This window comes from Camelus bactrianus, chromosome 8, assembly GCF_048773025.1.
Source record: "Camelus bactrianus isolate YW-2024 breed Bactrian camel chromosome 8, ASM4877302v1, whole genome shotgun sequence".
Lineage (NCBI taxonomy): Eukaryota > Metazoa > Chordata > Mammalia > Artiodactyla > Camelidae > Camelus > Camelus bactrianus.
The window spans coordinates 22865575-23442290 of record NC_133546.1 but is presented as its reverse complement, the minus strand read 5'-3'; the positions used below and the strand labels follow the sequence as shown (position 1 = coordinate 23442290).

Here is a 576716-nt window from a genome sequence, read left to right as displayed (position 1 = left end):
GCCACTCTGGGTGGACTCTTGGTTAACTCCTGGATGGGGCCTGGTCATCAGAAAGACCGAGTCATGATGAGATGCTTGGAATTTTCAGTCCCAGACCCCAACCACCACCCCTCTAGAGACGGGAGAGGGGCTGGAAGTGGAATTACTGATCTATCAGGCCCACGTGATGAAGCCTCCACAAAAGTCCAAAGTATGGAGTCCAGAGAGCTTCCAGGTCGGTGAACCATGTACCAGGCTGGTAAAGCGTCCCACCTCCTCTTCTGCATTCAGGACCTCACCCTATGTATCTCTGGACCTCACCCTATGTATGTCTTCATCTGGGTGTTCATCTGTATCCTTTAATAAACTAGTAAATGTGTTTCCCTGAGTTCTGTGAGCTGTTCTAGCAAATAATCAAATCCAAGGGGGAGAAGCTTATGTACGTAGCCACGTCTGACAGAAGTCGTAGGTGACCTGGGGACCTTCCACGTGCATTTAGCATCTGAATTGGGAGACGGGCACTCTCGACACTGAGCCCAGACCTGTGGGACCCAATGTTGTCTCCAGGTAGACGGTGTCAGAATTGAGCTAAATTGTAGGACACCCAACTGGTGTCACAGAGAATTGCTCGGCGTGGGAAAACCCCACACACGTCTGGTGAACAGAAGTGTCAAAAGTGTCATAAGGGCGGGAGTCGTGTGAGAGTAAAGGAGAGAAACAAGGAAGGAAGGCTGGGTGGTTTTCTAAGTCACCATCCCAGGCAGGATCCCAAACCGTAAATCGAACCAGAGTTATACAACATTGTTGGGACTCTAGAAACTCTGTATTATGCCAATTTCAGTTCTCTGTGATATCGCTCTTTGTCTTATTTGTGATATGCAATAAATCTGCATATGCGTGATAGGCAATACATTTGCATATTTGAGATGTACAATAAATCTTTTAAAATCAAAAGGGCCTGGGGACTTATCTTCAAAGATGACTAGGAAGGGAGGGAGCAAGGGAGATGAAGGGGGCCTGGCCCTCAAGGGGCAGGAAGGGTCGAGAAAGGCAGGCTGAGTCACAGGAGTCTGCAGTCAAGCAAGATGGAAGACCCCAGAGGTATGTACCTGAAAAGAGGTCGTAGGCTGAGTAAGAAGCAGAGAGGCTGGACAAAGTCCTCTGACAGGTGCAGGGCTGGAGAGGGTGGACCTGGGGTCCACACCTGGGTGGGAACCACTAATAAACCTGTCAAAACCTGTTTCCCGTAAAGGGAGGGCTGGTGGCAGCCACGTTTGCTCTGTGTGCGCTGATGGAGGAGGGTCAGGCTCGTTGGGAGCAACTTGTTTCAAGGCTGCAGGGACGGTGACATGTACGAAAGTTGCAGCAATCTGTCACTAGTTCTCGGTCTCCAAAATCGAGGATTAGTAGTTACCAGCCTGGGCAACTGATCCAAAGGTGAGTCACAGTCAACAAAAGCAATAGACTTTATTTCACGGATGTCTTGCGTATTTCACGGATGTCTGGGCGTATTTGTTGCACAAGACACTGTACAGTTAAGGGAAATGACTTTTGAGGCGCTCCAGTACCAACCTGCAGGAAAGAACTAGAACTTTGTCCCATGACACTCTGCCTCCCCTCTGCAGACTAACTCTCGTGCACCTACACTCAATGCCCCTGCCACCTTCCCTTCTCCTTACACTTGCCTGGCAATACCCAATCCTTGTTCAGGCCAACCATCTGTCATTCTGTGCCTGCAACCCTATGGCTGCACATGGCTAGAAAAACAGCCCAACCATGGCAGATGGTCTTATTTTAAAATTCACGTCAGCAAATGTCTAAGATTCCCCTAGGACCATGGTAGCCCAAGGAGTTCTACCGTATTTCCCTAATCAGCCCACACCTGTGACCTTTTAGGTGACTATCCAACACCTCCTCCTCTTCGCTTCAATCTCCCATTGCATCCTCCCTCTTCCTGACTCTCAGCTAAACATTTGCTTCCCACTTCATGGTGAAAGTTGAAGCAATCAGAGAGAAATTTCACACCCTGCCACTTCCACATCCACCCATCTACCCCACCTGCATCTGTGCCCAAATAATTTGCTTTCCCTTCTGTCATTCTGGATGAACAGTCCATGACCTAATGTAAGACCAGCTTGTACACGAGGTCCCATCCCTTTTCACCTACTCAAGGACACCATTATCCCCTTGACCTCAGGCATCATTGATTTCCCTCCTCTGTTAGATCAGTCCCATCAGCAGACAAACATGCTGTCACATCTCCCATATGGCACACACAAGTCTTTTGACATCCGCTTTCCCCTCTAGCTGTCATCCCATTCAGCCTCTTTCTTTTATAGCAAAACGCCCTAAAGAGTTTTGGATCCTTTATGATCTCCACTTCCTCTCTCCCCGTGCTCTCTTGAACCTACTCCAATCAGGCTTCCTCCTGACTGTTCCACTGCAACAGTTCTGGTCAAGGTCAACAATCTCCATGTGGTTAAACTCAATGGTCACTCCACAGTCTTGCTGTCTGATCTATTAGCAGTATCTGTTGTTCTTTTCTGCCTTCTTGAAACACTAACTTCATTTGGCTTGTAGGGCTGACTTCCTCTTGTTTTTCCTCTGAACTTACTGGCCTCTTCTTCTTACTGTCCACTGAGCTTTATCCTCACCTGACCTCTGGATGCTGGCGTGCCCCAGAGTACCATCCTCTGACCATTTTTATGCTCAGTCTACATTCACTTCCTAAGTGAACTTAGCTTTCAGTGTTACTATACAACAGCAATTCCCATACTGACATCTCTAACCAGACGTCTCCCCTGAATTCCAGGCTCCTACGTCTATCTGCTGAACATCTCTGATAATCCATAGATCACAGTGGTTCTAGGTGTGGCCTCCAGAATCTATTGGTGATGGAAGCCTAGCTCTTCCACTTAGTGGATGCAGATGCAGAAAACGCATGTGCATGTTGACGTTTCAAGTATGACTGCCAGTCTCAGAAAGGCCTCCTTGCAAGGCTGCCCCTTGGTTGGCATCTGGGAACTTGGGTTTCAAGAGTGTTCCCTCCCTTTCTTAAATGGCTTAGAGTGTCTCCCTATGCCTAAATTTGGCAAACAATACAATGTATGCTGAACACCTGCTTTCCCTCCTGGGAATCTGGAATTTTGATACATGCCGGGCAGAGGCTGCCTACATGACCAGCCTCCAATAAAAATCCAGGCATTGAGTGGCTAACAAGCTTCCCCGGGAGTCACTGTTCACAGGTGTTGTTAGCACTCATTGCTGGGGAAATTAAGCGCACTCTGAGGGACTGCGCTGGGACAGAACTCTTGGAAGCTTGGACCTGGTTTCCCCTCCACTTTGTCCCATGTGCCTTTTCCCTTTGCTTTTTTGGCTTGATATCTTTTCACTGTAAGAAATTTCGGCCATGAGTATGACTGCTTGCTGAGTTCTGTAAGTCGTCCTAGCAAGTTGCTGACCCTGACATCTCAGGGATGCCCAACACACGTATACCTCTCAACAAGTCATTTCATCTGTGTGCTTTGGTTTCCTCATCTGTGGAGTGGGAGGAATAATGGCATCCAACTGATAGGACTGTTGTGAGAATTAAATGAGTTAATACGTATAAAAAAATTAGAAAAATGCCTGGCTAATGGTAAACACTCAATAAATATTATGTTAATTCAAACATAAGTGTCTAAGAATGTACAGTTAGATAACACAGGAGCCAGAGTAAGAACCTGAATATCCCTGATTTTTTGGTCTTACTGTGAACATTGTACACTTGTCATGTTTCAAGCATTTAAGTTACTTGGGACCCTACATTTACATACATTCACCTAGCTGGAATAATTCAATTCTGTAAGCCATGAATTGGTTTATCTATAGAAAAAAAGGTGATTAGAAGTTCACCAGTTTGTTTTCTTGAACAGGCACATAAATATATATGACAAATTCAGTTAGAATATAATTGCAAGAATTTAATTGACTATGATCTGCTGAACATTTTTATTCCATACGGCTTTGTGCCACGGACTAAGCTCAGAGAGTCCTTTGAAAGGTTACACTTTTACAACAGTCTTCAATTTCTCTTACGAAGCATTGATGAAGCCTACTCTGTGCAAAGCTCTGTAAAGTTACCATGTTCCTGAGCAACGTCTTTTAGTGTTTCAGACAGTGACCATCACTGATCTGGCCACTTGGCAATAGGAACAACAGAGGAGCCACCCATCAGACACAGCTTCCTCCCGACTTCAGGAAATTCTAGACAGGACTTCTAGCTTATCACACACAGACACACACACACACACACACACACACAAACACACACACACACACACACACACACACACACAGTGGAGCAGTGAGCCTCATGAATCCTGATTGAGGTGCACAGGTGCTCCCCATAGTCTCTCTCTCAGGCCTTTCTCCCGGGGCCTCTCATCTTCTCGGACAAGACCAGGCACGTCACAGTCTACACGACCCTTCTTCTCACTTTTGTGTGTAAAACATCTGAGAGTGTTTACTCTCTGACTCCGCTCTCCTGGACACCCGTCTGTGACTGGGGGAGCAGACTAGCACAGCCTAACCAGATATAAAACTTACCCTCCAGGGAATCTCTGTGACTTCTGGTCATTTGTTCATGCCTCTCAAATAAGGAATCCTCATCTATGACAGTCCCTTTACTCTTGCTTCCCTCCTTCTCCTCCGCATGTTAGGCAAGTGGTTGGGTACACAGAACCTGGGTTCTGAAATCAGCCTGTGTGGGAGCCCTTCAGTTCTGATTACCGCCAGTAGGGAGTGCCCAGGAGGTGAGGAAAGAGGGTCGTCGTCAACCTGGGGACCACCTTGTTCACAGAACATAGTGGTTATTTTATCCTGAGAAGCAAGATGCCATTAAAGTTTGAGTTTAGAATATAGTGTTTTGACAGAAATAGACTCACAGACATAGAAAACAAACTGTGGTTACCAAGGGGGAAAAGGGGGGAGGGATAGATTAGGAGTTTAGAATTAATAGATACACACTACTATATATAAAAAAGACAAACAACTAGGACCTACTGTGTAGCACAGGGAACTATATTCAATATCTTGTAATGTCTTGTAATGAGCTGTAATGGAAAAGAAACTGAAAATATGTATGTATGTATGTATGTATACGTATAACTGAATCGCTTTACGATTGTACATCTGAAACTAACATTGTAAATTGATTACACTTCGATAAAAAATAAAAAAGACTCAGGTAGAGTGATGATAGGTTTCCAATGGGGGGAAAAATGTAATGTTTTGAGTAATGAATCAAAAACAGCTTCGTACTTGTCCTAGCGAGTCCTGATGATCCTTTAAAAACCTAAGTCTGAATGTGCCACATTTGTGCTCAAAGCCTTGCCATGGCTCCCATCTTGTTCTAAGTAAAAGCCAAAGGTGGCTTACAGCCCTGCATGACCTGCCCCCACTTTGCTTTCCGACCTCATCTCCATCCTGCCACTCTGCTGCAGCCCATGCTGTGCCTCAAACACACCAGGCATGCTCCTGCCTCACTGTTTGTTCTAACTGCTCACTCCTCCTGGATGTCTTTTCTCAGTACAAACATGGCAGCTCCTTCACTTTTCAAAGTCTCTGCTCAAGCCCTGACTCTTCTGATTCACTTCCCCCTGTTTTGTTTACTGAACAGATCTTATCACCCTGGGACATAATGTATTCTTACTTGATTATTTACTTCTGGTCACCCTTCCCCACTAGACCTTCAGACCCAGAAGGAGAGGGACTTCACCTGCTTTATTCATGGTTTAGTCCCCAGTACCTAGGTCTGTGCAGGGTTCATGACGGGTTCAGGAAGTTTTCCCTACATGAATGAATAAATGAGTGAGTAGTCAGACACTCACACAATTTAATCCCTGTGCCCAAGTGTCTTCTTAGTTGAAAATTGATGTCCAAGCATTTAGTATCTGAAATAGGAAGCAAGTCAATGAAAAGACTGGAGGAAAACAGACATTCTTTGAGAATGACTTTGCACATGGAAACTTAAATAGCTTTCAAAACAGAGTTGATAACTGAGAGTGTTAAAGGATCCTCAAATTACCACAATGGGTAAGTTGCAAATACAGAGAGATCTAGCTTTACATAGGTACCAGGTGCTAACGCCAGAAATTCTGAGTGCTCATTTTTTTTTTATTTCAGTTAAGGTAGTTCTCTCCTGGAAAGTCCAACTCACATTTTAGTTCGGGTCAAGGATTCATATAAGTAGCACAGATCTCAAATATTTTCTCCCAGTGTTCCCATATTTGTCAGATGAAGTTCCCCAATTTTTGTTTCAGAAATAGGATAAGCCATAACTGTAACATGAACATGACTTTGAGGATGGGTTTGGCGGGGCTTGGTGTTTGTTCTACGGGTTTTGACAAATGTATAATGACATGTATCCATCATCACGGTATCATACAGAGTAACTTTACTGACCTAAAAATCCTCTGTGCTCTGCCTGTTCATCCCTACCCCTACTCCCCCTCCTGGCCGTCACTGATCATTTTACTGTCTCTGTAGAGTTTTGCCTTTTCCAGAATGTCATACAGTGGGACTTGTACAGCACGTAGCCCTTTCAGATTGGCTTCTTTCACTTAATAATGTACATTTAAGGCTCCTCCATGTCTTTTCATGGCTTGATAACTCATTTCTTTTTAGCACTGAAGAATAGTCCATTGCCGCAGGGTGGGCGTGGGGGTGTAGGGTATAGCTCAGTGGTACAGCACGCATTTAGCATGCATGAGGTCATGAGTTCAATCCCCGGGACCTCCATTTAAATAAATAAATAAACAAATAAACAAACAAACAAACCTAATTACCTCCCCCCAAATTTTTAAAAAATAAATTAAAAAAGAGAATAGTCCATTGTCTTGATGTAGCACAGTTTATCTATTCATTCACCTATTGAAGGACATCTTGGTTCCTTCCAAATTTTGGCAATCATGAGCAAAGCAGCTATAAACATCCATGTGCAGGCTTTTGTGTGGACATAAATTTACAACTCGTTTGGGTAAATACCAAGGAGTGCCATTGCTGAGTTGTACAGAATGTCCCCGTTGTAAAGAAAAAAAAAGTGTCCTCCATCTTCCCAGGGCTGGGCATTTATCATCAAATTTAGATACATCTTCAAACTAATATATATACTATATATATAATTACAGGAGAGAGAAGTGAGAAATACCTCTCTCACTTTAAATATTTTTTCAATTTAGCCTTGTAGTAGTAATTATAGCTCATAGAATAATAATTTATAAATATCCTTATTTATATCCTTCCTTTTCTATGATAGCTTATCTCCATTGCTAAATCTTGAATTATCACTCCCAACCAAGCCATCAATACATCTTCTGGACCTGTATTTTAATATTCAGTGAGTCCTGAGGCAGTAACAATGCAGAAGTGAATTTGAGTCACCAGAAAAAGATTCCATTATACTTAATGTACTAATTAATAATATACACTTAATAATATACACTAAATAATATTTGCTGTGTCCTGATTTTTTGAAAATTAGTGTTCTGTGTTTGACATAATAAATTTTTATTAATCAGTATATTTAATAAGCCAAATACTGATTTTTCTACCATATTGGAAAATCATGTTAAATGCCTATAATGCATAAAAAGTTGAAGCAGACAACATTTTTATATCATCCACATTCTCTCAAGGAAAGAAGCTCAGGAATTTTCTAGATTGAAAGCAGAGTGCATCCGCAATGGTTGCTCCAGTTACAGACGCGGCCTGACGCCCGACTGTCTCCAGATGGCACCAGAGTACAGACGATGTCTACCAATTTGAACAGCAAGTTGAATCAAAATGAGTTTTTCTGACACAAATGGGTGATGCGTATAGTGATGTATATAGAGATGTAAATTGTGGCTTGTTCATTTCTGCATTGTTGTCACCATCTTCAACATTTTCATTTTCGGTATTGAATACTTTAACTCTTTCACCAAATGTTAAGAGTTTGTAAATTGTAAATTGTGATGTTTTCCTGACAGTAACTTCCATCAATATTGGCTATTCTCATACATAGGTCTTACAGTCCAAGCTGAAATACAGACTTCTTGAGGGCAGGTTCCCTTCCTCTTTGTGTATTTCCCCAGCTTCTAACTAGATACAGTAAGTGCCCAAGAAACTCCCGATTAACTTTACACTGATTCAGGGAGGAAGTAGCACAGTTTAAAACTGAAAAGCAGGGAGATTTGTGATTAGATGATAGCCACGTTAATACAGACGAGAAGTTCCTTAATGAATTTGAAATGTGTAGACGGAATTCTCTAATTAAAAATTCCTTTTTAAAATGCTATTGTATAGCAATAATGTCTCTCCAGCACTTCTAAGAGTCCACTTTCCAACTGATAGAAAAAATTCAGAGATTACGTACATCCCACGTTACGCCCCGACGACGCCTTGTGAAGGGAGGATTCACAATACTTAGATAAGAATGAATGAGGGAGTGATGAACAGTTAGAGAAAGTCTTCAATGTCAGTCTGAACTAGGAAGTTGTAAGTTCTTAAACACGTGGCCAAGCATCTTCCCTTAAAAGTTGTTGTATATACTGAGCTATTTATTTATAGCTCCAGAAATTCTTTCTTACATTACCTAATGTGGCTCTTTCTATTGATTATATTTACTTAAAACTTATACACTCTCTACTCTCAGGTGATTCGTGTTTTCTCAGAGGATCATATAATTCATGAGACTTTGGAAGAATTCAGGACTACTGCTTAAAGAATAATTTTTACTGTATCTTAAAGCGTATCATAAAACGTTTAGTTTAACAAAGTATGCAAACATGTAAATTACACTGTATATGAAACTGCATTTAAACATATTGTATTTGACCAAGTGCATTTAAAAGAATCCATGACATATTCCTTTATGCTGAGCATGTCCTCTTAACTCATCAGATCTTAAAAGGATGATTCCCTACTGGCCAGCTGGGGTGGGGAAGGGCGTGGAGTTAAAAAACTATGAGTAAGACTCGCATTAAGTTGAGCTTTTTCTATAGCAACTTCAGTTTATGCTTCACTCAGCAAATATGGATCCAGCTACCTTCAAATATTAAATATTTATCCTCCGGAATAGGACCTTAAGAAGCACTGGTGACCATGGTCATGCAGGTTTAAAAATGAATGAGTAAACTATCCCTGGAATTTGGGGTGGGGTGGGAACACAATAATGGAATGCCTTATACGTGAAATTCCATTGGGTGGGGCCGCTGGGAAGGCACTGATCGCTCCTGGAGAGAAATGCATCATAGTGAGAGAAATGAAGACGCTACAGAGCTTTTGTCTTCAAATATAGCAACAATACTCATTGGAGTTAGCTTTATCAAATGACTGAATAATAGAGTCAAATTCAGATGGAATTGTATAAAAGGGTCTATAGAATATATTCTCTAACCAACCTTTCTTCCTGTTTAATTTGGTATTTTAATATTATACAGTCTTTTATTACTGCTCTATAAAAATATCTACACATAAATCATATGAGATCCATAGTCTTGGTCCTGGGAAAAAAATCCTGTTACTAAGTCCCGCTCAGAATGAAGACAGCTCCACAGGGTTTTTCAAAACACACATCTCCCACAAATCATCCTGCTCCTCCCCAAGCAAGAATATTACAAACGACAGAAGAATAGTCTTGAAAATGCTGGGGAAAGACAGACACCCGCTGGTGGAGGGGATTGAACTTCTTAATTTGGAGTGATGAGTACACTGTGGGTATTTCCTCTAGAATATGTGGTTTTTGTTCAAGGCTCCGGGTCACTGAAAGCCTGATTAGTCAAAAAATAAAAAATAAAAAAAAGTACAATCTTAATCTGAGAGGTTTTTTTAATTAATCATTAGAATTCAAGTGCAAATACGGAAGTTTCCAGAGAGCACGAGAAACTTCAGTTTTCTTCCTTCTGTAGCCTCGTGCTGCTTTGTGACATCATTTTGAGGGTGCTTGTGACAGAAGCAAAAGACTGGTCCGCCTTAGACCTGTAGAGAGGGAATTGGGGCTGGAATCCTCGCTTTAAATAAGCCACAGTCTGTCTCCTGAGCTTAAGTACTAGCGAGAACAGGGGCCTACTTTTCCTCAGACTTTTCATTCCTCCCTCAACTCCCCTTGGCAGAGGAAGGAGTGATTAACTTCTCAAATTTTACTGCAAGTTAAATAACCTGCAAATCTTGTTCAAATACAGGTTTGGGTTCAGTTGAGCTGGGGTGGGGCCTGAGCTTCTGCATTTCTAACAAGCTCCCAGCTAATGCTAGTCCATGACCACATTTTGAGTAGAAAGGATTTAAGGCAGGAAATCTGTGACCTTTTACAGAATGCTCCTCCTCTCCCCTCTTCACTCCCACTGGGGAAAATCTCATCCTGCCCGACGCAGCACTGAAAAGCGTCCCTACTTGGGCTGTTCTGGATTGTGGGTTTGCTTCTTCAGCCATAAACTCTGAAGGCTGAACAGACATTTATAATACACTCTTCTAATCAAATAAAATTCACAGCAAAATGAGCTATCATTTCACAACGTATCATCAATAATCTCCTGCGTGGTAATTAGGCATAACTGCACAGCAGGCCACCTCATTGCCATAATTAATATTGCTTTTACACAAATCACATCTTTAGAATTTCCCTTCTCATTTGATCGTGTTCCTCACAATATGTAATCATGCTCTCACGCACCCAAAGATGTAAATTTAAACTGGAGTGTCAATGGTTTTGCGATGCCATTTTGTGTTTGGCATGAAACACAGTTTAGGAAAATAGAAAGGCATTTGAAAGGTAAATCATTAAAGAAGGAAGTCGAGTTAGCAAAAGTTACAATCACAACTCCCCAGATTCATAATCTTGTCTAGGCTGGCTTTCTCTTCCAGAGTCCACTGAACAACCAAGCTACATCCTTGATAAATGGCTTATTTGACACCTTCAGGAAGACAGGGAGTAAACAGGTTTTGACACCTGCTGCTGAAAGTAGGGAAGGGGTCAAGGGTTGAAAAAGGGTGCTGATGGAGAAACACCCAAATAAAAAGAAACTTTGTCCAAATATAATTTGTATCTTACCTGGATATGGAAGGTTGGGAGGAGAGAAAGCAGAAAAGTGGTGTCAGAAACCAAGCTTCTAGGTTCTGCCTAGACCTGCAGTGGATGGAGGCATGAAGGGATTCAAGCACATTCAAGTCACTGCCAGGAAAGATACTTTTAAGTAAAATCAAAAAAGCAAGAAAATGGTCATCTTTATTTTATTTGTAGTATTTTCTTCTCAAGATTCTATTTCAGCTGACCTGTTCCAGCCAGCAGATTAGAACGAGAAGAAATGAATGATTTATCGAGTTAAGGGCAGCAGAACATGCCACTTTGGCACATAGATTATTTTGAGCTAAAGACGATTGAGAAGAAGTAGATGCAAGAGAAGTTCTCAGCCCTCCTCCATTCACCTACAAGGGGGACATGAATTTGTGTCCCCGGTGTCCCCCAGCCCCTCTTTACCAGGAAGGACAGAAGTTAATCACCAGAGACAAATCTAGACCCTTATCAGCCCACAGACAGCACCACAGGAACGTACATAATAAACTGTAAGTGCCTTTATCTTCCATTAGGTCTCTGCAAAGTCAAAGACCAGGACCTCATGCTTGCTAAGCAGACACTCTACCACTGGGCTACACCCTCTCGCCCGCCCATTTAGCTGTCTTTTGTTAGTCTGCTTTGCAAGGCCCCAACTGGAGAACCTGACCAGAGTTTTTCTCCTCTATATAGCTGACTACAGAGAAATCAGACTCATGAAATTTAATCAGATAAGATATTCTTAGAGAAATTCAATGAAGACTGTCACACTATAAAACAATATGCTAAAATACAGCATGATAATGGCTCTAATTGAGTTTTCATTGTGTCATGGAGAACAGAAAAACTGGAAAAAAGGAAACAGGAACAAAAGCCCAGAAACCAGAAGAAATACAGTCCTAAGCTAGTGATCTTTTGATGGCAGGTACACAGAATAGAAAGGCCATGTTTCCCAGGGGGCCCATCTTGCAACCGGCTGGCTTATTCAGCTGGTTCTCAGCCCTTGTCTGTGCACTGATGAGGAGTGTGATAACATTTACAAGGCCCTGGAAACCATTCATTAGAGTTAAGATGTCATATTGGAAATTTCCCTCACTTCTGTAATTTAGTTATTGTCTAGATCTATTCTATTTATTGTCACGAAAACATTCCTTAGAAGTCTCTACTTAATTTTTTCCCCTGAATGGTATATTTTATTTTATTATTTTATTTTTTTAATTGAAGTATATTCAATTTACAAATATCATGTTAATTTCTGGTGTACAGCATAGTGATCAGTATGTATATTCCTTTTCATATTCTTTTTCATTAAGGGTATAACAAGATACTGAATATAGTTCCCTGTGCTATAAAGTAGTAACTTGTTTATCTATTTTGTATATAGTAGTTATCTACAAATCCCAAACACTCCATTTATCCCTCCACCCCCTTTTTCCCTCTGGTAACCATAAGTTTGTTTTCTACATCTCTGAACCATGTATTTTAATTCTTAAGTTTATAACTTTCCATTCTCCCTAATCACAATAAAGTTTTCAGATAAGAAAAACATTTTGAGAGGAATTTTCTGTTCAGTTATTCAGAGTGGAGTTTGAGCAACAACGTTCTGAGAGAAATCGAGTTAGAGCATCTGAAATAGTCTCCCACACAGCCCACCTCCCCAAAGAGCCCCAAGGTGTGTATGTTTAACTGGGGCTATTCAGCTGCCCCGTCACAGGAGGAAATCCTGACAGGACTCCCACCTTGGTCAGCATTGAGAACAGCCCTCCAGCATCCTCCTGCCTCATTGGGCAGAGACCAGTGATGCCCACTAGCTCTGAGCCTCTCTAAAGCCCCTGCACCACTTTTTGAAGAGAACAGCTCCTGCCTCTTCCAGCATCCTCTCTGTTCCTGGGATTTCCAGGTGCCCACAATGCACTGCAAGTTTGCTGAATCCAAGTTTCTCCAGCCAGACATGTACTCACATCACGGTGGTAGTTTCATTTGAGTTAATGCTGCAGAAGATGACTAAGGGGGCCTATGAGGAAGGAATTGGGCATTTTGTATCATGTCTTTTTGACGCAGGAAAGTCAGTCTACATTGTACTTCCACCTAGATAGGATGGCAGTGTGCTCAGAAATATAGATCAAGGAGATGGACCACCTGGGTTTGAACCACTTAAGTTCAGCCACTTACTGTGTAAAATTAGGAAATCTGCAAACCTCTCCCTATGTCTAGTGTCCTATCTACAAGTTGAGGTATATATATATATGTCATATATTATATTGTCTGATATGTGGCAGCTATAGTGAGACTACCCTGGAATTGGGTGGGGCTCACTTTACTCAAATCAGATTCAGCCAGGGGAGTCAGACCTCACAAATTACACAATTGTGCCTCCGAAAGAGGACTTACAACCTCAGGAGGGGGTAATTAAGGTGCCTAATTGCACAGCATTATTCAGAGGCTCCCCACCTCCTTCAGTGTGTTAGCATGCCTCTATAGACCAGCCCTAAAGGTATCCTGAAAGAGATCTGGCTAGGTTTTAGAGAAGTCAAGGTGTATGCAAAGAAACGCAATAACAACTAAAAATGAAACCACAACTCTCCTGTCTCTTCCATACTTCATTCAGGTTCCCTGGAGACAAGTCAGGGTACAAGCAGTAAGGAGGTAAACCCACAGGCAGAACTGGGGCAAAAGGAGAGACCCAGGCTACTACTTGGAAGGAAACTACAGGCCACAAGAAGAGCTGGCCTTTGACCAGTCGATCTTAAACTTGGCTGTCCACTGGAAACCTCTGGGGGTAGTTTTTAAAACTACTCACATGGTGGGGTGGTAAACCAGCTCTTAGGGGAGGATGGGAAGGGCTGGTTTGTGATTTGTGGTATTTACCAGTTGCTGTGGTAGAAATAGCACATGGTGGCCCATTTTAAGCCTCCCTGAACACAGAGTTGGGGAGGGAAGCCCGGCAGGGATGAGCCAGCCCCAGCACATTGCTGAAGGGACAGGGATCACTGAGGAGTCTCCTTTAAATGGTGAGGGGTGCAGCCTGAGCAGAGGACGTGGAAAACCAGCCCCAGGTGATCCTGGTGAGCAGCCATGTTTGAGAAGCCCTGACCCCGTCCAGGTAGCGCTCTCTCAGGCTGTTCCTGTCCGTACCTTTTCACCATCTGCTTAACAGCCATCAGGTCAGTACCTTCCTCTTAAAATGTTGTTGCCCCTTTTGGACAACGTGCTTTGGGGGAAGCTTCTCCTGCTGCTCTCCCACTCCAGGTTCCTCCCTGGGGGTGCGGTGGGGGTTGTCTCTAAGAGCAATTCAGTTATGCAAAAACATGTATTAAAACAATGTGTTCGAGGCACATGCTGGGCCCTCAGGAAACAAGGCTGAAAAACATGCTTCTTAATTCGAAGAGGCTTAGAGTCTGGAGGGGGAGGGAAAGGAGTCAGCCAGCAGTGTGAGGGGAGGAGGGCAGAGAAGGGCCACGGGTGCAGGCACTATTATGGGCTGACCTAGCACACTTCCCCAGACCCTTTGTAGCATCCAGTATCGTGACCGAAAACTAAGCACCTCTCCTCCTCCCGCTTCCTTGAAACTAGCAGTGGTAATAAGACAGTTCTCCTCACTGACAAAGACGTAAGCCAGAATCAACTGGGGGCTTCCAAAAAAGGCTTTTACTTTTTCTGTTAATATATATATATATATATATATATATTATATATGTATATAAAATTTGATATATTTATCTCCAAAGCTGGTACTGCCTTTTTGCTCACAGTCTGTCTTTTTTCTATCTGAAGCCCAAGGCAGCTGGCAGGAGCCGCTGCAATCATTTCATAACCATGAGGTAAAAGCCAAGAGAATTACAGATACACAAGCTCTAGCATCTGGTATTAAACAAACAACAGAAGCTTCCTTTATTTGTATACATGCCTGTAAGCCATGTTGTCTCTGACCAGCAGCTGAATGCAATTGAACTGCAAACCGATGCCGGTTCATACCCACACTGGAAGATGGGGGTGCTTCTTAGAGTCAGTAACAACGGAGCTAAATCTTAGCAGATGGGGCAAATTAGTACTGAGGGAAGAATGGGGAGAAAAGGGCCCCAAGCAGAACAGTAAGAGCTGATACCTACAGGGGCAAAAGCGCGTGGCACGTTTTGGCAAACCACAGACAGCAGGGGGTACATCTGAGGACTTGGAGGAGGTGAAGCTGGAGGGGCAGGCAAATGGAATGGCAGATCATGCAGCAGCCTTCATGGTGACTAAAGGAATTAAAAATTTATCCTAAAGACAAAGGTTGACTTTTGAAGATTTTTTAGACTGAGAAGGCCCATGATCAAATTTGTGTTTTTAAAAGATAATGTTGCCCTTTAATGCAGGATATTACTTCTAAATTTTATTCAACTCCTTAATTTAGCCTAGGGAAAAATCAGGAAAGTATCTAGATGTCACCAACAGGATATGGTAAAATAAAGTATGATGCCACCCTAAAACAGTATTTTTGCAACCATATTTTAGGGAATGCATTATTCACTAGTGACATAACAGCTAAAGAAAAGTGCACCATATATAACTGGACCACAAAAATCTCAGTATTTCAGGAAAACATACATGGAGAAAAAGACTAGAAAAAAGTTATAAAATAGTATTTATAGTTCTTGCTAGATAGTGAAAATACCACAGAGTTTTATTTTCTCTTATAATTTTCACTTTCCAAATTTTCTAAGCAAGCATTTTTATAATGGGGATGGGGAGAGAAATGTGACCTAAAATGTAAAACTGGCAGCTGGAGGGAGCCAGACTAGAAGCAGAAATCATGGTTTGACGGTATTTACTGTCCATTTGGTTTCTGAGTCTTTGTTCGTGGCAACCCAGTGTTGGAAAACAGGATTCTTGGAAATTCCCTGGACCTTTCTCCCCTTGCAACAGCCTCCTACAGTCCCCATTAAGATTTCTGCATTCTCTGGAATCCCATCCGGTCATCTGCCCTCTCCACACTCCTAAGTGATTTCGGCTTTCCCCACTGTATTGGGTGAGCCTCCATCCCATGCTCCTGGGGGCAAGAATTCACATAGTGTGTTTCATATCCCCAGGAAGGAAAATGTGATCACTTGTTTGTGTTGACAGAGTTTCTGCTCTGACCACTGCTTTTGTCAGATGCAACCCTGAACAGCCATGGCTCATACCATGAGACTCTTCATTACCCACGGATGGTCATCATATGGTAGACCAGCTTGGGCACCTTCTCAAGGGCAGTTCATCAGTGGGCTGGCATTTGGAAACTGAGCCACGCCCATCAGGTTCTTCCCCCAGAGACCAGCACTGGGACATACAGAGAGGAGCAGGCGGTTAACAGCAGGACTCAAGTTGCAGGGATGCACTGATGTAGCCGGGAAGGAAGTCTGTGGTCATGATCAGTCATGGCCAACCAACCATGAGAAAGCAGGAACTGTGAGCAGGCAGATTCAACGATGGAGGGAAAAGGGATGCAGAGTAGAGGGGAAAAGTGAGTCGTAGTGAGAGGTGAACAGAGAAAATCCCCAGAAAATCGCAGACCCGCCTAAAGGGAGGAGAGTCAGAGTTGAGGTTCCGACACTCCTGCTGTAGAGGCTCTTAGACGCTGCTGCCTTCACAGAGGCTGGCCTATCACCTGTCTCTCATCTTTTTCACTTTGGTTTATCTCCCTATGTTCCATGTGTTTCCTTATAATAATAAACCCTACTCCCTCATCTTCCTGATGTTACAAATGTCTCTGTTTCTTGAAATCAGAAGGGCTAAATTTGAATTGTGATTGATCCATTTACTTATTTATTGGATTGTGTGCCCACTCCCACTTTAAGTGCTTCATATATTCCACATACTAGATCCAAATTGTGCCAATACTCTTTGCACTAGGGACTAGAAGACATGATACAATACTTGCCCTTAATGATTACTCAGTGTTGACGCTCATGGTGGTGATAGAACATAAATATGAGAGGTACAGAGGATAGAATGAGTATGATTGAAGATGAGTATGATTGATGGGATGAGGGTGAGAGAAGGTATAAGAAAAAGGCAGGAAAGAAATTTTAAATCTATGTTTCTAGTCATTGTCACTGAGAGAATGACAGTGCTGTTCTCCAAAATAAGGAATTCTGGAATAAGGAACATTGAGTTTAAGGACATCCAGGTCTGGGTGTCCAATGTGCAGCTATGGAAAGAGATCATAACTTAAGTATGTATTTAGGAACAATAAATATTGCCAATAATGTTTGGTTCTATGGCTTTTGCAGTGAGAAGAAGGCTGAGAACAGAATTCTGGGCAATATTTAGGGGTAGGCAGAGAATGAGGTTTTAGAAAGGGGGTCACACAGGAGTGTTCCATTAGCAGGAGAACCAGGAGATTAATATGTCCTGGATGCTAAAGAGTAGTAGATTACTCAAGCAGGAAGACATAATCAGCAGTGCAAATGCCACAGAGAAAGATAAGGGCTGAAAAATGCCCATGATATGTGTAATATAGAAGTTCCTGGTGACCTAGATGAGAGCGCTTAGTGAGAGAATCACTAGCCCAGCCATGAGCTGAGAATCAAACAAGAAGCATGAGTTATTCACTCAGAAAGCTAGACTCTGCCAGGTAAGAGAGATGGAGGAACACCCCAAGAAGCCTATGTGAAGGGGATGTAGAGTCAGGGATTAATGGAACGCACTTCTGGAGCCCATCTGTCCATCGGTCTCCACCCTTTTTAACATAAGGTGGGAACGTTGCCTCTTGGATTCTGAGTGTTCACACAGAACCGCTCCTCTGTGTCTGGGGTCCCTCTCCATTTCTCCCAAGTCCATTGTGATCCCCTGCATGAGCTCCCGGATGCAGTCTCTTCCGCCCAGCCTCCACTTTCTACAAGACTAGAAGAGAACCACCCACTCTTCCGATGTGCGGTCTGTCTCCTAGGTCTTCCCAGTCGTTCCACATCTGACAACAAGGACCCATGTGCCAGTCTCTTCTAAAGGACTGGAGAAATGCAGTGGGGAGTATATGGTATAGGAGGAAACTAAAAGCTGTGCTCACAAGTGCAGTTTGAGAAGAAGGAAAGCAGGTGTGGCCAGGATTGCATGCATGCCCTCCAAGTCAGGTCCCCTCTGGGGTTCCCCACATCTGTTGGCCCCTATTCACACATCTCCCCAAACAAACCTTAATTCTTAAAGGACAGACTTATAAATGGGAATAAAACATATTGTTAACTCATAATTTTCAAGAATCCTCTCTGCATGGACTCAGTAAGACACAACGTTATAATCCCTTAGGTATACCAGAGAAATTTTGAGGTGAGTTACTTAAAAAGAACTCAAATGAACTTCGGTGAGATTCTCTTTAGTTTCTATACGGGGGAAAGGAAGCGAATGCTTAACGCCTAGCTTGGATCCTCTGCCAGGAGGGACAGGAAGGGAGAATGAATGCAGTCTGGTTCCTGAGTGAGTAGAAGGGGCGGGGCTCTGGGGCACAGGAGTGACTAGCTCACCTGGGATGAAAGGATGCAGGCGTAGACACATTGTAGATGTGGGACAGGACAAGACAGTTCCCATCGATGGTTTTGTTTGTTTGCTCAGTAAATTATAAACAACACCTTCTGCTAGCACTGAGAGTTGAGGAGGTGGGTACTACCCCTACTACTAATAGCAGATCCATGTAGTGGGTACCGGAGGTGGGCCAGGTCCCTTACACGCACTGTCTTGTTGAGCCCCCATCACAGCCTTCTGAGGTATGATTAACCCTTAAATATAAGTTTGTTAATAGAGGGCTTGTTCAGCATCTTAGCTATTTCCCAGCATTGCCAGAAAAAAGTGGGAAATGCTATATTGTGATAGTCCACTGAATACCTATATTCCTGTAACTTCACAGGAAAAGCTGTGCAAAGAGATGAGCATCTGAAGTAATCAATCGATAGGCAAACTTTGCAACCCCAGTCATTTTCCCAGCATTCCGCAGAGACCCTGGCTTCTAGGATGACAACCATATTAATGCCTGAGAAGTAATTGTAAAAGGCATCTTTAAATGATAGAACTTGTAAGGATCTTTATAGTTTGATCTTCTGGTTCCTGATCATGTGACCAGCTGGGGAGGAACTTGTACAAGGACTTCAGGAGCACTAAATTGTTGGAATTTATCAGACATCAGACATTTGGGGAAAGAAGAAATGTTAAGTCACACCTTCTGGGGTCTTGTCTTCAGACTACCACCTCGGAAGGCCTGGAATTCTGTTCACTTGAACGTATGTTCACGAGTGCCAGCAACATACCAGTGCTGCTGTGCTAGGCTTCAGGGCTTTCGTACAAAGATGATTCAAACGCGCTCAATGCCCATAAGAGTTTACAATTAGAGAAAGGAAAACACAAGCATAGATAATGGTTTTGTAGACGTTACGGTGGATACAGCCTTAGAATGGGCCTAAAAGGAAGAGTAGGATTTCACAAGGTAAAGGTGAAAAGGAAAGCCCAGCAGACCAAGTGACCGACAGGCATAGACGTCAGGGGCTCAGGGTATTCGAGGGGAGGCTCTGCAGCCCAGCATCTGGATGCAGCAGTGGTTTTCAGACTATGGTTCCTGGACTGTCAACTTCGGCATCACCTGGGAACTTGTTAGAAATGCAGATTCTCAGGTCTCAGTATAGAGTCACCATATGACCCAGCAATTCCACACCTCGATGTATATTCCGAGATCACTGAAAACAAAAACTTACACAGGAATGTTTGTTGCAGCATCATTCATAATAGGCAGTCAGTGGAAACAACCTAAATGTCTATCAGTTGATGAATGGATAAATAAAATGTGCTGAATCCATACAGTGAAATATTATTCAGCCACTGAAAGAACTGACATGCTGGCACATGTTACAACTGGATGGACTTTGAAAGCACTGTGCTAACTGAAAGAAGCCAGACAAAAAGGACAACAATATTATATGATTCCATTTATATGAAATGTCCAGAACAGGCAAATTTACAGAGATAGAAAATGGATTAGTGGTTTCCAGAGGCTGAGAAGGAGGCATGGGAAGTGGCTGCTAATGGGTTTCTTTTAGGGTGAGAATGTTCTAGAATTAGGCAATAGTAAGGGTTGCACAACCTTGTGAATATACTAAAAACCCACTGAATTGTGTACTTTAAAGGGGTGACTATCATGGTATGCGGATTATATCTCAAACAAAACAAAACAAAAAATTCTCAGGTCTCACTCCAGCCCTCCTGAATCAGAAACCCTGAGGGCAGGAGCCAGCCACCTGTGTTACAAGCAGCCGTCCAGGTGACCCTAAGGCACACACACATTTGAGAGCCACCTGGCTGGACAGGTGGAGTTCAGTCTGAGCTACATGTTATTCTCACCTGGGGAAATTTAAAAGGGATCTGTTTCCTAGACCCCAGGCCTAGAGATTCTGATTAACTGGGTCAGGGAATCAATGTTCTGTGAAAGCTACTCATGTGACTCTCCTGTGCATCAGTTGAGAGCCACTGGCCGGCACTAGCGGCAGGGGTAGGTGGATTCATAGTGATGGTGAAGGGATACTGGGGAGAGAGATTGGGGCCTCATTGTAGAGGGCCTTGAAAAACAGCCTCAAGGGAAGGAGATGATTAGATCTGCATGGTCAGGTCCTACTGGGAGCAGGTGAACTGGTATGTGAAGGCACTGAAGGCCATGAGATCAGCTGGAAACTTGGATAGGAAAGAGGAATCAAGGGTCAAGTGCAGGCTTGGGATGGGAGACTGAAAAGGAAGGAGTGAGAGAAACGTGGCAACAGAGAGACAGGATGTGAACTCTAATGAGGTGAAGGCTGGGGAAGGAGAGACGGGAGTCCAAGTTGTCCTCAGAGTTTTAGGTGTGGGTGACTGGATAAAGATAATGCATTAAATAAGTAAGGAAATCAAATGTTTCTGCTGGTGATGTTGGTGTAGAGGCATGAAAAGTGGAGGACAGTGGGGAATGGTCAGAAAACGAAGTTGAAGATAAAGATAAGGAGCAGATAATCCACGATGCACCCACTTCAAAAATAAAACAAGAGCTGCCACTCTCCGGGAGCAAATCTGTTTCAAAGACATTTTTCTAAAATTAGCTTTGCAAATACATCTAACCAATTATTGGATTTTATTAGTTACCTTTTGCTGCCATAAAAAATTACTTCAACATTAGTGGCTTAAAAGCAATGCAACTGTATTATCTTACAGTTCTGTGGGTCAGACCTCTGACATGGGTCTCACTGGGCTAAAATTTAGGTGTTGGCAGGGATGCACTCCAATCTGGCAGGTCTGAGAGAGAATCCATTTCCTTGCCTTTTCCCAGTTCTAAAAACTGCCCGTGTACCTTGGTTCTGGGGTCCCCCTCCCTCTGTTTTCAAAGCCAGCAATGGTGAGTTTAGTTTTTTCATGTTGTGTCATTCTAATTTCCTTTTCTGCCTCCCTCTTCCACTTTTAAGGACTCTTGTGATTCCATTGGACCCACCAGATAACCCAGGATAATCTCCCCTATTTTAAGGTAAGCCAGTTAACAACTGTGATTCCAACTACAGCCTTCATTCTCGTTTGCCGTGCGATGTTGTATATTCACATATTCTGACAATTAGGACACGGACATCTTTGGGGAACATCATTCCATTTATCTCAGAGCCACTTCATATTTTTAGACCCATCACCATACAAATTCAATTTCTGACTTCCAAGTCTGTCCTAGTATTTTATAATGTACATAGAAATTTGTTCCTTTTGACAGAGGTCTTGCTCTGTGGTATTGGAGCTAACTACCACACACCAGACAACAGTGGACTGTCAATATCTTATAGTTCCGCCTAGAAAAATAGTATTAACTTATGAGTGCAAAAATATGCAAATTGCAAAGGGTTTCTTTCTAAAAACAAAAGTCAAGAAGTTTCTTAATCATGTTCACCATTTTACTTCTTTTGTTGTCCTACTTAAGAGATTTGTTTTCAGTTGCTAGGGCTGCAGTGACAGAATACCACAGATGAGGGGGCTTAAACACCAGAAATTTATCTTCTCACAGCTCTGGAGGCTAGAGGTCTGAGGTCAAGGTGTTGATAGTTGGTTTCTTCCAAGGCCGTGGGGAAAGCTGTGCCCCAAGCCTCTCTCCTTGGCTGGTAGATGTCTGTCACATCTCTGTGTCTTCCCATCGTCTCCTCTCTGTATGTGTCTGTGTTCAAATTCCCTCTTATAAGGACACCAATTATTCGAGTAGGGCCTCCCCATTGACCTTGTTTTAGCTTAATTACCTCATTAAAGACCCTCTCTCTAAATACAGTTACATTCTGAGGGACTTGGGGGTTAGGATTTCAACATATGAATTTTTCAGGGAGACAAGTCAGCCCATAACATAATACGATAATTATGCTATCCCCTAATAGGATAAACCTTTTACAAAGTGAGTCTCAGGTGGCAACTCTGCTGGTTGGTGGTCTCAGAGCCTCTTTTGGGAAGGATTCTGAGGGCATATCTGGGCTCCATTGGAGAAAGCATAGGGATCAATGAGCAATGACTTTGGTGGAAACCGGCTGGTGCAGTGGCAAGCAGCACGCCACGGATTTGCAAACCCCCTCGTTGACTCAATTACCACGCAGAGGATGAGGGATTCTTTTGCTAAGAACAGAGCAGACTATGATCCAGGAGGAATAATGTTGGATGCTGATGCACTGAGCCATCAGCTACACTATAACCTAGCATTTACTGCCCTGCCTCTACTAGAAGTCTTGAATATCATCATTTGTATATGGTCCCAGACTCACCAGTGCCTAAGTGCTTAAGTAATAATTAGAGAAACTGCCTGAGGAATCCAAGTCATTGGCAAACCATTAATATGAATTATCCACTCATAAAGGGTGTCTTTTATTATAGAAAAAATGAATCATTAGAGAAGGTAGCCATAATATTATTTTGACTTACTACATACAGATGAGTTTGTGTATCATCCACAAAAAAAGAATTGATTAGACAGCTTTGGAGACCTGATATTGTTTTTGTTGAAAGTGACAAAACATCATTATTCAAGGATGAATGTGGGTTTTTTTAAGATTAACCTTATGAAAAAAAATTGATTGGGCTATAATCCTCAGAATCATTTAAAGTGTTTTTGTATTAAGAAAACAATGCCATGAAAACCATGGCTTTGAACTAGCCATTTACAAGGCAGACCACCTGTGACTGGCATTTCTGAGGGTGAGTCTATACTTGAATTTAAGAAAATTTGGATCAGAGCCTTGTTTCAATTATCTCAATCCTACATCTCTACTCTCATGTAACCAACCAATCAGGCTGACAACGTGGTGTACAGACAGGAAAATCTGTTCCGAAAGAGATGGCTGAGGGAGAGGGGCTGAGGCGTGCTGGTATTCTGTAAATACAGTCAGTTCTATTGGGATTACTGATGTTTCAAGACTTGCATCAACAAACACCCACAGATCTTACAAGATAAACCAGAATGCGTGCTGGATGTACTCAACACCTTGTTTATTTTTACCACAAAAGTTACTCTTTGCTGTGAAGTATGGAGTGGGACCAAGTGGCTTCCTGCCATTCAGCTTAATCTCATGGGGATGGTGTCTTGTGAGGCTGGCACACAAGACAGCCAGTGTGACATTACCAGGTCTGCAGACTTCAAAGCCTCCCTCTCAGGGTGACCTGACAACAGTAGAACCAGGATGTACAAGGGTGACCGAGGAGCAGCCCAAGTTGTCATTCCTTTCCGTTCCCAAGCAAATGAGGAGAAATCGCCTTGTAGTTCTCATTCTAGTTTTAAGATCACAAGTATTATGTGAATATGAATCATTACAAAAAGTCTGAACGTATCAATCATTTTAAAAACATTAATACAAAATTATAAAAAACATAAATATAAAAAATGTTCTCTTTGTGGGGAGGGTATAGCTCAGTGGTAGAGCACATGCTGAGCACACATGAGGTCCTGGGTTCACTATCTGATACCTCCATTAAAAACATAAATAAACCTAATTACCTCCCCCCCAAAAAATAAAAAAGTAAGAAAAAGTTCTCTTAATGAACTTTCCTAATTCTATTCTCCTTTATAGACTTAATCATTGCTTCCAGTGGTGTGAATATTCTTCCAAATCTATATCTCTATATAATTATAGCCAATCTATATACACAGATATATGTGGATATGAAGATGTAGATAGATCTATATTTATGTCTAATTATACAGCATTTTACCTGTTAGTCAGCAGCTTGCTTATTTTTCACTTAGCATTTTGACTTGGAGATTTACCATAGATGTACCTCTTCTTCAAAATTGCTCAGTAGTATGCGAATAAAATATTTTACTTGATCATTTTGCTATTGCTTGTCATATAGACAGTTGCCAATTCTCTGATCCTGGAAGCGCTGCTGTGTATAAACTTCCTTTTCTATGTCTTATTCTGACAAGTGAAAGTTTTCTCTAATCAGGAAATAGCACATGTTAGAAAGTATATTCTATCTTTGTTTTAGTAAATACTGACAAATTGGCCCCCCCAAATCCTGTTTCTATTAGATTACCACTAGCAGTATGTGAGAGAGCCTTTTGCCCATACAGTTTCTCAACATTTCATAGTGCCGATCTGTTTAGTAGTTTTCATTTATGGCCCCAAATGCTATATCACTGTTATTGCATTTGTATTTCCCTCATCTAGTGTTTGTATACCTGCTAATATAAAACAGAAACATCCTTGTGTGTGTTAGAGAAAGAGAGACAGAGACAGAGAGAGGGAGAGGGAGGAGGGCGGGAGGGAGGGAGAGCACATGAGGTTTGGTGGCCAGGTCTGGAAGTGGTACCTTACCTTTCTTCATCTATATTTCCTTGGGCAGAATTCAGTTGCAAAGCCCCACTAACTATAAGGGGGATGGGTTAGAAACACAAATATTGGTGAGTAACAACTCTCTATGCCACAAGGTCACTGTCAAGACACGTAAAAAACTCTCCTCAGCTTTTCCCAGGCGGCTAAGCAGTACTAAAACCACAGGAAACAAAAGATGCTTAGAGGTTCGGTTTAGTTACCACCAGCATCCCGCAATTTTAGATATCAGGGAAAAAATTCAGGGATACTGAGGATTAAAAAGTTGATTAGTGGTAGAGCTGGAACGGTAATCCAGGTCCCTTGATTCCTAGCTCAGTGTTCTTCCCAATACCATGTGTCTTCACAAAAATTACAGTATCGGCACCTGGTGTAAAGGTTTGATTTAACATGGTGTAACTCTGGAAGGCAAAATGAGAACCAAGGGGTCAAAGTGAAAGAGAAATGGTTTCTGCTCAGTCTATAATACATAGCCGGCCCAAGAGCAGATGAGCTGCCTAGTGAAATAATGAATTCACCATTAATGGAGTGTGAGGTGAACACTCCATGGCTAGTTTTGGGATGCTGCTGAAGTCACACTTTTTAGCAGGTAAACTCAGAGGTTCTTTTCAACTGTAAAAAAACTATAATAAAAATATTGTCTCTTCTCATTTTTCTTTTGAGGTCTGAAATGTAACTATTTTATGGCTATCTTTGAAGGAAAATGTTCAACCTAACCTATATTAAAAAAAAACAACACTTTCAAAAAAATCTTGAAATGTTTAAATGCAGTAGAAGAATGTTAAGTAAGAAGCAAGAGGTATCTCAACTTTTTAAAGCGTGTCTTGTCAATAAAATGGGGGAAACAATGTTGTCTTCCTCACAAGGTTGATATGAGAGAGAGAATAGTATAAAACAAGTGTTTTGCAAAATAAAAAAATACAAATATTACTTATCTATTATATCATTGTAACTTCTGAATTATTACAGTTTTAGGTACTTCCTGCTGAGAATGGCACGATACAAAATATTTATTTGCTTCAGTAGACAACTATAATCTGTTTATTGCCTTTCTATTTATTGGTGTAGAAACAAATAGAAGCAAAGCTAAGGCCATATGCAATAGCTTGACCCTTAAGAATGACTAAAAGAAAGTTATTATTAGAAAATACAATTGAACTTTATGCTTGGAAACAATAAAATAGAGAAAAGCTATTTATCTTACAATTACTCATGTTGTTTACTAAAACCTACAAAGCCAAATTTCAGGAATATGATCTCTTGGAAGTTAGTGGACAGAAAAGCACACCAGTGTACTGAACACCCACATTGTATCAGTCACTGAACTAGGTGTCAGGGGCATAAAGGTGTGAGAGGCAGTCCTTGAACAGGAGGAAGACACACCATCTTCATCTAATCTGTTGGGCCAGCTTGTCTGAGGGTCTATCAACCCCATTCCTGCTCCCTCTGATGTTCCCTGTATCCCAGCATCTGGAAGCTTGAAAACTACATCTACAGTCTCTCTTGCCAAGGTTCTGTTTTGCTTCTGCCACTGAGCGGAACCATGTGAGATCTGGGAGGCAGGAGAGGAAGAGGAAGAGGAAGAGGCATTATTGCTCCAGCAGCAGTGCTCAGGCATGGCTGGGACAGAGGACAGATATACGAAGTTTTGCAGCTTCTCCATAAGTCCTCCTTCACATCATCCACTTTGGGGCGGTAGGTTCCTGAGATAATCAGTGGTGATTGTCGACAATTCCTGATTTCCTGAAAGCTAGCAGTGGCTGGGATCCTCCAACCAATCATGCTGTTTTCTTGGAATTGAATTTCCTGTGTTAAATATCCCTTCTGACTTGAAATATCTTGAGTGGTTTTTGTTTCCTTGACTGATACACGTTGTAGATGATAAGACAGAAGTATGTATAGGTGCTCTGGGATTATAGCTTTTTGTTGTCAAAAATGGCTTAAGGTAAGGATATATGTAAATGCCTGGGTAATGGAAAAATTGCTTGACTTGGAAGGTGTCAGGAGCTCAGCTGAGCTGGGAGAGAGAACTGAGCTGCCAGATGTGGGAGTAGTCAATTGAAGCAACAAGCCACAAAGAATCAAGGGAGGCATGAAAGGGTTAAGTCTTTAATCAGTACCTGTGATAGTGCAACAAAAGTCTAAAACGGGAGCGAGTGCTGACTCTGCCTGTCCCATCTTCCCCCATGGAGAGGTGTGCTGGTTAAGGATAAAGAGGATAAGCACAGATGTGGGGGACCTCTCTCTATTGAGGGGACTCATAACAAAATGCTGTAGTAGTTTAATGGGCCCTGGGATCAGGGGGATAGGGAGAGGGCTAGAGGCAGAAAAGTAATAGGTACTGAGAGTTGGAAAAAAGTGTCTTCAAGGTTTCCCCTTTCTTCTCCCATAAGGAAGTTTTAGCAGAGGCATCTGAAGAGGACCTCTGTCCAAGGCCTCAGATAGAAAGGCCCAGGAATGAAGGTGCTCGGGCTAGGAATGCAAATATCTAAAGAGCATGACCATCCAGAGGGACCTGAGTCCTTCACTGCACCTCCTTTCTGAGACTGCAGAGCACTGGCTGGGCTCCAGTTCTGGTGCAGGGAAGGCAGCTTTCCTGGTGAGACCTGCTGGGGGCAGCATTTGTAACTACCTTTGTAGTTGGTCAGACCTAAAAAATTACACATAGTTTTTCATCAGGCATTGTACTCCTCAGAAGGGCTTCAGAAGGCCCAAGATTGGAAGCTTAGCAAAAAGATATACAGATGAACCAATGTGAGTGGATGCAAACCACAAGGATCTTTGCATCTCATGTAGATGCCCAACAGAGAGCAGCCACTGCAGAGTGACACTTAACCACCAAGAGGAAAAGATGACTTCTGTAGATATCAGCCAACCTCTCTCCTAGGCCACCCTTATGTTTGCAAAATGGGCCCATGAGTGGTGACTCTACACTGGCCCAACACTTGTGCTCCCTCATACAAAGCTTGATCCAGCTGTGGCTACTGGTGAATGCCTACCCTTCTGGCAGCAGTAATGGATGCTGAACCCTCAATTTAGAACCATTCCTTAAAGAGGCCATAAAGTGACTTGGTAGCAAGTTGATAACATCTGTCCCTTTACCTTGGAGGAGGTAAGGAGTTGGCCTTGTTCAGAGAAGCAACCTGCCACAGGCCGTGAGCATCCCTGCACCTTCTTTCTGAGTATGTTGAGAATGCAAACCCCCATCGCTCTTACCCAGGCCTTTCCTCAGGGTTCTGTTTGCAGCAAACAATCTTGAGGGATGAGGTAATGTTTCCCCCACAGGACAAAGAGAAGGCTTGTGCACTGCTTGCTATAAAATAATAGGTTCCCCAAGCTGAGTATTCCTCAACTGTGGCGCAAATCTACTGATCCGTCTGGGCCGTCCATCACACCTCTGTGAGATTTGGCAGCAGGAGGAATTGCTGTACATCATGCTGTTTATTGAGAGTAAAAAGTCTTTGTCTCTGATCTGAGAGTCTTGTGTCTTCTGCCAGCATCCATAAAGTAGCAGCAGGTTAACTTATGAGCTTAAAAGTAAGGGTAAAACAAATCCCACATCTCACAGTTCTTAGCAGAATCGATACCAATTCCAGATAAGCATTTGCCTTCTCTGCTTTCAGTATGTCCACAGTACCATGAACCAAAGTTTACAGAATATCTGAACTGGGTACCCTGTACAACATTGCCTTAGATCAAGGAACTTTTTTTTTTAACAGTAAGGGAGGCATAAAAATAAAGGCACATGAACACAGTATTCACTGTTCTTATCATGTGCCCCATCATTCAGAGGCATTTGGATAAACAAAATGACAAGTTGTTAAAGATTCGGTTAAGAAGCCAGCTGAAGGTCAAACCCCCATGGTTTGGGGATACTTTCTTCTAGAATTTTGGTATAGAGTGCTACATTCCTGATAGCTAGAATACATGGGTCCTGAAACCCAGTCATACAAATAGAACTGGACCTTCTCACCATCTCTCCCAGTATCCCACTTGTACAATCTATGCTTCCTTTCCTTGAAAACTTTGACTCTGTTAGAAGTTTTAGTTCTTTGGGAGAAACCATCATCCAGAGACTACAATAAAGTTTCCACTGAACTCGGAGCTGTAACCACCATCAAATCATCTAGCAGTGGACCAGCAGCCACATGAAGGAACTATACTACCATGGAAGCAACTGACCATGATTAACATGAAGTTCTGGGATTTCTTCTACACAATTGGTCAGAGAAGAGTATTTTTAGAAATAGGTGATATACTTGGGCATCTCTTCGTGACTCCATGCCCAGTGAGAATGAGAAATAGACAATTGCAGCCATTAAAGCTCAAATAAAAGCAAGGTAACAACTTGACAATAAAAATCTGGGTCAACAATTGGGCAAAGCATCAAGGTCAGTTCAGTGATGGTTGAGTAAAACGGAATTCTAGATACAATAGCCAAGACATGGAAACAACCTAAATGTCCACCAACAGATGACTGGATAAAGAAGTTATGGTATATTTATACAATGGAATACTACTCAGCCATAAAAAATAATAAAATAATGCCATTTGCAGCAACATGGATGGACCTGGAGATTGTCATTCTAAGTAAACCCGAAAGAGAAAGAAAAATACCATATATCACTCTTATGTGGAATCTTAAAAAAAAAAAAGACACAAATGAACTTATTTACAAAACAGGAACAGACTCACAGACATAGAAAAACATATGGTTACCAGCGGGGAAAGGAGGTGGGAAGGGATAGATTGCGAGTTCTAAACTTGCAGATACTAACTACTATATATAAAATAGATAAAAAACAAATTTCTACTGTATAGTACAAGGAACCGTATTCAATATCTTATAGTAACCTATAATGAAAATATGAAAACAAATATATGTATGTATATGTATGACTGAAACATTATGCTGTACACCAGAAATTGACATAACATGGTAAATTGAGTATACTTCAATTTAAAAAAAGGAAATTCTAAAATGAACGGTGCAGCAAGAAGATAATGAAAATTAATTATGTCCATTGGATTCACTACTATGACTTGTTTCACTAATCCTCTTGCTTCAGTCTTTTCAGAGATGTAACTGCCTATTACCTTGAAACAGACTCTCTGACTGATTGAACTTACACTTTCTCTCTGGAAGAATACGTGAGAAAATCTTGTTCTCACAGAAATTGAGGCTCCACATTTTAGTTATGGCTGCTGGACCCACAGAGAGCACAACTGAATCTGAGTGGTACATGGTGTGCACTGTATCAAACACTTCTTAGGCACCACATCAGATCCTTCTGGCCTCACCTGCCTCTGAGGTCTCTGGACACATCTTCCACATCTCCACATGTGCCCTGAACAACCTCAAGCAGCCACTACCCAGTAGCACTTGTCTCAGGCTGGTGCCGTATACTTTTTGCCCCCTCCCCTGGCTTTCCTATTGATGCTGAGGAATCAAGCCCCAAGAGAACTTCTCAGGGCTCATGCAACCACCAGAAATTGAGGAGAAGTAATGTCCTATGGGACCAATGTATAAACAATGGGAAAGGGAGATGAGTGAATAAAGTTTTCTCCATCCGCCTCTCACTACTCCCCCCCCAACAATCCACACTGACAATGCCACTTACTCAAGGGGAAATCTCAGATCACCTCCCTCCACCCTGTCGTCATCAAATGCAGCTACAGTGGTTTGTCTCTGTCTTTGAGCCCCAAATAATTATGATAATTACACCAGAGCACAATGGTACTCAACAGACTCCAGTATTCCCCATACACCAAAGCCCCCCATGCACAGTAGCCTCAACCAAAAGAACTTAGTGTTCAAGTTCTTTCCAGTTATAGGGAGCGTCCAGTAGACTCTCCCCCAAAAAGGCAATGTAAATCTTCCCCGCGTCTCCTGCACTGTGGGTAGCAAACAGGATTCGGATTCCTCCTGCCCTGGCTTTGCTTGATCTTATTTCAGGTTTTCACATGGTAGACTTGGTGCTGGTGGTTAGACAGGGATCCTCAGCCAGTGCCCCAGGCTCTCTAAGCCACCAGACAGGTAAAGCCTGTAGCTTGCTGAGAGGTGCCTCCCAGGACTGGGGAGAGTGACCCAATCCCATGCAGTGGGTCCCGCCTATCAAATGACGCCACGGGTCCCACTCCCTAGGGGCCACTCCTTGTTTCATCTGGAACGAGTGCCAGGCACTTCACCTCCTCCTAATTTATTTCACGTGGACCGTGTGAGCGCAGTTATGCTTCGGAGGGATGAGATATGATCATAACTTAATTATTTTTTATTTTGAACAAAGCACTAAAGGCATCAGAAGGACGTGCCAAGGTTGCCAGTGACCAGCTGCCAGCCCAGGGTCCAATAGAAATGTCAGTTTTAAGGCTTGCTCCCCGAAAGTCTAGTGGTAACAGTGATTCTCAGGCTAGTGAAATTTCAAACACAAAACAAAACTTGAGAGGATGGCAGGCTTTTTTGTCGCGTATAGGTGTTACAAACAAATAAGAGATCCTACTATTTATTCCCACCATTGTTTCTCAAATGAAAGGACATTTTAACATCTAAAGATGGGAAGAACACGATTCAAATAAACGAGAGCCTTTGACTAAATTAACATCAAGAAAACAAAAATCACTGCCTTGTTCTTTCCTCATTTTACTCCAGATCAATATCAGTTGGTCCGACTAGAGCTGCAGGAGTCCACGGTCAGACCTCGTGAGACAGCCATTCTTCTGCGGTGTAACTAACTCAGCAGAGAATCTGCACAGAGCTTCTGTGCAGTGGCAGGCAACCTGGTGGGGACCAGGATGTTACTAGCTTCTCCGTGGCCTGTACTGGAGACCTGATCCAGCCCTCTGACCATGAGTAATGAGAAGCCATCTTTCCATTAGGATGGAGATGGTAGTCACACGAAATCTAAATGCAGTTGTGCTGTATAAACGGTACCACCAGCTTGAGATACAGAGCATTTTCTGTGGCTACTCCAAGTAAGATGGATTCTTTTGTATTCTCCCTTAAGCAATCTATTATTTAAAATCTGTAATACAATGTTGCAAGAAGAAAAATATAATGGAAGTATTACCTTATGGCAATGTATTTTTAATAACATAAACTATCAAATTACTAAGAAACCTCAATATCAAAGGAAATTGTTTCCCTCTGTAATTTCTGCCATCATTAGGCAATAATATACTTATTCTAGAGGACACTTCTGAGACCATTTTTCTGTTCTTTCTATAATATCTTGAGAGTGTTTTTCTTAGCTGAGCTGTTTGTTTCCATCTAAATTTTGTACCTGATTGTCCTGCAGTCTTTTCACTCACTAACACACACCACAGAAAAAGTAGATTTTGAGAGTAGCCCTTTCTGTAAATTTCATCCTGAAGGAAGAAAGACAAAGCTAGAAAGTGTTCCTAGAACCTGATTCTGTATTTAGTCTGATACTTGTGAAACCATTAGAATGCAAGTCCTGCTTCTGGTGCCCTGGTTTTGAATTCCTGAATGATGGGGACATACTATGAAGCAAGACTGGGCAGGTTCACACACAGACCATTTGCCACTAGGAACAGAAAGTTCCCAGAGAAGGAAGATGCTATTGGGAAAGCTAGCTAAGAGCTGGGCTATGTTGAGAAAGGGGGGGGGGGAAGGAGTCTCTGAGCAACTATCTAAAATGTGCCATTCTGTAAGCTCCCTAGGTGTTGGGCGGTTCTAAGACCAGAGAACAGAGGAGCTAAAGCAGCACATTCTGTGAGAAAGAGAAAAAAATTCTGCCTGCTTCTCTGTAGGCGTAGCAAGGGCTGGAGACAGGATTTTGCAATGCTGTGCCAGGACCTGAGGCCACATTCAGGTGACATGAAGAGCAACCATTTCCAGGATAGAAACTTTTTGTGTATTTGAGACTCTGATTTGAGTAACCACGAGCAAACCACATCCTTAGGATTTCTTCTCATTTCTGCTTGCTGAGCTGTCCGACTCAGAGTGAACTAAAATGAAAGGTAGCTGAATGAAGTTCTCAGGAGGAAAGAAGTTTCAGTATGAAATTGTTCCTCTAAGGCATCTGTGGCCGTGACCCTGTCGGGGGAGAGGGCCTCCTCCAGGCAGCTGGCCGTACCTGGCTTCCCAGCAGCCCTGCCTCTCAGACACACATCATTTCAGAACCCTCCACAGCCTCTCTTCTTCACTGGACCTTTCCATGTGGCTGTTTTTTCTGTTTCACTCACTCTTTTCTTGCCCAGAATGTTGGATCCATAAATTTTTTTAAAACCATCCTACGATCATGGTTTTTGATGGAAACCTTGAAATAGGCTGAGCTCGTAAAAGAACCAGAAGCATCAGGAGGAGGATGAAGAACTGTGACGTCGAGGACAGCCCTGGAGCAAAGTCCAACTGCACTGGAAAATCATTTTCCAAACTTGCACAAAGTGACTCCCTCAAGCTTGGCGTGCTTGCATCTTTCAAGGGGCAATTTACAAAGAGACAAGCTTTGATTTTTTTTTTTTTTTTGAAGGACAAGTGTGGCCCCCAAATTAGTATCCTAACACAAATACCAATTTAATTCTGAGTCTAAAATAACTCAGCCATGTCACAGTCGCCTTAGAAGAACAGACACCATTCCAGAAATGTGTACTGAACGAGGCTCTTCTACGGAAGGGCCAGTGAATGTCCTTGGAGGCGTGCTGGGGGACGCGGGCACCCTGGGCCCTCCAGGTCCTCCCAGGGCGAGAAGTCACTGATGAGCCTGTCTGAGCCACAGCTCCTGGCATGGCCACTCTCTGCAAGTGTTTTCAGGAACTTCAAAACTGGCTATTAGGTCCCCCACACCCAGGCGACTTGAATCCAGCTTGGGCAAAAGAGTAACAAAGAGGAGAAGATACATAAAGGAAACAGCTGTGCCCCCATCATACCTGACTCTGCCCAAGCACAGTGACCTCAGTATTATCTGGGGAAGAGCTGGATACTACCCTTGGCGTGGCCTGCCCTCTGTGAGCATGGTCTGAGATCCACAAAAACACAAAGGGGTGAACAGCTGCCTCTCTCTTTCTATCCCCCCATTCACAAATCCCCCTCAGGTCCTGAGTGAATCGGAGTCAGAGAGCTCCTGGGTTGGTCCATGTACATGATAAGATTGTAGCAGCCATGAGCAGACAGCGCAAAGTATCCCGGGTGGGGAGAGGCGCTCAGATTTTGGGAACCAGAGAAGCTCCCCTGACAACAGAGACTAGAACTGTGTGGGCACTGAGGCTGCATCGTCCACTGGGGAACTGTCACCAGGGACTCTCAGCCAGCGATGATTTTTACCCCCAGAGGACAAGTGACAATGTCTGGAGATGTTTTTGATTGTCACAGCTGGAAGGATGCTCCTGGAATCTAGTGGGTAGAGGCCTGGGATGCTGTTCAACATCCTACAACACACAGGACAGCCCCCTTCAACAGATAATTATCTGATACAAAAATGTCAATAATGCGGAGCTTGAGACGTCCTGCTCCACAGTATGTCACCAACCCTACACTGAGGGAAAAGGAGGGGGAGTGACCATGAAGTGACCACCAGCTCTCAGGAAAGCGGAACATCTTTCCCAGGTTTGCTCTAAGGACGTTTGTCGGGGGCATCAGTGCTTCCAGCAGGAGGGAAGCAGTCGTGCTGGCTCAGGTCGGTCTTGGCTGAGGCCTTTGGATCAGGCTTACTGTTTACTAAGCCTACAATCAGTTACAATCCTTGCAATTGAGTATACCGAAAAAAAAAAAAAAAAAAAGATGAAAAGGAATTCTTGCAGCTCCTCTAGAGAACAGTTCTGAAAATCCCAATTTTTGTTTCAGAGTCCATAGAAAAAGATGACATCACAGGGCGGGGGGTTTTGTCTGTTTATCAACCCGTACAACCCAAGATCCTAGAGCAATATTTGGCACATGGGAGATATTCAAAATATATTTGTTCAGTGAATAACAGCCTCAGATCAACCCAGAATCCTCCTCGGGCCTCCTCCTCACTGGAGAAATAATAGCTGACATTCATTTGCTGTTTATTAAGTGCCGAGAACTGTTCTAAAAGCTTATAATATCCAAATTAATTGATGAACCCTCACAACCACTTTATGAAGTCACCACTATTAGTATCCTGTTTTGTGGCTGAGAACAATGAAGCACAGAAAAGTTAAGTGACTTGTACACGGTCACACAGCTCGTCCGTAATAGAAATGGGATTCAAGCCCACACAGTCTGGCCTCAGAGCCTGGCGGCTTCCATGTAGGCAGTACCATTTTCCCACGGAAGTCCATGTGCATGGATCCAACACTGCTGTGTCTCAGCCAGCACCAGTGAGAAACAGCCCTACACTCAGAAAATCAGATGGTACCTCGTGGCCTAGAATTAAGCCCTGCAATTATGATAAAGATGCAAGTCCAGAAAAAGAAAGAGTTGAAACACCCTCAACTTCTGGAAGACCAAGAGGAGTCCTTGAGGCTGGGAGGTGACAGATGAGTAGGTAAGGAGAAGACAGCAGTGACTCGCCGGGCTCTCAACCCAGCTTCCTGCACCGTCTTCCTTCATTGTCCGCAGTCTCCTCTCACTCAGTGCCCAGCCCATGAACTCAGCTGTACCTTTGAACCACATCAGACAGAACTGGGGCAGGGGGTCCCACTTCAAGCCGCTCAGCCACTTAGATGTCAGCCTTAATATCAGGTTTCTCCTGACTCTGTGCTCCAAGTAACCCCTGACTGCCTCTCAGTTCATCTATGCCAGTAACCTTCTTAGCTTCTGCCAATCCCTTCTCTCCCTCCTAGGATGAGAGCTTTGATCTTGAAACCCCTTTTTCAGTTATATCCTCTTGGCTTCTGTCAGACCATCCTACTGACCACATCTCCATAGATTGTCTTCACTCAGCAACTACATCCCCACGCTCTGCTCCCTGCCGGCACTCTGACCTGCCTGGCTAGACCTCCCTGACGCCATCACCCGCCTGGTCTGCCGCCTGGCATTAATTCCATCCTTTCCACATACCTGCTCCACCTGCCTGGTGCACTGCTTGTCGCTGTGTTTGCCCCAAGCCTCTGCCCTGCCCTCCTGGGATGGGTGTGCCCAGTGTCCAGGTTCTCTTTTCTGGTCTGTCTAGGGCAGCCACCTCCTCCTAAGAGCTGACATCTCAGCTACGATGCTGCTTAGAGCGAAAGCTTGACTCATGCTGAGATCAGCAAAACAGCACCTCCATCCTCCACCCTGCATAGAGCTGTGTCACTGCCTCTGTGAAGGTTTTCCTAAATTCCCCAGGACAAGTTGACCATCTTCCTTGGTGAACCTGGGGTTCCCTGGATAGGTCTCTGTGAAGACACTTGTCACTATAGTGACATTTATTTTTAATATATGCAACAGGGTAGAGAGTATTCTCTTCCTTGGCAGCAGGCATCAGACTTCTTTTAGGTCAGGGACCATTTTTGTTGGGCAAATCTTCTTAAGATCAGTTGAGTTTTGTGAGTTCCTGCAAGAAATGTCACCTGGTACTAAGATCTCAGAGAAAAGGTAAAGATCACATGAGATGAGGAGAGATATCTGTTTGATCCTCAGAGCGAGTGGAGAGAATAAAGGAAGGAGAAACATATGGGCAAGGAAAGAAAAAACGGGACCATCAAGATACAAAAATCCTCACACTCTAGGACGAGACCCTTTCCCCTGGAAAAGCCAACCAGCCTTATAAGAAATAGATCATTGGTAGAAAACAGAAATGAGTTGGGATTTGGCATCTGGTTATTTGAAAGGAATGAGAAGCAACACATGTGGACACAGACCCAGAGACAAAGGAACCATGAGATTACAGACCCTTTGGAATTAGTTGTATATATAGACGTATATTTTTATATCTGTATGTATTGATATATATTGAGATAGATGGAAGGAAGGAAGGAGTGAGTGAGTTAATTATCTCTTGGGGAGGCTTGAATCTTCGCAGCCATGAAGTGGAGGGCCAGACACTTCCACCGAGATGTCAGAGATGCGTGGAGAGTACGGGGTAGGCAGCTGACATCTGAGCAGCATGTGCCTCCTCTATTAAGCACAGAACTCCTTGACAGCCAAGACCACATCTTCGTCTTCGTTCAGCCTTTCTTTAGCACAGTGCCTGCCTGGCACACAGAAGGTGCTCAGCAAATGTGATGAGTTGGTAAATTACTGCAGCTATTCTGAGAGCAGCTCTGCCTTGCTAGTTTATGCAAGGTGTCCTGGTGTAAACCAGTCTCCCTAAGAAATTGGAAACTACGATAGGAATAATCCTCCTCCTGCCTTGTGAGAAATGAGAGTTACCAAGCCAGTGAATTATGTCTTGCTGCCTTGCTCGTTTGGGCAGAGGGCACAGAGCCCTGAGCAGAGGGGCTGCCATCCTCCCAGGCCTCCAGGGAGTGCGGAGGCCAGCCTTCCTGAGTCAGCTCGAGGCTGGGGCCCAGGCAGAGGGCCCCAGGTGGAGGTGGGCCCCTGGGTGGGGAAGGGTGAGGCAGGGAGGGGAGGAGCCATGTCAGCTTCTGTGTGTGCATGTTTATTTCGTTCTCACAAGTCTTCTCCTTGGACTGGAGGTTGGGCCTGAGAGCCACTTACTTCCTGAGAAATGGAGAGGATTCTAGATGAAACATTGAAGGTACAAGCACTGCAGGATTACCAGCACAACACTGATACAAAACCTTACACTTGACCCTGCTTTGATACATACGTTCCTTTACCTGGTGTTTGAGGGCCTTCTCCATCTGGCCCAACTGACCTGCCCAATGGACTACGAGCATCAAAGAAGTTGACTTCACTTTCTAATTAGGAGGCCATATGGGTTGGTCCCAAATTATAAAATTCCCATTGCGATCATGTGACCAGGGACTCCGAGAGACAAAACCCTGGTCATATAATTGGGTGAGCCTCCCATTTGTGCTGGAGTTGTTAGTCACTTATTCTGTGTTCTAACCAAAAGATGAGGTAGCCTCTATTTAAAAAGCTGATCTGATCTCTCATCAGCTGAGTTCTGTGTGCAGTTTCCACAGGTAAGTGTTTATGTACCTTCTAGACCATGTCACCAGCACATAAGAAGCCCAAGCAATTCTTACACGTGTTATGTCCTAGAACACATTATTTTCCTGGAAACAATTATAATAAATGCGACTTACTCCCTCTAATGAAAACCTGGCAGCCTGTAGATCATCTAGGACGCAGGATGACAGGACGTCTTCACATGCCCAGAGGGAGGCTCTAGGACTCTGGCCACGTTGCCTTTTCACAATCAACTAAGTTCAAAGAAAGAACAATCACTCACTCACTTTGGGTTTTCCTTTAGCCAGAGGCTGATGTCATGGCGGTTTAGGCTGCAATGGGGTAATACTCAAGCAATAATCACTGGAGTCATATAAGAATATTTGCACTCTCTAGCCTGAAGGAAACACCTATGTCCAAAAAGCACCTAGGATTCTCACAGCTCTACTGTGCACCTCCCAGGATTACACACTGTCTTGCCACCCAGACCCCCCATAATCACCATGAAATATTAATAACTTTGATCTTTGAGTATGACTTTAGGGGTCACACATATTGACTCATTTAACCTTCCCAACCTTATGATGTACTGATGTACGCACAATCACTACCCCCTTTTGACAAACAAGGAAACTGAGGCTTGCCCAGATTAAGTAATGTGCCCAAGGGTGTCATTAATAAATTGTAGAACCTGGATTTGAACTCAAGAAGCCTGACTCCAAGACCTATGTACATACCTAAATGTGATGTTACTCCAAAATCACGGAACAAGAAAACTGAGAGAAAGGGAAGAATGCGATGTGAATGGAATATAAAACCAATATGAATTAAACTACCTGAACCAGGGGTTAAAAACAGAACAAAAAAGAAATCAGAGAGGAAAAACTATCCTTTCCTCAACTCTGTAGTTCTCTCCATTTAAACCTTGGCCTCATTCCCATGGGAAAAGGGGGCCACAGTTAAAACTAAATAGTTTGCTTTGGGGTTTCAGTGTTAGGGTAATGTAAGGGAATGTCAAGGGTAATTTGATCATCCAATCTTTTCCTTCCCGTGTTGAGTTTAGACCTCCTCCCAACAAAATATGGTTCCGTTCAGTTGAGATGACTGATTTGGGGCAAATCTTGTAACATTTCTTTCAGCATTGAATCACAGTCAGGAGGCATCATGAGAAGAACCAGCCATGGGCTGGGTTGGCCTTCACAGCTGGTCCTTCTTTCTGCTGCAGGGGCCAGAACCCTCCTGCTGCACAAGTCACAGGGCTCAGTCAGCACCAATGCAGAGCTCAGAGAGTAATAGCAACTAAATAAAAACAACACAGATGCGCAGTCAGACGCTGGCCGAAACTCCATTAATACATAAATCACACATTAATAAGAACTGCTTCATACAGAACCTATGAGTAGTAGCAGAGCTCACCTACAGCAAAACACCTGCCCACGAATGCCCAGGACCAACTGTTCTTCCATGTTGAAAGCCATTTCCATTGTGCAACAGCCCTAGAGTCATTTGACAAAGGCATTTTGCCGAAAGCACATTGGGCCCCCTTCCTGAGCATAATATTAGTCATTATCTTTGCAGCTGTTTTTAGAAGCTTCTCATAAGTAGTATAACTCATACTGTTTTTTCTTTGAGAAGCTCATCTGCTGTCAGTCTTCAGGTGGAGAAGAGGGGCCCCAGACGGGAAGCTGAAACTCAAAGCAGCGTGTCCGGGAACTGACAGAGAAGGGTCAGTCTCCCTTCTAGTTTAGACCAGTGGTTAACTACCGTACTTCAGAGTCACCTGAAGAACTAAAGAAATAAAAAATAATTTCTCTGCCCCACCCTTTGAGTTCTGATTTTCTAGGTCAGGGAAGTAGGTACCTAGGAACCTTTAAAAATTTTTACACGTAATTTTCATGATCAGCATAGACAAGAGCCCTGTTGTAAAAACAATACATTCCAGAAAGCACCATGATTCAATTCCTTTACTTCTAGACCTACTATCAGAATTTAATTTTTTTCAAGGCTTAATATTTATAAAAGACGAACAACTATGATTTAGCATCTATTAATGAGGGTTTAAGATGGCAAAATTAACATTTTTACTTCCTACCTATATTTTTTCTCAAAATGTAACAGAAGAGTACCACTAGGAGAAAGTCCACACATTGACGAGACCCTTACAGCCATTGGCTTCCTGGTCATCCCGAACAGGTAAGGGACTGATAAATTTGACACGTGCTATAAACAAGAAAAGAAGATGAAAGTACCTTAAATGCTCTCAGAAGTGTCATAATATACTGCTCCCCCCACTCACTGCTTTCCCTCAGAAGCCAGAACATTTGTGGGGAGTGGCAAGGTGGAATATATCCCAGACAACAAATGTCAACTGCAGAATTTCTTCTTCTTCTTTCTCTATTCTACTATTTTCCTCAGTGGTGTTGACAGTAAATATGATGGTCTCACATCAGACTCGTGAGACCCAAGGCTGCACCCAATACCTTCAAAAAACATTTGACCAAAATGTGATCTCCCTTCCTCCATGGGGGGACGTTAAATAAATGTATTTTATTAGTTGATTTGATTATTTAATTTTAGTGATAGTGTGTTTCATTAATCTAGTTACTGATATCTGTTAAGCTATTTGGTTCGGATTAGTGTAATTCTGAAAAAGAAGTTTCTGGAACAATGTTTCTACATTATCCCTCCAACTCCCATCATGGAGTTAACCCTACTGTGGACATCTCTTAATTGAATCAAAAAATTAAGGACTGAATTCCTAAGAGATTGGCTAGTAAGATGCTATCGACCATATGTACTCAGACTGGTAGCTTGAAAGCAAAGGTATAATCCAGCAACCTGTCCTTCCTCCTGGCACGTCTTCAAACCAGAGCTACGTTTATTTTATAAACCAGGCTATCTGGGCCAGTAGACCCATCTGTGTTTATTTCCTGCGTGTTATCCCTAGTGTCAGTAAAGCTTTATTTGAATGTTTCCACCTGTCTCAGCAATGCTTCAGAGATTTGAGGGAAGAGTTATATGTCCACATTGACCTGATGGGTCAGAGAGGAAGGACTCCTCCATAGGCAAAAGCTTGAGGGAGAGAGAAAAATCTCAGGATGCAGAACAAAAGTAGTATGGCCCAACTCTGCCCCCTCATCGGGAAGTTCTTCTTTCAAGGAAACCAACGAATTTAGGGAGTTAACATTGTTTTCCTTATTAAGAAAAGTTGCATATCCTCCAGAGATAATATCCCCATCTTACAGAAGAAATAACTGAGGCCAAGGTAAGTTGAGTTTCTTTCCCCAAAACAACAGAGTTGCAAGTGGTGGTATGAGAAGTCAGAATCATACCTCTTAGTGTTTCACATCACTGATTTCCAAACTTTGGGGGATTATAGTACACTTTTTTAAATCTTTTTTTAAATTGTAGTAAAATACATAACATAAAATTGCCATCTTAACCATTTTAAAGTATATAGTTCAATAGCGTTCATGTATTCACAATGTTGTGCAAAAGATCTCCAGAATTTTATCTTGCAAAACTAAGACTTTATAGTCTTTAAATAACTCCCCATTGTCCCATTCTCCCATCCTCTGGCAGCCCTATTTTATTTTCTGTTTCTATGAACTTTAGTACATTAGATACCTCATGTAAGTGGATTATGTAGTGTTTGTCTCCTTTTAAATGGCTTATTTCACTTAGCATGACGTCTAAGTTTCTTCCTTGTTGTAGCATGTGACAGGATTTCCTTCCTTTTTAAGGCTGAATAATATTCCATTGTATGCATATACCATATTTTGTCAATTCAGTCATCTGTTAATGGGCACTAGGATTGCTTCTATCTCTTAGCTATTGTGAATAATGCTGCTATTAATGTGAAAGTGCAAATATCTCTTCAAGATCCTGCTTTTAATTTGGGGGGAGTATATACTCATAAGTGGACTTCCTAAGTCATATGGAAACTCTATTTTGAATTTTTAGAAAACCTACCATGCTGTTTTCCTCAGTGGCTGTACTATTATAAATTCCCACCAACACAATTCCCCCATATCCCAGTTTCTCCACATCCTTGTCAGCACATGTTATTTTCTGCTTTTTTGATAGTAGCCATCCTAATAGATATGAGGTGATATTTCATTGTAGTTTGATTTATATTTCCCTAATGATAATTGATGTTGAGCATCTTTTTATGTTTGTTGATGATTTATATATCATCTTAGAAATGTCCACCAAGTTCTTTGTCTATATTTAATGGATTTATTTAGGAGTTTTATTGATTTGTAGGCGTTCTTTATATATTCTGCATGTTACCCCTTTATCATTCGTATGATTTGCAAATATTTTCTACAATTCTGTGGATTGCCTTTCACTCTGTTGATTGTGTCCTTTTATACACTGAAGTTTTTAAGTTTGATGTAGTCTAATTGATCTATTTTTGCTTTTATTGGCTGTGCTTTTGGTGTCATGTCCAGAAATCATTGCCAAATCCAGTGTCATGAGGTTTTCCCCCTATGTTTTCTTCTAGGAATTTTATAGTTTCAGATCTTACATTTAGATTTTATTCCAGTTTGAGTTAATTTTTGTGTATGGTATAAGGTAAGGGATCAGTTTCATTCTTTTGCCTGTGGATATCCAGTTTTCTCAATACCATTTGTTGAAGAGACAGTCCTTTCCCCATTGAGTGGTCTTGGCACCCTTGTTGAAAGTGCTCACTGCCCCAACTAGGCTCCCTTAAAAATTTATGATTAAAAGTCACATGTTTTAGTAAATGAAATCTTTCTCTAATGTAAATTACACTGTTATTCCTTTACCTCGATTATGCACTTCAATGTCATTAATTATAGCAAAAGCAACAACTTATGCATTGATCAAAATTTGGTTGCAAGCCAGTAACAGAGTTGCGGTGCATCAGTGTGCCTCAGCACACCGGTGGAGCACTACAATGCTGTACTGTAATCTACCATGGGAAGTATTTCTGGAAACCCTAAGCATATTTTGTCCATCCTTACTAAGCCGAATAATTACACGAATTTAACCAAAAAGATTAAATTTTCTAACTACTGTGGGAAAGCATAAATGTATCTTTTTTTGTCTTTTATAAATTGAATTATATTATTGACATACAATATTATGTTAGTTTCAGGTGATTTGACATTTGCATACATTATGAAATAATAAATCTAGTAAGCATCAATCTGCATACAAAGTTATTGTAATATTATTGACTATATTCCCTATGCTGAATGTTACATGCCTGTGGCTTATTTATTTTATAAATGGAAGTTTGTAACTTTTAATCACTTTCACTTCTTTCAGTCCCTTCCTTTGCCCCTCCCCCAAACCACCCATTTATTCTCTGTATCTATGAGTCAATTTTTGTTTTGTTTTGTTTATTTGTTTTGTTTTTTAAATTCCACATAAAAGTGAGATCATACAGTATTTGTCTTTCTTTGTCTAACTTATTTCACTTAGCGTAATACTCTCTAGATTCATCTTTGTTGTTACAAATGATAAGTTTTTTATGGTTGAGTAATATTCCATTGTGTATATGTACTATACCTTCTTTATCCTTTCATCTGTTTGTTGAGGGATATTTAGGCTGCTTCCATATCTTGGCTATTGTAAATAATGCTGCAGTCAGTGAACATTGGTGTGCATGTATCTTTGAATTAGTGTTTTTGTTTTCTTCAGGTAAATACTCAGAAGCGAATTTTCTGGATCGTATGGCACTTCTATTTTTAATTTTTTGAGGAACCTCCATCTGTTTTCCATAATTGCTGTACCAACATGTGCATGAGAGTTCCTTTCCTCCACATCCTCACCAGCACTTGTTATTTGTTATCTTTTCAGTGCTAACCATTCTGGCAGATGTGAGGGTATCTCATTGCAGTTTTGATTTGCATTTCATTGATGACTAGTAATGTTGAGCATTGTTTCATGTACTCTTGGCCATCTGTGTCTTCTTTGGAAAAATATCTATTCATGTCTTTTACCCATTTTTAATTGGGTTGTGATTTTTTGATATTGAGTTATATGAGCTATTTATATATTTTGGATAGTAATCTCTTAATAGACATATCATTTGCAAATATTTTCTCCCATTCAGTAGGCTACCTTTTCATTTTGCTGATATTTTTTTCCACTATGCAAAAGCCTTTTAGTTTGATGTAGTCCCATTTGCTTATTTTTGCTTCTGTTTCCCTTGCCTGAGGAGACAGATCAAAAAATATATATTCCTAAGACTGATATCAGAGAGTGTACCACCTATTTTCTTCTAGGAGTTTTGTGGTTTCAGGTCTTACATTTAAGCTTTTAATCCATTTTGAGTTTATTTTTGTATGTGATGTGAGAAAGTAGTTCAGTTTGGTCTTTTTGCATGTAGTTTTCCAGTTTTTCCTAACACCATTTATTGAAGAGGCTATCTATTCCTCATTGTATATTCTTGCTTCCTTTGTCATAGATTAATTGACCCTATGAGTGTGGGCTTATTTATGGGCTCACTATTCTGTTCTATTGATCTATATGCTTTTTTTCCCCTTTGGTGCCAATACTATACTGTTTTAATTACTGTTGCTTTGTAGTATAGTTTAAAATCAGGCATGTGAAATATCCAGCTTACTCAGCTTCTTTACTTGGACATCTAGTGGGCTCTTCAAATGGACTGTGTCCAAAAGAGAATTTTTGGTTTTCTCCCCAAAATCTGCTTCTGCCTTAGGCTTCCCATCTCATCAACATCAAGTTGCTCAGGCCAACTTTTGTTATCCAGCTTCCCTCATCACTCACGACCCCTGCCAATCATAACCGTATTTAAGCAAGGGCTGTCAACTCCACCTTTAAAATATATCTGGATTCCAAATACTCCTGTCTACCTCCACCCCTACTGGCTTAGTCCACACTTCCATCTTCTTTGTCCTTGGCTCCTGAAATAGTCTGTTCACTGGTCCCTCTGCTTCCAGTTTATCCCAAGCACACCCTCTGGTACAGTCTATTCTCCAGTTAGCAGACAGATAACATTCTAAAAGTATACACTAGATAGTATCATTCCCTAGCACCTTCCAAGGCTTCCCATTGCAAGTGGAATAAAACCTAAAATCTACATGGCCTGGCTATTAGCTGTCTTGCTGAACCCACATCCTACCACTTTCTCTTTATTCCTTGTATCCCCACTACACTGGCATTCTTTCTGTTCCTCAAACATGCCAAGTTCATTCCTGTCTTGCCATTCCCCCTGCCAGAAACACTCTCCTGAAATATTCATTTGACTCTTCTTTTCAGCATTCTTTTCTCAAATGTTACCTTCTTAGAGAAATCTTCCTTAGCCAACTAAAAGAAGTAACCACTGTTCTATCATCCTCTTCATCCTTACCCAAGTTGTTTTAAAATATGACTTGTCCTGTCTACAATCATTGTATTTATTTTATTTGTTTGCTGACTGTCTCTACCCATCAGAATGTCAGTTTCAGGCAGGTATGAGCTTCACCTGTCTTGTTCACCTCTGCATCTCCAGTGCCTGGAGTAGTACCTGTTGCAAAGTAAGTGTGCACTAAATACGCACTGAGAAAATGAATGGCAAAATGAACAAATATAGAAAATTTATGAAACATGAGAGATAATTAAAAAGCATGTTTAACCTCATTATCCACAGGTAGCCATTCTTTATACATTTCAGGTTTGTTCTTTTAACCTCCTTCCCTTTTCTCTCTGTCTCTCACTCTCTCTGTCTCCTTAGTTGTGTGTATGCATGTATATAATAAAATACATGTATTGTACATTCTATTTTATGGCCTGCTTTTATCACCTGGCAATAACTATTGAACATACACCCATATCAATAATAATTATTGTAAAGTTTAAATATGTCTGTTTACATATGCCTATTTAAAAGAGTAAAAAGTAAATAATGAAAGTCATTCTCTACTCAATCCAGTTCCCAGAAGTGACTACAGTTAATTGGTATGTATTATTACATGGTTCTTCCTTTGCCTATAGAAACACACACACACACACACAAGATGTTATATAATATATCGTATTTGTGTGTATATGTATGTGTTACTCTATATGTATATATATATACATATATAGGCGGAAATAAGATCACAGAAATCAAACTTGCCAATTTAAAATTCAGTCATATTGATATGTTCTCATGTCAGAACACACTGAAATTTTTAAGGGCTTTTTAATCTTTAAAATGCCTGTAGGGTAGGGAGTGAGGTAGGACAACAAGAAGCAAGCTGATTCCTGCCTCAGAGAGATTCAGGAATTAAAGACAAACTGTATCTCCAAAGGCAAGGACTCAGGGTGGGGTTGAACACAGGAGGATAGATTTAACGTCTTTCCAAGAAGCATATAGGAGGCCAGTTTCGAGTCTCTACTACACAACTGGGTGATATCTCAACTGTGGCAGAGCACTAGAAATGTACCCAGAGAGTATTGAGAACAAATCATGGCTGAGGGCAAAATAAAGCACATGCTGTACAGATGGCCACTAGGCACATGAAAAGATGCTCAATATCGCTAATTATCAGAGAAATGCAAATGAAAACTACAATAAGGTATCACCTCACACCAGTGAGAATGACCATCATTAAAAAGTCCGCAAATGGTAAATGCTGGAGAGGATGTGGAGAAAAGGGAACCCTCCTACATTGCTGGTGAGAATGTAATTTGGTGCAGCCACTGTGGAAAACACCATGGAGATTCCTTTAAAAATTAAAAATAGAATTACCAGCAATCCCACTCCTGGGCATATATCCAGAGGAAACTCTAATTTGAGAAGATGCATGTACTCCAATGTTCATGGCAGCAGTATTTACAAAAGCCAAGACGTGGAAGCAAATTAAACATCCACTGACAGATGATTGGATAAAGAAGTTGTATATATATATACACACACACACACCAGAATACTACTCAGCCATAAAAAGAATGAAATAATGCCATTTGCAGCAACATGGATGGACCTAGAAATTATCATACTAAGTGAAATAAGTCAAAGAAGGACAAACATATGATATCACTTATATGTGGAACCTAAAAAAATGACACAAATGAACTTATTTACAAAACAGAGACTCACAGACGTAGAAAACAAACTTACGGTTACCAAAGGAGTTGAAAGGGGGTGGGGGAGGGTTAAATTAGGAGTTTGGGATTAGCATATACAAACTACTATATATAAAATATATAAACAACATCTTACTGTACAGGGAACAACATCCAATATTTGTAATAACCTATAATGAGAAAGACTGAAAAGGAATAATATGTATATATATGTATAACTGAATCACAATGCTGTACTCTAGAAACTAACACAACATTGTAAATCAACTATACTTGAATAAAAAAAAAAATAAAGCACATGCTGAAAACAGGTGGATTATGTTAAAGGCTACATATTGAGTGTTGAAAGTCCCAGCCCATTCTTCCACTGGCTCCTAGAATAATAGAAACTGGGCCACTGACTTCTAGGCAAGAGATAGGAAAATTCTGCTCCAGGAAAACTGACCAACCCAAGAAAAAAGATTTACACATATTTTCCATTTGGAGTCTTCCAATGCAACAACCAGACTCACCTCCTTAACCTCTGGTGAGGACCACTAGTTGAGCCCATTCAACGTACATGGAGCTTCCAAACCAAAAATTTTTGTATCTGTCTCTGAAATATAAATAAATAACCAAGGATCATCAAAAATCCAAGAAAATCCTCAAAATTGAAATATAGGGACCAAAATACATACATAAAATACAAAAAAAAAGAAAAGAATTCAAAGAAAAAGATACATGGATGGGACCAGAAGTAAACTTCAAAAACTTATTATTAATGTCATATGGAAAGTGAGGGAAGATTTTGCTTCCACAAAATAAGACAGGATGATAATCTTTTAAAAAAGAGAAGTAATTAGTAAGAAAAAGCTCTTGGAAATTAAATATATGTTAGAAGAGAAATGGTTAGATTCCACAAAAAGATTGAGAGATTAACATTGAGAAAAATCACTGCAAAGGAAGAGTAAAAAGGCAAACAGATGGAAAACAGAGAGAAAAGGACAGAAAATTAGAAGATCCAACTAGGAGGTCCAACATATGACGAATAGGAGTTACAGAAGGAGAGAACAGAGAAGGAAACCACAACTGGATAAATATTGACACTAAGGCACATTGTGAATTTCAGAACATGGAAATAAAGTACTAAAATCTTCCAGAGATGAAAAAAAATGAGTTACAAGCAAAGGATTAGAAATCAAAGTGGCATCTGACTACTCAAGAACAATATGGAATCTAGAATGAATGCCTTCAAAATTTTGAGAAAAATAATATATTCAACTTCTGAGAGAAATTATTTCCAACCTAAAATTCTGAGCAAATGAAAAATGAGGTGAGAATTAATTCCAGTAAAAACAAAGAGTTGTAAAAGGAAGGAAATGAAATCATTTACTATGAGACTCAGCTGAGGACTACACTTACATAGTCATAGTAATATAAAATATGAATACTAATGTAACCAAAAATAGTGACATAACACCACTGGGAAATTGGGAAGAAGAGAAATGTCTGTAGGTGTACATACATGCCTCTATGTGTGTGTGTGTGTGTGTGTGTGTGTGTGTGTGTGTATCTGCATATGTAGGCGTGTGTGAGATGGATATAAAAGAGTTATACCCTTATCTTCCGCAGTAAGAGGTCAATATAAAATTTAAAAACAAGGGGGAAAAAGCACATTACTTTGAAAGATGGAGGTAAATATTAGAAGAAACAGCTACAATGATTGTTTCAGAAACCTGTTCACAAAGAGTGAGGAGACAATGGGTCGAGCCTACTGTTTCTATGATAAGCTTTTGTCTTATATGACTTTTTAACTCAGCATAAGTATCATTTTGACTTGTTTTTTAAAAAGACATTAAAAAACCTTGAGAAAATATTTGCAATGTTTCTGGAAATCAGTTAATATGCATTAAGTTTAAAAAATAAATGATACTGACATACTTGCTTTTACAATGCTGTCATGAAAAGGTTTTTACAATTTTTTAAATGGTGAGAACTGCAGAATGATTGTAAGCTGCTTAACAAAATTTCTGTTTTGTCTGTTACAGAAATACATTTCTTATTTGGAAATGTTTTAATTTGTAGAAAAGTATAAATAGTATAATATATATATTTCTGTGTCCACCAAACACAATTGAAAGAAAAAACTAACATTCTGTTATTTTTGCCTCAGGTTTTCTTTTATATGAATAAAAGAAATAGAATGTTATAGACAAATTGAAGTCTCTTTCATTCTCCTCCCCAGTTTAATTTCCTTTCCCCTTCCCTAAGGGCAACTAAATCATAAATTTGGTGAATATATTTCCATGTTTTATGCTTCTGTTACATACAAAAATACCCATAAACAATATAGTATATGCTTTGTGGGTTTTTAATCTTTTGTAAATATTTTCGTAATGCATGAATTAGTCTGCAACTGTATTTTTCACATAAAATTGTTTAAATTTTTCTGTGTTGAGACCAATAGCTCTAGTTCATTAGTTTTACCTGCTGTATAGTATTCCATCATTTAAATTTTATTTATCTAAAATGTACATAATCCCCTATTGATGGACATCTGAGTTGTTTCCAATTTTTTGCTATTAAAAAAATTGTTTCACAGAAGTTGTCTCTACCTGTCTCCTAGTGTACATATCAGAGAGTTTCTCTGAGATATAAGCCCAGAAATTGACTTTCTGGTCATAGGATAAGCACACCTTCAACTGTTCTTGATATTACAACATGTTCCTCCAAATTATTGAAGCAATTCTCACTCTCACCAGCAGTTTATGAGCAGTGTAAGTAACCTTCCAGAGTAAGTTTTGTCACCTTAAGATCTCTGATTTTGCCAGTCTAGTGAGTATGAAATAGCATATTGTTTAATTATCATTTATCTAAAAATTAATGAAGTTAACTATCTTTTTTATGTTTGGCCTTTTAGGTTCTCAATTCCTGAGTTACCTGTTCATATTCTTGCCTATTTTTCTCTTGTATTTTCTTTTCCTAATTCATTTCTAGAAATCTTTTAATCATTATATATAATTGTTTTTTATACAAACACACACATATATGTGTATCATTTTTAATGACTGCATGACAAAGAGGAAACACCTAGAACTGCTAGCCCTAGAAGGACCTTAGAAGCACTGTGGCCATGTATTTCAAAAACTGTAAGATGAAGGGAGCCCTTATTACGTGGCAGGTCCTGGAATATCTCATTTCATCATTTTAGCAAACCTATGAGATTGGCATATTTTTCCATTTTGTGTGTAAGTTAACTGAGCATCAGTGAAGTCAAACCCCTAGCTTGGGCTATGCCAATAACCAGTAAAAATGTTAGATTCTACCTTCAACTACAGGGGTTTGAACTGCATGGGTCCACTTATAGGGGATTGGTTTCAGTAGTAAATAGTACACGATCTGAGGTGAGTTTAATCTGGGATGTGGATACAGAGGAACATAGTTACAAAGGGTCAACTATAAATAATATACAGATTTTGACTGCGGAGGGTAAGTGCCCCTAACAGCATCCACCCTGCAATGTTCAAGAGTTACCTGTATTTGACAGCAAAGTCTGTGCCTTCTACAGCATCATGCTAGCTCTCATTCAAATATAACCTACCAGTTCCACTCCTAGGAATCTATTCCCAAAGAAAGAAATCTAGTGGGTACATGCAAATGCACAAAACTGTTTATTGTAGCATGTCTTGATAGTGGCAAAGGTATTATGAAAATCTAAGTCCCCAACATAAGGGAATAATTTACTAAGAAGTCACCACTAATAACACAGGCAACAGAAAAATTAGCAACCACACCTTCTCAAGGAGGTTCCCTGCTACAGCTGCTGCTGCGTAACAAGAAACTTTTTACTGAATAAGGACAATCCACAGTGATGGCAGATGACTCAGTAGTTGATTAAAGTGACTTTGGGGGACCACAGAGGCAAATACTCTAAGGGATTCATTTATTCATTCATTCCTTTAAGAGGCAATAATGAGCACCACTACGGACCAGACCTGCCCTGTGCAGACAAGAAACAAATAAGACACACGCACAGCACCCTTAGGGAGTTGGCAGATTACCATGTGCAATAGACACATAGTGCAGAGGAGCTGATTTACACGCTGTGAGTGAGCAAGGCAAGCGCGCCTCTCAATGTGTAGCTCTTGTATTTTCCATAACTGATCTCAGCTTGCCTTTTGGTGATGGCAGGAAAGTGAGGGGAGGTGGAATTAGACTTAAACTTGCCAACAAAAGATAACTTATCCTGTTCTGGTTTAACAGTCTCTCCTAGGGGAACTTAATCATTTAGAATACTTAATTTTAAGCCTTTGGATACTTAGTTATCCAAAGTTCACACTTCTTTCTTTCATCCTTTCTGCAAGAGAGTCTGATCCATCTCCCCCTTCCCAGGAAGACAACGGGGTGCAGGGAGCATTTACTATTTGTGGGGAGGAGTGGTCTTCATAACTGATGGATCATAATCACCCTAATGGAGCTTTATTTTCTTCTATCTCCTCTAACAAAGGCCCATCGTCTGTTTTCTTGGCATGGGGACAGTTTCTCAGGGATGTCGGCCATCAACTGCTGCTGACCTGGCCTTCCTTGGCTTCAGCTTGTGCTGTCAAAACCTATACCCTTAAATGCCGATGTGGCGGAGGTGGCTGAAAGCATAGACCAGACGGCCTGAGGTTGAGCCCCAGCCCTGCCACTTACTAGCTCTGAGATTCTAGGCAAGTCACCTAACTTCTGTATGCCTTGATCCCTTCATCTGTAAAATGGGGACAGTAAAATACATTATCTATCTTGTTGGGTGGTCAGGAAGACGGAAGGAGATAATGCACCTAAAGGCACATAGAATGTATCTGTAAGACAAAACATGCTTAATAAAGGTGAACCATTTTTCTAGCCCCAGAACCCATGAGATAATTAGATGGCCCCTTTATCTACCCTCAGCATTGCCTGGTATCCTAGTGGGGTCAGGGGTGGGGAGGAATGGAATCCCTTCCACGCCACCAGGCAAGCTGAGAGATGGCTTCCTTCTAAAGCTTTCAGGGGAAAGCAGGGCACGTGATACCACACACCCCTCTACACACTATGAGCTTCTCTCTCTGCTTCTCTGAGACCTCAACCTCTCCTGATGCCTCTTCTCAACCCAGATCTTTATCCCATGAGGGGAAGTGGGATTTTTAAACCTGACCACTTGCCTCCGTCTACCCTCTACTTCCACCCACAAGCCCTCTTTCCTAGCAGAAGACTTTCTTGTTCTTGCTGTTCAGTGGAAACTTATTGAGTTCATTAAGTCCTAAATTCTCTCTAAGTCACATCCTAAGTTGTCTCTGTCTAAGCCTTAGAGTAGAGCTTTATAATCAGACTTCTGTGCTTTGCTCTTGACATGTGAGTGGAACTTTTAGAATATAGCAATTCTCCCAAGTAGGCTGATTTCACAACTCAAGAGACTCAAGAAAAACAGCTTTGAGCCTCAGAACTGACCGATTACTTCTTCATCTTGGTGTTTTCTATCCTCTCTCTGAAGGGGTGAATGCCATACACACCGCTCTTTATTTCTCTGTGATTTCTGCCCCTCCTTGATTCCTATTCTCAACCCTACTTGAGAGAGAGCCCCAGTAAAACAAGGTTATGGGGGGAAACAATGCTAGAAAAGATATCAAAGAACAATCCCCACTACCTACAAATCACAGGAGCTCTAACTTCTTTAACACTTGGTATCTGTCAGGCATTGGGCTAAGCTATCTTCATATTTTCTTTCAACTAATTGTCACAAAAACTATAATTAACCCCATTTTAAAGAGAAAACAATATTAATGCTATTAAATATTTGTTGATTATCACACAGTTATTAATGAGCAAAGATGTCTGACACCACTACTCACAGTAGCTGTGCTATTTTGTTTCATACATAAGCAATGAGATGGAATAAGAAGGATGTGGTGAGCCTACATGGTCCAGGGCTTGGCCGCTAGCTAGTGTCAGGGCTTCAGGGAAAGGAGGGTACAATTCTGGATAATATGAAAGAAGAATTTGGATCTTTTGGGAGATTTTAAAAGGGAGAGAATGGGGGGAACATATAGCTCAGTGGTATAGCGTGTGCTTAGCATGCATGAGGTCCTGGGTTCAATCCCTAGTACCTCCATTAAAATATATATATTGAAACTAACATTGTAAATCAACTATCCTTCAATAAAAAATAAAATTAAATATATATATATAAATAATTAAACCTAATGACTGCCTCCAGAAAAAAAACAACAACAAAATTAAGTAAACAAAAGAGAGAGGATGAGGAAAGATAAATGCATAAGACACCTGAATGTTCTTCACTGTGACCATGCCCCCAGCTCCCCCTCAAATCATCGGTGAAAGTCATGAACATTGGGAAGTTCTTGGTGGTCTTCAGGACCTTGTAACAACACTAAATGCTGTTTAGTTCTGCACTCAGGCAGATTTTGGAACAAAATAGGAGCCGAGTTGCTACAGGGGCAGAGGAGAAATGGAAACAATTAAATCCAAGGGAGTTTGACGAAATCTGAGGGAGTATTACTCTGAGCTTTCAACAGCCTTTGAATTTGTCTTCTTCAAGAACATTCTGCCTACAATGCAAGGGATGGTGTGTCAGTTTGGGTTTTTCAGGGAAAACGAATCATTAGGACATCTACATAACTTATTATTAGGAATTGGCCCATACAGTTGTGGAAATTGAGAAGTCTGCAGCTGGCAAACTGAAGACCCAGGAGAGCCATCAGTATAAGTTTCAATCTGAGACTGAAGGGAAGGCCTGAGAATTGGGAGAGCCATGGGTATAAGTTCTAGTCTGAGTCCAAGACCAAAGGCAGGAAACCAATGTCCCTGGCTGAAGATAGCCAGACAGAGATAGTAAGTTTTCTCCGACTCAGCATTTTTGTTTTGTTCTATTCAGGGCCTTCAACACATTGGGTGAGGCCTACCGACTTTGGAGAGAGCAATTTCTTTTACTCAGTCCACTGAATCAAATGTTAATCTCACCCAGCTGTACCCACACACACAACCAGAATCATGTTAAACTAAAGATTCAGTCACCCCATGTCTCAGCTAAGTTGACACATAAAATTAATCATCACAGATAGGAACTCTCCAAATGGTACCTGGCTCAAATGTAAGATGCAGAAAGAAGAAGGCTCCATTCAGTTGTGGGAGGTGGTTTCCTAGGAGATGGTTTCCTAGGAGGTGTGCTGTTTTATCTAAATAATGACAGAAGGGAATTTTTTTTGGCAGAGTAGGGGCCCAGAATATTTATTTTGTATTTTTACAATATATTTTTAGGATGGTATCTATACATTTAACCATTTTAATCACTTTAAGTGTATAACCCAGCGGTATTAAGTAGATTCACAATGATGTACAATCATCACCACTATCCTGGAATGACTTTGATAGGCAAAAACCAAGAAAGGTCATTCTTGGCAGAGGAAATGAGGTAGCTAGCATAGAGAAATGAAATACCAGGGAACTGCAAGAAGTTGGTTATGGCCAGAATGTAGACTGCAGTGATGGTGTGTGTGTGTGTATGGGGTAAGATAGTGGCTGGGAGAGGAATGACTTTCAAGACATGAGCCTAGAAAGGCAGACAGAACCAGATCATGGAGGGTTTTCTAAACCATGCTGTTGAGTTGCAGTTTAACCCTATGGGCTATGAGAAGCAGTGGAAGTAAATGGGGTGAATAATTCAGAGGAGCGTTTCACAGTCAGACCTCTGTTACATGATGATAAGTCTGTGTAGCGAATGCCCATCATGACAGCCCCTTGGCGCACTTCTGAGTTTCCTCCACAGCTGTGATGGACGGTTCCCAAGCACACCCCAAGCAGCTGTGTCTCTCTGCCTCTTGGCCTGAGGGATTTGGCCAGCTTGTTCAGTCCGTGCACAAAACTCCTCTGAAGTGCTGAGGATTTAATGCCCAAGAGAACTCTCAGTCATGAAGGGACAGAGGTCAGTTGATAAATACTTCAGCTTCTCCATCTCTCATGCCTCAGTTCTATTTGGTTGCTCAGAGGGTCCACGGCAGGACTGAGCCCCAGTTGTCAACGGTAGTAACCAGTAGTAATAACGTGAGCCCACTTAATCCGTTTTCCCCCTTTCCCTATATCACTTTCCTCACGTCCTCATTTGAGATTCCTGGGATCGCCTCCCAGATACTACCTACACCTAAATCTTTGTTGCAGCTTCTACCTCTAGGGAAAACCAAACTAAGACAAGTGATTCTGGAAGTGGTCTCAGGATGGAGCCTATGATTGGCTCTCTCCAGTCAAATGGCAACGAGAACGGAGTTGTTGGTGGTACATGCAGTTGTGATAACTCCTGACAGCCTGAGCATCACAGTTTCTGAAATGCTCACCTGTTGTGGGTTGAAATGGAAGAGGAAGCAGTGGCTTAAATGCTCTCTGTGACACTTGAAAGATAAGATCTGGGGGCAATAGTAATGATAAGGATCATGGAATTGCTGAAGAAATCAAATAAAAAGATCAGATCAACCAACCATTGACTCACGGTGGCACATTATGAAAGCCAGAGGTCCTTCATGGAAGCATCTAAAGAGATCCTTATCTCCTGCATCCATACAAGGATGATAGACCTACAAAGGAGGCTGCAAGCACAGTCCTAGGTCTCCCATGTTAAAAATCAGGCCCTGATAGGGAAAGAGTTAGACCCTAAGATGTGGGATTCAAACATTGGGTGCAAAGCTCCAGATTGGCAGTGTGATACCCTCCCTCTGAGCAGAGGAAAGTGACCTCCCATCACCTGGAACCATACAAAGGCCTCCCTGAGGCAGATGCCTCACAAGATGCTCGTGTCCTCCTCATTGCTTCTTCCCTCATTGCTTCTAGACCGGTGATGAGGTTGAGGTCTTAGAACATCCTGAAAAGGAAAGTAAAGCTACAAGAAGAAATGGCTTTTCCACCAAAAGAGCTGCAGGACCTGGCTGATATGGCCAGGAGGCACTGAGGGAATATATATAAGAATGGGCTTTGGGGATGTTGGTTTGAGAGAGAAGTTGGTGGAATGAACCACCTCTCAAAAAATAAACCACCCACTTAGAGACAGGTTGGTTGCATCAGCCCCTCCCATCCGGAAGGGGGCAGTCATTCATCCCACAGGGTTGATGTTTATTTCCATTTCCCTTCCCTGCCTGCAGTGCCCCTGCTAGCACAGTATCCAAGGATTTATGGAGTTGCTGAGTTATAGATATGAGATCCTGTATAACATTTCCTTAAACTAAGGAAGTAAAGGTGTGACAATGGGCACATGACCATGAGATCTACTGATCTTTCTGTTTACTGCATCTCCCAGAGCTGCCAGACTGATAAGATATTAAAACAACCTTTTATAATCTCAGCTAGGGTCCCAGCTCACAGACCTTTCAGGGCTGGAGTCAGTCCCCGGTACAAGTCAGACACCTTGTACCCAGTGTCCTATTTGTGCTCCTGCTGATAGAAATGTTAGGTTCTGAAGAATTCAAGGGCTGGGTCTTCAAGGGGATGTGCTTCAGCCAGGGGACAGGACAAGCACCTAAAGCTGCTGCCGCAGGTCCCTTCGTGTTCCTCATGCATGGGAACCAACAGGCCAATAATCAGAGTTATTGTACTGGGGTTAACTTTGATCATCACAAAGGGAGATAGTCGCTATTACAAAATATCAGTTAAAGCCTCAGCAGCATCACTCATCTTCTCATTTTTAAATAATGCTTAGAGACTATGGCCTTCAACTACCATAAAGCATCAATATCAGAGCCTGCTCAGTGCAGGTCAGGGAGGCTCTGAGCAAAGCCAGGATGGGGGTGCGGGGGGGGGGGGGGTCTATACAGCAGACAGTGCTGATGTCCCACCAGGTCTCCATGCCCATGTCTGGCCCTGCAGCTGCAGCGACAGTTGCTTGTCTCCAACAGTGCTCCTCCCCAAGTGTCTGTCTCCCTGCCCCTTGGCCCGAGAGCTTTACCTGGTGCTTGGGAATGTGCTCAACCTGCGCACAGGGCGGCCCAGACAGGCTGGGATTTAAACTTCAGGAGCCAATCTCAGCGAGAAGGGGCGACAGCCATTGGATAAATAACCCAGCCTCTGCATCCTTCAGTAGAACTATTTTGAGGTGCACGCTCCACAGCTCCTCAGCAATCCTGAGCCCCAACTTGTTGATCTGACTCTAAACACACACTTGATTATCTTTTATCCTAAGCTTTTATCCTCTTCTTATGTTCATTTTTGCTTCCTGGGGTCACCTCCCAAATAAACTACCTACCCCAAGTCCTTGTCTCAGGAATCCAAAGTAAGGCAGGGTGCCATGAAAAAGAAAAAGTGTTCTGTTGTCAAAACCTTTTGATGACTTATAATTCATGTTAGCACATTAATAGTTCAGAAATTTATATGGTAATAAAAAAAATTCTTTACACTGTACTTGCTTCTGTATTTCCTAAATATATTTGTATGTGGGTGGAAGAGTGGACTTTGGAGTCAAACAGACCCGGTTTGAATGTTGGCTCCATTATTTACTTTGAAAGTCACTAACCTCTCTAAACCTTAGGATCCCAAACTCTAAAATGGAGACACTTCATTTATCTAATAGGATTATTATAGAAGTCAAATAAAAGCCTGGAACATATATGAAACTGATAAGACTTACATATTATTGCAGTTATTTGACCATAGACTCTTTTCTGGTAACATCTATTAACATCTAGAACATGAATTTGGGGGGAAATTTTTGTATGCATTTCTCTAGGGAAAATCTGACCTCTCACCTTGTGCTGAGAATGTTACATGATAATTCTATATGGTGGCTTCTCTTTTGCAAAAGACATCTGTAGAACTCAAAAGGAAAAAAAAATTCCCATCGGTTAATTTCTGCAAATGAGAAATCCGTGTTCAACGTATCAGCTCGACATGAAATATAAGCCTCATGAAGCTTCTTTGAGGATCTTCATTTTGCCCAAGTTTCCGAACTTCTTTGCTCAGTGAAGAAGGTGTTTTTTGGATTAAGTTCTGCATTTTAGAACGTAGGCGTTGTCTACACCTGGTCTGCCAGTCCTAACTCATGCTGTGGTGATTCACTCCCCTCCAGGCTGAGGGACAGAGATTGGGTTGCTCTGTTACCAAAATAAACACAGGGCCCCAAACAGTGCTTTCCTCCAACGACCCGCTAAAAGAGACACTAAAGAAAACCAGCTGCCTTGTCGGTAACATCCTCCCATTCTACGTGTATTTCCAGAAACTCCCGTAACTTCTTCTTAGAACAAAAAACTGTAAAAGAACATGAACAACGAGACATGTTTTATACATAAGCCCCTTGGTTCCAAACAAGCTGAACTGAGACAAGTCGGGTGGAAGGCTGGAAACAGGCTGCTCGAAATGGCTTTCCTTGAACAAATTGGTTCTGCGATGGGCGGAGGACAACACCAATTTATGCAAGTGGGAAAGTCACAGCTCCTCCGGGAGCCCTCAGAGAGCCTCACCAGGGCCACTCGGCTAAGAATTAGCCAGTTGCAGCTGGAAGTTCATTGTTAATCTGCTCAGTCAGGAAGTGCAGAAGTAGCACTCTGAGCTGATGAGCTTCAATGCAGCATTCTTTCCTTTCTTCCTTTCTTTTCCTTCCTTCCTTCCTTCTTTCCTTTTTTTAATGTGGCATAGTTTCCACTGAGGTCCATGTATTTGTAGCATATGTGAATAGGATAAGGCAACAGGCATTTGACTCAGCTTCAGCTCTAATTGGTGATGTTTCTGAATCTTGAATTTACCCTCTAGGGTATTCACCCTGGTACTAAGTTCCTGATGCCTCCATGTTTCTGAACCTTACGGAATAAAATTTGGGGAGGCGAGTGTGCGGATGTGTGCAGGGAAGATGAAGGCTTGACTGACATCTTAGAACAATTCTGGCAGTAACTTTCATCTGTACCAGGGCTCCTCTTTGGAATGAGGACTGTCCCATCGTGGTGCTGGGATGCCCTGATTGCACAGACAGGGCTGCCTGGTGGGCGGTGCAGCTGTGTCCTGCCCAAGGGCACCCAGCCCAGGGTGCTCCTGGTGGGATGCTGCATGCGTTCTTTCCCTAAGAGCCCTACCAGAAAGATTCCCTCCAGAGCAAGGGCAGAAGCATCCTTCATGGCTAATTAATCTTTCTGAGACAAAAAGCCGTTGGTGTTTGTTTCGGGTTGCCCAGGAATTCATGTTATCATGTTGATGTCTCTAGTCTTAATATCCAATTTCTGGCCACCTAGACATCCTCAGAAGAGGAGATTATTCCAGCGGTCAATTTTGTCAACATGAAATTAATCATGGCAAATGCCACCTTCCTATATACACACGTCAGTTCATCAGTCTTCTATATCTGCACTGAAACCAGTTTGTTTTTTTTTTCTTGAAAAAAGGGTTAGGTATGGAGGTGTTGCTTGACTAGGAATTGGGTGAGCTAGCATTTGAAAATATGAATTTTCACTGAAGCATTTCCATTTAAGAACATCCACTGAGTAACCAGAATAGAAAGCAAAGAACAGGATTGTACTGTAAAGCACAGGGAAATATACACAAGACCATGGTTGCTCACAGAGAAAAAAATGTGACAATGAATATATATATGTTCATGTATAACTGAAAAATTGTGCTCTACACTGGAATTTGGCACAACATTGTAAAATGATTATAAATCAATAAAAAAAAGTTAAAAAAAATAAAAGCAAAAAAAAAAGAAAGCAAAGAACAGGAAACAGAGAATTCTCATATGGAACTTGCTTTCACAATCTCACTCAGCCATTTACTTTCCAAGTGAGTTCTCTCTTAAAAGTAACTTATTCAGAAACAGCTGACAGTAGCAGGTTAGCTCCCTTGACTCTTCCTACTGGAAAAACTGGCTGGGCAAACCATTATACAACTGTCTATTATGATTATTTGATGACTCATTATCACTAAGACAATCTTACGCCACTTAAATCAACAGGTTTCCATTTGTTCACAAGAGAACTATCTTTAAACACACACATACACACATACGCTTCTGGTTTTCCCTTATTTCTGCAGCCAAAGAGTACTTTGTTAAAATTAACAATGAAACACAGAATAGTACAAATGAAGCATCACGAATGTGACAGAATCTGAACCTCCTTTAATTGCCCTCTCTGGCTCTCTTTTCCCAGACTTAAGGTGTGTTATACTCATTTCTGCCACACCCTGAAAACACACCCAGATACTTGCCAGAATTGAGAAATCCAAAAACAGTGCACTGAAAGTGTGTCAAGGCAAGGCAAGCTCCCTGAAGAATGATCTCAAAAAACAAAGGGCTCTGATCATCCACCAGTGTGTCCCCAGCTCAGTATGTCTTCAGGAATTTTAAAACCTAAAACCACTCTACAAAGATAAGATAAAGCAATCTTCGCCCCCAAGAATCCTGTTTTTAAAACTCTGTTGCAGAAAGAGCGAGGAAAAAAAGAAGAGGGATTTCAAAAAAGAGAGAAGGAACTGAATCTCTTTACCCAACTTCCTAAATAACCGGCTCCCGCCCCTGGCCGAGCTGTTGGCCACAGTTCCAATGACATCCTCACTGCATAGTTATAGGATATTCTGGTTCAAAGTCATCCACTTTTCAGACCGATTTAGATTGTCAGAATTGTTTGAATTCCTGTTATGGTTTTACTGGTAATACCTTGAATTTCTTTCTTCAGAAGGGAATGAAGTATTAGAGGACTATTAAAAATGTTTCTTTATATCGTCCACCTAAATTAAAGTTCAGGTGTTGGGAGTTTGGATAATTACCTCTAAGGAGACAGCGTCTTCCCCAAATGTGAGAAGCTTCATTTACATATATCACTCTAGCTGAAGATTTGTGGAGTGAAAGTAGAGGGTTAAATAATTAATTAACTTGTGATTTAAAACATGTTTATAGTGAAACAAGGCTGGCTGTATTTCAGAATAAACATTTGTACAAAAATTTGAGGTAAAACTGGGGGTTTTGCGTGCACGTTCCTCTGCTTACAGTACTTGGGTGATGATGTGGGGAAGTGAAAAGGAGCCCTTCCGTGCATTTCCCTTTCTGATCAAGAATATTCCACAGTGGAACAAAAGCCTGAAGGATAAGACGTGGTGTAGCTATATTTATGGATTCCATGCTCTATGTGAATATCATACATTCACCTTGTTTTTTTCTGGAATACATTTTTCAAAACATCTTATAAACGACAATTAAGATGCATATTCTATACAGTGTGTGGATGATTCTATTGTCTTAAAAAATTGTACTTCGGTTAGGACTAGCAATCTGTAATACTAAAAGCAGTGCATTTTAGAAAGTCTAAAAACTAGTGCTTCGGAAAGAAGATAAAAGGGTTTTATTTACGATGCCCTCTCCATCAAGGCTGGACCCTCTCAAGTCAACCACACCCCTGGGATGATTTGGAAAATACTTATACCTGTGATGCTTATGAAGTCATGACTCAAGGAGTCACAGTCGAAGCACAGAGAAGTGCTCCCAAAAAAAGACAGTCCAATCATGAAAACTCAACACAGTGTGAACTGTGTTTCTCAAACAGTGCAGTGAGATAGAGATTCTGGAAGAGCTTTTAAATTCCTTTTTACCTCTTTCCCATTAATTTCCTTCATCTGCCTCTCACCCCCAACTCTCTGAAGAACCAGCCCTCACTCAGGCCTAGTACTTTACGCTCTGGTCCTCCACCTTTGTTGCTCCATACTTCATTATAAAATGCCCTCCAAAACACACAGGCGAGGCAGGATCCTCCCTGGAATATGGAGAATGGAAGAGATTGACAGACCCGCACCAACCCAATGGGAAGAGGGGAAGCCTGGAATCCTCAGCTGGTATCAATGCCTACTGGACTGTGGCCTGCCTGCCACACCATATCACAACGCGGTGTATTTTGTATCTGTTGTTAATGTTGTTATTTACCAGCTGTCTGACCTTGAGAAGGTTACTTCACAAACCTGTGCTTCCATTTCTTCTCTGAACAATTAAGAATAATTAAGTCCATATCAGAGGGTCTAGGTGAGGTAGGTTAAATACTGTTTAGAAAGCATGACCATCATCTCTGGGTCCTTTTACTCTGTAAGTTTTAGGTGGGAGTCTGGTGGGAGAACGGGAAGCCAGGCCAACTGGGGCAGACCTCTGACTAATCCCCCTGATTTACACCCTCCTCCCTTCCCTGTCCGACTTGTCTCCTGCCAACACCAAGCTTGGCACTCCTTTGTCTTATCAAGCAGCACAGCTGTTACTTCCCTGACAGCCAACTCGGGTTTATTCTGGTGGCAGCTTCACTGCTGTATTGACGATGTCACTCATTTCTCATCTGCCAGAAATTTGACAAATTCTCTGGTTAGCTGATATATCCCTCTTTGGTTATGGATTTATTTCCTCTGGCACTTGTTTCCTATTCTACACTTTTTTCTATACTGGTCCGAAGTGATTGTTTAATTGAGTTCCTTCCATATTGAATCAGAAGCTCTCTGTTAGATAGATAAAGATCTTCTAGGCTTCAGGGTTACTTAGCTTCATGATAGAGTTTGCATGCATTCATTTAGTAGTTCTTCCAGTTAAAGGAATATTCTCTAATTTTTCAATGAAAGAAAAAAATTCCATCACAATAATAAGAAGATATTAATTACCATGTCTAGTTATGAAAAAACACACCAAAAAATAGCATCACTTTACCCTTTGTCCTTTTCCCAAGAATATTTGAGTAATTTAACAAATGAGCAGATACACATACAAACACACTGAGTCGGAGAAGTCTGAAGGAAACAGGATCATTGCAATCATTTTACAGATGAGGTTATGAGACAGGAGGAGGAGTAAACAGCACAAGCCATGAACTCCTGCGCTGCTAGCAAGAGCTAACAAAGGGATGAGACTCAAATATGCCCTTTCAGGTGTCCCTGGGAAAACAAAAGTCCATTCAGCATTTGTGTTTATTAATAGGATGGTCAGCAGGAGTTTGTAGCAAAAATCAACCTAATTATGCAACACTGTAAACTGACTATACTTCAATTTAAAAAAGAAGAAAGCAAATGAAAAAAAAAATCAACCTAATTAAGTTATGACTGTTTTTCCATTGTTTTCATTCCCTTTAAAAGGAAAGCCTCTCCAACTTTAATGTCAGTCCTGCAGAATACGGTTTTGAAGCTAAAAGGAATTCCACTCTGTAGTTACCTCGTGTGACAACTGACAGTCCTTGACACGTTACCTCTTTGTTACAGTCAGCAGTAAACGGCTCTTGGCAGATCTGACTACTTAATAGTGTGAGCGTGAGATAATTGTTCGGGAACTGCTTGTTTCAAGGGTGGGGAATTCTTCATCTAATTACAGAGCCAGAAACCACCTCAGCTTTATCACCACAGGAAATCGCATGCAAGCATTGTTAGCTTCAGGTGGCTGGCTTCTTGGTCAAATTCTTCATACTCTCCAGAATTCCCTGGAATTCTCTTGCTCTGTTTATGGCCCACAGGTATGTGTCCTAATGAATGTGAACTCACAAGGAAAGGAAGATCTCCTCACTGGTACAAGGCTGAAAGAAGCGGAACATTTTTAATCAAAATAATGATGCTTCGTGTGTCTCTGTCACAAATATTTCAGTTGAAATTGCTTCTGTTAATACAGATCATTGGTTCCAGGAAGTTGCATTTTCCCTAAGTGTGTATCATTAGGGTCTAGCGTGTTATTTATTGAGGAGGGGAAGAAGAAAGTTGGACAGGAAATAATAATCCAAAGACAAGAATGCTTGCTTCAGAGAACCTATACCTAAGAGTCATTTTCATGTCTAATGGGAGACCCAGTTTTTTAATCTCTCAATATCCATGATCTTCTTGATTTAGCTGTGCTATTATTTTAGAAGACAGCATTTTAAACATCGTTAATGGTCACTTCAAATCCTCTGACACAGATTTTTTGAAAAATTTTGGTGTAAATAATCCTCCAGATTTCTGTGGATTTATGATGGGAACCCCTCACCTCAAATGTTGAAAAGGATAGAAGGAAAATTCATGCCTAAGGACCAACTGGCTGGCAGAAGCACTAAGAAGAAATATCCTCATTCTTCCGCCATGCTACTCTGAAACCCTTCTTCACATTTATATATACCAGAGTAGAATTAACCCATGAGCCATGGTGGGAAAAAAAGCTACCAACCAGAAGATGGAAGATGGACAAGAGGAAAAGAAGTAAAGAAAATGCTTGCTGGCCCATGACCTGAATGGAAGAAGATTCCATCTCAAGCATAAGTTGTGCCACAGAAGATGGGAGAAGGAGGAACCATCAGCTAAACTACACTGAAGTTCCCTGGCGTCCAGACCTACCAGAAAGCTCTTAGTCTGTTTACCTCTGGTGGCAGCACTGGATAATACTGTTTGATATCTGTGTCCTGGGCATTGGTCATTGAGCAGGGAGTGTACTACCAGAATCCATTTAAGTTCATTCAAAAAATTGGGTTGTTGTTTTTTTTTAATGCTCACCTGAAATAAGCAAGACCCTTAAAACTAAGAAAAAGCATCTTTTCATTTTATCCGGGGTTCCACTCGAAACATCTTTTAAAAATTCCCTTCCCCCGATTTTGGGGGGGGCGGGGGGAAACAAAACCAAACAACTGCAAACTAGAAACAAGATTAGAACACCTGGTTTATTGGGAAGAAATCATTATGAAAACTGCAACTGTTTATTTTCACAACTTACAAAATAATAATTTGATATATAAAATGAATTGGTTTTCATTAGGTAAGTACAAATAGTAAAAAAAAAATAATAATCCATGCATATATCATGTTTGCCATTCAGAGAAATCCCATATCCCTGAATTCTCCTGTTGCATGTTTTACATCAGATATTTTAAATCTGTTTGTCAAGGAAAGCCAGGTTTTCAGCTCTATTTCACTTTTTGCTTACAGTTGCAATCTATCAGAAGCTGTGTCTATATGATTAGAGTCCAGTCAAACCTAAGATGAAAAATTCAAGCCATTTCTTCTCTTTAGGCTGTTGTAATGTACTTTTGTGATAGGAATGGCCCTTCTAATGCTTTCCTGAACAACCTAATCATATCCATCAGTCATGATGAATTAGACCAGTCCATCTTCAATCCAGCCTACTCTGGTCTAGAACATATAGACACCAAACAGTACTAACATAGCATTTTACCGCACCCCAACCCTATAAACCCCCTTTAAAAGAGAAATTTTCATCTTAACATTTCACTACTTAAGTACACCTTACTACTGCAACAGGCTTTGGTCGTGAAAGAATACTTTCCTAGATGCCATATCAAGTTACTGGGAAGCTGAGCCCCAAATCAGTTATTCACGATATTAATTAGAAATGCTCACAAATGATATGCATTTAGGAAACTATTGTGCATCTTTAAAGAGCTGAGGGCTTGAAAACAGTATTCGTTTTTTGCATTTCTTTTAGGATATTTGCTCACTGACAATTTTTTACCAATATCGCCCTCCTCTCCTGAGCCCTTAATAGACCCAGTCCATTCCATCTGGGAAAAACAGAAATCTGATCAGATTACTTAAATCTTTGAAGCCTTCTCATTTTTACCTTATAAATTATGTGGTAAGTTTCATACTCATATTCTTTTACAAATGCCATATAAATGATATGTATAGTTACAAGGAAATATTGGCATATTATAGGTAATTCGTTAAAAGAAGTCAGTCTTATTTAACTCTACAAAACACATATAAAAGATGAATATGAAACTATCACACCACTTAAAAAATATTTTTCTCCCAAATCACTTTAGCATTTTGAGTAGAGTTTAATGATATGACACCGCCCCCCCAAAACAGGTTCAAAGTCTTCCGGGGAAAACAGTTTCTTTCTCTGGAATCATCTCGGCAGCAGCGATTTTCTCCTGCTCATTCCCCACCTTAGGCGGATGTGTAGAAGTACCTGGGCTTGGCGTTGCCCAGGAGGTCATCTTCATAGTTGGGGAGGCAACAGAAGAAGAAGGCACAGCCGATCATGATAATCGTGGCCGCCCACCCGAAGCCGTAGGCCCAGTTATAGATGTAAGTGACACCAACGTTGGCGTGCAGGTTGAAGGTCTGGGTGTACTTCACAGGGTAGATTACCAGGGAGATGATCTGGAACACAGCTAAAAGGAAGGGGAAAAATCCCAAAGTAAGAATGCATGGAGGAATGAATGTGTGCAAATGATAGATTAACTTCCTCTTCCACAACATTTCTGCCTTAAAATAAGTGTTAAACCCACCTCAATAATGCTGATAAAAGGGGCTTAGGGGAATTTAGTTAATCATGATCCAAAAGAGATGACTGAATTTTGCATATCAGAGATGCCTGGCACTGAGCAGAATACTGACAGAAAATTAGAAAGTCACTCCATATTAGGTGTGTGTTATTTATACTAAAGCAAAAAGTGCAAAATTTGGGGTACAACAGCAAGCAGGATGGTAAAGAAGAGCCTACTTTTTCATTTTTGCATCTCCTATGCCAAATACATAAGTTAATATTTTTAGTGTTAGCAAAAATAATATATATGCCTACACATGTGCGTGCACACAGGTCTACGAGTCCAGGAGAATGAAAGGGATTCAGAACTTAAAACACATCTCTCCTCGCTTACTTCTGCCTTTGGTGACACATTTTCCAAGAACAGATCAGGAACTGTATTGCCAGGATCTTCTTTTGTGGACTGGATGTTACTATGCTGATGTCCACTGCAGAAAGGAATAAAGAATTGCTGACAGTCTTACCAGCCAGGGCCAGCAGGCCTCCGATCACTCTCAGGAAGACAAGCATTTGGGGTCCACAGAGGGCAAAGAAGGAGAGGATGAAACAGATCACCAGGATGATAAATCCACAGAGGAGCATGGCAGCAGCTGCCCTCCCCCACGCTACAAAAAAAAAAAAAAAAAAGAAACAGCAATTAGTAAGACAGCCATGCCAAATTTAAAAGTTCCTTATCAAAGCATCAATAGGGTTTTTTGTTTGTTTGTTTCTACTAATTATATTTGGGTGGAAAGACAGTTTCTCTCTTGACAATACTTAAGCATCTCCATATTTTAAGGGAAGAATGGGCAATTCATAGGTCAGACATTAACATACTGACATGCAGTAATGCCTTCTCCCCTGGGTTTTGGGACGAATGTTTGTGTCTCTGAAATGAGATTTAAATTTCTTTTGTTAAACTATATCTCATTTGGTAAACTGGCCATATAAACAGGTATAATGAGAAGATTCACTCGAGTCCTACCACCACACGCCCACGGTAAGTATTTTTGATACTGAACAATTCAAAATACAATCTCTTCCAGAACTATTTCAAATACCTTTAAAGGGATCTTTGTTCTATGTTAAAGTTTGGTTCCAGGCAAACATAATCACTGGAAACATAGTACTTATGACTAAGCAGAGATATGAAATAAAACAATTTAATTGTAAAGTAGCTGTGATGTATATAACAAGTTTCCATGCAAACAACCTTTCTAAAATTTTGCCTAAATTTTAACTTCTGAACTATTCAGAATTTACTATGAGTGATATGGACCCCAAAACAAGCAGGATGAGGTGGAAACTGAGCTGTAGGTTTGAAGAGCTATTTGCGCAGCTCCAGCCCTGCGTCCTTCTGCTCTGACCTGTGGCAAGAGAAGCGCCATGACACCCAAGCTAAGGATTCCAGCCAGTTGTGCTTACTGTTCAAAGTACACTGATTTTTAAAATCTGCCCACATAACCTGCCCTCTCGAGGCGGGAACTAACATTTATGAAGTAATCACACTGCCAGGCCCGGGGCTACGAACCGGACATACCTTAGCTCACTGAATCCTCATAATAACTTTTTAAGGTTCACACTATGTTAGCATTTATTTCTATTTGAGAAGTGAGGTGACACTAAGGCGTTGAGAGTTCAAATAACCTGCCCATAGCCACAGAGCTGGCAAGCCGGGTTGACTTCCAGCCTGTCTGAATCCAGAACATGACTCTTTTATTTTTTTTTTAAGATATAATGTGTATACCATAAAATTCATCTGTTTAAAGTGTACACAATTCAGGAGGTTTTACTATATTCACAGTGTTGTGCAACCATCACTGCTTACAGTTCCAAAATTTTCATCACTCCATAAGGAAACCCCATGTCCGCTAGCAGTCACCCCCTCCTTCCTTCAGTTTCCCACATCCACTAATCTACTTTGTCTCTATAAATTTGCCTAATTCTGGACATTTCATATAAAGGGAACTTTATACTAGGTGGCTTTTGTGACTGTCATGCTTTCACTTAGCATGACGTGTTCCGGGTTCACCCCTGTGGTAGCATCATGTCCCTGTATTGCAGTCCTCTTTATAACCAGTAATTATTCTATTGGATGGCTAGCCCACGTTATGTTTATCCATTCATTCATTAATGGCGGAACAGGCACCATTAACCTATTTCTCTTTACTGCATTTGAAAAGGAGAGTCGTGTGCTCCTCTGCCCTGGTTCTACTCCTTCCTACGCTAACACAGCTCTGCTGACAAATGGAACCTCACTAAATTCTCGCTCATCAGACTGGTCAACGTCAAGCAAAGATAATCAATAGCAGAAAGGACAAGGGCTTTGGGGCCAAGTGGACCTCATTATCCTCTGCCTCTGCCACCTGTTAGCCATTGTCAGTCTGCATGTCTATCAACCAAGGCTAAGATGCCTTATTTTAAGATGATTGTGAGGATGAGAGTTCTTGTGCGAAAAGTCATGGAGCTCTTAATTCACCCTCACTGTTCAACAATTTCCTCATGGACTCCTACAGCTTTCTCCAGTACCTCAATTTTTCATTTCATTCGACGTTCACAAGGTTTTACGCTGTCACGTGAAGACTGGTCCTCAGTTCTCCACTGCATGTTTATATCTTCAATTCTTAGAGACAGACCTGCGCTAAGGTCCCCTGTTCCCTTCTCCAGGCCCACGCTCCCTCCAAATCTTCCTCCGGAGTCATGAATGACTGGGGCATAGTAGGTAATTAAGGAGAAGGCATAGGCTCAAAATTTTTTTTACATGCTCAAATACCACGTTTTCACATAAATTATCCCTCAGTGGCACTGGTCAGGATGTGCGTTCTTCAACCTGCACTGACTTGTGTGTGAGATGGTACACAAGTGGGTCTAGTTTTATATTTATAATTTTTATTACTTTCCTCCAAGTCTTGCTCTTCCTATGAGATCAATAAGAGATTTTAGGACCAAGGTAAAATAGAACGTTTTATTTTAAAATAGATATGGATGGGGGGGAGGGTATAGCTCAGTGGCAGAGTGTGTGCTTAACATGCACGAGGTCCTGGGTTCAATCCCCAATACCTCCATTAAAATTAATTAATTAATTAAAACCTAATTACCCCCCCACAAAAAAAAATTTATAAAAAAAAATAAAATAGACATAAAGCCAAAATGTGAAATTAAGTCTCTTTTCTCACATTTGTCTCCTCCCTTCGAGTAAAATAACTTCCCAGGGAAGAGAGACCATGCTTTGGAAAGAACATTAATTAATCAGACCATCTCAAAGTCTAGTCCATAGACCATTGACTCAATAATCATCAGTGTGCTTATAAAAATACAGATTCCTGTGCTCCCTCCAGACATATGGACTCAGAGCTGGAAAGGTAATGCCCAAGAATCTGCATTTTACTAGTATTTCTTACATTTATAAAGTTAGAAAACAATTAAGATAGATGATAATCTCCTTATAAAAACAGATGCTGCACTGCCAAAAAGGGGCATGTAACTTTCAGTATGTGACCCGCTGTCACTTACATATAGATTTTTATGGCAAACGCCAATCATTAAATTCAAATAAATATAATAATTCAATTAAAATAAGCAGACACTGATTTTTCTTTTTAAACTGAATTCACAGGTTTGAAACTGCACAAAGAAAAGGCAACAAAGCTGTATGAGCATGCAGAGGAATGCAAAGTTAATGAAGATAAATTGTACAGCAGAATGTGTTTTCAATAAAAACAGGAAAAACATCCAACAGGGAACATATTTAATAATCAAACGTTGACAATTGCAGATTAAGGTTTTAAAGGTACAGTTAAATAAACTGTGTATGATATTGCTATAAAGAGTCGGATCAATCATTTTGCCTGTTTATTTAAGGAAGATCAATGCAAAATTAGATTACTGCTATTATCTCTTCCTCTGAGGTTACAGCTGAGGTGTAATTTTCACTTAGTTTCAGGTACTTGAAAGGAATTAAATAAAAGAAATAGTAAGCCAATTCATCTAACCTAAAACCAACAAGTGAATATAAACAGATCATTTTAAGAACTTTATCTATGCTATGTTAAATCGGCTCGATTAACGTCTTGCTTATTTAAAACGCTGAGTCTAAAAGAAATCAAAATGGAAAATTAAGCAACGTTTTGTCTGGAGAAAGGCTGCTTTGGAAGTGAAGCGTGTAAAACCTGCTCCTTGTAGCGTGGAAACACCCACGTTGAATCATTTAACAATCATTTAAGATAGAAATCCTGACATGGCTCTGAAGGTCCTGACTGATGGGTAAAAAGTAAGGCAACTTGACGTTTCATGTCAGCAACTCAATTTCTGGTGGACAGTGTAATGTTTCAGGCATTCATATACATACATGTATTCCTTTGCATATTCTTTTCCATTATAAGTTACTACAAGATATTGAATATAGTTCCTTGTGCTATGCAGTACAAACTTGTTGTTTATCTATTTTATATGTAGTAGTTAGTATCTGCAAATGTTGAACTCCCAATTTATCCCTTCCAACCCCCTTTCCCCTCAGTAACTGTAAGTTTGTTTACTATGTGAGTCTGCTTCTATTTTGTAAATAAGTTCATTTGTGTCTTTTTTTTTTATCTTCCACATATGAGTGATATCATATGTTACTTTTCTTTCTCTTTCTGGCTTACTTCACTTAGAATGACGATCTCCAGGTCCATCCATGTTGCTGCCAATGGCATTACTCTTTTTCATGGCTGAATAGTATTCTATCATATAAATATACCAAAACTTCTTTATCCAGTCATCTGTTGATGGACATTTAGGTTGTTTCCATGGAAGAATATCAACTTTGAACACTTATCCTAGATCTACTTCTTTCATGATTCCACAGATGGTCCTCAGTTCCTTGAAGACAGACTGTCCACCTTCATCTATTCCAAAGACAAGTCTGTCCTTCATTAAAATTTTTACACTTAATGTTATTGCCTTTCCTAATCTGCATTTTACTGATATTTCTTACGTGCAAACTAAAATTTGAGAATAACTAAGATAGATGATTAATCTTATAAAAACAGATGTAGCCTTGCCAAAAAGGAGCATGTAACTTTCCGTATGTGACCCACTGTCAATTAGTCTCATTTCTATGGATCTTTTTATGGCTACTGCCAATCATTAAGTTGAATTAAGTGCAATCATTAAATTCAAATAAGCAGAATTTGTGTGTGTGTGCACACATGTGTGTGTGCGCGCGCGCACGAGCACGCGCGTGCAGGAGAGTCAGGGAAGATTCTGTCAATTATCTTCCTTTGAATTGAAACAATAGAAGCATTCTGTAGTCCAAGTAAACAGTTTCTATGTAGGAATGCTTTTTGTTTGTTTTGTTTCCTTAAGAGAAGAAATTTGATGTTTTTTATCTATAATTTTTTCTGTCCTAAGTTTATTTTCTAAGTATTGCTCAAATAAGTTCATGTTTCAAAGAAATCAGCAACATTATAAACCTACTTATAAAGAAGATTCATTCAAGATCCATTTAGATGAAGAATGGCTTATCAAATTTTGCTACCTCTTGCAAAGACTCAGCATTAAATCAACATGGAAATCATCACCTATTCATCTATTAACAATACTGAAAGCCCCACCTAGTGAATCGGAGATTTTGTCAGATTTCTTTCTATTGTTTCTATAGGGTTTTTTATGTCATACACAAGCAGAAATGAAAACTGGATGAGCCCACAATTGAAAAAATAAAAAAGACACCGCCTACAAATAAACATAAGCAGGGGTGGATGACACATTCAAAGAGGTTGTTGCATATTCAATGAGGAAGAAATCTGCATTATTAAGGCCAGGGCTTCTGTAACTTAGAAGTGCATTGTTAAAATATAGATTCCAGTTCAGAAGGTGGGGCCTGACACTGAGTGTCCAATAACCTCCCAAGTAACGCTGGTGCTGCGGGTCTGCGACACTTTGAGTAGCAAAAACCTAGAGGACCACTCATCACAAGCCTCCAAAAAAAAAAATCAACATAGAAAGAAGCGATTCTGCAGAAGTTTTGGAAGGTGGGAAAGGAATGGTTTGAAGGAGGAATGATGGCGGGGTCACAGGGGAGAGATTCCACAGTAGGTGTGAGATTCTTTGCATGCTCCACATTTTCCTCTGACACTGAGCCAGATGAGAACTCTTTCCCCACTGGTTCTTATGGAACTATGATACTTGACTCCTTTATGATCTTATGTGAATTCAGACAAGATACTCTCAAATGGAATCTACCCTCAAATGTTTGAAAGTATGTCCGCTGGAAGATGGGCTGGAAAGTAGAATTTACAGAGAAGCACATTTCAGCTCTGCTGGTGTGAGAGAGCTACACACAAATAGCATTGTGGAGAGAAGGGAGTTAAACTGCTGAACAAAGAGAAGGAGTTCAGATCAGTCAGGGGTGATGCTGATGGGGGCTCTGGAGAAAGCCTGAGTAGCTGGACCCTAATCCCCCCTAATTCTAGCAGCCTGGGAGTCTGCCTGTTACAGGGAGCAGACAAGTTCGGTCACTAAAAAGGAATTGAGGCTTTTGAGTGGTTGCTGCTAAGTGCAGCAAATGTGGAGTAAACGGGGCAAGATTACCAGTTCCCAGCCTTTCAGCTTTTATAAATCAATATACATATTTTTTTTTAGTTATAAAAAAATCAATTGAGTGGCCAACTTTTTGTTTTGCTATATAAGAATGTGAATACATGCCCACAAAGATGAATCTATCTTCTAATGCCTAATTTCATAAAATAGGCACATTTGAATACTTCATCCTGCCCCCCTAAAAAGCCACAAAAACAATCTCAAAATGAAATCCTAGAAGGTGAATTTAGCCTAATGTGAACCTACTAACTTCGTATTTATTTTTCGCATTTGCTGTATATTTTTATGCACCACAGGGCTAGGTCTAAAAATATTTCAGATAATAATCTGATTCGTTGACTTATCCAAGGCTGATTTCCTGTGAAAGACATCCCATGCATACTGTGGTATCTTTGGTAAAAATGAGGCTCTGCATTTCTGGAGTTCAGATCCAAGGCAAAGGCTCTCTCTCCAGCGCTGCCACACTGGTTGCCCACTGTCATTCCTGGAGCATAAATTCATCTCAATTATCCCAGTAACTTATCCATAACCTTATCTTCATTAGTCTCCATCCTGATGAGTCAGAGCTTACTTTAGGACTTGAAATCTCTATCGCTGACACTGAAAATATCCGCCTGATATACTCTCAAAACTGGAAAAGAAGCTGCCAGCAGTGCAAAAATCGTATGTGTGAACATGGATTCAAATTTAATTCTGCATTTCATTTATGCATGGCATTTGAATGATCATTTCAATGTTTAAATCTAGATTTTCTTTTCCTGTTTTGAGGAACAGAAGCCATGACTTTTTAAGAATTCAAACAAGTATTTGTATTTAGTTGTCACTATTTTGTAAAAGAAAGTATTCAGTGTATAATGTGGTTCATTGATGAAAAATGAGGTGATACAGTAATCTGAAATTCTTTTAAAAATTGTTAATGACAGTGACAAATATAACATTCTGCTTTTTACATAATTCTAAGGAACTATTTATTGAATATATTGCTGATACTCACCAGGATTAACCCACTTACATCTTTACTACCAAAATGAACATATTAATGTTATAAATATCAGCTAATAAAAGAGAGAGTGAAGCACGTTGTAATGAAAAGGGATACTTTCTTAGTAGTTACAGTGGTAAATCACAAGATTTATTTTCTAGTACATAGCAAGAAGTTTTTGAACAGTGGAAGTCCACACTTAATTCTCTATATTGAGATATTTTAATTATTAATTAGAGCCATCAACCTCAATCCTTGTGTTTGTACATACGTGGGAGGATGGGTAAACTGCATGCTACATTTTAGATCAAGTATGACCTCATGTGAATATGTATGGTTTTCAGCAAGGCTGACTGAAGCTATCTGAAAATCTCAAGTGTTAGAGACGCCTAGAAAAGGCCCTACAGCGTGGGACTACACAAGTCCTACACCTGTGAGACAAAACCAGCCAACAGTCCAAGGCAGGGGGGGGAGCGGAAGTATAATAACTACCCCAACTCATCTTTTACTTAATAGCCTGAGATGGGCCTCTCCTGCTGAATTCATAACTATTTTCTTTTTCTCACGGTCACCTAATGACAGTGGATGCTAGATTCATGATTTGATTCCAGGGCTTGAGCAAAAGCCACGTCTAACAGATTCTTGGCACTTAATTATCTTTGCAAAGGCCGCAGGAATAATTAAATCGGAATGCAAAGGCCACCACCCATTTACGAAGATCTTTCCGGCTCCATCACAAAGGTAGTACTAGATTCCTCAAGACTCACTTCGAAAACTGACCTTTTCCGAAGACCAATATCTCTATCAAATGGAAACATAAACTATACACTGAATCCACGGTTTCTTTACAATTTAAAAAAAGTGAGTGCTTTAGACTCCTGTCTAATTAAAGTATTAAACTGAGAAACAAAACCTACTCACTCCCTTCTCTACACAAAGCACTGGATTTGGCCTGAGGTTGGAAGAGCCCCACCCTCGGAAGGTGAGTTCATCCTGCAAGTCAAAGAAAAGAAAAACTGCATTGTGTGTGTTTCGCAAGAGGGCTGTGGTCACAGCCAGAGCCTCGCAGGCCCGATCACGTCCCAGCAATTGTGCCGGCCCGGGTCCCGCCCACACCCCTCTCCCCGCCGCAGCCCCGGCCTGCTTAATCCACGTGCGGAGGGTTGCCCAGCGATTTGGGATCTGCCTTAGTCCTTGCAGTGAGATATGATTATCAAAATCTGTTTAAAAACACACCTATTAGATCTAGGCCTATTAGATCCCCTATGAGATACTGAACTCAAATGCATTTTAACTAGAAGATAACAGACATTATTTCAAAGAACTTAATTCCTTTCAAAACTCTAGCCGACATGGGGTAACACAAACCCTGGCAGGCGTGCTGTTTGCTTCCTATGAAAGGAAAAACACAGGCCTATGGAAAGTAGGAATTCCATATAGTCTTTACATTTTATTACCTGCTAATGAGGGCCATGCCTCTTTTGGAGGGAAAATTCCTTGTGGGAACTTTCCAGTCATTTCACAGTAGATAAATAAAGCACCAAGCCCCTGATACAGCGCCCCAGTAATAAACAAGAGTTTGGTTGGGAGCCACTTTGCGGGTGGGGGCACGTCAAAGATCCTAGATGAGAATGAAAAAAAAAAAAAATAGCGTAGCCTTCCCTCTTTGTTTAAAACTATTAAACTGGATTGGTAAGGCCCCATTCAGCAGTATTTGGCTTTAAGCTTATGATTATGCTCATATTTAAACCCTTCTCTCCTGGACCCCACACACACCGCGAATCACAATAGACTCCAGCTGTCCTTCCCACTTATCTGTGAGCAGGGGGTGGCACCAGACCAGAGAAGCTCCTCTCTAGTACTGTCTATTAACAAGTGAGAGGACTGAGGCGTCCTTCATGCTGGAAAAGTAAAATACTCCAACTGTAATATAGTACATTTATCAACTCTGCTACATTTCGCTGGTGTAGATGTGTCTGCTTTTTAGGTTTCAAATCAATTCAAAATAAAGTTTTCTAAACAGCAATGCCAGGCTTAGGCCAAAAAGACACTCCCTAACGAGAACTAGCCTGAAGCATTAAACACCGCAGTATCTACTGAAATCATCACTGCTAAAACTCTGACTGAAAAGGCTTTTTTAATGGAAGAACTGCTTTCCCTTGATTAAAGGTAAACGAAGAATACATCAACACTGGGGAAGGTACGCTTTTTAAATACTTATATTTTAATTATAAGAACCAGAGGAGGCGGCGGCGAAATGGGAAGAAATTTCAGTAGGTCTCCAACAAAATATACTTCGTTGATTATATTTGCTCATCAAACCCCTGTCAAAAAGCTCAGATCATCTTTTACGCCTGACAGACCCTACAAAACATAGTCTGAACTAAGGGCCATTTTCTTCCAGCGTCGAGCCTGCTTTTGGCCACTCAAAGCTTAATTTTTTTTATTTTACTTTTTTATTTTTAATTTTACTGCTTTTATTTTGTTCGGGTCGGATTATGAACCTAAACGCTAGAGATTTTTGTTGAATCACCTTTTATCCCCGACCCTGTTTAATCCCTTCACGTGGGGCGGCTTCAGTAGGCCGCGCACTCCCAGGGCGCCAGGGCGCCAGCGCACACTCAAACGCCGGCGTGAGGGCTTCCCGGAGGCGGCGGCACTCACCATATTCCATGAGACTCAGGCAGCCTTCCTCGTAGGATCCGCTGCCGCCACCCTCCTCATTACATTTCCACCACAGCGAGGATGTCTCGATGTGGTTGCTCGACTGCAGCCATCCGCGGCCGGCCAGCGCAATGATGTCGAATGGGATGGCGCAGAGCAGGAGCAGGGGCAGGATCCACCTGCAGCGCTCGCAGGCCAGGCCGCAGCGCAGCATCTTGACGGTGGCGGCGCGGAGGAGAGCAGCGCGCGGGGCTCGGACGCCGGCGGAGAGTGGCCCTGGAGTGCGGGGAGCACGACAAAAGGGAAGAGGCCGCGGGGAGGCGGCTCCGGGAGGACGCGGCTCGGGGCTGGCCGCGGGGGCGCGGCGCTGGCCCCACCTAGATTCCGGTGACTCAGGGCGCGCCGCCCCGACCTGCCCGGCGGGGCCGGGCGCGCGCGGGGGGTGGGAGGCGGGACTGGGATCGGGTTACACCGGGTGTGGGTGGGCTTAACCCTGCCCGGAGCGACCTGGAGCCGCGGGGACCCGCAGCCTAGTTTCCCTCCTACTTGGTCGTCTCGCACCCAGTGCTTTACTTCTCAGTGCTTCAACGTGTACACATTTTAACCTGCGCATCACCAGCTAAATATTTGACCCCTGAGGTCTGATCATGGGTCTGATTTTCAACAATACCATATTTAAGTTTTGAGCCATTTGAGATGGGTGTTCATGTTGTACCTGGGTCATTGCTGCACTCCGTTTGGGTGCGTGTCCCGGACGCAGGAGCCAGTCCCTGATCCTTCCGGGCACTTCCTGCTGGGCTCCACCTCTGTACCTTGTACCATGGCTGCTTCAAACTCTTAACTGTTTACATCCCCGCCTTCCCCGCTGGGTTGCCAGCTCTTTGACCAAGAGGTTATGTTTTATTTCTCTGTGTATCCCTGGGGCCTAGCACCGTGTCTGGGTCCTAAGGGGAGCGCGATAAACATACTCTGCGTGAACACACTGAATTTGACAAATGCTTATTTCGGTCTTGAAAGCGCTTCATCCGGCTTCTCCAGATAAATTCACTTCCTGTCTGTGACAGTTCACTCCCTTTAACAAATCTCTACCTATTTAGAATCCACTTCCTCTACTATTTTTCATTTACTATTTTGAGGTTTCTCCTGAAAGGAGAGAAAGAGAGAGACAGAAAAAGAGAGAGAGACAGAGAGAGGAAGGAAGGAAGGAAGGAAAGAGTCATATATCAGCATGCAACAAGCTCCTAAAATCCCACCACCAGCGTCCTGGCCCTGCTTCTGTCACCGTCGTGACTCCTCAGGTGTGGCAGGGAGGGTGGGGTGCCAGCGGGGAGTGGCACTGAGGAGAAACAGTTTCTCCGTGTCCGCACCACTACAGCCTTGGGCGAATCATGAAGAACATCCAATGAGGGTATCATATCTTACCTTGTACCTCCAAAGATTTGTTCTGAATCACATCCTTTTTTATTGAAGTATTATTGATTTACAATATTTATATTAGTTTCAGGAGTATAACATAGTGATTCAATATTTTTATAGATTAAACTCCATTTAAAGTTATTATGAAATATTAGCTATAGTCCCTGTGCTGTGCAATATATCCTTGTAGCTTATTTATTTTATACATCAAAGTTTGTGCCTCTTAATTCCCTACCCTAGCTTGCCCTCCTTCCCTCTTCCCACTGATAACCACTAGTTCTCTAGATCTGAGAGTCACTTTTTGTTATATTCATTCATTTTATTTTTTTAGATTCCACATAAATAAGTTATTATATACAGTATTTGTCTTTCTCAGAGTTATTTTACTAAGCATAATACTCCCCAAGTTCATCCATGTTGTTACAAATGGCAAAATTTCATTCTGCTTTAATATTCCAATATATATGTGTGTGTGTATATATGTGTGTATATGTATATATATACATGTGTGTATGTATATATATATACATACACACATACCATATTTTCTTTATCCATTCATCTGTTGATGGACACTTAGGTTGCATCCATACCTTGGCTATTATAAATAATGCTACTATGAACATTGAGGTGCATGTATCTTTTCAAATTAGTGTCTTCATTTTTTCCAGATATATACCCAGGAGTGGAATTGCTGGATCATATGGTAGTTTCTATTTTTAGTTTTTTTAAGGAAACTGCATACTGTTTTCCATAGTGGCTACACCAATTTACATTCCCACCAATAGTATAGGAGAGTTACCTTTTCTCCACATGCTTGCCAGCATTTGTTATTTGTGGTCTTTTTGGTGATAGCCATTCTGACACGTGTGAGGAAATACCACACGATGGTTTTGATTTGCATCTCTCTAATGTGAATCCCTTACTTTTTCCATTAATTTAACGTGAAAGAAGTGGAAAATACTTAGCAATGTTTAAAACTGTCTCCTGTATTTCAGTTTGGTATTCTCAACAGAAACAGAATACTATTTTGGGTTGTGCAGTTCTCTAGCAATTTCTGAGGACAAATAAAAGAAAATTCCTGAGAAAGTTACTGTCTGAAACCACATGAAATAATTCCTCCCTCCTTCATTTTACATAAACCAAGTTCACACATTTTCATTAAAGGCAAATCTTTTCCCCTTCAAAGAGTAGCACAGGGGGTATTCTGCCCAGAGTTAACAGCATACAGTGTAGATTATGTAAAGAAAATGCTCTCAGAGTTTTCAGAAGTAATGAAAATACTTGTTGAATTCGTTGTAGAATATATTTGTGAAGAAAAATCATATTCTTACAAATCGAAGTGCTAATCACAGGCAAAGTGGCTTTAGACAGATTGAGAGTTTCATTGGTATCAGTATCTCTGAATAATTTCGGACTAGATATAACTTCTTTCTCTTGTTTCAGTAGATTTGAGGAAAAGAGCTCAATAATGCTGAAGTGGAAGGCAGGAAAGTAGCCCTTCAGAATTTCTGGAAGAGATCCAAAGTGACCCTGATTGGTTTCGAACAATAACATACCTCTCCCATGATTCACAGACGGTGGAACCAGAGAGCTCAGGTGCAGAGGATCCTTTCTCACACTAGCTGTGTGACGTTGGGCCACTTGACGTCTTTGTGCCTCAGTTTTCTCGTCTATAAAATGAATAGCGCTCACCCCAGAGCGTTGGAATGAGTATTGCTGAGTTGTAAGAGAGCTAATATATGCAAAATACTCAGGATACTGCCTGCATGTAGTAAACTACAACGGAAGTGTTGATGATGGTGACGATGATGATATTCACAGAGATTTTCCACTTTAATAAGATTGGAAATGGGACTTTTCATGTTTATAAGGAGCAAATTCTGTGTATGAATATTCACGGTAAATCATTATCTTAGACAACGCAATCATTCCTCCTAGCCGTCTTCCTGAAACGGTGGATTACAGTGGCTCGTAGACGGTTAAATAGTTCCCCCTACTGGCTAAGGTAGGGATGGCAAAACGCTCAACAATGTAAATTGTACCCGAAAAAAACAAGTTATTTTTATAAATTTGGGGACTTTATGGTTATAAAAGGAATTAATATTTCAAACAAAAATAAATAGATATATAATTTTAAAATTAAAAATTTTAGTTGGCTTATCCCTACCCAGAAAAAGTAATAGTAATAATAAGAGTAACAACTACCTCGCGTTTGTTGGGAGTTTGCTATATGCCCGTGTTTCACATGCCCCCGATGAGGTGTTTACTACTATTATCTCTGTTTAGGTGAGACGACTGGGGCACAAAGGAGTTAATCAGCTTGCTCGAGACTGCACATTCCCCGAGTGGCAAAGCCACCCTCCCCACTAGGCCGTTTGACACCAGAGAGCGCGATGTTTACAATAACCACTCGTGAGAGTTTGGGAGATGTTCCTCCAGGAGTTTCCTTCTTTCTCTCCTCCCCTTGCCCTCACAAGCCTCCAGCCCACTGCCAGTTCTCTATCAAGCTGTAGTGAAATGATCCCTGTGTAAGTTCCTGGGCTCTCACTAGTAAACCAGATGCACAGCAGTGCGACAGAAGAAGCGATAGTACAAGAAGCACTGAACAGAAAATCAGGGAATCTGAGTTCTAGCTCTTGCCGACCCTCTGTTTCCCCTCTAATCCTTGTCCAATCTCTTCTCCTTGGCTTATGCATACTTTTAATTATCTCTACTCTCCCTCCCCGTCTTCCTTCCTCAGCTATGTTATCTCTCTTCTACCTAGTGATGTGATGGCCAAAGTTTAACAACCAACTTTCTGAAGAAAAACAAATCCTTGATTTATAGCATTAGCCAATTTCTGGTATAGATTCTCCCCCATGGCAGACTTCCAGTTACTTATTTGATGTCACTGAACAGAGTTAGGAAGAACAGACATAATCATCCATCTCAAGCTTGTAAGAGCACATCACCGCATCTACCCCCAATATCCTACCGAAACTGCTCTCACAAAGGCCACCAGTAAGCTGTTTGCCAAATTCAATGGATATCATTGGCCTCTGTTGCACTAGGTACTTTGGTATCTCCCTCCATGAAACTCTCTACTCTCTTGGCTTCTGTGAAGATGTTAAAGTCCAGTGCCCAAAGACCACCAGGAATACACCTATAGTCAAACAAAATTAGATTTATTAACTCACTGCCACAAGGGAGACTGCACACCATAGGGGTGTCTCCGTGAGAGTGTGTTGGGGAGCTTAGTAATAAGACTTAGGCTTCTGTTGGGTGATACTGAAGGAGATTCAAGGAAGTGAGTGTTTTACTCTGAGTTACATTTTGTCAGGAAAAGTTGCATGGTGTTTTGGTTTTCTCTATGTTCAAATCTGATTATGGAGTGGTCTTGTTTTTGTCCTGTTCTATCACAATTACAGAGTAACCTTGTCTGGTGCTAACAGTCTGTGAAATTACTCATGCTCAGCACTGGCTCACCATGTTCTAGCTTTTGGTTGTCAAGCCAACTACCAGCTGTCAGAGGTTTTTTGTTTTTTGTTTTATTTTTTTTCCCACGAGTTCCCCGTTGAATCTCTCTATCCATTCCTTCCCTTTCTCTTTAATTTGCTAGTCTTCCTCTACCCCCGCCTTCATTCAGGGTTGGATTCTCTGGGCTTCTTTCCTTATACTATTCTTCTGTTCATTCTACACATTGTGTGTGTGTGTGTGTCTGTGTGTGTCTGTGTGTGTTACATCATCATCTTCCATGATTTCAGCCCTTACCTATAAAATTATGACTTGCAAACATATATCTTCAGTCCACACTTTTCCTGTAAGCTTCAGACTTTTATATCCCACTTCCAGCAAGATGGCACCACCTGGATTCTCCCTCAAATGCTTTAATCTCAACCAGTACCCTGGTTGCCCTCTCATCCCTAAACAATTAGCTTCTTTCTGTAGCTTCTGTAGTACCTCCATCACCTTGGTCACCAAAATTAAAACTCCAAGATCATCCTGGACTTTCTTTTATATACAGTGTATATACAGTAGTTGAAAGTTTTGCTGCCTGCTTTACCTCCCAAATACTTCTACAACACAAACTTTCTACTCCATCTGTGCGACTCCTGCCGTGATTCCTTTGCCTTTACTTAAGCCACAGCTGCCTCCTCACTTCTCTCTCTGTCTCCAGTTCTGAACACTCCCCCTCTCCCTAATCCATCTTCCATAAGACCTCTAAAAGGATGCAGCTAAATGTGAACCTGACCCTGACACTCTCCTCCAGGCACCCCTCACCGCTTCTCCGTCACCTATGCGACCAAGAATGAGATTTGTAGAAGTGACACACAGATTCCCCCGTGGTCTGGTCCCTGTTAGCCTCTCCAGCTTCATCTGTCACTTCTGCTGACCTTACACGTTCCAATCTTTTTATTATTTCTCACATACAACATACTATTTTTGCCTTTATTTCTGGCGGTATTTCTGGAATACCTTTCTTCCCAGTCCCCACCCTGTTCACTTACTTCCTGTTCTTTTAAGATCTGCTTCAGACCACATATTTTCCAAGAAAGCATCTCTGATTCTTGGCATATTCCTGCCTCCAATCTAAGGTGTGCTCTTTCCCTGGACTCTCAGAAGACTTGAAGTATATGTACTAATCACATGGTTTTATAACCATCTTCTGTGTGTCCCCATTAGAGTGTGAGATTCTTGAGGAAAGTGACCACTGTCCTATTTGTATGTCCATCACCTTTTCTAATATAGGTGTTAAGTAAGTGATAAAATGTATAAATGGATGAGCAGCTCTGTTACTTGCTACCTGAGCCTTGATCTCTCTGAGCCTCACTTATTTGTTGAGGTGGTTATAAAATGAACTATAAGGACACTTATAGTTCTAAAAGTATATGAAATCTCTATGAAAGTATAGATGAATGAAAAATTCTAAGAATCAAATTGAAGAAAAATTTATTCAGAACAGTAGATGGCAGTAGAAGGTTGTTTTTAGCATAACATTTGCAAGACTTAAAATTGACCAAATAACCATAGAAAAACTAATAGTCACAAAGTATGATTTTGAGGATGACTCTATAATTTCAGCTGATAACACTGTATCCATATGGATCCATTAACTGTAACAAATCTACCATACTGATGAAAATGTTAATATTAGAGGACAATGGTGGGGGGTTTATGGGAACTCTGTACTGTTGCAAGTTTTCTGTAAATCTGAAACTGTTCTAAAAAATAGTTTATTTTTTTAAATGCCTCTATATTACTTGGTAAATAATTTTCCTCATACCAACAAAAAAGAAAGAAAATGCCGACATCATTTTCCCCATATAAAATTAAATATGAAAACCCCCAAATCAATAAGTAAATTTCCAATTAAAAAAGTGTTTTTAGGTATCCAGTGTCAGCTGAAAAAAAATGCACAACCTAAAAGCTGAGAATTATGTTTTATTGGGGGCATTACTGAGGACTTAAGTTTGGGGCACAGCCTCTCAGGTAGCTCTGAGGGACTGTTGTAAAGAGGTAAGGGAGGGGAGCCAGGATATATAACAGTTTTTGCAAAAACAAAGAAACACAAAAAACCAGGTAGTCAGACATCAAAAGATTATTGCTAATTGAAGAAACCCAGACATCTCGAGTTAACGAATTCAGTGCTTCTCTCTATATAGGAAGATGTAAGAGCTTGGGCTTAATGAAGTCATTCCTTTGATATGCACCTTAGCTATCCAGGGCCAGTAGCCTGTTTTTCTCCATCCTGAATCCTCTCGGGAAGCACTTTGTAGGGGGAGCGTGGCTGCAGTGGCTTATGGCTTGATGGCCGCAATATCCTTTATTTATTGATACAGCCAGTGACATTCTTTGTTCACACTAGAAATAAAGACTATTCATTTAAGTATATAACTAAATAAATACCATTTAAATGTTTTATGATTCTATTCTGTTGTGATTATAAATGTATTACATACTTGTTTTAGAAAATCTGAAGACAAAGTATAAAGAATGAGTCACCCATAGACAATCAATCACTTCTATTTCTTTTTACCAGAGACAGTTGCTGCTAATGCTTGGCCATTTGTAGCATTTGTCTCTGCATGCTCTCATAGTTGAGGTCCTCCCTTGGCTTCTAAAAGCACACATTTTCCTGATTTCCTTCTGCCCTTTTACAGACTTCTTGCGCATCTGAACTCTAACTGGTGGAGTTCATCAGGGCACGCGGGCCGGCCCTTCTCCTTCTCTACATTCTCCCTTTAGGTGCCTTGACTGTGAAATACAAATATTTTGAAGTTCTTGATACACATCGCCGACTGACTTTTCCATTTCACTTGCCACAACAGGAATCAATACCTGACTTGTCCCACCTTTGCTGCCTTTGACTATTTTCCCTGTTTGGGTCTTTGTATTTCTGTGTAATACTGCCTATGGCATTTATTTCTCCAGCAAACATTTATTGAGCTCCTCTCATACACAGAGCACTGTGCCAGGAAATACTCTAGGGGTACAGAGAGGGTTTGCAGAAGATACTGCCACCAAGTGATGCTGCTAATGCCAGCACCGAATGCTCTCCTCATGTAGGGCTGTGCCTGCGGCTGTGGGAGCAGAGTGAACGGCGCATCCCTGTTGGCCCTGGAGCAATCAGCACAATTATTAAGAGTGGAAACAGAGCTGGTTTCAGGTCTGTTTGTTCTCTGTGCCTAATTATAACCCAATTTCAATTCTAAACCCCTCCCTGGGACCCATGTACCAACATTCCAAAAGGGACTTGTTAACAGTGGGTGGGAACAACTATATTTGCTTAAAATTGCTATGTTCCAAGGACTGCACTGTTATAAGTAATATCTCTTTAAAGTCTCACAACTATCTGCAAGTTAAAAGCTGTTATGCCCATTTTACAGATGAAGAAGACTAAAACTGAGCTATTAAGTAAACACTTTAGTAACTGAGGGGATTCAAACTCCGATCTACTTGTGAGTTGTCCATGCTATGTCCTCTCCATAACACTATGTTGTGATCTCTGAGTTGAGCTAAAAACGGTTTCTTAGGTAAGCAGAGTGTTTGGGACAAACAAGTAAATAGAGTTAATGAAGGGTTAGTCTAGGCACATACCATGTATAGATAATGGTAAAATCTCAACTTTAGTTCCAAGCTTTGAAAGTCATTAAGCAAACAGAGACTGAAATACTGAGCTCAAAAAATGTCATCTGGAACCCAAAAGTTTAATTAGAAATAATAAATGCTAACATTTATCGAGTGTTTCAAGGTATGTGGCACTATTCTTATTACATGATATATATTAATTCCTTTATTCTCAGAACAAGCCTATGAGGTAGGCACAATTATTATGTCTACTTTGCGAAGGTGCTGAAACACAGATAGTTTAAATGATTTGTTTAAGATCATTTAGCAGGTTGGTGTCAGAGCTAGGAAAAGCCCAGACCAAGCTTCTTGGTCTAAAACCTCAGTACTAACCACTGTGCAAATAATAAAAATAGCAACTAACCCTTCTCTAGCACTGACTGCATGTCAGTCCCTGTTTCAGGAACACATTCATTCCTCTTATTCTCACGATATCGTTAGCAACGTACAACTATCGCTTCTCTATTACAGATGAGGAAACTGAGGCAGAGAAACTAAATGAATTTTCCAAGATAACACAAGCTGGTAAGAGGCAGAGCTGGGTCTCAAGCCCAGAGATTTAGCTACAGAGTCAGTACAATTAATTCCTAAAACTCAATTTTAGTGTGCCTATTCTTAAGTGTATTGGAGCACATCTGAAATTTGTAGAGCACACCCAGTTGTCAGTATATATTTTAAGACTACTTATCTCTCCAAACCCATTCCAGAGTACAGTTGTGCTCTCCCTCTCTCTGTCTCTCTCCTTCTCTAATCCAGAGATGATGATTGTGCTTCTGGGACTATCACTAAAATGCAGGTTGTATAATCTAGGTTTCTTTCAGCCTGGAAAATTTCCAATAAATATTCAGCTAAGACCTGAATGTGTAATATGTGCCCTTAAAATACACTTTTAAAAATACACTTACAAGATAGGAAACAGGATGAGAAAGCACAGACCCAGGCTGAGCAGGGTTGTGTTAAAAACAACACAGTCTTGCTTCTTTAATGAATTGAAGGCATATCTGAGTGGTATTAAAAATTACACAAACTGGTTACTTTAATGAATTGAAGGAACCATCAATGTTTGGAAGACTTTTTTTAACTGAAATATAGTTGATTTACAATGTTGTGTTAGTTTCTGGTATACAGCATAGTGATTCAGTTATGCATATAACTGAACACATATCTTTTTCAGATCCTTTTTTATTATAGGTTACTACAAGATATTGAATATAGTTTCCTGTGCTATTCAGTAGGATTTATTATTTATCTACTTTACATATAGTAGTTTGTATCTGCTAATCCCAAACTCCTAATTTACCCCTCCCCTCCCTTTTCCCCTTTGGTAACAATAAGTTTGTTTCCTATGTCTGTGAGTCTGTTTCTGTTTTGCAAATAAGTTCATTTGTATTGTTTTTTAGATTCCACATATAAGTGATACCATATGATATTTATCTTTCTCTGTCTGACTTACTTTACTTAGTGTGATAATTTCTAGATCCAACCATGTTGCTGCAAATAGCATTATTTCATTCTTTTTCTATGGCTGAACAATATCCCATTGTGTATATATATACATATATCCCACATCTTCTTTATCCATTCACCTGCTGATGGACATTTAGGTTGTGGAAGAATTTTTGTATTTAAAATTTCCACATTTCACTCTGTTTCTGAAATGAATATTTTGTTCTATTTGGAGTTTTCTGTTGAGTTCTTTTCTGCTTACTTTTGACCTGCTATGTGAGATCACCTCACCCCAGCCCATTAGGACCTCTCAGAGTCCACTTGGTCTTGTCTGCTGCCTCTACACAGGCATCCATGTCATCTCCTCAAGTGACCTTAGAAACCTCCAAGAGAAGGTTCATACATCTCTGTATTCCTACAGCGACCGCTTAATCTGCCAGGCTTCATCTGTCTTGATTTCAGGAAATGCAATTGCCAAATAATAAATTGGATTGCCACATGGTTAGAGATAAGAAAGAGAAAAATATTCTTAAATATATAAACGTTATATAATATTTGGCACCATTACCTCCCCTTCCCTTGTTTTGGGAAGTTTGTTCTGCCACCATTACTTAATTATCTTTTAATTGGGGTTGGGGATGTTTTCTGAATTTTATTAAAAATTCAAAGCAATATCTTTATATGTCCAAGAAAGAACTGAAAGGGGATAGAATATATGTTAACAATTTATATTTATGGGTGGTAAGTTATGAGTGGTTTTTTTTATTGAAGTATAGTCAGTTGTGTCAACTTCTGGTGTTACAAGTGGATTTTTATTTTCACTTTTTAATATAGTTATATTTTCTGCAATGAATATATTAAATTTTTTAAGAGAAAGAAATGCAAGTTCTGTAATTCCTTCTGGAGATTATTTAGGCACATACAAGTGGTGTGACAAGGTCATAAACCTTGGCTTTCATGACAATTTTTTTTTGATACTTGTAGACTCCACCCGATTCACTTTTCATTATGCATCAGAATTCCATGGTATAAAATAACCACACTTAAGTCAACCACTTTTGTACTGATGGGTTTTTAGGTTGTTACCAGCTTTTTGCCACAACAAACATCCTCTTGTATATTTCTGCAAGTATTTCCTTGTGATAAATCTCTAGCGGTGGCAATAATGGATCAAAGATGATATGCAAACTGATTAATATTACCAAATTGTCCTCCCAAAAGGGGGAACTCATTTTTATTTCCACTAAAAGTATATGAGAGTTCTGACAAATGCTTGCTAAAGTCATGTTGTATAAATGTTGTCATTTTTGCCAGGCTGATAAGTGATAAAAACATGCTGTCTTCTTGATTTGACTTTCAGCTCATTTTGAGTGAGTTGGACCATGTGTATTGAACATTTGTATTTCTTAATCATTTAAAATTAAGATTCTGTATAGCACTGAAATTAGGGTAACTGCTACTTAGAGAAGAAAAATATGGAGAAGTGGGGAGGAATATCGCTCAGTGGTAGAGTGCATGCTTAGCATGTACAAGGTCCTGGTTTTGATCCCCAGTACTTCCATTAAAAAAAAAATTTTTTTTTTTAAGAAAATATGGAGAAGAAGTAACCTCTCTCTTCTCTGAATTTCCTCTCTCTTCTCTAAATATGCAGTGCTGGAAAACCCACTGCCTTTCCAGTGTTGTTTCTTGTAAGATTTATAGTCATCCCTCAGTATCCACAGAGAACTGGTTCCAGGACCCCCATGGATGCCAAAATCCACGGGTGGTCAAGTCCCTTACGTAAAATAGTGGCACAGTTGGGCCCCCATAACTGCAGGTACAGAACCCGGGAATACAGAAGAGGCGACTGTAAGTGAGGCTGCAACCTGACCATGAGCCTCTTTGTAAAAAAAAACTTCTCGTCCCCAAGTTTATGAATGTAGTGAAAAAGCAACAGAACTGGGTGTAACCTCACCCAGTCAAGACTCATTTGCTTTCACTAAAATCCAGACTCCTTTCTGAGGCCTAACAGCCTCTCCTGATCTGACCCTTGCTAATCTTGCCAACTCCACCTGCCGCCACACTGCCTCTCTTCACCCAGCTCTCTCCAGGCCTCCTTACTGTCCCTCTGACACACCAAGCACTCCACTGTCCCAAAGCCTTTGCAGTTCCTGTTCCCTGTGCCTGGAACACACCCCCCCAAGCTCTTCACATGCTCATCCACACTCTTGGCCTCCAGCTTTAATTCATTCCCCATCTCAACTAGGTATCCCCCCCAATCAGTTACTCTAAAACATTACCCTGTTTATGTCATTTAATACAGTCTGTGTGTAGAGAGTCCCCGAGACCATGCTCAGGCTTGGTGGAATTACAGGGCTCAGAACAGCTATTATACTCAAGCTTGTGGTTTATTTTAGTGAAAAATCAGATTAAAAATCAGCAAATAAAAAAGGTGGATGGGCGAAGTCCAGGAAAAGCCAGAGTCATACTTCCAGACACCCTTTCCAGCAGAGTCACATGGAGGTGCCCGTAATCCTCCAAGTAACCATGTACGACAACACATGTGAACTATTGCCAACTAGGGAGATGTGCCTGATCCTTAGTGTCTGGGGTTTTACTGAGGGTCAGTCACAAAGGCTTGCTGTGCCCAGGGGGCTGACCTTACTACTCAGTTTGCAGCCCCTCTCTCCCCAGAGGTCAAACTGACACAGTGAGGCCCCAGGCCTCAGCACTCTGCAAACGCTCTTATCAGGCTGGATATTCCCTAAGGCTCAGGGTTTATCTCCCAGGAGCCGGCCAAGAGCCTGTCCCCTGGAGAAGGGCATTTTCTTTGGAACATGCAGGGTCTGAACAGCTTGGACCTGCTAAGCTAACCCTTGCCTGCGCAGCTGCAATGCCCTTATTTATTCACTCATTGCTTGTTGACTGTCTTCCCCATTAGAAGATGGTTCCATGAAGGCGGAAAGACCTTGTCTGTGCTCTCTGGTGCTGCACCCTCGGAAATTAACCCAGCACCTAGCAGAGACAGACACTCAATAGATACTGGCTGAATAAATAAATGAATGAGTAAATGGAACATGTGCATAAGTACATACAAGTTCCTCCTACCTCAGCTTCTTACAGGAATTTTGTCACGCTTCTACACATTGAGAGCTTGGAAGAAAGTTATAAACCATAACATTTTCACAAAGAAAAACAATCCTCTAAACTTAAGTCTTCCTTAGCATAAAATTCCAAGCATTCTTTCAAGCAATTTTTAAATTTCATAATTATTTGACTTGGCGTGAAAATTCTATCTAAATATGTCAGAGGTTTGAAAAATAATTTTGGCTTTGTAATGAATCTCACTTTATTGCAGAGCCTGCCTTTCTCAAATTATAGTAATAATTCTACTATAATGTTTTCTGAAACATTTATGAATTCCTTTAACTTACATTTCAGTAGCATCTTCATCTTTTGAACTTCCTGATGTGGAAATATCTTTTTATCGAATATCATAATATCTTGCAATGTGGTCCAGCATCGTGAAAAAAATCCTTCAATAAATGAAATAAGTTTCCAATTTAGAACATTTCTGCTTTTTTGAGGGGGAGGGGTGTTTTATGATTACATCCCCTGATGCTTAGCTTTGCCATCTGCTCTGCCCACCAATTATAAATGTCGGGAGAACTCCCAAACATATTAACAGATAAAAATGATTTAAAAATCCCTCTGTTTCTTTCATTTAAAAATGCTGCTAAGAAGGCATTATTGTTTATGATTATCCATGATTCAGGCGCAAACTATAGAGTGAACTGATCGTACATGACAGAACAATTTGTTTCTTGGGCCAAAGATGTCCTCAAGCTAATATGATGCTGGGATCTGACTCCATTGAAAAGTTAGTTCATGGCTTCTTCAGCGTGAAGGCACAACAGAAAGTGAATTATTTAAGGGACGATGCTTGTGGTAGGGTGGACGACACAAGAGATAAACAGTTTCAACTGCATTCACTTTGTGGGAATCTGTGCTTTGAGATAAAAGAGATTGTTAGAAAATAGAGAACAAGATGTGAGGAGACATATATATATGTGTGTGTGTATGCTTTGCAGATTTGCATAATTAGACTAATAATACATCTAGCTGTGGTAGAAAAAATGCAAATCATAAATAATAACAACAAATTTAAGCGCTAACTAAAGCCACAGTCTCATGATAGTCATACCGATCCTGTTTTAGGCAAATGTGGGTCCCTTGTGGAAGAGTTATTACTCTGCCCTGATGAGTCAGATACTAAAATAGTAGATTCTATACTAACCATAGACTTTGGTAATAATAAAAATCACCTGGATGCCTATTAAATTTTCTAGGCTCCATCCTGTAGAAATATGTTTCTGCAGTAAGGGGGTGGGGTGTAAAATTTACCTTCCAAATGGTATGCAGGAAGTGTCCCGAACAGATTAGACCATATGGTCACTAACAGTAGGTCTGGGTGTCTATTTACCAAGAATCCCATGTGACTCTTACGAAGAGAGAATGGGACTGCTCCTAACGAAATTCATCTTCTCCCTCTGTCCCTTGGGACCTAGAGCACTTCCAGGAAGAGTTTCTGCCAGGAGGGAACCATCTGCTATGTCACCAGGAAGGGTCTTAGAGGCAGAGTGAGCAAACCTCCTGGCTTACCTGGATCCTCGGAGAAAGGAAGGGGACTTTCCGTGCTAAAACCAAGTCCTGAGCAAACGGTGACCTTCTCACTCTATCACGGAGAACCAGGCAAAGTAGCTTTTCCAGAGACTTAGGAATGAGAGAAGCCAAGAAGGAAAAATGTGTGAAATATGAGGTCCAGCCTCCCACTGGTCTCTCTAGTCAAGGTTGTTTTAATAGAAGCGGGGCCTCAGTTCTCATAAGTTCATTTAGTCCCAAGACCTCCTCAGGGGTCAGCAGGGATTGATTACTATTTGCTTGGGCACTACATCTCACTCAGAAGGGGAAAGTTTAGTAAAACATAGTAATTAAGATATTTGATGGACTTGTATCCCTGAATAGTAAAAAAGCCATCTTCCATTAGTTATCCAAACACAATGCTAAGTGCCAGCCTCAGAGTCTGTTAGCTCTCTGCTCAGGCTGGGCCAGCAGGAGTCTCTGAACAAGCCCCCTCCCACCCCCTACCTCACCCCTACTCCCAGCTCCCAAAGGAGTTGAGCATAAATTTTACTTTAAGACCTGATTTCAGAGCCCTCGCTGCCTAATGCACAGTGGAAGAGAAAGAGAGCCTGAGGTTCGAGGGACCCCCACACAACTGGGAGTCTTCATACAACAGGAAAAATCGCCTCTTTAATAAGGGGTCCCTGGAGGTTAAGTCGCCAGGGATGTGCTGAGGTATACATACCAGACCACCGATGCGGATTCAGAGAGAAGTCAGAGGCACCAAGTTTGTGACCAGAGAGGTGCGAAGATGGAGTGTAAGGGCTAAGGAGGAGAGAAGTCATTGGAGAAAGAATTGCAAGGGAGAAGGGGAGCCGTAGCAGTGCAAGTTAAAGAGTCAACGCTAGGCGCGCGTCCGCACTGCGCGCATGCGCCTGAGAAAAGCGCTGTCAAAAATACAGCTGGGGAGCGAGGAACCGCCCAGCTCCTCCTGCAACAGTGCCTTTGCCTGGGGTGCGGTGGCAGCTCTTAGCAGCTATAGGCTGCAGAAACAGGGATTTCCATCCCTGCCTGGCTTCCAAGGGGCAGGAACCGTAGCAATCACCTCCTGCAATAGTACATAAATTATCTCAACAGTGTGTGTCTTTATAGAACGTTGCACTTCGCAAAGCTTATTGAAGTAAGTAGAGTGTACTTTCTTTCAACCTTTCAAGCAGTTTATCTGTATTTTATTCCAGGTTGCAAAAGATGTTTTCTTTAATGTATGGAATGAAAACGTTCACGGAGCCACAGTCAATTTACCTTCCTGCAAGGACATTACAATAGCTCATTCTGACAAAATTTTATGTGACTCACAGGAAAAATAGATCAAGTTTGAGGAACCTCTAAACATTTTTTCTATATATGGACTAAGTCATGGTTTTCAGAATTGAATTTGTAAAGCGTTATTTTAAGACAGTTTCAAAGATACCTAAGAAATAGACGTATCATTTCATAAGAACTGTTCTGTTTTATTATACAAAACAATAATTTCTTCCCCATACTTTTGAAGGAAAGACAATTGCACACAGCTGAATTTATATAAACTTTGGGTCCTAAGCATAGTAATATTTGAGAGATGACAATAATAGAGCTTCCCAGAGTTAAAAGCATTGGTTCAAAAAGTCAGGATTCCTGGGTTCTCACCCAGACTCTCCAGTAACTAACCATGTAAACTAACACTTCTCTAACATCTTTGTGGCTTAGAAATATTTTCTGTAAAATAAGTATATTCAATGAAGTTAGTCATTTTCAAAGCGTACCTCCTTGCCTCCACCCCAGCTGAGCTTTTCTTCTGACTTTTCTCACTCATTCTAGCTGGAAATTACAAAAGACTGATAAGAAAGCCTACTTTCAGGCCTTTCGGAGTTTGGAAATAACTGAGTGATCAATGCTGGAATCAGATGGAGAGCAAAACACAGGTTTGATTACTGGATAGAAGCTAGACTAGTGAAGGCAACCTTAACAAAATATAAAAAATCAAATTGAATAATGCATGTAAGTAGTAATGTGAACAGATCACAAGGAGTAGTACATTGCTACCCAAGTCTCCACAGATCAGGTATGTCTGGTTGATTCTAATTCCCTTTTCCTGTTCCCCTGACTTCTGTACCAGCCATAGATCAGACCATTTGAGATTAGAGAGGTGAAGTCCATTTTATTTGGTTCTCAAATCCATTCCTAAGTCCCAAGAGAAAATTACTTTTCCTCCAACCACTGAACTATTGACTCGGCGAGTCTCTTGGAGTTTGCTAACAAAATGTAATCCCTTATCTGAGGGTATACCTACTTCCAAAAGGACTGGAAATAGATTATTTGTTCCCTTAATACGTGGACAGTTAAGGTTTAAATATGAGGCAAAACATCCAACAGAAACATAAAGATAGATGTTTCCAGACATCTGGAGTAAGCTAAGTATAATTTTTCACTCAAACATTCACGTGCTGTTATTGAATAACCAAAATGTGCCAGGCATCATGTTAGGTCTTGGGCATTTAATAAGTGTGGTTACTTCCTTCTTGGCTCTTAAACTACTTGCACCTAGAAGAGATCACTGAGCTGGAGACTGATCAGCACAGGGAGAGGTTCAAAAGCTCTGAGAGTGGTTGTGATAGCTTAGGGGGTGGTGGGAGGGAGAGGGGAGTGGGAGAAGAGGGGCAGGAAAGAGGGAGGGAGCAAGAGAGAGAAACGGAGAGAAAGATGAGACAAAGAGTTAGGACTGAGGTGTGGGGTTACTTTAATGAGAACCAGGAAAGAAAACAGAAGTACAGTTAGAAAGTACAATTTGAATAATAGACAACAAGGGAAATGTGGTTTCACAGAATCCAATGACGGAGTGTGTTTCAAGAAAAAAGTAGTCAGTGGCATCAGATGAGATTAAATAAAGAGATACAATAAAATGGAGGGCTTGCCTCAGATACTTAAAGAAGAGACCCGGCAGGAGGTGCAGTAAAACAAACCACTTGGCAGAGGAGACACTGGGAGAGGCTTAACATGAGGAGCCTGTTACCGTCGGCCTCCTCTCTGGTCACCTGCTTCTCTTCGACTCACGTTCAGGTGGGAGCTTGGATGGTGCTACTTGTGGGAAGGCTCCCAACCCAAGCCTTGGTTAGGTGTACCTCCCAAATGCTTCTATAAGCACTGTTTACTTTCCCTCATGGCAATGACCATATTTCTTCCGTGATTGTTAACAGCAGCAAACAACTCTGATGAACTTAGATGGAAAGATAATTTTTTGGAAGGATATTTAGCAGTTCACAGAACACAGGGTAATAGAGTGAGCACTTCTGTCGCCACTGCTGAGGCATGATTCTGAGTCCCCTGGACATCTCCTCTGATGCTTCCCCCTCGCTTCTTATGGCTGGATGCTAAGCCTTGATTTCTAGTGGGGCATGTCCCTTGCTTATTTCTTCCTCAACAGTGGGTTAGCTCTTCTTGACCTTTGCTTTTTCACATGAAATTTCTTTTACTTTATTATTTTGTAACACATAAGTAATCTTTTAGAAGAAATATTTGTAAAAAATGCCTAATATTTAGGAGTGGCTCAATACATTTTTGGTCTTTCTTCTCTCATCTTCCATAAAAATCAAATTGTCATCCTTAAATAAACAACTTAGAATCTCAGGAAATAGCACATTTTAAGTTTTGCTGTGAGGGAAGAATACTTCTCCAGCGGAACATTTAAAGCCTCTTTTGCCCGCACATTTATTGACGCTCCCTTTAACTCCAGGAGCCTTTCCTATATTTATCACAAATAACAATGGAATTGGGCTAAGAGAATGGTAGCAACATAAAGGGGAGACAAGAATCATCACAAGTGCTATGGGCTTTAAGATTGATTTCTTTCTCTTTTTATTGAAGTATAGTTGGTTTACAATGTTGTGTTAATTTCTGGTATACAGCACAGTGATTCAGTTATACACATATATACATGCCTTTTCTTTTTTTTCTTTATTTCAAATTTCTTTTTTTAACACCTTTATTATGGTGTGATTCCTATACAGTAAACTACACGTATTTCAGTTGTACAATTTGATGAATTTTAATAGATGTCTACACCAATGAAACTACCACCACAATCAGGATAGTTAACATTTTCATCACTCCCCAAGAGATGCAAATTTTGAATTCCCAGTTTATCCTTTCCCACCCCCTTATATTCCTTTTCAGATTGTTTCTCATTATAGATCATTACAAAGTATTGAATATTGTTCCCTGTGCTATACAGTAGGACCTTGTTTTTTATCTTTTATATATAGCAGTTAGTATCTAAAAATCCAGAGTTCTCATTTTATCCCTCCCTACCCCTCTCCCCCATGGTAATAATAAGTTTGTTTTCTATGTCTGTAAATCTGTCTTTGTTTTGTAAATGTTTATCTGCGTTCTTTTCTTTTCTTTTTTTAGATCCCACATGTAAGTGATATTATATGGTCTTTTTCTTTCTCTTTCTGGCTGACTTCACTTAGAGTGACAATTTCCAGGTCCATCCATGTTGTTGCAAATGCCATTATTTTATTCTTTTTATGGCTGAGTAGTATTCCATTGTATAAATATACCACAACAAAATCACTGGCCCTAATGTAAAAACAGCTCTTACAAATTGATAAAAAGAGATAATATCCTAATTTTTTACATGGGCAAAGAACATGAACAGGCAGAGATGAAACAATAAAAATATGATGCTCAACTTCACCTTTTAAATTTAGTCATAAACTAAAACAAGAATTAAATGCAATTGTTCACCTAATAAGTTGGCAAAGGGACGAAAGAGTTTCAATATGTTGTGATGCGAAGGGTAGGCACACAGGTTCTCTTGTGCACTGTTGGTGGAAGCATATATCCATCTTCCTTGAGTATATTCTGGCAATAAGTTGCAAACCCTTTAACTGTGTATGCTTTTTGACTCAGTACTTCCTCTTCTAGGCGTTTACTCTGGGAAGATATTCTAATAGGGAAGTAATATAACTAAGTGTTCAGTGAAGTTTTCTTTATAATAAAAGCTGAAGCCAACAGTATGGATTGATTAAAGTTTGCTAGAGTTATACAACAGGAATGAGAAGGAGCCATAAAAAGGAACACCTGTATATGAGAAACCACTGAGTGAAAGAAGCAGACTGCATAAGAGCATTATAATATTACCTCATTTGCATAAAAGTATACCAATATTTGCACATACATATACACATCTACATATGCAGATTTATCATAAGAAAGGCTGTTCATTAAAATTTTATTAATGAACAGGGGTCAAGTTTTTAGGGGTTATTTACTTTATTGTTTATAACATATGTATAATTTTATGTTGCCTTAAATCTGTGTGATTCCCCTTCCTCTATCATCTTGGTTCCTCAAGCTCCAATTGTCTTAATAGCTCAGAACTACAATTTTCATCTTCCTAGACCTTGAGAACTCTTACATCTCTAGATTACCATTTTCAACTTGGCCTCTATGCGCTATGCTGTGAAGTAGCAAGTTCTCCAAGGGGAGAAAGCAGCATAGAACATCTGGTTCACTTTTGTGTATTCCTCTTCACTCCAGAGTCTTGGCCTTTCAAGACCTGACAGTCTTGGTTGCTTTTGATGCCTTCAAACAATGCTTTTAATTTTTTTAAATCCAGTTTTATAATTTCTTTCAACAGTAAGGTTGTTCTAATATAAACTAAACACTATTAAAGCTCAGTCTCATATCTTCCCCTCCTTGTCTGTAGCTTGGCCTTCATCCCCCGACTGAACCAATGACTCCATCTGTACCCCAAATACCACCTTTCCTATCTCCTTAGGATGCTCGTTTCACCCATTAGGCTGGCTGCCTCCTACCTCTTCAATTTCTGCCTTTATGTTTCTTTTCTGTATAAACATACTTTCTATCAAATCTCCTGCTTGTCTGGCATTTTTCAAATTTCAGTTCTCTACCCATTAGTGGATTGTGAAATCAATTACTCTGTTTCACCAGCTTATATTTTTTCAGAAATAAAATAATATTGAACCTTCAATATCAGAATGCAACACATCTATTCTAAGTGGTGCTGTCCACATTGCAGCAAATACTGGGGAAAGCTGAGTCAAACAACAGCTGGTGGAGGGGGATGTAATGACTATAGGTATTGTCTGGGAACCAGTCAGCCATTCACTCTTCTGTTCACTGGTATCTCATTTGATTTTCTGGATTTGGCCATAATTCTATCAGGAAGTTAATGCTTTATAGTTTAATGTACATCAATGTAATTTACAGTTAATTGTGAAGTTTAGAAGAACTTTTCCACTATTGGCAGGGGCAACAAGACTTCCCATCAAGTTTTGGTTGTGTTTTTTGGGTTAGACGTAATTGTTAGCACATTTTTGGCTTTGCAATAGTTGTACATATTAATCAGAATTGCATAAGTTATTCTTAAAATAGTCTATTTTATTATTAGAAAAATGAAGATGATGATGTGAAAAGCACAGAAGCATGTTCTGGTTGAACTGCCAGATCTAGGCCTATAAACAGTGGTGACATTGGGGGAAACATTTCTTTTAATCAATAAATTTTTTAATTTGAGCTTAATCCAAAAAAAATTTAAGCCTTTTTAATAAAGTTTAAGTGTAGCTTGTCAAATGCTCAAAAGCACTGAAAGTTTATTATTTGCAATAATATTGCAAATGAAAGCTTAAAATTGTACACACACACACACACACACACACACACACACAAACCTGGAAATACAACAAGCCAGGCTGTTGGTAAGGCCTTTAAATATTTTCAAAGAAAGAAAAAAGATGTAAAATTTTCAATACTATTTCGCATCAGTTAATGAAAAAGTGTTACTATCATATTTAGTTGCATGTACGTAGCAAGAGAGAAAATAACTCACATAGGTGCTGAAAAAATTATTCTTGGCATACATGGACATGGTGAATTTGATTCTCTGTGATAAATTAGTGGAGAAATTGTAAACTGCACTTCTAAGTGATACCAGTCTCTTAAAACACAATTGGGATTGTATAGAACATACAGAATAGAATTAACACTTACTAAGCAAATGTGACCAGACACAGGTTATGTGATTCTACTGAATAAGAGCATGACTATTTCAACTGACTATACTTTCAGTTTATATACATGACAAGACAGTTTTTTTAAAGGGTTTACTATGTTGTTTAACCTGACCCATAACTGGTTTAAGAAACTTGATAAAATTGGAAAAATACATTATTTGAGAACCAAATTAAACCGGATAAATTGTAATAGAATTGCAAGTGCTTCAGAAGTAAATATGACCAGGAAACATAGTGGGGTAATTTAAAATATTACTAGAAATCACCATCTACATTGCCATTTGAAATCACTGTTTCACCCATTGTGAAGATTTGGCTTCCTAAGAATTCTACTGAATCTCCTGAAAACAAGTGATAGTCGTTCGATTTTATTAAGAGACTCTTCACTCTTTGATATGTTTTGCTCAGAAATTGGAGCTGTGGCCGGACTTAGCAGTCACCCACCAAATCCTCCTCCCTCTGCCACAGGCCCAGAGCTATGCAGGAGCCCTGGGGGCCCCGAGAGGCTACACTGGACCCAGGTGTGTCTCTGCAACTGTTTTCACCAATGGGATCTAGGATACTGGACTGTGTGACTTTTACGTCTGAGACCTGGGCACATCTACTCTCTCTTCCTCTTCCTATGAGCTAGAAGAAGCCATCCTGGGTCACACAGAGGAGAACAATTCACTCTGGGATGGTGGAGCAGTAAAATGTAAGGTATACAGTCCCTGAATGATCTCCTGGAACTTATATACCAACCTGCACCACTAACTCAGAACTTATTTAAGCAAGAAATCAAAGTCTCTGTTCTGTAAACTGCTGTATTGTTGGGTGTTAGTCTTCCCCTTAACTAATGTGGTGTATGTTATATCATACTGGAGTAATTGATTCTTGTGAGGAAAATACTAATTAAGTTATATGAACTCAAGAATGGGATTCACATTTTTCTGTGAACATTTTCGCTAACATTTCTGGAGATGATGTTTTAGCAACAAAATTGGCACGTATAACAGATATTTTTTTGCCATTTTTAATTAACTGAATTTGGATCTATAGGGAAAAATTAACAATATATTTCAAGATGTTGAATATATCCAACAGTTACAAAATACATTTTAAGTAATCACCATGGTTACTATATGTCCTCAACATTCTGCAACATGGGAAAAGAATATTATTAATAAAAATAGTTTGAATGGAATAAAATGAAAGACATTAATAATATTGCAAGTATCTTTTTAAAACTTCAAACATTTCCAAAAAAGAAATTTGAAATATCAAGGAAAAGCATTTGCATTAAAGATCCATTTGTTTTTTTAAAATTCTGGATCCATATTTGAGTTAAAGTTGATGCCCAAAGAAGAAAACTAATTACTAATACTTTGTTATTCAAATATATTGAAGAATGATTATAAATTTATCACCATTTTAGATTAAGATTAAAGAAGAATTCACTGAAACTTGCAATTTCAGTTGCTAAGTATATTGTTATTAATAGCATCTATATCACTTATTTTGTACATGAGCCAGAATTTTGTTTGTTTTTGTTTTTTAATTGTTTTTACTTATTTTTAATTTTTATTTTTTTTAAATGGAGGTACCGGGGATTGAACCCAGGACCGCATGTGTGCTAAGCATACACTCTACCACTGAACTATACTCTCCCACCTCCAGAATTTTTAACAACATAACTAAACACAGTGGGAAGAAATAGACATCCAAGCACAAAGCCCCTGGGTTGTACATGTAGCACTGCCCTCATGTTTCTAACATGGACTGAATTTAAGAACAGGCAAGCATGCCTACAACAATGAATAAAATTATATTTAATAGTAATTCTATTTTATTGTAATTCTATTCAATTGTACATGTTGTTTCAGAAATAAAACTCTTGTTTCAGTTTTTTATTCTAGCTATATGTGTACCTGTGTGTATCCTGAGTGGACGCAAAGGACAATTTCTACTGTGAGTTGACATTTTTTTAAAAAAGGGTCTTTTAACTATTCCACTCTCCTTCACAGCCAACACCTTGAGAGGGTTGTTTACACTTATGTTTCTACCTGCTCTTAATCCACTGCAACTCAGCTCTGCCCTCATTATTCTTCTGGGCAGGCCTCCTGACTTAACTCTCACATCCATCTGATACTTTTCTGTGTTAACCTTTGTCCTCTCTGTGGCCATTGACCTTGCTGCCTGGATACTACTTTTAATTCATTTTCCCAGCACTTAGAAAAATACTTTATGATCATAAAAGTAAAAATGTTCAGGGAAAAATTAAATTCACCTATAACCCCATCAGAGATAAACACTGCTGTTGATGTTTATTTTCCATTTATATGTATGTATTTTAAAGCTTATATGTCCATCCACGTCAAATATTTAAATAACAAAACTGAACTTGTTTAGTGCAAAGAAGTATGTAGCATTTTACAACCTTCTATTTCATTTAACTATATAGTAGAAAGCGCTTTTTGTCATTCAATATTCCTCTCCCACATTGTTCTGAAAGGCTACATAGTATATGCTTTATGGGTACATATTTCATGAATTATTTGTCCATTTCTCTATTGTTAGATAGCTTTCAATTTTTAAAAATAATTGAATGACACATTGAAATCCTTGATTAAGAAAAATCTTTATCCAATTTCATAGTCACTTGCTTAAGAATTCCTAGAAATGGTATTGCTGGATTGGAGCCACATCTGTGCTGCATACATATCTCGGATCCCTCCAGGAATGGGTACCAAATTATCCTTCCACCAGCACCCATAACATGAGAGAACCCAATTGGCCACCTCCTTAACAACACCAGGCAATAATACTTAAAATCTTGTAACCAATTTTTTTGATAAGAAAATCACATTTTATTTAAAAGTTTGTGCTGTTTTGATTAGTAGTTGCTTGAACAATTTTCATAGGTCATTAGTCATTTGTATTTCTTCCTCTGTGAACTGACTTCATAGTGTGCATCTGTTTTTTTTAACACTTTGCAAAAGCTTTTTTACACAGCTATTAAAACATTATATCTCTGAAATGATTACATTTTTTCTAGTTTGTAGCTTTTTATGGTTCAATTATTAAATTTAACTCTTTAACATCTTTGTGATTTATTTTTCTATATGGCATATGGTATAAAGTTATGAGAGATATATATGTATATATATATATATATATCTCTCCAAACAATTAACAATGTAATTTAACATATATTATCTACTACAATGTTTTTGACAATTTTTTTTAGCACTGGAAATCTTTGTTCAAATGATGGCTTCATAGGGTGTGTGGATGGTGAAGAGAGGGGTCCCTGAGGGCTAGGACTTTATAAGTTTTGCCTCCTCACTACCAAGACAGCTTAAGGAGCAGTCTGAACACCCCCATCTGTTGGACACTCTCCTGACACTCCCTTTCCTGGCTGCCCTCCTGCACCTCGGGTTTCTGACTGATCCTTCTCAGCCTCCTCTGTGGGTTTTGCTCCTCTGCCCATCATTTGAGGGTAAGAGGCCCCCAACTTCCTCCCTGGAATTCCTGCTCTTCCCCCATTTTATCCCCTGCCTTCTGGCAACCTCTGCCAAATGCTAGGCATCAACAGTTTTCAATATTTGATGGCTTCAAATCCTCATTTCTATCACAGAACCCTGTCCTGAGTTCCTACCCATAGGTAAAACACCTTACAGGGATCTCCTTACCATTCTAACCTGAACATGTTCAAAACTGAACTCCCTGGGTTCCAAACCTTTCTCTTCCTCTCTTCTTAAACTTGGAAGATGGGGCCACCATTCTCCCATTTTCCCAAGCAAGAAACCTGGAAGCTATTCTGTATGTTACCACCCCAGTCAGTAGATCCTATTGCTTCTACTCCTTAAATATCTCTTGTTATATTTTTCTCTCTTCTTTTCCACTTACCAATGGCTTAACTTATTTCTAGATTGCTGTAGAATCTTCTTACTGTTTTCCCAGCGGCCAGTCTACTGCTCTGCAATTGATCTTCCCACTACCACTACGGTTACATTTCTTTAAAAAAACGCACATGCTTAACATCCTTTCTTAGCTCCCAATCGTAGCTTTCACAGCATGGGGAAAAAAAAAAAAAAAAGAGAGACTCCAGATAAGACTCCTGCTTTCCTCTTTCTTCCAGCAACCATCCTAGGGCCTCCATCAGAGAACAACCTGCAGTTACTGAAATACAGGTGCTGTCCCAAGATTTGAGGAGCTGCTGCCTCACGCTGCCTTCCCCATCCAGCCACCCACGTCCACCTCCCAGGTTCAGCCTGGGCTCTTCATTGCGGAAGCCCTCTCTGTCCACCTCTCCCACCCCAACCCAAGTTAGGTAGCCTTCTGCTGCTTGATCCTCAGTGCGCCCCCCCCCCCCCCCGCTTTTCCTTCAGAGGTAAACAATTCAGGTTAACAGAGGAAGGGAAAGGGAAGGAAGCGAGATTATTTTTAAAGGGTTTTGGATTCAAGGATGTGTTCTGAGTCAATTCTTACTGGGTTGGGAAGTCAACCACTCAGGGCCTGGTTTCCTCCTGTGCATGATAGGGATGTTAACCTCTGCCACCACCACCATCACCACCGCCGCCGCTGCCAGCACACACACACACACACACACACACACACACACACACACACACACACACACACGAGCTTGTGTTGAGTGGGGGTTGGGCAGAATCACAGTCTATTCCCAGGTAGCTCTCGAGCCTGGCACCAAGCCTGGCACTGGGGTGGCCCAGAAGAGCTGTTCACCAACTCGTGAATGAACGCCTGGACGCCCGGATGCAGCGGCCGCGACGCCACACGGGATTTGGGCGGGGCGGTCCCAGATCCGCTCTCCACGGGGCAGGGGGCCTGTGTAGGGGGCGGTGGAGCGGGCTGGGGAGGGGGCAGCGACGAGGTCCTCCTCGCCCGCTGCCTGCAGCCGCCAGACGCTCCCTGGGGCCGAGCCCGGCCAACGCCCGGCCGGCGAGCCAGCCCAGGACATCCGCCTCCACCTTTCCGCGGATTCTCCGGGGGCCGCCTCGGGGGCGGGGGCGGGGGCCGGGGCCGGGCCGGGGCCTCTGATTCCCCAGCCCGCCGTGGCTGCAGCCGCGCGCGGGGCGCACCTGACCCGGCGGGCGGGGCGGCGGGCGGGGCGGCGGACCTGACGTGGCCGCGGCATGGAGCGGGCGTGATTCATCAGCCGCCGCGCCGGGCCGGATGAGGGCGAGCGCAGCGGCCGCCTAGGCGCCCAGGACCAGGCGGCGGTGGCGGCGGCGGCGTCCCCGCCGGGCCTCGCGCGCACTCCCCTCGCTGTCGGCAGCCGGCCGCCGGCGAAGGTCAAGATGGAAGAAATCCTGAGGAAGCTGCAGAAGGAAGCGTCCGGGAGCAAGTACAAAGCCATCAAAGAGAGCTGCACCTGGGCCCTGGGTAAGAGCGGGGCGCGGGGCACCTGCCGGCGGGTCCTGCTCACCGCCGCCGGAGGGCCGCGCGGCCGGGGCTGAAATGGCCCGGCTGCTGGAGGGGGGGTGTTGCGGAGGGGTTTCGCTGAGCATCTGTTACCCATGCATTTCGCGCTATTGCGAGAGTTCCCTCCGTGAATTGATGTGTTATGTGCGAATTTGGGTTCGGGTGTTGACATCCATCTACCTCCCCTCTGGTCTCTTTATCTTCTCCCAAACCTTAACGGGGAACCGCCGTCCTCCCCTCCGGGCGGCTCCTTTCTTCAGCTTCCCAACACCGTGGACGGTGGTCACCCATCTCTGTAAGGACCGCAAGCCGGTGGGAATCCAGGGGCCTGATACCGAAGCGCCTCTGGGCAAAAGGGAAGTTGAACCATCAACCCAGATCTCAAAACCTTGGCGAGTGTAACCAGGAAGGAATGGCTTATTTAATTTGATTTTCCTGATAGGGGCTAGCTTGTTAAGTGTTAGCTCTCCTGGTTATTGAACATGAAAAATAATATACGGATGGGATTGTGTTACCTCTGCAATCCTGTTGTGGTCGGCCCTTCAGACAGGTGGGATTTTAGATTTGTGAACTGTGCAAGCATTGAAATAAGTTCCAGGTAGCAAATTTGTGTTGCCCATCAGACCCAGGTTGCAGAACTCAACCTGGGAGAAAACTAAAGATATTCCAATTAGGTAAGAACTGGGGGGCAATTGAAATTGTCTGGATGGGAATACAGAGGGATCAAGAGCATCCTTCAGGTAACAGTGATGCTTTTTTAAAAAGGAAAGGCCGAAGAGAAACCAGGGCAGTTCTGTTTGCCCCTGGCCTTGCCCAAACCTGCATGTGATTCCTCCGTTGCTGCTCAATTAAAACATAAAATTGAATCCTTTTCTCTCTCAACCAAAAAGCCATCAGGGTTTGTCATGACACTGTACTGTGGTACAACCTGGAAAGAGATAGAGAAGGGCCATTAGCAGGTTTTCCATTAAATGGAGAATTCTGATGGTGTTTTAGGTGACTTGGTTAATATTTAGAAGATCTGAATTCACATTTGTTTGAGTGTGTGTTTGCAGGCAATCATAGACACATCATTTTTTTTTTAAAGAAAATCTGCCCATCATCACAAAATTTTCTAGAATGTTGTCTAGGAAGTTTATCTTGTCGGCAGAATCAGAACTTGACCATTTGTTTACTGTTAGAGAAAAAAAAAATGGACCAGATACATAAGTGAGCAGCAAGGCTCTTAAAGCCACAGTACGATTTTTGCATTGCCATTGTCATTCAGCAGTGATTCAGAGCTGGATTCCCAAATGCCTCTAATGAAGGGTCACAGATGGCTGGGTAACATAATAAAGCAGGACCCGACATGCCGTTCCTTGTACTTATTATTTTGCTGTAAGTTAAGCAGATTTGGATAACAGGGAGGAGGAGGAGGAGAGGAATCTAGCGTTTTTAATGTTTGGATTTTGATATTCAGCATCTTGTTAACTTAAAGGGCAATGTTGCCTAATTTAGGTCCTGGAAGCGACTGGGAAGCCCAGAGCTGAGGCAGGTAGATGATGTGAGTGGAACCTGCAGTCCAGCCTGAAGGGAAGAGTAGATGAGATTCCCTTCCCAGTGGCTGTTCTCTAGTTAGCAAGAGCAGATGGAGTGCGTGAAATAGTTAAGTAACAGTGCAGGGCATTCATTGTGCAGGTTGGAATGAGTGAACCAGAAAAACAGGTAGAAGAGGTGATGAATATGTGGTTGGGGTAGGGGGAAGAATGGTATGAGCTGGTGGGGCTTCTGAAGTAAATGTGGCTAGAATAGGGAAGCTGTAGGTTTCTTCTTTTCTTTGCTTTATTGAGCAAACATTTATTAAGCCCTCCCCTTAGCAGTGGGGATAGAAGGATGAATAAAATGCTTCCTGTCTGTAAATAGTTTGTTAGAAGGGCACATTGGAGGAAAGATGCCACAGAAACAGACATGGAAGTATGGTTTCTTGTTCTCTTTCCCTCTCCAGTCCATTTCCCACTGTTCCAGAAAAAAAATTTTTTTTTAGCTATAAAATACTTTTCACTCCTCCACCCTCATATTTTTTTTTTTTTTTTTTTTACAGATCAAAGTGTGAATTCTTTAGACTGCTCTTGAGAATCTAGCCCCAGCCTTCCTCCTCATTGCCCCCACAGCCGGGGCTTGAAGGTCCAGTAAGCTGCGCACTTTCTCAAACACACTATGCACTGCACACTTCACTGCCTAGGCTCATTCTAGTCCTTCTGCCAGGGTTTCCCTTTCCAGACTCCCAAGGCCCAGCTCTCATAAAAAGCATCCCCTGAGCTCCCCAGTTGAATCAGTTCTTCCCTGGGCTCAGAGCCCTGCCCTCATGACCCTCTCGGAGCACCTGCTGCTGTGGATTATCATTGCTTGTGTCACGGCTGCTCTTCTAGGGGCAGGGTGATTGAAAAAGATGGTGGAGTCAAGAGACCAAAAAAAACCAATTCAAGCTCAATTCACTCTATTAACAAAATATCCCTTGGAAAGCTAGCTGTGGCAGGTTGTTGAGTTTGGTTCAGAAATTTCATACTGTTTCCAGGACCTCTCTCAGCTCTTTTGGGGATGACTAACATGCCCAGCATGAGTCTCCACAGCTTTGGTTTCCTGAATCAGCACACTTAGACCACCTCAGGAGAGAGGGATCATTTCCACACTCAGTACATCTCAAGAGAAAGGGGTCATCTTACACTTGGACCGTTGCAGGCGACAGGGGTCACCATGACATTCAGACCATCACTGGAGGGAGTCATCTGTTACCAAAACCACCATGGGAGGAGGGAAGGGTCATCGTCACACCTAGTCCATCTCAGAAGAAAGAGGTCATCTTCCACTTGGACTATTATGGGAGAAAGACATACAGACCATGACAGGAGAGAGGAGTCATAGGAGAGAAAGAGCGCACATCTCCACATTTTGGCCATTATAGGGGAAAGGGGTCGTTCCCAGTGGCCCATCATGGGGTCATCTCAAGAGAGTGAGGCTCTTCCAGTCACTCCTGCCCAGTCCTTGGTTTCACTTGTTCTCTCTTTGTCTGGCGGGTCGAATATGTATCCCTGAACCAGTCCTCTAGCTCAGGAATGGAATGCACTGACTGGCTTAGGTCTCAGCTACAAGGCCACTGAAATCCCAGTCAGGGAAGGATGGCTTCCTCAGAACGAAATTAGGGCACTGCCTCGGAAGGCAGGGGCATGGATGCCTTGTGTAGACATGAGTTTCTTGAGCAGACAGACTGGCACTTATGCTTGTTCATGGCTTCTGTGCCTACAAGATGAGAGGCACATGTTCAACACATAAATGAATCAACATGTTAATGACTTACTTGGGTTTTAAGTGATATTCATCTTTTTTCTAGTTATAAAATTATATATGCTCATTTTAGAATATTGACAAATATTCAAACACTATAAGGAAAAATATTAAAATCACCCATCATCTCCAGTTACCAATGGCCAATGATCTAATCAGTCGTGCCTATGTAATGAAGCCTCAAAAAATCCAAAAGGATGGGGTTTGGGGAAGTTGCGGGTTGATGAACACATGGAAATGCAGTGAGAATGGTGCACTCAGAGAGCATGGAGTCTCTGTGCCCTTCCCCATACTTTACCACAAGCATCTCTTCCACCTGGCTGTTCCTGAGTTATATCCTTCTGTAATTAACCTGTAATCTAGTAAGTAAACAGTCTCTCTGAGTTCTGTGGGCCATTCTAGCAAATTAATTAAACCCAAGGAAGGGATCATTGGAAACTAACTTATAGCCGGAACTTATAGGTCAGAAGCCCAGGTGACAACCTGGACTGGAGACTGGCATCTGAAGGTGGGGTGCAGGCTTGTAGGACTGAGCCTAAAGCTGTGGGATCCGATGCTGTCTCCAGGTAGATAGTGTCAGAATTGAATTCAATTGTAGGACACCCAGCCAGTGTCAGAGAATTCCTTGTTAGTGGGGGAAAACATTGTCCCCCATCTTCTCCACCCACCACGACAAATGCACGTTGGAACTGGGTGCAGAATTGTTAGAGCTGTTGAACTAGAACAGTTTTTATTTTTGAAGAGAACAGAGTGTTTCTATGAACGGAGGCAGCCTTAGTGTGAATAATCCACAACAATGGTAAAATATTGAGCATCCAGGTTGAATTAATGAGATTTGGGGGTGAGACTGCCAGTCAGTATCCCTAACGATAGCATGATTTTAAAAAGTCTCATCTGCCCTGTCATAAATGTGTGTGAGAGTGAGATGTTGCATCAAGTGCTTTGTGAACTTGAAAGTCTCTCACAAGTATGTTATTATTTAAGGGTATTGAAACAGTGTTTTTCAAGGAAATAGCTTTTCTTTTTCTATTGTTACTTCAAGAATATAGCATTTTAGCCAGTTGTAACTAGATTAAATGAGCATTCTGTTTTGGGTTAGGAATTTAACTATTTATTCTGTCTTTGTGGGAAATGGGTCCTAATTTTTAACTTCTGAGAGGAAGTCTTGGGGGCTAGCAAAGAAGGATTTTTAAGTACAAGTGACTTGCATACAGATAATTGAGAATTGACTAATCTATAATTACAGGCATTTCCAGGGGGAAAATAAAGAAACTAACAGTGAAATTTACATACAACTTAAATTCTCAGTCATTTTTTGTTGTTGTTGTTGTTAAATGGAGGTACTGGAGATTGGTGCCCAGGACCTTGTGCGTGCTAAGCACACGCTCTATCACTGAGCTGTACCCTCCCCCTAGATTCTCAGTCTTTACATATTTATTTTTAACTTGGTAATTTTCCTTTTGCAGAAACCCTGGATGGTGTGGATACCGTTGTCAAGATCCCTCCACACTTGCTGAGGTAAGGAGCCTGGAGTTGTGTAACATAGTGGAAGTAAAAATTGCCCACTGGGTTTTCCGGAAGGCCCAGATAACTGCATTTGTTTATAGCATTTTACTTGCTGACTGATGACTATTTTGCATCCATGAACTGGGATATTTCATGAGGTTAGCGTGATGGGAACCTGACTGTACTGATTTCTACCTGTCTGTGGAGTAAGTGAAGTCAGTAGTCCAAAGGAACCAGTGGAGGAAGTCAGGAGTGAAAGGATAAAGTTGGTCAAGGAGAGAAATAACCAAAACCTAAGTGAAGATGTGGGCAGTGGAGCATCTTCCACTGCGGGTTAGGAAATGGAGTCCCCTCCATGGGGACGCAGCCCTACACCACGTGGGATGGATTTAAGCTCTCACTGACCCCTTGGTTGGATGCCTCCAACAAACTGCAGCCACCTGCAGCAGTGCTGAGACGGTGAATCTATTTCCTCAATTCCTCAATTCTCCCTGCTCCCCTCCCTGCTCCACCATCATGAGAGAAATACATGCCTTTTGGAAATGTATTTCCAAAAGAAAATTTGGAAAGAACAAATACGAACGTTGTCTATAATTACACCACCTAAGAATCACCATTGAAAACAGTTTCATAGATTTTCTTAACAGACTTCCCCCCACCACATACATATTTCACAGATTAATATGAAGTTTTATTTACAAATTTGTTTCCTACTTGTTTTTTTTTGGTCAACACCACATGAAGAACATTGTCTAATGCCAATATATGTTCTTCAAATTAAAATATTGCATAGTCTCCCATTATATGTCTGCTGCAACGTAAATTATTTAGTAGTTTTCTTATTATTGAACATTTGGATTGTTTCCAGATTTTTCTTTGAGATTATTAAAAACATACAGTCTTGTTGAGTGTAGTTTCTCTATTGTCAGGACACTATCATTTGTTAGGTATTTTCTCTCTTTTCAAGCAGATTGAACAAGAAGTATGTTTTTGTCTTTTTAAAAAAGGTATTGCTTCTGTAGTGTCGGCTACAGGCTGATATAAGGGAATTCATGTGTTAATCAAACCAAATGTACTTTTATGGGTATAAAGCTTCCAAATGCCTGGCAGCAACAGAGGAGGGGTGTCCCATCTGGGTGCTGATGCACACAAAGAAATGTGAAGACTCTCCAAGAGACAGGAAGGCACGGATGGTTTAAGGGAGATGATTTTATGGTCCCCAGTTTCTATAGGTACCCTGTCTTAAAAGTTATTTGCTTCAGAGCTGATTTTGCCCTGTCTCCTCTTTCATTTCACCTCCTATGGTTACCCTTCCCCCGCTTGACAAAGGACAGCCCAGCTGTTACCCATCTCATCCTGACTCTGACTATGGTGTGTTGCCCTGGGGTGTGAAACACTCTTCCCACCGACAAAGGACTATAAAAATATTAGTGTCTATATTTGTAAAAGAGATTAATATGATGACCATGGCACATATCTTCTTGCAGGTTAGTTTTATTTCTTGACTTGCAGCAACCTTGAAGGAGGACCTAATCTAGTAATAAGATAATAGACAAAAAGATTTTTTTTGATGATAAATCTCCTTCATTCCATCAACAAGGTTTCTTATTGCTTACATCTTTAAAAGGGAAAAAAAAGGTATGGGATTGATGTTAAACTCTATCTTTTTATAGCAATAGAGAGTTTTCATCCATAGGTATATGAACTAATTAAGGAGAAAAATAAACAAGCCCTGTCCATTTCTTTAGAAATACATTTCCAATGAAATTGTACTTTCTGTATTAACTCTACTAACATTCTTATAAGTAATTATTAATGTTTGAATGAGTTGTATGCATTAGTAATGATAGCTCAAACCAGAAGAAAATGGAACGCTTTTAAGCCTTATGGCCACAGGAATTGAAAAAAAAATCACTTTATACACATTTTTGTTCCAGAGAAGTATAATTGGGAGATTAATAAAATCAGTGTTAAAACATGTTCTATTGAGAGAAAATTCTGTCGGGGGAATAAAATGGAAATACAAGTTTAAGGAGACAAGACAACAGTGCAGCATTTTTTACTGTTAAAGAAGAGTTTGTTCATGCATTTTTTGAAGGTGGTTTTCAAATTGGTTTGGTATTTGGACTTCATGAGATACCTTTAAATAAATGATATGTTTTAATCAAAATTTTACTCATTCCAATATGCCAGAATTACAGCTTTCTTAATTAATTAAAATTATGGTTGAGAAATTTTAATGTCAACTTAAAATTTGTGAAAAGTGAAATTTAAATTTTTTCTTAGTAGCTGTATGAACAAAAATGTTTGGTGACACTGCTCTAAAAGTTTCTCAATCCAAAGCATTGTTGAAGCTACAGTGAGATTTTCTGTGGTTTTAGGGTCTATGGTTAAAAAGTCTAGCTTCAGTGTCAGGGGCAAGAAGGTGACGGTGATACCAGAAGAGGTTCCTGGTCGGGACTGTTCATCAAAAGACAGCTGGCATTTTCTGACTCTTGGTGGGTATGTAGCCAAGTGAGCTGGAGAAAATACAGTGTTAATGGCCTGAAGGACCATGTTTGGTGTCCTGGTTAGCCACTGAGTTTACTTTTGTCCATGGTCTTGAGATTTACTCCAGAGCCAGCTGGCCATCTTGTACAACCAGAGGAGGTAGTACAAAAGTGATGGGAAGGGTGGCAGGGAAGGGAGGACCTGTGGATGAATGTGTGTGTGTGTATGTTATTTGTGTCCTTACATTTCTACACCATTACTACCAATATAATTCAGAGTATCTGAATGATAAAGAGCTGGTGATGTCATCCTGTATATAGAGGAATGTGCGTGATAGTATTCCAGGTACGCAGCGAGGTCTGTCAAGCATTCTTGTACAGAGAACTGAACTGTATGAGACACAGCAGAAGTGAGCCATGCGCTCAGAGGTTTTATATTCCGAGGGAGGAGAATGAAGACAAACATAGCTGGAAAATACTGTTATGAGGCATCAAGTGTAAATTTAATGTAGAATTTTACACATATCAGAAGGTTTCAGTTTAACTGTGATTTGCAATCGTTGGGAGCCTTTTAAAGTAGTCTGATCGACTATTTCACTTTGACATCAGGGAAGTGATATGATGAGAATGTATACTGTAGTGGACTTTTCCCCCTTGGTTGTGAATCTGTTTTCCCTTCATCCTTTGATTCATCTTCCAGGCACTGTTAAACCCACAGTGAACTTACTCTGTCCAATCGTTATGTTTAACATGGCATGTTTCTATTGCCTGAGTGCAATAAATCTAAAAAAATTTAAAAAATCTCAGCACTGTAAATATTTGTCTGCTTATAAGAAAGAATTTGGATATGTTAATTATTTTTCTTCACTTATTTTAATGATTTTTTTCCTTCAACTATATTTAGTATAAGAAAAAGAAACCTGACTCATAAAAGATTTCTTGCTTTCTTCTGATTTTGTATTCAGATTCAGTTTCCATTTCTCTTACATAATCACCTAGGAGTGATTATTTGCAGATTTTTCTGGTTGTTGTATGTTTTGGGAAGAGCTATCAAGAATAAATCAAATCTCAAATACTTCTGTGCCCTTTTTCTTAGTTTTCCTTTTGCCATTGATTGACCGCTTTTCAAGTTAAATATGTTAACATTCTGAAAAATAATTACTAATACTGTTTTGATCAGTTGTGGACATTAGTAATGGTCACTCAAATCAGAGGAAAATTGAAACCTTGAAAGACCTATAGTTGTATTGTCTTTTTTTTTTTCTTTTGTCATTGATTGCTTCTGTGCATATGAAAGTCCAGATGTCATGTGAATGATTTCAATGACTCTGGTGACTGGATGTGGTCATGCATAGGGGAGAAACCTACAATAAGACATTTTAGATGGAATTGAGGAATGGTCAGGGACATTGCTTATTTCTGTCCCAGGCTCTTTCTCTGGCCAAATTTCCACTCTCACTGTAGACATAGTGAGCAGCCTTAGCAACCAAGTTGGGGATTCACGCAGCGTGCCCGGTGAGATCCAGTGTTGGGGGAGGGATGTCCAGGGAACCTGCCGTATGGGTGAAATACTTCCTGAGTTTGTCAGTAGATAGTTGTGTAAAAACCTTTCACCTTCCCACCTGTAGTCTTGCTTTTGACCTTGGTGAGGTTTAAGAGTCCTTGTCTTCCTCCCTGAGAAGCCTGTACCCTCACTATCTTACTCCGCTTTCCTCTCGTCTTAAACTTTAGGTCTTACATGTCTTCACAGGGTTGAATGAAACCTGTGAATTCGTGGGCCATCGCGGTGTGCCCATGCTCAAGAAAGAGGCTTTCCGGAGCTCAGGCTCTTTCTCTTGGGGTCTCCACCTCCATGGCCTCCTTGTTTGACAAGCAAAAGGCAGCTTAGGATGTTCCCTGACAGTGACAGACGTGGTAGAAAATCTCTGACCAAATCCAGTTACTACAAATAGTTCCTGACTCCATCATTGTTGGCCGCTGGTTTTTCCACCAAGTAATAAAAGACCTGGAAGCTATTGACCAAGAACGATTAGCAGTTAATAACATTAAATGTTTTCTCCTCCTTGACATCTTTCTACTTTACCTTCTCACTGCTATACCTCTTGCTTTTTTCCTGTGGTTTGGAAATCAAGTAACATAACCAAACTAACCTGATCATTTGTGGAATTTTCAGGGCTGCTGTGGTTTTTGTTATGAATACTCAGGGCTGATGTCTGTGTTTTGTGAGGCTATCACCAGCCTTAAGCCCACCTGGAGGTACCGTAACTTCTGTCACATTTAGCTTCTTGCAAGTTGACACATTGGTCTTCCCCTCCATGCCCCACTGTCTTTGTGATGGCTTAGTTATGATGATACCTAGATCTGTCTGATTATTTTTCTCTCTGAAATGTTGAAGAGCTTATATTTTATCCAACCCTATATGTTAAAAGGAAAAGGGCTTATGCCTCTTCTCTGGACCTCTCAGTACCATTGTTGTTTGCAGTCATGGCTCTTGTAGATCATTCTTGACCTGCTGGCACATTCCCAGGGAATGTCCTTCCCTTGCTGATGGACTCTTGCAGTGTTCTGCTTCTGAGTCATGCTTGAAAGTGGTCAGTTTCTCTGCTGGCTTCTGGGCCAGAATGCCCTGCCTGCTGTCTTCTCCAGTGGATTTGAAACTCCAAATTATGGTGGTAGTCAACAGGCACAAGAAAAAATGCTCAATGTGAATAATTACTAGAGAAATGCAAATCAAAACCACAATGAATTATCACCTCACACCAGTCAGAATGTCCATCATCAAAAAGTCTACAAACAATAAATGCTGTAGAGGATATGGAGAAAAGGGAACCTTCCTACACTGTTGGTGGGAATGCAAATTGATGCAGCCACTATGGGAAACAATATGGAGATTCCTTTAAAAACTAAAAATAGAACTGCCATATGATCCAGCAATCCCACTCCTGGGCATAGATCCAGAAAAGATAAAAACTAATTTGAAAAGATACGTGCACCCCAGTGTTCATAGCAGCACTATTTACGATAGCCAAGACATGGAAACAACCCAAGTACCTATTATAAACAGAATAAATAAAGAAGATGTGGTATATTATACAGTGGAATATTACTCATCCATAAAATAAAATGAAATTTTGCCATTTGCAGCAACATGGATGGAGGTAGAGATTATCATGTTAAGTGAAGTAAGTCAGACAGCAAAAGACAAATATCATATGATATCACTTATTTGTGGAATTTAAAAAATAATACAAATAAATTGACTTATAAAACAGAAACAGACTCACAAATATAGAAAACAAACTTATGGTTACCAAAGGGGAAGTTTGGGGTGGGGGGAAGGATAAACTAGGAGTATGGCATTATTAGATACAAACCACTGTACATAAAATGATAAGCATCAAGGATTTACTGTAAATATAGCACAGGGAACTATATTCAATATTTTGTAATAACCTATAATGGAAATTAATCTGAAAAATACATATAATTGAATCACTATGCTCTACACCTGAAACCAACACAATATTGTAAATCAAGTATACTGCAATAAATAAATAAATTCTGGTGGCTGTGGGCCTGGACACCCTCACTTGGCTCTGTATAGATCTGCAGGGGGCTACTTTTCAGCCTCTGCCAAGGCCCAGAGACCTTTGGCCTCTACCGTTTTGGACGCCATGGCTGAGCTGCCTGCTCTCTTATGTGCTACTCCACCTTCCTGCCAGATTTCCAAGAGACTCACTTTCCCAGGACCGGGACCAGGGTGAGGTGAGTGAGGTTGAGTTGTACAAGTCCATGCCAGAGCCTGTCTTCATTTAAAATTTTGATATTTTGCTCATTATGGAATTTTTGCATTTACTTTGAGTTTTTAAAATGTGGCCTTAAAATATGATTTATCTCATTGACTGAGTTTTTTAGGGCTCCCTTAACTTTTGTGCCCAAGGCCCATCCATGCCTCACTCCCTCACCCTAGTTCTGGCCCTGTACCCCCTGTCCTGGCAGAAAGTTCTTATGGCTGCTGAGGCCATCCACATTCAAGTCCAGCTTTATTCTGCCTCCTCCAGATTCTACAGACTGTCATTCTGTCCTGCTTTGTCCTGCTTTGAGTGGAGTCTCAGTGCATATGCTGTCAGAGAAACAAGCTCTTTCCCATGTTTAGTAAGACCCCTGCTCTCAGGATACCCTCTCCCATCTGCACTAGGGTTTTCCTGAAGGCATTTCCCAGGCTCTGCCCCGCCTCTCTCGGGCGGCCATCTCTTACACCGAAAAGAGCTACTGCATGCCAAAGCTTAGACCGAGACAGCAGGTCTGGGGTTCTTTGGTTAGCAACCTAATATTCCCCTTTGTACAGGACACTAAAATACTAGGGGGATGTTTTCTGAGCTGCTCTCTTCATCAGAATTGTCCACTGTGTGTCTCATAACATGGAGTCGTTCTCATCTCCTCTTCCTACTCATCCTTGAAGACTGGGTTGCAGTTGGTAAAAGTGAACCTTGTCTGTTTTGTGCCTTCACTGTACCCTTTGCATGATTCTGTCATGGCGTTTTCAATCAGATTGCCAGTTGCTTAGGGGTTCTGTTCTGAGACCTTATCCTCACAGAATCCATGTATATAAATTACTCATCTTTCACCCCCTAATTCAGTGCCCTCTAAATATATGTAGGATGAAACTGCCTCTCCAAACTCTGCAATGTGCATCTCAGGGAACATACGTCCTCATCCCCTGGATTCTTGGAAAACACAGTATTTAGAAGAATCTGTGCCAGAATAGAATCTCAGCTTTGGCAAAAGAACCTCTAATATCTCGTTGACTAAACTGGTAGGTCCCAAAAAGTAGACCAGAAACCCAACACACCATCCATTGACCTCAGCTGGTATATAGTCTTAATCCCTCACGCTCTGCTCAGGCAACGCCCTGACTAGTCTAATGTGTATTCTTAGATTGAGGTCAAGGGTTGGTGGTAATTATCAAGACCCTGACTGATTTTCTGTGCCAAGGGACACTGAATAAACAAGGGCTTTGGCTCTCATTAGGTTCCCGTGGAGAGTCCTTGGCCCACTTGGGTGAGGCATCCTGGCGGCCCTACTCCGCCACCAACATGAATTTGACTTGGAGCATTTCTGTTCTAAAGAACCAAAGAATCTGCATTCCCATCCCGCTCCAATCCAGGATTTTCCCTTTATCTAAGCCCAAGTGATTTACAACAAGACTGGTCCAGATGAGATAAAACCGTCAAGGGAATCCTCGAGCTCTCTTGTACAAAGGCAGCCATTGCCAGCAAACCTCTTATTGGCGTTTCTCAGTGCCCTTTGGGAACGGTCCCAGGCCTCACTCCGGCCATGGCGCAGCTGCCATTTTGCTTATCTTTTCCGTGATTCTTCAGAGCCAGTCTCAGCCTAAGTACTTTTCTCCTGCCAGTTGTCATTCCCAGAAAGACTCTAACAGTCCTACTTCCCACTTGTCCTGAGATGTGTCCCCCACCCCCCCCCCCCCCGTCCCCACTCTGGCTGAGCCTCTGCCCAGCATCATTTTGACTGCCTGGTCCAGACACTTCTTTCAGCCCAGATGCTGACAATTCCTCCTTGTTTCGATTTGGGGACCTACTGATCTTTCATGAAGGGTGGGAGCACGTTCGTTAGCATTTCTGCTTGGAGAGAACCATCCACAGTAACTTCCTATTCTTCGTATGTTTTTATTTTAGTGCTTTCATCTATTTTAGTTGCTTTAGTTCTGTGCTTTGAGCCCTGGAGCAACTTCCATAGGATATGCAAATTTATTGTTTGTTTTTTAATTGAAGAAAAAAAGTATTATACATCAACTGGGAAGGACTGTGTGTGATTTAAAATGGATGGGTGGTTTTTGGCAGGCAGTTTCCATCTCATCATCATGTTTCCACCTTTCTTGTGTCATGGAGAAGCAGCATTAGACTCCCCTTGCTACCTCCCACTGTCAGGAGGAGGAGGAAGGAAAGGATGCCAGGGGAGAATTCCAAGGTCCTGTCTTCAGCTTGTGTTAACCAAATGGAGGTCATTAGCATAAATGCAGGACAGGTGCTGCGGGTGAGGCTTCCACGTTATTCCAGGTGAATTGCAAACATCTGCTCTTGTCCTGGATTTAAATTCTTCTTGAAGGCGCATCTCTTGCTGGTTTCTGCCTTTTCTCCCTGCTACAGCTGACTTCTCTTTGCAGAGGCACACACAAAAAATGGAGTAAGTTTTCGCTCTCTTGATCTTTTTGCTGGTTCTGTACCAGAAAAAAAAAAAAAAGAATAGGAGGCTTAAGACACTCTGGTGAGTCTAAGCTTGGCTCATTTTCAGTCTTAGAGAAGTCTTTATCTCACCGAACCATGAAAGGAATTAGGGAGGGAGGAGATGGCAGCCTCACCAGGGTCAGTGGGAAACATTTAAGGGAACAAAGACTTGCCATGGGGTGGACCTGAACTGTTCAGCTCCCTGAGATCCGGCTCACCCTAAACAGGTGAGCAGAATGACATTTCTGGGTTGGCCAGAAAAACCATTCTGCAGGGACAAAGTGGCATGTGGAGTGGCCAATAAGTAGCCTGTAAACCAGTCCTTTAGCAATGGAGGTGCTGAAATCTGTGTTAGAAATCAAGGTGTCCCAAAGAAGATTTAGCTTCTCTTTTTCCTTTCCCTACTAATGTGGAAATAAAAGAGTATTCCGGTCACCTTTTAACATAGTATACGTGACAATACTATATGCTATTTCCTAACTTACAGACAGCTACTCCTGTGTATCTGCCAGCGTGTAACACCAATTTTAATAGTTTTCCTATTCTAACCCCTTTGATAAGGAAGATCTGTAATTAACTCTCAATTATAAAGCTTCTCCTTGTTAATAGCCTTGGACCTAAAAGCACTTTAAAATGATGTAGTCATTTAAAGACGTACATAACCCACCCAAGCTAGGATGTAGGGGTCATAGGGTCTGAGTGATATTTTGGGTTGTGAGCAATATATTAATGTTCAAAGCCAGCCACAGCCACTCATCTTTCCTTTATAACAAGTAGTTGATGTTTTTGTTTTGTGGCACTTGGCTCTAAAGGGAAGTGTTAGAAGGAAACATATTCCCTTTTGAAACAGTGTAACAATCCAATCATGAGTTTTCTTTCTTAGGTCTTTTCATTCCTTTTAAGTGGAATGAAGGTAAGATTTTTGCTAGGGTTATTCCATGCATGCTTTTTGTAATTAAACTGTGTCTTAAGGCAGTTTAGGTCCAAATCTCCTGCTTTAATTTCAAAGTTTGCCTCTGAAAAATTGTTTATATTGATGGATTATAAAAATGGATTCCAAGAGACGGGTAGGGACCTGCGCTCGTGAGTTCAGTGCTGTAATGGCCCAGTGAGGTGTTGGTGTCTCCTTTTTTTCACCCTCTAGGATCTTTCTACTGGGGATGGTGCAAAGACTAGAATCATATTTATTTTCTTTAGACATCTTTGTTTATTAAATATTTTATGTTTGTATTTTACTGCATAGTCATGTGTGGTGGAACTCTTTGTCACTCAGTAGGATTATGTAATTACACAATGCCCTGATGTATATTTTTCAAGTTAAGTGCAATAAGTTTGACACAGGAGATCTCCCTTTACTTATTTTGTAGTTCAGTGCTCTGTTAATATGATTCTTCTTAGCATACTTAATTACCTATGAGTCACATTTTTCCAACTAAATTTGGGTCACTAGAACCCAAGTTAACATTTTTAAACCTGTATTATGTGCCAGGGTCCCTCTTCAGTGTTATGCTGGTCTCAATCCTGACGGCTCTTCTGTGAGGTGAGGGAAGCCCTGAGGCTTGGAAAGTCTCCTTGAGCCAACCTGGGACAGTCAGGACTGCTGGAGTCCAAGTTCACCTTCTTAACTCTAATTTGAAAAGATATATGCACTCCCAAGGTTCATAACTGTGCTATTCACAATAGCCAAGACATGGAAACAACCCAAGTGCCCATTAACAGATGAATGGATAAAGAAGATGTGGTGTATGTACATACAATGGAATACTACTCAGCCATAAAAAGAATGAATAATGCCATTTGCAGCAACATGGATGGACCTAGAGATTATCATGCTAAGTGAAATAAGTCAAAGACAAATATCATATATCATTTATATGTGGAATCTAAAAATAGATACAAATGAACTTATTTAAAAAACAGACTCACAGACATAGAAAACAAACTTATGATTACCAAAGTGGGAAAGGGGAGGGATAAAGTAGGAGTTTGGGATTAAGAGATACAAATTACTAGATAAAAAATAAACAAGATCCTACTGTATAGCACAGGAAACTACATTCATTATCTTGTAATAACCTACAATGAAAAAGAATATATATATGCAGGGGAGGCTATAGCTCAGTGGTAGAGTGCTTGCACACAGTCCTGGGTTCAATCCCTAGTACCTCCATTTAAAAATAAATGAACCAAATTTATTTTTTTTTAAATATATGTATAGCTGAATTACTATGCTGTACACCAGAAACTAACATAGCATTGTAAGTCAATTATACTTCAATAAAAAATAAAAATTAATTAAAAAGTTCACCTTCTTAACCCATTAAGGAGTGTTACCTCTCCCATTATTGACTTAACACAGAAGTTCATTTTTTCTTATTTGTAATTTATGTTAAAAGCTGACCTATATAAAACTAAATTTCATGCAGTAAATTATTTGATGAAGCACCATTTATTGAAAAGAACTCTTGGGAGATCGGCTATATTTAGTCACTGCTCACTCATGAGTACAACTTCTAATGTAGGAGTATCAATAAGATCACCTTGCATTGGAACAACTCTAAATTCAATTTCCAAGGAGCCAGAGTTTTAAAAAGGGGGAGTGTCCTACATGCAGACGGAGGGGCATGCCATAAATTGTTAGAGCTTTCGAGATTAATGTGTATATGTGACTTTGCCAGGAAATGATGTAAGTTGACTTTTCCTCTCTGTAAGGCAGAAAGAGACTTTAAGATGAAAGAGACACCAGTCTAGAATTGATGTGACTACCCACTGGGGAGGCCTGGGTAATTATGTAATTAAGTAACTAACCCTTACCTCTCTGAGTTTCTGCTCACCTGACTGAGGGAAGAGTCTAAGTAGCAACTAAGGTGCTTTCTTTAGGGACGGTTAAGATGAGCCAACACGCAGAATTACCAAGAGAGGACTTAGGGGAGGGCTCAATTTTAGGCCTAAATTAAAAGAACGTATCTAGAATAGGTCGTATTCCGAGCGGGAGCAGACCTAGCCTTATTCTTAATTTAATGGCATCCAGAGAACTGTTGCATTTCAAAGATTTCTTCTTTCCCTGAAATTGTAAGTTCCCCGTTGCTTGCTCTGTTTTGTAAGCCCCATTTTGTTTTTCTGTATTTACCAGCTGGGAGGAAAATCCTTCAAAAACAAAAGGGGTTTTGTGTGTTTATTTCAGAGACTGTTGGTAGAGAAGCCAGGAAACTGTGTTCAGCTGGGCAGGAGGCACGGGGGCGCGGGCGGGGGCGTGGGGGCGGGGCTGAGCACAGAGGCCGCGCAGGTTGAGCTTTGGGGGAGCTGTACCGATCCCCCAAGATTTTAACTTCATCTCTGAACTAAAGCTGGGTGTGGAAGACGAGGCCAGTAACATATTCGCTGAAAGGCAGGAGGGGCGCATTCATGTGTTTCAGAGATAGTTAAACTATAGGCGTAATTTAAAGTCAATAGGATATTTGATTAAGAAAGAAAGCAATTGTTAGTTTAAGGTGTGTGCGCCCAGGCATTCAGCACAGTGGACGCCTTTATAAATATTTGTTCGTGCTGATTGCCTTGCAGCTCTGGGTCTTGGATGGCCACATCTCTATTGTCAGCACCCGGCACTGCGATTGGAAGTAGGAAGATGGTGTGAGGGGGATCTGGGCTCTGGTGGAGGAGTGGCTGGTGAGGACAGGTGTCCTGGTTTGGAGTCTGGGCCAAGCAAGCAACATGCTCTGTGCTAGGAGCACAGTGGGAAAAAGTGACAAACTCTCTCCAACAGCCCACCACTTGCTGAGGGGCAAATAAACAGATAATTGTAATATGCTAGGTCCTGGATCCTGGTTCTCCCACGTAGGACTACTGGGGCCCTGAGCTAGTCATTTTGACTGTCAGCTTCTAGAAATGGAGATGGGCACTGAAGGATGGACACTGGTGAGTTGCCTCTGTTTCCCCTGTGTGATCACTGACCAAGCAGTAGATGTAGGGGAGACAGATCTGGAGAGACCCCGTTGCAGAGGTGGATGGGGTCTCCCTTGCTAGGGCTCAGCATGCCTGCCTGCTGCCTCCTGAGCAGGGGAAGAGCCTCTGTTTTACCTCCTCCATCCTTCCTGTCTCCTCAATATCCTAGTGAGAGAGCAGCTTCCAGCCCATAGGGCTTGTCTCCATGTCACTGGCATGTAGATATATATATGTGTGTATATATATAGTTTTTCTTTCCCCAGCTTTAGTGAGATGTAATTGACATAACATTGTGTAAGTTCAAGGTGTAAAAGTATATATGATAAAAGTATATGTTGTGAAATGATTACCAAATAAGGTTAGTTAACATATCCATCACTTCACATAGTCACCATTTTGTGTGTGTGTAGTGAGAATTTTCAGATTTACTGTTAGCAACTTCCAGTTATCAATACAGTATTATTACTAGAGTCGTCATGCTGTACATTGATTGCCAGAACTTACTCGTCATATAACAAAGCTTGTACCCTTTGACCTGTCACCCATTCCCCTACCCCTTGTCTATTACAACCACCAATCTACTCTGTTTTTATGTGTTCAGTTTTTTGAGTCCACATGGAAGTAAGATCACAGTTATCTGTCTTTTTCTGACTTCTTTCACTTATAATGTCCTCAACGCTCATCCGTGTTATTGTAAATGACAGGATTTCCTTCTTTTTATGGCTGAGTAATTTTCCATTGTGTATACATATGTATATATACACACATATTATCACTGTGATATTGTGATTTATAATATATATACAGTTGACAATTGAACGACACAGATTTGAACTATGAGGGCCCACTTATACACAGATATTTTTCATTAAATGCTTTCTACATTATTTTCATTAAATACATCTACACAACCTGAGATTGGTTGAATGCACAAATGCAGAACCAAGGTTGTGCTGGGCTGACTAAAGTTATACTCGGATTTTCAAGTGTGCAGGTGGTCGCTGTCCCTAACCCTCACAGTGTTCAATGGTCAACTGTATTTGGTCTTCATCCCCTTTCTGGCACCAGAGCTCCTAAAATTCTTGGCATTTCCTAAGTGACCTGAGCTATAAAGGTATTTTTGTTATGTTAATGAAGTGACTTCTGGAAAGCACTTAAGGGTGGGGGGGTGGTTGCTGTGGCGCCAACCGTGTGATTAGAGGAGTCGGGAGAGGGGCTGGGGATTGAGTTCAGCTGCCAGTGGCCAATGACTTAATGAATCAATGAAGCTTCCGGGGTTAGGAGAGCTTCCGGGTTTGGTGAACTCATGGAGGTTTGCAGAGTGGTGCGCTTTGGAGAGAGCAGGGAAGCTCCTTCCCACGTACCTTGCCCTACGCATCTCTTCCATCTGGCTGTTCCTGAGTGATAATAATAAACCCGTAAACTAGTAAGTAACATGTTTCTCTGAGTTCTCTAAGCTGCTGTAGCAAATTAATCCAACCTAAGGAGGGTGTGTGTGCTTGGAGCGTCTGATCTGTAGCAGGCCGGTCAGAAGTACAAGCCACGACCTAGATTTGTGACTGGCATCTGAAAGGGGGTAGGGAGCAGTCTTGTGGGCCTTAACTGTGGACTTTGATGCTGTCTTCGGGTAGATAGTGTTTTGAGATGAATTGTAGGACACCCCATGGATGTGGGGGCATTGCTTGGTCAGGTCGTGGTCCCTCCTCCCGTTGGAACTGGGTGCAGAGCCCCATCAATCACATTTTCTTCATCCATCCATCACATTAATGCAGCAGTTCTCAGACATTTTGGTCTCAAGACCTTTTACACTTTTGAAAACTATTGAAGGCCCCAAAGAGCTTTAAAAAATATTTTTGGATTATATTTACCATATTAGACATTAGAAATTTTTAAAAATATTTAATTCATTAAAAATACTAAGCCTATTACATGTCAATATAAAGGCTTTTTTCTAATAAAAAGTAACTACTTTCAAAACAAACAGAAGAATTTCACATTTTTGCAAATCTCTTTACTGCCTGGCTTAATAGAAAACAGCTGGATTCTCAGCTCTGCTTCTCTATTCAATCTGTTAGTCTGCTGCTTTGGTTGAAGGAGATGGAGCAAATCCAGGCTCTGCAGGTAAGTGGTCTAAAATAGGAGGGGACTTTTAACTACCTTTTCAAGTAATTGTGGACATTCTTTTTTTGGGGGGGATAAACTCCACTATATATGCCTAAGAGTTTGGGAATGGAAAAGTTTTGACCTTACGGACCATCTGAAAGGGTCTCAGGTGTCTAGCCTCCACTTTGAGAACCATTTCTACCTACTTCAGAGGCCAGAGTCTTGAATCATTCATTCTTCAGAGCCACTGACGCTTCCTCTTCCCTGAGAACAGGAGTTGCTCTCAGCCCTGCCTTCTCAGGGCCTTGTCTTGGCCTCCAAAGATCTAGGCCAGCACAGCAAGCTTGCGGTCACGCTGTGGAGGGAGTGCTTCCCTTTCTCCTGCCTCACAGGCCTGTGGGACTGTCACCTGGGTCTTGTTATACTTCTGCCATCCCCCTAGCTATGGAAACTCCCTGGAAATTATCACAGCTCTGCGAACAATGTCTTTATTGGGGTCTTACGGAGGTTATGTTAAGATAGGAAGGAAGACGATACTTTACAGAGCATGCAACGAATCACGTGTGAAACATCACTGATAAAAGGCTTGCGGTGTTTTGGCAGTTTGCAGCATGATTAAGGGTTTTTTTTTTCCTTCCGGTGCTAAGTTTCAAAGGATGATTTTTATGTTGAAGAACAAAGTTCTGGGAACAAAAGAGCAGATAAGAATCTGGATTTAAGTAAGTCTTATTTCTGATTCCTAAGAATACTGAGAGGTCTAATTGGTCCTTGGAAATTACAAACAAATCAGCCTGAGCCGGGAAGATCTGGAAATCTTCACTCTGGCCCTTGTATAAATGTTCTTTAAAATAAATGCTAGTGTCTGAAATAGGGAACTGGAAACCATCGTTTTTCTCTGGAACAGAAGCCTTTGGTTGCCTTCTCAGCAGCCAACCATCCCCTCCTTCCCCAGCACTTGACTGGGTGTCAGGAACTGCCTTCCTGTCAGCCGTGTGCTTCAGAGGAGGCTACCCTGTCGCGGGCGCCACTGTCTGGTCTGGCCGTGGGCTCGCCCTGTGTCCCTCGTATCAGAATGGAGTGTGCGAGGGATTCATTCTCAGTCTTGTGAAGGTGAAGTTCTTTCTTCCTTTGAAACTTATCACATTCAAATGATGCTGGTAGCAACTACAGCTGCTTTGCCTCTGTGAGGGGAGCCAGCCAGGGCTAAAGCTGACACATTGAGGGAGGATCAGCAGAAAGCTGGAGAGAGCCTGGTTCTTGCCAGTGCCGGGGGAGCGTGGATGACCTCGGCCTGGGGCCAGCCGGCCTCCGTTTAAACCTCTGAGGCAGCTGGATTTCCTGCCACTTGCAGCTGAAGGCACCGCCACGGATACGCCCTCCCTAAAGGAGTCCACGTGACCCTCAGGGACCCAGGGGTAGGTGGCTTCAGCGAATGTGGCAGCTGTAACAAACCTGAGGTTCTGTTGGTGGGACCCTTTTCATTTTTTCTGGCTGCTGTTTGGCCATTCTCTTGTCCTTTTTATTTCTGCTGCAGGTTGAGTTGAAATCCTAAATTGAGTATTTGGTAAGTCGAATGCGAGAGCTGAAACACCTGTGGCTTACATGTGGGAACTTGGAGATGGGGCTGTGTTTCTCTCCCACACCCCGGCACACAGGTGAATCTCACAGCCTCGTCCCACTGCCATAAATAATGGATTTACTTGTGTGCTTCCCCAGCTAGACCCTAAACTCCGTTGTCCTTATACTCAGGGCCCCTGATGTATATACTCCACCTTCCCCCACAATATTGATGGCTACCAATTACGGAACATTGATCTGTGCTAGGAATTGTACTATTGACTTTAGGCATTGTCTTATTTTTATTAAATTTTACTATCAGTACAATAGGTTCTAATATAGTCGGTATTTTAATGATAAGAAAAGAGAGGCTGGAGTGATAAAACCATTTGCTCAAAGTCACATCTAATGTACAACAGAGGTTCAAATGCAGGTCTGACTTGGAAATTGTTCTTTTAACTGATATAGACTATGTCTTCAATGCGTATTTTCTGGATACCTGTCATTCAGATGTTAGAATAGGAATTAATGTTGTCCCTAACCATTCCTTCATTTCCTCTTCCACCTTTGGAAACATATTGAGACAGAAGGCACAGATGCGATTATTTGAATATTGGCTCTTCTCTAGGAATAGGCTTTATCAGCGTGTGTAGGTTCTGAATGCTTTCAGTGGTAAGTAATGGAAAGCCTAACTAACAGCAGTTTACACAAGATGGGGCTTATTTTCCTCAAATAATATGCAGTCTGGAGGTAGGCTGTCAGCACATGTCCAGGATTCTGTTGGCCTTCCATTATAGTTGGCTCTTCATACCACAAAAATGCTGTTGCGGCTCTGGTCATCACATCCCCATCCAAAACAGAAGGCAAAAGGACCATAGGCTGAAGGACAGCACCAACTAAACAGGTGTAGTCCTTTTTACCAGGGAAGCAGAAGGCTTTCCAGAGCCCCAAAGGAGGCTGGAAAAATTGGAAACAGGACTGTCGGGAAAGGCTTAAATCAACTTTGATTTACTGGTTGAGGCTGACCACACTGTCAGCCAAAACAAATTGAAATCTAGTGGCTAAGGAGAAGGCTGCTACTACCTCTAGCCACACATTCCAAAGAAGTAGAGGCTGTTAGAATTTGAAGAGGTGATGGAGATAGCCCCGTCTTGCCAATAAGACAGCTGAGACGTCAAAAGAATGCAGGTGTCTGAGCCAGGGCAAAAGACAGGGGTTTCCTTAGATTCTGCTGCTCTTCTCACTGATGGTTCTATGAAGTGTTTGCTTTCAAAGCCCTTTCACATCTCCCACTCGGCTTATTCCTCTCATCCTCTTGAAGGAGTCTAAGAAAGGCAGAGCTTTTCTAGTGTCTTATGAATAGACGCTCCCTTCCAGAGAGAGCTAAGTAGCAGCTCAGGATTACATCCTGTGTTGGCTGGCCAAAAGGAAACCATCAATCTCCAGCTTGGGCCAGAGTTCTTTTAACAGACTCCATTGCCTCTCATGATACTATGATCTTCGCCATCGCCTTTGTACTTACACTGAAGCAGGGGCTCCCCGCTCAGACACCCTGAGCTTTCGGCAGCCCGGCTGCCTTGGCACTCCAGCCAAACTGGCTCTGGCTCTCTGGGGATGACTGGGTGGAGCTCAGCCTGCATAGGGACTTTGGGTCCTTCTGTGTCCCCAGGGAGAGAGGACAGCCACATACTGTGGCTATGAAGAGTGGTGAAGAGTAAGGCCCACACGCCAGAGTGTGAATGTTGATTTCCCAGGTTGTTCTGCCCCTGTCTTTCAGCAGCAGGCTTTCTGGTCATTTTCATCCTGTTCAGCATGTTCCCGGCTGGGACTGAGTGCCGTGCTGCCTTCTGACAACACTGGCATGTGGGTAGTGTGTCCAGTCACCCTAGTAACGGGGCGTCTTGTGCAGCTGGAAGGGTGTTTACATGGCGGAATCAATTTTCTCAGTGGGAGTCCTTTCATGACCTTGGAAAAGGAGAACCTACCTTTCTTTAGCTAGAAAGATAGTGGGATTTTACCAATAAAAATAATAGTTACAGCAGAATCACAATTACAGGGTTTAAAACATGTGAATTCTTGATACATTTATTGACAAATTTCCCTTTCTACCACATGAACACTGTTATCAGCCTTTAGGACCTTCGCCTGTTTTCACTGATTTTGTGGACACTCATATACGTGCTTTTGCAAATTCATGAAGTCTCCGTTTGGATTTAGGGCACTTCCACCCAAGCCTGTTGCAAACGGTTGTGTCGCGTTTGTTCCTTGTGACCTCTGATGGACATGAATGCTAAGAATAACACCACCAGGAAGACTCCTGTGAACGCCCACGAGGAGGAGGACCTGGATGGGTCCTGGTTTAGTCACAGTCCTCTCGGGCCCCACTCCATGCCCTGAACTGAGATTATCGTCAGGCAGCTCTTACTGCCTTGGCTTACTGTCTTCCATTCTTTAAAAATTTCTCTAAGGGGACAGTCAGCTACTGTTTTTTCTCTTCTGTGCATAAAAAAAATACTGGGCGCGTGTTTTCTTCCAGGACAGGTTGCATTTAGAAAGGTCATGCAGTTACCAAATAGGTTTGACGTTACCCTGAGTGGGGATCAGGCAGCCCATGGCGGATGTATCGTAAATAGAGCTGCCCGCAGGGTGATTGTGTTTAAGGCAGTTCACAACAGGCTGAAAAGGTAACTCTCCAAAGTCTGAAAATTTCAACCTTCAAATGGGCTCTATAATGCCAATCACAAACTCAACCCTTAAAAATAAATTTAATCCCGAGAAACAGTCCTGTCTTCACATGAGGTAGTGCCAGACCTGAGGCTACTGAGTGGCAGATTAATGTAGATCTTATTCAGCTGACTGTACAGGCTGAGAGAGGGGAGGTATAAAGTCTATGATGCGCTTAAAGCAGGCAGCTAATTAGGAACCAAACCAACCTTTGTGGCTTTCACCTAAGACCTATTTTTAAAGTGCTTGCAGCGCAGAATCTATTGGAATATCCAGTCATCAAAATGCCACAACAATATTACTGCCAGGAGAAGCTGCTGTTTATGGGAAAATAAAATTTTATGTCACTGTTCTCTATCTGATACTTATTGCCAAAATGAATTGCTTAAGGGGAGTTACCGATGTACATGGATGGCTGAAACTGATTTTTGATGGCTATGGAGAAAAGAACTGCAGAGCTTTTAACAGGGGATGGAGTTATATTTTCATAACTTAAAAATATAAAAAGATATCATTTCCCCCCCAGCTTAATTGAGACATAATTGGCAAGTAAGATTGTATGTTTAAGGTGTATAGTATATTGATTGGATATATGTATACATTGTGAAATGATTACCATAATCAAGTTAATTAACACATTCATCACCTCCATAGTTTTTGTGTGGGTGGTGAGAACACTTAAGATCTACTTTCTTAGCAAAATTCAAGTGTACAATACAGTATTAATGACGGTAGCCACCATGCTGTACATTAGACAGCCAGAACTAATCCATTTCACAACTGAAAGTTTGTACCCTCTGACCAACATCTCCCTATTCCTCCAGCCTCTGGCAACCACCATTCCACTCTCTGTTTCTATGAGTTTGACTTTTTTAGACTCCACATATAAGTGAGGTCATGCAGTATTCATCTTCCTGCCTCTGGCTTATTTCATTTAGCATACTGCCCTCTAGGTTCACCCATGTTGTTGCAAATGGCAGGATTTCCTTTCTTTTTATGGCTGGATAATATTCCATTGTGTGTGTATCTATCTATAGCCAGATAAATATCACATTTTCTTTATCCATTCATCTGTTGATGAACACTTAGGTTGTTTCCATCATTTGGCTATTGTGAACAATGCTACAATGAATGTGGGAATGCAGATATTTCTTTAAGATAACTGATTTCATTTCTTTTGGGTATACGCCGAGAAGTGGGATTGCTGGATCATGTGGTTATTCTGTATTTAATTTTTTGAGGAATCTCCATGCTATTTACCATAGTGCACCAATTTATATTCCCACCAACAGTGCACAGCGTTCCGCATTCTCCACATCCTTGCCAAAACTTCTTTCTATTCAGACAAACAATTCTTGATGGTATTTGTCATGAAGAAGTGGGGATTATTGCACTGGCTTTCACATGCTGGGTTGTTTTAGGGAAAAAGATAAGACAGCTGGGAGATTAAAAATTTTTATTACTTTGGTTAATTTCTAGGGATGTCTGTGCTTGTTTCTGTGTTGTAGATGCCTTTCTCTTCCTGTTTTAGCTTCTGTTCCCCAATGATGGAGAGGTAACATGTTGCTGTGGAAAGCTTGTAGGCTTTTGTATCGCATAGCATTTACATTTGAATCTGGACTTACCCACTCATCAGCTCTGTCCGTGGATACTTGACTCTGGGAGCCTTCATGTCTTGAACTGTAAAATGGACTTGATAATGTCCACTGCCTCATTTCTCATGAGAATTAAACAAGGTAACATAATGAGAAAGTTACCAGCTCACAGCCTCTTCCCATAGACGGGCTCATCACTCCTCTTCCTTTCCATACCTTTTTCTCTACAGCAAGGACCAAAGTGTTCCTGGTTTTTCCTAAGTTTTAACAGTAGGGTGAAGCTTCTAAAAGCCCCTAATGCTTTATAGTAGCTATGTGACATGTGACAATTTTCTTACCATCTTTGAGCCTGTTAGCTCATTGATGTCATGGAGATAATTACCTATTACATAGTCTCGTAAGTACTAAACTAAATGAGATCACGTATGTAGGCCAAGTCGTGATGCCTGGCACAGAGTGGGCTCTCAGTGACTGGTTGGTACCAGTACTGAATGGACACATCTTGAAGGACAGCCTTCTTCCTGCCATCTTCTTGAGCATCACTGCTTCCTCCGGCTTCTCCTTTGCTGGCGTCCTTTTTTCTCTCCACTCACTGACTGAAGGGACTTTTCTAAGCTCTGTCCTTCTGCTTTGCATCTTGTACTTTTCCTTGGAAGTTTCATCCACTTCCGAGGTGTCAGCTACCCCTTTTAGGTGGCTTTCCATTTTGAATACAGGCCCAACTGCATTGTACTTTCCACACTAACTAGGCCCTCATAGCAGAATGTTGTCCCTTCTTCCAGACTTTCCAGCTGCCTGGAAATAATGACAACAAAACTATAACAACAAGACAGTGGCAACAGTAAGAAAAAGTACCATGCAACAACCATCTGTTGCATGTACGACATACCAGGCACTCTCCTACCACCCTAAGTCCTGGGCCAGGTGGGACCTTGTCCACTCACCTTCACCTCACAGCTGAGGGAACATTTCCACCCAGAGCCCACCCTGCACCCTCAGTTCATGCTCTGGATACTTGAGACTTCAGAGTTCTCTACTTCAACCATACTGAGCCTCCTTCTAGAAGATACATGTGGGCCTTTTCCACAGCTCAGTATTTTGGAAGGTAGATCGTGCCACAGATGTGTGCATCTCTGGGCTTGAGGGCTGGCCACAGGGCAGCTGTTTGCATGGGTTGGGTCTGAGATTGGCCTGCAGGCTGGTATGACCATACCTGTGCCCACAAGACCAAGGCCGCTCCTGGGGCAGGACAGAGCCAGGGGGCCTTCAGGAGTGCCGAGACGCTTAGGACAGCCCTGGGCGATCAGGAATGTTTTTAATGTAGCTTCTTAACTAATTATCATAATACTTTTCAAGTAGGTAATATTACTTCCACATGTTTAGATGAATAAAGTGAGAATTGAAGAGGTTAAATATTTAGTGCACAGGTTGTAACTGGCAAGGCCTGAATTTGACCCAGATGAGTTTGACTCTAAGATTTTTTTTCCATGATATTCTACTTTTAACTTATCCATTCTCTACATTGCAGTCTGATTTCCATTTTGTAGAAAATGTCTGAGATCACATTATTCCCTTGATTAAAAGTCTTTCATTAGCTCTTCATTTTCAGTTGGCTGAAGGCCAGCCTTTCTGGCCTAGCAGGCAAGACCCTTCACATCCTGGCTCAACTCTGCTTTGTCAAACCCATTTCTCACCAGTCTTCCCACCATAATTTCGGGTCTCAGTTGTACTTGCGCTGTTCCATGAATCCACACTGCTTTTGCACTCACAGCCCCAGCTGGATATGTCCTTTCCCTCTTCCTCACCTGGCTGACCATGTCCCATACTGTCGCCTCAATTTCAGGGTCAAATGAGTATCACCTTGTCCATGAAGACACTTGAATTTTTCTAGGTAGAATCTCCCCTACCCCTGTTATCTTTTATAGTTTGTTGTGTTTACCTTCATACAAATGTTTACTACCTTGTACCTGTGTTTGCATGTCATCCCTTGTCTGTGATCTCCCTTAGACAGTGGGTTCCATGTGAACAGGGGCCCTGTCTCATTCATCATTATTGCCTAAGTACTTTATATACAGCCTGGACATCTTGTAGGTTACATAAATATTTATTAAAATTTAAAAATCTTATTATTACTAAACAGCTTATGTGTGTCTTAAAAATAGTTTATTAACCACCGAGGAATACCCATTTTAGTTCTGGCATTTGTGCTGATAATAGACTGGCTTTATAGGCATTTTGACATTATACCTGGAAATTTCTACCTTACAGAAAAATGTGACTTTACATTGAATCCTACCATTTCACTGTCAAGACATCTAAGGGGTGAGAAGTCATTATAATAAATGTATACGTGTATTACTTGTGAGCTTTAATAGACCAGTGAGTTCTGAATAGAATTGAAAGAAATCAGTTTTGTTTTAAAGTAACTAGTTTTAAGTTACCTGTCTTTGGTTACATAGACTTTTCCGAATGATGTTTATGCCATAGACTTACTGTTTTTCCAAGAAGTGACTGTGTATTTGCCTAAAGTTATCAGCACATAAAAAAGATGATGTTACGAGATTTATTGTCCAGTTCATTTTCCCTTTCTCCCTAAGAGTTGAGTGTTTGAGTTAGAACTCTTGTTTGTTCTGGTGGCTTATTTCCACCTGCCACTCTATGGCCGAGATTCTGGGCAGAGCCTTGCCTCTAAGTTGCCATTTGGAGCATTTTCATCATAAAAAAAAATCACTAAGAAACAAAGCACATGTGGTTCCGTGTTGCCAGGCACGTTTCACGCTGTGAGTATATTCACACTCTAAGCCCGAAAGCTTGATTGCAGGAAAACATACCATAGAAGGAAGCAAAATTCAATTAAGCGTACTGGTTTTAGATGCTTGTGACTGACAGTTATATCCCAGGGTCACACGCAAGCCTATTTTCAGTCAAAAAGGCTTTAGAGAGAAGAAAGAATTCAGTAAATGTTTGAAAGGTGCTAAGGAAATGTCTTTGGGGAAAGGGAAACTATTCCAGGAAAATTACCCAGCCTTTTTTTTTTTTTTTTTTTTTGATAAAGTGGGAAGGTTGGTGACTTGACAGAAGAGATGAGGCAGGCACAGAGGAAATTCGGGAAGGGTTAGCTTGGAGCCATGACTGGAAACAAGGCCACTCGGGATTGTAGACCAAAGCCTTGCCAGAAAGGGAGAGTGCGTTCACACACACGCAGGAGAGGGTTAGCTTCACTTCTCTGTTTCTAAAGGTAGTATCTTTTACTGTGGAGAGTTTTTTTAAATGTTAAAACACATAAATAGTAAAACCAAAACTATCCATGTTCCCAAAGGCAGAGATACATTCTGGAGGGGTTTTGAGGAATTTCTTTCCAGTCTGTCTCCCTCCCTCCTCCACTCACTTCGTATGTGTATGTAATTTTTTATTCAAGTGTGGGACCATGGTATGGTGTATTTTCTACATTCTGTTCTCATTTTTAATTTCTTTGATGTAACATTTTTCAAAACATTTTCCTGGGTTCATAAAAACTTTCAAAATACTTTAAATTACTATATGTTACTCTGTTTCAGAGATGTACCAGGATTTACGTAACTTTATTTCATTGTAAGTAAAACTACAGACAAATCTTTGCTCCTAAAACTGGGCTGTTCTGTGATGATTTCTTTAGAAAATCTTCGTAGAATAGAAAATCCTAGGTCAAAGCATAGAAATATTTTTAAGCTCTTGAGGTACATTGACAAATTGTTTTTAATGGCAGAATTAAAGAGAAAAACATCATCCATGGTACCTCAGGAGGAGGTTATATGAGGAACTGCTAAGTGTGTTGATGGAGGTGAGGAGGGATTTGTAAGTGGAAACATGTAAAAGTCCACGTGTGGAAGATTGACGTGGGAGATGATGTGAGGACGTGTGAGGATGGATTGACCATGGACAGAAAGAAAGGAGTGTCTTTATAAAAGGTCCTTCGTAGACTTGCTGTGTGTGAAATGTTTAACCCAGGTCTTGAAACACGGTTTGAGAGTGACAAATGGTAACCATCAATGTCACATGGAGCTTGAGTTCAGGGCTCCAGTCACTGTTCCAGCCCTTGTCCAAGAGTAACTTTTCTCCACTTCCCTCGTCAGTAGATGTCGATAACGTTCGTCCCTCCTCATTGGGTTGAGATCGTGTGCCTAAGCCCTTAGCATCTCTGTGACATCCGCGGCCACTCTCCCTTGTATCATTTAGGAATCCTCTGGTTAAAGTGACAGAACATTTGATCCAAAGGAAAAAGCCAATACATTGTGTCCATTACAAAGTATTGTATCCAATGGAGTGGGAATGCTGCTTGATCTGGTCTTTTTTTTTTTATTGGAGTTTTATTTATAGGCTCAACCAACCTTTAAATGACCTTCTTGTTAACACTTCTTAGGCACTTTCCATCCGTTTGTTTGTTTATTCATTTATCCATTCAGAAGCTGAATTTACACATTAGCACTCACCCCTGTCTTGGGCAGGAATGACACTTGTTTTCCTCTGTTCTGTACTCAGTGCCCAGTGCAGTACCCCAAATGTAAGGGGCTCAGTAGTTGCAAAAAAGAAAAAAAAAAAATCCAGAACAACCTCCCTTATGATTATTATGGACTTAATTGTCTCTTTTTTTCCCTCTAGAAATTAAAAAAAATAAAAACTTAATTGTTTTTCCCCCTCATTACATAGAATTTATATCTTCCAGTGGAAGTATTAATATTGATAATCCTAGATTGCAGGTGAAAATACCAAGGCATTTTTAATTTTTTTCAAAGATAAGTAAGTTGTGGGGATATAATGTACAGCATGGTGACTGTAATTAACAATACTATATTATACATTTGAAAGTTGCTAAAAGAATAGATCTTCAAAGTTCCCACCACAAGAAGAAAAAATTGTAACAGTGTGAGGTGATGCACGTTAACTAAACTTACTGTGGTCGTTTTGCAACATATACATATATCAAATCATTTTCTTGTGCACTTTAAACTTATACAATGTTACGTGTAACTTATATGTCTCAGTAAGTCCCTGGAATACAATTTTTTCAAAATGAATCAAATTATTTTACTGTGTTTTGTATGTTTTAAATATTGCAAGAATATTGTCAGAAAACTTTAAAATTGGAAAGACAAACCCATTGTTCTATCACAATAATATAACAATGTTTTTGTATTTATGTTGCTTTCTATTCTTTTACAGCTTATTTTTAAAATTAGACGTATCCAATGGCAAAGATAAAATCTAGATAGTATTTAAATTTTTCAGGTGATTGATAACCTAACTAATCGCCTGCAGTTTACCTTTGATTACAAAAATAAATCTGTTAGCACAGTTAGACCCATCGTGAGGTTGGACATTTTCTTTACGGATAAGAACAGTAGGTGTAATTGCTATAAAGAACCCTTGGACTGTTGACGTCAGTGCCAGAAGGAAAGGGAAGAAAATGAATTCCAGGTTTCATATTTTCTCTGTACACAAATTTACTCACCTTTTTGAGCTGAATGGGAGATGCCTTGATGTTGATTTTTGTGAGAAGCCCAGTGACTTTGTAGCCTTAAAAATATTTTCTTCATGAGTCAGCATACTCTAGTTATATAAAAATTAGAAGGTATAAATATAAAGAAAATAAAAGATCCCCCATGCCCCTGTGTGGACATACCCATTGTGAACATTCAGCTCAGCTCCTTCTTAAACCAGCGTCCGAAATGATTTTCATTGCTGTGTCTCTCTCTGTACTGTTTGGATCTTTTAATGTACATGGATGCCTTTTGTAATGAAGTATAATAAAAGTGTATATTTTGAGGGAAAATTTTGAGTGTATTTTGAGCATAGCCATATTATTTAGAATTCTTTTTAACAGATTGAATCATATAAAATGATGGATATTCAACCCTTTCCGACATACAAAAAAATGACCATTTCATGTGCTCTACGTAGTAACTGCAGCAGGCTTGCTGAGGCATCTTGCTATCCCGCAGGAGAAATGGGATTTTATGTTCACAGCTGTGGCCCCAGGACCTAAAGCAGTTCCTGAAGGGTGAATCTAATCTTTATTGTGAAATACAAAGCAAAAGCATTGCTGCTGATAAAGATAACTTCATTAAGATAGAAGCGAAAATAGAAATACAATGGAAACATTTTTAACTGCACAGCAGAGAAAATCAATTAAGATACCAGTTCAGTTCCAGCTGGCTCTGGCGAAAGCTTCGTCAATGAAAATTCATCAATGTTGATGTAAACTGTGAAAGCATCGGAATTCATAAACATGAATAATAACATTCCAAATGTCACAGCAAAGGGCTGAAAAGTCTTCTGTACTCAGACTAGGAAAGATCGTGATTACTCGGAAAAGTGATGGCTATTCCTTGAACCCAGCAGCTGGTTCCAAATCCACACTTACCCCACCGATCCAATTGTATCTTTTCATAACTACACTCCAACTGTGAATGTAACGTATTGCTTCATGAGCGACCCCTCACAGTAAGATAACTTACATTACTTGTTGGATGCCTGGCCCCATCCTTTTAACCTGGTGGTCACCTGGATTGCTGTTCTTAAAGCCATTTGCCAGACGCCACAGTCAGCGGGGAGCTGTCTGCTGGTGCTGACATCGCGGAGGTCTCTGTGGGTTTTGAAGACAGATGGTCTAAATTTAAATCACAGCTCTGTCACTTACCAACGTGTGACCTTGGACAGGTCATCTCATCTCCCTTAGTTTATTTTGCCAACTCTTAAACCTCTGCATAGTAAAATGAAATAGTAAATATGACTTTGTGAACATGGTACTTGGGACATACAGGCCACTGATTCAGTCACGGTTATTATGTGAAGGAATCCAGACAGTTACTGAGTAAATGGCTTAGATCATAGAATCCTAGAAATAGTACGAGCAGACCTCAGAAATCTAAAGAAGCTTTGTGTTCCATCCCATGCAGTGCGTCAAAGAGGAATCAACCTAACATTCAGAAATATATTTGGTTTTACTTGAAGTTCACTTTTGTGCTCATATTTAAAGGTAATTTTGGGCAAATCCTAACTTTTCCCATATTTACCTATTTTAATTTCCCTTTGTCCATTGTCATCTTCCAGCCCAATAAAGCTGGTCCGTGAACCATGACCACACAGTTGAGGAGATGGACTCTGTCTTCTTGACACGAACAGACACTGTCATGGGATGATGTCTTCCTCATGCATGTGCAGAACTGCTAATTATTCTCCTTTAAGGAATAATAACATGTCAGGACATGAATCCTGGGGCCACTGCCTTTAATTAGACAAGAGTGACCTTGAATGTGCCTGTGCATAAAAAACTAATCGCTTCATGTCACTGAATCTGGTTTAGGTGTGCCCTTCCCCCGTGAGGCAGCATCCAGAAAGAGCAAAAGGTGATTTATTGCCATGCAGTGTGTGCAAAGGGGACTAAATGTGTGCCACGTTGTATCTTTATTATAAATTCCATCCTGAGACTCAATTAACAGGCCTGTTATTCTATTTTATTGAAACCACTTAAAAAAAATTAAGGCAGCAGGGATTTTATGATACCACAGAACAAGCAGTGAAATAAGTTGTGCCTCGTGAGCTTTGTTCATTTCCCATGTGTGTTTGTTTCCTGTCGAAGGCAAGATCTGAGGCTCGTGACACTAATCTGGGGGATGCTTGAGGCTGAGGGGCTGAGAGGCCCTGGACCTTGAAGAGAGTTATCCCCCTCACCTCCTACGTGCACACACAGGAAGCCACCTCTCTGCTTCAGGGCTCAGTGTAACAGCTCTTCAAGGCTCCTCGTCCCAGTGGAACCCTGAGCCCAGGCAGGGAACACGGGCTTCTTCTCTGACTCAGACACCGGAGTTTGTGCCACGTTGGGCAGGTCCTTTCTCCTGAAGACAGGGGCTCTTAACTTGGGATCCATGTCGGGTTTTGGGGGGGGGGTGGTGGCCCATGAATCCTCTGAAATGATTTTACACTCCTCTAGGAAGAGGGAGTGTAAAGGTTAAGGAAGAGGGCTATTCTAGCTTTGCTCTGATCTTTTGAGACCAAAGGGTATTGGAAGAAACTTGATCTTGGGAGTTGGATAGATTTCCGTTTGAATTGTCTTCAATAGATTTTTAAGCTGTGTGACCTTGGGTAGGCCATGAGACCGCTCTGAACCTCCTTTTTCTCAAATGTAAAACAAGGGTAAGAATGCCAGTTTTAAGGTTGAAGTGACTGGAAGACTAAATAGAGAAATAGGTAATATTCTTTTTTCTCTTTCACCCCATGAATAAAATGAAAGTGAATATCTGTTCTGTATTGTTTCTTGTAGGATGTTTCCCAGCACCCATGATGGTGCCTTGCACACATGTTAATGGATGGTGGGATGGATGGAGTGCCTTGGTTTTGTATCCAGATGAAACCTCTCAGCCTGCTTCCTCAAAGCACTGATTTTCTAAGATAAATCTTGGTGCCTGAATTGGTTGTGCTAAGACCCTCCCAGGACATGTGCTCGTGTCCTGTACAAAATCTTTCCGGATACTTTGACAAGATTAGATCTTCTTCTCCTGTGATGAAAATCATTGTCTGTGCTGGGCCTCTGTCTATATCAGGGCTGGGTAAATTACAGCATGTGGGCCGAATCTGGCCTGTTGCCTGTTTCTGTAAATAAAGTTTTATTGGAACGTAGCCAAACTCATTGACTTACATATTAGCTCTGTTTTTGTGCTACAGCAGAGTTGAGTAGTTAGCACAGAGACCACATGGACTGCAAAGCCTAAAATATTATCTGCCTCTTTATGGAAGAAGTTTCCCAACCCCAGATGCATATTATCTGTAATCTTTACTGTAACCCTGCAGGATTGGTCTTAAGATGCTCTTTCTATGGGATTAGAAGCTAAGACTGAGCAGAGTTAAGTATTTTGACTGAGATCGCACAACTTAGAAATAGGTTTGAATTCAGTTCTGTGTGATCCCATAGCCCATAATCTTTCCACTAAACACTGATACCTTTCAAATCAGCCCAAACCTACCTGAACCAATTACACCTTCCAGTCCCTGGTGACCATGATTGGCCTGGGGAGCAGTTCAGTGATGTCCACTAGAATCGTGGTGCGACCTGGTGGTCCTGGCACTTGTCAGCAACCTGGCTCTGGTCTGTGATATAAATTGTGTGAATGTAGAAGTAGGTAAGAGTGGATAGAGGATTTCAAGGACTAATACTGTTGATGGCCGAGCAATATGGGCACGTAGCTGTTTATCTGCAAATAGAATGCTGCTCCCCAAGGTGCAGCGGGTTCAGCATTTCCAGGAATGTCCTGGTTGCTGCTGAGTGTGGCATCCACTCTTGTTTGGTGTCTTTGGTGAGAAATGTGTAAGGCTTGTCATTTTCAGCGCACAGCCATTCAGCAGACTTTCCCTGCTTCGGGCTATGGGACTGGAAGTGTTTTGAACTTCCACACTTGCTCACTGGTACCGTGCCCTCAAGGGCAGATCTGACTCCAAATCCAAGATGAAAGTTCTTTCACAGTGAGTTAATCCTGGTGGAAATGTGATTGTTTCAAGAGTTTGCAGATGAAGTTCTATGGTTCTTTTGTTAAAATTCCATCAGCTCATTATTGCTAATTCTCACTTGACTTTCACCCTTCCGATTAATTTTTCCAAGTTTATAAACTGGTTGTGATTAAATAAAGAAGCAAAATTGGGAAAATTAGCTATTCCTGCTTTAATTGACCACATAGCAGTGTTTGCCTGGTAACGGTGACAAGCTGATGATAATGGTAACAGCAACAGAGGGGTGAGAAGGATTAGGAAGGCAGGTGAATGTTCCTTCTGATAGTCTGTTTTTGTTCTTTGTGGCCGGTGTTAGGGGGAGTGTCTGGGATTCTCCATCTGTCACAGAGCTGCTGATGGAAGATTCCATGGAAAAACTGCAGGGTGGACAGGAAGGAATTAGAGCTGTAATTAACTTTCTGTTTCACTGTGTTCTACAACTGTGATCCTTATTTCTCCAAAAGACCAAATCCTGTAGTCTTACCCTGGGGCTTTCATACTGCCTGAAGTCAATGAATCTTTCAGTTTATGCTGAAAATATAAAACAGATAAAAAATGGGGCTGATCTGGTTTAAGCGAGGGTGAGGGAACCTGGTAAAATTAAGTAGCATTTCATTTGTTGCGCCAGTGTGAAACTGGGGGGAAATAATGGGTTGATTAAAATTCTTGATCTGCTGTTTAATTATTTAGAGTGAATGGTTCTTACAGAAAAATGTTTCTTTTTGTAACCCTTTGGTTTATCTCTAACATATTTTAGTGCCCAGTTATTTTTTTCTTAAGCTTCAATATATACAAGTAGCTGTCAAACCTTTTTTTTTTTTGTCTTTCGCATGACACCAGGTGCTTCTCATGGGTCAAAGGGGTTGAGGGTTCATTTGTATTTCTGTCTTGGAAACATGTTTATTAAGAGCCCATCACAAAATTCAGATCTACTTGATGGAGACCAAAGGGCAAATTCAAAAATTATAAATATTGGGAGTTTGAGATATGCAGATCTTAACTACTATATATAAAATAGATAAACAACAAAGTTTCTTCTGTGTAGCACAGGGAAGATACACATTCAGTATCTTGTAGTAACCTATAATGAAAAAGAATATGAAAAGGAATATATGTATGTATATGTATGACTGAAACATGTTGTACACCAGAAATTGACACAGCATTGTAAGCTGACTTATACTCCAATAAAAGAAATTTAAAAAAATTGTTAAAAACTATAAATGATTAATGAACACTTTGAGTTTACGAGAAATTGACAAGTTATTCAAATTTCAATTTATATCGATGAGGCAGAGTTGCAGTGGCGATGCTGTTACTTGCTCGGTGAGGGAGAGGTATGAGCAGGGCGTAGAAATCTTTATAAATGGTGCTTCCTAGAGTTGTGCATTCCAGGTGTACTTACAAGCAGTTATATTAATTTGGGAAAGATCAGGTATGTTTCTGGACTGACTGGTGAGGGTCCTTCCATGTAATAATTAGTTCACCAAACAGTTGTTTGAAAGTCCTCGTGTGTGTTCTCCCTGTAGCCATCCTTAGAAGGTGAGCTGCTGATATGCTATTATATCTGCACAGCTTTTTTGCTGTGTTTTTTTTTTAAGTCCATGTACAATTTCACTATTGGTCATAGTTTTGTGTATGTGTGTGGCGGCATTTGGGGGCTGCTGTACATAAGGCTTGGATCACTTGACTGCCAGCTTTGCTGAGCTCACCTGCTGTCCTTATTTATGTTTGCCAGGGAGAAATGCCTGCTGCCTCTCCAGTTGGCTTTGGAATCCAAGAATGTGAAGCTGGCCCAACATGCCTTGGCAGGGATACAGGTATGGCTGTCGCTGAGTGCAACAGGATGACAGAAGTTGACAGACCACTTTGGCCTTGAAAGAACAAACAGTTAACATTTTAAATACTGATTGTTTAAAATCCCAGATAGAAATTTGATTGAGCTGGGGAATAACCAGGGAGGGTAACAGGATTTCCTTACATTTACCAGCATTCCTCTGTGCACAACATTATCTTGACGAGCCTTTGTTGTTAGACAGATTATTGGCGACCCAGCTAAGCCCATCCAGAAATGAAATATTTTTTGTGACATCCAACTTTTAGGAGAGTAAGGGATCAAAAGAGAGATACCTCAAGTTCTGTACCATCTCAAATCTTGTATGTGTTCAATATCTGTGATTCTGGGTAATGATAAGCTGGAAAGATTGTGTTTTGTTTTTCTATTCTACAGTTAGGTTGGCGAATGGATTAATGTGTTTTGTTTCCAGAATAAGATTGGGAAGAAAAAAGGAAATTTGGTCTAATGAGAAAAGTCAGATTGCACACACAGATAGCCTTCTCTGAGCATTTGTTCATTTTCTTTTGTACCATACATAATAGATCTAGTTCCAAAGGTGCAAAGGTGACGGCAGTATAAATACATTGACTGTTTAAGTGTTTAGTATCTAAGTGACAAGTACTGTGGAGTTGAAGCCTGTGGGGGATTTGTCCACATGAATGTGGATTGGTAGCATTTGCTGGCTGTCCTTTCACATCAGCATGTACTATTTCATCGTTAGCTCTGTAAGTTCAGAGAGGTCCCTCGTACCTTTTAAGAGTTCATAAATATGAAAGAGTAAGAAAATTACCACTTTTTTCCCCTAGGGGATTGGAATTAGGTAATGTGTATTTCAATATGCAATAGCATTCAAAATTTTTAACATTTAAAAAATAGTTAAATAATATTATTAAAAACACCTTGCTTTTGTCCAAAGTAGTTGGGCCAACCATAAAAATAAATGGGAGTTTGTCTTGATCTGCCACTGATGTTCCCTTTTCTCTAGTATTGCATAGATTTTCCATTTAGTTACTTTTTTTTTGGACCCTCAAGGGCTCTAAGTTATACTCCAGTGTTTTCAGGGGCTTGCATAGTGGGAACCTCAGTGATCTAGTGGGTGTGGTCTTCCGCTCACCATTCCCTGTGACCTTCCATCAAGTTAAGGCTTTTTTTTTTTTTAGGACTTTCTAGTCTTTATCACTTTAAGTTAAAAACTAACTCTGGGCTGCCCTGCATATATTGCATGATAGTCAGAAATCTCTTTTGAGAGGATACTTGGAAAACATTATGGGTTCAGATCCAGGCCACCATAATAAAGCAAATATTACAATACAGTGAGCCGCATGAAATTTTTTATTTTCCAGTGCATATAAAAGTTACGTTTATACTATACTGTAGTCTGTTAAGCATCCAATAACACTATGTTTGATAAAATGTACATACCTTAATTTAAGAATACTTTATAGATAAAAAATGCTAACATCATCTGAGCCTTCAGCCAACTGTAGCAGTAACATCAGAGATCACTGATCACAGATCATCATAGCAAATAGAATAATAAAGGAAAGAGTAATAAAGAAAAAGTTTGAAATATTGCAAGAATTACTAAAATGTGACACAGAGACACAATGTGAGCAAATGCTATTGGAAAAATGGCATCCATAGACTTGATTGACACCCAGTTGCCATAAACCTTTAATTTGTTTAAAAAAAAAAACAGTATCTGGGAAGCTCAGTAAAGTGAAGTACAGTAAAATGAGGAATGACTGCAGAGGCAAATGTCAGAGCCTACGAGGAAAGTTTGAAATGCTTGCTTTCCGGATCTGCAGTGGCATTCAGCTGAAAGAGGGACTCATTACCCTGGATGAATCAGAATTCCAAAAATTCTTCATGGCTGCAACCCTATGCCGCATGGGACAAGGACAAATTTAAAAGGGATAAATATAAAATCCATCCTACACCAGGGTCTCAAAAGTCAACTACCTCAGGACAGAATGGGGACAAACCACTTAATTGCAGCCCTTGTAAATGAGAATTGGGGATTTCCGGGTGACTCAGCATAGAACAGATGTGTTGTGATTCACAACTAAGCTAATTTGATCAGGGAATATGATTAAACTTACGCATTACTGTTTTTGTTTGGTGTTAGGCAGTAAACATATTTAACTATCTTATATTTAATAGAATTAACTAGAATTCTAGAGGTGGGCAGTTCTAGGTTTGGTTCAGGAGCTCAGGGGTGCCACCAGAAACCCCATTTCTTTCTTTCTTTCCTCTCTGCCATTTAAAATTTTTTTTATTTTTTGAATACTATCTTAGAATAGTTTTAGGCTTACAGTAAAACAGAGGAAGGTGCAGAAATTTCCCATATACCCCTTACCCCCACATACACAGAGCCTCCCTGTCATCGACATCACTCAACAGAATGGTACTTTTTCCTTTAAACAAGGATGAGCCTACATTGATACCTCATAATCACCCAAATTTCCACAGTTTACCTTCGCATGCACTCTTGATGCTCTTGGTCTTTATTTTCAGACCACCCTTGAAGTATTACATTCACGCCGGAGGCCGCATGTCAGTCAGGAGAGTGTCTGTAAAACCATATCATTGAGAGAACATTTGATGGCCCCTGGGGAGGGTTAGTATGGAGAGGAAGAGATTAGCTGACTTCAGATATTTGAGAAGTTTAGTCTACATGGCTCTGGGGAAGGGTGAGGTGGTAGAGGCTGTAGGCAGGTGGGTTTTGGTACAATCTCAGAGAATTTTATGAAAACTGAGTTGTCCTCCAATGGCGGAGAGCTATTCTGTGGGATGTAATGACATCTGGGAAACCTCATGAAAGTGACTGTCTTCTTGTTTGAGTTATTGTGGGATTGATTTTCTGATGAAAATACATTAAGACACATGGATTCATGAATAATCCCAGGGTAAATGACAGCTCACATTAGGAAGTACAAAGGCAATTATCTGAAAAGTCAACTTGTTGTCTACAGGACCTTCTCCTTTCTGGTGACAAAGGTACATTCAGAAAGTGTGTGTGTGTGTGCGTGTGACTATCTGAGGGGCTAGATTCCCCCTGGAGCATTCATCCTCCATCCCCACCAACCAAATCACTTGTGTGACCACTGCAGTAGAATTTTGCTTCATAAAATTTAGACTGAATTTTCCAATAGCAGGATAAGTCTTTGCCCAAAACCATTTATCAAAGGTTTGATATGTTTTTTTTTCATGGCACAGAGCAGGGGCTCTTTCCTAATGGCCTCCAGCAACATGCTGCCAGAGTAAGAGACCTTACCCTCAGTGCATACAGTACATACTGGATACAGGAGACTAAGGCAGCAGGGGAATGCCTATCTGTGATCACTGCCTTGTGCCTCTTTACAGAAGCTTCTGGCTGAAGAGAGGTTTGTATCCATGGAAACGGACTCCGATGAGAAGCAGCTGCTCAATCAGATCCTGAACGCTGTGAAAGTGACACCTTCCCTCCACGAAGACCTGCAGGTGGAAGTGATGAAGGTTGGTTTGATGTGGTCCCCCCAGTTTGTGTCACTGGGATGGGAACAGACACTGACCCTTCCGCCCTCATTGTTATCTTGAAAATGCCTCTGCACCATGGTCATGGGGAATATATGGTTATAATCCTTGCTTATGGTCCCCCAGAATTACCCTGATTGTTGAACAGAAATGACGACTAAGTAGAAAGGCACAGTTTCAGTAAGTCTGTTAAGATTTTTTGGCCTGATCCTGCAGATCAAATGTTGTTAGGAAATGTATTTATCGTCTTTTGAGAGACTGTATGTGAGTAATTCCAGCTTGGGGTAGATCTGATCATTCTAAGCATTCTACCTGCCTGTTTATGTTAAAACAAAGACCTAGTGATGTTTTGATACATATTGAGATTTTAGAATCATCATTTTAAGGGAAAGAAGCCTATCCCTGGGAGCCATATCAGAATTACATCTTTATTTCCATCATCAAATTATGTGACCTTACCTCCCACATTCTACTTACTGTCTCCCTTTGGGGGATGGCCTCTCTTCCTCCCCTTTCCCCCTTTTTCCCTCCCCTGAGAATCACTGTAATTGGGAGCCCCTTCTACTGACTCTGGAGTGTGTTGTGTCCTGTGAGTGAACAGTGAGTCAGGCAGAAAAGGATGGAAATTTCTATCCCCAAACAGCACCTTGGTCAGAGTAAAACAGCTTGAACCAATGAGCTAGCTTTTGTAAAGCCGCCTGTCCCTTGAGGACTGTGTGTAGAGAAATGTTTGAGCGGTTGGTGTCATATCATAATGGTTGACTTCTTCCTGGAAGCGCACTGTAGAATTTTGGTCTTGGATAAGAGACATCACTTCTCTGGCTTTCAGTTTCTCCATTCAGACAAGAAAATACCAGCTTCGATCATGGCATTTTCTTAACACCCTGGGTCTCACCCCAGCCCTGTTGCTGGGTAATTGAGTGTAGTGATTAAGAACTCGGACTTTGAAGCCAGCCTGTCTGGATGTGAATGCTTACTCACTTCCTAGTTGGATATCCTTGGACAGACTCCTTAACCACCCTGTGCTTTTATCTCCTCGTCTGTAAAATGGGGGGAATAGCAGCACCTACCTGGTAAGATTGTGGTGAGGATAAAATAGGGTGATCGTTGTAAGGAATTTAGCACAGTGTATGGCACAAAGCAAGTGCGTCAGCAGTGTTGTGTGTTACTGCTTCTATTCCTACCACTTCTGCCACTTCTCCCTCCTGCTGCCCAGTCCATCAGCTCAGGGGGCGGGGCCAGGAAGAGTCTCATACACAGTACGCATTGCAGGTCCCCTCGCCAGCTGATCTTAAAGATCCCGTGGTCTTTAACTGTCTTTGATTCTGGAACATCCAGTTTTGCCTTGTCCTTTGACACACGTTGGGCAGCTGTGCATTCCTAGGAACCAAAAAGTAACCACCTCTAGACTTGTCTTACTTCTCTGCTACCTCGGTGCCACCATTGAGGCAGGCAGGGCCAGCTGCCATGTTCATCGCTTTTACGACTTTCAAGTTTAGTCTGTTGATCTTCTACTAATAGGTCTCCAAATACTGGCAGGTGAGCATTGATGTCATTCATACTAAGAGACACACCTCACAGATTTCATATTATTCTGGAAATGCTCCCAGGAATACAGTTTTATGTGGAATACAGAAATTTCTATTAAAAATTAAAATGAGGAAATACTTATTCTTCTAGGAGCCTGGAAAGAAGAGGATGTTTAATGGTTATGTCGACAGTAACACCTGTTTGGAAGACTTATGCTAGCTTTCTAATTCCAGCCCAGTGGTGCCTTCTGCTAGCCTTGCTGAGGACAGGAGTTGACACATGTTTGCTCTACTGGAAATCCTGGAAAGCCTGTCTTAATGGACTTTGTAATGACACCATAATAGACCACGGTACTCGTAGTTAATGTCTGGCCATAGATCAAACATTGTCAGAGAGAAGGAAAGCAATAATCTGGGCCGCCATTCTTCATAAGTAAATTCCCAGAATGCTTAAAAAGATAAGGGCCTTTGCTACATACTGTTATTTTTAAAAAAATTGACCATTGAAATTGGGAAAAAATATTTCAATTCACAAGAAACCTGGCCTTAAGCTAATTATTTTTGGACAAACATTTTTAGCCAAGCAGCTAGAAAATTCATGTGATAACTGTACTTTAGAGTGGTGTTATTATTAGCATCAGATGAAATTTTGGAGATGGTGGTCTGACTGTGATAGCCCACGAGTGAGGGCTCCATGATCATTTCCTATTAGATTAAAATTACTTGTTTGGGTATAAAGGTAAATGCAAATTATAGCATTTGGGGCTTAGAAATAAGTTTTATACCCTTTCTCCATGTATGAGGAATTTCTATACCAACTTCAGTCATCTTCAGAAGCACGAACCCTTTTATTTTGTAAGTCTGTAATACTCATAATGGCCCAAATAAAAACTTTAAGTCCTTGTTTTGGTACTAATATCATTACAACATTAAGATGCATTTACCACTTTTTCTCCCCAAAATTAGAATTGGATGAGTCATCAGGGAAAAAGACTGGATTCCCATTACATATAAAGGGTGTATTAATTTATTCTTGGTGCTTCTACATAACTCATTCTGATAATAAATTATCTAAACTAGGTATTTTTTGTAAAAAAGTCTCCAGTCATTTTATATAGATACTTTGTCAGAAAATGTTTTAAAATGTGATATGGTAGATGCTTTCAAATGCTGGTCTAAGTATACTATTCAGGAGACGTAACGCCACACCATGTAGTTTTTATTTATTTCTGTCTAACTGTGGCATAGCACATTTCTATAACATCCTAAGTGCTATTTTTGAAAAAACTTTATCATACATTTTACTCACATACTGCTATCTGCTAGTGTTTATAAACACGAGAAACTGAACCATGTCACATTCTTAGGCGTGTGTAGCAATTGAATTAAATTCCTGGAGGGAAAATAATGTGGTTCCCTCTTTTAGAGGTTTCCCCGAGATTAAACAGGAAGTAGCTAATAACGAAACCCAAGGTTCTGATGGGAGTGTTCTCATTAAGAAAGAAGGCCCTAGGCTTTCAATTGGATGGTTAAAAAAAAAAGTCAATGATGCTTGCTTCCGACAAATTAAACAGGAATGAGGTTAGATCTCTTAGTCTAGGAGCTGTTCTCCGTGGTTATACGATCTAACAGGAGGGGGAGAAGAGGCAACTTTGATTCATTGAAATGGCCATGGAATCCAAATACAAATTTTATTGCTGAGCAAGCAAGAGTATCAGAACTGTAGCATATCAGAAGGAAGATTTCTCTGAAGATGCATTACCTTTGACATGGATTCATAGATAGCAAGGAGCTACTTAATACTGAGGTTGAATACTTGTTCCCTTTGGTAATATTTTTTACCATTGTGTGTACCATTTCCATAAATGCTAAGCAGACTATGAGAGCCGGGTGTATAACTAATGACATCTCTGACTAGAGCAATTAGTGCTTTCTTCCCCCTTCTTTCTGATGGATAATCTTCAGTGAGGTCATTAATTGGTACAGCTGGTGAGTCTTCAAAGACGGGAATTGTGACTGGCTTTCTGCCTCTGTAAGTGTGTTAGAGATGTGAGCATCCTATCTGGGGAGGGCAGGCTGGCTTTGTCGGTAGGGAAAGATACGATACTAGATGCTGAGAAAGCATTTGATGAATGTTCTTTTATTGGACATCTTATTTTATGTGCATCTCTAGAAAATAGAAATGAATATTGGTGGAGTGCTTTACATTTTTAAAGGAGAAATGACAGGCCAATTATTTAACATTTGTTATAGACACTCCTAGGAACCAAAAAGTAACCACCTCTAGACTTGTCTTACTTCTCTGCTAAGTACATTACATTCATATAAAGATCAACAGCTAGGGAAATGGCAGGACCAGTATTTGAACTGTAATTCAGCCTGGGGTCAAACATACACTCTTTTTTTTTTTTTCCCCAAGTTGAAGTATAATCAGGTTACAATGTTGTGTCAATTTCTGGTATACAGCATAATGTTTCAGTCACACATATACATACATATATTCATTTTCATATTCTTCTTCATTATAGGTTACTACAAGATATTGAATATAGTTCTCTGTGCTATACAGTGGAAACTTGTTTATCTGTCTTACATAGAGTAGTTAGTATCTGCAAATCTCAAACTCCCAATTTATCCAGTTTATCTCTTCCCACCCCCTTCCCCACCGGTAACCATAAGTCTTCTGTGAATCTTTCTGTTTTATAAGTTCATTTGTGTCTTTTTTTTTTTTTTTTTTTTTAAGATTCCACATATAAGTGATATCGTATGGTATTTTTCTTTCTCTTTCTGGCTTACTTCACTTTGAATGACAGTCTCCAGGTCCATCTATGTTGCTGCAAATGGCATTATTTTATTTTTTTATGGCTGAGTAGTATTCCATTGTATACATACAGCACAACTTCTTTATCCAGTTATCTGTCAATGGACATTTAGATTGTTTCCACATCTTGGTTGTTGTAAATAGTGCTGCTATGAACATTAGGGTGCATGTATCTTTTTGAATTAAGGTTCCCTCTGGATATATGTCCAGAGTGGGATTGCTGGATCATATGGTAAGTTTATTTTTAGTTTTTTGAGGAATCTCCATACTGTTTTCCATGATGGCTGCACCAAACTACATTCCTGCCAACAGTGTAGAAGGGTTCCCTTTTCCCCACACCCTCTCCAGCATTTATTGTTTGTGGACTTACTGAATAATGGCCATTCTGACTGGTGTGAGCAAACCTGCACTTTTGAACAGTGGGTTACCTTGTCTTCTAGGTCTATCCTGAAAGATGTAGGTGTTTGTCATTACTGTCTCCATTTTATAGATGACTGAACAGAAAAGTTAAGTCACAGACTAATAAGAGGCAAAGGTAGGAGTGGCTCAGAGTCCTGTATGCTTTCTGTATCCTTCCATGGCAGTGTATCCCTCATAGTTCTGTGAGCTGAATTCAGATATGAAGAAAGAATCAGTCTCTTTCCTACCAAATTAGCTTATGGCTCTGGGGTGTGTATGTGTGTGTGACAGAGTTGGGGGAAGAGAGAATCTCATTTACCATTGAGGTATTTTTATATTTTATAACAATTGGTCTTATAGAAGGAATGATCATTAGTAAAGTTTAAGAGTGAAGTGACCTAATTGTCTTGTTTTCCTCATAAACAAGGAGAAATCCTCCTTAGTCTGAAGCTACTAAGACACTTTAGAAGATTTGCAGCAATCTCTAGTATGAATGAAAAATCCAGTGTTTGATGAAAAATGGTTAATTTAGAATGTACCCATTATTGGAAGATGAGCTGACTTGCTTACAAACATATTTCTGCAGTTAATGCAGGGAAGCATCTAAAATATGTGATTCTGTGAAGTAAGTGGCCCTCAGATAACCCTCCCTCTTCCTGCTGCTCAGATCAAATGATAATAATCTTTCTCCTTTGTACACATATAGCTAAAATTCTTACTAAGTTTTCCTCCCACGTTTCTTTATCCTTTGGTATGACTGCATTAGACAGACAATAAAAGTATATGAAAAAGGAAGAAGCAAACATTGAAAACTGGGAAATGTTATTTTCCATTTAAGAATTTATGCATTATTTTTTAGATGAAGATATTTTCATATTATCTATTAATTTTTTTTTTTTAAGATTCACCATCTCCAGGTGCCATGCCATTTGAATATATTTGAGAGCAACTCTACTAAGTATTTTGAAACTTTTCCCCCGGTATTTGTTAAGCAAGTGTAAATGCAGAGGCCTTCGGTATGTACTGCGGATGTTCTAGAGTTCCTAGTAGAGTGGGGAGATCCTCCAATGTTTTTCAATCATTTATTGCACAAATAATTGATTGTTTCCTGTGTGCCTGGCACTGTGCTAGATGCAAGGGATCATGGTGAAGACAACAAAACCAAAACCAAACAGAAAAAGAATCTTTGTCTGGAGGCTAGTGATAGAGATAGAAATCAATGAAATAGATAAATACACATAAACTGTGACAAATATAAGGAGAGAAAAATCTAGGGAAATAAGAGTGTATTTATAATAGGGCCTGATGAGGGCAGATGAAGAGGGCAGAGAAGGCTATTCCTAAGACGTGACATTTAAATAAGGTCTAGAGCATAAGTAAGAATCAGATAGACAGGAAGGATAGGGTTGGAGAAAGGGAAGAAAGGAATTCTATTTGTTAGGATTCATTTCCGCTAAAACAAGGCAGAAATTTATTTTTCTTTTGCATGCACTTAGCTCACTATTGTCTGACCCCGTTATCAGAGACCCTTGTGTGTTGCATTTTGTTTCTCCACCTTGTTATCCACAGTGGCTCTCTGTTTCCTGCCCAAATATCCACCTTCCAACCACTTGGCAGGAGGAAGGAGAGGGAGGGCACTTCTGCTTCTCTCCCATTGGCCAGGACTCGGTCATGTGGCAACAGGTGTGAGGAAGGCTGGGAAGTGTAGTCTTTATTTTGGGCAGCCATGTGCCCAGAATTCTATTCTTGAAAAAGACAAGGATGGTGTTGAGCGAGAACTGGCAGTCTGCCACAATCACGGGTCATGTCGGAATCACAGTCTGACGTATTTCCCCAGCTAGGGGCAGCCGGTGCATCATCCCCTCTGCCACCTCCTGTTTTTTTTTGGTTTGTTTGTTTGTTTTTTAACTGCATTTTTCTCCAAGGGAAGGCACGATGAAGCATTCAGAGAAGCATAAGGTTAGCTAAGGCCATGGGCCCCCTGCAATGGCTTATTCAGGGAACCTGCATATTGTAATTTCTCCAACTAGTTAGTCCTCAACTCTTGACTCAGGCATAGTGGAAAACTTCACTAGCTAGCAAGTGAAAACTGATGACATATTGTTAGTGTTGTTTTTATCCCTTTGGCGCCTAGCAGAGCATCTGGCACACGGCTTACTAATTGCTTGCTAATTTAGTTACTGACTAATGGAGGGAGGGAAACACATGTGGTTTTCAGTGGCCCACCAGATGAATGACAAACGAAAGAAACTAAAGTTGTGATTATAGACAATAATCTATGTGAGTTCAAAGATGAGGAAGACCAACATGGATTCACACTTTAGAATTAAAGTAACCTGGTACCTCATCAGAGCCTTGTTTTTAATAGGTGAATTGAAGTCCTGAGTGGTTCAGTTACTTGGCTGGGCTTACACAGTTTCTGGCTGCAGAATCACTATTTCAACCAGTCGTATTTTTCTGGAAAGGCTTTGTAACAAGGCTGAGAGTTGGTCTGGTTTGGGGATGTGTGGTTCTGGATAGGCGGAGAAGAAAACTCCATACTTGCGTTTAACTGCAAAGCCGATGTGAGTAATATGGCTTCTGAAAAAGAGTGAAACATAATGAAAGAACATAAATCTCTTAGAGTAGATAGGAATTCATTGAGGAAACTTTAAGTGGCCAAGTGGACCTGCGAGAGTGGAAGAATGGCTTGGTGTAACTGTCCTGTGACATGATCACTGGACTCTATTCTTTTTAAACTTCTTGTTACTTTTCTTCTTTTCAAAATAACCTGGTAGCAGAGTGGTAAGAGCACAGCTTCTCGAGCTAGAATGCCTGGTGACCTTGGGGTAGTTATTTATCTGTGCTTCAATCTTCTGATCTGTAAAATGCAAAAAAAGTTAATATATTGTTATAATTATGGTATAATGAGTCTTAAATGAGTTAATATAAAAGAAGGGCCTAGAACAGTGCTTAGCATGAGGTTGGTGTTAGCTTTGGTATTTGTCACAGTTATCAGAAGAGAATGTATGTAGCATGATGATAAAATGAACATCTCTGAACTTTGAAAGGTTTTGGAATTTAGATCATTGTATTGGAGGGCGGGCAATCTTGGTAGAGAAGAGAAGTCTTGGAAATGGAAATGGAGAGGGTGGAACCTGGGATTAGTGAGGGATAGTAGTTGATGAGCCTGAAGGGGAGGTTGAAGCAGGCACTAGGAGCCTGGTCGGAGTAGGCAGCTGGGAATCCATACTGTAAGCAGCAGAGTGACATGAGCAGAGCTGCATATTAGATGTTGAAGTGGGAGGAAGGGGAAAGGGTTTTGCAGGATGCTCAGGGAAATGGCAGAACCCAAGTCAGAGGCACTGACGAGATGGCTTATTGTGAGAACCAGGCTGGTGGCGATAGGAGGGGTGCCCTGCAGCTGAGTGTGCTGAGCGGATCTGCGGTAGCTGGTGGCTGGCAGTGGCATAGGTGGTTAGTAGGTGAGAAGGAGAAAATCCAAGGTGATTACGGGACTTGGAGCCAGAGTTTCTTGCTGAATGATGGGTTTTAAGGGGCTCACTTAGGAGACAGATGGTGAGTTCACATTGTCAGATAGCCAAGAATTATAATATTTTAAAAGAACAATTTAAAGAGGTATAAGGATTTTCACATTACAGCCATTCCAAAATAGAAAATGTTCATTGTAAATCCCATCACTGTGACTGATCTCTGTATGTTCGTTTCTAATCATATCTATTTATGTGTGGTGGTTACAGTTATATTCATTGTGTATTTCTTGCTTTTCACTTAACTTTAGATCATAAGCATTTCCCATGTGGCTATATTTATCCCTTTAAGGATAATTTTAATGGTCGCATAATTAGAATTTTAGAACAGGAAGAAGTGTTAGCTGTTTACCGTCTTAGAGACTTAGTGTGGTTGACGTGATTTTCATGAAATTGCATGTATTCATTTCTGATGTTTATAAGCTGAAATTAAAGATTGAAACTTGGGAGAAATATTGACTCTAGAAATACATTTGTGAAGCCTTTAGTTAGAGGTAGGAGTTAGGAGAGTTTACCAGGGGAGAGAATATAGAGGGAGAGGATTAGAAGAATGAGAACAGTTTATTTGTTCAAGTGAATTAGCTAACTTCATTATAATTTAATATTTACATATTTTTTTCTATGGAAATCTCTAGATTTCCTAGAACTCTTTGCTAAGGGCACCTCTGATGCGTATCAATGAATATTAAACTTATTACTCGTGGCAACAAGTAAAGGCCAGAAAAGAACCTGGGACATGACCACAAACCAATAAGTAATTTGAAATATTTTCCAAACTGGAGACTCAGGAGCTCTAGAAAAATCTGCTATTGACTGAAAACAAAAACAAAAACAAAAAAACCTCTCAGAATAGCTATTTGCAGAATTTGGGCAAATTGAGCCAAAGAGTGATTTTTGTAATTACCTGTCACCTGGGCCTAAGACAAATCAATTTAAGTTGTACATGGTAGAAGTTCCCTCAGGAGTTCACTCAGATAACCTGATTCCTTTTTTGGGGGAGATCAAAATAAAGATTGGGGTTGTAGCTCAACCGCCAGTTGTTTCCTTCAATCCAAGATCTTGGAAGCATCGTGAACGGTCAGTGGCTCACCCCAGACCCCCCCCCCCCCCGGAAGTCCTGGATTCCAGCTTTGAGGTTTTGGGAAGCAGGTTGAGATTTTCAGTTTTATCCACCTACATGGGGTATAAATGACCTAAGTGTGGTTCCCAACAGGGGAGCCTTTTGTCCCCCAGGGAATATTTGGTGGTCACAGCTGGGGGAGGGAGTGCCAGGGTAGGGGCCAAGGACGCTGCTTAACACCCTACAGTGCATAGGACGACCCCCCACAAAAAGAAGTTTTTTGGCCCAGAATGTCAGTAGTGCTTGAGGTTGAGCAACTTTGATCAAAAAAGAAAAAAAAAAAATGCTTATCTTTGGCATCCACATTTGAAGTGTTGACAATAGGAAAATGTCCTCAGAAATTCTGTGTTGACTTTGTGATTCCCCCACCCACCTCACTCTAAAGATATGGATTCTTCCCTCCTGCTGTCTTCACAAGACTGAGCCTGCTTTGTTGTTTGCACATGCACCATGAGGGGAAGAACCTGTTTTCTTTTTCAAGGCCAAGGTACACTTTCAGCAGTTCACACTGGGAATGCTGCCCTCCCAGAGGATGGGTGAGACCCACCCCAACCCCTGTCCCGAGAGAATGGTGTTTGGTGTCCCAGTATTCTTGTCCTCAGCACTGTTTGACAGAGTCAAAAAAGAATTGGGCTGTTTCTAAAGAGAAGGAATTATGCAAATATATTTAAGTTGATGAATTTTCAAGCCAGTATACATGAGAGGCCAGAAGGGAATGTGCATTAAGTAATAAAGCCAAATTTTCAGCCAGAACCAGAGCCAGGATTTGAAATATGCCTGCACTGAGGATTTTCAGAGTCTGCTCCTCTCCAAGTCCTAGGAAAGACGAAGCCTTCTGTGGGATGTGCTCAAATTTTGAGTTATTTTTGGTGCTACAGAAGATGATTTTATTTGGCTTGATTTAAAAATAACATCTGATACTTAGAAAAATGAAACTACAGTCACCTCCAGAAGCATGTATGTGTACACTGAAATCATTTTAATGGCTTAACAAAGAGAAATATCATTCCTTGTTCATTCACTATGCCTCCATGTCCTCGGTGTGCCTTAGGGTAGGTTGACTCCCCCAGATTAGCTCACTTCTTGCTGGTTTCCTTGTCTTCTTCCCTGGCTTTAAGTCCTTAATTAGATATGTTACAATCTGGAAATTTAGAGTTCCATGAAAAGATGAGTGTAGCATTGCAATTGTGCTATGTGTTAGACCCAGAGCACAGTGTATTTTCCCTGTCATAATGCTCATTATTACTCATTGTCATCCCTTATTTTGTGACTGTCTTCAAAACCAGATGTCAGCTTTACAAAGATCAAGGATCAAGGGTCTCTTTTTGTTCACTGCTGTATGCCTGATGCCTAGCACTAGACTTGACCGCGTGTAACACCGCCATTGACATATCTGTCACATGGATGAAGGGAAGCCTGAGTAATGCAACACCAGGCAGATGTAAAGTGGCTGGATGCTCACTATCCAGTGAGCTCAGGAATCACTTCTTCACTCCTGCATTCCCTGGAAATGGTCCTCGAGAGGACTCGTTTGGAACCTTGGCAGAAATGAGCTTTGACTCAGAAATCTTACAAGTTACTGGTTACTATGTTGAGCGCTAAGAATAAGTTCTCAGCAGAGCCTAACAGCAGATGTCAGGTGGGAGAATGTTCCATAAGTCTCATGGGAGATGCCCTCTAGTTTCTGGTGATGATTTTCTCCCAGTCCTGAGGGAAGTCCTGCCAAATAGCTGGGTAAGCTGAGTGGGGGCTTACTACACTCTGATTGCCCTAACCAGGTCATCTAAAACTCTAGTAGTATCACCTATACGATTGCCTAAGCTGCCTTTAGCCAGTTATACCACCTGGATCTGGCACTCAGGTTCCCAGGACAGTTTTCCTGTGTACCACCTGGCTGTCTTACCACATTGTCCACACAGTGTACAAAAATGACTAGGTACACAGATACGTAGTCCCATTGAAACACAATGAGGTTGATTACTTATGTGGACAATGCATAGGAGGGATGGAGCATGGGCCAGGATTCACCACACTTCCCAGAGCCCAGTAAGGTGCTGTAAACATAGCAGGCATCAAAAAGTTAGACCTTACATCTAAGGAACTTATAAATCTAAGGGGGTGGGGAGGGGAGAGGGCATGCAGATTTAAGAAGTGTATCTACGCTGCTCCAAATAAACACTACATAATAAGCCTTTTGCATTTTCTGCCCATTCTGTGATTAAATTACATGTGTAGAGTAATTTATGTGATGGAGTTTGAACAAGGTATATATCCTGGTTCTCTAAAACATGTTACTTCATTAATACATAATGTAAAGCTTTGTGAAATACATAGGAATGGGGGTATGTGAGAGATTTCAACCAGACTGACTAGAATGATAGGGAGTAGGTATGGGGAACAGTGGTCTCAAACGTGAGTGACCGCTGCCTTCTATTTTGTGAATTCCCTGTATCCCTTCACCAAATGCACCCCAGTCAGTTCCTTGTCACTGGGAACACTAGGATCTGCCTTTAATTTTATCGACATCATATTGTCTGCTTTATCCCTCTGATGTCCAATTTGCCTCAGTACTTCTAGTTTTAGTTGTGATTTGTTGCCCTGACCAGTCCTAAAATAATATGTGCAAAACATTTAACATGAGCAAGCATTTTAATTGATGTGTAATAAGATTCTAACCAGCCTTTTTAGCATCGTCTCCAGCCTCTGCCTTCACACTGCATGCCTTTACTCACGACATTTCCTTTGCTCGGTATCTCTGTCCTTCCCTTTTCTCTCCTGTATCAGTGCTTTGCTCACATGTCATCTCATCTGTGAATTCTCTGTTCTCCAAAGTTGGGATGTCTTCAGACTTTCAAAATTATTATATACCTCATGATTGCAGTAGCATTTAGTACCGTCAGCCATAAAACAGAATTGTATGGGCATTCGTTTCTCCAATAGATGGTGAGATTTTTATGGTAAAGATGGTACTTGCTTTGTATTTGACCCCACAGCTATCAGAACTTTGGTGAAAAATGACTTGAATTGATTCCAGGACCTGAATTGATACCGGAGAACTCCCAAGTAGAGAGGAAGTAGAGCTGGGTCAGCATGATGAGAACTTTGGGCAGTAGGAATTGTGGGCAGTGATGTGTAATAGGGTGAAGACTTCGAAAAATTTATGCTTTTGAATGTGGATGATCTGATTGATTTTTTTAACTTAAAATGCATTTAATCATTTACATTGGAATGGCTGCCATGATTACATCAAATGGAGACTTGTTTAATCTCTGTGAGAAGACAGGCTAAAGATACATGTGCTGTGCACTTTTTTTTAAACTGTCGTTTAATTAGTTCTTCCATTAAATATCGTTATGAGGTAGGATGAGAATTTTAAAGATAAAGGGATAGAGGACGTAGGCAAAGTCATAGCAATTAAGTACTGAATCACATGCCACAATAACATTAGTAAAACATTTATGTTTGAGCCCTGACATCACAGCCCCTGCTCTGTCATGATTATGATCATGGGGCAGAACGAGCCTGATGGAAAGACCCCAATCATAATGGGAAGATGCTCATGGGAGAGGACTGACCTCGGGTATTCTTGATCAGAAGTGTGCACCTGTGATCTTGTACGTGTATTCATTACTTGTCCACATCTGTCTCCCTCTGTTCCTAACGTGGCTGCATTTTTCAGATTATTTCAGATTCAGATCCCTTGTGCCCAATTCTGGCAATAAATCAGCTTCACTCTCTGCTTTCCAGTCTGATCTTTTTTATCCAGGGTTTCTATACACATTTTTAATTGAGGGGTTGTTTCTTGGGTGTAGGAGCTGTTCAATGATGGTTTTTGAATAACTGGGGTTTTGACTAGCCCTGATCCTAATCTTTCCCTTCCCGTGGAAGGGTCTGTGCCTGCTCTGCCCATCCTCTTAGTTCATCTGTGGAGGCAGTTCCAGCAAGTTAGGTTACATGACGCCTCCTACCACCCAAGTTCCTGCTGTTCAGTGATAATGTAGTCAAAATGCTTTAATGACCCTGTGAGGGGTGTGTTTTTAATGGAATCACCCTCAATATTTAGGTGCTCCTGTTTTCCTTAAGGCCAACGTGCTCAGAATATGGATTGAAACTTTTTACCCTTTCATTATGCAGTGGTAGTCAGACACTTTAATTAAATGTCCTGCACCCGGTCTGGGTTTTAATCAAGTGAATTAGTGCTTGCCAGGCATCAGGCGCACTGCCCGTTTCTCCATGTATCAGTTTCGATAAGTCATTCCTGTCTGCTGCATCAGCCTCGCTAGACACCAGGGGCCCTTTCTATGTCTTGGGATTCGGGAGGAGCGTGGGCATTGTCAGCCCTGGAATTAAAGCCTGCGGTGCTTCCAGCAAAACTGCATGGGCTCAAAGAGTCAGCTTCATTTATATGCTTCACTTTGATGCTTTTTGTTGTTGTTGTTGTTGTTTTTAGTTTTTGCATAGAGCCCAATGAGTTTTCGGATATTAATTAGGTGTGGGGAGCCTTTGTTCAAAGATCTTTTGGACAGGATGTGCAGTGGCTGGGTGCCGACATCCTCAGCTTCCTTCAGGCTGTTGCTAAGAGGCCTCCCTCTACACGTGCTGGCTTCCCTGTGGTGGAGGGAGTCAAGCCTCCTCTGTTCCCTCGACAATCTTAATGATCAGATACTGACCAAATCTGCGGACTCCATGCCCTTCCTGAAGACCTCCCACTTCCTCCAGCCTCTGCTGCCGAAATGCTGCTCTTGCTCACAGAAAACTGGGTTGGGTTTGCAAATTTCTTTCCAAACCCACTCTTGTGCACCCCGTACCAATGCATGGAACAAAGGAAAGAAACGAGTCAATCATCAGTCCTATAAGGAACAGTATTAATTAGCCAGTTCAGACAGATACTTGCCATCATTAGTTTTTCTTTTTGTCAATGACTTTATCTTTTCATTGACATATAGTCAGTTACAATGTGTCAATTTCTGCTGTACAGCATGATGTCCCAGTCATGCATATATATATATATATACACACATATATTCATTTTCCTATTCTTTTTCATTAAAGGTTATTACAAGATATTGAATATCGTTCCCTGTGCTGTGCAGAAGAAATGTGTTTTTAATCTATTTTTATATATAGTGGTTAACATTTGCAAATCTCATCATTAGTTTCGTACTGTAAAGTATTGCCAGTTGTCAACCTTTATTGAAAATACTTAAAAAAAACCGAGAGCCCAGATGGGCCAACTCACCTCCCCACCTCCACAGACCACTATCTCCATCAGCTACTCTGTCATACCCCACCTGCCTGCCACGAAACACAGCATAGAAAAAAGAAATAAGAAAGAGAAGCCGGGCGCAGTAGCAAGAAATCAGAGTAAGAAAGCAGCATGTGAGAAAGCCTGGAGGGCCTTTTGGATGCCCGATGGGTGGTGGTGTCTAACAGAAAGACTAGAAATGAGTAAATGAACAAACCAGGAATTTATGAGTCTGGTGCTTGCTCTGAAGTACGTGAACCAAGAAGCTGAGATACAGGCCGTTTTAGAGAGGGTGCCCAATAGGGCCACCTCCCCCTCTACAGGGGCGACATTTGAGTTGAGGCCTGCAGGAAGGCAACCAAGTGCACCATGTGAGGAACACCTGGGAGGAGCCAAGGGCAGGAGGGTTCCAGGCAGGGATCCCACCAAGTACAGAGGGCTTCGAAGACAAGCCTCTCCCCAGGCCAAATTAGGGCCTGGTGACGCTGTTGTCCTGAGCTTTCACCCCTTCTTGAATACCTGACCCTGACCCCCAAAGACAGTCATCACACAGAAGAAAGCCTTTCCCCATGAGGCCCTGGGGCAGTTGCTCCCACCTTCTGTTCCCCTCAGCCAGCATGGCATTCAGATCACTTTTATCTGGAATCAATTCTTGGCTATCAGTTACCTTAAGGAGCAAAAGGTTGAGGAACAGATCCACAATAAACTTATCTAACCTTGTGACTAGAATTGGCAAAAAGCCCCCTTCCCTTCTTTAAGTACGTCCATATGTGCTTTCTCTGAGGGAGCGACCGTTCCTGGGGCTGGCCTGGCCCATCGCTAGGAGAGCTTCCGTGTTCCGTTTGGACAGTTGCACCTTTTGGTGCACTGATGAGGTGTGTGCCCTGCGCTGGGTACATTTGCTAGGCTTCGGTGTTCTTTCATAAGTTGGGCAGAGCCAGATGAGAAACATCCCCAGAAGGCTGCCACTGCACGCAGGGCGTGGCTGTTGGGTTTGGGGGTCAAGGAGCAGACACCAGCAATTTCATATCTGGGACCACCAGCGAGATGAGTTGCAGCTTCAGAAGCCAAATGGACAGGGGAGAATCTAACCTCTTATCTACAAAATTAGAAACAGTTCTTAAAATGCACAGGGCTTTTATTGATCTGTTCCCTAATAGCATTACAAGTAGAAAGTGGAATTTTTAATGGTTCTTAAGAGATCTTATAAATGTCATCAACTCACTGTCAGTGTAACTTGGAGAATACAAGGAACCTGGGACTAATAAATAGGCCCCGGGCAGTGTTCTGGGGGAAATAACAGGAAGGAAGAGCAAAGTGCCCATGAAAGACTGTCTAATCCCATGTGGATCTGGGAAGGCGACAGGAACAGGAAAGTACAGAGCGGCCTGGGTCCAGGAAGACGCAGTGTTGCTTACTTGGTCAGGGCGTGGGGTCAGATTACTTGGCTTGAGATCTCAGCGCCTCAGCTTATACTTCTGTGACTTCAGGCAGCTTATGTGATCATTCTAAGCTTCAATTTCCTTGTCAGTAAAATGAGGACAATAATAGCGACACTTAATAAAAATACCAATCTGGGTGATTCATGTACAGAGCCTAACACTGAGCCCAGCCATTCGGTTTTCTTGATTACTGGACCCGCCTTCTGGAGCTGTTGAGGAATGCTGCTTCTGGCTGGCCTTGGCAATGATTCTTCCCCGGGGGAGAGGGTAGCAGCCTTTACTCTGAGTCTGTTTTATTGGGCCACATGTGGCCGCTAATTAGAGAGCAGTGGGTGGGCTGAGAAGAAGCACATTAAATAAAGCAAAGAGCAAAACAGTCCTAAAACAGGACTGCCCAAATATGATATGGAAATGTATTTCTAAATGTTTAACCCCTTCTCTCTCCCTTCCTGGCCCGCCTCGTGGTTGTCACAGGTTTTACTCTGCATAACCTACACCCCGACATTTGACCTGAACGGGAGCGCAGTGCTGAAGATCGCAGAGGTGAGTGCCCGCTTTCCCCTGGTCCCACCATGCTCGGGCTGCTGGTTTGTGCTGCCTGCTCACAGCTGCTCTGCCCCCATCTGGGATCAGCGTGGGGCTGGAGCTGAGCCACAGGCAGTAGTGGGGCAAGCCCGTCTCTGCTCCTGACCGTGGGGTATCTCCACCAAGGCATCGGTCTGTGGGAAGCCGGCTGTGTGGGCCCCCATTGTCCATCAGAGTGCTCTGCATGCTTTGCTGTGCTTGATCTGAGGCTTTAACCATGGAAATAACAGTACTGGTTCTCCCGAGTCCGCTACACCTAGGTGTTGCATCTACTTTTTTCCCAAAGATTCATTGAAAAGAATTTGATTTTTTTAAATTACTTTTAAGAGACCAAGGATGAGGGGGATGTTTACTGATTAAATTCTGTCCCCATCTCCTAAACCCTCATGAATACATTTTGTAACGATCATTGGAAAGCCTTTTCTTTTCCATCTGTATTGCAGCCTAGAGTAGAATGTACCTTCCAACATTCCCAAGAGTGTGTCCAACAGAAATCCTGGCTTCCTGAATGTCTGGCACATGCCCTCGGCTTTTGGAAACATCATCATTCCAGAGCTGTACTTCAATAAGCTTAGAATAACTTTCTTTCATTTCTTGAAAATCTTCAGGCTTTGTATGTTTTGACAAGAGTACAAATGCAGACCTCAAGGGGCCAGTGATATTCTGAATTTTGAAATTATAGAGAAAAAAAACCTATCAGCAGTCTTTTTTTTCCCTTTACAATAAGGATTGCCATTTATTGAGAATCCCAGATAGAAGCTTAGCACTTTGGGCATGTATTCCTTTTTCTTCTTTTCCCCATCATTACAAAAAATCAAAGTTTTGTACATTAAAGGTGAACAGTTCCATGTTTTTCTGCACATATGCTTTGTGAAACAGTCACCACAGTCAAGCTAATGAACATATCCATCATCTTACATAGTTAACATTGTCCCGGGTAGTATTTACATTGGCTGATACATGTGCTTTTACAGTACTGTGTGGCATTAAAGAGTGAAAATTGAGGAAAAATTATTTTTGTGCACATACAACACTTCTATGTGTCTATCAAAAGAAGGAGCAGCAGACAGCTAACCCCTCACTACAATGTAAATCAGTTCTCAAATGCTTATTTATGTGGGTGGGAAGAACACTTTTCTTTACCACGTTTGTATGTTTCACTCGACATATGTAAAGAAAGAGAATACCTATCAATATTTTTAGTTGAAGTTTAAGAGATCCTTGTGAGTGAGCTCATCATTTGTAGGTTCACTTTTTTTAAATAACTGTGGTAAGAACACTTAGCATGAGGTCATAACCAAAAAAAGTGTGCAATTCAGTAATGTTACCTACAGTGCAGTGTTGTACAACAGGTCTCTAGGACTTACTCATCTTGCATAACTAAAACTTTATACGCATTGAATAGTAGCTCTCCATTACCCCCTTCCCACCGGCTGTCCCCTCCCCGCCATAACCACAATTCTACTGTCTTGTTTCTGAGTTTAAGTATTCTAGATACCGCATGCCAGTTTACTTTTAGAATGACAGATGTAATTTCTGATCAGAGCAAGAAACAGGATTGGGATGTAAGAGGCTTGGTAGTTATCGTCTGTGTGAAGGACAAGAAAGGATGCAGCGTGTCACTGCCCAGACCGGCCCCCTGCTGAGCAAGGGGTGGGGAGGGGACAGGTTGTTGTAGGACCCTCAGGAGTGGGGAGGGCGACCAGGGATTCCCAAGTGGCCCCTAGAGAGGAGGGTGTCTTTGTCATCCTCATAGGGACTAGGTTTTGAATGAGAATCTGAAAGGTTCGAGATATAATTCCTCAAAAGCCATGGACCAGCCAAGTCAAGGGTGTTTCCTGAGGGTGTCTGGAAACCAGAGTAAGATTCAGCAGTCCTGTGTAGAGAGGATGAAATGTCAAAACACAGTGGTCTCAACCAAAACGTATAAAGGAAAAACAAAACTTTTTTTTTTTTTTTTTTTTTTTTTTTTTTTTTTTTTGAAAAAAAGAAATCACAGCCCAAGAGACATTCAAACTTAGTGGTGAAAGCGTGGACCCTGGCGTCGCACCGTGTGGATGTAAATGCTGGCTCTCCCACCTCCCAGTGGTGTTGCCTTGGATACCTCTCTGGGCTTGAGCTTGTTCTCTCTGTAAAAACAATGCTAACAGCACCTATCTCCCTATCTCCTAGTGTGGTTGTGCTGGTTAAACAAGAAAGATGTATTTCACGTAAAAAGCTTTTAGTGCGGGTCCAGCCACACAGTAAACGCTCGGTCAAGGTTAGCTGCTGTGGTTATGGAGCTGTGGACTGATGATAACGCCCAAGCTTCCACTGAATGATGTTGCTCCGACCAGGACTCTGAAAGCCTGGGTCATTGATGAAGCCAGCTCTGGAGGGAGCAGGAGCAAGCTTACTCCCTCTTGTCCCAACTGAAGCCCACTGAAATCCCCTAACTGGACAAGCGTTCCCAGAAGGATGTCAGTGTGAATGCAGGTCGTGAAGCAGGGGTCGGATCAACATGGGAAAATGTGGTACTTCCAATGCTAGTTTTGACTTATTGTTGGCGACGGAGGCTTGTGACTTAAAAAATTGACTTTTCACCCCTTTTTGATAGTGGGGACCTTCCCTTGACAGAGCATAGGCTCCCAGAAGATGCACCCTGCCTCTCCTGCAGACCCACAAGAAGACCCTTGTCCGTGGCAGGACTTGACAGTTGAGACTCATGCCTCACTTCGATGCACCACTCTGCTCTGGTCACTGGACACCCTGGAGATTCTCCAGCGTGGCAGGGGGTTGGGGACTGTTTTGTAAGGACCACAGTAGTAACCGCTTCACAGTGCTTTTGATAAAAGGCAGTGGGCAGAATGGCTCCTCTGGGCTAGCCTGGACCTGGCATGGACACCAGGTTCAGGAGAGTAAGAATCCGGCTGGCCAGCCCACGGGTAAGGACATCTCCAAGCCAGTCTGCTGAGAGAGGCAGTGGTCCAAGAGCATGATGAACACTGCAGGTGCCAGCACCCAGGGCTCACTCCATCCAGTGGCGCCAATCAGAAAGCCAGTAATAGAAACACCCTAGATAGTGTTCTTCCTGCTAAGAATAGTGGATCTTTATCCATCAGGCTGGGCTGCAACTCAGCGTACTTCCACCAGGCATAAGCTAGAAGTCTGGGCTCACTGTGGCCATTCCCTCTCAGAGCTGATCGTTCTGAAAAGGCTTAAAAACATAACGTCACTCCCTGTGGCGAGAGATGAGTGTATATACTCAGAGACAGTGTTACACAGCTGTCCCTAATGCTTAACAGTTACTCTCTTCCAGGCACCGTTCTAAGAATTTTCCCTGTATTAAGTCACACAATCCCATAGCTTTCCCTGAATTAAATCACATAATCTGCACAGTGATACTGTGAGGCAAGAACTATTATTGTATTTTATATCATAGTATTTAACAGATAAGGAAACCAACATAGAGAGAGGTCCACCAACTTTCAAAGTCACAGCTGGGAAGTGTTAGAACCAGGATGCAATTCAGGTCCCTACAACTGAGCTTCTAGTCTTTATACCCTGTAGCATGTGCCGTCATAGTTTAGCTATGGAAGGGTCACTCACAGGGGCTCTTAAGCTTGCCTCTGTGGAAATTGGTGGTAACCTTCAAAGGAGCTGCCCCTCCCTTCATCCAGACCAATCCCAGGCCTGAGCACCCTGCAGACAGCGTTGAAGTTAAACTAATCTTGCCTTTTATCTTTAGAATAGACCTTTTTATTGAGAGAATACTATGCCCCAGTTCACTACCAATAATGATTAAGGATGAAAACAACAGATCAAGCTTACAAAAGGTTGTATAAGTTCCTACAGAGGCTATTTTCAGTAGTTACTTGATTAAACTTTGACTTGTCTTTACTCTCTTGAAACGATCTCTTTCACGTACAGGGTACTTACTATTGCAAAGCATTGGAGGCCTGACTTTTATGTTGGTGGTTCTCACCAAATGCTGCACATCTGAATCACCTGGAAAGTGTCAGCAAAAATAAGATGCCTAAGGTGGCCCTAGGAATTCTGAGTTTTTTGATCTTAGAGGGACCAGGGCATACACATTTTATAAAAGCCCCCTGGTTGACTCTACTGTAGAAGTCAAGTTGAGAATCACTGCCCTGATAGTTACTGCTCTCTCCCACAGGCTTTGTTGTAAAACTATATTGAAACGAGCTGTTAGGCTCTAAAACCTCAAGTGTGGTCCCCTAGGCCCATGCACGGAGCCCCTGGGAACTTGTTAGAAATGCAGGACCTCAGGCCCCAACCCAGACCTCTGAATAAGAAAGTACCTTGTAATAAGCTCCCCCACGTGATTCATGTGCATATTAAAGTTTGGGATGCACCGCCACAGTGACCATTGGCCTAATCTCATGAAAGTGAGAGCCAAAGATAGTGGGTTTATAGACCTAAAACCCAGGTAGGGCTGCCCTGCGGCCACCCCCACGGAGTCCAGACCCCCACACAGCAGCAGTGTCCTCTCAGAGCAAGATTGTGATTCTTCTAATCTCTCTTGTCTTTCATCAACTTCTCCTGCCAAATCGTCTCCACATTTGTCATTGCTGGATAAATATTTCTTAAATTTTTTGACAATTTAATCTGCTACAGAACCATCCCACTCGTCCTTCTGACGAGTGTGTTTTCATCAATAAGACCCACCGTCAACCTTTAAAAGGGTCGTGGGGATGCCACCCCCCGTCCATCTTTATGTAATCTGTCATAGGTGAGCATGGAGTGGACCTATTGGTATAAAAAGCACAGCAACGGCAGATAATATGGGTCAGGAGTTACAGGTATTAGATTATTACATGAACAATGTATAGGTAATTTAAGAAAGGATAATAGTAGAATCACTTGAAATCACTGTTTACTTCAGATAGACATGATAGGAATAAGCATTTTTCTTGCATTTCCTTCATTTTCTATTTCCTCAGATTTGCAAGATAGCTTAGAGTCTTTCGGTTTTTCACCATAGAATTTGCTAAAGAAGTAGTTTTTCGCCGACAGAAAGAATCAGCTGCCAAAGAGAGTTCCTACTGCTGCCAAAAATAACAGTATTCTCTAGACTTAGTGAAACCCAGAGCGTTTGCAGGTTCTCATGTGCTTTTCACCTGCTAATTGAGCCTTTGAAAAATCTGCATCCCTGTTTATTTATTTATTTTTGTGTGTGTAGCAAAAGATTTTAAAGGTTTTATTTAGCAAAGGGAAAGAACACCTCCAAGAATGAGAGGTGGGCTGATCCAGTGGCAGATAGCAGTGGTCTTTGCCCCTTTCTCTTATACCCTCCCTTAGATTGATTGACGGCTCTTGCCCCAGGATTGCTTAGTCATGCTTGTCCCCTTTTGCGCATGTCCTTAGACGTGCATCTCTATTTTTAAAGCAAAATATTTCAGCCTCAAACTACCACTCAGCTCCTAGAAGCTTTCTTGGTTGTAGCTGAATTTTTCTTACAAAGAAGTCTTTAACTTAAAAAAAATTCTTTTCTCCTATTGTCACTTTTGCTATAGCTAGGAAACAATTTATTAAAATACCTGAAAATAAATCACTTAAAACTTCCATGGAAATGTTGGGAAATCCAGACACACTCTATTCTTTCTTACTCTAGTCTGCATTGAATGTTATCAGGAATAGTGCTTACCCTGAAGCCTGTTATCTGTTGATCAGAAAGTGGGATGTGTACTTAAGTAGGAAAAATGAGGCTGTTTTCCCAAGATGCTGCTGGAACTATAAAAGAATCCTTAAGCGCTTAAAATGTAAATAAGAGGGTAACCTTCGTTTGTGGGTCTAACTTTAACTTGCTTCATTAAATTGCAGTAATGACAGTTTTTCAGAATAGGGTCTTCCATGATGCAGGAGGAATATGAAATACCAACCAAATTTAAAATTGGACAGTTAAGAAATATCCAACATGTTTTCTGTTGAATTTCATGAATTATTGTTAAAACTCCTTATGGCTACATAATTCTCTTCATTAGTTTGAAGCTGGTCCCTTAGTATTTCTCTATTATGTCCAAATTAGCAAATATGTTGAGTGCTTCAAGGATCGTTACCTTAGTATAGGAAGAATGTATTTTTAGTTATTCAAATCCAGGCTTTTTATATTTCAAATATGTGCTATTAACCACTACACTTTATTGCTTCTTAGAAAATGTTAGTGAAATCTTGCCATATTAATATTGCAACCGATTGAAATTCTTGGTGTTCTTACCCACCTTGGCCCTTTATCAAGGCATTTAGTTGGAGAATGGCGGTATGGTGGTTTTGGATGTGAGGCGGAGGTATTGATACATTTCACCTTTTCTGTGAGCATAGATTCAAGTGACCATTAGGCATATGCCACTTTCTTGGGTATCTTTACACGCTGATACTCAGTTTATCTTTTCTGAACATTGTGTTGCCATCAGAGGATATGGAGTTAGCAGTCGTTCCACTTGTTACCCCGGGAGCTTTAAACACACTGAGGCTCAAGACCGGCTGCCAAAGATTCTAATTTCATGGCTCTAGTTGTCATTAAAGTATTTTTTAAATTGTGCTGACTTATTTTGAAATATTCAGTGATACTTTTTTTTTTTTTCACTCTAATGTGGTAGTATTATTCTGAGCCATACCTCAAATAAAACATTATACAATTAAGGAGCAGATAGTCTCCAGAAAATTGGAGTGAGGAAATTCCGTTCTAAGAAGATTCTCCACTTTTCCTTCTAGAAATGTTTTCTTTTCTTCCTTGTGGGCCAGTCCCTGGACTGACTTTGGTGTGACTCCTCTGAGGTGTCTGTTGTTTGGCTACTTACTGCCAGATGGGCTTTGAGAAAAGTAGTCCTTGGCAAGACACTTACCACTTCACATTAACCTCTGATACGCATGACTCTTGAAGAACTCACTTGGTGTTACACACTGAGCAATGCAGAGGTCCTCTCTGCTTCATTTTAGGCTGGTTCATAGGGCATAGTTCAGTAACCCTCTGCAGACTAAGCAGAAAGCTCTGCCTGAGAAGGTGCAGGAATGGATGGGTTGAGGTGTCTTAAGTCATTTTTATATGCCAACTAAAGCCAAGAGGAGCGTGGAGGAGGAAAGGGAAGCCACAGTCAGTATTCCATGGATGTCTGTTCGCTTTAAGAATGTCCTTATAAGTTGAGATCCAAAAGAAAACCAGCAAGTTTCCCTTCCCATCCATGGTGATCAGATTTTCTTACACAGATATTTCTAGGAATAATGAAACAACTTCAGTTCACTCTGTGTGTATGTGTGTGTGTGCGTGCCTGTGTGTCTGCATCAGCAGGACCCATCTAATGAGATGCCTCCTGTCACATACCCACCTGTTACTGCTGTTCACCTGGAAACGGCTGAGCCACTGGGCTGTCATCATGATTCAACATAGAGTTTAGACTTATAATCACAATTCCCTTTGGTTCTGATGGGATCAACAAACATTCATAGTCTTCCCTATATAAGAGACATTTCTGCTTTCTCTTAGTTTACTTAATCTCTGATCCTTTCTGTCTTTTTATCACCATAAATTATTTTTCATCTCCATAAAAACTTTCCAATTAGAAACATACTAGCTTTTCTCTTTATAGAACTCATTCATCAGTACCATGCACTGTTTTAACAAAGCTGTCCCACTAACCCCATTCATGTAGGAAAGAAAAGATAAATGCAGTTCAACAAACTGAAGGTCATAGGTACTTTGCAAAGCTACGCCAACTTCTACTGTGGCAGCTTCTTTAAAATTGATGATCACTTTGGCCAATGTGTATTGAACGTCTGCTGCCTTCCACTACGCTGCTTCATATTTAGTACTAGTGATTCCAGCGGGGGTTTAACCTAGTACTGTTGTTATCCGTCTACTGACTCGGTGATAAAAGTCTCGTATTGCTTATGTATGGCTTGCTGACTTGTGTTTTCTTGTTCTTTTTCCTTCTGTTTTGGGGGTTTGTTTTGCTTCATTAACCGTGTATGTCTTTGCCCTCAGTTGTGTTTAGCATGCCATAAAACCAGATGTCCACAAATGCATGAAATGATCAAAATGTCCCTTACAAAACTTCTCACTGTCCTGTGTCTTCATGCATTCCCTGGCGATCAGGGGCCTGTGGCTTCTCACAAGGTATTTGTCTTGCCCTTTGAGCCTCTGGCTGAGGGGCAGGATGGAGGCTTTTTAAGTGTCAGTTCTGCACCGTGAAAGCAAAAGGCATGGGGAGAGCTGATACTGGAGATACGAATAGAAGAAATTGATGAGCCCCTTTCCCAGAAACTCAGCCTGACCTTGGACATGGTATTCTCTGAGCTTCTCTGATTCAGTGTGCTCATTTTAGCACGGCCCTGAGGTAGAGGAAGAAAAACATTCACAGAGTTAAAAATCATTGGCCTTGAATTACAGTGGTCTGGTTTAAAATGGAAACCCTAGTTCCGCAAACCTTACTGATTCACCAATTTATCATTAGTTTAGCAAGTTTAAGAAACTTTTCTTTAGAAGCTGTCCAGATAGCCAATAAAGCATTTCTTTCTGGATACCTAAAGAGAGCAATATTAGAAGATAACTTCATCATTTTTATGTTTAAAAGGATACTCTCTTGACATATTCAGTATTTATACTCCCAACTTTAGTAAAATGAGCTCCTTAGATTAATCCTTTTTTAAAAAAGCAAACTAAGCATGCCTACCTTTTCCCTGAATAAAATGCCTCTTGCAATTAGTAATTTTCAGTGTTGCATGTGTAGAATAGCACCTAAACATTAAAAATGGTGGTGACATTAAAACTCAAAAAAATTCATTTGGTATTTGTGAAGTTCGTCTGTTTATAGCACTGTTTGTGTTGCTTTAAATCCAGTTTACGTGTGCTTGCTTTTTTGGGTCTAAAGTGACTGATAGAATTTTTTAAGGGAGGCTATATATAGTTCTCAGTATTCAGGAAAATCATGTTTATGTTAAGTGTGTAGTTCAGCTCTCAAAATAGCTGTTCTCTTATCTTTAATGCTTCTAAGGCTTAAAATTCCCCCTTAAATTTATAACGTCAGAGCTTAGAGATCTTAAAGATCAACAGTTATAAAGATTTCTTGGGAGAGTATAAGATTTAAAGGAAACTGTTAGATCCTAAGGTATAAATAGTACTAGTGTACCTAATTACACCATGGAGAATTTGGTCTCATCCAAGTGAATCACTGCACTCAGTTAGATGTACCTTCACAGTTTTTAAACCATTTCATCACATGCAAAAGTAAAAGCCTTTCAGGATTAAAATGCCTTTTTTCCTAAGTGTGTATAAATTGTACATTCTAATCCAAGATCAGAGAAAATGAATTTAAAACTGACATGCCCTAAATGGTAGTTTGGAAAATAATTATTTTGGAACTTGCTCTTATTTTTTAACTTAAAATAAATTAATCTAAGCCAACTTCCAAATACACTTTCGAGTTTTAAATGCTCATTTGGAATATTAAGCATTCAAGAGGAGATACGTTAAACTGATAGAAGATATTTGCTTGTATCTAGTTAATATTACCAAAAAGGTTATTATAATGAAGCCTGGCAGGAAGGTCTAGCTTAAGCAGTAGCAGCAACAAAGGTTTAGTTTCTCTCCCATCTCAGTTATCAGTCATCAAATTAAATTTACCATTTAGGTGAGAACCCCATATTTTCATTGTAGATAGTCTTGAAGTTATTCCTAGAAAAATAATTTAGGTATATTAGATTTTTTTTTCTTTTTTTGCATCTAAATATGCTTAGAAAATAGAAAGGATAACATACCTTGTGGAGAGGAAAAAGTGGGCAAATTTAAAGCACACATTTATCATTATGGCCATCCTGATAGCTTCTGAAAGAATTAGAGGCAGTAAAATCAGAAAAGTCACACCATTTAACATCATCACCATCAAATGAGGGTTGCTGGGTTTTTTTTTTTTTTTTTTTTTTTCCACATTGTGATTTCTTCATGCTGCAGCCATCAGGGTGTCTTCTTATGTTCAACTAGACATTTAAACTCATGAGACCCCAGTTGGCCACGACTGGCATTATGTTCACTAAGCAGGATATAGAACAGGGGGCAGAAGCAAGGCAACAGCAGGCACTTCTCTTTCACAAGAGTCCTTGCTGCAGCCCAGAGGCCAGTCTCTGGCTCTCAAATGTTGGCTTAGGAGCAGGAAGATGAGAGCCACCTCAGTGGATACAGAGTCACCTTGGCTCAGGAGTCCTAAGTTTCAACTATATAGGAATCAACATTCTGTAACAATTCCATGAGCAGAGCTGACGGTCCCCTCAGAGGATGTGATCGGTGATAAGTCACCCAGGGAAACCCAAAACTGTGACTTCTCACCAGGTTTTTTATGGTCCATTCACAGTTTTCCTATTTCAGATGCAGGTTGGGGGACATTTTTATCCTAAGCCATGCTGCTGAGTAACACAGCTGATGTGTCCACCTTTATCAAGTTTCCAGAAGAACCCAGAGAGAGACTTAATTCAAGGTCAAACTTGTTTATAGAGCAGGAATAAAAGGTTTCATTAACTCTTTCCCCACACTTCGTAACTCAGGAGTTAATAAATTCTGTTCTGGTTTGCCACGGAGAGAACTTTTCCTAATTAATTTCCAGCCACCTGCGTTTGTTTTAAGATAGAATGATTTGGCATATCTAAAAATCACTCATTTGCATTCTTCTGTGATTCTCAGAATAATAGCTTCTAAGAGTGATAATCCTTAGGGAAGTATTACTTTTCCTGTATTATTAAAAACAAATGCCCAGGGATTTAGAATATTTACCAGGATTCATTGGTAACTGGTCCTAAATTAGGCTGACTTTCTATTTAAGAGGAATTTAATATCCTCTCTAGTTAACTCCAAAGCATGTTGGTAATGAACTGATATCTACAGAGCGTGTTTGTTGCTATCTTTTTCTTTACCAGGTGTGCATTGAAACATACATATGTAGCTGTCACCAACGTAGTATAAACACTGCTGTGCGGGCAACTCTCAGTCAAATGCTGAGTGACTTGACTTTACAGTTACGACAAAGGCAGGAGAATACGGTGAGCCTCGCGGTACCCACGCGTTCATCCCGGTCTTGCCAGCGTCTCTGTGTGACTGCATGCGGAGTGTCCCACATCCTGCATGCTTTCCCCTCCCCCTATCAGAGCTGCTTCCTGCTGAAACATTAGGAAGGGCTAGCTGGGTTTGGAAGAACACTTATTTATATAAATTAAGCTCTTTAAATATATTTTTATATGTTTCACTCCACAGCTTGGAGGGTTTATTTTTCCTTGTGGTTTCTGTCATTTTTTAATCATTATTTTAAAATTCACTATTCTTTTAAAATCACTTTTAAAGCTTTTCAGACTGAAAGAATTTATATAGAAATATTGTGATATATTAACAAGTATCAGAAGTAAATTCGAAATTAAGAAAAATTAATAGCAGTTAGTTATGTGCTTTGAGGTTTGTTTTATGTTTTTCTTTGTTCAATAAAAGGCAGTGGCAGGAGGTCTCCTTCACCTGCTGGTGCCATCAGGGAAAAGCTGAATTTGTCTTCTCTTTTTCATTAAAGCCCACTCGAGCTTTTTGCTCTCAACTTGAGCAGATTGTTTAAAATGAACGTTCCTGGGAAAAATGTAAATGTAATCAGCTTCTTGTATCTGTTATCTTCTGGGAATGTTAATGAGGAGATGATTCCTCTTCAAAATAGGTTTGTTTTTTTTTTTTTAATCTGCCTCTCTAATAATTCAGATTAAAATTCTTTTGAAATCTGCAAGAAGTATTCTGAAATGAACACTTTATTTTTTTTTAGAATGGGAAATCTCAGTAGCAGTTCAAAGTAGCTCAGAAATTAATTTGACAGGAAGAGCTCGTGTTTAACTTCAACTATTTCTAATTTTTAACTTCAATTATTTTCTAGGTTTTAGAAAATCATAGAGTTGAGTGGGACCTTAGAGATTATCTGGTCAAATTCTTTTATTCCTCAGAAAAACAGGTGGGGAAGATGAAGCCCAGAGAGGTGAAATTAAAATCTAAAATTAATGAGCTTATCAGTGAAAAAGCCAGAACAAAACCCCTGGTCTCCTTACTGACTCCCAGTCCAGGTTATTAATATGTGGCCGGGCAGCCAGTGCTGAAAAAAACACAACACTAACCTGAAAAAAAAATACCTATTGATTTTCTTTTGTGTTTATGTCCAAAGCCCACATTTCTATTTTAAAAAATTGTTTTAACTTGAGATATTTTTATTGCATTAGCTTACTCTCTGTTGAAAACTATTTCATTTACACTAGGATTTTGAATATGGTGGTGTAGGAATATTAGTTTAAAAAAATTTATATCTATAAATAGAAAGCATTAGAGAGAAAAGTATTTTTAATGGAAATAAACCTAAGATTTTGAGAATCCTTCTGTTAGCATGCATCCTTGCTAAGTGGCAATATGATGGGAAATACTGTAACAGTAATGGTATCTTAATGTTTTAAGATGAAGCATTTAAAGGAAGCTGTGTAGTCCCAAAGTGATTTCAATTATATTAGTTTAATCATATTTTTAAAACTTTAGGAGAATTTTAGGTTTCAAGTAAAATGACTCAGCTGTTGATTTCATCTTGCTCTTCCGTAAGGATGGTAACAGGTATAGCTGTAGAGGTCTGGATAAAACTGGAGGGGGTGTCTGCCTCTGTCCTGCGTACTATGCACCAAATCAGCCTTCTGTTCCTGCTCATCACTGACCATATGGACTCACCCCAATCGGAGGCAGGATTCCAAATTAGATGGAAAAATCAGTGTTTCCTGTTAATTTCCTTTCTATTACTCATGAGGTTCCCTAGAGATGTTTTTATGTCCCAGAAAAACGTGATTCTCAGGATGCTAATATTTGAAGCATTTATGATGTCTAGTAGAGGGAGACACAAGTTTTGCCACTTAAGAATGGTTATTTTTAGTAGCTTTTTAAAAAATGATACAGGGCGCTGTGGGGCTTAAACTTCCATGGGGTTGTGGACCCTTGAATACATTACTTTTGGAGCTGATAGGCTCGGGTCCAGACAGCATAGCCTTTTCATAAGTACCATGAGTAAAGGACCACTATCAGGAGCCCGGGGGCGTGCTCAGGGAAGTTAGCAGAGCCCGGAGCACTCAGATGACGTTTTGTTTCCTAGAACTTTCCAATGTTCGAGTCACGATTTTTCTTGCCCACATTTCCTAATTGTCTTGTGTGTGTCTCTCTTACTAGATAATTGAAAACCCGGATGTCCCACAGGAATTCAGGAATCAAGGTATTGGATTTGATTTTTGCGAGTTCCGTTTAAAAAGCGGTTGTAAGAACATCTACTGTGTGCTTGGTGTGGGGATATAAAGCTGAGTAAAAGCTCTCAGGGTGGTTCACCGTTCTCCTTGGAGGCTCTGCTTAGCTTCAATCAGCCGTTGTTTCCTTCTGTTCCTACACTCTATGCCAGCCATGCCTACTCCTGTTCCAACCGTGGCGGAGGCGGGGGCGGGGAGGGGATTAACTCTTCACATCCCTTTCTGCTGGAGGCTGGTTTTTGTAGCTTCTTCACTCTTCATGAAGTCAAGTTAATTTATTGATTGTTAAAATGAGCACTGAAATAGAGAATCGCAGAAGCCTGCTTGGCATAAAGTGCTATTGCACCTGAAATATGTTTGCAAAATACTGAGTTTTTTAATATGAAAAATGAGTCTTCTCATGGGGAATCTTGTAGGACAGACAGCCCTGTTAAAGTAGCAGGTGAAATCAAAGTAAGGAATCTCTCATTCTGACCCAAGGAAAGGAAAAAATAGAGGTCCATGCATAATTCACAAGCACTTTGATTTCTTAAAAATGTTTGGTGGTCTTGTTTTCTGAAAGAGGATGAAAAATTCAAATTACCTAAATAAAATATTGAAAATATGAGTTTTATTTCAGATTTTATTTAGTAATTTTAAAGCTGCTGAAAATTTTTGCTTTTCTTTGATATTTTTGCCAGTTAATAATGGGGAGAAGGGGTTGGGTAGAGAAAGATGAAAAAGAAAGGGAATGCAAGGAGAGAAAGAGGTAGCTAAACAGCCACAATTAGGAGAAAAAGCGTAAATAAAAGAAATGAGAAAGAGCGATGCTTTAAGTCATCTTCTAAAGCATGGCTTGAGCGTGTTGTTTTGGTCACATCCTGCTGTGTTCTTGGGCCATAAGTGCCCGCAGCATCTTTTCACCTTGTGAAGCTCTCAGTGGTGTGTTCCAAGATTTCCCACCTGCCTTTTCCTCTTTTGGCTATTGCAGTTCCCAGAATATCCTCACTTTAATGTAGGGTGATTTTATAAACTAAAAAAAAAGTCAAAGTCCTCTCAGTTTACGTTGCGTCTTTAACAAATACAGCAGCACAAAATTGATGGACTTATTTGAAATTTACCTAAAATTGAGTTTCAGGGCTACATACAGGTTTTATTTATTTTAAACTCTCTTTTATCATCGTACTTGATCATTTCTCAATTTTTTTCCTGCATTTAAAGATCTTAAATTCTGAGCGCCAGCCATTTCTTGTTCCCTTGTCCTCCTCCAGTTTTCCTTTTATTTTCCTTCTTACACTCTTGCCATTTTTTTCTCCATCTTTGACCTTATGGTCATTCATTCATAGATGCATTCATCAACTACTTGGCCACATTCATAAAGATCACTGCAGGTTTTTATTTAAAAAAAAAAAAAAAAAGCAAATGCTTCCACTTGTTCCTTCACCTGGCCCATCAGTTCTGGGACTTGGTTATTATTTATCCCATCTTGTGAAAGGGAAAACTGAAGCTGATCCAGGCTCACACAGTCACGAGTTGTGGGCCGGTCCCTGACCAGATTCCAAATGTCAGCCTTTTCCCAGTGCACTTTAGTGTGTCTGTGGAAGTTTTGTTGCTAGCTTCTGGACACGAACATGTTAGAGGGAAAATTATTTTTTCTGACACCAGCTGTTGCTGCACATACAACAAAGACCACATGCCCTGACGATGCCAGACAAACAGCGAAAATAGGTGAAGTTGGTGACTAACTTATTTTGCCCCCTTTCCCTAGTTTCCTAGTTTGAAAAGCCCATCTTCCCTCCATGATGCCGCATCCTCTCTCCCTGGGGTACAGCTCACGTCTGCTCAGAAGTCCCAGAAATTCAAGTGGTCAGAATAAAGGATGCATGTATGGTCTGCTGGCCTAAATACTGAGAAGACTGTTACCAATTGTGTTGTTTCTTAAATTGACCAAATCTTTTCTCATTAAGTGTGGATGATTTTTATTTATGATAAACAGTCTTTCCTCTCCTTTCTGGACTCTCTTTTGAGTGTTTTTAATTCTTCTCTGTGATCCCTGTGCTGGCCTACGGAAGGCTCAGCACCTGAAAATCATCTTTTCAGTCCTGAGAGTATCAAAAGCAGAAGATGGAAAGGACTGTTGAGGGAGCCCGCAGTGCCCCCTGCCAATGTCTAATGCCTGTCACCTCCCCTGTTGCAGGGTCAACAGTGGAGTCCCTCTGTGACGACCTTGTCTCCGTGCTCACTGTTCTGTGCGAGAAGCTCCAAGCCGCCATCAAGTAAGTGCCTTCAACATCACTGCTCTTACTCACCAATGGCCTGTTTCTCAAGTAACTTTTGTCTGCAGCATCACTTAAAGTTGCAGAGTATCAGGACCGTGGTTCCCCCATTGGTATTCACCTGTCATTCCTGAGAAACATCTTCAGTCACATTGGGCAAGCCTCATTCCCAAGTAGGATTACTGAAGCATATAAGATTTTGATGAGAAAATGGGAAAATAATACCTTGCAGAGAAGAGTTAATCTCTCAAACCTGGAGGTGAGCGGAAGAACGCTGGCTCAGGATGATGTGAGGGCTAGTCCCAACCCGGCCTGTCCCAGGTGTGTGACTCTAAATGAGTCTTCTCATTGAGCTGTGGCACCTTCCTCCTCTGTCAAGTGGCAGGGTTGGACTGGGTGGTCTTCCTCTGTTTCTTCTAACATCTCCTGAGCCTATGAACTCACACACCTATCTTTAAAAAGAACATGTTACTCTGACTTTTTATACTTGTCATTTATTTGCATGCCAGTTTAATCAGTGGTATTGGTTCATGTGTGATGTCCACTGATCCAACTGTCCATGCAGTGTCATGGTAAGACAACTTAGGCATCTCTAGTAAAGCCTGATCATAAAAAGGCAAGACTTTCCAAGATGAGATGAAAAGCCTCTACCAGCTACATATGTAGTTAACTGCACAGTTCTGCAACACGGTATGGTTCTAAAGTGCCCTTTGAATATGAAAACAAATGTATGTATGTATATGCATGACTGGGACATTGTGCTGTACACCAGAAATTGACACACTGTAACTGATGATACTTTGATTAAAAAATATATGTAAATAAATTAAAGTGCCCTTTGAGTTAGGAAAGACACATTAAACTCTTCTTTACTGCTAACTGGGACATTTGATGACTCTGAAAGAATTTTGCTTGTAGAATTTTCTAGACAGTAGTGAGCTGGAAGAAGCAGTTCAGTTGCAGACGTGAGTGAGCTATCTCACTTTGCTGGAAACTTGGCAGAAATTTGTTGATGCCTTTTGCTTATGATTATAATCACCCTCCTTTACTCTCATCAGTGCCCAGGCAGGGATAGGGTACATATTCACTGGGCCCATCCATGCCCAGAGTTTAGATCTCTTCTAGTGCAAACTCCTCCCCACCCCTGCCCAGTTCCTCTCCGTCTTGGCAGAGCCAGCTATGATGGCAGAGCTAGAATGTGTTTCTCATCAGCTTGTTTTTTTCTTTCTGTACTACCAGAGTTGAATCACTACTGGCTCAACTGCATTGTCTTTGTTGGATTACATGGGTTAAAATCTTCTGCCCCTTATTAGCTCTTGACTTTAGGCAAAGATCTCAACCATCCTAAGCCTATGTATCTTATGATTAATTATTATTATCATGTTACATTATTTTATGTTAAAAATATGTTACAATAATCATAGTATTTAGGTATATCATAATATTATAAATTATGTTTAATAGTGATATAATTTTAATATTAATATGCTTAATGATTATAGTATTAATATATTATTAATTTGTATTATAATCATTATAAATAATAGTAATACATTTAGTAGTAATATAAAATATATTAAGGTTTTTGTAAGGATTGAATTAGAAAATTAACCAAAAAGACTCAATGCCCATCACCCCAAGGTCACCAGGAACACCTGAGGTTAACGGGGTTAGGTTTAAGCTGCTGCAACAAGGGATCCTGTACACCATGGGGAATCATGGGGCAGCCAGTAAAAGGGTGGGTGTCAGGAGGAATTATTGTAGGACTTGAACCTGAGTTAGGTAATTTGGGAGTGAGTTAAAGTAATTGGGGGTTCTGCTCAAGGATTGGGTACTATCAGGAAGGAGGAGGTAATTCTAGCATTGAGCATCTTGGTTTTTCTCTACCCAATGAGACAGATAGATTGTCCCTGGAGAAAAAAACAGGAGTCACTTACTGGCAAAGATGATATTTGTTCATATTTGTAATTATACAGATTTTTTTTTCTTAATCTCTATCCATGTGTCAAGTAGATTGGCTTTCATCTTGTTCCATCACCGATGTTAACATTCTGTGCAATTGTTTATGTCCCCAGGGGAACACACAGCTGGCTGGTAGCAACTAGGCTGTTGCCACATGTCAAGGATAATTCTTGGCCCGCCCTGCTCAGGTCTTAGCATTGTCAGGTAGTAAAACAAAGACCACCAAAACTTTGAAGAATGTAAAGGCTATATTCATTACTGTGCAGCAAGGGAAAATAAATAAGCTAAACTTTTTTTTTTTCCTGAGTAGTTTGCTAAGGGAAAAATCTAAAAATTTTAAGTACTAGAAAGATGCTAGTAATAGCTCATGGCAAGTTATGCCATTAATAATTTAAAAATAGCCATCGGGGGAAGTTAGAATGAGTTTGTTGGTCTATAAATGATACCATTGTTCATTGGTTCAGAAAGAATAAAAAAAAAATGTCCAGTAAGGGCCTGCCTGGCATCTGGGGTTCAAGTTCATGGTTATTTAAACCTGGATGGTTCTAATGGCAGCTACAGGGACCCCTATCTGGAGGGCAACCATATGACCTGGTTTACCTTAAATAGTCCAAAGTTATGCCTGTTGTGTAATTATTATTGTAGACACTCATGCTGATATCTTCTAGGAAGTACTGGTGTGAGTGGAATTTTTTTTTTCACTGCATAGCACATAATAAATATTTGATAAATATTAGCTTTAAAATGGTTGGCTTGCTTTTGGAATTATCAGCGCTAAGTCTAGTTTATGATGCATTAAGGAACGCTGAGTTCCTTACATCAGAAATTTTACTGTAGATTGTTAGGGAAACACATTGCACAAACGTACATTGCAAATGAACACACATGTTTATTAGGAGCTAAAGGTTATATATTTCTATCAGTCACTGAGAAAAATGAAAACATTTCTGAACCGTATGACTCAAGGACAGGTTTCAAATGGAAAAAAAATAATTCATGTGACATGCATATGGTTTTCTAGGGTTTCTCATTGAGCTCTGGATCAAAGATGGCTTTAGGTATATTGTTACAGAGCGTAATGAGTTTTATAGGCTTCTCATAGTCTTACTTGGTTTTCCAATGCAATTTCCCTGTCATAATTCTGCCTCTAGAGACTGTTCATTTTGTTTGGTTATGGTCTTTCCCATCATGATTCCATTGCCCTAAGATGGGGGTTCCATCACTGCAGGAGCTGGGGTGCAGCACTCTTAGTGCAGCCTCACTGGGAGACCTTTAAGTGCACAGGGTCAGATAATGCCGTTCCCTTGGCTGCTCTCACTCTGGTGGTTCTGTTAATTCTCCTTAAGTTTTCACATCTGCATAGTTTCTTTTGATTTTACTACCTTAACTCCCTTTGTTTCTATTGGCTAAAAGGTAACACCTCTCCTACTTTCTAAATAAGTTCTTCCTCTGAAATCACACTGCGATCTTTACTTCTTCTCAGCAACCATTTCCAACATCAGTGCCCACATACCTCTTAGAGCTTTAGCTCTGTAGGAGCATGTACTCAGTATACGTTCAGTCTCTCAGGAGAATTCAGAAAATGCATTCAGGTACGCAGAATAACTCGCATGCATTGGAGATGCGGTATTAATAGAGCTCTAATTAGGCAAGTTGAGTACCATGATGCTGTTTAAATCCAAGAATTTTTGGAAGGATAATTGGCTTAGAAAGGTAATTATTCATTCTCTGCCTGTTGGTCTCCCGCCACCCTCTCCCCACTTCCTCTCCCCAGGATAGAATGTCAGATGAATCTATACTTAAGCATCCTGGAGTCAATGAGGCAAGGCTGAGAGTTCACATTCTGTGTTCTGATTCCATTCCACTCCCTATGCAGTTCACTCCTGCTCTCCTTTTTCTAACTAAATTTGAATCTTTCTAAGGAAGGCAAAGTAAAAATGGTTCAAAACAGAACAAAATTCTAAGAACTCTAGAGATCCTGGACGGACTGCCTCACAGTAAGGCACTGCCTCACCTTCATGGTCCACTGGTCCACTCACAAGAGTTGTTCTCCATGGATCATGGGCCTGGGAGGAAATCAGAGCTGAGCAGAGAGTGAGACCAGTAGATACTCAATCTGCCATGAAATGTTCTGAAGAAAGGCCAGGCAAAGAGATGCACAGCCCTCATAAGTGTGCAGATTTTCCCTGGTGTGTTTTGAAAGATCTGACTGGTTTCTAGGCTCCCTTCAGCCATGTGCATTCCATCGATGTGTCTGTCTGTAGTCAGACAAATATGAATTGTACACACTGTTCACACACATGTGGATCTCCTGAGGGGCCTACGTGGAAGGTGCTTACATCTCAAACAGTTCCTCTAATGACATGACTCATGCCAGGCCTTGAGCACCCATTTTTCCAGACTGCTGCAGCCCACAGAAAAAGCTGCCACGTTTGGTCTCCAAGGAGACTCCCGGGCCAGTTTCCCTGGCAGTGCATTCTCTCCATCATCCAGCCTGATGCCTTGGTGTTGCCGTATTGCTGCAGCTCACTTTGCTGAAACGTATTCATAGGAACCTTGACTGCTTGTACCTTTTCTCTGGGTTTATTTCCAGTGATTCCAAAAATTAAGACTCTTTACTATCCATAGTTAATTTTAGTTCTGTGATGTTTGACAGTTTGACAGATAAAGAGACTTTTTAATAAGGCCATTTAATTATTTTTCTTAATAATGAGTCAAGTGATTGGTCAGAAAGACCACATACCTGGATTTTAATACTTTCTGGTGACTAGGCAGAAAACTTAATCTAGGTAGGAGAGTGTACATCCCATAAACTGTCTGATTTTTTTAAATCTGGTTCTGTTGAGGAACCCCATAATAATAATTATGAGAAAACAATTTGTCCGTTGAAAAAAAAAGGTTGCTTTCCAAAAAGTAAAGAGAAGCTAAATGCAAGTTAGTAAAGCATTAACCTTCTAAAAGTTATCATGAGGGAGGAAGATATAGCTCAAGTGGTAAAGCACATGCTTAGCATGCACAAGGTCCTGGGTTTAATCCCTAGAACCTCCTCTAAAAATAAATAAATAAACCTAATTACCTCCCTCCTCTCCTCAAAAGAAATTAAAAGCTGTCATGGTATGTAGTCTCTTGAAAGATTTAGATAATTAAACATATTAAAAATAAATTTTTCTAGAATAAATTGTGGACTTTAGTCAATATGTCAATATTTGTTCCTTATGGTAGCTGGAAATTTGTTCATTAATGGTAAGATGTTAATAACAGGATAAACCATGCGCAGGAGTGGGTAAAATATGGTCACTTTCCATACCATGCTTGAATTTTCTGTAAATCTTAAACTGTTCTAAAAAGTAAAGTCTATCTCAGAAAAATCACCCTAACTGTATTAATTTGCTGGGGCCAGCGTAACAAAGTACCACACAGTACCACAAACTGAGTGACTATAACAACAAATGTATTATCTTGTGGTTCTGGAGGCTGAAAGTCTGAGATCATGATTTCAGCAGAGTTGGTTTCTTCTCAGGACTGTGAGGGCAGGATCGGCTCCAGGCCTCTCTCCTTGGCTTGTAGACAGCCGTCTTCTCCCTGGGTCTCTTCACTTTGTCTTCCCTCCATGTGTATCTTTGTGTCCGAATTTCCCTACTTTATAAGGACATCAGTCATGTTGGATTAGCACCCACTCTAATGACATCCCTTTAACTTGTTTACCTGTGTAAAGACCCCACCTCCAAATAAGGTCATGTCTGAGGCACCAGGGGTTAGGACTGCTGCGTGTGAATTTGAGGTGGGGGGCACAAGTCAACCCATAACACCACCCACCTCCCCCCACCGACCCAAAAATGAGCCCTTCTGTAATGCCCAGCATTCTCCCAAGTGTTTCCCACATGTCACCTCTTTCGTTTTACTTTGTGTGCGTTTGTATGTCGGGTCTGTTCCTCTGCAGCGACGGCCAGCAGCTGCAGCTCCTGTTCCTAGAGTGCATCCTGTCCGTGCTCAGCAGCGCCTCCTCCTCCATGCAGCTGCACAGAGGCTTCACCGACCTCATCTGGTGAGCCCTCATCCTGCCCCCCACCCCACCGCCCATCCACGCCAGCCTGGAGGGCTCGCTCCTTCTAGCTGGGTCTGTGGGTCCCTTCCCACCGCATCTGTGACCCACTGGTTGTCTCATCTGTGTGTAAATGTTTTAGAGGTTAAGTAAGGAAATTGCCTTGCTTACATGCCCCAGACCGAATTACGGAGCAAGACGGATAATTACTGTAACAAAATATTCCTCCCAAGGCCGTCTTGAATTTGTTTACATCATAGGATCATGAGATCCTGGGTTCTAAATTATATAAAGGCACCAGAGAGTTGCACGGGAGAGGGTTGGGGGGAAATTCACCTTTGCCAAAATTGAGCCTTATTCTCAGCCCTACCGTGGTACTCTCTCCATCTCAACTGGATTACTGGTCTCTTAATCGCAGTCAGAGATGCACACAAGTGACAGGGCCCTCGGGCAGCCAGCTAGCTGCTCTGGGTTCCTGGGCTCATCGACAGGGAGAAAGTCAAATGCTGTGTGCCAGAAATTTAAATCAACCTCAAATGAGGAATACGAATAATTTTGTTATTTGTAGTAAAATGAGACTTTACAACTAAGCCATTTGGGATTTTGAATCTATTTTCATCACATAAGGTGGTTTCTGATACTTCTCTTAGTATTTTATTTAGTTAACCTCACCCTGAATTATGAGAAGTATTGTGTTGTATCCCTAGGAGTGATACAGAGGCATGGAGCATGGGGGCAGAAGGCAGCCAAAACAAGGAGCAGGAAAGAACCCAGCTCTCACTCATCATTTTTGCAGCACCTGGGGTTGACCCTCACGATAGTATTCACATTTTACCCTTTGGCTTGTGGCCAGACTTACTTTCCCTTCGTGTCTTCTCAGGAAAAACCTCTGCCCTGCGCTCATCGTGATCTTGGGGAATCCAATTCACGACAAAACCATCACCTCCGCTCACAGCAGCAGCAGCAGCGCGGGTACCAGCGTCGAGCCGGACTCTGCATCTCCAGGGGTCTCCGACCACGGCCGGGGCTCAGGCTGCTCCTCCACCGCGCCTGCCTTGAGCGGGCCGGTGGCTCGGACCATCTACTACATTGCGGCCGAGCTGGTCCGGCTGGTGGGGTCGGTGGACTCCATGAAGCCGGTGCTGCAGTCCCTCTACCACCGCGTGCTGCTGTACCCCCCACCCCAGCACCGGGTGGAGGCCATCAAAATAATGAAAGAGGTAGGGAGGCACTGAAGGATGCCACCAGGGTGCCGCGGGGTCTGAGCTCTTAGAACATGTTTGCCGGCCACCTGCTGAAACTTAATTGCTACCACACCGTATCTGGTAACAGATGCTCCCTCAGGTACTGTCTGTGCAGATATATATATATATATTTATTCAGCTTCGCCAAAATTGGATTTCAAATTGATTTTATACTCAGGTTGAACATTATCCAGAAAAGAGCTTTACTGATCTCTGATTGCTTTAGGAATCCTGTGTCTCCTTCCTTCTTATGCCTCCTTCCTCCCATATATGTGACTGCCTGGTTTTAAGGAGTAATTAGGGTTATTTTGAAGATACTCCAAGCAAGGATTGCTCTGCTTCCTTCTCACCCAGAAAGGAATGTGGTCAACATTTTTGCATCTGTGAACTTGTTTGTGAAGGTCAAATCACATTGACTTGCGCTACCTAGCACCAAAAAATCAGAGTAACAGAATTCCCTTCCTGATGATTTGTTTATTTTAAGCTGCTCACCAGTTTGTAAAAAGCTTAATTTGAATTGCTTGTTGGTGTTGTTTTCATGAAATTTGACTATGATCAATTATGGAAGGTTCTGACCCAACATTTCTAGAAATGAAGGAGCCATCCAGATTTACTTGCTGATTAAAAAAATCTCTGAGCACACAATAACAATTACCATTTTTTCTTACCTACTGTAGGCCAGGCACTTCACATATATTATTTTTAATATTCATAATAACTTTGTGAGGTTGTGTATAAACATTTACTAATGAAGAATGTTACTTTTCCCTGTTAGGGCTTCAGGCAATGGAGCTCAAAGGGTCGGCTGTCATATCTGATCACTGCTAGGTTGGTGAATGCAATACAGCTTTGGAGGCTAGTGACACTACCCAGACAGCCCTCCCCTGGGGGCCCGCCCCCGCCCCATTAAGCAGGTAGCCTGCAGGAGCAAGGGTGGGCTTTCTCCGAGTAGGTGGATCTCCGGGAAGAGGAAGGTGGAAGGGGCCACTGCACATGCTCATCTCCATCTCCTAAATTCACCAGTCAGATCAGCTAGTTTTTGTGTGTTTCCCCCGGTATCTAACACTGCAGGGCTTGAATCAGAATATTGTTTAATACATTCTGACTGAATGATGGATGGACCCAAGGACAGAACGTCTGCCAGGAGGGTATTTTGTAAGCAGCAGCATCCTCTCTTTCCCCCCAAGAGTTGACAGGCACCGCGGTTGTTGCTGCCCACGGTAGAGCCAGTTGATACCTGAACGCGAAGTAAATACTCTGCCTACGGTGTGTGTAGGTCTCAGTGTACTCTCAGTAACAGCTTCTTTACTACTTTCATAGATCCGCTAGCTTCCCAAGGTCAGGTGGCAGGGCAGGGCTGGAATTAGCCCCAGTGCCTGAGTAGAGTGTCCAGGTTGTGCTGCCCCACGGAGCACGGCAGACTCACCAGGGCCAGGTTGTTCACAGAAGTATCACCTCCACTTACCGTGGCAGTACCAATAATTTAGGAAGGCTGGTAACCTAGAAACCAGAATGTGCAGGGTTTATGCACACAAAGAAAACCGCCGGGCACTCAGGATGTTTATTTGCCCTTTTGGAGTTTGAACGCTTGATGTGTTATTTCTCTGTTCTAATTTGTCATTCTGCCCTGTACACTATGTGCCTATTAATCAGAAACATACAGGGCATTTTGTTTGTTAAAGTACATTTTCTTTTCTGCTTCTACTTTCCCAGAAAAACATTCCATAGTCAAAAAGAGCACCTTGCTTCTATTTCTCTCTCCCACAATTTGGCTTTAGAAAGAAGCCCCAGTCTGTATGAGACCTGCGATGCCCTAACCACTGATACCACATCCTTTATTCCCAGGCGAAGAAGCTGACATTAAACATGTCTTGATTTTCTTGATTTATTTGTTGAGAGTTCTCTAGAAGCCTAATCACTCAGTTTTCTGAAGCACCTGAGAAATAAACACAGGGTTAATGTGGCAATTAAAACATGTCATCTAATTTATTACTGGTAAAGTTGGGTTAGAGAATGTAACAGGATCCCAAGAGAAAGTGAGATTTCCCATTCCTGTGCCGCTAAAACTCACTTATCCTTCTAACAAGAGATGGGACACTAGAGGCCCAGAGACATAGCTGTTCACTTGGATGCAGGTCTGGCAGGCAGAGGGAGAGAGACAGGCTGACTTTACCCTCAGCATTATCACTCCTCTTTTGATGTCAAAGAGAAAAAATGGAAGCTTCATTTTTGCGTCTCCAAGAGAACCGAAGTTCCCAACTTCTGGCGGAAGAAAGAAATACAGAAAGAGAAAAACATGCAAAATTTTCTACTTAATATCCCTTTTCTTGCAAGTAAAAATCACTTTGAAAATAATGGCCATAAAATAGGATATCTCCTTAAATATATATAATTGATCTTTCCTTAAATTGATTTGGACTCATATTGAAATTTTCTGTACAGAAGTCTACCATATGAAAATAAAAATTAGTTTTAACTAAAAAATTATGAAAATTCTGTACATGAAAACTTGTGATATGCAGCCAAAGTAGTGCATAGAAAGATATTCATAGCTTCAATGACTTGTATCAAAAAATAGAAGGCCTAAAATTAATGTTCTAACTCCAACTTAGGCAGTTGGATAAAGAAGAGCAAATTAAATTCAAAGAAAGTAGAAAAGAGGAAAATTAAGGATAAAAGCAGAAAGTAATGTGATAAAAAGCAAATGTAATATAGTGCATTGATAAAGTGAAAAACATCAGGACTCTGAATAGACCAAGAAAATTAAACTCCTGGCAAAAGCAATTGAAAAATTCTAGAATAGGTAAAAACAGAAATAAAGATGAAAAAAGAGCATATAACCACAGATGTTGCAAATATTAAAGAAATTAAAGAAGGTATTGAGGCAACTTTAAGCCAGTAAATTTGAAAACTTAGGTAAAATAGCTAAATCCCTAGGAAACAATCTTTGAAAATAATGGCTGGAAGAAATTGAGGACCTAAATAGTCCTAGAATTGTTAAAGAAACTGAGTCAGTAGTTAAAATCTTTCCATGAAGGAAAAAATTACTGGCCTCATACAGCTTTAGAAACAAGTTATACTTATATTCAAAGAATGGGTAGTTCTGATAATACATGAACTTCTCCAGGGAATAGAAAGAGGGACTATTTCCCAACCCAGTCTTTGAAGCTAGCTAATTTGATAGCAAAATAAGATAGGGAGAAGGGGAAGTTAAATTGCAGGCCAGTTTTAATAAAGGACATGGAAGCAAGTGCTTTCTAGGTCTGTGCTATAAAATATTTTGAAACAATTCCTCAGGGGATTTAATTTGTCTGAGACAGTCCTGAACGCAGGAGCTGGGAACCTAAAGTACATGGCACGTCACTGCAGAAGAACACGTAGGTCTGATTTATTAAGATCTGAGTTCCAAATAGTTGTGTTTCTCCTTAGACTGATCACTCAGTAGAGAAAGTGCATGTTTATTTGATCTCATGGTTCTTGTGCTTTTTTTTTTTTTAATGATACTCACTTTTTTTTCTCCCTGTTCTTAAAGCTACTTGGGAGCCCACAGCGTCTCTGTGATTTGGCAGGACCCAGCTCCACTGAACTCGAATCCAGAAAAAGATCAATTTCAAAACGAAAGTCTCATCTGGATCTTCTCAAACTGTACGATACATTCTCCTTTTACGTCTATATTGCTTGGCGAAGACTGCTTCTCTGAATATTCTTAATCTTGTTTCCAAATCCCTGAAATTGTATGAATCTACATTATATGAAATGTGAACACTTAACAGTGTACCTGTACCCATAGGAGGAGTCTTACCTCAATTTATTTTAATCATATCACTTCCTTATTTTCATATCAACCTAAAGAAACCCAGTGTACAAAGTGAAATTTACAAAAATTTTTCATTGGGGTTATTTTAGGGGAAAACTTCTTGATATATGGTACAGTAACTATAAGATTCCTTTATATGTAACCTCTGCTTAGAAAATGGAGTATTATCTGATTTGTAATCATTGTAGTCACCATGCATCTCTTCAGGAATACATTTATTTACAGAGGAAGGTCCTTATTACCCTATAGCCATTGTAAGTGTTTTCTGTTTGGAAAGCTGAACATAATACCAAAGTGAGATTATTTTATGCCTGTCCTTGTGAAGATTATAGATTCCCTTCTGGAATCTTTATTTGTACCCAAATAAACCAGACAACTGAGCGAGTCTGAATCAAGGCGGGCCACTTTCCAGCCTGAGCATGTCTGTTTCATTTATCGTTCATTTTATTTTGTGCCCAGATCATTTAACTTCGTGTAAATTAGGTGCCTGTTTTGAACACCATACTGTTCACAGTCTGACAGTTCTCGTTCGTTCTGGAGCGTTTTTCCGTGTTTCCTGCACTGATGCCGTTTTCCCTTTTGCACACTCCCAGCATCATGGACGGCATGACCGAGGCGTGCATCAAGGGTGGCATCGAAGCCTGCTACGCCGCCGTGTCCTGCGTCTGCACCCTGCTCGGCGCCTTAGACGAGCTCAGCCAGGGCAGGGGCCTGGGCGAAGGTCAGGTCCAGCTGCTGCTGCTGCGCCTGGAGGAGCTGAAGGACGGCGCCGAGTCGAGCCGCGACTCCATGGAGATCAACGAGGCCGACTTCCGCTGGCAGCGGCGAGTCCTGTCCTCGGAGCACACGCCTTGGGAGCCGGGGAACGAGCGGAGCCCTGACATCAGCATCAGCGTGACCACGGACACGGGCCAGACCACCCTGGAGGGAGAGTTGGGTCAGACCACCCCCGAGGACCACCCCGAAAACCACAAGAATGGCCTCAAGTCGCCCGCCGTCCAGGAGAGCAAGGAGCCGCTGAGTAAAGTGGCAGAACCGGAGGCCGTAGACCAGCCAGATGTGGTTCAGAGGAGCCACACGGTTGCTTACCCTGATATAACTAACTTCCTGTCCGTCGACTGCAGGATGAGGTCCTACGGGTCCAGGTACAGTGAGAGCAATTTCAGCGTGGACGATCAAGACCTCTCCAGGACGGAATTTGACTCCTGCGATCAGTACTCGATGGCAGCGGAGAAGGACTCGGGCAGGTCTGACGTGTCGGACATCGGGTCCGACAACTGTTCTCTCGCTGATGAGGAGCAGACCCCTCGGGACTGCCTGGGCCACAGGTCCCTGAGGACGGGTCTGTCTCTCAAACTCCTGAAGAACCAGGAAGCCGATCAGCACAGCGCCCGGCTGTTCACGCAGTCCCTGGAGGGGATCCTGCCTCGCCTCCTGGCCCTGCCCAGTGTGGAAGATGTGGACTCCGCCCTCCAGAACTTCGCCTCCACCTTCTGCTCAGGTTTGTCAATGATTTTTTTTTTTTTTTTTTGCTACACTGTCAACAAGAATATTCAGAGCATTTTGCTTAATGGGAAAATTACCGGCATGCATGAAGTTTGAACTGCTCAGAGCATCTTAATGAATCTTTGGGTCTCATATTGAAATAGAGCAGAGGCATGTAACTTACTGGTGGTGGTTTGTTTGAATTGCAGGGCAGTGGATGTCTGGAATACACTGGGAGGTTGATAAGGCGAGCATTGTAGAAAGCTGCCCCTGACTGAAACAAAGTGACAATCCATGATTCTCAAAACACAGAATTCTTCCTATGCTTCTATGCCTTGATATCTAAAAATCATAGAGCAATGTACTTTGGTATAACATGATGTAAACTATTTTGAATGAGGTCTTAGAGCAGGTGCAGGCTGTCCTCCCAAGATATTCTGAATTCCCCTGAACTTCACCTGGTGTGTGATGCTCCAGTGTGCTGTGGACCCAACCTCAGACCCTTCCTGTCTGTCGAGTGTCGACATTGTGGCCCAAATTATGTATTTAAACAGGAGTGCAGTGGGGCATATTGGCCAAAGTATACCCGAGCATTATACTAGGTTTATTGAAGGGCAGTAGATGGTCACCTAGGATTTTGGTGGAGGAAGGAGATTAAAAAAAATACAGGGAAGTTAGCACTTTGCACAGGGAGTAATGAATTTAAAGATACTTTTCTTGAAAGACATTTGTAAAGGGAGAACCCAGCTTTCTCCTTTCTGTGTAGGGAAAACCCCAGCTCTTCCCTACTGTGTTTCTGCTCTTTTATGAGTCACACAGAACACTGTACTTCTGATACTTCAGTTTACCAAATGTGTGGAAGTTTTCCCCCAAACAGCAATCAGGTCTCTGACGTCAGCTGGGTGTCCTACAGTTTAACTCAGTTCTTACGCTATCTACCCCCTATCCCGACTGCAGATGCCAGGCTATTACCTGTGCTTCTGACCAGCTGTTTATAAATCAGAGGTTCCCATGACCCCCTCCTAGGTTCAGTTAGTTTGCTAGAATGGCTCACAGGCCACAGGGAAACACTTATGTTTACCAGTTTATTAAAGGATATGATAAAGGATACAGATGAACAGCCAAGTAAAGAAATACATAGGGTGAGGTCTGGGAGAGTCTTGAGCGCAGGAGCTTCTGTCCCCGTGGAGTTGGGGTGTGTCACCCTCCCTGTGTGGATGTATCCACCAACCCAGAAGCTCTCTGAACCCCCTACTGTCGAGATTTTTATGGAGGCTTCCCCACGTAGGTATGAACAATTATTAACTCCATTTCCAGCTCCTCTCCCTTCTCTCGAGAATGGGCGAGTGGGAGTGGAGCCAAACATTCTATGCCCCTATCCAGGAGTCATCCAGGAGCCCACCCGGAGTCACCTCATTAGGACAAAAGATGCTTTTAGTGTTCTTGTTAGGAATTTACAAGAGTTTTAGGAGCCCTATGTCATGGATGAGATCAAAGATATATATTTGAACAAGAGATGTTCCTAGTGTTCTTCACTTAGGAAATTACAAGGGTTTTAGGAGCTCTGTTTCAGGAACTGAGGGGCAGAGACCAGTATATACTTTCTGTTATCTCACAGTGCTACAGAAAGAAAGCAGTTAATGGGTGCAAAAAATTTATGGCAGGAATAAATGATTGACTGACCTCAGGGTGGTCAACTGTGTCTTTCTCTGAAGTTCAAGGGTCTCGACCACAGAATATTGAGGTGGCCTATGCTCAGGACTAGAAAAGACTAACTTTGAGGACCTTGAGGACCAGCGCAGAACTGTCAGTAGCCGAGATCACCTCTAGCTCTTCTACCACTGAGCCTCGATCACTTGTTTGGCGTTGTGCTTACAACATTTATCATCGTTATCAAGTCAACGCTTCCATCTTTCCTTTCCTATACTTTCAGCTCCTTGAGAGCTGCAACCATGTCTGCCTCATTTTTGCTCCTCTAACAAATAACACCTCATACACATATACAAAATATTCTAGCCCGGTCACTGGAACTTGGTAGAAGCTGTTCAGAGGGAGCTTATTAAGCATCTTTAAGAAGCTGACCAGATTGTCCTTTGTCAAAAAAGGGCAGTTTGATCCAGGTATATTTAAGGAAGAACTTCTTTGTTATGAGAATGATCCAGAGTTGTAGCCAGCACCAGAGGAGATGCTTCTAATCTGGACTTTTTTGTAAATTTATTTTTAACACCTTTATTATGTTATGATTCCTGTGCAGTAAACTATACATATTTCAGATGTACAATTTGATGAATTCTGATAGATGTATACACCAGTGAAAACACCACCACAATCCTAGTGTACGTGTGCATCTGTCTTCCTCTTCTTTCTTTCTCTCTCTCTCTCACACACACACACAAATGCTTCTTCAGTCAGCATTTATAGAGAGATGTCACTGTGCTATGTGCTAAGGGTGCAAGATATGCATAGTTTATTCTCAAAAATATTTATGACTGCAGATTGATGAACTTGCTCTTTGATCACTAGAGATGTGAATCATTCATGAGTTGAAGGAGTCAAGGATAAAGCCGTAGTTGAAAGGGGTTTGTTAGGGCCTCTTCCCAGCTGGAAGTAGTCATGGGGAGAGGAAATCGACCACCTGCTCTCACCAGTGTGGTGTCCCAGCTGGTAAGGCAGACGGTCCAGCACACGTCAGTGATCCCCCCAAACAGCTGTATGTCAGATCATAGCACCACCCCTGGTTACAGTAATAATGGCCTGAGTCATCAAGAAATGGTAAAATTATATTTAGGCTCTTCTATTTAAAATGAAAATTAGCTATACAAAGTAACTCAGTTATAGAAGTTTCAGCATTTAAGTACGTAAAGTTTAGCTCTCAGAGAACTTCTTGTTGATAAACAAGATCCCCCAGTAATTCCAGATTAAATGAGTTATTGCAGTGGTAAAGACCAAGACCGGCTTCTCAGGGCTCTGCCTCATTTCCTATGAGAATTGGGAAATAGAATCCTTGCAGAGTCTTACAAAATTTGAAGCTAAAGCAAACCTTCACATTTGTGTTTTCGTGTCTTTCAAATCAATACTCATTTGTAGCACGTGCACAATGGGGTTCGAGTGAATGTTTTATGTGGTGATAATGAGGCTCCGTGAATGCTGCAAACTGCTCAAGTTTTAGAGGTCTATGCAATGTCCCATCAGACCCAATATAATATGACATTAATTTTTACATGTAGAAAACACATTGAAAAGAGACTTCAAAATCTTTTGTTTCCAAACATAGTTTTTAGTGATTATTAAACTAAGTTGTTAGTCATTTGTCTTTTTAATTCTAGTGACCTCCACAGTGCTTTTACCAACTAGGAGTTGGTCTCTGTATCTGAATTACAGACCTGTCACTCTGTGGTCCTGCCTCCGATAAGTTGATTTTCTTCTGAGGTTTAGTGGTTTTGTGGATCACATTGACACTTCATGATCAGCTCATGCACAATTCTCTGATTGGCTGATGCTGTTAGAACAGGGCGATTTCACTGTGGGTCACCCGAAGCTACTGGATGCTGGGTCCACATCCAGCCTGAGGCAGAGCTCCCGCTTCCCTTGCTGGTGTCACCTCCGAGATGAAAGATGAGTGAAAGAGAAACATATGTACCCTGCAAGACAAGGGAGATGACAGATTTCCTTTGTTCACCCAAAAGAAAGTTATGAAAGCAAGAACAGGAGAAAGGGAGAAGAGAAAGTCTCCTGGAGTCATAACCCAGATATTTCATTCATTATTTACTCCTGTGTCAAAAGCTTATTTTGCCAAAAACTCCCACCGAGCCTTTGTCCCTGACTGGTTAGCAGGGTCTGCCCTCCTGGCTGAGATCAGCCTCACTCAGCGATTCTCAGGGGCTCCTGTCTTCAGACAGTTAACATACAGTTGAAATGAGCCTCCTTAATTCTACATGATTTTCCTTTGAAAGCAAGTAAAGTTTCTTCTTTGAAAACCCTCCGACAAACATGGGTCTTATAAGAACGGTATTGGATATGAGCTGTGACAGCTGCCGACACGCCTCTGATCCTGCATAGAACGAAGTGACATCTGTCTAAGGTGGCTCCTTAGGGACCAGAAAGCAAGAGGCAGTCTCACACAGCCACTGAGAGTGGCACAGGCACGTGGCTTTGGGATTGCTGTTCCTTAGATAAGTGGTGTTTGGTTATGATCTTGAGGCTGACTGTGACCACATGTGAGGCTTATTGCAAGCAACTTGATGTTTATAAAGTATCAAATGTCATAAAAGTTCATGTAGCTAGTATGAATCTCAATTGTCCAAGAAATACTTGTTTCTTTAAATTAAAACATCTGACTCCAGACCGGCAGCCTGTACAGCTGGCCAGACACTTGACCTCTGCCAGCCCTCAGGTTCCCATCCCAGGGTAAAACCAGGAGCTGGAGCCTATGTGGGATCTGGGTGGGGAGGCCCCTCACCCCTTAAACGCAAGTTCCAGTGCCCGATACACTGTGAGTTCAAACAGACCAGATGTTAGAGTTCAGAAAGGAGAAAGGTTTATTGCAGGGCCGATCAAGGAGGGTGGGGTGGCTCATGCCCAAGAAAACCCCAAACTCTCTGAAGGGTTTCAGCAAAGCATATTTAAGGGCCAGGTAAGGGCTTGGGGTCACAGGGTACGTGATCAGCTGGTGCACAATTCTCTGGTTGATGTTGTGGGAACAGGGCGGTCAACACTATCTACCCCTAGGAGCCAGCAGGTCTGGGGGCCACGAGCTTACTATCATCAAGTAGTCAATTTCATACATTTGGTGGTGGGTTTTAGCACCTAAAAAACTCAGGAAATATGCATGAAACACTGTTATCTGGGGACTTCAGAGAGGAGCTACAGCAGAGGACATGGGGGAGGGGTCTGTCCCCGGAAGGCCTCACAGGGTCCTGCTCGCCAGTGAGCCCCCCTTGTCCCACTTCACAGGCCTTCTGGAGGTCCCATGCTTTCGCTACTTCCCTGCCAATGGGGCCTGGAATGCTCTGGCAAGGCCCGGAGCCCCTGTGCACATCCTATGTCTTCCTCTGGGGTCCTGCCAACCTTCCAGGTGCTGCCAGGCAGCTGGGAGCCACAGATGCCCCACTTCTGCCCGCTCAGGGGTCTCCCTTCTCTGCTTCACTGCTTCCTCCCTCCTCTCATCACCTTCTCGGAATGGGCTGCCGGAATGGGCTGCCGTCTCTGGGAGAAGCTCTGGCTTTGTGAACACAAAACCAGAAGGCAAGTATGTTACTGCCAGCTTCAAGTTTTGGCCCTGTGATTTAAACCTCCAAGAGATGGTGATACAGATTTATTTCAGTATCTTTGTGGAATATGGAAGGTAAAATACAGGCAGAAGTTCTCACCTCTACCAGGTAGGATTAGGTTTGTTTATGTAGATTAGGGAACTCTAATGACTACTTATGGAAGAAAGATTCATTTCCTTCCCCCTAATTAAGTCTGGGGTAGGCCATCCAGCGCTCTGTGATGATCTGGGACCCAGGCCTCTCCTGTCTTTCTGCTCCACCCTTGTTAACATGCAACTCTCACCCTAAGGTTTCCTCATTTACCAAGAACGGCTTCTGCTGGTGGAGCTGCAGCCTTTACATCCAGGTCCAAGCAAGGAGCTCAGTAAGGCTGTTTTAAGGAGCTCTGTAGAAGCTCCACATAACAACCTCGACCTCACTGGCCTCTCCCAGTTGCAGGGAAGACAGGGGACATTGAAACCCAAGTAGATCAGGATTCTGCCACTAAGAAAGAAGAGAATTGTTTTGAGTAACTACTGACAGCTTCTAATACAGCACCATATTTTGTTGTAAAAACTGTAGATTTAGAGTTATCCTTACAATAATATCATTAGTCATTTCCATTCTCAAATGTTGTCTCCTGTAGAAAGAGATAGAATTAAAGCTAGTTTGCCAGGAATTTTACATAAATACAGATGTAAGTATGGACGTACATGGTACATGAGGCCATATGGTGCTGTCAAGAGCTCAGGTGCTGAGGTCACGATTATCTGACTGCAGTTTCCAGCTCTACCACTAACAGCTCTGTGACCATGGCACTACCCTTTCGTTTAGCATCAGATTCCCTATCTATGATGCAGGGATGACAGGAATACTTCCTTTACTTATCCTGAGGCTTAAGGGCAGTAGAACATGTGGGAGAAAGATGAGCATCATCAAAATCTGGTGTAGCGGCATAACCCCAAAAAGGGAAGGGGAAAGACCCCAGTTCTTGTCCTGTCCGAAAGATAAGAATTCAAATGGGAGATGAGGTGTTGTGAAATATTTTAAAGGCTTTATTAGCAAAGGGAAAGTACACCTCCAAGGACGGGAGGCGGCTGATCCAAGGGCGGACAGCCGTAGTCTCTGTTTGCCGCTTCTCTTATACCGTTGCTTAGAGGTGGTCTCTTGGTTGATTGATGGCTCTTGACCGTGGAGTGCTCAGTCATGTTCATCCCCTTTTGCGCATGTCCGTACCCATGATGCACACAGAAAAACCTATGGTGGGGGTGCCTAAACCACGCTGCTAATTACATTACTGCGAGCACTGGGTCATGTCGGGTTAGGTCCTTGTTGCTACCTAGCAGTTGCAGCTGTTGGATTCTAACTGGTTTCTTGCACTGGTTAACTGGCACTCATGTAGAGGAAGTGAAGCCCCTTTATGCTGAAGGTGGGCATATCACCTTCTTCTAGACCATCCTCTCTCTCCTCCACCTATCTACCTGGTGCCCCAACTTATCTAACTACCTAACGGTAAGAGTGGCTGAATAAGCAAACAGAAGATCCAGTCAGGAGAGGGGACCATCTGAATAAGTGACACTTGAGGTAGAACCCTGGGGTGGGGTGACGTGATTCAGAATGCTAGTACTCCTTGATGGTGGAGGACGCAGGGTAGACGGAATGGTGGGTGACGTGGTTGTCAAGAGGACCTGTGATGGATGAGCTGTCCCTCCAGAGGCAGGATGTTGGCAGGGGGTGTCAGGGTGAAGAGGAGACCAGAGTCAGCGGTGAACATAGATGTGTCTGGCATGTCATGAATGAGAGATTTTAGGAAGGGTGGAAGATGTGGCCAGATGGCATGAGCCTCAAAAGATGAGGATTTGTTTGTTTGCTTGCTTTAATAAAGGAGGGAAGAGAAATATTCTAGAAATAGGATTAGGGAATAGATAGTCTAACCAAATCCTCCTCCAGCATCTTGGCATTTGTGAGTTATGAAATTTGGAGAACATAAGAATATAAAGATAAAAAATAAACAATAATCACACCACACAGAGATTGTCTCTGAAATATATTTGTATCTTTTCTTAGAGTCATTTTTCAGCATATAAATATGCTCGTGTATATGTCATCACAATAATAATAATAATAATAATAGCTGACACTAACAGCACTTCCTGTCTGCCCTGCATTGTCGAAGGGTTTTACATATATTAATCCATTTAATACTCATGACCCCATAGAGTAGGTAGTGTTATTATCCTCATTTTACAGATGAGAAAACTGAGACCAGAGAGGTTAAGTAGTAAGTTACCCAAGGTACACAGCTACGAAATGGTGATGCCAGTATATGAACCAAAGCAGTCTGGCTCCAGAGACCATACACTGAATCGTCACACCACCCCATGAATGTGAGGGTGGGTAGGTGGAGGGGTGGACGGAGGCATGGATAAATGGGTGGGTAGACCTGAAATGCTGTTGAAGAACCCAGAACCCTCTGGAGTCGATTTGCCCTGGTGAAAAACCAGCCACAGACTCAAAAACTGTAGACCAGCAAATGTGTGATAGTTTTCCAAGTCCTGACAGAGAGACCCATAGAAGCCTGGCATCTCGCTGGCTCCTGGGAATCTATACTGAAGGAACAGAAACTCGGGCAGAGCTGTATATATCAAAACGTGTATGACAGCATTATTTCACAGCAAAAATATTAGAAATAGCCTAAATGCCCCCAAATGAGGGAGAAGTTAAATGAATTAGAGTACATTTATTTATGATATCATGTAGCCATTTAAAATGATGTGTTCAAATAATATTTAATGATATAGCTAATGGTCATAATGTTATTTTAAAGAAGGATTCAAAATTAACATCAAAATGCTGTTAACACTTACTTCAGAATGGTGTGATTATAGATTTTCATTTCCTTTGTACCTTTTTCCAAATTGCTAGAAAGTTTTTCTTAAAATTTCTGTCATCAGAATATAAATCAGTAATGCTATGTAAAAATTAATGAACTTCATTAAGGAAATTTGTTACTAAGCATAATCATGTAATCTTATTACAAAGGTTTAAAAAGTTGTTAATGCCCAGGATTGTTGAGTGGATATAAGAGTGTTCTCATGCACAGTTGGTAGGAGGAAAAATTTGGAAGATATTTTGGCTACATCTATCAAACTTAATATATGTATTCATTCTACTTTTAGGAACATATCCCACAGATACACTTGCAGAAGTGTTGAAAGTTATTTCATCATTTTATTATTTTTTAAAATAGAAAATATGTAAGTGTCTAGCAATAAAGCATTAACTAATCACAGTACAACCATGCAGTGGTATCTGCACAGTTCTTACAAAAGAATGAGGCAGATCTGTAGGTGCCAATATCAAGAGATGTCTAAGATAGATTGTTTAGAAAACGCCTAGTTGCAGTACAGTGTGTGTCATATGATCTCATCTGTGACTGTATTTCCGCGGGACCCTCAGAAAGAAGTGAGTCTTTCTGGGAAGGGGTATCACTGGGGCTTGGGAGAGGCAGGGCCATCGCTCTCACTGTTTACACTCTTCAGTACTGTTAACTGTTTTACATGAAGTATTTAATGTTTATTTTTAAAAAGAAACATCAAATTATCTTAGACATGGGAGGTACTTTTCGAGGTCATTTTATGCCAGTCTTGTATCCAGTCTTCCAATGGTAACCAGTCAAGCAAGGGATCCGTCCTCCTGTTACAGACAGCGAAGAATCTCTTAAATATAGAGGGAACTTTAGTTACAGAATACTGGAAAAAGTAATAGCCAGAATATGTTAAAGATCTTAGTTACTATCATTTGTCACCCCAAATTTGATGACACTTCAATGGGACTAATCAGCAGGATGCATGGAAACAGAGTCTCTGTTAGAGAGGGCCATGCTAGAGTGGGCTCTTTCCCCAACATTAGAAGCAAGGACAGCATGGCAGAGCACAAGAAGTCTGGAGTTTGGGTCCAGTGGACCTTTGCCAATTTCTAGCTATGTAGCTTTGGGCAGATTACTTAACATTTTCAAGATGCTTTCCTTACTAGTAAAATAAGGTGGGACACTTGAAATATAATATATATATATACACATTAATATTATATATCAGATGAAGTAATGTATGAGAAGAGACTGGTTCTAGAAAAAAGAAAGCATTTAATAAATTGCAGCTATCATGTTATTTCCATTATTATTAATATCACCAATGAACTATATCTGGTAAATCAAGAAAATTACTATCTTCCTTAAATTACTAGATTATGCATCTTTTTTGCTTTATTCTCAAATTTGCTAGTTCTTTGTAAATGTTAGAAGTTAATCTGCATAGAGATACAGGCCAGTACCAACAGATTGCCCTAAATGGCTCTGACAAATTATTTCAGAACTCGACATCACCACCAGCAGTGCCTTTCCAGGCTTTGTCACACCTCTGCTAATGATTTGGGTCTTCATGTCAGCAGACACATTAGCTTTTTTTACCTTCAGCTTCTGAGCATGTGCTCAGGTTTGAAAATAAATTCCAAGGTAAATAGCAGTTGGTTTCAAATTTTTTTAAGAAATTATTACTGATATCGAAGGTCAAAGCCACTTGCAGATTCTTTTTTTTTTTTCTTTCTGGGTTCATAGACTTAAATATTCCCTTTAAATATTCCCAGGATTGCTAAATACCCAGCAGTGCTGAATGCCACTTTCTGTGTACCATGGGAGGAAACCGATCTTGCGCCTTATCTCATCCAGAAATCTGGAACCAGCTCACCAGGACCTCAAGAGTGCGGAGGGTTTCTCTGGACCATCAGGGCCGAGACACACTGCTGGTGTCCTGATCAAGGATGTCATTTAAAAGCCCACTCTCAGCTCCACCTTCCTTTTATAAATGCACCTCAGCCCATGATCGCAAAGTACACTCAGTAAAAGAATCTCTCAAGGCAGCTGCAAAGTTTTTACAGAACTCTGTAAGAAAGGCAAAGGGAATGTCTAACCTTGGCCTGCCTCCGGTGGTTTTGTTGGAATCATATACATACTCACTCCCAGCAAGAAACAGAACAGAGATCTTGAAGTTTTTTCAACTTCGAGAGCTGCTTCTGATCCATGTCCTCTTACTATCATTTTCATTAAGAAGTCCACAGGTATATAAGTAAACATTCCAGTTGCAAATTTATATTTCCCGCTTATTTGACTGATAATTCTTAAGAATGTTTACACTTCGTGTAAGAGGCACATTTTTGATTAAAGGATGGTTTTAGCTCTGCTCTGAAGAGTATGTGGATGCATGTTATTTGCATGCACATATTTAGGATGGGCTAACCCTAAATTTATATGACAAATCCTGGATTTACATCTCTGAATCCAGCCTCAGAGTGTTTGCAGAACAAGTATAGCACTGAGGCTGACATAGTACCAGATGAGGAGAAGCGGGTGTGGCAGTTTTGGTCACCCCCAAGCTGTCTGTGAAAGTTTGAACAAGGTCCAGCCCTCTCTGGCTAAATGAGGCTATCCTTAGCACATGAGACATTGTTTTTTATTTTTCCAGTTGTAGAAAACACAGGGGCTTTTCAAAATGAAAACCATACGATTAAATAAAACAATAAAACAATGTTTTGAAAAAATAGTTGGGGGAAACCAATACTATTACTTTATATATATTTTGGAACTTTTTTTCCTCATTTATTAACAGCTTTGTTGAGATATAATTCACATACCAGGCAATGCATGCATTTAAAGTGCACAATTCAAAGGGTTATTTTAATACATTATTATTTGTTTTAGTTGCTGTAGTGAATATTGGCATACAAGTATCTGTTCAAATCCCTGCTTTCAGTTCTTTTGGGTACACTCCTACAAGTGCAATTGCTGGTTCATATGGTCATTCTGTGTTTAGCTTTTTGAGGACTAATATTACCTTTAGAAAAGTATGTACTTATGAGTCACTGCACTAAGCATCTTAAATGTGTTATTGCATCTAGTTGTCCTAGCAAACTTGTTCATTCCTTCTTATTCATTCAACAAACAATTTTAGTGACTGCTATGTACCAGGTACTGTTCTAGGCACTGGGGTTCCCTAGTGAACAAAACTAATGAAGTCCCACCCTCTCACAGATCTTTTATTTCTGTTCTTCTTTCCACATGGGACCCTGCAGATAGTAGTAATGGTAGACAATAAATAAATAAATATATATTATATATATATAAATGAATGCCATTAAGGCAATGAAGAAAAATGCATGGTGAGGGGGAATATTGCAGGGAGTGGTAGTAGGTGGGAGAGATGCTATTTTAGATGGAATTAAAGAGGAACGTCTCTGAAAAGCTGACACTTGAGCAGAGCCCTAAAAGAACTGAGGCAGCTAGTTATCCAGAGATCTTGGGAGACCATTCTGGGGAGAGACGAAAACAAATGCAAAGGCCCTGAGGCAGGTCCGGGCTTGGCAAAGTCAAGGAACATGGGCCGGTTTGGGTGACTGTGGGGAGTATGAAGAAGGGGGGTGGGGAGGTCAGGCTTTCTTATATCAAGATGGGAAGCCATCGGCAAATGTGAGCAGGAGACAGAGCCCTATCTCTAGGTAAACAAAGTGAGGCGTAGAGGGTTTAAGTGATTTTACCAAAGCAGCTGGTGAGTAACAAGAGATTTTCCCAAGTATCTTCACTCCAGAGTGTGTGCTCTTCTCTCCAGGCTAGGGCGCTTATCTGTTCCTAGCCCTATTCCTTGCTGACTATTGTTACCTTATAGAAGTGTCCTACGAGATGTTCCTATCCCTCACGTTGGCTCTCTGTAAGCTGGTCTTGCCCAGCGGATTGTCTGAAGGTCTCTGGTCCTCTCCCGTAGGCATGATGCACTCCCCTGGATTTGATGCGAACAGCAGCCTGGGCTTGCAGATGCTCATGAACGCGGACAGCTTGTACTGGGCTGCGCACTGCGCCCTGCTGCTCAACCTGAAGCTCTCCCACGGGGACTACTACCGGAAGCGGCCCACTCTGGCGCCGGGCACCATGGTGAGTGTGCGTCTCCACAGCCATGCCGAGCATCCTTGCCCTGAGAGGGCTGGCCGGTGTGTTCTGCCCTGCACTGCTCTGGAATGGGTGATGCCCATGGGACCATGGAGGGCGGGCGGACAGACGTGATGCTGAGGAACTGTTGTGTGGTTCACACAGCGTGGTGAACCGTGGAGCTACCCGGCTTGCTCCAGGAGTGAAGAACCCCATGTGCCCCACCGTGGCCACCTGTCAATGGCCCAGTAACTTCATCCGGTGGCATTAAACACCCGCGTGTAAGACACATTCAAAAATGTGATTGGGATATTAAGTGACATCAGGAAATGTGCAGAGAATGGTCCCCTTTGCTGAAAATGAACGTGTGCCATTATAAAAACCCTTCATTGAGTTCTAAACCCCCAGACCTACTCAGGACCCAGAGATAAGCTCACTAATGTTGGTAACAAAGCACCTCCTGGAAGGTGATGAGGGTGGTGGGGCCTCTCCTGTGGTTGGCTCCCATGCCTGAGCATGCCCCTGTGTGGTGGGCTCTGGTATCATTTCGGGAGCCTAAATCCACGGAGCTGTGTGAAGGGATCATCAATCATTTGATAAACGACTGACTGACTGTACATTTCCCAGGGTGAGTGGTGGCTTCATGAGGGTAAGTCAAGTATCTCTTGAGACATATGTCCTCTACATGCCACATCTGCTGCTGTTGGGACAGTGAAGAGGTGCTCTGTTAAGCATTTCTGAGCTGTTTTTAATCCTCCACGCATCAAAGGGTAAACATATAAAAGGCAGTATCTTCGTTCCTTCTACCTAGTTTCTTTAAAAGAGCATAAATGAAAGACCTTCATGAAGTTTGGGTCGGACTTTTCCATCGCAGTTTCCCCTTCCCTTGCCGCCCTGGCCCCCAGTCAAGAAGGTTTGTTTTTCCTGTGCACAGTGACGTGGTGACTCAGTGACTCAGGGGATGTGAAGAGGCAGCAGAGGAACATGGGGGCCTGCTCGTTTGCAGGGGATTGTATTTGGCCTTTGTCCTGTGATCTTTCTTCTTTCCAGAAAGAGTTCATGAAGCAGGTCCAGAGCAGCGGGGTGCTGATGGTCTTCTCCCAGGCCTGGATTGAGGAACTTTACCACCAGGTTCTCGACAGAAACATGCTCGGGGAAGCTGGCTACTGGGGCAGCCCCGAGGATAACAGCCTGCCCCTCATCACCATGCTGACCGGTCAGTGGTTCCAGGCTCGGCTCTGTGGCACTCCGTGGGGTGGGAGGGCTCACTCTTCAAAGCCCTTTTCAGAAAATCAGCACTATTTGAAGCAGACCTTGAAATAGCACCCACAAAGCTTCCCTGGCAGTAGGTGACAGTTCCAGGGAAGTCACAAATTCACCTCACAAGAGCTTTCTGTTCTTCTTTCCATATGGGACCCTGCAGAGCTCACTGTGCCCCATTAGATGAGGAATTACTTAGCGCCTGTGTCTGTTGGGATGGAACTGTAGACCTCTTCTGGGGATACGAAGGACTGTCTGGGCGCAAAGCCCAGAATCATTCCTGGAAACTCTCACGTGCTCATAGATTCCCTGCATCACTCAGTGCTCCTGGGAATTTGCCAGTAATGTAAAAAGGGTGATTTTAAACTTGGCTTCATTCCCATTTCTTGTCCATATCAGAGGTCTTCCTTTTCCTTCTTAGCTGACCAGAGTTAAAAATAATGCCAAATAGTTCCCTAGCATCTTTGTCTTCTGTATCCTATTTAACTCTTAGAAATTTCATACAAGAGCAGAGAGGGAAGTATGGGGTGTGGTTATGAGGCAGTGGTTTAGGCGAAAGCAGACAATCATGGCTTTGCATGGCATAGCCACAATGTCACGTAAAGATCGGGGAGTGCTCAGAAGATTGGACTGGTCGTCAGGAGCCTTACTAAATTAGATCTCTGGGCTCGTCTTGTGTCTGATCTGAGTGATCTTCTCATGGCAGGATAAGTAGAGCATGACCCTAGATGACGCCTTCCCTGCCCTCTCTGTGGTGCCACATGTCCTCACACAGCTCGGCGTGGCTCTGCACCAGGCAGGGCAGAGTGGCAGGACCAGCACTGGCCTGGGACAGAATCTGCTGTCCAATGGATATGTTATGTTGCCTGTGGTCGGTATTGGAGGCTCTTATGAAGGTGGCAGAGTAGAACCCAACACTGAGGAATTTGCAGGGAGACACGGTTTAGGACTCATGCAGGGAGTTAAGACATCCAGTGAGGTCTGCCCATAGCAGGCAGCGTCCTGGTCATTGTCTGGCATTTGGAGTCTTGGTTCCAGAACTAGGATGGAGCTGGGGGAAGCACGGCTGGGTCCCTAGCTTCAGGGATCAGGATTACCAGACAAGTCTGGGGGGACAAATTTGTATTTTATTAATCATGATAATATTTAAATCCATTTGAAAAATAGGAATTGATACACGTGTGAGACATATATTCAGTTTACTTATAACGAATGCTCGGTTGCCACCTGTCTGCACAGACTCCCTTCAGTAAAGATTAAAGGTACTGCCCAGAGCTTCTAAGTGCCTTGGAATTTATATGAGAATCCTAAACACACCAGCTTTAATTTTCAAATACTGAAGTTTCTGCTAGAATTAATCTCTGAATTTCTTACCTGAACCTTAGTAAAAGGAGTCATTCCATGGATGTAAAAATGAGCAGATAACAGCTCTTCACAGGACCATATTCATCAGTCATCACTGTTAATCAGCCATCTCTTTCATAATGGAACAGTAAGTTCAGTTGCTACATCCATAGGAGAGTTATCTCACTTTAGATCAATGATAGAAAAACATAGGCTTTTCATAAGAATTCGACAGAATTAGGTTCTGTGATTCTTTGTAGCAAATCTCAGGTGTGACAAGTGCATTTGAGCAGCAGTTAACCTAGAGCCTGGAAACTTCTGTCTAATCTTTTCATGATGTGCAAGGAAAAGCAGTGGCAGTAATCTGACTCTCCACACTGTGTGTCCTACCTGTGGCCATGCCTCATGTCATGTCAAAGTGTTCTACAGCACTGTGGAACTGAGCACTCAGGTGACCTCTGAGAGGCTTGAATTCATCAGTCCTTTACCTAGCACATAGGAAACGTAACTTTGATAAATGATAATTTCTGGCAAATGCCATTAGACCATTTGACTATAAGTCAGATTAATTTCGGTGAAACTGGTCTGTCCCCACTTGAGCAGCCCAGTCCTCTCAGCCCCAAGCCAGTCTCTTCTTGCCATTGTGTCCAGAAGAGGTTCATTGAGCTAATTCTGTAGATGAGTTTGTTTTAACAAAAATTTAAATAGGGTAGATTAGAATCCTGTATTGAGCTGGAGTTTGGTGTCATGGAAAGACACCTGGATAGGTGTCAGAAGACATGAATACTAAGTTAATTCCTTCCTTTGCCAGCCCCATGACCTTGGGCAGTTTACTTACTTTGAATACTTATTTCCTCCTCTGTGAAACAGGAAAAATAGTATCTACCCTGCCTACCTACTTGGTGTTGTTGGGAAGAGCTAATGCAAAAAATGTTATGTGAAAACACTTTGAAAATTGTAAGGTATTGTTATTAAAGTATTGTGCTTTTGAATCAAATTATATGCTTATCTGACCAAAGAGGCTTGTCCTCCTCTTAATTCTTATGAGAAAACTATGGAAGACAAATCCACGTTGGAGTAACCTGTATATATAAAATAGGGGAATAATGCCATGGTTTTGAATAAAAGGGAGTATCCAAAGGTCAAAATAATCTAAATCAATAGATTTTCTAACAGCAGATAGCAGAATTTACCTTTATTTTTTCAAATTAAAAGTACTCATCAGCCTAATAGAAGAATATTCCCGCAGTGAAAGAAAACTGTATGAATAAAATAAAAAATTTAATATTCTGATAAAAGGTTGCTGCCTACTTTGTACAAATAGATCCAATGGCTATTTGTTGCGGGGGGGGGGGGAATATTTCGGTGGCTGTTTGTTTTTGACTGGAGTGTTCTCATCAAGGATAACCTTGCCCTTTTTCCCTGACAGATATCGACGGCTTGGAAAGCAGTGCAATTGGAGGGCAGCTGATGGCCTCGGCGTCTACAGAGTCTCCTTTCACCCAGGGCAGGAGAATCGATGACTCCACGGTGGCAGGTAGTGACTTGAGTCTTGAGTTTATGAATATACATCCACCACATGTGTTACCAGCGATTAAATTATTATGTGGCAGCTTTCTGTGCTGACATAAATGAATTAAGATTTTTTTCTTGGCAGAAAAAGTACCTGATGGAAGTTCTTAGCATCATACAGCCGCTGATGCAATATGCATTATTTATAAGCATGAAGTGAAACACAATGTAGTATCATCCATTCCGCTGTATTTCCTGTAGAAGAATTGCACACAACTCAGTGTTGCTAACAGCATGGGCAGAGATCCCCGTGCCATTCATTGCCAGGTTGTTCTTTGCCTCCAGAAGGTAACCCGTGCCCCCTCACGTTCTAGGTGTGGCGTTTGCTCGCTACATTCTGGTTGGCTGCTGGAAGAACTTGATCGATACTTTATCTACCCCACTGACCGGCCGGATGGCAGGGAGCTCCAAAGGGCTGGCCTTCATTCTGGGAGCTGAAGGCATCAAAGAGCAGAACCAGAAAGAACGCGATGCCATCTGCATGAGCCTCGATGGACTGCGGAAAGCAGCGCGGCTGAGCTGTGCTCTAGGTACCGGCAGGCGTAGTATTCCTGACCCGCAGCCTGAGGGCCGTCCCCACCGAACGCATCTGCAATGGCCCTCGTGGGCAACACGTCTTCTAGAGGGGTTTCTGCCAGGTGAATGGTCAGAGAATAAACTCGGTTAAGGGGTAATTTTTTGTTTCCTCTAAAGGAGTGGCAGCTAACTGTGCATCAGCCCTCGCCCAGATGGCAGCTGCTTCCTGTGTCCAGGAGGAGAAAGAGGAAAAGGAAACCCAGGAACCCGGTGATCCCATTGCGCAAGGTAACAGCAGAAGGGCCAGAATCCACCTGTGCCTTACGTGAGGTCCGCACATGCCCACACACGCAAGCAGACACTTGTCCTTGTTGCGTGTCTGGTACACAACATGCGTGTACCACTGATGAGATCCCACGGGACCACAGGCTTGGGTCAGTTTTATGTGGCTGCCCCTCCAGACTGCAATAGATCCCTCTGGAGATAAGAGACAGACTGGCCCTTGGAGGCCAGGAAAGGGTACTTGACTGCTGGCCAGAGAGCCACCTGGCTACGCTTTCCACACCCCTGGCATCCTCTGGCCAGTGGCGTTGGCGCTTCACAAGCGCACATCTGCGGACCCTCAGGCTACAATGGGAAGGGCAGAAGGACCATGTTCTGGGGATGGAGGAATCCCTTAGAGGAGGCTCAGGAAAACTTTGCTCTTGCTGGAGAAAAACCTGAGCTTTGCAAACTTGGGAAAGAGTTGACTTTTAACTTGTTAAAATTAGTCAGTCAGTGAAGGAGATGGTCGTCTAGCTATAAGGAAAGAGAATGGCCTTTCTAATAGCAGTGTAGACAATGGCAGACAGCAAACAGAAGCAACATGGGAAGCTTGGTCCAACTTGTGCTAATAATGTATCAGGTATATAAAATAGGTGGTCAGAGAAAGAGCTGGCACGTTTTTAACGGAGAAAAATAAGTTGATTCAGTGTACCTCAAACTTGAGTAATATAGAGAGACCCATTTGAAAGCAAAGCAACTCTCACACATCCCCAGTATTAACTGAGAAAGGGTATCATAATATACATAAAAATGCTTACATTTAATGTTCTTCAAAAATGATCAAGCCAAAGCTAATACTCAAATTATAGACAAATAAAAAATAAAGTCAATATCATATCCATGAGACAAGTGATACTTTGCTAAAAGTCAGTCTGCCCTTTACAGCAGGAGCACGGTGTGGCTTCCTCTGAAGGGAGCGTGCTGTGTTACTGGGTTCTGGACCATCACTCAGTTATCCCACTAGACCCATCTTCCAGTGACTGGACACCTTGATTCATGGAGGATGCTGTGATTTGGCCTTGCCTTGGCATTTTGCATAATTGACATCTTAAGTCACCTTCTGCATCCTTTCTCATATGTTACCTCAAATTAAGAAGTATTGTTTGAAGATCACAAATACAAATGTAAACTCAGGGAGTGCAATGATACGGGAATTCTCAGTTATAAAGCAGTCATCGTGGCGCTCAGAATGGACGTGCATATATCATTGTAGGTGATTATCATCATGAACACCTGACATTCACTAAAGCTCAGAGAGGACTTGCAGACTGCCAGGAATTCTTTCTTATTAACACTAGGAGTACACGGGGTGGGGGAAGTGTCTGGGCACAGATGGCTTTGGCTGGGTTGGCACAGGAAGCCCGTGGTCACTGCTGTGACTGACTCAGATCCCAGGGGTGGGCCCGGAGAGCTGCACCTTCAGCTCAGGATCCGTCGATTTCTGGGACCGCAGAGCTGGGGTCACCAATGTCTGTGGGGCTGTGGGCTGGGCAGTTTCATGATGAGCCTCGGGGACCTGCCACTGAGGAGCTTGCTCCCAATGATGTCCAGCGACACCTCCCGTTCCCTCTTGCCCTTGCACAATGGCACTTCCTTTCCTTTCCATCCTTTCTCCCTGCCTTTCTGTCTTCCTCTCTTGGACTGTTACCATGACGAGTGTCTTTCCGGCACAGTGAAGCTAAAGGTGGAGCAGAAGCTGGAGCAGATTGGGAAGCTGCAGGGGGTGTGGCTGCACACGGCCCACGTCCTGTGCATGGATGCCATCCTCAGCGTCGGCCTGGAAATGGGAAGCCACAACCCAGACTGCTGGCCGCACGTGTTCAGGTGCGCAACAGATCCCCACCCCCACGGGCTGGGCACCCCTCCTGCCGTGGGAGCGGGTGGCCTGGGTGCTGTGGGAAAGGGGTAGACTCCAGCACCTGCCAGCACTTACACAGATTACAGTAATTCACAGAGTTAGGATAAACCCTAAACGAGAGATTGAAAAGAGAAGAGGGACTACAGGGTCCAGCTGAATGTATATTTTGGAGAACAGAGTGACAGGGCTGAATTTAGCGAAGTGTGAAGTGTCATTTGATACTGTCTGTGAGACGTGGATATGTTATCCCAGGTAAGAAAAACCAGTTCTTTAATTTTTTTTCAATTCTTTTCTTTTAGGTGTATTTTTTTTTCTTTGTATTATTTGGGGGTTTTGGGAGGGAGGGGGTGGTAATTAGGCTTATTTATTTATTTTTTAATGGAGGCACTGTACTAGGGATTGAATCCAGGACCTCGTGCATGCGAAGCACACTCTCTACCTCTGAGCTATACCCTCGCCATCCTGAAAAGCTGATTCTTAAATAGTGGATGGTGAAAGCCACTTAAGTTAGCTGAATATTGTGCAGATCTAAAAGCTGATCGTCTGTGAGCAACATAACATTACTGTATGTTTCTGAATGTCCTTTTTATTTAAGAAAGGATTTTTGAGAGCTGACACAGACACATAATAAAGTACAAGGTGCCTATTTTTAATTTAGCTGGATGAAGGGAAAAAATGAAACAGTACCTGTGCCAAAGACGACCAGAAATTTGGCTCTTAGCTTTGTAGTATCAAAGTGAAAAGAACCTCCCAATCCATTGCACAGCTCACAGCAGCTATAAAATAAAAACGAAGTGAGAGCTCCGTGGTCCCCCCCGTGACCAAGGAGAAAATCCTGCCTCCCCAGGCATCAGTGGTCAGGCAGACCCCAGAGGAAAGGAGGAGCACCGTCCACCCAGAGCAGGCACAGGGCAGCTGCCGCTTTCTGACCCCTCTCAGCACACATCCCATTCTCACACAGAGCTCAGTTCAAGCCGAGCAGTGGTGGGGCAATCAGGAGCGGGAGGACGGCCCATGGCAGGGCTCCAGCCTCCAGGTCTTGCCCAGGGCACTGGCCAGATCTTGGTTCTGTGTAATGTCCTCAAAGCAAGTACAGCCATGAGGGTGGGTCGACTTTCAAAGAGAGAAGCACGCAGATCATTCTAGGGCTGAACACTCATCTTGAGAGGAACGTGTGAAAGGGACAGGATGAATCGGCCTGGAGCACAATGGGTTTAATATGGAGACTGGTGACCTGCTGTTTTCCATCGTTCTCACAAGCAACAGGGCGAAAAGAAAAAGACTTAAATTGCACCTGAGCAATTTATATGGAATCAAAAAATTTCCTGATTATGTAACATCAGAGTGGATTATCCAGGACGGTCTTTACTGGTAACCGGACTCAATCAGGGATGAGGGGCCTCTTATGAACCATCTTAGTCCCACGTCCTATTGGGAACAAACAATTTAGAAGCTGGCAGTTGTACCATATGTTGTGACTCTTCTCTGAGTTTGCCGTGGTTAAGTGACTGCCCCGCCCTCCAGCCCAGTAGTGGTAACATGGAGCTGTCAGCACCCAGTGGAACATGCTGGGCGGAACCCCTGAGTGAGGGCCCATTGTGGCCAGAGGGCCAGTCCACCATACGCACACTCTTTCTGGGATCCCAGAGTAGGGAGATGTTCCCGACTCCTAACTAAAGCAACTAGAAAGCAGGAAGCCGGACCTCTTGGGAAAACTCACTCCAACAGGCCAAGTCCAGATAAGCCAGAGCTGGACAGGATGGACGTGGATGAACAGAGCTTTGTTCCTTTCTCTGAGGAATCCTCACCCCACCTCCAGACTGCCTGGTCCAACTCAAAAAAAAAAATATTCATATAATGAGGAGAGAGGGAGTAGGAGGTGGGGAGAGAGGTAGCCATCACTGGAGGAAGGGGAAACACTTCAGGGCACTGTAAGGCTGGCCGAGTTCCTGTGCATCTCACTGTGAGATTGACAGAGCTGGCCCGGCCGAGCTGCGTCTGTCAACGGCTGCCTGTGTGTGACTCTCTCTAGGGTATGCGAGTACGTGGGCACGTTGGAGCACACCCACTTCAGCGATGGCACCTCTCAGCCCCCACTGACCATCAGCCAGCCCCAGAAGGCACCCAGAGGTGGACTCCTCGGGGACCTGGAGTGTGAGGGCTCGCCCCAGGACCAGAGCCTGGAGCAGGAGAGCTCCCTGTGCGCAGCCCCCGTCATCCAGCCCCTCTCCATCCAGGAGCTCGTCCGGGAAGGCAGCCGAGGCCGGGCCTCCGACTTCCGCGGGGGCAGCCTCATGACTGGGAGCAGCGCTGCCAAAGTTGTGCTCACCCTCTCCACCCAGGCCGACAGGTGCGCACCCGTTCTCCCCACGCCCGGGAGGGCTAGCCCCCATTGCCTGCTGGCCACACCACACCCATCTCTTCTGCTCTCAAAATCACTCTCAGGACACCTTGATTTGTTAGCAAGTCATGAAAGTCCCCTGTATTCTTTTTCAAGCACATCACTGTCTCCCATCACCCTGCACACTTAGCATGAACGGTTGCCTGGTGGCCAAGGCTGGAGGCTGCAGGGCAGGCTCCCCTGGGTGGAGGCTCTGCACCTGTTCTGTGACTTCCAGCCTCTTCCCCTCCCTGGGCCCTGATCTCAAATAGGGTCATGAAGTAACTCTCCCAGGGTAGCTATAAGGTTAAATTAGTTAGTATGCTTGAAGCAGTTAGGTCAGAGCTTGACAAATAGTAAACAGTGACTATTTTTGTGATAATATTTTAAAATCCTACACTCGGGGGTGTGACATATTCTCTTTTTTTCTCTTTTTAAATTGAAGTATAGTTGGTTTACAATGTTTCAGATGTATATCCTTTTTCAGATTCTTTTCCATTATAGGTTATTACAAGATACTGAATATAGTTACCTGTGCTATAGAGTAGGTCCTTGTTATTTATCCTTTATATATAGTAGTGGGTACAAACTCCTATTTGATGCCCAACAACCCCGTTAAGGTGGAGATGGAGACTGTTTAGTAACTCCAGCTGTTTGGTGGCACTTTTTGATGTGGAAAGTGCTTTTGGTCACCTTCACATGCAGACCACACTTCACTCTCCACACTGTCCCAGATTACCCAGTACAGGCACAGTGAAGTTCATAAGGGAAGACAGACAGCAAGGGGGTGGACATGTGGTCGGAACACTCACTGGCTGGGCTCAGAAGATCTGAGTTCTTTCCTGGCCTTGACACCAACAAACTACAGGGTCGTGTCTGTGCAGATAGTTGCACTGAGACTCAGTTTTTTCATCTACTGACTCAGTACAATAGTTCCTTTCTCCTGTTTATCCAACAAGGGGGCTGTGAAAGTGTTTTGGAATCTGGGAGGTGGTATACAGGTGTCAGGTGGGTTATATTATTCACCACCATTTTCCTACCACGAAAGAGGAAGAAGTGATTTGTGGCACCCAGGATCCAGATGGTGTTAAAGTTGGAATTACAAAACCACAAGAAAAATATATTTGTTGCAATAATTTGTGAATGATTAATCCATTGATTCCCATCTGAAAACTTGTGTGCCCCATGTGACCCCTTCCAAAGGGACTGGTTATTCAATTTCTACTCGAGGCTCTCTCCCTTACCCAGCACATGGCACCCTCTGGGCTGCTTGCCTCCTGATGTTACCATGGATTTGGAGGGCAGGCTTTGGGAAGACCCAAGAGCAGAGGAAGCAGAGGGAGGTTGGCTTGATTCCTTCCTCATGTGCCATGTAAACTGGTATTTGATTCCAGCATTCCAATTTCCAGTGAGCCTCTGGTCCTCCTCCAAGCCCTGCTACCTGTGCTGACCTCCTTCTTCCTAACTCCTTTCAGAAATGTCTGTGCCCAGCAGGGTGGAAAATGAAAAGAATCTGCAATTTCCGTTATGTTAGGGAACATTCATTATTCCAGTAGATACACGAGCTTCACACCCAAGGCTCGGGGTATATGAGTCAGAGGAGATGAGACCAGTCCCTGCCCCTGGGGGGTTTGCAGGTCGAGTTTACAGTGTTTCTGTTTCCTCCCGAGAGCCAAGCCCAGTGTTATTCTCAGCAGTTGTAGCCCAACAAAAGCCCTGATTCATTTACGGGGTTTTTCTTTAACTTAGCTTCTATAATTGAAGCTAATTGTAAGGATTCCATTCCCAGTTCTTCAGTTTCTGGAAACAATGCTCTGCCATCTTTCATCTTCTTGCCAAATGTTTTAATGAGTGCCCAGCTCGGAGCTATAAAGATTTTTTTTTAATGTGGTCTGTGCCCTTCAGATTAAAATCTCATAGTTAGAGCAGACTTGTACTCAGTAATAGTAGATATAATAATACCATACATTTCTTTATAGTGTTTACCCAGTGTTTTCATTAATCACATCTAACAAAGTTACCATAATCACTCTGTCATAAAGACTTGGCTGAATCATTTCCAAGTAACAAATCTTTTTGTTTTGTCCAGGCTCTTCGAAGATGCAACAGATAAGTTGAACCTCATGGCTTTAGGTGGTTTCCTTTACCAGCTGAAGCGGGCATCACAGTCCCAGCTCTTCCACTCCGTTACAGAGACGGTGGATTACTCCCTGGCAATGCCGGGTAATTCTTTCCCTGCAGACACTGTGCCGCGAGGTTAGCAGGAAACAGCCCAGATCTCTGATACCAGCAACCTGCCTGAAGACTTGAACCCCCATTCTCTTTGCACATGGTCACCCTGGTCACCTAAGTCCAAGTGCAGATTTGTCCTCTAGTGTTGAGGCATCACCCGTTGGGGGTGAGGGGTGGGAGGAGTGTTAACTCTCTGTGAATGGAAACGTTGCTGCCACCACCATTGCAGGTGTTACCCTGGAGCTGGGCTGGGTGGTTCTGCTCAGTTCGGTGCTTGTGATACAGAAACGATGTGGCTCCTCGGGGTGCAGATAGTGTCACATGAGGCGGGAGCCCTTCCCCGTATTACACACCACACACCCGCCTTCGTCCAGCTGCTTGCAGAAGCAGCTTCAGTTCCAGAAAGGCCTGGGAGAGCAAAATGAAAGTCTCCACAGAAGTCTCATGTCACTCTCAGAAGAACTGCTCTCAGGGCGTATCCCTTTAACGATGGGTCAGTATCACCGTCTTCACGAATGAGCCCAGATGAAGGCGGTTTTCAAAGCCAGTGCATGGAAGAGGGAGCAGAGTTGTCCTGAATCACCCAAGGGTTCCAAACGGGTGGTAGGTCGCTCACAGCAGCAGCTGTCCATCAGCAGCCAGGGCTGTTGTGCCCTCACAGTGAGGACCTTGTCCCGTGAATTCAGACAGTCACAGAGCTGTCTGCCGGGGTCGCCCTGTGGGGGCAGGTTGAAATGCACAACCTCTGAGGTCCCTTTCATCATGGAATCTGAAATTCCTCATTCAAGTACATTTGGCCATTTGATTTTTACTGCAGACTCTCATTTGAGAACCATAGTCCTTTTCTGTGCATCTTTAATAGACTTTAAAACCTATAACTGTATAATGCCACCTCCCAGACCCAGTCGACTTCCAGAGCATCTCTCAGCCCCAGGGCCACCTTCAAAGTCTTCTGCATAGAGAAGCCAGACCCTGAACTTACAAAAAGCAACAAGCAGGGTCAGGAGGAGGCAGCAGACCTAGGAGAAGGAAGCGTTGGCTTTGGAATCAGCCAGATATGAGTTAAAGAGCTGCCTTCAGCACTTACCAGCTGTGTCGTTTTAGGCCAGTCAGTTCGCCTCCCTGGCCTTCCATTTTCTAATCTGTAAATGGCAATGGTTACATTTACTTCTTAAGATTTACTTCCAAAATTAGTGATTAAAGACACAAGGAACCAACACAATGTCTAATGCAGAGTAAACATTCAGTAAATGCCAGTGATTTTTGTTACTGTCATTTGGAAGTGACCTAATACGGCGAGACTAATTAGAAAGGCGCCTTCTGGTGGGAAGAGCCTGATAAGGCTCAGCTTCAGGAGCACGTGAGCAAGAAGGGAGAAGACAGAGGCGAGGGTGGCAAAGAAGTAGCAAGAGATCCAAGTAGGCGAGGAATGTGCCGAAGCGAGACAGAGCAGGTTAGGGAGCCTGTTACTGGGTAGCACAGGGGCCTGACCTGCTTGGCAAAGTCTTCGGAGGTGCCATTAAGGACTGGCTAAGTGGCTGATGACTGTGAAGGATGCCAACAACGACAGTAAGGGTGTAGCTAAGAGCGTGGGGCAGGGAGCCTGTGCTGGGCCCTGTGCTCCATATTTTATGAAGATTTTCACATTTCATCCTTGAAGCAAATGTAGGAAGTAGGTACTGTATTCCCACTTTTACAGTGAAAAACTGGACTGGAGAGGTAAATGTCTGGTCCATTGTAAACCAAATACTAAACGGTGGAGCCCGGATCTGAGCCCGGGCCGCCTGACTCCCCAGTCCCCCTACTTAACCACTACGTCATTCGTCCTTATCTTCAGGTGTTGCTCACACCTGTCCGGGCAGGCACTAGGGATGCTACAGTGAACAGGGGAGGCGGACCCTGCGCTTGTTGAGCGAACCACCTGGTCCTTCTCAAATCCAGGTTCCTTTCCTGTCTTGGCAGATTCACACCAAATAATCCTGCTGGTTCCAGTACGGTTCTTTGACTTTCATCCTCTCGCCGTGCTTGAGCAGGTCAGACTGTCTCTGAGTTTGGGATTGATGGCTTCTATGGTCTTTCCTTCCTGTAGGAGAAGTGAAATCCACCCAAGACCGGAAGAGTGCCCTCCACCTCTTCCGCCTCGGGGACGCCATGCTGAGGATCGTGCGGAGCAAATCCCGGCCCCTGCTGCACGTGATGCGCTGCTGGAGTCTCGTGGCGCCGCACCTGGTGGAGGTGAGCGCCTGGAAAGTGGGACGCTTGGGGGTCTCCAGGCAGGACGGGGAGAAAGGGCATCATGGCCACAGCCATGAGAAGGTTCCCATCACTTGGTCACAAGCATCCTTGTTCTCTGGTTATGTCCCCTGGCATCTTAAGAATCACCCCAAAGGGCAACACTACCCTGGCCTCACTCTGAGTCTCTTTTCTTTACAATTATATGACTCAGCTCTGTACCTCACACAGCCTGTTTCTTATTCTTTGTGGTCTCGAGCTTCATTTTGATACATGACTATAAAATGTCTTTTGTTCCTGCCAGTATTTCTTTTCTAAAAACTAAATATAATCTGGGCAGTCCCTTCTAAGTAAGGGAACCACACATCCTAGTTTTCTCCGTTTTCTCTGCAAAATTAGCTAGGACCCGTTTAACTCTCCAAAAGGAAAGCAGTTCATATGATAAATTATATGGCAACTTTCCATCTAAGCATCTCATGATGACTGGCTACTTCTAAGATGACGGGAAAATTGTCCTGTCTTGCAATGATAACTATTCTTTTTTTTTTTTTAACATTTTTTATTGAGTTATAGTCATTTTACAATGTTGTGTCAAATTCCAGTGTAGAGCACAATTTTTTAGTTATACATGAACATACATACATTCACTGTCACATTCTCTTCTGCTGTGAGCCACCACAAGATCCTGTATATATTTCCCTGTGCTACACAGTACAATCTTATTTATCTTTTACATTTTGAAATCCCAGTCTGTCCCTTCTCACCCCCTGTTCCCCTGGCAACCACAAGTTTGTATTCTATGTCTATGAGTCTGTTTCTGTTTTGTTTCATTTTGTTTTTTTAGATTCCACATATGAGCGATCTCATATGGTATTTTTCTTTCTCTTTCTGGATTACTTCACTTAGAATGACATTCTCCAGGGACATCCATGTTGCTGCAAAAGGCGTTATGTTGTCATTTTTGTGGCTGAATAGTATTCCATTGTATAAATATACCACCTCTTTATCCAGTCATCTGTTGATGGACATTTAGGCTGTTTCCATGTCTTGGCTATTGTAAATAGTGCCGCTATGAACATTGGGGTGCAGGTGTCTTTTTGAAGTAGGGTTCCTTCTGGATATATGCCCAGGAGTGGGATTCCTGGGTCATATGGTAAGTCTATTTCTAGTCTTTTGAGGAATCTCCATACTGTTTCCCACAGTGGCTGCACCAAACTACATTCCCACCAGCAGTGTAGGAGGGTTCCCTGTTCTCCACAGCCTTTTCAGCTTTTGTCATTTGTGGACTTTTGAATGATGACCACTCTGACTGGTGTGAGGTGATACCTCATTGTAGTTTTGATTTGCATTTCTCTGATAATTAGTGATATTGAGCATTTTTTCATGTGCCTATTGATCATTTGTATGTCTTCCTTGGAGAATTGCTTGTTCAGGTCTTCTGCCTATTTTGGATTGGATTTATTTTTTTCTTACTGAGTCGTATGAGCTGCTTATATATTCTGGAGATCAAGCCTTTGTCGGTTTCATTTGCAAAAATTTTCTCCCATTCCGTAGGTTTTCTTCTCGTTTTACTTCTAGTTTCCTTTGCTGTGCAGAAGCTTGTAAGTTTCATTAGGTCCCATTTGTTTATTCTTGCTTTTATTTCTTCTAGGAGAAAATTTTTGAGATGTATGTCAGATAATGTTTTGCCTATGTTTTCCTCTAGGAGGTTTATTGTATCTTGTCTTATGTTTAAGTCTTTGATCCATTTTGAGTTTATTTTTGTATATGGTGTAAAGGAGTGTTCTAGCTTCATTGTTTTACATGCTGCTGTCCAGTTTTCCCAACACCATTTGCTGAAGAGACTGTCTTTATTCCAATGTATATTCTTGCCTCCTTTGTCGAAGATTAGTTGACCAAAAGTTTGTGGGTTCATTTCTGGGCTCTCTCTTCTGTTCCAGTGGTCCATATGTCTGTTTTTGTACCAATACCATGCTGTCTTGATTACTGTAGCTCCATAATATTGTCTGAAGTCTGGGAGAGTTATTCCTCCAGCCTCTTTCTTTTTCTTCAGTAATGCTTTGGCAATTCTAGGTCTTTTGTGGTTCTGTATAAATTTATTATGATTTATTCTAGTTCTGTGAAATATGTCCTGGGTAATTTGATAGGGATTGCATTAAATCTGTAGATTGCCTTGGGCAGTGTGACCATTTTAACAATATTGATTCTTCCAATCCAGGAGCATGGGATATCTTTCCATTTTTTTAAGTCTTCTTTAATTTCCTTCATCAGTGGTTTATAGTTTTCCGTGTATAAGTCCTTCACCTCTTTGGTTAGATTTACTCCTACGTATTTTATTACTTTGGGTGCTATTTTAAAGGGGATTGTTTCTTTACTTTCTTTTTCTGTTGATTCATCGTTAGTGTAAAGAAATGCAACTGATTTTTGAACGTTAATCTTATAACCTGCTACCTTGCTGAATTCTTCGATCAGCTCTAATAGTTTTTGTGTGGACCTTTTAGGGTTTTCTATATATAGTATCGTGTCATTGGCATATAATGACACTTTTACCTCTTCTTTTCCAATTTGAATCCCTTTTATTTCTCTCTCTTGCCTGATTGCTGTGGCTAGGACTTCCAAGACTATGTTGAATAGGAGTGGTGATAGTGGGCAGCCTTGTCTTGTCCCAGATTTTAGTGGGAAGCTTTTGAGTTTTTCACCGTTGAGTAGTATGCTGGCTGTAGGTTTGTCATATAGAGCTTTTATTATGTTGAGATATGTTCCCTCTATACCCACTTTGGTGAGTTTTTATCATAAATGGGTCTTGAATTTTATCAAATGCTTTTCAGCATCTATTGAGATGATCATGTGGTTTTTGTCCTTTCTCTTTTTGATGTGATATATTACATTGATTGATTTGCATATGTTGAACCACCCTTGTGTCCCTGGGATGAACCCCACTTGGTCATGATGTATAATCTTTTTTATGTGCTGTTGGATTCTATTTGCTAGTATTTTGGTAAGGATTTTTGTATCTATGTTCATCAGTGATATTGGTCTGTAATTCTCTTTTTTGGTGGTATCTTTGCCTGGTTTTGGTATCAGAGTGATGGTGGCCTCATAGAATGAGTTTGGGAGTATTCCCTTTTTTTTCAATCTTCTGGAAGAGTTTGAGAAGGACTGGTATGAGTTCTTCTTTGTATATTTGGTAGAATTCCCCAGTGTAGCTGTCCAGTCCTGGACTGTTATTTGTATGGAGGTTTTTTATTGCTTATTCGATTTCATTTCTAGTGATCTGTTTGTTCAAGTGATGGGTTTCTTCTTGATTCAGTGGACTGTATGTTTCCAGAAACTTGTCCATCTCCTCTAGGTTATCCATTTTGGTTTCATATAGTTTTTCATAATACTCTTGTATGATATTCTGTATTTCTATGTTGTTTGCTGTAACTTCTCCATTTTCCTTTCTTATTTTGCTTATTTGTGCTCTCTCTTTTTTCTTCTTTGTGAGTTTGGCCAGAGGTTTGTCAATTTTATTTACTCTTTCAAAAAACCAGCTTTTGGTTTGATTGAGTTTTTCTGTTGTTTTTTTAAAATCTCTATTTTATTTATTTCCTCCCTGATCTTTATTATTTCCTTCCTTCTGCTGACTTTTAGGTGTTTTTGCTCTTCTTTTTCTAGTTCTTTTACCTGGTGGGTTAGATTGTTTATTTGAGATTGTTCTTCTTTTTTGAGGAAGGCCTGCATCGCTACAAACTTCCCTCTTAGCACTGCCTTTGCTGCGTCCCATAAATTTTGTGTGGTTGTGTTTTCATTTTCATTTGTCTCAAGGTATTTTTTAATTTCAACTTTGATTTCCTCATTGACCCATTGGTTAGTGATAACTATTCTTAATAGCCCGTTAGCATTTACCTGGTCAAGATATGTCATAAAATAAGTTATTTTTTGGAAGTAAATTCACTAACCTGAGAACATTCTAGTAAGGGAAGAGGGTAAAAAATAACTTCGTTATGGAGAAACAGTATATCAGTTATCTATTATACTGTAATAAACCACCCCAAAAAACCTACTGACTTAAAACAATGACTATTTATTTAGCTCATGATTCTCTGGGTCAAAAATTTGAGCTTAGCTGTGTAGCTCTCTCGGTCTGAGCCAGGCTTGGCGAATCTCAGCTGGCCTTACGTGTTCAGCTACAGTTGGCTGCTGCAAGATTGGGGCTGGCTGGTTCATGGTGGCCTTGACTGGGAAGACTGGACCAGTGGGCCTCTCTCTATGGTCTCTCCCTTTCTAGCAGATGAGCCCTGGCTCACTCACATGACGTTCTTAGGATCCCCAAAGAAAGCAAGAGGGCAAACCCCAAATCAGAATTATTTTTCAGTGTTCTACTTATACAATACTTGCTATCCTTCCATTGTCCAAAGCAAGTCACACACCCAAGCTCAGGGTCAGTGTGGGAGAGGACTACTAAAGGACAAGATACAAAGATGTGAGCCAATTAAAGCTTCGTTGGCACAATCAGCCCACATTACTGAGGGACAACTGACTCATCTGGTCTTCATCTGTTTGGGGCATGGCTGACACAGAGACCATGGGCAGTTTCCAGACCAGATTCCAATGTCTTTATAGTCAGCATGTTCAACACTACCTAGGAAAACTGTCATGTTACAGGGGGAAAAAAGAAGAAGTTATTAGAAATGCTTACTTTTCCAGAAACTTCAAAGGGAAATTGGAGCTGTATCTGATCAGTTGGTGAAATTATTAAAAATGCAATTTAGTGTGCTGTTCATTGACACTTAGCCCCTAAAGTCTTTTACTTTAACAGAATTGCTGCTTCCACCTCCCTCCAATAAGGTGGGCAAGGAAAACCTTCAGAAACCAGATTTTTTGTTGCCTGAAGTCTTGCCAGTGTTTAACTCTCATGAACTTTGCAGGCTGCCTGCCATAAGGAAAGGCACGTGTCTCAGAAGGCGGTCTCCTTCATCCATGATATACTGACAGAGGTTCTCACTGACTGGAATGAGCCCCCTCATTTTCACTTTAATGAAGCTCTCTTCCGACCTTTTGAGCGTATTATGCAGCTGGAGTTGTGTGACGAGGACGTCCAGGACCAGGTCAGTGTGTCATGGTAGCAGCGTCCACCATCCTCTCCACAGCCTGCTGCCTCTTTCTGAGTGCTGGTACTGTCCTATGAGTGTTCCAATGATCCTATGTGGGGTCGGTGACAAAAAGAGGTTAAGTAGTTTAGCTAAGGGTCCGTGATCAGTGATTGGTGGAACTGGGATTTGAAGCAGGCAGTCTGGCTGTACTAATCTATACTCTCACACCTAAGCCTATATTCTTAACCACTGTCATACCCTCTACTGAGAGACAGATGGTCAACAGACTAACTGGAGACTTCATATCTAGCATGACGGTGGGCTAGGAACACAGACAGATCCTCAGTCTCTGAAATCTACTAAAAATGTTAAATAAGGGTTAAAAATTTTAAATGCATTGACAAGGTGGGAAGGTAATAGCTCAGTAGTAGAACGCATGCTTAGCATGCACGAGTTCCTGGATTCAATCCCCAGTACCTCCATTAAAAATACATACATACATACATACATACATACATACATACATACATACATACATACCCTGGCAAGAAAGTAAGGAATATCAACATGCCCCAAACTAAGTAACAATGGGAAGCCAAAGAAGTAAGCAGAGCTCTGAGACTGGATTTGCCGCGAGGGAATTTGCTGTCAGGTGAAGCTGAAGGTCTGCATTCAATCAGAAATAATTGGCTCATTAGGAGATAACATGTCATGAATACAGAAAGAAAGGCAAACAATAAAAATAGACACACACACACCCCCTCCCCAGGTCCCCACCAGGGATCCAAATATCAGAGTTAATCAGAGGCTGACTTTAAAATAACTATGCTTACTAAGTTCTGAACTATATTCAGAAAGATTTAGGACAGGAGGGATTTTGGCTCTGGAGGCATGAAGAAGTTAGTGAATCCTCTCCACAAAAATCAAGTATACAAAAAGAAAAAATTGTCAAAAGCAACTATTTCAGGGCTCTTGAAATTGACCAAGGGCAGACAATGAATTGAGTAGCATTTATGCTTAAAAATAGTTCTTGCTGGAACTTTGGTTAAGAACAGTGGGAATCTGTGACCTTTCTGAAGACCGAAGTCATCACTCTTACAAACTGTTAGCAAGAGTAGGAATTTGACTTCTGTGAGGCTGACAGGGAAAATCAGCTTTTCTGCTGTAAGAGACAGATTTGATTTGGAGAAGAGGAAAAGAGACCATTAGCCTATTAACTAAAAGGGATGAATTCTTTGGAAATGAGCAAGACAGTATGGTAACTTTGCCAGCCTAAGGTTGCAGTGGTGAACCAGTAAGAAATTAACATGAGACTCTGGAAACCAGAGATTCATAGAAGGGCTAGGTAAATTCCTCATACATCTCTGGCTATCACTGAGACATGGGCATATACAGGATAGACCATACAGATCCCATCAGAAAGTAAAAGACCAGAGAGACTTAAGAACTGGCTGAACTTTGAAAATTCTCCCCAACCTGCACAAGAAAGTCTCTTTTGTTTATTTTTGGGGGGGGGGTGGGTAATAAGGTTTATTTTTATTTATTTGTTTATTTTTAAATGGAAGTACTGGGGACTGAACCCAGGACCTTGTGCATGCTAATCACACACTGTACCATTGAGCTACACACCACCCCACTGCCATGAGAGTGGAAGTCTTAAAGTCTCAAGGTGTTTGAGCAAAATCTATTCATTTTATCAGCTAACCACTAACCTATGCACTAGGACAGCACTAGGAAGTCAGGCTGAAAAATAAAAATTAAAAAATTGAGCAAGACATTGGTATGATTGGTACCATGGGAAGAACAAAAATTCTACAATATAAGTCCAAGTGAATTAGTTAAAAAAAAAAAAAACCTCAAAAATAAATCAGAATCCAGCATTGCTACAGTATATCTAGAATATCGAATGTTCAGCCAAAAAAAAAAAGTGAGACATGCAAAGAAACAAGAAAGAGTGATGGGTACTTGGGGAGAAAAGCAATAAATAGAAACTGACTTAGAGTGAGACCAGATGTTGGGTTAGGTTAAAACCATGGTTATTTGGACCCAAAATGCAGATTTGAGGTGAGGAAGGTTGAGCAGACATAGTATCTAGAAGAGCTGGTGATCTCTATTAAGATCACTGGCTTAATAGAAATCACGAAGCGTTTTGCCAAAGAAATCCAGTGCACATGGTGGGAAGAGGGTTCTGCTCACTGGGTCCCAGCTCTGGCTTGGGGTGTTGGATTAGGGGACAGAGACTTTAAAGCAGCTATTATAAATATGCTCAAAGAATTAAAGGAAAATATAGCAATGACTCAAAACATGGGAAATCTAAGTAGATAAATGGAAACTGAAAGAATGCAAATTCTAGTGAAAAGGACAATAACGGAAGTGAAAAATCCACTGTACAGGTTACTAGCAAGATTTGACACTGTAGAAGAAAGAATCAGTGAACCTGAAAATACATTAATGTAAAGTATTCATTCTGAAGATCAGAGACAATTAAGTCTGAGCAAAATAAAGCCTTAGAGACCAGTGGGATAATGTCAATTTTGTTCTTCAAAAGACATCATTGAAAAATAAAAAAGAGAAGCCAAAGCTGTGAAAAAAAAAATACTTGCAAATCATGTCTCATGAAGAGCTTAAATCTAGAATGCATAAAGAACCCCAGTAACTCCATAATAAAAAGACAACGTGGAGAAGACAAAACCTAATTTCAGAAACAGCAAAATATTTACAAATGGCATGTGAAAAGTTGCTTAGCAATGTTAGTCATCAGTAAAATGGAGATTAATGCAATGTGGCTGCTTATTTAGGAGATTTCTGGGTGAGTTGTTCTAGGTTCCACTTTTCCCTTTCACTAAAATTAACCCAGAAGTAGGGAGCAGAGAAATACATCACTCTCCCCAGAAATTCTCCTGCTTCTTTTAAGGAAAGGCTGTTCATTGCCACCTCCTCTGCCTCTTCCAGGTGGTCACATCCATCGGTGAGCTGGTTGAAGTCTGTTCCACCCAAATCCAGTCAGGATGGAGGCCCCTGTTCAGTGCTCTGGAAACAGTGCACAGCGGAAACAAGTCTGAGGTGAAGGAGTACCTGGTTGGTGATTACTCCATGGGTGAGACTCTGTTGATTTTTGTGTCCTGAACCCTTACTGAATTTGTATTTTAATTCTACACTAATTATTATAGTTCTCAGGTTTTGGTGGAGTAAAGATTTTCTATATATCAGATCATGTCATCATCCAAAAGAGGAAGAGATGTTACCTCTGTCTTTCCAATTTAGATGCATTTTCTTTCTGTTTCTTGCTGAATTGCTCCAGCTGGGACTTCGGGTCCTGTGTCGAACAGGAGTTGGGATAGTGGGAAGCATGTGTGGAAGACTCCTGCTCTGGAGCATTAGATCTTCATGCCAGGCTTCATGCGTTCAGAAGAAGTTGAACACTAGGGGAGGCTGACATTCAGCTGTGCTCTGTGAGCAGTAAATGAGCTGGCGTGGCAGGGACACAAGTTCTGAGTCCTGCCAGCAGGCCAAGAACCCTGAGGGTTCAGGCCCCACTCTCAATGACAGATTGGACCAAAAAGGCCAAGAGACTTCGCTGTCTCACTTATATGTTATCAGTGTGGAGTTCATTTGTTCATTCATAAAGCCAAAATGAAAAGTTATCTGCTTGCCAGTAAGAAGTACAAAAGTATCAAAGAATCAGGGAACCTTCCTCCCTCATGGAATTAGGGAGAATGAGTCTGGCCGGAAGTAGATGAGCAGCCACAGAGCAGGCCCAGGGACCTGGGGTGTTGTTTCAGGGACCCCAAGACAACCCCCACATTCAGAGACCCACCAGGACTCATGGGACTCGGCCCGTAGTTACGCTGAGATGCGTCACCCAGCTCAGATTTATTACATGGCTCACAGCCAAGATTTGTTAGGGCGACGTAGGAAGGGCAAGCCAGAGCATAGGGGAAGAGCACACAGAACCCCTGTGCAGGCTTCTCTGAGCCCTCGCCCTCCCATGAGGGGTTCCCACAGTGCACACTCTTGTGCTTGACTCTAGGGCAGTGTGTAGGTCTTTCTGTCTGGGGAAGCCCATGAGAGACCCAGCTGAGGGCTGGTCACTTGAGCAGCCCTCTGCCCAGCATGTACCAAAATCTACACTCCCTGAAAAAAAAAAAAGCAGGTACTCAGTTTAAACCATGTTATTGGTACCAACAGTCTGGGCCCAGTGAACCATTCAGTTAACTGTTGCCTGGGAATATTCTGAGAGCCAGGTTTCTAGACTCCAGCCAAGGGCCAACCTTGCAAGCAGGCCTTTCTAGGGAGAGGAGTCTCCAGCCTTCTGTGATCTTTTCAGCACAGGTATGAATAAATTAGATATGCCATGAAGGCTTTCTCTAAACCTTCCCTTCTCTATAATTCTGTGTGCGGGAGAATTCCAAGCCACGTATTCAGTTTCCCTGTAAAGCCTACACATTGCCTCAGCCCTGCCTTCAGCCGGCTTTGCCCTCATCCCTCTACCGAGATCTCTTCGTAGCCTTCCTACGGCGCCCCCTGCAGGCACTGAGAAAGACAACATGGGAGTCAAGCCAGTTTTCCAGTCAAAGGGCCTGGGCTTTTGTCTAGTGGCTTTTTCTAAGGCTCCGTGGAAGGTGCTGGGAATATAGGCAGCCAGAAAGGTAGAGACTTGACATCCTTTAAACTCTGTCATCTTTCTCTCTCAGGAAAAGGCCAAGCTCCGGTGTTTGATGTATTTGAAGCTTTCCTCAATACTGACAACATCCAGGTCTTTGCTAACGCAGCCACTAGTTACATCATGTGCCTTATGAAGTTTGTCAAAGGACTGGGTAAGTGGAGTCCTCTTTTCATACCTCCTGCCAGCGAGAGATCCTTTCCTGGATGGCATCCAGGGATAGAAGCAGATGGTGCTGTGCTGTGTACTCAGAGTCACAAAGCTCACTGTAAACGCAGCTTGGGTTTTGTCTAGTGTTGATATTTTTCATTGTGTTCATGGAATAATTTCCTAATGAAGCATGTTTCAATCTATGTATTATTTTACTCGACTTCTTTATGAATCTTAAAATATTCAATATTACATTCACCCATTGTCCTCATGCAGGAAATGACTGTCCTTAATGTCACATAATTAGCAGCCTGAGTTTGAGTTCCCAGCTCTTGAGCAAAAATTAAGAATGCCTTCCCCCAGACCTTTTTGATTATAGAATGTATTTTGGAAGTGTAGAAGGCACCCTTCTCTGAGGCCTTGTGTATTTCAGGAACCACCTAGCTGATTTGATGCTTAATTTGGGAAAACTTTAACACAGCAGAGTCTTGCTGCACAACGTGACCTGCCAGAGCAGATGTTTTCATAGCACTGGTTTGGGGTGAAATGGAAGGAAGTGGCAGTTAGTTAAACCAAAAGATAAAAAGGAGCTCAAATTTTGAGAGTTTCATCCTGGAGTGCTCTTAGATCTGGAACCTTGAGAACCTTTAAAACAAACAAACAAACTATATATATATATATAAAATTCATAATATTCTTTTATATTCTTGCCAAATGATTGACAATTTCTTTGAAAAAGAGAATAGAACACGAGAAGTTAAGTGACTTCGCTCATGTTCTCCTTATTTTGGAAGCGTGGAGCAGGAATGGAATGCAAGTTTCAAGATAGAGGCTGGAGGCCACAGGTCTGATCTGTAGACCATCCTCATTATTTTCTGTTATTATGCGTACCTGTTCTTTTATTCTGTATGTCCTGGGGACAGAGGGCTGAGCTGAAGGGTACCCACAGAAGCCCCTCATTTATTGACTTTGCAGACTGGGCTTCAGAGGAAGACTTCTTTTGAGAGACAGAATGAAGATTTTATTCTTTTTAAACTCTGCTCTACATTAAATAGAAGCCAAACAACTTAGTATCTTAATCATAAGAATACCTTAAAGCCTGAATCTCTGCCTTAGATAGTAAAAAATCCAGTCCTTCTCTAGAAAAACCTCTTCCTCCTGTGTTTCTCCTTTACTCTCTCAGCTACTAGCACACTCACAGCACTTCTGATATGAGATGTGTGGGGTTTGCTCCCACACCAAGCTGTTCTCTGTGATACCAGCTGGGTGTCCTACTATTCAGTTCAGCTCCATCACTAACCAGAGTTAGCAAAGACCCCACAGGTTAAGGGCGCCATCCTACATGACTACCCCCCATTTCAAACACCAACTGCAAGTAGCAGGTCCCCAAGTTACCCACCACGTCTGTCGTAGCTTGGCTACAAATCACAGGTTCCCAAGACTCCCCACCCCTTGGATTCGATCTTTTGTTAGAATAGCTCACAGAGCTCAGGGGAATGCTTACGTGTACCAGTTTATTACATAATAATGGCTGTGATAGAGGATACAGACGAACAGCCAGAGGAAGAGATATATACAGTGAGGTCCGGAGGGTCGCAGGTGCAGGATCCTCTGACCCCACTGAGTTGGGATACACCCTCCCAGCATGTAGATGTGGTCATCAACCCAGAAGCACTCCAGAGCCCATACTTTGGGGATTTTTTTATGGAGGCTTCATCATGTAGGCATGATCAATCATTAACACAATTTCCCGTCCCTCTCTTTTTGCTAAAGGATAAAGGGATGGTGCTGAATGTCTCAAGATTCTCATCCTGGTGTGATCTTTCTGGGCAACCAGCCCCAATCCGGTTCACCAAGCATTGCCTCATTAGAACAAAAGACTATCACCCAGGAAGCTGTGAGAGATTTAGGAGCTCTGCATCAGGAACTGGCTTTGAAGACCAAGTATTAGAACAAAAGATGCCGCTAGTATTCTTATCACTTAGTAAACTACAAGGATTTTAGTAGCTCTGTGCCAGGAACCAGGAGCAGAGACCAAAATGTGTATTTTCTATTATTTCACAGTCTTGTATTTCATTTAAGAACCATTATTATTGGTATTCTATTGTTCAGTGAACAGTCGAGTGCCTGCTACGTGGGTGAGTGGCCTGTCCGTACTCTGGGGATACAGAGATGAATAAAACGTGCTTCCCGCCTGTGGGAGGCTGACAGACATATAAATCAATAATCACAATTCAGTAAGATGAGTACTTTTATAGACGTTAGTAAAAAAAAAAAAAAAAAAAAGAAGCCATTTAAACTGAAGTGAACACGCAGCTGAGACAGGGTTCTTGGTAGAAGGGCCCGTGCAGGCTTCAAAGAGGAAGTGACATTTGAACTTTGTGGAGTGAGCCATTGGTTGACTTTTCTAAAAGTAGGGTTTGTTGTAAGTACCCAAATAGGAGAGACACTGGGTGATGAGTTGGAAAGAAAGGAAGGGGCCAGGCTGTGAAGGGCCCTGCATGCCACAACAGGGACTAGAACATGCGGGGAAGACTTCTACGCTGAAGTGAGGTGCATCGCCTGGGATCTTAGAAACGAAACTCTGACAGGCACGCGTCCCTGTGGGTGAGGACAAGAGGCTTCAGGCAGAGACCTGAGCTGCAGTTGTTTGGGAGAGAGCAGAGAGGGTGGCATTCAGGAGACTGTAGAGATGGGATGGATAGGGCTGAGAGAGGAGGAACTGAGAGGGTGATTCCCCACTCCCCATGTTTCTTGCCAGGACTGTTGTTACCCTGAATTAGGATACCCAAAAGGAGTGGAGGAGAGGAAAAAGTAATGAATTCTGTCTTTGGACATTTGGACATGTTGAGCTTCTGGGACATATTTAGGTGGAGATGCCTAGGAACATGTTAGAAATGTTAGAAATTTGAGATTTTTTTTCTTGGGGAGGGAGCTAGGGCCTGAAAATAGAGGTGCAGAATTATCAGTGTGCACCTGAGGGTATTTAAAACAGGTAGATTCTACTTTTTTCTGTGAATTACAAGGTGGAGTTACTTGTCTGTGGGGAGGGGTCAGTGGGAACGTCTGAGCCCCCAGTGTAGCCATGTGGGCTGTGTCCTGCCCCGGCTCCAGGGGGCACCATTAGCACAGACTTGGATGTATAACACAGCGGCCTCAAACACTTTGGAACACTCACTGTGATGGGAAATGAATTTATTTTTAATTCCCACTTGGTTATTTCAACATGAATTTGAACAGCTCTGTGTTTTTATATCGTGAATTGCGTTCATCTAAACTAGCTGTTGGCAAACTATGGCCCACAGGCCAATTCCTACCCACTGTTAGTTTTTATAAGCAAAGTTTTACTGGAATACAGCCACGGTCATTTGTCTAAGGCTGTTTTTGTGCTACAATGAGAGAGTTAAGAAACTGCAACAAAGACAGTGTGACCTGCAAAGCCTAAAAAATTTACTGTCTCGGTCTGTATAAAAAAAGTTTGCCAATCTCTGGCCTAAAACACAGGAAATGCTTATCTTCTCTCTTCTTTTTAAAGGAGAAACATGCCTCTTTATCTTCTAAATTTTAGCTAATGCCCAGTAATTATGTCTGTTTGCCCACAGGGGAGGGTGCTCATTGCTACGACTGTAGACAATTAGAAACAATTACAGTACTGTGGAGTGATTTTATTAAAAGTATAGAAGTAGATTTATTACATGAGAAGAAAAATGATAGTTCTCAACTACTATTTACCTACAGAATATCTGGACGCCCTCTACAGGTCTTTTAGAGCTCTAGATATAGACACAAAAATTAGAAGTCATTTCAGTTCAATTAAGTAGGCTCCATCCCTAGGCCCCAGATAATTTAGAATCTTCCCAGAGTCTTCATTTATCATCGCTGTTTAATGCTGAGGACTGGTGATAAACCAGGTCCTTTTCCAAACAGAGAGGGGCCTTGCTTCATTCCAGCCCAGCACGTGGCTGGTCTCTAGGCTCATCCCCAATCATCAAAGATTCAGGAGTCACACCATCAATGAATCAAGTGAATGACGATGAATTACACTGTGCCCAGGTACCAAAAACACTGTCCAGCCACTGAAAGTACTGTGGTAGGACATGGAAAATGGATTTGTTGTTTAGTGAAAAGGAGAGTTTTGAAACAGAATAATTCCAACAAAGTAAGTACAGGATGATGCCAACTGTGTTTAACATGTGCATGTGTAGGGGGAATTCTGAAAGGAGTTTTCTCAGGGTTTTACAAGTTGGAGTAATATTTCTTTTGCAGTAGACATTTGGTGAACTAATGCTGCATAAATAAGTAGGTCTTCTGTTGTGAGGGGATGAGCAAGGGTAACTGTGTTTGTCTCTGTCCCCCCTGCCGCCCCCCAGGGGAGGTGGACTGTAAAGAAATCGGAGACTGTGTCCCAGGACCAGGAGCCACGTCCCCAGACCTGTGCCTCCCCGCCCTGGATTACCTCCGGCGCTGTTCTCAGGTACCCAGGCCCCGAAACCTGCCTCAGAAGATGTTTGCAAATCAGGCCTGAATGTCTTTTGACACTGAGCCCAAGAGAAGTACTTTCTGCTATCTCTGAGGAGACTGGGGCTTCGATTTAGAGTATAAATTTTTGTCCCCACCCCTCTACAAAGGAGAGAAAGTGAGAAATAAAAACATACCAGAACACAACTGGATTTTGAGACCCCTGACACTTCTCATTTATACTCCGGTATCCAAAATACCTTAATCTCGACACCTGTGTCAGGCTGGGAGGCCATGGGGAATCTTCCTGATGGTGCCAGAGTATGGACAGTGGGCTGCACACAGTGAAGAGAGACATAAAAAAAGAAAAAGGAACGTATTCAGTCAAGATCTAGTCCAGAAATCCAATAAAACGTCGCTATCAGTGTGAACAGTGACCTTCCTTGTGCTAAGCCCAGTAGTTCTGTGTCCTCATCCGTGTCACACGCCAGTGGAGCAAGACGGCACTCCCTCCTTGAAGCCTTTTGTCCTCTAAGCTTCCGTGACACCCTCCCGGAAGCTCTTCTCCTGTTTCCTAAGGTTGTGTCCCCAGGCCTCCCCCTGTCTGTCTGTGACCTCTCCCTCGGTGATAGCCTTAAGCCCCACGGCTTCAGAAAGGACACACGGCCCTGACTTCTTCCTCCAGCTGCTTCTGCAGGGCCCCACGTGACGTGACCCCCTCCCCTCCCACCCTCAGACCCTTCCCTCCCACTCACTGGGCTCACCCACGCTCACTTTCTGCCCCTCAAACACACCCTGGTTGTGACCGCTCAGGACCTTTGCTGCTCCCTCTGCCTGGAATCTCCTCTCCTGGGATCTCTGTATGACACTTCGTATCTTCCAGGTCTCATCTGAAACATCGCCTCCTCAGAGAGACCGGGGCTTGGGTGTCCACCAGCTCCTTGCCAACATTCCCCACATACCCCAGGTCACTCTTTCTAGGACCGCCTGTCTAATTTTCTCTGTAACATTGACGTCAGAAATTTTATCTGAGAAAGGAGTATGTCTGTAAGATGCACAGGACAGAAATTTTGCGTCTCCCCCGCAGCTGTTTCCCTAATCTCTAAAACCATACAGGCACAGCTGGAACCACTCTAATTTGTAGGGATACATGGGTCCTTGGGAGTTTGTCCCAGTAACAGATCCTGGAGGATGGGGCTGTAGCAGTGAGGACAGGATAGGGCCCAGGACAACCTGTTAGCACTGCTTCTCATGCCTTCATCTCTCAGCCTTGTCCACGGATTCTTCCATTTCCCCAGTTGCCCCGTTTCACTGATGTTAAGTCAGGGGAAGGGAAATCAGAGGCTGGCATCTCCTTTGCCTACAGACTCTCTTCTCAGTGATCCCCACAGAACTCTCTCTCCCAGGCAGAAATTCTTGACATGTTTCATGGTTCCCTTGGCAGGTTTATGAAAGTCTATCAGACTGCCATGCAGTTGAGATGCTGGAAAGTCTCTATAGGGTCCTCTTCCTCTACCTTTTTGTTGCCATTGAACTCTGTGTCATCTGCTTCATGGGATAAATGCCTCTTGTGAGCGGCCTTATGAAGCCAAGTCACAACCAAGTTTAAAACTTTCACACAGTGGGAGCCTTTCTGGTTTTCTCTCCCCCTTCTCTTACTAGGATATAGTTTTGTTGTTATTTATACTCAGAGTGCAGATTTTTCCAGTATATAATTGCAATTTGGTATTTTTTTATTTAGTTATTGGCCAAAATCTACAAAATGCCCTTGAAGCCAATATTCCTTAGTGGGCGACTTGCTAGCTTGCCTCGAAGACTTCAGGAGCAGTCGGCGAGTAGTGAGGATGGAATGGAGTCAGTCCTGTCTGATTTTGATGATGACACTGGTAAGTCAGTTGGTTGGACTAAACCAGGTTATTTCCTGTGTTCGTATTCCCAGAAGCCTTAGCCATGAATTAAGTAACTTAAGAGAAGTAACTTAAGAGAAGCCTTAGCCATGAATTAAGTAACTTAAGAAATCATGAGCCCATTTGTATTTTTATGATTTATAATTCTAACAGAACCAGTCTACCCTGAAGTTTCCATGGACTCTCCAAAAGCATTTTACAATTGATGCCTCCAAAGCTGTCCTTTTGATAGATGCCTCCATCTAAAACCAGTGTAGATTTGCAGAGTCCACCCAGTATAGTTTCTAACTCGGAATTCTCTTGAATTTAGCAAATTGCATTGTGGTTGCATTGGTGCATTGGTACTTAAATTGGCTGGTAATTTTCTTTAATACCTTCTAGGAAACATAGTCATTATATAATCACTTCCTGCAGGTTTTTGGTTAGAGGCTGGGGAAATTAAGCCTTTACAGAAGAGAGAATGTATCTGTAACTGGTGAAGCTGAAGGCTCATTAAAAGAACACATTTAAAGCATGTGTTTCAAATGCATTCCCATGTAATTTCCTGTGAATTCGAGTTCAATCTAGTAGCTTTGGATAATTTTCAGATGGGTTAACTCATGCTCACGTTTGCTGTCTCTCAGTTCAGATAACTCTGTCCTATTTCTAGATCTAGAAATGGGAATGATATCCTTAAAGGGATATGACATCTGGGCAGAAGAACTTTGAGGGAAGGTTTTTTTCATTTGCTTTTTAGTTTGTTTTTTAATTACTCTTCTGGTTTATTTTTCTGATACAAATTCGTTTACGGCAGTAGGTAGAAAACGTCCAGGTTTCCATAGGGCTTATAAACAGTACAACCTTACTAATTCAGACTAGTTGTGACGAAAAACTATAGGAAAGAATGAATATCTAACGTGTAGAACAATTAAAATTTTGGAAATTAGCTAGAGGTTGCCTTATAGAGGTTTCATTTTAATGATTAGATAAGAATAATTTTTACTCAGCATCTTAAACCTCCAACCCAGACAATTATAAGAAGTTAATGTTGCTTATCTATAATACAGTCTTTAAAACAGTTGTAGATGGTTTGTATATGTAACCGCGATCATTCCCTTCCCATTTGTGCAAACCATTAATCCGTTTTTTTCCCTAGGCAGCCCACCGTCTTATGGATGAAGTTCAGCCAAGCACCTATCTAAGGTTTCCCACACTATAAATTCATTAAGGGCTTAAAGTTTTAGTTATATATGAAATATACCTAGATCAGAGAAAAGACTAAAAGTAAAAGCTTTGAATATTTAAAATTAATTCTCACCATTGATACACTCTTAAATATGATTCCTCTGGTTTCCAAAAGCAAATAATTGCCTCTCCATTTTCCTATGGAAATGTCAAACATACATAAAAACTAGGCAGAGTGGTATAAGGAATAGTCATGTATCCATCACCCAGCTTCAACCATTATTAATACATAGCCAATCTCGTATTATGTATATCTACACACACATGCGCGCGCACGCTCTCTCCCTGTCTCCCTCTCCCCGCACCTGCTTCTCCTTTCCGCACTGTTTTAAAGCAAGTCCCAGATATTACAGCATCTCATCTATAAATGTTTGGTATGTGTCCTTTAAAGACAACAAACATAACCATAATGTTATTATTGTGCTTAAAAATGAACAGTAATTCTTCAGTAACATCAAATATGTGGTATTGAATTTTCCAATTTTCTTATACACATCAGTCAATTTTCAGGATTCATATTATCTACACACACATTTGGCTGTTCCATCTCTTACTTAAGTGCTTGTCAATCTGTGGGTTTTCCTCTCCAGCTCTCGTTTACGCCTTTGCAATTTATTTGTGGAAGAAGTGAGGTTCCTTGTCCTGTAGAGTTTTCTATTTGGATTTTATTGGTTGCACCGCCTTTAGTGGTGTGTAACATGTTTTTCTGTCCTCTGTTTCCTATATATTAGCTTCGCCACAACTGCTTATATTTTGAGGTTTGTGAGAATTTCTTGTCACCTAGTTTTATTATATTTATTGTCTGTGACTGGTTTTGCCTCCTATTAATGGAGATGCTCAAAACTGGGGAATTAGTTTCTTTTAGTAGTGATATTTTAAAACTGCCATCTTCTGATACAGTTTTCTTTTGCAGGAAAATTAGAAGTATTAAAATTAAAATGTAGAGGGGGCTATTTTGTATATTCTAGTATTTTTGTACATAGACAAATGTGATATGTACATACAATGGAATATAATTCGTCCATAAAAAGTAATGAAGTTCTAATACAAGCTGCAGCAGCAATCTACCTCGAAAACATTATGCTAAGTGAAATAAGCCAGACACAAAAAGATAAATATTTTATGATTCTGCGTAGGCGAAATATCTAGAATAGGCAAATTCGTAGAGACAGAAAATCAAGTAGAGGTTACCAGGGGCTGGAGTGAGGGGCAAATGCAGAGCTGTTGCTTTAGTGGGAGCAGAGTTTCTGTCTGAGGTAAAGAAAAAGTTTTGGAAGTTGATAGTTATGTTGGTTACACGACATTGTGCCATGTAATTAATACCACTGAACTGCATACTAAAAATTGTTAAAATGGCAATTTTTACTATATATATTTATAAGTAAATAATATAATATATAATAAAATTTTAAAGGATAGATTAAGGTGATGGAATGAAAAGATTATTACTTTATTATTACTAAAAGGATATTATTACATCAACTCCTGAGAAATCTAGTAATTATTTCATATTGTAGAATTCACATACCACATCACCTTCTTCCTGAAGGTGAATAAGGAGGAAATTTGAATGATTTTTTTTCCTTTCACTTTGTTGGAACATGTAAATCACAATTTGTCCATGCTTAGAGGCACTCAGGGCTACCTTACCAGGGGTTGCCTCACATCTCTAAGCGCTTGGTGGTTTACAGAAGTCTTTTACATACAGTGTTGAGTTTGCCGTGGCGATGATTCTGTGCTGTGTTTCATCGGATTTCATAGGGGTCTGGTTTTGGTTTCCAGGGCTGATAGAAGTCTGGATCATCCTGCTGGAGCAGCTCACAGCAGCTGTGTCCAACTGCCCACGTCAGCACCAACCGCCAACCTTGGATTTACTCTTTGAGCTGTTGAGAGATGTTACCAAAACACCTGGTAAATATTCCTCTGTCCCTCTTTGGGGGGAGTTGTTAGACGTATCTTTTCTCAGGAAGCTGTCTCTGTGAGTGTCTGTTTGACCACTGTAACCCTAGCCAGTATGATAGATGCTTGATATGTATTTGTTGAATGGCTATGACCCAGTGACATTTAAGACATGTCTTCATATTGTTTACAGGTTTCCCACCAGTCCATTTATAAGTTATGGATGGTGGCCAGTTAATTGAATGTGCAGCATCCCATAATATTCAGGCCAAGGCTGTGGTATCAGTGTCTCCACAGGCCAGCTGGCTTTGTTTCATAGTTACAGCCTTCCTCTTTGGATCTCACATGCTCTCGGCCCCAGCGCTGTCAGTAGGGCTCACCAGGTCCACCACTGACATGAACCAGCCACTCAAATGTACATGCAGGGTAGAGACAGCAGTGTCTTAGTTGTATAAGGGTCGTAGGTGATTCGATTTGGGGGAAGACATTTAGTGATGTCCCTGATAGTACAGGGGGGAAAATATGGTCCTTAGGAATTCAGTTCTTGTTCTAAATTCATCACGGTTAGTATGCCTACTTACTCATCCAAATTTTCCCTAGATCAAAAAAAAATTTTTTTAATAGAAATTTTAGTTTTCACTAACACAATCACATCCACAAATATAACCACTAGTTAATTCCATAGTTATAAGAGTTTTGTTTTCTACATAAATTGATGAAGACTTGATAACTGATACTGTTTTAACATCTGTAGAAAAGTTTCTGTCCATTTTTTTCAGTAAAATTGTCATAGCTACCCCTACACATTAAGAAGGTAAAAGCTTTCTATCCAAGATTAAGCAGGTATTTCATAGAATTATATTAGTTATATATAAAATATATATCTTATAGAATTAATATAATTAATTCAATAATATGATTATATTAATTTAATTATATTAATTAAAACACTATTTCTTAATCAGACCAACAGATTGGTACTGAATGGTCAGTTCAGTACCATTTTCTGCTACTGTGTGTGTGTGAGAAGAGCATTTAGCCCAATAATTCTACTCTTAGAAATCATCAAAGAAATTAACAATAATGAAGATAAAAATCATATATATAATATATATATATTGATGTTTGCTGAAGCATCTTGAATACCAGAAACATTATGAACACTTTAAATGGGTTAAGTAAATTATGGTTTAAAAAAAAAACATGTAAATATTCTACAGGTATTAAAATGAACATTTGTGAATAATATTTAATGATATGAATATTTATTTATAAAGCATTGTGTTAAAATATAGTGTGGAGTACAGTGTCAACTTTATGCATTTATAAATACACACACACACACATTTTCAAAAAGTACTAGTAGGAAATACATCAAAATATAATTTTCTTCTTTGTATTCTCATGTGTTTTCTGTGTTTATTATAAAAAAGATACCTTGCTTTTGTAATCAGAATTTGCAAAATCCATCAACATTTTCACAAAGATTTTTCATGATGGCTTTGTTCATACAGCAAAATACAGAAACACCTTAAATGCCCATCAGTAAGGGAATGGATAAGTGAACTGTTCCATATACAGTTTGAACAGTTTGGAACAGTATGTGGTAATAAAAATGAGGAATATCTAAATTTGCTGGCACAGAATGATCTCTTATACATACTGGTAAGGGCAAAAAATCAAGCAGACCAAGGTTTACGTTATCCCATTTATATACAAGTAATAAAAAACAAAACTATTTCTCTATGTTCCATGTAAATATATGTACTTACATTTTAAAGGGTGATTTCTTATAGGGATATAGGTATCTGTATGTTTACATCTGGGGACTAAGGAATTGATCAAGTGATGCTCTTGTTTTATCAGTATTGTTTTAATATTTTTTATTGAAGTATAGTCAGTTATAATGTGTCAGTTTCTGGTGTACAGCACAATGTCCCAGTATATGTACACACACACACATACTCGTTTTCATATTCTTTTTCATTAAAGGTTATTACAAGATACTGAATATAGTTCCCTGTGCTATACAGAAGTTTGGTTTTTTAATCTATTTTTATACCTAGAGGTTAACATGTACAAATCTCAAACTCCTAATTTATCCCTTCCCACCCCCTTTCCCCTGGTAACCATAAGAGGAGTATACTTATGTATTACCCCAATCAGTGGTAAATTCTTTTTCCTTGCCCCTTCTCAGAGAATGAGGAGCTCCTTCAAAAGAGACAGCAGTGCCAAGTGATGACTGAGAGCTTTCCTTTTATTGCAGGAGAGGGTGCCAAGATCACAATTCTGAAGTTGACTTTTCTTTTTCAGGACCAGGGTTTGGCATCTACGCAGTTGTTCACCTTCTCCTTCCTGTGATGTCCCTTTGGCTCCGTCGTAGCCATAAAGACCATTCTTACTGGGATGTGGCCTCTGCTAACTTCAAGCATGCCATAGGTCTGTCCTGTGAGCTGGTGGTGGAGCACATCCAGAGCTTTATCCACTCAGGTATCTGTGGTGCCAGAGAAGCTCATGCCGCATGGTTGTTTAGCAGACAGCATTAGTGTCCAAAAGTACTTAGTAAATATCTAGTGCAAATATCAGTGCATGGTGATCTTTATCCTGGGAATTATTAAAATAGAATCACAGGGTCAGTGTTAGCATTCTAATTGTAGACTGTCAGAAAGAAATTTGGTACCCACGTGTCCTCTACAAAATTATCGAACAGAATACTTAAAATACATGTATGACTGGAAATAAAATACCTAATAAGGTCTAGAATATCTATGCATTAGGAGAGGGGAGGCAAGTTCAAGTATATAATAAATTTAAAAAGAAGAAATGTCCCTATCGCCTGGGGGTGAGGGAGGGGGTGTATCCCACTCTCCTGCTGCATCTGGGGAGGCTAAATGGAGGAGGTGGGTTTTAGAAAAGGCTCAAATTATGGGCAAGAAGTTACTTAATAGATTAGGGGTAAAGAGAGGGATCTTAATATCTGTGCCACTTTGAAAAAGATTTGAAGGTGTGGGGTGGATATTATGTTGAAGTCAGCAGACGGGGAGGAACCTAGAGGCAGGGACATGTGTCAGCTGTGGTACCTACCAGTGGAGCAACATTTGTGAAATGTAGATCCTTGTTCAGAATTCTTGCCATGGGAAGATCAGGAAATTTGAGAGCAGGAGAAGTCTTGCTGCTAGCCCTAGAGGTTATAAAGAGAAGGGAAAGGCGTACAGGAGTATAAAGGAAGAGGTGGGTTAAGAGGCTCCCTTGTTGGCGAGGTTAGAGAAACTGATGAGAACGTGACCCCAAGGGAGAGTCAAAACGCAAAGACAAGAAATGGTGTCTCTACTAGGACTTGTAAGGACAATTTGCCCTGCAAAAAATACACCGATTGAGAAAGAAGAGAAATGCATGTTTCCACATGCAGGTGCTAACCATATCCCTGGGGGTAAACATTCCTGTCCAGGTCCTTGCTTTGCACAGCTTTGAGGATTCCACTGAAAATTGGTTCTGTGGCATCACAAGGACTTTGTGGAAAAGAATAGTGACGTATTCCTGGAACTGGGCAAACAGAATGCGATCTTTGGAAGTCTTACTTTCTTTAGTCTGGGGACAGTCAGTTCAAGAAGAGGTAGTACCAGATTTTTTTGTTTCCTAAGAGCGTTTAATTCAATTTAATTCCAGCTAGCAACAGGAAGGAAGGTTTGTCTTATCTTTCCTTTTTTTTGAGAATTAAAAAAATCTACTAGCTTGTATTCAGGCTATATAATAGGGTACATTCTATTCTACTTTAGTAGATGAATTACGTACTTAATTTGAAACATGTACATCAACACATAAAGTGAGCCCCACGTTTTCTCTTGATAGATCTAGAAGTGGATGAAATAAGCTAAAATTAGGTAAAGCCCAAGAAAAATTGTGTGGTCATGGGCGTTTTATTTTGGCTGTTGTGGCCATCTTTCTCAGTGTTCTATCTTTGTATGTATTTTTATCACTCGGACTTTCCTCTTTTGCTGTAGATGCCATTTCAGCCCATTCCTTCACAGCACAGGTGAGTGCAGTCTTGCTCTGATTTTCCCTAGACATCAGGTATGAGAGCATGATCAACACCATGCTGAAGGACCTCTTTGAGTTGCTGGTGGCGTGTGTGGCCAAGCCCACGGAAACCATCTCCAGGGTGGGCTGCTCCTGTATTAGGTGAGAAGAAGGTTCCCTGGCTCTCCGCAAAACTGGGGGGTTTGTTATGGAATCCAAGGGCGTGAAATTCTTTCGTGGTAGCAATCCACTTTCTATAAGTCAAAATGACTGTGCTCATCATAATTCCTCATTTCACGCAGTCGGCCAGTATTCATGGCGCAAGTCATTATACAGGACACTCTGCTACCCTGAAAGTGCTGTGACCAAGGCCCCTACCCTCAAGGAGATACAGCCTGCTCTGAAGGACAGAGCAGAGAGAGTCCTGGGAAACCGGATAATAACAAGGAGGAACTCTAAACACCATGAAAGGACAGGAGGCTTGGGGGGTAGGGCTGTCAGCAAGAGCTTTTTGCAGCAGTAATACTCAGTCAGATTGCCCAAGATGGGTCAGCTTCTAATAGATGGGGGCTTTGTAAACAGGAGAACAGTATGAACAAATACAAGGAGATAAGAATTATAAGTGACAAGACGGTTTTGGTTTGTTGTGTGTATTATTTGTAGAGGAGCAGTGGAAATGGAGCTAGAGTGGAAAAATTAGTACAGAATATATATATACTGTCTTGCCTCGAGCCTAAGTTTACACTTTGGCCTATTTGTAATGGGGATCCATTGACATTTTTATATGAAAATGGGTTAGGAAATAGTATTCAGACAATGGAAGACCAGATGGACTGAAGGCAAGAGTGATAAAAAAATAGCAAAATCTGTAAGGAAACTATAGACTAAGTCTAGGCATGCATCTGTAAGGCCTAAATTTTGTGGCAATAAAATACATTGGTTCAAGACTTCTTTCCTTAAACAGTATGGAGATTTCTTTAAAAACTATAAATAGACTCACCATATGACCCAGCTATCCCCCCTCCTGGACATATATCCAGAGGGAGTTCTAATTCAAAAAGATACATGCACCCCAATGTTCACAGCAGCACTATATACAATAGTCAAGACTTGGAAACAACATAAATGTCCATCGACAGATGATTGGATAAAGAAGTTGTGGTATATTTATGCAATGGAATACTACTCGGCCATAAAAAAGAATAAAATAATGCCATTTGCTGCAATATGGATGGACCTGGAGATCATCATTCTAAGTGAAGTAAGCCAGAAAGAGAAAGAAAATACCATATAATATCATTTATATGTGGAATCTGAAAAAGAAAAAGACACAAATGAACTTATTTACAAAACAGAAACAGACTTACAGCCATAAAAAATAAACTTATGGTTACCAGTGGGGAAAGGTAGTGGGAAGGGATAAACTGGGAGTTCGAGACTGCAGAGACTACTATATATAAAACAGGAAAACTGTATAACACAGGGAACTATATTCAATATCTTATAGTAACCTATAATGAAAAAGAATATGAAAACGAATATATGTATGTATCTGTATGACTAAAAAATTATGCTATACACCAGAAATTGACATATTGTAAACTGACTATTTCATTTTTTAAAAAGTGAAAAAAAATAATAAAAAGTTTAGGATGTAAAGCAAAAAAAAAAAAAAAAAAAAGACTCTTTCCTTGCTTCTCTTGGCAGGTACGTCCTCGTGACAGCGGGCCCTGTGTTCACTGAAGAGATGTGGAGGCTGGCCTGCTGTGCCCTGCAGGAGGCCTTCTCAGCCACCCTCAAGCCAGTGAAGGTAAGCGCCCAGAGGAGAGAATCAGAGCATCTTCCAGCCTTCCTTAGCTCCCCGGTGCCTTGTCAAGTCAGGCACCTGGGTTCCACCTCCCTCCTCACAAAAGGCAGTCTCACTTGAAATCTTGCAGAGGGTGAGAAAAAAGTTGCTGGATCAGTCCTTTTGTGCCAGACACAGTGTCAGTGTCAGCTCCACCCCAAGGCCTGGGGCCATGAACCGGAGGCACCCAGTGAACAACTGTCGTGTTTCCCCCTAGGATCTACTAGGTTGCTTCCACAGCGGCACTGAGAGCTTCAGCGGGGAAGGCTGCCAGGTGAGGGTGGCGGCCCCGTCCACCTCCCCCAGTGCCGAGGCTGAATACTGGCGCATCCGAGCCATGGCTCAGCAGGTAAGAGCGGGGCTTTTGACCCCAGGGGCTCTGGAAGCTTGAGATACTGTGCAGGTCCTTCCTGAAGGTCTTGCATCACGAAACTGCTTTTCATTCCCTTTGGAACATAAACCTGGCCCTGACCTCTGACCAGCACTCTTCTTTACCAGAAATATCTTGAACTCCTTGTCCCTTGTTTTTTGCATCTTCCAACACCCTGATCAGATAGAGTCCTTTTTCCACCTGGCCACTGCCCTTCATTCTTACCTCAACTTACACCACTTCTATTATATATACTTACTGCAATTCTATGGCCAGTGCTGGACTATGAATATCTAAGGATGGCAAATGGATTTGATTTTTTTTCTTATATCTCCCATATGGAACTTAACGTTTACAATTTGCTTAATAAATTTGAGTTGAATGTTAACTCATCAGTAAAATTAAAATGTACTTATCCATCAGGAATCACTGTGTACCGATGACTTTTTCTTCTGAGACATGTCAGAAGTCACAAAAGTTGCTTGGAAGCTCCTGAGTCAGGAGCAGAGAACATATTTTGTGTCTTTTTCTTGGTATTCCTGGTGCAGGGCATATGGATGGTACTTATTTAATGTTCACTGAGTCAGTGAATCACCACAGGTCTTACAGCATTAGCACGAGCCACAGATATGCCCCCCAAACACTTAAGTGACCTGTCAGTCTTCCTGTAAGAAACCTTGCAGGGGGCTTTCATCAGCACTGTCGCTAAATTCACATATTCATAACAGTGCTGTTTATAATTGGGAAAAAACAAAAATGACCTCAATTCCCAACCACCACTGACTGGCTAAACACTATCATATAGCAACAGACATATATCTGAACTGTATTTTCATATGCAGAAGATAATTTGCATATACGTGTGTGTAGTATGTGTTTAAATATTAAGCAGTTTCTATAAATGTATATGTATTGTCAAAACTATGCACTGGGAAAATGAAATGAGTTGGGGTTTATGTTCAAAGGCTTCCTTTCTCTACAAGATCTGTTTAAATTTTTAACAGAATTTCCCCTTAGCATACTGATAAGCTAGGATGCCCTGATTATCAACATAAAGAACTCAGTCTCGTTCATACTGTCAGTTGAGAAGTTTCCTGCTAGGTCTGGCTTCTGAAGGGCCTTTCCCAGCTATGCTCAGAGAGTGGGACCAGAACCTTCCACCACCATCTGCAGAGCAGCACGTCCATAACATCCCTGGACAAGACGGTTGTGCTGCTCTGAAGGGAGCAAGCACATCCATGGTGGACAGCTCCCCACATCAGGAAGTCTGGCCAGGCGCCACAACAGAGAAGGCAAGAGGGTGGTCCTCCAAAGGGGTGGCTTCTCTAGGTAGGAGGCCATCACACCCTGCTAGAGGAATTTTCCCATGTGCACAAAGTGGTCTTTTCAACCCCATCTCACCACACAGTGAGAATATGACAATGGAATCGTGTTCTGAAATAGATTGTTAATGCAGAATAACAGAACAGTTAGTGAATCTTTCATTTCTTAATATTTCTCTTTCTTTAGTCCCAATATATATTTTTTTAGTCCTATATTTACTCTTCAGATAACCCAGTATTTAATTATCTGGTAACTTAACAAGATCTGGAAAGAAAAAAGTTCCTTAAAATACTCGTATTTCCAAAGCGAAGTAGTGAAGGTATGTAAAATCATGCCAAATGAAATCATTTGGCCCAGAATCCATGAACTGGTTACTGTTTTCTAAGTCAGGTCTCCCAGCGCCTAACAGAATAGCCTGGCCACATCAGTATTCCTGACAAGAGAAGTCCCAATTACTTTCTTATGCCTGCAGTGGCTAGATTATGTACCAAACAGATGTCAAAACCAGAGCTCTTTTACAAACACAGCCCCCTTTTATTTACTCTTAATTAATATTAAATGTCGGTACTTGCTATTTGGAGCGTAATCAGTTGTCACGTGGTAGAAGCCGAGTGTTCTTAACTATTAGTGCCGTCAGCTGACATTTGTTGAATATTTACTCTTCTGTTCTAATGCTTTACATATGTTAATACCCACCTATTAATTCATTTAATTCTCTCAACAAACATACCGGGTAGGAAACCATTATCAACTTCACTTTAGAGGAAAGAAAATGAGTAGGAAGAGTAAGCAGCATGCCCAGGGCCATCCATCTGATTCCTGGAGGAGGCAGGTTGAGGATGGTGGTGCTCTAAATCATACGCTTTGTATACCTGTGTGCAGGTGTTTATGCTGGACACCCAGTGCTCACCAAAGACTCCAAACAACTTTGATCATGCTCAGTCCTGTCAACTCATTATTGAGCTGCCTCCTGATGAGAAGCCGAATGGACACACCAAGAAGAGGTAAGAGCTAAGCTCAAACCTGCAGGCACTTATAAATGGGAAAGTCCAGTTCTCCAAGCTCTTGCTCATGGTAATTCCGTCTTCGGCCAAGAACACTGATAACAGTTGTGAAGTCACCTAGCAAAGGCTTTCATAAAAAACTGTTAGCCTTTTAACTAAATTCCCCACATTTCACATGTATTCGTTTGCTAGGGCTGCCATAACAAAGTACCGCAGACTGGATGGCTTGAACAACAGAAACTTAATCTCCCACGGTTCTTGAGGCTAGAAGTCCAAGATCAAGGTGTCAGGAGGGTTGGCTTCTTCTGAGGCCTCTTTTCTTGGCTTCTAGATGATTGTCTTCTCCCTGTGTCTTTGCATGGTCTTTCCTCTGTATGTGTCTTTGTCCAAATGTCCTCTTCTTAGGACACCAACAGTCATACTGGATTAAAGCCCAACCTAATGCCCTCATTTTAACCTAATTATTTTTTAAAACCCTTTTTTCTGAATACACATTCTGTAATACTGTGGGCTAGGACTTCAAAGTATGAATTTGGTGAGGATGCAACTCAGTGTATCGATAGCATCATACATATTAATATTATACTCTTTTTCTAAAAAATAATTTGAGGCATGATTCGTCTTATTTCAGTGAGAAGTATATCAACTTTTCCTGAGCAATAAAGCTGTCAGGATACAGAAAGATCTGTGGGTGTCACAAGAGCCTTACCCCTTTAAAATACTATCATCCTGCCCAAAAAACCCATTGTTTCTAGACTTTAAGATGAGAGCGATGACTGAAAGTTCACATTTCTGAACTTCTGACACAGTAGGAGTCATGATGGTGAGTCTTTGGGCACCACATGTGAAGTACAGGGGATAGATAATCCACTTCCACTTGTCCATGAATCAGAACTGGATCTAGCTGAGCCCAGTGCCTGTGTCCTTCACCACTTCCATTTTAGGGAGACAGTATGAGTTTTCCAAAAGTTACCAGTTAGAAATAATTTCTGTCCTCTTAAATTTGTTGAGGCTTATTTTGAGTCTGAGTGTGTGGTCTATCCTAGAGAATGTTCCATGTACACTTGAAAAAGTTACCAGTTCATATGGCAGTTTGATTAATCCAACTATTTGGGTGAAATTTCCAGGTACTAACTGCTTTCGTCCAGTGTGTGTGTGGTACATACAGAAGCTTATGTGGAAGGTTCAAAGGTTATAAAACGTGAATAGAAACTACAGTAACTATGAACCTTCAAAAGTAGAGCTTTACCAATACCCCACATGCTCCTCCTCAGTTCTATACCCAGCTTCCCTCCCCTGCCTGTCACTTGTTTTTAAGTGTTGGTCATTTTTTATCTGTTCTACATACCAATGATTATGCACTGTTTTCCACACCTTTAAGCATTTATCTGTTTTTCAATTTCAGTTCTTTTCTAACCTGTTTCCCTTTTTTTCTATTTCTAGTCCCTTCAGCTAAGTATTCTTGCCAAAACAATTTTTGAAGTAGGAGAAAAGGGAGAAAGGAGTAATAGGCTGAATTCACATTACAGATAAAACACAGGAAAAATAGGATCACCTAATATTTGTATGTTATTGGTTTAAAGATTTTAAAAGGTTAAGACTTAAAAATGTATCACCATGCTTCATCAGTTTACCTAGTACTTTTAATAGACAATTACACCCTCAATAAAATTCAGTAAAACAGGAAAAGCATATTAAATTCTTCAGTAGAGGCCACTATACCTAAAAACATTCTCTAAAATTCTTCAAGTATTTTGAGTTCTTGAATTTGACTCACTCACAGGGGTGGTTCTTAACTTAGCACAGAAGATAGTGAAAGATGAGTTAGACGTCAGAAAAGTTTGTGTACCTACTGGTCAGATACGTCCTCGGAAGTCCACATTGAAATCACTCACAGAAGAAAAAGACTGAAACTAAAACCAGATTCCAACCTTTTAGTAAAGAGAAATCTGGGTTTTGTTTTTAAGTCACCTTGACATTGACAGGCCGAGCTTTAAACGATCCATGTAATCTTAATTAGGGCTTTAGGATGTACCTTAAGCCATGAATCTGTTTATCTCTGATACTGACATTAGCATGTTTTAAGTCAGGCACTTGTTACGCAATTCACTCTCAGTTTTCCAGTCTGGAGGCTTGCTTTCCTACGTACTTTGCATCAGAAGCAGGAAGGGAAGGTGTAAAGTTTCTCCACTTCAAGGTCTCCGTCTTAACAGGTGTGCTGAGAGAAGGGTTGAAACACCTGGGTACAACAAATTGAAAAACTATCTGTTGGTTTTTGTTTGCTCCAAATCGTTCTTGTCTCCTGTTAGGGCAGATGATAATTAAGAGTTGCAGATCCATAAACACTTATTTCACTTTTTCAGTACCTTTCTGAAAGTTTCATCTCTTCAGTATTGCTGCTGCTTCCTCCTTGTTTTCGCACTGCTGCACAATATGGCTTGAGCCTAAAGTAAAGGGGATTTTTCTATCCTTTTTCATATGCACAGTTAGCAATTTTATATCTTAAAGCATCCAAAGGCGTATCTTGGGGTTGACCAGATCCTCCACAGTTCAGACATGGGCTTGATCAGCCCTTTCTTTAGGCATTTGCTGGTAAAGGGCTTTCCATTTCTCAGGGAAGGTAAGAGGAAATATCCTCCTGGGCTAGGCTGCTTGTGGCTTCTGAAGTCTGAGCAAAGTCATCCCCTGGTTGTGCCTGCTACTTCAGGGGTCCAGGCTGCCAACGCAGTGTGGGTGAAGGAGAGCCATTCCTCAAGGAAACCATTTCCTCCAGGCACCTGCACTCAGAACTAATCTGGGTTTTGTTTTTTTGGTTTGTTCTGGAGACATAACTGAGTTCGTCTTATCAGACATTTGTCCTGGGGACAAGCAGATGAGTAAGGCACTGCTCTGTCCCTTGAGGGATTTATGGCGTTGTGGGGAGGCTAGACTAGTGATCGGTGACAGGATTTCCCTTCTTAGTTAGAGTCTTGTAGTTGCGGGCGTGAAGCACTAGCGCAAACTGGTGGCTTTTACAGCCCCTTCTTCAAAAAAAATGCACGTTCAGGTCTCCTAATATCTTAAGTAACTTATCAAAAGTTACTTCTGTTGGAGGAGGGGATTGGGGAGCTATTATTTAATGGGTTCAGAGCTTCTGTTTGGGAGGATGAAAAAGTTCTAGAAATACAGTGGTGATGGTTACACATTATTGAAAGTTCAATTCAATGGCATTAAGTACATGCATAATGGTTAAAATTGTAAGTTAATGGTATGTGTATTTTACCACAAAACAAGTTAGCCTATTTTTGCTGAAAGTCCTGTGTTTTTCCCTGATACCACTACACAAAGGGCAAGGTCAGCCTTTAAAAAATGTGTGGAAGAATTTTTCTTTTCTTCTAGTTTAAAAATTATTTTTATAACTAGCAGGACAAGTATTTTAAGTCAAGTTTATATAAGAATAAAACAAAAACTTAATATTTAACGATTGCACTTTTGAAATCAATAGTGTGGATGAGCTGTCATAATTTTATAATGATCCAGTTACAGGAATTAGTTTGCAAAATCAGGCCATAAGCTATTGTCATGAAATTCTAAGAGCAATGAAAAGAATGGGAAACGGAAACCATAAGCCCAAAACCACATTGATGAATTAAAACGTTGAAACTGGAATTTAAAATAGTACAAGAATCCAATCAAACAAAAGGGGCCAAATTACCAAGTATTCCCTTCTAATGCTGCCTTATCAGGGTTGTGCTCTGATTAGCATTGTCACCATTAGTGGGTTGCACCTGCTTCTCAACCAGGTGGTCTGGCCAGATGCTGAGGTAGCATTCACCCTCTCCCACCTCCCCTAAATGCACATCCAAGGCCCATAAAGGAGTCCCAAGTCCACAATGGCAGGAAAGGATGCAAAAGGGAATTAGCCTGTTCTGAGCAAATACCGCTTTCTCTCTTAGGTTTGTTTTAGAAGATTGCAGATTCAATTATCAATTTCTTTCTTTGAAAACCTTAGCCTCATAATACCTCTAAAGTTAAAACTTTTCAGTATTTGGATCTCCTCTGTCTCACATGCTAGAAGCACTAAAACTTTTTAATATATGCACCTAAAATATTAACATTTAATTTTGCAAATTGGTTTAGTCCCTCCAAACCAACTTCAATATGATTCTAAAAGCTTTGTGTCTAAGAAAAAAATGGTAAAGGGTAGGAAAAAGGCCAATTAAAGTTAATATAACTGAATAGAAATAGTAGCTTTCTTGGTATGTTTTAATTTTAATTTATTACTCATAACTACAAAAGAGAATAAAATGTGTCATATACTGTAATTATGCCTGTATTTAAAATGTTTTCTAAAAGTGCTCTATTTGTTTCCTAAGTCTTGTTGAGAATGGTTAACTCAATATCCTAACATTAATTATAGCCCCTAGATTTTAAAAAGTGTTTGTTAGGAAGTTTGCCTTTTTTGAAGAAAGACATTAAAATACAGGTAGTTTTAGTTGTAATTTTTCCTAGTCATCATGAAATGTCTAACATCTGAATCGTTTTCAAGTAATTCATTTAAGGCAGCAGGCTGCTAATCAACGCCTTTCTTTTTCATTTGAAGTGTTTCTTTCAGGGAAATTGTAGTCAGTTTACTATCCCATCAAGTATTACTCCAGAACTTGTATGATATCTTGTTAGAAGAGTTTGTCAAAGGCCCCTCTCCTGGGGAGGAGAAGGGCCAAGGGCCAGAAACCAAGCTGGCCGGCTTCCTCCGATACATCTCCATGCAGAACTTGGCCGTCATATTTGACCTGCTGCTGGACTCCTACAGGACGGCCAGGGAGTTCGACACCAGCCCTGGTCTGAAGTGCCTGCTGAAGAAAGTGTCTGGCATCGGGGGCGCCGCCAACCTCTACCGCCAGTCTGCCATGAGTTTCAACATTTATTTCCACGCGCTGGTCTGTGCTGTTCTCAGCAATCAGGAAACCATCACTGCCGAGCAAGTGAAGAAGGTCCTTTTTGAGGACGATGAGAGGAGCACAGACTCGTCCCAGCAGTGTTCCTCGGAAGATGAGGACATTTTTGAGGAGACCGCCCAGGTGAGCCCGCCGAGAGGCAAGGAGAAGAGGCAGTGGAGGGCGCGGATGCCCTCGCTCAGCGTCCAGCCCGTCAGCAACGCGGACTGGGTGTGGCTGGTCAAGAGGCTCCACAAGCTGTGCATGGAGCTGTGCACTAACTACATCCAGATGCACCTGGACCTGGAGAGCACCCTGGAGGAAGCGCCCGTCTTCAAGGGCGACCCGTTCTTCATCCTTCCCTCCTTCCAGTCGGAGTCGTCCACCCCGTCCACCGGGGGCTTCTCGGGGAAAGACACGCCGTCCGAGGACGACCGAAGCCAAACGCGGGATCCCGCGGGCGAGGCCCTGGGCCTGCGGGGGACCGGCGGGGAGACGCTGCTGCAGCCGCCGCCGCCGAGCCCCAAGGTGGAGAAGAAGGACCCCAGCCGCAGGAAGGAGTGGTGGGAGAACGCGGGCAACAAGATCTACACCATGGCGGCCGACAAGACCATCGCCAAGCTGATGACGGAGTACAAGAGGAGGAAGCAGCAGCACAACGTGCCCGCCTTCCCCAAGGAGGTCAAGGCGGAGAAGAAGGGAGAGCTGCTGGGGCCCCGGGGCCAAGGCTCCCCGCTGCTCCAGCGGCCCCAGCACCTGATGGACCAGGGGCAGATGCGGCACTCCTTCAGCGCCGGCCCCGAGCTGCTGCGGCAGGAGAAGAGGCCCCGCTCGGGCTCCACCGGCAGCTCCCGGAGCGTCTCCGTGAGGGACGCCGAGGCGCAGATCCAGGTGGGTCCCCGCCGGCCCCAGGATGCGAGGGCGGGAGGCTGGTTCCCAGCAACCGACATGCCCCCGTCACAGAGCGCTCCGACACCCCTTCGCCTCCAAAGTCAGAGCACCTCCTGACCCTAAGCTGTAAGACCTATCAGTGTATCAGTGGCAAACTGAAATCTTATTCTCGGGTAATTTCAGGAATCGTTGTCATGGGTTGTTACAGCTACTATTGAGAATTAGGAGCCCACCTGTGTAAATAAGACGATGCCAAAGCTTAGGAAATGGATAGACTTTCGTTGGCATTGAGTCCTGAGTTTATCATTTGAAGGGAGCACCGAAGCAGTTCTATAGTAATGAAGGGAAAAGGCAAAGTGCATATAATGTGGTCAAACCAATGAATTATTTTTCTAGACATTCTTGGGCATGTAAAATTCACATTCTTCAGTGTTCCTATTCCTTAGTGTATGTAATATTTGTGGTTCTATGGTACATCCCAAAATGAGCTTGAGAAGTAAAGAATGGTGGTACTGTTTCATTCAATTTAAGAAGAGATGGGAAAAGAGAAATAGAAGGCTCTAGACTCAAGAGAGCCCTTTAAAAATAATTATCTTGAATTGTGGACTCCTGTTGCAGGCAAACTAAGGAGCTCTTGGGCCCCACGATTCTATGAACCTATACAGGGGAATATTCTTAAAATGAACATAAATTTGGAATCAGTGTGAATCTTGCAAGATACTTTTTCCCTCTGGCATTATCTGGAACGTAGAACCAAGCTTCCTACTTCAGAATCTACAAAAATTAGACTAGATTTGCAAAAGTATCCACTCAAACTGAGATGTAAGGTTATTCTTTAACAGGTAACATTAACAAGTAACAAATCTTAATTGCTTTTTCCTGCCTTGGAATAGATGTACCTTAATTTAGGATAACTTTTAAAATCGTAAAACTCCAAGTTTCCTAGGCGTTTCTTTTAATGGGGGGGGTAATTAGGTTTGTTTATTTATTTTACTTTTTTAATGGAGGTACTTGGAATTGAACCCAGGGCCTCCATACATGCTAAGCATGAGCTATACTTTCTCCCATCTAGGCATTTTAGAGACTGCTGATTAAAAGTGTCATATGACTTATGGAAATCTCATTATGAGAAGGCAAGAGAATTTTTTTAAATCTGAGGAATATGATTTTTGTATTTTGTAAAAGCTGAAATAAGATATTCCTAATGTTAGATGAATCTCCACTGTTCTTTATATATATGAACTTAAATTGACATTTTAGTATAGGTACATTAAATTAGTAAAGACTAATTTATTGAAGCCTAAAAGCCTGAGAAAACTCACTCACTTGCAGATTGACAGGGCTTAGCCGCACACCTGAGAGTTCAAATGAAACCTGCTCATTCTCTTAAATCCTTTCTCTTAGGCGTGGACCAACATGGTGCTAACAGTTCTCAATCAGATTCAGATCCTTCCAGACCAGACCTTCACAGCCCTCCAGCCAGCAGTGTTCCCGTGCATCAGCCAGCTGACCTGTCATGTGACTGACATCAGAGTTCGCCAGGCTGTGAGAGAATGGCTTGGCAGAGTGGGCCGTGTCTATGACATCATTGTGTAGAAGACTCACGTTCCATTCCCAAGGAAATACACTAGGGCGGTTAGAGTATGTCTGCCAATCCAACTGATAGCATTTTCCCTACCACCAGCCCCCATATCTCAGAGAACACCCAGTTGCTCCCTAACTAATCGGCACTGGGGCCATTCTGGGTACTAAGGTTGTATCTAGATGACACAAGTGATACTTCAATTTTGCACATCATTTCAGAAGAGTCTACATTCCTTGACACATTTCTAAATCTTGTTTATTTTCCAGGGTTTTGCCTGCAATGTTATCCCCAAATGGGTCACTTTCTAGGACTACTCCTTTGAAAACACTACACTGATCATTTTAAAAAATGCAGTTGCTAAAGAAGTATCTGCTGGTAAGTCAAGCTGATGTACACACAGACATGATTAAGTGATGACGATTTATGAGTTTGGCAGGGAAGCAAACAGTTGTAAAAATGTATTCTTGGGTGTCATAAGCAAGGGATGACTTACTTCCTCTGTAAAATATTCCAGAACATTTCAAAATTGTTCCTAAGTTGTCAAGATTTTCTGGTTGGTATTCACCAACTTCCTCATATAAGGTACTATTGTGCCTTCAATTCCCTACTTCTAAAAGAAGAAAATTCTTTCCTGGCAGGATGTTAAGTCTGTGGCATGGCAGCCTTTGACACATAGTACCCCATGGTATTGGTTGATAAAGACAGTGCCAAAAGACGGAAGACTGGCCACCCTGGCTGTCCCATTAGTCTTTGCTTTTGCTCCCAAGGCAAAAATGGTGCCTTAGTTCCTTATTGCACAGACATTTCTCTGCTCCTCAATTATCTGAACATAAGGTATAACATTTGGATTTTAAGAAAACAAAACAATTTGTTTTATATCAACACCCTTGAAGGAAAGAACTCAAGAGTTTGCCGGCCAGTGAGGAGACTTCTCAGGGAAGAGGGGCAGCGCGGTAGGGAGACAGCTGGAAGGGTTGAGAAAGGAGATGATGATGAAATCATTTTAAATCCTAACACTAGACATCAATCATATGAAATTATGGTGTCATTTATACACACTCTAGTCTCAGAAGAAAATAAACCTACAGGAAAAGAGGAGCCAGAATGACATTTAGGAAATAAGTTTTTCAATGGCAAGTAGACTTACCCTATGTTGGAGGTCTTTTTATTCAGGCCAGTATTTTAAGTGGATTTTTCTTTTCCTAATTTTTACTAGAAAGTTAATTTGGAACGTTTATCTTACCATTTATAGCATATTTAATGTTTCTTAAATTATAATGATTAAAACTCTTCAAGCCCACTCATACACATTTTAGAGAGTTAGTTACTAAGACATACATTGTAATTTTCCCAGCTCCTAAAAATTATTCATAATTGAATATGTTATCCTTTAAGAAATAAAACATCAATTCTTTAGTGTGGAAGTAAGGATTTAAAACCAACAGCTTTATTCAGTGCTGGTATTTGTAAACTTTGTCTTCCTTGAGAATAGTTAAGAGGAAGACAAGGTTCCCTGATTCATTTAGGCAATCTAAAAGAACCTTATTCTTCAGTATGCTATCTAGACATCACCAGAGAATTCAGAAGATATTTTTCTAGTTCCACAAAACACTCTTTGTCATCAGGCTGATTCATTAGACAATAATTCAAGTTTAGAAATGGATTTTAACTATTCGATCTTAACAAGCAATGAATTGTTGGAACAGCAATGAGTTGTGTTCTATACTTTTGATTTTTTATGTTTTGTAGGTAGAATTGAAAGTTGGGAACTTTTTTGTTTAACAAAAGCAATACACTGTGGTGGTTTTGTTTCTTTTTGTAGCTTATCTTAGGCTCCCTTTTTTGTGAGCCTGTGAGTATTCTACAATGTACTGGAGTCCGGGAAGCTTCAGCAAAACAGAGTATTATCAAATCACAGTAATTACAAAATGCTTACGTCTAGCAACTTTTCATAGAGTATAAAAAGTTGAAAGGAAGCCAGTCTCCATTTATGAATGTCATGTCCTGGAAGTTGTTAAACTGTTTTTCTAAACAGTTCAGAATTCATCTTCCCAGAGATATTATGGGATCCATGGCTAGATTATGACAATTACTGCATCCAAACACTGCTTTAGTACCAGCCCAATTATGGGTCCCAAGAATGAAAGATGAGAGAATGTACATTGCCCTTTACCTAAAGTTTTGTAAGTGGGTTTTGGTCCCTGCCCATCATCTTCCCTGTAGACCACACTGGACTTCAGCCCACCTCCATGCCCAGCGTACTCTATGCACCCCTTACACGACAGAGTTCAACTGGAAAATTAGCTAAGTCACAGAATACTTCCCAGAGGCATTTGCAGTTTTCAAAAAAGACATTGCGTGATGCAAATAATCTCCAAGCAATAGTACTTCAGGTCACAGTGACTCTTTCCAGGGGTGGAGAAGAAAGGGAGATAACTTAAAACCCTGAGTAGATGAGTGGTCCCTGGCCATCAGTCCCTCACTGTCCCCGGTGTGTCCATTTCTGCCTTTCCCCATCTCTTCTTTTACTCCCTCCCCAACTGTTTCTGAAAGACCAAGGTCAAGGCAGCCTTTGAAGTTACAATAGTAAAATTGCAAACATATGGTAGTATGTTACAGTATATTAGCAGATCTAAGCAGAATAAAATTTTGCGCATTTCTTTAGTTGCCTGTATTTACTGCAAAAAGTGTAGTACCCTAAGGTTGAGAAATATTCTTTTTCTAATATTTTGGTAAAGTGTTCATCTTTACCAAAATGTCCTTTGATTAAAAAAAAACAAACAAACCTGGAAAACTCAATGTGCAAAAGAATTCCTGACTGAACAGCCCAGCTAAGTACACCATATCCTGCAACAGATTTCTCCTTGCCAAGGGAGGGCTTAGATTTGATGGAGGACTAATAAATGACTCATTGGATCTCTCCCCTTATGATTATTTTCCTGCCTTCTCCATCAGTACGAAACTAGAGCACCTTTTACCATTTCCAGGCTATTTAGTGACTGACCAAGGCAGATGCTAGCATACACGACAGATTAAATCAGATTAAATCAAACATGACAAAATGTTAACATAATTCCAAAGGACCTTTAAACTGAGACTTCTTGGTACAACAATCACTAGGCTTCTTGTTGTTTTAAGGAAAGGGCTTAAAAAGTCAGTTGAGAGAGTCAAATAGCCTTAATTGTAAGAAGGTAATGCAATTACATAATAGATTGTATTCCTATTATGCAGGAACTGACTTCCTCAGATACATCACAATATTGCTTATATAGAAGAGTTTTCTTTCTCGGAAAGAAAAATCCATTTGTGTCAGTCCCATCAAACTAGACAAAATAAAGACCTTCGTTTGGAGCTGGTAACAATGGCAAGAGTTTACAAACAGCAGGGGGAGGTGACATTCACTGAGTGCCTCTGAGAATGTGGACCTTTCCCTATATTACCGTATTTAATTCCCACAGTAACCTTGTGGAACAGGTATTCCTTTTTTCAGATGAGGTCACAGACCAAGAGAAGTTAAGAAATTGACCCAGGATAACCAGTAACTGGCAGAGTTGGTTGCAAAAGAGATGTTCCTGATTTCGAAGACCAGGCTCTCTCTACAATACCATGTCTAAGTGCATAGAGGAAACACTGCAGTGTTTCAAGGAATTAAACAGTTAAACTGAATATTTCATTGAACATCTATAATGTTATGGGGATTCTTCAAATCAGGTTAAAAAATAAAAAGTGTTTAGGCACAGAAAGATCATCTGTAACAAGATTTTTAGGTTTGAAAATAAAATCTAAACTTTAATGTTAAAGCAGATCCTCAGTGGTAATTTAGAAAACTCACCAAATTAGATGGAAATGACGGAATGATACTGTCCACGGCCAGCTGTTACACAGAAAAGCATGGCAGTCTGTGTCTAAAATGACATGAACAATTTAGTGACCTTTTTCAATTACCATTTAATCACTCAGAATAAAGTGCCCTGTAGCCAACAGTGCCTCTACTTGCTTCCCCAGGAAGTATATAGGACTAAATTGTAGGTCATCATCAAACTTTGGGAATATGCAAAATAAATGACCATTTTTCAAAATGCACATTCTCTGAAGAGGAAGCAACTAGTCGGACAAGACTGATTAAAGATCCAGGTACTGAGGGCACCAGGTTAGTATCCATAGTAACCATGGGCCGTAACACCTAAATATTTCTACTTGCTTTGTAGACAGGGAAACAGGCAGAAGGAAAAATCCAACATATTGTATTAAGCACATGACAGAACGTACATCTGCTTGGGTACCACTTAGGGAGATTTAGTGTGGCCTTAAAAAAAGCAAAAGACTATTTGTAAGCACTTATATTGGATATATGAGCTTGTCATATGGCAAGATTTATGAAATTGGGTAAAGAACTCATTTATAGTTACGCCTCATCCAAAAAAAAAAATGTTTTCCTCTTTCACTAGTGGCGCAATCTAGAAAACTTTGTCTTTCTGTGAGGTCCCTTTCCTTTGGCTGTATTGTAATATTTGTATTTGATGTGGAAGTTAACTAATAACTTAAGGTTTTGGATTAGAACACCATTTAGATTTCCAAAACACAATTATTACTTCAGGGAAGATAGACCAAAAAAAAACCCAAATCATCCCCTGGGACTGTGTAGGAGAAACTCACTTGAGAATAATGCCTGATTTCCTTATAAAGAGTGGCACTGATTAATTGGAGAAAAACCCACTACCACACCACTAGCACCGTACAAAACCTTTTCCCTCTATCTTTGTGCAATAATGCAAGGGTGGAGGGGGGTGGTTCAGGGAGAAGAGACTGGTTGACCATCTTAGTGACAAAACTGCAGTCAACTGCTGGTGAATCTCATCCAGTTATGGTCCTTCCAGCATTTTCAAGCACCAAGAATTGTTTGTACTGGTAATTCCTATCCTGAAGGTTCAAGTAGTGGTTGTCTAATATCTTTTGACTTTAGAACAGTGGTCCTCAAACTTTAGCACACATCAGAATCACCTGGAGGGCTTGTTAAAGCACAGCTTGCTGGACCTTTGCCCAGCATGTCTGACTCAGTTGGCCTAGAAATTTGCATTTCTAACAAGTTCCCAGATGAGACCTGTGCTGCTGGGCTGGGGACTACGCTTTGAGAACCACTACCTGGAAAAAATAACCAACTACTCCCTTTAAGATCAGCCTGACTTATCAATCACTAGAGAAAGACTGAACTTCACCTTGGGCAGACAACTTGGAATTGGACTCTCTATAGCATTCCTGTTCAGTTTCCAGGTTTACTATGCCAACAGTTGATTTTTACAAACTAGGAGACAATGAATGTATAAGTTCTGTGGAACAGTGAGATCAGTATAAGCTTCTCGTCTTTGTATTTAGAAACATTAAGTCTATGGATGATCTTTTGTATCATGTTGACTCTTTGACTTGTACTGAAGGTGATTTTAAATTCAAGTATGTAATGTTTTAATTTCTTCTGTCCATAGAGTTTTAATGAGATGTTTCCATGTTGAGTCCATCATAACCTTGGCTCCTGGCTTCCAGAAATTTTTGAGTAGTTGCTCGCTTGCCAGTAGTTTTATATCCCTCATTTGTCACCAAAATATCAAGATGACATTATACTATGTGATGTGTCTTCATCTTTCACTTAACTAGTGTAAATTAATGTTTTAATTTCCTATGCATCTGTAAAGAGTCTACCAAATGGCTTCATGGGAATTTGCAAACTGAACCAACTCTCTTTTGAGCAGCACCTGTGCCTGTTTTAAGGACTTTTCAGTACATCTGTTGTGTGTGTGCACCTATCTACACAATTGAGCTCATGTTTATTATCTCATCTTCCAAATGATGAGAAAAATGTAAAAGTGCATCAGTATGCTTTGGGGATACAGTGAAATCATGTTAAATATAGATGGGGCCTTAGTTTATCTCTTAACTCTTTATTCAGTTAGTTCGCTTTGGAAATTCTTTTTACATTAAAAAAAAAATAAGGACCGTGGAGGTAATAATTCAAGAGAAAAATTAAGTATCTTAAAATCATCTCCCTGTATAAACTATATTGCACATAATTTCTATTGATTCAGTATATTTCTTTAAAGACTTCTTAAGTATCCTTACATTTTTTTAAATGAAACTGCTGTATGAGTAGAAAGTAATGACTGTATTTACTAAAATTAGTGAGATGAGAAAGTGTATCAGTGTTAATTATACCAAGGATTCAAATCCTTGCCTCTGTTGATGGAAATAATTGAAGCTGTTCTATTTCAGTTTTGTTTCCCATAATCATTTTTGGAAATTTCTTGTGAATTTAGTTCTCTTAGAAATAATTGATTTTGAATTAAATTTTAAAAATTAATCTCTAGGAATAACTTATTTTTGTTTTACCAACTGGTGCCAAAAAAGAGGAGGAAGGAATCTGAAAGCAAATCTTTTGAACTAACTTGTAAAATATGCTTTCTCTTAAAGTTGGGAAGCTCACGCCCCCGGCTCCCCCAGCCACCAGTGGCACCGTGGCTACCTCATGATTAAGTGCAGGCTACTTCTGTGTTCCTCCCTCTGCACTTGTTTCATCTGATTTTTGTTGAAAGTGGTTCTAATAAAAATTGAGTTTCTCACAAAAGCAAAGATTAAGGCTTTTGATATTTTTGGTTTCACTTCAATTGAAACCATGTGGTAGAAGATCCAGGTATGGCATGATCAGGGCAGGAGCAGGTGCCTGGAGGGAAAGGCTGGTTTTATTTGGGTTTTGTTTCTTGATTTGTTTTTAGTGGATGGGGGTCGGTGAAGGGGAGGGGGAGGGAATTAAGAAAAAGTTTATTGCCCTAATCATGCCAAAAGACTATGATTCAAGACAATTTTCCTGCTGTTCTAAGAGGAATAGACTTAAATAAATTACATTATAATTAGTTCCCCTACTGCCATCTCCCACTCTCAGTAAAGCCACTGGGTGGTAAGGGTCCTTTTATCCTTTATATTATGCCAAAGACTAGACTTGTTTTCATTAAAAATTATAAATAAATGAAGCTTGGTATAGCCATAATGATTTGAGTCTGTATATCATTTTATCCATTAAATGCAAAATTCAACCCCACTCACCTTGCAACCCCACTCACCAGGAGCCTTGAAGCATTTTGTTTACTCCAAAGGACTTGTCAAGGAAGTACAGTTTTTCTTTTGCCCTCTTATTTAGTCAGTTTGGTCACATTTTTTAAAAATTGAAAACTATCCCCATTTATATGTTGATATAACTGTTTCATTTGATATAATCTGTCTGTCTGTTGTTTAACAGGTTCCTGTAAGCAAGCTTGCAACTGTATTTTGTGTACATTTTATCTGAAGTGAAAATGAAAATTCTAAAGAGAAAATATTTTAAAAGATACTGTATTTATGTTGCTTGTGTTGTAGAATAAAGATTCAAATGCATTAAAAAATCTGATATGTGAAATGATTGCCTTTACTGAATAAATACATCAAAAGAATTTATGTAAATATCTTGTTTACAGAATTCTGCTAAATGAACTAGATTCCTTCCCTTGGCATTTCATAACTGAAGGAACCTCCTTGTCCAATCCTGTAACACAGATATCACTGTTGACAATTCGGTGAATGCCTAGAAAATATACCTGAAGAAAATATATATCATATTATATATTATATGTATTGCACTATATTATACATAGTATTATATAAATAATATATCTACTCTATAGATATAGCTTGTTTCCTTTAAAAAAGAGGGATTATTTTGCAATATTTTGATGTTTTTCTTCATGAAAATGGATATCAAATTCATATTATCAGCGGACACTAATGAATGAATGCGTTAAAAACTGAATGTGTTAGTTTGTTCAAACAACTATATCCCTAAATAGGAATATTGTTATTAAAAGGTAATACTGAAAAGGAAAATACAGCCACTTGCAACTTCATTATCTTCTCAGCTTGTAGTTTTTAATCTGACTCTTTCAGTTAATAGTATAAGCCTAGGAATCATGCCCAGATTTCAGAAGACAGCTCTTTGTCCAATAGAGGGATAAAAGCCATACAAAATGGGTGGAATCTGTGTTGACCTTAAATCGTGATTCTATCATTCTGTCATACACTCTGGTAATCTCACCGTTTACCACTAAGACTCAGTCACTTCCACTGTACAAACAAAATCAAACTAAAATAGACACTAACATACTTTGCATAAGGACATCACCAACAAGGGACCGACCACGTTTATGGATAGAGGCAGCTGTGGCAGAGTACAGAAGACCTTAGACCTTAGCCAGAAAGCTGAGTTTGCATCCTAAGCTTTGCCCTTTCCTGGGAGTAGGAAGACCAGACAACATTGTATACAGAGCTCAAGGTTCTTGCTCTGTAAAATAAATATAAACTCTTAGAGGGTTGTTTAAAGGTAACATGAAAGCCCCCAATGTCACAGTGCTTGTAAATGATAATGCCTGATACTGCTAACTCCTATGTGTTTAGAGAAGAACCCACTTTCATAAATAGCCCCACTATTCTGCAAGATGATTTATACTTGAGACTGAAGTGTACGTATCCTTGACATTCATAGCCATGAATGGAGTACAACACAGAAAGCTTAACAGTTTGTGCCAATCTTATACAGTATATGCATAAATCTATATGTATGTCTTTAGAGACTTTATATGCTTCAGCTATTTGGCTTATGATCAAAACTTGTATTATAATTTAGCTTTGATAAATACTTCATATCACTCATTAGAAAATCCACTTTCCCATCCAACTCGAAGGTAGATGCAAAATGCAAGTGAAAATAAAATTGAAGTATAATGCAATATTGTGGCTTTCACATAGTGACCAACATTCCTATAATCTCCAGCTTTTGGAATAGCACTCTATGCATGCCTTTTCTCTCTTCCATGTTTGTTTTTATTTATAGATTTCTATTTGCAACATCAAGTCATTTGTGCCCTGGGTCTGCCCTGCTAATTTAATCTGGTTGCACAAAATGTTTTGTTGTCAGAGAAACAAACTATCCAGTTATCCAAACTCAGAGATGGTAGCAGCACAACTGAATCCCAGAGAAATTTATAAGCAGTTTCTAAATCACAAAGAAGTACTATTTCAACGTGAAGGGGTCAGATTTACAACAGTTCAGAGCAGAGAACTCAAATATTGAATTTAAATTTTCATATGGTTTCCTAATATTCCTTAGATCAATATATTAATTATTTGCTATATTGAGCTATTGTAACCAGTGCAAATGATATAAGGAAGTAAGACAACATTTCTGCTGCCAGTCTCTCAAGGAAAGAATAAACTTAAAATAAATTAGATGTTAAATATTGTGACACAGAAGGCTCCATCATAACTCAACTTGAAAAGGTGAGTATTTAAGTTAATTTACCAATTATAAAGCTAAAGATACTGTTAGCTATATTTTTGTTAAAAGTTCAATATTTGAAGATTTGTTTTAATCTGCTCCAAAGATGTCCATCGCATCAGTAAACATTAATGGATTTCCTAACACAACAAATTATAAAGATAACATTCTTCAAGAACCCTAGAATAGATTCATTTTTGAAGTGGAAGAAATGTATATTATTATGCACCTCTCAGATCAAAGCCATATAGAAATGGGTTTCTTGGGAAACTGACAGCATATCTGATGTCTATTCAGTATCTATTCAAGTAGATTCTTGGCTTAGGGTTCATTGTTTCAGGGGAGGGATATGATGGGGGCAGAAGGACAGTAAGTTGCCTGTGAGATTCTCTGGCTCTTGTATTCCAAGAGTGAGTGTGTGTGTGTATGTTTAACTGTGAGTTTTGAGGGAAGGATGTCACTGAAAAGGAGAGCATAGACAAACTCTCTAGGAACGTGAGGGAAAAGAATTTCTTCCTCTTTGACTAGAACTGAATTCCCTGGGCTGGAAATAAGAGGAAGATGAAGTTTAACAGCAGAAAGGCTGCAGGTCAGAGAGGACCCCTGCACTGGCAAGATTTACAATTTTAAGAACCCATTAAAGGCAGTCCTGCAGGTGTTCCTTGGCTGCAGTCTAGCCAGAAAGTCTGGGGGGAAGTCCCAGTCCCTGAACATGGCACAGAGTAGCAGAAAGATCCCCACACCTCAACTCACGCTGTAGAAGTAGCAGAGTGCAGCCGTCCTGGCCAAATGGAGGCTTAGAACACCTTTTAGTTAAGTTAGAGGAAAACAAAATTAAAATTTGACATATGAAGTTGTAGACTGAGATTTATATCAGCTGTTGTAGTGAATAAGCTAAAATCGCAGTATGTTTGGTTCTGCAAGGCAACTGGAGTGGGGGGTGGGCGAGGTAGGACAGCTGCCCTTACAAATGCAAAGTTCTTTCCAAGGAAGTGCCTGCGGAGTTGGCAACTGACAAGCCCTCCCAAGTCCAATGTCATGCCCCTTGGTAGCGTCGGAATGGTTTCCACCAATTTAGGAGCAAGGCTGCCTCATCAGCTTACCTTCCACTGAGGTCCCAAACTCTCTCTCCTTGGAGGTGTGAGCTGTTGTGAAAGGTTCGGTTCCTCCCACTGCTACAGGTAAACCAACCATGCCCCCTCAACCTGATCCCATAGCTTCCCTTATACTTGCTTCTGGGTCAACTTAGGCATCTCATCTCCTCCTCCTCCTGCCAGTGGCTGCAACAGTCCCACTTCATGTTTTAGCTAACCAGCAAAGACACAGCCCACTCCGTGTGGATTAGAGCCAAATTCAGTCTTAGAACTAGAAATTGTTTTCTTTATATAATCTTTGTAATGAACACAACAGAATAACAGCTTGCTGAGTGACTCAACCTGTATCAAAAACATGCCTCCCCTCACGTATGAACCCTCCCTACCACCCTAGCTCACTTACACACCTGAGCTAGGTCAGCTACCCTAAACAGTCTCAATTTGTAATCGAAGAACCATAGGATTGATTGATGAACTTGCAGGTGTCCAGGCTTGACCTCAGAAATTCTCACATTAAGAATGGTGCAGGGCTCAGGGATCTGCAGTTTTTAACTGAAGTATAGTTGATTTACAATTTTGTGTTAGTTTCTGGTGTACAGCATAGTGATTCAGTTATACATACATACTTTTTCATATTCTGTTTCATTATAGGTTATCACAAGATATTGAATATAGTTCCCAGTGCCATACTGTACACCTGTAAACCTTGTTGTTTACCGATTTTATATATAGTAGTTTGTATCTGCTAATCCCAAACTCCTAATTTATCCCTCCCTACTCCTTTCCCCTTTGGTAACCATAAGTTTGTTTTCTATGTCTGTGAGTCTGTTTCTGTTTTGTAAATAAGTTCATTTGTGTCATTTTTAGATTTCACATATAAGTGATATCATACGATACTTGTCTTTCTCTGTTATGACTTAACTTCACTTAGTAGGACAATCTCCAGATTCATCCATGTTGCTGCAAATGGCATTATTTCATTCTTTTTTATGGCTGAGTAGGATATATACATATATATATTATATATATATATATATTTTATATATACACACACACACACACACACACACATACAGATACACACACACACTACATCATCTTTATCCAGTTATCTGTCAATGGACATTTAGGTTGCTTCAACGTCTTGGCTATTGTAAATAGTGCCACTATGAACATTAGGGTGCATGCATCTTTTCAAATTAGAGTTTTCTCCGGATATGTGCCCAGGAGCAGGATTGCTGGATCATATAGTAAGTCTATTTTTAGTCTTTTGAGTAATCTCCATACTGTTTTCCAGAATGGCTGCACCAAATTACATTTCTACTAACAGTAAAGGAGGGTTCTTCCAGCATTTATCATTTGTGGACTTTTTAATGATGGCCATTCTGACCAGTATAAGGTGATACCTCATTGTAGTTTTGATTTGCATTTCTCTGATAATTAGTGATATTGAGCATTTTTTCATGTGCCTGTTGGCCATCTGTATGTCTTCTTCGGAGAAATGTCTATTCAGGTTTTCTGCCCATCTTTTGATTGGCTTGTTTTTGATTCATTTTGTTATTGAGTTGTACCAGCTGTTTGTATATTCTGAAAGCTAAGCCCTTGTCAGTCATCATTTGCAACCTGCATTTTGACAAGTTTTCAAAGAGGATTCTGATACAGAAAGCCTATGGATCACTCTTCAAAAATTACTCTAAGAAGTTTAGTCTTATTCTAAGAATCTAATGTATATCTGACCTAAAATTAAAAGGCTGTAAGTTTGGTCCCTAAATAGAAGAATGTAGGTGAAGGCGTAAAATAAAGAGCAGTTATTCATGTATTCAACCCCTAGATAGCTTTACTTTAGAGCAGAGGCTTGTAACCTGGGGTACACAAAGAATTAAGGGGTCCATGAACAAGGAAGGGGAAAAGTATAGCCTTATTTTTACTGACATGTAAATTTAACACATCCTTCAATTTGGAATGCAGGCAACAAACCACAGTGATGGGGCCAGGTCCAGGGACTTGTTACCCACCAAGTCACTGATCTTTTCCTACTGAAGATCCCTCAAAATTGTCATATTTGGGAAGCAGTAGAGTTGCTATCAGAACCACTGCTAGATCTTGTTATTTAATGTTAATGGGGAAGAATATATATTTTATGTATATAAACTATTTATACATATAACTATTTCAAAAGTTGAGTATTTTGATAACTGCTCTGGTTTTCTTTGTAATAAAATGTATTTTACCCTGTGCATTTAAAGTTATTTAAAATTATTCTGAAAAGGGATTCATACACCTCCGCACACTTCAAAGGAATCCACAGGACAATAGCCGGTTTAAAACACCTTGTCCTGGGCATACGCATACCCCTCCCCCCAAAAAAATCCTATCCTAAGATTATCATAAGGAAGGTTGGCTATAAATCTGGCGTAAACTCATCAAATTATGTTTGGGACAGGTATGTTTCTACCCTGTCACTGCATAATCTGTTGTGATCACCTGGGAATCAGAAGACTGGACTCCCGGTCCTAAATCAACACAGTGTGTTTGTAAGCAAATTACTTTGCCTCTCTGAGTCACATTCCCACATGTGACAGGGCTCATGAAGTGCTTGCCAACATCCCTTAAAACAAACAATTCAGTTTTCTTGGCCAAAATTCTGACAGGAAGCCTGTTCCTGTGGGTTCTCTTTGGAGGTATTCAAAAGAAGAAGAGTAGGGAGATTTTTTTCCTACTAAGAAATATATCCCTGCTAAAAAGTTTACTAAAAATATAGTTCTGTATATATTCATGAGTTTCATACACTTTTAAAAATTCCAGTTGGTTTGGGTTTTTATAACACTGTTAAATACAATGGAATACTACTCAGGCATAAAAAAAAAAAAGAATGAAATAATGCCATTTGCAGCAACATGGATGAACCTGGAGATTGTCATTCTAAATGAAGTAAGTCAAAGACAAACATCACATGATATCACTTACTTATATGTGGAATCTAAAAAAAAATGACACAAATGAACTTATTTACAAAACAGAAACATACTCACAGACATAGAAAACAAACTTACGGTTACCAAGCAGGGAAAAGAGTGGGAAGGGATAAATTGGGAGTTTGAGATAACAGTGGGAAGGGATAAATTGGGAGTTTGAGATTTGTAGATACTAGCTACTGTATATAAAATAGATAAACAACAAGTTTCTTTTGTACAGCATAAGGAACTTAATTCAATATCTTGTAGTAATCTAAAATGTAAAAGAATATGAAATGAATATATGTATGTATATGACTGAAACATTATGCTGTACACCAGAAACTGATACAACATTGTAAACTGATTATACTTCAATTTTAAAAAGCACTGTAATAAAAATATTTAACATTTAACAATTCAATGTTTTCATCTCAGAGTTGGCCCTTTAAATTAAAAAAAATACTAGTCTCATGTAAATTTTAAAAACTGGTTTGAATTAAGAATATTTCAAAAGGTGCATGCTACTATATACAAAATAAACATCAAGGATTTACTCTATAGCATGGGGACTATATTTAATATCTTACAATAAACTGTAATAGAAAAGAATTTTTTAAATAAGAATATAGATATATACATAAACATGTATAACCAAATCACTTTGTTGTACCCCTGAAACACAGTACTATAAATCAACTATACTTCAAGAAAAAAGGGAAAGAAATAAAAAGAGAGCTAACAACATTTAAAGATAAAATAGGTAAAGTAAAAATCAAAAGAATGAATTTTAACTTCTTATCCACACACTGTTCCCGATTAATGAATATACCATTCATTAGATGTCTGGAACCAACTTGACTGCTAATTACTAAGCTAATATTCATTCTAAAATAGACAAAAACTAATATTGGCAATGACTTTACTAAGGAAACCTGACTGATAGATGGTCAAACTCCCTTATTGTGACAATCTCATGCCATTAGTCAACAGACTATGAAATAAATCCAGGGGAATTTCACCTGTAACACCAACAATGGGGCAACCAGTGTTAAATAAGGAAATGACTAAATCGTCATTTTCATTTTTTTAATGAATTTATGGACCACTGAAGTAAGCATTTTCTTAAGAAAGGTGAGACAGCACTTTCCAGACAACAGGAGTCTCTGCTACTCCACGTCTGCACTTGTCACAGAAAGAGTATTTCCTGCCTGAATGGAGGATCACACGGCTGGGAATCCAACCAAGTTGACATCCTCACTATCTCGATACTCAGACTGGCTGGACAATGTACTTACAATATATCTTTTCAGTCCCACCAAAACTCTGCAAGTTAAGTTTCTCAGATCACATTTTACAGGTGGGAAGTTAAGACTCCAGGAATTGGAAGGGGACATAATCTGCGGACGGCCACATGGCTAACAATTGGCAGAGCCAGAATTCAAACCCAGATTAATCTGACCACAAACCCATGCTCTCTCCAACATAACGTGATACCTTGGGGATAAAAATGAAATGGATGAAACCCTGCCCGGTGCAGTATCTCCAATCTCAATAAATTAAAATCACCCACAAACTTAAATTTCAAACCTTTTAAAATCCGTACTCTCAAAATAATTGTGTAACACTAATCCTCACAACAAGAGACATTCCTGTGTCATGACCGTGGGAAATACAGAATAAATCCATTTGCTATAAAAATGAGCAGCACAAAATTCAAGTGATGGTTGTATTCAATCCAACAATCTAGCATTTACCAAAGGAAAACTTGAGAGAGCTAATATTCAAGACAAAGTTAAAGGTCATTTTAAATATCCACAATTCTTAGAATTTCTAATTTTATTCCTGCAGTAGGTTATGCTGTTGAGAAGCAAGGTATTTAGCCCAAATTATCTCAGCTTCTTTTAGAAATGCCTTCACTGAATTAAGATTTAATGTTCTGCCTGCAGCTTTTAAAGGCGGTCGATGTGAGAAATCGCCAAATTTGTCTTCCATAAATCTATATTAATAGCAGGTGCCCACCACATTACTCATTTGTTTCCTTATATAAGGAACCATGAGACCAGCTTTCCCAGAATCTAAAACCAGTATCTTTGATAAAAATTATTTGATCTTATATTAGATATTGACTTTTCAAAAAAGTGGGTTCTACTTATTTTTGTTTTTACTGTAGTTTCCAGGAAACTCAGAGCTAAATTCAGGCTCATGTAGACAAGGGTGTTGAGGAACAGGCAAAGATCAAACCACCAGCTCCATATTACTGGATTTCTTAACTGCGTTTATTCTTTTTTTTTTTTTTTCTGGTGGGGGTAGGTAATTAGTTTCATTTATTTATTTAATGGAGATACTGGGGATTGAACCCAGGACCCTGTGCATGCAAAGCACGTGCTCTACCACTGAGCTACACCCTCCCCCTCATTTATTTACTCTTTACAATACTTTATACTTTCAATTCATGTCATCTTATGGCAAGGAAAATGTATGGAGATACCTTTTCTAAGGCTGCCTACCTAGAAAATAGAGTTCAAGCCCAGGTCTGATTCAAAGTTCAACTCCTCCAACCACGTGGAAAGAATTGTTTCACTCTTATCCCCTGGTAGCACCCATCCCCCTGCCCTTTTTTCTGTATTGTTTTTATTTGTGAACAACCTTAAAGCCTTTTGTAAGTAAGTAATATATAAATCACATGTAAATAAAATATTGCCTCAAGAAATATGGAATCTAGCTAACTCTAGGATGTAACTGAAACCATGTCCCATAGGGTAAAAATTCCATCCTGAAACCATGCCCCGGAGCCACAACAGAAACTGGTGACTGACCGAAATACTTGAGCTTGTCTTACAGAACAGCAGGTGAGAGAACAGCTTGTTAAAAACTCCTCTGCTTTTAATCTGCCTTCACTGACCAAGCTCATCTTAATTATTTTTGAATCCTTAACTGTCCCCTGTAGATAACATCTCTGATGTATGGAGTTGCTATAGTAATGGGGGCTTAAGCTATTTTCCAGAAACTGGGAGTCATCTCCTGTCCAGTTTGGGTCAGCTAAGACTGGATGGGACCACTGACCCTAAAACTGGGCCTGTGCAGGTGTCTAATGAGTGATTTTTTGACATCAGAGGACCAAAAACTCCACCCTCAGATCATGCTAAGCACCTCCAGTTTTTAACATGCATCTCCATGAAGGAGCAGATAGCTCATATACACTTGGGCAGAACCCTGATTATCTCACCTTTTCCCTACCTCCAATCACCTTTCTCCAGGCCTAAGAGCACCCAGCTTCTTTATACCATAAATATCTCAAGCTGCTCACCTTTAGGGAGGCAGATAATGAGATTTGTTCTCCAGTCTCCCCACTTGGCTGCCTTGTGAATAAACCCTTTCTCTGCTGCAAACATCTGCATTGCAGTGTTTAGCTTACTGCACATCAGAAAAATGAAGCTGGGTTGGTAACATAACTAACACACACACCTACAGATACGAAGGCCACACCAGACGTCCAGGTTTCTGATGCATCTTAGCCAGATACCATTCAGAGTCACAACCCACAGTCTAAAGCAGGTGTGCCTCAGTCCACATGGGTCCAGCAAACCCCCTTGAGAGGACAGAAGGTCTATGCGGTTTCTAGTGTCTCTTGAGAACACATTCTTGACTAAAGAGTTGCGACCAACAACAAAGAAAGAATTGTGACCCAAGAGCGCTCAAATTTCTGTTAAATTTGCCAATTCGTCAATAGAGAAATAGAAATTGTATTTCCTATCATCACGGTAGCTAACATTGAGCATTTACTAAGTATGGAGCATTTTACATGGATTATTTCATAAAATTCTCAAGACAGTTCTGAACTAGGCATTATCCCTATTTTACAGAAGGAAAACCTCAGGCTGAAAGAGATTACCTGGTTCACCCTAAGTCATTCATGTTTAAGAGGTGGATATAGGATTCAAACCAGTCTGGCCCCAGAACTTACGCCTTTTACTACTGGCCTATAGGCCTGTTCATAAACCTATCAGAGTAAAATAGCCTGAAAATGTGTAAAGCTTATCAAACAACTGTATCCAAGCAGTATTTCTGCATACATTTAAAAAACATATATTAATCTAGAACAGGTAAAATTGAATCAGTAGTTTTAAAACTCCCAACAAATGAAAGTCCAGGACCAGATGGCTTCACAGGTAAATTCTACCAAACATTTAGAGAAGAATTCGGAAGAATGCCTATCCTTCCGAAACTATTCCAAAAAATTACAGAGGAAGGAACACTTCCAAACTCATTCTATGAGGCCATCATCACCCTGATACCAAAACCAAAGATATCACAAAAAAACAAAATTACAGACCAATATCACTTATGAATATAGAGACAAAAATCCTCAACAAAATATTAGCAAATAGACTCCAATAATGCATGAAGTGGATCATACACCACAACCAAGCGGGACCTACCCCAGGGATGCAGGGATTTTTCATTAACCATGAATCAATGTGATACACCATATTAACAAACTGAAGAATAAAAACCATATGATCATCTCAATAGATGCAGAAAAAGCTTTTGATAAAATTCAACATTTGTTTATGATAAAAACTCTCCAGCAAGTAGGCATAGATGGAACATACCTCAACATAATAAAGGCCCTATATGACATACCCACAGCTAATATCATACTTAATGGGGAAAAGCTGAAAGCATTTCCTCTAAGATCGGGAACAAGACAAGGATGCCCACTCTCACCACTTTTATTCAACAGAGCTTTGGAGGTCCTAGCCATAGTAATCATAGAAGAAAAAGAAATAAAAGGAATCCAAATTAGAAATGAAGAAGTAAAACTGTCACTGTTTGCAGATGACATGATACTATACATAGGAAACCCTAAAGAAGCAACCAGAAAACTACTAGAACTCATCCATGAATTTGGTAAAGTTGCATGATACAAAATTAATGTACAGAAATCAGTTGCATTTCTACACACTAACAATGAAATAGCAGAAAAAGAAATTAAGGAAACAATACCATTTACCATCATACCAAAAAGAATAAAATACTTAGGAATAAACCTACCCAAGGAGGCAAAAGACCTGTACTTCAAAAACTGTAAGACACTGATGAAAGAAATTGAAGGTGACATACGTAAATGGTAAGATATACCATGTTCTTGGATTGGCAGAATCAATATTGTTAAAATGGCCATATTACCAAGGCAATATACAGATTCAATGCAATCAAATTACCAATGACATTTTTCACACAGCTGGAACAAAAAATGTTAAAATTTGTATGGGAACACAAAAGACCCCAAATAGCCAAAACAATCTTGAAAAAAACAAGAATGGAGTTGCTCCATTTTTCATGCTCCCTGACTTCAGACTATATTACAAAGCTACAGTAATCAAAGCAGTATGCTACTGGCACAAAAATAGACACACAGATCAATGGAACAGGATAGAAAGTCCAAAATAAACCCACGCACTTATGATCAATTAATCTACAACAAAGGAGGCAAGAATACACCATAGAGAAAAGACAGTCTCAATAAGTGGTGCTGGGAAAACTGGACAGCTACCTGTAAAAGACTGAAATAAAAACATTCTCTAAAACCATATACAAAAATAAAGTCAAAGTGGATTAAAAACTTAAATGTAAGACCAGATTCGATAAAACTCCTAGAGGAAAACATAGGCAGAACACACTCGGACATAAATCACAACAATACATTTTTTGAACCAGCTTCTGGAGTAGTGGAAATAAAGCAAAAATAAACAAATGGGATCTAATTAAACTTAAAAGCTTTTCCACAGCTAAGAATACAGTCAACAAAACAAAAAGACAACCTACAGAATGGGAGAAAATATTTGCAAATGATGTGACTGACAAGGGACTAATTTCCAAAATATACCAACAACTCATACACCTTAACATCAAAAAATAATCAACCCAATCCAAAAATGGGCAGGAGATCTAAGCAAGCAATTCTCCAATGAAAACATACAAATGGCCAATAGGCCCATGAAAAAATGCTCAGTATTGCTAATTATCAGAGAAATGCAAATCAAAACTACAATGAGGTATCACTTCATACCAGTCAGAATGCCATCATTAAAAAGACCACAAACATTAAATGCTGGAGAGGGTGTAGAGAAAAGGGAACCCTCCTACACTGTTGGTGGGAATGTAGTTTGGTGCAGCCATTATGGAAAACAGTATGAAGATTCCTCAAAAAACTAAAAATAGATATATATGATCCAGCAATCTGACTCCTGGGCATATATCCAGAGAAAACCTTAATTCAAAAAGACACATGCACCCCAGTGTTCATGGCAGCACTATTTACAATAGCCAAGACATGGAAACAACCTAAATGTCCACCGACAGATAACTGGATGAAGAAGTTGTGGTATATTTATACAATGGAATACTACTCAGCCATGAAAATAATAAAATAATGCCATTTGCAGCAACATGGAGGGACCTGGAGATCGTCATTCTAAGTGAAATAAGCCAGAAAGAGAAAGAAAAATACCAATGATACCACTCATATGTGGAATCTAAAAAAAGAAAAAAAGAGGACAATATTATTTCTGGACTCCATTCTTCCCAAGTGATCTATATGCTTATATTTATACTATACCCCACCAACATGGTTACTGTAACTTTAGTGTGGGCCTTAGAGTAAGTCTTTAGAGTAAATCATCCAACTTTCCCTGACCCCCCACAAACTGCTTAGGCTGTTATAAGACTTTTTCATTTCCATATAAATCTTAGAAAATAATACCAATTTCACACACAAAAAATCTGGAATTTGGGTTGAGATCACATTGGATTTGTAGATTAATTGGAGGATAGTTGACATCTTAACAAATTAATTCTGATGCAAAAATATAGCACATCTCTCCACTTTTTGAGTTGTCTTTAATTTCTCTCAGCATTTTGTTGTTTATGTACAATTCTTGCATGTATTTTGTTATATGCATTTTGTTATAAATTATTTTCTATTTTATGCTATTATAATTTATACTGTTTTTCAACTTCCAGCAGCTTTCACTAGTATATAGAAATACAACTGATATTTTTATACTGACTTTATATACTGTGTCCTCGCTAATGTCACTATTTCTAGTGGCTCCTTTATAAATTCTATGGAATATCCTATATGGACAATCTTATCCTCTGAGAATTAAAATAATTTTATTTCTTTGACAATCTATACAGACCTTATTCTTTTACTGGCCTAGTTGTACTGAATTAAGCTTCCCATAAGATGCTGAATGGGAGCAGTGAGAAAGAACTTCTTTGAAGAGGGAGGGTCAAGATGGCAGAGCGGTAGGACCACGAGCTCGCCTCTCCTCGCAACTACGACAAAACCACAACTAACTGCTAACCAACCATTGAACAAAAAGACTGGAACCTAGCAAAAAAGATCCTCTTCAACTGGAAACATAAAGACGGAACCACAGTGAAACAGTAGGAGGGGCATGCTCCCAGTATAATCCGGCCCCATACCCCCTGGGTGGGTGACCCACAAGCTGAAGAATAATTAAGTCGCAGAGGCCCTCCCACAGGAGTGAGAGTTCTAAGCCACATGTCAGGCTCCCCAGCCTGGGGTTCTGGAATTGGGAGGAGAAGGAGACCCCAGCACATCTGGTTTTGAAGACCAGTGGAGCTTGACTTCAGGAACCCCATGGGACTGGGGGAAACAGAGACTTCATTCTCTTGGGAAGCATACACAGAATCTCGCCTGGGTCAGGTCCAAGGGCAGAGGCAGTGATTTCATAGGAACCTGGGCCAGACCTGCCTGCTAGTCTTGGAAGGTCTCCTTCGGAGGTAGGGGACGGCTGAAGCTCCTCCCCCTGGGGACATAAAAGCCGGTGGTAGACATTCCAAGAGTGTTCATCTACATGAGCTTTCCTGGAAGCTGACATCTTGACTGGATCATTAGCACCAAGACCTAGCCCCACCCAACAGCCTGTAGGCTTAAGTGCTGGGAAGCCTCAGGCCAAATAATATACTGGGTAAGAATATAGCCCCACCCATCAGCAGACTTCTGAGCCACAAAGCCTCTAGACATGCCCCTAGACTCAGCCCCACCCACTAGAGGACCAGAACCAAGCTTCATCCATCAGTGGGCAGGCACTGACTCCTCCTGCTAGGAAACCTGCATAAGCCTCTAGTCCAGCCTCATTCACCAGGGGACAGATACCAGAAATAAGAAAACAACAATCCTAAAGCCTGTGGAAGGAGTCCACAAACACAGGCCAGACTCTACCCTGGGACCGGCTGGACCCTGGCCCTTGGGTGACAAGAGAAGAGTTTACTGCTGGGACACATAAGACATCTCCCACAGAGGGCCACTTCTTCAAGGTTGAGACACATAACTAACCTACCTAAAAATACAAATAGAAGGATAGACAATGTGAGGCAGCAGAGGAATATCTACCAGGCCAAGGCACAAGATAAAACCCCAGAAGAAGTAAGTAATGAGGAGATAGGTAACCTATCAGAGAAAGAGTTTAGAGTAATGATGGCAAAGATGTTCAGAGAACTCAGGAGGAGTATAGATGCACAGAACGAAGTTTTTAGCAGAGTTGGAAAATATAAAGAATACCCGAACAGAGATGAAGAATAAAATTACCGAAATGAATAACACACTAGAAGGAACCAAGAACAGACTAAATGAGGCAGAAGAACGGATCAGTGAGCCAGAAGACAGATTAGTGGAAATCACTCCTGCAGAACAGAAAAAAAAATGAGGATAGTTTGAGAGAACTCTGGGACAACCTGAAGTACACTAATATTCACATTATAAAGGTCCCAGAAAGAGAAGAGGGAGAAAGGACCTGAGAAAATTTTTGAAGAGATAATAACTGAGAAAACATCTTTGCCTCATTTCTGACTTTAGAGGGAAAGCAATTAGCTGTTCTTTATCAGGTTGAGAAAGTTCTCTTTCTCAGGAGTGATTTTTTAAGATTATCAAATTGTTTTTCTGCATCTGTTGAGATTATCATGATTTTTTTTACTCAGTTAATATAGTGAAAAGCATGCTTAGTTTTCTAATGTTGATCCAACCTTATATTCCTGGGGTAAATTCTATTTGGTCATTGTATTAATAGTCTTCAAGGGCTGCCATTAGAGAATACCACAGGCTGGATGGCTTAAACAGAAATTTATTTCCTAACATTTTGGAGGCTGTAGTCCAAGATCAAGGTGCTAGCAGGGTCGGTTTCTGGTGAGACCTCTTCCTGGCTTGCACACGGCACTTCTTGCTGGGTCCTCACAGTGTCTTTCTTCTGCGCATGTGCAGAGAAAGATCTCTGGTGTCTCTCCCTCTTCTTAAAAGAACATCAGTCCTGTAGGATTAGGGACCCATCTTTACGACCTCATTTAACTTTACTTATGTCTTTGAAGGCCTTATTTCCAAGTATCATTACTTTAAGGGTTAGGGCTTCAGCCTATGAATCTGGAGGAAGGGACACAATTCAGGACACAATTCAGGCCGTAACAGTCATGATGTATTACTCCTCTTATATACTCCTGTATTTAATTTGCTAATTTTTTTAAGGGATTGTTGCATCTATATTCATGAGCAATACTGTTAGTTTTCTTATAATGACTTTGATTTTAGTATCAACATGATGCCTCATGGAATGAATGGTGAAGTGTTTCCACCTTTTCTATTTTTCTGGGAGGGTTTTTGTAGATTTGGTGGTGTTTTTTTCCTTAAATGTTTAGTAGAATTCACCAGTGAATACATCTGAGACTGGAGTTTTCTTTGGGGTAAGGTTTTAAACTATAAATTTATTTCCTTGAATAGATATGGTCTATTCAGGTTATCTTTTTCTTCTTTTATATAACAGCTTTATTGGGCTTCACATACCCTATCATTTACCCATTTAAAGTGTATAATTCAATGGAATTTTTAGGTTCAAAAAGTTGTATGGCTATCCCAACAGGAAATTTTAGAGCACTCCATTGCCTCAAGGAGAAACTCTATAACCTTCAGCAGTCACTCCCCTCCCTCTGCCCTAAACAACCACTAATCTACATTCTGTCTCTCTAGAATTCTCTCTTCTGGACATTTTACATAAATGGCATACATACAATATGTAGTCTTTGTAACTGGTTTCTTTCACTTATCATTATGTTTTCAAAATTCATATCCATTACAGCACGTGTCAGTACTTCCTTTATTATGGCTAATATTCCATTGGATGGATATATCGCATTTTGTTTATCATTCACCTGTTGATGGACAGCTGGGTTGTTTCTACCTTTTGGTTATTATGAATAATGCGGCTATAAACGTTTGTATGTAAGTTTTCATTTCTCTTGCATAGGTACCTGGGAATGTAATTGCCAAATTACATGGTAAATATTTCTTGAGTGAGCTTTGGTAGAAATTTATTAACTTCATTTAAGTTGTCAAATGTATTGGTCTGAAGTTCATAATATTTCCTTATTTTTTTTAATATCTATAGCAACACTCCCCTGTCATTCCTGAAATTAGCAATTTTTGCCTTTTCTCTTTGTTTCTTGATCCTTCTGGCTAACTGTTAATTGCTTTTATTGATTCCTTTCAAATAATCATCTTTTAATTTCATTAATTTTCCCTAATTTTGCCCATTTAAAAAATGTTCTGCTACTATCTTTATAATTTTTCTTCCCATTGCTTACATTGTGTTTAATTTACATCTTTAAGTTCCTTAAGGTGGCATTCAGTTCAGAATATTTAATTTTCCTTCTGATTTTTTTCTTTAATCTTGTAATATTGAAAAGCGTGTTGTTTAATTTCCAAATAGTTGGATCTTTTTCAGATACCTTATTGATTTCTGTTTTAAACCCCATAGAGTATGATTTCAACTCTTTTCAACTTATTAAGAACTTTAATGATCCAAAATACGGTTGTCTTATTGACCATAACGTGGTCATGTGGTCCATGTAAACCTGAAAAGGATGCATATTCTACAGTTGTTGGGTTGAATGTTCTGTAAATATTAACTAGGTCAATTATACTGAAAGGGAATGTTAAAAATCTCCAACTATAACAGTGCATTCGTCTATTTCTTCTTTTAATTTCTTCTGTTTTGCTTCATATATAGAAGCCCTGTTGTTAGACACATAAATTTAGGATTGTTATATCATCTGAACAAATTGATCCCTTTATCATTATTAAATGTCTTTTTTTAATCCTTTTTAATATTCCTTGTGCTGATATCAGTTTATCTGATATTAATCATTTGGTTAATGACTGCATGATATATTTTTTTCTATTCTTTTCCATCCAATCTATTTGGATCTTTATATTTAAAGTTGATTTTTTGGAGAAAGCTTACCATTGGGTCCAATCAATTGGGCAAAAACAAGCCTGTGGAAGAGTTGCTCGCAGAGGAGACTGAGAAACAACTAGTTAGACAGGAGGAGAACAGAGTCTGAATGTTACAAAGTCAAGTAAGTGAGCACTTCAAGAAGAGAGCTTTCAGCAAGAACATCTAGTCATCCAGGATGAAAACTGGAAAAAGTCCACAGTTGACTTGAAGGTTGTGATGACCTTCATCAGACCCATCACAGGGCAAGGGTGAGGGCAGAAGCCACACAAGAGAGAAGAGCAACTGGGAGAAAGGAAGACAGTACGGAGGTAAGGAGGGCAAGAGGCAACAAGGGCCAGGGGAAAAGTTCTGTTTTATTTATTTCAAAATAGGAGATAATCTAATGCTTACGGACTGGGGGAAATCATTTGAAAGAGAGAGGCTAGATAGTCACTATCTGCTAGGGATGGAGGGTGGGGTGTATGTGGCATCCTGTGGTGTGAGAGAAGGGAACAGGATGTAGTGTGTGTGTGTGTGTGTGTGTGTGTGTGTGTGTGTGCGCGTGCGCACGTGTGTGAGAGAGAAAGAGAATGTTGAAAAAGAGAATAGGATCCGAGGAAGGTGAGGCTGGGTTGTACGATAGGTTGGAGGAGGACTTAGGCAGACAGAACTTGCTTTGGACAAAAAGGACAACTCTTCCACAGCACACCCCCCACCATGACGGATGAGAAAAGATTAGGAAAGTTGACAAAAGTGAAAATAGGACAGAGTCTTGCCTAATAGTTTTTCCAGAGAGAGAAAATGAGCCTAAGAGAAAAGAGGTGGGATTGGCAAGGATTTAAGGTCAATGTTTGGAAGGAGTGAGAAGAGAGCTGATTTCATATTTATTCCAGAAGACTGGTTAGGGTTAGATGACCTCTTTAAGGGTTCCCGCTGCTCTTTGAGTATACAGCTGCCCAAATGCTTCACACTGACTTCTAACTGTTCATTTACTGGTCTTTCTCACACACAATTACAAGCTTTTTGGGGCAGGGACTACTTTATATGTACACACATAATGCCTAGGATTTAACAGATACCCAGTAGAAATGCTTGCTCAATAAATGACAAAAATATTGCCAAGTAGTATAAGATCTATGCCACTTGCTTAGTGATTAATTCAGAATCTGAAGCCCTGAATTTAGACCTCACCACTTAATTCTCCAAACTCTAGAATTCTATAATTTGGTGAGTGAGGAATAAAGAGTTTCAATTTTCAACTCAATACGAACTCCTTACTGTAACAATGATAACAAATATCTACTTGCAGGGAGAACTACCAGCAGGAGTCTTAGAAATATATGTAAAGCATAAGCAAAATATATAAAGGCAACAAATTGAGATACAAGACTCAGCAAACTTTTTAGCTGCAAATACTATTCAAGGAATGAGGCTTAAAATGGGAATACAGATTAAAGATGGCATTTCAAATCTGATGTCCCCAAATTAAATCACCAGTATCCCAATTGTGTGCCAAAGAACAGTACTGTTAAATAATGCACATTTCAGTTCAGAGGCTTTCATCTGGATAAATTGGGCCGTAAACTTACTATTAATGCCTTGCCCCTCTGTATTTCAACAGCAATACCCTAGAGTGTATCAACATCTTTCTAAATCACCTAATTATTGGGAAACTACACAGCATATACCACAACCAACAACAGTATCTATCCTTTTATTATCTGTAACACCAACACCCCCCCCCCAAAATTCTCTCTCCAAAAAAAAAAAAAACCTCAGATTTTATTTATATATTTTAACAATAAATAGTTGTTCTTAGAGGCATGTCTAATAGTGAGACAAGTCACATGCATTCTACTTGTGGAACTTTCCAGAGTTAGAAAGCACACTGGCTCTATGACGTAAAGGATTTTCCCCTGGTTCTAATGCTGATTCTTTGTGAAACGCTGGAGAAGTCACATAGCTTCAGTTTCCTCTCCTATAAAATGAAGGTGTTGAACTACAACAGCATTACTCAAGGAATGTCCATCGGGAAACTAGATCTGGAAATAAGTCCCACCCTCTATAAAAAGCTTCATGGTCAAATAAGATTAAGAAATGTTCTATCCTATAGCAATGCACGGCAGAATAATCAAGAATCTGACAGGCAGGGTGAGGCGAAGCTGAAACCAGAGCAGAGAGCAGAAGGCAGACCTGCCTCTATCACCATGGAATTAAAAGACCTGGGGCTTCCAACAAGGTGGACAGGCTGAATCTGCAACTCCCACATTTAATCCTGAATTCTCAAGTGTTGCTAAAGTGATCTCAGGTTGGTGTTGGTCCCATCAGTACTAAATGCAAATCATCTCTAGGAAAGTATCTGCAGTTTAGTATCTCAGGATTCTCACAGATCAGGTTCAACAAAATATGTCCTCACAATTTCAAAAGTTACCAAACACACAGGGAGAAGTCCACTCTCAGCCACCTGAGAGGTTAAGCAAAAATAAACAGACTTTATATTTATAGCCATGCCACATTTGCCATCTCTAGGACTGTGCACCAAATATAAGGCTGCTACACCTATTCAAAGAGGAACGTCCTTCATCATCTAAACTTCCTCTGCTTCACAGACCTGGCTCCCAGAATTGTGTCATCTTGGAAAACCTGGGAAATTTTTTTCCCCAAAATGGTTTAATGTAAGCCTTAATTCCCTAATCTGCAAAATTAGGAATAATTCTTGTAACTTAGAGGTCATGTAAGAAAAATAGATAATACGATAGCATATAACAATCGAGGTATCAAATAATGGGGCTCCTCCAAGCCATCTAACCCACTCCCTGTCACACATATGAATAAAGAAACTACGCGTAGACAAATTGCATGAGAATTTTTAATCTAAATGTATCTACCTACTAGTTGCTATTTTAAATTCATCAATTCCATTTCTACACATTTGTGATCATTATTATATTTTAAATATGCCTAGATTTTCCTTGATTCCATGTATAGAAAACCAAAGGCCAAATATTTGAAAATACCCAAGTTCATAACCAAAAAAAACCAGAAAGCTTATAAATTTCACATTCTGCTTTCTGATTTTCCTGAAGAATAGAGATTAAAAAAATACTCTTCCATTACAGATAGAAATAAAAAAAAAAAACAAAAACAGTTGACTGTAGGAGAAGGGAAGTTTCTGGGGTGAAAGAAATGTTTTCTATCTTGTTTCAGGTGGTGATTACAGGAGTGAATAAAACTGTCAACATTCATCAAACTGAACACATTAGATATCTGTGTTCTGTTTTATATTATTCCCTCACAAAAAGTTTTTAAAAATCTTCTGTCCAAACCTCCATTTCCATAAGGCTCATATTCTTCTAAAGTAAATTTCGTATCAATAATGTCTTTTTTAAATTGTCATACATGGTTGGTTTAAAAAAGTCGCTCTGCAGTATCTTCCTTTTTCAGTCCATATTGTTAGTGGATTTAGTCAAACTGTTTGTGTCTTTCCTTCCAGATTATCAGGGCCAAAACTGAACAAAAACCAAAGCCAGTCCTGCTGACCCTTAGATGAACCCCTGGGTCTCCATGGACTGATGCAGGCAGTGATTCATCACAGAGCTGCCTGCCATCTGCTGATTAGTTTTTCAGTCATCCTAATCAAATATAAGCTTATTTAATTTTTATAATAGCATCTTAAGAAAGTGCACTGCTCAGTTTGCTAAAATTCAAATGTATTTACTAGCTTAGAAATTAAATGTGAAAAAAAACCTACCATTTTACAGGCGTCTTTAGTTTATTTCAATCTCCCTTGACCGTCAGTTTTCAAGGACATTGTCTCCATTACTAACCCACACGATGAAATGTGTAACACAACAAAGTCGAACTCCACTATGTCCCACAAACCAGGAGAACCAGAAAACCAAGAAGTCTTGGTAGTTCTTGAAAATAAAAAACAGGAAACTAACAATGTTGAACTCAAGGGAATTAAAAAAACAGAGCAATAAATGGGTGAAGACAAGACAATTTTAAAAGAGAAAGACAGAGAGAGAGGAAAGAATTAAGTAGAACATGGGAAAACTCTTCTGTCCTCAGTTCTGAAATCCTTAGAGAAGTTTTAGAGGGAATTAATCAAACTTTCAGACTAATTGTGGTCAGCATTTATAATTAACATCAAGCTATAAAAGTCCTAAACAGAAAAATCTTAGCTAAAAGCCTTTTAGAATCATAGGAAGTATTTGGCCTTTTAGTGTGGAGGGAAAAAAAATGGAAAAGATTACCTACTATGGAGGCCTAAAAAAAAAAAAAAAAAAAGACTTTGATTGTTAAAATCCACACAGGGATGACTTTCTAGAGTTGAAACATTACAGCATTTCTGTAAGCAGTTACAGAAAATTCAGGCTATTGGCATGATAGACTAAGCACATCCTAGTAAGCTGAAAGCCACACCAGGGATCATTATTCATACAACTCTTCAATGAGTTTTTTTCTGTGTCAACTAACAATCCCCTAACTTATTTTTGACCTAATACAAAACTGACTTAAATAAGTGTTATAATATTGGAATAACTAACATGCTGTGGGACTTCAGAGAAAACTGGGATTCATTCCTAATTCAGGTGGAGGGCGGGAAACTGCGGAGTATTACAACAGGGTGGCTTTTATGTGAGCCTTCAAAGAAGGACAGATCTTGGACATTATTTGTGTTGATCACAGGACACACATTCATGAAAAATTACAAAATTTTGATCAGCAAAAGGAAGAAAACTAGTTCCACAAGAAACAACTCAAAATCTCACTAGTTGGAAGAATTACGATTGTGAACATTGACTTTTTTCTATAAGCAAGACATGAAGATTTATTATAATAAACATATAGCTTCTGGCACGCTTCTCTTAATACGTGGTAAGCATGTTTACATCTTCCTGGTATTTATTTTCAGGTAATAATATCTCTTCATCTGTGTATATATTAATTTATTAACCAATTATTTTGTGAAATTTTTAAAATTTCCAATTGTTAATACAGACATCTTGGAGTAGGCATCAGATTATTTATGAAAAATTCCTACAGGTGGAATTACTGACATACTGATATGATTTTTCCTCTATTTGTTAACTTGCTCTGTTTTACTATATAACTCCCTTGACTCTACTTCTCTGTCCAACTACTGCATCATTTCTTTGATCCCCTTTCAAGCAAAATAACTCAAGAGCTGTTTATATTCTCTACATCAGTTCTTCTCCTTCCTTTTCTCCCTTATAACCAATCAGTGTCTTCCCCAACCAGTCCACCAAAACTGCTCTTGTCCGAACAACCAGTGACACTCCTTCTCTCCCATTTTGTTAAATCCCACGGCAAATATCATCCATCTCCTTACCTGATCATATAGTAGCTTGTGAGATAATCATTCTCTCCTAGAAACGTTTTCTTCCCTTGGATTCCAGGACACCACACACTCTTGGTTTCTCTTCTACCTCATCGGCCACTCAGTCTCCCCATTCTATGGACACTCATTCTCCTGGTGATCTCATCACATTTTGTAGCTTTAAATACCATCTTCCTGCCAATGAGTTCCAACAATTATCTGTGGTCTAGTTCTCCCTCCTAAATTCCAAAGTCAAATACCCAAAATCACAAACATGGCAAACTTAACACGTCCAAAATTCAACTCCTGCTTTTTACTCCCCTTGCTTCAAAAACAAAGCAACCCATCCCATCCAGTCTTTCCCCTCAAATGGTCATCCTTCCCGTTGCTCAAGCCTAAAACAATCCTTCTTGATCTTTTTTCAATCTTCACCACTTTTAGTTCAAGAAATCTTGTTCATCCTATCTCTAAAATGTATCTAGAATCTCACCACCCCCACTTCTATGACTCAGATCCATTATTTCTCCCCTGAATTATTTGAAGAGCCCCCACTATTCTCCTTGCTTTTGCCCTTAATCCCTGTATCTATTTCCCACACAGAGGCCAGAGTGATTCTTTTAAAATGGAAGTCAGATCTTGTCATTCCTCAGCTCAAAACTACATGGCCTTTCCATTTTTGCTTGAGTAAAAGCCAAAATTCTTACAACGCTTTGTACATCCTGCACTCTGTGCAGCCCAGCCACGTCCCATGTATCCTCTCTGACCTTGTCTTCTAGTTTTTTCCTAGCTTTCCACTCCAGCCACCCTGGCCTACTATCCCTCTGAGAACTTATCAGGCATGTGATCGCCTCAGGGCCTTTGCATTGGCTATTCCATTCATCTGCCATGCTCTTCCCTTTGATTTCTTCATGGCTCAGTCCCTTAAGTCCATCAGCTTTTTACAGAAATATCACTTTCCCTGTGAGGTCCTAATTGACTTCCCCTTTTGAAAGTGTCCCCACCCCATTTAGGAATTTACTTCTTCTCTACTTTTCTCCACAGCATTTATCAACTTTTGATGTAGTGTATATGTTATTTGTGTAATATGTTTGTTTCTCTTGGTCCCCCCCCAAATCTATCTATAAAAGGAGGAATTTTTTTCTCATTCATCCAGTGCTAAAGGAGGGTCAGCATAACAGGTTCATATTTATGCTTTTGATCTAGACTTTCAATTTGCTTATTTGCTTCTCAAGAAATGAAGGTATTTAAATAAGTAGATATGCTGGAGAAGCAATTAAAGGCATACTATTGGCAAAACCACTGACAGGTAAAAAAGGCAAAACGGTGTACTGGTCACCAAGGTGCTCCTGATGTATCAATGTAGAGATACAGGACTGACTTAAAATAGGAACACATCAATGGAACAAGGAACATTTTAACCAAAAGCACAAAATCAACTTACTCCACAGTAAGAAAGGAAAGGATGAAGTGACAAAGGCATTCTACACTAGGATACTGATTGAGACGCTAGGCAACTTGGTGAAAACTCATCACAATTAACTTTGAGAAAGTGTCAAAGTATATTGGGGAAGGCAGCTGTCTTTGAAAAGGTAACAAAATCTATGGAGGCTCCCAAGAAAATGAGATGTATCTAAAAGTTTACAGAGTTCACCACCCTCCTAAAAACCTATCCACAGATGACCATGAGCCAGAGATTGAGAATCCTAAGTAAGAAAAAACCACCCCACTTAAATATTATTTCAGCATCATGACAACCACTTGGATGAAAATGATGCCTAGATGAGAAAGTAGGTAGTTGCAATATTGAGTTATAATATTTTGAATGAATATAAAGTTGAAGTTTACTCCACTAGAAGAAAGAGAATCCAACTGCTATGTCTTAAATGTTAAATTCTTAATAAGTATGTAGAATTACGCATCCCAAAGTTACCTCGGTGAATGTTTAAATTGAAAGTTTCTTATCTGAACTTAGTGTAAATAATTTTATATCAAGTTTAAATATCAGAAGGAAGACTATTTAGGTATTGGTAATTTGACTTCTTGTTTTTCTAAATTGAAACCAGCACACATTCCATCCAAACAATCTGAGCTATTGTCTCTGGCTTCTGTACAACTTTATCATTAGCATCTTTCATATAAATAATTCACCAAAATGTCATTAATGAGTCTTGCTTCTCTACCAAATGCCCATTCTCTCTCTACCTCAGAATCCAGAAATAATTAAAGGAAATTCAGCTTGGGTAGTTTTTCTCGCTCAGCTATATCGCTGGAGAAGGATGTGGTAAGGGAAGGGAGAGGGTCTTATTTACATCTAAATATAAACAGCTCTTTATTCACTGAGACCACTCACTGCACTGTAAGAATGCTAGTGCAGAGAGCATCTCTGTTTAAAATCTTCTCCATACCTGATATCTGATGCCAATCCTTAGAGTGATAAAAGGCCACAAAAGCAAATCCAGAGGCACAGAATTTAAATATAGTCAGTCCCGAAAGGTCTCTCTGGTTGTTCTCTGTTCCCTGTTGCCACTCATCAGAGAACGAATTTACCAACAGCCATCAACCAAGCACATCCAAGCTGGATGCAGGCCAAGAACAAGCACTGTTGTTGAAATCTGGGCAGCGAGGTGGAAGGGTGACCGGTGCACCAGTCGGATGAAAACATGCGGGGACTCTTGAGCAGCAGCTGGAGGAAGTTTGGACATGCTGGCCGGGGGACGTACGAGTGGTTAACTAGCGAACCAAGCCTACCTCTTCCAGAAACTCAGCTGCAGGTCTGTACCTCCGACTTATGCCTTTTCTTCCCAGAGTATCTTTGTTAGCTTTAAAGCCAACGATGCCTTTATTTTTAGGAAAACTCAGTGGCATCATTTTGCATTACAGGTGTGACAAAAATGACTTCACTGAGTGGCATGGTCTAAGGAGCAACTTAAAAGAATACAGCAAAAGTTGTATTCTTTTGACAATGATAAATTCAAGTAAAAGTTGCCACAAATATATTCTAAGAATATCTAGTATATCAAATATAATCAAAGAACACCTAAAACTAGGAGTCAACAAATTTTTATACTTTGGGGTTACAAATTTGTTCTCTGCTCAGGAAGCAATGTCTACATATACAAAAAGGAGAAACTCCCTGGGGCTCTCCAGCTGTTTCTAAGAGTTTGCAGAAGCCAAGGACCTTACTTTAGGAAGGGCAGCAGAGGGTTAAGGAGGTTTTGCCTCTCGCTAACAAATGCAGCTGCTGCTTTGCTTTGTCTGGGAAATCACCAAAGAAGTCACAATCTATGGCAGCATTAAAGAGAAATATTTGTAAAAACGTAAAAACTCAGTTTTATGATCAGCAAGGAAATGAGTGATACTGTTGTCCTACAAGAAAGAGGGAAACAACCCTATGTTCTTGTTTTCTGGAAAATCAAGTGGTATTTAAGTTCTCTAAGACCACGTTTTACAGAAAAAAAATTATACACACTTACGTATATATATAATGAGTAGTTACATTTTTAGTTGGATATTTCTTTAAAGTATTCCCTGAACAGCAAAGTCCTTGAGTTAATATACACATCAGAGAAACACTAAAAGTGAAAAAAAAAAACACTTTGAGAGTTGTGAACAAATTGGAATATTTGACTAAAAAAGACATCCTTTCTGCATTAAAAAAAAAAATCCATTAGCAATTTGAACCAATTTATCATGAATCATTAAATAAACAGATTAAGGATACCATCATAAATTTGCTCTAGAGCTCTGTGATCTCCTAACTAGAAAAAAAGAAGAGTTCTTTATCCCCCCAAATTGTCCTAATCTGCTGGGTTAGGTAAGGCTTTTAGTGCCACTCGACACTTGGCCAAATGGAACTCAACCAATGGAAGTGTCAATCACAGAAGGGGACTGTAGCATCTCCACTTTCACAAATTTTGCAATTAACACCGTTAGTCGCATAACTGTAAACAAGAAGGTCTATTACATAAAAACTTTTAAATAGAATATTAAGTTTCTTTACATTCTCTGCATATCGAACTTATGAGTATAATAAAACATTTAAAATTTGATGCCCACCATTGTTTATAAACGATTATCATCCACATTATTGAAGGAGAATGAGGGAAAAAAAGCTATGCAAAATGATCCGTGTTTATCAAGCCTGAAGAGTGACTGTTTAAAGTATTAAGAGATAATAACTCTAACATTTTAAATAATTCATCTAAGGGGAGAAAATTCACACAGTTAAATTGCTTTTTGACTCCGACTTGATTTTGTAATAATTGTAGTAACTTTATTTACGAGTTCATCTATTCTTACAGATTTTATAATCAGGATCTGTTACATCACAACAGATTAAGAGTTCTGATAAACCAGATTATGCATAAGAAACAGAATTCATAGTTCATTGATTCATTTAAGTCTCATGCCAATGCTCCAAAAAAAGATGTTCTCATTTCCATTTCATAGAGAAGAAAACCCAGACCCTTAGGGCCAAGTGAATGGTCCATGGTCATGCAGGTATCAGAATGTCATATTGGAATCCAAGGTCAGAGCTGTCAAACCCCAAAGATGATGCTCTGCTTCCCAAGAAAATCCTTAATTTTTATGCACTTTAAACTAAAACATATTTTTTTTTCCACTGGAGGTTATAAGGATTGAACCCAGGACTTCGTACATGCTACGCACACATTCTACCACTGAGCTATACCTTCCCCTCTCCACAAGCTAAAATAACTTAACTCATATCTTACCAAAGACAAAATATCTGGCAGTGTAAATATTAAATAAACCATTTAACTTTGAGTCAAATTAACACACCTAGTTCTAAATTCTTTGGGAATTAAAAAAGATTATAAAACAACACTAGATAAGCCATTCTCTTAAGAAGTCAAGACCAGCAAAACATTTGTTTTTTCGACCAAAATCAAGGCAAAATCCTAAGCTCTCATAGGTTTATTATTTTAAGTTTTATGTTAAATCCTTAGATAAAGAACTTACTATGTTGTTTTTTAAAAACCATTATAAGACTTTGCACTGTTTCCTTTTCCTCCGTAGTAGTGGGAACTAACATTCACACTGTTGCTGTGTGTAGTATATAACAGAAAAGCTTTTCAATACTTCATTACTTTTTAGCTTTATTTAAGGCAATGTCAAAGCAATTTGGAACAGGACTTATTTTTTCATATGAATTTTCTACCTTGCTGTTGAAGTATTTATTGTTTCATGCCTATTGTATTATTTACTCCATCAAGAACCATCATCATTCTTGTAAGCTGATACTATAAAATCATATCTTTTTTAAAAAAAAGAAAGAAAAAATCTTTTAAGTTGCTTAAGAAATTATCTGCAATTCTTTTTATTGAGAGTTCAAAATTCCCATATTTATCCTACCAATATTGCAAAAACAAACTGAGGGAATTTCAAAATCTCAGTCATTATAAGCATTGGCTATCAGTGGGGAGGGTATAGTTCAAATGGTAGAGCACATGCTTAGCATGCACAAGGTCCTGGGTTCAATCCCCAGTACCTCCTCCAAACAGAAATAAAATAAATCTAATTACCTCCCCCTCATAAAAAATGAACAAAAGCAAAAAAAAGCATCAACATTAAAAAAAAAATAAGCATTGGCTAGTTGGCCATCAAATCAAATTTCAAATGTTATTTATATGAGATATGAGCACATAACAATGTCAGATTTTGCTCCAGAATTAAAGAAGTAATTTCCGTATGATCCTTCTGTGGCAATAAAACCTTATTCTAATGTTTATTTCTAAATGTCTAATTCTAAATAAAATAAGGACATAAACAGTAAGAGTTCTCATTCAAAGAATGAGTGATGAGCCTGCCAACTAAAACTTATTCTCGAATTTTTATTTCAGGGAAATATTGTAAGGTATCCTGGTGTATTTTGACATTCTGAATTCGTACTTTATCATGTAAATGCACTTTATTTCATGTAGGCTCAAGTTCGTTGGCATCGATGAGTGATTAGAGTGATTTTTAGAGTGAGTAATGATGGTGAGAAGAATGCACGGTGAAGACAAAGACTTAGAAACACAGAGGTCTTCCTTCCCCCATGTCCTCATTCAGTTTCCTTCGCAACCTCCAGGGCACCCGGAAGATAAGTTCCACCAGGGAAGATGTGGAGCCCTTCCTGTGCATCCTTCTTCCAGCCACCATCCTGCTCTTCCTGGCCTTTCTGCTGCTTTTCCTGTACCGCCGCTGCCAAGCTCCTCGGCCCCAGGGGCAGGTGTCAGGCATCGACCTCCCAGAGCAGCCACCTGCCAGGGAGGGGACCGACTTCCTGCCGGGCTTACCGTGGAGCAGTGAGCAGGACTTCCCCTACTCCCCGCTGCCCCGGGGGGCAGCCCTCCTCCCTGCATGTTCACCTCCTTCCTATGAAGAGGCCACCAGGGACACCTCTGGGGGAGGAGGCCCCGGATGCCGGCCCTCAGCGTGAAGAGGGTTCACCTGGCCTGCATGAGCAAATGTAAACTGCTCTTGGAAACCACTGAAAACCCAGCCCTCAGTCCCTCGCAGAGCCCACCTGAGAAGGGGGACCAGGGCCTCTGGACCTAAAATGCGGCTATTCACTGGCGGACACCTGGATGAAGAGGCAAATGTCAATCTCGTTCATACATTTTCAAGTTCTTTAGGGAAAAAAATCTCCCCAGGTTGTTGTAAAGATTTCTATTAACATATAACACCCCTGAGAAAAACGAGAAAGTTCTATGAGTTGAGGGAAAGAAAAAAAAATTACTAGTGAGCATAAGAACCAACTCTGAAGACAAAGAAAACAGAAGAATGTAGATAAGCCAAAGATAATTGCTTTTGCCACCAAATAAAACTTTCTTCCTTCACGAGTTTTTCAGGGCTTCATCATTTCACTTCTGTGTGAGGGCTTCAAGATGCACAGAGAGTTCTAGAAGGCGGGAAAACCACCTGTAGAGCTGCCGTGGTCAATGGTGGTGTTGTAAATAATGGCGAAATATGTTTCAATATTAATAATGAAAGAACAGACATTTGCAAACACTTTCGTTAAAAAAAAAAATAAAGCTCTCCAAAAGTATCTCCTTTGGAGTGTCGCTCTTGCTTATTGTCTTCTGATTTGCTTCCTAGAAAGGGACAAGGATTTGGCTTAGTCATATGGGAGTGTCTCACCCCAGAACATTGTGGGTTGTCTGACCGGCGGGACAGAGTGGCTGCTCTGACATGTTATTTTAGGGGACACTGTGACAACATGTGCCTTCACCAAGCAGCAGGAACAGAGTAGAAATCAGTTTTACGACGGAAAGTAAAGGTCAAAATCTTGGATCGCACGGTAAAGACAAGCACAGAGAAGCTCTAACGGGGATCTTATAAATCACAAAGTTCAAACTCTTGCTTAGCAGATGTCAAAACTTGAGCTCAGAGAGGTTAAGTAACTTGTCTGCTGTTAAATACCTCAAGAGAGGCAGAGCTGGAGCCGGAAGCCTGGCCTCTCTGTCCTGGGCTAGAGCCCCTTCCACAGTGCCAGACGGTCTCCCAAGAAAACTGGGAATGTGGAATTTCAGTCCCCACTCCTGACTGGGAGTCAGGGCTCTCCGAAGAACGGCACAGCTGAGTTTGGAACGGTTACAAATCTCCCTCTGTGATTTTCAAGTGGGCACATAGAGGTGGGTCACACACTACTTGGAGGGGGTCTATCAGGTTACCCACGGGGTCAGGAGGAGGCAGGAGGGTGACACACATGGTTCTTAAACTCTCGCTCAATGCTATAATTTTGGGGGGAAACTATTGTTTTCACAGTACAAAATGCAAAACTAAACCTTTTGATGGTCCAAAATGAACCAAAAAAATGAAGACTCTTTTTAAACCTTTTTGACATGAACATTTTTATGCTAGATATGCAATGGGATACTGTTTTAGAAAAATAACAAAGTAAGCCAAAAGAGGATATGTTACTTTCTAAATGTAATCCGATAGAAATAATAGTAATATATTTGAGGACTGAAGCAAAATACAAACTATTTGAGTGAAAACCAATAAAATTTCTTTCAGGAAAACTGTGCTGAACAATTCTCTAATGGTCTTTAAGGGAAGTAAATAAATGGAAATGAGAAACTAAGCAGACAGCCTTCTTTTTTTAACCCTAAGAATCTAATTCTGTGTGAGACATGTTGATTCTTTCCCGACTGCCATTTCTTCCTTTTCCCTTGCTAGCAGAACCTAGACTTAGTTCTGGGATCCTGGGGCCACCTTTGAAAGGCAGATCAGATCCTTCCTGACACCAGGGGATGTGTCATGATTGTTAATCATAGTGATCTCAATTCCTTCACCAAGGGATGATTTGGTCTTTGAGCCCTAAAGGGGAGATCTACACAGGAGGAGAGGCTTGGTTCCAAAAAAGACTGCCTCATATTAAAAATAAATGCAAAATAAATACTCTCCCTCTTTGCTGGATGTCATGCATCTGCATGTGATACCTTGGGCTGCTACAGCCATCTTGTGACCATGAGGCAACATATCAGCCAGGACTAGTATTTGAGCGTGGGAGAGTAGAAAGATGGAAAACACCTGGGTTGATGACATTGCCGAGCAGCTGAATAACCTGCAACTGTTTCTATTCTAATGAGAGAATACCTTTCCTACGGTCTGAAGCCATTTTTAAGCCATGCTTGTTACTTCTAGACAAAAGCATCCCAATTGCCACAATTTCAAAGGCTATTAAGGAAATGCATTGCCATGTTTAAAAATATTCTGGTAGACTTACTTCAAATAAGTATATAACGCTAGGATTCAGTTAAGATGTTATCAGTGATGTCACTAAGGAAACACTTACTCTAATGGAACCAGATGAAGCAGTGAAGAAAATAAACTATTAACCAGGGACTGCCAAACTACAGCCCCCAGGCCAGATGCCACTTGCAACCTGTTACAGTACATCCTGTGGGCAAAGACTGATTTTCAGATTTTGTTAATAGTTGAAAAAAATCGAATGAATAATATTTCACGACATGAAAATTATATAAATTTGAATTTGAGTGTCTAGAAATAAAGTTGGAGCACAGCCACGCCCACTTGCCTACAGCTGTCACATCAAAGTCAAGCAGTCACAACAGAGACTGTATGATTTTCAAAGGCTAAAATATTTACTATACAGTGCTTTAAAAAAAAAAGTTTGCTGACCTTGCTACAGACCAGCAAACTTCAACGCTATTTGCATGGTAGAATTACCTGAGGAACCTTTAGAAATACTGATATAAGAACCCATCTAGACCAATTAAATAGAATTTAATAGACCAGGTGATTCTAATATAAAGGCAAGCCTGAAAGCCATTTCTCTAGGTCATGTGAGTGGGTACAAAATAAAGGCGAGCATCAGCATAAACAGATGGAAGGTAATAGGTTTAGAGAAAACTCAATCTGTAAAGCTAGCTTTGAGCCATCATTTATAACCCAACATTCCCTGTAAACTCTTCCCCAAAACCAGCAGCCTAATGTGCGTCTGACGCCAATTCAATTCACGAAGCAGGATTTGCAAGCAGCATATTAGAGCAGTGTAAACAGTACATCCCTGTTTAAATGTTGACACAGTCGGCGCACACGGGTAGTCCTGTTGTTAGCACTCCAAGACAGACAGCGAAACTGAAGAAAATCCACAAATGAAAGAACCAGACTGTTAACAGCTAAAAAGTATCTGGGGAAGCAATCACTGTAGCCAGAAAAGATTGAGAATGGGAGGGGGTATAATAGGAATGGTGATTAGAATGTAGACATTTTTACTAAGTTCTGCAGTGGACCAGAAAATACCACTCAGGCATCATTTTATACAAAGGAAAAGGAGTGCAGTTTCCAGTCTGGCATGTAAGGAGCGTGAAAGTCATTCCTCCATCTTAACAACAAGAAAAATCCAAACAAATTGAAAAGCCAACTCTTTTTAAATCTATCAGAGAACTGAGGTCACAGGGCAAACCACCGGCCCCCAAATTAGAGAGACAGACAGGTACAGAGAGTCATGACTTACTGGAGCAGAAATTCACGAGCAGGAACCTCCTCAGGACCCAGCGGCGGGTGGGGAAAGCCGACCTGTAAGTGGGTTGCTGGAGCTCAGAGTAGACACTTCTGAGGCCTAAAAACTCCAGAGAGACCCCACATTTTGTGAGTTTTGCCTCTAGGAGCCCTACCAGATGCTGACCGCGGAGATCTGGGAGAAAATCTTCTCACGCTTCCAGTGGGAGGGGAAGAGGAGCCATTTTGAAATGTGCCAGAGCTTTCTGTTCTTAACAAGGTCTGCCCACAGGTGAAGCTGTTTTACCAGGGCCCTGCCTGCTGGGGTCTCATCAGGGCCTGACCTGGGGAAAGGAAATTCTCAGCTCCAGCTGCCTCTGGTCTTATACTGGGGGACGGAAATACCCACCTCCAGCCCCTTGAGCCATCTCCTTCCAATTAAGGGGGTGGGGGGAGAAAAAAAAAAAAAGGCAGAGAAGCACTTGTGAAGTTCACAGCCCAGGAGCACAGGCTCACTCAAGACTGAGACCCAATCATGAAACAAAGAAGCATTTTCCCTTCCCCCACACCTAACCATCACATTATTAAAGGCCTATTTACTGCCTCTACATCAAGTTTACTTTTCAAGAAAAAATTGTAAAGCATACGAAAAGGCAAAAACTACAGTTTGAAGAGACAAAGCAAGCATTAGAAATAGATTCACATTTGGCAGGAATGTTTTGGGAATTACCTGACCAGGAATGTAAAATAAATATGATTAATAGGCAAAGGGCTGTAACGGAAAAAACAAAAAAACAAAAAAAAAACAAAAAAACAGACCACATGCAAGCACAGACAGGCAATGCCTGCAGAGAAATGGAAATTCTAAGAAAACACCAAAAAAACAAAAAACAAAACACCCACAAATGCTAGAGACCCGAAACATTGTAACAGAAATGAAGAATGCTTTGATGGGCTTACCAGTAGACTGGACACAGCTGAGGAAAGAATCTCTGAGCTTAAGGAAATACTAATAAAACTTCCAAAACGGAAAAGTAAAGAGGAAAAAACTGGGGGTGGGGGGTGGGGAGACTATCCAAGAAATGAGACGACTATAAATGGGGTTACATACGTGTAATGCAAATACCAGAAAAAGAAGAGGAAGAGGAAGGAACAGAAGAAATATTTGAAGCAACAATGACAGCAAATTCTCCCTAAATTAACGTCAAACCACAGATCCAGGAAACTCAGAGAACACCAAGAAAGAATAATGCCAAAAAACACTACCCCCAGGCGTATCATACTCAAACTGCAGAAAATCAAAAATAAAGAAGAAATCTTGAAAGAAGTCACAGGAGGGGAAGAAAAGCCTGACCTATAGAAGAGAAAGATGAGAATTACGTGCGTCTCAGAAACCACATAAGCAAGTGGAGCAGAGTGAAATTTAAACGTTCAGAGCTAAAAACACCAACCTGAATTCTGTACCCTGCAAAATTATTCTTCAGAAGTGAAGGATAAATATAAGCTTTCTTAGACAAACAAAAACGGAGGGGATTTGCTGCCAAAAGACCTGCCTTGAAAGACATGTTAAAAGAAGTTTTTCAGAGAGAAGGAAAATGATATGGGTCAGAAACTTGAATAAGAAAGGAAGAGAATTAGAAAAGGAATAAGTGGAGGTAAAAGAATCATCTTTTTTTATTATTCTTAATTAATCTAGCAGATAACAATTTGTTCAAAATAATAATAGCAAAAATATGTTTGATTATAGTTTATGTTTAAGTGAAATGAATGACAGCAATGACACAAGGAACAGGAGGGAGAAATTAAGAATATTTTGTTATTATAAGGTACTTGCACTATCCATGAAGCAGCACAGGGTTATTGGAAAGTGGACTTAGATTAGTTGTAAATGTATATTGCAAACTCTAGGGCAACCACCTTAAAAGGGTTTTTAAAAAGTGTAATTGATGTGCTAAGAAATGAGAGAAAAATGGACTCTTATAAAATGCTCAATTAAAACCACAAAAGCAGGAAAAGAGTGGAAGACAAAAATAGGAACAAAGAACAAGGACAATGACTAGAAAACAGTAAAAAAAAAAAAACAAAACCCAAAACACAGTAGCTATTAATAATCATTTTGAACTTCAGTTGTCTAAATACACCAATTAAAAGACTTTGTCAGAGTGTATTAAAAAACAAGACCCAACTACATTTTATCTACAAGAAACCCATTGAAAATATGAAGACACACATAAATTAAAAATAAACGCATGGGGAAAAATATGTCATGCTAACACTAATTGAAAGAAAGCAGGACTAGCTCTATCAGTTTTAGACAGAGTAGATTTCTGAGCAAGAAAAACTTATCATACATAAAGATGGGGAGAGGGGGAAAGAATTATAAACCATGGCCAAGTAGGATGTGTGTTCAATGAGCAGGGGACCAGGTGAATTCAAGGAACCAGTATCAGTTCCTAATGAAATGATCCGGAGTTTTTATTCATTAAAGACTGCTCTAAAAGCTATCATTTATCAGCATACAACATGAAAAGCACTGGGTAAAGAGACAACCAGGCATTACCTCTTAGAATCCTTAAAATCGTATCAAGTAAGTACCATATGTTTGTAAAAACAAAGAAACAGATTCAGTAAGGCTGAATCACATGTCCAAGGTCACATAACCAGAAAGTAGGAGAGTTGGGATGGAAAGCCAGACTCCTAAATTTGGGTTTAAGCCTTGAAGGGGGTACCTTCTTCTGACCTGGCAGAGGGGTGGCTTTGTATGTGGAAGAACGTAGACTACAGAATTTGTGACTATGGCAGGATTAAAGCCATGGTAGGTCCAGAAACTAATGCCCAATTCCAGTTCACTGGTATTAAAAAAATTTCACCTTTTATACTCTCACAAGTAAAATGAACCATGTACTGGCCACATACAGAGGCGTTGCTATGATTGTCCTGTACTTCAAGTGCAAGTCCAAAAGAATTCCAGCTATAAAAGCAACATTAATGGATTCCAACCTGTCTCTACCTCATCCGTTAAGTTCTCATGCCTGGAAAAGCTAATGTCAACTCATCAAAAAATATTCAATTTGTACAATAAATATGAACCTGGAAAAAAACCCCCCATATTCCTAAAACATTAAATAAACAAATACATAAAAAACAATCTAAAGCAAAAATTTATAGAATGTATTTAAATATGAATTTATATTACTATAAAACCTATATTTATATAAATATAAATATAAGAATATAGAATAAATATATATATAAATAATATAATATGCAAATAATCTTTCTTAAGTGTAAATATAAGCCAGTGATCCACAAAGTCAACCCCAGGGGTAAGTAAGGAAGAATGGGTGTGAGACCCTAAAACAGGTTAGGGGACTGGGAAGTCCATCTAAATAAATGTCCTTCAAAGCATGATCTATGCAGTAGTCCTGGCTTACAAACTATTTGCTGCCAGTCTGAGTTAAGATAATTAAAGAAATTGACATAAATGTTTAGAAATATCATAGGAGTCTAACATTTTTACAAAGTCCATGCACATGATCAGTGGATTCATCTCACTGAGCATAGTATAGACCAGTTAAATAATTGTTGAACTTGTGGGTTAAGAAGCATGTAGTGAGCTAAACCAAGTCATGGGCAGGAGAATCACATATTGGTTTATGATGAACCAGAATTTTTTTTTTTAAGGGAGAGGGTCCCCCATCACAGATAGTTTGAGAAGCACTGATCTAGAAGGTGAGAAGTCCCAGGCATTACTGTTCAACTTTTCCTCGATCTTGGAGTCAATTCTTAATCTGCCACTGAGCCCTCCCATGTTTGGAACTCATCATGAACATTCAGACCCAGACAAACTCAGGTGTAGAACTGCCTGGGGTGACCAGTACTCGCGGCCCACAGACATGCTGAGAACTGACTGGTTCGCAGGTATATGCTCACGACTAGGGCAAAGTGGCTCCTCTTCTCAGAAGTGGGAGCATTGAACACCTCTGTTCTAAAAAAGTCATTAGGGTGTTGAGTCCAATTCCTATCAATTCTTTAGTCTGTCCTAATCAATAAATAATGTAATAATTTAAGACAACAGCAAAAGTCCCATACACAAGAGTTAAAGGGACCATCTTAACTATCCCAAGTTTTTAGGAAATGGTCCTTCAAGTGATATATTAGAAGCATTTCCCCTTAGCCACATCAAGGATTTAGTTTAAGAGGTTTTTGAGAATGTGAGCTACCTAGTTGTGGTGTATTTGGTTATCTACTTTTACTTCAAAGCGTAAACCTTTTAAAATCAGTGTGGATATCCCTGTCTGCTTTTATAAACACTCGCCACAGTCTCAGAAGTTCTATCAGCCCCATATTGATTAGAATTGATGTTTTAATTTTTAAAAACATTCCCAGCTTTAGACTTTAGCTTTCTTATCATCAGCCCCACATTCAATAAACGAATCTTCTTTTTCTGTGGCCCATGAGAAGGGTAGGTCACAGGTGCTTCTAAAAACACTTAATCACTATCCATGTGTCTGACAGATTCTGACTGGCATTCATTCAACATTTATCAAGCAATTATATGTCAGGCACTGAGCCAAGTGCTTAGTGTAAATGGGGCTTCATAGGTTGTTTTGTGTCTAAATAATGGATGAGTATTAAAATTCTCACCAAAAACCAAAGGAGAAACCAGGCAAAAGAAAAGATTACATTTTCTGTTAGAAAACCCAGTTGCTACCCATTTTATACTTATCATATGTGAGATAGTGGTAACTATAAAAAGACCAATATTTAATTACATCGTGAGTACAAGAGTGACCTCAGAGTAAATGACCTGATGTATGTAAATGACTATAAAATATGTGAAGACTGAGACCAAATTTTATACATTACTGAAGCCCACCAACACCTACTGCAGCACTATATGTAGATGATTTATCAGTAACTCTTCCAGTTATTATTCCTGAAAAAAAAATCACCTCAATTGAGTGGCACAAAAAAACAACTATTTTATTACATGTACAGATTCTGTGGTACTGAAGAGACAGCTTATGTCTATCCCGTGACCTCTGGGGCCTCAGCTTGGAAGCATTGAGGATATCTAGAGGTGACTCAGTGGCAGTGGGCTGGAGTCGTCTGAGCCCCTTGTCACTCACATACGTGGTGGTTCATGCCAAGCTGTCTTTGGAACATGGTATATTACTTAACGGTCATGAACTCATTTGGAAGAACAGGGAGTCTCTAGTGAAAATCTGACATGAAATGAGGACTAATGGTCCCCAAAAAGGAGGTGGCACTAAGTAAAACGGGTTGGACAATACTGGTGCATCTGGTCCCTGCTGCCTAAAGCCCCAGGAACAAACTGGCCTTGGAGTAACCACATCTTTGCTGCTGCCTGGGTGACACCCAGCATCTAGCTTTCCCAGTATTTTAAACTACATCCCCAGTACATGTCTCATTAGAAAGTGAATTTTTTGTGAAATAAAGATTTATGTCTCATTTGTAAAAAAGAAAAAAAAAAGGGGGTTTCCCCTCAGAAAGCATTGATACTGTAAAAGGTATGCTACAGATGAAAAGAACAACTGATTTCTTAAACAACAATGTAAATTATTTCCTTTTCCTCTTTTAAAAAAAACCTTTCTGTAAGGTAAAATTGTATTCTCAACTTTGCAAAGTTACCTAAGCAACAGATCACATCTCTTACATAAGTTAAAATAAACAGGCTATTTAAAAAAAATAAGTCAAAATTCATTATTTAGCTTTCACTAAATAATTCAAACTTAATTCAGCATAATAATAGATTTTCTATAAACACTAGAAAGTGTCATGTATCCGCAGGCCACTGCACACCTGTTTGGGCTGGGAAGGGGAAGGACAAGAGAAGGCATCAATTGCTTTAAAAGCACTAGGCCCATACAACAGGGTATCATTCAGCAATAAAAAGGAATGAAGTACTGATATGTGCTACAACATGGATGAATCCTGAAAACATTACACTGAGCGAAAGAATCCAGTTATCAAAGGTCACGTATTACATAGCTCCATTTATACGAAATGTCCAGAACTGGCAAACGAATAGAGACAGAAGGCAGATTAGTGGTCATGAGGGGCTGGGAGGTTGAGAGTGCCTGCTAAATTGTGCAGGGCTTCTGGAGTGATGGAATGTCCTTAGATGCTGATGATCGTTGTATAACAGGGAACATATAAAAATCACTGAATTGTATACTTTAAAACAGTGACTTTTGTGTGAATTATATATCAGAATAAAAGTTGTTAAAGCACTAGGCACACCCACTCGGATGGCTACAGTAAAAAGGTCAGATAGTAACAAGTGCTGGTGAGGATGTGGAGGAACAGAATGCTGAGACCCCACTGGTGAAAATCTAAAATAGTGCAACCACTTGAAAAAAAGTCTGGCAGTTCCTCAAAAAGTTAAATATAGAGTTATCATGTGACCCAGCAATTCCACTCCTATGTATTTACCCAAGAGAAATAAAAACATACATCCATACAGAAGCCTATACACAAATGTTTATAGCAGCATTACTGTTTATGATAGCCAAAAGTTTGAAACAACTCAAATGTCCATTGACTGATGAATTAATAAACAAAGTATTTACTCAACTGAATATTTTTCAGCCATTAAAAGACATGAAGTACTGATACAGGCCACAGTGTGGATGAACCTTGAAAACATCTGCTAAATGAAAGTAGCTAGTCATAAAGGACCATATTTTATACACTAAGGTCTACATATTTGTATCCCCCCAAATTCATATGTTGAAACCCTGATGTGATGGCATTAAAGAGGTGTGGCCTTTGGGAGGCAATTAGGTCATGAGGGCAGACCCCTCATGAATGGGATTAGTGCCCTTATAAAAGAGACTAGGGAAAGCTCCCTTGCCCCTTCCACCAAGTGAGAGTACCATAAGCAGTCTGCCACCAGGCAGAAGCCCTCCTCTCACCTTGCTGGCTGGCACCCTGACCTCAGACTTCCAGCCTCCAAAACTGTAAGAAATAAATTTCCGTTGTTTACAAGCTGCCCAGTCTGTGGTATATTGTTACAGCAGCCCCAGTGTACTAAGACACTGTACGATCCCATTTATAGCAAATGTCCAGAATAGGCAAACCTATAGAGACAAAGAGCAGATTAGTAGTTGCCTAGGACTGGGGGATGGGGAATTGGAGAGTGATGGCCAGGAGGTTTCAGTGCGGTTTCTTTTTTGGTGGCGGAGGGGGGATGATGACAATGTTCTAAACTTCACTGGTGTGATGGTTGCACAGCTGTGAATATATGTTAAAAACTGTCGCATGGTATGCTTTAAATGGGTGAATTGTATGATATGTGAATTATATTTCGATAAATCTCTTTAAAAAATGAAGAATAAATCTAACTGAAAACATTTAAAACCAGTAGGTCTGGCCACTCACTGTTACCACTCTCTCCCACTGCACCTTCCCAGCCAGTAAGGGCTGGTGCGATGACTCAGGTTTGGGGCTCATTTCGGTTCCCTGAACTGTCGAGAAACCAGGATAGTTCACGACTTTCTCCAGGGATGACTGTACCCCACCAACTTCCTCCCCTTAGGGTCCCTGACCGCAGTTTGGGATTGAAGCCGCCCTCTAGGCATGAATGCAGCCCCTCGCCCCTGGCTGGGTCCTGGGACCAGCCCCTGCATGGAGCACTCGGCCCACAGGGCTGTGGACAGGGTCAGATTCGGCAGGATAGTGCACCCCACCCCGGCCCCGCCCCGCCCTCCTGCCTTTCACTCAAGGCACCCACGAGGGCGGGCCGCGGTCACGTCCCTCCCCTGGAGTAGACCTGTCAGCAGAACCGGCTCCCCGCACGGGTGGGGCCGCGGGAGAGGTACCCGGACCGGTTACACCAGAAACCCCAGCAGCCAGTTGTTCGGTCCCCCTCCGCCCCTGGCTACTACGGTAGACGTCTCTGTGTGCCTGTTTATTAAGGGCAGGGGCAGGAGAGACCCCTAAAGAAAGCCGGCTCAAACGGGCCCTGCCGACCTGTCTCCAGGGGATACCCGCAGGGGAGCTGGCGGCCGGAGCTGCCCAGGTCGGGATCGCAGTCGCAGCGCCCCCTCCCGGCCCGGGCCGGGCGGTGTCCCGCGAACTTGGGGTTCCACTGCGGGGAGCGGGGCCGCACGTCCGCGGGGCGGGGACTCGGGGACACGCAGGCTGGGCGGCCCCGAGTGGCCCGGGCTCAGCCTCCTTCCCGGCGCAACTCGCCAGGCTCTTTCCCCGGAGCGTCGGTGCCGCCCATGGCCGACGTGCTGGAGCCGGACCCCGGGGCAGCCGAGGCCTCGGAGGCCCCTGCCGTGGAGACGCCGGGCTGGGAGGTCCCGGAGAACGCGGGCCCCCAGGTAGGCGCCGCACCGGGGCGCGGAGGGTGCGGGCTGAGGGGGTGGGGAGCGCGGAGCTGTCTTCGGGCTGATTTGCAATGAGGCCGAAGAGTCCCATAGATCGAGGTAAAAAATACAATTTTTAAAAATGCTCCGAGTCCCTGGCCGCATTGCTGCACAAACGGGACAGTTCGACCGGTGAGCTATAACCCCAGGTCTTGGCCACGTCTCAGTTTCTTTTCGGGGGGTGGGGGGGATCGATCACGTCCCAAAACAGTCCCGGCAGAGGAGGCTGAACAGTTGCTTGCTTTTAGCCCGAATTGAACCAACTCCCCCCATCCCTGCATGTGGGACGGAGGCCGCCGGCGTCTCTAATCCCAAGACCAGAGTGGCGCGGGAAGGGCCCTGCCCGGCGCGCGCCCTGCCCGGCGCTAAGAAACCAGAACCTCAGGCCCGACCCCAGGGGTACGCAAACCCTGGACAGGCCTTCCCAGGAGAACCCGACACAAGGCACCTGTACTGTTGCTTCTCACGTTATGCCTCCTTAGAATTGTTTCCCCAAGTTTTCCCTGTTCCATCCTAGCCCGGAAGTTATGAGATCCGACATTATGGACCAGCCAAGTGGGTCAGCACTTCGGTTGAGTCTATGGACTGGGATTCAGCCATCCAGACTGGCTTTACAAGGCTGAACAGCTACATTGAAGGCAAAAACGAGAAAGGTGAAGGCAATTTACCTTGTAATTATATATACTGTGTTGTGCTTGAAACCTCTGGCTTACTGAGTTTTCGCTTACTGAAGAAATACATTTTAGAATAGAAAAATAACCAGATCGTCAAAGACTTACTGTTTGAAGACGAGGACACAGCTCAAGACCCTTAGCAGCGTCTAGAGGAGGGTTAAGTACTGGGTAGTGCTTTTCAGCCTCTCGTCTCTGTGATTCTGCTGGATGAAGTGGGCCTCTGTGTAACCAGCATTAAGGGCTTTTCATGGCTAAGGCTTTAAGCTCATTTGCTGACTAGTGAGGTAAGAGACATCAGGAGGCAGGAAGGGCCAAAGAACACAAGATCCAGTCTCAAGATCTATCTTCTGGTCTGGCTCTGATGCTGCTTATATTTTAACAGGTCACCTGGCCAATCGGATGTCAATTTCTGAATTGTAAAAATAATGAACTGGACTATGGAATTTATTAATGAGACTTATGAATAGCACAGAAAGTGTTTAATGTGGGCAGTGGAGAATTGCCATTTTGCCCTTAATTTTTTTAAGATGAAAATTATCTTAAAGGTACATATTTATGTTGAGTAAATCAGGAAACTCAAATCAAAAAAATAATAGATTAAGTTTTTAAATGTAGTCATAAATACATTAAATCTGCTTCCATGGTCTCCTTTGCATTTAAATATATATTTTTACGGCACAGAGATGAAAATAAAGATGACAGCTCCAGTGACAAGCTACGTGGAGCCCGGTTCAGGTCCTTTTAGTGAGTCTACCATTACCATTTCCCTGTATATCCCCTCTGAACAGCAATCTGATCCGCCCAGACCTTCAGAGTCAGATGTCTTCATTGAAGACAGAGCTGAAATGACGGTGTTTGTACGGTAAGTGGCAGATAATTTATAGCCCTGCTGACTGCTGGTTTTACTTGCCGGCCCTCACAGTTTAGCTTCTATGCAATTTAGCTTCCATAAAAACAGAGCTAATGCATTTTCTGGTGTTTTCCTAGTAGCTTAGTTTTACTTGTTACTAAGTGTCTGTTTCAAGGAATAACTAATTCATTCAATGAGAAGTTTCTGCATGCCTGCCACAAATAAGATGCAACATAAAATTATACCCTACCCAACCCCCTAAAAACCGTGAGACTCCCCCTACCTGTTATCTAGTTAAATCTGGAGAAAAAATACCTTAAAATTGTGAATGGTACCCTCCTCCCAACTTCTAGGTTCTGCTAACCCCTCACTTTTCCCTTTACTCTGCCAGCCCACAGGATGGTGGCTGCTTCCTGCAGTGATTGCCTCTGTTGGTTTACTGGTTCCTTTTTAGTTTTTCAGATCTCCAATACTTGTTCAACTCATTCCTTATATTAAATTCTCTCAGTTGGTATTAAAAAAAAAAACAAAAAAAAACCTCGCACAGTACATGATAATAGTCTCGCACATTAGAGCCCCTTTAGTCCTCTCTTTCTCACCCTCTCTTCACCACCAACCTGTTATAAGACTCTCTACTGCCTCGACTCTCACTACTCGTCCAACCCCCGCAGCTTGGGACCGCCGCCCCGCGCCTGCGCTGTCTCCCTCCGCAGGGCCCTTGCCCTTGCCACTCTAGGGCAGTGCTTTCCCATGTGACCCCCGCAGCGGCCGAGTGCTGCGCAGTCTGTTCCCTTGAGCCTTGTTCATCCTCTGACTCTCAGCATGTCACTCTCCCGTCAGGCCCCTCCTCCCGCTGCTCTCCCTTCAGCGGCGCCTCATCGACTCCACACCCCGGGGAATAGCGGTTGATGCCCGCACTGACTCACCCTCGCGTCATAGCAGACCTGCTCTGGGCGATCTGTTCACAGCGCTGCAACTATCTGTGGCCAGTGACTCTCAAATTTTGTCTCCAACCCTGATTTCCCTGCTTGTTGGGGATGGGGGCGGGGACAGCGGATAAAACTCCACAGCTCTCAGAATGAGCCTTCCCCCAGTTCCCAAACTTTCTCTGGTCTTACAGAACCTGTCTCGGTAAAGGGCCTCATCAACCTGACAGCCTGCCCAGCAAGGACCTTCGCGGTCAGCAACATCAAACACACCCTTTCCTGACAGCCAGTCCCTGGGTCCGGCCCATTCCGCTCAGAAATGATGGTGATTCTGTTCCCTCCATCCCCACCGTTACCCTCACCTGGTGGGGCCGCACCTGTCATCTTTGCTAGCCCGGTGCCGGGCACAGTGCCTGACACTCACTAGATGCTCCGACGTTTATCGATCTCGTATCTTGACGTTCCCGCTTCAAGAGCCTCCCAGCTGTTCTCTCTGCCCACTGGTCTCCCCCTCTACCCCGCCCTCCACTCTGGAACCCCTGACCCTTCCTACAAGAATAGCACCAACCCCCACCCCCTTCAACCTGCTACTCCATTTACAAATCTCTGTTTGTTCCCCCTTGCTTCAGTGTGACATTCGGACTATTCACCTTGTACACGTGCCTTCAGAATGTGACCCAAACTGTCTCCCTGTGGACTGTGCTCTCCTGACCTCCCGCCCTCAATGTACAGCCCGCGTTCTTCTACACCTCTTTACCTTTGACCTCAGGCAGGTTACTCAGACTTCCCTTGCCAAAAATCTCATCTGTAAAATATGTGTGAACATAGTACCTACGTCTCTCATAGGGTTGCCATGAGGATCACATGAGTTAATTTATGCAAAATACTTGAACATGGTATTACTACCAGCTCTAGCCCCCTCTTTTTTCTCTTTCTGGAGAGCCCATTTTCATCCTTCAGGACTTAGATCCAATGGCACCATGTCTGTGATGCCTTCCTCGGTTTCACCAGTCAGCCAGCCACTCTGTCCTATTATTTAAATTCTAATGACCTATTTATAGGCTGTAACTTCCCCAGGAATATAGCAACATGTTACTCTGTCCACATCCTTCAGCTCCTAGCGTGCAGAGAGGGAGGCTCAACATGTTTGTATCCTGAAAAAAAGCCATGGAGAGATCATTGCAGAACAACATGTATTCAGAGGACAAAGATGATTTCTAAGTAGGAGGCTTAGTATTTGATTTCAGGGAAGAAGTGGGGTCTGAAACAGATTTCCTTTAGGCAGAACATACTAAGAGTTGGCTATTCCTTAAGGACATAAATAATAAATTTGGAAGCCAAAATGTTTCTTAACATGTGGTTCAGAATTATCATTATCAGTCAACATGATGAAAATTACAGAACGGTTTTGTCCACTTATCTTCAACGTTTTACTTTATATACATAGTACCCTATACTGATTCAACTGGGATTTAAAAGGCTCTGCATTCCAGGAATGATTCTAGATGTCTGGGAGACGTTGAATAGAAGAGGCATGATGGTTTGTACCTTTGGGAGCTTACATCTTCTCTGAAGAATGGTAGGAATGATCTTGTCCTTTGGCACATTGATAATAAATCTTGTGCTAAAGAAGGCATATTAGGAATGTTTCTGTTTCTGTTTTTCCTGTTCTTAATCTTCAAATTCATCATGTTTACATGTGAGCAACTCAGATAAGTCAGTGTGCTGTCATGATTTAATCTCGGGGTATTTTTGTTTATCTTCCTTAAAATCTATACTTAAACTTTTATTTTCCCACTTTTTATTTAAATCTTTTGACTATCTTTTCATCCCCAGCCTTGTAGTAACTTGCTAACTGGCTCCTTCTCTCTGCAAACTAGTTCCCATCTCTCTTCCTATATTTTTACTCAGAACTGATTGAGTTACTTTTCTGCTCAACATCCTTTAGAATAATCTCAAAAGGCCTTAGGATGATATATAAGGTTCTTCCATCCGGCTGTGACTCACCTTTCTGACCTCATTTATGCCTCACTGTGAAAATGCTTTGTATTTTTAGACTTCTGTTCTTTTCTTATCCCCCCAACCCCACTTTCTCTGTCCAGCAAAACCATCCTCTACTCCAGACCCAACTCAAAGACACACCTTACTCCCGATTTACTCATATCCTCAGTGTTCCCAAGCACTTTGCTTCTGCCTCTGTTAAAACTCTTCTCAGGCTGTCTAGAGAATATCCATCTCTTCCATTAGACTGTAAGTTCATAGGGCCAAAACTATGTTACATTCACCTGTAATACAGTGCCTATCCTTTCTCCAAGGAGAATAAGAAAAGGGGAAATATTCGATACAGAATGAAAAATCTGGAAGGGAGGCTGCTAAGGGAGTTTTCATGTGGTCCTCTGACCAAGAGCATCAGCATTATCCAGAGATTGTTAGAAATGAAGGCTCTCAGGCCCCAGCCCAGACCTCCTGAATCAGCATTTTAGCAAATTCCCAGGTGACTCGTGTGCACATTAGAGTTTGAGAAGCACAGAGTTAGAGCACGAGATGGTGGAAATTCCAAATCTACCCAACAGATGGGACGTACGCCTCCTCCTGGGTCCCCCCAGTGTGTGTGAGATCACACTAAGCCTGGGACCCAGAGGAAGGGAATGGTCAGTTCAGCTGTCAAGAGGGAGGAGCTTTGAAACGGCGCTCCTTCCAGGTTTCGTTGTATCAGCTCTTGTTTTTCTTCTTAGACAGACGTTCTGTATGAAACTCACTCATGGTCACTTACTTTCTCCTTTGTAGGTCTTTCGATGGATTCTCTAGTGGCCAAAAGAATCAAGAACAGCTCTTGACATTAGCAAGCATTTTGAGGGAAGAAGGAAAAGTTTTCGATGAGAAGGTTTACTACACTGCAGGCTACAACAGTCCTTTCAAATTGCTTGATAGAAATAATGAAGTATGGCTGATTCAGAAAAATGAACCCTCCAAAGAAAAGGAATGAGAAAATGAGAGGAAGGTTAATCGCAAAACTTCTGTTTAAGATAGACATCAACGTTACCTAGAAGCGAAATGTGTCTGGCATCTCTACCCGAGAGTACTGCTATGAATTAAGCTTATCTCCATTGTGCCTTTTTAATGCTTGAAGCTTTAGATACACAGATAACAGGGACAGTATTCTATAAACATGTAAGTCGGTCTTTATTTCTATGAGGCTCCAGGGAAACACATTACTTCCCGTTTCTTCACTGTATCACAATCATGTTGCCTTTTCTCTGCTTGGATTTGTGTCAGTTGGATGTTACCCACCTCAGGATATTATCAATAAAAATGTTAAAGATTTATCTCCCAATACCCAAGAGTGTTGACAATATTTCATGACAAGGAATACATTTATGAAGTTAGGGACTTCCTACTTTGTTTTGACACTCAAGAAAGACATTTTTTTCCCCAAAGAAATGTATACAAACAATCAACTTTAAAATTCACTTGAATTTTTAAAGTATTGTATGCAGTGTTTCTGTAGGTCATATAAAAATGATTAGTTATTCAAAGAGAGGGTTGCTGCAAAATCAAGGTGCTTGAAATGCTGACCCAATTGTATTGGAACGCACCTGTGCTGGAGAGGACAACATCACGATGGTGCCTGCAAGCCTGTCATGGGCAGGACCTGAGCTTTATTGTGGGCTCCTAGGGGATGGCGGTTGTAGGTACAGAGGAGAAAAGCAGGTTGGAGCTTAGTAACTTCCCAACAGGCAAAGCTGCCCACGAATGACACTACTTCCCTTTCCCATCATTGTGTGTGTTCAAGCAGGGACCACGTGATCACTTACATGGGAGATTTGAATATCCAGTGGATGAAAGGATGGGGCCAGATGATGCTCAAGGTCCTTTTAGTCCTGACGTTATATGGTATCTATTAAAATTAATCTCCCTAACCTGGACACAACAGACCAACATACCTACAGTTAGTGGTTTCCATAGCTCACATGGATGGGTTGCCTTCTGGGTGCACCCTTCTGAGCATTTCACCTGAATTCCCACATTCAACCCTCAGAACAACGCTCTGTGCCACCTTGTGTCATCTCCATCTTACAGAGTTTACATTCTAGAGAGTAAGAGGGTGCAAACACCAATGAAACAGGGCAATGAGGTAGACTGCGGCTGGGCAGAGTGTGGTGGACGTCACATCACATGGGGGGTCAGGCAAGTCCTCCCTGAGGAAGAGACATTTGAGACCTGAGTGCTGAGAAGGAGCCACTCAGATGACAGCCTGGGGGTGGGGGAAGCATTCTGAGCAGGGGTGACAGCGTCAAAGGAAGAGGCCACCTTCATTATCGAGAACAAAGCTGCATGGACTGTTTGCTGAGCCAGGAGAGCTGCGCTTGCAGGACACAGTCTCTCTGGACAAAGAGAACTGCTGACCTTACACAGGGTTTAAGGAAGCACCAGGTTCAAGGATTAGCGGACTTTCAGGGTCACTTAGAAACTGATGGCGCTTTAGTTGAGGAGGTGAGGTTACCAGAGCAAGGCTGCTGCTGATGAGCATGATTTAGACGCCTGGTTTGGAGGCGAGGTTACTGAAGCGAAGTGGTCACGAATCACTTCTGGCACTTATTTGTGATTGTGGCCAAAGAATGGTCATATCTTTTCTGGGCTTTGGAGTCGTGGCAGGCAAGCATGGAGGCGTGCCACTCAGATCCACCTTCACGAGAGGACCGCTGCCCAGCTGTGAGGGGTGGAGGTAGCTGAAGTCTGCAGCTGGTACTTTCTGCAGGATCCACTGCAGACTTCGAGATGAAGACACACTATTCTCAGAGGGTCCCTAGGTTACGACAGAGGGAGGCAGTGGGAGTGGACAGTGTGCTTTGTTTTGGCATCTGCAAGCCAAAGACTGAGCAAGGTGATGGCACAAGGACTTAGCCATTTCTGTCTGACTCAGGATCCTTCTTATAAACAGTCGTGGCTCTGGAGCTCCCTGGTGCGCTGGCAGAGGCTTTATCAGATCTGTGTTGCCATCCAATAGCTACCCTGCCCAATCCCTTTTCCTTTCAGAGGTGTGACTTCACCAGACATCTTTTGTACTCCCAACTCTGTCTCAGCATCGAACTGGCACAACTGGTATCAGAGTGGCCCAAGATCGTGGGTGGTAAGACAGCATTTTGGAACTGGGTCAGTCACTCACTGCCTGGCTGGTTAGGAAGCCCCTGTCCCTGGTGGACAGGTCATGTGTAGACAGCTCCTGGCACAAGTAGGCTGTCTAGTTATTAAAACTTTAGTTGAAACAGCAACTTAGAAGGAATGCGATGACTGGTGAATGATTCAGGTGTTTTAAAAATTGGGTGCGGTGGATGAGTACAAGGACAGTGGACTTGCATGGTTATTACTTAGCTGGATTGTTGTCCTGCAGGTGGATAATGAAAAAAAAAAGCTAAGGTCAATTAACAAAGAATTTTAAACTAATTGTGAGGGCAAGAGCCTCTTGGGTAGCTTCCTAGGAAGTCCTCACCTCATGCAGTAGGCAAGCACAGGACTGGAAGGGAAAAGTAATAACCAAGAACAAAGATTCAGCCAAGCCTGATTTGTCATGTCAAGGTCAGGACCAAACCTGGAACAGGAAATGGGGACATGTAGTGGATGCCCTCAACAGTTTTGACTGCCTAGAAGTTTCTGAACATTCTGGGCCTGCATCCTCCCCCGTTAAGAAATGGACGATGTACCAAGGTTGCAGCCTAGCCAACATGTACCGGCAGGGGCCGGGAGAGGACCCTTGGGACTCCGTTCTGAAGGTGCTCAGTCATAGGCGCCAGGACACAAGCCTGGATAAAGGAAAGTTTATTGACTTGGGGATATTGCTCAGGATACAGGATTTAACACCCTTAGGGATGAAAGGGAGAGAAACCCCAGGGGATGCTTAGGGATGCTCCTAGTAGTCTGAAAAAATGTGATAGAAATATTGAAATGCCTGAAGTGTTGGGAGAGGAAATAGAGGAAGGAAGGAAAAGGCGGGTGGAGGGGCGTGCTGGAGTAACTCTGTCACATGAGGCAGGAAGGCCCCTCAGGGGATTTTTGACTTAGTCCTTTGGGGCTGCTGTAACAGAAGACCAGCCTGTGTGGCTTAGACCACAGACATTTATTTCTCACAGTTCTGGAGGCTGGGAACTCTAAGATCAAGATGCTGGCCGAGTCAGTACCTGAGGAGGTCTACCTCCTGTGTCCTCACATGACGGAGAGGGAGAGAGAGCGCTGGTCTCTTTCTTCTTGTAAGGACACTGCTCCCATCTTGGAGACTCCAATCTCATAAACCAAATTACTTACCAAAGTCCCCGTCTCCAAATACCATCATCTTGGGTGCTAGGGCTTCAACATATAGATTTGGGGTGGGGGGCACAGTTCAGTTCAGGGGTGCCCTTTGTACTCCTTGCTCAATTGTAACTTGAATGGACAAGTATAGCAGCCCTGGTCTGAGAAGAGTTCAGCTCCTAGGATCTCAGGCCCCTCAGGAACAAGAGCTTGGTTCACACCATCAGGAAAGCCCTTAAGACCAACAGAGATGCAAGGTGAGGGTGAAAGGAATTTAGAGTGGAGGAGGTGGCTGAGGAGGACTGGCTGTGTCCTGGAGACTACGTTCAGGAAGGTGCTGTAGTTGGTCCCACCAAACTCTTCATTTACAACTTCTGCTCAGGAAGAGAAGTCCACCAGGGCCCTTGGAGGAGTTGCTTTCCACATGTTTATGGGGGAGCAGATCTGTACAGTGCAAGGGGTGGAGTGTGGCAGGCATGGGGATGTGCCACTTAGATCCCCCTTTGAGAAAAGACTTGCCATGCAGCTGCAGGAAGTGTGCTGAGCTGACAGCCTCTAACTGTTGGCTTTCCCAGGGTCCACCTTAGCTTTCAAGCTGAGACCACCCTATACTTAAGGCAGGAAGGGTTGGTGGCCAATGACTTCGCTAAGCTATGAAACTGAGGGCATGCTCTTCTCAGGGTGGCCTCTTGACAAAAGCCAAGCAAGGCCTGGGAAAGGATCGAGCTGTTTCTGTCCAACACAGGACTTCTCTAAGGAGTGATCTTTTCCCCAGAGTTCCCCAGCAGGTGGACTCAGATCAGCACTGCAGGGTGAGCACTCTCCCTGACCCACCCTCCATCCTTTCTTCCTTTTCAAATGTGTTACAGTGTCTCCTTCCTGAGGAACCTAAACCAGCATAGAAATACAGGCACCTTCCTTCTTAATATCTAAAATAAGGCTCTAAGGCCTAAAGTAACATCTGTCCAGGGACAGAAGGAAGGAGAATGAGGCCAAATCTTGAGTGAGAGGGAATAGTGGCAGATCTTAAAGGCCACAACAAGGAGTTAGAATCCTATTCCAATGGTCACATCGTCTTTGGAGGGTTTCAAGTAGGGACGTGCTATGAATTGTTTCTAAAGCTGCCTTTGTACGGCGAAGTGAGGGTGGTTTAAGATGCACAGTAAATGCAAGAAGACCAGCTGGGAGGCCTCTACAGTGGTCTGGTCAAGAGATAACAGTCTGGACCTGAGAGGGAGCATTGGAGCTGGTGAGAAGTAACTGGATTTGTGATACATTTTGGCAACATCGTTGCCGTGACTAGCTTTTGGTTTCGATGTGGGGGTGAAAAGAGACCACAAGGATGAGCCTGGTCTTGGAGCCTGAGCCCTTGCGTGAATGGTAACACCCACTGATAAGGTAAAGAATTGGATATGTTTAAGTTTAAAACACCTCTAAATGCAGATTCTGAGTAGGCAGTTGATATACTAATCTGGGGTTCATGGATGAAGTCAGGACAGGAGACTTGGGAATTACCAGAATATATAATATTAATGTCATGCTATGGGATTAGAAGCAGTCACCAAGGGAGAGGGTAGCTTGAGAAGAAGGCTAAGAACCAAGCCAGGTCACATCAGTAAAACCTTCCTTGTTTCCCAATACTACAAAGCAAACCCCAAATTGCTTGGGACGACATTCCGGGTCTTCTACATTCCTGCCCGAGACGACCTTTCCAGTCTCAGTCCCCACTATGTTTTTCTAGAGACTTCCTAGTTTAACTCCTTGGTTTCCTCTTGACACTTTGCTTCTGTGCCTTTGCTCATGCTATCCCCTGTTTGGAATGCCTGTCGTTTGCCAGCTTCCCTTGCCTGGCAAAACCCTCCTCGTCTGCACAGTTGGCTCAGGTTCACCACAGCCAACCCCTCTCTTACCTTCCTCTGACATCTCCATCACCCAACTGCAAAGCAGGTGAAAACGACTTACCCAGTGGGTCTGGAGGTAGACAGCCCAAGGCTGGGGCAGTGACTCCATGCTATCAGTGGATCAGGCTCCTTTCTCCTCTGCCTTCCACAACGTGTGGCTTCCATCCTTACTGGTGCCTCAAAGGGTACGAGGGTACTATTCCTCCTCCGGCCTCCCATCCATTCTACAGATACAAGGAGGAAGGGGATGGCACCCATATAAGGAAAGCAATGTTCCTGGAAATTCCCAGACTACTGCCCATGTCTCATTGGCCAAAACTGCCACACACACAGCCCTTGACTATGGTGGGTGGGGATGGGGGGTAAGAGATGTGGTCTAGTGTTTTAGTTGGTGCTTTACCAGCCTGAATCAATTCCAGGTGTTCTGTTGGTAAAGGAGAACTCGATTAGGGGTGGGTGGGGAGCAGGGTCTGCCGTGTTCTTCCTTTTCTCTACTCTGATGCTGCTATATGTCTTATAGGCTAGTTCACTGGAAGTCTTTTTCACTAGGTTTCAGGCACTTTAGTGATCTCTCGTCCACATTTTTCTGTCTTGGAACTCTCTTATCCTTACCTAGCACGTAAGAAGTATTTAATAAAGGGCTTTCTTTCAATGCTGAACAAATGACTAGAGATTGCTCTAGTCCTTGTTCTGGGAATAAAGGCTGGCCTGTGTGGAAGGTAGTTTAGAGCAGATCACTGAAACAAACTATGTTACAGTAACTGAATAAGGACCTCAAGCATCGGGTCCATGTTTTATTCCAAAGACCCTCCTTCCCTGCCCTCCCCACCCCCAAACAATATCCTAATGTCTATGAAAGTAAATTATCCTATGGCGCTCATTTCATGATGGAATCTCAGCAGTATAAACAATGACTCACCTACAATTAATGCGCTGGAAATACATTAAGGCAGAACCCATGAAGCCAATCCTGTTTCCTCTGTCCTCCTGGGATGTCCACCCCAGAGCTGGGCATGGTGTTGGACAGGGAATAAGATGGAGATACAGAAATGCCTCCTTTTCTTTCTTTGTCATTGAGTCCCCAAACAAATACACTCTCATCCCCACATGAGAAGCAACAGTTTCAATCAACAGTCTTCAAAAATAGGAGAGCAGGAATCAGATGAGTTGAGGCTGTTTTCCAACGGACAGACCAAATGGTCCTGTTTCTTGCCCAACTCTTAGAAAAAATAAGGTGGAACTAACTTAGCCCTGGGGCTTCTGTCTATGACTCTCTGGTGCCTAATGTCTCAGGGTATAAGGAAGGGTCATTGAGTCTACACTCACTGAGTTTTTAAATATCATTTGGTTCTTAAACAGTAGCAAGCCCCACAGAAGAATAAAGCAGCAAATCTGAAGATGCGATGTGGTTCAGGGATGAGTCTAGATTCTTGTCTCCCTGTATTTCATCTATGCTGTGAAATGTTCTTGCATCTCTCCACATGTCACATCATCTGAACTCTCAGTCAATACATTATTGGGATTTTATTCAAAAGTCCATAGGACATTATATAGAGTTGCTTTTCCGTATGTCCTTTTAGACGGCACCATCCACAAAGTCTGTGATGTTCTATCTCCTCTCTGTTGGGTCCCCACCTCCCACAGGCACCTTCTGGTCATCACTGCTGTTCTGTTTGTATCCAGGAAAACATTCAACAGTTCTGTACAAGACCTATCTCATCATTCAGAAATGCATGTACAAACAACAACAGAAATGGTTCAAATGTTTCCTTTACAACTGTTTTATTCAAAGCAAATTTAAAACCCTAATATATTTTTTCCTTTAAAAAATGGAGATTTTAAAAAAAGTTTTATAATTAGTTTTGAGGGTGCATATCTTATCTTCAAAATAAATGATTTATATATTAAATTTGATATCCACGTACATTCTAATCTTTTTTAGGTAGCCATGGTAAGATTTCATATTCAAAAGCCAACACCACTTTTTCTAAAATTTAGAAAAAAAGCTTCTTGTGCCCAATGTAGCAGGCACTTGCTCCAAATGGTAAAGTCCTTTTGCCCTTGGCCAAATGGCAGGTCTTGATCTCTGGTTGTGTGAAAAGACATGATTTGTTTTCTTCAGAGAATGGAAGGAGTCTTAATTCCTTAGGTTTGTTTTTGTCTCAAAGATGTGTCTAAAATGAGTATCTAATGTTTTATTGTATAAACCTTATGATGATTGCACCTGTGCAGTCCAACTTATAGATATTTTCATACCAGAAAAGATGACAATTGGCAGCTGCATTGGGTTTAGGCCAATAATCTCAGTATTCTCATCTTAGGTCCTTCTGATGGAGGAGACAAAATTCTGATTTTATTTAACCAACAAATGAGAGTCTATGTACATGGCAGTTGGGAGGAAGTGGGGGAAGGGGGTCACAAGAATATCACATAAAAATAAATACTTTACACACTTTTCTTCCATGTCTAAAAGTGTTAAAATTCTAATTGGCTAAGATTAGAAGGTAATTAGCCAATTCAATTATTTATAAAAAAAAATATAAAAACACACAAACCAAATGATGCAAAAAAAAAAAATCTTTTTAATCTAAAAACTCATTTCCCAGGGCTAATTAATAGTGAAGCCCTGCCAGTTTTTGTTTATTTGACTAATAAGAGCTATTCAGTATTTTCTTCAAAGTAAGAGAATATATAATAGATTTTGATAGACCTTTCTAAATGAGGACATGATACTGCAGGCAGTTCAAGGAAAAATAGCCATAATTTTTTCTTTGGTATAACCAAAAGGATATCCAAAAGTTAGCAAATGTTGACATTTCAAGTGATGAGAAATTGCCAAATGGAAGTTTAAACTCTAGTTTAAAAAAAAAAAAAGGTGTAAAAGGAAAAGCTCAACCCACAGTTCTGTAGTGCAAGTTTTTAAATTTAATTCTGAAAATAATTTTATTTAATAAGCAGGAGACAAATTCCAGCAGTGTATCACTCAGTCCTCTCCCCTGCTCTCTCCTCTCTTACCCTCTCTGTATGTGCACACCGGCATTTCAGTTCTCAAAGGAGGTCTCAGCTGCTACTCCTGGAGGAAAGTCATGAAAAAAAATTACCCACATTTCTACAGATCAGGCTGAAAGTTGTGTGTCTGTGGCTGCACAGCAGCGGACTCCGTCACAGCATTGCCACCGCCACATGTCTGTCATTTTTACAAAAAAGAAACAAAGCCTTTTTTCCCCAGAAAAAAGTACCTGAACCAATTAGTCACTTAGCCCTTTCCCAGCTTTTGGGGTTCACCACACGGCTCACCTCGAAAGCACACCTGTACATATCTGCATGTGTTCTGTGCGTTCAGAACCAGCAAATCAACCACCTCTTTCTTATAAGTAATGGTCCTCTCCCTTCTGGAACTCACTAATTCCCATAAACATAATACTTTTAAAGCAATTACCACTTCATCCAGAAGATCCCATTACTCTCCCTAGTTTAACTCTGTCTCTCGTTTCTGTACATGCTGTTTGTGTGTATGTGTGTATTTTTTTTTTTTACATAAAAAGCGTTCCAAATGCACACACACACACACACCCTCCACGCCCACCCAGCATTTAGCAAAAAAAAAAAAAAAAAAAAAAAAAAAAAAAAAAAAAAAAAAAAAAATCTTCCCCAGGAAGCACCTTCAGAAGTTAAGCTTCTACTTGCTTTTTAGCCACAGGGCAAGTGCCGAGTTAAGTCCTAAGCCCTCCCCTTCCGCCGCAGGGCTGGCCGAGCCCGGCCCACAGCGCAAACCCTGCGCAGGAACCACGGACAGGGCAGCGCAGGGTACCTGCCAGGCTTCCTACAGCCATGTGCTGCACATCTCCCCACATCACCTGGGAGGTTCCCATTCTTGCCCCTAACTCCCTTCCCTTGGAGGACCTCCACGTTGTTCTGAGAGATCCCTCCCCGCGGCACTGGCCGGCCCCTCCATGGGGCCAGGAGCCTGTGCCCCCAGCGAGGCAGCGGGCTCCACGCCACAGAACAGGCTGCTCTCATCCATTTCATACCCCGGCAGTCCATCCAGCGAACATCCCCTTTCAGCGCCCGGGGCCCGGGGAGCTCTGCTGTCTACGGCCTCCGTGGTTTCCCCTTCGCCCTCTGAGATCACCGTCATGGGGCTGCTCTGGATCCGGTTCCGCACGCTGTACCTGCTGCTGGCAGCAGAAGGCGGCGTTCGACTGCGGCCATACCTGGGGCCGGAAAAGGACAGACTCCGAGGCATCAAGCCTTCGTTCTTGGCCCACTCCTCCTGGGCCCTTCTGTTCTTGCTTGGGGAGCAGCTTGATGGACTCTCGGGGGTGTCTGGCCCCGGCTCCGACCTTGACCTCTGGAACCTAGGGTCTGTGTTCTTGAGCATCTCCGCTGCGGACATGCGGGCACTAGTGTCTGACCGACTCCCCTTTTTCAGCAGCAGGGCTTTAAAGTTGTCACTGCTGGTGCTGCTTTTCCGGACGCTTCTCTGAATGGATCCCACTTGTTTCTGGGAGGCCAGGCTGGGGGCAGCACCAGTGGGTGTCACTGGTGGGGAGGGAGAATGATTTCGGGAGTGGTCATCCTCTGAATCTTTACGGCCAAGGACTTTCCTCTTGGACCTGAGATTTAATAACATTAAGATAAAGGTTAATTCCCAGTGGGTCGCTGGATGTCAGCCACAACCACTCTGCTTCTCTTATCCCATACTCTGCTCACCGTCTATTATTTTTACTATGGAAAGTTCCAAACACTCAGGCAAAAAGAATAGTTCATTGTATTACCATGTGTGCCTGTGACCCAGCTACGATAATCATTAACTTATGGCCACCCTTCTTTCATTTCCACCCTCAATGGATTATTTTCAAGCAAATCTCAGCCATCACATTATTTTCCTTTGGATAGGGCAATTTCCAAAGTTTTAATAATTACCACTTATCATTTACCTTTCCTATACTGGACTGATCTGGAGTGAATTTCCCGATGCTGGCCATCCTTTCTTTCTACTCTTCCATTTCTTGTTTGGTGCCAGCACTTGACTGGGCCTAACAGACAAGCCAACTCCTAGAATACCCGCTCTGCTGAGACAGGCCCCTGTCTCAGGTTCCAGAACAACTCCACAACTCTACGTTCTAAGTCATTCTAGAGCTTGGCATAAAACCAGCCTTCCTTGGCTCTTATTGGACCATATGTCAACTCCTAGAAATCCAATTTTCTGGAAGACAAGAGTGAACCCTCCACACCAGGTCCTGTTCCCTGATTGACTTCAGAGAACCTCTAACTGATCGAGAAAATGTGAGGGGTGCGGGTAGAGTGTGAAACAGGGGAGGGGCCTTCAAGGAAAGTTAAAATTGTCTTGGGGCTATTTCTTGCCCTCATTCTCTAAGAATCTCCCCTAATGTGTTTCCTACTGAGAGTGAATCAGAGCAAATAAAGCAGATGAGCCAAGGGGCCCCTTGCTGGCCTCTTCATGATAACTCAGTGTGTGAGGAATCTCTCAGCTAAGTGTAGGTGGACTTGCTCTGTGGAAACTTGATATATTTAATAAAATAAAGATGTGGGCCTAGCTCCTTTTCTGCTAGGAAATTCTAGAATACACAACAAGTAAAGGTTGAGACGATGCTATCTAAACATAGAGATTGAGAGCTGAATCTGAGCATGACCAGCTTCTAGCTGTGTGACCTGGGACCAGTGACTTATCTATGCTGCGCCTCAGTTTTCCTACTTGTAAAATGGGAGCGATGATGCCAACCTCACAGGTTTGTGAGGATTCAGTGAGACAGATGACCTCTGGAGCCATGCTGACCTGGGTTAAACCCCACTGCTAAAGCTTCCTTGTTCTGTGACCTTAGGCACGTTAAAGTTTCTGATCCTGTTTCCTGTCTGGTAAAGGGGAATAACAGTAAACAGCTTGTACTTGTTAACAAAGGTAAACGTAGAAGCAGCCATAAAGTGTCAGGCGTAGAGCAGGTGCTTAACCATCCTCTGAGTGTCATTTAGGGAGAGATCACTCTCCCTTCCTGCCACTAGGCCAGGCTTCAGCGCTGGTTTACATGCCCTGCACAGCTAGGCACGGGGAGGGCGGGCCCACGGTGGCTGCCCCAGGCTTGGTGCTCCCAGGGCTCTCTCCACGCTTCTGGCCAAAAAGAAGCCACCAAAATGGAAGCCAGGAAGTGGTAAAAACCCAATTAAGAGGCTGAATGGTGGCCAGAGCTGACACGGTGCCAGCCCCCTTGGGAGTGCAGGGACTGGCCTGCGGTTCTCTGGTTGTCAAAGAGTGGATACCAGAGAAGGTATCACATGGCGCAATACAAGAAGCAGGAGCTGATGGAGTGTGTTTCCATGTACAGCATGTGTCTTCACAGTTTATACTGTTTCCGCAGGCAGAGCTGCTCTTCTGACTCCTGCAGGTATTGGTTTGTGGTATAAATTTTTTTTTTTTTGGCTTTTAAATGGAGAGGGTGTGCTGAGCTCCATCTAATAAGCCACAGCTATACCTGGTTAAAGCTATGGCCTTTAACTGTAGATTCAGAATAAAGAGAGGAGATGGGGATTTATAAAAGCATTGTTGTTTCTCAAGAGCAACTGCCCCCTTAAATGAGAATTAAATCTAAATAGGTAAATTCTCTGCATATAAGTATATATGTATATACACACATATACACTATACATATATACATATAAATATATATATGTATAATATATATATTTACACAAATACATATATATATATATATATATATATATATATACACACACATAAAATATGTGTATTCCTAAGGAAGATGGCTAGGAAAAGTGCTTAAACAGTTAACACTGGCTTAAAAACTAATTATTTCAATAAATATAAAAACTTCACACCTCAACTGGTGTTCCACATTTTCCATCTGGCTTTAAATCTGAAGTGAATTAATTTGCATTATAAAATTTAAAAGCTGTTTCAATTTAGATATTCTTTCCATTAAGTTATTAGCTTAGGTGCTGAAGGATATAAAATAAAGCCCTAAAAATCACAGATCTTAGATGGGTTCCTATTATGCTTGCTAATATATTATCTAAAACTATATAACTATGTACCCAAACAGAAGTCAGCCTGTGTCCTTGCTCTCTCTCTGCAATCCATACCCTGCTCAGTCTTTACTTGTATCATGTGTATGCAGAACAATACAGACTGGCCAATTTCTACATCTGCAGTGGAAATTTTTTAGTGCCTCAAGAAGGTTGCCAAAATAAAATATAGAAGAGAACTTCAGCATTTTTTTTAGGAAATGTAGTAATTTGGCCCCACAACAGTTGGGTTTCTCCCTGAGACCAAGTATTTAGTACACAGAGCCACTAGGCAACACATCTTCTCTGGATGCTATTTTAGATATATATGCCTGCATGTTTAGCACCTGGCACATACCAGACCAAATGAAAGACATTGAGCCTTGGAAGGATTTTTTAACAGTTAAATTCCAATTGGTTCAGCTTAATTCAGAAAATACATATGGAGTGCTTATTAGGGTTCCAGCAGGATTAATGTTAGAAACATCTGTGTAAACCTCTAGAAATGCACTGAAGTTGGTTTCAAAGGATGTGACATTTTTCATTTCCTTGTTTGGAGGAATAACTTGATATCTAGCTACATTTTTATTTCTAATGAGAGCAAAGGGACCAGTCAATGTTGAAGAGGCAGTCTTTAGGGTCTGTTGGGCCATTATACCAATACTGGAGCAAAGAGATAAAGAATATAATTCTTGACAAACACCTTAATTCACCTGCTGGTTTTCCCCCACCCACCCAGGTCAGATGTTTACATGGAATCTCAGGTAGGGACTGGCACAGCTAGTGCTGTCCATGTCACGCAATAACAGTCTTTCTAGGTAGATTCCAAGAATTGGGAAAACATTCCTGACACAAGGTTACTCACTAAGAGAATCAAATGATTTTATAGATGTTTAGTTTCAGGAGGGAAAAAAGGCACCTTGATTCAGGGCAATATAAGGCCTTGGCAGCATGGGGGCATTCATCTGAGTTATCTGAAAACACTGTGTTAAAGAATCTTAGAAGGCAGCAAAGGGCTTACATAGCACATAGTTTAAAAAGTACTTGTGCAAATACAATCTTACCCGTTTTTACAATGACACTGTTGTGGGAGTGCTCGTAGCCAGAAAAAGGAGGCAATAAATAAAAGTTTAGGGCTAAATCATGTTCACTCTTCAAGGTGATCACATGTAAAAAGTGTAACAGTTCAGGCAGTTAATTTACTGTTTTGTTTTGTTTTAAACTGAATAATTTTGGATGCCAGTAGATGGCACTAGCAGTATAGAGTAACAAGCGGATTTATTTCCTCTTGCTCCTGCTTAAAAAAGATGTACTCTTTTACTGAAACATTTAAGTGGCCAAAGAAATTACACTATAAGATTCTAGTTTTTCTGTAAAATGAAAATGATAATAGCAAACAAATAAAACACTGTTAGGAAAGAAGAAGTCCTGTAGAGCTAGTCTGTGCATCTTAAGTCCACAGAACACAGCCTCCTTCATCCTGGACTCGACCACTGGCCACTCTAGCCCAACTCTTGTAAATACCCTGTCATATGACGGACACTGCATTTCCTGCTACTAAGAGCAGTGCTGATCAAAATCCATCAGCATATTACGCCTCTCTCTCCCACATTATCATAAACATTATTGGAACAAAGGAAAACAGAAATTGGAGTCAATGAAAATAAAACTATAGAAACACTAAAAAAATCCACAATTAAGTTAATGAAGCCTAATTGGGGGGCAGAAGAAACCTCAAGAAAGAAAAATACATTGAGAAAGGGTTTGGAAAGGGGGACTCATAAAGCAGATTCAAGTAAGGAGTCTGAATACCTGTGAATAGCTGCAAAAAGGTCTTCTGTGGTCCGGGGTCTACTGGGGGTCATCACCTCATCACTCCCGTCTTCCTTAAGGAAGTCACAGGCCTCCGAGGAAGAACCGACTGTGTCCGTCTCCCGCACCCCAGCTATGAAGCAAGCAGGCAGACGTGAGATGCATGAGCGGTTTGAATTTCAGTCTTTAGCCAAGCTCCCAAATATGCTTCCCTGTCATTCTTGACAACGTGAGAACCACAGGGAGAGGCAGTGGGGTCTGTAGTTTGATATTTCACAAAGGTGGGGAAAATGACATGAGCATGACAGTCAAAGCTCATGCTCTGCTGTTAAAGTCTAGATGAACTCTGACTAAAATCTCTCAAATGTTGTTGTTACAGTTCTTTGCATCTCTCCAGGAGATTACTCACTGATATTTAATACCGAGCCTGCTGCCGATCACCCTCCCCATCACCACCCCACCTCTATTGTCTGCCCTTTTGTAAGCCCTACCCTTAGATCTAGATTTTTAAAACAATTTTCATACAAATGTCAAGTTGGTAACCTAAGTGCCAGGCAGCACAGGGAGCCCACATATTGCTGGCTTGAACGTGAACAAGCACCAGCGCTATTCGCCTCAGCTGCATACGGTCAGGGGGAACAAGAGAAAACCATACTCACGTCCTGGGTCCTGCAGGGACAGATCGCTCTCCACGCTGCCCCCGGTGCCCGGCTCCTCCTGCGTGGGGGCTGGCAAGGCATCAGGCTGCACCATGGGGACATTGGCTTCCACTCTGCCCAGGGACTTGGATCCTACAGCTCCTCCGGCAAGAACCGAGCTGCCAGAGTCGGACTCATCGGAACCTGCCCCGTCTGCACAACTCTCTTGTGCCTCTCCTCTCGTGGGGCTGGGTGATACTTCGCTCACGTTTTCTGCGGGCTCCACCGTGAAATCTCTCTGCGGAGGTGGCACCAAGAGGAATAGTTTGGGCTTCTTGGAAATGGGGGGCGGCTTCCTGCTGGGCGATGGGCCGGGAGGCTCATGGGGCGGGGTGGGCCCAGGCCCGGGTCCAGCCTCTGCATTCCCGGCGCGGCTTGGGCCGTGGCTTTGGAGGCTGCGCTCGGCCGCACTGTCCTGGTGACCCTGAGTAGAGCTCTTGGCAGGAGACAGGAGAGAGCTTGTTGCGGAGGCAGGCTGGCTTTCACTCTCCATTTCATTTGTGCTATTTCGGGACTTCAGGAAAGCAGATGGCTTTAAATGATACTGGGGAATGACTGGAGTTGGTTTTTCCTGAGATGCGTGTTCATGAAACAGTGCTCCTTCGGTTCCTGAGTTCTTCTTCACTGGCCTCAACTGCACCATCTGCAGTGCTTCTGTGGTGACCAGTGGCATGGGGGGTCTGCTGCCCTCCTCCTTGGTGGAAGGCTGCCTGCAAGCCTCCTGGGAGGGCTCTGGCTGGCCAGATTTTTTGAAAGGCCTGGCATCTTTCATCAATTTGGGGTCAAGGGGTGGGGCAGGTGGAGGCACTGAGGAGGGTAAGGCAGGTGGTGGAGGTGGCAGAGAAGCAGATGAATCCAGAACAAGGGGGCTAAGTGCCGTGGGGGGCGGAGGAAAGCAGGCATCGGTTTGGGGACAGAGGGGAGTAAGAACTTCTGGGGGTGGAGGGGGAAAGAGGGGGGAGCGAGGCAGAGGGGAGCCCTCAGGGGAATCTGCCACAGGAAGAGGAGGAGGGAGGAAAGGAGACTTGTCGGCAGGACGAGGAGATGGAAGAGAGGGCAGAGGAGGAGCGGCAAGGGGAGACACCAACACCGAATCCAGCTTCTTCATAGTTCCGCTTCCTTCTGTAGAAGTGTTCGAGGAAAGAGACGTGGAGGAGGAAGAGATGGATACTGAAGATACCAGAGAAGACTTCCTTTCTGGTACCTTGGGCTTGGGTTTCCCCTTCCCATTGGCTGGTGACATTGATTTTAAAAACACAGGCACAGGGGTGAGTGTGGTGGGTGTGTTCGACTGGCTGGAATACCCACTGGACGGAGAAGTGACTCTGTGCGACTTCTCCGGCGATGTGATCTTTGGTTTGACTGTGCCACCGGGCACTTGGGGTATCGCGGCCCTGGACCCCTCTGGGAGCTGGTGGCCAGGCCCGTTTCCAGGTGGCGCCGCAGTGCTGTTTGAACCTCCCCGACCTGGGTTCCCGGGGTCTTCCTGCACGCCCGTATAGTCTATGTAGTAACCCCACGGGTCTGTGTACTCGGACCTGACGCTGCTCGTGTCGCTCTGTGCCGGTGTGACCCCGCTCAGGGAGTAGATGTTGGGGGTGGTGGCGGAGGTCAGGCTGCTGCCCGCGCTCACTGTGCTCTGGCTGCGGGAGCGAGGCAGCCAGGGCTCTTCGAAGTCGCTGCAGGGGCTCTGGGAGGGCGAGGTGCCGCCCTTGTCGGGGAGGTTCAGCTGCAGCGAGTGCTGGAGCGAGGCGATCAGGCTCTCGTTTAGCACCTGCCCGTGAGACTGGACGCTCTTCTTGGGAATCCTGCGCAGAGAGTCAGTCCGAGAGGGCGGCAGGGGAGGCTTCTTCGCTTTCTTCAAAGAAATGCTTCGCGAAAGGGATTTGTCTTGGTAATTTGCCCGGTCCCCTGGGTTATTCTGAGTTCTTCCATCAAAAACATTAACCACGCTGTGCCTGGGGTTCCCCAGGCCGTCGCTGCCACTGCACAGGTTCCCAGAGTCAGTGTGCAGAGACGGGCAGTAGCCATCGTGGTCCTCTGAATACACAGACCGGGCGTCATCTCTGTTGGACGTCTGGTCCAAACTGCAGCTGCTCATGTTACTCCCAGGAGTGCAGTAACCGGGAGTCGCCACACGTGGCTTCAGTGGAGACGCCCGCCCATTCCCCGAGGCGTTGTACTCCCAGGGCTCCGAGCTGCCGAGCCCCCTGCCGCCTGAGTAACTGGACTCGCTCCTGCCATCCACGTCCTGTGGGTGGGCGGGGAAGCTCAGGCTGTTTCTACAGTTATAGGCCATGGCCTGGGACCCATTTTCCCGATTTCCAGCATTGAGAGAGACCGTGGAATCACAGAGGGACAGCAGTGCGCTTGCACTGGAGGAATGGGGATCCGAGGCCTGTGAAAAAATGGTGGTGTGCCCCTCAGTCCAGTTACCACTGGGAGAATGATGAGCTTCTCTGTGCCTGGAGAGGGGGTGGTCCCTGGATTTGATCTTTGTGTACGAAGATGAGCTGGTAATCTGACCGTCCAGCTGCCCTGAACTCTGAGCAGTGTGAATCACAATAACCTCGGAAGAGGAAGAGAGTGTGGCATTTGGGATGATGCTGGTGGAGTAGGTGGCGTGAGGAGAAACCACACACTCCGGGCTTGTCACGTTCTCAGCCTCAAAGTGCCTCAGCTCCTGGGATTTGGGTCTCAAAGGTGTCCCAGTCCTTGAGGCACCTCTTGGATGCCCTAAGTCTTCATCTACATGTGGGTGACCCTGCTGGTAGGGGGAAGTGCCGTCCACGTCTTCTGCAGAGCCCAGGTCGCCCAGCCGTGGCTCGAGGGACTGAACGTTTGCCCTCGCTCCAGACCGCGGAAGACTGTGGAAACCAGCGTCACTGTTGAGGCGAGAAGGGAACACGATGCCCGCAGAGTCGCTCAGCACAGACATGTTCCCAGAGGAGCCTGAGAAGTGGCTCATCTGGGCGGCAATGCCTTGCCCCTTCTGTGCTCGGATTCTCCTCATTGAAGGTGGTACCACTTTCACTTCCTCAGTCTGACAGCTGGAATCCCTGGTTTCTGAGCGCTGCCCGGCAGCTCGACAGCTGCCAAGCCTTCCTAGTGTAGAGTAGTGGTCTGGGGTGAACACTGAGTGACCACCATCATCTTGGCCAGTGCCCCCAGAAGCTGGAGATAAAGCAGAAAGAGGCTTGTTACCTAAAAAGAAAAATCAGTGTCTTGGTTCATTACCTTGATCCCTTGACCTCTTCTGACTCTGCTCTGTTGTACTTAAATCTTTTCTATTTGATCTAATTTCTTTTTTCCTGTAAGCATGTAATTAAGTAGTTACAATAGCTCCCAAAATGAAAATTCTTATTATCAATTTCATGTACTTCTCTAAATGTGTTCTTCAAATCCAGCTACAGATTAAGCGCTGCATATAGAATTCCCAGGTACTTCCTTTGAGATCAAGGCTGAGTGTTCCTTGGAAGATTTACTTTTTAAATAACCTCCTTTTGGTAAAGATATGAAGGTAGCCTCTCACCCACCAGATGACTGCACACAACATCTGTCAAGCGGTGACTGTCTTTCCCAAAGACAGATGAATGCAGCAGTTCAACAATAGGGCTACAGAGATACCATTTATAAGGGGTACTGGTGTAAAACAGTGTTAATTACATTTTTTTTTTTTAATGTCAGAAGGAAATCCTAAGAAAAAGAAAGATGATTTACATGCCCATCTGTGTTTCAAACATTTCATTATCCATCTTAAGCCATTATCATCTGTCTGTTGGTGACATTCAAAATTCAATAGCAATCTGTTGTGTTCTGGTGGGGAAAAAGCAGCAGGAACCAATCCAGTGAACATTTCCTCAGATTAGGGTTATTCATTTCTTGGAGCTTTACAACCAGAGAGAACAGTATGTTTGAAAAAAAAGAAGAAGAAAAGAAGAAGAAGAAGAAGCACGAGGCAGGGTGCACAGAGAGGGAGGGTAGTGGATGAGAAAAATCCTTAAGTGTAGGTGAAGATTTCAAGCTACCTAGGAAAGAAGAGAAGCTTAAAGAAAAAAAAAAAATGAAGCCAAGAACTTACCCAAGTGTATACAGGAAAAAAAATCAATCCATGCATAGTAATCATTAGGACAAATCCAATTTTGAAAAAATAGTAGCAAAACAATAACTCTTTCTATGTTGTCATTATCCAACAAGGACCTGAAAATATCTCAATCACAGGCTTCGGTGAGGCATGAGAATTGAGCACCCACTGGCATCCCTGTTCACCTGGTGGTGGGTGGGATTCCTGAGATCTCCCTCCCTGCCCCGCTTAAATTAACCATCACATGGCACATGTCTCTGACTGGATAGAACAGCTCAGCCAAATAGCAAATGGCGGCAATGTTCTTGTATCAACCGCACAGGAGATGTCGCCCTACAAGGAAGGCTGCCCAGCATAAGGCCCTTTCCCTTACTGTGGTGATGGAGAATCATTTTTGTATTTGCATCTTTGGTAGAGAGGATCTATTTCTTCCTCCTCCCCTCTGCTAAGCACGCTTACTGCACATAGACACTCACACGTGTACCTATGATGTTCTCCCTCAGAAAGAGGGGAAGTGGGCAAAAGGGTAGAAACAGAAGAAAAATCTACTTTAAGGTAAATAAAAGGTACGAGTTTTGCAGTTTAGTATTTTAGAAGGTGGGGGGTTGATCTGTAAGACTGTATCAGTTTGCAGCAGCTCAATTCCAAACATTCAAGATATCTTATTCCATTCTGAGATAGATTTTGATATCTTTTTCTTTCAAAATTATAGCAATTTGTACATGGGGTCAGTGGTAGATTATTAAATGTCTTTAAGGGCCATAAACAAAGTCGTGAGTCTCTTAGGTAACAATTTTGTGTGTGAAACCATTCTAGGCTTCTGAAAATGGGAATACAGCCATTTCTTCATCAGCCATTTCTTCGCCCAATAAAACTTTCTTATTAAAATAGCAATGTTTTTCTAAAGACCTTAAAAATACATAAAAAAACCCTCATGTATTATTTATTGTAGGGACCATCATCAAAGTTCTGTTCCCAAAACAGATCCTCCAATATTTTCACAGTACAAAAAGTGTGACAATATTACAGGACAGAGATAAATGCTATCCTGATTAAACAACAAGAATTGCAAAAATGGAATTACTAACAAATATAGACCACTCAGGTCACTGTTAAAAACCTTGATGGGATTTACCCTATTTTAAAATAATTACATATTTTTTCTTTTAGTTATTATGTAATACTATAAGGGATGTCCAATTAAAAAAATAGTATGTAATCAAAAAGGACAGAAACCTACAAGTTAGCTTTATTTAAAGTTTAGTGTATGAATTTTTTAAATGTCTTGTCAGGTCTAAAGTAGTGTTCTTAGTACAAACCAGCAAAAATTATTCAGAAGGGAATTCCTTCAAATAAGGCCTTATCTGCTTGGGGAGTATATACTAGAATAAGTTCCAAGTATCCAAACTACTCAGTAGCCAAACATAATTATATACCAACAAAATAATTTCATCTAAAAGATAGGATTCTAAAACATGAAACCTCGTAACAGGTTGTTCAAATACATTTCTACGTACACTTAAGATGAGAGTAAAGTAAAATTCAGAAATTTTGCCTGAGTTATTTAAATGGAAGGCAACACAACATTGTAAAATGATTATAAATCAATAAAAAATGTTAAAAAAATAAATGGAAGGCAACAAATTATAAGCCGTAAATATGCTTTAAACAGAAAATATCATACCTTGATTTTAAAAAATTATATATTGACTAGTCTCTGTGGAGTCCACTACAGATTTTGAAGTAAAAACTGCATACAATTAAGCACAATTAACTGTCGAATTCTGGAAGCATCCCTGGCTAGATTTTAAAAATCCAAATCCAAAGCCCCAGCAACTTGGGCAGTGTTCAGTGGACAGGTTGCATCTTTCCTAGTGAATATCTTCCATATAATCATATTGTTTAAAATTGAATTTGTCTGACACAGCCATCCTCCCCTATGCTTTAAATCTAAAGACTAATTTTTAAGGAAAATATGAAGGTCTGTTTTTGATCATCCTTCGTTAGGTTGTACAGAGCTTTCAAATCAGACACCTTACATATAAGTATAAAATATCAGGAGAAAGGACAAGGTCAAGCCCTGCCCAAGTGAACAGAGGAAGAAAAGATATGATCCAATTTTTTTTTGCTAAGTGTTACTGCATTCAAATACTACTTTCCCTTACTCTGTGCACTAGTCCTTCCCACTAGCCCATCTGTGAAACTAGAGTGGTTGTCTAATTGTCTTTGAAAAACCAAAACAAAACAACTTAGATAGCTGTTAGTTACAGCCACTTGGATTGCTACAGATGTTAGCTGGCTGTGTCTAACTTGGATAGTAACTTGGCTGTGTCTCAGTTGACCTCCAGTGGTGACCCAGGTCGTGTCACCGACTGTGCAGTGACATCAACGGTCTCCCATCTGGCAACCCTCCCAACACAGACGACGTGGGGAAAGCGACTTTCCTCTGTTACGGGTGAAAGAGAAATGAATGTGGGCCCAGAGACTCTACCACTGGTTTTAAAAATATTAAAATTACAGAAGATATGATTCACCTAGCTGGTCAGAGCATTCCAGTAAGGTCAAAGAGGCAACTGAGTTACTGGCTCCATACTGGTTGGGTTCAGTCATAAAAGTGGTAAAAGTTCCTAATTCTGAGGTTCTAGAAGTCATATTACATACAGACAGATAGATAATTCATATTTAATACTTATGTGTATGTATTTTTATCTAGGTCAAACTATTAGACCCTTTGCACAAAGCCATCCCAAACCTACCCATTTTGATTGGAAAGCCACTTAAATGTTTGAAACACCAACCTTGTTATCTTACAAAGGGCTGCCTTTAAAGTCACTTTTTTAGGTTAAGGCACATCTCCTAAAAAGATCAGTTAAAATATAAATGTTATGTGAGTAATGTAAGAAATTAGCCCATTAACATCTACTGAATGTTCTAGTACAGATTATTTTTTCTCAAATTAGTTAGCTGTCACCTAAAGGAAAGAGAGAGAGAAAAAAAAGAGTCTGAAAGAATGAAATACAGGATACAGAAGCCTGGTCCACTAAAAAAAGCAGCTGTGAGGGCATGAACGAAAGGCTAACTTCATAAACCCTGTGGATGTAATCTTGCTTTTGTTTGTAATAAACCCCTATGTCACGGGAAATGATGAGCACCTGTCTGTCATCTGGGTCACTGGAGTTACCTAGAGCAGAGGAAAGGTGTCGCTATTCTTGTCCCATTGTTGTTACAGTCTGGAAGGCAGAGAACACATACTGTAGGGCTGGATGGTGGTAAGAAAGAAAATGCCAGGTAAAGAAGAGTGAGCCTTGCCTCCCTAATACAGAGCATGTAGGTAGGGATGCTGGGGGACAAAAAAACACATAGGAACAATATCTGTAGCTTCTGGAAACTGAAATGCTACCTCAAAGCGCTGTAACAGATACATCACTGTTGCTAGGATAAACTTATTCTGCCTAAGAGACTAATAGGCAAATCTAGAAATAATGATTTTGAGTTTCTAGAGTATAGCCCTCAACAGCAAACACTAAAAAGGTCAGGTGAAGTAATTATAAGGAATTAAGTCCACAGGTTGGCCAAAGAGAAAAAAGGCAGGTTTTGAGAGACGTACTATTAATTTCCATACAATAATTATAACAGCAGCTATTATGTTTATAGTAGTACCAGGCACCAAGTGCTTCACCTGTAAAAATTTATTAAGTCCTCAAACAACCCTATGAGGTAGGTTCTATTAATATCACCAGCCACAGGTTTTCAAATGAAAAAGGAGACTGAGAGAGGTGAAGAAACCAGCAGGAGGCCACCCAGGGCATAAGTGGCAGGGCCAGGGTTCAGATCCAGACAGCTTGGCACCAGAGTCCCTGCTCTTGGCCTCGGCAGACATTCCTGACAGGCCACGAAGAAACAGGGAGAGGAAGTGAATGTAGACAGAGAAGAAAGAAAGGATCATCAAAAGCATATATAAAGATAGGCAGAAACAAAATGGATGTGTGAATAATGAAGTAAATAACCCTCTCCACCAGCCAAAAGAAATTTTTTGGTTGTTTTCTGTTTTTATCACAGGTTGCAAAATACTGAATCAAAAAGCTGTGGACTAGTTTCACTGGAAGTACCACTGAGGCGTTATCCATCACTGATCACCATTTCCTGCTGTCCTGGTATTTACTAGCTATGCTCCATTGCTGTCTCTTCGATGACAAAATGCCATCAATATTGTCAGTATAACTAACGAAGTCCACATTTATAATCTGAAGTCCTAGAGTGAGCTTTTGGTTTTAAGAAATCTTAAACTGTAAATTTAATTGTGGAGATGCCCACTGTGCAAGGTACACAGAGATGATGACATTATTGTAAATTTCTACCATCCCCGTTGATAGTTTTCATATACACTCTTCCCTTTACCTTCCCATCCAAATTCAATACATCATCTGCTTGGGGTATTAAGATCTGTACCCAATGCCACATTCAGGAAAGAAGCTGGCCCTCTGGGGCACCAAAAGGCTATCAGAATGTATCGATTTTATAAGCACCACCGATGAGGTTAGCGTAGTACTGGTGAGTAGCAATGAGGGGCAACAGAATACAGTTCTGATGAGCCATACCTAGCTCCTTCTGTATGCTGTCAGGGACTCCTGTAATAGTCTTTCTCCTTTTGACTTTCTTCGGTCGTCTTACCAGAGTGTCTGTGTAAATTAGAGACCGCCGAAGGCTGGCCTGGCGATCGAAATTCTCCCCTAATGTAGAGTAGCAGAACAAGCAAAGCAATGTTATTCTCAAGCAAGCTGACACCATGCACTTTCTTCCAGCAGCTCGTTGTAAAATGATAAGAAGGTATTAATAATGATGTTAGCCAGTCAAACGATGATGAATGAATGCTGAAGGGCAAAAAAGGAAGGAAAGCACATTATCGTCATAAGGCTGTTTTCCAATTTCTCTGCATGTGTGTCCTTCCAAAGGAAGCACCTGGAGCTCATTTTCAAATGAGCTGGAGTGGCAAATGCAAACTGGTGACTAACACGCTGGGAGAGTGATTTTACGTAATTTAAAAATGGATCCTTTTGGAAATGTTTCACAAAGGTCTTCTGGTCACCAAAATCACGCTTTGTATCAGCGTGTATGCAGTGCCGTCAGTGAATATATTTGATTCATCCGGTCATCTCCAGAGATGTAATGCCTTGTCCTATGGGATGAAACAAATAATCAAGAATTCTTGCATGAAGAGCTCTTTCTTCAGTCAAGGAGGCTGATAATTTGGATAGACTGTGGTAGTTGCTATGGTGTGAGATACAACGATCATGAAAAAGGAAAAGCCTTATAATGATAAAGTACTTTTATCACAATGAGACCCAGTAGCACTGCTGTTGTTAAAGCTGAACTGCTTCTCGTTGCTTTGTAATCACTTTTTAAAGCTGATCTGAATTCAGACATTTCAGGTAATGTTGCAATCAAACCGAGAATACCACATCCACAGGGCTTTTTGTTTCTTTCTAGTGTATAAGCTGTGTGATTAACACACCATGAGAAACCATAAAATAATAACGTATTGGTTATTGACTGGTCTGCTTTAAATTACTTGCCAGTTTAGTTAAAGAACGTTTTATAGCATCGACCTTGTTAAATGGTTCTTCTCCTCCAAAAGAGATTTTAAAAATACATACATACACACAAAATACATACTTTTATGTTGTAAGAAAAGTATAAAAATTATTTATTCTTTTTAGCAATATTAACACACATTCAAAGTGGGTATATTGTGAACAGTGTATCTTCTATTTTAATAGGGAAAATTGTGACTAGAACCGATAAGGCTCTAACCAAAAACAGGAGAAAAGTGCTGAATGATCAAAACACATTTCACCTACAAAGCAACAAACTTAAATAAATGCTTGCCAGCTTTTAAATGCTTGCAACTTTGTTCCTAATGGAGAAAAACAGAAATGATTTAGAGAAGACACTGAAACACCAGAAGGTACCATCACTGTGACAAAGGGGTCACCATGTACAACAGCATACATGGCTCTTATAAGGGGCAAGTCAGGACTTCAATGGTCTGTTAGTTCCCTGTAGCAGAGGAGAAACATTTTCTTGTATCAAGCCATCAAGAATGGACAAAATATTAATAGACAGTTGCATTTAGTCTTCAGTTTTGCTTTCTAAACAAAAACAAAAGATAAACCACCCAACCTCCAAGGAAATTAAGAAACAAACCGTGAGGATGGACAACTAAGAAACACACCACTAGTGGTGCCGATCTTTCCATCCTGCACTGTGACCTAGAAGGACTGTCACCCCTGTCGGACTATATGTTTTTGGAGGGTAGGGATCATGATCATGTACCTTAGTGTCACCTGTGGCATGCAGCTCAATGCTTGACACAAAGCAGTTATTCAGTAAATATCTATTGAATTGAGAGGAACTGAATTATTCCCCTGCATTGAAAAGTGGCATTAGTCAGTCATGGTTACTACTAAGAAATCCATTTAGCTAGCTCAAACATCAGTACAAAGGCAGTCTGTAAGAACTGTTAAAGTATGTTTACTCTTTCTATTTATCTTCCAGGTGGAAGAGTTGTTATCCCACATGACAGATTATGGAATATACTCATATTTACATTTTATATTAAACGTTTTTTCCTCTCCAACTCTGAGAACATGGTAAGTCCCCACAGGACTATGACTAAAGGGATTAACTCCATTTTCAAGCCGGTGGCTCATTGTGCTAATGTTCTACCTCTATGCCTGGTGAGCATGTCTCTGGATTTGAAATAATATATTCATCAGAATTCTTCCCCCTGCCAAACTGTACTGAAAACCAGAGGACCAGTGTTCATTCAAATACATGAGCACATGACAATGCCCTACAGGAAGCTGCGCTGTTATGTCGAAAGGTCTTCTAGGGCTTTAGAAACGTGTCATTTAAGGAGCAGGAAACGGTATAACCTATGTCAGTTCAACCACTAAAAGTAAACATTTTAATTTAATGCCTCTTTATACCAGAATATTAGAAAAAGTACTTCTTTATGAAATATACGTGTGTATATGTCAACACACAGATCCAGAAAATGGATCAATAAATATGAGGTTAGGTATTAGATTTGCTTTCTACATGTCTGAAAATGTTAATCACTCAATTAAAAGTAAATTGCACTTTGTCATAACTTATATTGCTCATTTCTTTATTGTCATTCACCCTCTCTGTGTGGCATTTTCAAGATCTCCTTTTAAACTCCATGTAATTCATATCCACTTAGTCATCAAACAGGAGAGAATGAAGCTCGAAGAGACTGACGCTGTCTGCTGTTGTGACAATGAATTTCACTGCAAATTATTCTTTATTCCTAAAGCTCTAGTTACTCTGCTTTAAATTGCCTAATCTCATGATAAGGCATTTTACCCTAATTCCATTAAAGACTGTCACATTTCATAGCATGATCTTCTTATCTTACAATATTATTTCAGAGGCATTTAATCATATATAATGTAATTACATTTCTACTGCATTTAATCAATCAAGTCATCTAATGCATTTTCTTGCAGAAAATATGCACCCCTGTAGTTCACTGAGCATTAAGTCTTAAACTTTATTCTGTAACATAGCTACTTAGAAAAAGAATCTTTAAAAAAAACATGAGAATCACATTCAGAAAAATCAACAGTGTTATTTGCAAAGAAAATAGAATAAAATGCCATGCTATTTCTTTAAGGCTTAATTATCAGAAATGTGGGGGAAATGTACATGGAATTTAAAATAATTCATGTACATACTTATTAAATTTCTTCAGGAATTCAAAATAGAGTTTTAAGTGTAATTTTCAAATATCCTGTAAGGTTTTTAAAAAGTCTTCAATAACTACGCAAATGTTTTTAGTCCCTTACAAGTTTCCCAGTGCCATGGCAGAAAGCTTTCTAAACAGCAGCCAAGAGCAATAGCCTAAGAAACATAGCAAAGGTGCTGTGGGTTTTCATCCTAATTTTTTATGAAAACTTATTTTTACTGATCACCTGATTTTTTGGGTTTTTTTGGTTTCAGCCCTATAGGCCATGCTTTGTATGGGCTGATTATCAGTCATAACTATCATCATCTATTTCTCTTGAACACACAGTCTAATGGCAGAAGCTATTAACTCTCTACACATCTATTTTGCATTTTGTACACTCCCTGAACCACTGACCTATCTTCTCTGCAGGCTATGGAAGCAGAACATTTTTGCTCTCTCAACAGCTCTTCTAAGTTTGTGAAATATTGTCTTTGAGCTTTAATTATCATAAATATAATATTCTGAATATAATATTCTGAAAGAACCTGAGTTTCACATTGGGCAATTAGTAATCATATTCCAGCTTAATGTAACATGTTCTAAAATTTTTATACTCAGAAGGAACGGACTATTATTTGATACTTGCAGAATTCAATTTATGGAGATTAAGATGTAATTTTACTGCCCTATCACATTTTTAAAAAGATATAGTTATTATTAATTCACTTGGTATTTTTATTTCCAGTAATTTCTCCCCTTTTCTACTTGAGAAAACAAGAAGGTAAGAAAATCTATCATTCAGAAATATCACAAAACTGTTACTTCTTCTCTTCTATAAATATGAGTTAAAATAGACTTTTAGAAGGAAAACCTAATATTTTCTTATCCAAGATCACATCTAGAGAATGTTCCCATACAGCCAAAATATTTCAAAAAGGCAATTCAATTAAAAAAGAGACACTTTTGATGAATAGCTGGACCACTGACATCACCCTTTGGTGATGCAGTCTTCTAATCTAAAAGCAACAGCTATTTGACATGCACACACACACATATATATGTTTCAGTATTCTCTTCATTAAGCAAAGAACAGGAAGTCAGACCACAGCTATTTCCCTCTGATGTATAAACGACATGCTAAGAGCACATAACAAAAAACCACAGTCACTCTCCCAGGACATTTTGAACCTGTCTGCAGAGCAAAGCATACCGGTTATATTAATAGGAACCACATCAGCCTGGACTGTTTGGGCCTGCTGTCGCATCTTCTCTTCTGGTGTTGGCAAGGGAAGTGACTTGGTCCAGTTGGTTTGAGTATTAAGGTCAGAGAAGTCACTTGAGGTTGGCGTTTTAGGTCTCCTGGTGGAAATAAGTCTTTCCTCTTCCGACGAAGAGACAGAACACTGCAGGGGAAAAAAGTAAGAGAAAGTCATAGTGTGTAAATGCTGGCAGAAACATTTAAAAATATGTTTCGGTTTTTTTTAATTAAAATGATTTGAAGCAAGTTTAAAAAAAATTGATCACATTTAGGAACAGAAGCAATGGTTTGCAAGAGAACTAACTGCTCATCATCTTGAGTGTGACCCGTAATATATGTGATTCACAGAGGCCTTAGTCTCTGAGCCATGAGGACTGCTAAAGGTTTTGCTGACCCACAAAAATCTTTTAAGTTCTTCTTCCTTTTTCTATATTTACTATGATCAGAAAGCTTATGGATTTAGTTTAACATTAGACACCCAGAGAAACACCATGGGTTTGGCCATCAGTTTCTATTTTTATTAAGATTTAGTTTCGCTCAAAGTAATTTCCAGCTTCAATCTCCTTTCCTTTAGGCTCTGACCTCAAGGAACATTTTGAAAATGACAGAGCTATTGTTGTTCAACTATTTGTGCTCTTCTGAAACCATTTATATGGAAAAAAAATCAGTGTGAAATTGTTAAATTATGAGAAGCTGACTGAAGCGCTGCTCCAAGCCTTATCAGAATCCCATGAAAACATTTCTAGCAGTGTCTGTTTTGATACAGATTAACATCCTAACTGGGGAGCCCTCTTCAATTCTTTTCTTCCCATACCATCTTAAACAGCTCAAGGAAGAAGGTTGTTTGGGCAAGCATTTTATGATGAACTTCACCATGGCTTTACGGCAGCTGGTTCTATGATGAGGAAAACTCCAAGAAATCAAAAGAAATGCACTGGTTTCAGGAAAAACAACAAAAAAGGCTAAATGACTTTTGTTGGGAAATGACAGTTTATAATAAACAGAGAGGAATTGCTCTTCAAGTCAAAAGCATTTAAACTACCACCTAAGGTGTTTAAGACAAGTTTAACTTGAGAATGAAAAGTCGATAAACCTTCTGAAGAGGATACCTGTGTAACTAGCACCCAGGTTAGTTCAACAACCCCCAACCACACACCCCTCAAAAGGGTAACTGCTGCCCTGACTTCTAACATCACAACTTCATTTGTCTGTATTTGGATTTCCTCTAAGGGGCATCATACTGTATTTTCTTTTACTTCTTTCATTCAACATTATGCTTGTGAAGATTTATCTATTGCTAAAAAACAGGTGTCAATGTCTTCCTGGATTTAATGCAAGTTTCTAAAAGGACATTAGTAAGACATCTACAGAAATGCACCAGTAAGATATCTCAAACACTTTCATCACTATTTACTGCTATTACCCTTCCTGAAGCTGAGTCCAAAGCTGAGTCTGAAGCTCAGTCCAAAGGCCTGAGTCTATTCACTATATACTTGACAGTTACATGACCTTGGAGCTATTCCTAAACATTGGTGTTTCCTTGGCTGTAAAATAGGGCTATACTCCCTACCTTCCACATCCTACTCTTGAACTTAATGAGATGACAGTTGTCAAAATGTCTACAACTATTAAACGTCACCGATGTGAAAGTGTTGATCACATAAAATGCGACTTCAGGAAAACAGAATTGTGAATTGCCAAGTACCCATTTTTTTTCTTTTATTGCAAGAAGATTAACAAAAATAGAAGCATTGCAGAAATAAAAACAAAATAAATCATATAACTAGACATCTCAATATTTTAGACTTTATATTATTAGTACATAAAATGTGTAAAATGGTAATCTAGTTTCACTGCCACCTAAGGAAAATGTGAAATGTTTGTAATTAAACTGACAAATAAATAGACTCAATTCAGAAGAAGCATATGCTACTGACATCCTATTATGATCCTAAATTGCATTGTATCCATTCATGTTTGATCTGACACTGGTTAAAGTGGTCACAATCCCTATAGATCCCTGAAGGACAAGCAAAGGAATTTTTGAGTCAGCAACAGCTGCTAAGCCATACTGATGTAAATCAATTATTTCCACCCTTTCTGCAGTTGTAACACTTGCATGAGACTTGATTTATAATACATATTATCTACCCTCATGCTGAAGATACACACACACACAAATTAAAATTTATTTTATTTGAGAATTTCATGACAGTATGTGTCAAGGTCACATGCCTGAAGTTGAATCTCAGCCTAGTAAGTTAGTAGGTTACTCTAATTCCCGATGTATACACATAGAAATAATTTTTCAGGCAATCTTGAAATGTAGCACAAATTTCAAAGGCCATACGAAGCAATTCCTAACCAAAAAAGTTTAAAAGAAAAGTAAAGCTTCAGCTTGATGGAGAATAAATAGCAGGGCGACACCCTCAGGGAGGGTTCCCTTTTCCGTGTGACGTCTGCAGAGGGAGACGACAAAGCACTGTTCTATGGTCTGTATCCATCTCAGTGGTGCTCATCAGCCCTTGTAACCTACTTAGCTTCTAGTTAACTGGGAGTGTCAGAATCGATAACTGTCATAATGAAACAGTGCTTCAGCTTAGCCTTGTTGCCACGGGACAATCACCAGGGATTGCTCCAGTATGACAACTGACAATGGTAATCTATTTTATAAAGTGCTCCCTTTATTTGCAAGACAATTTCTCAGACAAGCAGGGCACAGATAAAGTTATACACAAATGGGACTGTTATACAGTGCCACAATCTGCTAAAATTTTGTTTTAAAGTACAGGATGGTATGACTTCCAGAATGATCTGACTCCCATCCCTCTCAGTATTTATAAATACAGCCAGGGCAGAGGGAATAACCTCATGCATCTCAGTGGCAGAACATATCAAAATTACTCCATTAAGATGGATACTCCAATGCTCTGGATTTTTATGTTAGCCTCTTAACTGGTCTCCATGCTTCTGACCTTGTTGTCTACCCTTCCCTCCCTCCATTAATAGTCTACTGTTCAACAAAGAAGCCAGAGGGATTCTTTTAAAATATAAGTCAGATCATGTTACTCCTCTGCACCCTTACCATGACTTACAAGACCCTACATGACCTATGAATGTCCACTGCTATCTTTGACCTCATCACCTATCATTCTATTCCTTATTTATTCTACTCCAGCCACACCATTCTCCATCCAGTCCCTTGCACAAACCATGCACACTCCTGCCTCAGGGCCTTTGCACTTGCTGCTCCCACCACCTGAAATGCTCTTCCCTTAGACATCGTCACAGATAGCACTTTCTTATTCTTCAGGTGTTTAGTCAAGAGTCCTCTTGTTGAGGCCTCACCTGTTCACCCTACCTAAAATTTCAACTCCTCCCCAATATTTTATATTCCCTTCTCTACTTTCTTTTTCCTATTTAGTACATATAACTAGTATATATATTTTAGTTATTTATCTTGTTTTCTCTCCCATGAGAATGTAAGTTCCAGGAGGCTTTAAATGAGAACTACATAGAGAGCTATTTCATAATTTTAGCTAAAAAGGGGTCACCATTTAGTAACTGATTGCTCAGTGCCTTGCCCTGGGTCACAAGCTTTATAGGAATTGGTACCTCATTTAATCTTCACATTAGCTTCATTTTATGAATAAGGAAATGGAGTAAAGCAACTTTACTTTCGGAAAGTTCACAAGTGGGCAACTGGGATTAGAACCCACAGCTGACCCCAAAGCCTCTGCTGTTAAATGGTATAAAATAACAACTTGGCAATATCTTCAATAAGTTACTAAGTTTTCCAATCTGAAAACAAAATCTCCATTTATATCTCTAAGTAAGAGCAAAACCTTTAGAAAATCTACAATAAAGTCATCAGTGTGGTGTAGTGGATGGAACAGTATACTCTGGAGTGAAAAAACAAGAAGTGTCAGCATCCTGGTTCTGTCATTTACCAGCTGGACATTTTGAGCAACTCAAGCTAACCCTAACTTAAATAGTATTATGTTAATGGATCTCTTAATATAGGGTGAATTATTTTTTTCAAATATTGAGTTTAAAGTTGCCTTGCTTTCAGAACTTCAGTGTAGTTTTTAAACCTGTAAACTGGTCAAGAGTGTTCATTAACACCCCATATGCTTGTCCTGGAAGGAATGGACAGTCACAAATGCGACTTAAGAGACCACGATTCCTTGTGTCAAATCACTTAATGTAGAAAGAGAGATCACCTGCCACACCAGCAGTTGTCTTGTGGATTTTGGATGCTAGAAAACCTGCATTTCAGACACTACTAGGTCCTGTCTGGAAATCAGACAAGCTCCCACCAGATGGACTGCGGGGCCTGAAACATGGTCTCTTTGGCAGACAGCCAAGTTACCAAAGAGTGGGTTTAACTGTGAAATACATTTGCTCAGGCTGTTTTTTAAAATTTGCTATGCTTTAAAAAATTAGAAAACCTAATTACAGCCAGAGCTAAACTTGGCATTCATTTACCAATTATTACATAAAAATAGATACAGAACAGGTGAAACTATATAGAGCACCATTCACAAGGAAATCCCCATACATTCCAGTGCTTTTTACAGGACACTTACTTAGTCTGTGGTGTTTTTCTCTCAAGAATTAAGACTCTCATGGGTTGACTCTTGTTTTTTAAAGATTCTAGATAAGTTTCATAAGGTTCCAAAACTTTTGCAGTCTTTTCTGACTATACACTCCTTCTACCTTTATTATACTTAGACAAGAGAGATACTGACTTAATTCTGTTCTCTCCTTAATCCTTTTTTCTCTCTGAACCTAACCACCACCACAAGAAATAGGGGTGGTGGTTTTTACATCCACATTGTTCAATAATTTCACCTTTTCCTTCTCTCCTATTCAGTGTATTACCAACAACCTAGCCTCTTCATCAAGGGCTCTAAACTTTCTTACCACACATTGAATTTTAAAATATTTTGGACGTAAATGATCACATATGAAGTGAACATAAATGTTCAAAGTGATTATGTAATTTCTTATTTTTAATGATATTTTTATTACAATAAATCATATATACAAAGTACATAACATAACATAATGAATATTTAAGAACCCACTACTCAACCCACGACTTAAAAGATTACCAATAATTGCATCTCCCTCCATACTCTTCCCTGCTTCCGCTGAGGTAACCACTCTCCTGAATTTCATGTTAATAATTCCCTTACTTTTTGTTATATGTGTGTATAAATATGTCTAAATTACATATTTAACTTGCTTTGTCTTTATAAAAATGCTACTATTCTCTTTCTAGTGTTATTTACTTACCGTTATGTTTCTAAGACACATCCATGTTGTTGTGTGAGCCTATAATTAATCCGTTTCACTGAAGCATACATTCCATTCCAATACATTCATTTATCCACTTTTTTATTGATGGATGATGGGTTGAAAAAGATGTTCTTTCTATGATCTCAACAATTCAAAACTCCCCTAAGAGACTGGGTAGGAGGAAGGCGCTGTAGCTAAGGCTCAATTCCCCATACACTCACTGTTGGAGAGAAAACTGGGGCGCTGGAATCGCAGATCTGGATTTAAATCCTAGCTCACTTTTTGTGGTGATGGGTGTGTTCACCATTTTTCTTGATTGTGGTGATGGTCCCATGTCTATCTACTTGTATGTCAAAACTTTAAATATGTGTAGTTTACTTAATGTAAATTATACCTCATAATGCTCTTTTGAAAAAGAGACAGCGAGCTCAGTTTCAGGATTTAAAAGCCATGTGATCTTAAGCAAGTGATATAATCTCTCCAAGATACACCTGTGACCTGGGCACAATCCAAGCGACTCACAGAGAGCACTGAGCCCAGCCTCTGGCCCCTGAGCTTTTCCAGGTGCCGGGTGGTTGGCACCATGCTGGGACTACAGAGATCAACATAGTGGGATGCTATCTCTCCACCTAGAAGGGAAGGCAGGCGGGAAGACAGGCTCTTTCAGTGTCACGGGATGTATACAACAAGAGAAACTGTAACAAGTTACTAGAGCCACCCTCACTGTCTGAATGCACAAAGGCCTGGAAATGACAAGACCCCAATCTTCTCACCTTGCCTGCAAGAGTAGAGTAACAAGCGCCACAAATCACAGAGCAGCGAGCACAGGGAGCCACTACTAACTTCTGTGTGTTTCCACTGTGTCCTGAAATTACTCACCTGGAGAGACCCAGTAAGAAATGACTGGGTCATTTATGAGTCATCATAAATGTTTTCTAGACTGAAAGCTACCCTAGGCCAGGGGCTCTGTCTGATACTGAGACTAAGCAGGACTTATATGGCTTTTTTTTTTAAAAATAGCATGAATGAATGAATACCAGGTAAGTCAAAGTCAGAATGAAAAATGGCAACAGCAGGCATCCTGTGAAGGAATTTGGGTAATTTAGCAATCTTGCCCTTTTATTTCACCAATATGGTGCAATGAAAATAAATGAACTAGAAGGTGAGAAGTTCTGTGTTCATGTCCTCCCTGGTGCATTCTGGCTCTGTGATCTTGGGAAAGTAATTTCATGTATCCGAGTCTCAGTTTCCAGATCGTTAGAATGATAGTAATAATTATTACAATATGTATTTCATGGGAATCCTTGTGAGAATGAGACATAATTTGTGAGAAAGTCCTAAAGTGTTTTACTATTATTATAAAATTAGTATCAGTATGACCACTGGTAGTTCTACACGTAGATAATCTATGAAGACATAACAATTAGAAAAATTTTAGTAATTGCTGAAACCTCTCAAATTCATTGCCTTAGGCAGGAAATTCTATGTGGGTGGAATAAAAGACCTAGAATGATTGGAAGAGTGGCTAAATTTTCATAAAACCAGACACTGCATTGAGTTAACTTCTTTGAAGCCTGGTTTGAAAAACCAAGCAGTTTAAAAAAACACTAGTCATCATCATTTGAGCCTCCGCTATACTCCAGGCAGCACACTAAGAATGTTACAAATATCACTTCACTTCAGCCTCACAACCATCCTCAAGGTGGGTAAGGTAATCATGCAATTTATTATCAAAACAGGAGCACCTCTGACAGTGAAAGGGGTGCTTTAAATAATTACACAGGATAGCGGCTGTAAACCAGGACTGTCTTGAGCCAGGCCAGAGCATGTGGTTTATAATTCTTTATAGTTGAGGAAACTGAAGCTCACAGAGGGAAGCAATTTACCCAACGCCACCAGCTTGACAGGTGGAAAGGCTGCCCCAGACCGGTGCTCTCAAACATCACGTTCTACAAGCCTCCTACACCTGTAATTCTAGAGGAAGGCTACTGTCCTTCTGTCATGTTAAAAGTCCTCCTTCGATTTAAATATCTCTTATCAGGGAAGACTAAAACAGAACCCAATATGCCAGTTCAAAGGAAAACAGAAACTAGAAAAGAAAATTTCAGTTTCTATCAATATCGTTAAAGCCGACCGTTTATTGCCATAATCTCGTCTAATTTACCTGTTTGGGGGTGAATTTTACGCAAGAGATTGAGTAACTCATGACTGACATCCTTTCTGTTGAGACAGTGGGGCCTCTGTGAATGTTTCCCCAATTCAGTGAACAGATCATCAAACGTAACCTCGAACAATGGCAGCTGAAGAGATGGCCTCTCAACTCACAGGAAGTATTTTGTCATCTATAACTGAATTTCCTTCAAATACCTGAATAACCCCTTTGGTAGTCCCTGGTACACACTGAAAGCTGAAAGAACAAAGAAATGTCAAGACCGGAACAATACCAAAGCGATGACTTATTCTTTGTTTTCGCAGTTGAATAGAAAGGTATTTTCTGAGATTTCTGGATCCCTTTGCAGCAGCATTTTCATGCAGCATGTTTAATATTTAGATGATATACATGACATATATAGTTGGAAATATTTCAAGTATTTTTTTTTCTTGCTACACCATATCACTACTTTGAAAGATATATGTGGACATCACTAGCAAAACACCTTTCCTTATACCATAAGCACAAGTCCTACTTGGGAAATGTTTTGCATCAGGAAAATTATTCTGGAATGCTTAGCCAGAATAAATAACTAGAAAAGACATCCCCTAGGTTCTCTGTTCTAATTTATATGTCCTTAGCCTTTGCCTTATTAGCAACTCTCATTTTAGGAAAGCTTTTATCCTAAGCGCAAAATAGATGCTTAATATTTGCTGAATGCAACTAGGTGTTTTCTTCCTAAATAGCTCTTTTGATGTCCAAGCATTTGTTCCTAAGCATTTGTTAACTTACCTGTCCCTTCTACACAGTTCACTGTGCTCCTCACCATAGCCCTTCCTCCACTGGAAATACAAAGTAAGGAGTCTTCCTAGCAGAATTTCCCCTCTTATTTGACCTCTATATACTCCGTATTTAAAATGACCCCAACTGTTAGAGTGACGTTTAAGTGAATGCAGGTAGGGGTCTTGATCTTAATATGGAGACCATAAACTGTCAGCCTGGAGCCCCATGTACAGTTAATGAATTCCCATCTGATCTGAAATGCTATCTTGATCATGCGCTAAATCCCTGAAGAGTTAGATCTATTCCTGGACTTTGTATTCTGTTTTTAACATCCTGTCCTACTGGTCTGTACAGTCAGGTGCCACACTGGAGTGATTTCTGACTCTTCATGTTTTAATACCTGGTCACTGGTTCTCCTTCCTCATTCCTCTTGTATTTTACAGCTTTCCCAGGCAGGAACCTTAGACTCAGCATCTCCAGTCCTCTCCCTCCTCTTCCCATCCCCCCAGATAACACCAAACTAAAACAGAATAATACTACGTAACATTTTTTGGTGTTATGTTATTTTTTAAAATTAACTTGGGCAGAACTTACAGATTTTTGATACTGAGGCCTCTAATCTAAGAGCATGGTATGTCTTTTCATTTATTCAAATCTTAGTTCTATTCTTCAACAGTATTTTAAAGTTTTTTCATATAGATCTTGTATTTTTCTTATTAAATGTACCTCTAGTTACTTTGTCTGCTATATCTATTTTAAAAAGATTTTTTTTTCTATGTAAATTGGTACAGCCACTATGGAAAACAGTATGGAGATTCCTTTAAAAACTAAAAATAGAGTTACCACATGATCTAGCAATCCCACTCCTGGGCACATATCTAGAGAAAACTCTAATTTGAAAAGGTACATGCACTCCAATGTTCATAGCAGCACTATTTACAATAGCCAAGACATGGAAGCAACCTAAATGGCATTGACATCTGAATGGATAAATAAATTGTGATGTGTGTATATATAGATATATATATACACACACACACACACACAATGGAATACTAGTCAGCCATAAAAAGAATAAAATAATGCCATTTGCAGCAACATGGTTGGACCTAGAGATTATTATACTAAGTGAAGTAAGTCAGAAAGAGGAAGACAAATATCATATGATATCACACATGGAATCTAAAATGTGATAAAAATGAGCTTATTTACAAAACAGAAACAGACTCATAGACGTTGAAAACAAACTTATGATTACCAAAGGGGAAAGGGGGTGGAAGAGGGATAAATTAGGAGTTTGGGACTAGCAGATACAAACTACCATATATAAAATAAACAACATCCTACTGTATAGCACAGAGAACTATATTCAATACCTTATAATAAACCGTAATGGAAAAGAATATGAAAAAGTATATGTGTGTGTGTGTGTGTGCATGTGTGTGTATCTCAAACTGAATCACTTTGCTGTACACCAGAAACTAACACAACAATGTAAATCAACTATACTTCAATAAAAGAAGAAAAGAAAAATAGATTTTTTCTATTATATCTTCTAACTTGCCTTTGTAGATATGAAAGTTATTGATTTCTATACATTAATTTTATGCCATATATATATATACACTATTCTGTCATTAAATTCTGTTATTGATAGCTGTTTTAAACTTTGATTTTACTGGATTCACCAAGAATACAAACTTAGCACAGATGAATGATAACATAATCTCAGTCTTTCCTATTTTGAATTTTTTTATTCTACAGCTTTTCTAATTGTGCTGGCTAGTTCTTCTCATAAAATGTAGTAACAGTGACTGTGAATGTCCATCTTATGCCTCATTGTAAAGAGAACAGTCCATTAAAAATTATGTTGGACTTGATGACAAGGCAGATACATTTCGTTAAGTTATGAGTATCCACTTGTTCCCATATTATTGAGTGTTCTGATCAAGAATGGTTGTTAAATTGTATCAAATACCTTGTCAGTATCTATGGTTTTGATACGATTTTTCTCCTCAAACCAATTAGTACGATTAATGTATGACTGAATTACCTAATACTGAATATCCTTACTTTACTACTGAAATAAATTCAGGTTGATTTTGAAATATTCACCTTGTAATGAGATACTAGATTATATTTGCTAATAAGTTATTTATAATTTCTAATGCCTATATTCATGAGTGAGATTGGCCAGTTCATCTTCTGCTTTGTGCAGTCAGGTTTTAGCATCAGTGTTAAACTAATTTATTATTTTTAAAAATCCTAACTTTTCCTTCTTTTTCTTTGCTCCGGGATAGTTTCAAGCATTGGATAACCTACTCTTTAAAATCTTTAGTAAAACCCTCTTTGTGAAACCATCTGGGCTTGGAGTTCTTTTTCAATTTGGTTCAACTTTTTTTTTTCTTTTACGCATTCATTTTTCTCCAGCTTTGAGATATAATTGACATATAACATTGTGTACGTTTAAGGTATACAATGTGCTAACTTGATAGATGTATGTATTGTGAAACAATTACTACAATAAGGTGAATCAATACCTTCATCACCTCACATAATTACCATTTTTAGGGACCATTTGATGCAGTATTTGATAAAACTTCTCTTTGTTTTTTTTACATGGAAATCATTCTGTTAAATATTCCCTCTCTAGAAGTCCTAGAGTCAGACTTGACACTTTAAATAAATTAGAAAGGCAGTTTCAACATTAGCTATATATCCTCCATCTAAACAGAAGATGATATATAATTTTTATTCCTAATCATTAAATCTTCTGCTTAAAAAATGTTAGTGATTTCCTATTAATTAGCTACACAACAAAAGCTAACTCTCACTTGGTACTGCCCCTCTGTAATCTTACCTCAACCTTCCTCCCCCACTACTCCAGTTATCACTCTTGGTGAACTTAATACCCCCTGAGCTGTTTCATCTAACACCTGCTCTGGTCCTCACCTCCAACATGCCACAGCCACCATCTCAGGGATATACATGGGACTTAATCATTACATAACGCCTGCATTGAGGTTTTAAAGCTGGTTCAATAATTGGTAATCCTACAGAATTTGCTGAAGATGTGAGAAAACGAAAAAGAATCAGGAATGTGATCAATGGTTTTGACTTAAGCAACTGGTAGAATGGAGTTGTGATTTACCAAGGTGGGGGAAAGCATAAAAGAACCAGGTATTTTGGGGGGAAGAGGGATGCGAGAATCACAAATTTGGATTTGGATAAGTTTGAGATAGCTGTAAGACAGTACGTAGAGATGGTTAGTAAGCAGATAAATGCCTGGATCTGAACTAGAGGTATGCATTTAGAAAATTTCAATACATGGAATTTAAAACCATGGAATTCAATGAAATCGTCCAAAGAGGGAATCTCTTGCTGAGCAGCAGAAGTATCAGGTCTGAGCCCTGCGGTTACACTAACATTTGGGAGAAGAACGTCCAAAAAATGACTGAGAAGCAATGGCTAATGAGGAAGAAGGAAAATCAGGACTGCGTGGTGTCATGAAAGTCACAGAAAGAAAGTATGCTAAGAAGAAAAGAATAATAAACTATGTCAAGTGCTGCTGAGAGCCTGAGTAAGTAAGATGAGGCCTGAGATTAACTGTTAGATCTGGCAAGGGAGAGGGGATGGATGGACTTAACACAAGTAGTTTGAGTAGCATGCTGGGGGTACAAGTTTGTATGGAAGGGGTTCAAAGGACATTGTAAGGAAAAGCAATCTACATAGTTCTTTGGGAAGTTATATTATAAACAAAAACTAGAAAATGTAGCCGAATTTGGAAGAGGATAAAAGGTCAAAGGAGGGTTTCTTCAAGATGAAAGAAAATACAGCATGTTTGGCTAATGATGGTTATGATGCAATAAAGAGAGAAAATGGATTCGGCAAAAGAGGGAGGGGGAAGTGGCAGTTAAGAAGTCCTTGAGAGGCTGGCATTATTCATTCTGCTGGGAAAATACTGAGTGCCAGGCCCCGATCTAGGCATCTGGGAGGCAGCAGGGCACAAAAGAAGCCAGGACTGTCCACCCACAGTGATGGCAGGAAAGGGTGAGCAGATGTCAGAAGAGACGCAAGCAATCTGATGGGCTTGGGTATGAAAGGACAAGTCTTTTGATTGTCGTTGTTATTTTCAAGGACAGTAACTGAGAGTGAAGTAGAGAAAATGGTGTTTGGAGATTTGAGAAGGTGTGAAGCTGGGAGAGGGGAAGAGTGAAGTTATGAGTTAATGTGGCAGGATTGCTGGGCAGCCCTGGATGTTGGAGGTCCTACATTTATAGTGAGACTGGCTAATATAACCTGGTGTTTTTCTCCAGCCTTGTTTAGCTAATGAGGCTTTAGTGCAGACCAGGGGGAGAGCTGGATCAAACTAGGGGCTAGGATTTCTGTGGAAAACTGGCAGGAGTGAGGGGTCAGCAGAGGTGAATGAGTGTGCAAAGAAGTGAATATAATGGTGGCCCTGGTAACATAAACTGGGAAAGGATGACATCACATGAAAAGGGTAGGGCCAACAGCTTAGAATTCCTCACGGGGTCAAGTAATTTTTGTAATGGGATTCTAGAGGGATTAAGCTGGAAAGATAGTAAAGGGAGTCCCCCTTGACTCTCCTTTTTCTCAAACTTCAGCAAATTCTGTCAGATCCACTTTCAAAATAAACCTAGAATCTCCACCACTGCCCTCCTGGTCCCAGTCCCCATCACCTATCTCCTGCCGGCATTACTGCACTAGCCTATTGACTTGCCTTTCTGCCTCCAGCTTCAACTCTCTATGGTTTTATCTCCATACAGTGCCCACACCAATGGCATTGAATCAGATCATGCTACTTTCTTCCTCATTTCCTCCCCTGCCTCCCCATCTCACCAAGGAATAACAAATCCAAAGTCCTTACCATGGCCAACTAGGTCCTATGTGATCTGGTCCTTGGTTATCTCCTACAGTCATTATTACCTCCCTCTCCTTGCTCACTGCCTGCACTCTGGTCTCTGGCTAGTCCCCCTACAGGATAACGTATTACTCTCCCCAGGCCTCTGCACTTTTCTTTCCTTAGAAAGCTCTTTCCACAGATGCTCACCTGCAGCATCCCTACAGTCCATTCTGAGGTGGCTCTGATGACCATCTGACAGCCCTTCTTGCACAATCAATCTAAAACAGCAGCCTTGTCACTCTAAAAGTCTCCTCATCATTGCTTTACTTTTCTTCATAACACTCATCACCACTTGATATTGTATTTTACTTGTTTGTTTAGCGTTCCCCTCTGATGGCATGGACTTTATCTTTTTCACTCGATGGGTCCTGAGAACCTACAACAATGCTTGACATAGCGGACATGCTGGGTAAACATTTACTGAGTAAATGAATGAATGAACAGGCTGTCCAAAAAGATCTCAGAGAACAACCTTATTCCAGTCCCCACTTTCCAGATAAAGAAAGTAATGCCTTGAAGGCCCAAGTGATGCATCCAAAGAAACACAGCTCATGGCAGAGCTGAGACAAAATCTGTCTCCTGACTCTGAGCATACCACCATCTCTTAACTTTATCTCCTGTCTCCCCTCCGTTCCTCACCATGCACACATCCACTCTTTGGATCTCTTGGTCCTTAGTACATCCTGCCTGTTGCAATAGTCCTACAACTATTCTTCTTATACACCATGTCCTTTGCCAACCCCTCCCCCATTCCCTCACTGCCCAAGTCAGAATTTCTTTTTCAAATGTTACTATATGACAAACACTTATTGTAGCATATAATATATATAAAACTTTTTATTCTGGTGAATTCTCTGTACCAGAGAACTATAAGTTCCTTGAGGGAAGTAGGGATATCTTATTAATCTTTGAATTTTGCAGTATCAGATGCATGCTATATACATTAAACATTTATTCTTCCTGGGGTGTTCCTCTCCAAGACTTCCGCCTGGCTCACTCTTTTAATCCCAGTCACCTCTTTGCCCAGGAAGCCTACCCCCTTTAATTTAAAATTGCGGCCTCTTGTTCTGCTTTATTTTACTCCTGAGCACATGTCACTCATGCAGCATCATTGCTTATTTGTTTTCAGTGTCTCACCATCAAATCAAAGCACCATCAAGGCCAAGGATTTCTTTTACTTGCTTCATTGTTACATTGTCAGCACCTAGAATAGTCCCTGGCACACAGGAGATGCTTAATAACTACTTGTTTTAAAAATGAATTATAATTCTGTGTTTAAAGTAGCTCTGTGTAGGAACACACTGAGGAGGGCCAAAGGAACATGTCAGGGTCCACACGATTACTGTTCTGGATGGACAGCCAGGAAGCATCAGCACATCACTGTGATGTGGTGAGTGGTGGCGAGTGTCACAGAGATTAATAAAGACTTCTGATTCGTGGTGAATATTTACTTAGTCGTAATCGCTGAGTAAATGATTCTAGAACAAACGAGCCAGCTAAGCAGCCTATCATGCACTAAACACTGCGTGGGGTGCAAATGAATAACCCTCACTCTGACCTGAAGGTACTTGAACACCAGGTAAGGTGAGGGACCCGTAGGAAGTGGGAGCAAAAGCACAGGACGTACAAAGGTAGCTTCCATACTAAATTCAGAAACTTTGTCACTGAAATTTTCCTCACTCATGCCAATAAGAGAAGAGTAGGTTATTAGAATTATAGACCAGATCAATTTTGAAATAGCTGCTTTTCCTATTGTAATAAAAAGACCTTTGTATAGCTCTTTCTCAACTTACGATAAGGTTTTCTCTGATAAATCCATCATAAGTTGAAAACGCTGTAAGTTGAAAATGCATTTAATACACTAACCTAGCAAACATAGCTTAGCCCAGCCTACCTTAAACATGCTCAGAACACTTAACATTGGCCTACAGTTAGTAAAATCATCTACCAGAAAGCCTATTTTATAATAAAGTGTTTAATAGCTCATGTAACTGATTGAATACTGTACTGAAATCAATACACTGATTGTATCCCTTTAGTGAATTCTTTGGATCCTGAACTTAACTTTCTTTAGAATAATTTTAGACTTAGAGAAACATTGCAAAGACAGTACTGAGACTTCCTTGTGTACCCTTCACCCAGTGTTCCCTAACGTTGACATACTACATAATCACGATGTATTTGCCAAAACCAAGAAATTAACGCAGGATAATACTATTAACTAAATAACTGACTTCAGGCTGATCTCACCAATTATTCCAATTTATATCCTTTTTCTGTTCTGGGATCCAAATCCAGGATCCCATGCTGAATTTAGAAGCCTTACCTTTTGATCTGTTTCTTCATCCTCGTCTTGATAATCATCACAGAGTGGACCGGAGCTGGCTGCAAAGGTGGGTCCCTGGGAGTAGTACTGAGAACTCCGGTAGCCATCCCGCCGCAACTTATCACATTCTGCAGAGGGTACGGGACAGGGAGGGGACAGAGGGCATTAAGAACCAGAATTTGCTTTCTCCTCTTTATTTATCTTTTCTAGTAATACTTCTCTAGGCATAATAAGATTCCAAAATAATAATAATAATAATTAATAATAATAAATGATAAAAAAGGGCTATGAATTAGTAAAGCAGCTACCACACACATGCCATGTTAATATACTTTGAAGGGATCACCTCTACATTGTACAACAACCCTCTGAGGCAACTTTAACGCAATTAAATTATTTACTTTGTAATGTTATGCAAGCAAGTTGTGGACTCAGAATTTGAACCTAGGTTCTTACTATAATTTCTGACACCTAACAGTTGATTATGTAATTCCATATCAAAAAAACACCAGCAATTCTCATGCGAGCTTTGTTTCCTAGACTGAGCAGCTGAAAGTGTCAAGAGAAATCATGGATTACAATGCTCTCATTTTGTTTTTACTTCTCAATTTAACTTTGATGCCAAACAGCCTATAATCACTGTGTGTAATTTAGCACGAAGCCGGGTGGCAGTCTGAGCTGCCTTCCAGTCCACGGAGGAATGGCTGGCACCGCCAAGTGGAAGGTAAGAAGCGGGCCCTGGAACCCAGGGGCACGGGGGCCACTGGCCACTCAGAGACCAGGGGTTCTCCTCAAGGAGGAGCCACTGTCCTGGTAACTCCTATCCGTGGGGGGGTGCGCAGCAAGAAGAGCTCTAATGGATATTTAAAGGCTCTGGACGGAGCTTTCCTGTTACCCAGACACCCCAGAGGAGCACCTGCCTTACAAAAGAATTTGCCACAGGGTTCCTTTAAATATCCAGCTTGCTAAAGGAGGGTGAAACATGTTTGGTTTGGGGAAAGTTTCCTCTTTGTACAGCTTTACTAAACCATGCACCTAATGGCACAGAACTAAAGTAGAACATCCTCAGAGTTCTCTCCTAACACTAGGATCTGTGCTTCTTCAAAGAGGAGAGGAGCAGTCGCTTTGGTGGAGATATAACAATTCTACAACTAGAGGATTAAAAAGATCCTCGCTCTCCTTTGCTACCTCACAGTGGGTGTGGAGAGAGAAAGTTTCCAACCCAGAACTAGAAATCAGATTTTTTTAAAAATCTCATGGAAATAGTCACGAGGATTTTTTAGAATCCAAACTAACTAAAAAATGTAGAAGTAATCAGAAGATAGCTAAACATGACTACTTCAGTTATTTATGGGCTAATTAATGTGTGGGCTGGGCTGGCAACCGCTCTTAATATTCAGTAAAATAAAAAATTAAAATTTCTGAAACTTCCAGAGCACATGTTTTAAAATGAGAATTTACTAACACTAACCCTTTTCAGTGAGAAGTATTTTCACATTTTTCTCAATATTTGACAATTTCTCTACAAAAATAAATGGTACAACTAGACCCTATACTCTCATTCTACAGAGATATTTTACATAAAGCATGATGACTAGTTTTCAAATGGTGTTCTATGCAGAGTTCTGGGATTCTGTAAATATTTGATTTTATTTTCTTTATCTTAAAGCTAACATAAAAAAATAACACTCAACTTCATGGTTTTACATGTCATTAACTTGTACTGCTAAGTTAATTTTTCCGTGGTCTAAAAAACTGAAGTCTCCTAAGGGTTCAGGGTGGACCTTGTAAAACAAACCAATAAAAACTATTACTACCTGCAACTACTTACCATGTAATTCAGTGCTTTCCAACAGCTATCAAACAAAACAAAATACAAAGTGAAGGCCAAGGCCCTTTTAAACTAAATCCTTTACTTGTTCAAAATAGTATTTTTCCCTCTTATTAACTGACCCTATGATAAGTACAAGTCTGAAATAATAAAATTTTATAATTTAAAAAAATGTGTTTTATGTATCAGGTACCATGTAAGACTGCATTTGAAAAAGATTCCTCTGCAAGGGACTGCTAAGCTAGAGCATCTAAAAAGGTGGTATTAGCTCTGATATTCTTGGCAATAATATTAAAAACATCCAAAATGCTATCATCAAAAAGACAACAAATAACAAGTACTGGCAAAGATGTAAGGAAAAGGGAACCCCCATGCATTGTTGGTGGGAATGTAAGTTGGTGCAGCCACTATGGAAAACAGTATGAAGGATCCTCAAAAAATTAAAAATAGAACTATTATACAATCCAGCAATTCCACTTCTGAATATTTATCTGAAGAAAATAAAAACACCACTTCTAAAAGATATATGCACTCCAATGTTCACTACGGCATTATTTATAATAACCAAGATATGGAAGCAGTCTAATTACCCACTAATAGATGAATGGATAGAGAAGATAGCTCACACACTCATACACACATAGGAATATTACTCAGCCATGAAGAAGAATGAAATCTTGCCATTTGCAATAACACGGATAGTCCTAGAGAATATTATGCTGAGTGAAGTAAGTCAGACAGAGAAACACAAATACTGTATGATTTCACTTACATGTGGAATCCAAAAAACAAAACAGACCAGAAACAGACTTATAGTTACAGAGAGCAAATGGATGGTTGCCAGAGGGGGGGAGGTGGGGGTTGGGCAAAACAGGTGAAGGGGATTAAGAGATACAACCTTCCAGTTATAAAATAAGTAAGTCACAGAGATGTAATACACAGCATAAGGGATATAGACAATAATGCTGTAATAATTTTGTATGGTGACAGTTACTAGACTTATTGTGTTCATTTTGTAATATATTTAAATGTTGATTCAGTATGTTGCACACCTGAAACTACATTGCATCAACTATACTTCAATTAAAATTTTTTTAATTAAAAAGAAATTAAAATAGCCAAATGACTTGATAACTGTTAAATCTTAAAAGACCAAAATACTGCAAAATTATTATTCATATGCTAAAAGCATGAAAGGCTGGCAATTATCACCTTTTATGCGTATCACCTTTTATGTCTAGTGTAAAAGACAATGCCATTTTCGCCCATGATTAAGTTCATGTCACAAAAACGTTCAAATAGTAGTATAACAAACAGCCTATCAAACGAAACATGAGGCTGGATCTAAGATTAAACGAAGCCATATAAATTTATGGCAGATGACCAACTTTTTTAAACTCTTACCAAATTTCTGAAATCTAGTAAACTCATCAAGTTCCATTGTCATTTATCTCATTCCAACTCGAGGGGAAATCTAGGAAAATTTCCTCTTGTCAAGTTGCAACGACTCTCGGTTTCTAAAACCATGGCTTTGTTCATTAAAAACTGAGTTTATTGTCTGTAGAGTGAGATGTAAGTGAGTACAGCCATCAATAAACAAAGACTTTTCAAACACTCAACTGACGGTAACAGCAAGGCAAAGCATAACTTAAAGCCAGGTTACACCAGCAACCACAGGCGGGAAACGAGATACTAAATGTAATAGAACCTCTTTCTTTAACACACACTCCTCTTGCAACAGAAATTTAGAGTAAAACCATGTTATTGTTCCCACAGTACTGCTTGGATAAAGGTGTCACTGTTTGTTGTATCCTCTGGTTTCCCAGCTACAAATTTCCTCCTCCTTCCTTTCTTGTCAAACTATTTTCTTTACTGCAAGAACAATGGGCAAACGTCTTGGGAGACCAAAGTTTTAAATATAGAAGCAAAAGAAAAAAAACCAAAAAGACCCAGTGTCAGAGAACTACATGGTCATCTAACCAATTTAACCATCTTGTGAATTTAATACTGCTTTGGCCTCCAAATCTTCATATATTAAACCATTCTTTAGACTTTCTGTTTTAATCTTTTAGATATGTTGAGACGGTCTGCTGCAAGAAGATTCAGAGTTATTGTCAAAATAATTTGCCCTACTAGAAATCTTTGATGAATTTCCACTCTCTGTTTTGTTCCAAAATGTACTGAATCAGTCACAATGAGCTAGAACATACAGTGGTCACAAACAGTTTCAAAATATCAGTGGCTTAATGTATAACGAGAAGATTCTTTCCTTCACAGTCATGCTGGGACCAGACAGAGGGAAATTCCTCCCCAACTTGGACTTGAACCATCACACAGCAGGGCGATGAGGATGTGGTGTGCTTCACACTGGCTCTTAGAACTTCTGCCAGGAGTAACCAAGGGTCACCTTGGCCAAAGGCGAGATGTGATAACAACTCTCAGCAGAGCTGTTGCAACTCTGCATATCAATGACATTAACTTTGATCGAGGGCTCCCTATGAATAAGCCACTGTTCTAAGCACTTTACACACAGTAAATCATCCACTCTTCACGCTGTCCCTAAGAGATGGGGATAATAATTATCCACATCCGACACATGAAAACCTAGAGACACAAGAAGAAACTTGCTCCAAATGGTGGAGCCAACATTAGAATCCAGACGCTCTGGCCCCAAAGCGGGTGTCCTTTCCTGTGAGTAACTGGCTTATGGTGAGAAACTGCCCTCCTCCATATCTCTCTGTACCACACTTAACAATGTACAAAATAACACTAGCCTTTATCTACCAAATCAGTGCATTCATTTCTGGGCTTTAGTACCCTTAAGCCCCTTCCTAGAAAGAAAAGATGTTAAACAAGTTCTATTATAGTTATTTTTCCTACACTTACGTTTTCACAGTAACAACAAAAACACTATGAGTGCAAAAATGAAATAAGTAAATGTTCATTCCAAAGAATGTTGGTATTTAAGGTCTACTAAAATTAATGTCAGAGATGGACTCTTAACTCTTCCTCAAAGGGAAAGCAGGTCTGTAGGTAAAAACACTACACATCTCATGCAGGCAATAAAAATATAGTAGACTCAGCATTTTAAGATGGAAAAGAAAATCCTTTGATCCCTTCTGGAAATTACTTTATAAATTCTTACATTAAAAAAAAATAAATTCTTAAATTTATACTAATTGTACATCTTAATATATAATGGATATTACCAACACCAGTTCCCCAATGCTCTTACAGATGATGGCAGCCCGGGGTTACTGGCCAGCACTGGCAGCCACCACGCTTGCAGGGAACCCCACTCACCGTGCTACTTCAGGACAGCTTAACCAACATGCATCCTTCCTCTGAGGTTCACTTCAAATCCTCTTCTCCACAAAGCTGTCTCTAGTAACTCCAACCTTCTACGCTAGGCTGAACTCTTTAATATTATAAAACGTATCGCATACTTCTCAGATCCTCTGCTGTGTCTCACAGAGTACAAAGGTTCAACTGATGTTTTTAATGAAAGAATAGCAAAGAAAAAAGGAGTAAGGAGGTATAGTTGCAACTACTGCCAAAGAAGTAGGATCATAGTTGCAAGAAGTCATCAGCCCCTAAGAGAATTCTCTTTTCTCCGTTCCTCGTATATTACAGCCCCAAAGCAAAGCACTTATCCGTCAAGTAAGAAGAGAAAGGAATGATAAAGGAAGCATTTAAAACAAGCACTGTTGCAGTAAAAGCCAGAGGGACCAGCTAAGAAGGCTGCTTTGTCATTTTTCGGGTTGTGCTGAGAGTGGTGGTGTAGACCAGGGGGGGTTGCTGGGAAGGCTTTGGAACTTTCAGGTCAAACGCACCATGCTGGTGTTTCACAGCAGTGCAGCATTTTAGATGCACCCTATTTTCCAATCTGAATGTGGTTTCTTTTTAACAGTATTAAATCTTCCATAATCCTTGTCCTACAATTCAAGGGCACAACAATTGGGAGGACTCCAGTTCCAAAGTCAATTATAACTAATGGTCATGATGTACTGCTTCAGTGAGGATGTCCTGTGATGAACCACAGCCTAAAAAACTCTTTTTTCAGATCACTGATTTTTAAAGCCATTGCTCCTGACACTTAATAAACATTATTTCCTAAACTGAAAGCCCTTGGCTGTCATGATTTGACTTGTGTTTAAAATATCTCAGTGGGAATTGAAGGAAAGCAGATATTGTACCTGTCTTCTGGATTATGAAACACAAGTGTTTAAGTTTCTGGTAGACCCAGGTTCCCATACTTCTATCCCAGGTTTTTATCATCAGATTATCAACAGCAGGGTCAAAAGCCAGTTCTGTTATGTATCTTTGCCCAGTACCAGAGGACTAAGAACCCAGGAGACGATAAATATGTTTAAAAGAAAATCAATAATCAGTTTCAATTCAGCAACTGCATCAGGTATTATGTAGCTAAAGAACCCAGTTTGAGCTTTCAAGCAACAAGCATGCAGGAAAAATTTACTGCACTCAAATACTATACTTTGTAAACATTACAGAACTTATTTTCTTAATGAATATTAAGCCAAAATGCATTTTAAAACAGAAGGGATTTGTCTTCTAGTACATTAATTTACTGGGTTTGGCAAAACTGAACAAGAAATCCATACTGATACTGCAGTTAAGATTGTTCCTTGCCAGTCATGTAGACTGGATTTTCCAAACTTATATTTGGATTTTCAGTAAATTCTTCAAAATAGTTGTACTTGGATTTATTTAAATTGTCTTCAAGAATCAACAACTTAGAACATAATTAAGAGACTATAGATGGTCAAATGTTTTTTAAGTTATTCAATTACTTGTAGCATACCAAGTGAGTTGAAAATTTATGTTAAATCTTAGACACCATGGGTTTTAATGGACACCATATTTTCAATGGATATTGTCCTAGATAATTTGATAGCAACTTTAAGTGACAGACTCCAAATACATATGCCCTTCTGGTTTAGTATACTGCCTTAGTGATTCATTCTTTTCTCCCCTCTCCCCTGAAGAGTAAGAGCTCGTATGCAGTTAGCTATACAGGAACACTTACAATGACGTTATTATATATGAAGTATTAAATCCAAATTTATCTTCCAATAAATGCATATTTGAGTCCGTAAGACTACCTCTTTAACAATCATCATGTCAATGAAACTTTGCACCCAGAGCACCATAAAATATAAAAAGATAAGGAGAAAATATATGGCTTTAATGATTATGCCCTGCCTCTCTAAAACTTCTGAGAGTACATATCTCCACTCTTAATGGTGCACAGAAGACAAACTGTTCCAGGTGCTACAGTATAACCTACTTAACAGCGGGTAAGAAGGAAGAGAGGGCCAATCAGAAAATATGCCAACCACCACCCACGTGTAAAGGAAAAGGAAGCTTCCCTGAAGGGAATGAGTCAATTTGTTCAAGTAACCTTCTGCAAACAGCCAGGGAGAGGAATGGCGGTCATCAAGAACTCACACTCTGAGGGTGAAGAGCTGTGTGTTCCAATCCCGGTTTACAATGAGTTGAAGGTGAAGTTGAAGGGTACGTCCCAACTTTCAAGGTGCTTACAGTTTAGCTGACTGATTAAACAAGTTCACAAGACAGTCTACGGAGCAGTGGTTCTCCCAACTAAGGTGCATCAGAATCCGCTGGGGGCTTGTTAATCACTTTGCTGGGTCCACTCCCACAGGCTCTGATTCAGTGGGTCTGGAGTGCGGGCCCCGAGAGCTTGCACTTCTAAGTTCCCGAGTGGAGCCCTTGCTGGTCTGAGAGCCACACCATGAGAAAAAACGTCTCAGAGTCCAGTAAGCAGCCACAGAGAAGCAGAAATAATATGAAAGGTGGTGGACATGAAAGCCATTTGGGGTAGGCATGGAAGTCAAAGAGGAAAAGTCCTCCACTCAGAGGAGGTATTCGGTGAGGCTCCCGAGGAGGGAAATGGAATTTTCATAGTTTGAGATTTCCTACATATTCCTGAAGTGAGAAATGCTAAAAGACCCGAGGGGACAAGAGGATTAATCTGTTTCTTCTATTATGTCACAAAGGGTCCACACTCACCAACAGAATAACTTGAGAGGAAGACAGGATATAAGGAATGAAGAAGAATTTAGCTGAGAGGGTACAGATCACCGATGGAGGGGGAGAAATGCTACAGCCAGTATCTACTTTTGGTTCCTAAAGAATACTGTTTTGTTTCAGAAGCAGCTTTAATTTTGCTACTGTAGAAGTACCTGGTGTCAAGATTCCCTTCAAAAGCTTGAAGAGTTCTTGCTTTTATTTGAATGTCCTAATTCAGCTCAGCTTCCAAGAATGCTTCCTGCTTCAGGCCCCTTCCACCTCTCACCTGATTCCTGCGGTCATCTCCACCCAGTCTCCTGCTCACCTTTGATTCCTTTACTGTAAACTTTTAACACAGAACCAGACTGAACCATTTAAAAACAATGAGTCAGATCATGTCACTCCTGAGCTCAAACCTTTCCACTGGCCTCCCACGCCCTGAAAGTAAAAGCCAGCATCCTCCTAATGGTGCCAAAGCCTGACACAATTTACTCAGTGTGGGTGGTGAGCAGGTGCTCAGGGAGTTCACTGAATGAATGAACGATCAGTACTTGAAAGGGTACTGTGATTACATGATCGAGGGGCTGTTTCCATTCCTCATCCAGATGCATTTTATCCTTGACCACATTTTCCATTTTAATGAACGCAAGGCATGTGACCTGCCTTCTATCTGGCACACCAGCCATGTCATCAGTGTTTATTAAGCACAACTGGAGGGTATGGGTTAGGGCCAACGTCAATATAGAATTTATTCAGGGAGGAGACCCAATCATATGTTCAGGAAAAAGAGGGTGAGGGGGGAGCAGGTAGGGAGAGGATGAGACAGGGAAGATGATGTTCAGTGCTCTAGCAGGGTTATCTCTCCAGAAACACTTGGTCTCAGTAGAATTTCATGGACATGGACCAAATCCAGTGTTAAAAAACTAACTGCATCATGGGCAACTCTAGTCGGATGGAACAGATGTCAGAGGAAAGCTTCATCTTCAGAGAAAGCTCCCAGAAAAGTTTTGGGAAGGAGTGAGATGGAAGAGGGATGGTGAGAAGTGCTGCTTCTGAAATGGAGGGGTTTTGTCAAGGGACGGAGAAAACTGACTGGCCAAGTGCCCAATTCATAGGCCTGCAACTGACCATAGCACTCTTCCAAGTGACTCTCATTTCAATGGACTTCGTGTGTTTGGAAATAAAGTGGTCAGGATGGGGAAGGTGGAGTCCCATGGGAGAAAGTACACCGTAAATTGTGTCATCAGCTCAGCAGTCACACAGGAAATGACTCTGCTGACTAATATACTGAAAAGGCATTGAAAAGATTCTTTTCCCTCCATATCCTGGGACCAGGATCTCCTGCACCGACATTAAACACCATAGGCAATCTCATTTATGCACACAGGCACCCCCCAAAAAGGTCATTCTGATTGATATTCTCTCTCTATGATTAATTCCTATTAGAGTGGAATAAAAACCTCCCAAAAAACCTTAGGAATTAAATACTAAAACTTACCCCATTGGTCACTATATATAAAAATGGATTTTAAAAAGTTTCTTCTGTATAGCACAGGGAACTATGTTCACTATCTTGTAATAATCTTCAATGAAAAAGAATATGAAAAGAAATATATGTAAGCATATGCGTGATATGCGTGACTGGGACACTGTGCTGTACACCAGAGACTGACACATTATAACCGACAGTACTTCAATTAAAAAAAAAAAAAAGAAAACTTACCCCATTGGATAAAACTATTTGCTAGCTTTATTTTTCATGGCCAACCATGGAAGGAATTATTCCTCAAATGTTATTTGCCCATTGCAGAAAACTGGTTTTTGACATTTCTTCCCTTCACATCCCCAAATTCGCTTGAGGAGACTTGAAGAACTAAAGCTGATTTAAATTAAGATGAAAGCTTTGGATGCCCACGATTAAGGTGAGTGTACTATGAGTGTGCAAGCTCGAGATGAGCACCAGCAGGGCACCGCCAAATAGGAGGTGATCTCTCGTCACTTTAGAAAGAAAGAGCCCTCTCCCTGGCAGTGGTGAAGCAGCACCAAGGTGATTCAGTACCAAATAGCCTGCAAAGGTTCTACACCAGCACCAGGGACTTCAGTTGTACAGTGAATGGTAACAAGCCTTCTCCACAGTACTTTCAATGTAGCAGCTTTATGCAGCCCCAGGCAAAATACAGCAGCCACTCAAGTTACTCACTTTAGCAGGAATTGAAGTGGAATTGCTGAAAAGGCAGCCTGGCCATGGACACAAAAGCAAAACAAAAAGCCTTTTGTTTAAACAATCCGCGGTGCTTTGTGAAGACCTGGATCATTTATTGACTGTCTTTGCTATTCTATCTTTTGTGTGTTGCTTACTGTTAAAAAAAAAAAAAAAGGCAACATGTCTCTTTATCTGCTAAAAAAGCAATGATTGTTGCTTCTTCCTTTGCTATTGCATCTGACTTCCCTCTCTCAGGTCAACTACTCTTTCAAGGTTGCCATACTCAGAGTAGTCAGTATTATAAAAAATGTCGTGCGCCATCAAATCCAGTAAGAGAAGTTAAACCTCCCCTTTTGTAAATCATTCCATTCTGTTAATTCCTTATTTTTGTCTTTGCTCTTCTCTTTTCTCAATAGAGAATTTAATCCATTGTTTCATCAGGTTGGGCAACTTTCCTTAAGGACAAAAATTCCAAAAGAAACCTAATTAAATGCCAAACATTACAGTAAGTCTTTAATAACATTAGCAGTTGTCTTTGAAAAGTCAACCTAGTTAAATTCACAAACACTGAACAAGAGAGCTCCAAAGGAACTCATCCTTCTCCCCAAAGCACTAGCACCATAGTGGGGGCCACATTTCTATCAAGCCTCCAAAATCCTCTAGGAAGCAACTTCAAGGTTTCTTTTGCTCCATCTCCAAATCTGTGTCTAGGAGTTGCAAGTTGAGACCTGACCTCTGCCTGAGCCCAAGTTCACTGCCTGCTGCCTCCTCCGGGGACGTGCTCTCATTCTCTCTTCATTTCTACACTCTTTTCTCCTCCTGTGGGCTCTTTTGTCTACAATTGTGTTTTAATCCACTCTAGTTTGTAAAATAAGTAATAATACTACCTCTAGCCTGCCACCACCTCAAAATACTGTCCTTGATCTCCTTGCTTTGTTGACATCATTTACTCTATTTCTTAAAAAGATTACTTGTATTATTTTTCTGCTTATAAAAATAATTCTTATCTTGTGAAATCTGGCTTCTTAAATCCAGAGACCTCCTTGAAACTGCCCACCGCTAGCTGCCCAATGACCAATTCCGTAGCCTTTCTTGCAACTCCCTGCCCATCCGAGAGGACCCTGAGGACTGCTCCATCCCGATTTATTTTCTTCTTCCACAGCTACTCTTTTACTGACTTCTTCCCGGCCCCCAAAGTTAAAGCCTTCCAGGCTCAACCTTCACGACTCCCCTCCCTGCGTTCTCTGCACCTCAATCTCCTCACCCCCGCTTTGACTGATCTTCCTCGTGGGTTCTAGATGAACTTTCTAGGACCTCCACAAACACAACAGTATCTACAGCTCCCCACACTGGGGTCACACAAATGACAAGCAAAAGTCCTGCTCCCTAGGGCCTTACTGTCAGGTGGGGAGGTAACCGTGTGAACACAATGACACAGCGTATCATGAGCAGTTTAAGGGAGGCAGCTGAGGTTCTGTGGGGACGTGTGGAAAAGTGGGGAAGGGATGGCCAGGTCTGCCCTGAGGAGTCCAGGAAAGCTTTGTGGGAACCCGAGTATCCACCAGATGACCCTTACAAGGGGTCAGGAGTTGGGCGGTGAGAGGTTGTGGTTCAGAAGGGAGAGGAGGTAGACTGGGACATGCAGTGGAGAGAAAGGGAAGGCAAGTCCAGCTGCATTCCAACGGAAGGACTTTATTCCTGCATAAGGGCACAAGGTCAGGACCATGCGCAGAGGAGCAGAGAAGCATGGGGGAGAAATGATTCGGCCGGTGAGGCTGGACTGACAGGGTAAGGTCATGAAGGTTCTCAGATGCTAAGGAGATGAGATTTCATCCTGCCAGTGATAGGAAGCTGGTAAAGAATTTTTAATGAGAGGCATGATCAGATTTATGTCTTAAAGACAACACCCAGGGACAAGGGTGAGGCTCGATGATACCACCACTAACAGCCTTGTTAGTCAGTTATTCATACTCATCTCTTGGACTAGGTTAAACTGGGAGGGCAGCCACGTCACTCAGCTCTGACTGGGCTGTAATGCCCAGCCCAGTGCCTCACTTGCTGGATGCTCTTAGACATTTTTATGCCAACACGAACTTAAATTTTAGATTTTAGACAACTCAGTTTGTCAGGACTTGGGTTCAGCTGTAAATTATATCTCTGTGTCAATAAACTTCACACATGTCACCCTTAAACAGTTAGGCACCAAGAGGCCAATCAGAATTTTGGAGCTTAGAAGGGAACTTGGAGATCACAAGTTGTTTTCCGCAGGAGGAAGCTAAGTAGAGGAATGGGATGTGATTTTCCAGCGTTCTCAGGCAGCACTGGAATCAGAAGTCTGGTCTCCCATCTCATTTTTCAGAATAGTTGATGACAACAGAACAAGAAGTCAATGCCCCGGTGGTTTAGGAAAGACAATTACACATCCTATCTCTGTTCAGAGGCTTTTCCAGAATAATGAACCACTCCCCTTCCGCTGCCCTCAATTCTATGCCTATTTTTGTTTAAACTAGAAAATAAGTTAAAATTCTCTATGAATGAGTGTAAGTTAATGTTTCTTACTTATACAAAAATTAAAGATAATCTTTCTTTAACCACTGGCATTCCTTCACCTCCTTTTACATATTTTATCAAAGGATTCTTCAAGAAGAATGCAAGTAAAGAACTAAGAAAAGGGTAAACTGGCTGCAAGTGCTAAATCATTGGTATGTTTAATATTTCTAAGCCCTTATCTTTCTTTTTCCTCTGTCCCTTTTGTGACCTGTGTCTTATTACTATTATTTTTTAAGTCTATTGAGGTATTAATGACCTGTTTTAGCCCTAAAAATATGCACAAATGCTGGAAGGATGAAACAATGGTTACAGATACTAGTTACACATGATATCTCATGATAAAGCTTCCTTTCTTTTCTCTCCTACACATATTTGAATTTTAATGAAATCCGGGATGAGTGAAGAGACGATTTCATGAGCAAGAGGGAAGCCAACGACTTGAGGCATCCATGAGCTACTGTGCATTCCCTCATTGGCTGAAGAAACAAAGTCTGCCTTGAGCCCTTCGATGCCCAGAGTAAGCCCTGTCCCAGTGACCTTGCTGCAAGTTGAAGGCAGTTGAAGAGGCGTAGAGATGGGCCCTCAGGCTCTGAGGTCAAAACTGGCCAGCATGGGCAGAGCAGGAAACCCGAGTTTGAGTCCTGGCAGAGTCATCTATCAACTGCAAAGTCACTATAAACTAATCCCTCAGGTTTGCCTGGCCTTGGCTTACTTACCTACAAAATGAAGAAGGACTTTATTCACCAGAGGAACAGGGAGGGCCCTTCTGGCTCCAGCATACTGAGAGTCTTTCAGAGGTTGATGGGGAGGGGGAAGAAAGACATCTTGCTCACGTGGAAGAAACGAACCTGTCACGTGTCTGTGGTTGTCACTGCCATCTGAGGATGTCCCGTTCTGGTCCTCTCTCCCTCCTCCCCACTTTATGTCTCCGGGGCATAAGGGCTGGGAGGGAAAGTGCCACCTACATCATGACAGCCACTTGGGAAAGAGAGCTGACATTTCTACCTGTAATCCACAGCACTTAAAATGCACCCTTCCCTCCAAACACCTACTGCTTCCACATTGAGGGGCAGGTACTTTGAGATACTTTATATAAATAAGTTCATTTTATTCCCGTGAAAAAAGATATTACGATCTTTACAGATGAGAAAACAAACTCAAATTGTCAAAGAGACAAACTCAAAATTAAGCTCAAATATTATATTCCTAGTACATACCAGAGCCAGATTGTGAACCTAGATGTGACCCGTGCACTTTTCATGAAACCTGGCCTTTTCCTATTAGAAAGTAAGAACAACAGGAGGTTTCAGAGAAACCTGGCTGGAGCTACTTGGAAACCTTGTCCATAATTTTGAGATACAGACCATTCTTTAACATTAAACAGGTTAGTCTGTACATATACACTCTATTGTTTTAAATCACTTTGTACAAATAGTCATTTCTTCACAATGTAAATCCTCAATTCCAATCCCTCCAGATATAATACATTTAACCTCCTGACTTTGAATTAACACAGGCCAGATCCAACGCACTCCTCCCTGTGCTCACACCTCTAATTCTAGAGCTACAGAGCGGGCTGACCTAGTAAAATGTATTTCTTCAGGAAAGAGAGCTGTGACTAGAGAACATTTCTAATATCAACAACAGATGCTCTGTGAACTAACTCAGGCAGGAGTTACACAGATACAGTAACCAAACTGCACAGTAAATGTACTGTGAGAAATTATGTTTCTCTCCCAAGTTGGGCTTTTTGGGGATGAAGCCTTAAAAATAACATGTCATTATTTCAGCCTGTAATATGCTTATAATTGTCAAATGAGGCCAACAGGTTGTAAAGAAATAAAGCCTGAACCTTTCACTGAGCCTGAGCACACCTACCCCATCCCACAGGTTCCCTTTTCCCATCGAACTGGGGTCCTTTTAACACAGCTAAAAACTATCCAGATAAAAATTTAGTCAGATAAGGTTATTCGTCATCACAACTAACGCTGATGAGGTTCATGAAGGGTTCGAACAACTATGGAAATTAAAACAGTAGAATTTTCCTGGAAATTCAGTAAAAAGCTGAGTGAATTCTTTATGGATCCATCTTCAGAAATTCACTGCTCATTTCTGCCAGATTTCCTGTGGAGCCAGTTATCAAAATACCCTTTTTAACTCTTGGAACATGTTTGTATTGCTGTTAGCAGTAAATTATTACCTAAATCTCTAGCAACCAAAAAAAAAAAAAAAAAATCAACAAAACCAAATCATTTGATCTAGGAGCATGGCTACCAAATTCTATCAAATTCTCCAGAGACTTGCCCCCTACAACAAATACAAAAGATCTCTGCTTCGTTTGGACCAGAATGGAAGCCACCGGCTCTGGGCACTCCACAGGCCACTTTATACACTGTGAGAGCCCGCCGCCCCTCCAGTGGGGGATGGGAGAGCGGGGCTCTCCCAGTCCTTTTCTTTTCTGGCTGACTGAGCTCTCCCCCACGTGCCCAGTGTACCTCATACACATCTCCACTACACTACTGTCTGTTTACTTCAGTCCTGACAAAGACAGCAAGCTCAGCTCTTTAATGTTACGGACCCACAACCTTTAGTCCATTCATTTATAAACTGCCATCACACAGAATTGATTCTTAAATATGTATTAAGTTCTGTCTATTACCGACCTTTATATATTCACTCAAGCTTAGCTTTTTCATAAAAATATTTTCAGTAAACCCATGCCTTCCTCAACCACTCTACTGACTCATAAACATTTCTGCATTACTTTAAAACAAGCAAATGTTTACAACACTTAGCTATTAATTTATTAGTACTCACTGTATCATTCAACTCTGCATGCAGCCACTATGGAAAACAGTATAGAGATTCCCTAAAAACTAAAAATAGAGTTACCATATGATCTATCAATCCCACCCCTAGGCATATATCTGGAGAAAATTCTAATTCAAAAAGATACATGCACCCCAATGTTCACAGCAGCACTATTTACAATAGCTAAGACATGGAAGCAACTTAAATGTCCATCAACAGATGACTAGATAAGGAAGATGTGAGATATATAGACACACACACACACACACACACACACACACACACACACACACACACAGGAATACTACTCAGCCATAAAGAGAGAAATAATGCTATTGCAGCAACATGGATGGACCTAGAGATTATCATACTAAGTGAAGTAAGTCAGACAGAGAAAGACATATACTATCACTTATAATGTGGAATCTAAAATATGACATAAATGAACCTATTTACAAAACAGAAACAGACTCATAGACATAGAAAACAATCTTATTCATTTCCTAAGGGGGGAAGGGGGTCGGGGAGGGATAAATTAGGAGTTTGGGATTAGCAGATACAAACTACTATATGTAAAATAGATAAACAACAAGGTCCTACTGTGTAGCACAGGGAACTATATTTAATATCCTGTAATAAACCATAATGGAAAAGAATATACATATATATGTATGTATAACTGGATCACTATGCTGTACACCAGAAACTAATACAACATTATAAATCAACTATACTTAAATTATTAAAAAAAAAAAAAGGATGAGGTTTCAAATGAACTTGGACGGACAATCTTATACAACATCATGCTTTATACAGTGCCATATATTCAGGGACTGGATTTTTTCTTTTTAATCTTCACTGATAGTAAGGCAATGGATACTCTGCTGTGTTTATTTCAGGTTGCTAACATGACATAGGGGAAGTGGTATGTGGAGTTCTGCACATGTGATTAAAAGTAAATAAATGAAGAACAAAAGAACTCAGATGTCCTTTCTCGTTTCATCTGTCTCAGCCACTGTTCTCCAAGTTATCAGTCATCTAAAATCTCTTCAGGTGCATTTAAATCCAAACTTTAAAAGTTGTGCTCTAAGAATTTTCCAAACTTATTAATTTTATTAATAGTAAATCCCTTCGATGAGCCATTTTAGGGCATTTAAGCAATCACTAAAGCATTTAACTCTTCAAAATAAAATTTAAGTGTAGGCAAAACCAGTGGTGATGATATTTTATAAGTATCTACTGAACAGTCCAAAAGAAAATAAAATCAGGAAAATCTATCTACAGATGTGCTGTGTTCTGAGGGAAGAAAAGAGAGGCTCTAATCTGGTACTTGAAATACATGAAAGAGGGAGTGAAGCACAATTTCCTGCAGACTGATCAAAAAAAGGCTGGGCCTGGATTTTCAAACTCACATACACCTTCCCGAAGCATTCTCTACAAGCCAGACCATGCAGAGCAAAAGTGCTCTGTTTTTTGGAGCTTCAAGAGAAATGTTAACAATGGTACTGCCTCAGGGGTTTGTCCTGGGAACCGTGCCATTTAATATTCTTATTAATTCTTTGGTGGAGGAAGGTGAGCTATAAGTAGAGAAGCTCTTTGTCAAAATGTACTAAAGACAAATCACTAGGAACAGAAAGGGTGTAGAAGAAATTTTGGTTGGATTTAGGTACGTCATGAAGGCAACAGAGGTCAAAGTACACACAGAAGAGCCCAACTAACGTGATTCTTCTTATTTAAGCTTACAGTCACGAAATATGTAAGTTCCTCAGGCTAAATGAGAAAGGGAGCTCATAATGTCCCCCTTTCTGGACAGTCTGATGGCAATACTGTAAGATGCAAGATAAGATACAAATGACACATAAGACTGTGAGATACACACGAGATAATCGAAGCATTACAAAAGATTACATGAAGAATTAGGCCATGATCTAAAATGTTTGTCTAGTTCTGTTCAGAACCCCAAATCTACTGCGAGTCTATGACAGCTATTCCTTGTCTAAGCAGAAATTATGTGCTTTCTCTAATTCTAATGCAGCAATTTTGGCCACCTTTCTTGAGTATTTCTCACAGTGTGATTTGCACTCTAGATATAAGTATAAATTTCTCAAGAGCCAAGACCCTGCCTGTGAATCTGCATTTCTGCCAGAAAAATAGATTTCCAATGAATGGTTGTTAAAAGCAGCAGTTAAGAACGTGAGCTCTGCAGCCTGAGACTGTCCAAGTTTAAATCACGGCTCTACCATTAAGAAACTTTGAGATCTTAGGCAAGTTTCTAATCTTTGTGTCTCCGTGTTTTCATCTATAAAACTGGCATAGTAATGATTTGTAGTAGGATTACGGTGACGATTAAAGGAGATAAGACGTGCAATGGTTTAGAATAGTACTTGGTATATAGTTGAGTGTTTAACAAATATTAGCTAGCAATCACAGTAGTCAGACTAACAGTACAGTAATAAATGATTGATATACAAGTAAAAACTATCATAAAAATTAGAGGGGTCCTCATGCTGGATTTCCCTTGATTCAGTAACAGTATTTCTCCCAGACTTAAGTCTTTTACAATTAGATAAAATATAGGCTGCACAGTTAAATTAAATTTCAGATAAGCAGAACAGCACTTTTTTAGTATAATTACATCCCAAGTAGCACGTGGTAGGAGCAGCATCTGGTAGAACCACAAGGCTGCTTTGTTGTTTTAAGTTTCTGAATCTTAAAAGTCACTTCTTCCTCTTTTAAAGAACTTCCTCCCTTCTTTATCACTTTTAGGAAGCCCTCTTTGCCATGCACAGACTCTTCTTAACAACAGCAACAAGTTGAGGTAAAAAGGAGAATTTTAAACGAGATACAGGCGCACAGTCTTCCTGGATCTCCCACTGGCCACAGCGCACTCTGCTCACCTGGGCTTAAATTAGGAGCCCAGTTGGGTGCTGCCCAAGTTCACATCAAACCACTCTGCTCTCCTTCAAAGTCTATATACATGTAGGACCCCTTTCCACCCACCTTGAACTAACTGAACAAACCATTTCAAAGTACTAGCTTTAACAATTTTGCTTTGAATACTTCACAATGGTTTAAAAAAGGCAGTGGAAAATTTTCCCATATCAGCAGGGGTTTGTTTATTTTGATTAAATTAGTACTGATGGTTTAAACATGCTAAAGCATTTCTAGCCCAGAATGGGCTTTTTGAAGATAGATTTGCATATCTGGAAACAGGCAGCTTTCTACAGAGACCAGGACATATTAGGCATATATTAGATTGTAAGTATTTACAGTATCTTATAAAGACACAGCACACTGTATGCTCGTTATAAATAGTCTTGCTTTACAAAGAGCAACCAAATCTATGCTTTCAATTCTAACAGTCAGTAATTCAAGAACATCAAGCTTGCAAGGTGCCATCTTACCCCTCAATACTGATTTGAGGTTGAGCTTGGCTTGGCGGTGCAGGTCCTCAACGCAGGGGGGTCTCGTGGTGGGAAGGAACACATTCTCCTGCTGGTGCCACGGAGCTGTGTAGTGGACTGTCCATCGACTTTCCTCATCTAGGTTAGAAACAGCTGTAGAAAGAAAGGCAGAATACATTCAGATGTCAAATGAAGCTTCATTGGCTCCAAATGTGTTACATCAAGATGCAGTACCTAGCACATCCACAGGTAAAGGCCAACAAGGGAAAAATGCAGCAAATTCTGATTAAGATTCAATCTTAAACTCCAGGGTCCTTCCCACAGTGTTTTGTCTGTTTGCTCAGTTAATTGCTTCCCAGCATTTTAAACCCTCCTTCTACTCCAGTGTTAGAAAATGATTGACAAAATTGATAAAGACCTCCAATTTTGGCTTCAATTTGCCATGACAAATATTTGTTATTCAATTGTACTATGTCATCGCATTAGTAAATGCTAGATTGTCAAGACAGAAACAAATTTTTGACTAAGAAGTTGGGACCAATTCTTTCCTCTCTAAAGTATTATTTTAAAACATCACTGTTATAAACTCAAATTTTTAAAAAAATTAGCATAAACATTCAATGTAATACATTTAAATGGCATATCTAATTAAATTAGAAATCAATTTGTGCTACAAAATTTTCTCTGCATTTCTTGCTTTCATGGAATATTTTTACATTAATTTTTTTTTTTTTAGAAATTCCAATGCAATTGACTTTTCCCAGCCAGCATAATCCAATTCAATTGAATTTTCCCAACACATAAGAGATGAGAACATGGGGGGGGGCAGAAATCACAGGTAATCAGGAGAGAACACTAAATCTCTTGTGATAATTTTCCTTTACTCCTCTTGGGATCACTTTGTCTATTTCATTTTTCCTGACAACACAACCCAAGATGGGGTACCAATGGATCATAATGTGAAGCTGACAGCACCAAACAAATGCATAATTTTTTTAATACCTCATATATAAGTGCCACTGTAAGCGAGGCATAGGAGAGACTAGAGAAGTTTAGGAGAAGGACCTTGTGCTGAGGCATTTATTGGGGGCTGACAAGTCTTGACACCTGTAAAACCAGCAGATATAGAACTGTGAGTCAGGGGCGAGCCTTCCCCTAACTCTGACTTATGCCACAGAGTGCACACTGGACATACTCATTTCTACAACATAGTACGTCCCCGGAAATGAGACCATAAAGTAGATTCTCACAACAAAATGAACAGGCATGTGTGAACCTGCCTATTTGAACATATTTAAAATTAACTCAATGTACGTAATAACACAGCTATTATAAAGATCAAATGAACTAATAAATGTTGTCTTAGCTTATGAAATAACTCATGGAAAGAATGGTTGTGGCAAGAACAGTGAAATTACTCAAAAGGAGCCCCTGACCTTTAGAACCATCGTTGAAAAGGAACATGGCCTTTCTTGGTCTCCCTGGGAACCTGCCCACCCCATGTACCCTGGGGTAAGGTCAGCACTCACCCTGTATTCCATCTTCTCTACAGCTACTGAATTCTACAAGCCTGCCTTTAAATAATTCATTTCTTAAATCATCCCATCTCCAGTTTTAAGATTTGAAAAAGTTGTCGAGAGTAAGTTCTAAGAATTCTCATCACAAAGAAAAAATATTTTTTATTTTCCTTTTATTTTGTATCTATATGAGCTGATGCATTTCACTAAACCTACTGTGAGAATCATTTGATGGTGTGTAAGTCAAATCATTATGCCATCTACCTTAAATGTATATAGTGCTATGTCAACTATATCTCAATAAAACTAGAAGGAAGAAAAAATTTTAATCATCCCACCCTCTCCATAAATTGCTAAATGGGAAAATAAGAATTAGACATCAAGTTTAAAACAGAAGTGTCCTGTGTGCTTTCTGCTTTTAATGTTTGCTAAAAGCAGCATGTAAATTAGGCTCCTGGCATTTCACATAATCTCTGTTGAACAAATGTTTTGCATGGTGCATACATAGAACTATCAATCTTAATATATAAAGTCCATGGAGACCTGACTTAGCTCTTAGTTATGTATCTGAGAATCTTGCACAGGATGGAACTCAACAGATGTCCCCCACAGAGCAGCTCAGTTAATGACAATGTTTTCCGCTGATGTCCATTTATTTGAAAGACTGAATTACCATACTTCATCGTTGGAAAATACTGAAAATTGAAACTCTTCCTATTTGCCAATTACAAATCAAATTCAAGTAATAGGATTCAAGTCCGTGTAATCGCACCATCAGCCCCACCGTACAGCTATCAACTGGCTCCCATGAAAGAACAGTTGTCTCTCCCCTGGTGTATCTCACTCTTGCCAGGGCAGATTTTAATCAGTCCATCCAAAGAACCTTTGACCCAGAGAGCTGCAGAAATAAGCCCGGAGTGCTGTTCTTTTGCTTTCTCCAAAGTTTCTCTTACCAGTGCTCCTTGGCATTTAAATCCATTGGTCCAAAAACTAAAGTAAAATAAACCAACAACTAGATTAAAAAAACCCCACGTATTTATGAAAAAAATACTTTCTAAAGAATGAAGGAGCACCTGGATTAAAGAAACTTAAACCAATGGTAAGTACACAATGAAGCCACACCACAAAAGCTGTGTCCTTTACAATGACCAACGTCTAGACGGAGCCTGTCCTTGAGCTCTTAAACACCTAACAAAGAGTTCCAGAGAGTTTTAGAGGATTATCCCCACCAAAAATATGTGGTACGTTACCGAGTCTCCTCACATGTAGCCAAAGAATCAAAAACCATACACTGTACATCATGGGAGACATAGAGTAAACACAAGGGTTCCCCCTTCTTCAAAGGGTTCCCCCTTTTGAGCTTCTCAAAAGAAATGAATTCGCCTAAAATCTCAACCATAAATAAGTAAGACATGCTAAAGATCACATAATTCTGCCCTAGAGTTACAAAAGTCTGAGGCATTTGAACAACTTGATATAGAATGGAGTTTAAAACATGCCAATTATGCTGTTTCACACTGTTAATTCCGTCATGCAAAAGGGTGAAGTCGTCTATAAAACACAAACACGCACGCTCACACACACTCACATACAGTCGGGAGAAGAGAAACTACTTACTTTTCTTCTTAAAAAGCTTAATTAAAGACTTGATCTTGGTATTAATGAAGACCACCATTTCCAGGATGTCTACATAGGGCTTAGAAATTTAAATCACATTAAAAGCTCAGTCCAGCAGACAGGTGGCAAGCGGCTTCCTTCTGCTCCAGATTCTAACTTTCTTCCTCTGGTCTCGAGTCCTTAGACATCTGACTGGGCTGATGTAACTTGGAGGTTGAGCTTATTGTCAGGCAGTTACAAACCATTAACAGTCCTTGAACCTGAAAAGCTCCCACTGAAACCTAATCTTTAAGGCTGAGAGCCGCCAGTGACAATGGGTGCGGGTGCGGAAAGAAAGAGAAAGCCAGTCACAGTTCTTATTTGCATGATAGCCACATCAGTTTTTCTGCCTTGGTGCTCAATTATTCAGTTTTCTCCCCAACAAGGAAGAAGTTTCTCCTCTCTGGAGTCAACAAAAATAGCGCAAATTTTCCTTTAGGGAAGTTGAGGTGAAGCAAATGTGTTCCCCATTTTCACTGGGCCACTATGAACATCCAGATCGTTTTACTGGAGCTGACAAGTCTTAGAGCCAGTCTGTGTTGATTCTTTGACTCTCCAGTTAAGTCAGGAATTTGAACTGATTGAGGAGGGAAAAAGGAGCCAAACTATTGTTTCCTGGCCACGCCCCCAGGCTCTGCCTCCCACACCAAAGGAACGTTTGCAAACAGTAAAACTTTACAATAGGATCTCCATGGAGCTGTAAAAGATGACTTGATTGCATTTTCGTGCAAATTAGTACGCCCTGTCTTCTCACCCAGTTTTTTTTTCCTTTGCCAGTGATTGAGAAGCACATTGTCGTTGTTGCAAAGGGTAATTTTGTTTGCACCAAGCTGCCACAACTCTCACCCCCCCACCACCAACAAAACTCTTTCCCTACTCAAAAGGAGAAATTAGATGATAAAGTACTCTAATCATTTAAATCTGTATTTTAAGTTTAATTATCATCTAAGAGCCAGGTTTTAAAAATCCCACATCAAACACCCACCATGGGAGAGAAGAGGAGTAATTTCATACAAACATTATTTGAGTGTCTCTTTAACCTGAATACACCGTACTGAGTTCTGGTTCTTTTGCTCATTTGTAATTAGCCACAGAGAACTGGGGAAACACAAACAGAAGAGAATCAGAAATGCGGTACAAGCAGGCACTAGAAAAATACACTCCAGGGGAAAGGGACAGGAACAAAAAGGAAAAGAACACAGATCAGGAAATATTATGGAAAGGGACAAAGGAAAAGAATGCTCCTCACATCTCTCCCCACTTTACGGCAAAACAGTTTTTGAAACACGTTAGACAGCCTCTTATTTCATAGCTTTGGGCCAGACTTACAAATGAGTGGAAAAATGCAATAATCCACTAATTCAAAACATTTAGTTTATAACAAAAGCTCTTAGTCAAAGAATAAAATTTATATAAAGGGCTCCCTCCAGGGAAAGCTTTGGAATGATCCCTCCTGAAATCATCCCCCACCCCTTAATCTTCTTTTATAAACAGCAACAAAAGCAAAGCAAACAAACAAAAAAACCAAAACACACATATTATCCTACCCACATCCATACTATCACGGATTTCCAACTTGCATTCTTTCATCCCATACACAGCTTCATTTAAAAGTAATTACATACATAGCAAGATGGCAAATGAGGACTGGGAGTGTAAGTTAAATTATATAGCTGCCTGAAATGAGTGTGCAAAGTTCCCTGTAGGAAAACAAATTTATAAGCAAGAGTGACCTCACTTGGCTTCCAGAGCTGCCTCTCAACTCATTGCATTCAAGACAGGTAGTAAGCCGGTTCAGGACTACTGTTCAATTCACAATCTGCAAGTTTCTGAGGTTGAATGTCACCAGGCATACTTCCAAACTGGAAACAGTGTGTAGCCTTTCACATATGCAACAATGGCCCTGGAACATTGATGCAGTCATTACAAAGGTAAATACTGAGCACAGACTAAGTGAGTGCATTTGAGATCCTGGCTCTCTTGGAGCTTACATTATTTGACAAGAAACCACAATTATACGGTATATTAGAAGGTGGTGAGCGCAATGGCGAAATAAAAAGTTGACTAGGATAAAAGGGATTTGAGGGGTGGGGAGGTGGCCAGGCTGCAGTGTCTGAGTCAGGGGAGAGCTCACTGAAAAGTGAGATTTGAGTGAAAACCAAAGGAGCGACAGTAATAAAAAAAATCTGTACAGTGATCTCCTCTGGCTCTCATTTTAAAGAGGTACATTTACGGGGTAGTGAGACATTTTCAACCCACCAGGACTAGTCAGGGAAGTGCTCTAGGAAAATAAACTATAAAACTACGATACATAGAATAGATAAACAACAACTTCCTGACATATAGCACAGGGGACTATATTCAATAACGTGTAATGGCTTATATTGGAAAATAATCTGAAAATACATACATATGTATAACGAATCACTATGCTGCACACCAGAAACTAACACAACCTTGTAAATCAACTGCACTGCAATTGAAAAAAAAAAAAAAAAAGAAAATGAACTGTAGTAAGAGTCACACACGGGGTAATTTCCTTTCTCATTCAATATTCAACCTGATATTAAGTGGCCACAGTTGTGTAAAGATAATGCCACTATTTGGTTACACGGTGATCAGTGGTAAGCCTAGGGGTGGAAAGCAGGCTTCTGTCCCAGTGTCTGGGACACTGTTCTCTATGCATTATTTCATGCTGCCTCCTAACTCCTTAAGTCCACATCTTCAAGAAGGAAACCACATGAATTACGGTATTATTGTGTTACACATTAGGTTGTGTTTGGAAAGAGCTTACTAATTATAAATATTTCCCCAACGCCCCTACTTTACATCCTGCATAGATGTATGAGAATGGGGAAGTGTTTTCATCTAATAATTTGCATTGCCTGGATGTCACAGTTTACTGAAGAGTCATGTTTTTACCAACGTGTTTAGCATTTTTTAATGGCTCAATTTATATATTCAACAGAAAATATATAAATCCATGGTACTAGTTACTCCAACTTTAGCTCTATTAGAGTAGCAACAATTTAAAAAAAAAAAAGTTCTACTGTCCCAGACATGGAGACTTAACAGCACAGCACAGGAGTGAAGGGTCACTCTGGAGCCATCGCACCCAGGACACTGGCCACTTACTGGAGGAGTGACCTCTTCCTCCCTTGGTTTTCTCATCTCTACAATGGAGAAAATAACACTGTTTATAAGGTTAAGATGAGAATTTAAAGAGTTATTGTGGATGAAGTCCTTAGAGCAGTCCCTGGTATGTGGTAAGCATATATAAGCATTTGTTAGAGACATGAACAAAATCTCAGCTAAGCTTCATAAAGGGTCAGTCATGCTTTAACAGAAGGGAAATCAACTTCACGACCTCACAGCTGTCTTTCTCCTTGCCTCGGAGTTACACGGCCAGCTCCACAGAACGGTCACTCCAAACCTACCACTTCCAGTTCTGGGGCACGTATTACCTTTCCTCCTGCCTAAAATTCTCTCCTTCTCATTTAAAAAAAAAAAAAAAAAGTTCCCAGTGGTCACCATGAACTCCTAACTAGTACCAGTGGTCTTCTCTCTCTTCATCTTTCTAGTTACCTTTTTCATCATACTGCTAATGACTCAGTTCTTCATCAACACTGTAAACCACTAGTTCCCTTCCCACATCTGATTGCTCCTTCTCTAGATTCTGAGGAACTCTTATCTGGCTTCAAAAAGCCAGTCATTAAAACTCTGTCCTGTGCTGTTTACTTACTCCTCCTTGAAACCTTAATGATTTTGTTGGTGTGAGGCAGGACTTAGCAAGTTATGGCCCTTGGGCCAAATCCAGCTGGTCCCTTTTTAAAAGGTTGAAAAAAACTTAAAAGAATAGTAGTTCATGACATGTGACAGTACATGAAATTCAAATTTCAGCCTCCGACAACAAGGGTGTGATGAGCACCACGACGCCCATTCGTGCACCTCTCGTGCATTGCTGCTCTCGCGCTGTACCCAGCAGCAGGGCCGAGCCGTTGTACCGAAGACCGGACAGCCCACGAAGCTGAGCACATTTCCTCTCTGGACCTTTAGACAAGGAGGCTGCTCACCTGTGGAAGAAGCTCTCCACCTTCAAACACTCTGCTCAGTTTTCATCTGCATCTACTGATTTTCACGGGCCTGTCCTCCAGTTCCATCGTGCTAAACTCCACCCAAATTGCACATTATCTCAAGCTGCACATCTAATTTAAGCCAGTCTACTTAAATCAGCTGCTTATCAAGAACTTTCTCATTTCTATTAGGACTGACAGTCAAGTTTTCAATGAACCAGAAATGTACATTTTAACTCCAGTTAAAAATGAGAAAACTGAGATCTAGACTCTGAGCATCAGGGTGTCCTGGACCCTCTTTCACTAGCGCATACTAAGTTTTGAAAAGATATCTTTAGTCAGTACATTCAAGTTAATATATCTTACACAAAAGTTTTTATTAGAGCCCATAAATAATAAAAATATGAGAGTAAAAATCTTCAGTTAGTACATCCAAGTTAATGTATCTTATATAAAAGTTCTTATTAGAATCCATAAAGAAAAAGTGTAAGAATAAATCATGGTTCTCTGAAAATACTGTCAAATATTACAAAGAAAAATATGCTCTAATATCACATGAATAATCCTGGCAGCTTATGTTGGTCCAGAATTTTGAAATTCTATACCATTACTATTGTATAAATATTGGCATCGTTCTTCATAAAATTCCAACATTTCTTCTTAATCTTTTGAAATAAAATCTTATTTTTAACCAACATTTAAATTTTTCTTCTAGGAATCATCTGATTATTTCTACAGTTACCTGATTACTTCCCAGGAGCAGATATACAACATACCAGCAAAGAGACAGAGGGGTATTTTGCAAAGTTTTAACTGTAACTATGCATTTATGTTCTGTCAGTCAGCAGTTTTACATCAAGCATTTATTAGCTGCCGTGGGTTAGGCATCCAGGTTAAAAGTAAAGCCAACATGGCCACTGACTTTCTTAGGAAGGTCATAGTCCAGTGGGGAGGACACACCCAAACAGATAAAAATAATAAAGTACTGAATGAGCATGGGGAAAGAGTTAAGACCGTGATGTTAACTGGAAAGATGACAAAGGGCATGCAGCTCACTTTTTTAAATTTATTTTTTATAAACTAGTTTTTTATTTGTGTTTGAAACTTAGTGAATTTAGCTTTAGATCCTATGTCATCATTTGAGGTTATTAGGTCAGGAAATATTGTCATGGTATTGCTCCCTAGAGAAGAATTCAAGCAAATCCAAATATACTTTTAGTTACTGGTAGACATTTAAGCTTTTTAAAAATGGGGTTCTAACATTATGTAAGTTTTATGAGTACAATGTTATATTTCAGCTTCTGTCTGAACCACAGCCTGCTCACCACCAAAAGTTTCGTTTCCATCTATCACCATACAGTTGACCACCTCTACTCAATCTGCCTTCCCCCGTCCCCTACTCCTCTGGTAACCACTACCCTGTTCTCTGTATCTGTGCATTTGTTTTTGCTTGGTATGTAAGTACGTAAGAATGTTGATTGATTGACTGATTGATTGATTGATTCTACATGAGTGAACTCATACAGTATTCATCTTTCTCCATCTTATTTCACGTAGCATGATACCCTCAAGGTCTATCCACATTGTTGTCAATGGCAAGATTTCATCTTTTTGTATGACGGCTGAGTAGTATTCCCTTTGTGTGTGTGTGTGTGTGTGTGTGTGTGTGTGTGTGTGTGTGTGTGTGTATGTATTTATCCATTCATCTGTTGATGGGCACTTAATGGCACTGGGAAAACTAGATAGCCACAAGCAAAAGAATGAAACTAGACTATCTCACATCACACACCAAAACCAACTCAAAGTGGATTGAAGAATTGAATGTAAGAAACCATAAAACTCCCAGAAGAAAACAGAGGCAGCACACCCTTTGACATCCATCTTAGCAACATCTTTCTGGCTCTGTCTGCTCAGGATCTCATTTAGAAGACAATAGCCATTGGAGAACAGAGGAGAGGGGACCCTTGGGTAGAGCACAGCCGGGGACACACGGGACACGCGGAGATCTGCAAACACTCCCGTGCAAGCTGAGGGGAGCGTGATGCTGGGAGAGGTGGCAAAGGAGGTGGAGAGAGACGCAGGGGCCTGAACTTAAAGGGCCTTGCTTGTCATAGGGGGTGGAATTTAGAAAGTGGGCTAGGGAGTCACTGAGGGAGGTTAAGAGAGGAAGCTTCATGGCCCGCGTGGCACTGTAAAGAGATCACCAGTGAGGGTGAAAAGTGAGTTCGAGGGGGCCTGGGTGGGCTTGACCGGAGGCAGGGAGAGAAGCTGGGGACCTGGGGCAGCAAATCCTGCCAACGGTGAGAAGGTCAGAATCCATTCTTCCGGAGGGTGGTTTTTCCACAGCGCCCTTGGTGGGGGCAGCCCATCTTTGACAGCGCGTAGCATGTTTCAGGAACCATTACATACCTAACATATACAAATTAAAGAATTAAACCCTGGCTGCTTAATGAATGACTCTGTCACCACTCATGCTTTCATTTGTAGTAAACCTTAAAATACACCCTCATTATTTTTATTAAGGACAAAAGAGTATATGTGCAAACCTAGAAGCCTCTTAAAAGCAGAGCTGCCTAAGGCTCCCCAGACCCACAGAAAAGGCCTTTGCCCCCTTCTTCTTCCCCATCTCCACAAAGCTTCAGCCCTCCTTGGTGCATTCAGTGCAGTCAGGGCTCTGAAAGTCTTTATTCTGCATCCCAAAACTTTCACAAACTTTGTTAAACAGTATTTAGTAAAAAGGAACATTTTCAAATACTAAACACAGGAGTTCTAGGCAGAAACGAGGCATGATTATGTCATATAATATGTAGACACATTTAACCACACCAAACTGAACAACTGATCAAACTGAAAATGGAATATATAATCAGTAAAGATCGTGGTGGTCTCCTACGTGGGAAGGGGAGGGACGGGAAGGAAAAATCAGATGTAACGGAGTTCTGGTCAGAGCTCCAGGTTCTGAATGATAATTTTAAGCACTTCTCAACGCAACTTCAAAACAGAAAATTTCTCAGCCCAGCCTTATCTATGCTTTTACTGCCTGTTGGTATGTTTTATGTTATTTTTAAAAATCAAGCTTAACATCTGAAATAGAAGACTGTACATGACTAAGTTAATTTAGGTGTAGTTAATTATCTTTGTGCGTGGCTAGAATACTTGAAATACAATGTTTAAATCCACAGACACACCCATTCATTCTTGTGCTTTTCAGACTCATTGGACTGGAAAACATCATAGCAGAAAGTATGCAATACAGGCCCACTGTATTGTATAAAATAAACTGTGCACACTTAGTGGTAAGAGATTTTAGAACTGTATGAATATTAACTAGCAACATAACCTACTTAATAAATATTCATAATAATGCTTTAGTAATAGTCTTACAGATAGCTTAGGACTAGCCTCTGATTATTAAGGAGTCATGTCTTCCCATAACTTTAACTTTTGGAAGTAAGAATTATGTCTCACGTTTTAATAAATACTTTGACATTGAGATAATTCTATATAGCCTCTAATTCTTATCTATGAAAGTAGCAATCATTATTGAAGCTGCAAAGCAAATTAATAACGTAGGCAGAAGAATTACTACAACCAATGCATGTGCAAATAAGAGTAAATTTTAAAAACAGGGCTGCCAAATAAAATATAGGATGCCCAGACAAAGTTGAATTTCAGAGAGAAAAAATTTCACAATTAAGGAATTTTTTAAAAATCTACCGTTAAATTCATTTGCTAATACAATTGTAATACAATTTAAAAACTACCCCTAAGCATTTGATACAATAGATGAAAAAATATACTTTACATTATTCAACACAAACTGAATGGACTATAGGTTCTTGCTGTTTGGTATTTAATTGATTGGGGACCGAAAGATGAGTTGTTTACTTGTGACTAAAGAATCAATCTTTTATTTTTCACATCAGGCATTTTTCTTAAAAATTACTAGTTTTCATTTCTCAGTAGTCTAAGATCTTAAACATGTAAAACTTTTTGATTGACTTGTCAGTTTGTATGCCCTTACTGAGGAGCTGCCCTCTAAGAGGACTGTTAAGAACAATTGCACGTGGAAGGACCAGCCTGCTGTCTCTCTAATCCAGCCGATGCTAATGGGACAACCGATGTTATGTGGCTTCTGATGTGATCAAACACCAAGTATAAACATCACCTGCGGTACACTGAAGTTAAACATTTTTGAAAAGTTAAGTTTTTCCAGTTTACAGGAAACACCAGAGCTGGAGCTAGAGGAAAAATCAAGAACAAGCACTCAAACTAAAAAGTGGGACCTTTTGCTGGCCTGGCAGCTCCCATAAATCAATTAAAAAGTAGTAACAATAAAAGGAATGTGACAGATTGAACGCGATTTAAGGAACATCAAAACCAGATGTATGATCCTGGATAGGATGCTAGGTTTGGATAAACCAGCTATCAAGAAAGGTCTTTTTCAGACAAATGGGGAAATCTGAATATTCGGTGAGTGTAATCTTTCGCTTTTTACGGTTGCATAATGAGGTTAAACACACACACACATTTGAAAGGTAATATTGTAGAGACGCTGCCCCAGGATGAAAACGAGTCTGATGGCAGATGCTTACGCAGAATTGTTTTTAACTGTCCCATGAATTGTTACTTCACAAAAGTGCATTAAAAATCACCAATATTCTAGAACTTCATTGGTACAACAGCCTTTTCTTTCTTCTGCTTCAGAATTAATCTTTAATGATGAATCATATGGCATGTTGAAAACAAGACAAATGGAAATCTCTCTTCTCATCAATATATCTGCTGGGGGGTGGCCAGGGGTAGAAAGGGAAACCTTAAGAGATGATAATGCATCAATTCTTTAGAAGGAACTTGATCTGGCATCCGCTTTGCCACTCAATTCTGATGCTAGGAAATACCCTTTACTCCACATGTGTTGAAGCTAAAGGCTTCTGCTGTGGGTCCTAGTTAATAATTTAATCTAAAACCATTGCTACCATCTGCTCGGTCAATTTCAAAATGTCTGTTGTCACTGTGACTAGTTTAGTCAAGTCCCAGTATTCATGTGACAAATGCTGAACAAATGAAAGGCGAGGCAGACGGAAAGCATGCTAGGAAGAAAAGTCAACACCCCCAGCCCCCCATCAAAAGCCCAAAACACAAAGGGAGCCCTGCTGACTGAGCAGACAACCCTGCCCGCAGGGATGGAAGGACGCACTGTCTGTAACGCAGGGAATGTGACAATCCAGAGACTGTCCAGAGATGATGGACACGGGTGGGGCGGACAGGGGAGGGCTGTGTGAAGGGAATAAGCCATGAGATGGGAAATACCAGCAGGTAGGGATAGAGCAAGGGCAACTTGGCAAAGGGAGATGGCATAGCCATCTAGAAAATTAGAGCTGAAAAGAGCCCTAGAAGGCATCCAATCCACTCCTCTTATTTTACAAAATAAGCAGCCTGCAGTAGGTCACAGAGCCACACAACAGCTGAGCGGATCCTCCATCTCGTGTTTCCAAGACACCAAGCTCCCCTGCCTCCACTGCAGGGCTGACGGGCGCGGCCCCAACCTCCACAGCATCTCTCCCTCTCTGCCTTTGTTATTCTTCCGTGGGGGGTGCTTCATCCCTGACTTACCCACTTGGCATGCCCCTATTCATTGTTTAGGTTATAATTCAAATGTTAGTCTTCCTTAAGAACCATTCCTTGACAGAGCTTTCGTAATCCTTTATTTCAAAAACATACGTCATTTTACTTCAAGGATAACTTCCTCCAAAGTGAACTATGTCCGTCTTGCAGAAAGAGAACGGATAATTTCACTAACTGTAGGCTTATATACTTATACTTAACCAATTACTCTTCACGACATGTTGGATAGCCCGAATCCATCCACCCTGGTGTCCCAATTCATCCAGTTCATTTTACTTAGACTATATTCGGTATATAAAGGCTCATTTCAGGAGAAAAGGGATGTCCATGAGTGGATCGACACAGCAATTAGGTCAGTCGTAAAGTTAACTCACTTTACCTTTCCCAATACAGTCATTTAAAACACATTTTCTGAATGCATATTAAGGGCCTGGCACATCTTTAGAGAATAACTTTCAATCACTTGGAAATTAAAATATATTTTCTGTGCTATTTAAATTTAACATAATTATATCCTTTCATAATAAAAGTAATTTAAAGGGAAATAAATTTTAAAATTTGAAAAGAAAAAAAATCAATGTAACCTTCCTTCTAAATCTTCAGGGAAGAAAAAAAAAAATCTCATCATGGAAGGAAAAGCCAAAGTATAATGTAATGATGTTGGAGATCTAATTTAAGGGAGTCGTGTGATTAGTTACAGTGCTTTATATTCTGAGCTCTCCTGTACTTTTTAAACTGGACAATGTTAAGGACCTGCTTGATTTATGGTTTTACAAAACCTACAAAGAATCTTCACTTGAGAAGAATTTTCTACCTAGAGAAAAACTGAGAGCAAAGGATGCTTCCTAATCAAGATTACCAGAGGAAAACTGACAAAATAGAGTAGAAGGTTGCCACCTACAGGGGGACGCCGTCCCCTCAATGAGACAGCGGTACTGGAAAATGATTCCTGCCGCTGACCTTTGGAAGAAAGGGCTCCGGTTTAACACACTCATTCACGGTCATGTCTCAAAAGAAGGCCCTCATTTTCTTCCACCAAAGAAAGGCCACACTCTATAATCAGTCCCTTTTCAGTCTCAACTTAGACAAAGTCGATCTCATACCTCCAGGAAGATTTGTGAATATTTGCACACGACCTACTATCTGCGACCTAGCTCCGATTAAGGAAGCACCTCTGAGTTACATAAAGCATTTCTAAATCAATGAGGGGGCATCTACATGTGAATAACTAGTGCTAAGGAAAAAGAGGTCCACATCAATTCACAACCCAAAGGTTCAATCTTACAACAAAGGAATCCAAAGGAGTGTTTTTCCATTTGGGGAGCAGATGATTCTGAAACCATATTGTCCTCAAATGCAAAAAATATTTAATTTTAAATGAACGAGGGAAAATCAGACTTATCATTGCCTAACTTCTTCCTAATTAATGGTCAGTAAGTATGAAGATTGAAAGAAAAGAATCACTTGAGCTTATTCTTTTGCCGTCGATGGAACAATCCCATAAAATGTTCAGCTTTTCTCCTATTTCCTGTGATTTCTTATATTGTTTCGCATATGGTTAAGATGAAGGCTACAGTTAATAAGCTGGTGTGATCAACTGCTTCTGTTAAGAGGCCAGCTGGTTCACATGCAGAATGATAATGAGACAAATTAAGACAGACCGCTTTGGTTTGCTGATGAACTGACAGCAATACTTACAGTTAAATGTCTCCAACTGTATTTGGTTTTCTAGTCATGGTAAAAATTGATCTAGGCGGGGGTAACATTTAGCTGATGAGTGCTAGGTTTTATTAAAAAAATTTTTACATTGTCCTAAACCACTGAATAAACAGCAGCAGAACTCTTCAGAGAAACCATAGCTCCTTATTGAGCATGAGTGCTACGAAGATTTTGTAATTATGGTAGACGTGCCACAGCAGAAGCAGAGGAAGGAAAGTCAGCCTGGCATAAAGTGATACTCAGAATTAGTCTAGAAAGTACAGAACTTTCATTTAAGTTAGGCAGTCAGACTTTTTATTAAAATTGAAGTATAGACAGTTACAATGTGTCCATTTCTGGTGTACAGCATAAGACTATTGAAATGAATAAAACTTTCCCATAAACTCGATTTCTCATGTACTTTCACTGATTTTTCTTTTCAATTCAGAGAGATATTTTTAAGAACAAAGGACAGCAAGAGACAAGAACAAGAACACTGATTATTGTGTGGAGACACATGTCCAGTATCTCCAGATTCTGGCAACGTAATATTTCTAAAGGATTTCACCATGTAGATTTCTGAACTGACACTGCAGAAGTGTCTCCATGCTTGTCGGCATCCCCTGGTACCAGAGGGCAGTACAATTGGACACAGCTGGAAGGGAAGGGAAGCGTGCTGACTGCAGAGCCCACATAATTAGGACTCACAAAGAATCTGAGAAAAATCAATGCTAATCAAAGCAATAATGCTAATACTAGGTAAGAGCTGCCTGCTGGCTTTGTGGACATGATAGGCTTAGCTCCTCTATGTGAGCGTCATGGCAGTTTGAAACGGAAAACAGAAAAAAGTAATAATAATAATAATAATAATAATGAAATTCTTCACGTCTTAGCAAATAAAATCATATTAGGAAAGATTAAAAGATCAGCAGTCTTCTTCATGTGCCTAAACAATATTTTTAACATGTGGCCAAAAATAGGAAGCATGCATTTATAAAGACAGGTGTGGCTATTTCATAATTCGGTCCACTGTTTATTTTGTGTGTGTGTGTATGTGCGCGCACGCACTTTTTCTACTAAAGAAAAAAGGTGAAGGGAGTAGAAATCACTATGGAAATTTGACTGGTAACGCAGACAGACAATCAATGTTTTTCTCAACCAGCATAAAAAGGAAAGAAAGGTATTTGGGGAGAAAATAAAACAAAGAAGTTCTTACAACGTCAAACAGTTTTCCCAAACCTCCCTCAAAGCGTACAACAGTTCTCAGGAGACTTAGCTCTGTCCATTTTTTAATCACCTTATCGGAAACACCTACCTCTCCGTGAGTGGCAATCCACACAAACCATCACATGATAAAACAAATTCAAATGAAGCTGCCACAAGCAATTTTCATTAGCACACTGTATTTAATTAAGTGTATATTTAGGCTATTGAGGGCGGTCCTAAATAACTGCACTTCTCAATATCTGCCATGATGCTTGCGTGCATTCACTTTTAATCCGTCTAGAATTTAATTATTTTACTATAACTGTTTTCTAAAGAGAACTACTCACCAACTGCACCCCACTGGATAAAGGAATCAGCCGCAGACTCCAGAAAATAGATTACATTCATCATCAAAATACACCCCGGAGCAACTTTGGAACACGGGTCCCAGCATGACGTGTCATGTTGAAATAGGACAAAATTCACTTCGCTCAGTAACCTTCCTCTTCCACTTGTCGATACAATCACAACTGCTCGTCAACAATGATAACTCTATATTCTGAATCTTCTAGCTTCCCTTAAATTCTTTAACCTCATCACTCCCCTCCTCACCTCCTCCCCAAAAGCAGCCTCTTCTTTCTGCAGCTGCCGAATGTCACAAATAGCTTCTTGTATCATTTAGCTTAGAATGCACCCCAAACTAGGCATGTTGAATGGCAATATGAATGCTTCATTCAGAGAGAACTAAAATGTGTAGAATGTCCTGAAAACATCACAGCGGCCAAGGGGATCATTTAGAAGTCCTGGAGCCGCTTGCAGCAGCAGCCTGCAAATTCTCCTCAGGTCTATGCAAACGGCGAGAGATGGATTTCATAAGATTCCCAAGGGGAGCAAAGGAGGACTAATTTCCCCAGCCCGCCCTGTCTACATGGGCTTTCCCTAAAGTTGCCTCCATTCCCCACGACAAATTTGCTTTTCTTCCTGCTTTCCTAATAAAATGTACTTTCTCTCCATCTATTCACCTCTAGTATCAACTATCCATCATTAGGTTAATTCCAATGGTTTTTAAGTTGTTTGGCTGTTTTGTGTATTCCGCACATGGCGAAACCCCTCTGATATTTCTGTAAGCTCCGGGCGGGCCAGAACCAAATCCATGCAGACCTCTTTGCACGGGACCAACCTGGCCAGGCAGAGCCAGATGCTCGGGAAGTCGATAGGGTGACAACATGTAACATTCAAGGGCACATTCAGAGAAAGAGGGTAATGACCCACCTTTATGAAGTGGGTAGGGGAGGGAAAGAGCCCAGAGAATTTAAAAGCATTTGTCTATAGCACCACAACTGTCTAACCTCTATGAACATTTCCCTTAAGAAATAGCTTGCAAATACTAAACAAAAATTCCCACACAGATTATGATTATCATCTCATTATACAAGTCATTCTTTGAAACACTTCCCTGTGTGCCAAAATCGGAGTTTATTTTCTTGCATACCCAGGATATCGGCAACCCAGTGATTACTAGAGATGACAAAAGGGGAAGAGTTAAAGGGAAAACCTCTTTTTTGGTTGCTATTAAAGATGAGAGACAGAAGAACCAGCGGATTACTTCTCACTTGCTCTTTCCCATCATACTTTGAGTCTCAGATTAATTACCGTTACTTTGGGAAAGCAAACCTTTCCTGACCTTCTGAATCTGTTTATACCTTCTATTATTCACTCTCATCGAGACCTGCACTTTTCTTTCATAGCCCTAGTACTTGTTTTCGTGTAGTTATTGGTTTAGTGACGAGATGTCCCACTAGACACAGGATCTAGACTGTAGAACAGAGGCCGTGGCTTAGTGGGTCTGCATGGTTTGGTGCCAAGTATGAGATCTGATACACAGTAGGCATGCAATTAGTATTATTTTATTAAAGGAATGAGTTACAGGAAGAAAAGCAGTTTAAACTAACTGAGTCAAGAGAATGTAGCTTTACTCTATGGCATTAAAAAATAACTAATGTTAAAGTATTAAGTACGGGTAGAGAGCTTTTAACTACAGACTAAAGTTCATTTAAAAATAAATCATTTTGCCCCTTTGCAGCCTGGTCTCCTTTATCAGAGATGCTACAGACCAGGCACTACTCTAGGCACTGGAGAGACACCAGGATGAAGACATTTTCTTCACAAGACCTTCCTTGACCTTCCATCTCCTAGGCCCTGTCCCCCGAGGGTGGGTGACTCACTCCTCTGTGGTTTACCCATTCCATAATTGTGCTCACCCGTCTCCCCTGCTCGGACTTCCCCTCCTTGAGGACAAGAACTAGGCCTTTATTGGCTTTGGAGATGCCAGTAAATTTGTTGACTGAATGACAAAATGAATCTATTCCTTGTCTTTAAGGAATTCTATTGAATGGAAAAGCTAGATAAAATAAAATGGTAATATGATACATTTTAAAATAATGGGTAACCTCTAATGGGGGCTAGGAGGAAATGATATGGGAAAACATGCCACAGCAGGGTGACACGTGAGCTAGGCCTTGATGGGTTTGCTAGATAGACAAGGATATGAAACACATTCCAACCAGACAAGAGAGCAAGAACAAAGGCATGAAGACGAGAGAGAGGTGTCTGCGTGGGGGGAATACCGAGTCACGTGCACAGCAGATGGTGCATGTTGCCTCCAACAGCCCTGGTCAAACCTCCTTGCACAGCGCACTGCACGTGAGTGGCTGGGAGCTGGAAACCACGTTTCCCAGACTCCCTTGTACCCGAGTCTCGGGGTTTGCAAAGCTGCTGCACCTAAACTTGTCTGAGGACTTGAGTCCACACTCCTGGGGCTGCAGCTAGTTCTGGTGGTGGGTCTGGCCGCTGAGGCACTTCAGTAGGAGAGGTAACTGAAGTCTCAGGGTCCAGTCCCTACTTTCATGGAGATGGTACGCAGGACTAGGGGCGCTCATTTTGCCGTAAGGCATACAGCTGAGGCAATGTGGTCTTGGGTCAAATACCTGGGTGCCACTTTCCGCTTGCAGCAGAGATAATGGCTCCCTTGGTGAGCCAGTTCTGAGCTGGTATTTGGGAATCATTCCTGGAAGTTCAGCTTGGACCCATTCCCCAAGCTTCTCCAATGATCTTTACACCCCGTGTTGACTCCTTTTTGCTCACATTGCTGCCTGCAACTGAACCTGCCTGAGACAGTCTACTGCCCGGCGGATGACAAAATGGGGTTCCTAGGGGTGGCAGGGGGGATACGGCCAGAAAAGTAAGTCCGGGCCAGTCAGGAAGAACCTCACCTGTCGAGTCAAAGAGGTTGGACTTCATTCAGTGAGTAATGATTGGACATCAAAAGTTTTCATACAAGATAGTCATCCTGTGTTTTAGAAAAACTTTAGAGACATAGAAAAATGCACTGAAAAAGTAGGCAAATTCTATAAAACCAAGGTAAACTAATGTTGATGAAAGAAAGAATAGGGGTCAATAGTTTGTGCTCCTTATGTTAATGACTTCCCCCACGCATAACCTTTGGCTGGATCCTAACACTGTCTTAAATGCTATCTACTCCAGGTAGGACACCAGCAGTCTGGGGAGCAGGAAACAGTCACTGGCTGACTTGGGTTAGCCTCTAGTCTCGTCAGCCTCTCTTTCAATTTTATACTGTTCAGCAATTCTGAATGAGGATTTTAGTTCCGAATTATTTCCTACCTTAACAGACTGATTTTTTTTTCTAAGAGTAGCTCTGTATGGTCATGATCAAAGCCCATAAATAAAAATAACATAGCCTCTGTATTTACTTTATAAATGCTGTCTTTCCCTCAATGTTAATTACATACAGCTCTGGAACACTGCATCAATTCTGATAAAGAACACACAAAAACTCTATCCACTGTCAGTGTTTAGGGAAAGAACATCAGATAACTGGAACAGGATGTCTATTTTGTTAAAGCAGCTACGAAGGCAGTGCCAGAACAAGTCGATGCAAACAACAGAATCCACTTGTTACGTTAAGCTGAAAGGAATTACTGAAGGATATTAAGGACTTTCAGAATCTCCAGGTGGCCAGAGGATAAGTTTACTTACTGCAGTCGGGACTGGTACAATGAAATACTGCTGCTGCTGCCACCTGCTGGTCATCATTGGTAATCACGGATCATGTACAGGTCTGGATGCCAGGTGTCCACAGAAGCCAATGTCAGAAAAGCAAGAGACCAGTGCTGCTGGGCTTGCCAGTAGATCCAAACAGCCTCCACAACTACTGCCTAAGATTCCTCAGTTTGGCATCCAAATTCATTGCACCCTAGCTGCAAGGGAGCCTGGGAAGTGAGGGTGTTAGCTGAGCTAACATGAGAGGAGAGCAAGTCAGGCCAGACAGGGAGCGAGCTGGGAGCTGGTATGCCGGTGACAGCCTGCTGCAGGGCTTCTGGCCAAGTTCTTGAGAAAGAACAATTAGTAATATGCTCCAAAATCAACTGGGATTTGGGGCCATTTATATCTGTTTTGATCCAAATCTAGATACATGGTCATTTTCATCAGAACTTCCTGAATCAGAAGCTGAGAAAGTTCGAGGATTCGCTCAGATTGCATCAGTGGCCCACAAGTAGTATTCCACCTTGTCGCCTACTATCAGTTCAACACAGCCCAGGATTGGTTTCTTTCCACAGACTCCCTTTCTTGAGCACTTTAAAAAAAAATTACAGATTTTTAAAAAATACAGGCTCAAATGAACATTGTATAAGAAAAATAATAGCAATAGAGATGAGACTAGAAGGTACACAGGAATGATTTTCAAGAAACCAGGATATTCCATGGGTTGTTGCAATCTGACTTCACAAATTCAAAGAGCAAGTTTAACAAACTCACTTTTCCAACCACTTTATGTAATTAAAATTGGGGGGAAAAGCAACAGAAGCAATGCTAGAAAAGTTTACGTTTGGCCTTAATTCTCTACTATATCATGTGTTCCCATGGAGAAGACTGAATATCTAAGCAATGATAGAGTAACTCCAATATTTACACATTCTAAAATACCACTGAAGAATACAGCACTCCACAGGTGAGCATCTAGGACAAAATACAATTTTTCTGAGTGTATTGCACAAATAAGCCTTCTCTGAATGAGACAGGAAAAAATGCTTTACCATATATACAGTAACATCTTTGACAGTATTTTTTTCAAGGCATAATTTATTGGTAAAAATAGAAAGTGAATCTTTTTTAAAAAAAAATCCTATTCTGCTATCCAATTTTCCTTTTGATCAAGTGATGGCCTCAAAAAAGCTTTATCAAGAAACAAATGGCAATCAAATGGAATTTCTATGTATCTCATAACTCAGAAATATTTATTTCTTCATAAACACTGATATTATAATAATAAAAGCATTAAATACTAATGTTCCTATCCAGTTTTTTAAAAATCAGAGAAACAGCATCTTGGATGAAGAAAGTAATTTGCTGCCATCTCGATACATGAATAATTTAATTTTGCAAGGCGAGTGTGACATTGGTACAAGATGTTTTTTCAACTATCCGTGATACATAGTCCCCATTAGGAGACTAGCATGGAGTAGGGCAACTTCCACAAATAATCCTTGAAAACAAGCACAGTGTCTGCAGATTGTCATCTGGTGCTAGCTTTCCCTCGCCCTTCATGAATGACCCTCCTCCACACACAGCCAGGGTGTTTAGCAGGATGCCTGGAGGAAGGTCCAGAACCCTCACACTGACCATGCTTCTTACTCCCGCCGTTTCAGGATTCAGATGGGGTTGATCAGCAACTCTCTGCTTTACATTCATGTTACTGAAATGTTCTGTCTCTAAGAAAGAAACACGTCAGACCCTGTTGATGGCAGTGTGGACAAAGAGTTCGTGACGTTACATAACAAGATTAAAAAACCTGGGTTAACAAATGACAATAACTTTAGGCATAAAGTCAGGACATTATTTTCTTAATTAATGAGTTTCATTCCATCCCCCCACTTCACCCTCTCATGATCTCTCTGTATAACATCTGTAGTCACCATCTTCCCACCAAACAACACTGGATGCCGGCTCCGAACATCCCTGAGAAGAACCACTCATTTGGGCAGAAGGTACCCATCAAAGCCAGGAAGGGAAGTCTGTCCACCAAGTCTTGCAGATTACTCAGCGTATTTTTGTATTATGAGGAAAAAATTATCAGTTGGGGGTTGGGGGTGGGGTGGGCAATGGATTGATGAGAACTTTTCAAGGTAAAAAAGCTGGAGCAGAACAGCCGTCCGGGACTAGAAGACAGTGCACCGAGCAGGGCAGTTCCCTGGACTGGGAATTCCTGGTGTGGACTCGTGATCATGAAGCACTGGGACAGAAGAGTATGGGAGAGCATGAAATCTGAGGACAAGAACGGGAGCCCTAACCCGTGTCCACGTGGCAGGTCTAGCCTGGTGCCAAGCGGCAAGATTGCTGTGTTTTAAAAGCACACAATAGTCTTTAGGAAAACAAACTAAAAATAGCAGCTAGAGTTAACAGTGCCTACTCCGAGCTGAGGGTTTCTGGGCACCATCTCATTCCACTCACCGGTGCTGACCCCAGCCCTGCGGTGTCTGAGCTGCTGCTGTTGAGGAAATGGAGACTCAGTGAGGAGCTTTGCAATGTTCAAAGGCCACAAGCATGTCAAGTGGGTGGGGCATGAATTAAAGCCAGGTCTGGGATGCTAACCACCTCTCACCTCTCCGTGGGCCCTGTGGGGACACCTACGGCAGGAACAGAGCAGAGAGCCAGGCCCCATAAGGGGCAAGCAAAGCGGGAGAACTGAAGGCTAAAATTAAGCATGGATTTTAAGCACACTTTTTATTGGGCACAGAAAAGTCCACAAATTTTAAGTGAGCAGATTAACGAACTGCCACAAAGCGGACACCCATATAATCAGCACTGAGATCAGATACAGAAGGTTCCACCCACAGAGGGAACCACCACCTTGACACCAACACCAGAGATCAGTTTTGCCTGTTTTTGAATTTTATATGATTGGAATCATACTCTTCCGTATTTGGCATATTTCACTCAACTTGATGTTTGTGAGATCCATCTGTGTGGTGGCAGGTAGCAGTAGTTTGTTTATTCTCATTGTTGTATGGTAACAGAATTACTTATCCACTGCATTATGAATGAACTTTTTGTTTTTCTCATTGGGGGTTACTATGAAAAGTAGAACTGTGAACATTCTCATGCATGTCATTTGATGAACATGTTTACATCTTTACATTGGGTATATTCCTTGAAAGGGAATTCGCTGTTTCATGGGGTGTAATTAGTCAGCTTATATAGTAGATACTGCCAAAATTTTTCCAAAGAGGAAAGACTGAGGGATTTAAAGGTTTTCTTCCATAGCAAACAGGTACTCAAGTAAAAAAAAGAGTTTTAAAATATTGAAGGATACCATAAAAATTATCACAGGACCACTCAAATATCAGAAATAAATTAAAAGGAGAGTCTGTCTTTGAAAATCATCTGAATGATGGAAGTCCTTCTTGCCAAAGTTTCATGTAATAAAAGCCAAAGAGAAAATTGTTTGAAAGGGTTGCTGCATAGAGAAACTGGGCTGGCTACACACTGATGGAGACAGAGGAGCCCTGGGCCAAGGACTGTCATTTCTAGTCTTCAGCTTGCTAGATGAGACCTGGAACCTTAATGTCTCTGGACCTTGGTTTTTCTTTTTACATCTGTAATGACAGAATCACATTAGTTGAGCTCAAAGTTCTATTTGGGGCACGAACTTATGTGATACAAATAAGAGAGATGATGTTCTGGCCTGTCAGGAACAGCAAGGATTCAGTCCTGTACACTCTCTAGATAATGAATCCCAAGTTAAAAGACATAAAATCATGGATATACTTTTGTTGCAAAATAAAAGACAAAATAAAAATAGACATTGGCTAGGCAGACACATGAAGGAACGCAGGGGAGTTCTAAGGACAACTTAAGTGTCAGAGAAATATTTGGAAATCTGATAAGGAAGTCTTTTAGGGAAAAAAGAGATTTGAAAATATTTAGCCAAAATGACCACAAGATTAAAAATAAAATTTTAAATATGCTCTTTAGGTCATAATGTTAAAGCATCACATTTTGTCATATGCAGTCCCCACTTCTCTTCCTTCTTATATATGCCACGTCCCAGCCCTGTCTTCTTTTACCCAAACACCTGCAGTATATGAAACAAATTCCAGAGAATTTGTCATTTTTCTCCTAGTTTTATTATAAGCCATTTCAATAACTATGTTCCTTTATACTTTTCCTGGAGTCAACAGCTTTTCTTTTTGATTTAAAAATAAAAATGTGCAAGCTTACTAATTTTCCTCTGCATGCTGTTTTGGCTACATCTCATTAGTTTTGAAATTTAACTTTCTCTAATTACTACTTTCAAAACAACCGACTTTCGTATTTAAATATCTTCTTTTCCTTCTATTTTTTAGCTGTAATACTAATGAGTTTTAAAATCACCTGATACAGGGTCTTACACTGAATAAAATCCACCTTGATAGTATCCATAAAAAACTCTGTCCATCTTGGTCTTTTTTTTTAAATTATTGAAGTACAGTCAGTTATAATGTGTCCATTTCTGGTGTACAGCATAATGTTTCAGTCATACGCATATATACATATATTCATTTTCATATTCTTTTTCATTATAGGTTACTACAAGATATTAAATACAGCTCCCTGTGAATCTTGGTCTTTTTTAAAAAATTCCCCCAACATCTATCCTGCTTTACACTTAAAGATAGGCCTTAAAAAGGTAATACACCCTGTCACGTGGCCTCTTTGTCTCTGCGGTGCCGTGTTTAAACAAGAAAGCACACTGAGCCAGCTGTGTAAGCAGCACACGAATCAATGTTGTCCCTCTCTGGGCGCCTCCTTTTTACCCTATTGACATATGAGGTCAAGACCAGCGCTGTGAGGCTGCCCTGGCTTTTGTACAGATAAGGATTTCTTTCGTAGTGCCGTATTTTAGAAACTAAAGTTCTCTAGAGGAAAATACACTCAATGAAGTACCAAAGCCCTAACAGACCTTTGGACGACGTTCCGATGCTGCTCTGAGATGGCAGCGGGGCACCTGAAGCAGGGGAGGCTGGAGCGCAGCAGCAACAAAGTTTCTGTTCTTTTTCTAAGTTTCAGTTGACGTAAGAGTCATAGGTCTTTTAAGCCTATTGTACCATGAAAACAAATCCTCTCGTTTTCATTCTCCAATAGCGGCTGAGTTTACAGCAAGTCTGAGCTCAGCCCGATTCCCAGTGCTGGAGCCCATGCTGAGAACATTTGCACATGAACAGGAGAAAGAAGTGGGTACAAACCAAGGTCCTTACCAATCCACATAGGAAACCGAAAACCCAAAGTGCAAAGACCCCCACTGACGCTGCAGTGTAACCAACGCGGCACATTTCACACACAGCACAGAGAGAACGGAAGTCATCAGTTACTGCGTCTAGCCAGGTTCCAGGCCAGCTTTACATGCATTATCCCATTTAAAGTTCGTGAACATCCTAAGAGTCAGGGGATTACCATCTGCGTGTTAGAAGTGAAAGAGTTGAGACGCAGGGATGTTACGTGACTTGCCCCCACTGCCACACAGTCCCACTGGCAGAGTCAAAGTCATCAGTGATTAGACAGCTCCACACAAGAGCCCATGAACCGGAGGCCAGACCTTTCTCCTAACCTGTTTCTCCTGCATTTCTCCTCTGAGCTTCACGGATTATTTTCCAGTTCATACTTTGTAATTTACTGGGAACTGGTAAGTTGTACACTTAAGACTCAGATGAGAGGACCATGGAGAGAAAGCGAGTTATCTGACATAATTATAAGGCTTTATAAGTAAATATAATGTCAGATGATTATAAGCCTAAAAGATCAGGATTTTGTTTTTGATATTACTTTTTAAAATACATTCCTAATACTCGGAGAAAAACTGGAGTGATTGAGAAGTTTAAAAAAAACAGTGGTAGAATGGAGAAAAAAAAAACCCAAAGGTTTTTCCATTCAGAAGGAAGGGATGAAAACATACTTAGAAGGGGGGGAAAATGGTAAGCAGACTTGGGTTAACAAGTGTGCCAAGTGTTAGGACCAAGGAAGAAAGGACGTGGAGGGTGACAATTTAGGAGCCAGCCTGGTCTTCAAACACCACTGGGCAGGAGGTTTGCTCTCATACTAAGTAAATGTTTTTTGTTGAAAAAATAAATACGCCAGGACAAAGAGGAGAGAGACTGGCTTAGAAAGCAAGAAAATGTAGACAGTATGTGAGTGATGAAATGAACGTGCAGAAGGTCAAACCAAACTCTCACTTTCAAAGTCAAAATGATACCTCAAATTCATTACACATATGAAATGACCAAAGCAAGCCAAAAAAAGAACATTTGTCAAGTTTTTAAACTTTGTTGGCAGTGCTGGCCCACTAAGTCAGTAACCCATTCTTTTTAATTTTCATTCTTCAACCAGCCATCCCAAGAATTATTTATAACATTGTTATTTCATGTTTTGAGAAGGGTAGGTGTGTCCTCTAGAGAGATGTAGGCAGGAGTCAGTTTCTACAAAGGCAAGGAAGCAGCGTTATCGACTCTTAATTTCTGACTCCATTATCATCCTACACAGACACAACTGTTCTCTCTTTTGATACCAAGTCAACCATTTTCGTATTTAATATGGACAAATTCACTACACGGACAAAACACGGCCCGGACTTAAGTCTTTGACTGTCCTGTACATCACAAATAAAATGAATGGCTTTTAGAATCTCAATAGGAGATTCCAGTATTTCTTAAATGAAGTCAAAATCAGTATATTTCAAGCACTTGGGGCGTGAGGGGTCCTCTGACAAGGAGAATGGCTCTCTTAAAGGCAGTATCAGAAAAGTCACGCTGAAAAGGAAGTACACGTCTCAAGTGTCCTACTTTACACAACGCTTGGAAAAACTAAGAATGAGCCTCTGATACCGTACTACCAAAAACAATCCTCATTCCTCTGATTTATTATTGTTAACCTTCCCTGCACGAAGTCAGCATACAATAATGTAGGATCCCCTTGGTTGATTTTTCCACTGGAGCTCTTGGAAGTCTAAGACATACTTGGGGGCATGCTTCGGGTCAACTGTGATGTTCCAGAGGTCAGGCAAGCTCTTGGATCAGCCAGAAATAAAGATCCCTTCCAGCTGTCAGAAAGAGCATTTAATTTTAGTGTCTGTCAAACACAGTCCATTCAATGTTAAGGTCCACTGGAAATCAAGCCTTCCTAACCAAGAAGCTCTCACAGCCCAGCCCCATGTTTCATGTTGTTTTCTAGGTGGAGTAGTTTTCTACCCCTGTGGTAACAAATTACCATCAACTCAGCACCTTAAAACAATAGCCACGTCTTTATCTCACAGCTGTACAGCTCTGAAGTCCCACAGGCTTGGCTGGGTTCTCTGCTTGGGGGTCTCACAAGGCCAAAACCAAGGTGTCAGCGGGTGTGTGCTCTTACCTGGAGGCTGGAGAGGAAAATCTGCTTCCCAGCTCATTCAGGCTGTTGAAGTCAGTTCCTTCCCCCGGCTTCCCAGGGGCTCCCTCCATCTTCAAGCCGGCAACACGGAATCTTTGCCACACTTAATCTCTCTGATTCCTCCTTCGCCTTAGCTCTGCTCTTAAAGGCGCGTGTGATTACATTAGGCCCACCTAGCTAATCCTGGCCAATCTCCCTTTCTTAAGGTCCCTGAGTAGTAACCTTAATTACATCTGCAAAGCCCCCTTTTGCCATGTTGTGTAACACACTGGCAGGCGTGACACCAGGTGCTGAACGTCACAGGGGCGAAAATTTCCCTATCACAGTCAGTAGAGCAGAAAAGCAATTTTCCCTGATTTGAATCCCTCAATTCCAGAAGACTCAAACAGACGGTTTTACCTCGATAGTCAATTATGGATCAATCATTACATTGCTTATCTATACGTTTCTTGAATGGGTCCTGAACACCTGGCTGTGTTTAACAGCATCCGTGTCACTTACTCCTGTGGAATACTGGGATTCTGCATCCCAGACATGGTTTTCCCAGGTGAAATTCAAACCATTCACGGATTTTTTTGACACAGCTACTTCTCCTTCCCAGATAGATAATTTTACTTGAAATTCTTAGTGCATTTCAATTCCCGAGAAATTATTGAAAGAGAACAGCTGAAATGAGCCCCAGGATCTCTGGTCTGAACAGTTTATAACTTTATACAAGGGCAGGGTAGGTAACGATTTCCATTTTGCTTCTAATACTAAACCAGATGACACACCAGAATTTCCTTCATATATTTAAAGACTTTCAAACATTCATGAATTAATTCAACGAACATTTGTGTGATTTTTCAGCATCAAGGATAACGGATAACTCACGTGCCCTGCCTTCTAGGTTCTTACTGCCTCACACAGGAAAACAGACAGCTGTAGGAGAGTGTGAGAGGCAGCACACGGGAGGGGTTGAAAGCCAGCTTTGGAATGTTGGTTACGGTGAGCTTCCAAGAGGAGGTAACATATGGACTGAGTTCTGTCCGTCTGATCAAAATATTAGATAGAAGTAACAGAGAAGAAATAGCTGAGGGTCCTGGTGTGTGCACAGATGTGCAAAAGCAGTGAATGTGGATGAGGGAAGAGGCTGGTGGGAACTGAGGCTGAAGAGGAAGACAGGGAGGTTCTTTCATGAAAGGCTCCTCTGCATCATGGGAAGGAAGTTAAACTTTATCCTGAAGCCAGCGGTGTGGTGAGGGGTGGGGGAAACTGAAGAGTTTCAGTCACACAAGAAACATGCTGAGGTCTGTCCCATTCCAAACAGAGTGTGGAGGAGGGGATCAAAGAGCAATTAGCCTAGAATCAGAAAGTTAGGAGCCTGATAAACCAAAAAAAAAAAAAAAAAAAAAAAAAGCACGGAATGTGAACAGTCATCCACTGAGGCAGTGCTGGCCCAGGGGATGAAGAGGAGGGATGGGTTCCGGAACACATTAAAAAGGTGGAGTTGACAGGAAGAGGAGGAAGAGAGAGGAGGAAATGAAGAGGATTGCCAGTTTCCCTGCTAACATTCCAGGTACTTCATCTCATTTGGTTCCCGCAGAATCAACCCATCAAGTAGGCAGGGCAGCCGCTTCTACTTATTAGATGGGGAAATGGCTCACGGTGGTTAAGTGGCTTCCTCACAGTCAGTAAATGATAGACTCAGGATGGGAAAGCCTCTCTGGTTCCTAGGTTAAGAGTCTTTCTGCTTCACCTGCAAAAATTTCACTCTTGGTTAATCACGTCTGCAGATTTCAGGCTCCTCATCCTGAATGTGCGCATTTTAGTAAGATCTTAGCTGGCCATTAAAATGATGGCTCCACCACTTTCATTCTACTGAGCCAAAAACACAGCCTATAGGTCTAAGTTCCTGTAACTTTCAATAACTGTAACAGTTCACAGAGATAAAGGGGAAGTCTTCAATGCAGCTAAGCGCACAATCACTCAACAGATATTAACAGAGCACCTCTGGGTACAGTCTGATGTAAGGTCCTGAATAGTAACCAGCTTGTGCTCATAGTACCTAACAGGGACAGAAAAGTATGGTGACCAAATTGTAAGTATATTCACAGAGAAAACGGGGAACAAATGTTTTAACAGTAAGAGAATGAAACGCATAAAGGGGAACCCTCGAAAATAATCCAGGGGGTCTGAAAACTTAGATAAGGGATGGAAAGATCAAATGAGATGAAATTTCAATAGAAATAGTTAATAGATTTTTAAATTTTAAATAAATATAAAAAGGAAAAGCTCCCACATTTAAATGACGGTTTGCTGAGAGAAAAATAATCTCATATTTCTAAAGTTAATTTTAATCCCTTTTATTTTTTTGTTTACAGTCAATTGCCCATTCATGGGACTATGCAATGGAGCTCCGCCCCACCCCTTCGATTGAAAACTCAAAAGAGGAGAAAGTGCTTAAAGGATGTGTTTCTCCTTGATGAGTAAATCCTCAGTCCTCTAGGAGAAGTGTAACCACTTCAGGACGGTGCTTGAGAGGAGCCGGCAAGGAACGGGCCTTTTCCCTAATGGTGACCTGCCACTTCAAAGACCAGAAAGGTACCCAGGAAACACGTCTCCCTCCCTGTCACCACAAAGTCTAGACTCGTTTGTTCTGAATGTTTAAATTTCTAGAAACACATTAACCTTTCTCCTCCTTTATGATCAGCTTCCCCCTCTTACAAGCCATTGATGATTGAAATTGTAGCATTAGATTTTTCCATCAGGTTGCTACAGAAAACGAAACTTCGAAAGTTACAAATCTTTCTTGCTCTGCTTTTTGCCTTCATATTTTCAGTCCCATTGAAAGTACAAAAATCCCTTTTTCTATTTTAAGTTATCCTCAGAAAAGTCCTCCCCCTCCATGAGAGTGATGGCTCAAATCCTTTTCACCTGAACTAGGTTAAATATTGCATTTCGTACCTTTAATCACAAATACCGGTTGGAATTCTTTCTTGGTCAAGTTAATGGGATAAGCCCGCCAGGAGCTGAGAATCTAACAGGGAAGCCACGGCACCTATAACTACCCACAACGTGATATACGTCCCAGAAAACATGCCGATCCCACTCCGTGAGTGAGCTCAGAGCCTGCCCTCCATTTTAATGATGCTATGAAAGAAAAAAAAAAGTCGGGGTACTATAAAAGAGTGAAATAACCAGCACTTACCATGAGAGGACTTTTTGATATTTCTTATAACAGACCAAAGCTCAGCAAAACAAATACACGCAAAGGAATAAAAACTGAGCTGCTTATTAAACACTTCAGTTAGCTTCCGAATTTGGACAGGCCCCCTGCTGTTTTGTCCTAACTTAATCCCTATCCAAAAAAAAAAATAAATAAAAGCCATGGGAATCAATCTTCCAAAATTCCAACAGAAACGCTCTCTTACCAAGCTTACTTCACGAAGACTAAAGGCACATCTCAATAACTGTATTAAATACACAGATAGCTACAGATTGGAACTGCCTTCCTTCCCATGGCAGAAAAGATGACAGTGTCTCACTAAAGACCATTCTTTCCACGAGCATCGGACAAGAGCATCACTCACCTGGGGCTGTGGGTCCAGCAGGGAAACGTTTTCCTTTTCTGCCAGACTAAAGGACTGGACACAACAACAAGTTCTGTGGGTTAGAAAACCACCTTTCTCCCCTAGGATTTAGCTCCGGCCTCTGATTGATGCTCCCAAAATAAAGAGAGGTTGCCAAGGCATGGGCTTTCACTCGGAGTGAAATGGCGTTTTGAGCCATTTGTGTCACATGAGCTCACTTACATTTTGAAGGGTTCACTCTGGATGAAAAGAGATTGTCAAGGGAAGCTATGATCGTGGTGCAGGTGAGACCCAGGCAAGGAGCTGGCAGTGGAGGTGGTGAGAGGCAGTCAGATCCAGGAAGATATTTTTTAAAATGAGTCAATTGGATTTTCTCACACCTTGAATAGGGGTACGAGAGAAAAAGGAGTCACACACGACTTCAAGGTTTATGGCCTGCTCAACTGGAAAAACGGATTTGCTGCCCTTGGAAATGAGGAAGCCTGCAAGGGAAGAGCTGTGGGGACGGGGCAGTGAGGGGGTGGGGTACCGGGAGTTCAGGAAGTCGATCAGACGTCCCGTTGGAAATGTGGAGTAGGTAGCTGGTCAGTTACACTTGAAGTGCAGGGAGCGATCTCAGTTGGAGACAGAAATTGGGGCGTCAGGAGGACATCACAAACACTAGATTCCCTTACTGGAAAGCAGCAAAGGACCCTTGACACCTACCAGAGAATTGTCTTAGAATTAAAGCAAGAATTCTCGTTGTGCAGGGAGGGAAACAACACTCTGGCAGAAAGAAGCCAGTTCTCCCGTTTCCCTGCCGGGCATCCATCCAGTCGGACCTAATTTCTGACATCACACAGAGCTGCTGGGGGCCGGTACCCAGCGGGAGACAGAGAAAGGTAGCTGCTCCCCATGCATGGAGCACGAGGGTCACTTTCCAATATCGAAATGGGGGAAAGGGAAAATTAAAGAAAATCTAGTCACACACTGTCCAAAACAGCAGTCTGGGTGAACTTCGGCGTGTCACGTGCCAGAGGAATCTCATCTATTATGGGGGCTCCTGTTTTCCCCTCAGCTCACAGACACTTTATCTTTTGCAGATAACAAGCCAACAATGGATCTATTCAACAATTTCGTGAAGGTGAATGAGAGGTGGGGCGCAACTAAGACAAACTCATTTTCAGCCAAATTTACTATCATAAGCCAAAAAGCTTATAAACAAAGATCTATATAATATCTGCCATACGAATGTTAACTTTCTATGGGAAACAGAAAAGGCAGTTCGATGTTCTCAGTGGGTGACTGAAGAGAAGCCTGTTCCTGTCCTAGTCTTATAATCTCAAATCTAAAGTGACGGCAAATATCAAACTAATGTTTGTTTTAAATCACACTGAAAGCCATCAAACATTCACTCATCTGCATTCAACCCTTTCGGCGTTTATGGACTCTGCATTTTGGGAGGATGGACATCAGTGTCACCTTTCGAGGATGCTACTTTTTCTTACTTCCCTTGTAATTTATGGACCATTCAGTTGGACAACTTACACTCACTAACCTGTTCTCTCTGAGGTGGAAAATGAGCTGCCAATTACCAACAGAAGACAAAATAGAGTGAAAAGCGAAATACCCCAAAGGTTAAGGAGCCCTTGTTACCCATTCCTCAACAGTCAACATGAGATGAGGACACTTCTATCTATGAAGGATAAAGCTACCCACCCACCCATTCCTCTCATCAAGACATGGAGATTTCTTTTTTTTTTTAATACAAGGCAATTTTATAAAAGGCACCGTAGAAGCAGTCCAAATCTTGTTTTAAATTTTCATTAAGTACTTGTTGTGCCAGGAAATATTTCCAAAAAGGAAAAGTTTCGTCTCAATTGCTGTGGGAGCAAACACTTCTGCTGGAGCACTTAGAACTGTGTCCAGATGCTCTCCCTGGCTTCCTGGGCTTCTAAAATGTTTGTGTTGCTACAATGCTCATTTACCAGTATGTGTGATTTATGATACTCTGTGTTCATCTGGATGTGTTTACACCACTGTGATTCCAGAAAACTTCACAAAAGTTGGTGTAAATATGTTGCAATGAAAACCCAGAAGTGTATCTGCCTTTTCAGTCACACCACATTCACAAATTATGGCACACATTTCCCTTCACTTTCACAAGCCCAAGGTAAATCTAATCAGTAACTCTATGATGCACTTTGAGAGGTCAAATCTAAATAATATTACTACATGCTTGTGGGAAAATGTCCAGCATCTTATGTAAGTTGTTACTTAATCCTCAATATTTTGTCCAGTAGAAGCTACTCTCACAGCTAAGGAGATCTTTACTCAAGCTTATATTATCAATAGACAGAGCTGAGATTTCTTGAATCGTCTTCACTCACCTGTTAATGCTTTGTTATCTGGGTCATCATTAGCAGGGAAACCCTTTGAAAATTCTGTCTTTCCTTTGTTTTCAAAGTCGGTATCTTGGGGAAAGAGGAGCTCCTCGCCACCAAAAGCAGGCATAAGCAGGAGCCCCTTTTGAGATGACAGGAAAACAGCTGGAAATCTCTTGAGTGCCGAGGAGACCTGGGCCTGGGAGAAGTCCAGAAGCATGGGAGATGGAAGGCTTTCCTGGAGTGGAAGGTGCTTGGTACATAATCAGAGCCCATCAAAATCTGATAAGTAAATAAATACTTACACCCCAAATTCTATCAAGATATTTTGATCTGATGTGATGAACCTCAGAGGTATTTCAGAATATCAATAAATTTTGGATGAATCTAGATATCACCTTGGGATAATACTGGTCTTTTTGTACATAAAACCAGGATTCTGTTACAGCAATAATTTTCTAGTGGAAAAGAAGGGACCAGAGCATCCTTTGTCCTCTTTTTCCCCCCTAGTTTTATTTTATTATTATTATTTTTTATTTTATTATTATTTTATTATTATTATTTTTTAATGGAGGTCTCAGAATTGAGCCCAAGATCTCATGCATGCTAAGCATGCACTCTACCACTGAGCTATACCCCCATTCCCTGTCTTCTTAAAATTAGGAAAGGGTGTGGATAAAGCAAAAACTCCAGACTTGTAAGCCATGGCTAAGGAAGGAGAGACGGGGTACCATCCAGGGCTGGGTGCTTCCACATGCTTTGTTTTCTCTTGCCACAACACCTCACAGGCATCTTCTGAGGCTCCCTTTTCATTTGCTGAGGAATCTTTTCTGTTTGAAAGCAGAAAAGTCACTGCTCTCAACTTCTTAGTTTCCCCAGCCAATCTTCTACCAACTCCGGAATCTCCTGGACTCCTGCCTCCTCCCGAAGCCGCCTTAACCAATCTGGATGCCCTCCACTTTCCTCTCCTAAGTTGTGAGGCAAGTGACAGCGCATCCTGCCCTCACTCCTCCGGACGTCAGCGACTTGGGAGATGCCTGTGTCCCGGCTTTCATTCTAAAAGTTTCCGAAGCTTGCCCAGTTTCACTCAGTGAAATAAAACCACGAGCAGCATAGATGTCCTCTTATGGTCATCAGAGGAGAGATTTTCCTCTTTTATTTGCAAATGCTGTCTTGCCAAACTTCTCAAGAACAAACATGTAATATATAATCTGACTTCTGAAAACCATTCTCCACTTAACTGTAAATTCACTTACACTACATTTCAACTCATGGTTCCTAAAGCTCAGTTTATGCTATTTATAACTTTCTGTTATAAGAAGACATTCCAGTGAAGAAATGGCAAAGAGCACTCACATTTTTCTTATTGTGCAAGACCCCTCCCACCCCACCACCCTAATTAAGCCCTCGGTCAAGTCCACAAGGACTTTTGTCTCAATGGCTCTCAGTGTTAGCCCCATTTTGACAATATCAACAATAAAGATTCTAAACCCAATCTAAGCTAACAAAACCTGATAAATATGACATAATCAGCCGATGGAGGATGAACATTGCAAACATGATACCAAATAGTTTGTCATTATACTGCTGCCTGTCAATGAAGACCTCTTAATTTCAAATGCGATTGCCATATATGGTTTCATAAAACAATGGACATTTTGCAATTTAAGAATCTCCATCTTCCTAGAAATCAAAAGCTTCACAGATAAACAAAAGCTAAAAGAATTCAAACCACCAAACCATCTTTACAACAAATGTTAAAGGAACTTCTCTAGTCATCAAATCATAAGAAAAGGAGAAAGAGAGAGAAAAAAAATAAAAAGACCTACAAAAGACTGCCTTGGCAGTTCGGGGTCTTTTATGGTTCCATATAAATTTTGGAATTGTTTGCTCTAGTTCTGTGAAAAGTGTTGTGAGTAGTTTGACAGGGGTTGCATTGGATCTGTAGATTGCATTGGGTAGCGCATCCATTTTGATAATGTTGACTCTTCCAATCCAAGAGCATGAGATATCTTTCCATTTCTTTGTATCATCTTCAATTTCCTTCACCAATGTTCTATAGTTTTCAGAGAATAGATAACCTCCTTGGTTAAGTTTATTTCTAGGTATTTTATTATTTTTGATGCAATGGAAATGTTTATGCCAGTTATAAAATTCTGTTTTTTGAAGTAGGGAAAAAAAAGTGAACGAAGGGCTGCAAATGGCAAAATATCCTTCTTTCTTATGGGTGAGTTGTATTCCATTGTATATATATATGCTGTATCTTCTTCATCCATTCATCTATTGATGTGCACTTAGGATGCTTCCATATCTTGGCAATTATAAATGATGTTGCTGTTAATAGCAGGGTGTGTGTATCTTTTTGAATTAATTCTTTTTTTGTGGTTGGCTTTGATAATTATGTAAGTTTAAAAAGTTAAAGCTCTAAACATTCTTAGAAACAATGAACAGTACATATATATATATAAATTTAAAAAAATTTTTTAGATGTGTAGTATATTGTGTATATGTATTTATATGCAATACATGTGCAGTCAAATTATAACAATTCTACATAATTAAACTGAAAAATGGAAGAAAAAAAAAGAATCTCCATCTTCCTACCCTGCATCCCCAATGCGTTTAATCATGTAAAAGCTATTAATTGCTTAAAGACCCTTAGGTTGTTTCAGCAGAATTTTCTTCTGATGTTCAAAATAGAAAAATACATACCCCTGCAAACCTCTGTGCCTGGCTGATGGTGGTGACAGGATGTCCTGAGCGGTAAATCACCTTTATCACACTGGCCCATCTGCTTTCATCTACTAACTATCACCTTACTAACATGTGTGCAGATTACCGATTATACCTTTGCAACTAGAGGGAGTTCAATGCTTCTTAGGTATAACAGAGCTCCCCCAATGGGCAATTAGAGGAGGAAAGGAAAAACACTGGAAAAGAGGGACGCGGAAATGAGCAAAGAAAACAATAGGTAAAAATGGGATATTCAAGTGGGGAATTTAACGGAAACCTTTGCCAATGCTTTTGGGAATTCGAGTCATCTGATTTAGTTCCACCAAATTACCCAGAGCACTGTTCTTGCACAGAGCATGCCCCACAGACAACCTGACCCCCAGCTCTGCGCGCCTCGGGCAGCAAAGCTCTGTTAACTGCTCTTTCATTCCTGAAGGATAGCATCTCCTAGTTTTTATTAGATCATCTATTCAGTGTGGTGATCTGGTTTCCACTGCAACATATTTAAAAGCAAGATTTTGATTAGTAGTGGAAGGAAGAAAGAGAACTGGAAAGCATGATAAAGTTTTCAAGAGAAAGACAAAGGAAATAAAGAGCCAGCTTTGTTTGGTTTATTAAATTTCAAGGGCTTTGCCCGCCAGTTTGAAAAATGCATGATATCACCAGTGTGTTTATTAAAAGTGCTACTTTAAATTGCAGATTGAGCAAATGTGAATTCCCCTTGGTAACTGTAGGATATTGGATAGCAATTATATGCAATTTTTGGATGAAAGGAGGGGGAAAGAATAGGGGAGACTTGCAGGACTATGGTTCTAAAGGCGGCTGCTAATTTAACTAAAATTCAGAATCTGATTGTATGATAATAAAATGTCCAGACTCACACAGATGCAACATCCCCAGGGTCACTTTGCATTTTGATTGTTCAAATCTCTTAAAATGATGCTCAGAATTGAACAGTAAAATAGCATAAACTTGGCTTACTTGACAGTTTATTACTGGATTGAAGAAAGGGTGGGGAACCTTCCAGAGCAAATGGTTGCTTGCTAGCTAACTTGAAAAATGCACTTGTTTCAGCACAGAAATAACAAATCTGTTTCTGATTCCAGACATTATTTTCCAAATGCTGCCAAGAAAAGAATCTAAGGAATTCTTTTACATGCACAACATACACGAGACAACTGGCAAGAGGCCTGTGATCGGTTCCAGGGCGCGCGAGGAGGAAGGACAGAGCTGAGTCTCTAGGATGAACTGCCCTCCTGGGAGCAGAAGGACATGCTTGACATAGTTCATAGCTGTAATCTCCAACATAACTCTGCTATTATTAGACAACCTAAAGGCTTTCCTAAATCTGTAACTTGTGAAGCAGGAAAGGAAATAGACAGGACCCCACCATGCTGAGTATGCAGGCAGCTGAGATACGCCCACTCTGCACAATGCACCACTTTCCCAATCCATGAAACTTGATTTCTAGATCTTGGACAACACAGAATAAGAGGGAGGGAAAGAATCCAGTCCAACACCAAAGCCAGGTTTAAACCCCTGGAGAGAATGCTGATCAGGTAAAAATCCAACATTAAATTCAGAAACTTCAGACCCATGATGGTCACGAAACATACTGAAATTATTCTCAGAGCACAGAAAGCTCTGTGTATTAATCCTTTCCATATTAAGAGCAAGGATATTTTTAAAATAAAACCTTGTTTTTAAACTCAACCCACAGAAGTCTCCTGCTTTAATGTTTTAAAAATTATGTAATGATCGAGCCAATGATTCAAAAGTACACAATTTAGCACACATCACTTCTGTTATATTAATAAGGGAGAAACTTAGCAACAGAATCCACTCTGGAGAGAAGGAGATAATAGGAAAACGCTAAGAGACTGAGTCATCCAACAGACCAAGCTATCTAACGCAACTGTTTAAATTTTTGGCTCACACTGAGTTGACTGCAGTGAACTAAATTCAATTTTGTTTTTCCCCTCCTCAGCAGGATCAGAGTTCATGAAGGAAACTGGATCGTTTATAGGAAATAAAAGGCGGAATTCTCTTTTGCATGACTGACCAGAGTGGGTGAACAGTCAACCCTTCTACCTACACCTACAAACTTGTCTTAAGTTTGCAATGCTCCACGTTTCCAATGCATCATCAAAGCAGGTGCACCAGACAGTCACCCTTACAGCTCTCCATTAAACGCACCCCCTATAATGCGGCCCTCAGTCAGTGTGCCTTTGTGCATGGTCCATTCTAATATGGGGTGGCTAGTGTCCCTCCCAAAATCCATGTTCACTAGGAACCTCAGAATGCGACTTTATTTGAAATAAAGTCTTTGCAGATGTAATCCATTAAGATGAGGTCACATACTGGATTAGGGTGGGCCCTAAATCCAATGACAGGTGTCCTTGTTTTTTTTTTTTTAAAAAAAAAACATGTGACACAGAGTCACAGAGAGACACAAAGGGAAAAAGGCCATGTGAAGACAGAGGTACTACCACCAGCCATGAGATACCTGAGGCCACCAGAAACTGGAAGAGGCAAGGGAAGATTCTCCCCTAGAGACATCAGAGGGAGCATGAACCTGCCAACACCTTGCCTCCAGAACTGTGAGAGAAGAAATTTCTGTTTTAAGCCACTCGCTTAGTGGTTAATTTGTTACAGCAGCGCTATGAAACTAATGCAGATTTGTCCACTAGCCAGTGCCAATGTTCTGCTGACCAGTCTACACTAAGATTACCACAGGAAGCAAAATTAAGTGTTTGAGCACTTCACTACAACTGTTTGACACTGTGGCACTATCGCACAGCACGTGATTTTCTGTTTCACAAACTGTGATGGGTTGGAAATTAAGAGGAAAAAAACTGTCTTCTCAGTAAGAGATGCGCTGAAGAGATAATTAATATTTATAAAGATGAAGCTGGTGCACTGTAATTAAGAAATCTGCATTTTTCTGGATCATCTCAGAGAAACTTAAACTATGTTCCATGAAGCTTTAGAGGTAAAAATATTTTATTCTAATTTTTGAAAATAGAGCAATCCATGAATGGTATACAGTATATGCCTGGTGTTTCCTGTTAATCATATTATTTGATTAGCCGGACACTCACTTCCCAGGCCACTGATTACACAGTGAAGGGACAACACACCATGACTTCAGGAATGACAGGGACCCTGGCGGAACATGAGGGAACATCCTCCCACAGCCTGGGAGCTTAAACGTCGCTCACACGAAACGTACCTGGGCAGAGTCAATGTATCGGAACTATTTCCATGGCGATAGTACAGAATGACTGTAACTATGTGAACTATTACAGCCAACAGCAGTGACAAAGATGACATCTCTCTTCAAAGAAGGCACTTTTTCTAGCACTAAACTGACCAAAAGCTGAGTAGACATGACTTCAGAAAAGACAGTCTAAATGGAGAAAAGGAAGCCCTCCATCAAGGGGGGAGGCTGTCTGATGTGTTTTCTTTCAACAATCAAAAGAAATACATGGGAACATGATTTGACCCAAAAGAAGGGCAGTCGTGTTTCCTCTAACATCCACACTAATCGAAACCACTAACTCAGTAGTTCCTAAGACCTCAGGTAGCCTCAGAAACGGGCCAATTAATGAAATCCTCTGAAGAAACAAGAGGGAAACACAAACATAGTAAGAACACAAAGCTCTCAAGTAGCCCTTAATATTCCTGTGTTTAATCTCACTCACAATGACTTTATCATGAGTTGGCCTCATATGCAGGACAAGGGCAACCTAAAAATCATTACTGTAAACCAAGAGGCTATAAATCACAGGAAGAGAGCCAAATGTCAACTGCTGTGCTGGCTGCTGGGAGATCAGAAAGCGGGCTTTAAAGGGGATTGTGGATTCCTGATTAGAACACACACTTCAGCATAAAAGCATTCAGTTGTCATCACGTGCCATTCACTTGACTCTAAAAATTTCCTAAGTTACCACGGAAACTCAGAGTCCATGAAATTGATAGATTCTTTAATAAAATGGAATTGCTGTTATGGGAATGGGTGGAGGCAAACACATTGATGAAGCAGAAGTCGTGCCCTGCAACAACTCCACACCTGCATTCAATTAAAAATCCTAAACCGGAAGCTATCATTAGATCATAATGATTTCAACTAGACTGTGGAAATTACACTAGGGTAGCATGCACCCTTGTCCAATAATACTAAATTTTGGCTTTTCACAGTTACACTTTTTCCCAAGCCGAAAATTCTTTGAGAAACAGCATCATGAGAGCTTATAACTCATTTTATCTAAAATTATTTTCCCAAAATATTCAAATTCATTTCAGCCAACGAACCCCTTAGAAAACCACTTCAACTTGATACACTCTAGAGTAAGAATTAGTTGAATTCTTAGGGAGAGAAAGCTGTGATGTTTTCTTCTGTTTTTACCCCATCAATTTTATCAAATTTGTACCAACCATATAAATAAATATCTCAAACTTAAAGTTTAATATTAAAGACATTGGTGGTTTTTAAGGTGTCCGGTTAGGGTTAAAACTGAAAAGGCTGAGACTAGACAACCCTCGTCTATACCTCAGTAACAGAGTGAGGACAAAGGAGCCAAAGCAAGCCGAGATCACTTTATTTCCAAAAATTGAAAAGCTGTCAGGAACTTCACATCAACAGAATGACATACACTGAAAGATATGAACAAAGTAGTCTACTCCAGTTAGAAGGAAATTCATTTTCACTCCCCCATTTCAACAATCTCATAGAAAAACACACTCTCAAATGCTGAAATTAATTACATTATGACAAGAGTTGGAAGAAATATAGAGTTGAAGAAAAAATAATTGCCTAAGAAGAGAAAATGCTCTTCAACTAATCAAGGAATCACTACATATATCCATCATCTTCCAGTACTTCCCAAAGTACTATAATCAATAAACACATTGTGAGAACGAGAAGTGTGTTCCATGGTGAAATTAATTTCCTTCCTGAATTCACACATTAAAGCTTAAAACAACAGAATCATTCCCCCTTTCTATTCACTCTACTCCTTTACATAAGCAGCTCATCCCATGAAAACATCTCTAACAGGACTCATACTACTGTAAACCACTCCCACTTAAATTATTAAGTTTCTAAACTTTTAATTACTTTCGTCTCTGACAAAACATGTACAAGACACATCCAAACAGAGAAATCTTTTTGTCTGAAAGAAAATCCCACCTCCCCAGCGGGAGGTCTTTTTTCCTGTTTGCAACCAAAAAAGAACAATGACTTTTTCACTTTCATACTTAACAAAACTCCCCCAAACTTTGATCCTAATAGAACCAGCCCTGTGATTTAGACTCTGAGGCCAAATGACCATTTTTCTAACTACCACTTTCCAGCCCGAGTGGACCCCAAGCCCCCTCACCTTTCAGGCAGAACATGGTGAAGCAGTTCCATGGAGGGGCCGGTGCAGCCTGCAGCGCTAGGCACAGCTGTCTCCCAGCCCACCTCCCCGGCCCTCACTGCCAGAGAGCGGGGCAGTCAGCCAGCGCCTGTGATTACAGGAAGCCACTGCCCAATCCCCAGCTTTCTGGGCTGAGCTGCTGACACCTCCCTATCTGTCACGCGTTGTTTCACACCCTAGAATGGGCCGGGATCGTCTTGGAAAGTGAGGGGAGCCGGGGGTGAGCCGTCGCTGTCCGTCCAGTCCAGGGCGGTGGAGCACGGGGCAAGCCCAGTTGTTTGTCTTATCCGTCAGCATTTTCCATTGCAGCCGATGTAGCCCCTCATGTGATCGACAACACAAAAAAGAAATCACTCGATTTGGTTTAACTGTTTGCTATTAATTATCAGGACTATTCTTTGACTTCAGCATTCCATTCCTAGTTGCACTCTTTTTTTCTCCCCCCTGATCTGGAACAACTCCTATACTGGTTCAGAATTAGCACTAAACATTATGATGTGAAATTCTGTGCACAGCTGTCTGAGTCTACCTAAACGTGTGGATGTGTGTGAAGTGCTCAAAACAGAGTAAAGCACAATGGAAGTGTTAACTATCACTATTACTACGACTAAACTACTACTACTACTTTTTTTTTTTTTTTAGATTGTTTGTTCTTTAATGGTGGTACGGGGGATTGAACCCAGGACCTCGTGCATGTTAAGCTTGCGCTCTACCACCGAGCTCCACCCACCCCCCACTACTACCACTATTACTATATTTGTGTGTGAGGATTAAAAACGCGCAGGGTGGCACACTTCCATGGCATGGCAGTTTTTCACATGAGGAAACAAAGATTAAAGTATTGAAGCTGACATTGGAGTATGTGAATTTCTAACACTGTTGCAGCCCTAATCAGAGCATTACGCATCTCCTCCTCCTCTAGAAAGCTAAATTCACTCTGGCAAGTTCAAGGTTTAGTTTACTGTAAACCCTTTAACACAGGTTGAAAGGCGAAAGAAGGAATTTTATTGCAGATCTGAAGAGAAACAGTCTACAGACGTGGCCTCGGGAGCACCCTGCCTGAAAGTGCCGTCTGAACCGCCAGCAGCCCCCCGACCCTCTGAGACTCTCAAGCCTCCTGGTCACAGGAAGTGACCATTGTTCCCAAGGCCTGTTGCTGTGTGCAGGTCTTCCTTTTGACTCCACAGGATACAGGAAACTGACTCACAGAACCAGTTTATCTGTCTGTCTGTGTCCTGGGGTGCCTGCTGCAGCCCTTGCTACCTGCTCTGGATGCTCTGTGTCTTCTGGCTTTCAACATGTGGCTCAGAATAGCCTAGCTCTTTTCTCATCTTCCAGTATCACCAGCAAGGTCTGGTTAATAAGTTCCCTACCATGTGGAAGTCGCTGTACTAGTTGCTATGATCACAGAGAAACCCAAGAGATCCCAAGCCAGAAACTGGTTGGGATGGGGGAAAAAAAAAACCTGCATGTGGAATGACAAACAAGGATATTAATTCTTAGAAGAGAACTGGAAAAAACCTCAAAGCATCTCTCACTAAGGAGACCAATTCAGAGATGGTGAGTTGCCCAACTAAGTAGCGGCCGCGTCAATATCAAAGTCAAACCACCTGACTCAGCCTTTTCCATCGCACCATGTGACCCTCCCCACGGAGGCTCAGAGTCATTCTTTATTCTTTCCTGAGTGGTCTTCCACGCAATGTGTGAACTGCAGAAATATTCCTTGTGGGTTAGATTCAACTTTTTAAATTGCACACAGAGAGAGAAATTCTACACTGTGGAGAGTTAAGATCTCTGAACATAGGTTAGTACACAGGGCTTGGCGTGGTTGCATGTGTTTCACAGCACTCAATGAATAATCATTGTTAAACCTTTTAATATAGAGATAATCTGATATGCCACAAAGAACCCTGAATTGGAAAGTAAAGAGAACATGACCACAGCTGCATCTGTAGCCTTGTCTAGCTGGTCTCTACAGCAGTTCCTACCTGTAAAGATGGGGCTAAATTAACTCTAAGTCTATCCTTCTAACCTACTCCATTAATTTTTTTTGCTGTGACATATATAGATATAGATATGTATATTAGTATAACATAGATAAGCATTTTGTTAGGTGTATTATGTCAGGGAAAAAAGACAATGCAAAAGGTAAGTGGGTAAATAAATAACTATAATACAATGTGATAAATCATATGATAGAAGAATGTGCAAAATTCATAAATGATCAATGATACTTCTTGCCTATTACCATCTAATCAAGCTACTCTTGCTAACCAGGTTAAAATACCTATAATTTAATGTAAGGAGTTGAATAGTGTCCCATTCCCCTCCCACAAGGCTCCTGTCTACCAGAACCTCAGGATGTGACCGTACTTGGAAATAGGGTCCTTTGTAGACATACTTATGGGAAGGATCAAGATGGGATGATACTGGATTAGGATGGTGTTAAGGACAATACCAGTATCCTTATAAGAGGCAGAAAAGGACAACAGAGACACAGAGAAGGCCACATGAAGATGGACGTCAAGACTGGAGTTATGTGGCCACAAGGCAAGGACCACCTAGAGCCATAGAAGCTGGGAGAGGCAAGGAAATGTTCTCCCCCAGAGCCCTGGGAGGCATGTGGCCCTATAGACACCTTGATTTCAGACTTCCAGCCTCCAGAACTGTGGTAGAATAAATTTCTGTTGTTTTAAGCAACCCCATTTGTGGAACTTTGGTACCGCAGCTCAAGGAAACTAATACATTTAGCAAGGTAACAACTGGGGAAGAAGGGATGTGATTTTTTTTTTTCCTTTTAAAACTGACTTCAGTTTATGATCACATGGGCTTAAAACCTGCTTTTCCCATATTGCTGTACTTACAGTGGCTAAATTTTTACTGAAAAAAAAAAAAAATCCTTCCATAATATAACTAACACTGCTCAAAAGCACAAATACCATCTTCTATTAGATCAGTGAAATCATAGGTATCATCCTCTGAAAAGCTCACAGCATGAAATGCAGGCAGTGGAGATAGAACAGGCTTTTATTAATATTAAATCAGATTGTCATTAAAAAAATAAACTCACTGTCTTCACTACCAAACAACTGTGAATATATCTGAAAAATAAAACATGAAAAGGCATACAGTTCAAATTAGGAAAAATATTAAGAACTATTTATTAAAATTACTATCTGGGGATGGAGGTAGTGGGGGGACATAGATAGGTGAGGGAATTAAGAGGCACAAATTGTCAGTTACAAAATAAATGAAATGTACAGTTTGGGGAATATAGTCAGTAATTACATAATAACTTTGTTAAGGTGACAGATGACAACTAGACTTACCATGGTGATCATTTTGAAATACAGAGAAATATTAAATTACTGTGTTGTGTACCAGGAACTAGGGATGTATGTACAACATGAGAGAGAGAATTAACATGGCTTTATGTAAATATGAAAGTTGTTAAGAGAGTAAATTCTAAGAGTTCTCATCACAAGGAAGAAACACTTTTTCTATTTCTTTAATGTTCTGTCTGTATGAGATGGATGTTCACTCGCTTACTGTGGTCATCATTTCATGATGTATGTAAGTTAAACCATTCTGCTGTGCACCAGTGCTGTATGTCAATTATATCTCAATAAAACTAGAAGAAAAAAATTATTGTTTTTACCACAACGGATCATTGCTACTGAAGTTCAAAACTAAATCCTAAGGAAGCCTATGTGAAGGGAGTGGGCCAGGATGATGCTGGCTTGCAGGACTGACCAGCCCTCTGGGCAGAAGAAAGGTCTCCCTTTGCCAACCATGACCTTAGAGCCCCAACCACATTTTTCCCTTGTTAGCATTACAACATCCAGCATCAGCGTTAAAGTTTAACATTGTTACCTTGGCCAGAGGGAGTGGTAGCCACACATACAGCCAAAAATGTCTAGATACTTACGTCTTCCAAACCACTCCAGTGCTATTTCATTGGCCAGCTAAAAAATTTCATTTGATCTCAATAAAATAGTGGGGAATGGGGGTAAATTAGGAATTAATTTGCATAATGCATATAACAAGTGAGCCTAGATGGCCTCAAAATTCTACTTTGTTCCTGGCAAAACACAAAACAAAAATTATCCAAGAAAAACAGGCAAGCCGTATTTTTTCCTCCTGAATCCTGATTGTGACTCTTAACCAAAAAGTCAGATGTAGATGGAAAAACCCTTATCCATACCCATTCGAGGGGCTGTTTCACATCAACTAGAAAGGTATTCCATCAGGCCTGACTGAGTATGAATAGCATATAGAATATGATCTAGCAAGGCCTGTTTTCAGCCATATATCTCTAGGCATATCTCAGTGCTTTAAAAAACTGAGGAGCCGTAAGACATGTTCCCGATCACCAGTGCTCCCATGTCCCCCTGTATTGCTAGAGACTGAAGATGCTGAAACCCTCTGATACTGTTCATATTAGGATGACCAGAGGAGAAGCCCTTCTGGTGGCCAAGGCTGAGCGGTACCATCTGAACATCTTACCAAAGTGTTAGTTAGTCCCATCTCACCTGTTGTTCTGGAGTATTTCATTCTTACAATATGCTGAATTGCTCAGAAAAGAGAGAGATTCAGTCTGGGTTTTTCTGTGTATATATATGACTATCATAAGCCCAAGATAAAGAAGGAAAGAAAATGACAGCATTATAACTTTGAGTGACCACTGGTGGTGGTGCCCTAGTCTGGCCACCTCTGAAGGCAGTGCTGGTTCATTATCTAGAATCTGGAACATAGGACTTTGTTCCAGACACTTCCCCCTCCTAACATCGTCTGACCCTATATCCTGTTGGATTTTTCTGCCCGCTGTAGCCAGGGCTGACCTACTTGATCCCGAGGGCAACTTTCATCTTCTCTGCAGTCAATTTTCCATTAGGAGATGTTTGAATCCTGGCTCATTAAAGAGACAGGTTACTTTGTGCTGGACACAAACCAATCACAAAGCTCTAAGGCAACCCGCAAACACTGCACTGGGGCTCTTCAATGGCTTGTAGCCTTACGTAGCCTCATTCACATCACTGTGTTTTCTCCTGGAATCATAGAAATTCTGCTCTAATTGACCATTTTAAAATATGCTCTCCTGAGCCAATCCTTAGAGTTATTTCCATTTTTTTTTCCTTCAGAGCCACCTCTAGACTTCTTAACATCACAACCAAGAAGGAAGCCCCCATTTGGCTCCTGATCAAGAAATGTGTCTGTAATCTCATTCATGGCACCCTAGCTCTCCTAACACCCAAATGATTTGATTTTTTTTTTTTTAAAGAACCCTTGGGCCCCTCTGGTCCTATTTCTCCCGAGAATGAGTGTCCAAGTGGACCTGAGCTCTTAGCTGAGATAATCCGACAGCTGCTCCTCATCCCTGTAGGACGTGCAGAGTTGCCTGGACTCCCCTGCTGTCCACTGGCTCTGGTCTAGCCCACTCAGGGGCACAGCTTACCCCCCAGGCAGCGGCAGCAGGAAGGCGCCTTCCCTGTGACACCTTGCTCCACGCATCCAGTCTGATGAAGCTTCCAAAGGTAGTACCTACGGCTAAGATGTTTCTTCGAGTGCTAATACTCCTCTATAACTTTCTAGTAGTTTGTTCTTTCTTTCTGAGTCTTCTGACCTCTTAATCCACCTCCATACCTGCTACATCTTCCCCAAAGAGCCCCAGTGCCTCCATTCTCTCCTTTTGCAGGGAGAAAATCATGTTCCCACTTATGTAAAAAACACAAGGTAAGAATAAACCCCAAACTCCTCATCTAGCAATAAAGGCTCTTTTGGACTTGAATTCAGTTCTTTTCCCTAACTTTTCTGGACATATCCCTTTAAGGGGCCCCATCAGTAGGCTCTGTTCCATATTCCATATGGCCTTGTAGCTGCACTGTCCTTGATCAGACTACTACTTTCTTTGTCTGGAATACAGCCCCCCTCCCACAGCCTGTTTTTTTAATTTCTCTGAAGCCACCTCTGACCACGATTCTCTCCCCCAGCTTTATTTATGCAGCTCAGACAGTGTCACATTTCTGTCTAAAATGAGAGTTCCTCAAAATAAGGACTTGCTCATTCACACTTAACCTCCAGTGCCCTGTGAGGTGCCTGAAACCCAACAGACAATCAATGCTTACAGAATTATTATCTTTACTAGTTCATCCAAAAGCAAATAGTGGAGAATGTATAAAACCTGGAAACCTGGATGAGATATCTAATAGCATAATGATTCTCATGAAAAGTCATAAAAATATTTAACATCCTGTAAAATTTGATAAATAGATACTATTTCCCCACATAAAGCTGTATTAAAACTCATCATTAAAGAATAGTTACTGAATAGTTAAACTTATGGTAGAATTTTTATAAATCATCATTTCTTTAAAGATTAATAGTCCAAAGAGGCTTCATTTTCAACACAAACACACCGTTCTCTCTCAAGGCACGTTCACCAAACTCAGAAAGCAGTTTTTTCTTCTCTCATTCAGCCCAAATTAAATGTTTGAAGGATGATAGAAGTGGAAAAGGGGGGTGGGGGCAGGAAAAAAACAGAATTTTTCTGGAAGTATTCATACAAGAATGTTGAAGTCAGTGTGTCCAGCTGGAGGGAGGACACCAAAAGATGTCATAATAATGACCCCAGATCCCCTTTCTTAGTGAACTTACAATGGAATGTATTATAGGAGAAAAATAAAACCACTAGAGTGCAAATTTCATGCTCTTAAAGCTTTGCCATTGTCAGGGTGCCTAATATATGTATACTATATTTTAGAGAGTCTAGGTTAATGCACACAAAAATAACCTTACATCCTTTCACGCTGTATATTTCATCCATGTGTTTGTTGAGGGACTGACTCCCAGAATACACATATCAATGGCCACCCTCCCCCTCCACAAAAAAAAAAAAAATACAACTAACCTAAAATAAAGAGGTCATTTGTATCATTTTCTCCTAAGCATCTGAGTAATCTGAAGAAGTTGAAACAATAATCAACCTTCAACTACAGAAACAGGTGCAACTCTTCCACCCACAAAATCACCATCCTAAATCACTCTAAAGAGAAGTCAGACTACAAAAGTATTCAAGATCAAGTGCCAGCCAACCAGGAGGAACATAAGTTCTGCCACAATTTACTTGTTAGTAAAACATAAGCCCATAACCAGAGTAACTGGACTGTAATTACTTTTAATCATCAAGCAAAAACATAAAAATTAAAAGGAAGACACCAAGTTAAAAACGCCCAGGCTACTGATAATTTCTGCACAATCGAATACTTTAATATTTAAGTTACTTAAGATTTATAAATTTAAAATATTTTATTTTGAAGCCAACTCTATTTGAAAACTTCAAAGCTCTCTGTAAAGAACTAAAGAATTTCCATTTTAAAAAGGTAGTTTATTTCTGAAATCACCACATTCTCCAACTTGTGACCCACTTAAGCCTTGGGGACAACGCTTAAAGGAAAGAGCTAACCATTTCCCTTTCAACAGCCAAGTCTTCTGAGCAGTCAGGCAGTTTGAAACTTCAGGAACAGCAAGTTATTTCAGGACCCATAGGATTTACAACAATAATGGTTTAAGGAAACCACAGCATTTAGGCTCCTTCAGTCTTTTTCTCTGTTCTTAGAAGTTTAAAAATAAGCAAGAAAATGATTCTTCAAATTGGCAGACCAGTTTCAGGGTGGCATCTTGCCGTGGTGCATGATAATCACAGAGCGACAAGGTCCGCAGAGAACAGAGCATCCCACAGAAACAACTCTGTTCTGACCCTCCTCTGTGATCATGACAAACAGCTCCCAACCTTTTCCTTTTTCATTTTTGTTTTACCTCTTCCTCTTTCCCTTCCGGCCCCCACCCCGTTCCCTCTCCCTCCCTCTCTCCTTTACTTAACATCAGTAAAGTTCTACTAGAAGTCACCCACAGTTCTGTTGATGGAAGTAGCTGGCATTTACTTCATGTTCTAATTTTATTTAATGAATCCCTGCAAATTCAGCTATTAATGATAATAAAAACCCACAGTCCCTCCAGAAGAAAAAACTTATGTCAAAAACAGAATACCAAGTTTACAGTTTCAAATGCACTTATTTCTTTTGAGGCAGGTGTGCTTCTGATGGCTCTATTAAGTTATTCAACTGTCTCTAAGGACTTCAGTTCATACAAAGGAAAGGCTACAGCCTGGGACCCTTGGGGTTTTCTGTTTGTTTGGGGGGCTTTGTTTTCGTTTTTGTTTTTTCCTTCAATTATTTAAAATCTGAATGAATTTTGCTTTTGTAAGTGGAGTAAAAGTGACACTGGAGAGCCTGTGTTCAGGGTTGATGCTGTCCCTCTGTTGCCTCTGCCACCATTAGGAAGTGGCTTGTCTTCGGCACATCTATTGAGAAAACTTTCTGTGTGACGCAGAGTGGGTGAAAAGCTTCCAAAACCTGTTCTGTAAGGTCAGCAAAGGAATCTGTCACTTGACCTTTACAGGGCAGTCGGGAATGTCAGAGCTAAAGAAACTAAGAGAAAGAAACACAGCCTCAGTACCATTTAAAAGAGGCGAGAGGGACATAAGAGCACAGCCTAACCGGGCTGCTCTCGGCTGTGAGGCCGTGAAGCAAGTGAACTCAGCTCCCCGGGTCCCCGCTTCTCATCGGCCACACGAGGTTATCCTCCCAGCCCTAACCAATTAGCTTTGTTTTTTAAGGGAACTCTACTTGGATCTCTTCATAACTCCGATTTGGGGACTATATACCAATATTTACTAAAATGCTCTCAATGGCACTGAGAGAGGAAAATACGTGGTCATTGCTTCCATGAGCTAAGAGTTGCTGAAGTTGGTTTCTCTAGGTATATACAAAACAGTCAGAATTCTTTGAAATTTCACTTCATCCAAAAAGAAAGATGTCTTTACAATTGCCATCATCCCTGAGACTCCACAAACACAACACAGCGTGAATGATGTTGGGTGTCCAAAGCTTTGGATAACAGAAGTGAGCATCTTTTATCAATTCTCTTATGTTCAGAGAATTTCAGCAGACTATTAAAAGGTCATATTAAAAAAAAATGGTCCTATTAGTTTTGAGTGCTGGGATATTAGTGGTTTATTAGAAAATTCACACAAAAAGCAGGAGTCAAATCAACTTTTTAAGTTACATTTTATACAATTTGCATTTGTGTTAATGAGGATCAAATGTCATTTAAAGTATTTGGTTAAAAATGTTCAGTGGAGTAGAATTTCAGATGATAGAAATACATCTTACTACTCAACTATAAGAAAGAATAAAATAACACCATTTGCAGCAACATGGGTGGACATGGAGATCATCATTCTAAATGAAGTAAGCCAGAAAGAGAAAGAAAAATACCGTAAGGTATCACTTATATGTGGAATCTAAAAAAAAAAAAAAAAAAAAAGACACAAATGAACTTATTTATAAGACAGACTCACAGACATATAAAACAAACTTATGGTTACCAGGGGGAAAGGGGGTGGGAAGGGATAAATCAGGAGTTCAAGATTTGCAGATACTAACTACTACATATAAAATAAACAACAGGTTTCTTCTGTAGAGCACGGGGAACTGTAGTCAATACCTTGTAGTAACCTATAATGAAAAAGAGTGAAAACGAATATATGCATATTATATGTAAGACTGAGGCACTATGTTTACACCAGAAACTGACACAACATTGTAAACTGACTACACTTCGATAAAAAAAAAAAGAAATATGTCTTACCATCACTATTTTTGGACATTTTAAAAAATAAGCAATGATGTGAAGAAAGATATGAAATTGAAGACATGGAGAAGCAATTTCAACCATATGAAAAACAAGAAAATAAATTTGGTGTCCAAAGATCAGATGGAGAGAAGGGAGAAGTCAACACATTAGAGAAAGTGGTTAATGGTGAAACCACAGCTTGAAAGTTATTGCTTAAGTGAAACAACGCCATAACCCTACTTGCAAAGTCAGAGTGATTTTATAGACATGTTTAAATGTAACGTTTACAAGAAGAACTGGGGCGCCCAAATACAGTCACAGTTCTATAACATTAATGCAAACACAAATAGTGCTTTATTCGACTGTAGTAAAAGGAAAAGCCAACAGAAGATAAATGTGCAAAAAACATATTTACATATCACGTGCAAAAAACATATTTACATATCACAGAACATCCCACTTATTAAGAGATCACTTTTCTGAAAAACTCAGCCACTCAAAATATGGCCAAGATGCAAGAAGCCAAAATGGTCTCTGGACAGATGGCAAAACTCACAGGATTGTGCCTTAGGATTGTCTTAAAATCTTCCGGTCAACAATATTATAATAAACCAGACCCTACACACCAAGGTAACGTATTAGAAATAGCAGAGCAGAGAGTGGTGGGGACAAGATGCTGGCACAACTACACAGGTGAAAAGAGAAAGCTAACAGCCTCACAGCAAAAGAGGAAGAAAAAGCAGGCAGTGGAGACCCACTTAGTGCCAAAGCAGAGATCCTTACAAACCTCAACAACCACCAGGGTGTCACCAGCTTCTTACAAGGTTCAGCGACTACTCACAGTGACACCAAGGCATCAAAACAAGCTTCCACTGTTCTCTGAGGATCGAGCAGAGACACTACCCCGTGTCCTGGAGAAAGTGAGGGACTAAGTCTCAAGAAGTGGGTTCAAGTCCAACTACACCATTATTATCTACAAGGCTTCAGGCAAGTCACAATCTCTCAGGGACACCTTTCTCAACACAAAAGGGGGTGGGTGACACCACCTGTCCTGCCCATCTCACAGGACTGTCAGGATGGTGAAATGAGACCATACACGAGTGTACATGAATGAGTACTGGGTAAACCATGACCTGCAAACAGACTCTATCTACAGAGCATGCTTTAAAAAGATGTTCAATAAAACTTTTAATTGTTTCAGAATTCTGAAGGATGAATGAAGCAAGCTCCTGTTATACAGAAATACAAATAATAAAAGGCATCTTCCTCTAACAATTTGTGTAAGCTAACATGTAGCCCATATGAACACAATAGAAAATTTTCTCTAATCATCAGGTTTTCTTTTTTTTTTGCAATAACTCGTTCCAAAGAAAATGCAGCTTTTCTTCCAGTTCAGGCATAGGATCTCTTGATACATAACACAGGTTAGAGTCCAATGATTTGAAAGTAAAGTTAAATGGACTGAACTTCTCAACTAATTTTCCTCTATGGGGGGACGCGGACAGCAGGCCAGTAAGCATGACAGAGAAATCTCCAGAATAAGGCAGAAACTCACCAGACATTGCTACTCAGGAGCCTCCCCTTGGGCTGGCTGGCAGGGGCATCGGCAGGCCCTGCAAGGCTGCGCTCCAGCAGGGAGCCAGGCCCACACCGGAAATCGCTCCGTCCTGCCAGCGAGTTTTCAAGCATTTTCCCTTATCCACCGCATGGCCCTGGTCTAGGCACACAGGGGACACCTGGAGGAGGACTCACTATGGCAAGTGAATGCTCAGGCGCTCACAGCGTTTGTCAGCTTTCAGACCAGATGGTTTCCTGAGATGCACCACTAATCTGCACGGCCTCTCAAGGTGCTTCTGGTGTGCCAGGCCTTTCTACAACAGTGAAATGACAGTGGATTATCTGCAGAAATGCCATCATAACATGTGAAGGAGCTAGCTGGTGTTCAGAATGGTAATCCCTACCAACAGAAGTGAAGTCTACTCAAGCCACTGTTCTGCCCATTGAAGGCTGTAACCTAATCGAGAGTGATAAAGTCAGTTTAGTAGGTTGGGACTGACAACTTCTGTCTAATAAAACAGAATAGAATAAAATCGAAGAGAAAATAGTATCACATGTAGCCACGCAGTAAGACTAAGTAGTTTCACAAAGTTTTTGTTTCATTATGTATGTGTGTGTGTGTGTGTGTGTGTATATGTGTGTGGTGTGTGTGTATGTATATGTGTTGTGTAGACTACAAGCAAATGTAAAGTATATTTGTTACTCTGGACACAGACAAAACTTTTGAAAGTCACTGACTTAAACAACTACGATTAAACTTCTTGGGCACTGAAAACTTCAAAGCATTCACATCACGGGCCCACTGTAAAAGATTCTTTCCCCCATTCTGAACAAGCATTTATGGGAGAGAAACCTAGCTCAGCCTCCTCAGAAACTAGAGGGAAACCTACCTACCGGGTTTTTGTTCGGACCTTTATTAGCTGGAGTTGGAAACATAACCTTCAAGATTTCTAATGTCAGTGACATAACTTCCCTGGTTACAATGACATGAGCACGTGGTTACAATGACACAGATCAACTGGGTAAGCTAACACATACCCCAGTGTGTGGGATGTAACCAAGGTCTGACCATTCAAAGGAACGCTGAAGAGAGCAGTCCCAGTCGTTCTCATTTCATGAAACACGCGAGAACATCCCAAATGCAACAAGCTGCCTCAAAAACTGCTTACACACCAAACAGAACTGGGATCCTTAGCACAGAACGATGTTCAGACATTCATGCTTAAGGACGAAGAACTGGACCTAAAAAGCTAACAAGGAAAGAAAGGACTTCAACGATCTTTTGATCGTTGGAATAGAGTGTGTTGATTAACACTGCAATACATTACTTTAAGGTGAAAATCAAAGTTCTTTTTCCAGGAACTGAAAGTACTCTATGTACTTTCCACTGGTGAAAAAAATGATGTAAATAAATAACTACCAGTCAAGATGACCACAGCAACCGAGCCAAGAACCAGCCACAACCCCCCACCAAGGTAAACTCACAAATGGCCTTTTGTAAGCTTTGTGAATCCCCAGCCACTCAGGACTGAAGCAATACACAACTGTGTGCAGGTAGGAATTCTGGTTTATCTCAAAATGTAATCCAGAAACACCAGTTACCCAGTTTCTACTTTAGCTGAGGCGTTTCTAGTTACAAAGTGAAAGAGAACCTTCGGGAGTAGAGGCAAAGGATTTGTACCAACAATAAAATATATTTATTCTCACTTTCTCTTTTGAAGTTTACTGAAAAGATAAAAATAAAGTGATATAGTTACTTGAAATCTCAACTGCTTGGGGCTTTTACTTTTATAAAGGGTTTTTTTTTTTAGAGAAAGATAAACACATACAAAACCCAAACCTGACAGACAATTCACTTGTACCACTGAACTGATTTTAACCAGTGAGTCGATCAGCCTTTATCCTTGCTCCACACCTTTTTCAACCATGTTCAGACTTTATTAAGCTATTTCTTAAAAAGAAACAAGCCTTAAATATGACAAGAGCATACTTAGTCCTGTAAGGGGTATATTCAGAAACATGACTGAGTCCCAGTAGACTGCCATTAATTACTTCAGTGATTTAGGAGATGGGGTCAGAAAAGGGTTGGCAAAAAGAAGGCAGAATCGAGGTATGGAGACTCATTGCCTCGTCTCCCCTTATATCTTTATCCCTGCTTCTTCTCTCCAGTCTCTTGCCACCTTCTCCCATTATCTTCCATTCATTACTGTCCCCAGTGCAGTCTTTTTGAAAAACCAGGAGGGCATGAAAATGGCAGGGTAGAGGCGCTCTTCATTCCACCAGCCTTAACAAGCATCTGCTGTAGGGAAGGCGCTGTGGGTCAGGTCACTCTAGGTCACTCACAAGTCAAGCCATTTTCACACTGAATCTAGGAGAGGCTCACTCCACGTGGCTCTCTCAAGGTGTTGCTTCACATCAGGTCTGTGAGGCAGTAGGAGCTCTCAAAACACGAGAATCCATAATGTACACCCAGATCCTGGGAATGAGTACTGAGGGAGAGAACTAACTGAGAAACAACAAAGTCCCCAGCTAACAAATCCTCCCCCAGGGAGATGGTCTCAGACACCTGCTCAGCTAGGCAAGTGCTCACCATATAGTGTATATACATCCTTAAAGAGCCAAAATGTGATGCATCCAGCACAGTGATGGGTTCTAGCAAGAACTAAGTAAGTCATTGTTGATTTAATATCTCTGGTGACTAGTCAGTCATCAGATGTCAGCCATAAATGGTAGGGAACACCCTGCAATGTTGCATTTGATGGTACAGAGAAGAGGTTCAGTAAGGGCTGAATATAGGCAGACCACAGAGACATCACTGCAACCAGCTTCTGGTTCCCCTAGCCTCACACCACACAAATCTCAATAGAGGAACAATGTGTTTGTTGATTACATGTAAGTTCCCAATCACATTTATTAAGACAGTAATCACCACAAATATCTTTACTTAGAAAGACTAGAAATATAAGGTGAAAATACTCATATTTCATAAAGCTAGAAAAAGTCTAGAAAAAGAAAATCACAGACGCTTTACTACACTAACAAGTAATTTCAAAAATCTATGACTTTCCTAAATAAAGAGGCCCCAGTGTTGAAATCTGTGGTTCCATAACTGCTTTTTCTTGGATGCCTACATAAATTGCTTTGACCAGCACTTTTGTCTCTTCTCAACCTCTACCGGGCCCAGACAGCAGGATTTTAGTTCTGAACAGTGCAATCCATTCTGCATGCCAAACCCAGGGCAATTTCCTTCAGCACTGCCTTGACCAGGTGTTCAGACAACAAATACTTAACTTACTATCTGCAACGTGCAAGACACTGGATAAGACACAGGCTAGACTTAAAAGAGCTTCAAATCCAGGAGAGGTATGAAGCACATACCCAGAGTCTCAAAGTGGAGCATTTGCCCTTGAAACAGAAGTTACTGAGTCCAAGACCCCAAAATGCCCCGAGTGCTTTCAATGTCTTTCCCCTTTCTGAAGAGTTACATACTTGGTTCTGTCTCACCACATCTAAGTTTCTCCACCCAGTTTTCAGTTCTCCCTAATGATCTTCCTTGATTATCAAGACAACTATTATTTCTACTGAGTACTTACGGTATCCAGACAATATTTCTTAAACAAGTCCATTCACATGACGTGCCATTAACAGTGTCTAGCCATGGCAAGCACCCAGGGGTGACTGATTTAGACATGACTTTCAATTTAGAATTTTAACCATTTCAGGAGCTGACATAAAAACTGAGGTATAAATTACTTGAAAATTATGTAAAGGAAGTGACAGATTCCGTTTGGGTTCCCTAAGTTACACCAATACTTTAAAGTCAATTATTTCTATGCAGAAAATTCTACAGACTAGTATATATACTGTAACTAGGATAAAGACATCTTTTGACTCAGCTGACTGTTAGTGACTGCCAACCCCATGGACGGTACCATTAAATACAACCAGATCCAATCTGTAGGCGGACACAGTGTCTGTAAAACATACACTCGTTTATTCACTAAACAAGCTGTACCTGCTACTCATATGCATGATGAATAGACATCATCCTTTCACAGAAATGAAAACTAGAGCGTGACCCAACTATGTGACTTACGTTAAGTCACACAATTAGCAAGTGACTGAAGCCAAACACCGCGGTCTTCTGACCTAATGTTCTTTGCATTGTTCATTGTCTTTCAACTACAATTTACTGAACACTTACTACGTACCAGGCCTGGGCGAACGCTGATGTCAAAACAGACCAAAACATCACTCCTACCTTAGAGGTTAAATTCTAGTCTGAAAAGACAGGCAATACTGAAAATAAATGCAGAAAGTATAAAGTATATTCGATGGTGGAAAGTGCTTTGGAGTAAAACAGCGATAGGATCAGGAGGGTCAGGATGAAGGTAAGATGTGACAACTTTAAACAGGGTCCCTGACAGTTTTTCAGCGAAGACCTGACAGAAGTGAGAGAGGGAGGGAGTCACGTGCACAGCTCTGGTTCTAGGCGGCGGGGAAGGTCTGGCTGCACGCTGCAGCAAGGAGACTCTGTGGAGAGTGGAGGGGAAGCACAGGTGTTGAGGTTGAGGAAGCAGTGGGGTGAGGGAGGCAGGTCACGTAGGGCCTTCGAGAACATTGTAAAGACGTTAGTTATTAAACTGTCTGAGAAGGGTTTTAAGCGGTGAAGTTACCCAGCTTGACTTACGTTTGATGATTTACAGGGTCGCTGAGGCTGCTGGGTTAAGACTGGCCTGACTTGGGGTAGGGGTGGCAGTGGGGGGCAAGAGTGAAAGCAGGGAAGCAGGGATGAAAAGAGCGCTGTAGCACCGAGCTGCCTCTCCTCACCAGGCACGAGTCCTCCAGCCCCTGCCTCATCTCTGTTCACTGGGTCAACCTGACTTGTGGTCAAAACAGTCAGGATCAAACGCTTCTACAAAGTGCCTGATACATGCACGGCTTGAGTGGAGCGACAGTAAACAGCAGACTGCCACCAAAATGCTGTTCCCACAAACTGTACCCCCTCTTTTGCTGTACTTCGAAAAGTCCAGAGTCGGGAGCACTGGCAAGATTACATTCATCACTATAATCCACAAAGTAAGTGCACAGTGCTACCTATAACCCACCATGCTTTAAGCAAATCCAGAAAGTACTATACGGCATGTTGGTCTGGGCAAGCAGTGCTATTAACAGTGTCCCCGAAGAGTTACATTCACCCAGTCAGCAACCCTTTATGGGACACTTAGCTTTTGGGATAAAAAAGATAAGTAAGACTTGGTCTCTGTCCTAAGAGAATTCACAGTCTAGCTCAACTCAAGACACAGACAAGTAAACAAATAAGTAAAACACAGTGTGTGATAAACGCAACTACAGAGGTATGTCGGAGGTGGAGAAATAACATAGAAAAAAGGGAGTCATCAGCTCTGCCCTCCAGGGACCAGGGGAGCCTTCACAGGGTTTTACAGGAAGCCCAGATGGTTAAGCAGGAAGTCAGCGGCAGAGGAGGGGACCAGAGCATCCTGACACAGGGAATGGAAAAGGCAGGGAATGGAAAAGGCAGGGAATGGGACAGGAATGTTCTGCAGCTGTGAAAGAGCTCTGGGTCTGTTTGCTATTTCTGGAGTTTTTTTTTAAAGGGGGGAAGGTGCAGATCGAGGAGGTTTCATGCTATGTTAAATGATAAAAACCTCATTCCATGTGCACTGGGAACCACAAAAGAATGACCCCATTACACAGGAGTCCCCCTTTATCCACGGGATATACGTTCCGAGACCCCCAGTGGATGCCTGAAACCAAGGATAGTGCCGAATCCTACATACACCCTGTTTTTCCTACACACACATAACTGTGATAGTTTAATTTATAAATTAGGCACAGAAAGAGATAAACAGCAATAACTAATAACAAAATAGAACAATTATAACAACAGACTGTAATAAAAGTCATACGGATGTGGTCTCTCCTGTTCTCTCTTTCAAAATATCTTCATGTACAAATTTAATGTCTTTTCTGTCTTAATTAAGCACTCATCACACACTGTGGCCCTAACTTTTGTAGTCTGAGGTGCGACAGCAAAACCAGCACGGATTTCTTTTTCCTTCCTCACAACTTCACAGATAGAAGATTCCTTCTTACATGGATCTCAACAATCTCAGTTTATGATTTTTTTTCTTCCCTGATCAAGTCAAGAAGTTCCCCCTTTCCCTTACAGGAACCACTTTACAACCTCTCTTTGGCATACCCAAATTGCCAGCACCAGTACTCTTGCACTTTGGGGCCATTATTAAGTCAAATGAGGGTGACTAGAACCCAAGCGCTGTGATACTGTGACGGTCGACCTGATAACTGAGACCAGACAGCTACAAAGTGACTGACGGGCGGGACCCGCTGGACAAAGGGATGATTCACGTCTCCAGCGGGACAGCGGGGCTCGATGGCGGGAGACTTCATCATGCTATTCAGAACGGCGTGCAATTTAAAACGTATGAATTATTTCTGGAATTTTCCATTTAATATTTTCGGACCACAGTTGGCCACAGGTAACTGAAACCGTGGAAAGCGAAACCGTGAATAAGGGGGGACTATTGCGTTTGTATTTTAGGAAGATTACTCTGATTGCGGTGTCGACTCAAGGATGGCTCAAAGACGGACAGGAGTACAGATAACAAGAAAGAGGAGAAGACCATTCAGAAGGCCAGGCAAAAGCTGATGAGGGCCTGGCCCACAGCGAGGGTGGACGAGTGGGTGCAGACACAACAGCCTTCAGGTCAAACCGACAAGATCAGAGCTAACTGAAGCTTTTGATAGGAATGGTTAAAAAAAAGCTTTTAATTTGATAGAAAATATGATAGTTAAATCCCAAACCCCAGAAATTACATGGAAGTATAACACTTTCCATGAATATCATATAATACATAATTATATAAATTGCGAGACATAAAAATTAACCCTAATTATAATGTGCAGTGTCTTTTAAATTTATTTTTTAAATAACTGTTGGAAAAGATTTCAAAAAGGTTTTCAAAACCAGTAAAGACATTTTCATGAAAAAGCACACAGGTTGTGTTAACGATACTTCAATTAATTAATTAGCTAATTAATTAAATTTGAAAGAAAAAGAGAAGAACACAGGTTACTCACTTCCAAACTCAAGCTGTGATAATAAGTGACTTCCTGCATTGCTCTGACATATTCCTAGTAATCTAAATAAGCATTTAACTCTCATAACAAACTTTTAAAAACAAGTAAATAAAGGAAGGTATTCGATAAAATGCCATTTCAATAGAATGTCATCAATTTAATAACAAATAGAATCATTTTTGCAATAAAACAAGGCAGCGAGACAACAGAGATTCCAAACTTCAAAAGAAAAAAATAAGCAAAGGTTAATAAAAAGCAGTCTCCCTGAACCAGATAAAATATTACGTGGCACTCACTGCTGGTCTCTTTCACAGAGTATCAGCTTCAGTAGAAAGAAAGAAAACGTCACATTCATGGCACTGAGAATATTCTTCTTATCTCTTTTATTAAGACACCAAGAAAAGCTCCATTAACTATTTTTCCAACATAACAGTGACCCTCAGAATAAATACTACTTATTCAGTTTCACTCTCAAATTTGAGGTGCTGCTTTGACAATACTCGTCAAAACTTTTAAGATTTTTTTAATGCCACAAAGGAAATGTTCTTAAATCTCATATGTAAAAGATTTTATGATCAAAAGTAAATTACAGCTATTTACACAGAAACGGGACCTTGACCTAGCTGCTTGTGGTCTGCCAGGCTATTTTTCTCCGTTGTAGTATCTGAAGTCACTGCTAATCTAATTACGCACAAGGATTCTGTTTTCTGCAATTATTTTATTAGGGAGGACATTTGGGGTGAAATTATTTTAAATCCAGCCAACTCCCACAGTCAACAATTGATTATCTAGTATATAGATTTTTCATTACCCTTGATACATAGTAAGGCCATTTCTGGTCATTTTTGTAGTTTCTGGGAAAGGAGGGAATAAAATTCAAATGATTCAAATTTTGTAATGTTATCAATACACATGGTAATGTCCAGAAGAAGAGAATGAAAGCATTGTTTAAACTGAGGCTTTGCATGTCAATTACCCAATCTGCTGACCTGCCAATACCAGGATCATCAATCATGCCTCTGCCCAGCTGAACAGAGAACTGGGGCTTCAACAAAACATGCTCTGCTCAGTGAGAGGATGCCCCATTATAATCCCACCTCTTTTGGTTTTATTTGACAAGAGAAGAGTAAGTGAGCAAGATAGGGGGAGCGCAGAATAAATACTGCTTGGTCATTAGTTCCCCTTGAGATCCCTCCACAGTGCTGGAAACAAAGCAGGAGCTCATTAAATGTTGTTTAAATCAATGCAACAGCCAGAAGACCATGCGAAACATGAAAACGCTCCAGATAAAGTATCTTTTCATCTAGGCCATTTTACACTTTTCCCACAATGATCCTGCATTTTCTCTTTAGTTCTCCCTTAGGTGTCTGATCTGCTTCTCCGTTAAAGTATGAACTTCGTGACTTCAGGGCCTGTGTGCTACATTTCTTTGTATACCACACACACGGTACTCAGTGAGAATTCCTTCCAAACGCTCTCACAACTCCACGTGAAAAGTGACACGCTGTCTCATCTACGATGGACTTCCACTTTCTGACTTCACAGGCATCTAGTGCAACGGCTCGGGATTCACTAAATGGAATATTCAGAAGGGCACGCTTCACACCCTTGATTTTTATGGCTAATTAAGTTGAAACATCATCTGCTATTCTAGTGGGTCACATTACACTAAGAATATAAGGACGGATCATTGCTGTTACTCAATTCATTTTTACCTTCCAGAGAATAACCGTCAATACAAGAGAGTTTTGAAACTCACCACGTGCTAGAACAAAAGAAAGCATACAGGTCCCTATTTGTGGTTGCTTTGGGCTTATCAATATGTATCTCCTAGTTACGTTCCAGGCTCAGGAATTTTCTCCTGAGCTTCTTAAGTGTAAGTGACAACATCGAGTCGTAAAGCTGTGAGTCTGTGCACTGACAGATCTCCATGAGAGTAACCACCTAAAAACTTCATTTTGAGGTCACTGATACGCAATTCAGCCTGGAGACTCACTGTAAAAAGAACTTCTAAAACCAAACTTGAGAGAACTGGTTTATAAAATGAAAGTGCATCTTATGCAACATACTATCCACACTGTAAGAAGGGATTCTGTGGGCTAATTGTGCAAAGCAATGGGACTGGGAGATGGTGGGCAGGGAGCAGGGAAAGCACTCTGGCCTTGCAGCAGCTGCTGGCTGGGAGGAAGAAAGCCTGCAGAACCGGATACCCCATCAGACAGAGATCCCTCGGGGGGGTGGGGTAGGGGGAAGAACACGGACAGGACTACTGAAGCGAGGCTGACTTGTTAAGCTACACTGCCCTACCTCTGGCTGTCACTGCTTCATGGTGGTGTATATATGCAGGGGAAAGGATGAGAGCAGGTTTTTAGAAACCTGTATAAATCAAAAAATGCGACTATAAGGCAAGGGGGTTGGGGAGCAGGCTGAAAGGAAAGTGGGTTTGGATGCTTATGGTCCAGGCAGACAGATCTAAAAGAAAAGAAAGATGCCACACGATCCCCATCAGACCAATTTGTCTTCAATGCATATTTATTTGCAGCTGAATCCTAATATGGCCATTGGGCATTCTTAGCACTGACTGATAATCCTTGCTAGGCTTGTAGCTTATTTGATGCTCCTAAAAACAAAGCAAAACAAAACTCCAATCCTGCATAACTTTTCTGAAAGATTTTTCCTCTTTTGATCTGGAAGTGTAAACAAACGTCACTCTGTATTTCTCCAAAGGGAAGAATTATGAGGAATAAAGATCAACTGTTATAATGCCCCTAAGGCAACAAACATATCAAAGGTGGGAGCCAATTTTCTTTTGAAAGTCAAGTATGAAAACAATCTAAGACCAAGAATTCTGCTCTATAGGCAGCTTTTTAAGGATTTCCCCCTAACTACATAAGTCAGAAGTGCTAATATTATCCATGTTCAATTATTTCTAAGAACCACATAAATTTACAGATCATATTATGCCTCCATTTATCTTCATGAAGCTACTCTATTTCCTATTACATTAAGGGATAAAGGGCACAATCTTTTGTATTGTTACATAAACAAATCCTCCTTCCCTTTACAAGTCACCCCTGTTCTTCACAATGATGTCTTTATTTTACACAAGTCAAGTGTACAGTATTTGTTTCATTTCCCAACTAAAGCTAATCCATGCAAATTCAGTCGCTTTCCCTTTAATGTTAATTTACATGGAGCAGCTATGATAGAAATCCTAAAGGGACAGGCTCACATGTGTACAGTCTTTAACAGAAACTTGACTGGCGGTTGATTTAAAACAAAACAAGTCATAAAAAAACAACCTCTGGCAAAGGCCAAAGGAATTAAAACTACACCCTCTCTCAACCACAGCACTACTGTACCCACCCTTCGAACATTACAACCCACCCATTTACCAAAACCACAGCTTATTCCTGATTTAGAAAAGTAAAGTTCATGGACTTAACTAAACTACACAACTCTAGCCAGAAAGCAAACGCCTTTTCTACGCCTGGCAATTACACAGCATCTGAACTAAAAATCCGCGTATTTCAGCTCAGTATCTGCGGACCGCCGTCGACCACCTTCCTGACATGATAAACAACTGACATCTTCAAAGGGCATGAATGAGTCCCTCTTGTGCCATAGTTTAACAGACAAGAGCAAATGGCTTAACACGCATTATCCATGAAGCAGGGTGCGTTTAATTCTCAGTGCGGGGTGTGTAATTACTGTACCCGTAAAGCACAGATTGGACTTAGCTGACTCTCTCACACTGCAGCAGTTTTACTTCCCCAAAGAAGGGAGAGGACAGGTCCCTGAAAGATTTCAGAGCGGTTTTTCTTGGCACGGGAAGAATGTGATACACAGGGAAAACACAATCACGTGGAATGTCTGGACGAGGCTCCTTTGTAAGTCTTAAATAGCGCTCCCCCCCGCTGGGCTGTGCCCCAGCGCTGAATGGAGAAACCATCTTAGAGCCTAACAATTCGGGCTCTCCGGCAAACAATGTAAGAGGAAGACCTCAGAAACTCTAAATACAAAATAGGGGTGTGTTTAAGAAATACTGAGGCAACCCCCCCTTTTCCACCAGGACTGATACTTATTTTTCACCCTGAAGAAGGCATAACATGCTAAACCTGAGAACAGGGACCAGCCTTGGTCTGAAAAGGAACTTGAAAGAAATCCAAAAACTCCTTCTGGTCACAACACCAAGGGCCGGCGCTTCATGTGTTCATTTCCTCGATGTCACCCCAACACCTGTTTAATTCAAGGGTTCGAGTAATTCACCGGTCTTCTTAAAGAAAAATGCAACTAGACCATCCAGGATTCCCGAAGTTTTCTCAGGGCACTGTTTCAGAAAAGAGCTCCACGTCCTAACTTCCAACTGCCGTAAAGAGCAGAAGATTCCTTCTACGATGGTGGTTTACCAGGTTTACCACTGAACTTTTCACAAGTCACATGAGCATGCGGATCTGATGAGGAGGGGGAGAGAGTGCTGAGGACAAATAACAGCTATTTTATTCCTCTTGGAAGGACACAACCTCAAGCTGAATCTACTGGAGGAGCACTTTTATGTTAGACATGGAAGCAAATGAGTGACACTGAATTCCAATATAAAAACACACAAAAATCCTCATGGGGCCAAAAGTCCTGAAGGGAAATCAATGACAGAAACAAAGAATTCTACATAGCAAATTTTTAAAACTGTTTAAATGAAAAAAAAATCAAGTCACCTTTCCCGGGATGGGTTCTGTATGTCCAGTTTTCATCATCTGCTTCCACCTGCTGCCCACAAACCGAGAGCTCTCCATCGCTGCGGAACAGCCTCTTTGTCTGCCTGGACAAGGAGGAGAAATTTATCCAACTCACAGCACGGGAGAGGGAACCTGGATTTGACTTGAGTCTGAAGGAACCTGAAGAGCCTTCCTTTTTCATCTTCTTTCACATCAGAATCGGCTGTAGACAAAGGACAGCCCAGCAAACAAAAAGCTCGTTTTAAAAAATTGTTCCAGGTCCTTTAAATGAACCTGCTCTTTCGCACTTATTCAGACAATACTGAGAGGCAGGCAGGGCATTCTGCTCAAAGACTGCTCTGTGTCACCCAATTACAAAGAAAAGGAAAATGAAGGGTTAGGAAGCCAAAAAAAAAAAAAAGAAAGAAAATTTTTTTTTACCCTAGCCACATTGTGGTACTTGGTTTCTAGATCAGAAATATCCAGAGTCTCCCCTAAAAAAATAAAAATAACTAAAAGTATAATTTTAAAAATGAAGCAGGGTGTTCATTTCAGGAACACTTGTCAGGACTTGGCGAAGAGCAGAACCAAAGCACTCCGACTCTTTGGTGTGTACCTAGCATCCCATACTGTAATCCTACTCCTCTCCCAGGCATCTTTCCCCACAAGGGCAGAAAGCCAGCCGTCTGCTGCAGACAGAAGGAACTCCTCAGGCTGGAGAACAAGATTCAGCATCAACCCAGGCCCTCAGTTTAAAGTTCACCCACACAGGTGACTTGGGAGAAATCAAAGAGTTTCGCTCACTTGTCCCAGCACAGCGCAGAATCATAAACCGCCCACTTGCCCTCCTTCCCCTCTGTGAACTGCTCAGGAGCCACAGGACTCCACAAACAACAAAGCAGGCTGCGTTGCTATTGCTTGGATTACAGAGCCAGCGCTCCCGTGAAAGGCGATAGGCTTTCCGGGTGCTGAAGGCACCTCATTGGAGACAGAAAACCCCGCCTCTCCCCAGCCAACACTTCAGAAGCAGCACAAACTTCTGAACTCCAGCAAAGCTACAGAAATGCAAGTCTGTGCAGAATACAGACTTCCAGAGATTTTTTAAAAAACCAAAACCTTGATTAATTATCATCAGACCACACTTCTGAAAGCAGGGCTGTGAGAAGAAGCTTTCAAAGACTGTGTAGTTATACACACATCTAGTTCTCAGGTGGAGTTGGGAACGTCATCATTTAAGGAAATGTACTTCCAAAGAGAATAAAACGACCCAGCTATTACGTCACTCCTGGCTTTGAGCAAAGGTGAGAGGCAGCCATTCTTGCCCCTGCCATTGTCTCTTCTGTCTCCCGGAGCTCCTGCCTGCCCCCACCTCCAGCAGCCCCTGGTGTGTGTTGGGGAGGTCATTCCTCTCTAGCTTTGAATAATCTTCCTATCACAGATAACCACCATCTGAGATCTATACTAGTAGCAATTGGCTTCAGGCTCTTACCTCTTTGTAAACCCTAATCAGGGCACGTGAAACCCCCAGAGCCACATGCTAGAATGCATTTGGGTGCAGCATTTCATCCAAGGCCAACATAATTCCATGGTCTTAGACATGTTAAAAGCTTCTGCAACTTCCCACCACAGAGATTTGGGTCAGCATCCTCTCCCCAAAGTGTCACTAAGCAACAAGTAGAAAATTGGGTCCATCTCACTTTCCTGTACTCAGCATTCAGCAAATATATTAAAACTAACAAATTGCAATACAAAATAAACTTTGACTAAAAATTATAAAAGCAGGATTTTACATCATACATCTACTGCAATTCATGGAGATTGCAAGAAAAGGGCTCCACACACTTACCAGGACTGGGACATTTACAGAAGAGAAAAACAGAGCAGCTGCCAAGGGTCTGTAGGATGGACAGCTCCTCCTACCATGGAAACCTTGACAGAGAACAGGCAGTAGGACTAAAGGACAAAGCTATGAAATAGTCCAGGCAGCAAAAATATGGACTCTGTACAAAACCTGAAAGTGTTCCCTAGAAATCAGGTAGTTAAAACCCCTCAATTTACTGATGGAGAAATTCAGGTCCAGAGAACATATGTGACACACCAATGTCACATGAAGGATTCAGTAATGGACTGAGTCACGTCAGAAACCACTGGATTCAAAGCTCCACCACTTACTAGGGATGCTGGCTCTGCCACCAAGCACTCTGGACCTGCTTTCACTATTAAACTGGAATGATACCTCTACTTTGATCACTATTCTAAGAGCAGAAATGATATGATTACATATAGTACCAGTGGGTAACTTCAAGTTCAAATATCCAACATTCTTTTTGAGTCAGACACTTTAAACAACAACAACAACAAAAAATCATGCTGGAAAATACAAAACGTCCCGAATAGTGCTCACCATTTCAGAGGTTCATAGGCCCCCCTGACATCCACGTATGCATGCTCTAAGGATCCATGGACCCCCAACAAGGAATACAGTGGTCTCCCACTAATGTCTACATCTTGCGGTTACACTTTTAATTTAGAAATATCTAAGCCCTGAAATAAATCTTGTGCTGTTCTTTATATTCAGGAAGTGCTGTTAAACACTTTTCCCAGCCTAGCTTTCTCAGCGTACGCACGGGTACACATACAACAGCACAGATGAACTGCTGTTTTTACTAACTGGTGTGTTTTCCTCCGGTATCCCCTGTTCCTACACACATCTGGGAAAGAGCTGATGGGAGGGGCTGAAGGAATAGTCACTGCCAAGCAACCAAGAAGGAAAACTGGTCCATAACTCTCCCTCAAAGCAAGCACACACTTACGCTGGACTTTTAAGAAACTTAATGGATTTCCCATGATTCACAGGACCTAGGGATAAGCTTGCATACAACCAATTCTCCATCTACTAGCTATTCTGTGTTTCTGATATTATATTGGGCTTTGATTATTAGTATCTTCACTTATGTAAAAGAAGGTCAAATAAATTAACTACTTTCACAACTGGATCAGAGTTCCCCTATGACCAAGATAAAATATGATGCCTTAAATTAGCTTCAGAGGAAATATTTATATTTTAACTACCCATGTTAGATATGTACTCTAATTAGCTGAGAAAATCGTAAGTGAGCTGTTTTGGAAGCTGTTACATTCATTCAAACTACATTTATGCAACAACCATGATGAATCATACACTTGAATTATCTGGAGTATCAACCCTAAAGCCATAATAAGCTCTACCCGCCAGCCCCTAGAATCGGGGTTACGGCTACTTTGGGCCATGCATGTCATGTGTATCATTGCTAATCTTCACAGTAACCCCACAGTGGAAAAATCCCTACTTTGAGAGTATAACCTGTTTCTTCAAATAGCTTCAGCTGTCATCTTCAGTGTAATAAAACATCTTAACCATTTTTCCCACGAAAATCTACAATCAAATGCACTCTTCCTAGACCTTTGAAACAGACATGCTGAACAGCTTTTATCAGCATTCCTTGCTGTGCAGTGCTTTCCCACCTCCCCCTCACCGTCAGGCTGTCAAAGTGAAACTTCTGCTGTCATCTTATGTGCCAATAGCTGCTCCCTTCCTACCATTTTGCCCCTGCTGAGCTCCAGGCATCAGGAAACCAGATAAATAATCTTACTTAAATTGTAGTTTTCACGGGGTTGATGAGCACTCTCAGAGGGAAATCTGTAGCTCTGGTAGAAGGGCTTTGTCACCACTGCATCCTGGCCAGCGCCTTTGTCCTTTTACTGTCGAGATGGAAGTTCAAGAGTTAAAACGGTTGGAGAAGCAGCCTCTGGATAACAACCCTCAGGTGGACCTACACCAGCTTTATGATTTATTGTCTCTTTCATATTAAGTTCTTTGCACTTGAATGTGGTGAGAAATTTATCCAATGCTACTGACAAAAGGACAAGAAATTATGTTATTTCAGGAATGATTTAAGTAATACATTAAAGAGAAGTTAAGCATAAAAACTGGGAGGCACCAGAATATATAAATAAGGGAAGTTCTAGAATCATCTTCTTTGGGAGTTTCTTAGTCAAATTATACACATTAATAAAGAAAGATTTATTTATATTTCTACCAAAAGTCAAAGGGATGGATTGAATGCATTTGAAAAGACCCTGCCAAAAGACACATTATTTCACATTTCGATATATACTGACATCCTTAAAGAGGAGTTTAGCTCAAATGGAAGTGTTTAATTTAATAAAAATTGTTAAAACACGACGGGACACAGGCTTGGACAAACCTCTCAACCCAATCAGGCATGTAATTGCTCCCTTACCATCTGTGTAAAATGCCAGCCAAGAGTGGGCACTCATTTCAAGTGCTGTCAGTGTTTGTGGCCTCCAAGGCCACAAAGGAGCACTATGACTGTTAATTTCCACGTGTACCTTTCCTGCCCTGACCCTCTGCTTCAAACCTAGAGGGACAACTGGAACAGGCAGAAACCTGACATCAGAAACCAGTGGAGAACAGCACAGAGCTGGCGGGGTTGCTGGCTTGGCTGGGAGTGGGGTGCACAACAATGCTTATGAACAGAGACAAAGGTGGAAAAAAAAAAACAACAAACGTACACCACTGTGAGGAAAGTCACTCTGAACTGTGTAGTGTTCTAAAGCAGCCCTGACCGGGCAGGAGCGGTCAAGTGTGTACCCTATCAGATTACCACGGGTCACCCAGACAACCCACGGGGACCTTCAGCTTCTAGGACAGGGTGCAGCAGTTTTTCCAACTGTCATCTCTTGTAAATAATGAAGAGTAGATGTAAATGAAAACTTTCTATGAGACAATTTGTACACACTGATAATGAAAGCTTATCTCAACATCTAGAAGTAAACAGTTTGAGCCAGACTTGTATAACTAACAACAGAAAAAAACAAACAAAAAAAAACCCCATTTTGCCCCCAGGGCCACAGTACGCCAACCCTCACAGTACACTAATCCTCCTTCCTTGTCCACCTCCCACCCTCTATGGAATTAAACAAATGATTTACTCCAGAAGGAAGTCATAGAAGATGAAACACTGCCAAGTAGCTATTCAAGAGACAGGCCTATGTTCAGGGTTCCCCTCAGCTACCACTGCTGGCAATATCTAAAAGAAAGAAAAGCACTGCCTTTTCATTAAGCTGTAGCTTTAAAAGTCAGAATAGGTCCCTTTCGATGGAAGGAGGAGTGTTTCCCTCAAATGGAAAGATACAATGCAAGCATTCGTATTTATGCGTCATCACAAGACTACAATCCCACCATGTGATGTCTTCTTGTGTGAAGAGGATTCCTGACCAGTTCTGACACTAAGCTTTGGCTGCACTGTTCCCAGGGGATCATGTGATACAGGAACAACATGGCAGCACATTACGGCCTCAGGCCCCTGGGTGCGGCGCACTGGGAGGGGATATGGCTGCCCCTGGCCTGCAGCTGTCACTGCTGGGTACTGGGGACTGTCAGGGGCTTGGTGAGCAGTTGACATGCAAGAATGCAAACTTTGTCCCAACCTTAACCAAGAAAATGTCCCCAACCAAGAGGTTCAGATGAGATGCTCCCCTAAAACTGAGAATTGACTTTGAAATTCTTCTGACATAAGAAGATCAGGATGAACCTACTCTGAAACTGAAATAAAATTCCAAATTAAAAAAATTTTTTTCTTTCAATCACGATCTCCTTTGTACTTCATACCTTTCCTATGGGCTCTTCAGTGATCATCTTTGTAATTATTACCACTTTTTTCCTACCTACTCAACCAGTTCTTCACAAACTTTGTTGTACATATAAATCATAGGAAATCTTATTTACATGTGGAGTCTGACTCAAAGTCTGGAGTAGGACCTGAAATTCCCAACCCCTAAAATCGTTCAGGTAGGGCCCTGGACCACCTTTGAGTTAGCACGATACTAGACTACAATGCTCTCTGAGGGCATCTTTTTGCCTCCATGCCTCTTACCTAACAGGCAGCCAGCGTTAACCCATGTTGGACAAAAGAGTGAACAACAGAGCCATCTATTCATTTCTGTGTTACCTCTTTCTTTTGATCTTAGCATCTAGAGATAACTAGACCTTTGTAACAATCATTCTTTTATCACTAAATTCCAAAGAGCAAAAGTAAAATTTGTAAACTGACAAAATATGTATAATCTGAGTTTAAAGGTTAATAGCAAGTTTCCATCATTCACAGTTACACTGCTTCATGCTGAGAAGAAAGAGGGGCGTTAACCGCTCAGCTGCATGCTCTCCTTAACTTGTTAGGGCATCTGCAACGCTCCCATCCACCAAAACTCCAGAGTCCAGCGGCCCAGCCCAGAACCTGGGGCGATCAACAAGGAGCCAGAACCAGAAGAGCAGCCCACAACCTGCCTGCTAACCCACACAGACAGGCCGGGACCTCCTGGGCTCCGCCACGTGAATTTAGTTGCTCTGTGGCAGTGGAAATATTTTTTTACATCAGTTTTGCCTGGTACATGTTTAAGACAAAGACTTTTTCAGTCAACCTTAACTGACCTTCTAAAATGTTCATTCTACTTGGCTCTGTCTTTAAAAGTATGTTCACTATGGCTCTATAGAGCACACTGAATATATTTGTTTTTTAACAGACATTTTATCACCTGAGCTACCTTTATTACACTACCATTCCACGCTAAACATGTGCTAAATATTACCGATACCAGCAGTGATTCCATTGAGCCAGACAAATCTCCCTTTTAATGATATGAGTAAACGGAATTGGGTATAAAATACTTAAAACTCATTAATTGGTGATACCCAATTCAGTACCCAAATTCAAGTACATCTCCAAATAAGGGAAGAGACAGAAATGCAAAAATATATATATTTTTTAGGATTATTATAATTCCCCTGACATTAGTTTTTTGAGTTCTCCCCGGGGATGGGAAAGAGCCCAGATAAAGGAAACAGTTAAAATATTTATTGATCCTTTGCTAAGAAATCAGCCCAGCTGACTGATTCTGAAGCCCAAAACATACAGCCCTGCCCTAGAGGGTATAACATTTTGTAGGAAACAGTATGCACACAGCTACTTTTAACATAATGCAAAAAAAGAAATAAAACAATAAGGGCCTTGAGTCAATCCTCTGTGGGTCGGAGAGGGTTCTTTAGGGTGAGAAATACCCTGAGATGAGTTTCCTAGAGGTTAGGGGAATGTGGTCAATCAGTGGTGTCTTGCTAAACCAGCTCTCTGGGGTGGGGGTGGGGAGTGCGGGAAGCCCTGATCTATAGCATTTCCATGGTGTAAAGCCTCCACCATGGCCAATTTCACAACCAGCTTTCTCAAATCCTAAAACTTTTAAGAATTACCTCTCACGGCCAAGCAGATGCTGGCTCCAGTACACCACTGTATTTAGCCAACAACTTCACTGAAAACTAACAGCCCTATAAGCACTTTTTTAGTATTAGTAATGGGATTGGGGGAACCTGTACATCTTACCTGATAGGGAAAAAGGGTATGCAGATATGATCACAGACTTGGAGACAGGAGATTACCTTGGATTATCTGGGTGGGCCCTAAATATACCTTATAAATGATCTTTGGAGGAAGAGAGGCAGAGGGAGATTTCAGACAGAAGAGGAAAAGTGTTTGGGTTGAAACACTTATTCCCCAGAGTCAAAATGAATGTGTTAAATCAGGAGAGCTTTTGTCTGTAATATGCTTCTCCAAGATAACACTATCAAAAAGAACTTCAAAGAAGGATGAAGTACTTCCACAAAGTAAACACTAGACCCTTGCCACCGATGGCGGACTGGAGTGGGTTGATGGAGACTGGCGAGCACAAATGAAGGCATCAGGTACAGAGATTCCGCCTGCTAATCTCCCTCCTCCCAGCCCAGCCGCTCTGCCATCTCCCTGAAACACAGGGACAGCCACCACAGGGCTGCCTCAATGGGCCCCCAAGTGAGCAACACCCTCAGGTCTCTCTCACTCCTGTGCTCAACCCTCTGTGAGACAAAGACACCAGGGACCCTGAAAAGTAAGTGACATCGTTAGCACTCGATAATTGGGAGGTTATTTTCATCAGCAGGACCGTACAGGGGTGACCGCTGATCAGGACTTGAAGTAAGGGTGGCTGGTGGACAAGCAGAGACGTCGGAGAAGGCCAGAAGCAGAGGATTAAGACTGCGGCTGCGTGTGTAGGAAGGGGACAGGGAGCTGCCACAGAGGGTTAGACTCCCACCAGGGACGTGGTTCACTCAATGCCAGCAAATTAAAAGAACCAAGCATGCAAGGCTTACCTATAAAGACAAACTTCTCAAGGAACTGCACTTGTGTCATTTTCATGGCTGTTAGGCCCATGCCTCTTCCCAAATGATGTGAGGCAAAGAATGGTTCGAAGAAAAGTGTGAGATCCTGACAGGTTAAAAGGAATTGCTACACAAATAGCCAGATGTAGCTGCCTTACCTCGTAAGCAATGACAGGTACGTAAAAGGGCCAAAAAACAAACCTCCACATTTCATCATCACACACACAAAGTGTGTTCCAGCATTTTCTAAAGTTTACTTTGCTGATAATATTCTGGGTGGGGGGAGGGGGCAGAAATGAATGTAGAAGAAAAGTACCGGTCACTGCATAGTCCCATAAAATACACATTATTGGTTATAGCTGATAAGAAAATGCTCAACTTAAAGTAGTTACAATCCAAAATTAGAAAAAAAAAGTTAATGGTGTCATATAACCATAGTACAACACTGCTTATTCAGCCCATAGAAATCATAGTTGGCTTTAGCCTGTTATCTGAGGTCAGATCAAATGGTGTCACTCAAGGAAGTGACATCATTTAAGAATTACCTAAGTCACTTAAGAATTAGTACATAAGCATATGCTCAGCCATTTCCAGAGGAGACACCCTCTACAAAATGAGATTGCAATGATGCCTGAGGAAAATTCAAAATCTAATTGACCTGAGGGACAGCCTCATACTGATGTATAATTAAGGAATCAGTAGCCTAATAAAAGGTTTTGTCACCAGCCTAGTAAGGTGGGAGACAGGGATGAGGACAGAGGGGATGATCACTAAACACTCGCGGGTGACCAGGGTCCAGAGCTGAGCACAGTACCTGGGACACTGTAAGTCCCCACGTCTGATGGCCTCACACTGCTCAGAGAGACACGAGAAGGATCAGGCCCGATTGAAACTGTATGAGCTTTTTAAAAACCTAAATGCCAAACAAAAAACCCAAAACCCAATCAACACGTGACCTACTGAATGAGAATCCTTTATAAAAGATGACTCTGATGTTCACCCATGGCTGAGGATCAAGGCGCTATTACAGCTGCAGCTGGGCCTGACCCAGCCTGTGTCTCCCTGAGCAGTGCTAGGCAACCCGGCATTTGGTCCGTGTAAGGTACGGCCCCTACCCTCAGTGGAGAACCACCGATCTTTGAGAAAGTTTACATTTTGTTTACAGATAGAGCTAAGTTAAATACTAGCTCTGTGTTTCAACTGATAACATTTAAAGGAAAAATAAAATGAAGGAGACTACCATTTGCCCAGTCCTAACTTTTTAAAATGTTTAGAGGAGCATCAGATGCAAAGCATAACTTAGCTCCCCAGAAGCTCCCAGGAAACACTGGAGTCAACAGGGTCTGAGCTTGGGGGACGGGAACCCAACTGAAGGACCAAGAACAGACACTGCCTTTCACAGTCACTAGGAAAACTACGTCATACACTCACGCTGACTGTTTGAGTTACAGGAGCTTGGGACTAACGGAGACCTTGGAGATTATCACACCATCCACTTTCACCTCATAGATGAAGAAACAAAGAATCCGAGGGATTGTGAGTGATCCTGGGACACCAACTCCACGGCTGCAGGAATCACATCTAAGTAGCTGACAACTGACACACCGACCCCCTAACAGACATGCCATAAAATTTTTAGAAATTGTCAGGTCATTGGAGAAGTTGGGGCCCAGAGGCAGGCACAGTTGAAAATAATGGTGATGACGATGACACAGATGTAACTACACTGAAAATAAACTGATCCTAAGAGAGGAAAGCAATGTTCCCAGGGCACGCTTCTCCAATTCTCTGGTGCCTGAATCCCATCTGTCTTCACCACAGTTCTGAATGGCCAGAGTCATCTGTCTGTAGAACAGACATGAGGTATTAAAAAAAATTCTTTCTGTGATTAACACAGCTAACTGATCTCTTAAAATGGGCTGTTGTTATTAGTATTTTAACATCTGGGCTGGAAAAAAGGCTTCGGAGAGAAGAGGAAATTAACTTTGTCAGGTTTGCAATATTAAGTGTAAAAGGTTTAACTTTGAGCAGATGGCTTTATTAGAAACAAGGCTTTTTGCCTCCTTTATGCTCCATTGAAAAATCACATCTGAAATCCTGAGGATGGAGCCATCATCAAAACACGACATGGTTTGCCTGTGGGTGACCAGCAGGTGGCAGAACAGAACAATCTATCTTCCATAAAGCCCCAGGCAGGAGAGGCTTGGGAGGATTAGAGATGGAGCGTTTGCAGTATTCAAACACTGGCCAGGAGTGGGTTGGGAACGAGCAAAGAACCTTGCATAAAGCTAAAAACCTGGGGGTATCTTATAAAATACAGTCAAGTATCCACTCACTTCACTGACCGGCAGGTTAACATTCAGAGTGTCTTTTGTACTTACAAAGGCCAGATGGGTGAGGAGCCAAATCAAAAATATTTCAGAGGGTGGTGTCCACTCTTAGGGACACACTAGTATCTGTTATCAGTGTTTCCCAAACTGGCCTGATCATTGGCATGACTTGGGGGGTGCTTATTAAAATACATACCCTGGGGCCCCACCCCAGCCACAGGCTCTCTGGGGAAAGGGCCAGGAAAGCCCCTGGGGGGCTTATCAGACAAGGCTGGGGACCACTGGCTGTGTACTACCTACCAGGGCAGGTGCAGGTCAGGGTAAGCAGCAACCTCTCATTGTTCAGCACAGGGTAGTCCCCACGGCTGCCCAGCCAGCCTGCCCTTCAGCTTGGAGGCCTGCCAGGCTGCCCCACCTGGACCTCCCTGACCCTCCTTTTCACCCCAAAACCTTATTTACCCCATCTTCCCTCTCCTGCTTCACTTCTGCCTCCTGATCTCCACCTGCAACATGAATGAATTTGCTCCTACTTCGCATTTGCAGTCTCTCTTTCTCGAGGCTCCTCCCTTCCCCACTACTTCAAACAACGAAATGCCTCCACCCCAGGCGCTCTGCTCCCCAGCACGTCATTCTGTCTGGAGTCAGGACAGTCCAGCTCCCCCTCCTCAGCCCTCCCTCTTCCTCGGCCCCCTGCACCTTGGCACTCACTCTAGTCCTGCTAGTCCCTAACACCTCGTAAACGGAGAAAACAGCCTGACCACAAGCCGGATAGCCAACCTCTACTGGGCCGCTCTGGCCCCTTTCTACAGTATTTCTTTCCATTCTTATTCTGCACACTGCCGGACTGTTCCAAACCACTAGGTTTTCCTTTAAGCCTTACTCTCATCTTCACCCCTCAACTCATAATAACCTCTCTTTAAATAAAACAACGGTCAAGAGTCCCTCGACCTTTCTTCCTTCTGCTCCTCAGGAAAAGTCTAGCAACATCCAGCTGGGCTTGATCCACGCGTGCATTCCTTTCTGGCCTCTGCATCCTGCCGCGTCAGCCTCGAGCCACAGCCCTGACCTTGTCCAATGCTGCTCATCGAAACCAGCTTCTCGGCCTTCGATTTAAACTATCACGACAGAGTCCAGCTCGCCTCCTTCTAGACTCACCTCAGTACCCCTTCCTCGGTAGCATCATTTCTGACCCTCCAAAGTGGCTGTCTGCTTATGACACAGCCCCCAAGAACTCGCATGGCCTCCTGAAGCTGGTCATATGGGATTCCTGCATTTGCCTCAGGTAACCGATGTCTAATCACTCACGTTGTCCCTCTCCGTCCACCGATGATGGGCAGTTCCTTGAGAAGAAAAATTTTAACTCTGTGGGTGTTCAGTAAAAATTTACTGAACCGATCATGTAAGAAGGAAGATGTTAATCACTTCCCTTCCTTTCCTCCTGGACAGCCCAAGGCAAGCTGCTGCGGCACGGAGAGGGGACAGCGCCAATATATGAATCAGGCAGAGCTGGATTCCAATCCTGATTTCAACATATATTTATCGACAATTTGACCTTGGGAGAGCCTCTCTGAACCCCATTTCCCTACAGAAAACAAACAAGAGCAATACTGCTGCCACCTAGTGGTGTTATGAGTCAAGCCTGTAGCACTGTGGGAGGCCCTCAATCAGTATAGGGAAATCATCGTCAGGCCTATCTTTTTGAGAATTTGCAAATATAATCAGAAAAAAAAAAAAAGAGAGAGAGAGAGACTATTGGTACCAGTTTATGAAAAACAAAACAAAAAGAACTGATAGTAAAAAGATTACACAGTGGCTTCAGCTGCAGAAAAAAGGGATAAAATTACAGAAACTTTCAAATATGATTTAACTTTGAAAGCTACCACTTGAAAATACTTGGGTTTTCTTAAATACAATTATTTCATGACAATTAATGCATTCTCACAGTCATAATGAAAGAGAATTACTCGTGACCCTCAAGAATATTGTGCTATTCCCCTAAAACATTAAATAAGCCAGATCATCTTTAAAGAACACATAGGTAGTTTCTAACAGGCATACATTGACATTTCAACATACCTGTCAATCTAGACTGCATGAAAGAAAATCATTAAATGAACATTGTAGAACAAAGGCTGTTTTCATACAGTAGTGACTGCAAAAACTATGTAGCAAGAGCTAAAAATTAGGAGGTGTCAGGTACACACGTTGCTGTTCTTAATGCAAAATGTCTGTGAATATATTTCAGTTGGGTGATCTCAACATTTTTTTAAAACATAGTGAGGCATACTGAACACAGTAGCTAGGAGCTATTTTATAGCTTTTGAAAAGAAACTCTGATAGAGCAAAACTTCTGCCTATAGACAATAATGAACCTTTCTCTGGTGGTATCACACACACATACATTCTAGGCACCAAATGCCGCAGCCACAGGAAATCAGTTGCCCGCAGTCTTAAGAATCAAAGTTTACTTGCTTCCTAATTTTCTGTCATGGCCTCCCCTAGCCATACTCTATCACAGCAATTCATTTAAAAGTTCAAAAATAGAGGTTTGTTTCATGGAGCCTTGATGAATCCCATCTGAAGGCCATTAAAACACACACACCCACTTCCACACAAACCAAAAAAATCATTAGAATTCAAGGACTCGTTAAGTCTTGAAGCTGGAAGTTATCCCAGGAGTAAACAATTCACACTTCCCATTATGCACAGAAAGAAGGTAGAGAGGTCTGGTGATTCAGCCACTGTCCCCGAGGCAGTCAACGGCAAGGCCGGGACTGGAACCCTGGTCTCCTTGCCCCACCCGCGGTCTGCCTGCTTCACCGCCCTTCAGGTCTGGCTCTGAAATCAGTGAGTCCCCCTTGATACTCTTCAAGTCCATCAATGAGTCACGTTTCCGTTTCCTCCTGCTGTTCCAAGTCGTCTTTGTTAGCACATAGTTCATTCATTCACAATGATGCTCACTCACAGAACAGAAGACCAGCACACTTAGGAATTATGACTTCCACGCCACCTACAAATCAGGGGAGCCAATGGCTAACTAAACCTAAAAATAAAAAGAAATCTAACTCTTAGCACTTAAAATACTTCCTTTTAACCTACTGTAAAACAACAGCCTTTTTAGGAGATGAAAAGTGAGTCACAGCTTTCATCCAGCAGACGGGCTCCCCAGGCACAAACTCACGCACATTATACACATTATACTTCATGCGGCTTTTTAAATATTTACTTGTTAGCAGTATTCTCCCTTTCAGGTCAAAGATTATAGTACTTAGCAACACAAAGAAAGAGGAGGGATACAGTTATGAATTAGTAAACTGCTTTGCCAAGCCTTCCATTTCTTAATTCAGTCCAACTTCAAAGGGGAAATCTTAAAAAGAGGTTCAGCTGTCAGAAATTAACCCTCAGAAAATTACTGAATCAAAAAGTGACTTGGCCAGTCCTCCCCAAACTGGTATTAAGGAAAAAATGCTCAGTTGTAGGTATAGGAGCAAAAAGTCTCTTCCTATGCAAATAAGTTTGTTTAATCAAACAAAGTTTTAAAAAGATTTTTTTTGTTCTGTCAACCACAGGACTTTCCCAGCCTTTGATATGCTAATACATGCTGTAAATTTCCAAGGAGGGGGTGAGAGAGGATTTCAGTTTATTTGATCACATTTATTATCTGGAAGGGGGAGGCTGGGAATAAAATATAAGAAACACACTACCCTGGTCCTTTGCTTCCAGGCAGCAGAGTGAAGAAATGGCTTTTCTAAAAGCACTATGTATACTTGTTCTATAGTAGCAGAGAGAATAGTTAGACTCCCATTCACAACCATTTCAGGGTAAGATGAGAGTCTCTATTCAGTCAAATGGGAATCGGGAGGAGGAGCCCTAACAGAGCTCAAGCACTGAGAGCTTAACTTCTCGTGGCCACCAGGGCTGCCAATTCCCCTGGGCTTCAGAAATCGCTCCCTGGCTCTCAGCAGAAACAGCCCCTATACCTGTTCCTGAGGAACGACTCAGAGTAGCCGTGTCCTTTCCCTGAACTCTTTGATGTGCATGCTCTAGTCTATTCCAATGGGTTTTAACCTTAGCTGTCCATCACAATCACCTAGGGAGTTATTAACTCTACAGATGTACGGGCCCAAAGTCAAATCTACAGAATCCAACATGACTCCCAAGGAGCAGCAGCTGGAGCCGAAACCGCTGTTGTGCTTCCTAGGAAGACGAAGTCAGAAGACAACTGATAGTGCGTGGACCATAAACCGAGCACATTGACATTAATAAGGGAAGAGCTACAGAGCACGATTTTAATGAATCTCCAAGCTTACAGACAAATCGATAGCATTCGCAGGTGGCCTTTTTCACAAAGAAACAAAAATGTATTACTTTGAGAGGAGTAGGTGCTTAGAACAAATTGTGCGCCCCAAAGCCTGTTCAGGTGCAGAGGGCTACGGCTGGGTGTCTGCTGGTTCACATGAGCTGAATCCGTGCCCCACCCCTACCCCAGCCCATCTAGCGCACGAGCCTAATTCAGGACACATTTCATTAAGTCTTGAACCTTTGGAAGTCACCTGAGAAAGTCAAAGCCAGGAGTGTTCACTATGCTAAAACCAAGACTACTGTATGCCTGCCAATCACTTACATGAGATGAAAATTGATTTATGAAAACCAGCTTCCTTCCCAAAATATATTTACTTAGTCTTTATTATACACGTAGTCTCTAAGCACTGTATATCAGAAGAAGAAACAGACACTGGTACAGGGGAAATGGGGCACAAGGAGAGCCTGTCCCCAGGTCTTGGTGAGTGGGGCACCCTGCCAAGTGTGGACAAGTCAAAAAAGGATTTTGATGGCCAAGGGGATTGCTAACTTATCATGACCTACCTCGAAGCAGGTGAAGAAATCAAACAGTGTTTCATTTGTTCATGTTTAAGATTAGAGAGGGGTGATACATTTGGCGAAACATCCAAGGTTCTTGAAAGAATCAGCAGCACCACACAAGGACACCCCAAGAAGTTTGCTGCAATTAATTTAGCAGAGCTGCTCCAAAGAGTTAATGAAGTTGTGCCCATTGTTCAGTTCACATCCACTTCCCACCTGGAGTGGATGAGTGGGTGACCACCAAGGGGCTCCCAAAGCTTCAGTGAGATAACCCTTTAAAATAGTTTCTAGAAGCAGCGGCAGGAGCAAATTATTCCTACCCTGCATAAATTAAGCTCAAAACAAACAAACAAACGAAAAACCTCTCAAGGAAAGTTTCAAGTACATAGAATTCCTACCTTGCAATAAAAAAGTTAAGACCTCTAAATACTGAGTAGAACACAGACACCTAATATGCCACACTCCCAGCAGGTCCTATGTAAACGGAGTTCCTTTTTCATGCTATTTTAATATTAACATTGCCCTTCTTGCTTCCTTTAGCAGCTGCACATTAGGAGGACCCAGAAATGAACATTACAATCCATTAAAGAACAAGAAGCAGGAGAAACCTCCATGAAGCCATTCAATAAGCAGAAGACACCTGCAGGCAAAAAGCAGCTCAGCACACGCACCTCCCTGCATGCATGCCATCTTTCATCCCCAAATCAACAAAAGGAAATACCGTTCTCTTGTGTAACACAGAGCCTTGTTATCAATTTGACAAAGTTACACTTAAATAGGGAGGTCTCTATTAGGTTTTCCAACAGACAATCTTGGGTTAAAAATAAGATAATGAAGAGATATACAGATTTGCAATCAAAAGCCAAGGGGTAATAGACATCATTTCTAATAATGTGAAAAATCTAACGTAACTTAATTACATTAACATATGATTCCCTATTTCTTAGTTTTCCAACTCCAGATGTAAAAACAAAACAGTGTTTATTTTACTGAGCTAGGGAAGCATTGTTCCAGTACCTTAAATCCTCTTATAAAGACCTTAATAGCTTAATTTTCCTGCATCAAATGGAAATGAAGGAACACATAGAGTTAACAGGTACTTACTGAGGACCACTGTGTACCAGGTGGACTGGGAACTACCGAGGACACAGGATGAGTAAGATGTGGTTGGGTGCTCGGTCAGGAAGGCAGGAGAATGTGAGTTAGCAAATGATACACAACTTTTCAATTTGTGAACTGCGTGGTTTTACTTTATGTACACAAGAAAAAATGAGTCATGTATTAATGTTAAACTTCCACTTTGACTTACCCAGTGGAAAACAACTTTATTTCCTTAATTTCTTCCCTTTCATCTCTTGATTTTCAATTTTTGTTTGGGGGAAGGTGGGTCTCTTTCACTCTCTCCCTTATTTTTAATTTTCCTGCATTGATCTTTGACTTTCTCATCTCCTAGTCTAGTTTCAAACTCACGGCATTCTCAATGCTCCTATCTAGGCTGGTTAACTGTTTTCTCAGGAGTGACCTTTATTATATCACTGACCTTTATTGAATGTGCTCGCCTTGCTTTCCATTACCTGATTTTTCTTCCTGATTTCCACCCAAATGAATCTAATTTCTACTCCTATTATTTCATTAACCCTGGACCAATTTCTTTCCAAACCAAACAGGACCTCTGTGCCTCTTATTGCCATTCACAAAAAATTTTTGACCTGTTATTGTTCATTTAATTCAGTAATGGAGTATGCCTGCCAAATCCCATCTTAAAAATTCCAGGAGATGGCCTGATTCCTTTTCTGTATTTTCCTGTGTTTAGCTGAGATGTTGAATTCATTTTTCAGTGGGGTGGACGTGAGGGATGGGGTGGCTGTGGATTCAGACAGACCGAGGCTCCTTTACTGGTTCAACACTATACACATTGTACAAATTTGAGGTATACAGAAAGATTTAACCTGCCTAATTTTTTTCTCTCTAAAGTCAAGCAGGTTTGTGGAAGGGTTAAGTTAGGTAATGTATATAGAGCATTCAGCCAGACACTCTGCATGCCTCAATGAAGAATGGGTATTTTAAACAGCACATCTTTGAAGGAAATAGGGGATTCCCCCTTCATGTAGGACTATTCCTTCTGTTTTGTTTTCTTCTCAAGCAGACATTCTCTTCCCTTCTTGCAATCATGAAGATACAATCTATGTTGTTGCCTCAGTTTTTCCAATGCATAGTTCTTGTCTCAATGCTCAGCAACACAACTTCACAAAGTGTGCAACTGCTATGTTGACATATGTTTGATAAATGTTTGCTGAATCCATTTAAAGCCAACTGCTGTATCAGATGGTCACTTCTCTTTCGCAGTCTTCTTTGCTGGCCCTCCTTTTCTGACTGCCCATCAAATAGTGATGTTCATTAATGGCCCTTTCCGGAATTCTCTCTTCTACTCCCTGGTGATACCTTCTAGTCAACATGCCTTCAAACAACATAACATATTACAATGACTCTACAATGATGTTTTCAGCACCTGCACTCCAGTTACCACGCCCAGCTGCTTTCCAGGCCACCTTCATCTGACTATCTTGAAGGCCCTCAAACTTAGCACTTCCAAATCAGAACTTATAACCCTTCCTCAAATGTAGTTGGTCTTCTAGTTGGTTAATAACAAAACCATTAGCCCCTCCAGCCAAGACAGAAAATTCGAAGTCAACGCAGATTCCTCCCTTTCCTTCTTTCCTTGAATCTCTTTAATCCATGCCCTTAATTCAGATCCAAGTTTAATGAAAGGATTAATACAGTGTCTTAGTCACTGCAGGCTGCTATAACAAAAATGCTGTATGTGAGGTGGCTGAAAAAGGCAGATCCAGTGTCTGGTGAGAACTTGCTCCCTGGTTTGCAGATGGTGGTATTCTTGTTGAATCCTCAACAGGGCAAAGAACAGAGAGGAAGCAAGCTCTCAAGTCTCTTTTTAAAAGGGTACTAATCCCATTTATGAGGGTTCCACCCTCATGAACTCATCACCCCCAAAGGCCTCATCTCCTAAAACCACGACATTGGGGGTTAGGATTTCAACATATAAATTAGAAGGGTACCCAAATATTCAACCTATAACATACAGAAACAGATACTCTGAAAAGGACCAATGCCTATCTGCTTTTATCTAACTTTCCCTCCATTACCTCCTGATTCTATTACAGTGGGCTTCTAATGGTTCTCCCTGCCTCTTTTTTTCTAGTCCACCTAACCAGTGATGGCTTCACAAAACCTAGAAGGTAATATCCATTTCCTTGGAGTGGCATACTACAATGCCTGTTTCAATTTGGTTCTCTATTAGTTGCCATCCCTTAGCTAAAAATAACAGCAATCAGCTGAAACAAACTTAGGGAAGGGGAATGTATTACAAGGCCAAAATGGCAGCTCATAGAAACCAACATTAAGAATACAACTGGTCTCCAGGGAGAATTGGAAATGCCATGTCAGGAATCCATGAAGTTATTTCTCTCCAGGTTTTATTCTTTATCTCTGCGAATCAACTTCCTGTGCTCCCCAGTCCACAGAGTAAGACACTGGCTTAGAGGACCTCTTATGGGTTGAATTAAAAGATTCAACCCCTAAAAAGATATGTTAGAACCCTTCCCACACAATTATACCCAAAGCAAGCAGAAGAAGTCAGGAGATGGTGTGATGGAGTGGCTTCTGATAAATAGGTAAATCATCAAAAGCAGCAGGAAATGAACAATGTCAGTCTTCAGTGGGAGTAGGACCTCTCCCCGGCAGGCATCTTGGAACTGCGTGGGAAATTCCGGGTTGTCATGTTGACTGGGTCACATCACTGGCATTTCGTGGGCAGGCGGCAGGGAACACTGGACATCTTACAGTGGGTGGGACAGTACATGGTCCTACATCCCTCAAAGATTTCAGCAGTTCTAGACTTATGACAGTTAAAAAAAAAATCTTCCTCGTATCATCTGAGGTTAGAAACTCAATTCTATTTTACATAAAAATGCAATATTTGTGCTCGACTTTGATGTATGCTAAAGGTTCCAGAAATACAAATGTCATTAAAATTGAAAAGATCATTTTGATTTGCTTAGTCTGGAATTTTATCAAGAACTGTTCACCATTTCTGAACATTGCGTCACTGACAACACCTCCACGTTGGAGACACCAGCTTCCTCATCATGATCATTCCACAAACATGGGAGCATCTAGTGTTTCATTACATTCTCTAGCATTGTTCTGCCTGAATAATGAGTACAAAAAGCTACAAATGACTTTCTTTTTAGTTCTCCTTACATTACCTTTAGGGCATTATATTGACTTTTTAAAATTGTGTGTATAAATGATCAAACAGGGGGTCACCTGAGAATGCCTAAAAAATTCCCATTTCAAGATAGGAAAGGACAGCACAGAATACTTGTTATATCATTGAGAACCGCTGATCCAAAGATGTCCTAACACTTCAGTGCTGCTGCCTGCCTGTCCCAACTCTTCGAAACCTTGCTGATTTTTCCTAATAGAGACAGCCTAGGGCAAAACTGTCTCCCACATTCCTAGAAGATCAGCTGCCTTTCTTCTAAGTACCACAAAAAAATACCCAAGCATGGACTTTTTCTCTACAGTGCTCACAGATTCAGATTTCTCCCAACAGACTAAAATGACGGCAGCTTTTCCTGGTAGTGGGGCTGGAGAAACTACACAATTCTACACAGTGCTGAATCCTGCCTCTGTCCCTAAAAGGATGGCAGCATCCTCATACCCTAAGCACTACAATGAAGATGAAATTACAGCAAATGACCTTCTGCACATTTCTTTTTAATTCAGGTCACTCTCATGTTTTCCGTCATTAGACTGTGAAAAGTACAGGAGTCCAAGTTCAGAGCTCAGAGCCCTGCTTTCTGTCAGACCTCCTGTTTGATCATCAGCAAATCACCTCCTCTCTCTCTGTTCAAGTTTATCCAGCTATAAAATTAGGAGATTTGTTTGTTACCTCCCAGTACAGGGACATATCATAACCTAAGAAAACATTCTGTACTACCTAATTGTTTTGAATTCTGTTATATATCTTTTCAAAACAAATGTTATACAATATGGTGTCCTATGGTAACCTGTACTATATGAAAGAGATTTGATATTCTTTAGAGTCTTTTTCCCTTGTAAATACATGCAGAAATAACGGTGCTAATGAAATTAGAATTGGCTTATCTAATCAAGTGTGTAACCCAGATACCCTAGAAACCTCCAGTTTCTCTTTGAGTGCTTGAGATACCTTGAGATTATCAAATGACAGATGTTCAGTTTGATCCAATCTGATCTCAAGGCATGGTCTCAGGTTGGGTTAGGTTAGTATCTGCAGGACTAGAAAGTAACTTTCCAATGTCACCTATATGTCTTTTTTTTTTTTTTAATTTTTATCTCTTAATGGAGGGGCTGGGGATTGAACCCAGGACCCTGTGCTTGCCAAGCATACACTCTGCCACTGAGCTATACCCCCAACCCCGTCACCTACATGTCTTTGCTGTTAATTGGTGCTGAAAAAAAAATCAGAATATGAAGCTCTGGATACCCCAGTGAAGAGTGCAGCAAATTTAAAATGAAGCAATACAGATGTGTTTTGATGCTCTCTGTCTGGTTTCAACTTGATTTAGCAATGCCAACTGCAAAAATTAAGTGTTTATTAGCACTATAAAGGGTCATTAAACTCTAGGTTGAGTGAGAAAAACCTAAGGGCTCTCTTTCCAAATGTTTTTAAAACTTCAACTTTCATTTTTTAATCAAAAGAGAACGTTGCTAAGCAAAATCAAGTGCAATCCATGCTTCCTTAGGTTCAGACCATTTGTCCCATTATATTACAATAAATTTAAATGGAAAAAAAAATTTTGGCACTTTTTTTTAAAAAATGGAGGTACTGGGGATTGAGCCCAGGACCTTGAGCATGCTAAGCAAGTGCTCCACCACTGAGCTCTACCCAGCCCACCCCCTAATTTTTGGCACTTTTAACAATCCAGAATTTTACTTGAGATTTTCTTATCTTATAGTTTTTAGTAAACAGAGAATTCAGACAATAGATCTTAATATCCTCATTAGAATTTCTATGTTTGGCAATTTTAGGGATCAAAAGCTTTAGTTTGTGAGATGGGAAATTTGTTTTCCAATAATCCTAATCTCTAATATCTCAAAATGTTCTTTAGAAAATCCATCCCACAAAAAAAGGCCCCTTCATTCTGTAACATGACACATCTGCATGTATGATTGTGTATCAGAATACACCACCTACTTGAAAAGGGCTGCCTCCGTTTCTAAGTCATTTGTTAACCATCTGAGAACATTTTTTCATGATGATTATGAAAGCATCAAATTCAACAGAAGGAAAAGGATCCTATTCCAATATTATGTGCCTTCATTACCTTTTGAGAGATTAAATGTACAGGGTAGAATTTGGAATAACTGGAAAGGAATGACTGTAAAGTCTGGTTGCACTGTAAGTCTGAATCATTTATCCTGGAACTCTGATCTAAAGTAAACCTCAGCAGGATTGCTGGGAATCTTCTGATTACACTCCTTGGCCTGATTTTTAACTCTTTCATTCTAACATAGCAACCATATCCACTGTTATTTTTAAAATCTATTCTCTCCAGCTTTCTGTATACCCAAGCTGAAGTGAAATCAACTCCTACGTCATTAAGGAAATGTCAAACGTTCTTGGTAATCTGTTGGGAAACCCTTTAACCTTTCATTACACGTTCAATTCCATCCTCGGACACGTGTTGCTATTGCTTAACTGCACCTGCCATGCAGAAAATGCATGTGAGAGGAATACTGTTTTTTAAAAGAGGGCTCTTTGGTAAAGTTAAAATACTGACTAATACTGACCACAGGAGTTTTTCCTAAATCACACAATAGTAACTACAAAAACTCAGGAATTCACTTATTTTCATGACAAAAACTAAAACTAAGGTTAAACAAGAAGGAAATGTATATGCTTTAACTTTTTCGCAAGACGACCTATTAGATTACAAACCCCTGTAGCACAGTAAGTGTATCATTTCTCCCCGGGACTACAATGAGACAGCACCCTGCATATACTGAAAAACAGTAACTAAGAATTAAGTTGAAAATTTTTTAAGATGTGAAGCATCAGGTTTATTTTTAAAAACTTGTTATTTTGAAATCATTCTGAATTTACAAGAAGGTACAGAGAAATGTACAGGGAAGTCCCATGCACCTCTCTCCTCAAATCAACATCTTACATTAACCTATAGCACAGTACTGAATCCAGGAAACTGGCAATGGGACAATCCACACATCTTATTCAGATTTCACCTGTTATATATGGGCTCACTGTGTGTATGTGTGTAGCTCTACGCAATTTCACGTTACTTTGCAGAAAGAACCACTACCACAATCAACATGACATCACCATTAAGACTCCCTCATGCTACCCCTTTATGGCCACACCCACCTTATCCCTAATCCCTGATAACTACTAATCTTTTCTCTATAATTATGCTATTTCATCAATGTTATATAAATGGAATCATGCAGCATATTTCCTTTAGAGACTGGCTTTTTTTTCCCCTACTCAGTATTATTTCCTTCTAAGTTCTTTTGTTTTGTGTATCAATGGTTAACTCCTTTTCATTACTGAGTATTAGTCCATGGTAAGGATGTATCACAGTTTGTTCATGAAAGATATCTGAACACTAGAAAGTTTTTGGCTCTTACAAATAAAGCTGCTATTAACGTTCACATAAAAGTTTTCATCTTTCTGGGATATATGTCTAAGGGAGAGCAAGTCCATTTTAGTTTTAAATAGAAGTGCCAAATTATTTTCCACAGTTTCTGTACCAGTAGTGTAGGAATGGCCCAGTTTCTTCATATCTTCACTAGCACTTGGTATTATTTTTTATTTTATTCTGAATGGTATGTAGTGATTTCTCATTATGACTTTAATCTGCATTTCTCTAATGGCTAGTGATGCTGGACATCTTCTCACATGTTTATCTGCCATCTGTATATCCTCCTCAGTGAAATGTCTGTGCACATCTTTGCCTAGTCCTAGTCCTGAAGATTTTCTCCTATGTTTTTCCCCTAGAAATTTTGTAGTTTTATGTTTTACAGTTAGGTCCATGATTCATTTTGAGTTAATTTTTGTACAACGTGCAAGGTTTAGGTAAAGGTTCATTTTTAGTCTATGGATGTCCAGTTGCTCCAGCATCATTAATTAAGCATATTTGTGTGGATCTATCTCTGAGTTCTGTAATTCTGTTCTACTGATCTGTTGTCTACCCATCCTCAGTATCACAACGTCCTGATTGCTATAGCTATATAGTAGGCCTTAACACCAGGAAGGGTGATTGCTCTCATTTAATTTTCTTTTCCGTAGTTGTTTTTGGCTATTCTGTGGCCTTTCACTTTCCATATGAACTTTAGAATAAGCCTGTCTATTTTTATTTAAAAATTACTGAAATTTTGATAAGAATTTTATTAAACCTAAGATTAGTTTGGAGAACTGGCACGATCTTTAATATGGCAAATCTTCTAATCCACGAACATGGTATGTCTCTCTAGGTATTGAGGTCTTCTTTGATTTCTTTCATTAGCATTTTATAATTTTCAGCATACAGATCCTGTACATGTTTATATTTATTATTTCATTTTCTTCAGAGCAAATAAAAAGGCATTGCATTTTAAATTTCAGTTTCCATAGAAATGCAAATGATTTTGCATGTTAACAGAATTATTTTTAAATGTTTACTCAATCTAATTCCAGGTTTTTTCCAAAATTTGGGGCATTTATCATTTTCCATGGGGAATATAGCAAAGAGAATCCACCTCGAACTGAATATGGCATGCTTTTTGTTCTTTTCATCATCAGTATGCATAAAGGCTTAGAATTACATCCTCATCATCAGATGTATTAAGAATGCATGCATTGTAGACACTGTTGTGCTGTGAGAAATTAAAGCAGAATTACTTTGAAGACAGTTCGTAAGTCGACATTGGACACCATTCTGGTTAAGCAAGTGAAGCGCCCTCAGAGAAAGCTCTCCAAACACAGAAATTGCCCAAATGAACAAAAATTAATTTGGCTCACACTGCTATTCACTGGTCTCAGTTTGCTTTTATAGAAGGATGTCTTCCAGTCCCAAAATTAGCTACTTAAACATCTGGCCAAAAGGTAAACTATTAGTTTAAAGCTTTTAAAATGAAAATGTTTGCTGAGAAAAGAATAACATTTTATCCACCTCTAGGGGAGACCATTTGAGGATTTTGGGCATTCTAAAAACAAAGCATCACTCAGTGCTCTAGCCCCCAGCATTCTGAGGTCATTGTGAAGATTTCCGGTGCCTCCCTGGGTAAGCACTATGAAGTCTGGTGGCACCTGCACAGTAGGACTAGTGCTTATGTGAGAAGGTCTTTCACCAAACAATTACTGGACACCTACTGTGTGCCAGACCCTACGCAAGGTGCTAAGGAACAAATGTGAATGACCCTGGCCCTTGTCCTCAAGAGGCCCACAATCTAAAGACAGGAGGTTGACTTAAAAGTTACCATTATAAATTCTTACAGGTATAACCAGACCTATTTTAGTCCAAAATTCCCTTCTCTCACTTTGAATCTCTAATTCTAAGAACATCTCACCCTTTTAAAATGAAAACACATCATACATACTAAATGCTACCAAGAAGCCTAGCTACAGCTGCAGGACGATGTAGGTCAATATAAATTCCAGATTGATTTTAATTTTTCTTTTGAGAGAAGAAGCGCACACCTGTACCAACCACATACAGAAGAGAGAACCTGTAAAATACACTGTGGATTTTAAGCTTAACTGGAACTAACTGAAAAGACCACACAGATTCTAAATAGCAGAAGTGTGTGGGCAAGGTGGCCACTTGGAATGGAGGGACTGGAGTCTTTCAAAGATGAGGGAGCAAGAGCTAACTGAGTTCAGGATTTTCCTATATATTGAAGCTTCTTTTCGAAATCCATGCAAGAGAAGTAATCATCCAAGACAGGAGTCCTTAACCTTAAAAAAATTGATGAACACTAAGGATACTTCCTGCAGAAAGCACCTCCTCACCCAAATGTTACCCCTGAAATCTGGCTTAAGGATCCCAGCTCTACAGCTCAGAAACAAAGGTGCTGAGACTCTTTCCAGCTAACCCCTTGCAGAGGGGCACACTGCCAATATCCCACACCTAGCATAATGCCTGGCACAAAGTAAAGAACTCCATAAATATCTGGTAAATTAATAAATTATGTATATGTTATTTGTCCTATGACTTAGTTGTGGGAAATGACTTCCAACCTAAGGAAAATACCTGATTGCCTTAATATTAACTTTGCTGACACATCCTCTTTACCTTTAAAACAACAACAACAAAAAAACCTTTTTATCTTGAAATAATTACAGACTCACAAAAATTTGCAAAAATAGTAGAGATTGGTGTACTCATCACCCAGCCTCCCCCAACAGTGACATCTTACATAACAACAGTGCCTTATCAGAGGCAGGAAGCTGTTTGGCACAGCAGTTAGCAGGGACAGCTGACTGAACTCAGATTTCACCATTTTTTGTATGTGCTCCTCTAATTACCTTTTCACGTAAACAAATAAAAATATAAATACTCACATTCTCACCTCAAAAGAGTTCACCAGAATTAAAATACTGCAGCCGTGAGAAATAGAGCAGATCTCTCAGCTCTAAATATGTGACAAGGCATCACCGAGCAGAAAAAAGGACAAAGGTGTCAGCTCTCTCAGCCTTGTTCCAGCTCCGCTCGCCTGTCTCCCCACCATGACTTTATTATTTGATTTAAAAGGTATTTTTAAGACATTAGGCACAACCATAAAAGCAAGTTATCATCAGAGTGGGGTATCATCTAACCAAAATGATTTTGCTTCCAGAGATTAGGCCCAACACCATCTTCACCTGATTAAAGTTTATTTCTACACTGTTAAGGGTCTGTCCACACAGCAGCCTCTCCTCTGAAGGAAGCTGCTTACAATGCTGGGAGGAAATGGGCCAGGACTCTAGAACTGCCACCAAGCAGGGCAAAAGTGCAGTTATGTGGAAAGGACATGAGTCCTGGAGCCAGAAATTTGAGGGGTTTTACCATTTCTTTCCATTTCTAATTGCATATCCTTGAACATCTCAATTTCTCTGAACTTTCACTGCAATGCAGCAAGAATTACTGTTCTGCTTGTTCAAAAGGGATTTTGTGAGCTCAAAATTAATAACATGGGTGAATGGGCTTCACAAGCAGCAAAGAGCTTCATGAATGCAAGTCTGGATCACGCTCTCCAAGCTCTTGGCCAGGCCTGCCCCCTCCCACAAGTCACAGCCTACACGGGCTCCTCTGCTCCCTCCAGCTTGGAGAGCAGAGTCTGAACCTTCTTCCTCTTCCTCTTCCTCTTCCTCCTTCCCTTCCCCTCTTTCCCTTCTTGCAGCCAAAATACTTCCTTCCCCACAAAGAAGGAACTGTTACCATTGTCTCCTTCCCATCTGCTATAGAGATAAACTATCAGCCAGCATCACATTTCAGAAGCACAAAATGATACAAAGTCCCACAATGCCCCTGAGGATGGATGTTTTAAGTGTCCATTCATTTAACCTACATCTACTTATTCAGCATTTTGCCCATATCACTCCAGGTCAGTTCTATAGGCTAGGACCGAATCTCCTTTGTGTGCCACCCAAGGCCCTACGTGAGAAAAGGACCCAACCCATTTCGTAGGTCTCTTGCTGCCAGCTGCCTAGCATCTTGCCCTCAGTGTCTTTATCCCCCAGCACACAATCATGCTGTGTTCTGTGACTCAGTGCCCCTGCTCACCTCTGCTACTTCCTTCATCAGCTAAGATAGGATCTTCTCAAAGAGGAGGTGCCCCAGAGTTGGAGAAAAACTCTCCACTGCCACCATCGTCCCTTGTGTACCTGCGTGAATGCTCCATGTTGTTTAGCCATGATTTCCTTTTGTTTATCTCTCTCTTCCATCTCTTTAAGAACAACAGTACCGTATTAGATTTTGTATCTCCAGAAACTAGCACCATGTCTGACACTCAGCGTTCAAGCAAGAAAGTCATCCATTCATTGAATGCAAGTCATAGTGCTAATTACTTCTAAATATACCATTATCTGATCAACCAAACACAAGAAAAAGAATGCATTCACCTAGATCCGCACTGAAACATACCGGAAGACAAAAACATTTTATCTGGTCCATAAGCAAAAAGGCAAAGAATCTGGTAGCAATATGATTTTCAACTTACACAGGACATTTCAAAATTGTATTGAGTAGGAAGGGAGACAGAATATAATCAGGATTAAAATTTTGATGCTCTGATTCTTTCTTCTGTGTACAAAACTTGGAAATAAGAAAAACAAGCTGCTTTGCACAGAACAAAAGTGGTGATGAACGCCTCATAAATGTGAGGACTGTCAGTGGTCATGACCACACAGCGGAGTTTCTTGTCTGTGAAGTTAAATGCTAAAGTCTGTTTCACAAAGACAACTACTCAAAGAGAACACAGTCCAGAGACCAAATGGATGCTCTGCAATGTCTTTAAACTCATACCTACTATGAAATCAAATTAAGAGTCCCACGATCTAGTCTCCAACGGCCGGTGGTCCTTTGAGGTCCTCTAGGGAGATGCCGTGGTGTTCCCCAAGAGAGCCAAGTGAGGAGCCGCTGCCTCCCCAGTTTCCCCGATGCTGACCTTCAACCCTGATGCTGACCTTCAACCCTGCCAGCCTCACTCACCGCCCAGCCACAGGGCAGAGCAGCAGCCGCTCAGCAGGGAAAATGTTCTACAACACTGAGCCCCAACAAAAGAATTCTAGACCAAGACACTGCTTTGTCCAAGCACATATTTTAGTTTGCAGGAGCAGCAATCATATTAGAGGGAGGCTTTAGTTTGTCTGAAAGGCGCTAACATGTCTGTTTGTCAGAAAATCATGATGAAAACTACTCTGAATGACATGTTTTTCATACCAAGCAATTTCTGAAATAAAGGAGGTCAGTTTTCAACAACAAAGGAGCCTCAAGATTTTTAAATCTGAGCACCAACAATCCAAACACAAAAGCTATAATTTACACATGCAACAGAATTTTAACAGTTGGTCTTTTAAAAAAATTAGCTCATTTTCAGGCTCCATATGCGCAAATCAACTTAAACTTGTAAGAGTAGAGTTGAAAATTTTATATACATGTTTCAATGCAATACGTATCCAAGAATTCCTGCTTTCTCTATAAAACAGGCACTGTTATAATGTGATATGTATGGGTCTGTAGCCCAAACCTAATGATCTGATAAGGCTTGTTACCCATACTGAAACTTTTGTATCTACTAACTTTTCATTTTATTTCAGTTCACATTCCATAAAGAAAATTCCTGATCCATTACTCTGGATGACAAACTCCTGTTCCAAAACTATTTGGAACAAGGATGATTTGGCAAAAAAAAAAAAAAAAAAAATAGAGCAGAGGGGTCTCCTTCAACTGTGTACCATTAAAAAAAAGCAAAAAACAAAAAACCCTCTACAATTTACAAAACGAAGAACTGTGCGAGTTACATCATAATATGCAAATAAATTCGGAATAAGATTGAGACCATCCTTCCCTCCAGGGGCATTAGGAAAAAATCTTAAACACAGAAAAGATACTTACGTGATAGGAACATTTCATTCATACCCTATTAGCAACTCGAAAATGCTGGGCATGTGAAAAGAAACAGTGGTTTTCAGTATACTCATGAGCCTCTGACACTGTCTGTAAACTGACATGCATATATGCAGTTTTCTGTAGAACAGAGCTCATCCAAAGAGTGCACAACCACAAAAAGATGAAGAGTTGCTAATACAGACAATACATGCTGGAAAGTCCCCAAGAAATATGTTACTTCCAAATAAAGTGATCAAGAAAAGTGGATTTTCCATAGGCCTCAAAGGGGGCAGAGTTTCCCAGGCCAAAGCGAAGAGAAATGGTTCATGGAATGGTGGGAGAGTGAGCCAGGGACCAACGCTGTGGCAGAGCGTCAGGCCAGGAAGAACGCAGGACACAGTGCAGGCTGCTCGGGCAAGCTGGAAACACATCACCGAGCGTGACACACAGTCCGAGAATCAGAATGCCCGGGCTCAAGTCCCACCACTGCCACTGAGTGTGACCTTGATCAAGTTTCTTAACTTTGCTTCCCTCTATAAAATGGTGATACCTCGGGCGTGTCATGAAGATTAAACAAGATAATGAACGTAAAGTGCTGAGCACAGCCCCTGGCACCCAGCAATTCTCAACAGCTACCATTGGTAGGACTACTACCATTACTGCAGTGCCACCACTGCGACACCCCCAAGAACGGCCCATTTTTATGGAGAGATGCACTCAGCTGCAGGATGTATCGGAGGCTCCTGGCATCTCACCACACTGCTTCCTTCCATCTGTCCTGAGGATTTACCAGGACACTCTCAGCTTTCTTCCCCCTTATCACCCCCACCTGCTTCACCGTGGATAACAAGAGAGGGGTTGGCTGTTTGCCCCCGACAGGATTCTACCAATGCCTCCTCTCAAAGTGCTCCAAACAAATTTTTGAGCCAACTAAGACTTGAGAAGAAAGACAAGTTAGGTCCAGGGGCTATGTTGGCTAGGCATTCAGTAGCAAATACTAGAAACACAACTTAAAAGACAAGCAGAAAGTGCCGTGTCCCAAGACAGATAGTTCAGAAGATGCGATCGCAAAACTTTCCTCCCAGTTCCACTCTCCTCTGTGTTCATTCTATCTCTTGATAGCGCCAACCTAAGACTCATGGCTGATTCTCACTGGTTCAGTGAACCCGAGGTGATGGTTCTCTCCAGGCCTGGGGTGCATGCCTACACTTCACTCAGCTGGAAGTCTCCCCCCAAAAAATAAATAAATAAATAAACAGAAGTTAGGAGATTAGGAGATAAATCATGATTGATCTTATAAGTAAATCATGAACAGCATATCCCCCTATTTAGTACCCGACTTCCCAGTTAGCCTTGGGGGTGAAGACAGCCTCAAGCCCCAGTGCTGGGCATGACGGGAAAGAGCCAGTCGGCTGAGAGGTGTCTGCTTCTGAAAATGGGAGGTCCTTCTCCCTAGAGCTGAGACAGCCGTCTTATGACCAGGAAGTAACAAGCATAAAGGGGAAGTCAGCACATGGAAGGCAGATAAACCTGAGCCTTGATAACATCACTGGGAAGCTGAGCCATGAAAAATGAGGAAAATAAATCCCTGTTGAAGCCACTTTCACTGTATTTCTGTTACTTGCAGCTGAGAGCATTCCCAACTGAGCCGGCAGATGAAGGAGCCAGTTTCTTTCTGCCCTCCCTTAGTGTGTTGTTCTTATCAAAAGGGGGAGACAAGTGCTGTAGGGGGCACAATGAGAAATAAAAATTTGCAAAAATAAGAGGAAATTCTTCCCAAAAGTCCTTCAGCAGGTGTCTTGCCATATCTTCAGGGCCAGCGCTACATCATATGCTTACACTTCAACTCAAATGGCAGGGAAAATGGTATTTCAATGATTTACTCCTGAAATGAGGTCACTTTCTGAAGATGAAGAAAAAAAAAGAGGTTCTGCTACTAAGTATACAGTAGACGGATGCCTGGTAGGCAACTCACAGTGCCAATTACACATAGCAATTAACAGACAGCATTTTAACAGTGCTTTTCATACATACATACTTCACTAAAGGAGAAGGTTATGGGTGACAATTTCTTGGTGTACTCTGGCTGCTTCAGTGGGAGAAAAGCAACTGAATACTTACCATCATTTCAAATTAAAAGCATTATTAAATACATATGAGTACTAAGTGTAGCCCCAGAACATGTCATATAATAAAAATGTATCCAAAAGCTAACCATTTAAGGTTGTTTAAAAATATAGAAAAAAAATGCCATATAAAAGGTATGTTGAAGATCTTGTATATTCCTGTTGGGAGGGTACATTAGTACAGCCACTTTAGAAGGCAATTTGGAAGTAGCTACTAAAATGTTAGATGCCACAATCTATGCCTCAAATATTTTACTTCTCAGTATCTATCCTGGAGAAACACTCATCACACGTGCACAGGAAGACAACTACAAGAACTGCGTCATAGTCTGTAATACCCAAACAACAAACCCCAAAACAAAAAGGATGGCAACAACCTAAATGCCCAACCACAGAGGAATGACTAAAACTACGGTGCAGCTACAACACAGAATACTCTGCAGCAGTGAATAAAAACGGGACAAGTATAAATGTCCTCGTCTGTAACAATCTTTAAGATGCATTGCTTTTTTTTGGGGGGGGGGGTAATTAGGTTTGTTTGTTTGTTTGTTTGTTTGTTTATAGAGGAGGTACTGGGGATTGAACCCAGGACTTTGCGCATGCTAAGCATGCATTCTACCACTTGAGCTAAACACTCCCCACCCGAAGATGTGTTGTTCTGATCATCAAACTTGCTAAAAGACTTTAATTATTTCAACTACTGAAAAAGAAATGATAATTATGTCATATCACAGAGGTACTAATTATCTTTAAAATGGCAATGATGTTATAATATCTATAAATGTATCAAATTAACATGTTGTACATCTTAAATTTACAGTTACAAGTCAAATATATTTCAGTTAAAAAGGAAATATTCTCTTAACAGCAGGAAGTTGTAAAAGCAAATTATAATAGTATGTGCAGTTTTAAGGATAATTTCCATAAGTAAATACAAATGCACAAAAAAAGTATGAAAAGATATTGTGACTGAGTGAAAATACCGAAACCTCTGAGGAAGGAACTATGAAAAGCGTAGGGTGGTCAAGGAGAATTGTAATGCTTGAACATTTTACTGATAGAAAGTTTCAGACACAAGAAATACATATTTATAATTGAATAGACACACTAGTCTTTCAATCATCTTCCTTTTTAACTAGTCTGACACAGCAGGATCCACCTTTTACATGTAGACTTTAAACATATCTTCCCTGTACTTAATGAGCTGGCTTGCAGAATTTACATAGCACTAAACAAAATAAATATATGCTTTCAAAAAATTAACTTCCCTTGCTGATCCACTATGTTTATTGGCACATACATAGAATGCAATGTTACTCAGTCATACGAAAGAATGAAAAAATGTCATTTGCAGCAACATAGATGGACCTAGAGATTATCTTATTAAGTAAAGTAAGTCAAACAGAGGAAAACAAATATCACGTTATCACTTATATGTGGATTCTAAAAGAAAAAAAAAAGATACAAATTTTATTTATAAACCAGAAATAGATGTAAAGACATAGAAGACAAACTATGGCTACCAAAAGCAAAAAGGGAAGAGGGATAAATTAGGAGTTTGGGATTAGCAGATATACATTGCTATAGATATAAACAGGTAAACAACAAGGACCTACTGTAGAGCACAGGGAACTATAGTCAATTTCTTGTAATAAGCTATAATGAAAAAGAATCTGAAAAAATACATATGTATGTATATGCATAACTGAATCTCTTTGCTGTATACCTGAAACTAACATTGTAAATTAACTAAACATCAATAAAAACAAATAATAATAATAAATCACTTGACTAAGGGAAAAAATATCTTTTTTTTAAGGAGAGGGCACAGGAGATACCACCTTGAGTTTCAGCCAGACTACAAAGCCTGTCCTTTACTGTGTTTGTGTTGGCTCTCTATTGAGAGCTAATGGAATTAGAGGTAGATTTAAAGCAAATCCTTAGAAACTACACCAGGCCTGCCCCCCTTTTTTTTTCTAATGGAAAGTTTACAGATTCTAGAGGAAAAGTGAGACTGCTACAAACAGGTATGGAAAGCTGCTTAAATGTTGGCTGGCATCATGCTTTTAACAAAATGCTGGCCAAAATACTGGCTATTAATAAAACAGCCTGCAACAAAGCCTAAGCCTAAGTTTTAAGTAGTTGTTCCCACGCTGGCAAGTCTCTTGTTATTCCTGAGTGAGGTGGAGTTTTGGAGGATGACATCTGGCCTCATGCCTGTCCCCAAATTCAGAACCACTGATTGACGTGTACCGTGAGCAAGTCACTTCAGTGACGGCCACCATGGAGGGGAAACCTGTGCCTGCGTCCAAGAGCGTGAGCCAAGTTTTCCCCTGCTGACAAATTCAGGCAGAGGCTCTTTTCCATTTCATCAACACTCACCATGGGAATGGAATGCCAATAAAACTGAGGAAGTATAAAGGTCTAAGAATTCGATATGAGGAGGAAAAAGTACAGCAAGCAGAGAGCTGCACACTGCGAAATTCCCCAGAGGCATGCTACCTGCCTGCTGCCGACCCTTTGGGGATGGATGACTGGGCTGCCCTGCATCCTGTCTTTGGTGCAGGTGGGGCCACCAGACTGCCACTGCCTCCGGGTGCTCCCCTAAAGCACCCTGGAATTTGTGGACAACAGAATAGAGGGGAAATGTCTAATAAGGACATTGAAGGCCCTGGAGAGTGATACGGGAGGGGAGCTGGCAAAGCTGAGAAGCAGGAGGAAGATGGGAATGGGTCAGTGCTGGACTCGCCTCTACTCTGGGATGGCCGGAAACAGGTGCTGCCGCTTCACTCTAGAAATCACTCTCCAGAAGGTCTGCATAGTTCCCTCATCCCTAATCAGGATCCTGAAACCCCCTTCCTCCAAGGTTCCCTATCTCTGGGGACATCCACATTGAAGGACACTTTCTACAGTAATATTGTGTGCTGTGGCAGACACTGCTGGTTTGCCCGCCCAATATCCATTTCCCACTTCTTCCTTCCTACCAGTAACAACCTCAATACTGTTGGGGATGATAATGTGCCTAATTTAAAATAACTGCACTTCCTTTCCTCCCTAATAGATAAGGCCATATGCTATAATTTTGGCCAACAGGATCTTAGTGGAAATAGATGGAAGGGGCTGCTGGGAAATTTCTCTGTAAGATGAGCCAGTGCAGCTGGTGCTCACCCTCTGCTCCTCCTCTTCTTCCTGCCTGGAACTCAAGACCGATGCTGAAGATGAGGCAGCCATCTTGTGACTGTGAGGTGACAAAGACCCACACTAAAGACAGCAGAGTGGAAATGCTGGAGCCTGATGACGCAGCTTCATGAAACCACCACAGCAGCCCTGGGGTGCCTACTTCTGACCTCATCACAGGAGGAAAGTAAACACCCAGGTGTCTTAGGCACCACTGCTGGGGATGTGCAGCTGAACGACACACGAAGCAAGGGCTTGCTGTATGGCCAGCTTTGTTCTGATGGAAGTTACCCACTGAACCCTCTCAATAACCCTACATGGCAGTTACCACCTGCATCAGCATTTTCAGCTGAGAAGACTGAGACACAGCCAGTTTCAATAACATGAGCTTCTAGATCACAAAGCTGGGAAGTAGCAGAGCTGGAATCTGAGTTCAGACAGAGTAGCTCCAGGGTTCTGGGAGTGAGAAAGCCCATCCCTTCCCAGGCCTCAGCATCCAGCATTCTGGAGACCCCGGACCCCCAGGTGGCTGCAGGTGTGAGCCAGGTCAGTGCCATCCTCCCATGCCTTCTCCGCCCAGGAGGAGAGCCTTCCAGCCCCAGCAGCCCTCCAGGCAGCAACCGGACAAAGACTGCAGTGTCACGCGGCTCACGCACGGTCCTCTCACTATATTTTTAAAACGATGCCTTCCAGCCCCTCCTTGTCAGTGCAGCTATCTTGTTGGTGAAAATGGTGATTTTATTCACAGACATACCCCCAGTCTTCTTCGGCTACAAAAAGACATGCAAGTTATATATGAATGGAGGTGCCTAGTTTAAGAAACCACTCTTACGTGGAAATAACCCAAGCAAGCAAGCCCTGTTAAGTAAGTAGGTAAATAAATAAATACAATTTAAAAAATAATTGGAAGAGGAATATGCAAATTCAAACGAATGCCCACTGACTTAAAGCGCAATACCCAAATTTATGTCAACACCTATGACTCCTGGCTGTGGCGCCGCTGACGTGGAGACAGATTTAACATTCTATTCCCAAATATCTGCTCTAATCAAATTCACTGAAGTCCCAGAAATGATAAACCTAAAGTCTGACTTGCTGTTTTCTGAAGCAAGGCAAATAACAAATTCATACACAAGTTTTACTTCTCATCGATGTTTCTGAAACGCATGCGGACTCCGCAGAGCAGCACGGCTCTTACTCTCGGGCGGTTGCTACTGAAGGTTAAAAGGCTGCAACCGTGACTTCATACATATCATGTGGCTCCGACACCGCACGTCCTGAACACTGAGAGGCCAGTCAGTGAACAACAGTAAATTCAAGGAGACTACTCACTCTGCTGAGCAGCAGAACTTACAGTGAGAGCAGCACAGGCTGATTCTTGACATTACAGCTCCTCTAGTGAGGAGGTTGGGGGTGGGAGGGAGGGATGGAGGGACAAAGAAAGGGAAGGAGAGACAGAGAGAAGGGGGGAAGAGCGCAGAGGAGAGGAGAAAGTCCATTCAGTGCACTTGCCACTGCAAGTATTTAGGCCAATGTTTAGCAAGTGCAGGGCTGCCCCTGCAAGTCAGGCCAAACCAGACCACAGGGCCCACCTGACAATCTGAGACTGAGGTGAGAGGCCCAGAACAGGTCTTGCTAGATCTTTGGAATTTGTGAAATCAATCTACATTCCCCTCCCCTCCCACCAAGACTACAGTAATGGGAGTCAACTTTTCAGGAAAAACAATCTTGTCAGCTAGAACCAGGTCAAAGAGACACAATGAACTCCAGCCACACCAGTCACTGTTCTGAGGATGGATCTAGTCTGGGGAGCAGAGGTGAATCTCTCCACCACTCATCAAGCCACAAGCCAGAAGGAAGTGGTCCTTCAAGCTCTCTGGGAGGGTCGGGGCAGGACCAGGAAGCACCAGTGCTGCTCTCCTAGGGGCAGCAGGGAGGCAGAAGTGACCTACAACGCGGCGCTGCACCTCGTAAGGTCACCATCTGTTTGGGAAGACAAATTACCTCACTCACATGAAGCAGGAAGCAAATCAAAAGAGACTGAAATTAAGTGCAAAAGTGGGGAGGGCAAGTCAAATATTCTAGCAACTCAAGGGAGAGGAGGAAGACTACAGAAGAGAGAAGGGGAGCCCACATGGCCAGGGTGCGACTTACACATGGCGGAACATGCTGCTAATCAGAGCAGGAGAGGAGATCTTTTCCGTAAGTGGGAAGAGGCAGAGGTAACATGTCTGTGAAGTCAAGTCAGTGTTCTGACTTGTTGCAAGAACTTCACAGGGAACAAGATAAACCACAACCCACCCCTATCCTGTCCCCCATGAAATCCGTTTACCTCCCAGACTCACTGGAAAGGTGAATCAGTCAGTTGTCTCCCCCTGTCTTTTTCTCTCTCTTTCTCCCAACCCCGACCATCCACAAGCCACCCTCTCCACTCAGTGATGTCAAGTTCACCTTTCATTCATTCCTCCATCTCTTAATCTATTCCTTCCTCCCTCCCTCCACTATTTATTTGCTCATGGAGGAAGCTCTGTTCTCCAGGACGTAAGTCTGCCACGTTGACAACAGTTAAGAAGAGAAAGTCATGCTTGTGAAACAAATAGAGAATAAAAAACAGAACAACAACAACAAAAAAATTAAGATACCAGACAGCTATTAGCGAAGCTCAACGAAACTTTGGAGTATGTCAGGAACTCTACAGAACAGCAGGTACTGCCTCCACGTTACTCTGCAGGATGGGCTGAGCACGGAAAGATGTGCTCCCCACTCCCACCTGATCCCAACACAGTCTGATGCTGTTCAACCTGCCGTGAGCCCAGGAAGGCACCGAGAGGGAACAGCACGGTGATGACAGCTTCATGCTCACATCTGAGGCTGTTACACTGCAGTGTTGACTCTGACCACTAAACATTTCCAATGAAGCTTCTTTGTGTGTGCCCACTCTTGGGTTTTGACTAAAACCCTGTAGATACACAGAGGACAAGTGAATGAGAAGTTTCAAAAATAGAAAACACCCATTAGCAAATGCATCAGTTGAGGATATATGGATACTTTCATATGGGTATGATTTTGTCTGCTACTATTTAATATGCATTAATTTACAGAAATATATAACGGAATATTCTTCCTGAAGGGCAAAGCCATGCAAACAGTCTCAGTAATGCTAGAGAAGGAACACCTGTTCTATCAGGACTTCCTAATCAAGGCTGTGCATCAGCCACCCAAGGAGATTCTGCTGAGGGCTGCATGCCCAGGCCCCGACCCCTGCTCCGGATTCCCTGGCACGAGAGTGGAGCTCAGGCACGTCGGCTCTGACAAAGCTCCTCCAACTGGTTCTGACACACGGTGAAAACCTGGCTGACAGCAGTCTTGAATGACTGAGAACATTCCGGGCACTCTTAGCACCCTCATTAGTACTTGTGCTCAGGTCCCATCCTATTCAGAAAAGGAAGCACTTTTCAAACAACAACTATACCAAGCTGGGAGCACAACACTGATTGAAAGTACGATTTTCTGACTAGCTGAAAAACCACTCACCTGCTTAATACGACCAGAGAGGTGCAGGATATCTTGACAACCAGTAATGAAATCCATTTTTTAAAATTTTAACTATTGTACAGCTGAAACTAATATAATATTGTAAATCAACTGTACCTCAATAATAAATAAATGAAGGCAGGCAGGCAGGCTCAGAAACCACTTACGGTATTGAGATGAAATATTCAGGAAAGGCAACTGTACAGAGACCAAGGGTAGATGAGTGGTTGTCTAGGCCTAGAAATGGGACTAAGAGCCAGCTGTAAATGATCACGAGGGATCTTACTGGGGTGGCGGGGCAGGGGGGGGATGTTCCAAAACTGGTGATGATAGCTTTACCAATTGGTAAAGTTATTTAAAATTACTGAAAATTGTTCACTGGAAATGGGTGCTACATAAAATGTACCTGAATAGAGTCTGTTTAAAAATATTTACCTATAATATTCAGAAGAGGGAAGGTATAAAGGGAAATATAGAAACACCATCAAGGTGGGGAAGAATGTTTTTCCTTCTTTCTTCCACCTTGACAGAATTTTATGCTCGTCTAAAACACTTCGGTATGAAAGAAATGATGACCTGCACAGAGCAATCTGCCCGGAAGAGGTCCCCCTCCAGTTACATGGAGACCAAACAGTAGGGCCAGCCTGACACCTGGCAGAGCTAGCAGTAAGTGTTTGCTAAATTAAATTTGTAATGCTTGGTACTAAAAATGCACATGCACAATGTCATATGTCAATTATATCTCAATAAAGCTGAGGGGGCATTTAAAAAAATAAGTTATTAAAAAAACATATAAACCATCACCTACAAATGTTCGTATGTCATGACCCTCTCGTTTCCTGAGTCATTGCCAAGCCTCCTGGGCCTGGGTGTCGGGGCTCCTCCCACTTCCTCTGCACTGTCCACTTCTACGAGGGGGAGAGAGAGGAGGGTGCAGGTTACTTAAAATAATAAAATGAAAAAATGTGGAAATCCCAAATGGTCCATTGACATCTCCCCAAGGTAAGTGCCTATTTATAGAAGAACAGAAGAATTAACGTGATCATTAAAACCTAGTTTAATTAGAAGTAGAACAAAATTCACAAACTCCAGCAGTTACAGGAGGGACTGATTCGCTGCTGCTTTTCCTACTCACCATTTCCACCTAATTAAAAGGCCTGCCAAAGATACCCGCAATATGTGTTTAAGTGGAAAAGCAAGTTCAAACAGTGCATATAAGTCCAAGGATGCTCTCCACGAAGCTCTGAAATCATGCATTCCCCTTTTTCTAGGGAAGGGAAGGGGCCCACAGTCTTTCTGTAGGACACTCATCAGTCATTGTGCTCAAGCCCAGAAAAGAGTCCATTATTCCAAAGAGTTTAAGAACTATTTCTTCAGAAAGAAACTAAAGCTATAAATGAGCTGACAAAAATCAAAACCATATCCCACTCCAGAGAATTAACTGATCTGAAAATAGTACAATGTGTACAAATGGATGATAACAGTGCAAGAGAAATTCATGGGCCAAGAAAATCAGAGAGAGTGGAAAGATTGGAGAAACTAAACAATATGAAGCAAAATCACAGAAATACTCTTTTTAATTTCTAACAATTGAAGGACACCAGTATATAAATCAGTAAGAAGCAATCTTCAAGTTAAAGCCACTCAAACAAACAATGAAACAACCATAACCTAATGGTCAAGTTTTTAAACTGTATTAAAAAAAACCCCCAAAAAAACCAAAAAACAAGATACTCTGTAGTGCCTGCCAAGAAAGATGAGATAACATTTAAGATGCAAAGAAAAGAATCCTTCAGATTTAGGTGAAGAGAAAGAAGAGCTTGGAAGAAAACATGCACAAAGGAAATTATCACCACAGGCCCAGAACTGAGGTAAAACTTTTGGGTTTTTTGAAGAAAGAAGAAAGTATTTCATGACCTAAATGATCTGAAACAATTTATCAACCAGACCAACATCTGAGAAGGTCATAACAAAAGCAACAGAGTAGAAGGGGTTTATGCGGAGACTCATGATCCCCTCAAAAGAATTTAATGTTAGCAAAATGTTGTAACTGAGTTGATTATTTTAAGAAGAGCAAGGGGTTAAAAACGTAACTTCACAAAGGAGTCTGTCACTATCACGGTAGAATATGACTTATTCAAAAAGCTAAACTCTACATCAGTTCTAGAAAAGAGGTCAATAAAAATAAAAGAAGAAGAATTAATTTAAACAATTTTACTACGAATACTAATGGGAAAATGGAAAGAGAAGTATTTCTCTTTTTGTCTATAATGCTACTCAGAAAGCATGATGAAATGCAAACCTCTGACATTAGACAGACACACTTTTGAACTGTGAGGGGAGAGGATTCTAGAATTTAAAAAAACATGTAATAATACTCCCGATCAGCGCCCCAGCAAGTACGGCCTCCTTGGGCTCCAGCATGCAAAGAAATGCCGACTAGCGTCTGAGTTGGGGAGCAGCTACAGACGCCTGAGACAAGTAGGTGCATCTCCCAAGTTCCTCCCGCCCTTCACAACCCTGTGAGCCACTCAGATTTTCAAATACCATCCGATGGTATTTTCAAATACCATCCGCTGGGTATTTAGAGCAGAAGTGGGGATCAGAGGTGGGAGACCTAAGGACAATTCCAGCAGGCTCTACAGACAAGCCACAGCTGAGGAGGAGAGATGGGTAAGGGAGGGGACACCACTGTAAGAGCAGCCCTTCCGGCCTAACCTCCCAAGGAGCTCGTCTGGGGGGGAAGGGTCGGACAGACCAGGCCACAGTAGCACCAACAGGAGCATCCTCTACTGTTTTTTCCCAGTCACTGCTGATATAGTAACACCAGAGTTAAGGAATCTGAGGAAGATTGACCCTAAATAAAGAGATTGTTGAGAAGGATTCACTACACTACCGAAAGTACACAAATCAAATACAGCAAAGTTCAGAGCTACCTAGATAGATAAAGTATGTATCATAATCTTCCAATTTAGTTCCGTAGAAAAATCAAAGTTTAAGTCCATCCCAGAAGGATGAAAGCAAGAAAATGCAAACACTGTAAGGATAGTGGAGAACAGCACACATTAAGTACATCCCCATTACATCCGGTAGCTTATCTTGTGAAATATCTCAAATGTAAAAGAAAACATAAATAGAATGAACTTCCTATTTTTTAAAGTACTATTGAATTTTTTTTTCATGTAATTGATTGCCTATCAAAAAGTGGACACAGTCTAAAAATTAGGGGATATTCCCAGGTGTACCCAGTGTGTACAAAAACCACTGTCACTGTCACAGCAAGGCCACGCTTCAGAGCCAGCCACAGCAAGGGGACAGCCCTCAGTCTGCTGGGTCCTTCTCCTACGAGCCTACGAGACATGTGACTTGGGGAACTGCGGCCAGAGTCTGAATGTCTCAGCTTCTTCCTCCATCGGGTAAGAATAATGCCACCTAACTTGCAGGGATCCTGTGAAGATTAAATGAGACAAAGTACATAAAAGCAAAGACCATGGTATGTAGTGGGTGTCCCAAACATGCTAGCTATTACCAAATCAGACAAAGAGCCTCAAAGAGCATTAAAGCAAATCTATTTCAAAATATTCTGGTCTAGCCAGCAAATAAGTAAATACAAATGAAAAACTAGCAGCAATGTAAACAAAAGGAGGAAAGCTGGGATGACGTGGCCAGAGGGACCTACGGGAGGAACTACAGACCTGAAAGGCCCCTGCCAGAACAGGATAGCTCGAGCAGACAACGAAGTTCACCTAGAATAACCTGACTGCCACAGAGGGGTGAATGAAATAAAACAAGAGAACACACTTGATTTCCAATTCTAACCAAATCACTTACAAAAACGGATCATGCACTCAGTCAAAAATCTGGCCTACATTAGCAGTTCTCACGACAAAATTCGCTTTTAAAAAACCAGTCTTGAATAAAATTAAATATATGAAAACTGAAAACCAAAGTGTCTTAAAGACTGAACCTGGGAAAAATTCATAATATAATAAAATATTTTTTTGGTGGATGAGATAACAAAACACACAGAAAGCTGCTAAGCAGTACAGAGGAGTTCAGTGCTCTAAGACTACACAATTATATTGGTAACAAAACTAAAAGAACAAAGAAAATTGTAATAAACCAAGCCTCTTAATGAGGAGCTGAAGGAGCAAATTAACAAGCCAAAACTCAATCAGAAAAGGCAAATTCGATAAAGAAACAAACAAAATAGAGAACGAAAATGCAATGAAACTGACATTCAAAAATAGATGATTCTTTAGAAAATAAACAGTCAATGTATAAAGTTAATAGATTTTTTTAAACTAAGACGAATGGACAAAACTATAACTAAAGACATGTGAGTAGGAAATACAGCAATAAATTGGATAAATAGAAAGTCTATATTAAAAAAGAAGAAATTTAAAAATTTAACAAAATTCCATTCCCCAAGAAAGATTCAAGTGAAGGAACTGAAAAAATCTGACAATCTTTCAAAGAATCATTCTTATAATTAAGGTGACCATACAGTATGATGTTTAAAGTCCTCATCTCAGTCAGTCCGTCCTGGTATTCGACCAGGACACTCTATCAAACCCTGTCCTACATTAAATATATTCACATAATCACTCTACCTATGATAAATTATAAAAACAGTCAAGCTGAAATGTTAATTTATCTTAAGAGAAAATATTTAGATCCCAAATATTGGAAGAGAGAAGAATGAGCCATATTCAATTCTAGCCATAGGACTAAAAACTCAATAGCATTTTCACAGAAGGAAAAACGTCATCATTTCTCATATTAACGGGAGATTCCACTATCATATAGTATTTATCTTAGTAGATGGCAAGAAGGCTATAAACCTCAGCCTTTCCAAACATAAACCTTATTGAAGGAAAACAGTGATGTGGTGAAGCAAGTGTCTATCTAAAAGTGCTAATGAACATACACTTACAACCAGGAATCATCCCCATGCCAACTGGAAAAATACTTTGAGCCATTTTAAATTAAAACAAAACAAAATGAAAAACAGCAACAAGGTAAGAATGCCATGTGTCCCCACTCCTAGTTAAGATGATAATAACCACTGCCTTCAAATCATGTAAACCGAGAAAAGAATTTTATTGTATTGCTTACTTCATTGGGTTGTTTGGAGGGTTCAGTGAGTTAATAAGGAACTTGCTCATCACCATGCCTGGCGCAGAGTAAACGAGTAAACTGTCAAAGGAATTCAAGGATAAGTTGTCCAGAATCAGGGTACAGGGGAGGCAGCAGGGAAGCAGGGGATGATATAAAGGAGAAGTGCAGAGGTAAACAAAGATGAACAGTAACGTACTGGTTCTCACATTGCAGGGGAGGACGTTCCAGGAGTGCATATTCATTTACTCTCAAATAAATAAAAGGGGCAGCAAGCACAGACCAACAACAAGAGTTTGTCATGAACCCAGAACTATGACTGATCTAATCATGCATTCGAGTTCCAGAGGGTGGGGGAGGGAGGCTTAGCTACCTTAATCACTCCTGGAAAATGAACGAAATTTCCTAGTCAGTACAATGAATTCAAGTTGAAAAACATCTATTGATCACTCACTATAATTATCAGACACTGCACTCATTCCACAAGATACCAGAAACAAATACAAATACAGTCCTCCAAAGGGCATCACACTCCCGTGAGGGAGAGCACAGCCACACAGGAGGCTGCCGTGGGGCGGTGCTCCCTTAGCAGTGGGGCCCAGGCCAGGGAGGGGTCAAGAGCAGGCAGTACGCAACACTACCGCCATGTCCAACGGATGAGCAGGAAAGGAGAGTTCAGGGAAATGGAGAGCAGGTACAAAAGAGAGGGTGTGTTCAGGGAGATACTTCTAGAAAAGAGCAGTGAGTGATGAGAAGCCACTAAGGAATTTCAGCAGGTGTGGAATGTGGATTTACAGGCAGGTGGATCTGAGGGTGAGCAGGTGAGAATGGGCGCTGAAGGCCAGTTAAGAGGCCCTTGCAGTCGCCTAGACCAGAGAAAATGAATGCCTGGACTGTGCAGTGAAGTGAGGCTGGCCAGGGCAAGATGCTTGGAAAGACATCTTCAGAGGTAGGCGGGTAAATGACTGCCAGAGGCAGACAGACAATGGAGAGTGGGAGCTCCAGCCTGCGGTACACTCGAGGGCGTCAGCCCTCCATGGCGTGCTTTTCTACAGCTGGCAAATCAAGCCCAGTATCCTGATCACTGAGGAGGGACAATCTTTGGACATTAGTAATTGATTGACCAGATGTGAGATAGTCAGACAGGATGTCTCAGATGTTAATGTGCACAGAATTATGTAGAGAGCTTGTTAAAATGCAGGTTTGAATGCAGTAGGTCTGGAGCAGGGCTGGGGCCTCTGCATTTCTAACAAGCGCAGGTGACACTGATGCCACTGGTCATGGACCACACTCTCAGAAAGCACCAGGAGGCAAGAGTAGGAAAAAGAGAAGGAGGGGCAGCAGTAAGAGTTCACTGTATGACGTAAGGTGACTCGGGTCACTGAAGTCGGATGCAGGGGTCTGGTGTGTGAGTCTGGAGTTGGAGAGTTGAGAGTAATTCCTACAAGCACAAAAAAATAGAACAGATGAAATTAGATTTCCCAGGGAAACTATGTTATGTCAAGGCAGAACAACGGATGCCCCGTTCAGCCTGAGTGGGCAATTAATATTGCTCAGAAACCCCATGCTGACTGACACTCAGATTCCAGTTTAAGGCTGCCTCTGCTCAAGAATGGCCTCTCCCCCATATCTCCCGCCTGGATTAAATAAAATCAAACCTCATCTAACATTTCTTCCCCATACAAATGAATTTTATTATTTCCAAAAATCCAAAATGTCAGCAAGAGAGATGTCTGCAGAAACTGGCAAGTTCTTGGAAAGATCCATCATGAAAACCAGTTCTTAAATATCTGTACCTGTCTCAACTACTCTGAATTATAGGTTTTCTTCAAGTTCTGCCGGGGGAGCGGGGAATAAATGACCAGAAAATGAACTGTTAACTCTCTAAATAAAATTTCAGGTAACCATGCATCCCAATCGCGGCCAGACATTGCTTTTCCAGAGCTGATGTCTTTTTCACACGTCAAGTCTAGAACTCACTACCTAACACTTCTGTATCCCTGTAGGAATTCTTTTCTTTATCTCTTGATACTCAGAGAATAAGACAGTGCCATGAACACAGTGTAAGCTCAAAAGTATCTGTTGAATGTTGTTTCCTCAGCTTTTCCCTGTGGAAAATTACTGTTGAGGGGTGCCTGTCCCCTGCCTTCACCATCAGGGCAGCTCTGTGACCCTGCACGGAGGCATTAGTGGCTACAACAATCCATTGTTAGAATCAAGAACAGGCAGTAATCTGTCTCCAGACAGTCTGGTTTTGACTGATCAAATGATCCCTGGCTCTGAGGTGTCCAAATCATTCCATGTGCCTTCTTAGCCAACAAATTAACGTTGATCTGGGAAAGAAACATCTGGAAATAACCAACCAGCCCTGCCTGATCGGTCCACTTAATTTAATCTAAAGACTGTTACTCAGTTTTTAGAACCAACTCTTTTAGGTGGGATGCTAACGCAGGAATGTCTTTCCTCCTGAGGCAAAATCCCAAAACAGCCATCGACATTTTCCCACAGTTGATGTCCATAGACGGGTTGCTTCTATAGTCTATAAATTTTGCTAAATCACTAGACATACCATACATATCTGTGAAGTGCCCTTGGGATGGAAGGTACATTAAACCGCTAAACTGGGTCCTTTTTGCAATAAGCTGTTTTGCTGGGGTTTCAGCATCAATTCCTCTTTTCTGTGATCCTGGCAGGGGAGGAACCTCTTGAGGAAAATACTCCTCTTTCCCTACTGCCTTTGACAACCCCGGAGGGACAAGGGGCAGCCAGGGACTGAGTGTACTGCTTACAGTCTCCAAACATCTCTCCATCCCGGAGCCCCTGTGCGTGCGTGTGTGCGTGCCTGCGTGTGTCACGGAAGAAACCAGAAGTCAGTGAAGCATCCCGCTCCTGGCTCCATCTACTCCCCAGTCCTGGCAACCTGAGTCTATGTCATAAACATTCCCTCTCTGCCTCTGTGGAGCTATTTGGTGTACAGATTCAACCAAGAGCAGATCGGTAATATTCAGGGAAAAAAAAAATCCAGGAAGTTCCAAAAGGCAAAACTTGAATTTGCTAAGCTGGCAACTATTTAAATAGCATTTACATTGTATTACATATTATAAATAATTCAGAGATGATTTAAAGTATGGATGTTCGCAGGCTATATGCAAATACTACACCATTTTATATAAGGGACTTGAGTATCCACAGATTTTGGTATCCTTGAGGGTCCTAGAACCAATCCCCACACAGTCATCCTAAGGGATGACTTTAATGGGGAACTAAAGACAAGGATAAAGAAACAGCTCACTCTTGCCAGAAAATTTAAAACAGAGCTAAGTCTTCAATGTAGGAATTGAATGTTGCATTAAAGACCTTATGTTATCAAGTCAGTAACTGGCACACAGAATTTCAATATACGATTCAAATTTATGCCTCCATCATTAAAAAAAAAATGTATGCCTCCATCAAGTTACAAAATTTCTAAACAGGGGAATGAGAACACAAAGGACCCACTCCCCCATTTCCCAGGTTAATCAGACACTATTTCCCATTCCTGTATTCCTACTATGAAACTTACATCCTCAATACTCTCTTTATATACTTCTTTCAGCACCTTTTTTTTTCTTTTTTCTTTTTTTAATTGAAATACGGTTGATTTACAGTATTACTAGTGTTAGATTCAGGTGTACAGCAAAGTGATTCAATGATACATATTAATTTTTTCAGATTATTTTCCATTATAAGTTATTATATGAAATTGAATATAGCTCTCTGTCCTATAGAGTAGGTCCTTGTTGTTTATGTATAGCAGTGTGTATATGTTAATCCCATACTCCTAATTTATCCCTCCTCCCTTCCCTTTCCCCTTTGGTAACCGTAAGTTTGTTTCCTATGTCTGTGAGTCTGTTTCTTCAGCAACTTCTATAATTAGAAATTTCTATAGCTTTTTTGTATTTTGTAAAAAAGATGACAATGATCACATCTGAGGCCACACAAATAAGTTAAAATATTTAAGTGAAACAATGTAAAATGTTTCCTAGCCAGTCTTCAAAGAAGCATTTTTTCCTGAATAGTGTCACAATTTCAAAAAAAAAAAAATTAAAATACAGTAATTGTGTGTATATATTATCTATATTAAAATTTAATCAAATAATGGTAAAAGTCATATACATATATCATGTATAAACCTTATCATATAGACAGACACAACAAAATGACTCTCATCAAAGAATAAAGCAACTGTGCCCATTAAAGATTATGACAAACTACCATAAGTTAATACTAAACACTCAAAATCTAAATGTTCAACAATAGGGAAATGGTTGAATTATGGTACATACACAAGATAAAATATTATGTTTCCATTAACAACCACAATTTAGAAAAACAGGAGGAAATGTTCACGGTAATAGTAGATTTAAAAATAGAATATCAAAATATAATAATCTATACATAAACACACAAATGCATATAAATCTCAACTACCCCTCAAGATCTACATTAATATTAGAAAAAAGGCAAAACATAACGAAATACATCAACCTCATGTAGCAGGTTGCTGAATTTTCTAAATTTTCAGCATTAGCAAATACTTTTATATAATCAAATAAACATTTTAATGGTGACTATCATACTTAATAATCAAGTCTAAACAAAACATTTTTGTATATCATATGCACATTCTTACTCCATCAGTACACTTCTGAAAATCTAAATTTCTGATGTGCACAAAATACCTAAAACAATGTGAAATTTATCTTCTACTTTCCCCATAAAGAAATTTGGAACCCTTGATATTTCTTTTCTTTCTATGGTCAATATTAGGATTAATGAGATGTTGATGAGAAATAGTCTTCTCTACTCAACATTTCTCGTTGCAAAAATACCAACCTAATGTCAAATCTATTCCCAAAAGGAATAGAACCATAAAATTCTACACCTAGAATAGTCAGTTCCCAAACAACTCCCTATGCAGTTTGTCAATTTCTTTAAGTTAACATAATCAATGAAATTACCTTTCTTTTGCTCTATATTTTAGGGATGAATAATTAATATACCAAAGGTTGGGTTGATGTATACCAACAATTTTATTATATGAAAAGTTCCTGAATCTATTCTCCTTTGTACATGAAAACTAGGTCTGGAATAGCAACTCCCTTATTTGCTTCCTCTGGGTTCTCTATACAAGAGTTACAAAAAGTTTAATAATGGTAATAACAATAAGTTATATCAACATAGCCCACTGTATAGCACGTGAGACTACAATATGGTAGTAGTTTGACCATTAATTCAGTTGATCTTATTAGGACAAAGTGTGCCTCACATCTACACACACACACACACACACACACACACACACACACACACACACACGCATCACATATATATATATATATATATATATATATATATATATATATATATATTTATAAATTGAATGAGCTCTCCATTCATCAAAGAAGAAAAATATCTTAACTTCCATAATATTAATCAGAATGTATCAGTAGTATACTAGATACAAGAAATTCGCTTATATGAGCTCTATAAGTTATTTAAAATATTTTTGTCAGCATATTTCATCTGGAAAAACTTACTCTAAGTTTTTATATATATACACACACCCACAAGTACATACACACCACTAGACAGTCACTCATTAGGATCAATGTTATTAATTTCCTATCTCCATCTTTAATATGTGTACCTAGGAGAATATAAGAACGTTTGGCAGCACAAACAGCAAGGCCAATTTGGGTTGCTGTATGAAGTTGATGACTTATAGCTTTATCTTCACACTTTGTAACACTGTATCCTACCCAGTTAGGTTAATCCCCCATTTCAATAATTTTCCCTGAGTACCCCAAGAAGAATTATTCAATATGTAACTGGAAACATGATTTTTAATTATTTTGAAATATTCTGAAATATGATTTTGAACTATTTAAATTCAAGTTACTTACTTCTGTGTAATTAAAGCATGTTCCTCTATTCTTTTTCCCCATTAGCCACTGACCGAGACTAGAAGTCATTTAAAGCTGATTAGCAGGAACTGTTACTGCAAAAACTGAGTAACTCCGCATAACTGGGTGCTTAGTGAATACTTATGAGATAAATGGATGCTGAATAAACTCAACATTTTCATCAAACACTGACAGGTTTAAGAAGAAAACATTAAACATGTCATTACGGGGCTCAACCACTTCCAATCATCCCATATCAGCCTCTGAGAGGCACCAGCAGAATTTTAATGATAAAACAGTTGTCTTCCATGGCTGCAACTTCAAAAAAAGTGTTCAACACTGAAATAATCTTAAGAAGCCCCATTGCCTGTACATATAAGAATATTCTGTCCATAATGCGACTGAATGCAGGCAGTCTCCAAGGGGGAGATGAGGGTTTCTACCTCCCTCCCATCCGCCCTGCCCAGAAGCTATTCTGGTTTGGTAGGGTAGCAAGGAACCGTCATCCCTATTTACTTCAATGAAGGCTAAATCCCGTTATGACTTAAAAGTATCAAATTTATTTGTTGCTCAATAATTTTTGTATCAATATTACACTGAATTAAAAAGAAGGAATTGCCAGATTTTTTTTTTTTAAACACAAAGATTGAGTCGTGGAGGCATTTGTGGTAATAGGATTTACCTAAATTACAACAGCATTTGTGGTAACAGGAGTCCCTTCTAACCTGATAGGAAGAGTAAAACCTTACTTAATAAGCAAACAGATGACAACAAGGACCTACTGTATAGCACAGGGAACCATATTCAATGTCTTGTAATAAACTATAATGGAAAAGAATCTGAAAAAGAACATATACGTATATGTATAACTGAATAATTTTGCTGTACACTTGAAATTAACATAACATTGTAAATCAACTATACTTCAATAAAAATAAAATTAAAAAAATAAGAAAACAGATAGCAATTAGAAATTGATTTCTATGAAAACAGGCTTCATAAAATGTAGTGCAGTCTGGAGAAAAAATGACCATACTCTTTAACTATGCATTTTTCAGATTTTCTTCAACAGAACACAATCACTTTCTCCTGGGAAAAAAAAAATTCTATTAAAATATTCTACACTATAAAACCTTGTAAACTGTATATGTTGATTACTCTTTTCAAAGCTGTCTTTGAAAGAAATAATTATATCCTTGGATAAATAGCAAAATGAGTTTTTTCAATATGCTGAAAAGGAAACAATTCTGAAGTTATACAGTTTCCACTTTTACAATCAATTTCACCTCAGCCACATGGCTGACAGCAATTCTCAAACAATTTAGTATTTGTCAATCTGTGAAAATATGCTCGAGCTAAGAAATGTGTTGTGCTTATCTGAACCTGATTCATTATTTTATTCTCAACGAGAAAATTATACTTATTGTAAAGGAGGTATAAAAGTTAAGTCCTAATTGAATCCACATCAAAGGAAAAAAAAAACTTTCTATTTAAATGGACTGAAAGCCTTAAGCATTCAACTGACTTGAGAAAATGAAACTTGGTTACACTATTCCAGGGGACATTTGCATCCTTCCTCAGAAAGCCCTCATAGGACCTTTCATTGCACTAACTTCCAGCCCTCTGCTGCTTTCCCAGTCACTGTGGATCAAGCTGAATATTAATGAGTAAAAGAGGCCAGAATATAGGAAGCTCAGCCAAGAAGACTAGGACAGACAAGAAAAGAGCTCACTATTTTCAAGAAAACATCTTTTAAGAGTTCTGGGCTCCCAGAAGTCAGGCCAAAACAGAGAGAAACTGCCTTTGGATGAGGATAAATAAGTCTGAGCCTTGCCCATAGGGGATGGTAAAAGACTTTTCTTCTCCCTTTGTACCATCTGTTTTAATCAAGTTAAATCTGGGTTACAGCAGAGTCATGCTCACATCAGGATTATTTGATTTGTCCAGAGAGGAGATACAACAAAATGCACAGTGTTTGTGATTAGGAACTTAAAGGAAATTTATTATTTTTTAACGGCAATCTGGAAACCCTGTCAAGTTACTTCTCTCCGCCTGCTCCTGGGAACAATTAAGGATATTCCCTGAAAATATCTTCAGGATGAAAAACATATATATATCTTCAGGATAAAAAGCATTATCTAAAAACTTGAGAATGTGGCATAAGCAAATTTCATTCACCACGAAGTAAGTAATTGCCATATAATAACTTTTACTCACTAACTGCTTAAAATACTGATTATATAACCTTCTCATCCTTACACACAGACTAATTTTTAAATTTTAGCTACTTAGCTTTTTGTACAGAATGTTACACTTCATCACACGAGTGAAGGAGTATTATCAACACTTCAAAGCTGTCATCATTAAGACTCACTGTATTACGACTGTACTCTCACAGAGACACGCAGACAGCCCTATCCTTGAACAGTGTCACCATGCAAATTTCCCCCTTCTTATTGTCTACAGGTGTTACTGTCAATATCAAGGACTTACTCTCTGTATCAAGTGTCTGTAAGTTGTGTGAGGGTGTGTGTGCGTGTATGTGTGTTTTAGTATCTTACAGCGTCTTAGTTCTCATCTGGTCCACACCCTTTTGTATGGAAAAAGACATTCTCAGTACCAAAAGTTCTTTTACAATAAATACAAAGTGGCACAGCTTATCAGCTGTGAAAGGAACCTAGTACTCTGACTTTCAGGCTAGAGCCAACTGAACTTACTTTATCATTTCTTAGTATTTCTCAGTATTTTCATAGCACCTATCAAAATGCCTAGGATATAACAGACACGTTAAAAATATTTATTGGATAATAAAACAAAGCCACCTTCAGTCTTGGGCCCATCCAAGTCCATGGGCTGATATATTATCAGACGGAACTCTCCAAACATATACAAACTATCAGCTTTGCTGGTACCGACTGGTAATGTTTCTACCTGGTAAGCAAAGTTTCCAAAATATTGTAGACCTGTTCAAAAGCGGAATTGAAAAGTAAAAGAAAAATAAAACAGTTCCCCACCTAGCCCAAACCCAGTCTCAGCTGATGACCATTCTTGCCCCTCTTATTTGAAAGAAAATAGAGGCAGTCAGGTGAACACCTTCTGCTTCCAATGTGTCCCCCACCAAACCACCCATCACCACCTCCCCCCAAATACTTGCACCCCACCCTTCCCTCCACCCTTAAAGAATTAAGTGTCCCTTATTCATTGTCACATTCCTCTAGCCTGTGAAGATGTGGCACCCCTTCCTACTCCTATCCAAAAAGATAACCCCTCACACTGTCTGCTCCCACCTCCTCACGGAACGTGGGCCATCACATTCTCACTCTACTATGTAATCAACCTCTATTAATATTTAAATGCTTCTTTCATATGAAAAGTTTTTTAATGGGTTATAGCTAAGCTTCTTAATTAAGCAGTTTAGCTCAATATCACCATCATCTTCCCTCCCCTTCCCCTGAGCAGACTACAAGTTGACCTCTACTTCCTCCAAATAACTGCGTTTGAGAAGACCCACGATCTTCCTCCCAAATCCAAATCGATATCCCTGACACCTTAGCAATGACTTCTCCGGGACTTTCTACTCTACTGACCACTCTCCTCTCCTTCCTGAAACTCCTCTCATGGCTGCATTAACACTGTCTGCTCTTCTGGTAGTTGTTCTCAGCCTACTTTTGGGAATCAATTTCCTCTAGCTATCCCTGAAATTAAGTTTTTGCTAGGGCCTGCACTCTGCCTTTTTCTCATATTTCCTAAATGCTCCCTGAGCAATCTCAGTACCACCATAGTGTCCAGTACCACCTACTCTCTGAGTGTTTCCAAATCAAATTCACAGCTCAAGTGTTCTGGCTATTGGCTACCAACACATTCAAATAGATCCCCACAAAGGTTCTTCAAGCAGTCAGTTTCTTCATTTTTCTCTCAAAAGAGCACCAGTTCCCTGAACAGGCCAGGTGCTCACATTTCTGAGAGCTTGGCATATTTCCTCTCCTGAGACACCCTGCCCTTGACTAGCTATGGGTAGACTACAAACATTCTTCACTTCCTTCTCATTCATCAGCCTAGCACCAGAGATTTTACTAAAAAAAAAAAAAAAATCATAATAAAAAAAAAAGACACTTTCCCAGCCTCTCTTGTAGCCAGGGATTGCCAAGTAGCCCAGTTCTTGTCAACAAGACATGGAGAGAAATCTTCTGGGGGGCTACAGGTGAGACTTTTCTGGGAAATAAAAAAATATTTCTTAGAAGAGAGAAGAGAACATATAACACAGGTTCTCTCTAGCTGTCTGGCCTCTAGCCCTGCCCCCCACCCCATATCCTGCCTTTACTCAGTTCTGTAAAGACAGAATGTCTAAGCAGCAGTTTTCTTGAATTATTGCCTCTGAGTTGCTAAGACCAAAAAGGCAATATGAGATAATATCCCTAATCATACAGCTGACAAAAGACTTGTATCCAGAATATATAAAGAACTTCTATCACTCAATAATCAAGAGACAAACAAGCCAATAAAAATGGACAGAAGGCTTGGACAGGCTCTCCCCTAAAGGACATACACAAATGGCCAAAAGTAGAGGAATAGGTAGTCAACCTCAAGGAAGTGAAAAGTCAAACTACAATAAGATATATCTTCATACGTAAGAAAAAGGTTAAATTAAAAAGAATGGCAATATCAAGTGTTAGCAAGGATGGACAGCAACTAGAATTCTCATACATTCCAACCACTTTGGAAGAATTTGTGGTAGTTTCTTATAAAGTTAATTATATACCAATCCTTGAACCAATCAGTTCCACTCACAGGTATTTACTTGAGAGAAATAAGACTATGTTCACCCAAAAATTTATAAACAAATGTTCACAGCAACTTTATTCATAATAGTCCAGAACTGGAAAAATCCCAATGCCCATCAACAGGGGAATGCACAAGCAAACTTAGGTCTATTCAAACAAGGGGACACTACTCAGCAGTAAAAAGGAAAGAACACCAGTGCATGCAACAGCATGGACGAATCTCAGAGATACTACATTTAGTGAAAGAGGGCAAACACAGAAGAGTAGGTATAACACAATGCTATTATGTATGAAGTTCAAAATTAACACATGGTGTCTCTCAAGGAGGGTGGAGGGCTGTTGGCTGGAAAGGGGCACAGGGAAGCTCAGGTGACTCTTCAGGGTCATGAATATTCTTTATCTCAATTTGGGTTTGGATTATTCATAAATAGAAATTTCCAAAGACTCATCAAATTTTACATTAAGATCTGTGCATTTCAATGTTTGTAAATCATACCTTAATAAAAAGTAAGCTTTAAAAAGTAAAAAAAAAAAAAAAATTTTTAATTAAATTAGGCAAATACCAAGTGCCAGGTGTTGGACAGTTACCTGTGACTCACAATGACCATAAAAGTCAACAAAAAGAAATCACATTAGCTGAGATGTGAGGCATCATTTCCATTTCATCCTCTCCCCCTCCCTTTCTTCATTTTTATATCAGAGAAATCAAAAGTGATTGCAAATTACTTAAGAAGTACTTCCCTTTTCCCTGTTAATCTCCAAAAATCTGAAGTGGTAACAAACTCCATGTTACATGTTCTGTAACATATTACAGACTACAACAACAACAACAACAACAACTTAAGGTATCGTGTTTTACATTTATCCTAAATGACTGTTTTTAAATCATTTTTCAGATTGAGATCCAATTTAATTTACCTTATAAATCATACTATATTGTACTCCCAAACTCATATAAAAAATCATTTAAAAAAAAACTAGAAGTTTAGAGAATCTAATCACACAAATATTTACTGAATAGTTAGCACTTGGCTGTTATAGAATACCCCATTCTACACAGAATGTACATTTCTCCTCAAGATGTAAGACTAAAAGGAGCATTTAGTAATTTATAAAAATACATTCTCTAATTTAATGCTTTCCTATTTTATACATGGAAATTTTTTTTTTAAAAAAAAATCACTGAATTGGAGTCATAAAGAGACACTGAAGGGAACATGGAACTTGGATACACCCTTACAAAATGGGCTTAACTTCACAGTAGAGATTAGGAAGAACAACCTGAGCAGAAAGAACGGGACTCACAAAAAGTTTCAAGTAAGGAATAAAGACAAAATACATAGGGCTGTGCGTGGTCTCCCCTGAATGGCTTAGAAATCATGGAAAATTAAGCTAAGGAAGGAAGCGGGTTCCAGATTGTAGGGAACCATGATGTTTAAGAAAAGAACTTCAGAGCCAATCTGGGTAGAGGGCATAGCTCAAAGTGGTAGAGTGTATGCTTAGCATGCTATAAGGTCCTGGGTTCAATCCCCAGTACCTCCTCTAAAAAAAAAAGTAAATAAATAAATAAACCTAATTACGTCTCTCCCCCTCTAAAAATAAATAAATAAAAGGGCCAATCTAATTTTTTTAGAAAATAAAAGGAGAGGTATGGTGATGTTTTAGGAAATTTATTCTAGCAACAATGTAGAGTGTAAAATAGAAGGAGGGTAGGGAGAGGAGCAGAGGAAGGTGGTAATTAGAGGGGAGATCCAGAAGGAGGCTGAGCACAAGGAGAGAAGGGCTGTGGGTCTGGGAGGGAAAAATAATAAAAAGGGAACTCAAGAGTTCAAAGAAAGACACTATAATTAAAGGGTAATCATTCTCAAAGCATTTTACTCTAAGACTCTTTTAAATATTGGATCTGCTTCATAAACGTACTCATCAAACACTTAAGTGGTTATTTTCAAAAGGCTGACGAGCAGGGTATAAGGATAGGTAATCTGAACACATTAGGTAGAAGACATGTCAGAGATGAAAGCAAATCAAGACAAAACAATAGCTAATAAGTGCGATGATGGCTTTTTAAAATTAATAGCAGCAACCATTCATTGAGGGCCCACTATATGGCAAGCACTACACTAGGCATTCTGCAGACATCCTTATTCCTCACAATTCTGAAGATATCATCGTTCCATTTTTTTGTATTTATTTTTTTTGATTGAAGTATAGTCAGTTTACAATGTGTCAATTTCTGGGGTACAGCATAATGTTTCAGTCATATATATACATACATATATTTGTTTTCCTATCCTTTTTCATTATAGATTACTACAAGATATTGAATATAGTTCCCTGTGCCACACAGAAGAAACTTGTTGTTTATTGTTCCATTTTTTACACATGGAGAAACTGAGTTGCAAAGAATTAAGTAATTAACCTGAATGAGGGCACATCTTTAAAACTGGTAGGGCCAATATTCAAACTAAATTAACTTACATGTTTAAAAAACTACATGTATTGCATAAGGTGGAGATAAGCCTGTATTAGCACCTAGTTAACCCTAGGCACACAGCATGCCCTCAAAAATATCAAGGTTAAAAAATATAAAATCAAGATGATGGTGTAATTAGGTACCATTTTAACAGAATGACTTATACTTTTAATAAGAGATAAAACTTTATTTTTAATATTTATATCTATTAGTCATTTAAAAAAGGAAATCAGAAGAAGATAGCACAAAATTTCTCAAGAACATTATTTTCATATTATAATATTTGATAAGAAGCAATTTATTCCAAAGTGTCAGCCAGTCAGTTTAAAAATCCATCTGGTCCAAAACCTGAAAAATTGTAACAAACAAATAAAACAGTGTTTTTAAAAGGGAGATTCAAGTATTGTTGTGTTATTACTACTGCTTTATTTCAAATTCGGATTTTGATTTAGAGGAGCAGAGACTATGAGAAAAGGAAATAAGGTGACAGATAAAACGGCTAAGACAAAAGATAAATTATACTTTTTAAATAAAAAACTAACTGCAAAGTACTATATATAAAAATAAAATAGATAAGCAACAAGGTCCTACTGTACAGCACAGTGAACTATATTCAGTATCTTATAATAAGCTATAATGGATATATAATTGAAAATAAATACATATATGTATAACTGAATCACTTTGCTGTACACCAGAAATTAACACATATAAATAAACTATACTTTAATAAACTAACTTAAAAATTGATAATAAAAAAAACCACCTTAAAAATTGACATGTGTTGAATAGAAAAACAAGATTGTACTGTATAGCACAGGGAAATATATACAGGATCTTGTGATGGCTCACGGCGAAAGAGAATGTGACAATGAATGCATGTATGTTCAGGTATAACTGAAAAATTGTGCTCTACACTGGAATTTGACACAACATTGTAAAATGACTATAACTCAATAAAAAAATGTTAAAATAAAATAAAATAAACTATGAAAAAAATTGACATGTGTTTTCTATATAGGTATATAAATATGAAAATTCATCTTCTAGTTCAAAATTCTGGTTCTAGAGTCAATTAGTATGTGTAGAGTACTCACTACGTCGGGGCAGGTTGAAGGAATTTTACATACTCCAACTCCTGTCACTCTAATTAGCTGATATAGGGGCCGCAGTTTTGAACGCTAAACATCTGAAAGGCCTCTGAGGGCTGGTCAGGAATTCTAGAAGAACAGTTACCTGTCACTAATGAACTCATTGTATGCTTTACACAGGCCCTCAAAACCATAAAGGACAAAAGAAATGTTTCAAGGTCTTATCTTGTTATGCGGTTTCTATTCTAGGAATTTCTCTTTTTGGTGTTATTTTATGATTTGATGATAGGGTGACATAACGATCATTTCCAATAAGGTTCACCAACACCAGCATGATCTAGCAGCAATCCGGACCAAGTTTAGCCATCAAAGCATTCCTCGGAAGCAGCAGGCAGCCTGGACTCTGCTCTGGCCCTTTCCCACCCCTCTGCATCCTTCACTACCCCTCCCTCTGCCAGGAAGCTTCTCCTCCAAGCATCTTCCTCCTCCATTTTGCTTAAAAATGCAGAGGCCTGCTTGGCCTATTTAAAATTATACCCCACTCTCTCCTTGATTTCCATTACCCTGCTTTATTTTTCCCACAGCACTCATGACCTTACAACCTACTATACAATATCCCCTTTCTGCTGTTATTTTCATTGTTTGCCTGCTTCTGTACCACAGTGCAGACTTCCCTACAGCGGGGATCTTGGTCTTTTTGTTCACTGAGATACCTCAAAAATTTAAGAGGTATCTGGCATAAAATAAGTGTTCAATATATATTACTTAAGCTTTTTTTAAAAGAGGAATGAAATAAAGCAAGATATAATCTGAGCAAAAAGGTAAACCTAAAACCAAAATTTCTTTATATTCTTTCAGGTTGGGGGAAATTTTAAATCCAAGCAGTTAGCACAGAATCTTAGGAAAGTTCTCAAGAATCTAAAACTTTTCTCTTGTCACATAATTATAGGAATACAAAAGCCTTTCCAATGCATCTTTCTTACTCAAGCATCTTCCAACTCAGTAATTCCAGAAACACCGAAACATTCTTAACATTCCACATAAATCCCTTGTTACACAGGTTTTCAACAGGGAATTATAAGAAAATCAACTACGCCAATATTTTTAACCCCTAACTCCAAATGATGTTTTGTAAAGATTAGAAACAGTACACTGAAAGACTCAGCATATTATAGATACTTGAATTAAAAATTATCAATGCTTTATGGAATTGGAATAGAAAAAAAATCAGTGACTGATTTTCCACTGAGGAAAAAGTAGGGAAAACTTGACTCCCTCAACATCATCTGCCAATCTGGAATTGCTGGTGTTCTACCTAAACCAGTAAATCCTCGGGGGAAAGGTGCTGACTAAAAAGCTAAATTCATTAATTCAAAAAATAATTTGAGTATGGACTTACAAATGCTAAGATCTGTCCCAGATTCTGGGTTTTACAGTCTTGAGCAAATAAGACATGATTCCACCTTCACGAAGCTTACAATTTTGAAAGAAATGTTTCTCCACACAACTACTTTTGCACAATCACACAGATTAGTACCAAGAGGGAGGGAGTACTGGTGCATTCAAATATCAACTGTCTGAGCCCATGAAGAATTTTAATGAAAACAGAGCATATGACTGCCTGCAAGAAAAAAAAATTATGAAACAGGAGAGTGCTTTGATGTGAATGTTGTCCTTTTCGTGTCAAAATAGTGATGTGCGGTTCTTCAAAGTATCTGGGATGAAAGAACAAGATCTTGGCTCCTCATCTGCCTCCACTAGGGAGCAGCATTCAAGTGTCAGCCTCTCCTTTCTGTACTAATCACTCAAGAAGAGTGAGTCACTGAAGGACCAGTACTGGTTACCAAAATGAATATATTTTGTTCTGTAACTTCCTGTCCCAGGGGCAAAAATACGAAACAAAACAAAACAAAACAAAAAATGGAGCAACGTACAGCACAAAATATTCAACTCAAGGCATCACGCCAAGAAAGCAACAGAAAGTTTTATACTTGAGCCAAAGGCTTCTTGGTTTCTTTTAAAAATTTAAATCGTGACAATTATCTTGATGTTTCTGGATGAATCAGATCTGTCCGCGGAACAAAAGCTTGCTCAGGAGTTCTGTATACTTTGAGGAATAATTATTTCCTAAGCTTATTCACTTTTTTAAGAAAGCAGCTTACCGATTTAGAAGCTAATGTGCTTGAGTGAAAACATTTGTAATCAGTCAACCTACAGAGGCATCTAGCTAGAAACATCAATTGAAAAAAAGAAAAAGGATTCTAAGAGGAAAAGGAACTTAAAAACTCATCCCATTAAAAACAATATTTTTAATGTTCTCTCTTACATTTCTCTTCCAACTTTGTGGTCCAGAGGGCTGCCAAAATTTTCAAAGTCATCACTACTTTATAGAACTTGTATTTAATAACACCACTGAGTGACACTCAAGTCTCTCCAATGACTATTTTATTCTTTCCCTCTTGATGTAACTATATTAGTAAATAGCACATAATACACTGATAAGTCTATTTTAATAGCTGATAACCAATAACTTATATTTTACTTTTCTAGCACATAAATACAAATTATTGCTCAGTAACTATAAAGATGCATTGTTCAATCTAGGGGTGTTTTCATTTATCTATTGCTGCATAGCAAACCACCCTAAAACTCAGTGGCTTAAAAAACAATTGCTGTACAACAAGGACCTACTGTATAGCACAGGGAACTATATTCAGTATCTTGTAATAACCGTTAACAGAAAAGAATCTGAAAAAGACTATATATATATATATATATACACACACACACACAGATATATATGTATAACTGAATCACTTTGCTATACACCTGAAACTAACACAACATTGTAAATCAACTATACTTCAACTTTTCAAAAGCCACTATTGTTTTATTGCTTACAATTCTGCCATCTAGGCTGGGCTCAGCTGGGCAACTCTTCCGTTCAGCTCATGCTGCCAGTCGTCACAGGAGGCTGCACGGAGTTGTCAGGGACCAGCTAGGACACCAGAAGGAAGAGCCAGGCCTCTCTCTCTCCATGTAGTAGTCCCAGGGCCTCTCTCCAGCCACATGCCCTCTCCATTAGGGTATCTGGGCTTATTAAAGCCTAGGTCTGAAATTTACACAGTGTTACTTCTGCTGATTCTGCCAGCTAATGTCTCAAACCAAATCCACGCCTAGGGGGAAGGGCCCACGCCATGGTGTGAATACCAGGAGGGGGAGTTTATTGGGAGCTCCCCAAGTAACAGACCATAAGGCCAGTTTATATTCTACCTTCCAAATAGATGAGGTGGCAGACAGAGTAGAAGGTAAGATGAATATAATCAACCACAAAATAGCATAACTGAACAGATTTGGTGTAAAAATTTGTATCTTAATATACTGTGGGGTGTTTTTTTTAAGATCATTAAACTGGTGTATTGGTAAACTAAGAAGCAGCTTCATAGAGAAGCTTTCTTAGCCATTATTTATTACGTATTACATAATCCTCAAGAAGCTGAACAAGGAGAATGACACACCAGGTTATTGCAGAAAAGTGTAGACACTCCGCCCGCATGGGCCATTAGGATGACAGTCAGGCTAACAAGCAGAATCGGTGGAGAGACAATGGTAGGCAGTGGCTTCTGTAAGCTTCTCCTGGTCCCTCACGGGGAAACACACAAGGGAACACCCTCATTCCACAGGCCATTTCTATTCAGTAGCTTTACTTCCTCAGGTCAATGAAGTCATTCCGAAACTTGGTACTCTACGGATTGTCCATTAATTAGACCTACATATGATATAGATCTTTCTTTCCTTCTATAAGGTCACTGAAAGAAACATGAAATTCTATTTCTGAAAGGTTTTGTGTGGGTCTTGTTTAATTTGAGCAAATTAGATCTATTGTAACACCACTGTTTTACATTCCCTCATATTTTGATAACATGCCACAAAACTTATCTCACAACTACACATGCCAACCAACTTAATGTAATATCCAACATTTCCAAAGGAAAAAATTATAAATTACAACTGACTTTTACTGGCATTTCTTTAGTTTTCTCTAAATGTTGACTAGTCCTTTTCTTTTATTCTTTAAATTTGGGGAGGATATCTTAGAAAAAAGAGAAAAAGTAAAAAGGTTAAGTAGCACAAATAAATCTATTTGAAGAAATTCACAGAATATGTTTTCCTAAATTTAACATATGGAGCATAATGTGTCATGACATTACTTTTCCTTTTTATTTCTAAACATCTACTAAAATGATTTTACTTCTGCAATAGGCAAGATTCTTTCATCAAACCAACTGGTCCAATTAGCATTTACATCATTTAAAATTGTGACACAAGTTAACAAAATATAAGGTCTAAAGTAAAAACAATGAAACATCAACACTCACATCACTGAAACCTTGTCTTCTCTTTCTTGATGCTGTAGCTTCTTTAGATGAAAGGTGAATGGAAAAGGAGTGATTCTCAAGGAAGAGGAAGAATAGTAACATGGTTCTAGAGGAGAACTATAAACTCATCTAAAGGATTTGTTGTCTAACAAAGTTCTATGAAGACAATGGACAGAAATGTCAGTCATTATATTCACCACTGACAACATACTTACATAAGCAAACTTTCTGTTAAGTCAATAGGAGACACTGATCCAAAATCACAATAAGTCTCAGATGCCGCGATACCACTGAACGAAAACTGAGATGGACAGAGAAACTCATGCTTTGCTCCCAGGATGCCATCCCATATATAGGATTAGACTGAATATGTATAGAATCATTTTAAACTTTTGGGGGTGGAGGTTAAAAGATTTTTACCTAAATTTAAAGTAACACAATAAGTATGCTCAATGTCAACACTGCCTTCCCATCCTTCATGTTACCAAGACAGAACATCAGTGCCTAACAGTATCATGTGGTGGTTGACGGTCCTTAAAGAACTTCCGCTTCAGTCTTCTTTGGTTTGTGAAATAAGATTTATTATCTAGTGTTTACATTTGCCTAAAATGTATCAGCCGTACCTCATAGAATTTGAAAGAAATTAATTTATGACTGTATCACAGAACTTTAAACACACCAATTTTCTAAGACATCATTAATTACAAATCCAGACAATAAGATTATAAGTTTCCATTCATATCATTTTTATGAAGATGCAGTTACTAAGTAAGAATAATTCAAGTAAGAACATTAGAACTGGTTGAGACGAAGCAAAAGAAGGGTACAAATACTTGGGAAATACACAGTACGACACAAAGTAGTCATCACCATTATCACTCTCCAAATGATGGAAAACGCCAACTATGAAAAGGAAGACACCCAAAAGTGTGGGTAGAATTTCTAACAGAAAGGCCATTGTTTACTCATAAGTTTCACACTTTAAAAATAGGAACACCTGCCAGATAATTAAATACACCCACATGCAGAGTGTTCCACTGCTTTTTTTTTTTCCTTAATTTTAATTACCACCATTTATTATAATCACCAACAGGTAATTTTCTGAGCAACATAAGATCAGCATTGGAATTGGGGGAATCTAAAGAGTCAAACTTAGTTCAAGCCACCACTCTTGGATGACCAGTTGCACACATGCTGCTCACAGGAAGAAACTGATGGGCGTCAAAATTTCCTCTGCATTTTCTTGCCTGCATAGCAATGCAGCTACTGCAGAGTCAAGAGCAGTGACTGCACTGGGGCACAGATAAATCAGATTGCTCAGTGAAATTAGGGTTACGAAGGTGTAACTTATCATTTCTTCATCCTGCACCCAAGCCAATTTGGCTTTCCACACCCTAGTCCAATTAGGTGATATCTATCTTCAAGCATTTAAGCCCCACTAGAAGCCTCATCTTTAACCTTTTACAAAGTATTGATACTACTGGAAATTTTTTTAATGCCACAAACAAATATAACACTTCTTTCTCAGGACAGAAATAAACTGTGTTTTGAATAAATTTTTAAAGCTAAGATTCTCCATACCAGAAATCCTCAACCCACAGCGGTATTTTACATTACAGTACAGCACTCACGATATTAAATCTGCATATATACATGTATTTAAACACAGGTATATTTAAAACACACTAGAATACATATTCAGTAAGTTTCATGAAACACACCTTACCTTTACTATTTATGAGACCCTTCAATATTTTCTATTCTATTTTTTAATCTTTTTTTTAAATTACAGTATAGGTAATTTACAAGGTTGTATTAGTTTTGGGTGTACAGTCTATTTCTTTTTTATATTGCTCACAAGCCCTAATTTGGTTTTCACAACCCACTAATTGGTCAGCAACCAGAGTTTGGAAAACTCTATACAAATACCAATTCTGTAGTTCTTCAGAAAAATCACTCCTGTGCCGATCAGTGTCAGCATGACATTCCCAGCAGACAAGAGAAAAGAGACACTCCAAAAAGGTGACTGATAAACAGGACTCTTTCTGAAAAATGAATGAAACAGGCCACAGGACATCCAGAGTGGATGAGCGCTAACCACACTTCCCTAAAAGCAAATCGGTCGCTTATCACTGCATTGCAAGTACTCCACAACAGTTTGGACAGGAAAATGGAAACTTAAACACAACTATTTTTTTCTCATTATGTAGGCAGGACATTTTAACTGATAATACCTAGTGCTGAAGAGGATATGGGAAAGTGTGTGCATGCTGTTATCAGGACTGTAATTTTGTACAGCCGTTTGTGAGAGCAATTTGGGAGAGCCCATAACTAAATTTTAAACACGCATACCCTCCGGACCCAGCAATTCTTCTAGTAATTTGTGCCAGGCTCTCAGGGATGCACAGAGACACATATATGTTTAAAGACACTGCTCATCGGTGAGGACATATTTATGGTATAATCACATTTTTTTTTTAGTTATATAAAGAAATGTGAAAAAGGCGAGGTGTTTCCCTATCACTGCTTCTCAATGGGATGCTATTGGCAGTCTGGGTAGGATATTTTTGTCATCAACAGCCCCTACAAATTTAAAAATACTCCCTACGGGAGTGTGGTATCATTCTTAATTGAGAAAACCACTATTCCATGTGTACAGCAGAGAAAAGAATAAAAAAAAAAAGATGTTACAAGAAAAAAAAAATAAAAGAAAGCACGTTACAGAACCATACACATAGTATGACTGTAACTACATGAAAATAAATCAACCACATCAGTGTGTGTGCACGTGAATGTATTCAATTTGGAGACTTGCGAAGAGATTTACAGATTCTGCTCTATGAGCCCCAATATTGTTTGATTTTTAAAAAGAAAAAGAATTTTTTTCTGTATTCGTGGTTTAATTTTATTCGGTTAACAATATTTTATTTGGGGGAACTAAACTCCATAATATATTCACACACCTTACGTGGCTGTTTTGAGAACTAGGTTTGAGCAGAGCCTATGAGCAATCTATAAAACAGGGAAGGGAAGAGACCAAGAAGAATGCACATGTTTCTAATGACACGCTTGAGTCACAAAAGTCCTATTCCTTTCTTATTAAAGAGACAAGATCTTTCTTTAGTGTGGTAATTAAGCACACATAAAAAAGACAATTAAAATGTGGAAATGAAACACTAGCATTACTTAGTGTTTCAAATCCACACTGTCGCCCTCTTCCCATAAAACCTGTAAAAATATTACTCTAACCTCCATATCCAGCCTGTATTTCATGCTCTCTTTTATTCTGGGGAGCAGCTGGTCTCCCCGCCTGCTTCGCCAGACCGGAAGCTCTGTGAGGCCAGAGGCCAGAGGCCAGGTCCAATCCACTGGTCACTCTCCACTCTCCCTTGAAAAGCTATTGCTTAGTAAAAGGCTGTTGAATGATGATTTTTTTTTTATTCTGTGAAACCATATACCTAAGTCGGCATGAGTTTTAACTAGCTTATAGTTTTGAGACAAGTCAGAGAAAAAAATGGATCATACTCAATCACAATAGTTGAACACAAAAGTACAATTGGCCTTTTCTTTCTACTATAATGAATACTAAGTTTTTTCCAATTTAGTAACTTTAGTAACTTTGATAGTAAAAGAATTAAGCAAAGCCACATATGTACTATCATCTTATGTGAGCAATTATTCAAAAGGATTATATCCAAATAAAATCAGCAGAATAATAATAGCATTCTGGCGCACACAATCCAGTGCCAATCCAGACCCATTCTCTCCTTCATACTAACACAGCACCAACTGCCTTCCAGGGCAGCCACATGCCCAGATAAAAATGCAAGAAGACCCCCTTGTAGCTGGCGGTGGACATACGCAGTTCTCATCAATGTGACGTAGGCAAAAGTCGCCAGAGATTATATCCCCAAAGAGGACTAGGAGAAAGCCTTCCCCTCTTTGCTCTTCTTTCTGCTGTGAGTAAGTCCTGGAGATGCAGCAGCCAACTTGTGACTCTAAGGAGGAAACCCCATGGCCAAGATGGGCCCCCAAAACAGAAAGAGCCTCGTCCTTAATAGCTGTGGTGAGCAGCTGCGTGACCCCGGACTGCCTACCTGCCCGACCTTCTGTTACCTGAGAAAAATAAACGTCTGTTTACCCCAGTGGAGGGGTTTTCAGTTGCAGCCAAAAACCCTCCTAGTGATATGGTATCTATGGGGGCAGAGATCAGCCACACCCTCAGCACTGAATCCTGCGGCTGAGACTGTAAGAGCGTCGAGAATTATATGGGGGAATGGAAGCTCTGGTCCAGGGGATAAAACCACACATAAAGGAGGAGCGCTGGCAGAGGAAGGAGCCCGTGCCCACTGTGCTGACTGATACACACAGGCGCTGGTGATCCGCTTCTGCCACTCACCCTAAAATAGAACCAGCATTCCTCTGATCTGGACTGGTATATGCCAAGGCCTCCCTCTCTTGGCAACTTCTTTTGGAGTTGAGCACGCCGTAGATCATGTCAGTAGCACATCCTAATCAGCCAGCTAAGAAAACATCATTAAGGAATCTGAGGCAGGCTCTCAACACCACAAACTGTCCTGAGAACAACTAAGGAAAACATCACGTTTCCCTCCATACCTTGTTTTAATTACCCATTTCCACATTTATCAGCTGTAACAATTCTCATTTATAGAGGATTTCAGCCTGACTTACTATTGCTTCAGTCTGTATGCACTGTCCTTCACCCTGTAAGCAGACATACACACACGCTCTCTTCCATTTTAGCTCACAGGTGCTGTTCTACTGTTTGAACTGGATTTCCACGCTGACCATACTCATGCATAACTGGGCAATCACACTCACTAATGAGTGCTTCTGAGAAGGCTGCATGATTTACAACCAAACAGCAACAGCAAGGCATCTACATCAAGGTGCCTGAAAAAAAAAATAATCAACACAGGTTTTGTTCTGTCAGAAAAGCACAGTTTACAGATCTGAAGTTTTTGGGGCTTTTTATTGACATTTTAATTACCTATTCCATAATTTTTAAAAGGAATTCATATACATTTTCAGAAAAGTTTTATAAGCAAATTATCAGAGGCCTTGGACAACATTAGACACTCGGGGCCAAAGACGACTCCTTATGAAGAGGGTTAAGAAAATCACTCCACTCTTCTGTAACAACTGTAAGTGGAAAGTAACCTTTAAAATTTGTATAAACATTTTTAAAAGAATTTTAATTTAAAAAAAAAGAAAGAAAGAAAATGATGCCACCCAACAAGGGCCAATGCCCTGCTAGCACCGTAGTTCCCGGCATAACGTCAGGACTAAAAGCAATGCTTAATTTTTCTAAATAATACAAATTACCAAACATGAGAAAATTTAGATTTCATTCTCGTATTTCTAATGAGAGAAGGTTTATCTCTTACTACATTTGGTAACACATAGAGAAAGATAAGAAACACCAAGGCTGATCCACCCTGTCTCTATGAAAGAATGTCTTTAATTTCTATGTGGAAGTTGGAAGTTTCTAAAATGCCCCCAAACTATCTGGAAATCTAGGTAAAGAAAAAGTCTACAAAGAATTTCAATGAGAAAACTGCAAAAAAAAAAAAAAAAAAAAAAAAAAGAGCTTTAAGACATTTTTGGAAATGTGAAAAAAAAAAACCAACTCCTGAACATATCATTTAAGAAAGAGAATCTAATACAGCAAGCATAAAAATATCTTGGCAAAAATGTTTTGCTACGTACAGTCACCTCCTAAAACTGAAGCCTCTGGCTGTCACTGAGTTCTATCATGGTCTGTACAAGTCCTTCTAACTTTAAATTGGAATTAAGAGAACTTTAAGGTTCTTCTGTATAGCACAGAGAACTATGTTCAGTATCTTTAATAAAAAAAACATGGAAATGTATATATGTATACGCATGACTGGGACATTGTGCTGTACCCCGGAAACTGACACACTATGATTGACCATACTTCAATTTAAAAAAGAGAGAATTTCAAGTTAATTTGACAAAATCTACTCTAGTGACAAGAGGATTTCATGTGGCCAGCAGGAAGGAGAACTTTGAGAATGTCCTCTCTCTTTTCTATTTACAGGTGTACCCTTGTCCTCACATACATCTTAGGTCTACAGCTACACTCAGAGCAAGACAGTCCTGGAGTCTGTCCTCAACATTTACACACTGACAAAGGGAAACAGAACAAGGAAGTAGCTTGAAATCACTCTCATACGTCTCCTGACCACCAGTGAAAGTATAAACAAATTTAAGACATTTCTGAATGGTGGCTGTGAAGGAAAACATTGCTCGACAACCAAAGAGAAGCCACGATAATCTTGGGTATCTCCCACCAAATTATGGATCCGGAGTTGAGAGAATGACGCTCTCACATCCAACAACTGACTCACTGATGATTTAAAGACAGAAGAATTACACAAAAACCCAGCATTAAAAATACTTCATAACACTTTTACTTATTATGTTAATTGAATATAATCTTAAATCAGGCAGGTACATAGCAGGTTAACTGAGAGCCATTTTCCCCGACCACACCCTTTCCAAAATACTTCACTTGTATAATATCTTTCTTTTACATAATACCTCACATTTTCCTTATTCCTTTGCTGATTCAAAATACGACATCTTATGTAAAAAGTCTGCATGACTGAAGACTCCAGACTTCCAGGGGTTTTACCCAGCAGTTTTAACTCCAACTAGCAGTGGGAACCACACCCACGTAATTCCCCTCCTGAGGTAGCACACTCAGGATGGGGACTATGTTTTTAAATCACTTGTTCACTTTTTACATTTCCTCTACCTCTTAATTAGATGATGCTGGAACATCTAAGGTTTCAAGGATCTATAACTTGAGTCTGAGCACAGAAAATTTCAGGCTGATGTGTATCTTAGTACTTCCACTCAAATATTTAAGGAATCAAATGCATAAACTTGATTACACAGAAATGTCTTTAAGAAGTATTCCTTCCTGGAACTCTGGGAAAGAAAAATATAGAACCCCAACCAGAGACTCAGAATGGCAGATTTATTCATTCGCACATAACCTCTTAATTTATAAACACCATGGGAACTACTTTAAATTTATCCACATATTTTCAAAATTCCAATGTTTAATGATGTTTAATCAAAAAATTAAAATGGTTAAACATGCGAAAATTTAAATTTCATTTCCCATATTATAAATTTGCCTTTTATTACATTTGTTAACTGCGGTGAACAGTGATAAGAAAAACCAGGACTGATCTTATGAAATCATGTCTTAATTTTCTGGCTAGAAATTTGAAGTTTCTAGAATGTCCCTGAGCTACATGGAGAAACAATTAAATTTAGGTAGGAAAAAGAATCAAATAATTTCAAGGAGAAAACAAGAATAAGCCTGTTTTTCAAAAAAAGATCTTAAAATAAATGACAGTCCTTTATGTTAAATAAATATAACTTTATGAAAAACAAAAACAGGAATAAGTACCATAGCTTCCATAGTTCTTTTTTTCTGATCTCAAAGTTTTCCAGATTATCATTAAGTAATGTTACAAGTATAGTTTAATCGTAATCCATATAAGAAAAATTCAATTTAAGGTCACAATATTACTCTTTTCTTACCAGAGAGACACACTAAGGTACTAACAGAGATGTTACTATCCTGGTCTTTGGGAAACCATTGTTTTGAACTGACAGTTGTTTCACTTGTCATTGTTTGGAATTTTATGACAACATACCATGATCTGATGTACTATTCTCCATCCCCCCAGGCTTGGGGTTGGGGACAGTCCTTAGTCTTATGTACTGTATTATGGTTCCTTTAATGGAGATTCATAGTCATTTGACTCTCCTCCTCCCATCTTTTCTCATTTCAAACAAACAAGTGAGTCACTCACGAATGCTGCAAGACTGGCTACTCATATTTTGGATGCTTGAGCATTTTGTTCAAACAAGCATGGGTATATGATGATTATTAATATATCCTAGTAGAATCACTAATAGGCTTAACAGGTTGAACAGGATCTTATGCAGAATATTCAAGACTTAAGAAAAAGCAACCTCTCCTAGAAGTGGGGGAAGAAAACCCCAAATCAGTCACATGCCTGTACATGGCTTAAGAACACCTTTCATGGAACTCTCCTACACCACTGGAATTAATATATATTTGTAAAACATTTCTGGAGGGAACTTAGGTAACATAACAAAAACCTCCTTTAAAAATACAGCTGGCTATCAGTAACCCAGAGATTCTACTTCTAACAATTCATTCTAAGGAAATAATGGCCAAGTATATAAAGATACATGTGCAAATACGTTCATTGAGCCCATGTTTAAAATAGGAGGAGGAGGGCGAAAAGGAAGGGGAGAAGAGAGAGAGATTAAATGTCCAGTAATAAGGGGATGGATTAAGTAATATATATTTCCCTGTAATGGAAGACTATGCAGGTATTAAAATAATGTATAGTTAATAAGAGCGAAAGATGTCATGAAAAAAGAGCAAGTAACAAAACAGCATGTGCAATACGCTATCACTGCATATAGTTGAGTATATTAAAAGTTCTAGGTCAGTCTATACAAGAAATGTTCATTTTTTTGTGGGGGTGATGAGGTTATAAGCATTTCTTTTTCTTTCTTGATGCTTCTATGTTTCCTTGAAAATGTCTCTATGAACTATTTTAAAGTCCAGCTTTATCTGGCCATGACTGGTAAAGTCACATCTGAATAAATATTTGGCAAATTGAAAAACAAAAAAATACTTAATAGGAAATAGTTCGCTGTGGTATCCAAGCGACCAAGATACATTTCACACCGGCCATCTAGTACCAGACTATGACCCAGAAGATGCTGTCAATGTGTTTGCCAGCCTCTCTGGTTCTTTCTGGTCACACTTACTGTTCATTTTAGTGCATTTCCTTTCAAGTTCTTTCCAATATCAGTCAGAGCTAAACTCTTTCCTTCAACAGAAATATAGTGACAAATTCAGCCAACTAGCTGACTAGCAACACAAGCTAGTAGGAGCAAGTCCTAGGTCACAGGAAGCTCGCAGATTCATTTGGGGAAACAGGCACACATGCCTAAAATTACAGTAACGTGGGGCTCAAGAGAAGCACACACAGACTACGAACTGAGCAAGAGTGGAATCGGAAACTGCCCTGAGAAATGGAGAATTATCTGTCAAAGGACTCAAAACTTCAGGATGAAGCTAAATGCTAAACAACCTCAATAAATAGAAAATACAGCTTGACTCTAGTTATGCTGAAATCTGTATTAGTGAGGGTTCTCCAAAGAAACAGAAGCAATAGGGTGTGTGTTGGGGGGGGCACATGTGCACGTGTCCATCCGTCTATCTATTTATTTTAAGGAATTGGTTCATGCAAGTGTTGGGGCTAGCAGGTCTGAAATCTGCAGGGCAAACTGGCAGGTTGGAAGCCTAGGGAAGAGCTGATACTGCAGGCTGGACAAAGAACTGCCCCTTCCACTGGGGACCTCAGTCTTTTTATCTTAAGACCTTCAACTGATAGCATGAGAACTTTCAAACACATCATGGAGGGAACCCAGCTGTACTCAAAAGTCTACTGATTTAAACGTTATTCCCATCTGAGAAATATCTCCACAGTAACATCCTGACCGGTGTTTGACCAAACATCTGGGCACCACAGGTGCAAAGTTGACACATAAAATTAACTACCACAAAAGCCAAGTCAGAAAAGTACAGTAAGAGACAGATACAATAAAATTAGGAGTTCTTCAGCCCCTCATCCTCATTCATTTTATCAATTTTCCATCGTCTCTTTTCTTTCACCTAAATTCAGTGTTTATTTCTCAGGCTTCCTCTCTACCGACCTAGCGTGAGAGGAGGAGGGCTTTTGAAATCCTTACCTTCTGCACCATGTCGCAACAGAGAGCAACTTAACCTTCTAACAACACAGAATCTAATTCTTTGCAACATTTTATTTCTGTGGCTTCAAGTATCACCTCCATGCAGATTAAACCCAGAATCCATTTCAAAAGAATTCACATTGCCAACAGTATTCTGCTGAATATCCCTCTGCAGTCAAAAAGCTAACAAGGCTGTCCAACAGAACCAGTTCCTTCTTCCTGGCTTTGCAATGTCTGGACTGGCATCACCATGCTACAGGTCACCTACTCTCCAAACCTGTTCAGCAGGCCTGTCCTTTGTCCCTTACCACCCATGCCTAACCCACTGCCTGGCACATCACACCTACGAGCAGGTGAATGAATCAATGAATGTTGGACCCAGTCAGCTATCATTATGACAAATTCTATCCCAAAATATTGTCTCCTTTCTTTCTCTATTAGCATTTCACAAATACAAGCCAGACTCCATTATAACCTTACCCTTATTTTTCAACTCCTGTCTCAGTTTCCTATTTCATCACAAACATTACAACACTGAATCTCCTTAATGACAGGTATAATCCTACCACCTCTCTACTCAGACACCATTAGTTCCCCCATCCCCCACTGAGCTCAGCACCAAGTTTTTCCACTGAAGGACCAAGTCCCTCCCAATGTAAGCCCCAGGCTCTCTCTACTGTATTCAGTCATTCAGTGTTTAACAGTGTCAAGCTGGGGATGAAACCATCTGTAAAACAGTGCCAGCTCTCAAGGCACTTGATCTGCAAGGACACACACAGTAAAGAAGGAACACGACAAGACGTGCAGATGCTCTGAGATGAGTGGGTACAGGGTGCCATGAGAATGGGGAGAGAGGGGAGGCATGGGGAATGGGGAACAGGACACCCCACAGCTCAAACACCACCTTTTTGGAAGAGTCAGTAGATTTAGCCAGATTGACAAACTGCAGGAAAGGCCATGCAGTTAAAAATGGCAGCAATTCCAATTTGGGGGGTAAAAGTCAATGATGGATCAAAATATGTTTATATAACTACAGATACGGGAAAATCATCTGTTATCATCAAACACAACTCAAACACCACATCTAGTAGAATGTCTGATTACAAAATAAGGAGATGAATTACATACACACATACACACACACCCGCTAGGAATTGCTATATTCAGATCAATACCATCCTTTGAATATATGATCTTGAGACATTTATTTCAGACATAAGTCTGGAAACTCTCACTTTATGTCTAAATTGGAACACCTGATGATCTTGAGCACACACCTTACCACCAGATTTTTTTTTTTTTTGCCACAAAATTTGCCAAAAACAAAATCTACACTCCTCAAAGGACAGTTTCACAATAATGCCAATACTGCTCCACAACAAGGTGGGTACAAGGATTTTCACTGCATCGTGGCTTAAAATGGTAAAAATTGAAAAACACCCCAAATGTCTATCCATAGGAGAATGACTCAACAATGTGAAGGCGGCTGTGAGGACAGACACCAAAATGTTGTCTGTGATTAACTCTGTAGAAGGGAGGAGGACTAGTGAATGTGGGAAATAAAATTCTGGAAACCCTGGAATCTTTTCAACAAGAATATAATCATACAACTAATACAAGAATACAAACCAAAAATATAAATGTGCTAACAGATTCCAGATTCAATTTTTTAAAAATTCAACAATGTTTTTAGCAACACCAACAACACTGGATGAAATATATACTCTCTCAACATGACTATTATGAAAAGAATGCTTTCATTGACATATACAGAATATTATTTTTGTCAAGTTTTTTAAAATGTCAAATTGCATCTTTCAATTTGCAACCATTAGTGTTCCAGAACTGCGTTCCATGGGAAAACGTGGAGCCCTCATTACCACTGCTGTCAATATTCCTTTAAATATGGCAATTCCTTAGCCGAGGCAAAGATCTAGAATTGCAAACCCAGACAGAGCTCTGAATGCAGGAACAGGCAAACAGAGTCCACTTCTGACCTTAGTTAACAACACATCAGAATAAGAAAAACCAAAGGAGAATTTTAAAATGCCTATTCCTGGGCTGTTTCAGAGTTCCAAGTCCAAAAACAGTCCTGCAACAGTCCAAAAACAGAGTTCCAAGCCCAACTAATTTTTTAGTTGAAAGCCTTTTGTAGGCCAGTAGAAGGTATGTTCTACCATATAACAATGTCCTTCTCACTGCAATAAAAGAATATTTCTTTCTACAACTGGTCAATAGGAAATAAAAGGAAAAAAAGAGTCAAAAAAACAATGAAGCAACTTCTGGCATCGTTAAAAAAAAAAAACAGACTGAAATAATGGAAAACTTCAACACTAAGAACTGCTTTCTAGTCTACATCAAAATTTTAGATTTTCATAGGTTATGTCATCATGTGAAATAATGCAAAAGTCATCTAAGTGAAGCATCTGTTCTGCTGTATATTAAAAATTAAGGAGGATAGCATGACCATCACTCAACACAATATAATTTGTCTTGGAAAGAACTGAATGGAAATGCATATACTTGACACATTATTCTAAAGATCAGGGAAAGAAAAGGCAGATAAAATGTCAATGTTTGGTCAACCACAATGTTTTCAGTTCTCTTCTAGAATTTCATTCACTCACCAAATCCCAAGTAAGTCGAAACGCAAAGCAGCTAACAGAAAGAATTTCAGACCCTTTAATTACCTGTTCAAGGAATGTATTTCTATTTTGTTCATTGTCTTCTCTACTTTCATATCCTTTCCATACTCTCATGAACGTTAATTTAGAAAGGGAAATATCACTGAAGTATTGAAAACTGAAAAATACCTGTGATCTTCCAAACTCTCAGTTATATACCAACTGCCAATCGTGGTTGCATCTTGGGGAATTGGGCTATGAAGAAAGTTCATTACCTACGGAGGTCTATAGTTTTAACAGTTAATATTTAAGTATTCCTCTGAAATCAGAAAAACATTCTAATACCTCTGTTACAGACTGTATGAAAAACCCAGGATCACTAAGAAAGAACTCATTATAATGGACACATACCAAATATTAAACCAGCATGGACAGCCTCAACTTTTAGCAACACTCCAAGGGAAATATAATTCCCCTTTATTATCCAGAATAAAGAAATGTCAGCTGCATTCAATGACCAACGTCATAGTATATAATGAAATCACCAGAAATTCTTACCCGATTTGTCCATTCTATCTGATGTCAGTTCACAGCATCACAATGTGCGAAGTGGCTTAGGCATTTAAAGACAAACGAACACAAAAACCCTCTTTCTTTACTTTGGATTCCAGAGATCAGGTAATCTCATTCACCTACGTCTCAAATGAGGAAACTGCAGCGTAGAGGTGATGTAACTTGCCCAAGTGTTACAGTGTCAAGCACTAGAACATAAATCTTCAAAATTCCAACTCTTTCAACTTTACCCAAGGATACTACACTTGCATCTCTGTCCGAGCATCTGTGAGTATGTACACGCGAAGAATCTCAAATGGCACAGGCAGCTTCCATTCTTAGGGAATCAGCCTTTTGGTTGGACTTCAGAGATACGTAACGTGAAAAGCAAACCACTTTCTAATTTTTACTATTATTTAAGTAGAAAAGAGAGATATTTGGGAAGAAAGGGATTTTTAACTCGGCCCAGAAATACAGGTACCATTTTAGATGGATAGGGAGGAAAAGGCGGATCATTCCAGGATAGAATATAACTAGGAGCCTCATTCACATGTTCAGTTCAGCAGAGACACCACGCTTGGGGCCCTGGCCTATCAGAGCAGATGTCAGTCTTAATCTATTGCTGACCCAGTTGCTTACCGATTCTATATATGACATAAACAAAACACGTAGGGGCAAAAATAAGCAAGTTAGAGTCAAGGAGCAGTAACAAACAAACTAGCCTAGCTGGGGGGGGGCAGTTAACACTAAAGAAAATAGGAGACAAACTTAGATATTTATTAATATGAATGAGAGTGTTAGATCTTTATAAGACTTTCAGCTTGAAAAAAAAATTTTTTAAGATTTACCTCATTTGATCATCACCTAACTCGGAAGCTGGGCATTACAATCCTCCCATGTTGCAGAAAGGAAAACCAGAACAAGTGATGGGACTTGGTCAGCAAAGAGATGGAACTAAGAAGCCCATCTGCTGACCATAGGCAGTCATACAGTACATTAGAAAGTGCTTTTTATGTCAAGACTTTAGACTTTATTTTAAAGGTAAAGAGTTTTCAACTAAGAAGTCTGTTCTAAAAACATTCATCTGGAAGACAAGTGCAAGTGAACTTGATGAACCACGGAATGACTGAAGAGGGAAGACCCTTAAGAGAATGCTGAAACAACGTGACCCCAAAATGACAAGGCCTGGGTGAGGATGACAACGGGGCCCGTGTCTGATTATGATAGTGTGACAAGAGATGTATCTGTCTGGCCTTTGTCCTGGGTCCTGGCACAGAGCTTCCAGGACCCTTGGAATTTCCAAACGGACCCAGGTGATAGGAGTATTTTTTGATATTCATAGCAAGCCCCTTTCAGCCACACCTGAATTTACCTTAAAGGTGGGGGTTGGAACTACCCTGTGATTAGAGGGTTGCAACTTTCAGCCCCACCCAACTCTCCCACCCCACCCATCCCCTACCTTGAGGGAAGACAGAGGGACTGGAGATGGAGTTCAATTAATGATGACCAATGATTTAATGAATCATGCCTATATAATGGAACCTCCATTAAAAACCCTAAATGAGGAAATTCGGAGAGCTCCTGGTTGGTGAATGTGCCAGGAAGGTAGCACACCCCAACTCCATGGATACAGAAGCTTCTTCCACAGGATCCTTCCAAACCTCACCCTGTGTACTACTTCATCTGGCTGTCCTTCCATATCCTTTATTATAGCCCTTATAATAGACCAATAAACATAAGCAGGCATTTCCCTGAATTCTGTGAGCTTACAGCAACCTGAGGAGGGGGTGTGGGACCCCAATGTATAGCCAGTTGGTCAGAAATACAGGGGACAACCTGGGACTTGTAACTTGTATCTAAATGGGGGGTGGTCGTCTTGTGGAGCTGAATCCTTAACCTGTAGAGCTGAGCTAGCTCCAGGTAGTTAATGTCAGAATTGCTTAATGTAAGGTGAAAACTCACATGTGTGGTGTCAGAAGTATTGTGGGTGGTCATCCAGTCTTGGTGGTGATGTGGCACCTGCTCATGACCATTCAGGGGCTTTCTCTCTTCAATCAGCCCTCAGTAGAGTGCCTGCCCCACCCAGAAGACACCACATAGCCTTGAAAGAGAAAGAGAACCAGAATGCCCAGCTCCTATCTTTCCTCCTGGGACCTGTACCACATTTCAGAATGGTTTGAACAGGCTGTTAATCCAGCCTCTGTCCACCGTACTACTTTCATGGCCCTTCCAGGAACATGGTGGCCCTGTGATTCAGGCAACAGAATGAGAGAGAGCTCATTCAGGAAGAAGTTGTTCACTGGTTGGAGATGTAATGGAAGTGGGAAAGTCAAAGCTGCCCTTCAAGTCCTGGTCTGATGGCTAGAAGAATGGTGGTACCCCCAATAAAACAGGGAAGGTGCAGGAAGGATGGGGGGACTGCCCTGTACTTGAGAGTACAAAAACATACACATAAAAATGTCCAGGGGCTCCAGGCAAAGGGGGTGAATTGAATGCAAGCATCATATCTAGATCTCTCTCTCTCTTAAAGCCCCACTAAAACTATAGCCAAAAAAAAAAAAAAAAATTAAGAAGATGAAGAGAGTGGGAAAGAGGTGATGAGAAAACTTTGGAAGCTGGAATACAGAAGGTTGAGCAGTACCGGATACCAGACTGGAGACTTGATAAGGCCAATCCTGAAGCCACTTGGGGGGAAGTTAAGGGCCCACACTGTTTTCTCCCAGCTCAGGCACTGGTCCTCAGAAGCCTGCTGAAAGCAAAGGCGAACTGATTTTCCTGGGAAGGGGGAACAGCTAAGACAAGGACTGGTTGAAAATGGCTTAAGCAGTCTAAACCTGACATTCCACCATCCAAGCTACTAGTGGCCACCCCTCCCCCACCCCGGCAGAAGGCTGGAGGTTAATTCTCAGCAGAGGTTAAAAAGGAAGGTTTCTGGCCTGAAAATACAAGGCACAGTTGAGAACCTACCAAAAGCAGAGAGATTAAGTAAACAGATGCAACACAAATGCTCAGACCCCAGCCTTCTTTCCACACAGTTTCTGAAAAGCTGAGAGCCTTACCCTCCAGCTAAGAGATTAGAAGAGTTTTCTCTGGAGAATCCGACCAGCCTATGATGACCTAACGTGACTGACAGCAGAGATTCCCCCACTAAATCTGCCTTCTCGGTTGACAAGCTCTGTCTAAACTCTCAGACCCTCAAATCAGCCTTTTCATTCCCCCATGTGTAAATGAGTAGACAACCAAAGACTACCAGACAGCTCAGAAAAACCACTAAAATAAAAAAGATACCAAAACAGAAACAGAAAAACAAACAAAAAACCACTTGCAAGAAATACCATTCAAGGTGAATAAAACTTTTAAAACTCATTAATATTCTCAGATAGATAAGAGGAGAGAATACATCAATAAACTAAGAGCAGGATGGTATATAAAGGAGCACGCAGGATAATGACACAAGAGCCCTTGCAAATTAAAAACCCAAGCAGAAAGGAAAAGCTCACCAGAAGAACTGGAAGAGAAAGAATAAGAAATACCTCAGGAAATAAGAGAACCAGAGAATGACATGGAAAAGCATAGAGCAAAGTTAGAGCTTGAGAATCGGTCCACAAGATCTAACATCTGAAAATATAAAGAAAGAAAATTAAGAATTAATTCAACAACTTTTTTCAGAACTAAAGCAAAATATCTTCTAGATTCAAAGAACTCATCAAGTACCCAACAATATTAATTAAAACACACTCACACAGACATACACCCCAAAGGATACCACTGTGAAATATCAGAACACTGGGATTAAAGAGCTGACCCTAAAATCTTCTGGAGAGATTAAAAAAAGAAAAAAGCTAAATGCAAAGGATCAGGGATCAGAATGTCTTGAGCTTCTCAATACCAACACTGAAAACTGGAGACTAAAAGAACTCAAAGGGTAGTGTCTTTAAAGTAGAAAAAGTAAAGGAGTTTTAACCTAGAATTCCTATCCAGCAGAACTATCAACCAGACGAGAGGGCTGACATGCAAAAAATTTGCCTGACTTTCTTAAGAAGCCACCAGAGGCCAAGCTCCACCCAAAGAAAGGAGTAAACCAAGAGGAAGGTGTTGTAAGAGACAGACATCAACCAGAAAGAGAGGAAAACTCTATGACGGTGGTGAAGGAGACCACAGGGTGACAGTCCCATAACAGCCGCAGAGAAAAATCAACCCAGATTAAATGAGATCAGAGAGCTCCAGGAGAAACGTCTTCAAAAAAGAAGATACTGCTAGAATTCTTCAGATAAAAAGAAGGCATTGATAGAGTTTGAAGCAGAGATAGAAACAAACACACCAAAAAGGGCCATTATCAATGATAGGAAAAACAAAAAGTACACAGAAAAGGAAAAGTAATTGTGTTTGATGACATGATTCGGCTGTGAATAGTGTTCGCTGTCATAATACTGTAAACACTGAAGGCTGAACTAAAGAAAACTACAAGACAGGTGTAGGGAGGATGAGGGGGCGGGAGACACACGTGGGTAGTAGGGGGTGGACAGAGGGAAGAAAAAGGGCTAAACCCTCACCTGACAAAGTCAAAAGATAATACCTAAAGCTAAAAAACCTTGAAATCACAAAACCACCACGGTGTTTAGAGATAATGGAAGTAAGTTTCTTAAAAATCAGCTCAAAATGTAAATGACTACCCACATCCATGGGATTTTCACATGAGCCAATCCCCACTGCTCACTTCTACGTCCATGAAGCCAGCTCCACATTGAAGCAAATGTATACAGCATGAAATGAATCACCATAAATCCTCTACAGTCATAGGGAAAAGTCAAAGCAGGTAGTTTAACAGTCCCCTGGTAGTTACATTACTTTCAAATTCTGCAGTAACTATTAGCCAATAGAGAATTTTATCACTGCCTCCTCCTTATGATCTTCTTTCTCCTTCATAGGTATTCCTCTGACCACCTACCACTCAACAATAAGATTTAAAAATTAAATCATTTAATTATTATCTCTCACTCAGGAAAATAAAAACCCACAGTATATTAATAGGATACTTCATAATTACCTCCCCCTAAAATAAAAAAAATAAATAATAGGATACTTCAGCTTCGTCTAGACCCACAACACCACCTGATAGGTGATACGGGCTATTTCTAATATAAAATGGTTACAACAAAAATATCTGAACAAAAGGGGCACCATAAGGAATTCAGAACTCTTTCCAAGTCTTCCTGAAATAGTCACACGGGCTCAGCCTAAAGTATTATGACTCTCAAAACATGAAATATATTCCTTTTTAAGGATCTTGTATAGTAAAAATATTCCTAGATTATTCCTATTACCTCTTCTCCATTAGCCCAAATAACCAAGATAAAACTGAATACACCACTTTGATTGGAATTTCACCGTAAAAGCCTTAACATTTCTTAATTACGCTAAATATTAACTTCTGGCTCTTCAGATGTTTTCAATGAGAAAGTCTGAGAAATTTGCAAAGTGATTTCATAAGAAAAAAAAAAGATTACTGTTATTTGGCCCTGCCCCTTTAATATAAACAGATGTTTACGTAGCTAAGATTTAAATGACTAGAACAGTTTCCCAGACTCAGCATTTTTTACCTCTTCTTTTCTTTTTCTCTTCATTTTTATAGCTACAAAGGAAACTGTCAAGATTCATTTCTGGCTACAGACATGGGGAAGCCCAGCTCCAAATAACACAATCGTTGCACAGTTCTGAAAGCTTTTCATCGAATTTTTTTCAAAGTTCAAGTTAAAAAACAGAAGTTCATTTTCACTTTGGAAATCAAACTTGAAAGAAAAATGTGACCTCCCAGAATTTAATTCCTTCCCAAGGAACTCCTTCAGGAACATAAATTGTTAAGACATGGCCGCTTAGGGAAAACATTTTCAAGTCCTGTTTGACATGCGAAGCTACATGGAACTTGACAGGAATAATTTTTTTTAACAAGCTCAAGTCTGTCTTTTCTTTACATGTTCAACACAACTTGAAAACATGTACTTTACCGAAAGCTTGTTGGATTCTATAAACAATTCAGATCATTTTACAGAGACTGCAGGGTGGAAGTGGGAAGGATCTTTAAGGCTTTACACACATATTGCTTATTAAAAAAAACACACACACAATCTCTGAACAGAAATCAAATGTAAATGCATGCTCATATAAAACAGAGGTAAGTAAAAGCAAATAATAATAATAATTATTATTATTATAACAAGAGGGCTTTTAAAACTGATAAAACTGTTGACCCTTATCCATTTAACTCTCCTAGAAAAAAATGTAAAAGAGCACTATAAGCAACCGCCTACTTAAACACTCAGATTTAAATGCTCTGCATACAGCTGCCAATTGCCCCACAAGAACCTGCAGGCTACTGGTGGCTTCACCTTTCCTGACCTGGCCTGGGACTCTCACCTGTAATGAGTGCCCACAGCCAAGATTCTGCTAAGCACAAGACCTAAAAACTGCTCAGTCCCATACACTCTAGCATCCTGGGAACCACCCTATCCCCTGCTTCCAAAGCTTCATACTCACATCTTGCTATCACAAAATCATTAAGTCTACTTCCCCTCGCCTACGAAAAAGGAATTTGGAGGCCTGATTTGTGCTATAGATGAAGCTAGGGTCACACAGCTTAGAGAAAGGGTTGGGAAGACAGGAAAATATGATCTTGTATCCTGGTTTTCATTCATAATCCATTTTCCCACAGCAAATTCTCAATGTGATGATTGGGCCCTGCGGCGCTGTGGGTCGGGGTATCTCTTATTTCAGGTTGAACAGGATTTTGGGGGTTGCCCTGTGCCTGGTCATGCTTTGGAAACATGATTTATAAGAGGAAATGTATTACAAGTTCAAAAAAACTTACAAGTTAACTTTTGTGATTTGACAAGTTTCTAAATTAGAGATTACATGTGTAATAAAACCAACTCTGGCACTCAACAAACCAAAACTAACTAACTTGATTTTATCCGATCTCAATTTGAAAAGAGGAAAATGACATCAAAACAAACACATCAAAATGTAATCAAACATCATTTTTAGAAAACATGCTAAATGAAGTTAATCCAATATTCCAGACATTCAGAAATGAATTATTGTGATACCCAAAACAATGATCCTGAGTCTCACAATTAACTCAATTATCAAATCTAACTATCAGCTACCTAGAAGACCCAATTAACCAGGACACAAGCATGCTCATTAAGAAACTTTACACTATTAGAGTTCAATCAAATAATCAAGTCCAATCCTTCATTCCAATGTTAAACCTAGTCCTTTATTCCAACATCTTAACTTTCACTTAAATTTTAAAATACACTTAGAAAAAAGAAGTAAAAAGATTTTTTTTTAAAAATCAGTAAGAGCTATTTGAAAGCATCCATCAGCCAATATTTATTGTTCATTATGGGCCCAGCACTGTTCTATATATCTTCTTTTATCTGCCACAACAACCATTAACACAATGCCCATTTTACCAAGGAGAAAGCATAAGCACAGAGAGGTTAAGTAATTTACTCAAGGTGACACAGTCTGTCTCTTTACTATGCTCTGCAGCCACTGTCAAACTGCTTCAATTATCTTTTACCTCCCCAAATTATAGTGGATTATGTTGTACTAACAGATAATTTATGGACAGATTACATTAACAAGAAAGTAATCATGGGGAGGGTATAGCTGAGTGACAGAGTGCTTGCCTAGCATGCACAAGGTCCTGGAAAAATTTCCCAGTAACTCCATTAAAAATAAATAAATAAATAAACCTAATTAACCCCCCCAAAAAAAAAACAAAATAAAAAGAAAGAAAGTAATCAACTGAAAAGCTGAATTATATTGGGTAAAGCAAAATAGGATTCCATTACCAGCAACAGAAAACCAACTACTCAGTATGTTCATGTTTGTATATTTTTCTCATGTTTATTTAAACGTGTACATCCCATCCACAAGTAAAGTGTCCCAAGCCTCCCTCAAGTTTTCCTAGTTACGTTTTTTATTTCACTAAAATATCGAAACGGGGGGCTTTATGTAATCATGATTTAGGAAGAAAAATACTCTTCCCTCCAGATTTTGTTTAGAAAGTATGTCCCTACCCTGTGATTGTGGTGAGTCACCTCCCTGCTCTCTAGATGCTGTTTAAAGTTCCTGGGAAAAGGGAAATCAGAGAGGCCGTGCTCAGCTGGGAGGATGAGGAACAAGCCCAGGGGGCAGGTTATTAATCTTCAAATGGCGAGCAAATGTGCCTCTAACGCACAAATTGGCAGGATCCAAAGACTCTTAAAGCAAGACTCTCGTGGTATGGTAACGAAGCATGTATTCATAAACCCGAATTGCCCAGGACCAGGGGTAGAAGCTTTGTAAAGAACCCCCTCGGGATTTAGCGCTGGCAGCCCCAGTCACAGCCCCAAGCACAGCACAGGTCTCAATGCAGGTTCACTCCTCTGGCCCCAGGCCAGCTGATACTGCAGAGGTGGTTCTCCACCACCGGCATCAGAATCACCTGGAGGCCTGTTAGTAACAGCAAATTGCTGAGCCCACCCACACTGATTCTGATTTAGAAGGTCTGGGGTGGGGCCAAGATTTTGCTTTTCTAGCAAGTTCCCAGGATATACTGATGCTGCTGGCCCAGAAATCACACTTTGCGAACTGCTGATTTAAGTTCATGGTTAGGGGTCCCAATTCTCATGGCCGTATCCACCAGCAAGCACCACGCAGTTAAAAGTATTTTCCATTAAGGCATGTAAACGTGCTAGAGAGGCTCAACCAGCTGGTCTCATCATTGCTTCTCCTCCGTTGCTAACAAGTAAACTAAACCATTTCCTTGAGGCATAGGCTTGAGATAGCATTTCACAGCGTTGCAGTATTTAAATACAGCAAACTTGGAGAGAGAAGGGAAAGAAGAGAATTTCCCCTCTAATGTATCGCTAAATAAAAATAAGCCCGAAATTGAATTTGTTCCTATATCATCTCTCTTTTGACAATGATCATGAATCTCTGGCAAAGGAAAAGCAGCCAGATGACGGGAAGCATTAACAAAAAGACTTAGTATTTGGAGGCAAACTTTTTAATTCTCTACAGAATCACAGCAACACTGTCACATGCGTGGCTAACTCACCTCCACGGGTCATGCCAGTGGGCTAGAGGCACAATGAGTGAAAATACCTATCAAGCCCTAATCAAATTCAGAAGTTTTCAATAGTAAAATGAACTTAAAAGTTCACAAAAATTAAAATTATCCAATAAAATGTTCAAACACAGAACTCACCTATACCGTATTTTGTCACTGACCAGTGACCTTGGGCAAATTACCTCTCTTTGCCACTCGATAAAATCAGTAAAGTGGAGGTGGTAATATGTCTCTCTCGTACAATTTTTATGAGGATTAATGAAACTGGCCCATAGTAAGTACCCTATCAGTGCTGGCTACAAATGTTATCCCCTAAATGTTAACATACTTATTATTATTAAGCAGCCCTTGCAATTTGCAAGCAATATAGATTGTGTAAAATGTACTAACAGTACTCAAAGACATTTCTCCCATCCATTTCACACCTTCATCCCCTGCCACCTTTATCATGCATGAATTTGCCCTGTACCATTTTATTCTACAGACTATTAGTTTTTCAACCAACATTTAGAATAAAAGGAACAAGCTTAGTCCTCATCTTTCCACAAACCAAGAACCAAAGCTGCAGCAGGAGACAGTTGACAGACCCTTGTTTTTAAATCTTGTTGAGCTAAATCTAAACAGATCCCGTGTGTTGCCAAGACCAGGCGCCAGCCAAGGTGAGAAACCTCGAGACAGATGTCTGATTGCCATTTTGGTGAAGAGGGAAGGGAAATGTTTGTTTTTTTAAGGAAAAAGAGAAATGTAACTTCAGAAGAAAAACAGCAACATAATACTTTATTAGTACAACAGGAACTCTGCTCAACTAAAGAACCAATAAGGAAGGAAGGAGGCAAATATCTTCTGCCTCAGTGATCTGCTGTTGTGAGTAAATAATCTTGGACATAAAATATCGTTAATTTTTCCAACAGATGGGGATAATGGCAAAGACTTAGCAATCCACTGGGCTAATTGATAGAACTCCAACACATCCTCTCCTAGACATTACTTCATGAGTGCAATGGACAGGTTCACCAATAACTAAACAAAGAGAAGAAACTCTAGGAAGTGCCAGGAGAAAATAAAATTCTGCTTGCTTGATAACTCTTGTGTGAACACACTGTCCCCTGGGAACATTATAAGAATATCACTTGCGAGCCAAACCAAAGTAAGAGATTGTCAGAGACATGCACGCCAATGCTTCTGTTTAAAGCAGCCTCTGGACACCCATGACCTGGAAGAAATTCTTACAATATAAGCTAGATTTTTAAAAATCAGGACAAAAAATATATGCAGAGAGTGATGTCCCCTATTTTCTTTACAATGCCATCTATTACTATACTTACAGATAGATCCATACATATATGTTAGCTAAAAGAGGAGATGGACACTCTCTTGGTTGTGATCCTTTCTCTTCTTTATATTCTCTGTACTTTACAGGCTTGAAATGTATGATGAATATGTATTAATTTTATGATCAGAACTATTTGATGACATACTTTGCAAGACAAAGCTTTTTAACATTTTTATTTACCCAAAACTGCACGATAGGCTGTGTAATTCAACGATTATGTTTCTGAGTCTACACTCAAGAATAATGCTTTAATTAGTCACTTCTACACTAACTCAGTACCAACTTTTGGTCTTAAGTAGACTAACAACCAGGAAAAAAAACTCAGATGTCCACAGTTGCTTCATTCAAATGTCACTCTACACTATCCTCTGCAGTCAAGGTAGTTATAACCAACTCAAGGAAATTAAATTACCAAGCAGACCTCCTGATCAAATGCATTTATTCAGCTAATGAAGTTACTATTTCATAGTTAAACATTCCACACTAAAATTCAAATGCAGCCCTTTATCAGTTATACTCTCCTCCCAAGTCAGGAAGTAATTCACTTTCAGCATGCAGGATAACCAGATGGAAGGAAGAAAATGTCCACTTTTAAATAAACTTAACTTACCCTGTGTTGTTACAAACATTTAACACAAGTCCTCTCTTCCCTTTTCCTTTCTTAATACAGGAAAAGCTGAATCATCTCTTGAGATGCTCATATTTAAAATGTATCTAAATCAAAGCATTCATTAGCAATTAAAAAAATTAAGAAGGTGCTTAAATTAACAATCCATGTCAATGCTAATTAATCTTATTTTTCCCAAATCAACTGCATTCTCTGACCAAAATAAGTTAACTGTGATTTCACAAATAGAGAAGAAACTGGCTAAAAGGCATACAGAAAGATAACAGAAATAATCACTTTGAGTCATATATACGAATAAAGAAGAGCAACAGGACAATCCAGAAATTATGTATATAGCAAATGGAGGGGAAAAAATCAATATTCTTGTGTTTGCATGAAGAAATTCTGGAAGAATAGAGAAACTAATAAAAGTGGTTATTCTAGTAGGGGGAGGGGAGGACAAGGGAGACAGGGGGCAGAAGCAGGAGTAAGATTTTCAATGCCTAACTTTTTACATATTTTTTCCTACAATGTAAGTGTATTGCCTATTTAGTGACTTAAATGAAAAGTCCTGCTAAGATTATTTGGGCTGCATCATGATTTTCCACCAATCTTACTCCTCATGTAATGCAGAGGTAAAGAATCCCGGCTGTGGAACCCGGCTGCCTGGAGCTCCCTGAGATGCCACAGTTAGCTAAGTAAGTCTGGAATATCCTGAGAGATGAGGGGCAGTGACCTCGCCTAGACGGTGCTCACAGCAGCCAGATCGTCAGCTGGGAAACTGCAAGTACACCTCAGCAGTGGTCCTCAGATGCCAACATACTCAGGCATAATTTAGTTACGCACAGCATGGCCCCTATGATTCCCTTTGCTACACACCATGCTCTCTGAGTCCGCAGAACATTTTATCAGATGTCTAATACAGTCATGTAGAAAGCCGCCGTTATATTTCATCATGCGTTACTGCGATTTTAATCAGCCAGTTACTACACAGTCCTCCACCCAGTAATGATAACACCTTTACCAGCTTTTAAACCAGAGGAGTAAAAAGTAGAGGAAGGAATAATCGAGGATTTCCCTGCAGAAATAACCTGAGACAGTTGTTTGTCCTTCCAAAGCAAGACAATGCTTTTCTATGTGGAGGGTAATTTCTTGTAAAAAGAATCAGAAATAAATGAAAGTAAAAGAATACTAACAGAAGAAAATTTCTAGCATCCCACAGGAAAAAAAAAATCTTATTCCAGAAGGGTTTATATTTGTGTTTTAGAATATAATTTTTAGACATAATATGCCATAAACATTTAAAATCAGTATTTTACATGTGTAGGAGGGCCACTGTCCTAAAAACTTACAGGCAGATCTTATAAGTGAGATAGCTTCTAAAAATCCAATTTAAATTGGTAATTTGGAATTCAGAACAGATTTTGCTCCTAGAAATAATGTTATCAGTAATGGTTAATTCCATTTCTTAATATTTACATACTGAATCATCCACACAAAACAGTAAAGTACCTAACAAGGACCCTGTCTCATTCCTCTTTTGCACCTTACAACTCAGCACCAGCAGAATAACCCCAAATCTACTTCATGAATGAAGGAATACCCCACCATCCGCAATGGACCAGATTTCTAACACACAACACAGACTCCTGTTTCCAAAACGTGGTTAATCAGAATCACCTGGGGGTACTAGTCAGCCAGGCGTGTTCCTGGCCTCACCCCAGACTTGCTGACTCAGAATCTCCAGAACCTCCGAAAATCTGTTTTAAAACAAGGCCCCGGTGCATCTGATGATTCAGAAAGTGTGGGGAGGGCGAACTGCATGAGATCGTGCTCACTACTGCCCTGGGTCCCGAGACGTCCAGGGAAAGCTGAGGTCCCCGTAGAGCCCCTCAAGTTCTGAGTGGGAGCATGAAATCGGGGAGCAGCAGGGTTTAGGCTCTGACAGGTCCCAGGGCAACTAAGGTCAAGGGGCAGCTCTCAGAGCTGGGGACCCATTGGGAGCTGGTCCTGGTCTGCAGTTCCTAGAAGGAGAAAGGAGGAAATGCAGGTGATGAGGGCTCCAAGATACCTGCATGAAGGCCCCAAGAGAAGGGCTGGTTCACCCAACCCCAACGCCGCCAAAGCCCTGCGAGGCAGAAAGAAACCACCACCCTTCACACACTCCTGTCAGGAACTACATGTACTGTAAGTCCCCTGGGCAGAACTCTCTGAGTTTTAAATGGGAAGTACGTGTATGTTTATCTCTGACACAAGATCCATCTTCTAGGCTTCGGTGAGCAGCCTTAGATGGACTGGGCCCCCTGGGGTGGTACCCTGACATCCCTGTACACACAGAGGCTCGCTCAGTCCTTCGCTGTCAGCGGAGCAACAGTCAAGGTTAAATATATGTGAGCTGTGTGCCAGGCCTTGTGCTAAGTACTTTATAGGTGTGTCTCAAATGTCTTGGCCATCTGCCAGCAGTTTGAGAGGTTTCAAAACAAAAAGAGAAGGAAAAGGGAAAAAGACCAAGAGATTTAGGGGTTTTTTTCCCCCTCAGATATTTGACAAGCTTTTGCCATATCCCCTTGACATCAGTTTTCCTCATCCGAGTACAGTGTCATGATTTGAGGAGAGACAGTACCACAGCACGAAACGAAGGGCTCTGGAGACGAGTCTGCCTGGGTTCAAACCCCAGCTCCATCGCTTGCCAGCTGTGAGTGTGGACAGATTATTGTGCCTTAGGTGCATCACCTGTCAAACAGAAGTAACAACAGTATCCACCTCACAGAGCTGCTCACATAGTAAAGCATCCAGCCTACGGCAAGGGCTCTGGTCTCAGCTGTCCGCCTTATCAGGCAGTGCAAAGTCACCAAAAAGACAGCCCAGGACCAGAAACTGAAATTGTGCTGCTGCCTAGAGATACTGATGTTACTAATGTCATTTTGTTGTTGTTGTTGGAGTGATGCTAAATGCTTTCACAGACATGACATTTAATTCACAAGGAAAGGGACTGAGGCTGGGCCCTCCGAGGCCTCTTCTCAGAAGAGCCCTCATTCAAAACCAGCAGTGCCACCTCTTTTACTACACTTGTCTAAAATGCTGCTAGTGCATTCTGAGACGTACAGACCACAAATGTAACATGTGAAAGCAAGATGGCCATTGGCAACACCCTGTAGATTTTGACCTTCAAATCTTGCAAAATTCATTCATTTCAGGATATAAACCAATTTGAGGAGAAACAGAATTAAATAAATTACTAACTGCCTAGTTAGGTGCAAACCATTTTATTTGATGCTTAAAACTTGATTTTTAGAAGATGTTAAAATGATAGCCAGAAGAAAACACTGCGTTTTCTGTTTCTGAATTGTCTTCCAAAGTATGAAGAATCTCAAAGATCTCTCTCATTATGTAAGGTTTTTTTTTCATTTGCTAGTCCCAATCTTCAAACAATCCATATAGATGAAACTTCAAGATTGGCTTTTCCTCTAATACAGAGGAAAAGTAGGTAATTGCTAAAGAAATCATTTCAACCTAAATGTAGATAGCTTTTTAAACCAAGTAATTGTATTTTCAATATCCAAGAGTCAATCAATAGACTGATGTTTTGGCTTAATATATGCTCATAATTTTTTTAAAAAACTCTCATTTTTAGAAATCTAAATGCATTTAAACAATTCTCTTTCCATAATGATGTTATTAGCACTTTTCAAAAATGAAGAGGAAGCTATAAATGGACTGTGGGCAGGATACACACAAATGTGAAACAAGTACCTGCCTGATCTGTTTGGAAAATGTCTGACCCCTCAAGACGTGAAGTTCCACGCACTCTGTGTGGGTAAAATAGGAGTAAAAGAATCCATACTGTCATAAAGAATTTATTTCAGGCACAAAGACTTTGTTTAATCCCTAACCATAAGAACCAGACAGAGATTATTGATCAAAGTTGTATCAAAGGTCATCTGAGATGTTATCAAACAGTAACCCCTCATTAGAATCACAAAATGCCAAAATTGGAAAGGCCTGGTACTTTAGTCAAAGTCTCTATTTTACAGATAAAGGAAATTAAGGCCTGGAGGTTTTGAATAAATTGCTCCAAATCTGCATTAGAATCCGGCAGAGGTGAAACCAGACTCAAGACTCCTAATCCTCAACCCGATGAGCTTTCCAGTCTATTTCAATGCTCCTCCAAGCGCTCTGAGAACACAGGGGCACTTGTTAAACATACTGGAGACTCTGGCTCACAAGGCTTTAGAAGGGTCTGGGAATCTGTAACTCTAACGAGAGTTCAAGGCAATTCTTAAGGGCAGGCAACTATGGGAAACGCTGCTTCATCTCAAGTGGCCTCCTTAACCTGAGGTGCAGTTTGGATGCTCAGCTGTCGGTTTCCATTAATACAGTTAAGAGACCATCCAGGGATCAGAGGTGGGTGGCGACACATTCCCACACCAACAGCCTCCTGTGTATATAGTATGTTTCAATGAAAACGCTCTTATGTCAGTTTGACCAGAAATACACTTATCAGCAGGCAGGCAGGCACAAAACCAATCATACAACATGTTCTTAAAAGTGCAGTGAAGTTCTGTCTTTAGAAGTCTGACAAGCACCTTGCATAAAAGGTTCATTTGGAAAAGATATTCTGACATCAGCATCAGCCAACCCTCTGGCTGGGTCAGGGGAACAGTCCATTGTGAGGTAGGACAATGCAGCCTGTCACCTAGAGCATCACCCAGAAAGTATAAGGCTATAGTGTCTGCCTAACACAGACACTACAAACTCATACCTTGCTTATGTAAAAACAGTGCCCATACAATCGTTCTGCCAACTAGCTATCTTGAACACCATTTATCACACCTATAAAAATTACATACATTCTACCAAGGTTATCATGTACAGGTGCACAGGCTGAGAACCACACCAGTTCCATGGGTACACAGTTAATATACACTAAGGTGTGAATCCTGCCCTCTATAGTTGTGCAACACAACAAACCTCCCTGAACTTAGTATACTTTTAGAGTCGGGGGAGAAAAATCTGCTTTTCTGGAACTGTAAGAAAAAAAGCCAGCATATCATCCTTTTTCCTACTCTATTTCAACAATTACAATTCGTATTCACTCAGGAAGCAGTTTTAAGGTGAAGTTCGGGACTAGAAATCAGAAGATTCAATGTCTGTCTATGTAGACCTCTTACTAGTTCCAAAACTTCCATCCTTTTGTCTATTAAAATGAATATAATACAACCTGGACTTCCTGCCTCACAGGTTTTGAATTAAATAATGAACACATTCTTCCAATTATAAAAGTGCTACATAGTACAGAGTTATTATTAATTATAAAAAGAAACAAATCACACAGGGCTTAAAAATAAAACAAGGCTATTAGGTTAAGTGTCTACTGATTTCTGTAGAGCAAAGTCTGTTTTGATTGTTTACAGAGCCGAGATGTAACTACCCACATTTCTGGCCATTGTCACTATTTTCAATGGGAACTTATTTTGTCAGCAAAATTAATGAAGTTTGACTTTTACAGAAAGGAGCCTACTGGTGGTTAAGCTCATAACCTTAAAAGGGGAGAAAGTTTACTTTTTCATTAGTTTTTAAAGTAACTGTCTTGTTCATGTATATTTGCAGCAGTCAGGTTTTCATAGTTATTCTTCCTGACACTGAGCACCAAGAAACTAAACATTAGTTCAGTTCAAATATCGATTGAGCTATCACATTCCAGGCACTGTTTTAAACTTGGGATAAACACAGATGCAGGCATCCTTGACCTCTGGAGTGCGCAATGTAGCAGAGGGGAGCAGAAATGAATACACCATGTCAGCCCATGCTGGGAAGCGCAGAGATGGAGGTACATAACAGATGCCCACACTGGATGCCACGGGAGCCCTCCCTCCAACCTGGGGTTGTCTGGGAAAGCATTAGGGGAGTCTTTAAGGATAAATAAAAGAAAAGGAGTAATGTGTGTCCCCCCCAGTTATGACAAAAAAATTATTTTGGATGACTATCTACCTATGAGATTTTGAGGAATGGCAAATGTGATGAAATACTTGTCAGAATTATTGAGGCAGGGCTGGCCCACAGGACTAAAATATGGTTTCTGCATTGTTAAGATTAAAAAAATGACTTTAACAGTTCCACTCACACCGCTGATTATGGTATTGCCCCATCAGGCAGTGAGAGAGGCGCACTCTGCCGCTGCGCTCTGGCTTCTGGTAAACAAGTTCAGTTCTCTTACTTACTCCTTAGGAGACTCATTAAAAGTTTGTCTGACAAGTAGGATGAAATTAGCGGTCATCGTTATCCTTGGGACTGTTTATGGAATGTATTTAACCTTTGTTACCCATTCCCACATGACCCTAAAAAGGAAGGGATGGATACATGCAGTGGGACAGCAGGCAAGCCGATCAGAAGGTCTGGGCTCCAGGCCCAGCTGTGCCATCAGCCCACTGCCTAACCTGCAGTGAATCAATCACCTCAACTCCCTTGGACCTGACGTCCTCTCCTGTCAAGAGTTATTGAAATAGATGGCTCTTACAGTCAGGTTCAAGTCTAAGTGTCTACTCGTCCATTCTAAGTGGAGCATGTTACTCCCTAGACCTGCCTAAAAAGGGACCAAAGTGATTTTAAAATGTAGCTTTTACACAGGAATAAGGACATTTTACACAAGAACAAGACTTTTTTTAAAACAGAATTATAACAGAGTCTAAATAAGATGAATGCATACATAGATGCTTCATGACTTTTCAGCACATAAAAAAGTTGTGTGTGAAGGAGAAAACCCAGAAAAACTAAAATCTTTATAGTTCAGCTTTCTTCTCTATGTGTGTACTTTTACTCTCAGACATAACTGTATTCAATAAAAGACTTCCTTCTCCATCATAAAAAAAAAAAAAAAGATGAGCCAGTTTTTCTGGTAGGAAATTAAAGCCATTTAAGATTCAAAAAAACTTGTGAAAAGTTTTTTTTTTTTTTTAAGGAAAGTTTTAAAAAGCGTTATTTCAGTCACTAATTAGGACAACCTTAGTTAATTCATTGGATCTGGGGGATTCTGACTACGAACCTTAGCTCTTGGTGCACATGTATGCAAAGAGAGAAAAGTGATATGTTTAAATGTAAAACAAAACTAGCGAAAGAATAAGGTTGTGTCCTTCGGGGAGTTTTTTCTTGGTTTTCAATTCCCACAATAGATCAGTTCACCTAGCAGTCAGATCTGCCTCATCACAGCATTCCACAAGGGTGAAATTCTTGTTCATCCACACACAGACACTCTGCACAGAAAGGGCATGGAAGCAACCAGTGACTGCTGAGATGATCATGACATTCCACTAAGACAGTATATCCTGATGCATAAGGTCATTATTCACATTACGTAGATATATTGTTTAGGTCCAACAACTTTATTAGGCCACTTCGATTTCTTTCCCCTCTCTGACCTTTTTTGGGGGGTGGAGGGGAGGAGAAGCTGGGAACTCCTGGGTAGGGAACTGCCCACAACTTGTAAGGATGTGTTGACAGCAATATCAAAGAGATGAACTGTAAAATGCAAAACCATCACATGATAACTTCACAACTTGGAGAAAGATGTATTATAGCAAACAATCTCAGTGGTATTAAAGCACTAAAAACTTGAACTCTTCCAGTTGTAAGGTAGTAAAATATAGCTAAACTTTTCTAGCAAGGAGGAAAAAAAATTGAAAACCAGCTATTCAAGACTGCATATGAAGTGATTCTAAGAGAGGCAGTATTTCATCCAGAGCTGCTGAAATCTAGGCGTGTGTTACACCAGCACCTCCCCTCCCACTCTGCAATCCATCAACCATCTCCACTTTACACTTAGGATTATGATCAAGTCCATGTACTAAAACGGGAGAAACCACGCAAACATCACACTGAAAGTTTCTCTACTTTGGGCCAGCAGGAAATTCCAGTTACTTCATTCACTGGGGCTGGGTAAGCTGCTAAAACGAAATGGGTGCTTAGAAAGATCACTCCGTCAGGACAGAGACTTGGTTTTCAGGGTTGGAGGAGGTCAAACAAAGACGAATAGGATTCTGAGTCTCAGGACAAGGTCAAGGCCCCTTGAATTAAAGAGCTGGTGGGTCAGTGAGGGGGCTGGGGGTCGGAAAGCGGCAAAAATTAACACCAAAAAAGAAAACCCTGAACTAAAAGCATACTTTTGTTTGAAGGTAAGAGCCCCAGTCAGAGGGGGTGACGAGCAGCCCCAACGCTCGCTGAGATCCTCAGGGATTTTTTACAAACGGATCCTCCTGAAGTCTCAGGGACTGGAATCATTCTAAATCCACATCTACATTGCACCTGGCTTCTCGAACCGGCCACCTTCCTCTGACCCTTTTCCCACGACCTTGGCTCCTCCTCTGTCTACAGCGCCCCCGGGGCTCCTCTCAGCCTCCCACACAGACAGAGAAGGACAAGACAGAGGGACGGGGCCAGCCCAATTCCCATACTCCATCGAGGCGGCCAGGAACCTTCGCAACCCGAGAGTGGAAGAGCGCCGCGCGCACGCACCGGCCACCTGCACGACCGCCGGGTCTCGGGTCCGGCCGTCCCCACCCCAGAGCCGGACCCTTGCGCGGGGTCGGGGCTCCGGGCTCCGGGACTCCGCGCGGATGCCCGAGAGCCGGCCGGGGGCCGCCAGGGGGCGGGAGGGAGCAGCCGGCCGGACGCCTCCCCACCTCGTTCCCCTCCCCGGAGCCGCCCGCCACTCACGGATTTTCACTCGGCGGTGGTCGAGGCGCGCGGCAGCGGCGTGCAGGGCGTCGAGGCGGCGGTGCAGCGCGGCGGTGCGGCGGCCCAGGGCAGCCGCCTGGCCCTCGAGCTCGCCGAAGATGTCCCCGGCGCAGCGCGACAGATCGGCGAGCTGCGCCAGGAGGCAGACCAGGGCGTGCGAGCTGACCTGCTCCAGCGAGCGGAAGAGCGGCGCGCCCGCCGCCCCGGCCGCCTCGGGCGGGCGCAGCCGCGCGGGCTCCACGGTCCTCTGGTGGAAGGGCATGGCGGGGCCGGGCAGTGCGGGAGAGCGCAGCGCTCAGTCCGGCCCCCGTCGGCCCGGGGCGCGAGTCCGCATCCAACACAAAGAAAAGTCCGGGCAGCGGCGGGGCGCCGAGGGGCAGCCGGGCGGCTCCTGCCCGTGGGGAAGCGGCGAGGCGGGCGGGCGGGACTGACAGACGGGCGGGCGGGTGGCGAGGCGGAGGAGCGGCGGCCGCCCAGGGAGCCGCAAGGGCTCCGGAGAGTCCGAGCGGCGGCCGCCTGGCGCCCGGAGGCGTCCTTCCAGCCGCCGGGGTTCCCGGGCCGCGCGGCGAGAGGAAGTTCGAGGAGCAGCTCCCGGGCGGGGGGCGCGGCGGGCGCGGCGGCGAGAGGAGACGCGAGTCCCGCTGAAGTTTGCAGGGAGGCAGGAAAGAGCCGGCGGCTCCTTCCCTCCCTCCCGATTGGAGAGGGAGGAGGAAGCGGGGGAAGTGCCGCCGACACCGGGCGAGAGGGAGGGGAGGCGAAAGAAAGGAAAGGGGGAGGAGAAAAGGGCTGGCCCGGGGAACCACCTGCGGCTCCCGCGGCCGCCGCGCCTAGCGCCCGTGGGGAGGTGGCCCCGCGCCTCCGCGAACCCTGACGGGCCGGGCACGGCTGCCCAGTCTTGGGGCTCCCACGTCGCCGCCCCACTTCCCGCCAAAGCCCCCGGGCGGTTGAGCAGAGGCCTCGCCCGCCCCTGGGCCGGGCGCAGAGAGGGGTGGGGCGCCGAGGGGGTGCGGCGAGCATCGTTCTGGCGGCGAGCATCGTTCTGGCTGCTCACCTGAGCTTCTGCCCGCGGGGCGGGGGTCAGCGCACCCCGCCCCCTGGGGACGCCTCGAGGGGGGGCCTCTGCGGTTCCCGCTGGGCTATCCCAGTCCCCTTCTAGCCAAGGCTTCCGGGCTGCTTCGGTGTATCTAAAAGCGGACATCGTTAAATTCTACCAGTGGCTAGGGGTTCTGTAGTCGCCTAGGAGTCCGCGCGTCCCAATTTGGGGGACGAGGAGAAGGGGACTCTAAGGATTTCTTTCTGAAGGGGTTTCAAATGAGTTTCTCTTAGCTAGATGGCTCCTCCTGTGGCTCCCTCCCCTCCAGCTGGAAAGATCCTGGCTGAAAGGTGCCGAATCTGGGGGGGGGGGGGGGTGTTGGGAAGGTGGAGGATGAGGTGGACCAGACCCTAGAACCCCGAATTCGGTGCGTGGAAGACGTTTAATCTAAATACTATTGAGATCATGGTCATGGGACACCCCACTAACTCAAACTTTCTTGATCAAAAGTATTTGAGGAGACTGAGTCCAATATCCTGAAGCTAAAATCCCACTGGCCTCATCGCTATGTTTGCTCAGCAAAGGAATCTTGGTTCTTTGGTTTCTGTCCCCCAAGTGACCCGAATTGCTATGCTGCTTGGTTTGGGAGTCAGTCTCCCAGAGCTGTGCCGATTGTACTACAAAGTAGATTCCCTCTCTCTGGAGACTCGAAAGATGCAAAACACACAGGCCTGCGAGAGCACCCTCAAATGAAAGTCAGGAGACAGAAATGGGTTTTGGTCTTTCCCCGGTTGTACAGCTGATCATTTTTCACGATATGGGCAAATAACCGTCTCCTGATCACCCACTGACCACCTTCAGGTCGTTAGGAGACACAAAGGAACTGCTGCTGTCCGTGAAATAAAAATACTCTGAAATTTATGAAGTGCCATAAAAACATCAACTATGGTATAAAAGTGTGCCCATTCCTTCAAGAAGTATTTGTTGAGCACCTGTGTATGAGGCACTGGCTAGAAATAAGGTAATGGGTGAAGCTGGCTCCACCCTGGCCATCACAGGGCTCCCAGTCCAATGGACCACAAATAACATTTTTGAATTCAGAAACCATAAGATGCACCTAGTTAAAGTGTACCATTCAGTTTTTTTTTTTAGTATATTCACAGTGTTATTAGGCAAACATCACAACTTTAGAACATTTTAATCACCTCCTCCTCTATCCCATCCCCCCCCAAAAAAACAGTTCTCTTCAGTACTCACTCATGTCTCACTGTCATCACTCAGATCAGATCCCTACCTCCTGCCTTTGAATGTAGGTCCTGATGGGGTGTCTGGAACTGCGGCAGGATCTTGAGACTATGAGAAGTGGACCAGGAGAATGAACACCATCACACTAAGACTGAACTCACCCCATAAGGATGACCCCATGTGCACTTAACAGGTAAATCCTTGTGGTCTGGGGAGTAGGAAAATTAGCATCACTTGGCATCTTGTTAGAATACAGACTCTCAGGCTCCACCTCAGACTGATTGAATGAGAATGTAGCTTAACAAGCTCCCCAGGTGATTCAGATATATTTTAGTTTGAGCAGCACTAACTCAAACTCCTGTTGGTTGCATTTTTCCGTTACTTCAGTCAAATACATAGGAATTTATGAGGGGAAGAAGTAGTGGGTGATCAAGGGATTGAGAGAATTAAATGAATCTGGAAGGATGAGACCAAGAATACAAATGAAGTTGCCAGATGGCCTAGGTCTCAGTAAGGAGAGAGCAAAAATCATCTGTTTGGAGTGGATATAAGAAAGGGGAAATGGTGGAGAGTTCCTTAGCAACTCAGCAAGTGGTGAATAACAGAATTACTGGATGACAGCCCAGGTGAGTTGGACAGCTTGAGTAAGAGGCACACAGATCTAATTTTTCCTGCACTCTAAAAGCCCCAGAATAGAGATAGCAGTTGGTTGCAGATTACCAGAGTGGGAACTTCAGGGGGATCAAGGTCATGATTAAGATCATCATTAAAGAAAACTCTAATTCCAAAAGATACATGGACCCCAATGTTCACAGCAGCACTATTTACAATAGCCAAGACATGGAAACAACCTAAATGTCCACTGACAGATGACTGGATAAAGAAGTTGTGGTATACGTACACAATGGAATACTACTCAGCCATAAAAAAGAATGAAATAATGCCATTTGCGGAAACATGGGTGGACCTAGAGATTATCATACTAAGTGAAGTAAGTCAACACAGAGAAGGACAAATACTACATGATATTGCTTATATGTGAAATCTAAAATATGACACAAATGAACTTATTTATAATACAGAAACAGACTCACTGCTTGACATAGAAAACAAACTTATGGTTACCAAATGGGGAGGGGATGGGAAAGGGATAAATTAGGAGTATGGGATTAGCAGATACAAACTATTATACATAAAATAGATAAACAACAAGGTCCTACTGAATAGCACAGGGAACTATACTTAATATCCTACAACAAACTATAATAGAAAAGAATATGTATGTGTATGTATATATTAATACATATATATGTATAACTGAGTCACTTTGTTGTATACCAGAAATCAACACAATATTGTAAATCAACTATAGTTCAATTTTTAAAAAATCATCATTAAAAGGCTGACTATGGAGTATGAGGTGGATTAAAGAACGAATGCTGGAGAGTGGAGAAAAGGGAACCCTCCTACACTGTTGGTAGGAATGTAGTTTGGTGCAACCATTATGGAAAATAATGTGGAGATTCCTCAAAAAACTAAAAATAGACTTACCATATGATCCAGCAATCCCACTCCTGGGCATATATCCAGAGGGAACTCTAATTTGAAAAGATACATGCACCCTAATGTTCATAGCAGCACTATTTACAATAGCCAAGACATGGAAACAGCCTAAATGTCCATCAACAGATGACTGGATAAAGAAGCCATGGTATATTTATACAATGGAATACTACTCAGCCATAAAAATAAAATAATGCCATTTGCAGTAACATGGATGAAATTGGAGATCATTGTTCTAAGTGAAGTAAGCCAGAAAGAGAAAGAAAAATACCATATGATACCACTCATATGTAGAATCTAAAAAAAAAAAAAAAACCCACAACCAAATGAACTTTTATATAAAACAGAAACACTCACAGACATAGAAAACAAACTTATGGTTACCAGGGGGGAAGAGGGTAGGAAGGGATAAATTGGGAGTTCGAGATTTGTATATACTGACTGGTATATATAACATAGATAAACAAGTTTATACTATATAGCACAGAGAACTATATTTGATATCTTGTAGTAGCTTACAGTGAAAAAGAATATGAAAATGAATATGTGTATATTCATGTATGACTGAAGCAATGTGCTGTACACCAGAAATTGACACAATATTGCAAACTGACTATACTTCAATAAATAGATAGATAGATAAAACAATCTTATGGTTACTGGGGGGAAGGGGTTGGGAAGGGATAAATTTGGGAGTTGGAGATTTGCAAATATTAACTACTATATATAAAAATAAATTAAAAATTTCTTCTCTATAGCATAGGGAACTATATTCAATATCTTATAATAACCTTTAATGAAAAAGAATAAGAAAATGAATATATGTCTGTATATGTATGACTGGGACATTATGCAGTACACCAGAGACTGAGAAATTAAAACTGACTATACTTCAATTAAAAAAAAAAAAAAAAAGAATGTGGTGGACAAACATTAAGAACATGGCCTGAGTTCAATGGGAGAGTTTCAAGCATGCAGTCCTGGGAAGGTCCAAGAGACTGTTCAGTGGCTGCTGAGGAGCAGAATTAAAAATAATCAAGAACGTGGTGGTTAGAGAACGGGCCACCAAATCTGAAATCCCGGAGCTAGAATGATGACTTAATGATTATGTGAATTAAAAAAAGAACTGTTTTCAATGAGAAAGGAAAGCAGGCTGCATCAAGCAACCAGGGGATGTGTATTCTTAATAATTACCCAAAAGGTAAAAATTTATATCTCCATTTAATGGAAGTAAAATATTCATCCCATTTGAAACAAAATATTTTCTATGGTGCTCAATAAATCTTTTCTTCTTCCTATATTATTCAGTAAACCTGAATGACTCAAACTGTAAATGATAATAGGTATGGGCCTTCACCTCAGGGCTGATGATAAAAATTGATGTCAACTGTATCAGTTTCCTGAGGCTGCCATAACAAATTACAAACTGGATGGCTCAAAACAACAGAAATTTACTATCTCACTGTTCTTGAAGCTAGAAACCCGAAATCAAGGTGTCAGCAGGGCCCTGCTCTCTCTGGCACCTGTCAAGGAGAATCCTTTCTTGCCTTTTCTGGTTTCTGGTATTTGCTGACAATCTTTGGTGTCCCTTGGCTTATAGGCTGAAGCATCATTCCAGTCTCTGCCTCCATTGTCACATGGCCTCATTCTCCCCGTATGTCTGTTTCTGTGTCTCTCCTCTTCTTATAAGGACACCAGTCATATTGGTGGGCCCATGCTACTCCAGTAAGACTTGGTCTTAGTTTATTATGTCTGCCAAGATCCTAATTCCAAGTCAGGTCACATTCTAAGGCACTTGGGGAATAGGACTTCAACATACATTTTTAAGGGACACAATTCAACCAATAATGCCAACAAAATGAGATGACATAATCAAACTGTTTTTAGGTTAATTATTTAGACCAAGAGACTCTTCATGCCTGAATTACTACAGGCAAAAAGCAATGGCACATTAAACTCCCAGGTCATGGTTCGGGACCTTACTGGGTGAGGCAGGGGGCTCTGGAGAAGGGAGAGGGGGTAGAAACATGGGGTCATGCTTGTATTATGGGCTCAGTCCCAGCATTCCTGTCATTTGTTCCAGAGCAGCCATCACCCCTCTTCCTCCATTCATAAAGTCAGCAAGGGACTGGGCTCTGCCCTTGACTCTCCTGGATCAGCAGTCATCAAGAATTGAAAAAGCAAAAGAGAGCCCTGAGGTCCGAGCCTACACACATATGTGAAACCATGACTAGCCCTCTGTATTCGCACTTTTTCCATTAACTTACCTGAAGAGAGAATAAGGAGAAGTCCTGTTAAATCAATTCCAGGACCAAAGTGGTAGAAGTTTGTATACTTTGTAAAGACTCCTAAAACGAATGGCAGGTAAAATCAGAAATCCTGATAGAGTGTATAGTATTTGTCCAACTTTTTGATATATAGTACAAATTGTTATTATATTAAAAGTCTAATGGTTGATACATTGTTAGTATCATCTTACTCAGAAGGGGGGAAAAAGCAACAAATTATTATAATGTGAAAAAAAATAGACACTGTTGGGTATAGCATGTAATATTCTGTCCATGAAATACTGTAGTTCATATGCTGTATTTGTCAAGCGATAGAAATTTGTCTAGTCAGTCTGGAGACTTCTATAAACTCCAGAGTCTTTTCTGCTTTTAACAGACACCGTGGTACTTTCCCCCAAATTAAAAATAACACTGGTCTTTGATTAGCCAGAGAGATCTTCAAATGCAAATCTGATTATGGCCCTCAGCTCAAGAACCTTCAAAGCTTCTCCAATACCTTGAGGATTATCCCTAATAAGGGGCTTAAAGCCTGAGGGTGCAATCATGCCTTTCTCTCCAGCCTCTATTTCCCGCCTCCACCCTCCCCATCACCTGAGACTCTGGCCACACAGACTCAGTGTTTTCTTCAGTTAAAACAATCTCTCCTTCCTCTTCCTCTCTCTCTTATTCTCTTCTTCATAGTTACCTTGGCCCCTCCTCCATATGTTCATTCACATGTCACTTCCTTGACTAAACTTATCCTCACCTCCCCAGCCAGGTCAAGTCCCCCCATTATCAGGTCAAGTACTTCTCCTCAAACATATGAGAGTTTTGTATTTATATATTCATACCATTTTAAAATTAATATCTATATTAGGGCTCTGAAAGGAAACAAATCAACTCAGATGGTTCAATTAAGAGAATTTAGCAAAGACAAACTGCTGCAGAGATGTGAGCAGGTTAAGAGAGTCAACAATGGATGCTGAGGCCCCCACCCCCAGGACTAGGAGTAGTGGGAAGGCTTTAGGCCCTCTCGATTCGAAGGGTGTAAGGGGAGCACCACCTTGGTTCCCCCCAGGACTGACCTCACCCACCAGCAGTACTGGCAGCCAACAGGTATTAGCCAAATCCCTCTCTGGATCTTGTCCTCCACAAAAATGAACTTCCTCACTGAAGACATGCCCTTCTCCAGGGGCAACCACACCAATGACTGGTCTACGCAGGTCTGGCCCACTTGCTGCAGTGACAATAATTGCAGGGCCATCCCAGCTCCTTCTGCCCAGTCCTGCTTCCCTCACTTTCCCCACCCCAAGTTGCGACCCCAAGCACACTCCTCAGCAAACCTCCTACAGGCAGGGTATCAGAGTCTGTTTCCCACAGAACCGGATCTGGAAAAAAAGTCCAGGGGACGGAAGTGTTATCCAAGCACCACAGAGCTAGTGCTGTGAAAAAGGAGGGCACCAGTAAACCTGAAGAAGTGCATTCACTGCCAAAAATGCAGCCCCTGAGCAGGGAGGGAGTAAGGAAGAAACAGGCCCACCTCGTCTCTCTCCTCTTTCAATCTCTTGCCTGTACTTAACACTGGTGGAAGCCACTACGTTTCGTCATCCAAAGGGATCAACATCCTGGCTAGAACAGATCAGATGATAGATGCCGGGGGCAGGGGCGGGTGCAAATGGAGGTTAATCAGAACAGCCCGCATGTTTTGCCCCTCAGCATCCATTTTTGCTCTTCCTTCAAATGGAGAAACTCTGACCCCTAATGTGTGGGAAACACCCCTGGCTACTGTCAGTCACAAGGTGATACATATTCTGAGCAGAACCTAAACTGTAATGTTAACTAACTCCAGAACCTCATACCAGGTAGCAGGAAAGGGAGAGGATAGAGAGAATAATCAGTTGGCATAAGTTATGCACCCACCTCTATAACTAGTCTTGGGGTCTAAGCTGATAATCATAACCCCCTTCTTCTACCACCCATTTCATGTTCTCTTTACTCTGGGTCAGCACCTGTTGGAGTAAACCAAAACTTAATTCCTACGGGATCTGATTCATAAGAACAACAAATTTCCATTGACTATTTTGTATAATAACAGCCAAATTTCTCCTTAGTAAGCAGCCAATACCTCCAGTGGCAAGAGGAGCCCCAATTAACCAAGAGGGTGGTCTTAGTTTCCAATTTAATGGAACCATGGGTACCTTCTCTAGCAGAACATAGGCTACTTTTCCCACTTGTGAACAAGGACTTCCAATGAGAGGCCAGCTAGCAAGGGAGACTGAGAGATGCTGAGAGAGAGGAATCAGCCTTCCCGAGCGTGAAGGATGGAAGAGAGGATAGACAGCAGATAAAAAATAACCAGCACAATGAAAAGGAATGGAAGAAGTGGCAGCCACCAGGGAAAGCAGGGGCCAGGTGGAGGGGTTTGCCATCAAAGATATGAAAACGATCATAGGTGAGTTGTGAATATAACAAGTTAAAAATACAAATACTCATACCCATTGGCAGATGATCCAGGAAACATTCAGCAAGTAGACAGAGCTTAATGCTCAAGTGAGGAGAAGAGGAGGCTGGAAAATATGCTTGGAGGAGGTGCTCACAGGGGTGGTAAGTGAAGTCTGAAGTAGATGAGGTTTAGAGCCAACAAAGACTGATAGAGCAGCCTCCCGGAGACCTCCTTAGAGCCATCTTCATCCTCACAACACTGGTGTGTAGAAAGTAAGGTTGTCTCCCATTTTTTTTTTTGACATGAACAACCAGATTCAGAAAGATTAAGTGACCTTCTCAAAACCGCACGGAGGCAAGGAGCCTGGGTCTCTGGGGATCTCACCAAGGGAGAGAGAAAGGGACAGGGCGTTGTGCTTCTGAGCACCTCTATGTCGCAGGGATTGCGCCAGGCATTGTGGGCAGATGATCTCAACTAATCCTCACGCAACCTGAAGTCAAATTTCATTGTATCCACTTTAGAGGTGAGGTAGTTGAGAAGCTCAGTGAAATTAAGTACCTTGCCCAAGATCACAAAGCTAGGAAGCAACACAACCAGAGTTTGAACCCAGGTTAGGCACCAAGATCCCTAATTGTTCAACTGTGTCACACCTAAGTGGGGCCCAGAATACATTTAACTAGTGACTTTCAGTTACAAGAAAAGACTCTCATTGAGAAGACACTCAGAAACAAGATCCAGAAAAATAGAAAAAAGTTCCTCAAATAAGACTGAGAAGGTCCAAAAATTACCTTGGATCTTGGAAGTCAAGGAAGGGGAGACATTTTCACTGGGAGAGGATACAGCATCATGGAAAACACAGTGGATTCTACTAGTTCCAGAAATGCTACAAACTGGCTGTGAGACCCAACACCAATCTCTTCGCTTATCTGGGTCACTGATTGCTCATGTTGGACAGAACAGAGGCTTCTCCTCTACCTACAGACCTACCTGTATACGTACACATCACTACCTCCATTTCCAGATGGACATTCTACCTGACTGGGCTGGGAAGGACTCCATCTGTTCCTGCATGTCCAACATCTTGCTCCTACAGTTATCCCTTTTTTGAATCTTTGATCTCTCTTTCTCCCCATTTGCTGCTTGAGCATTTAAAACACACTCAGATCTCTCTCATTAAAAGATAAAAACTCTCCCTTTCATCCTGTTTTTCTTCCTTTCTCTCTCTTTCCCTTCACAGTCAGGCTTCTAGAATAGTCTGCATTTGGGATCTCCTGGCCCACAAACCAAGTGACCACAAGCTACTTTTACAAACATCCCTCCTTTGAAACGACTCTGCTGAGGTCATCCGCGACCTCATGCTTGCTTTGGCCATTGACTTTCTTGCTGCATCTCATTTTTTGACCATTTCCACTTTCTTAAAACTGTTCCCAGGATTTTGCCATGCTTCTCTTTTTTTACTCAATCTATATCATATTTTCCTAATTTAGGAGCTTAAAAGCTATGAACATACTCTTTAGAAAATGCACATATGCAGGAAATGTGGCTTTTATTTCCCTAAACCTCTAAAGGCCAACACATTGGTCCTTGAGGAGTTAATGTACCTCAGTTCACAGAGGCTCCTGGAGCAACTCATTCAGGCCTATGACTTTCCCTATGGCTTAACCACCCAACTCTCCATCTTTAACCAGGGTTCGCGTCTCCATGCTTACCACTTACCAGCTGTGTAGCTCTAGGAAAAGCAGTTCTTCTCTTATATCTCTGTTCCTCACGTGTAAAACAGAGATCATAACAGGATAATCCTTACATGGTTGCTGTTGAGTTACAACCTGTAAAGTGCTTAGACGTGCCTGGCACATAGTTTGTTGGTACTTAATAAATGTTTGTTATAAAACTAGATCTTGAAAAAATACCATATGATATCATTCATTCCACATATGTGGAACCTAAAAAAGAAAGAAGGGAAAAAGAGGATACTAATGAACTCATCTACAAAACAGAAAGACTCACAGACATAGTAAACAATCTTATGGTTACCGAGGGAAAGGGGGTGAGAAGGGATAAATTTGGGAGTTTGAGATTTGCAAATTCTAACCACTATATACAAAAATAGACTAAAAAAACAAATTCCTTCTGTATAGCACAGGGAATTATATCCAATATCTTGTAATAACTTTTAATGGAAAACAATATGAAAACAAATATATGTATATATATGCATGACTGGGACATTATGCTGTACACCAGAAATTCACACTTTGTGACTGACTATGCTTCAATTAAAAAAAAAAAAAACTAGATCTTGATTTCTCTTTTTCTTTCTCTCTTTGTATCTCTTTCTTCCTTCCTCTCTTCTTTCTTCCATCCTCTTCTTTCTTTCTTCCATCCTTCCTTCTTCCTTCCTTTTCTCCTTCTCTCTCTTCCCCTCTCTCTTTCTCCTCCCCTTCCTCAAATCAATTTACTCAGCTGCTAAAGGACAGTTTGACCTGAGAGTCTCATATAAATGTCCAAAACTGAACTTGTCTACTCCACCACCCAAACCTGCTTTTCCTTTAGCATTTCTTCTACGCGGACTACTTCTTACAGCACACCAGAGAGTCCTCCCTCCAGAACGACACCCATCTATCAGTCCACATTTTGGGGATACAGATGTTCAACTGGCTACAAATCTGCCACCCAAATTATATTCCTTCATCGATACAGGAGTCGATCAAAGGCCTTACTGAAACCATGTTGCCATTCTGTTCTACAAGTAACCAATCTCAAGTAGTAGTGAAGGAACTGTGATTCAAAGAGAGAAAAACAGCTATAGAAAATGAAATGCACCCAATAAATAGCCTTTTGTCACCTCAACCAGAGCAGTCAGAAATAACTTCTTTACACTTATTCAACTATAATGCATGAATTTTACAAAGAACAAGGTAAATGAAAACCTGAATCAGAATCAGGGTAGACACATTTCTTCTCCACATCTTACTGAAAAGAAATTGGAAGTTACCAGTATTATACTACATATTATTTTTAGCTTGTTGCTTTCATATTTATACTTTGGTTAACTGTTTAGTAAACTGTATCAAGTTCTTTCTACAGTATGGATTACTCCTCCCTGCAGAGCTGTTTTTACCCAGCGGCTTTTAAAAACTCAGCTGGTCTTCATCAACTGACAATACAAGAAACAGCTTATAAGCCCATTATTTTTGTTTGCTATGAATATTGTTTACTACAGCTTCATTTGAAAAATTCCTTTTAAAACTTATGTTAGGAAAAGCATTCCTTCCCAGAAGAAATGAGCTTTTCTCTTTCTCTCTCTCAGAGTTAATTAAAAAAATTCTAACGGACCAGGTCTTTTTTGGTTTCTATGAAGCTTCAAGATAAATTTATTGTTTTATTGTAGTGTCTGTGCCCTCCTGGCCAGGATATATGTGTTCTATTTGCACCCTCTCTCATCACCACAATTATTAACTTTCTACTCTATTTTCCATGACCACACTTTTTAAAAATCCTATTCCCATTTATTTACTTTTTTACGTGTGTTATCTGGTGAGCTGCTTCAAATCCTTGGTTGAAAAAGGTGAGATATGCATTAAGTTTAGAGTAATTATGAATTAAGTATTTCATATGAGTGCCATCATTCCCAATTAACTTGATCCTATTTTATTTTTTCTGTAAAAAAATTTTGTTCTTCCAGTTTTATTGGAACACAATTTGCATATAGCACTGTTTAAGGTGAAGGTGGACAGGATAATGATTTGACTTACATACACCGTGAAATGACTACAGTAGGTTAACACCCATCATCGCATATAGATACAATATTAAAGACATAGAAAAAATTTTTTCTTGTGACACAAACTTAGAATTTACTCTCTTAACAACTTTCATCTATAACATACAGTAGTGTTAATTATATTTATCATGCTGTACATTACATCCCTAGTACTTGTTTATCTTAAAACTGAAAGTTAGTACCTTCCTTCTTACTATTTTTAATGTTCTAAGGTTGCAAATATAGTTTATGCATCATCAGAGGGAGGTACCTGTACCAAATAAGGTCACTTGGTAATGACAGTGACCACCCTGCTGCCCAGACTGGACAGACTGAGCAATTCCTGCCCTTTCTAGATGTGCCAAATCATCTTATCCACACAAGAGGCTCTCTTTTCTAGTGTCCATGCTCTAAACATGGATAAGATGATGAGTTGGATCAGATGAATTTATTATTTAATAAATTCATATTATTTTCCTTCTCCAGCTTCCAATTGAGCTCCCTCACTTGACCATTTAATTATGTCATCCTTCATCTTCAAAAAGAAGACATGGGAAAAACAGGACCAAATATTAGGCTATTAAAACTGTGTACCTGAGAAAAGAAAAAAATTGAGAGACCAATTCCTTAGAGTCAAAATGGAAAATTAAGGACATTCTTATTTCAGGAAGCTCTGAAAAAAAAAATTCTTTTAGAATTACCTACAGAGATTGCTTGTATTTCCTACATGCAGTATATCCCTAAATTGTCCATTTCTTTATGATCATGCAGAGCTAAGAGGCATGGTCAGGGAAACTGTTCTTTCCCCCTTGTGGACAAGTTAAGTTTAGGTTTTTTGCTTTTCTCTTTTTTTGTTTTTGTTTTGTTTTTCATTTTCAAACACTGCTTAAACCTAATATATTAATGTAACATCCCTTAAGAAAATAATTCTGTAAATACAAACAAGGTATAATTTTGTTGTGAAGTCTCTAGAAGAAAAATACACCGAGGGGGGAAAAATGCTTTCAGATATGTATAATCCCTCATTTCCATTTTCCTCACATCTTGTGAAAGGGCTACTTGTAATTCTGGCTATTTCTTCTGAAAAATGCAAAGTAGTAGAATTTTTAATTGTTGTATCAGCTTTCAAAAAATAGACATCATAAGGTAACACTCTCAATAATAGAACAATTCATCATCTTGTGCAGGTAGTTGATTATTTGTAATATTACCCATCCTCAAGGATCAAACCCAAAGAGCTTTTTCATGAGTTTGAGAAACTGGAGCATTCTCAGAAATTTTCACAATAATATATATTTAGTCAGGGGAGAATATACCATGAAGGTAACAATGCTGAATCCTCAGGGCTCCTCATTTGATTTTCCCTTGGCCCCGGGAGGGCACATGACCAATGTGTTCACAGGGTCACATATTTTTGTAAAGTCTGCAAAAGTCAATTATTTGGTATTCTTTTTTCTCAAAGAGGGACTCCAAAATTGCATAAGCTTTGGGCTGCAAAGCTGATGGATCTAAGCCTCATCTCAATGGAAAGTAATCTAGCAGTCTGCTTTTCTCCAAAGTAAGACTGTAACTGTATCAAACCAGCTCTCTTCCATAAAGTACTGTTTTAATTGCACAAGACTGAGGAAAAGAATGTTTGCCTATTTGGATCATTTATATTATGTTATTTTTAAAGTAATATGTAAATACAATTTGAAAAAATGCTCTTTTAATATTCAAGTAAGTTCAACTGCAATTTGAATAACTAGTTTTTAACATCTATTAATGATTTAGCCATAACTCGCACTTTCTAATAAACTAGGAGAACTTGGTAGTAATTCAATATACAATTAAGATTTCACAGACATGATCAGATATTTAAAAATCTGTGTCCATAAAGAGTTGAAATAATACATCTCCCCAGCATTTCCTCTTCCAGAAAAACTGTAGTTTTTAAAAAATTGAACATAAAAAATTACATGTCCATTATAACCTATTCTTAAGGAAGTGAATATTTTATCAAATCAGGACATTTACAACATATGATAAGTATCTTTCATCACAAAGCACTCTTTCTGTCATTTAAATTCAGCAATTATAATCCTAAACTATGCTTGTTAATCTTAGCCATAAGGAAGTTAGAAAAAAAATGTAATTCATAAGACAGCTCAGTACCCCAAACCACCTAGATTCTTGCAGGCCATAGTCAACAACTCAAATTATACTGAGAAACAGCCAGGAAGATAAAGGGAAATGTAGAGTACAATTCTGAGCAAGTTATAATTTTATTCCTTGAAGCTTGTGCCTCTCAGCCAGCAAGTGGCCCAACTATGCCTGATCTGTAGCTTTCAAAAGGTCCTTCAGAGTGTGTTGCAGACATCCAGCCCCAAGCTCACAGAGGCCACCTAGTATAGTGCCCCAAAGCTCTCCTGAGTTCTCTCCACAGTAGGTGCTCACCCTAAATATCTGCTTTAACGTGCCACGAAGTTGATGGCAAGCTTGAATTGATGATCTATTGTTCAGGTGACCTTGCCCATAATCCACACCTGAGTCAACTTCCGTGCCCCTTCCACAAAGTCACTTACACCTGCATTGTGGTCCTGATCCCATAGTCAAAATAAAAGATTCAGTGATGTCTTTCTGCTCCTTGAGAGTGAAGAGGTTAGGTCAAGGCCAAGTGTCTCAACCTGAGGGTAGGGAGGAAGAGGAGAAAGCTGACAGTACCAGAAAGTGTCCTAATGTTGGAGTTACAATAGTGACTTCCTCTTTAAAAGTTATTGACATTTTCGAGGAACATACCGTGTGCTGGGTATTATGCTAAGGGCTGTGCCTGCATTATCTCATTTAAATCACTACTTACAGGCCTGTGAAAGTTTTATTTTACAGGCAAGGAAATAGTTTCAGAGACTCTGGCTTTAAATTCAGCCTGTTTGACTCAAGAGCTTGGATTTGAACTCATTATGCTAATGTTTCCAAAAGTTTGAAACAGAATCTCTAGCAATCTGTGATAGGATTATTTGGTGCACAGATGCTTCATTAAATATTGAGAAAGCCATGTTCTTTTGAAGGTCTTTCGATCCCTCTTTTCCCATTGAAGAGAAAGGCTCAGGTTGGTGCTGAACTGTCAGTATCTAACCTTCGCTGGTCTCCTTTTGTATAACAATGAGACCGAGCCACAGGCTCAGCCTTCGGCAGGCAGTGGTGTCCAGCTGGAATTTAACAAGGATTTTCATAGTATTTGTTTTCATATATTTTATATTTATGGAATGTGATACAGGTCTTTCACCATGATGTAAAACAAATTTTTCTCTTTCAGTAAATATATTTAAATAGTAAGCATATTTAAGAAAATATTAAGTACATGTGATGTTCAGCTTTATGGCTAGGCTAGCATCCCTAATTATCCCATCAGACACTAATCTAGGTGTTGCTGTGATGGTATTTTGTAGATGTGACTCAAGTCCATCATCACTTGATTTTAAGTAAGGGAAATTATCCTGGATTATCTGGGTGGGCCCAATGTAATCACAAGGGTCTTAAAGGGAAAGGAGAGGGCAAGAGAGTCAGAGAAGGAGACATAAGGACAGAAGCAGAGGTCAGAGTGATGCAGCCGCAAGCCAAGGAACATGGGCAGCTGCTAGAAGGAGAAAAAGGCAAGGAATGGATTCCCCCTAGAGCCTCCCAAAGGGAAGCAGCCCCCTGGACACCCTGACTTTAGTTCAGTGAAACTGATTTTGGACTTCTGACCTCCAGAACTGTAAGGGAGTAAATCTGTATAGTCTTAAGCCACTAAGTTTGTGGTACTTTCTTACAGTGGCAATGGGAAACTAATACATTAGTCTGATGTTTGCTAGGTCACACATGACAGAGTAAGGCAGATGGTGCTAAGTTACAATACCTACCTAGAAACCAAGGTTTAGAGAGAATAGCGATCTTCTCCTCAAATTCTGAAATACGTTAGTTTATGCCTGTTAAAGGTTATTGGTGCACAGTAGGTGCTCAGTATCCACCTGGGGAGTGAATGGATGATGAAAGGTGAGGGAGCAAGGGAGAAATGTTCCCCTGTGAACATGCTTTGGGACTTGCTCTCCTCTGAAAGATCTGTGTTTGCCACGTGAGGAAGGCCACTTACCTCAACAAGAAAAGTAAAAAGGTTGCCTGGGTCACTTTCAGGAAGCAGTCTTAGGACTGAAGGTTTGCTGCTGGTAAATGAACTGCTCCGCCAATATCCACCTCCAGGACTTTTGACACTCTGATCTTTCCATGGTTAGTTTCAGGTCCAACCACCTGGTGGCTATAACCCTCTGGTATAGCAGTTGCTTAGAAATTGTTCTTGTTCCTGACTTATGACTTCTTTAAGCTAAACTTCTGATTTTGTCCTAATCTCTGTTTCATTATCTGGGTGCCGGTTTCATTCTAGTCTGGACCTTCAACCCTTATCTGAACTCTTCGGTGTTACTCAAGGATGATGTTTAACCCACCTCAAGCGCAGACTTATGGTCATGCCACTGCAGCTCTTTTCTGGACTTCAACTTCAGAACCAAAGATTGTTTATTTTCTTATTTTTACATAGTATAGAGTAGTTTATTTTAATAGTATTTATAAATAATACCTGCAAATCTTTTTTTAAAATTACATAGTACAAAAGAGTATTTAACTCATCTTGAACCCGTTTTCTTCTCCAGAGGTAGTTTTGTGTGTGTGTGAGAGAGAGAGAGAGGAAGTTAAAGAGAGACAGAGACAGAATTATTCTTTTTTTTCTTTTTTACTTAAAATATATAATAATAATAATAATAATACTTCTTAGAGTTGTTGTGAGGATTAATCAGTTAAACGTTAGTTCATCCCTTGGTACTAAATGAGAGTTTGTTAAATAAAATATATAGACTCTTTTAAAATGAAATTTCTAAAGACTCTAATAGATATTATTTAAAATCAACATGTTCCATGATTAATTTTTATTATTTAATATTCTTCTAAAATAATATGTAATAAATACATTTTATACTCCTATAATCAATATAAATTTGCAATCTTGATTCTTTTTAAAAAATTATTTATGTAGAGCTTGCCATTAATAATTCAGTCTGTAAAACCTTTTAACTTTGTATATTCTAAAACATATATGTCATAGTTTGTGTAATCTGTTCCCTGATGTAGAGCATTTGTGCTATTTCTGAGATTTTGCTATAATATAGAGCACTACTAAAATAAAAGAATCTAAAAATGAAGAGGGGGTCTTAGAAGGTCACATTTTCTTAATACAGATACACTCAATGACATTCCATATTGCCCAGCTGCTGCTAAGCACATCTATTGAAAGTCACTGCTTCACAGAAGATTCCATTCTATTTCTCCATTTTGAACTCTTCTAATACAAAGATATGGGGTTAGTGTATCTTTTACCCCATAACTTGCTCTTATTCAGGCCTAAATCTATCCAATCCTGCACTTCCCGTCTGACCGCTAGATCTGAGGTCAAGACTCTCATCCTGTGCCCTAACCCCTAGGCACCCATGATCCAGCAATGACATGGACTTTTAAAGTAAAATGTCTAGTTTTAATGGAACATCTTTTTAAAAGACTTATAATATGCTTAGTTTTGATGCATTTATATTTTTATAAAATGTTGGACAATTCTATTTTCTAGCTAAGCAAATGTAAAACAAAGCTACACATTTATTTCTGATAGGTACCATGGGAAAATTGGTCAAAAATGTACATATTTTCAAATTGCCTTCACTTATTAAACTAGTACTGGGTAATCCAGTTGGCAAAATAATTGTTGTCACTAAGTGAGCCATATCAACTCTTCAGAATGAAATTCTGACACAAAATCAGATTAAAGAACTATCAGCTACTCTTCTAAACAAAGTTCCATGGACACATGGAAGCTGTCAGCTGATGGTTCACTTAAGAACAAATGTGTTACACAGTCATTACAACATATCAGAAAGTTGTGAAAATTAGACATGTTTCTCTGTTTTTCTGATGTTTTTTGAACAAGAACTTTTAACCTTAGAATGTCCAAAGAAGTTTGAATGAATACTAAAATAGCAATTGAGTAATTCCAAATTTCAAGAAGGGAATGGAGAAAAGTCAAAAATAATTTCATAAAGCTTACCTAGGATTGAAAAGGAAAATGTTATCTTGGGGAAATCTAGGCAAAATTCTAATAAAACAGTGATTGGGAACTGGATGCATTAAATGGGAGGTCCCATGGCTGGATGACAGACTCCATGAGGGCCCCACACCAGTGTTCTCTATCTCTGGGACAGCCCTTTCGCCCAGCAACAGAGTCTGGCCCATCAAACAAACAAACAAACAAATCAAACAAAATTCTAATTAAAAAAATAAGACATTATTATGCTGAAAAATACAAATGTAAACATGAATAAACATACACTCCACATTCAAGCCCGTAATAAATTAACTAATCCTAAGAACAAAAACTAAATCATTTTAACCACAAACTTCATATTTTACTGAGACATACAAAACACTGAAAGAATTCATCACCAACAGGCCCACGCTTTAAGAAAGATTGAAGGAAGTCATTTAGGCAAAAGAAAATAGATACCAGATGGAAACATGGATCTAAATAAAGGAAAAAAGAACACTGGAATAGTAGCTAAGTGGGTAAATTATATGACTTTCTCTCTCATTATTTAAATATTTTTAAATGATAATTGAATGTTTAAATACATACAACAATGTGTTACAGACTTAATATTAGAATATATGACACAAATAGCATAAAGGCTGGGAGAGGAGAAATGGAAATACTAATATAAATTACTTTAAAAATGTAAAGTGATATAATACCACTTGAACCTGAATATTCAACTTCTGATAAATTAGATGTGTATACTATAAACCCAAAAGCACCCACAAAAATAACAACACAAAGAGTTATAGCTAACAGGTCAATAATAGGGATAAAATGGAATCACAGATATAATACTCAGCCTTAAAATAGAAAAAAAGTGGAGGGAAGTATAGCTCAGTGGTAGAGCACATGCTTAGCACTCACAAGGTCCTGGGTTCAGTCCCCAATTCATCCATTAAAAAATAAATAAATAAATAAACCTAATTACCTCCCTCCAAAACAAAACAAAAGTAAAAACAAAGTCAAAAAAAAAAAGAAAAAGAAAAATGGAAAAAGAGAGAAAGAGAAAAGGGAACAAAAAACAGATGAAACAAATGGAAAATAAATAGCAAGATGACAGACTTACACCAAGCATATCAATAATCACATTAAATATAAATAATCCAAACATTCCAAAAACAGGCAGTGACTGTCAGGTAGGATTTTTTAACAAACAAAACAAGAATCAACTTTATGCTGCCTACAAGAAAATACTTTCAACATTACTAGGAAAAAAGAAGGTCATTTTATAATGATAAAAAGACCAATTCATCTAGAAGGCATGCCATAAATGTTTATGCTCTTAATAACAGAGCTTCCAACTGCATGAAACAAAAACCGACAGAACTACATGGAGAGAGAGACAAATCCAATTATAGTCATAGATTTCCACATCTCTCAAAAATTAATAAGAGTAGACAGAAAATCAAGAAAGATATGGAATGCATCAGCACTATCAATTTGATTTAATTGACATTTACAGAATTCTTCCACAGCAGTGGAAAACATAATTTTTTCAATTGCACATGGAACATCTACTAAAACAGACCATATTCGTGGCCACACACAAAAAAATTGTCAATAGATTTTAAAGGATTCAAGTCATACAAAGTACGTTGTCTCATCACAATAGAAATTGTGTTAGAAATTAATAACAGAAAGATCTCCTGAAAACCCTCAAATATTTGGAAACAAAATAACATACTTCTAAACCCATAGGTCAAAGAAGAAATCAAAAAGAAAACTGGAAAGTATTTTTAATGGAATAAAAATTAAAACATAATTTAGTGGGAAATTTATAGCACTTAACAATTACATTAGAAAAAAAGAAAAAAATACCAAATCACTGAACCAGCTTCCACCTTAAGGAATTAGGGAAGGAAAAAAAAAAAGCAAACGAAAACCAGAGCAAGTAGAAGAAAGGAAATAATTAATATTACAGAGGAAATAAAAGAAATAGAAAACATGAAAACAATAGAGAATATCAATGAAATTAATATACAAAGGTCAATTACATTTCTAGATACTGGCAACGAGCAACTGGATATTGAAATTTGAAAAACTTTTACAATAGCATTAAAAACATAAAAAATACTTTGGGATAATTCTGACAAAATATGTGCAAGGCCTCTATACTAAAATCACTATATTGTACACCTATAATTTATATGATATTGTACAGAAACTATACTTCAATTTTAAAAAAGATACACCATTAAACACAAATATATTCTCAAAAAAAAAAGAGTTAGACAAAAATATAATACTTTAGTTAAGTAGTCCTCTGTAAAAATAGAACCAAAAGTATCAGGATAGTAAAAAGAGTTGCTCAAAACCAATCTGTTAAAAAAAAAAAAAAAGACTACTGAGAGAAGTTAAAGGAAATCTAAATAAATGGAGACATATCTCATCATGGGTCAGAACACTTTACATTGTTAAGATGTCAGTTCTCTAAAAATTGACTTATAAATTCAATGAAATCGCAATCAAAACCCTAGCAGGTGATACACGCTACATTAATGACTCTTGAACACATTATGCTAAGTGAAAGAAGACAGACACAAAAAGGCAAATATTGTGCGATTTCATTTACATGAAATGTCCGTAAGAGGCAAATTCGGAGAAAAAGAAAATAGATTAGTGGTTAGTAGGTGCTGATGGGAGAGCCCTGGGGACTGACTGCTAATGGACACAAGGTTTAAAAGAAGCCTTGTGATGGAGGGGGTGATAGAAATATTCTGGAATTAAATAGAGGTGATGGTTGCACAGCTTACACACTTTAGAATGGCTAAAAGAGGAATTGTATGTGATGTGAATTTTATCTCAATTTTTAAAAATCTACTTAATAAAATCCCAGCAGGCATATTTGTAGTAACTGACAAACTGATCCTAAAATTCATATGGAAATGAAAAATCTGACAGCCAAAACACCTTTAAAAAACTGAACAAAGTTAGAGGGCTAAGTCTTGATTTCAATGCTTACCATAAAGGTATAGTATTCAAGACAGTGTAGTACTGAAGTAAAGATAGACAAATAAATCAACAGAACAGAGTAAAGATTGCAGAAATAGATCCACACATAAATGGACAACAGCTTTTCAACAAAGGTGCGAAGACAATTTAGTGAAAAAAGGATCATCTTTTCCATAAACGGTGCTCGAAAAATCAGATACCCACATACAAAAAAAATAGTAATACTAAACTTCCATTCATACCTTGTACCATATGCAAAAATTTACTCAGTTGATCATTGACCTAAATGTAAAACCTATTAACTACAAAGCTTCTAGAAAATGACACAGGACAAAATCTTTCTGACCTTGGGATAGGCAGAAATTTCTTATATACAACACTAAAATCACAACTCTTAAAAGAAAAATGTTAATTAATTGGACTTTAAATTTAAAACTTCTGTTCTTTGAAGGATATTGCTAAGAGAATTAAAAGGCAAGACATGGATTGGGAGAAAATATTTGCAAAGTATATATTTAATAAAGGACTTGTATCAGAATATAAAGAACTCTCAAAGAAAAGAAGTTGAAGTAAAGGAGGGAAACTGAGAAGCAAAATGAGCCCTGGCAGCGGTCTGGCATCACACACAGACTGCCCTAAGATACTGCTAGACTGGGCCCTTCCCCACAGTTTGGTTAAATGAGCCCGTAAGTTACCCTTTCTCTCTTAGCTGGTTTGTGTAAGTTTCCTATTCCTTGTAACCAAACATGCATGTTTAGTATGAGTCATTTAGAGGAATGGAATGACAGTCTGAGAGAGAGGAACCGGAAGAAGGAATGTAAGAATGATGTTCTTTAAGTGGTGAGAAACCAAAGATTCCATGTGATCACAAGGAATTAGTGGTATATGGCCATGCACTAGGCTCTGAGTTCATACTTCAGTATCTATTAAAAAATTTAAAGCACACATACTTCAACTCAAGAAATCAGCTGCTAGGTATCTGTCTTAGAGAAATGCAGGCACATGTATACAAGGAGAAATGTATAAGGATATTCACTGCAACATCACTGTAATAATAAACAATTACAGACAACTGAACTGTCCATCAGAAGAGTATCAAACAATCCATCGTAGAGCCGTATCATGGAATACCTGGCAGCAGCTTAAAAAGTAAGATGGATCTGTAACATACTGACATGGAAAAGAGCTCAGAAACAAGTTACGAGAAATGAGCAAACTGCATTTTTTAGCACATTTCTATTTTAAAAAATAAAACGTGCAAAGCAAACTTCTATATTTCTATCTGTGGACATGCATGTAGGTAAATGCATAAAAGAGAATTGGAAGGTTTCACCTGCAACTGATAATTGAATTCATATCTAGGGAGGCAGTGGGCATTGGAAGGAATTAAAAGGAGCCTTTCAGTTTGACTATTTTGTCTGAAGCTTTTACACATGAGTAAATTCCCTAGAACTTGTTTAACTAAAACAAGTGAAAAAGTATGAAGAATTTTTTAATGAGCATAAGTAGTGTACTAGCTATTATGGAAAATAAGCAAGGTCCCTAACAAATGGAAATGTCTAAATGTACACAATTTGTGGGTCAATAGATGAGGAGTCTAGGTGCAAACTTCTAATAATAAAATGAATACACAGTACTAAGAAAGGTAACTTTTTAGAAAGGTCAATTAGGATAAAAGGAACATAAAATGTTTTATATTTATGAATAGAATATCTGACTTTCTTTTTAAAATTTTTTTATTGAAGTATAGTCGGTTTACAATGTTGTGTTAATTTCTGGTATACAGCATAGTGATTCAGTTATACATAAATGTTCCTTTTCAGAATATCTGACTATCTAATGGATTGTTTTTAAGACTGATTTCACCTACAGGTTTCTTGTTGGAAACTCGGTGCACTTTCCTATGGAAAAATGTTTAGATTTTCTAGTTAAGTTACGAAATCTATTGTATCCATGTTCTTTGATAGGAAGCATCAGAAATACCCTGAAAATGAAGGCAAAATTTATTGAACACTATGGAGAAGCTCACAGAATCTAAGGAGCTATGAAACTACAGCCCTCATAAAGAACAAGTACCAATCCTCACCAAAATATTAGCAAACAGAATCCAACAGCACATAAAAAAGATTATACATCATGATCAAGTGGGGTTCATCCCAAGGACACAAGGGTGGTTCAATATACGCAAATCACTCAATGTAATACATCACATCAACAAGAGAAAGGAAAAAAACCACATGATCATCTCAATAGATGCAGAAAAAGCATTTAATAAAATTCAACACCGATTTATGATAAAAAACTCTCACCAAAGTGGGTATAGAGGGAACATATCTCAACATAATAAAAGCTCTATATGACAAACCTACAGTCAGCATAGTACTCAACGGTGAAAAACTCAAAAGCTTCCCACTAAAATCTGGGACAAGACAAGGCTGCCCACTGTCACCACTCCTATTCAACATAGTCTTGGAAGTCCTAGCCACAGCAATCAGGCAAGAGAGAGAAATAAAAGGGATCCAAATTGGAAAAGAAGAGGTAAAAGTGTCACTATATGCCAATGACATGTTACTATAAATAGAAAACCCTAAAAGGTCCACACAAAAACTACTAGAGCTGATTGAAGAATTCAGCAAGGTAGCAGGTTACAAGATTAACGTTCAAAAATCAGTTGCATTTCTTTACACTAACGATGAATCAACAGAAAAAGAAAGTAAAGAAATAATCCCCTTTAAAATAGCACCCAAAGTAATAAAATACCTAGGAATAAATCTAACCAAGGAGGTAAAAGAATTATACACAGAAAACTATAAACCATTGATGAAGGAAATTAAAGATGACTTTAAAAAAATGGAAAGATATCCCATGCTCCTGGATTGGAAGAATCAATATTGTTAAAATGGTCACACTTCCCAAGGCAATCCACAGATTTAATGCAATTCCTATCAAATCAAAGGACATATTTCACAGAACCAGAACAAATCATAATAAAATTTATACGGAACCACAAAAGACCTAGAATTGCCAAAGCATTACTGAAGAAAAAGAAAGAGCCTGGAGGAATAACTCTCCCAGACTTGAGACAATACTATAGAGCTACAGTCATCAAGACAGCATGGTATTGGTACAAAAACAGACATACAGACCAATGGAATAGAATAGAGAGCCCAGAAATGACCCCACAAACTTTTGGTCAACTAATCTTCGACAAAGGAGGCAAGTATATACAATGGAATAAAGACAGTCTCTTCAGCAAATGGTGTTGAGAAAACTGGACAGCAGCATGTAAATCAATGAAGCTAGAACACTCCCTTACACCATACACAAAAATAAACTCAAAATGGATCAAAGACTTAAACATAAGACAAGACACAATAAACCTCCTAGAAGAAAATATAGGCAAAACATTATCTCACATACATCTCAAAAATGTTCTCCTAGGACAGTCTACACAACCAATAGAAATAAAAGCAAGAAGAAACAAATGGGACCTAATTAAACTTACAAGTTCTGCACAGCAAAGGAAACCCTAAGTAAAACAAAAAGACAATCTATGGAATGGGAGAAAATTTTTGCAAATGAAACCGACAAATGCTTGATCTCCAGAATATATAAGCAGCTCATACAACTTAATAAGAAAAAAACAAACAACCCAATCCAAAAATGGGCAGAAGATCTAAACAAGCAATTCTCCAAGGAAGACATACAAATGATCAAAAAGCACATGAAAAAATGCTCAATATCACTAATTATCAGAGAAATGCAAATCAAAACTATGATGAGGTATCACCTCACACCAGTCAGAATGGCCATCATTCAAATGTCCACAAATGACAAATGCTAGAGAGGCTGTGGAGAAAAGGGAACCCTCCTACACTGCTGGTGGGAATGCAGTTTGGTGCAGCCACTGTAGAAAACAGTATGGAGATTCCTCAAAAGACTAGGAATAGACTCACCATATGACCCAGTCATCCTGCTCCTGGGCATATATCCAGAAGGAACCCTACTTCAGGATGACACCTGCACCCCAATGTTCATAGCAGCACTATTTACAATAGCCAAGACATGGAAACAGCCTAAATGTCCATCAACAGATGACTAGATAAAGAAGCTGTGGTATATTTATACAATGGAATACTATTCAGCCATAAAAACCAACAACATAACACTATTTGCAGGAACATAGATGTTACTGAAGAATGTCATTCTAAGTGAAGTAAGCCAGAAAGAGAAAGAAAAATACCATATGAGATTGCTCATATGTGGAATCTAAAAAACCAAAACAAAACAAAACATAAATACAAAACAGAAACAGACTCATAGACATAGAATACAAACTTGTGGTTGCCAAGGGGGCGGGGGTGGGAAGGGACAGACTGGGATTTCAAAATGTAGAATAGATAAACAAGATTATACTGTATAGCACAGGGAAATACATACAAGATCTTATGGTAACTCACAGCGAAAAAAAATGTGACAATGAATATACATATGTTCATGTATAACTGAAAAATTGTGCTCTACACTGGAATTTGACACAACATTGCAAAATGACTGAAACTCAATAAAAAATGTTAAAAAACAAACAAACAAACAAAAGCAAAAAAACCCCAAAGAACATGTACCAGGGTGGCTCTCAGATCTAGGCTACTGATGGACATCTGAGCCATCAGTCTTCCCTGGAAATCAGAATCTTGAATCACATGATACAAGAATACAAAAGCATTGGCAAGTCCTCGAGTCTGTCTATTTCAGCCTCCTAGATACCCGAAACGGCCTGTTCAGGTCCTGGGAATTCTGAGGTTCTGAAGACTTTCTGAGCTGACATTCCAGCTGTGTTACTTACTAACTATGTGATTTTGAACAACTTACTTAACCCTAACTATCTTCATCTGTAAACAAAGGGATAAAAACCACAGCTAGCTCTGAGAGTTTTTGAGAGGCTTAAGTTATTTAATACATCTAAAATTATGAGCCTAGAGAATGTATACAATTAACATTGGCTACTATTAGCACATTTACATATTAACATTGGCTATTATTTCCTATTCACAAAGAGAACTACATCAAAATGTTAAGCATTCAAAATAGTGAATGTATGAAGGTTATCGTCTCTCCGTTTACAAAGTTTCTCTAATGACACCGTTTTACTCAAATTGTAAAAAGAAATATATTTTAATCTCTGAGTTACAATAATCTGATGACTAGAATTATAGTAGTAGCTGCTACTCAAATTAGATATTTTTATTATCAATCAACTATGCTTAGATGTTTTTAGTAAAGTTAAAGAACTACAGTGTGAAATATTACCCATGGAAATTAAAAAATCTTTTGCCTCCAAAGAAAAAGATAACACAGTTCTTTAACTGGAACTGTCTTAGCTCAATACAGTCAAGTGAATTTCTTGTTCATTTGTATATATCATTGTTTGCCTCTTTTTTTTCATATGTTTGTTAATCATGATGGTCTTGTTTTGGTCTTGAACAAATAAACAGTAGAATATTTTAAAATACTGAACTGTCTGTCCTGGCAAGAAATACATCCCAAATGACTAAAACCAAAAGGTCACAAGATGTTTCCCCTCATTTTGTCATTTGATCTTAGATATGCTGCTCTCAAAACACAAGTTACAATAAGTAGCTATTTAGAGACAAGACAGCCCAAATCTATCATTTAAAAGAGGAAATAAGTGGTGAGGACATTGCATTCTTAAACTAGAACTTCTGAACTGAAAACTTTTTGTTTGCTTAAAATAATTCCACATGACAAGGAATCATTAAGAGAAAAATCTCCAAATCAGTGGTGGCAGATATTCTAAGCTGGCTCCCTCAGCACCTATTCCACCACCTTTCCATCCGACTTCCTCTACTAGGATGCAGGTTAGAAAGGGAGATATTTGCTTTCCTACCTTTCTTGGATAGAAGTCGGGTGGCCACGTGATCCAGTTCTGGCCAATACAGTGTCAATGGAAGCCTCTGCTTGAGGTTTCTAGAAAAGCTTTTTAAAAGACTGGGCTGGCAACTTCCTCTACACCTTGTCCTTCCTTCTTCCTCCTTCTTTTCCACTTGTAACTAACATGATGCCTGAAGTGAAGCTATCTTTCACTCATGAGAACGAGAGCCACACAGCTTTGCTAAGCCCCCATCCCAGCTCTGAAAACTTGCTCCCAGATATCTTGTTGCCTGAAGCAAATAAATCCCTTACATGTTTAAGCTTCTCTTTCTTGCCTTTTCAGTTGCTTGCAGGTAAGCACCTTTATACCTGATAATAGTAATACACCAAGGAAAACAGACTCTGACATTAGTAATTTATTTTTCCAGAGACAATAAAGGACCTAAGAAAAGATGTTCTATCAAATTGCACTAGGAACACCTGAGAAACTTGATTTACATGATGTGCAATGTGAATTTTGTGTTCCTGAGCTTATTACCAGAATCAACTTAATGAAAATAACAAGTACAGTTAACATTTAAAAATTTTTCATTTTCATATGAAAAAGAATACATTTATATGTATGACTGAAATATTATGCTGTACACCAGAAACTGACACATCATAACTGACTATACTTCAATTTAAAAAAAAACTTTTTAAGTACAAAATTTTAATCTTCATAGAAATGCATTTATAAAGAGAATATCAGTAAAATTCTGGCATGTGGATATACATTACAATCAGTCTTTGCAGTTGTATTTTCCTAAAGAAGTTAAAAACATTCTTCACTACTAAGTTGAAGTATCACAACATAACAGTTACATTATATTTTTCATTCTGGGACTGGGGTCAGGTAGAGGAAGTTGGGGCAACTCTCAGAATCAGAGTTGTCTGAGCTGCACCATTCCCTTCCCCCAGCCCCTACCATAAGATGATGTGAACTTTGGAGACAACCAAAATTCTTTTTGTCTAACTTTTATAATCAAAGTGACATAAGTGGCCAGAGAAAATTTCTGCTATCTAGATGAGGTCAGTCTCCTCAATTGGAAAGAGAGTTTTGAGCTCTAGGCGAGGTTTAGCTGCCATGAACGTCTCAGCGTCCACCTGTGGGGTGTACACTTGAAGGCCTCTGGAGACCAACCTGATTAGAGTTCTCATCCCGCTTGGATTAAGTTTGAGATTGGTCATTACATGTATAATTCAGGGCACAGAGTTCCACTGGAGTCAGTCAGGGACGACCTCGCAGAGGAAGAAATGCATGGAGAAAAAAAGGACCTTGTAAGTCCACCCCCGCCCCCACACCATCGCATTTGAGCCAGAGCTGCTGTGCTTTAGGTCCTTCTGCGTAGGGGGCTTTGGAGTAAGTTTCCATTTATAGCAAGTTTACATTGCTTAAAAAAAAATAACTGGGTTAAGGTTTATCCTAGTGCCAGTTACAAATGCAAATATAATACTTGGGAGAGTCATTTAGTTAATTAATCATCAGAACCATCCATTCATCAGCATCCCCATACACATTAAAATTCAGCTGAATTAGTAAATTAGAGCAGTGAAACAGTCCAGAACTATTCATTTGACCCTCAGGTTGCTAATTCTTCAATTACATTAAATAAAAATTAGTGCAATCCATGAACCTATGTTCACATCCCAACAAGTGTTGAACCAATCAGTCACTTAATAGTTTCATAAATGTGGGCAAGTTAACTTCTCTAGTCTGTTATAATGAAGCTACCACCTCACCAGGTGTTAGGAGTGGATGTGAAGCACCTAGAAGCACAGAAAACCTCTGATCCCATGTACCCTGAGTACCTAGTGCTGTCAACTTCTGGAGCAATGGAATATTAATCAGATATATTTCCAAATTCTGCATTTAGCTCTGCTGAAGTCTTCTGGACCTCTCTCAACACTTACTGCTATACTTAGAACAACTATTTTAGGGACAATATTTTTTTATTAGCAAATCTGAGCCTGTAGCCAGTTTTTATTGCTATCCTGCCTCACCATAGCATAGGGTCTCTAGAGAGATAGGACAGTGAGCTCTTTCGAGGGAAATGCAAATTCGCTATTCCTATGACTAGAGTTTCTGCCTGATATTTCTCTCCTACACTGTGAGCTGGGCCAGACAAGACAGAAACCACAAGTATGTCCTCCCTCTAGGCCCAGAGCAGAGCCAGACCATCTTTTCTCCTAAGCTCCGAGCTCTGAGAGTGAAGTCACAGATCAAGAAGAAAGCAAACCCTCTTAAAGTTCCACAGAGGGAGAGGGAAGATGACTCAGCATCAGAGAAAGAGTATGTGGATGCCTTTGTTCCTCCAGAATTGCAGCCCCATTGTGTTCCTCACGCTTTTGATGTGTCCTTTACTGGCAGCCAGAGTGAGATTAGTTAGGTTGGGGGGTGGAGGACTTGTGGCCAACACGTGCTTTCAAGGCCCACTGTAGTTTCAGCTCCCTCAAAACCACAGCATCCACATTCACCCTTTCCTCCTGTGGAGCCCTGTACCGCTCACTCTTCCATCCCTTGCTCTCATTTGACAGCTTTTCTTTTTATGTAAATAGCTTTTCTCCTTAGGTAGATTATAAATTCTTTGAGGACAGGATGAAAAGATTAGTGGCAGATTGTCAAAACAACAAGCACTAGATAAATGTTTGTAATTGATAATCAAGGAAAGAACCCTCTAATTTGGGAAAAGTATTTGATGAAAGAGAAAACTCCTGCCTGGGTGAGAAGGCATTTGGAAGCCTTCCTCTAAATCAAGAAATGTCAAAATAGAATGTCTGGAGGCTTCACCGGACTCGAAAGTGAGCTTAGAAGCACGAGAAAAACAAGGCACTACCAGAAGAGGAGGTGGATTTGGAGGCGAGGGGTAAGGTCAGCACTGCAGCCACAGCAGGGAAAACCACAGAGAGAAATTCCAGCCGGGAGGAGTCAACGTGTCCACTAAAGCCCAAGACTGGGGAGCATCTAGGGGGCAGACCCACATTTGAACCATTCCTCGGGGCCTCTTATGTGGCACTGGGGAATACCCACTGTAGGACTTGAGACCACTGCGATTTGTCTATTGCAAAACAGATGTACATAGCTGTTATTTATCACTAAATAAAACTTGGTTTTACTACACTGCAATTGTTGAACTTGCAAGTGGAGTTCATGCCAGTTTACTGCACCAGCAAATGGATGGTTTTCTTGGGTTTTGGCTCATGCCAAAGAACATGATTTTGGACTCAACAAAACTCTGCCATTTAATCTTTCTGAGCCTAGTTTCCTCTTTTCTGAAATGAGAATATTTCTCATCTTAACAAGTCTTTGCTCCTAGCACCTTACCAAGCATAGAGTAGACATTTCATGAATATTAGTTTCCTTCCTTTCTTTATGCCATAAGCATATCTGGCAAGATGATTATAACTTGAAACATTAGTGCATGTTTAAGCTATAATAAATGTTTCCTGTAAGAAAGCAAAGGAAACAGCCTGAACTTTCAGAATCACTGAAAAAAACCCAAGAAGGCATTTAATTACTTCAGTCTTGTTCTTCTCTTAAGTAGATTACATGTTATAAAAAGCAAACTGTCTTTCAATTAAGTTCTTTTTGTTTCATGATGCATTCAGTTTTCATAAAATCAACTTGAGGAATTAGTCTACTTCCTTCTGAGAAGGAAATAATCTTTCAAGGAGGACTTACTCTTTTTACTACCTTTCTCATGCATTATGGCCCTTTAATATCTATAGCATACCTGATTTTAATTTTAAATGCTTTTCACAAGTAATTTAAAGTGGAATTTTCACTGGCTGACTCTTACAAGCTTGAAAATTAACAGACTTTTCCTGGCTTGGTACATATTTTAACTATCCACGTAGATACTCTTCTAAGGACCCTTAGCACATCCAAGTGATATGTAAATAAATAATTTGTAAAACAAACCTAAGAAAAACCACAACCAACAATTTGTATTAGTCCTAAAGAGAGCAAACACAAACTTAACTTATCACCTTTCTACACATAACATTATGAACACCTTTTTTGGTATAGTTAACAGACTGATGAAGTTGGAGGACATAAATTATATATACATAATTATATTAAAAAAGGAAATGTCCATTCATGTACACATTACTACCTATTGATCAGTAATAATCATTAGTAAATAAGAAAGCAATGTACTTCAAGCAACAAGAATTTATTGAGCATACCTTAGGTGCCCAGCACTGTGTCAGGGCCTACAAATCTGGCTGTGAATGAGACCCCTTATGTCTTACTAGTTACACTGTATATATTTAAGGATACATCAAAGAATAAAATCACGTACATTTTAATTTTTTTAGTGTGTTAAAATACAAAATTAAATCTTAATGTATTTTAAAATATTAATTTCATCATAAAAATAAATCCACAAAGAAGCCAGAACGTTGAGCCAAAATGGAAACTCAGCTGTAACAGCAACTGGATTTATGGCCATTAAGCTATCTGGAAACTATTCTCTTCCCTTAAAATCCAAACTAGCTATAGAAAGCCCTCTCACTCCCACAGGGCATGTTAGCAGTAGAATTTGAGATCAGAGGGCTGGAGTTGTAGAGACTGAGTTCGGACAAAGTGAAGCCATATGTACTAGATTGGATTATTGTTCACAATTCTTCCCTCCATCCCTCAGCCATGTAAACCTACAGCACGCTAGAGCAGATAGGTGTATTTCCTAACTCTGTTGATGTTGCACCACGTTGCTTGCTCTGGTCAATGGGATGTCCGTGAATAGGACGTGCACAAAGGACTTAAATGTCTCTGCATTTTTTGGCTCAGTCTTTAGCACTCCTCTGATTGCCATAAAGAGGCATGTGCCAGCTAGCTGCTGCCCTTTGGTCTGGGTCCTGGAGTAAGGTACACAGGTAGTTCTACACTTGACCTAAAGCCAAGAGCCAATACCAGCTAACCTGCAGCCTAATGCAGAGCCTCCTCTGCTAACCTGCAGGCCTGTGAGCAAGAATATAAATGCTTCAAGTTATAGGCCATGGGGTTTTTGAGATCTTTGCAGGATTTGGGGAACAATAAGTAACTAATACACCACACCATTCCTGGTTAAAACAAGTAGCACAAGTACAGATTACAGTAGCAGGAGGACTTCATGCAACTGCAGACAAAGAGGCCTAACAAATTGTGCATTAGTTTAAAATCCCTAACAGAAGTAACAGACCACACCAGTGAAGGGGATCATAGGATTCAAGTGGGAGCCAGTGGATGGTGCAGAAAAAGGGCCACAAATGAATGAAGCCAGTCTAGACCTCATAGGCTGGCCTACATCCTGAGAGCTTGCATGTCCCAAAGGCTGACACAATCACCACACGTGAATCTGTCTCCTGTTGAAAACACAAAGCTTTATTTTCCATTCATGGTTGAAAAATATTTTCATAGATCAAAGACTTTGGCTTAAGTAATTTAATAAAATAAGGCTTTAATTTGATATCTATATAATTTGAAAGTCAAGCACAATGATATTCTTCTTTGTTTTAGCAACTGAGAAAAGAGTCTGACTTATTAAGTAAATTATAAATCTCTACCAAGGGAAGACTGAATCACAACAGCTCTGTGAATGAAGGTTTTGCAATAGTTCGAATAGAGAAAAGCAATGAAGAAATGATTCATGACATAGCACACACCTTATGTGTAGGACACAAAGGTGCCCAGAACTCAAAACAACCCACAACGTATTAGCCAATGCCACAGTCACGTTGGGAAAGAAATTTCGTTTCAGTAAAACAACAATGTCTATAACATTGTTGATTTGAACTTTTCTGGTTTGGCAATTAAGTTGGCATCTCATTTTAAACTTTGTTTTTGTTGTTATAATAAACATTAGAGGTAAAAGGTTTTGCCTTAGTTAGTACCCTGCTGTTGTGAGTGACAGAGAACCCAAACTCCAACTCATTTAAATAGGAAAGAAAATGTATTTATTCATGTAGCAGAAAAGCCTTGGGGTTGTTTAGTGTCATGAGTGGTTTGATCCAGGAGCTCAAAAAATGTAATCAAAATTCAGTTTCTCGTAGCTTCTTGGCTCAGCCTTCTGCTGTGTCAGCTTCATTCTTAAGATTCATGTGGTAGCCTCTGGCATCTCCAGGCTTACAATCTTGTCCTTATTGCTACAAGTTTCTGCAGAAATAGAGAAAATAGACCCTCTGCAACTGCAGTACTCACTATAATTGAACCAATCACCATAGCAAAGGCCATACCTTCAGTAGCATAACCTGAAACAGACAGACTAACAGTTTTCAATGCGAGGTAGAGGTGGAGAAAAGGTTCCCCAAATAAAATTAGGGTCCTATTAGAAAAATGAGATGGGACTATGGGTGGAAAGGAATATTAAGCATCTTCTATAGCAGAGTTGGCAAACCATGGCCCAGGTGCCAACTATGTCCCACTGCTTGTTTTTATACAGCCAGCAGCAAAGAATGGTTTCTACATTTTTAAATAGCTGGAGGAAAAAATAAAAAGAAGACTATTTCATGACATGTGAAAATTATATGAGATTCAAATTTCATTGTCACCAAATACTGGAGGACAGCCACATTCATTCACTATATGTACTGTTCACAGCTGCTTTCATGCCACAATAGTCACAACAGAAAAGACACGGCTCCCAAAGCCTAAAATATTTGCTATCTGAGCCTTAAAGAAAAGCTTTGCCATAGTTTTATACTCTATAGGTATACACCTATAGTTTCACTTTAATACATTGTTAAGGTAGCATGATTGTTAAAACAACTGAAGTCAAGACTAAGACTCTCCATCTGTACATGTCCTTTTAAAGTAGATCACACTCAAATCTGAGAACTTCAGCTTCATCTATAGGATACTGAAGAGCGAAGATGTAACATCAATCAGGATGTCAGGTAAAGAGAGGACACTGAAATGGCCATTGCCCCCCAAAATGCACATTCTGATAATGACAAGTAAATTTTGAAATGCCCCCGTGACGTTGCCTCCAGACGTTCAATGGACAACAGGCAGTGCTATGTGGGACAGCTGAATCACATCAGGTGAGACATTTTTGTCCATAAGGGAAGAAGAGTATGGGTGCCTGGAAGCCAGGCATTGACTTGTTTTAGACAAGCCAATTACATGTCTCCCACGTCCAGTGTCTTTTCAAAGGAAATAACCCTTTCCACAGCCTTACTAATGACCCAGTTCTATGCACTCCACCCACTGGTGGCCAATCCACAGCCCAACCAATGGCCTAGGAACAGTAAAAGCCCTCAGAGATGAGCTGGGGTATCAGTTTCCTGTACTTGCTGTAACAAATTACTATAAACTGGATGACTTAAAACAACAGAAATTTATTCTCTCACAGTTCTACAGGCCAGAAGTCTGAAATCAAGGTGTTGGCAGGGTTGGTTCCTTCTGGAGGCTCTAAAGGAGAATCCACTTCATGCCTCTCTCCTGCGTCAGATGGCTGAGTCGTCTTGGCATTCCTCAGCTTGTGGCTACCCTCTAATCTCTGCCTTCATCTTCACATGGCCCTTCCCCTCTCTGTGACTCTATTTCTTCTCCTTTGTCTCTTATAAGAATGCTCATGATCAGATTTAGGGCTCACCTTACTCTAAGATGATCTCATCTTGATACCCATAACTTAATTACATCTGCAAAAGCCCTTATTCTAAATAAGGTCACATTTTGAGGTTCTGAGTAGACATGAATTTGATGGGGACACGATTCAGGCCACTACAGCTGGGTCAAATAAAATCAGGAATTTGAAATGGGAGAATACAGATGAGGCAACTAATGTTGAGAGCTGAAGTTCCCAAGATGTCCTTGAAAGAGCCAGGAGCAAACCAAACTTATGAGTAAGCTGAAGGCATTAAAAATCAGAAATTACAGATACAGAAGAAACTATGAGGAGGAGAAAAGGTACAAAATAGACTGTAAGGATGCCAGTAGGTATAAAAAGAAAGGAAAAGACACCAAGAGAAGCAGAAATCAAGATGATCAGAGTCTTAAATCAGGGCACCCATAACCCTATGTGACCACACACAACTGTCCCTGTACAGCCTTGGACATGTTTCAGATTCTGAAGATATCCAATGGTCTTGAGTTCCTTTGAGATTCTCTCTTTTTGCCAATTATATTTTTATAATAATTGCCATTACTAAACTTTGCTAAAAGATATCTCTTTTACTTATAAAGAGCTTAGTATCTTGAGTATATTTAAAATAACTGCGGAGTAAAATATATGTGGTACATGTTCATAGTGAGGTCCTAACAATTCTAATTAATCTTTTTGCTTTTTTATAGACTCTTGAGTTAAAGAACTCCTTCAGGTAATTCTTTAGACATCTGAGTGAGATGTACCCAGCTGATTAACTGCAGTCAAAACATGACTGTCAGCAGTCATCATGGCATGTGGATGAGCCAGCTTTTACTGGTAAGGTTGCAGTAACAACCCCCAAATCACAGTGGCTTAAACAATAAAAGATTATTTCTCATTCACAATGCTTATCAGCCATGGGTTAATTGTAATTCTTCTGCCAGATGTTTCTTCTTTAATATCTGAGCCATGCAATTCTCACAGCAGAGGGAATAGAGAGAGCAAGTTGGCAAAAACACACAATGATAATCAACACTTCTATTTAGACATAATGTAAGTCAGATCTGTTTGTATCATTGGCCAAAACAAGCCAAATGGCCAAGACCAACAGGAGGTACTGCAAGTTATAAGGGATATGTAATCCTCTTGTAGGAAGGGGTATGTAATCCTCTTGTAGGGAGGGAAATTATTTAGAACGGTGATAAAATCTATCAGTTTATCATGTAAACTGTATCAAAGAGAGAAATGTGTTACTTTATCAATATGTTCTTTTCTAGACGACTTGCAACTTTTTATGAAAGCACACTGAAAACTATAGCATAACGTGCATTTTTATATTCAATCATGCATATATATTCTTATACATAAACTATAGTTTTATCATCATTATCAAGCATGCTAGAAAACATGAAGGTATAAAAGTTGTTCCACTAGAGGAATTTAAAACCAATGGGAGTAATTGTTTTCACAGCACACGTATTAGTTTTGAAGCATTACAGATATATTTAAAACAGTAATAGATGAACAAGCCAATGGGAAGCTTCAGAGACAGTACTATATGCTATACGTACACACACACACACATACACACAAATTTTGTATATGAAAAAAATGTATTTTAAATCAATGGGAGGAGGATAGATTATCAAATAATTGGTTACCTTTTTGTGTGTGTGACCATTTTTTTAAGTTAGGTCCTTATCTCCTAACTTGTATCTAAGTAGATTGCACGTGGATTGAATATTTGAATTTTCTTAATCATAAAAATATTGGAAGAAATGTAAAACATGTGTTCATATATCCATGGGGTAGAGAAAGACTTTCTCAGTATTACACCAAAGATAGAAATCATAAGGTTTTGATAGATTTGATTGATGTAGCAAATACTTCAAAAGGTGTCCCCCTCCAAAGGGGAGTCTACTTAGCTCATCAGCCAACAACCCTGCCCCTTACCATGTCAACAGCACTGCATTTTCATCAATAATGTTGTAACCACATGATCCTGCTCCACTGGCTCAAATATGTCAGACTAGCAGGAGACACCTGACCCAAGCTGAACCAATCAAATTGAATTTCAGGGATCCTGAACTTGGAACAAAGAGCTTTTGGGTCAGTCTGGTTACCATATTGAGTAGAGAACAGGTAAACACAAAAGACATGGATGGTCATTTCCCACTCACACAGCATTTGTGAATCAAACAAAGCTATACTTCCAGGGCCTGGAAATGAAGCAGATGTCCAGAGAAAAGCAGATATGGAGAGAGTACCTAATGGAATTTGGAGTATTTGATTTCAGATACATTTGTAACTGGCTGCATTGTTACCCTTGGGTCCCAAGAGCTCTGCCAGCATATGCACTGGAAACCTTTTGTGTACACCTCCTTTTCTCACATCTGATTGTGATACAAATGATTCCATACAGGCTTCTACTCTTTTTCAGCATCTCACCTCGAGTGGACCGCACACTCTTGTTTCCTGTTCAGGGTTTCTTTGGCACTGTGGTGTAGGACAATGTGGGAGCCTGTTGGTACTGACACAGCACACCCAGAACTGCACACAAGCAGTGGATGGAAATGCTTCTCAGTTTGTCCCTTTGACAGAGGTCTGCAGAAAGGCTCAGCAGGAACAAGCACCAATCTCCTAATAATGCAGCCGAGGGTTGCCTTTGTCTCCTTCCCTAGTTTACTTTCCTTGGTCCCTCCTTTCTGCTTCTTTGAATCACATCCCAAATAAACTGCTTGCATGCAACCCTAGACCCAAGCTCTGCTTTTGGGCAAACCCAGAATAAGCAAGTTGATATCAGAAGTAGCCACAGAAAGAAAACCCTCAAGACAGGATTCTAAACCTGGATCACCCACTGGTCATGCAGCAAAAAGAACCCCACTGTTGGTAGTCTGTGAGATGGCTATAATCTCTGGTAACAATAGCTTCACAAATTGCAATCATCCATGTTGGACAGGAATGTGGTAGAAGCAGAAGGCGTAGCAAGGGTTATGGGGTAATTTGGGACTGGAACAGATGGCAACAGTAATTCCAAGAATTATAGAATGGTTTGGCTTCTGTTAACTGCTTTTAAAGTCTCGATAAAAGAAAACATACTCATGTCATCCAACTATAACTCAAATCCCACTATAAAAATAAAAAGTCTTTCATATCAGTGTCTTTTCCATAACTGGTGCTGGATCCACTGATATCCATATGGAAAAAGTGAACTTTGACCTCTGCTTTATACCATATCCTCAAATTAATTCTAGATGGATCATGGACCTAAATGTAAATGGTAAAACAATAAAGCTTTTAGAAGAAAACAGAGAAGAACATATTCATGACCTTGGGGTTAAACAGAACATAAAGAGCACTAACTCTAAGGGAAGACTGATAAACTGAACTTCATTAAAATTAAGAACTTCTGTTCATCAAAAGACACCATTAAGAGTTAAAAGGTAAGCCAAGAACTTGGAGCATGTATTCAACCAAGTATTCAGATTCAGAAAACATAAAGAATTCTTACAAATCAATAGGAAAAAAAAAAAAAGAAAGAAATTCATAGAGCTGGATCTTTAAAAACTGCTTGCAAAACCCTTTCCACGAGGATAAACAAATGGCAAAATGCATATGAAAAGATGATTAATGTCATTATTCATCAAGGAAACATGCATTAAACCTACAATCTGATATACTACACTCTCTCAAGAATGACTTACAGGAAAAGAACTGTCCATACAAAGTAAATACCTGGTGAGGATGTGAAGCAACTGGAACCTTATGTGTTGCTGATGGGGACGTTTAAATCAGTACAACCACTTTGGTTTTTTTTTTTTTTTTAATAGAGGTACTAGGAATTGAACCCAGGATTTTGTACACACTCTCTATCACTGAGCTATACCCTTCCTCCCTTTTTTTTAAACTCCTTTGGGGGCGGGGGGTAGTTAAATTTGTTTGTTTGTTTCTTTGTTTATTTTAAATGGAGGTACTGGGGATTGAATCCAGGACCTTGTGCATGCTAGCCATGCACCCCATCACTGAGCTATATACTCCCCACAGTACAACCACTTTGGAAGACTGCTTGGCAGCATCTAACTAAAGTCCTATGAACATATAGCCAATAACTGAGCAACTTTGCTCTGCGAAAATTCTATTCCCAAAAGAAATGAGTACTTATGTTCACCAAAAGTCACAGGTAAGAACATGCATAGCAGTTGTATCATAATAGCACAAACTGGAAACAACCCTAATGTCCATCACCAGGGGAATGAATAAATGAACACAGTGACTATGGAATGCCACATAGCAATGAACAAGAGCTACTGCTGCACCCAGCAACAGGAATGCCCCTCACAGACATGATGGTGAGCAAGAGTACAAGCCATGAATCCACTTATATAAAGTTGAAGAACAAGAAAATGCATTTATGATGAAAGAGACCACACAGCGACACCTTTGTGGGGAACATGTTGACTGGGTGGGGACATGAAGCAGCCCCTGGAGTGCTGGCAGTGGTCTGTATCGAGATTAGGTAGCAGTTATAAGGGTGTATGCAAATGTAAACATGTATCAAGCTCTACCTTTAATATGTGTTTACTTTGCTGTATGTAAATTATACCCTGATTTAAAAATAAATAAATAAAAAGAGAAAGGGGAAAAATAAAAAAAAAAATTAAATGGCCTTCATTTCCCATAGCTGTAGGGCAATTATACTTAAAAACTCAGGCCCCAGATTTAACTGGAAGGGTGGCAAAACTGCAAAGGAGAGTGAAGGTACAACCTCAAAAAATCTTCAATATCGAAGTCGGGGCCCTGATAGGGAAAGTTGTTTCTTGCCATCTGGGATGGTGACCTTGGGTGGATATACCAAAATATCTTGAATCCCCAAGTTTCCATGAAACACCTGCCAGAAGCAGCAATCCTTTCCCCCTTGCTAGGGGGAAAAGTTCACAATGGCTGGAAGCTTTGCAGAAACCTCACCTGAGTCAGGCACTTTGTAAGACAATGCTTTTTCTGTTTAAGATCTGCCACCACAACCTTCACTGCCTCTGGAATAACAAGGGTTTACTGGGAAAAAACATTTCCTACTCTGGAAGGAAAAAGCTTATACAATCAAAACAATTTCAGGACCGGAATAATAAACGCTGGCAAGAAGTGGAAGAAGGCGTGTGGGAGTGTGTCTCAGGAGTGTTCAGACAGGGTGGCGGAAGGGCAAAGGACATGCATCTGCAGAGCGGAGGTCTCGTCCACGTTGGCGCACTCTCCTGTGACTTGGAGAGATGCCTCCTGGAAAGGAAACCTGGAGTTCACCTAACGTGCTGCTGAGATGGGCTCCTGAGGAGCAGCCATCTGGGTGCCTTACTGTACAAACGAGGCTGAGCTGCCAGAACTACTTTGGCAGAATACTGAAGAAGGGGTCATAAAGCTCAGTGAGGTGAAAATGTTAAAACAGACTTATCACACTTCTTACATATGATCTGAGAACCGCTATCTGACTACATTCCCCAGGAAGCCCCAGAGGTCACTGGCTTCCCTGAGGGAATAAGGAATGCACCAAGAAGCTTGCAGTGGGATCTCTGAGAAACTCAATGACACATTTCCTCTATACATTGAAGAGATGCTGCCTTGAAACCAGACTTCAATAGAGATGACAGGACTCTAGAACAGCAGAGGCTGGGGGATGGCACCTGACAGAATCTACAGGGACGTAACTACCGTAACAGACAGCAAGGCTGGAGTGGCAGACTTAGTGTCTTTACAGAAAGCTGTGGGGATGGGTAGTAGATTACGACATTTCTAGAAGCAGGACAGATGGCTACCCAATCAAGGTGCTGCTTATTTGCCCTGGAAAACAAAAAAACAAAATAACAAAATAACTGCTGAGAAGACTGACATCTGCAAAACAGAAAAAATACCGCGGTCTCTCCTTGAGTTTTAAACCAGTGCATAGAGCAGAGCCCATGATTAAAGGGGGGTATGGGTCTCCTTGAGGAAGAGCTTTATATTATCTCATCAAGTCTGCACAATAAATATTCCCTCAATCTTCCTGGAAAAGCTCTTGCAACCATTTACTACAGAACCTGTACACTGGAGAACAGAGTCTTCCTAGACTTTTTGAGGACTGTTACATAGTAGGGTCTGAACAGACAATGAAACAATCAAACGCAAAATGCCACCATAGACCTCTGGGTAGAGAAAGGACTGATGGATGCCAGGTGATAAGTCCCTAATGCCTGGCACAGGTCCATGTTACTGTGATCCCCCAAATTCTGCAGAATAGAATAGAATCCTGAAGATAGGAAATAAGCTATTCTGTGGTTATTTCCCCAGTTCCCAAGTGTGAAGTTGGAATGAACACTCTTATCATTTGGCAGAATTTTCACATTCTATGACCTACTATGTAAAACTTATCATGGAAGAAGGGCTATGAAGAAATTCTTGAAAATATCCCCCGACCATAGTCAGTCAAAGTTGCCAAGATAGTAAATCAAATACATCCCAAGAGGAATTTCAAGAATTCACACAACTCTTGAATAGTTAGAAGAAGCAGAGGGTTGCTTTCCCTGTTAATTTACCTGTGTGACCCTGCAGAAACCAGATAGATCATGTTGGTTAATGGTGACATATTAAATGTAACCACTTCGTAGTTCCAACTGAAGCTGATGGGCTGGATGTGGTATCTTCAATAGAAATAAGCAACACAAGCTCTGGCATCTTACTGGGTCTTGCCCAACAATAAAGAGGAACAAACAATGTATCTTTACATGAGAAGGACAGCAGTACATTTCACTGTCTGGACTCAGGGCTTTTAAACTCTTCTGCTTTCTTTACAATATTATTGGTAAAATTCTTGATCATCTTGACATTCTCCAGAAAAATCAAGCTGGTCCACTACAATATCTGGCTAAATAGACTTGGTGAATAGAAAGTGACAAGTACTCCGGATACCCTAGAAAGAACCCTGCCTGCCAGAGGGTGGGAGATAAATACGACAAAGATTCAAAGGCCTGCTACTTCCATGAAACTTTTAGAGGGCCAATAGTCTGGGATGTCACAGACAGGCCACCTAAGGAACAGGACAAGTTTCTGTCCTTGCATCACCACCCCCAAGGGGCACAGGGCTTGGTGGACCTCTTTAGATTTTAGAGGCAGTATATACTGAACTTGGGACTATTGCTCCAACCTATTTATTAAGCAATTCAGAGGGCTGCCAGCTTCAAGGGGGCCTTGAGGAAGAGAAAGTATATCCACAATTTTAAGTCACTCAAGTCACATGCTAATCAAGAAACAATGATGTTAGACATATCCTTAAGATTTAAGGATTTAAGGATATTTAGGGTCACTGGAGAAGCTCAATAGGAGAGTTACAACTTAGACCCTAGGATTCTGGTGGAGAGTGATGTCTTTGGCAGCAGAGAACCACTCGTCATTGGAAAAGCAGCTCCTGGTATACTAACTACTAGGCCCAGTGGAAGCTGAGTTCTTGTCACAAGACATCAAGTGACTGCTACCTACCCATCATGAACTAGAGACTAAAAGATTCATTCAACCATAAAATCAGATGGGTGTAGTGGTAATCCATCATAACAGGTGAATGGTACACACAGGATAAGGTCCAGCATGTCCGCAGGGCTCAAGTAAATTACATAAACAGTGGTCCCAGCTCCCGTATCTCCTGCTTTTATTGCACCGATGCCTCACTTTGCACCTATGACCAAATGATGGAGGAAGATAAAATGCAAGCTTGGTTGTCAGACAGGTTCACTCAGTATGTTAATGTGAGCCAGAAATGAAATGCTGGGACACACAACCCCACCCAGGAGCAGCCCAAAAACATGGGGATAAAGGGAAATCCTCTCAGAGGAAGAGCTGATATATGCTAACAAAATCTAGCATTTTCTTTGATCATGTATGTAAACAACAAACCACACTAATATTGATAGTACCTGTGACATGGGGATGAATAGAAATCATAAGTATTCTCATTATTGTTTATGGCCAGCATTACTTTGAAATTATCAGTTACCAGTCATTACATATTTTAATTCATTAAGAAAGAAGCATACCTTTTGTAATTCCATATATTTTATTTTATGCATTTAAAAACATATTTTGAGAAGAGCCCACTGACTTCACCAGACTGCTACAGAGATCACAGCCCAAAAATGATTGCAAATCCTGTCCCAAAGACACCCATCCCACGGCATCTATGGGCATACACAGGGATAGACATGCCAATGTTTTCTATCACAGAGGGGAGCTGGTGGCAAGCTATGTGTCCATCATTAGAATGGCGAAGTTAAATGCTGAAGTTTTATTCCATGGCATACTATAGACAAACATACTAAAACATGAATTCACCTTAAAATCACAGCAAGATCTCAAGCACAGTATAGTCAGGAAAATTTAAAACAGCTGCATACAAAATAACAGTATATATATTCCTCTACCTGTATGATTAAAGGATATATACATATTCAAGGACATATATTAATGACATCACACTTTGGAGTAGAAGCCCAGGGCCAGGGGTAGGCAGAGCAATAGGACTGGAAGAGGAGGAAAATGGAAAATAGAAAAAAATAGCTAACATATATGAAGGCCATTAAATAAAACAGTGACAAAGCTGTGCCATAATCCAAGGAATCTATATAGTTCTTCCCTCTGATTCAAGGTCAAATGAACAAGCCAAAAGACCTTACCACGAACAAAATGCAAAGGCAAAGCAAAGCTAGGGAAAATAATCACTAAAAAAAAAAAAAAAAAAAAAAAAAAAAAGACAATGGGCTAATGTCTTTAATATAGAAGTTTTTATCAATCAATTGGGAAAATAGACAGATATTTTTAAATGGACAAAAAAAAATCAAAGCAGGCAATTAAAAAAACTTACAGGGACAGCAGCATGTAAATCAATGAAGCTAGAACACTCCCTTACACCATACACAAAAATAAACTCAAAATGGATCAAAGACTTAAACATAAGACAAGACACAATAAACCTCCTAGAAGAAAATATAGGCAAAACATTATCTCACATACATCTCAAAAATGTTCTCCTAGGACAGTCTACACAACCAATAGAAATAAAAGCAAGAAGAAACAAATGGGACCTAATTAAACTTACAAGTTCTGCACAGCAAAGGAAACCCTAAGTAAAACAAAAAGACAACCTACGGAATGGGAGAAAATTTTTGCAAATGAAATTGACAAAGGCTTGATCTCCAGAATATATAAGCAGCTCATACGACTTAAAAAGAAAAAAACAGTTTGGTGCAGCCACTGTGGAAAACACTATGGTGATTCCTCAAAAGACTAGGAATAGACTTACCATAAGACCCAGGAATCCTGCTCCTGGGCATATATCCAGAAGTTACCCTACTTCAGAATGACACCTGCACCTCAATGTTCATAGCAGCACTATTTACAATAGCCAAGACATGGAAACAGCCTAAATGTCCATCAACAGATGACTAGATAAAGAAGCTGTGGTATATTTATACAATGGAATACTATTCAGCCATAAAAACCGACAACATAACGCCATTTGCAGCAACATGGATGTCCCTGGAGAATGTCATTCTAAGTGAAGTAAGCCAGAAAGAGAAAGAAAAATACCGTATGAGATCGCTCATATGCAGAATCTAAAAAAAAACCAAAAAACAAAAATACAAAACAGAAAAAAACTTATAGACATAGAATACAAACTTGTGGTTGCCAGGGGGACAGGGGGTGGGAAGGGACTGGGATTTCAAAATGTAGAATAATAAACAAGATTGTACTGTGTAGCACAGGGAAATATATACAGGATCTTGTGGTGGCTCACAGCAAAAGAGAATGTGACAATGAATGTATGTATGTTCATGTATAACTGAAAAATTGTTATCTACACTGGAATTTGACACAACACTGTAAAATGACTATAACTCAATAAAAAAAAAAGTTAAAAAAAAAAAACTTACAGGGAGAGGGTATAGCTCAGTGCTAGAGTGCATGCTTAGTGTGCATGAGGTCCTGGGTTCAATCCCCAGTACTGCCATTAAATAAATAAATAATCCTAATTACCTCCACCCCCCAAAAATAAAATAATTTTTAAAAAAGAAAGTAGCAGGTTATTTAAAAAACTTATAAATATACAAAAAGGAACTATTTAAACTCATAAGCAATGCAAGGTAAAATATCTACTTTTATCAAGGGAAGGGAAAATCTAACCTTTCAAACACTACTGGTGGGGAAAAGAAAGGTGGTATCAATTTTCTGAAGGGAAATTTGACATATGTTTAAAATTCCATGAAAATCTGCTTTAAAACCTACAAATCCTTGGCATAGCATTTTCACATTTAGAAATGCAGCTTAAGGAAATAATGAAAGTACATGGATATTTAGTTACAAAGACGTTTATTGGGGCATTGTTTCTTACAACCAAAATGTGACAAAAAGAAAAAAGTGATTAGATTAGATAATGGCAAAATAAATTGTAATATCTCTGTATTACAGAATAGGATGACATCACTGAAGCAGCATCAACAAGATGGGAATATGTTTAAAATATAGCATAGAAGGAAAACACATAAAATGTATGTAATATGACTCATTTTGTGATTTAACATTTACATAGCATTGTTAATCATAAAGGTTTCACATTCATGAAAATAATTTGGAACACAAAGGTCAAAGAACATAAAAGTCACCCAAAATTTCTCCAACCAGATCTATTCACTGTTTATACTTCAATGTATGCTACATGGATAAGAGTCTAATGTAAACAAATGGAATGGGGAAAAAAATGTTCTTTGGGAACCCAAATGTCAAATTTAATTTCTAATTCAAATGTTCACAAGTGAGTAAATCCCATATGTACCATTTTCTTTTATGATGAATTACTGCTATACCCATCTGAACTCTGAAAAAAAGCTAATAACTCAGAAAAGCTTAGAGATGCCAACTGGGTAAAATTTCCAAATTCTGATCAGGAAATAAATCTGATTGGAAAGAAGTAAGAAAAATGAATGAAACAGGAGCCACCGAGAGTTGATTTCTTTTTTTTTTTTTTTTTTTTTTTTGCACTTGTACCTAAACACCACAGGCTTGAGGTATGAAGGATTTTATGATAAACCACTAGGATTGCAGAAGTTAAAATTCAAAGCTTGGGTTCTGGAGAATGGCTGCCTAGGGTTGAATCACTGCTCCACTACTCATAAGTTCTATGTTACTGGGGAACTTAATGTTTCTGTCCCTCAGTTTCCTTAGAATGGGGATAATAGGCTCACTTATGGGGTTGTAGGTGAAATGAGATCATATAGCTAAAGCACTTAGAACTGTACTTGGCTCTTAACAAGCACGCTGCAACTGTTAATTCTGGCTTTGCCAACATCAGTGAAGCAAAGGAAGCACATTTTTAAACAGCAATCTGAAGCCCTAACCATCACGTACGTTGAATAAATGACTTGCTAGGAAGTGACACAAGTTACCTCCTCCCCTTCAAGTTTGCTCAGGAGAGCTGTTTAATACCAGCATAAATACTTAAGGCCACTATCAGGACGAGTAAAGCTGCGATGACTGCCCTGTGTAGATATGACATCTAAAATCAGCGTACAGATTCTTAGTGGGTTAACTCTCTCCTCCCCTTCCTGAATTCTTAGAATTGGATTTTGACACTTTCTGTGCTCAAGATCTTGTTATAATGTTGGTCTATAAAGATATTTAAGGCTTGGTACCCATCTTCTCAGAACTGAAAATCACTTGAAAGGATGATGTCAAAATACCTAAAAAAATAACTAAGTAATCCTAGTTTTTTCTTGTTGCTGTAACAAATTACCAGAAACTTTGTAGTTTAAATGATACAAATGTATTATCTTACATTCTGGGAGGTTAGGAGTCTGCAATGGATCTTACTGGGCTAAAATCAAGGTGTCACAAGAGTGCATTCCTCTAGACAGTCTTGTAGGAGTATCTGCGTCCTAGCCCCATCTAGCTTCTGGAGACCACCCACATTCTTTGGCTTATGGCATCCTTCAGAGTCAGCAATGTCAGGCGGAGTCCTCACACTGCATCCTTCTGGTTCCCTACTCTGCCTCTTTCACTTTTAAAGGACTCTTGTGATTACACTGGGCCCATCTGGATAATCCAGGATAATCTGCCTACTTTAAAATCACCTGATTTACAACTTCAGTTCCCTTTGCAGTCTTAATTCTCCTTTACCATGTAACCCAACATACTCATAGGTTCCAGGGATTAGGATGTGGACATCGTTGAGGGGCCATTATACTGCATTCTGCGCCTGGCACATAATAATGAGCAAGTGAGGTAAAGAAATGGTATGTAATAGGGTTTCAGTGGAGTTCAATGTCACGGCAGCTAGGGATGGTCAGTGAAAGCTTAAAGGTTTTAAAACGTAGATCAATTCTGGCCCTTAAAGCATGGTTTGAAAAGTGGGTGGGAGGGGCCCGAATGAGACAAAGAATAAGAAAAGGGTCTGGAAAATATAATGAAAGGGAACCAGGGCACAAAGGACAGAATATTTTGGTTACAGGAGAAGGTGGAGCGGCTGGGACCCAGAATGAGAATGGCTGAGGAGTTTCATCTCTATCCTTTGTCCAAGCTAACTGACCCCAGGATGCTTTTTAACATTATAATATATTCATGGATGACCATCAGGAATTAAATGCTTTTTAACATAGTAACATCTCAATAAAACATCATCAGAAAAATCAGTAGTTACAGCTCCTCCCTGAATTAAAGCAGGCAGCCAAAAATATCTCCTCAGATAAACTAAAAGAAATGATCAAAATAGGATTTTTCCCATTTTTAACAGACCCACTCATAGAAATCAAAACATTTCATTAAGAACAAATGATACCTAATGTCAAATATCTCTCATTTTATACTTTTAATATACAAAACAATGTGCAAAAAATATTTTTAAATGAGAAATGGGCCCTTTTCTTTCCCCATAATGTGGCCACTTGATGTTAGTTTGAAGGTCAGGTCCTCGTATCAGGTGCTACATCAGATCTACTCCTTCACTTTGTTTTCACAAAACAAAACGTCACTTCACAAGGTCCATCATAGCAAAGGGTGTACTGCGTGTTTTGCAACATCCAAGGACTTTTAAAATAGGTTCTTCCAAAAATCACTATCTGTTTTCAATAGTTCACCTCCAGATAGTTTATTTCAGTTTTTGCCTTTTTAAAAAGTGCATTATGTATACTGTGAAGAAGAACATCCAACTGCACAAAAGGTCAAGAGTGAGAGCCAGTTTCCCTGCCTCCTCCCCTTGAGGCATATTAGCCTAGTTTGCCTCCGTGGAGACAACCACTGCTTGCAGTGACTCGTGTCTTTGTAGAGAGAATCTTTACACCCAAATGGTAACACACTCCATAAACACTGCTCTGTATTTGCTTTTGCCACTCACCTGCCAGCTTTTCAGAAACTGCTGGCACTACTGTTTGCCATTTTGAAGTGTTCAGAGATTTGCTTCTATAATCAGAAAGTGTGAGAAACCCAAGATGGCTTTTTTTTCTTTTTTAGTTGGCTTCTTTCAGCCACAGATTCATGGAGAATGATTGTGGTTTAAAAAGGTCTAATTTATTAAAGAAATGGAATATCATAAATATGTGTGGCAGCCGGAAGAGAAACCACCACCACCACCACCGATAACAAATCCGAAGAAAACTAGTGATTAGAATGTAACCGAGTTTGAAGCTCTTGCCAGACAATAAAGATAAAGAAATTACACAAGATTTCATGCAGAAGGAAGTGCTCAGAAGGAGTACACAGGAGCCAAGTTAAGAGCAGGGAAAGTGTCAAGGGGAGATCTTCTTGTAAGGACCTAAGTCTTCACTTCTCTTCCCTTTAGAGACTCAAAAGAAAATCCAACTTGCAAAAATCTCCTGTGAAGCGGCCCCAAACCTCCACTAAAGCCATTTGCACAAACCTGTACAGCCTGACGTGCTAACCTTGGAGAGACAAGGGAAGAGACCAGGAGGAAGAGGAACTGTACCACCTCATCTCTTCCCACATTCCAGAGGAGAAGGGTACCGAGATTCAAGGTGATAACCACAGGTGAGCAGTAGGTGAACCAACGTATAGCTGGGGTGGTGGGAAACACACCTGGTGCCAGAGGGAAAACTCAGAACAAATCCAAGAGGCGGCCCACCAGGCACTAAAACCCCTGCCAGCAGGCCGGGATTTGAATCAGCACACTGCCATTTCCTGATCTTGAGTGAGTTACCCTCTTTGGAACTCAGTGTCCTCATCCATGAAATGAGACTAACTACCTTACAGAGACTTAAGAAGACTGTGAACATGAAATAACAAAATAGGTCTAAAAAGCTGAGAATGGTGCAGGGCATACCATGGGTGCTCAATAACTGAACAGCCCATGGATTGGAGCAGTGGTCTTTGAAGTGGGCTCAGGACTACCTAATTCTAGGCACCTGCCAGACTCCCCACCCCACCAGTGCCATTTCCCAACTTCACCAGGAATTCTTCTGCATCCAGGTCTTTGCACCTGCAGCCTCTAGGTCTCCCCAGCTCTGCCCCAATGCCTGCGGGGCTCATTCCCTCACCACTGGGGGTGGGGCTTGTTCACATGGTATCTACACCAGAGCAGCTTCCTGACCCCCAAGAATTTCTCCTGCCCTCTCCTCAGCCTCTGCTTTATTTTTCTGCAGGACACATCTCACCATCTCTCATACATCGTATTTTTTTCTTTTTTTGTCTGTCTCTTCTCCCTAGCTCTCCTCATCCTGGCAATAAAATGTAAGTTCTGTGAGAGCAGATTTTTTTTGTTGTTGCTGATGTATACCCAGTACCCCAAACAGCCCTGGCATACTGCAAGTGCTCAATAAATATTCACTGAATCAGTGAATATTTCCCAATATAGCCATTCCATTTAGGCACATTTAGACACGTGTATTGCTTCCGATTCTTGCTGTTACAATGTTGCAATGATGATTTTTGTTGTCTGTTTCCTTGTGCACATGCGCACGTACCTAGAAGTAGAACTACTGGATCATGAGTTAAGCACATCTTTTTAAATTTACTAGATATTGCCAATCAACTCTTCAGAGTGGTACTTATTCATATTCCCATCTGATGTGTATGAGAATCCTGTTTCACATTCTTCACAACACTTGACAGTATCAGACTTTTTAGATTTTTGCCAATCTAAATATGAAAGGTTGTTTTGCTTTAGTTTTAATTTGCATTCATCTGATCACTAGTGAAGTTGAATATCTTTTCATGACTATTGATCATTTTGATTTTCTTCTCTGTGAATTACCTGTTCCTATCTTTTGTTCACATTTTTATATGTTCTTGATACCAATCTTTTGTCAGTTAAATGTGCAGCATGTAACTTCTCCAGTCTGTTATCTTTTAACTTTTTAAAAGTGATTTTTTGGAGCAAAGTGTTATGGCATGATTGCATTTTATATGGAAGTATGTGATTTGACCAGAGTTTGGAAAAAGTTATGAAGCACGTTAGATAAAAACTCATAATCCCTCAAGGTAGAGATGGCAAACAACAGTATGATAGTTGGCTGATGAAGATCCTTGGACAGAATTAACTGAGTGTTGCATTCTTATAATATGTTCATGTTCTTCTTTGAACACAGGCCTATTACTCAGAAACAGAAATAGTAGTTATTTACATTCTTCTTCATTGTCTCTGGTTAGGTAGTGGGATAAAATTTTGTATTTAAATTGGCTACATTTCTGTATAAAAGTGGTTTTTGAGGCACAGAAGTTGGCATTCCATTTCTTAAAGGCAAATTATCCCATGTTAATCATTTCTTAAAAGTGTTTAGAGTTTTTCTTACATGTATAGATTAAAAAACACATTTTGGAATTCTTTTCCCCACAAGTTATCTATTTTCCAACAAGATCTATTACTATCTCTTAGAATAATAGTGTTCCATAGAACAGATTTGGGGAGACGCTTCTCTAAGAAAGAAGGAAGGACAGGAGGCTTTTGAGCAAGGTAGAGACGCAGTTGGTAGGGAGTTTAGGAACAGAGAACACTACTTATTTTTCCCGTGCTGTTTTATGTGGGAAAGTGTGCCTCTGCCATCTTGAATTCACAGAGTTGTTCAAAAAACCCTGACTGACTTATACAATGGCTAAATTTATCATTCCATCTGAAAGTCTTGTTTTATCACAATATTTTACTAGGCTGACATCATTCTGCATGTTACTCTGCCAAGGAGCTTCGTAGGTCCTGGGAAACTTCCTTTCTGAAATACTTTATTGGGAATTCTGTATACCTAATTTCATATTTGAAAGGCTTAATGTAGCTGTAATATTCTGGTTATTCTAAAAGATTTAACATTCTGGAATTGAAGTGATGGGATTCAGTCAGATATACTCATTTTAATTTACCTAAATGCCTAATGATTACCAGTCATTAAATGCCTAAACTCCAGTGTGACCATGGAGACTTTGAGCCCCAAGTTCCTTTCCTATGATTGTCAAGGAAACATTCTAGAGCCCTTATCAAGTTTGAGCCTTTAAAGATAGAAACAGTAAGAGGCTCCTTCTTGTAACTCAATTCTGATCACCTTCCTTCTCTCTCAATTACAGTCTCAGGTAGACAATGCTGATAATTTAAATGATGTTTAATTTCCTCATTGTTTCCCATCTTCTATTCTTCTGACTTCTAGTCATCTTAACGTATTTCTAAAATCTAGATTAGGAGTTAATAGTAAGGTTGTCTAGGCATTGTTAGGTGAATAATAAATATAACTTGTAGCAACAAAAAATATGCCATTAAACATAAACTAATTTAATATCAATAAAGACCATTACTTTTTCAAATATAGTTATTAATAATCTTTGATGAAAGGAATTACTGAACAATTTTTAAGTAATCAAAGCGAGACTATTAATATGAGAAATTATTCAGGACATGAGAGGAAAAAAAAAAACTAAAGACGTAATTTTAAAGCATTCAGCCTAAATGCCTATAGCTCCACATGTATATACAGGAAAAATAATTTTATAGTAAATTAACTAATGAACAAACAAGAGCAATGGTTTGG

The 576716-nt window shown here is 40.7% G+C and overlaps 5 protein-coding genes, 1 non-coding gene and 1 pseudogene across 15 annotated transcripts; 4 read left to right on the top strand and 3 right to left on the bottom strand.

The window, feature by feature from the left end:
- Positions 1-64469: 64469 nt before the first annotated feature.
- PERP (p53 apoptosis effector related to PMP22) lies at positions 64470-76695 on the bottom strand. The gene is made up of 3 exons (XM_010965637.3): positions 76327-76695; positions 66584-66724; positions 64470-65964 (listed from the first exon to the last, which is right to left on the bottom strand). The coding sequence occupies exons 1-3, from the start codon at positions 76538-76540 to the stop codon at positions 65738-65740; spliced, it is 582 nt and encodes a 193-aa protein (XP_010963939.1). The 5' UTR covers positions 76541-76695; the 3' UTR covers positions 64470-65737.
- A 26366-nt stretch (positions 76696-103061) lies between these two features.
- ARFGEF3 (ARFGEF family member 3) lies at positions 103062-257202 on the top strand. 3 transcript variants are annotated; one of them, XM_074368272.1, is made up of 34 exons: positions 103062-103361; positions 108188-108239; positions 140143-140224; positions 143608-143739; positions 160318-160386; positions 171331-171453; positions 173633-173675; positions 175880-175958; positions 181861-181965; positions 182843-183182; positions 186739-186851; positions 187617-188524; positions 200570-200736; positions 201781-201946; positions 204764-204871; positions 205221-205436; positions 205600-205710; positions 207420-207570; positions 209637-209954; positions 212074-212207; positions 214306-214451; positions 219359-219538; positions 222476-222620; positions 224218-224340; positions 228707-228810; positions 230536-230680; positions 233708-233836; positions 236138-236314; positions 237889-238003; positions 239549-239651; positions 239905-240036; positions 242263-242384; positions 246967-248191; positions 249596-257202. In XM_074368272.1, the coding sequence occupies exons 1-34, from the start codon at positions 103277-103279 to the stop codon at positions 249785-249787; spliced, it is 6540 nt and encodes a 2179-aa protein (XP_074224373.1). In that variant the 5' UTR covers positions 103062-103276; the 3' UTR covers positions 249788-257202. The 3 variants fall into 3 exon arrangements, with proteins under 3 accessions (XP_074224373.1, XP_074224372.1, XP_074224375.1); XM_074368271.1 differs by having other exon boundaries at positions 212074-212240; XM_074368274.1 differs by lacking the exon at positions 171331-171453 and having other exon boundaries at positions 212074-212240.
- An 8310-nt stretch (positions 257203-265512) lies between these two features.
- TRNAA-UGC (transfer RNA alanine (anticodon UGC)) lies at positions 265513-265585 on the bottom strand. Its single transcript has one exon. It is a non-coding gene; the product is annotated as a tRNA-Ala (tRNA).
- A 16413-nt stretch (positions 265586-281998) lies between these two features.
- SMIM28 (small integral membrane protein 28) lies at positions 281999-286846 on the top strand. The gene is made up of 2 exons (XM_045524728.2): positions 281999-282585; positions 285906-286846. Exons 1-2 carry the CDS (start codon positions 282475-282477, stop codon positions 286254-286256), a joined length of 462 nt encoding a protein of 153 aa, XP_045380684.1. The 5' UTR covers positions 281999-282474; the 3' UTR covers positions 286257-286846.
- A 5752-nt stretch (positions 286847-292598) lies between these two features.
- LOC123619760 (ATP synthase F(0) complex subunit k, mitochondrial pseudogene) lies at positions 292599-292831 on the top strand (annotated as a pseudogene).
- Positions 292832-297719: 4888 nt separating this feature from the next.
- Positions 297720-303971, top strand: HEBP2 (heme binding protein 2). Its single transcript, XM_010965639.3, has 4 exons — positions 297720-298140; positions 298703-298838; positions 299541-299721; positions 303423-303971. The coding sequence occupies exons 1-4, from the start codon at positions 298039-298041 to the stop codon at positions 303619-303621; spliced, it is 618 nt and encodes a 205-aa protein (XP_010963941.2). The 5' UTR covers positions 297720-298038; the 3' UTR covers positions 303622-303971.
- A 6613-nt stretch (positions 303972-310584) lies between these two features.
- Positions 310585-525443, bottom strand: NHSL1 (NHS like 1). 8 transcript variants are annotated; one of them, XM_074368280.1, is made up of 9 exons: positions 431039-431109; positions 430235-430338; positions 365807-365959; positions 346957-347084; positions 331420-331612; positions 327055-327186; positions 318334-321546; positions 317675-317807; positions 310585-313437 (listed from the first exon to the last, which is right to left on the bottom strand). In XM_074368280.1, the coding sequence occupies exons 5-9, from the start codon at positions 331472-331474 to the stop codon at positions 312702-312704; spliced, it is 4269 nt and encodes a 1422-aa protein (XP_074224381.1). In that variant the 5' UTR covers positions 331475-331612; positions 346957-347084; positions 365807-365959; positions 430235-430338; positions 431039-431109; the 3' UTR covers positions 310585-312701. The 8 variants fall into 8 exon arrangements, with proteins under 8 accessions (XP_074224381.1, XP_074224376.1, XP_074224377.1 ...); XM_074368275.1 differs by lacking the exons at positions 430235-430338; positions 431039-431109 and adding an exon at positions 524756-525443; XM_074368276.1 differs by having other exon boundaries at positions 430235-431107.
- Between the last annotated feature and the right edge of the window lie 51273 nt (positions 525444-576716).

Excerpts from the sequence above, each read along its gene's own strand:
- NHSL1 (XM_074368275.1), bottom strand. The coding sequence starts at position 525,038 with ATGCCCTTCCACCAGAGGACCGTGGAGCCCGCGCGGCTGCGCCCGCCC. Across the intron at positions 365,960-524,755 it reads CCACCGCCGAGTGAAAATCC|CTGTTTCTAACCTAGATGAG; the intron begins GTGAGTGGCGGG and ends TTCTTTCTACAG. Across the intron at positions 331,613-346,956 it reads ATGAAGAAACAGATCAAAAG|TGTTCTGTCTCTTCGTCGGA; the intron begins GTAAGGCTTCTA and ends TTTCCCCTGCAG.
- SMIM28 (XM_045524728.2), top strand. The coding sequence starts at position 282,475 with ATGCGGGGACTCTTGAGCAGCAGCTGGAGGAAGTTTGGACATGCTGGC. Across the intron at positions 282,586-285,905 it reads TTCCAGAAACTCAGCTGCAG|GGCACCCGGAAGATAAGTTC; the intron begins GTCTGTACCTCC and ends CGCAACCTCCAG.
- HEBP2 (XM_010965639.3), top strand. The coding sequence starts at position 298,039 with ATGGCCGACGTGCTGGAGCCGGACCCCGGGGCAGCCGAGGCCTCGGAG. Across the intron at positions 298,141-298,702 it reads CGGAGAACGCGGGCCCCCAG|CCCGGAAGTTATGAGATCCG; the intron begins GTAGGCGCCGCA and ends GTTCCATCCTAG. Across the intron at positions 299,722-303,422 it reads GAAATGACGGTGTTTGTACG|GTCTTTCGATGGATTCTCTA; the intron begins GTAAGTGGCAGA and ends TCTCCTTTGTAG.
- ARFGEF3 (XM_074368271.1), top strand. The coding sequence starts at position 103,277 with ATGGAAGAAATCCTGAGGAAGCTGCAGAAGGAAGCGTCCGGGAGCAAG. Across the intron at positions 160,387-171,330 it reads CAGTGCTGAAGATCGCAGAG|GTGTGCATTGAAACATACAT; the intron begins GTGAGTGCCCGC and ends TTTCTTTACCAG. Across the intron at positions 209,955-212,073 it reads CTCTCCACCCAGGCCGACAG|GCTCTTCGAAGATGCAACAG; the intron begins GTGCGCACCCGT and ends TGTTTTGTCCAG.
- PERP (XM_010965637.3), bottom strand. The coding sequence starts at position 76,540 with ATGCTGCGCTGCGGCCTGGCCTGCGAGCGCTGCAGGTGGATCCTGCCC. Across the intron at positions 66,725-76,326 it reads CCTGAGTCTCATGGAATATG|CGTGGGGGAGGGCAGCTGCT; the intron begins GTGAGTGCCGCC and ends TTTTTTTTGTAG. Across the intron at positions 65,965-66,583 it reads AGGCCTGCTGGCCCTGGCTG|CTGTGTTCCAGATCATCTCC; the intron begins GTAAGACTGTCA and ends CCTTCCTTTTAG.